General features: G+C 39.8%; 3 protein-coding genes, 1 long non-coding RNA gene and 1 pseudogene across 29 annotated transcripts; 3 read left to right on the top strand and 2 right to left on the bottom strand.

Annotated features, from left to right (window-relative positions):
• Positions 1–3,538: 3,538 nt before the first annotated feature.
• Positions 3,539–6,077, top strand: FOXB2 (forkhead box B2). Of its 2 annotated transcripts, XM_036329111.1 has the most exons (2): positions 3,539–3,898; positions 4,163–6,077. In XM_036329111.1, the coding sequence occupies exons 1-2, from the start codon at positions 3,539–3,541 to the stop codon at positions 4,841–4,843; spliced, it is 1,041 nt and encodes a 346-aa protein (XP_036185004.1). In that variant the 3' UTR covers positions 4,844–6,077. The 2 variants fall into 2 exon arrangements, with proteins under 2 accessions (XP_036185004.1, XP_036185003.1); XM_036329110.1 differs by having other exon boundaries at positions 3,539–6,077.
• A 93,626-nt stretch (positions 6,078–99,703) lies between these two features.
• VPS13A (vacuolar protein sorting 13 homolog A) lies at positions 99,704–296,621 on the top strand. 11 transcript variants are annotated; one of them, XR_004971254.1, is made up of 74 exons: positions 99,704–99,946; positions 127,916–127,959; positions 128,853–128,895; positions 134,167–134,262; positions 134,534–134,635; positions 138,671–138,780; positions 139,450–139,509; positions 145,282–145,341; positions 145,554–145,634; positions 151,463–151,520; positions 152,379–152,506; positions 152,966–153,072; positions 154,672–154,843; positions 157,708–157,770; positions 158,255–158,387; positions 159,175–159,269; positions 159,577–159,719; positions 161,412–161,601; positions 161,689–161,803; positions 163,121–163,257; positions 165,987–166,119; positions 169,109–169,226; positions 171,691–171,829; positions 178,616–178,697; positions 181,351–181,505; positions 181,808–181,964; positions 188,276–188,355; positions 189,221–189,280; positions 189,491–189,644; positions 190,348–190,461; positions 190,540–190,643; positions 195,719–195,886; positions 197,471–197,775; positions 200,430–200,577; positions 203,924–204,061; positions 205,877–206,027; positions 208,489–208,616; positions 208,970–209,139; positions 209,894–210,111; positions 211,031–211,263; positions 217,854–217,946; positions 218,628–218,984; positions 220,303–220,404; positions 221,978–222,133; positions 222,311–222,566; positions 224,145–224,305; positions 228,830–228,933; positions 232,744–233,026; positions 235,968–236,363; positions 236,627–236,731; positions 236,841–236,987; positions 241,331–241,459; positions 241,835–241,968; positions 242,648–242,777; positions 245,497–245,729; positions 249,541–249,694; positions 250,167–250,313; positions 250,519–250,600; positions 251,432–251,501; positions 252,812–252,917; positions 253,916–254,029; positions 255,001–255,146; positions 256,340–256,421; positions 257,675–257,788; positions 258,633–258,708; positions 258,780–258,943; positions 260,169–260,214; positions 260,324–260,447; positions 268,332–268,446; positions 277,639–277,822; positions 280,695–280,745; positions 281,355–281,444; positions 288,409–288,494; positions 289,278–289,330. XR_004971254.1 is itself a non-coding variant. In XM_036330767.1 (73 exons), exons 1-73 carry the CDS (start codon positions 99,847–99,849, stop codon positions 295,034–295,036), a joined length of 9,654 nt encoding a protein of 3,217 aa, XP_036186660.1. In that variant the 5' UTR covers positions 99,707–99,846; the 3' UTR covers positions 295,037–296,621. The 11 variants fall into 11 exon arrangements, 8 of the variants coding, with proteins under 8 accessions (XP_036186663.1, XP_036186662.1, XP_036186664.1 ...); XM_036330767.1 differs by lacking the exons at positions 277,639–277,822; positions 280,695–280,745; positions 281,355–281,444 and adding exons at positions 292,586–292,660; positions 294,986–296,621 and having other exon boundaries at positions 99,707–99,946; positions 289,278–289,401; XM_036330768.1 differs by lacking the exons at positions 203,924–204,061; positions 277,639–277,822; positions 280,695–280,745; positions 281,355–281,444 and adding exons at positions 292,586–292,660; positions 294,986–296,621 and having other exon boundaries at positions 99,707–99,946; positions 289,278–289,401.
• LOC118667662 lies at positions 106,331–106,866 on the bottom strand (annotated as a pseudogene).
• An 861-nt stretch (positions 296,622–297,482) lies between the features above and the next one.
• LOC118667439 lies at positions 297,483–323,731 on the top strand. Of its 13 annotated transcripts, none has more exons than XR_004971259.1 (14): positions 297,483–301,323; positions 301,747–301,866; positions 302,733–303,177; positions 305,913–305,973; positions 306,641–306,781; positions 308,330–308,382; positions 309,486–309,647; positions 311,075–311,295; positions 312,440–312,610; positions 314,316–314,631; positions 315,477–315,581; positions 316,781–316,960; positions 317,483–317,690; positions 323,316–323,731. It is a non-coding gene; the product is annotated as an uncharacterized LOC118667439 (long non-coding RNA). The 13 variants fall into 13 exon arrangements; XR_004971260.1 differs by lacking the exon at positions 323,316–323,731 and adding an exon at positions 319,076–322,892; XR_004971261.1 differs by lacking the exon at positions 323,316–323,731 and having other exon boundaries at positions 302,733–302,861; positions 303,108–303,177; positions 317,483–317,825.
• Positions 310,230–450,540, bottom strand: GNA14 (G protein subunit alpha 14). 3 transcript variants are annotated; one of them, XM_036330777.1, is made up of 7 exons: positions 449,304–450,395; positions 373,739–373,923; positions 317,822–317,976; positions 315,457–315,585; positions 314,299–314,428; positions 312,007–312,160; positions 310,230–311,241 (listed from the first exon to the last, which is right to left on the bottom strand). In XM_036330777.1, exons 1-7 carry the CDS (start codon positions 449,425–449,427, stop codon positions 311,051–311,053), a joined length of 1,068 nt encoding a protein of 355 aa, XP_036186670.1. In that variant the 5' UTR covers positions 449,428–450,395; the 3' UTR covers positions 310,230–311,050. The 3 variants fall into 3 exon arrangements, with proteins under 3 accessions (XP_036186670.1, XP_036186671.1, XP_036186672.1); XM_036330778.1 differs by lacking the exon at positions 449,304–450,395 and adding an exon at positions 409,344–409,506; XM_036330779.1 differs by lacking the exons at positions 310,230–311,241; positions 312,007–312,160; positions 314,299–314,428 and adding an exon at positions 314,557–315,027 and having other exon boundaries at positions 449,304–450,540.
• Between the last annotated feature and the right edge of the window lie 32,578 nt (positions 450,541–483,118).

Below are 483,118 nucleotides of genomic sequence, written 5' to 3'. Positions count from 1 at the left end.
ATTTGGATAGTGTAGTGTGTGTGTGTGTGTGTGTGTGTGTGTGTGTGTGTGTGTGTGTGTGTTTAAATTACACGCCGAAACCTGAAACCGACTGGTCGGTGCCAGGGAGGTTACATGATCTGTTTTTCTTGAACAGAGGTCAGTAGGCAGCTGCGGCGCGCACAAACCCTCCCCCGCTGGGGCTGCTGCGCGCCTGCAAAACTTGCCGGAATTAAATCAGCCCTGAGAGAAGGAGGGAGGAGGGACGAGCGCGCACCCCTGTGCCACGCCGGGATTCCCCCAGAATACTCCCCGGCGGCCGGCCCCTCTCCAAAATGGACAGGCGTCCGCCCTTTGGGTCTGGCGCTCTCCTCTGCAAGTAGGACCGCCGGGCGGGTTGGGGCGCCAGGGTCGGGGAGCACCCGGAGCGCAGAAACGTGAGGATTGGGCACTTCGCTCTACCGTCACGGTTCTGTTTTGGATCCGAGTTGTGCGGTGGCTCGCCGAGACCCCAGGCTGGCCACGCGGCTCGCGTCCCCAGGCTCCGAGGCCCAGGGGGTGGCAGCCGGGTCTGTAGGTGTAATGAGCTCACCAGTGAGCGCCGGTTTTCAGCTTTCTAGTGTTCAGGTGGTGAGCGTCAGGCTTACCCCACGCGCCTTTGAAGGGCCCTTCTCTCGCTCTGTCCCCAGACACCCACGGGTCCACTTGCCCGACGGGAATGCACCTGAGACCTCCCAAGGAGGAGCGTTGCTTTTCCGGAAGCCCGCGGACTAGATACTGCCTTTGCCCGCTCAGCTTGGACAGGGCTGTTCTCACACCACGTCTGTCAAGGGAGAAGGGGGCCCCCGGTCCCCGCGGGCTCGAGCTGTCCCTGTAACCGTAGGCGTCTTGGGAATTCTGCCGTGGCATCGCGAGGCCGGGAGGCCGGCTGCTGCTCAGCTCCTGAAACTGCCTCGGCCGGCCAGAAATTCCAAAAAAAAAAAAAAAAAAGCCTCCATTGGCGGAAGGAAGTGCCTCTGTCTGGAGTGACAGCGAAAGCATCCAACTCTGAACGGGTCTCCTTCGCTGGGGGCAAGCAGGAGGCTGCTCTGTTCCCCCGGGGCCCTCTTGCACACTTTACTTAAACTGTCTTTACCTATTCTAAAGTGGCTGCTGGCTTAATAGCACTAGACAGAAAGCCAGTTCCCGACTAAAGATGAAAATTATGCATCTCCCCTGCTCACTGAACCCCTACAACCCGATGGGCAGACAGCCCGGTTCGTGGTCCTTCCCTGGGGCAGCTCAACCACAGTCAGAAGCTGAAAACAAGGACCTGGTGTCGCCAAGGTTGGAGGGTAAGAGGCAATCTCCCAAGCAGCCTGGGCCAGCCGCCTTCTGCTTCCAGACTTAGACATGGAAAAGAAGGAATTAAAAACCGAGCGAGCCGCAGTCCCTACCACATGTAGCTCTTTTCTCCTCCACTGGCGGAACTGGAAGGGCCCGCGAAATTTCCACTCCAGACATCTCATTTTACAAATAATGAAACTGAGGCCCACAGACCGGAAGAGGGTGTGTTTTCCCCCCCAAAACTCTGCTTTTCCTCCCAGCCCAAGGGCATCGGCAGCCAAAATCAGAATATAACTTGGGGTTCTCCTTGCCTTCAGCTGGGATGCACTGCTGGGCTTACTGCGGAGAAGGAACCTGTTCCCCGACCCCAGCAAGCACCAGGACCTCAGCGCTTCGGCTCATCCACCTTTCCCTCACAGGTCACACCAGGCCCTGTGGATTCATCGTTTTGACCTCCCATTTGATTCTAATCACCTCCCTTCCCTCGATGTGCTAAGAATGGCAAAGACTTGGTTCCTGCACACCCAGGTGATGGGATCGCAGTAATCCCAACTCCTCCTTCTGGCCCCAGTTCAGATGTCACCACCCCAGGGAAATGCCTCACCCTGTCCCATCCACCCGCTCTTGAGAAGCGCGGTGGAGCCTCCATCCACCTATCCTCTATACCTATAAAGGTATAAAGTAATTTCCTGGTCTCTGTCAACTCTCTCTCTACACCGCGGTCTTGGAGCGCAGAGAGCTGTACCTGGCGCCATCCACGGGCCCGATATACAGTTGGTGCGCAGTAAAGTTGTGATGAAGTTAGCATCTGACGAAGCTGTCCCTGGCTCTCCTCCCCATGAGTTTTCCCCTCCATCCCTCCAGGCACTGGGGTTTTTTGCAGAGAACAGGCTTTGAGGTCACGATTCTCCGAACTTGGTCCAGAGTGGCTAGTCGAGGAGAAAGGTAATATAAGGAGAGAGAATCAGAGCTGGTAGGTGGGAAGAGTGAAGGGGGCGGGGGGGCGGCTGAAGATGCAGGAGAGAAGCGGAAAAGTAGGGTCCAGTGCCCCTCTGTCTAGCATCGCGACCCGGGTGGGGTGCGGCAGCGGGAACCGCACCCCGGGCTGCGCCCTTCCCAGCAAACAGCCTGCGCTCCCCGCCCCACTCGGCGGCGGCTGGGTGCTGCGAGCGGGTGGTGAATGCGGAGGGTGGGGGCGCCCGAACCTGGACGGAGGAGGGGGCGGGGGCGAGGCACCGCGCCTTCTTGCCCCTGCTTCTGCGAGAGACGCGGCGGCGGCGCGGAGTCCCTCAGCCTCGGTCATGTGATAATCTCGAAGCGTGAGCTGCGGGGGTCTCGGCGTCTCGGGGACCATTACAAAACGCAGCCAGGAGAGCGCGTCGCAGCCACAGCCGCCGCCGCCTCTCCTGCTGAAGACCCGCCCGGGAGAGCGGCGGCGCGGACCGCTGAGCCGGCCTCGGGGCGTCTCGCATCCCCCCCAACATTGGCAGACACCCCCTCCAGCCCGCGGTTCGCGCCCCGCGCCCCCGCCCCTCCTCAAAGCCTGCATGCTCCGCGCCTGCAGAAGCCACCAAACTTTTCCCCGCCAGCGACCGCCCACAGCTCTGTCCCCGGCTCCGCCGCGAGCTGCTGGAGGAAAGGTGACTGACGCAGGCTGCCCGGAGCCGGGCTTCCTTCTCCTTACCTTGCTTCTCCTATCCAGGAACACAGAACTCCAGGGTGGACTAAGTGGCGGGGCAGGGAGCAGCCTTCCCCCGCCTCCTGGACAGCGAGTGTCATTTCGGATTTAAACGGCCTGAGTTCTGACTGCCCGGTCCTTCCTCCCAGCCCACTTGGCCTGCGCTTCCCTCGGACCAAGAAAAAGCAAGGAGACCGGAAGAGAACACGCCCCCTCCCCACTCTTCCAACGCCTGCTCCGGAGCTCAGTCTCTGGCCATCCCAGGGAAGACGCCGCGAGGGTGGCGGTGAAGCTGGCGCGCCCCGCCCGCGCCTGTGCGCTCGGGTCGGCGGCCGTCGGGGCCAGAAGTTGTGAGCATCCAGAGCTAAGTTGGCCCAAGAGGCAGAGCGCGGAAATCCCAGGCAGCTGAGAGAAGGCGGGAGATAAACGGCGGGAGGGTCTTAGGGGGAAGAGGGTGGAGTGGCGGGGCTGGGCGGGCGCAGTGAGGAGTAGTGGAGGCAGCCAGGCCCCGGGAGCCGGCTGCGGAGCCGGTGGGCGGTGGAGGCGCCAGGGGCGATGCCTCGGCCGGGGAAGAGTTCGTACAGCGACCAGAAGCCGCCCTACTCGTACATCTCGCTGACCGCCATGGCCATCCAACACTCGGCGGAGAAGATGCTGCCTCTGAGCGACATCTACAAGTTCATCATGGAGCGCTTCCCCTACTACCGCGAGCACACGCAGCGCTGGCAGAACAGCCTGCGCCACAACCTCTCCTTCAACGACTGCTTCATCAAGATCCCGCGGCGGCCCGACCAGCCCGGCAAGGGCAGTTTCTGGGCGCTGCACCCCGACTGCGGCGACATGTTCGAGAACGGCAGCTTCCTGCGGCGCCGCAAGCGCTTCAAGGTGCTGCGCGCGGACCACACTCACCTGCACGCGGGAAGCACCAAGGGCGCGCCAGGCGCCGGGCCCGGAGGGCACCTGCACCCCCATCACTCCCACCACCCGCACCATCACCACCACCACCATGCTGCCGCCCACCATCACCACCACCACCACCCGCCCCCGCCGCCGCCGCCTCCGCCGCCGCCGCACATGGTGCATTATTTCCACCAGCAGCCGCCCCCGGCTCCGCAGCCGCCGCCGCACCTCCCGTCGCAGCAGCCACAGCAGCCGTCCCAGCAGTCCCAGCCTCAGCAGCCGTCGCACCCCGGCAAGATGCAGGAGGCCGCGGCCGTGGCGGCGGCGGCAGCGGCGGCGGCGGCGGCGGCCGTGGGGAGCGTGGGCCGCCTGTCGCAGTTCCCGCCCTACGGGCTGGGCTCGGCCGCCGCGGCCGCCGCCGCCGCCGCCGCGTCCACGTCGGGCTTCAAGCACCCGTTCGCCATCGAGAACATCATTGGCCGGGACTACAAGGGCGTGCTGCAGGCCGGCGGGCTGCCATTGGCCTCGGTCATGCACCACCTGGGCTACCCTGTGCCAGGCCAGCTCGGCAACGTCGTCAGCTCCGTGTGGCCGCACGTCGGTGTCATGGATTCGGTGGCCGCGGCCGCCGCCGCCGCTGCAGCCGCGGGAGTGCCTGTAGGCCCGGATTACGGGGCCTTCGGGGTGCCGGTCAAGGCCCTGTGCCACTCGGCTAGCCAGAGCCTGCCTGCGGTGCCGGTGCCTATAAAGCCGACTCCCGCGCTGCCGCCCGTGGCTGCGCTGCCGCCCACGCTCACTGTCCCCGCGGCCGCCCAGCCAGCACCGGCACCGTCCACCGTGTGCCCCGCGGCCTCGGCCTCGGCCTCCGCCTCGCCCGCCGCCTCACTGCTGGAGCCCACCTCGGTGAGTGCGGCCGAGGGCAAGGGTGGCTCCCTGCACTCGGTGCTGGTGCACTCGTAAGGCACCCAGCGAGCTGAGAGAGACGAAATGAAGACAGAGAGGAACCGCTGGTCCCCGACCGCGGGAGGGGGAGAGGGTGCCCTGGCCAGGCCCGGCTGAGCCCCAGCCTTGGCGGGAAAGATATTGAAACAAACGAACAAACCCGAATGTGGTCTGAGTAAATGTAACACTTCTGGTGTCAGTGTGTATACTATGTTGTACAATCAGATTCATGAAAGCCAGTTTTCAGGTAAGAGTTTCTATTGTAATTAATATTATAAATCAATAAGTTATGGGGGGAGGGAAATGAAGGCGTTTGGGGAATCCTCCTTTAGCAGGTGAATTGGAAATGGATTTCGATTCTTATTTCTGCGGGACCAGAAGCTGTGGGATCTAAACATCAAGGGGAGAAATGCAACAGAGAGTGACGCTGAGACAGACCTCAGCCACCGAGTTGCTCTCCGCTGGTCTCCTGCAGGGCAGCTGCCGCTCTTGGCGCGTTTGAGACAAAACTGCTGTTCACGAAGGATATCTCGATTTATTTAAGAAGGAAGACAGGGGAGCGTTTGGTGCCGTTATTTTCCTGGTCAGGGAAATGGGCCAGGAGACGGTATTATGAATAAAGCCGCTTTAGGGGGCAGTGGGAACACCATGGAGGATCTTGGGAAACAGTTACGTTTCTTGGCTCTGACCCGTGGGTCGAGAAGGGTAGGAGGAACAGCGAAAGCAATTAGTTTGCACAAAAGAGAATAGCAGCGGTTTACAGAGCAAAGCCCAGGATTCCAAAAGTGAAGTTCGAGAAACACAACCAAAGAGACAATAAAAGGCGACTTTCTACCTGCAATTCGTTGGTGTATCAATCGGATGAAATCATTAAGGAGCCCCCCCAAATAATGCGAATTCTCACGATCTGTTCCATTGGGATTTTAAAGAGAAAAAAAAAATTACTTGCATCGCGACGAGGTTTTGTCCCCTAACTCAGCAGTGCAAGGAAAACCTGCCTCATCACCCAGCAGTTTTGCTCTTTCGGGCTTACAGGAGCGTTTCCTGGCGCTTGCGACCTGGTCACCTTTGCACGCTGCTGTCCTTGTGCGTGGGAACGAAACTTGGCTCGCCGCTGCTGCTCTTTCCCTCTTTTTGAGCCGCAGTAATAGCACTTTACTTGCAACAAACTTTTGGGAACGAAGGGGGGCGGGTAGGGAGGAGGCAGCAGCTCTTTGCCTCTCAGTCACCTCTGGTTTGTGTCCACGCCGCGTTCGGGTTGTGACTTTGTGACAAGTTCATGTCTGCCTGTGTTGTACGCGGTGTTCTCCATTAAAGCTTCTCTCTGGATCTGCCCGTGCCGGTGTGATGGTGTTCCGCTTCTCCAGAAACCAGGCCGCAGCGTGAGTGCCTCCTGCTCAGACAGAGGACTTGGCAAACCCTCTCCTCCCCCGTGAATTCTTAACATCAGAGCTGCAGAGGGGTGAGTTCACAGGCCGGCCACCAGCAGGGACACCCTTGCTCCACTACTCCTTTTATCAGTGGCGCATTTATCTCCTCTGCTACCCGTTCTCGCTTACCGTGCTGGTTTCCCAACTGAGCTCAAGTCCTCCTCGGGGCCAGAACTGAGTTAGCCACACACACACACACACACACACACACACACAGACACACACACACACACACACACAGACACACACAGACACACACACACAAGGTAACAGTGATTTTGTTGTTGTTCCTACACGAGATTCACATCAATACACCATCACCACCAACCAAAACCCTTTTCCCTTTTTTGAGGTCCTTGAGGGCAAGCCCATTTGGTGGGTACCCAGCGGCGCCCCCTTAAATCTGCGGGGTTGGCCGGGGACCAGGAGGTCGGCGCCAGGACACTGCCCCTGCCGTGGCGGCCAACCTTTAACGAGGATCCTGGGCCCGCCACCGAGGCCTGGGACCTGTTGCGTAGAGGCGCCAGCTGCGCCCTGGCACAGCTGGGCTGTGGCCGTGGAGGCTGGAGGCCCAGGGCGGCAGATGCTGGGCCCGCGGAAGCCCACGGCTCCCCACCGGACCCTGCAGGCTGCAGCTACTGCGGAGCTGCGCGGGGAGCTGGCAAGGTGGCCCGGCCGGTGCGGGGGACCCCGCTGGGGCCAGGGAGTCGCCGCCAGGCTTCTGCCCCTTCACCCACGAACAGGGCACCAGCCTGAACCAGCTTCCCTCGGCCCAGCCAGCCCCATGGACGCCTCCTCTAACCTTTCCTCAGAAGAAAGCAAAGGGCCAACAAGACTTGTGCACGGTAATGACCCTGGGAGGGGGAGGGGAGGGTTTCCGCGCATCCCTGATTTACAACAACCCTTGCAGCGAGACCAGGTTCTGGCCAGGCCTGGGAAACGCGTCTTGGTGCAGACCACGGCCTCCTTGGGCTCGGACAATTCCAGTGCCTCCCATTCTGTCAGTGGGAGATTCTGCTAGGTTTTCCTCTACACTAGTTTGATATTATTGAAAGACAAAAAGAAAAAGGGGAGACGCTGACATGGGGGTCACAGACTTGGGGAGACTTGGGAAATCTGGCTTTTTTTGTCTGTCTCTGGGTGAATTGGTGCCTGGAAGCCCCGGGCAGGGACCCGTAGTTTTGAGGCTGAGCGTCCTGAATTCCAGGAGTTTCTTCCAAAGAGCACCCTTTCTTCCCCACCTGCCTGCAAGAGCCAGTGAACTTTAGAGAGAGGCCCATGGTTCCATGGGAAAGGGGTGAGGCCCCACGTGATGTCTGGGGGGAACTGGAGGAGGGGGTCTGGCCTAAGTGACCGCCCCTCCTGAGGAGGGAGGAGGGAGCCTGTGGGCCACGCCTCAGAGAAGGATGAATAATTGACCCTGGCTGTTTACCTGAACCCTCTTAGCACCCAGCCCCACACCCGCACACCCCCATGGCACCCCTTCTACCTCTGTGAGGAAAACATGGTTGTTTTGTTTTGTTTTTACTATAAGGGAGGAGAGAAAGGAGACTAGAGGGCAACATGAGCTTAGAAATAATTCCACTCAAGTTTTCTTCCGGGGGAGAGCCCGGTACTCAAAGGAAGCTAAGCATGGCATTCAGACTGGAGAGCAGGGGATTCATGTAAATAAACACCAGGGATGGGGGGTGAGGGGGAGGTTTTCTGTTAAAGCTCTGATCCCAAGGGAGGTCCCAGTTAAAGCCTTGAAGACCCCCTCCCCCCAACTAAGATGGGGTCTGCAGTCTAACTGTAAGAGTATCATTCCCACAAGCACCATGGCCAAGCTGGGAGTTGGCAGGATTAGTCTGGGCAAACCTCTGAGATGCCAGGACTGAGAAGTCCCCAGGTCCCGGCTCACTACTCCACCAGAATCAGATCTTCATATCCACATGCCAAAAAACACTCACTCACAGACTCTGAGCCAGATTCAGCATGTATTGTAAATGTTTAAAGAGGGATCGAACCCTTAAACATGTATAGTTCCAGTAATAATCTAAGTATGTAGAGAATGGCTAAAGCTAATAAGAATAAACTGATGGTGATATTTTGGTAACCCTCTCAACTGAGTATGTGATCGCATATGATCTCACAGGTATTCTCTCTCTAGCTACAGGTGGAGATAGAGGGAAATTAAGTTCTAGACCTAAGGGAGATGGGAGTAAAGACACTTATGTATGTATGACCATCTCAGTTCACAAGCTTAATAAAATCACTCAGGGTATGCTAAGTACTGGTGGCGATACCATGGCATTATGCTGCTGGTTTCCAGGATGATAGAAGAAGCTACTTACTAGTTGCTTAGCCTGGATCCCACTTCACTGAAGGCACAGAACCCCAAGAAAGACGGGGAAGAGCCAGGAGGGGGGAGAAGGGTTTTAGTGTACATGTCCTTAAAAGAAAAGTAGAAGAAAAACAACTTGGAATAATCTATTTGATTATATTTCCTTGGGAAGCTGAGACAAGAGCTAAAGGCAGAGGGAGGACGGAGCTATTTTAGCTGTGGTCCCTCAGAGAACAGGCCCTCCTGCAAAGGCCAGGGCCTGCACAGTTGGCATCTGGCACTCAGGAAGCCTGTCAGTCAGGCTGGCTTGTGGTCAATTATCTCCTTAAGTAGACTGGCATCAGTCCAGCCAGGGAGGAAGGCTGTTTGCATCCATAGGAATCAGAGCCAGTTAGCTGGAAGTGGCACCACTGAACTCCAAAGCATCTTTGCATTGCAGTGTTTGGAAGACTGATCGACACCTCTCCCGGGACTCAAAGGTGACATTTGCCTGCTTCGCACTACTATAGACATACTCCAGAAGAGTGTGGAAGCAGAATGCCTTAGGAGAAGAAACATGGATCACCAAAGCCTCTAAATCCCCTTAAATTCCATGCACCAACAAAATTACCACTTCTGATATGCACAAAATTATAGAGATCATTATAAGTTGTGGTGGGATTCGGCCCCTCCATTGGATAACACTTTTCATTCTTCACTGTACCTGACTGTGAAATGTGCACACAGATATTTTGGAAGCATGCTTAGGATTTGGATGATGTGGCGGGGGTTTTAAATGGTATTGGTGTTCATCATATTGTGTGCATGGGATTCTGTATGGGGGAGTGGGGGCAGGGTAGAGTTTGTATTGAAACTGGGAAGTTTTTAAAAAAAATGGTTTCAAAAGCCAGTGATCATCTCTTTGTAGGTGAAAAGGCAGATTGAAGATCCAAATGGAGGTAGGGAGTCCTTGAATTGCAGAGGGCAAAACAGTTTCTTCATGTCCAGCATTCTCATTCTGCTCATTGAAAGTATTTTCATTAACTTTATCTTTCAAAGCTGAAATGCTACCTTATACCCTTTGGGGGAGATTGAAGAGATCTGCTTGGGATTTGAATTCAGTCTTAAACCATTGTTTGAATGGTATGAGTTTGGCAAAACTCCAGACCTACTCTGTCCCAAGCACTTTCCCCTTTAACTGTCCCCTGTGTATTTTAAGGAAAATTCAAGCCACATGTTGCTGTTTCCCCCTTGCATTCAAATGTTGCTTTATTGAATTTTAGTATGGTCCATGAAATTTAAATTCTGAGTTTTAAATGTAATATATTCATATGATCTACACTCAATCACATGATATGCACATATATCATTAAGCAGAAAATAAAGCATCTGAGAATTACAGTTGTATTATGACAGTAACACTTCTTTATACTGAAGAGCCATGCTGAGAATCCCATATTAAAAAAGGATTTTATAAAATTATCAGAAATTCAAAAAAAATAACTGAGTGACTCATGAAAATGTCTTTAAAAGAATATTGTTAAGAAAATATTTTGGTTATGTTTAGTTTGATCCAATTAGTTCTTTCCTGCCACAAGGAACAGGTCTTTTGTGTGCACAAGGCACCCGGGCTTTGCTTGTAAGTCACAGTTCTCATTATTGCAGCGTCACTTAAGAAGTGCATTCGGATATGCTTTCCCATCTGAGCCAGTTCCATTCCTGTCAGCACCTTCATGGACAGAGTGTTTTTATTGTTACTATGGATAGATGCTTAGTAAGAAGGGAGCTGGAGAATTGTCAACCAGGCCCAACTGAACTAGATTCATTCCAGAAAGAATCCATAACACTGAAACACACAGATGAGAAAGAGAAAGAAGGAAAGATGGGGGAAGGGAAATAAGGAGAGAGGAAAGGAAGAAAATAAGTTAGAGAGTGAGAAAGAAAGTTAGAATATTAGGAAGAAAAAAGAGGAAGAGGCAGATGTATGCCTCTAATACAGACAAAGGAAAAAAACTAATTCTAATATTGTTTTGATTTTCTCTCAGGAAACTAGATCAATTCTTTCAATGCATGTTACTACACCTATAACACCACTTACTTACCCAAAGTAATTGTGCCTTAGAAACAATATTCCTCTTCTCTTAAAAAAAAATGATCCTTAGCTAAAGAGGACTGGACATTGTATTACTAACTGGCAACTTCATTTATTGCCTAAATAGATAAAGCTTTAGTCTGCCTAAGAATTCATCCTATGTAATAATCTGAACAATAAAGATTTATTTAAAAAAAAAAAGAATTCATCCTAGGTGGGGATTATATAGCATTAACTTTGTTGTAACATGTTTTATAGTGATTAACCTATATCCCCATAGGGCAATGTTTAAATAAATCATGCTATTTGCAGAATATGGAATATCATGCAGCCATTACAAATAATGCTTATAAAATTTTACTCATATAGAAAATGTTTGTGAAATTCTATTGAGGGAATAATCTCAACTCCATTGTGTACATTGAAGATGTACAAGAAGAGCCAGACTAGTATGGCTAAGTGGTTGGGCGTCAACCTTATGAACCAGGAGGTTAGGGTTCAATTCCCAGTCAGGGCACATGCCCGGTTGCTGGCTCAATCCCCAGTGTGGGGCATGCAGGAGGCAGCTAATCGATGATTCTCTCTCATTATTGGTGTTTCCACCTCCCTCTCCCTCTCCCTTCTTTTCTGAAGTAAATAAAAGTATATTTTTAAAAAACTTGAAACTTTCAAGCATAATAGAAGTATCACCCTGCTTTTGTGTCACAAGCACATTCTCTCTATACTGCTAATTTTGGAGGCACTTCTACTGAAAAGAGAAATAGCTATGTTTTTCTGAAGTGAAACTATTGTCACTACTAAAAAAGAAAACAAACAAAACACTCCATTCAATATGCCTCCAGAATTGAGGCATTCCACATCATAAATCGCATACCTTCTGATTTTACCAATGAAGCAACTGAGGCAGGGAGTCACTTGAAGAACAAATTAGTGGAAAGTGAACCTAGAAATCAGTTTACTCTCCTATCCATCCTCAACTTTCCTCATAAGCCAACCCCATCACAAAAACATTTTAACCAATGGGTTTAAGGATCTGTTCACTTCCTTCTTTAACATGGTGCTATTGTTTGCATACTACGCTTTCATGTGATGTTTTCCTCATTATATTGAGGGATTTTCGTATCTACTATTCTATTCCGGGGACATAGGCTTCATTCTGAGTTTATATGCACCCAGCTCAGATCTATAACTTGGAGGATGGAATCTCATGGATATTCAGACAAGGCATCATCTTGGTGAACTCGCACTTTGATTAAAAAATAGAGCCATTCAGCCAAATATTTATGAAATACTTAGTTTTTCAGGGCTGGAGGCATTAAATGGTGGCACAAAACAAATGTTACCAGGATACAAGCTAGGATCCTCTCTGATCTTTGAGAGTTCATGAAAGTTTCTGTAAACTCGCCATGTGCTGTGCAGACTCACACCCTACTCACTCCGGGGACTTTTAATTGGTGACGAAGAAGTTGTAAAGGCTTCATTGCTCCCAGTTACCTCTAACTTACAACTCTAGCTCCCAGAGACCTGGTTCAATTTATGGATCATCTCACTGTCCAAAGCATACTGCCCCTTTATTTGTAAATATTCCAGATGTAAACCGGCATGAGTAGCACATGCCAATGCCTTGAAATTTTGATTTTACCTTACATTAGAGTCATGGCCATAAATGTAAATTCAAATATTTATCATTTCTACTTCTAAAAGTCCCATCATCTCTCAACTGATTACCTTTTGCCAACTACTACAGCCTTCTGACAGTTTGCTTGGACTTGACTCTCTTCTTTGACTATCAGTATGTGGTCTCCCCTGTGCTCTCCAAGTACTTACTTCGCTCCTCACCTTACTTCACCCCAATTTCTACTAACACCTATGAAAGTGCGGGAAAGGTGCAAATTTTCCTCTACCCTCAAGATCCTCTGGCTGATCTAATAATCAAATAGATATGAGACAGATTGGCAAGAAAAAATAACCAAATTTAATACCTACATATGTATGGGAATCCTGCCTACATGAGAGAGTCAGAGACCCCACATGCACGAGAGGCTCAGAGACAGAAAGGGGGAATGAGGTATAAACACACCCTGAGCTAGGGATGAGGTAATGCACCTCAGTTCAAATGGTGATTGCAAGGTGATAAGAAGAATTGATGTTTAGTAGTAAATAGATGTTTGCTCTGCCCTATAAATAGGTCAAAAGAAGTTATGTCTGATAATCTCTCATTATGAGCAAAGCCCCTAATTCAAGTTCTTCTAGGTAGTTAAAGACGGCGGGGGGCGGGGGGGGGGGAGTGGGGGACTCAGTTTCTCTTTAGTCTGCAGCTAAACTTGCCTTTAGCGCAAAATAATCTGCATACCACTGAGGCACATCTTGGGGTTGCTCATTCTGAACCCCACAAAAGGCACTTTACTTTATTTCTCTACTCTTTCCAGACTTTAACATTGGGACCTATCTTCTACAATGAAAGTGGTCTATCAAGTTATTTTCCTAAATGAAGACAGCTCTTTTTATAAGAACTCTACGATGTTAGCTATTAAAACCATATATTTTAATCTAACAACACACATATACCCATTCCATAAGCATTTATTCAATACCATACTGCAGAGACTATACCAGGTGCTGACAAGAAGACACGTTTGCTACTGCACCAATTATTATGCTAACGTCTCTCATCTCTAAATCTTCTCTTCTCAGCTCTGAGGTCCTGGTGCTGGGACTTTGCAAACCACATTTTTGCTTTGCCAGCTGGCTGTGTATTGGGTCCTGGTAATCTGGGGCTCTAGTGGGAGTTAGCAAGAGTGGAGGAAAAGAAGGGAATTTCTCCTTCCAACTTCCTTTCTGCTTTTGATTCCTGGAAGTATCATGCAGGCAAAACTTCTTCACTTCTTTCTCTATCCACAGCTGACTCCCTTTAGAAGTTTTTCTAACACTTGAAGAACCAGCCTATCTTTTTTTTTTTTTTTAATATACTCTATTGATTTTTTATAGAGAGGAAGGGATAGAGATAGAGTTAGAAACATCGATGAGAGAGAAACATCGATCAGCTGCCTCCTGCACATCTCCCACCGGGGATGTGCCCGCAACCAAGGCACATGCCCTTGACCAGAATCGAACCTGGGACCCTTCAGTCCACAGGCCGACGCTCCATTCACTGAGCCAAACCGGTTTCGGGAACCAGCCTATCTTTGAGCCCCAGCACCAGTTAGCAGGTGCCTGCAGGCATCCTGAGGTATAGTTCCAAGGAGATCACTTCTAAGTTTCCAAGTGTTAATAATTCCAAATTCTTCCTTTTATACTCTCCACCCTAGGGGTAGTAACTGCTTTGTGCAGTTGCTACATATGTGATACCTTAGAGTTCTCTTTCTACCCTTTCAGTTAATAACATCTTTACACCTAGATACCAACTTATTATATTAAATTCTGTCTGTAAAAATAACTAGGATAGTTTCTGTTTCCTGACTGGACTTTGATACATCTGCCCTCAGGGACCCAACAGTCTTGAGCAGAAGATTGTCTCTTCTGACAAGAGGAGTATAGAGGAGGATGTACGGTTCAAATTTATAATACAATAGACATAGATATGCTAATAGTTTTCAATCAGGAAAAGCATTAAAATGTATTTACTTTAGCAAATAATACAAATACTCTTTTCAAATGATTAAAGCATGTATTTATTAGCAGCATGATCTGTGTTCTCTCTGCATGACTGCATTGCAACCTGTTTTTGAAAAGTTGCATGGTTTGCAGATACGTGCTTCATTCCCAGTGTGACAGGCCCAGGCCAGGAGCTAATTCCTCAGGGTGAGGCTCCTGCAGACCATACTGTTTGACATCTAGAAACAAAAATAACCCAGTTCTCCCTAGGAAGGTAAGAGACTAGAGAGCAAAGTAGTCAAACAAACAAAAACCATTGGGAGCAAACCAACTAATCAAGTAAATAAAAAACAAAAAAAGGTGTTTTTTGAAATTTCTCAATTTGATAATTCTACTTATAGATGTGCTATGAGGACAATGAAAATTTAAAACTACTTACAATAATAAAAGCTAGTATTCATTGAGCTTTTTAATCCAGCTTCTATGAGCTAAATGCTTTACATCCTAAATCATATGTAACCTCACAACAGCTCTTTAATTTAGGTGCTTCTATTGCCCTGATTTTACAGGCCAGAGAACTGAGTCATAGGCTGTTCAAGGAACTTGCCCAAGACTAGACAGCCAGTAAGTGGAGCCAAAGCCAGAGCTTCTCACTGGAGGGATACTGGTTTCCCTTAACCTCCTTAACAATGTCCCATAAAACAATAGCAAGTTGCAATAAACACATTTCACAGACTTTTGTACAGTTTTCTATTAGAGCAGCAAATCTATATTTCTAAATAGTTCTGACAGACAGAGTATTCAAGTTCTTGACAAGCCAAATAGCTAATGAAAGAGTTCAAGAGAAATGTGAGCACTATAGAGTCCATGTTTATTTTGATGTCAGAGATCGAGTTGATCCACTACCTATTGTTTTGCTGGCTTGATAGTAATATTTGTGGGAACATTTTCAGTTTCTAAAGATATCGATCATTTTCATCTTTGTAACTCCACTGCCTAATATAATACCTGACTCATGATAAGTTTCTTACTAAAAATTTGTTGAAGAGAATGAAGAATTGGATTAATATATTCCTCCATCCTGATTTAACAAATATTCAAATGTATAGACATTTTGCCTAAATAGTTTAATAAAATTCAGATAACTAAATCCAAGTTAGCTTAAATGGCTTCAAGAGAGACACAGACTCAGCTACTTTTCCAAGGTTATTTAGCTAGTTTATGATGAAGCCAGGATTGGGTCTCAGGGCAGTCCAACTCAATCCCAGCTCTTATCCACAGTGTTAAAGTGCTTTGAAAAGTCTCTTAACTTCTCAGTTTCTTAGTTTTCATATCTGTAAAGCTGGACAAATAATACCTACCTATTTAGGTTTAACTTAACCAATAAATAAAAACAGGTACGTTGACAATCAAAATTGAATTTCATATATTCAAAAACCAACTGAAAGATATTTCTTAGTAATTGGAGACAGATTTTTTTTTTCTTAAAAAAAGACCCACTTAAATTAATATAATTCAGTATAGGAGGCCAGCTGAAAAGAGGAAATTGTTTTGGACAATATTTTAAAAACTAGATTCAGGCAATATTTCTTACAACTTTTCAAAGCTGTGTGATGATTTTTAAATCATATTTATAGAAACCATTTCCTGGCTTTAAAATTAATTTTGGTATTATATGGTATTTACTTAAAAATAACTTTTTCCTGGTTTTAAAAATATTAAAATCACATTAAAAGAAAAATTGAAAAAACAATGTGAACATTATTTAGAATGAAGTTTTAGAATGTATCACGGCAAGATGGTAAACCTTGAAACTGACTGTAATTGAAAATTCACATGAAAATGTGGATTCACCCAAGATGATAAGAAACTATGTGCCATATAAATCACAGCAGCTCTCAGCACCCCAGGCATACTTCTTCCTCCTCTCTCATTGGATTCTTTCTGTCCCCAACAACTGAATTTTGTCTTTCCTTCAAAACCCAACTAAAAACCAACTTACAGAGTGCCTAATAGAGTTTAGGAACACAATATTTTCTATCTTTTTTCTAAGAAGTTTTATCATTTTCTCTCCACTCTCCTCTATTGTTATTAATCTCCATTTTCCTCATTCTTAGTGCATGTTGTCACATCCAGTGCTTTGATTTGGGCTGGGTGTGTCACTGGCTCTCCTACGGAAATGAACTGTAGAGTAGGATGGACTTTACCTTTAAGGAAATCTTCATGTGCCTTACTGCATGGTGTTGTCTACACAGTATGGACTCAATAAGTGTGTGTTTGTGTGTGTGTGTGTGTGTGTGTGTGTGTGTGTGTGTGTGTAACAGAATTGCCCTTAGCTGGCCCTTCAAAGCTGATTTCTAAACAGACAAGTAGATGATTCTTTCTTGTCTAACACCATTTGTATCTCTTTGTACTTATCCCTTGTCCTGGAACATGAAATTATGTGGGACTGACGGCCTCCATCCCATATTCTAGCAACCATTGACAGCATTCAATTTAAGACATAACAGGTGCCCCAACTGAAGGTAGGCAACTCTCTCCACAGATTTACATTGACCAGAATAATCATTTTAAAGTTCTAATCCTAGACATCTCACTATGGGAAATACTGGCCATTGTGAATATCATCTAAAAGGCGATATGGTGCAATTAGAAAGGGTTAAGCTTTGAACTCCATCTCTGAAATTTACTACCACAAGCACTTTAATGGTAATAATTGATTATGGTTAGTCTAACATTAATCCTAAAAAAAAAAACCACAACTGAATATAGTCAATTCTAGTCCCAAATCCCATCTTCATTTTACCAGATAAAGAAATTTAGGATGAGAGTCAACTTTCTTTCCAAGGTCACACAGCTAGTTAATGATTGTGTCTGCATTGGAACTCAAGGCGATGAGACTCAAGTCCCAGCTCTTAACATCATTGTCACAGTGCTTCACTGCGTTTCTGAGCATTTCTATTTGTTTTCTCATCTTAAAACAAACAAACAATGTCTACCACATTGGGTTGTTGAGGTAGCAGTCCAATGAACATTAGTTTTCTTTTATCTGGAATCGTGGGACCTCCTCAAGCTGAATCAATCTGAATTACGATCTTTATGAGGACAAGGGAGCATTCTATATAATGATCTAAATTTCATCCCCTGTTTTTCCAACTGATGAATAGCTCCCCAATGACCCAGGTGTTCCTTGGATACAGAATTGAGTCTCCACAGAAAGCAAGATGGGTTGTTGATCCTCAGCGATTTAAACACATTTGCTCTGAGTGATTGAAGACTTTTAAAAGAGCACTTGCCACATTTTATTGACAACAGGTTTTCCTTTACAAATAGAAACAATTATGTTAATTTACATATGTATCAACCTGAGATGAGTTAGCTGTGTATTAACTTCTGGTGAGGAAAATGAAAAGTCTAGAAAGGGAAGTTGCCTTTAGTTTTACAAAAGAGAGGAAATCTTACTTGTGCTTCCCACTGAGAAAAAAAATAATGAACAAAGAAAGTAAAAAAAGACCTGCAGTGACATTGCTAAATCCCTTCTTCTTTTCCACAACAAATGGTCAACATCCAGTGACAATATTATGATGTTGATTTTTTTTAAAGCTGGTGCATCATCAATTTTCATTTCTTTTTTCTCTGTTCTTCACATGTGGTAAGATAAGGCCAATGAATATGTACTTTTTGATGAATCATTGCCTTTTGATCCTCTCCCTAACTTTTATTGAACTAAGACACACCATGGAGCCTTTTTTTAAAAGGTCCTTTGTATAATGGAGAGATCTGAATTCTAATGTCTGCAATTCTGCCTGTCTGATACTGAGAAAACAGAACTTCTCTGAAATGCTGAAATGTAGGTTCCTTTTTTACAAACCTTAGTTCTGAAAATATTTATCAAGCACACCTTAAATAAAGCAGTGTGTTGGGAGGTGTGCAGGAGGGACAATAATGGGGCCCAGATTTCTCCACAAAATCTTTGCTAGATGAAGCGCCCAAATGTTACATCCAGCTCCAAAGGTCAATACTTCTCATTCTTGAGAGGTCATGAGAATAAAGGCTGTTTGTAAAGTTAGTGTGTGACAAATACTAGGGATGGAGACGGTGGTGATGAGAAATAGGATGGTAATGGCCTTGACAAGGAGATGCTGTGGATAGTTAGTATCCTGTGTGTAGGAAAGGGTTGATTATGCTCTTCTAGACTCACTAAAGATATTGAAGAGGCACATAAAACTTCTGTGGGCATGGAAATGGAAGACCTTTTGGCCTTGATCTGATAGAAGGTTGCACCATGGAGTCTATAGCACATATACTATAATAAACATTGAATTCAAGTACTAAGCGATGAGATTCTTGAGATATATATTACATGGTATAATATGCAGCTTCTGAACACATTTTACAGAGATGATCCTACTAGACAGAGGTAGACAGAAACTCAGATATGTAAGGACCTACTAAATCAGCAGTTCTCAACCTGTGGGTCGTGACCCCTTTGGAGGTCGAATGACCCTTTCACAGGGGTCACCTAAGACCATCAGAAAACACATATATAATTACATATTGTTTTTGTGATAGCAACGAAAATAATTTTATGGTTTGGGGTCACCACAACATGAGGAACTGTATTAAAGGGTTGCAGCATTAGGAAGGTTGAGAACCACTGCAACTAAATTGTTTATAATTTTCTAAGCTGCACAATGAAATTTATAGGCTGAATTTTTTCCAGAGCATCTCACTAGAAGAAGCAGAACTGATTACTTGCTTCTCTACTTACTATTCTTTTTAGTATATTGAACACTCTTTTCCCTTAAAGATAAAAATGAAACACTTGACTCACTACTAGTTTGCTCCTTGTGTTAAATAAGATTAAAATCTAGGAATTAGAAACTTTTATCTTTCAGTTTTTAACATATGATATAGATACAGCTTCTAAAAAGAACCCTGAAGTCATTACACTCTATTACTATAGTTAAACATAATAGAGATTCCTGAATTTCTACATTAGATAGCTATATGTTTATCACATCATGATTCATACCAAAGCCAAGATTCAGAGCTCTACAGCCAACTATCCATTTAATTTTTTGTGATGATGTGTCATTGCAGATACAATCAGACAGTAAATAAATAAAATTTGAATTTACTTAAAGAAAAGGAGAGAATTAGACTTATTAGAAAAATGCAAATCTATTACAAGAGAAATCTTCATTTGACTTTTGAGGTAAGGATGGCTTGATAGAGTTAGATCCTTCCAACATTTAGAATCTCTTCCCTTAAGAGACATGAGGGTCCCTAACCGGTTTGTCTCAGTGGATAGAGCGTCAGCCTGCGGACTCAAGGGCCCCAGGTTCGATTCTGGTCAAGGGCATGTACCTTGGTTGCGGGCACATCCCCAGTGGGGAGTGTGCAGGAGGCAGCTGATCGATGTTTCTCTCTCATCGATGTTTCTAACTCTGTATCTCTCTCCCTTCCTCTATGCAAAAAAAAATCAATAAAATATATATTTTTAAAAAAAGAGACATGAAGGGGGGTGGGAAGGGGCAGGAGGTTGGGGGAGAGGGAAAACTGATCTCAGCAATCTCCAGATATTTGAGAACCTTGGATCCTCCCCTGTGTGTTGAGTGCAAAGAAACAGAAAGGAAAGGCAAAGTGGTCCTTACTTCAACAAAAAGGTAGAGACTTATACTAGTTATAATACATGTAGATCTTCACATTTCTACATTTAAAGGAAGTGTGTGTGTGTGTGTGTGTGTGTGTGCGCGTGTGTGTGTTGATACGAAATATAAATATCAGGAATTTGGGTGACTCTTTTACAAATCATTTAACATAGAGTAAGTTTTACTTTGTAAAATTATCCAGGAAGATATTTTATTTTCAAGATAATTTATGACATGCTCAAGTAATACAGATATATCTGTTTATCTAAAAGTTAACTTAAAGCTCCATTTTTCATTGTCATCATTACTGAGCATATGGGGAAAGTGTTTGAATTCCAAATATTGCCCCCTCCCCAAAAAACCCCCACCAATTTTAAATATTCTTCCCAATAATAGCATGGGATGGTGTACTCATTTATCTCAATAGTTATGTTGCTAAAATACAAATTATATTTTTATAACTCAAATTGAATGTTAATAATCTTGAACTCCCCACTATGTAAAGAAATTAGTAGTATGTGTATTAAAAGCATATCACACATAGATTATACATAATTTCCAATAGCAGAAAACCTTAGGCACAAGGAGAATGAGTGATTTGCCTGAAAACACCAGCAGACAATTCTAGCACTGGGAACAGACACCAAGACTTTTGACTTCCAGCCAGGATCATGAAATATATATCGACTTTCTTCCTGAAAGCTGGACAACTTTTTAAAATTATTGACTGTAAATTTTAAATATAAAAAATTTTTAAAGACTTTTTATCCTCAAACACAAATTCCCTGGAAAATTACTTCAGTTGTGCACTTCATCATGTCCTATGTTGACCCAACCTTAGATAATAAACAGATTTTGTTTTGTTTTATTATTTGATTAAATCTCATCCAACACTTCTCCCTGGCAGTCAGGGGACTGGAATCATCCATCCTGACTGGAACATGTAGGTTTGCTACTTTGTAACTTAAGGATTAGCTTTGCACTTGGGGAATCTTTGGGTAGCATCAAACCCACCCTACAGAATTCTGCGATTAATTTCACTTATGAATTTAAAGGGTTTACAGCTGTCTTCACAGTTAAATAAGGATTTACTGAAATGCTTCCCTCCCCAGTGACAGAGACAATTCCCTAACCAGCAGGACTTCTGCATTCCCAGAAGTAGATGGTTTGACCAGGGAGGATGAAATTAGCACACACACGCAAAATGTACCATCTGAGACTTTCAGAAAATGCAGATCCAGGGGGAAATCATAGAGCATAAATTACTTTGAGGTTTTTTGGTGTGTTTTTTTCTAGGTATTAGTTGGAGAGATTTGTGTTCTTTCACATGCACAGCTGTGGAGTCTCTGGGGGAATTTCTTGCTCTTTTTCATTTTTGCATATCAGCCAAAAACCAAGATCTAAGCATCAAACGTTGTACCCATATGATGTGGGTGGATTTTACAAAGGCTGCTAGACAGGAAACTGATTAAAATCCAAGGTGGGCATTCTGACAGCCAGGCAGCAGCATGTGTAGGTAGCACGATGAGGGAAGAAACAACTGGACAGATGGGATCAAGGGCTTTGTTTTGTGGTTGTGTTGTTGTTATTACTGTTTGTTTAGTTCCCACTCTGACTCCATTTTTATGGACTTGGCCAAATGACTGGAACTTTTGTTGTCCCAGTTATACTGCTGAGGTAAAGATTTGTTGCACACAAAAATCAGTGAACAAACCTGAAATTAATCATTGTTATGTGATGTTGGCTAAGTGATTTGGTCTATACTCCTTTATTTTATTTTTTTTTGGTCTCATGATTTAGTCTAAATAAATTCTAAGATTTATTTTGGTTTCAAATATTCATAGTGAACATTTGCAGATCACTTACTATGGATTGGGCACTATTCTAAGCACTTCCCTATACCAACTACTTTAAGCTTCACAAATACTTAGAAAGTAAATCACAGTATTAGCTATGTTTATCAGACAAGGAAACTGATACAGAGAGGTTAAAATAACTTGCCAAAGTCATATAACTTGTAAGTAGCAGAATCAGAATTTAACTATAAAGATCACTCTAAACGTCATGCTCTAACCACATGTATACTGCTTCACAAAATTCTATGGGGAAAAAGTGAGGAAGAGAATTTTTATGTACTGCACCAAACTAGGTCTTATGAAAATGTTTTGTTTTTATTTCCAAGGAATACATTGACCATATAATCAAATTCCACCCCAACCTTAATGCTTTTCCCCTTCCAAAAACCAAACCTATATCTTGGTACCCACCCTTTTCATCATCTCTTAGTTTACACCATCTTTGACTCTTATCCTGGATCTCTGCATGTGGCTTGGAGATGATAGGGAAAAAGGCATTGCCCATCATTTGCAAATAAACAAAAGCAGAAAGTTGAGTGTTGTGCTTTGGGGGATGCATAGAAATGTCCCAGGCGTTAAATGAAAGTCCAGTAAGAAACATACCACACATTTGAATTAGAGTAATTAAGAGGGTATACTTATAAAGGGACTATTTATGTGAAGTTTAGGGGAACCTCAGGAATACTACACCAACCTGGGGTTAATAGCAACAGAGCTGGTACCACCCCCTTGGTCTGAAGGAAAGGAAATGGTTACCAGAACCACAGAGAAGTCAGTTTCGTTAAGCAGCCACCTTTGGGGGAAGCAGTGACCTTGGAGGAAGGGGTATAGCCTGCCCGAGGCCACTCTGTAGAGCAAGGACAAGGACTACAAACCTGACCTCATTTTTCTCCTTCTGATCGCTGGCGAAGGCTTTCCACTGACCAAACCCAACAAAAAAACATTAGGTAAGGGAATCAGTTTGTGTAATCCATACAGATTAGCTTCCTGGGGGAAGGAAGTAGAGTGAAAATGAATGGAGAGTATTTGGGGAGAAGCAAATGAAGATACCTGGCAGATCTATATCAAGCTGGTATTCGCAAGGTAGCTGCTGTGGGCCTAGGGACGTTAGATTTACCAAGAAATAAATTTTGAAATCTAACAGGTAGCTCCAAACTATTTGTCCAAATCCCAAGAGCCCTTAATACCATATGGCTTGGTTTTGCTATCTTTTATCCACTAAACATCTATTCTGTAAGTCACTGTAAGGGAATTTATTCCTTTATTTTCTAGTGTAAGACTTAGAAATCAAAATATTATCTTTTTTTCTTAAGAACATTGTTAAAAATTTTCAATTAAGGAACCAATGCAGGCTTCATCTCAAACCCACCTCTCCAACAGACGCTTTCCCAAGTGGCAGGATATAGTAATTACTAATTTTCTCATTAAAGTCCTGAAAACTTTAAAAGAGAAAGGTACAATATTCTGCATTTCCATGGCCCCCATTAACAAAGCACCTAGCAGCAGCTTCATATCCTTTGCATTCAAAGCACCTTTACATCCTTTTATTAGTGACTAGAGGCCCAGTGCACAAAATTTGTGCCTGGAGGTGAGGGGTTCCTCAGCCCAGCCTGAAGCCTCTCGCAATACAGGACCCCCCCGGGGGATGTCAAACTGCCAGTTTTTAGGCCCAATCATGCAGGGATCAGGCCTAAACCAGCAGTCAGACACCCCTCTTGCAATCTGGGACCACTGGCTCCTAACCACTCGCCTGCCTGCCTGCCTGATCACCCCTAACCACTCTGTCTGCCTGCCTGATTGCTCCTAACCACTCTGCCTGCCTGCCTGATCACCCCTAACCACTCTACCTCCCTGCCTGATCACCTCTAACTGCTCGCCTGCCTGCCTGATCACCCCTAACCACCTTTGCCTCGGCCCTGCTACTGCGGCTTCATCCGGAAGGACGTTCAGAAGGATGTCCAGAAGGTCTTTCGGCTGTCTGGTCTAATTAGTATGTTACATTTTTATTATTATAGATTCCTTTCATTATATACTGAAAGTAGAGCGAGGTTGTTCTGTTCTGCTTTTGCAATTAATAAGCCTTTAGGGAAAAAAGGTTAGGTGACTGCCTAAGATCATGTAGTAGAATAAAAATGGGAAGTGGAAGAGATCTAGGAATCTAATTGATGTTAAACAGCAATAGCACCTCAAGAAACAACTTCTGACTCTGAGGTCAAGAATATGGCTAACAAAATGGCTTTTACTGATTCAGAAACAAATTGAATTATGTATAGCCAGTGAGCTTTTCAGTATAGAGCTTGCATTAGTCAAAGTAGCCAAGGTATGCTGCACTAACAAGCAGCTCTAACATCAGAGTGGCTAATACATACACATCTTCTGGGGTCTGACATCTTTTCTCTCTTATCCCTCATATTTAATAAATTACCAAGTCCTGTCAATTCTTTCTTTCAAATACTCTCTGAATCCCTATTATCATGGACACTAATCTAGTTCAGACCACTATTATTGCTTTAAGTCTCTTAATTGATCTCTTTGCCTTCAGTCTTGTTTTCTATAGCAGAGATGGTTAATTACACCCAATAGCTGCATTCCCTTCTTCCTTTTGGTAATAGAATTGAGCACCATGCCTTCCAGCTAGAAACCATAGTTCCCAACCTCCCTGGCAGCTCCATATAGCCAAACCACAATGTCACCTGATCAAGTAGGTTCTGGTCAATAGCTTGAGAATGGAAGTGAAGGGAGCACCTTCTTAACCACATTTTTTAAAACAGAGATGCTACCCAGCCAGCATGGTTCATGATCCATAGTTGAGCATGGACCTATGAACCAGGAGGTCACAGTTCGATTCCTGGTCAGGGCACATGCTTGGGTTACAGGCTCAATCCCCAGTGTGGGGCCTGCAGGAGGCAGCTCGTCAATGATTCTCTCTCATCGTTGATGTTTCTATCACTCTTTCCTTCTTCCTTCCTCTCTGAAATCAATAAAAATATATTTAAAAAAACCCACAGAGATGCTCATCTTCTTTCCCCTTATGCACTCTGGATTATAATGAGACAGTGGTGAGTCAGATTCAAACTTGCAGGTGAACAGCACAGTAGGGGATGTAGGAGCCACAGGATAAAAGGAAGCCTCTCCTCCTGGACTTTTTGCCACAGGTAAACTTTTAAGTGAAAGAGAAAGAAATATTCTTTCTTGTGGAAGCCACAGTTATTCAGCTCCTGTGAAATCAACCAAACCAATATCCTATTAATGTCTTTTCTCTCCCAGCCAGAAATTTTTTTCCTGCAACCCAGCTCAAAGGATCTTATTTTTTTTTTATTGCTTAAAGTATTACAAAGGGTATTACATATGTCTCCTTTTTCCCCCTACCCTTGACAATCCCCTGGCCTCCCCTACCCCCCAGTGTCTTATGTCCATTGGTTATGCTTATATGCATGCATATAAGTCCTTCAGTTGATCCCTTACCCCCTCCTTCTGCCCTCCTCCCCTCCCCGGCCTTCCCGCTGCAGTTTGACAGTCTGTCTGAGGCAGCTCTGCCTCTGTATCTATTTTTGTTCATAAGTTTATAATGGTCTTTATTATCCATGAATGAGTGAGATCATGTGGTATTTTTCCTTCATTGACTGGCTTATTTCACTTAGCATAATGCTCTCCAGTTCCATCCATGCCGTTGCAAATGGTAAGAGTCCCTTCTTTTTTAGAGCAGCATAGTATTCCATCGTGTAGATGTACCACAGTTTTCTAATCCATTCATCTACTGATGGGCACTTGGGCTGTTTCCAGATCTTAGCTATGGTGAATTGTGCTGCTATGAACATATGAGTGCATATATCCTCAAAGGATCTTATTACACAGCAAATCTGATTAGGTCATTTCCCCTTGTCTTATTTATTTTTGTAGCCTTCAGGGGGCTTGGTACATGATCTTGTTTATAGCAAGAATTCACTAATATTGATTGTCAATTGATAAATTATTAAGTTTATTTTCTATGCTACCTAAATTATAAAATTTAACTTTTTAATTTCATGCCACATCAAGCATAATCAATGGATAAAATATCAGCTTCCTTGGCTTCTGAAATCACTCTAGATGGGCTTCACCTCCCCAACTCCATTATCTCATGACCAGTCAAAGGCTCAGCAATCTTTCTGATAATGAGACTTATCCGCCAACAATGCAATTCCTACATGTGTCACTTGTCACCTTAAAAGCAAGGGAAGAATTAGCAAGAAGGGAGGAAGAGTAGAGAAAACAACACAGAGCTCTGTTTAGTGAGGGGTAGTAGAGAGCCATTAGAAATTTATTTATACCACTTGGTGATGTAGGCTATACTTCTGACCAGTACACATTAAATCATAATGTCTTTAGGTACTGCAGTTCTGCTAGGAAGATAATCATTACAAATTTAGATTTCAATTTAGCCAATATTTGTTGAGTCCCTAATATGTACCAAGGATTGTGCATGAGAAAATCTCCTAAAATAGTGCAATGATTGAAGCTCCACTTGCCCTCCAAAGAGGGTTTCTAGACTACCTGAGGCTTGGCAGGATCTACCAGAACAAGAACATATTTTCAATGTCCTTAAAATCAATCCTACCAAGTTCTAATCAGCTCAACCCCTAGAGTTGGCCTAAATGGGGATAGTGTCAGAAACTCCATCAAGTTCAGAGCTACCTCCTCCCCTAAATATATGTTTTTAAAAGCTTTGCTATTTTTTCTCCTAGTATAAAATGTCTAGATTTGATAGCTAAGAGTCGTCAGTGAAATGCTATCATAAAATGCCATCGATAATGCAGTTGGTTTTCACAAAGCACTCCATTACACTTGTCATTTGGAACTAAAAGCCACATTTTTGTGTGACACACAGAACAAATTGCACCAGACAAATAAAGGCACCTGGGCAACTGATGCCTTCAGCTGGGTTCTTGTAGTTCCTCATTATTTTGTTCAGTTAATCTTCTTGTTCTTTTTTTTTATTCAAATTTTGCACCTCAAAGAAATTAACGAATCTAGAAGTTAAAAGGCAACTAGGGTCATTTGTAATCCAACGCGTTCTTGTTCACTGTGAAGTTTTGAAGTGATACAAGTTTTGTTGCTTTTACCCCAGACTGTAGTTCACAAGGCAGAGAACAAAGTAATGAGTTTTAAGGCAATGTAAAAAACCAGCATGCTTTTTAAAAATTCATCTGAGTTTTAAACCCACTAAAGTTTTGAAAATACCTGCTAACCTGAACAGAAGAAACACCTGAAGCCTTGAGGCAGAGTAGCTTTCTGAAGGAAAAAAAAACACCCCACAACATTAATATTTCATGTGGAAGGAATTTTTCAAGGTACATACCAGTTCTCCAAAACAGTGAGAGAGATCACATTCATCTCCAGCACAGGTCTGTTCCATCTGGGGGAAGGGTGTCAGACAAATTATAAACATTACACCCCTGCTTCCTTGTTCAGCAAAAGCACCATACTCTGAAAGACAAAAGAAATCATCATCATCACTATCATCATCATCAACAACAACTGCTAATGTTTCTTAAGTGCTTACTGTGTTCCGAGCTCTATATTATTAAGCACTTTATCTGAATTATCAAGTTTTTAAATTATATCAACCCTTTGAGATGGATGTTCATGCCCTTTGAGGAAACGGAGGTCTAGAGAAGTTATGTGTTAATGTTGCACAACTAGCAAGTGGCAAAGTAAAGATTTAAACACTATTTTTTAAAACATTAATAGACTTTTTGGAGCAGTTGTAGGTTCACAACAAAAGTGAGTGGGAAGTACAGAGAGTTCCCATATAACCGCTGCCCCAGCCCCACATGCACAACCCTCCCCACAATGTTAAATAAAATTAGAAGTTAAATTGGTGTATTTAAGTGTTAGGTGCATAATAAGTGAAATTATAACACAAAATGCCATCTCAACTGCTAGGAACCCCAAAGTATTTGACATAGGGTCTCAAGAAATGAAAAAAAAAGTTTTTAGGAAAGAATTTGTTTTCCAACAACCATCAACTAATTTAATGGTGGTTTTACATTTTAACACCTGCTGGGAAAGAGTGCTAAAATAGCAGCAGCTCCCACTAAGAGGGGTTAAACTGCTTGCTTTGTAGACACCAAGCTAGTGATACAGAGCATCACTGTTGCATAGTGATGATAGAAGATGCTATGGGTCTTCTCTCCAGGATAGCTTGACCTCAACTTTCCTCAGGTTGCTGGAGATGGATAGATAGTGCCAGGTCTGTGCTGAAAGAATTCTCAGGACCTCATGTAAATAGTTAAATTCATAATAAACTTGATCTAAATTACTGAGGGTCCAAAATTTACTTCCTGACTATGGATATTCTGAAGACCCAATAGGAGTCTTGTTCCTTTCAATTTGTTCATAAGTATTCACTTCTCCTCAGTGAAAAATAATTATAATAATGACTAGAGGCCCGGTGCACAAAAATTTGTGCACTCGGGGGGGGGGAAGGGGGGGTCCCTCAGCCTGGCCTGTGCCCTCTCCCAGTCTGGGACCCCTCTGGAGATAACGCCCTCCTGGCTTAGGCCTGCTCCCGGCAGAGGGCAGGCCCAATCCCTAGGTGCAGCCCCTGGTCGGGCTCAGAGCTGGGCCGATTGGGGAGTTGGGGCGCTGCCCCCTGTCATGCACAGAGCAGGGCGGATTGGGAGGTTGTGATGCCACCCTCAGTCACGCTCAGGGTAGAGCCAATTGGGGGGTTGGGGCAACGCCCCCTGTCACACTCAAGGCAGGGTCTATGGAGAGGTTGCGGCGCCACCCCCTGTCACGCACAGAGCAGGGCCAACCTGGGGGTTGGGGCGCTGCCCCCTGTCACGCACAGAGCAGGGCCCATCAGGGGGGTTGGGGCTCCTTAGGCCCAACAACCACAGAAAGTTCTTAGCTCCCCCCTGTCACGCACAGAGCAGGGCCCACCAAGGGGTTGGGGAGCTCCCCCCTGTCACTCACAGAGTAGGGCCGATAGGGGAATTGGGGCACTGCCCCCTGTCACACACAGAGCAGGGCAGATCAGGGGGTTGGGGCGCCACCACTGTCACACTCAGGGCAGGGTCGATGGGGAGGTTATGGCTCTACCCCATCACACACAGAGCTGGGCCCGTGGGGGGGTGGGGGTTGGGGCGCTGCCCTCTATCACCCACAGAGAAGGGCCAATCAGGGGGTTGGGGCGCCGCCACTCTCACACTGAGGGCAGGGCCGATGGGGAGGTTATGGCTCTATCCTGTCACACACAGAGAAGGGCCCGTGGGGGGGGGGGGTTGGGGCGCCGCACACTGTCACACACAGAGCCTCAGGACGATCAGAGGGTTGGGGAGCTCCCTGGTATCAGGCACAGAGCAGGGCTGATCAGGAGGTTGGGGCGCCTTCCCCTGTCACGAACAGAGCAGGGCAGATAGGGAGGTTGTGGCCCCGCCCCCTGTACACACACAGAGCCGCAGGGCGATCAGGAGGTTTGGGCCCTGCCCCCTGTCATGCTGATCCCGGTGCCGGGAGGCCTCGCGGCTCTGCTGATCCCGGTGCTGGGAGGCATATTACCCTTTTACTATATAGAATAGAGGCCTGGTGCACAGGTGGGGCTGGCTGGTTTGCTCTGAAGGGTTCCTGGATCAGGGTGTGGGTCCCCACTGGGGTGCCTGGCCATCCTGGGTGAGTGGATGATGGCTGTTTGCAGCTGGTCACACACCCTTCAGGGTGGGGGTCCCCACTGGGGTGCCTGGCCAGTCTGGGTGAGGGGCTGAGGGCTGAAGCTCCCAACTGCTCCTTTTTTTCTTTTTCTTTTTTTATTCTGGGCCAGCTTTAGCTCTGGCTCCAGCTCTGAGGCCTCTGCTGCTGAAAGCAGGTATCTGGTTTGTTTGGGTTCTAAATCGAAACAATGCATAACTCCAGCTCTGAGATCCCGGGCTCGCTGAAAGCAGGTTTCTGGGCTTTTGTTAAGCTTCTATATTTGTTACAGTGTTTCAAACTGCAGGCTCAGAGGCTGGCAAGGCAGGCGGGGAATGTTGGAGTCCTCCGTCACTGAAGCAAGCCTGCCTCATGTTCAGTTCAAGCTGCCTGGCTGCCGGCCCCCATCTTGGCTGGCAGTTAATTTGCATATCGCCCTGATTAGCCAATGGGAAGGGTATCGGTCATACACCAATTACCATGTTTCTCTTTTATTAGATAGGATAATTATTAACATTTGAGGACTTACCCTTTGCTAGGTTCTGTGCTAATAATGTGGCATGCATTATTTATCATTCTTCGTTCTCCCACCACTGAGATGGGTGCTGTCATTATTTTCATTTGCATGTATGGCTTCTCCAATTTCTGTTTCACACAGTGACTAAAGTGGTGGAGTCCAGTGTTGAACCTGGCAGTCTAACTCCTCCGCCTACCCTCTTAACTGCTATTCCACCAACCACTCCTCTCCATAGAGGAAAAAGTATTAATCATCCTTGAAAATTTTACAGACCATAATTATGCAGTGCTCTATTCATCACTACCACCTAAGTAACCATATCATCTTCTCTGAGAGCCTCTTTGTGTTCTATAAAATGTCTCATTCTTGCCTGAGGCATAAACACTGAGGAGTGGGAAGGGGAGGGGGTGCAGAAAGAAGGGGGCCTTCTCACCACTGGAGAGCTGATTAACTTACAATTAGCAAAGGTCCCTTTCTGAAACTTTCACTTGGGGGCCTAGAATTAAAACTTAGTCACTGAATCCTATCTCTCTTGTGGGGATGAGGATCCATCACTTTCCAGGTCTCAGGCCTCCTCTCCAAGGCCCAGTGGAGGCAGTTCCCTGACATGGAGTTTCCGCGTGGGGCCTCTGCAAGGCATAGGTGTTGTATATGCCTTGTGTACTGATTCTCAAAACTTGACCTTTTTCTTTCTCAACTGTATAATATGAAAACAAACAGAGAAGATGGAAATATTTAAAAATAGTACAATGGATAGCCACACACCCATCATCCAGATTCAACACCCATAATCCTACTACTTAGATGTTAACATGTGTTGGCATATTTGAATATATCTATTTATTTATCATGACCCTTCACTACTGAAAATTGCAGTGTACATCTTCTAAAAATAAGAATACTCTCTTATGTAGTCATATACCATTAACACAATTAAGGAACTTAACAATATTTCCCTAATATCGTATAAGACCCAGTTCAAATGCAAATTTCCTCATTTGTCCCAAAATTGTGTTTTATGGCTGATTTTTAAAACTAGTATTAAGACAATTGTATGCATTGCATTGGTGTATCACTTTAGCATTTTTTATTGAAGAAGAATTTCCCCCGTCCTTCCCCTCCCTTTTTTTAATGACATCCACATTATTTATTTATTTAACAATTTAAAATGTTTTTTATTGATTTTTAGAGAGAGAGAGGAAGGGAGAGAGATAGATAGAAATATTGATGAGAGAGAAACATAATTGATTGGCTGCTTCCTGTATGTTCCCCACTGGGGTCAAGCCCCCAACCTGGACATGTGCCCTGACAGGGAATCAAACTAATGACTTCTTGGTTGCTGGGTTGATGCTCAACCACTGAGTAACACTGGCCAAGCCATGACCCCAACATTTTGAAGATACCAAGAAGTTCTTGTGTAATGTTCCACATTCTGTATGTGTTCTATTGTTTACTCTTGGAGTCATTTAACCTGATTCTCTAGCTCTTATATTATTCTAAGTGAAATAAGCCAGATATGGAAAGACAAATACGAATAATCTCATTTTTATGTGGTATCTACAATAGTCCAACTCATAGAAGCAGAGAATAGAATGATGGCTACTAGACATTGGAAGGAGGAGAAAATGGGGAGGTGATGGTCAAAGGGTACGAAGTTTCAGTTTTATGCAAGATAAGTAAGTACTAGAGATCTACTATATAGCTTAGTGCCTATTGCTAGCATGAATTGTATATTTAAAATTTGGGACGAGGCTAAATCTTGTGCTAAGTGTTCTTACCACACACCACATCATCATCATCACCATCACCATCATCATCATAATGGGGGTGAGAGGAAATTTTGTGAGGTGCTAGATATGTTTCTGGCCTTGATGGTAGTGATGGTTTCACAGGTGTATATTTATCCCTAAACTCACTGAGTTGTTTAAATATGCACAACTTTTTATATATTAATCATACTGAAGTTTTATTTTACAAACTTAAGGAAATACATAAATGCATTCTTATTTTTCCTCCTTTCTTACACATAAAAATCACGTACAGTGTGAGGTATAGGTCCAATTTTATTCCTGTTCAAAGAGATTATAATAAAGAAAATAGATTTGTAGCTTCATATGTTTGGATATTATACAAAAGATGTCCTCCCTTACAGATGGAAACAGTGGGAGTCATACTAACTTTCTATAGTAAAATCTCTGGCAACTTTTTTTGCCCTGTTATTCAAATGGAGACGATTGCTCCTGGTGCACCCTGAAACACACACACACACACACACACACACACACACACACACACACACACAAACACACACACTATAATAATCGGTTTGGTAAAAAGACTAGATGTTAGCCTGGCCGATGTGGCTCCGTGGTTGAGTGTCGACCTCTGTACCAGGAGGTCACACTTAGACAGGGTACATGCCCGGTTGTGGGCTTGATCCCCAGTGTGGGGCGTGCAGGAGGCAGCTGATCAGTGATTCTCTCTCATCATTGATGTTTCTATCTCTCTCTCCCTCTCCCTTCCTCTCTGAAATAAATAAAGATATATTTTTAAAATAAAATAAAGTAGTTAAAAAAAGAGACTAGATTTTAGATTTTGATAACAAGTGTCTTCACTTTCTGTTTGACATTAGTCTTTTTGTCAAGGTCCTTACAATTGTGTCTGCTTTTTCTAATAACATTGATAATAAAACCTTAAGAAAACAACAAATGTTTTGCAATATAAATAATGCATAGAACCCCAAAGTACATAAAGCAAAAATGATATAACTGAAAGTAGAAATGGATAATTCTGCAAGTATAGTTGGATATTTCAACACCCTTTCCTCAGTGATTGATGAAGTAGACAGAAAATACAGAATCAGATGAGTTGGAGCTAGCTAGGCAGATCTTACGTAATACTGGTGACTGCTGATTCTTTTCTGAAGTTCCAGTTTCTTTGACTACCAATATTCCTCATTTTCTGATGTCTGACATGGAATGTGCTAAATGTGGCCTTTCTGATTGGTTGAGAACTTGGAAAAAATAAGAGTATGAAATCTGCATAACCTGCAATCCAAGCAAACGTCACTGTCAACTGAGATTTGAACTGCACTGACTGAAAAACATTTCAAGAAATAACCACCACCATATATGATTCAGGAAAACCACCCAGAGTTATTGTGCTGTAAGGACCTTCAAGGTCCTTGAGAATGAGTTGCCCCTACCAACACCCCCCCCCCAACTACCTCCCCCCCCCCCCCTCCATCCTTCAATGTCCTGAAAATGACCCACAAGGTATCCAGAACCCTTTCAGGAAAGGAGAATCTTTGCCTTTAATCTTGAAAAAATTGACACAGTTGCAACAAAGTTTGAAAATGGACTGAAAGGGTGTGCTCTAGGTCATCTAACTCTATAATGATGAGGAAGCCCAAAACCTCTCCTCTGAATCACTCTGGTTCAAGATTTTATATCTCAGAGCTATTCCAGTTATGTAGGAAATATAGAAAACTCATATTGCATCTTGCGTTCTCACTGATTAACAAAGAACAAGTACCAGGCATGGAAGAAATACTGAGAGTGTGTATGATAGTGTCTAAGTCATCTGGGGAAGGACGCCTGGCCCATGGTTGCTGTTTGGTTAATGGGGCATGCAGACGAACATTACAGCAGTGGGTTCCTGCGAGAGGTGTTTACACAGGCTGAGTCCATGAGAGAGTCAAAACTCCAGGCAGAGGGATTCATGTTATACCAGAATCCCTGAGAAAAAGGAATAGAAGTTATTCAAGTCTGGTTGTACCGTGGAACAGAAAGGATTTTGAAGGTGTAAGCTGGCAATCTGTGAATATTAACACTGAGCAAAAGGGCAGGCTTCTTGCCTGAGGATTCCTTAGACACAAGTATATTTTACCAGTTTCTGGTATGTGACTTATACTCTGAAAACTCATTGTGGACCTTTATTGTCACGTGTTTGCTTGAATTTTCAAGCTTTGGATGTACTAACATTCTTTGAAAGTAGAAATCAGGAGGCAGACACATCTTCAACAGAATAAATAAATGATAGACCTTTGTCACATTCAACCAAATACCTTTTAAGGTAAACATGTAAACAAAATTGAGGGGGTATGTAAAGAGATGAAACTGAGGCGGAAGGAAGTTATCTGGGGCTGCTCAGACTTCAAAGCCGTTGGGCTCCTTAGGTTTCCTTCTTAGAATCTGACTTTTCTAGAAAATGGTGAGATCCACACCGATTATCACATAACAAAGACTCAGCCTTTGGATAAACCAGGAAGCTTAATTTTTCTGTTAAACTTGGAGAAATAGGAGATTAAAGACCTCTTCAACACTTAGGCAGAGCCGTTGTTCGGAGTGGAACACGTTGCTCATTGTGATGGACTGCCTTCTTCCTCTGCAGCTGTGCCAATCATAGTATATAGAGAGCGGCAATCCTCAGATCCTCAACCAAGGAGGCTGGGGATACAGAGAGGAGCTAAGAACTTTCTGTGGTTGTTGGGCCTAAGGAACTAAGTTTGTCAGGCCAGACTAATATCTGCTACCTCACTCCGCATAATAAGAGATTATTATTTTTTTTGGTTCAAGTGTGCACGAAGTCTACAAAGTGTAAAAAAGGGGAAAGTGAGAAGGGAAGCCAATACAGCGATTTTGTCCAAAGGCTGTGCTCACTAGGTTTGGTGCTAAGAAAGTTTTCCAACAGCCAGCCTGTGTTATAAACTAGGCCGGAGTACTTCATTTTGGCCCTTGGGAGATTAACCAGCCACTTGAATGCTGATTTAGTGCTTAAAGGACTAAAGACTTTAAAAGTCATGGGGCTGCAGCTTGCAGAGTTTTGAAAATAAATCTTACAGGCTGCAATGCCAGGCAATGCAGCTGCATATATTTAAAGGGGCCAAGGTTTGTCTCAATCAATTTCGATGAATTCCCAAGTAAGATAATGTCTTCAAATTATAATATACTGCCCTCCTGCAAATTTTCCCTCCAAAGAAACCATCTATTGAAACATTTTTAACCCTACCACTTTAATGTAAATACATATGCTTCATAGTCCATTGGTGCTGTGGACAAAATACCATAGTTTGTTACTGAGGCAAAAATTGACTGACAAATGACATTAAAGGAAATATTTGTTAATAGTGTTGAAGTTAAAGATCACACTCTTTGCACCTAAGAAAAATTTCTGTGCTAGTCTTCCCTGATAATAAAGGAAACTTATTTAAAATCTCATTAAAGAACCATCCCAACATCACATAAGCTTAAAAGAAAGACTTAACATATTAATTTGCAGAACAAAGCCTGCCCAAGCCTACAAACAATCCATTAGCACATTTGGCAATGCAGGGCTTTAACATCCAGTTATTCCTACAACCTCAGGAAGCCAGGGCCGTATTGCGGCCTTTCCCCAGCCTCACTCCACCCCCAGCCTCTTTGCACCTGGACCCGGTTTTGTGTGTGTGTTATGAAGAGGGTTATTTTGCCATGGAGAGAGGAGGACTTTGATGACTTCAAACATGGACATTAGATCAAGTTTTTTATCTTCTCCCATAATCCCGTCTTTGATGTCACCAGACTGAAACCTCTCAGAATAGAAAGGGGGAGATGTGAAAAGAGGCCTAGTTAATTTATATGTTTAAGTGCTGCTGCCCTAATTCGCCTGGGTAGCATTTTCATTGTCTTCTGCTTTGCATCCTAAAGGCAGGCTTACACCAGGCAATTATGAATGGCCCCTCTGAACAAATAATTGAAATTCACAAGTTGTGGGGTATGGTTAAACAATGACTGGGTTGGAGGTGTGAGGTCATACATATTCCCTTGGGCATTATTAATGTTACAGGCACTCTCCTCACAGGATGAGTATTTGTCTTACATTAGCTTTAATGGCAACTAAACAGGTAAGCTCCATGTGCTAAAGATGAAATAATCTTGGGGATTCACTCTTTACAAAGCAATCAGGGACCTAGGGCTCCTTTGCTCTGTGAAAACAGCAAATGCTCCAGGAAACATGGGATTCCAACATGGCTTCCCAATTTCAAAATAGGGGTGAATATAACATGGATTTAATTTCTGTGGAAAAAATCTTTTGAGGGTAAGAAAAAAAAATGGTGACCTATGGAAATTCTAAGAGGTTGCTTTTATTTTATTAAATTTATTGGTGTGACATTGGTTAACAAGATTATATATGTTTCAAGTGTAGGATTGTATAATACATTATCTGTATATTGCATTGTGTGTTCACCACCCAAAGTTAAGTCTCATTCTGTCACCATATATTTGGTCCCTTTGCCCTCTTCTACCTTCCCCCTAATTCCCCTCCCCTATAGTAACCACCATACTATTGTTTGTATCTATGAGTTTTTGTTTTGTTTGTTGCTTATCGTTCTTGTCTTTTTCCATCTGATTTAATTTGCTTAGCAAGATATTCTCAAGGTCCATCCATGTTGCCCCAAATGGCGATAGGAAATTTTAAGAGTTTATCTTTTTTCCTTCCACATACCCAGCTAATGTCATCTACAAAGAACACTTGGGGTGAATGTTCGCAAATGAGTATATTTGCACATGTGCATTCATACTCACATACCATACCCTTCCTTAGCTGACTAATTAAAAATTCTGCATATCCAAATTGCTTAATATAGTGGCATGTTCTCCAAGGAAAAGATTGATGCTGGCTTATAAAACATAATAGGACCTTGTATTATCATTAGTGTTGTTCTAAAGTAGAATTCAGCAAAAGGCAGCACAGGCAACAGTCTTAGAACGGGCCGTGTTTAGTGAACTTTTAAAAGAATCTCTTAATAAGTTAAGGGGACTCTCATTTCTGAGGCTCTAAATTAATGTCCCCTACCACATTCTAGTGAAAAATCCAATGTATGTCAGGAGGACACTGTAATAAAAATAATTTTAAAAAAAGATGAAGAGACTTACCTTTCCTAATATCTTTGAGCTACTGTGTGGAGTGAAAAAAAAAACACATAAATGGGAAGTAATAATAGTATCTAGTGATGAAAATAGTGAGTCAAATTTCCTGAAACACCCCAAACTCCACCAACTACACCTGTGGAATAGATTCTCTAAATTTTTCTCCCAAGTAAAAAGAGACTTGTTGTGTTCTCCCAACAAAATTCTTGGTTAAAATTTAGAACAAAAAAAAGGGGGGGACTGTCTCTTCTCTCCAGATCCTTAATTAATAATAGTGTGATTTTCTTATACAAAATTCTGTTTTCCTGCTTTCAAGAATGTTTGAATTGACAAGGAAATCTCAGAATTGAAAACTGGGATTGGTCCAGTCGGTGCGTCTCAGTGGTTAAGTAGGGGCCCATGAATCAAGAGGTCACCATTTCTATTCCCTGTCGGGCACATGCCCAGGTTTCTATCGGTTTCTTTCTCTCTATTCCCCTCCCTTCCTCTCTCCATAAAATCAATAAAAACATATTTTTAAAAACTGGGGATTGGACTCATAGGAATTTATAGCCATATATACAGATGTATGCATACAGGTAAGCCAAGAGTAAAGAGATGCAGAGATAGATGTTCATTGAAGAATTGTTTGTAATTGTAAGTTGGAAATAATGTAAATGATCCTTATAGGACTGGTTAAATAGATATGGTACTTCTGGGAAATGGGTTTGGCCATTAAAAAGAATGAGTTACATTCAGAGATGATTTAAGGACTTTAAAGTCCTAAACATTGAAAATATGGTGCTCCCTCATGATGTAATTCCAATTTTAAACAAATTTAAACCACAAAACTCAGAACATCCTGCAAGCTGAAATCAAAATAGCTTCTTTTCATTTTTTTATTTTTAAAATATATTTTTATTTATTTCAGAGAGGAAGGATGAGAGAGAATCATTGATCAGCTGCCTCCTGCATGCCTGCTACTGGGGATCAAGCCTGAAACCGGGGCATGTGGCCTTGACCAGAAAATCAAACCCTGACCTTCTGGTTCATGGGTTGATGCTCAGCCACTGAGCCACACCAGCTGGGCAAAAATAGCTTCTTTTAAGATTTTTTAGATTCTGAAAATATTTTGCACACACTTTCTATAATTTTTTCAAAATAGGTCTCTTCTTTCCTTCTGCCCTCCCTCCTTGCTTCTCTACTTTCTTTCTCCTCCTCTCTCTCTCTCTCTCTCTCTCTCTCTCTCTCTCTCTCTCTCTCTCTCTCTCTCTCTTCCCTTTCTTTCTTCTTACCCCTGCTTTGTCAGTGCCCCAACTAGGTGCCTATCAAGCAATACAGCATTTGATATAGCTATTGATATTTGTAAAATAATGTGCAAGATATACTTTTTTTTTTAAAGGGAGGGTGTCATGTATCGTGTGATAATATTTATTAAAAAATAAAGTTGTAAATACCTAGAAACATTTATAGAGGAATAGAAGCAACTGATAACAGTGGCTAACTCTAAGAAGTTGGACAGAACTGGAGGGAGCATGAGGGAAAGGAACATTCCTATTCTCACTTTATATCCTTTCATATTGTTTTAAAATAAGAATGTATTTCTTTAATAATTCAAAGAAAAATTAAAAGGTTAAGAAATTGGGTAGATCTCAGAGGGGATGGGAAGATATAAACCAAAGAACTTAGTGCACAGTGCACAGATTTGTGCACTGGTGGGGTCCCTCAGCCTGGCCTGTGGGGATCCAGCCAAAACTGGCTCTCTGACATCCTCTGAGGAGTCCTGGACTGCAAGAAGGTAGTTCTCAGGTGACACACCCCGGAATCAGGCTCCCTCCTCTCTGGTTCCAGGTGCATCACCCGAGAACCACAGCTGCCAAGTCACCACAGCTCGGCAGATCCTGTGTTGAGTGCCCCGTGGTGGTCAGTGTGCATCATAGCTACTGGTCAGATGGTCAAACAGACGGAGATTATATATATATATATATATATATATATATATATATATATATATGTATATTAGGGGCCCGGTGCATGAAATTCGTGCACTGGGTGTGTGTGTGGGGGGGGGGGGAGTGTCCCTCAGCCCAGCCTGCCTCCTCTCACATACTGGGAGCCCTCAGGCGTTGACCCCCATCACCCTCCAATCGCAGGATCGGCCCCTTGCCCAGGCCTGACGCCTCTTACAGAGGTGTCAGGCCTGGGCAGGGGACCCCCATCACCCTCCGATCGCCTGATTGGCCCCTTGCCCAGGCCTGACGCCTCCGCCAGAAGTGTCAGGCTTGGACAGGGGACCCCCATCTCCCTCTGATCGCTTGCTCCACCCCCCGCCCAAGCCTGACACCTCTGACCCAGGCTTCAGGCCTGGGCAAGGGGACCATCATATCCCTCCAATCCCCAGCTCTGCCCCCCACCCAGGCCTAATGCCTCTGGCCCAGGCATCAGGCCTGGGCAGGGGACCCCCAGCCCCCCACCGAGGCCTGATGCCTCGGCCAGAGGAGTTTACCCTCATCACCCTCTGATCACCAATCACCGGATTGGCCCCTTGACCAGGCCTGAGGCCTCCGGCAGAGGTGTCAGGCCTGGGCAGGGGACCCCCAGCTCCCCGCGGTTGCAGGCTCTGCCCCTGCCCAGGCCTAACGCCTCTGGCCTAGGCGTCCGGCCCGGGCAGCGGGGACCCGCAGCTGCAGCGGCCCCGTGATCGTGGGCTCCGCTTTAGGCCCAGGCAAGGGACCCCTAGCTCCCGGGACTGCCAGCTTCGACCGTGCCAGCTCCCATCGCTGGCTCCACCCCTACTTCCTGCTATCACTGGCCAGGGAGGCAAAGGCTCCTGATTCTCTGATCATGGCTGCCCCCCAGCTCTTAGCTCCCCCCTGGGTTTCCGATCACTGTCAGTGGCAGGGGGCTTCTTCCTGCTTTCCCTTTCACCTTCCTGCATTGTGCCTACATATGCAAATTAGCTGCCATCTTTGTTGGCAGTTAACTGCCATCTTAGTTGGCAGTTAATTTGCATATAGCCCTGATTAGCCAATGAAAAGGGTAGCGCCGTACGCCAATTACCATTTTTCTCTTTTATTAGTGTAGATATATATATATATATATATATATATATATATATATATCCCATAGGCACAGACAATAGTGGGATGAAGACCTGTGGTGGGGTAGGGGTTGGGAAGAGGGAAGATGGGGTCCAGTGGGGAGAAATGGTGGACATCTAACATACTGCCAACAATAAAAATAAATTTAAATAAAGGTTAAGAAATTGGGTAAAAGGAAGTTAACTAGAAGTATAAAATTAATATAATCCCACTGGTGTGGATACAGCTACATAGATGAATCCCCTAGACTTGGGGATTTTTAACCAATGAATACTCAACCCACCTGAATATGAATGATAATTGTGGAGTGGATTCTTCCAATTCCAGTAGACAGAACCCATTTATTCTGAAACAAAAGGCAGAGTTTCTATTCCCAATGCCAATAGATTTGGTTCTACATTCTGGCAGTTCAGAGTTCTGAATCACATTTCAAATGAATCAATTTTTTTTCCTATTAGCTTTACTCACTGTCCAGCTTTGCATCTATACATTGGTGACTGGTAATATAAGGGTGTGGATGATCTTAGTCTTGGTCTCTTATGACACATCTTTGCTCTTAATGATCTTTGAGTGCTCATCATATAAACCATTTTATAGCTTGTCAGATGGTAGCTTTTTCTTTTCATCTGTCGAGCTGTGCTTTTTAAGCTATCTATAGTGAAGAACCAGACTCCCTCCACCCCAATCTGCAGATTGACTTTTCTGTTAAACACAATAAAAATGTCATAATTATGTCACTTTTCTATAAAAGTTTCTAAACCCTTACTCTCACTTCCTGTACTTATCTTTCACTGACTGATAACAATGGTAGGAATGCCACCAGTTCATGAACCAGATTTTCATGATCACTACCCCAAAATACCTACTTAGTTGAATTTTTAAAAAACACTCAGTGTTCTCCTTATCTCTTAAACGTACTTTGGACTGTCCCCCTTCTCATTTAAGCAAGATGTTCTTTCGTCTCCTTAATCTTCACTTCTGGAAATCCTGGCAGATGTGTGAGGGTCAACTCGAGCAATAACTCAGCTGGACAATAATTTTTCCTCCTCAGAGCAAAGTAGCACTTTGTGCCTCTCATACAATACAGAACAGGGTTTTAGGTTAGTCTTCCCCAGAAGCAGGCTCTGAGTCAGGGATTTGAGTGCAATGAGTTTATGTGAGAGATGATCTCAGGAAACACTGGTAGATGAGTGGAAAGGAAAAAGAAAGGAAAGCAGCTGATTAAGTGTTCATTATTTAGTAAGCTAACACTATGAGCATTGGGAGCTTAATCAGGTTCTCAGGAAGCCAGTATAAAACCTCAGTTATCCGCCGAAACCGGTTTGGCTCAGTGGATAGAGCGTCGTCCTGCGGACAGAAAGGTCCCAGGTTCGATTCAGGTCAAGGGCATGTACCTGGGTTGCGGGCATATCCCCAGTGGGAGATGTGGAGGAGGCAGCTGATCGATGTTTCTCTCTCATCGATGTTTCTAGCTCTCTATCTCTCTCCCTTCCTCTCTGTAAAAAATCAATAAAATATATTAAAAAACAAACAAACAAACAAAAACCCTCAGTTATCCTACAGGGGAGCAAGAGATCTAAAATGTTTATACACCAGCTCCCACCAATGATTGATTAAAGGCTGCTCATGGGAGGGCTGATATATTTCCCTAGTCCAGTTGACTTGCCAAAGTGATCAGAGTACTCTCAGGCAAAGAAATACAAGTGCTAGAAGCTGGAGATTGGGTTCTGTGAGGAAATATGGGCAGGACACCCATAGCAAATGCTGCACACGGGTCTTATGGCTATTAGAGTGTAGACTGCTTGAGGGCAGGGGTAATGAATTGTCTAATTGTGCATGATGCATTTGATAAATATATGTTTCTAGAATGAATATAACCTCAAGTATGGTTGAGATATGTGATTTTCTTACTAGATATCAAGTAAGTAGGACACCAATCTTCACATTTCAGAAGGTATTAGTAAATAAATAAATAAATAAGCTTTCTGAGGCACTGAGTCCTTTCAGCTGCAGGCGGTTTCAGGAGCAGTGCGTCTCAACCTTTAGTGAGTATAACAATTTAGTACATCTGGAGTAGGGCCCATGATTCTGCTTTTCTGTCCAGTTCCCGGGTGATGCTGAAACTGCTGGTCCTTGGACAATACTTTGAGTAGCAAAGGCACAGATAATAGAATTAACTGTGATTCCCGGGGTTACTGGCCCATTGAATGTCTTTGTTGTACAATATCCAAAAAGTCTTTAACTCCACTTCCACTGCTATGTTGGAGCCAATTTATACCAGCTCCCAAGAACTAATTAAATTTCCAGGAATCTGGCAAGTCAATTGTTAACACCAGTAGCTTGAAATTAGCCATGGAGGAAATATTTACACCAAGCATGTCAAACTCAAAGGCTAACCGGACCAAATAAACAAGGTTTAAGTTTATGTGGGCCGCAAAAAAAAAAGAAGAAAAAAATCTTCAATTTTCATAGAAATGTAGGTTTATTTCGATAGAGACATGCTGAATACAAAGGGCTGAAATCAATGAGTAATCATTAACATAAAATAATAGAACATTTAAATAAAAATAAATATTTTTTCTTGAACATTAACTTACCAGACACTGAGTAATTGCACAAATTAATAAGTGTAACACAAATAAACCTATTTTTCTTGTTCTCCAAAAGCAAAATATTTCCTGCTAGTATTAGTGGAGAGAAATGGTGCGTCTGCGTGTAAGGCACGTAAGGGAAATGAATCCAACACGGTTATAGTAATCAGTCATTAGTGAATGTTGTAGTTTGTTATTAATAACTAGAGGCTCAGTGCACAAAATGCATGCACAGGGGAAGGGGGTCCCTCAGCCCAGCCTATGCCCTCTTGTAATCTGGGACTGCTTGCCCCTAATCACTTGCCTGCCTGCCTGCTCGCCCCTAACCACTTGCCTGCCTGCCTGCTCACTCCTAACCACTTGCCTGCCTGCCTGCTCACTCCTAACCACTCGCCTGCCTCCCTGCTCAATGAGTGTCACAGTGATCAGTCGTTCTGGTCATTCTGCCGTAACAGTCGCTTAGGCTTTTATATATATAGATTTTGTATAACTGGAAATTGTAAAAATTAAGTTATGAACTTTTTATTAAAACATTTCTTACATACCGTCATATTGGCTGGGCTGCAAATATATTCATTGTGGGCCACATGTGGCCCATGGGCCTCGAATTTGACATGCTTGCTTTACACCATAGTAATGGGCAAATGCTACAAATCAGGGTTTGTGTTTTTCAGAGATCTGCACATTCCTGCTTACTGCTCTCAAAACTGAATAATACCATGCCCAGAAGACTGAAGAATTTTTGGTCCTGAGTGGTTTGTTTCCTCATGCTAGTTATCTGCTAGTGGGGACACTGTTCTTCCATTGCATTCATTTGGGTAGGAGAATAATGTACAAGGGCTAGTCATTCAACAAACATTTGATAAGATCCCCAAATAGGAATTCTTAGAAAACGTGTGATGTTCATATAATTATATATAAATTTAGAGTATAATCATTCTCATATGCAGCTATACAAAGAATTATTCAGTGAAATACAATTAATTTTAGCAATTGTCCTGTTAAATACAATGGTAAAAATTCCTAGTCTTTTTTCTTTAAAAATGTAGCGTAGTAAAATATCTTCATGGATAAATAAGTGGCTTTACGCTAACATATTACACAATGAATTAGAAAATGTTGTAATTATATTACTTTCATTTTGAGATCAAAGGGTGTTTTTCCTTAGAAAGAGTCAATATTTGATTTTACAAATAACTGCAAGATTGGAACAAAAAGTAACATTATTACAAAATAAAATAGTATTCAAGAATTATAAAATGAAGAGATTTTGCAATTATCTGGTTGCATTTTATTGTCAGTTAAACTAGATTTTCAGGCTAAAAATATTTCACTTCAAAACAAAGTTTAACTGAGTTTAAGTTTGAAAATAAACTATTTTTCATTTTAAAAATTAAGCAGAATTGACCACTTCTGTAACTCTTCAGCTCCAAAATGCAAATAAATGGTCCTCTAGGTATTCCTTGGATATTGTTACAAAACCTACATCCTTTTCACCTCTTTTATAGCCCCTTTTATGGCTATTAATTTTTAATTCTGGAGACATAGTCACTGTGTTTCTGGTTCTCTGGTGGGAGATAAATGTGATTTAGATCCTGTTTTATATATGCTTGGGGTTGATGGTTCTGATTGTATCTATTCCCCAAGAGAAAAATTGCTGGTTTCCACAACCCCTTGCTAGCTGCTCATAAAACAAATATTAAATAATATCAGTAAGCTATGAACCTCCTATAGTGCTCCAATTTTCAATTAAATGATTGCTGATGAAATATGGCTGATGGAAAAACAGACTATATAGAGAATTCATATGATTTACCCAATGTATAGACCATACATATTGCTTGGGCCCTTGAGACCTACTCGTGCATGCACAGAATGTCAACTATGATTTCTTGAGCCATATTTTGTAACTTACAGATCTCGAGTATGTTGATGGGAGCACAGAGGATACCCAAGTTGTGTTTTTTCCAAATCGGATTTCAGATTCCCAAAGAGAACTGATTTTGACACTTAAAAAAAACCTATCAACCGATTATACATAACATTTTGTGTGTGCCCCCACAAGCATTTAATGTGAAGTTTGTGGAAAACTAAATAGCTTTAAAAATCCTCAGATCTTCCATTATTTTCATCAAAGAATCTACAGAAGAGAGCTGGAAGAGCTTAACAGTGCAATATTTCATGATATCCTGGAGTTCATCTAAATATACTGTATCTTAATCATTGATAATTTTGTTTACAGAAACATAATCCACTCATTGCTATTATTATCAGTTTCGCAGATTCTGCAAGAATAGAAGCTAAAGTGTATAGGATCTGTCTCAAAATACTGCAAGGAGAGATGTTTAAGTAGGTATTAGGACAAAATTATGTGTGTGCATGTAATAACCTGCTGCATCACACCCATATTAAGTCAGATGGACATATTTTGTTTGTTTTTTTATTTACCTTTTAAAAATCTTTTTAGGGAACTACTAGCTATGTCCCTCACTCTTCTCAAATTTTCACAAGTCACTCCTCCTCCCAAAATTATGTTAAATTTTTTTCTTTGTACCAGCAAAAATACTCATGAACACTAATCCTTATTTAAGAAATAAGCCAAAGCTAAGTGGTACCACTTAACTAGGAATCTCCTTACAAACTGCTCCAAGGCTGAGTATTCATTTAGCTGATCCCAAATATGCACTTAGTCTCTATCTATACAACATTAACTAAATGATGAACATTCACCAGACGGAGAGGCCTTTCATACAGATTCAAATAAGTGATTTGCAAAGAATCATCAAAAATGGATCTGTGCAGAGCTACACCACATTGAATGAAGGTGGGATTCAGTTACAAGAAGGAGGAAATGTGCTTCAATTAGCTATATATTATCCTTTATGAAGGAAGAGAGAGAGAGATGAAGGGAGGGATGAAAGGTGCGAAAGAAAGAAAACGGAAGGAAGGAAGGAAGGAAGGAAGGAAGGAAGGAAGGAAGGAAGGAAGGGAGGGAGGGAGGGAGGGAGGGAGGGAGGGAGGGAGGAAGGAAGGAAGGAAGGAAGGAAGGAAGGAAGGAAGGAAGGAAGGAAGGAAGGAAAGAAGGTAAGACCACCTTGAAAAATTTATGATGAGGTGAAAGAGAATTGGATTGGGATTAGGGGTAGTGTCCAAAACTTGGTTATGACAATTTTTATTCTACTTACTATCTGTGTCACTTTTCTGAATATCAGTTTACTCCATTGAGAAGACAAATGATAATACCCATCCTGCAGGAAATGAAATGGTTTATATATTTTTTGGAAGCCATGGGCCCACGTAGGTCAATTCAGAGTGTTAATTCAGTTTCTGTTTATATTACATCCACTTGGTGAGAAGTGAAAAACTTCATTTTCTCACTTTAGTTGAATTCTATTTGTGATCTATAGTGGTCTTAAGTCAACTCCTAAAGAGATGGTAGCTTTAGATATTAGTCAGACCTTCCACAGACCAGTGTTTTTCGAACTTCGATGTCCATACAAATTACTGGAGCTCTTGTTAAAATGCAGGTCTGGGGTGAGACCCGAGATTCTGCTGGTCTAACCAGCTCCCAGGTAACCTTGCTTGTTTCTTGATAACATAAGGGGCTGCTTCAATACTTCCACACACTGAGCACACATTATTTATTGGATCAGCCACAGAGTTGTGAGTGCTGCTGCTGATGTCATTCGTGTTTTTTCCATGGTGATAAATACATCCTCTGGGAATGATTGCAGCCAACAAAGAGCTCTGTAAACTGAATGACAGGGTGAGGTGAGTAGGGGGGAGAGTGATCTGTGGAAGAATCTGCTACTTCTCCTCCTTCTCTTGGCTGTCACTCATGATAAATGGCTCTATGCAGAAAGGTTGGACTCAAGTGCAGTGGTGACTTGCAATTAAACTCCCCATACATCCTTTGCCATGCCCTTCATTAGCATATGTCCATAATATGTACCATAATTATGGTCCATAATACATACCATATGAAGGTAGAGACAAACCTTCATTTTGTTGGCTTGTTACAAATGTGAGTTTCTCTCTCTTATCGGGGAATTTTATTATATATGTTAAAGCATAAGTTTTGCTTTCAAAACATCATGATGAAGCAATCTGGATGCCAAATTAGAATGAAAAGTACAAAGACCAGCCTATCTTCACTAAAGTCATTTATACATCATAGTATCAATTAACTCCATCATTTCATCAATTAACTCACCCAACAAATATTGATCGAGTCCCTATAATATGTCAGTTGTTGTTCTGGGGTCCAGAATAAAGCAGTGAGCAAAATAAACTTCCTGCCCTGGTACAGCTTACAGTTTGATAAAAACAAATAGACATAGAGCATGTCAGGTAGGGATAAATGGTACAGACAGGGGGAAAAGATAAAACAAAGTAAGTTAGAAAGGGAAAGCAGATGCGGGAGTTTTATATGGGGGGCTGGGAGTGGTGGTGGTGGTGATAGGGGGATTTATAATCTGATAGATAGAGCACCTGAATTATCTGAAAAAAATATTCATATTATTTTAAGTCTTAGAACACATATACATATGTGAATAGGGGGTTAAGCTTCTTATATGTGAATAGGGGTTACGTTTTTCTTAAGTTTCCTTTTCAAGGCCTGTGTGAAGCGATTAAGGAGGTGACTCAGCTGTGAATCCAGTAAGCAGAACTGATAAGCATGGTCATGCTGACCCACCAGGAGTCAAAACATCATATCATCAACATCATCTCATGGCCTGGTGACTAAGGACAATAGCTGACGTCCATTCCCAGCCTCACCCTAGCCCCTTCCCCTATATAATCCTGTCCCTTGCACCTTGTTGTAATACAGGATTTGAATGCTTGTAAGCGCCTGCCTTCTTGGTTGGCTAGCCTTCTCAATAAACGCCTTATAGGACTCAACCTTGCTTTCATTGTTGGACACAGCGGCAGGTAGCCCGAGCCTACCCAGGGGTTTCCTGGTAACAGTGGTAGAGAAGACCTAAAGGAAGTGAAAACAAGATACATGGATATATAGCTGAATAGATAAGCAGGAAGAGAGAGAGGAACCAAGAACTCCAAGATTTTTGTCCTGAACAACTGTAAGGATCAGATTGCCATTTTAAAAATACGTATACTAGTATTTTTATTGTTTTCAGAGAGGAAGGGACAGGGAGAGAGAGATAGAAAAATCAATGATGAGAGAGAATCATTGATCAGCTGCAACCTGACCTCGAACTTGAAACCCGGGCATGTGGCCCTGGCCGGAATCAAACCCAGGACTCTTCAGTCCGCAGGCCAGCGCTCTATTCACTGAGCCAAGCCAGCTAGGGCCAGATTGCCATTTTAATGAGGACCTTGTCTGTGCATAAAGAACCAAGTATTCAAATAATCTGGGCATTCTTCTTCTAAATTCAATCTTAAACTGATGGGAAAAAAGGAGAAAAAAACGGGCTTTGTTGTATAAAATATCTGATAAGAAGCAATCCTCTTTAAAATATATGCCAATTATTTTTAGAACTGGAAAATAATATTTCATATAAACTACATTTTTTTATTGATTTTAGAGAGGAAGGGAAAGGGAAAGAAAGATAGAAACATCAATGATGAGAGAGAATCATTGATAGGCTGCCTCCTGCATGCCCCACACTGGGGATCTAGCCAAAGCCCAGCTGTGCCCTGACCAGGAATTGAACTGTGACCTCCTGGTTCATAGGTCAACACTCAACCACTGAGCCATGCCAGCTGGGCTAACCTACTTTATACATAACTGATAATTACTCTTTTAAATACACATTTCTTTTTTTAAGTTTGTGCAATTTGCATATATCCATATAATCTATTATGTACATTTTTTAAAAACTAGTAGTATGTATTTATTTTATAAGATCTGTTAATGAGTAATAATACAGCAACTGGTCAAATCAATACATCAAAAAGTCAAAAAGAAAAATCATATCTATAGATTTAGAAAATGCTTCTGATAAAATTCAATAGAGAAACTCTGCTTACAGGAATATGGAGTAAACATTTTTTTCTATTCTTCCCTCTAAGTATAACTCAAAAATCTGCATATTATGCTTTAAGCAAATGTAAGAAGACTCTGAAAAATAGGGAGAAGGCAGACTAACTAATGATCTTGGGACCCATGGAATGACATAGTGGTGAATTCCCGTTTGTTTTTTTGTTATTTTTGTCTTTGTTTTGTTTTGTTTTGCCTCAAACATCCCAGATTTAGAACTGAAGAACACAGTAAACAAGAAACACCAACGGACACAGATGGGGCAAAAAGCATCAACAAAGCCTGCTCTTTCTACCCAAAAGACCAGGAAAGGGGCAGTCTTGAAAGACAAAAACTTTTTGTCAATAACCACCCTACTCCAACCAAGCACCACAGAGAGCACTGTGATCCATCCCTGCCCCCATCAGCAAAAACTTGAATGGGGAGCCCAGATTTCCACACTTGTGAGGCTGTAACAGGCACCTGGACACCCTGCCAAATGGGGAGCTGGGACGTTCATCCTCACTGCTGATAACAAGGCCTTCCCCACACTTCTGCTCTGTCAGTGGAGACCACGTGAGGAGCCTGGATTTCCACCCCCACATGGCAGTAATGAGGAGTTTTTTCTCTCCCCAGTAGGGTGATGTCTGAGGACACTAGTAAAGAGTAGTGTCCCAGCAGTCACAAGGCCACCCCCACAGTGAAATGTCATGGTATTTGCAAATTACCTTTAAATGATTGAGAAAAAAAAGAGAGTACACGCAAATGTGGCAAAATGTTAACAGTTGATGGATATGTGTGAAAGGTACAGAGGTGTCCTCTTTATAACAAACAAATCCTAAACTAACTAGCTAGGGGGAAAAAAGCTTATTATATTTAACCATTTTCTGAATGAGGAATTTTGGAAGCGCTTGGGTGGATGATTGTTCTGCTCTATGTGGCATTACCTGCAGTCACTCTGTGGCTTTCAGCTGATCAGTGGGCTGTTACAGAGAATCCAAGACTTGCCTGATTCCTCGATGGGGATTGGTGAAAAGCTGAATTTAGCTGGAACCCTCTCCCTCTCCTGTAGTCACAAGGTCTGTACACCAGGGTAGTTGAATTTACATGTTGGCTCAAGGCTTCAAAAAATCAGACCAGAAATAGCGTGTCTACTAAAAGCTAGGTCTAAAACTGAAACAGGGTACCTTCCACCATTCTTTATTGCTCAAAGAAGTTACAATAGCTCAGGTTCAAAGGAAGGGGAAAGCGACCCCCGTGTCTCAATAAAAAGACCTTCAAACAATTTGTGTCCATTTCTAGTCTTCCACGATAGGTTTCTGTAGTTTTGAATATTTTCAAAAGCAAAAAATTGTGATGGGGTAGGAAAACCTTTAATGAATATGTATTTGGCATATTTTTGCAAGTATGCCCATACCCTAAACTCCTAAAAATAGAATTACTTTTTATTTTGATAGATATTCCCAAGTTGCTCTCTAAAAAGGGTATAGCCATGTATGTGCCTAGCACAATTGTATGGGAGTGACTGTATTCTCCATACATTGTAGTTTTAAAAAATATTTACAATTTGACAAAAGATGGCATCTAATTCTCCCATTGAATGTGGGGCCAGACTTAATGACTGGTTTCTAAAGAGTGGACAAAAGTGGTGTGATCTCCAAGGGTAAGTTCTAAAAGGAAAGGCAGTGTCTGTCCACCTGGATCTCTCTCCCGTGGGACATGCACTTTGGGAGCCTTGAACTGACATGTAAGAACCATAGCTAAGGGGATGAACAACTTTTTAGAGTGCCAACCCAGGACATAGCTATACCAGATTAAAAACAAAAACACCATGATGGCATAATATGTAATAAATAAGTATTTGCAAGCATGTCATACTTTAGCATAAAAATATGAAAAAATTGTTTATTTGAAATGATATAGTCTGCATTATTTATTTTTATGTTAAATAAATGCTATTAAATAAATGAAACAACAATAAGCCTAGTTAACAGTGGCAATTAGAAGTGATTAATAGCAGGATTCATTAAATAAGTAATATGGCCGAAACCGGTTTGGCTCAGTGGATAGAGTTCGGCCTGCGGACTGAAGGGTCCCAGGTTCGATTCCGGTCAAGGGCATGTACCTGGGTTGCAGGCACATCCCCAGTAGGAGATGTGCAGGAGGCAGCTGATCGATGTTTCTCTCTCATCGATGTTTCTAACTCTCTATCTCTCTCCCTTCCTCTCTGTAAAAAATCAATAAAATATATTAAAAAAAAACTATTGGAAAAAAATAAGTAATATGTGTGAGAAAAATATAACAATATTTTATGATGTGTCTGTCTTTTGGGACAACCATTTATGAGGCATGCATGTCAGAAAGCTGGCTTTTTCCATTTCTATAAAGTAGAAAATCTAATTAAGTGAAGAAAATGGAAAGTGACCAAAAGCTTTCATTGTGAAACCTTTACTATCACAGGGAAACAAATCCCACATCTTTTCAGCAGTGTTGCGTCAAGGGGTGCAGGATATTTAGCAAATATGATCTATTCATTTTCTTTGGTAAGAAGCTTATAGATTGAGTGGAATTGGCCAAAATATACATTTGCACTGACTGTCAAGTATATGACTGTCAAGTATTGATGTAGACAGACGAGCAAAGTCTAGTTTGTATTTAGACAAGATATAAGCAATCTTTTATGTAATGTTCTCTGCAGTTTTATTAAAATCTTTGTAGAAATTTCAAAAAGTCAATTCCCCATTTTTCACATCAAAGTACCTTAGAGCTAGGAGGGACATATTTTCATTGTGATTCAACATATTCATCTAGAATTTATAATGATATTAGAAATTAGGTAAGGATTTTTTAAAGATTTATATTGACTTGGCCAGTTGTCTCACTATTGTTTGTTTACTAATACATATTTTACCAACTGTGATGACTTTGTACTCTGTCAACTTAGCCAAGCTAAAACTGTGAATTGTTGCTTACCATTAACTGTTTCCTCAACAAAAGAGTTACCTTTTTAAGGCTTTCAGTTATTAAGCTTTAAAGATTTAGACTACACAGCATTAGGTCAGAAGTTCAGGAAGCACATAGAACTTTGCCATGTTTCCTTGCCTTTGACACTTTAGCTATTTCAGCACTTACTAGCTATTTACAAAGAACTTGCAAAAGAAATATAGGTATATCTCATTTTATTGTGCTTCATAGATACTGCACTTTGTTTTGTTTTGTTTACAAATTGAGGCAAGATCTTCCACCAGCAAAAAGATTATGACTTGCCAATTAGCATTTTTTAGCAATAAAGTATTTTTTAAAATATATTTTTATTGATTTCACAGAGGAAGGGATAGGGAGATAGAAACAACAAAAATGAGAGAGAATCACTGATCGGCTGCCTCCTGCACTCCCCACACTGGGGATCAAGCCTGCAGCTGGAAGCATGACCCCTTGGTTCATAGGTAAACACTCAACCACTGAGCCATGCTGGCAGGGCACAATAAAGTATTTTCAACTTAATGTATGTATATTGTTTTTTAGACATAATACATTGCACACAGTATAGTATAAACATAACTTTTACGTGCACTGGGAAACCAAAACATTTGTGTGACTCGTTTTATTGCAATATTCACTTTATTGATGTGGTCTGGAACTGAACCGATAATATCTCCAGGTTATACCGGTAAAGGGATTTGAAGGAAGCAGATCAGCTGTAACACATTCTGCTACGTAGTAGAGGCTTCATATTTACTAGTTTGTTCACATGAATTTAGAGGGAAGATTTGGTGTATAAAGAAGCTGAAAATGATGGTGAGTGAAAAATTCTGGTTTTTCTCTGGCTTTTGATTTTCTATTTTCTATTTGTTTTGCACGATTATGGACACACCTAATTTAGATCTGGCTTGTTCACAAAACAGTCCAAAACCTGAGAGTAAAACATTAAATTTATTTCCAAAGCAAGTTTATTGTCAGTAAGAAGAGATAGCTGTTGATGTGTTGGTTCAAGTGATGTAATTGTCACTCTCATCAAAGGAATTGCTTCTCATTAGATTTAGCCTCATTCTTGAATAAGACATCATCATAAATATGATATAGGATTCATTTCAAAAGATCAGACCTATTAAATCAGATTGGAGACTGCTAGAAGATATAATTTTTAAGTACATTAAACACTCTTAAACGCATGACCTTCCTTCCCCCAGATACCTCTGAGAAAATATAATTAAAATGTAGTCTGTTTTGTGGTATTTTTCTAAAAGGAAAACTCATCAGATCTTTACAACATTAGAATATTGCATACTTCAAGTGTTTGACTTTATTTCACTTGATTCAACAGTAAGTGCATAGTACTTATCTCTGCTTATAATGGAGAACCTGAAATGTATGAAGACATGCTTCAAATGATGAAGAAAATGTAAATGCATCTAGTTTAAGGGGAAATAGACTATCAACTAATTGCTTCAAGAATTGAGTGATTTGGAAGACCTCAGGAGAGGGTTCGTTTCTCTGATTTGCATACACTTCGCTTCTGCTACCTGGTTTACTACAAATGCCTTGATGATGATGTGTGTGAAGTGTTCCTCATCAACACCAGGGATTGAGAAGGATCCAGTGGCTCTGGGGACCACAGAGCTTCTTCCTGCTAAAGAAGCTGCCCCTCAGTAATATCCAGCCCTTAGGAGAACAGACTTCATGTTTGATAAATGATCTGGTTTTCTTATAATCCATTGTTACTATTATTTTTGCCCAGAATTAATTGACTTAATTTTCATGGTGAATCCAGGGAGCTTATTAGTTACCATAGCACTTTATAGAGACTTTCTCATAGTTTAATAAAAATGGTAGAAAAAGAAGTAATATTATTGTTATTTCCTTCTAGAGCTTTTAACACCTGGTAATGTAAATAATTGAGAACTTCTAAAACCATAAAAATCTAATGCAAAGATGGCTTATAGCCTTTTATGCATGTGGAGAATATGGACTTCCTTGAGGGAGATGAATGGGCCTAGAAAGGAGAGGGTGAGAGAGAAATAGGACAAAAAGGAGGATGAAAATGGTGAAAATAGTACATCTGGAGAGAATAGGGACAAAGAACTGCAGAGAAGAAGTAAAGTGAAGATGGAAAAACAGTTAAAAGAAGAGGGAATAAAATGGGGACAGAAATTGAATAAAACAGAAGAGAGAAAAGTAAGTAGAAGAGAGGAAAGGGTATAAAGGAAGAAGAGAAAGAACTAATAAAGAAGAGATATGTAACATACAACATAACCTGATATGGATTATACATTCTATTATACCACGGGGAGGGGGGTGGCGGGGGGGAGGAGGACAACTAAAACCTTCCTACTCACCACAACTTATTATACACAGACTACAGTGAAAAATCTGGCCTTGTATTCTAATACGTGATTTTTTTAACTTCATACATCTGCGTTTCCCATATTGAGTACAGTCGCAATGCTTGAGAAAATTGAAGTAGCCCTTCTCATAGCAGACCAAAAAGATTATTCAACAAAGCCTCAAAGTAGTAGCTTCTAGATATATATGAGGATAATCAAAATGTTAGGACTTTTCATTTATCTTGAGTACACAAGTATGATTTGAAACAGTACAAAGGGTTGAAAAGCATGTCAAGGATAAGAGGCGCTTTAAAAATTAAAAGATTCATAAGGTTAACTTTCAGAGAAATCTGTTAAATATGAATGTAAAAATGAATAAAATATAAGGTCAGAGGCAAATGATCCTGTTTTCATGAACCTTGATGATATAATAGAAGTTACATTTGTTACTGAAATGTGAATGAAGATGGAATTCAAGATAAGGTATTAATCATAATTAGAATGACTATGACAGGTCTGCAGCGACAAATACTTAACAAGTAGTAAGAATGCTTATTCATAACAAACCTCTTAATTCATTAAATTTTTCATTAAAAGGGCAACCTCTTAATAACTTCAACATAAAGTTGGTATAACATGCTATTTGCATTTTTCTCTCCTTTTATTTCCATTTTAGGGGTGTATTGTTAACAAATTGAGATAAATCATTTAAAACATATAATTACTTGAATATAGTCACATAGTAATTCCCTAAGCAATTGCACAGTTATAAGTTGTCAGTGTGCATATTAATTTATCATACCCATCAGCCTCATCTTCATTGATTTGCTACTAGCTGTTAGAAAAACAGATTAAGAAGCACATGCTGCCCTTCTCTGAAAGTTTCATTGAGGCACAAGTAGGGCAAACACTGCTTTCCAATTAGAATCCTGCTGTTTGCCAAGACTTGACAATGACTAATTACAGTCCTAAATGACTTAATATGTTTGAATGCATGATTATTTATAAATACATTTTAAGATCTGCATAAAATAATCATTTCTGGTTTAAATATGAAAGGTTACTTTTTGTGCAAAGGGCAAAGACCTGTTGAACACCTGAGGTCAGAGGAAAATGATGTTTTAATATTATGGTTAGCATTTGCTTAGGCAACCATTACCTTACAAAGGAAAAAAACAGAAGAGTGAGTTGTTTAGTATAATGAAGTTGTAAGAAAAGAAATGTTAGGCTTAAGTCTCTGACTATAAAACTTATCACCATAAAATTTTTGAAGGAGCTCACCGTTCTTAAAATATTTAATTACCTTGTTAGGGTTGTCGTGAGAATTAAATAGCAGTTATAATGTACATAGCACATTGGCCAGTGCCTGGAATAGAATAAGCACTCAATAAATTTTAGTTTTTATTATTATTCTAAACCTCTGAGACAGCAGGTCCTGACAGTGTAGAGCTGGAGTAAAATTTGTGCATGTATAATTGATTTTTTAATTTATTTTTAACATTTTAGGGAATTCATTTGATTACCAATAGTTTACTGATCAGCCTCCATCAGTCAGGCACCATGGTAGGCATGAGAAATAAGATGAACACTATGCACAACCATGGAATAGTGTTCCATTGCGGTGCAAGGCAAATAGATGATGAAAATGGAGCAGAGTGGTGTTATGAGTTGTTTTGTAAATAAACTACCTTTTTAAAAAGATATTTTTTTTTATTTCAGAGAGGAAGGGAGAGGAAGAGAGAGATAGAAACATCAATGATGAGAGAGAATCACTGATCAGCTGCCTCCTGTACACCCCACACTGGGGATTGAGCCTGGAACCTGGGCATGTGCCCTTGACCAGAATCGAACCTGGGACCCTTCAGTCCGCAGGCCAATGCTCTAACCACTGAGACCAGCTAAGGCAATAAACTACATTTGAACTTTAAAGTATTTCAAATATATGTGATTAGGAAAAGAATTACGTTAAAAACCACATTTGTACATCAAGGCTTAGTAAATGTTAACTTTTCCTTTGCTTTCCATACACTGACTTTCCACCTCCTAATGTTCATGCCTTCATGTAATCCCCTCCCTTGAGTGTGGGCAGGACCTGTGACTACTTCTAACAAATAGGATATGGCAATGGTGATGGACTATCATTCCTACGATTATGCTATCTTATATAATAAAGAGATAATATGCAAATTGACAGCCATGCCCTCACAAGATGGCTGCCTACGACCAGGCCGGCAGGGGGGGTTAGTGAGGGATGACCCAACAACTGAGCAAACAGGCTACATGGGGCAACCAGGCTGGCGGGGGGGCCGTGAGGGGCGACCAAGCCAGCAGGGGGGCAGTTAGGGGTGACCAGGCCAGCAGGGGGTCAGTTAGGGGTGACCAGGCCAGCTGGGGGGGGGCAGTTGGGGGTGATTAGCCTGGCATGGGGGCAATGACGGATGACTAGGCTGGTGGGGGGGCAGTTGGGGGCAACCAGGCTGGCAGGGGGGGGCAGTAAGAGGTGAGCAGGCTTGGGGGGGGGGGCAGTTAGGAGCAACCAGGCTGGCAGGGATGAGGCAGTTGGGGGAAACCTGGCCGGCAGCAGGGGGCAGTTAGGAGTGACCAGACTGGTGGGAGGGCAGTTAGGGGCAATCAGGCCGGCATACAGAGGCAGTGAGGGGCGATCAGGCAGGCGGGGGGGAAGTTAGGGGTGACCAGGCAGGCAGGCAGGTGAGCTATTAGGAGCCAGCGGTCCAGGATTGTGAGAGGCATGTCCAACGGTGGTTGGACATCCCCCAAGGGGTCCCGGATTGGAGAGGGTATAGGCTAGGATGAGGGGACCCCTCCCATGCACAAATTTTGTGCACTGGGCCTCTAGTTTCATATAAGACTTCATCCTAGCACTCCAGCCTGCATGGCTCAGTGGTTGAGCTTTGACCTATGAACCAAGAGGTCAAGGTTCGATTCCCAGTCAGGGCATATGCTCGGGTTGTGGGCTTAATCCCCAGTTTGGGGCATGCAAGAGGCAGCTGATCAGTGATCCTCTCATCATTGATGTTTCTATCTCTCTTCCTCTCTGAAATCAATAAAAATATATTTAAAAAGACTCTGTCCTAGCTGACTGAAGTTAGTGATTTCTCTTCCTGGCTTGATGAAGAAGCAGTCATATTGAGGAAGCCCACATGGCAAGGAGCTTCAGTCAGCCTCCAGGATTTCAGAACAACCACCAGCCAACAGCTAGAAAAATGCTGGAGCCCTCAGTCATGCAGCCACAAGAAAATAAATTCTGGTAACACCTGAATGAGCATGGAAACAGATTCTTCTTAGTTGAGCTCGAGAACACAGCCTATCAGACACCTTGATTGGAGTCTTGTTAATAAATCCAGAACAGATGAGCCAACAAAGCCATGCCCATCCATACCCCTGACCTGTGGAAATTGTGACTATAAATATGTTATCTTAAGTCACTAAGTTTGTGGTCAATTTGTTCCACAACAACAAAATGAATAAATACAATTTTTAATGGTATTACAAATGCCTCAAAAGAAAAAGTAGCTCTTAATGTGGCTGTACATTGGAAAAAAATTAGAATTGCACAAAAGGTATTTGATATATCATTGTTTATCTTTAAGAGGGGAAAGCTTTTAATAAACCTCAGAGATAGTAATCAGTATTATGAGAAAAGACCCAACACCTCCCCAAAAAATCATTCAAGTGTGTAATGCATCTTGCTGGCATAGATTATAATGCTACCTAATCTACAGAATTAAAGCCCATTTCATTATATTCCATATTTAAAAAAACACACCCAAAACATTTAAAGAACTGTTTTGTAGTCTAGAAATATTATATTCTGGAATTATTATCAATTATTTTATCCTCTAGGATTAAGAATTCAGCCCTAGCCGGTTTGGCTCCATGGATAGAGCATCAGCCTGCAGACCAAAGTGTCCTGGGTTCGATTCTGGTCAAGGGCATGTACCTTGGTTTCAGGCTCCTACTTGACCTGGGGTCCTGGTCAGGACTCATGCAGGAGGCAACCAATCTATGTGTTTCTCTCACATCAATGTTTCTCTCTCTCTTCCACTCTCCCTGAAAATCAATGGGAAAATATCCTCAGGTGAGGATTAACAAAAAAAACCCCAACAAAATAAACAAACAACCAAACAAAAAAGAATTCAGATTATTTTAACATTTTATGCTCCTTTTCTTTATGATTTCCCCTATTCTTCTCTGGAACTATGTATACTGAATTATCTTCTCTTTGCTCTTCCAGAGTCACTCTTCATCCTTCTCCATTCTACTACTCTGTGCCCCAGGAATTGACTTGTATGGACTATAGCAATGGTGGTCTTTCCCAATAATAACCATTTTAATTTCTTTAACTGTTTCTTCTAATATTTCTGTCTTTAGTTACTATTGACATCCTACAAATTTTGACTCTCTTATATATACACACATACATATATGTTTATCCCCCTATCCAAACTAATAGTATATATTAGTAACCTTGTTTTTATTAGATAAATATTCAATGTTTACATAATCATTGCTATATAAATATTATTCACAGTGGAGTACATCAAATACTTTGATTACTTTTCCTATCTTGCATGCTTTTCCCCCTAGACTTAATGATTACATTATTTTATTTTTGTCCATATTTTGTTCATTTCTATGAATCAAGCATCATTTTATCCCCAAACACTTTGTGGGGGGAAAAAAACATTTTGTGTATGTTCAAATATATCAAACATATATAGTTTATCTTTTTGTTTTTCTTCTGAGATTTGTCCCTCCTGGAGGTCACTTTCCTCCTGTTCCACTCAGGACTGTTTTCTAGGCCTGCTGCAGAGCTGGCATCCTGGGAATCTTCTTTTATCATCATCCTGAGGATTTCTTTTGCTTTTCTATGTCTTGTATCCCCCTCACTTTTGGATCCCATACATTTTTCTCAGCTTTCTTTCTTGTTTTGGTGGAACACATACTCTAAGAGCTTTCTGAGAATGGGTATGTGAGAATAAATTTTGGGGACATTAAACATCTGCAACCCTTTTATCTGATGGATTGCTTTTCTAGGTATAAAAATCTAAATTGGAAATAATTTTTTCTCAGAATTGTAAAACATTCCTTCCTTGTCTTCCAGTTCCCAATGCTTCAGTCCTGAAATTCAATGCCATTCTAATTATTGATCTTTTGCAAGGTGCTTTTGTTTGTTTGTTTACATTCAAAAGCTTTCAGGATCTTTTCTTTCTTCAATGTACTGAAATTTCACAATTGTGACTTTGAAGTAGGATATGTGGACTTTTCTTCATTTTGCTATACTGGACCTCAATAGACTTTTCAATCTGTACTTATGTTTTGCAGTTCTAGGAATTTAGAAAATGTATTTCTTTGATGATTTTATCCCATCTCTTTTCTTTGTTATTTCAAGAAGTTCTTGAAAATTATTTGAATATTATACCACATGGACTGATGCTCTTTATTTTGCCTTTTCTCTCTATTCTACCATCTAAAATATTTTCTTGGCTATACCCTTAACTCTTCTTTGAAGTTTTAATCTTTCCTATCCTTTTAATGCCTAATAATCTTGTTGACAGAATGATTTTCTTTTATAGCCTCCTGTGCTTGTTTTATAGAAGGAATATCTTTTCTTATTTTTCTGAGAAAAAATAATTATGTATTTTTTTGAATGCTCTTTCTGCCAAGACATTTTTTATGCTCTCTGAATTCCTTTTTATTTACTTTCTTTTTACTTTAGTCTCTGACTTTCACATTAGAGGCTTTCCTCAAATGCTCAAAGATCTCTTGCTGTCTAGAATGAGGTTTTAAAATGCTAATTGTAATCTCTGTGTGCATGAGTGGGGCTTGTCAACTGATGGATTTCACTGTCCAGTGATCAGGATTTGGGTAAATTTTGCCACTCCCTACTATCAGTATGTGTAAGTTTTCCCTTAGTCAAGTTTGCTTCCTCAGAAAAAAATTTTCCAGCATTCTGTATTGGGGCATATACCTGTATTCCAATGTTTACAGATGTAACATAGAAAGGAGATTAAGGAGGATTATTGTTTAATTTGTCAATTTTCTCTTAACCTCTCTATTTTTATTATAGTACCTCATTCCTGCCCACAGTTGGCCTTGTGTTTCTAATTCCAGAGCTTTTCTGACTCAAACTCTTTATAAAACATGCTGTCTTCTGCCAGTCTGCTGAAGGAATACATGTCTGGCTACTTGGGGCAGGTAAAATATGTGGTATTTTTACAGAAGTATTAGTTATTTTGTAGTACTGGTGGGCACTTAAAGTCATGTTTACTTAAGCTATTTAGGTCCTATTTCAGCACCTACTGCAATATAATGGAACACATCTTATCTCAGCTATACTAAATTTAATTTATCTAATTGTCATTCAGAATCCCACCTCCTCCACCAGCCTTCTGCAACACCCCACTATTATTTTCTTCTTTCAGTATCTCTCATGAGAAAAACTTCCAAGTATTCTAGATTCACATTTAATCTTATTCAGTTCAATCCCTTATGCAAATTAAAACCTTTTCGTTTTATGTATTCACATATTCAAATGCCAACATTTTGTGATGATTTAAGTATTGTTGCTTAACACTAACAAAAATTCCCAAGTGTTTTTTTAATATGACTGAAATTATGGATACACGTTAAGAATAAACACTTTGAGAAGTACCTTTCAAACAGCAAAGGTTTTCAAAATTTTGCTATCTTAAATTAACATACTGACATAATTAGCATATTTTAAGCTCTAAAACCTCAATAGATTAGTTGGCCTGGTAGGTGGTTTTTGAGTGTCACCTTATGAACCAGGAGGTCACAGTTCCATTCCCGGTCAGGGCACATGCCTGGCTTGTAGGCTTGATCCCCAATAGGGAGTGTGCAGGAGGCAGCTGATCAATATTTCTCTCCCATCATTTATGTTTCTATCTCTCCCTCTCCCTTCCTCTCTGAAATAAATAAAAATATATTTAAAAGAAATTAGATAGGGTTTTGTTGGTTTTGTTTTTCCTAAGAAGCAATTGAGAAACCAGCAATGTGGAATGGAAAGTAGACCGGGTATCTTAGAAACTTATTAAGATACTAGAAGCCCAGCATGCTAAATTGTGCGGCCCCACCCACTTGTGTCAGCCCACCCACGCACTCTCCACCCACCTGCCCATGGCCCCACCATGCTCACAGCTCCGCCCACCCATGCCGGTCTTTGGTCGTTTTGGCATTAGGACCACAGGCCTTTTATAATATAAATTTCAAAGGTTCCCAAAACTATTTTACATATGTCTTTGGAAACTATCCTAATCTTCCTTTATGGAATAATTTCTTCAATATCAAATTGAAGTTTTTACTGAATTTGACTGTGAGGTTGTATGTAATAAAATTTGATGAACTGCATTAAAAATTAAGTTATGCATCAAATGGTGTCTTAGGAATGCTCATTTCAAAACAAAGGTAATTTATAATCCCACAATACTGTACATCTCACAATTTTACTTTATTCAGAAAATGGCGGTGGAAAAACCAAGATGGCAGCATAGGTAAAGACCGGAAATTGCTGCCTCCCACAACAACTTCAAAAATACAACGAAAAGACAAAACAGACATCACCCAGAACTACAGGAAGGCTGGCTGAGTGGAAATTCTACAACTAGAAGGAAAGAGAAAAGCACACGGAGACTCAGAGGAGGTGTGGAAGTAAAGTGCAGAGGTACGGAGGCTCGAGCGCACGCGGAAAGGGGCTGGCACCTGAGGACACGGCTGTGTTTTTGAATCAGGAGGGAGTCACAAGCTCCCGACTGCTCTGAACTCCAGTTCCGGGAAGTCTCTGGGGACCCAGGGCTCACACGGGGAGAAACTGGACTGTCTGGCAGCAGGCAGAACTCGGAAATTCAGGGCGGCTTTCCCTCAGAGGTGCTTGCAGCAATTACAGGGACACTGAGACGCGCGGCCCCTTAGGGCAGGGCTGAAGATCCACCATAGCTGCTTGCTCCGCCCTTTGATTCCCTGAGACCCCACCCCACCCAGGCTGCAGCAGAGGCTTTTGCATATGAATGCCCTGGCCCTTTGCAACCTGAAAATTACCTAACAAATTGCAGCTGGGCCAGACAGACCCAGAACTTCCAAGAGAAGGCCCAAGGCCCCACAGCAGCTTGCATTGCTTCACAGTTGGGCCTCATCTGGGCACCTCTAAACCCCCAAAAAGGAAGGGGAAGCTGCAGATCTCTTCACAGCTCCTGCTGGGTAACCTCAGGAAGAGGCTAAATTAGCACCTCCTTAGATCCAAGAGCCAGTGTATCCAGTGGTCAGAGTGGGACCATCCAGATTACAACTCCTCAGATCCATAAGGGACACACTCATGGGGCAGACTCAGTGAGCACCAAAGCCCCACTGAAGCAAGTCTTGCCACAGAAGGGTGTCTTCAGCACAGAAGTTTTCCCACTGCAGACACAGCTGACTCTCACTGCCAACTGGCCTGGAGGTCAATTCCTCCCAGTGATACCTACAACAATCAAGGCATAACTACAACAAGACTGTGCAAAAAGCCCACAAGGGGGTGCACCAAGAGTGTCCACCTCAGGTAACTGGGGAGGCTGAGCCACTGGGCCCTATAGGACACCTAGCACACAAAACCACTCTACCAACACAGGGAAGCATAAAAAATGCGGAGACAAAGAAACAGGTCACAAATGACAGAAATGGAGGAAAGATAATGACTGGATATAGAGTTCAAAACCACATTTATAAGGTTTTTCAAGAATTTTATGGAAACCGCCGATAAATTTAGTGAGACCCTGGAGGATATGAAAAAAGACCAACTAGAAATTAAGCATACACTGACTGAAATAAAGAATAATATACAGAGATCCAACAGCAGACAAGAGGATCCCAAGAATCAAGTCAAAGATTTGAAATACGAAGAAACAAAAAATACCCAACCGAAAAAGAAAAAAGAAGAAAGAATCCAAAAATATGAAGATAGTGTAAGGAGCCTCTGGGACAACTTCAAGAGTACCAACATCAGAATTATAGGGGTGCCAGAAGAAGAGAGAGGGCAAGATATTGAAAACCTAGTTGAAGAAATAATGACAGAAAACTTCCCCTACCTGGTGAAAGAAATAGACTTACAAGTCCAGGAAGCGCAGAGAACCCCAAACAAAAGGAATCCAAAGAGGACTACACCAAGACACATCATAATTAAAATGCCAAGAGCAAAAGACAAAGAGAGAATCTTAAAAGCAGCAAGAGAAAGACAGTCAGTTACCTACAAGGGAGTACCCATACGACTGTCAGCTGATTTCTCAACAGAAACTTTGCAGGCCAGAAGAGAGTGGCAAGAAATATTCAAAGTGATGAATAGCAAAAACCTACAACCAAGATTACTTTATCCAGCAAAGCTATCATTCAGAATTGAAGGTCAGACAAAGATCTTCACAGATAAGAAAAAGCTAAAGGAGTTCATCACCACCAAGCCAGCATTATATGAAATGCTGAAAGGTATTCTTTAAGAAGAGGAAGAAGACAAAGGAACTCTTACCATTTGCCACAGCATGGATGGAACTAGAGAGCATTATGCTAAGTGAAATAAGCCAGTCAGAGAAGGATAAACACCACATGATCTCATTCATTTGTGGAATATAATGAACAACATAAACTGATGAACAAGGACTGATCCAGAGACAGAGAAGCATTGATTGGACTGTAGGGCCTTGGAGGGAAGGAAGGGGAGGGTGGGGGGAAGGGGGAAAGATCAACCAAAGGACTTACATGCAAGCATATAGGTCTAACTCTAACCAATGGACTTGGACAACGGGGCGGGGGGGGGGGGTGAGGGCATGAGCGGGGGGGGGGGGGGGTAGGGGATAACGTGGGGATAAGGACACATATGTAATATCTTAATCAATAATATATATATATATATATATATATATATATATATATATATATAAAGAAAATGGCCTAAATTGGCTGGGCATAGATTATAGCTCTAAAGTGCTGCATTATTAAACCTGGTTACTTAGGGTTTTAACTTTACTGGCAATTTCTAGTAAATAAGAAAGCCTTCCACCTAGAATGCTTCCCTTTAGTCTAGCAGTGGTTGGCAAACTCATTAATCAACAGAGCCAAATATCAACAGTACGATTGAAATTTCTTTTTAGAGCCAAATTTTTTAAACTTAAACTATATAGGTAGGTACATTGTTATGAACTTAATTAGGGTATTCCTAAGGCTTAGGAAGAGCCACACTCAAGGGGCCAAAGAGCCTCATGTGGCTCGCAAGCCGCAGTTTGCCAACCAAGGGTCTAGGGAAATACATTTGTATTTCAGTCAACAATCAACCACAAAGAAGCATTCTGACCACCCCCACCCCCGCCCCCGCTTTTTTTTACACAATTAGTTAAATCTCGGTTTCTTCTTTTAAAGTGGGAGTTTGGGGTTTTGTGGTTTTGTTATGTGACTTCAAGAAGCTGAGGTAGAAATATGAGCAAGTTCAGCTTTGGTTGAAGGGGAAGAAGCCAGAGTTTATAAATGCCTCAGGTATTTCCAATAAATTGGAGGTCACCAGAAAAGATGTTAGGATAATAAATCTAGCTTCTAAGTATATACTCCCTTTACCCAGTGGGGAGCCTCCTGGGATCATTTGTCTGCTGTTCATTATCTTGTCTGCATTATTCAACAGCTCTGTTCTTGCTCAATGGGCTTCAGAGAGCTTTTAACAGCTGCAGCAACCTCCAATTTTTACTTAAGTTCTCTTTCTCTTTGTAATAGAAAAAAAAAAAAACCCTCTAAGAAAAGGAAAAGAAAGAAAACCTGTCTTTGATGCCCAAGACCTACCTACATGATTGAGCCATTGCAAAACTGAGTTTATTTCACATTAACTATATCAGTGTTAAAATGTAATATTTGGGATGCCAAAGAGAAAGTTTACATTCAAATACTAAGAACATGAGGGTTTAAAAAATTCCAAACCATCTAAATTATTTGATGAAAAGGCAAAATTTTTTTTTAATTTCTTAGAGATACTAAGTTTAAGCTCTATTTTAAGAAGGATTCTATTTTGTACATGACAAACCCAGAAAGTTTTTTAAAGCACCAAAAATATCTATTATAACCTGGAAAGAGAAAATAAGCTTTAAAGAAAGGGAAGAGCCAGTTTATTAGCTTAATCAGGTAAAAAATTCTGCATTTGATTGTTTCAATTAGGACATAATTAGCTACTCAGTTAAGTTGGTTTTCAGCTAGGTTGATGTTATTCATGATCATGATCTCACTGACTAGGAGGAGTCTCTTGAATCTAACTGACCTAAAGCTATCATGGTGAAATAAAGTATGGTTATTCTGTTTATCAATCAGATGATGGATAAACTAAAATACAGTAATTCTTCCAATGACCAGAAGCAGGGCTCCTATTTGAAACTAAAGATACCTGATGACGAAAACCGCTAAAACTAGCTAGAAGGAATGGGAGCTAAGGAAGCACTTGAGGGACTTTTCAAATGGTGACTATTTCACCTAAGTTGTGTGAGATTCAAAGGACTCAGGAATATATTCTCATCAACGCTACTAAGAACCATTATGATCAGTTTGTACTGATCCCAGCAGCTAAAGGTAAAGAATATAAAGAGGCTGTTGTGAATGGAAAGCTTATGAGGAAAATAAATTAAAAATAAATCCACATCATGTCATTTATAAGGAATTACTTAGTTATCCAAGGACAATGTGACTTGTAATTAAAACTACATGAACTACCCATTTTACTACATGGGTTATGCTTTGGATTAAAATGTGTTCAGGATGGGAGTGGGAGGAAGGAATACTTGTAGACAAAATAAAGACATTTAAGCTTGCTCCCGCGGCCTGGAGATTCTCTGATATTCAGCAAGAGAAGAAGGTCTGCAGAGGTGACAGTCCATGTCCAGAATGGAATGTCTTGATCTATGTACGATAGCAAGGGACTGCAATTTCCTAGCGTTAGATCATCATATTAAAAACTAAGGGAGCTTTTCAGTTCCACCATTTGATCAGATTAAGGTCCTTGGAGTTGTACAAAACATAGCTCGTTAGCCACCCAAAGTCTGAAAGCATCTTTAAAGTGGCATAGAAATGCTAAATAGTCCGACACCTGAACACTGCCTGACATCTGAGTAAATGCCAAAGACCTCCTCAATGATCAGGATATTTGTTACTGGGGAAAATCCAGATAATAGGCTGACTCTGTGGTTGGAGAATATGTAAATAAATGCCTGAAACTTTTATCCAAATCCTTGGTGTAGTTTTATCTGGACCGCCCAAAGCACAGTAAATACTATGAAAACAAATATGACTTTTGTCACTTGCTTTCTAAGATGTAAGAATAGTGGCATAACAGAATTGTAAAGGCTATGTACTGCTTCTCAAAATTATTTTCTGAATTACTAACCATCCCAAATCTAAAGCTGCTTCCTTGAACTCAGTATGTAAAATTCCTGGAATTCAGTATGTAAAAGTAGCTCTTGAATGTCTGATCCAATTTGGCATTTGTTTTATATATTAATTCCCTTTCTTAGACAAACTAGACAATTGATCTTGCAATTCAGTGAATTTGATTCTTGTCATTACCACCCTTTGCTGTGCACTCAGCACAAAATGAAAGGTTTAAAATGGGGCACCATTAAAGCATTTCCGTGTCACAAGTGGGCACCCAAATTGTGAAAATAACTCCAATGTTTTGTTTTGTTTTTGCTTCTGTTTTTAACTTCACCACTGCTACAGTTAAATCTCAGGTCTCTACTCTCAGGGAAAAGATAATTAATCAATATATTTTTTCAGCTGATTTCCATATTGTCTGCCAACCAAGACAATTTATATATCATAATAAGAAAAAAAAAAACCCAGACTCTTCCAAATGTATCGTTTATACCCAAGATGTCTTTTAAAAAACTTCCAACGTAAGAACAGTTCTGCTAATCGATTCTATATAATTAGGGAGAAAAATGGGTAGTAGGTAGACTCCCCATTTAAGTAAAAACCATATGATGTTCAACTAAATTTTCAGTTTTATAGATTTACAAAATGCTTTCTAATCTTCACCACTGGTTCTCTTTACAAAGGTAATTTAGTCTCAGAGTAACTGGAAACATCTTCATTCAGTTATAATATTCATTGTATCACAGTGGTTTGTGCTTCATTCTTACTTCCAGGTTAGTCCAAGAGAGCCAAAGTGTTTTGTTTTGTTTTGTTTTTGAAAAGGTGAGGGTGGGGAGGAAGTAGGGATGTCCTTGAGGCAATTTATGCTTCCCTTTGTCTATTAACTTTAGCCAGATCGTTTTTTGAGTGTGGAGAAGTTGTTGATGAAAACAGACATCACTGTGTGTAGAGCAAAGCCCAGAGACTGTGGCATGAAGCACTGGCTAAAGACGCTGTCCACATAGGTGGCTTAACCCACAAGATATAACTGTGGTTGTTTTTTTAATTTTTATTTAGATATAGAGAGAAACATCAATTTGTTTTTCCATTTATTTATGCATTCATTCGTTGATTCTTCTATGTGCCCTGGCCAGGGATTGATCTGCAACCTTGGTGTATTGGGACATGGCTCTAACCAACTGAGCTATTCAGCCAGGGTGACACATAACGGTTCTTTAAGGGACTCAGACACAGCTATGAAGCATCAACCCTGTATTATACTTGAAATCAGGAAACTATGGCCTATAGGCCAAATCCACATGCCATCTATTATATATCACAGGAGCTAAGAATAATTTTTACATTTTTAAATAGTTAAAAAGAATCAAAAATATAATACAATAACATTATAATTTTAGTGTCCATAAATAAAGTTTTATCGGGACACAGCCATGCTCACTCATTTACATAATGTCTATGGCTGCTTTTGCACAATACCAGAGTGGATTAGTTGCTACAGATACCACGTGGCTTGCAAAGCCTCAAATATTTACTCCCTAGCTCCTTACAGAAAGAGTGCTAGGGGTAATATGTATATTATTCCATTTAAGCAGCTATAGTCCCAAAACATTTTAGGAACTGAATTTATTCCTCACCATTGTTTAATCACTTGTATATTTTCATTTCACTTAAGGAACTTTATTTTTCTCAAAGAAGTATATTGCCAATGTCAAAAAGTTTTTAGATTTGTGATTGCTAGAATAATAGCACAAAGACCAGTGTCTTATAAGAATTTCTCTCTCCTTTCTTTCTATCTCCTTATTAATTGCATAAAATGGATCTTTAGAGGAGTTGGAAAATTCCACAACCATAGAGGAAAAAAACTTAGCTTATTCTCAGGCAGGGCCGAACGTTCTGTAATACATTTACTTTTCCAAACACGGCTGGAAAACTTGGTCACTGAAGCAGCTGTAAAAATGGAAATGCAATCACAGAAGGAGTTATCAGCCTTATGAATTGAGGCGTCTTGATACTACTTGACATTCATTCTCAATTACCAAGTTCAGGCTTCTTGCCTTCATTGAGCAGCACTACAGAGCACCTCACATAAATGAGTGGATTCTGGGCAGCCATGATGGTGTAAGTAGCATGCTTCACTTCGTCAAAAGGACTTGGGTCAGCCAACGAAGCACTAAGCATTAAATTATTTCTGACAGCAGCCACAGGCTATTAGAATGTAACCCGCCTCTCTGTTTCAGATGTTTATCTTTGAAGAAACCACTCACATCTTTATTGCAGTCATAAAGTCTGTTGTAATGATAAAAATGAAAAAGACATTTAACCTGTACCTACGCACTGGAGCACAGCTCTGGACGTATTAATTGCCTTCTCTCACACTTTCTTCACTTCTAAGTTATAAGGTAAGACTTATGGGGAGTGCAGAGTGGAAAGGGGTTGCTAGGGAGTAAACAAGATAGGAATCTGGGATGTATCAGATGCCTTGTCTCCCCAAGAATATGGATGGAAATGAATAGGGAAAGCTGAGTTTTGTCGAGACATGAATGCTCTTGTTGCAAAGTGTTTATAGTAACCTCAAGAAATATAAGATACAGAAATATATAAAGCTTCTTTTGAATTTGACATTTTATAAAATTGTACAATGTTAGAACGCAAAGAATCTATATTTTATATATTCATCTCTTCTATTAAGGTATAATTGGCATATACCATTTTATTAGTTTCGAGTGTGCAATGTAATGATTCAATATTTGTATATATTGCAAAATAATCACCACAATAAGTCTACTTAACACCTGTCACCAAACATACTTACACATTTTTTTCTTGTGATGAGAACTTTTAAGATGCACTCTCTTAGCAACTTTCAAATGTGCAACACAGTATTATTAACTATAGTCACCAGGCTATACATTGCATCTCCATCACTTATTTATTTTATAACTGGAAATTTGTACCTTTTGATCCTCTTCATCCATTTTCCCTACCCTCACTCCCCTATATACAAGGTGGGGTGAAAGTAGATTTGCAGTTGTGAGTACACAAAACACAGAGTTTATTCTTATACCATTATTTATTAATTATTGTATTATTTTCCATATGAACAACTATAAACCTACTTTTGCCATACCCTGTAGTCATCTCTTTATTGAGTGTCTAGTATGTTTCAGACACTGTCTTAAATAAAAATATATATGACTACCAATCATGTTCAATGCTACTACCAGAAGGAAGAGAGCACTTTAGAGTCTAATGGGAATGGTCTATGTTAGGTGAGGGGATGAGTAAATGTCAGGCAAGGTGTCTCTGAAGACAAGGCATTTAACTGGGATAAGAAAGAAGAGAAGAAACCAGGTAGGAAAAATGTTCCATGACCAAATGGCCAGTACTGGTTAGGATTGTGTGAAGGAATGTGGTCTTTTCAAGGGAGTAAACAAGTCGCTAAGGTTTAGAGATATATTTTGTAAATTTTGATCCCATCTATGTGAATAGAAGATGATTCTACTCCCAGGGCAGATTTATTGATTGAAACTGATATTTTAATTTTTAGGAGAGAGATGTGTTATGAGCAAAATTATTTAATTTGTAATTATGTACCTGGTTTATTAAATTGTGTGGTTAATAGAAAAATTAAAGTTGTGAAAAATGCATGACATGGAATCAGCAAATATGTACAATATCCAAATTTTCTCAGCTTTTTGGTATTATCCTAGTTATAAAAAGAAATGGTAAGGTATGGGGATAGAAATTTGCTTCCCATCTCTGCCTGCATTACCAGGACTAAGATGCTTTGGTTCTAGAAATCATTTGCCCAGGAAGTTGCACAAGACCTAAGAGTTCCAGGGCAATGTTGCAACTTGTCTCCTATAAAACTACTTAAGACAAGAGATTCACTCCTTTCGTATATGAAGAACGTGGCAGATAAATCACTAAGGAAAGGGCCCATAATCTCATAGGAAGAAGTGGATAAAGAATGTAAACAGGCAGTTTACAAGAAGTGCTAGTACAAACAGCCTTGAACATAAAAAGATGTTCAACCCCCACTCTCAGTGAAAGAAATTCCAGTTAAAACTACATTGAGATATCATTTTCAAGGACTCATTAGCAAAGATGAAACTGTATGATAATGTAGAGTCATGGCAAGTGTGTGGGGGATTTTCACATACACTGTTGATGGGAGTGTAAACTGGTGCTCTTTATTTGTGGAACAATTAGAAACATCAATTCAAGTGAAACTTCCCATTCCTCTTGACTGGACAGTCTTCATTCAAAAAATTTATCTTATAGTGACCTCAGCACTTGTAAAAGAAAGTATAATTGTGAAGATATGGTATCATTGTTTATAAAAGAAATAAAAAATGGAAGCAGCCAAATTGCTCAGCAATTGGGTTTGAGATAAATAGCATATGCTCTCCATTTAGACAACAAAATACTATTCAGTCATTAAAAGAATGAGGCAGATGTATCCCTGTTTGCTGATATGAAAAGAACATCAACAGATAGTAATTGAAAAAAGCAATGACCACTGTGCATAGAAAGAGTCATTAGTATTTTTCTAAAGATACATACACATATGTGTTATGCCCTGAATTGTGTCCCTCCAAATTCATATGTCATATTAGGATGGGCCCTTATCCAATCTGTCTAATGTCCTTATAAGAAGAGATTCCAACATACAAAGAGACACCAGGGATGTACAGGTACAGACCATGTGAGAAAACAGAGAGAAGATGGCCATCTGCAAGCCAAGGAGAGAGGCCTAAGAAAACAAACCTGATGACACCTTCATCTTGGACTTCTAGCCTCTAGAACTGTGAGAAGCAGGTTTCTGTCGTTTAAGTGACCCAGTCTATGGTGTGTTGTTGCAGCAACCCTAGCTGACTAATACAACATGTGTATGTATATATGTACATGGGACATTCTGGATGTATACCCAAGGAACAGTTGATATCATTTATCTTTGGAGAGGAGGCCTAGAGGTCTGAGGTGGAAAGGAGACTGGCTTGTACTGCTTAAACTTTTTTTTTTTTTTTTACATCTGTGTCATTTGATTTTAGGAATGATCAAGAAAAAGCCAGCACCACAAGATGGCAGTATTGCACAACAAGCTTTATTGAGCAAAGCTGGGACAGAGGAACCCCTCACACCAGGAAACCTTCCAAGACTGTGGTGTGCCCTAACCATAAGGGGCATTCTGGGTAAGAGGTGAACTGAAGAAGGGATTCATGTGTCTAAGCAACGTTGCTCTGTTGGAGATGGGGAGCCACTGGGTCAGAGAGCTTTGAAGAACCTCAGTGGTTTGGAGCTACAGATTTTGTCTTCCCTTGGGCTAGTAGATAAAATGCATAGGACAAGATTTGATTTAATGGTTGGGACAAATAAACACTTTCTTGGTCCTCAGTCTCTATAGGGTATTCAAAGTTGTCTTTATTATTACAACTATTACACTGTACCCAGTACTATCATCCTATCTAATAATAGACAAACATGGTAATTAACTGTACTTCTGACACGCTTCCCATTGGCTAATCAGGGAGATATGCAAATTAACTGCCAACCAAGATGGCGTCCGGCAGCCAGGCAGCTGAAATGAACAGGAGGCTTGCTTGCTCCAGTGATGGAGGAGCCAAGGTTCCCTGCCTGCTGCTGCCGGCCTCTGAGCTGCACTCTAAGAAACAATGTTGCAATTATAGAAGCCAAACAAACCCCAGAAACCTGCTTTCAGCCAACCTGGCCTCAGAGCTGGAGCTGCTACAGTGTTTCAATTATAGAAGTCAAACAAACCCAGATACCTGCTTTCAGCAGCCGAGGTCTCAGAGCTGGAGCCGAGCCTCAGAGCTAAAGCCGGCTCTCAGCTCCAGTGACAGCCATAGAAGGTAAATAAATCCCAGAATAGAAAAAAAGAAAAAGAAAAAAAGGAGAGGTTGGGAGCTTCAGTCACCCGCCAGCCTGAAAACAGCCCTCAGCCCCTCACCCAGACTGGCCAGGCACCCCAGTGGGGACCCCCACCCTGAAGGGGGTGTGACCAGCTGCAAATAGCCATCAGCCCCTCATCCAGGCTGGCCAGGCACCCCAGTGGGGGCCCCCACCCTGAAGGGGGTGTGACCAGCTGCAAACAGCCATCAGCCCCTCATCCAGGCTGGCCAGGCACCCAAGCCAGACCCCCACCCTGATCCAGGACAGCCTTCAAGGCAAACTAGCCGGCCTCCACCCGTGCACCAGGCCTCTATCCTATATAGTAAAAGGGTAATATGCAAACTGACCCTAACAGCAGAAGGACTGGGAATGACTGGTCACTATGACACACACTGACCACCAGGGGGCAGACACTCAATGCAGGAGCTGCCCTCTGGTGGTCAGGGCACTCTCACAGGGGGAGCTCTGCTCAGCCACAAGCCAGGCTGATGTCTGCCAGTACAGCGGTGGTGGTGGGAGCCTCTCCTGCCTCCTCAGCAGTGCTAAGGATGTCCAACTGCAGTTTAAGCCTGCTCCCCGCTGGCAAGCGGACATCCCCCCAGGGCTTCCGGGCTGCCAGAGGGATGTCTGATTGCCATCTTAGGCCCAATCCCCCGGGGAGCGGGCCTGAGCCAGCAGGTGGTCATCCCCTGAGGGGTCCCAGACTGTGAGAGGGCACAGGCCAGGCTGAGGGACCCCCCTCCCCCCCGAGTGCACAAATTTTTGTGCACCGTGCCTCTAGTCCTATATAATAAAAGAGAAACATGTAAATTGACCATCCCTCTGCTACACCACCAGCCAATCAGGAGTGAGTATGCAAATTAACCCAACAAAGATGGTGGGTTAATTTGCATACACAGGTGCCAGGCAGAGAGTAGAGCAGGAGAACCAGCGGAGAGTGAAGTGGCTTGGGGAAACTGGCTCCCCAAGCCACCAGACGGAGAGCAGAGAGGGAGAGCTGGTGGCTTGGAGGACTTGGCAGAGTGGGAGGCTATGGGACAGAGACAGAGCAGTAAGGGAAACCTAAGAGGGTGGGGAGCACCAGGAATTCTGGGAATAGTGGCTTTGGTGGCAGCCCCAGGACCAGAAGCAGAAGCCCAGAGTGCGGGGAGCACCAGGAATGCTGGGAATCATAGTTCTGGTGGCAGATGGATCTCCTAGACACTAGAGCAAAGTGAGCCTGGAGCAAGTTACTGTTGTGGTGGGGGATGGAGGGAAAGCAAAGGTGAGAGACATAAGTAAAATCAGAGTGTCTAGGAAAAATTAAAGGGAAGATATCCTAAAACTTCCAGGAAATCTCCACCAATGAAGCAAAGAAAAAAAAATGCTTCTATTATTCTGTGAGCAACAAACCAAACTGAGTTGGGGTCTCAGACAATTTCCTCATATGATTGCAAAGACAGACAGAAACTCCCGGATTGGAGAGGGCTCCCCTGAGGGCTCCAAGATTGGAGAGGGTGCAGGTTGGGCCGAGGGACCCTCACACCCAAATGTGCACAAATGTCGTGCACCGGGACTCTAGTTACTATATAATTTTATCACTTCAGCCAGAGATGACTACCAACTTGTACTTTTTCAATGTTGACACTGATAATGGTTTATATAGTGAGGCAAGAATTGTATGAGTTTCTGAGCATTTATTTAAGTAAGCTTGCTAAAATTAAGCTCAGAATTTTTTTAACCCATCAAAACTTAATGGAGTGCAAGAAAAAAAAATTGTCACAAATACTTTGCCTGAACAACTGACCACTTACTTAAACAACACAGCTCTATGGTGCTTTTTAAGCATTGGAAGGGAATAAAAAGTTTTAGAAGCTTTAAAAGTATAAAACTGCTCTATCTCTGTGTGAAAACCCAGAGAATCTATAGCTGACGTGACACAATGAAATGTCACAGGTGACGTCAAATGGGCTAGGAGAGCCAACCAGAACTCCACTACAATCTAGTGGGGCAGAAAACATTGAAGAAAAATGAATTGGAAATGGGGGGAAAGATAGAAAACAGGATTAATAAAATATTGGCACTATTTGTAAATGTTCAGCAAATTCCAATCAATTCTGGAAAGTTTAATAAGGGAAATAGGTGTTTTAGCCCTGAGCCTTGTGAGCATATGTGGCACATACTTCTCAAGTGACTGAACACAAATTTGACTTTTATAATAAAAAAACACTTCCTATACATTTGGCAGTTTCAATCATTATTCATAATTCACAAGGATGGGTTGTTTTTATTGAATCAGTGTATATCACCTGAAATCTGCATTCTTTAGCCTGAATTCAGTTACTGGACTCATTAAGTGACATAAGTTAGAAGGACAAGCTTGCCAGTGTGTCTAACTATCCAGGTAAATAAATAAAATATGTTGATATTTTATTAATTACTGCATAGATCTTATGAATTCTAAAATTTACAATGTTTTCCCAATTTATTATCTTTTGTGTAGTTTATTTGTTTGTGGTTTTCTTTTAATTGATTTTAGACAGAGAGGAAGAGAGAGGGAGAGGCTGAGAGAGAGAGAGAGAGAGAGAGGCATCGATGTGAGAGAGAAATACCAATCAGTTGTCGCCTGTAAGCATCCTGATCAGGTATCAAACCTGCAACCTGGGTAGATGCTGTGACAGAATCAAACCTGAGACCTTGCAGTGTATGAGATAATGCTCCAACCAACTGAGCCACACCAGCCAGGTCTCAATAGTTTATTTTTATTGAAATAGAAAATAAGATTCAAGGGGATTATATGGCAAAGTTGGAACTACAACCTATGCCTTTTCTTGGCAAACAAAATATGTTATTCTTCAAACTATGTTAATGTTCAGAAAAACAGAGTTCTCTCCAGCCACTTCTAGAAGTATAGTTACTTCTATCCAGCATGGATTCAGCCCCTACACTTGAGTATGTCTGTTTTGCTTATTGATTGCCTGTTCTGACTGAATGATTTTTAAAATTTTAAAATATCATTCTTGTTTCTATCAAACCTATTCAGGACTAAGTTTTCAAGATTATTAAGAGTACAAGGAATAAATACATTCTGAATATTAATTGCGTAATACAAATATTAGTCAAGTGACTATTACTGATTTTTGTTTAATGAAAGATATAACTATTGAATTAGTGAATAAACATAGGACCTTTGCTTCTGTTTATATTTATTACACAGGAATCTTTTATTGAGAAGGCAATATAATAGCAACGTGAAGAAAACCTAATCCTAAAAATAGAAGATAGCTATTAGTATTTTAATTGGATTTTAGATGTAGACCCGCAATCATATTTTAATATTAAACTTTATTCACTTTACATGGTTATAAATATTCTCTTGGCCCTACATAGTTTTTCTAATCATATTTCAATGACTGCATATTCTGTTAATGTGTATAGTTTTTATTTTAACTATGACATCATTTTAAGATTAAATCTAATGGTAATAATGTTATTGGCAAACCTCATATATTTGAACCTCTATGACACAAGCCACTAAAAATATTTTTTTTCATTAGTTATTTTTTTAATGACTTAGGCTTTTGAAAACATTTTAATCCTACATTGTAAATAACTTAATTAAGCTTGAAAAATGTGCTAATGTACCTTGAAGATACAAATTACTTTTTACAATAAATACCAAATGATTTTGATTTATTTAAATGAAGTTTCAATCAATGTTTAGGGCATATTTCTATAAATTATTTTTGTAGGAAATAAGGAAACATATCAACTTTGGTTAAATTAAAATACAGTGAATTTGGAATAAAAAGAATGGATCCCCATTTGTGACCATTATGTTTTCATAATATGCTATCATAGTAACATATCTAAAAATACCATTTGGCCATTCATGCTATCCTGGTTGTTTAATACTTTGCCACTTCTGCTTTAGCCCATACAACAGCATGATTTAATTTGAGGTCAAATCCCATGCAAACACAATTTACGGAAGCAGATTTTCATCTCACCAAAGCATAACACATTCTGCCAAGCCTGTTAACACCAGTGCAGATTATTGAGGGTATAATTGGCTGCTACTGGCACTGGCACAAGCTGTGACACATTCTATCAGCAATAGGTAGTATCTGGAAAGCCATAGAAACCAGCGCATGCTGATTATCCAGAAGATAACTGGACTTGGAAAGGAAGGAAATGTAAAACCAGCCTGTCTTTCCAGTTCAGACAGGCAGTGAGAAAGCTCATCTTCCCCTCTTTTACCAAATGTGGGATATTGCGGGGAGAGAGAAAACGCTGATTTGCCGTGGGTTGCGACTCCTTTGGAGGTCGAACGACCCTTTCACAGGGGTCGCCTAGGCCATCGGAAAACACATATATAATTACATATTGTTTTTGTGATTAATCACTATGCTTTAATTATGTTCAATTTGTAACAATGAAAATACATCCTGCATATCAGATATTTACATTATGATTCAAAACAGTAGCAAAAATTACAGTGATGAAGTAGCAACGAAAATAATTTTATGGTTGGGGGTCACCACAACATGAGGAACTGTATTAAAGGGTCACGGCATTAGGAAGGTTGAGAACCACTGACCTACGGGTTCTTAAATATTATTTATGGTAGAGAATAAAGTATCAGTAGAACAACAACAACAACAAAAACACACACCAAAAAAAACACTGACTTGCCTAATGTAGGATGAAATCATTTAGAGTCTTCTGGTTAGAAAAGACAAATAAAATAAAGAGAATATTCATTAAAGGGACCTAGAGACCACCCAGTATTAAATGAGGGTGGAAAATGGCATTAACTTGTATCATTCGACTGGTAAGTCAAAGAGAGACAGAAAGTCAGAAGGAGAATAGAAGAAAAAGAAATGAAAGGAATTAGGTAAGAGAGGGTGAAAAATCCCTGAAAAAATAAAAGATATCAGGGGTGTATGAGAAAATGAAAAGCTAAATAAAGATCTATGACATAGATTTTAAATGTCTCCTTTTTCTAATAAATAAATGATATACCATATCATTTTGCCTATCCCATTAACAAAATCATAAAAATATATTAATGTCCAATTTTGGTGAGTAGGTGGGAAAACAGTGTCCTACACTATTGGTTGATTTATTGTTTTATTTATTTACTAGAGGCCTGCTGCACAAAATTCATGCACAGGGCAGGAGGGGGGCATCCCCTCAGCCTGGCCTGCGCCATCTCGGGACCCCTCGGACATCCCTCTCGCAATCCAGGATGTTGCATGCACCAGTGACCATACTTCTCATACAGGTGAAAGGCATCTTGCTGTTGTATGGGCAGCTACATTTTTTTTGCCCTGATTATAAAAAGTAGTACATAACATGATCCTTCTGAGGCAGTAGTACCATTTTCCCCATCTTATGGGTGGAAAAACTGAAGCAGAGAGAAGTTAAGTAATTGCCTTTGTCACACAGTTATAAGTGTCAGAATCAGGGCTGACCACAAAATATGCAAGCCAGAGTCCATGCATGTCATCGCTGCATCATCATGTTTTTTCAGTGTCAGAATAGCCTTGCCAGGTTTTAATTTTTAAATCTAAGAGACTGTTCCCAATATATAGGGTAGGGTCCCTAGGCCTGGCTGGTGATCAGGGCCAATCTGTGGGATGACTGGTGGGGCGATTGGGGGGCCCCCCGCTGGCACCCACTTTAGCTGGCAACCTGGCGCTGCCCGCTCGCTGACCCCAACCAGGGGCAGTTCCTGTGTTGAGCGTCTGCCCCCTGGTGGTCAGTGCGCATAATAGTGACTGGTCGTTCTGCTATTCGGTCGATTTGCATATTAGGGTTTTATCATATAGGATAAATATACATTAGCTGTGTGGAGCTAATGGGAAAACCTTTGTTAAAATATTCATATCCTTTGACTCAACAATTCCCTTTATTAGAGAGAGACTTATACAGGTATGAAAAGATATATGCACAAGGAGATTCCCTGTAGGAATGTTTATGATCATGAAAAACTGGGGGAAAGGGGGGCAGGGGGATTAAATGTGTGTGAGTAGGGAATTGTTAAAATAAAGTACATTCATACAATGAAATACTATATATTCATGTAAAAGAATTAAGACAATCTTATATTACTAGATTGTTCAATATATATTAGGTGGAAATACCTATAGTATTAGCAGTTTTAATAGCAGTAATGAGGAGGAGGAGGGGAAAGAGAAAAAAAGAAATTGTTAATATTTATTATTAACAATTTCTTTTGTTAATAATAAATATTAACAATTTCTTTTTTTCTCTTTCAAATATTAACAATTTCTTTTGTTAATAATAAATATTAACAATTTCTTTTTTTCTCTTTCCCCTCCTCCTCCTCATTACTGCTATTAAAACTGCTAATACTATGAAAAAAGGACCAACTAGAAATTAAGCATACACTGACTGAAATAAAGAATAATTTACAGAGATCCAGCAGCAGACAAGAGGATCTCAAGAATCAAGTCAAAGATTTGAAATACAAAGAAACAAAAAATACCCAACCGAAAAAGAAAAAAGAAAAGAGATTCCAAAAATATGAAGATAGTGTAAGGAACCTCTGGGACAACTTCAAGTGTACCAACATCAGAATTATAGGGGTACCAGAAGGAGAGAGAGGGCAAGATATTGAAAACCTTTTTGAAGAAATAATGACAGAAAACTTCCCCTACCTGGTGAAAGAAATGGACTTACAAGTCCAGGAAGCGCAGAGAACCCCAAACAAAAGGAATCCAAGGAGGACCACACCAAGACACATCATAATTAAAATGCCAAGAGCAAAAGATAAAGAGAGAATCTTAAAAGCAGCAAGAGAAAGACAGTCAGTTACCTACAAGGGAGTACCCATACGACTGTCAGCTGATTTCTCAACAGAAACCATGCAGGCCAGAAGAGACTGGCAAGAAATATTCAAAGTGATGAATAGCAAGAACCTGCAACCAAGATTACTTTATCCAGCAAAGCTATCATTCAGAATAGAAGGTCAGATAAAGAGCTTCACGGATAAGAAAAAGCTAAAGGAGTTCATCACCACCAAACCAGCATTATATGAAATGCTGAAAGGTATTCTTTAAGAAGAGGAAGAAGAAAAAGGAACTCTTACCATTTGCCACAGCATGGATGGAACTGGAGAGCGGATAAATACCACATGATCTCACTCATTTGTGGAATATAATGAACAACATAAGCTGATGAACAAGGACTGATCCAGAGACGGAGAGGCATTGATTGGACTGTCGGGACTTGGAGGGAAGGTAGGGGAGGGTGGGGGTAAGGGGGAAAGATCAACCAAAGGACTTATATGCAAGCATATAGGCCTAATCAATGGACATGGACAACGGGGGGGGTGAGGGCATGAGCGGGGGTGGGGGGGGTGGGGGGTAGAGGGTAACGTGGGGACAAGGACACATATGTAATATCTTAATCAATAAAAAATATATTAAAAAAATATTTATTGAGAACTTCTTTTGTATGTTGTACTAAGTCCTTTATAAGCATTACCTCATAATTCTCACAAGATATTTTTATAAGCATTTAATGAATAAGAAGACCCAATACTCAGTGAGGTTAAATCATTGGCCCAAGATGCTAGTAAGGGTCAGAGTTGGGTTTCAAACCCAGATAAGCCTGACTTCCAAGTGCAGGCTCTTAGTCTAGAGACTCTCAATGTATAGTGTGATCTGATTTTTTTTTCCCAGAAAAAAATAACCTAGTAAATTATAGAAAAAGAAAACCAGAATATTCGCTAAATTCTTTATACCCTTTATCGACTAGAGGTAGAAATTATGAGGTTATGTTAAATTCTTTTTATTTTTATAATGTTTGTAGTTTTTTAATAACATTTATTCTTTTATAATAAGACAGATTAATAAATTGCTTGCTTTATGAAAGTTAATTATAAAATGGCATTCTAAAATCACTGAAAACATCTTTAATCAGTATTCTTAGAATTTCCTGATCAAGGAACTGAATACATCACAATCACCTACTCCTTGGCCCCAAATACTCCACGTTACCCAGTTGAGTACATCTGGGATGAGACCCCAGAATTTACATTTTTTAAAAGCTCCCCAGGTGATTCTGACACCTAGCCAGGTTTGGGAATCACCACTGTCTAGGAAATGTGATTTATGTAGATCAAAAGAGGAAAGAAAGTACACCATATGGTATGTTAACTCTTTCTTTAATTTCATTTTAGAAGTGGCTTCACAGAGAAAGGGTCTCTAAATGACCTGTATATATAATTCAGCACCTACCTATATTACTGAAAATGTGCCAATAACTTTGTCCACCTGAAATATGGAAATAATTTATATTTACTGTGGAATAGAGGGAGGGAAGATGTGTGAAAAGTTTTATAACTGAGTAATTAAAATGGTGTGGTGTTAGTGCAGAGATAGACATGGGGACCAACAGAGCATAGTAAATAGCACAAACACATCCAAGCATAGGTGGGGCCTTGGATCAATGGACAAGGATGGCATTGGGCAGTGTGCTCTCAGTATAAGAAAACAGTTAAGGTTAACAATTAGCACAATGCCTGGGGCTTACTGGGCATTCAGAATGTTTTCTTAAAATCCTCACCCGAGCACCTTTTCATTGTTTTTGTTGTTATTGTTAGTGTTGTTGTTTTAGAGAGAAAGAGAGAGAAAAAAAAGAACTATTGATTGACCTGGCCAGGGATCAAACCCACAGCATAGGTATGTGCCCTAACGGAGAATCAAACCTGAGATCTTTCGGTGTAAGGGGTGACACCCCTACCGACTGAGCCACACTGGCCAGGGCCAGATTTTTTATTTTGTATTTTTCTGGGATAGCTTTTTTCCCTGCTTCCCTAACTGTCAGTTGCCCTCATTAGCTATTCCTCCTCTTCCTCCCCAGGCACCTTTAAATGCTAGCATCTCCCTGAGTTCTTTCCTTGGTTGCCTTCCGTTTTCTTCACACCCTTTGTGCCTCCTGGGTTATCTTATCCATTCTCATGACTTAGGCTACCTTGTCAAAAAGACTCTCCGAATCTATTATATTCAGTGGAGGTTTCTGTCCCCAATTCCAGACCCATATTTCCAGTGCTTAAGGAATTTGAAAGAAACCTTACGCTTAATAGACTAACTCATTATCATCTCTCACTACTTCTTTTACTGTAATTATAATCTAAGGTAGTAAAATAACCAATCAACTTGTCTCCCAAGGTAGAAATTTGTGAGTCATACTTAACTTCCTTCTCCCTATCACCTGACCACTGAGTCCTATCATTTATACCTCAAATTTCTTTTGACAACTTTTCATCCCAGTAACCCCTGTGCTAGTTCAAGCCCTCACCACTCTCACCTCTAAGTTGCAAGTGTCCTATCTAGTCTCCCTGCCTTCCATCTCTCCCTGGTCTAATGTATTCATCATATTCCCATGTAGAGTGGTTTGCCATAAAATAAACATGGTAAAAATATAAAATAACATCATGCCTGCTACTCCCCTACTTAAAAGACTGATAGCCCGATTTCTTATTTGGTGATTGGCAATAATAACTGCAATATCATAAGTGGAGTGCCTATTTTATATATGAGCAAAATGAGGCTCCAAGAGGTGACAAAACTTATAAGTGGCAAAGCTGGCATTTCAATCTAGACAAGATCCAGTCCTGCAGCCCGTGCTCAATCTGAATGCCACGTGCCTGGCCTAGTGCATCCATTTACAGATCTATCTCCCACATACACTGTGAACTCCACAAGGACAGGAATGGTGTCCTATTCATTTTTGTGTCCCCGGGGTCTAATACTATGTCTGGCACAGAATAGGTACTTAATATATATTTGTTTTAAAAAAGTGGATGAAGGGACAGAGACAGGAAGAAGTAAAGGAAATAAAGAATTGAAGAAACTGGTGAGGTTGTTTTAAAAAGAACATGATGCCACTTTAAAATATTTGAAAAACTGTCATGTGGATAAGGTTTTATCCTCCCTACAGTAGGGATGCTTTAACCTGACTCATGAATGAGCTTAGGGAATGCAGTTTTCTAAGATGAGAGCCATAACTTTCATAAATCTCACAAAGCTGCCTGTGATCCAAAACAATAATGTTTAGTAGAACTATTTCTCCAGAGGAGAACTAATGAGCAGATGTTACACGGAGACCAGTTTCAGATCTCTGCAAAGAGGAAATTTATAACAAGGAGAGCTGTTTGAAAAGAAAATCTTTATAGCAAGATGTCAAAAGCTAGGATCAGTGGAAGCAATCAAGCAGAGGCCAGATAAACATGTCCGAAGATACAGAGAAAGGAATCCTCAGAATTTTGGCAGGCTGAAGACTACCCTAGAAAAATTTCCACACTCTTTCAACCTCTATGATTCTGTGATTCCAAGATGCAACCCATAACAAATTCCTCCCTCCCTCTCTTCCTTCCTTCCTTCCTTCCTTCCTTCCTTCCTTCCTTCCTTCCTTCCTCCCTCCCTCCCTCCCTCTTTCCCTCCCTTCTTTCTTTCTTTCTTTCTTTCTTTCTTTCTTTCTTTCTTTCTTTCTTTCTTTCTTTCTTTCTTTCTCTCTTCTTTACAAAGATTTTGATTCAGAACTATCACAGCATCTTTCTTAATCTATTATCTTTCCATGCAATTATCTTTAACAATCATCTTTAGATTTCTGTTGTGGTGGTGGTTAATCCTCATCCAAGGATATTTTTCTATTGATTTTTGAGGGAGAGATGAGGTGAGAGAGAGAGAGAGAGAGAGAAACATCAATGTGAGAGACACATGGATTGATTGCCTCCTGCACGCACCCCAAACAGGCCCGGGATAGAACATGCAACCCAGGTACATGCCCTTGACTGGGAATTGAACCCAAGACCCTTTAATGTGCAGGCTGCTGCTCTAACCACCTAGTAACACCGGCCAGGGCTACATTTCTCAATAAACCCAACAACTTATATGTAAATTCTCTTTCATTTTTTAAATCTTTATTGTTGAAAGTATTACATAGGTCCTCGTTTCCCCCCAGTAACCTCTTCCGGACCACTCCTGTCCTCCCCCACCCAGGCCCTCACCACCTCTTATATGTAAATTCTGTTGACATCTACAAGCACTGATAATTCCTACTTTTCATGTCTGATCTCCTTCTAACTTATTGTGTAACCTGATTGCTCATTTGTCATATTTTCACTTCCTAGGTTCTTGAGATATTAGTTTACATTGTATAAAACTTTGAACATAAAGTGTGAAAACAATTGTTTTGTACACCTAATCCCTTCCAATACCAGAATTACTTTATTGAGTACGGTTTTCTTTTCTCCTCAGACACATTTAGTCCATAATTACCGATGACAGAGAAAAATCTCTCAAAAATATTTACATTGCTACTCTCCAAAATTAAAAAAAAAAAAAGGTTTGACAAGAGTTTAATTTAATGACATATAGGAGATTTTCTTAGCAACTTTTCCTGATATGTGTCTCATTATTTTCATCTCCAGGTAATTAAAAGGATGCAGTACATTTAAAAAGAGATGAGTCTGCTTAAATGTGAGAGTTATTCATAAAATAATAATAGTGAGTGTTTACCATTTTGTTTATGTCCTGAAGTCATTGTATTTTATTTAGACACATAAAAAATATTTATAGTCTTTTACTCAGATCAACCCTCAAAGCTAAAATTAAATAAATAATCCTTGTTTGGTGATACACATTAAATTTTATATCCTTGTGTTATCAAGGAATAAATTACAGTAAGACCTTTGTTTCACTATTTCATACAAACTTTTATTACAACACTTTCATTAAGATAAACCAGATCTAAAATGGAGTAACCCTTTTTTGCTTCTCAATCTGAGAAGTAAAGGGTGAGACAAATGTAAATGACGTTAATTGTTTTTTGTTGACAGAAGGCAAGGAAAATGCATCAAAAAGAACAAGTCTATAGATGTAAATTATTGCCCAAGGCTGTTCAATATTTGCTGCCATCTACTGGTCAGAAGAGAAAGATGCAGGAAACAGACAAATGTGTAGAGGGAATTTGATTAGCTTTGTGCTTGTGAAAATACTGTACATTCTGGCTTCTGAGCCAGCCCTTTCTGAATGGCAGAGGGGAAAAGAGGGCCAGATGGCTGATGGGCAGCCTTCCCACAGGGTATAAGTATTTGCCCTGGCCCATGGATCTGGTTACCTAAACCTTCATTTCAAGCTCCTCCCTCAACTTTGATTGCAAAGCAATGGAGTCCATTTCTTATTGCATGGCACATTTTCTATAAAGTTACACCCCGGGAAAAATAGTTCATCTTGGTCAGAGATTGAAAACTGGAAACTAGATACAAATTACAAAATTTAAACACAGCATTTTATTAAAATGTGGGTGTTGAGTTTGAAATGAGTGAGTTCACATAAAAATCTGGATTTTCAGCTTCGCTTGGAAAACTGGAACATCAGACAACAATGGACTCCATTCCATCAAATATTTTCACACTTGGTACCCCAGTTTTCTGATCAGTAGGGTTTACTATACAATTAACAGAAGGAGGATGAAAATTAGCTCAATAAACTTCTCTTCAATGTACACCTTTTGCTCCTTTTGGACAAGTCAGTTCTCCTGGAAAACAGAGTTTGAAGTGGAGACTTGAATGCAGAACATTCCCAGGGAGGCTCTTGGGAAGAATCCCTGAAGGGAGCTGAGGACACAGGACTGGGCAGAGAGGAGCTGAGTGGCAGAGCCGTTGCAGCAGAGGGCTCTGCCGATCCTGTAGAAATGTCTGGAGCTGAGATGGCCTGTTAGCAGGTGTCCTCTATCAAGACAAGGGGACTGAGTCTACATGAACCAGTCACTGGAGGTGGGCTGTCCCTGAAGAGGAGACATATGCTTGCAGGGGGGAACGTTCTCTTGCCCAGGGCCATGCGCAGAGATGGACCAAGTCCTGAACCATCAGCAGCTAGCAGAAGTTGAGGGAATGGGCTGTGGTTCTGAAGGGAGGTAGGAAGGTGCCCTGCAGCCTCCTACATACACATCAGAGTGTAGTTTATGCATTTTAAGTTTTACATATTATTCTTTTTAAAAAATATTTCATTGATTTTTTACAGAGAGGAAGGGAGAGGGTTAGAGAGCCAGAAACATCGATGAGAGAGAAACATCGATCAGCTGCCTCCAGCACACCCCCAACTGGGGATGTGCCCGCAACCAAGGTACATGCCCTTGACTGGAATCGAACCGGGGACTCTTCAGTCCGCAGGCCGACGCTCTATCCACTGAGCCAAACCGGTCAGGGTACATATTATTCTTATTATTTTCATTACTCAGTGAGTCAGAACTAAAAATAGTCCTGGCCTTTCGTTGTGTATTCTTGGATCAAAGACAGAGCAGGTTTACACCATTACTAAGATTAGTAGCTGTGAACAGCCAAGTTGAGAAATAAGCTCAATGTGTGCTGTTCTTTTAGGTGGAGAGAATGATGACTGTAGGAGTGAATAAACAAAGATCATCCTACGTTCTGTATGGGAGGGGCAGGTGTTCAGGGCAAACAGGTAGCAGTAATGCGAAACAAAGTGGGGGTCTTTTCTTAAGGCAGGTGCCTCCCTGTCGCCTCCCTGCAGTTTTCATAAGACCTTCCTAATCCAGGACGAATCCCTTGCCTCCCATCAATGATGACTGGCTTGCGCCCCTCAGGCTCTCCTCGCAATGCTCTCAGCTGCCCTGCCGTCCTGATGCCCTAATGATTCTGATATCAAGATAAAAATCACTATTGACTTTCATTAGTTTTGAGATCAGAGCTAACAGAAGTAGCTTGTTTTTTAATCAAGGTGAGCCTGTCTACGATATGGGTGTTAATCACAGATCTGTGTCAGTTCACTGATTTAAGGCGAGGGCAATTGAATATGTCTATGCTTTCTGCTATTCGTACACAATGCTCTTTCATTGCTTGCACAGACCCGTTTAATGGCTCTGTAATGCTTAAAATAAACCTTTAAATAGGTCATCTGGGAAAATAGGAATGTAAAGACTGAGGAGGAAATTATGGTTGCGTTCATAGTTATTAAGTCCCAGTTTCTTAAATCATATTGAAAAGGAAACTTTCAAAATTATTCATACATTAAAATGTGTGTACACATACACTGTATACACATAATTTAATCCTTTACAAAGATCAGCCTCTAGTAAGTCTGAAATATGCACTTAGTTAATAGAGTTCCCTTGTACCAACCAGGTGCAAACACTTTCTCAGATTCACATGGTGCTGAATGAAATTCTTGAGGGAGTAAATATCCAGATGGGTTAAGATATATTAAAATCATCATAATTCTGACAGCATGCATTGTCTTTATTGATTCTTTTCAGGTATTGTTTAAAACATACAGGAATGTATGACAGCTAAATGTGCAAGGACAGTTGTATGTCTCCTCTGACTAAGTGAAATCAGGATAATACACCTCATAGAACTGAGTAAAAATTGATGGACTTCGATGTGTATACTTAGCACCTAGAACAGTGTCTGGCACATAGCTATAGTAGCACTATATATTTGTTGAATGAATAATGGATAGATGGTGAAATCAGCTACATGGGGACCAAAACCTTTTGAAAATATCTCATAGGGCTTAGAGCATAAGAATGGCAGTGAAAGTTTGAAGCCAGGATGGCTCGTGAGATGCTAATTAAAACACAAAGTGTGAGGAACTGAAAAGAGTACCAAGAAGGCTTGAGGCATATGGAAGGTTTTCTTTTTTGAGAATAGACAGTCCTGGCCCCAAAGACATTGAATATGTCTCAGAGAGAGACATATTCACCAGGCAAAATGAAAGAAGCCATTTAATCCAAAGATGCTGGAGTCCGAGCAGTTAATCCAACCCTCAAAACAGAACTTACTTTTATTTTTTTAAGGACTTGACTTTTATATCCAAATAACTTAACATTGAATTCAGGTTTCCCCCTATCTGGGCAGGATATCTCACTGCTGGAATCTCAGCGAAGTCCTTTTGTGTTTCCTGTGGTAGGGATCAGATCCCTTCTTGCCATTTCATCCTCTCGTGATACAACTGCCAGCATGGTCAGCTGCCTATGACCTATGAACGTCATGCTGAAGAATGCCCCATACTGACCAACCACCTTGTGGAAGATGATGTAGCAAAGATGCTTATTTGTAACTGTTTTTTTTCCCACAACCCAAGTTGACTCTGATACATTTATGTGAAGCCTTCCTGACCTCCCCATGAAAGTCTTAGGAGCTCCTTCTTCCAGGCTCCTGTTGCATCCATCATGACATATTGCAATGTAATTGGTTGCGTTCCTTCCTCCCCAAGTTCCTTCCTCCTCAAGTTAATGCTCCTTGAAGGAAGAGTGTGTCTCCATTATGTATATATATATATATATATATATATATATATATATATATATATATAGACACAATTGGTTCATGGTAAATATTTGTTAGAGATTAGTCTGGCTTACTGTCTTTCTGGAGGATTCATGGACCTCAACATGCCTGCCATTATTATGAGGGAAGACTGGACAAAGGGATATATGTTAACAAACACTTCTAGAAATCAACAAAAATACCTTTTCCATTGAAACACTTCACGAGTCCCTTCCAGATCATCTTTCCTTGCTCTGCCACACAACCCACATTTAGGGTTAGGTTATGCTGAACCATATGAAATCACTCACAATCAACTACCTAGGGAGTTCAATAGTATCATATGGCTCAACCTACTAGCATCAGGAAAGACAGGCGATATAAACCTGTCAGCACATCTAATATCTCCAGAGATACCATCTAATCTTGTGAGCTTTTGGTATCTTCTGATCTACAGAACCTTTCCCTCAGAACTGAAAAGCTGCCATATGATTCAGGTTTTTCCTCAGCGTCTTTGCACCAAGATGATCACGTGGGTTTCCTCATATTGTAAAATATCAATAGATTACCAAGATTACAAGGGGGAAAGATGAAAGTTAAATATACTGAAACAAAGAAAAATGCAGATTTTCCCCTGGTGGGTTTGTTTAAAAGATAGGGAACTTGATGTCAGGGGACTGCTACCATTACTAAACTGAAGAGCATATATGGGAAAAATACTAATTAATATTGTCACATTAGGACATTATAAAACACTAAAGTATTATGTATGAGTGTGTGTATACTTCAATTTTCTATTTTATAACTTCTGCAATTATAATTTATTTTACAATGAATTTTACTAACAAAAAAGAGAAGGAATAAAAAAGGAAAAAGAATCAGCAAGAATATTATTATTACATTTTTAAAAACCCTCTATTTGTATTTATGCAGCTAGGATCCCTTGAGAGAAAGCTATCAGCAATCCCACTCACCTCTCTGAAGTGACCAAACTGATAGTGGCAAAGTCAAGCATGAAAAGATTACTTGTTTGGCTCACTCACGAACCTCAAAGACACATTCCTATCACCAGAAACTATATCCTGCAGACAATGATAGGCAAAGCAAGCGGCAGGGTACAAGGGCTTAGTGCCAGGATTTAGGCAATCAAGTTGTTGAAGATCCTGCCAGGGCTAAGGAGGCACTGATGTGCTGGGATATCAGGATTTACCAGGAGAGGCCTCAAAAGAGACTATCCTACATCCTTTGGGCTGTATCCATACTCCAGGAAGAAGGAAAATGAAGACACATGAGTTACATGTGTAAATCTATTAGAAACATCAGAAACCTCCTGTTTGCTTTTATTTCATTTTGCGGTCTTCTGAAATATTGCAAACATTTTGAAAACTAAATCACCACCACACAGTCTTTATTCAATAATCTACAATAAAGATATGATGACCATCTTTGAAAATGTAGTACTCTAGTAAAAAAAAACAGTAGAAGACTTAGGAAGATGGAAGCATAGCACACTCTCCTGGCTCGTGTGTGTATCAAAACAAAATGAATATGCTCCAATCAATTGTTTCTTAATGTACAAGATATTTATCACTCTTAGTTAATAATCTTGTAATACAAAGCACTTATTTTATTTAACTTGGATTAAGGGTAACAATTCTTAAAATTAGACATTTAATTATTGCATTGTTAAAAAACAGCTTGGGTGACAGTTTGGAAATATTTCTTTAAAGAACACATTTCAGGTTAAAAGTATTACAGCCATGCTCTTTGACACAGAACTTGGGTAGCTCGCTTATGCAATAATCTTTGTTTTAAAGCTAGCTCAGAACAATTCCTGATCAGAAGGTGTACCTTGAGCCCACCTCTATGTGGAGGTGAAATAGCTTTCTTATATTTCATTGTTAGGTTACTCAGTGATCATTAAAGGAAGCCAGTCATAAACAACTTCATTAGAGTTGGTTATGATAGAACTTTACTATGCACTTAAAATAGTTACACTTAAATGCTTGGTAAGATACATAATCATGAACTCAGATGTATAATCTTGAACTCACTACCCCTTAATACTTATCAAAAGCTTGATTGAAAGAAATAATTTTGAGAATAGGATAACCAACCTACCTATTTCTTCCCATGTTATTGTATCTATTCATATATAAAATATAGACCATCATAAAAGTTATTACTTAAACTGTAATATATGGCCTACCTATCCCCACCAAATTTATTTATTCAACAAACTAGTGGCCCTGTGCACGAATCCGTGCGCAAGTAGCTCGCTGCCGCTTGCCTCAGCTGGTCACCCCACCCACCGCTGCTCATAGCTCTCCACTACACATAGCTTGCTGCCCCGCCCTCCTGTGTAGCTCTCCAACACTTGTAGCTCGTTGCCCTGCCCTCCTGCTGATGGGTCGTTATGTGACAGCATCCCAACCAATTTCCATATTACCCTATTATAAGTATAGATATTTACTTGCCACTACAGTGCTGGATGCTAGAGATGTGGCAGTGAACAGAACATATGAGTTTCCTATGTTCAAGGAGTTTGCATTCTAGGGGAGAGTGTACTGATTAGTTTATCGCTGTATAACAAGCCACCCCTAAGTGCATTATCTTAAAAAACAATTATTATCATTATTATTATTATTATTAATTATTATTATCATCAGAGCTTTCCAAACACAAGGTTGAGAGATAGCCCAACTAGGTCAGTTGGGGCTACTAAGGTTACTCTGGTGATTTGGCACGGCCCCAAGTATTGTTCATCCCCTAGTAGCCTAGTCCACGTGTGTTTTCATTGCAGTGGCCACGAGGGAGAGAGCAAGCCAATTGTGCAAGTGCTTTTCAAGGTCTCCTTGCATCTTATCTGCTAATATATCATTGACCTAAGCAAAGGACACAACTGAACATGGAGTCAAAGAATTGGGCTGGATGCAACACCCTTAATACAAATTTCATGACAAGCTAGAGATGGATAAAATAATGGAGCCAATATTGAAATTATTACAGAGGGAGACAGAAAATAAACAAATATTTATACAGTATTATGAGAGGTAGTGGTAAAAACTGTAAGAAAAAATACAGAAAGCAAAGTATGAAAATGATGAGAAGAGGTGAGGTATGGGTGGAGGGGTGGTTGGTACTATTTTTGATAGAATGGTCAAGGAAAACCTCTTTGATTAGGAGATATTTGAAGAGAGACCTTAACGTGAGAAAGAATCATTTAAGAAATTTGAGGAATAGAGGTTATAGAAATAAAAAAATATTAATAAGGGAATAAAACTGAAGTGAAAAGAAAACTCAGCTGGAAGAGATAAACTTGTAGCCCATCAGCCTATATGGTTGCATGGCCACTTGTATGCATTTATTTAATGTGTTTCCAGGATTCGAAAGACACACAAACTTCATTTGCTGCTCCCATTGTTTAAAGGACCTTTGGTCTGATGATGAAATCAGTATTTCAAGTGAGGCAGTCACTATGTTTGTCTTTTCATGCCAAATGTAATGATGAACTTTATGCAATTAAGGAAAAAGTCAAATAGCTTGTATTGGGCATTACCACTAAAAGATAAATTATAATTCTATACCTAAGTCTTTTTAAACCTCTTTAAAGTGCAGCTCAAATTCTTGACATAGCTAGTGAGTAGAATTAAACCTTTGTTTAGGAACTGATCCATTATCAATTAATGTTGGAAAAACAGCCCCTACTTCCCTTCCAGGGTGGCTCAGTGGTTGAGCATCAACTTATAAACCAGGAGGTCACGGTTCAGTTCCTAGTCAGGGCACATGCCTGGGTTATGGGCTCGATCCCCAGTGTGGGGCATACAGGAAACAGCCGATCAATGATTCTCTCCCATCATTGATGCTTCTATCTCTCTCTACCTTTCCCTACCTCTCTGAGATCGATAAAAATATATTTAAAAAATTAATGTTGGGAAAACAAAGCCAAATTTATAACCAATAACATAAAACTACAATCAATTCAATATTTTTAGAAAAGATATGAATCTGTATGAAAAGAAAATCCTTAGTATACTATAATTAACACTCAAATTAACCAATTCAGTAGTTAAAATATGTGGTTAAAATGTCATTAATGAATGCCTTATTGTGATTTTCTAATCTGAAGTTTAGTTGAAATATATTTAGGATTTAATTTAGAAAATATATAAGAATTAATTTATGATCACTATGATTTAAAAAGAAAACTTGTTTACAAATTTATTACATCAAATTTAATGACTAATTTGGAAGGATTTTATGTTAAAAATTCCACTAGATGGTGCTCTTATAGCTTCCTCTAAAGCAGTGGTTCTCAACCTTCCTAATGCCGTGACCCTTTAATACAGTTCCTCATGTTGTGGTGACCCCCAACCATAAAATTATTTTCGTTGCTACTTCATAACTGTAATTTTGCTGCTGTTATGAATCGTAATGTAAATATCTGTTATGCAGGATGTATTTTCATTGTTACCAATTGAACATAATTAAAGCATAGTGATTAATCACAAAAACAATATGTAATTATATATGTGTTTTCCGCTGGTCTTAGGAGACCCCTGTGAAAGGGTCGTTCGATCCCCAAAGGGGTCGCGACCCACAGGTTGAGAACCGCTGCTCTAAAGGAAAACTGCAGAAGTTTGAATCAGTCTGTGATACTACATGTGAGTTTTATATATGCATATCTATATGAACTAAATATATAAAGTACATAAGCTATACATGACATGGACAAAATTATTAAAACATTAGAGCATATTACATCTTCTACATCACATCTGTTGTGCACATAGAGCCAGGGATTTGTTCTCTTACAACCTTGCATACTTGCTTATGGTGTTACTAAGGGTATATCTTGTAGAGATTTATAAAAGTACATGAAATTAGAAAATAGTTTTACAGAGAGTTTCTTCGATATCTATTTATGGGTTAGCATATTTCTGGGCAAGTTAAATAAAGAATTCAGAGACAAACTGTGATCAAAGCAGCCAGGATGTGTGGAGGTGACTGTTTGGTTTATTTCTGGATCAGTTAAGATTCTTACCCATTATAATGTTATATTGTGATGATAAAAGCATATACACTAGGACAAGAGGAGCTGAAATACTGTAAAAATTAAAAAAAAGTAATGTGGACATATATTGAATTAATGAACCATCATCTACACTAATAAAAGAGAAACATGGCAATTAGTGTCACTCCGCTACCCTTCCCATTGGCTAATCCCCCTGTCACTCACAGAGTAGGGCCGAGATATGCAAATTAACTGGCAGCCAAGATGGCGGCTGGCAGCCAGGCAGCTGATGCGAACAGGGAGGCTTGCTTGCTTCAGTGACGGAGAACTCCGACGTTCCCCGCCTGACTTGCTGGCCTCTCAGCTGCAACTCTAAGCAACTATGTTGCGAATATAGAAGCTAAAAAACCCCAGAAACCTGCTTTACTCAGCAGAGCTTCAGCCAGCCGGACCGCAACATTGTATCAAACAAAGGCCAGAAACCTGTTTTCAGCAGCCGAGGCCTCAGAGCTAAAGCTGGCCCAGAATTAAAAAAGAAAAAAAGAAAAAAAGGAGCTGTTGGGAGCTTCAGTCCCAGCCTGAAAACAGCCCTCAGCCCCTCAGCCAGACTGGCCAGGCACCCCAGTGGGGACCCCCACGCTGATCCAGGACACCCTTCAGGGCAAATCAGCCGGCCCCCACCCATGCACCAGGCCTCTATTCTATATAGTAAAAGGGTAATATGCCTCCCAGCACCGGGATCAGCGTGACAGGGGGCAGCGCCCAAACCCCCTGATCGCCCTGCAGCTCTGTGTGTGACGCCCCAACCCCCCCGGCCCCCACGGGCCCTGCTCTGTGTGTGGCGCCCCAACCCCCCCGGCCCCCACGGGCCCTGCTCTGTGTGTGACGGGATAGAGTCATAACCTCCCCATCTGCCCTGCCCTGAGTGTGACAGTGGCGGCACCCCAACCCCCTGATTGGCCCTGCCCTGAGTGTGACAGGGGGCGGTGCCCCAACTCCCCTATCGGCCCTACTCTGTGAGTGACAGGGGGGAGCTCCTCAACCCCCTGATGGGCCCTGCTCTGTGCGTGACAGGGGGTGGCGCCCCAACTCCCAATCTGCCCTGCTCTGTGCATGACAGGGGAAGGCGCCCCAACTCCCCAATTAGCCCTGCTCTGAGCCCGACCAGGGGCTGCACCTAGGGATTGGGCCTGCCCTCTGCCACCCGGCAGCAGGCCTAAGCCAGCAGGTCATTATCTCCCGAGGGGTCCCAGACTGCAAGAGGGCACAGGCCGGTCTGAGGGACCCCCCTTTCCCCCGAGTGCACAAATTTTTCTGCACCGGGCCTCTAGTTTTAATATAGAAGGAACTATGTGTATGTAAGTACTTGGTAAGTGCAACATGAATTTAATTTTCTTTAAAAAAAACGCACACACTACTGGTAAACATAAGGTTCACATTTGCTAGTAACCCTTGGATATATAAAATCTACTGTTTTAAAATAACGTTGGTTAGACATCTCTTAGATGTGGAATCAAAAGATTTTGTAAGTACTCACTAATAGCTAAATTTGGTTGTGTTTTCTCAGTGTTTATCTCTCTTGACATCTCTACAATTTTGCTGTTGTTGACCACCCCTTCTTTCGATAAATCCTTCTTGGGTTTCCGGGTCATCGCACTCCAAGTACTCCGACTCCTGTACTAGAACTTCTCTCTCATGTCCATTTGGCTCTTCCCTACATGAGAATGTTTTTTCACTGTTCAACCCTTGGTCTGCTTTTCTTTCTCTACATTCCTTTACTCCCAAGTGTCATCCATACATTGAGTATGGATAATTGCTTTGCTGAAGGGAGCTCTCAGGAGTCTTTCTCTTGTTCGGGACTCTCACTGGGACCTCATTTCTTACTTTCTCTCACTAGACAAATTACACTGTGTCCTAGATATTTTCCCTAGATTTTAAATCTCATGGAGCCAACCAAAATCTGGACTCTTCTTCATCTCCTATAAAACTGCTGCCTTGTTTTTATATTCCAGTTACTACAAATGATACAATCTTGGGATTATTTTATCTAATCAGTTTCCAAGGCTCATAAATTCTACCTTGATGGCCTTCATTTCATTTATGCCTTTCTATTCACTTAAATTGCCATGACCTAGTTGAGATCTACAATTACCCCCTGCCTAAATCTCCTGGCTGTTCTCTAACTCTGAACTTTCCCACCACACTCCATCCTGGTCGGACCCTTTGCTCATTAAACCTTTGGAGTTATATTCATTTTATATTCTTTGGGATTAAAGAATTGCAATTCTGGAAGCCCAAATTCTGGCAGAAACCCAAATAGTGTCCCAAAGGTAAAGACAAAGGGCTTTTATGAGAAAAGAAAAGAACTAATTACATGAATTGAAGAAATTCCGATTGTTGCTAATAAGTTGAGTTCCTCTTTAGCTATAAATGGTTGGATACTGATTCTATCATCAGATAGAGAATCCATAATCATCGATCCTTACGGTCAGGATATCTGCTTTCCTGCTGGCTTTACAAACAGTTGTGATAAGACAATGTTTGTTTGGGTCATTTCAAAGGTCGGGTCTGATTCAAACAGTCCACAGATTCAAGGAGCAGGACATGCAAGACTGTTCCTCTGGAACGGCTGCTCTGGATTCACTTTAAATGGCTCCACTTAGGTCAACTTTCACACTAGTCAGTGCCTCCTACGGGTATGTTTCAGATTATTTGCACTAGCAAATGGGGCTGGCCTTAGAAGTACACACTGAAATGCCCAACCTCTGTGGGAAGCACGTGTGCGCGAGCACACACACACACACACACACACACACACACACACACACACAGGATCATACAGCCTCCAGTTTAATCCATGGTTCACCTAGGGAGGAAAGAGAATAGAAGGAGGAAATCGAGATAGTGGTCAATATTCAAAAGTTCACATAGGCCGAGAGTTCATATCTGCAAGGACTTCCAAATTCTGTGTAAATAAAGAGTGGCCTAGGAATTGGGAGCTGGACTGAAGAAACAAGGAAGAGGCTGGTATCAGTGGGTTCAGTCTGTAGTGAACAACCTAACCCCGCACTGCTCCTGGGTCACAGGACCATCAGGCACAGACGCTCAGCACTTCCTATGGGTGGCCTGTCTCTCCCCTGCAGCCTTCATTGCGTCCACCTCACACTTCGCTGCCTGGCCTGCTCTTGATTATCCCAGCCCTTGATCCTTGGACTCACTGCCTATTTATAGACTGGCAGTTGCAGTCCCAACACTTAATTTTATCTCTGGCCCTGAATCTGGCTTCCGTCCTCACCCACAATTTGCATTTACTCCCTTTAAAGCTGCTGCTTTCCTCTCTCAGTCCAATATCTCCCCTCACTCATACTGCTCAGTTGCAGGTCCTGACTTGGCTCCCATAGAAAGGAATCCTTAAGAGAGACTGTTAACCAAGTATAAAATTGCTAAGTATAGTGAAATAGTGAAAAAGAGTGGTTTAATGTATCACCCAGGTAGTTACAGCAGGAAGTGAATAGAACTCGAAGGGTTGAATGAGCAAAGGGAAAGAGGTGGAAACGTGGAAGAGGAGCCCACGGGCTGAAACTCAGACCTCTAAGGAGGGGTCTGCTTGGCTTGGTGTCTCTGTTAGGGGACGTGATGAGGCTGGTTCTGCTGTCTCTGAGATAATGCAAAATGATGCCAATTGTGCAAAATGTAAGTCAGATGCAGGTGCTGCTAAGGAACTGCTGGTGTTGGAGTGAAGAAGGGTTACTGGGGTGGTGCTCACAAGAAAAGGAAGTAGACAGGAAGCCCCATAAGGAACAAACAGAAAGAAGCAAGTCCCTTCTTCCTCCTCCAGCCCCTCTATAGCCTGTTCTTGGCAGAGCCCGACTAGGAGTCAGCTGTGGAAGATGCACGTGGTTTGCCCCAGCATCACAGAGCTGATATAGAAGAGTAGGTTTTACGCTGATTGACAATAATTCAATATCTGGCAGGAAGGCTTCTCCTGTCTTCCACAAATATCTGAGTGCTTACTCTGTTCTAAGCATAGAAGACAGAACCACGAGTAAAACAATAATATTAATTTCTCCCTGAGTAGCTTACATTATATTATATACACCACAGTGGGGAAAGAGAGATGAACAAGAAGGAAATAAATAAAAATTAGCATGTTAGGTGGTAAGTGCTCTCAGGAAAGATAAAAGCAGTGAAGGTGACAGGAGTGCTGAGGGGCAGGAAGAGAACAGGTATCAATTTTAAACCGGCTGTTCAGGAAAGGGCTGAAAAAAATAAAGACAAGAGAGCAAAGACAGGGAGTGAGTCATGCAAATATTTGAGGAAAGAGCATTCTAGATAAGGGCAGGGTAGAGGGGAAGGCCGCTTAGGTAGGGCCTTATCTACCATTGTAAGGCCTGTGGCCGTTACCATGGTGACGTGGGCAGTTATGGAGTACAGAAGTGACATGATCTGACTTATGGAAGGCAGCTATGCTCACCACTATACCACCACCGTCTTCTGATCTGACTTATGTTTTGAAGGATCCTTCAGGGTGCTCTTTGGAGATTAGATTGGTCTCCTTGGATTCATTCACCTGGGTCCTGCCAACAGGACCTTAATTCTGGACCTAGGGTCTTGCTTGCCACATACATCATTTCTCTCTCTCACTGCAGTGGGAGGGAGGCCTCAGCCAGGCTGCAATGCCGCTGCTCTTGGGCTGCAACCTCACTCCACAATCACAACCTATCTTCTTGTTTGTTTTAGTCCCCGCTGAATTGAATAGTCTCTCCTCTAGTCGGTCTACTTCTCTGGTGGTACATTTGGTCTTGACAGAGTTGGTGGTGGCTTCATATCTAACATTTGTTCATTCTTTCAACAAATATGTATTGAAAACCTATGATGTGTCAAGTGTTCATGCAGGTATGGTGATACGACAGTGGACTAGACACATTAGCTCCCTGTTCTAGAAGTGGCAATGGTGGGTGATACAGAAATTTAAAAACCCTATATGGAAGATAATTTCAGAGAGTGGTAAATGAGGTGAATATGACAATGTGACTGCTGGCTGCTTGAGACTGAGCAGTCAGGGTCCACCTTTATAATCAGGTGATATTTGGGTAGACACCTGAATGACAAGAATCAGTCATGTGAAAATCTGGGATCAGCAAACACTGATGGACATCCACACTTGGGACTCCTCTTCATGGGGTGACGTGCTCCGTCATCTTCTTAGAGCCAGAGGAAGGTGCTTGAAAATCCCTTATTATACGTCTCTCTCTCTCTAATATTTTACTGGGGACCACAGAATAATTGATATTTTAATGTGTTCTGATAAGGTATCAAATACAGATACTTTTCCTTTTTGAATATTTTACCAAGTGCCATGCACAGGGACAAAAAAGCATCATGTAGAATCTCTTAGCTCTCAGGCTCATATCATGCTCTGGGGCAGCCCCTATTAGGCCCGAAGGTAGCAGAGCCTTTAAAAAGTTATTTCAAAATAACTATAGATTCATAGAAAGTTGCAAAAAAATTTTCAGGGAGGTCCCATGTACCTTTAACCCAGTTTCCCCCAATGATAATACCTTGCATAAACATAGTGCAGTATGAAAACCAGGAAATAAAGACATGGGTATCATCCATGGAGCTTATTCAGATTTCACCAATTTTATATGCACTCATTTGTGTGTGTGTGTGCGTGTGTGTGTGTGTAGTGTTATGCAATTTTATGTAACCCTTACCACAATCAAGATACAGAAATGTTTCATATACACAAGGCTCCTCCCTGCTATCCATTTGTAGCTACACCCAACTCATTTGTAGCTACATCCCTCCTCCCCATACCTAATCATTGACAACTGCTAACCTTTTTTTATGTCTCTACATTTGTTAATTTAAGAGTGTTTTATAAATAGAATTATACAGTTTTTACTCAGCATAATGTTCCTCATTCAACCTAAATTGTTGCATGTATTGATAGTTCATTTCTTTTTATTGTTGAGTAGTATTCCATGGTATGGATGTACTACATACAGGTTAACTATTCATCTGTTCAAAAACATTTGGGTTGTTTCCAGTGTTTGGCTATTATGAATAAAGCCACTATAAACATTCATACACAAGTTTTGTGTAGATACAGGTTTTCATTTCTAAGGGATTATGTCCAGGAATACAATTGCTGGTTTGTATGGTAGACACAAGCTTATTAAATTATTTTAAAAAAGAAACTGGCAAACTGTTTTTCAGAGTGGCTGTGCCATTGCATATTCCCAATAATGCATGAATGAACCAGTTTTTCTGCATCTTCGCCAGTATTTGGTATTACCACTTTTTTTAAAAAACCATTTTGATAGGTATGTAGTGATAGCGATACCTCATTTGTGTTTTTTTCCTTTCCTCAATGGCTAATAATATTGAATATATTTTCATGTGCTTATGTGCCATGTGTGTATCATTTTCAGGAAATGTCTGTTCGTGTCTTTTGGCAAACTTTGGAAAGTTCACACATCGCTATATCGATTCTCCATCAAGGTTGGGACCTTGCTCACAAACTTCAGTTAGCTCTAATTCTTGGCTGATTTCTTTAACTCTGAATCTGAAGGTACTTTCTATGGGGTGAAAGGCGGCTCTGCATTTTTTTTTTTAATCAAAAAACAGTGCCATCTCAGATGCAGGGAAGGGGCGCAGAATTGCAACCCCGAGTTTATTCACGATTTGCAGCCGGGTAAGTTAAGTGAGCAGCGGTACGTCCTCGCTTTGCGCTCGGAGACTGCAGGGAGGCAGTTACAGGCATGCAGACATTCAGGCTGGTGGGACGCAGGAAGCCAGCAAAGCCAGGAGCCCCTGCCTCCGAACCCGTAACAATGGCAGGGGTGCTCCCCAAAACAACCATCAGGATACCTAAGAGCGAAAGGGCTGGGATCCATCCCGCCTTACTTTTTTAAGTGCAGGATCTCCAGGCCGAAGCGCTTGCGGGGAAGGTGTTCCACCGCCCAGATAGGGGTGGGCCTTTCCCTGCAGGGCGAACCGCCCCGCCTCGGCCCGCCCAGACGCTAGTCTCCAGGTGGGGTCTGGGTCGGGAACACCCCGCCCCCGTTGCCAGGCGACGGGGGAGGAGCCGGAAGGGGAGCTCGTCTGAGAGGCGGCGGCGCAGCCGCGCTGGCTCCCCCTCCCGCCCGCGCCTCGCTCCGCCCCCGCCCTCCCGCCGAGCTGCGCACGCGTCGCCGAGCGGCCGCCTCCGCCCCTGCCCGCCTGGAGGCGGGGCTGCGCGTCCCGCACGGGCTACTCTCGGGTCGGAGCTGCCCCGCAGCGGGTGAACCGAGCGGCCTCGAGGAAGGGGTGCGGCAGGACCCTCGCCAGAAGCAGGCGCGCTGGGGGCGGTCTCCGTGCCCACCGCGGCGGAGGAAGATGGTGTTCGAGTCGGTGGTCGTGGATGTGTTGAACCGGTTCTTGGGGGACTATGTGGTGAACCTGGACACGTCCCAGCTCACTCTGGGCATCTGGGGAGGTAACGAGACGGTCGCCGGCCCTCAGTCCTGCCTCCTTCCCGGCCTCCCATTGCGCGAGCGGGGCCCTACCCTCTTGGGTCCTCGGGCCCCCGGCTGGCCCGGCGTCGCCACCTGCCACCGCCCTCCGGGGTCAAATTACGTAAAGCCGGGCGACAGTTCCAGGCCTTCGCCCGCGAGGTGTTTATTTTTGGCAGGAGGGGCAGGGGGTGTAGGTGCTGGGGGGAAAGGCCCTCTTTTTTCGAGCCGTGTGGCCGAGGGTCCCTTAGTTGCACTCTCTGGGTCTGGAGTTCAGATTCCTCCCCTCGTGGCCCGGCGGCAGTGGTGCTGGGCGCGGGGCGGCAGCCAGGCGCACCGGTGCTCGGTCTCCATCCCTGTCATTCCCCCCTTGGGCTGTGACGGAGGGCCCGCGAGTGTCGCACGCCGCCTCGCACGTGAAGGCAACACGCTGTGGCCAAGACGCCCTGCCCTCTTCCTTCCTGCCCCGGCCTCTGCGTGCTGCCGGCCGGGCTGTGTGCTCGGGCCACGCCACCGGGCTTGCTCGTCTGGATTCCGCTGATAAGAAAAAGCGAAACTCCTGTGCGTAATAACCCAAAGGGGCGGTTGTGTTTTCAGTTCACAATCTGACCCAGGAAGGTCTTAACTAGTAGGTTTGTGAGGCTTCGGGGTGGTGGGTTGGAGAGAATTACGGACTTTTTAAAGAAACGAGGTGCAGCTGTGCAACCTCTCAGATCTGCAAAAGACAGGGCTGAAACCTGCGCTTCACGCTGCTGCCTAGACAGTGAAGACAGTGAAGCTTTACTTCGTATCTGTGTACTCCAGTGCTTTACCTTTTTTAAAGCCTCATTTTTAGTGCTTTCATGTTTGTAATATGCCCTTAGAATCAGATTCCTTTTCTTTATGAAATGAATCTCCCAGACCAAGGTTAGGGTTATTTTTTTTTTAATTTTTTTTTTTTTGTGTGTGTGAATAGTGTGTGTGTATTTAATAAATTAACTATTCTTGAATATGGACATACTTTCAGACTTCTTCTAAAATACTTTTTAATCTTGATTTTTTTTTCCCCCTCTATGACATAGTGTAATCGTAAAGAAGACCTCTTGTTACTTACTAATCTTGGTACCTCGTTCCATAATAGACTATAAGAACTAGGGGCATAAGTGCTAGTTCAACATCTCTGATGAGTAACAGAAAGTTGCATATTGTTTCATCTGTGCTGCTTCTCATTTGCAAAGTTAAAATAACAAAACGTGTCTCCACCAACCTCAGAAGGAAGCCATAAGAACATTTCGTGGTGTACTTTGATTTATTGTGGAAGTTTGATTCTACATACAAGGTGTCCCGGTCTGGCAACACACGGAGGCTGGGATTTATCCTGGGATTTGATTATTTAAAATTTACATAAATTACAATTCACCCTTGTGATGTACAGTACTATCTGTCTTGACAAATGCAAAGATGTGTATACACCAGCTGTCATGATAGGGAAGAGGTCCAATAAGACTCCCAAATTCCCTCTGCTGCCCTTTTGCAATCCATTGCACCCAGCCCCCAACCCTCCTCTGGGAACCACTGTTTTGCCTCCATCCCTACAGTTTTATTTTTTCTAGAGTGCTATGTAAATGGAATTATATGATGTGGCTTTTGGGGTCTGGCTTCTTTTAGTTTCACTTCTTTCACGTAACTTCTTATGTAAAATGAATTTGAGAATTACCCATGTGTTGCATACATCGGCATTTCATTCTTACACTATTTAGTAGTACTTTCGTTGTGTGATTGTACTATAAATGTTTATCTCTTCATGGGTTGAAGGACATTTCAATTTTTGGTAATTATGAAGAGCTGCCATAAACATTCATGTACTGGTTTTTGTGTGATCATAAATTTTTATTTCATTGGATAAATATCTAAAAGTGGGATTTCAAGGTCATATGGTAAGTGTATATTTAATTTATGTGAAGCAATGAAACTGGTTTTCAGAGTAGCTTTACATTTTGAAGTCTCCCCAGCATTGTATGAGTGCTTAAATGCTCTGTACCCTTTCTAGCATTTAGTAGTGTCATTTAAAAAAAAATTATTTATTTTTTGCCATTCTAGTAGGTACATAGTGATAAAGTGTTATGGTTTGAATTTTTACTTCCTTAGTAATTGAAGTTGTTGAACTTCTTGTTCTTTGCTGTTTGTATATTCCGTTGAAGTGTCTTTGTCTTTTGCTTATTTAATTTTTTTCTTTTTCTATTGATATTAATTCACATTTTAAATTCACCCTTTTAACATGGAAAGTGTTTTTTAGTATAGTCAAAACATTGTGCAATTATCAACAATGTCTAATTCTAGAATATTAAAAAAATATTTATTATTGAAAGTATTACCCATGTCTCCTTTTTCCCCTATTGATCTCTCCCTACTCACTCCCCCCGAGCACCTGTTCCTGCCGCCTTACTGTCTGTGTCCTTTGGTTATGCTTTGTATGCATGCGAGTCTTGGTTGATCTCTCTCTTTCTTTCTCTCTCTCTCTTTTTTTTTAGTCCTCACCTGAGGATACCTTTCATTGACCTTTAGAGAGTGGAAGAGAGAGGGAAAGCCAGAGAGAAACGTCCATGTGAGAGAGACACATGGATTGGTTGCCTCCCACACGAGCCCTGAGCAGGGCCCAGGCCAGGGAGGAGCCTGCAACCAAGATACTCGCCCTTGACCAGAATCGAATCTGGGACGTTCCATCCACTGAGCCAAAGCTGGTTGATCTCTTAACCTCTGCCTTCCCTCTGAGGCTCGATGTGAGGGTCCATGCTTCTATGTCTCTGGATCTATTTTAGTTAATCAGATTATATTGGTCATTATATTCCACAAATGAGTGAGATCATGTGATATTTATCTTTCTCCGACCGGCTCATTTCTCTAGCATAATGCTCTCCAGGTCCATCCATGCTGTTGCACGTGGTAAGAGTTCCTTCTTTTTTTTTTTTTTTTTTTTTTTTTTACAGCAGTATAGTATTTCATTGTGTAGATGTACCACAGTTTTTTAATCTACTCATCTTCTGATGGGCACTTAGGCTGTTTCTAAATCTTAGTTATTGTAAATTGTGCTGCTATGAATCTAGCCTTTGCATATATCCTTTCTGATTGGTGTTTCTGATTTCTTGGGATATAGTCCAAGAAGTGGGATCACTGGGTCAAATGGGAGTTCCATTTTTAATTTTTTAAAAAATATATATTTTATTGATTTTTTACAGAGAGGAAGGGAGAGGGATAAAGATAGAAACATTGATGAGAGAGAAACATCCATCAGCTGCCTCCTGCATACCTCCTACTGGGGATGTGCCCGCAACCAAGGTACATGCCCTTGACCGGAATCGAACCTGGGACTCTTCAGTCCGCAGGCTGATGCTCTATCCACTGAGCCAATCCGGTTAGGGCCCATTTTTCACTTTTTGAGGAAACTCCATACTGTTTTCCTCAGTGGCTGCATCAGTCTGCATTCCCACCAGCAGTGCAGAAGGGTTCCTTTTTCTCCACATCCTCTCCAACACTTGTTGTTTGTTGATTTGTTGATGATAGCCATTCTGACAGGTGTGAGATGGTACCTCATTGTTGTTTTGATTTGCATCTCTTGGATGATTATTGACTTTGAGCATGTTTTCATATGCCTCTTGCCTTCTGAATGTCCACTTTAGAAAAGTGCCTATTTAAGTCCTTTGCCCATTTTTTGATTGGATTTTTATCTTACTTTTGTTAAGTTGTATGAATTCCCTGCAAATTTTGGAGATTAGGCCCTTATCAGATATAACATTGGCAAATATGTTCTCCCATGCATGAGCTTTCTTGTTGTTTTGTTGATGGTTTCTTTTGCTGTGCAGAAGCTTTTTATTTTTATGTAGTCCTATTTGTGTATTTCTCCTTAGTTTCCATTGTCCTAGGAGCTGCTGCATAGGTAAAGATATTGCAACGACATATGTCTGATATTTTGCTGCCTATGGATTCTTCTAAGATTTTTATGGTTTCTCATCTTATGTTTAAGTCCTTTGTCCATTTTGAGTTTATTTTTGTGTATGGTGTAAGTTGGTGTTCTAGTTTCATTAGAAAGATCATACACCATGACCAAGTGGGATTTATTCCAGGGATGCAAGGCTGGTACAATATTCGGAAATCAGTAAACCTGACACATCACATAAACAAATTGAGAGACAGAAATCACAATCATAACAATTGATGCAGAAAAGGCATTTGACAAAATGCAATACCCATTCCTGATAAAAACTTTCAGCAAAGTGGGAATATAGAGATCAGACCTCAACATAATAAAAACCTTACATGACAAACCTACAGCCAACATCATACTCATGGGCAAAAACTAAAATCATTTCCCTTAATAATGGGAACAAGACAGGGATGCCCACTTTCACCACTCTTGTTTGACATAGTACTGGAAATGCTAGCCGTAGTGACTAGACAAGAAGAAAAATAAAAGGCATCTCCAAATTGGAAAAGAAGAATAAAACTGTCATTTGCAGATGACATGATATTGTACATAGAAAACCCTAAAGACTCCATCAAAAAACTGCTATACTTAATAAATGAATTCGGCAATGTAGCAGGATACAAAATTAACACCCAGAAATCTATGGCTTTTTTATACACCAATAATGAACACACAGAAAGAGAAACTAAAAACAAAACAATTCTATTTACCATTGCAACAAATAAATCTAGATACCTAGGAATAAACTTAACTAAGGAGGTAAAAGACCTGTAATTAGAAAATTACAGGGCATTGAAAAAAGAGATAGAGGAAGACATAAACAAATGGAAGAATGTATCGTGTTCATCGATTGGTAGAATCAACATCATTAAAATGTCCATACTACCCAAAACGATCTATAGATTCAATGCAATCCACATTAAAATACCAATTACATATTTCACAGACCTAGAGAAAACACTTCAAAAATTCATATGGAATAAAAAAAGACTTCAAATAGCTGCAGCAATCCTGAGAAAGAAGAACAACGTTGGAGGGATCACAATACCAGATATCAAGCTATATTACAAAGCCACTGTTCTCAAAACTGCCTGCTACTGGCACAAGAATAGGCATATAGATCAATGGGACAGAGAACCCAGAAATGGACCCAAGCCATTATGCTCAATTAATACTTGACAGAGGAAGCAAGAGCATACAATGGAGTCAAGACAGTCTCTTCAGTAAATGGTGTTGGGAAAATCGGACAGATACATAAAAAAATTCTAGAACATTTTCAACACCCACAAGATAAACCTCATACCCATTAATAGTTACTATAAATTCTTAATCTTCCTCCACTTCACCTCTGGCAACCACTAATCTACTTCGTTTTGATGGATTTGCCAGTTCTGGACATTTCATTTAAATGGAATCATACAATATACATGGCCTTTCATTTCTGGTTTTTTTTTTTTTTTCACTGATCATATTTTTGAGGTTCATTCATGTAGTATGTATCAGTATTCATTACTTTTTAAGACTTAAGAATATCCCATTTTATGAGTACATCACATTTGTTTATCCTTTATTCAGTTGATGGACATTTAAGTTATTCCTGCTTTTTGGCTTTTATGGGTAATGCTGCTATGAGCATCTATAATAATAAAAGCATAATATGCTAATTAGATTGGACAGATGAAAGACCTTCTGGACTTCATTCTGGATGTCCTTCTGGACGAAGCCACAGTGAGAGGGGAGGACCGGGGGCGGGGGGGCGAGGCAGAGGTGGCTAGTGGAGATCAGGCAGGCAGGCAGGCAAGCAGTTAGGAGTGATCAGGCAGGCAGGCGAGCAGTTAGGGGTGATCAGGCAGGCAAAGGCGGTTAGGGGCGATGAGGCAGGCAGGCAGAGGTGGTTAGGGGTGAAGAGGCAGGCAGGTGAGCAGTTAGGAGCCAGAGGTACCGGATTGCGAGAGGGATGTCCGACTGCCAGTTTAGTCCTGATCCCGCAGGGACAGTCGGATATCCCCCAAGGGGTCCAAGATTGCGAGAGGGTGCAGGCTGGGCTGAGGGACCTCCCCTCCACCCCCCATATACAAATTTCATACACCGGGCCTCTAGTTCATATATAAGTATTTTGTGGGCATATGTTTTAAATTCTCTTGGGTATATACCTAGAAGTGGAATTGCAGTCATATTACTTTTTAAGGAACTGCCAAACTCTTTTCCAAAGTGTTGGTTTTCTTTTTTTGGGGGAATGGTACCAAATTACTTTATTTGAAGGAATGGTACAAACGAAAGACATGAGTGGATGGTATGATACCAGTTATAGAAAAGGTAAAGGCAACTCTAGCATGCACATATTGCTTTGATGACCAGGCAAGTCACCTCCTTGGCTATGGGAAGCCAGCCTAAGGCTTAGCTCTCATCAGTTTCCCAAGGTGTGCTTGTCGAAGAGATAGTCTGCCATGTCAGTTTTAGAGGCCTCCCTGTGCAAGTTGGTTACGTGGTCACCCAATTCTTTGATGGATTTCACCTGCTCATTCTGGTAGTGAGTCTCAAAGAAGTCACACAAGTGAGGGTCATTTTTGTCAGTGGCCAGTTTGTGCAAAGTACAGTAGTGACTGATTCACTTTCTTTTCCAAGTGTAATGCACACTTCATTGCAATTCAGCCCATTCTCCCAGGCATCACAGTCTGGTTTCTTGATATCCTGAAGGAAGATTCAGCCACCTTGTTGATTCTGCAGCTTCATCACTTTCTCAGCATGTTCCCTCTCATGAGATTGGTGAAGAAAATATTTGGCAAGATTCTTCAAAGCCACATCATCCTGGTCAAAGTAGCTAGACATGGACAGGTAGACATAGGAAGCATAGAGCTCCAGGTTTATCCGGCGGTTGATGGCAGCCTCTGAGTCCTGGAGGTAGTTCTGGCCCACCTGGGAGGTGGACTTGGTCGTTGTCATGGTGGGCAGCTAAGGAGAGGGGGCTGTGCAGCACTGGAGCGGTGGTGGGGGCCTTGGGATGTCCAAGGGCACTGAGAGGAGGTGGCAGAAGGCTGGATCTGGGCAGTGGGCTGCGTTGGTCGAACTCCCCATTCTGTCCAAGCACTGTTGAAGCAGGAAACCCATGGCCACTCCGCAAAGACTGTCCAAAGTGTTTGTTTTCTTATTGTCTGGTATTGAGAGTTCTTTAGATATTATGAATACAAGCTCTTTTCCAGATATGTAACTTGAAAATATGTTCTCTCACTCGTTTTCCGGGCTTGTCTTTGCAAAGCAAAAGTGTTAAATTTTGATCAAGTCCAGTTCATTAAAAATTTTTGAGTCATTTTTTTGATTGTGTATCTATGAAATCTTTGCCTAACCTGAAGTCATAAAGATTTTCTCCTACATTTTCTTTTATAAGTTTATAATTTTACTAGAAGCCCTGTGCACAAATCTGTGCGCCTGTAGCTCGCTGCCACCCTCCTGTAGCTCCCTCCGGCCCCGCTTCCCCCCATAGCTTGCTGCCCTGCCCCCTCCTGCAGCTCTCTGCTTGTAGCTCGCTGCCCTACCCTCCTGCTGATCTGTGATCTGGTCATTACTAGGTCAGTCGTTATGAAATGACCATTTGCATGTTACATCTTTATTATATAGGATATTTCACATTTAGATTTCTGATCTATTTTTGTATAAGGTATGGTATAGATTGAGGGTTGAGATTGATTTGTTTGCATGTGGATGCAAATATCCAATTGTTCTAGCATCATTTACTGAAAAGAATATCCTTTGTCTATTCAATATCTTTGTACTTTTGTAAATATCAGTAGACTTTATATTGTGTGGGTTTAGTTTTGGATTGTAATCGTTTCAGTGATTGGTGTGTCTGTCTTTTTGCCAATACCACATTTGTCTTAATAACTATCTTAGTAGTAGTCTTGAAATCAGGTAGTGTGATTCCTCTAACTTGGGTATTTATCATATTTTAAAATAACATGTCAGTGTTTTCTGTATAGAAGCTTTAAATAAAAGCTGGAAATTAAAAATAAATTGAAAATTTAAAAAGTAATATTTTATAAACTTAGAGGATTTTAAAGAACAGTCTTTGGAAATTTTAATAATAGAAACTAGATGCTGCATAGGAAAAATGTTAAGGTTATGGACTTAATATTTTAGGGTCTAATGTCAGAGAGACCTATTAGTTGTAAATGTATGCTTTGGTAGAATTCTATGTAGTAATCCAGCTAATTTCACTGTTAGCATAATAATAGTGTAAATTAGTACTTAGGAGTTATATGGGTGACTCCAAACTTAATAATGGGTAGGTAGTACTTTGAAAATTTGTTTCTGAGATTTTTCTTTGGAAATTAGAATCCATTTTTTTTCCTTAGAAATGTTGTTTTATATGAGTGAAGAGTTTCCAAAAACCTATTTAATTATAATGTAGCTGGACAGTGCTACTTTACTGGACCCTATAGAGTAAGTATATTAAATGCTGGAGTCTTCTAAGTATTTTTTGGGAAGGGAAAGAGAAGTTGAGCTCTATCTCAGCTCTTGGCAATTTTGATGTTGATCAGGTATACTCTTTCTATACTACTATTTACAAATCTGCACTCTTCTTATATCAACTTTTTAAGGAGGTGGCAGTGCTTCATAGACTCATCTGAGATTCACCATCTAACTTTCCAAAAACAATTTTAACATTTCACATTTCTTTCAAGAGCTAGGCTGCAACAGAATCAGTCATAGGTGCTTGTTATAAATACAGATTTTTGAATACTTTGCAGAGATTATATATAACTCACTTCTGTGGAGTAGGACAGCAAAATATTTTCTTCCTTTCGTTTGTTTAACAAATAACACAGGCACTACTAGGTGCCTTTTAAAAGTACTTTAGAGAAAAGTATTAGAAATTCAGGGGCAGAAGCAGTAGTAAGGGTGGCTTGTGTGATAGAATTATCATTTGTAAGATGGAGTACCTATGTACTTATACTTTACAGCCTCCTCTTATTACAGTAGTTTCCCTGTGTCCACAAGGTATATGTTCCAAGACCCCTAGTGGGTGCCAGAAACTGCAGATTGTACCGATCTTGTATATACTCTGTTTTTTTCCCCCTGTACATACATACCTTTTCACTTAAAGGAAGATCTTTACTGCTTTTTGGCAAAGCCGAACTGCCAGTATCACTACTCTTGCACTTTGGGGCTGTTATTAAGTAAAATACTGCAATCCTGACAGTCAATTTGATAACCTAGCTGGCTACCAAGAGACAATAATGAGCCAGGAGAATACACAGCATGGATACACTGGTCAAAGGGATGATACCTAGAGAGTTGGAGCAAGACAGTGTGAGATTTCATGATGCTACTCAGGACAGTGCACAATTTATAACTTACGAATTGCTTATTTCTGTAATTTTCCACTGATTATTTTCAGATCACAGTTGAACACTGGTAACTGGGACCCTAGTTAAATGAAATTCGGGAAAGCGAAACGTAGGATAAAGGGGAATTCCTTCTCCTTCTTTCCCTTGTTTTCTCTAAAATTAACATACGTGGACAAATTGGTAATTTTTTGTTGTTATGCCTGTCATTTATGTAACATTAGAAGCTCAGATTTGTTTTTAACTAATTTGCTTAGTCTGTTTTTGAAATGTTAATCTTTCAGTGTTATTTTTATAATAGTCTTTTCCTCCCCAATTGATATCTTTTACCTCAATTTAAAGACACACAAAAAAGGAGGCTCAGAAACATTAAGCAACCAAATTACAGAGATAGTAAGTAGCAAAGTTGGGATTTGAGCACAGATTCATCTGACTTCAATGCCCAAGATTTTTTTAAAATTTATCTTTATTGTTGAAAGTATTACAGATGCCCCCCTTTTTTTCCCTCATTGACCCTTCTCTTCTCTACTCCCGTCCCCTTCGCAGGCCTTCACCCCACTATTGTCTGTGTCCATGGGTTATGCATATATGTATATAAATTCTTTGGTAGATCTCTTCCTCCCCCACTCCCCTCAGGAACCTCAGTCTGTTACATGCTTCTATGTCTCTGGATCTATTTTGTTTGTCAATTTATTTTGTTCATAAGTTTTCACATATAAGTGAGATCATGTGATACTTGTCTTTCTCTGACTGACTTGTTTCATTAGCATGATATTCTCCAGGCCCCTTCATGCTATCTCAAAGGGTAAGAGATACTTCTTCTTTTTTTTTTTTTTTTTTTTTTTTTTATAGCTGCATAATATTCCATTTTATAAATGTACCACAGTTTGTTTGTTTTTTTATTCATTTCATCTACTGATGGGCACTTGGGCTGTTTCCAAATCTTAGCTATTGTAAATAACATTGCTTTGAACATACATGTGCATATATTCTTTCTGATTGGTGTTTTGGGTTTCTTAGGATATATTCTTAGAAGTGGGGTCACTAGGCCAAATAGCAGTTCCATTTTTAATTTTTTGAGGAAACTCCACAGTTTTCCACAGTGGCTGTACCAGTCAGTCTACATTCCCACCTGCAGTGTACAAGGGTTCCTTTTTCTCCACATCCTTGCCAGCACTTGTTGCTTGTTGACTTATTGATGATAGCCATTCTAGTGGGTGTGAGATGGTGGTACCTCTGGCATTTTAGTTTGCATCTCTCTGATGATTAGTGATTTTGAACATTTTTCCATATGTCTCTTGGCCATTTGTATGTCCTTTTTGGAGAAGTGTCTATTTAGGTTCTCTGTCCATTTTTTTTTTTTTATTGGATTGTCTCCCTTTTATTGAGTTGTATGAGTACTTTATATATTTTGGAAATTAACTGCTTATCAGAGGTATCATTGACAAATATTTTCTCCTATACAATGGATTCCCTTTTCATTTTGATGCTGGTTTCTTTTGCTGTGCAGAAGCTTTTTATTTTGATACAGTCCTATTTATTTTTTGTTTCTCTTGCTCTAGATGTATCAGTGAAAATTTTGCTATGTGAGATGTCTGATATTTTGCTATGTTTTCTTCAAGGATTTTTATGGTTTCATGATTTACAGTTATGTCTTTTATCTATTTTGAGTTTGTTCTTGTGTATTATGTAGGTTGGTGGTCTAGTTTCATTTTTTTGCAGGTACCTGTCCAATTTTATCAATACCATTAATTGAAGAGACTATCTTGACCCCACTGTATGCTTTTGCCTCCTTTATCAAGTATTAATTGAGCATAATGGTTTGGGTCAATTTCTGGGTTCTTTGTTCCATTGGCCTATATGCCTGTTCTTGTGCCAGTACCAGGCTGTTTTGAGTACAGTGGCTTTGTAGTATATAACTTGATATCTGGTATTGTGATTCCTCCAACTTTGTTCTCCTTTCTCAAGATTGCTGTGGCTATTCGGGGTCTTTTCTAGTTCCATATAATTTTTGGAGTATTTGTTTTAGATCTGTAAAATATGCCATTGGTATTTTAATAGAGAGTTCATTGAATCTATAGATTGCTTTGGGTAGTATGGACATTTAAGTGATGTTAATTCTACCAATCCATGAAGATGATATATTCTTCCTCTTGTTTATATCTTCCTCTGTCTCTTTTTTCAGTGTCCTGTAGTTTTCTGAGTACAGGTCTTTTACCTCCTTGGTTAGATTTATTCCTAAGCATCTTAATTTTTTTATTGCAGTGGTAAATGTGATTTTAAATATCTTTTTAGTTTCTCTTTCTGTGCGTTCATTATTGGTGTATAAAAAAGCCATAGATTTCTGGGTGATAATTTTGTATCCTGCTACATTGCCAAATTCATTTATTAAATCTAGTAGTTTGGTGGAGTCTTTAAGGTGTTTTGTGTTTTTGTTTTTTTTTTAAATGTGCAATATTATGTCATCAGGGAATAATGATAGTTTTACTGCCTCCTTTCCAATTTGGATGCCTTATTTAGGTTTTCATCTTGTCTGATAGCTGTGGCTAAGATTTCCAGTATTATGTTGAGTAAGTTGTGAAAGTGGACATTCCTATCTTGTTCCTGTTCTTCGGGGGGAATGCTTTTCGTTTTTGCCCATTGAGAATGATGCTGGCTGTGGGTTTGTCATATATGGCCTTTATTATGTTGAGGTATGATCCCTCTATTCCCACTTTCCTGAGAGTTTTTATCAAAAATAGGTGTTGGATTTTATCGAATGCTTTTTCTGTGTCTATTTATATGATGATATGGTTTTTTCTTTCAGTTTATTTATGTGATATGTCACATTTATTTATTTACGAATATTGTACCAGCCTTTTTTGAGATGTCTTCTCTGATCTATGTGTTACTTAAAACTAATGTTTATTTAATAATAATCACATTTTATGATTTTTCATCTTTTTTTCTGTTACCAATTTCTAATTCAAGTCTGTTGTGGTCTGAAAGCAAACTTTGTATGACTTCTATTCATTTAAATTTGTTGAGGTATGTTTTATGGCCCAGAGTGTGGTCTATCTTGGTGAATACTCCATGTGAGGTTGAGAAAAATATGTATTCTGCTGCTGTTGGATGAAATGCTCTGTAAGTTTCAATTAGATACCTTTATTTTTAATTGAGTGTTTATATTTAGAGTGGTTTCTTGTAGATACCTTATAGTTGGTCTTTAAAATCTTTTTAAAATTTTATTTATTGATTTTAGAGAGAGAGGAAGGAAGAGAGAAATATTGACTTACTGATCCACCTATTTATGAATTCATTGGTTAATTCTTGTATGTGCCTTGAGCAGGGATTGAACCCATAATCTTGGCTAACGGGGAATATGCTCTAACCAACAGAGCTACCTGGCCAGGGCTATAGTTGAATTATGTTTTCTTTTTTCTTTTTTTTTTTTTTTAAATATTTTATTGATTTTTCACAGAGAGGAAGGGAGAGAGATAGAGAGCTAGAAACATCAATTAGAGAGAAACATCGATCAGCTGCCTCCCGCACACCCCCTACTGGGGATGTGCCTGCAACCCAGGTACATGCCCTTGACCGGAATCAAACCTGGGACCTTTCAGTCCGCAGGCCGACGCTCTATCCACTGAGCCAAACCGGTTTCGGCGTGAATTATGTTTTCTTATCCACTCTGTCAAGTCTCTGTTTCTTAATTATTATGTTAAGATCATTATTTTCTCTAAAGTGATTATAGTTGGATTAATGGATTTATAGCTATCATATTTGTAGCTCTTCTATATGTCGCATGTCTTTGCTTTTAAAATCTTCCTCTTTTTTTCTGCCTTCTCTGGTTTTAATTGAGCATTTTGTATGACCTAATTTTTTTAATTCTCTTAGCATATCAATTATACTTCTTTACATTTTTTGAATGGTTGGCCTAGAATTGCATTATACATTTAGTCTAATTCCACTTTTTTTTTTAAAATTAATAAGTCTTTATTGTTAAGATTATTACAGATGTTCCTCCTTTTTCCCTCATTGCGCCCCTCCACCCCATGCCCCTTACTCCCCGCCACTGTCCTCGTCTATAGGTGTAAGGTTTTTGTTCAATCTCTTCCCACACTCCCCACACCCCCTTCCCCCCGAGAATTGTCAGTCCACTCCCTTTCTATGCCCCTGATTCTATTATATTCACCAGTTTATTCTATTCATCAGATTTTTTTATTCACTTGATTTTTAGATTCACTTTTTGATAGATATGTATTTGTTGTCACTTTGTTGTTCATAATTTTTATCTTTACCTTTTTCTTCTCCCTCTTCTTAAAGAATATCCTTCAGTATTTCATATAATACTAGTTTGGTGGTAATGAACTCCTTTAGCTTTTTCTTGTCTGTGAAGCTCTTTTTCTGACCTTCAGTGCTAAATGATAGCTTTGCTGGGTACAGTAATCTTGGTTGTAGGTTCTTGCTATTCATCACTTTGAATATTTCTTGCCACTCCCTTCTGGACTGCATAGTTTCTGTTGAGAAATCAGTTGACAGTTATATGGGTACTCCCTTGTAGGTAACTAACTGTTTTTCTGTTGCTGCTTTTAAGATTCTCTCTTTGTCTTTTGCCCTTGGCATTTTAACTATGATGTGTCTTGGTGTGGTCCTCTTTGGATTCCTTTTGTTTGGGGTTCTCTGCACTTCTTGGACTTGTAAGTCTTTTTCTTTCACCAGGTAAAGGAAGTTTTCTGTCATTATTTCTCCAAATAGGTTTTCAATATCTTGCTCTCTCTCTCTTGTTCTGGCACCCTTATAATTTGGATGTTGGTACGCTTGAAGTTGTCCCAGAGGCTCGTTACACTATCTTCATATTTTTGGATTCTTTTTTCTTTTTGTTTTTCTGGTTGGGTGTTTTTTGCTTTCTCGTATTTTAAATCTTTGACTTGATTCTTGCGGTCCTCTATTCTGCTGTTGGGTCTCTGTATATTATTCTTTATTTCAGTGTATGCTTAATTTCTAATTGGTCCTTTTTCATATCCTTGAGAGTCTCACTACATTTCTCGGAGGTTTCTAGAAGATTCTTGAGTAACTTTATAACAGTAGTTTTGAACTCTATATCCAGTAGTTTGCTTTCATCTATTTCTTTCATTTGTGACTTGTTTCTTTGTCTCCGCATTTTGGCTGCTTCCCTGTGTTGATGGAGTGGCCTTGTGTGGTAGGTGTCCTATAGGGCCAGTGGCTCAGTCTCCGCAATCACCCGAGGTGGACACTCTTGGTGCACCCCTTTGTGGGCTGGGTGCACAGTCCTTTGTAGTTAAGCCTTGATTGCTATTGGTATCACTGGGAGGAATTGACCTCCAGGCCAATTGGCTGTGAGGACTAGCTGTGTCTACAATGGAAAAACTGCTGTGCTGGAGACACCCTTCTGGGGTAGGACTTGCTTCGGTGGGGCTTTGGTGCTCACTGAGTCTGTCCCTTGAGTGTGTCCCTTATGGATCTGAGGAGTTGTAATCTCTATGGTCTCACACTGATCACTGGGTACACTGGCTCTTGGATCTCCAAGGAGGTGCTAAGTGAGCCACTGCCTGAGACTACCCAGCAGGAGCTACAGAGAGATCTGCAGATTCCTCCTCTTTGTTTGGGGTTTGGAAGTGCCCAGATGAGGCCCAGCTGTGAAGCAAGGCCAGTTGCTGCTGCTGAGCCTTGGGCCTTCTTTTGGAAGCTTTGGAGTTTTCTGAACCAGCTGCACTTTGTTAGGTTTTATGCTACGAAAGGATGGGACATTCATATGCAAAAGTCTCTCCTCACAGCTTGGGTGGGGTTATAAATTGGGTGGGGCGAGATCTCTGGGAATCACCAGGGCGGAGCAAACCGCAATGGCTGCCAGTCAGCCCTGCATTGGAGAGGCCCCCGCATCTCCGCAATCTGTGCCCCCGCACAGGAACAATGATCACTGCGGGCACCTCTGAGAGAAAGCTTCCCTCGTGTTCCAGCCTGTTGCCAGACAGTCCAAACTCTCCCCATATTACTCTGGGTCCCCAGAGTCTCGCCTGGAACTGGAGTTCAGAGCCATCGGGAGATGGTATCTCCCTTCCTATTGAAAAAAACAACCACATTGCACCCAGTTGCCAGCCCGTTTCTCGCGTGCCTCTGCACTTCCGCACCTCCTATAAGTCTCAATGTGCTTTTTTTGTTCCTTCTAGTTGTGAAACTTCCACTCAGCCAGCTTTCCCGTGGTTTTGGATGACCAATGTTTTGTCTTTTCGTTGTAGTTTTGATGTGGTTGTGAGAGGCAGCAAGTACATGTTTTTACCTATGCCGCCATCTTGGTTCCTCCTAATTCCACTTTTAATAACACTATACTGCCTCACAAATAGTGGAGTTACCTTATGATAGAGTAACCCAATCTATTCCTTCTGTCCATTATAATGTTGCTGTCATTTATTTCACTTATTCATAAGCTGTACTCAGTGCGCTGATGCTATTATTGTTTTAAGCAATTTTCATTAGATTATTCAGAATAAGGAAAACAAAAGGCTTAATTTATTTCTTTTCTCATGTTCTTATGGATCAGAGTTTCTGACGTATGTCATTTTTTGTTTAACCTGAAAACTTTTAACACTTCTTGTAAGGGAGGTCTACTAGCAAAAATTCCATTAGTTTTTGTGCCTGAGAAAGTATTTCTTTTTGCCCTCTCCCCCTTTCAAAAAATGTGCTAAGATAAAACATAGACTGTCATCTTAATTCACGATTTTTAAGTCTACTAGTATAGTGCATTGGCATTGAGTATATTCACATTATTATATAACCATCACCACCATCTATCTTTAGAATTCTTTATTTCACAAAACTGAAATATTATGCCCATCCTATATAATAAAAGCCTAATATGCAAATCGACTGAATGGTGGAAAGACTGGTCACTATGACGTGCACTGACTGCCAGGGGGGCAGACGCTCAACACCCCAAACCCACGGGCCCCAGGCTAGCCAAGGCGGGTGCCAGTGGGGGCCCCCCAATCGCTCCCCAGTCACCCCGCAGAGGGAGGCGACTGGCAGCAGCGGCCGGAGGCGGGGCTGGGGGCAGGGCCAGCGAGTGGGAGGGGCCAGGCTGGCCAAGGTGGTTGCCAGCGGGTACTCCCCCCCTCCAATCACCCCACGGGTTGCCCCACAGATCGTCCCTGATCGCCGGTCAGGCCTAGGGACCCTACTCATGCATGAATTTCGTGCATCGGGCCTCTAGTTAAGCAATAACTACATATTTCCCTTCACTCCTAGTAACTACCATGGTATTTTTTGTCTCTCTGTATTTGACTGGGATAGGTACCTTATATAAGTGTTACCATACAATATTTGTCCTTTTGTGTCTGGCTTATTTCACTTAGCTTATTTCACTTAATATTTTCAAGGTTCATTTATGTTGTTGCCTATGTCAGAGTTTCAGTTATTTTTAAGGCTGAATAATATTTTATTGTATGTCTATACCACATTTTGTTTCTCAATCCATCTGTCAGTGGATACATGGGTTGCTTCCATCTTTTTGCTATTGTGAATAATGCTGCTATAGACTTAAGTATACAAATATCTCTTTAAGTCCCTGTTTTCAAATATTTTGGGTATATACCTACCAGTGGAATTGCTGGTTCATATGGTAATTTTATTTTTATTTTTGAGAAACTGCATACTACTTTCCATAGAGGCTTCACTGTATTCCTACCAACAGTGCACAATGTTCTAATTTCTTCACATCTTCAGAAATGTTTGTTATTTCCTGTTTTGTTGATAGAAGCCATCGTAATGAGTGTGAGGTGATATCTTATTGTCATTTTGATTCAAATTTCCCTAATCATTAGTGATGTTGAACATCTTTTCCTGTGTTTATTGGCCATTTGTATCTCTTCATTGGACAAATGTTTGTTCAAGACCTTTGGCCATTCTTTAATTGCTTTTTGTTGTTGAGTTGTAGGAGTTCTTTATATATTCTGTATATATGATTTATAAATATTTCTCCCATTCCTGTGTTATCTTTGTGCTGTTGATAGTTTCCTATGATGCACAAAAGTTGAAATCCAAATCATCTCTTTTTTGGTATTATTTCTTGTGCTTTTGGTGTCATATCCAAGAAATCATTGCCAAATCCAGTGTCATGGAACTTTTTACCTATGTTTTCTTCTAAGAGTTTTATAATTTTAAGGCCTGACATTTATATCTTTGACTGTTTTGAGTTAATTTTTGGATATGTTACATGGCTTTGGTATTAAATTAATGCTGCCCTCATAGATTGAGTTGGGAAGCATTTCTCTCATTTCAGTTTTTTTGGAAGAGTTTGCGGAAGATTGGTGTTTTCTTTTAAATGTTTGGTAGAGCCGAAACCGGTTTGGCTCAGTGGATAGAGCGTCGGCCTGCGGACTGAAGGGTCCCGGGTTCGATTCCGGTCAGGGGCATGTACCTGGGTTGCGGGCACATCCCCAGTGGGAGATGTGCAGGAGGCAGCTGATCGATGTTTCTCTCTCATCGATGTTTCTAACTCTCTATCTCTCTCCCTTCCTCTCTGTAAAAAATCAATAAAATATATTTAAAAAAAAAAAAATAAATGTTTGGTAGAATTCATAGTGAATCCATCTGTTCTTGTTTTTTTGTTGTTGTTGTTGTGAGGTTCTTGATTACTGGTAAAAATCTCCTTACTAATTACAGCTCTGTTTAGATTATCGGTATTTTTTAAAAATATATTTTTATTGATTTCAGAGAGGAAGGATGAGGGAGAGAGAGATAGAAACATCAATGATGAAAGAGCCAGATTATCCGTATTTTTAAGATTTATTAGTATTAGAGTTTTGTTTCCAGGGTTATATCCATTTCATCTAGGTTATCCAATTTATTGACATACATTACTTAATAGTGCTCTCTTATAATCTTTTTTATATCTGTAAAATTGGTAGTAGTGTCCCATTTTTTTTATCTTAGTTATTTGACTCTTCTTTCTTTTCTTCTTAGCTTAACTAAAGATTTGTTAATTTTGTTGATTTATTTGAAGACCCAACTTTTGATTTCATTGATTTTTCTATTGGTTTTATTGTTGCTGTTTTGCTTATCTCTATTATATTCTTTATTATTTTGATCTCTAGTAGCTTTGGGTTTAATACTTTTCTATTTCATTAAGATGCAGATTTAGGTTGTTGATTTGGGTTATGCATTCTTTTTTAACAAACATAGCTATACATTTCTTTCCCAGGGCAGCTTTTGCTATATCCTACAAATTTTGGTATGTTGTGTTTTCATTTTAATTTTTCTTGCTTTTACATTTTCTTGTGATTTCTTCTTTGACTCATTGCTTGCTTAAAAGTGTGTTGCTTGGCCTTAGCTGATTTGGCTCAGTGGGTAGAGCATCGGCCTGTGGACCTAAGGATCCAGTCAAGGCCACGCACCTCGGTTGGAGGTTCCTCCCCGGCCTGGGTCCTGATCGAGGCTCATGCAGAAGGCAACCAATTGATGTGTTTCTCTCACATCGGTTTCTCTCTGTCTTTCCCTTTCTCTTCCATTATCTCTAAAAATCAATGGAAAAATATCCTCAGATGAGGATTAACAACAACAACAAAAGTGTGTTCCCCAGTTGGCATGGTTTAGTAGTTGGGCATCGACCTATGAACCATGAGGTCACATTTTGATTCCTGGTCAGGGCACATGCCCTGGTTGCAGGCTTGATCCCCAGTGTGGGGTGTGCAGAAGGCAGCCAATCAATGATTCTCTCTCATAATTGATGTTTCTATCTCTTCCTCCCTCTCTCTTCTTTTCTGAAATTATTAAAGACATTTTTTAAAAAGTGTTAATTTTTTGGAATTTTTAGTTTTCCTTCTGCTATTGATTTCTAGATTCATTCCATAGTTATCAGAAAAGATACCTTATATGATTTTAATCTTTTAATATTTATTCAGATTTGTTGTCTAATATGTGACCTATCCTATAGAAAGTTCCATGTGACTTGAGAAAATTGTGTATTCTGCTGTTGTTGAGTAGAATGTTTTATATAAAGTTCGATTTGTCTATTTCCTTGTTAATATTGTTTTTTCTATCCATTATTAAAGTTGTACCAGTATATTGAAGTCTTGTTGTATAATTGTAGAGCTATCTATTTCTCTTTTCATTTCTGTCAATGTTTGCATCATATGTTTTTGAGCTCTGATATATATTTGTTTACAATTATTATATCTTTTTAGTGACTTGACCCTTTTGTCATCATAGAATATCCTTCTTTGGCTGTCATGGTGGCTTTGACTTGCAGCCCATTTTGTTTAATCTTATCTAATAAAGCGGGAATATGCAAATTGACTGTCACATCGTAACAGTCAAGATGGCTGCACCCACAGTGGAGGCAGGGATTCCGTAACACAAGATGGCTGCGCCCACAGCAGAGGCCGAGTTCCTGTACGAGCCTTAACGAGCAATCAGCAGAGACCTGAGGCTGCGCCCCCCCTGGCTGGTGAGGCTTAAAAGGAAACTCAGGCCACGCCCCCCATCCCGGCACCAGGCTGGGGCACCTCAGGCCGTGCCCCCTGCCCAGGAGGGCTTGACGGGGACCTCAGACCGCATCCCCTGCCCAGGAGGGCTTGACGGGGGTGGGGCTGGCCAGGTCTGGATCTAACCCAATGGGGATGGGGATGTCTGGGTCCTGGTCTCACGTGATTTTGAGGTGCTGCCGGTGGGTGGGGATTTGACTCTGGGCCCTGTGGCGTGCCCCAGACTCTGACAGGAGGAAGATTTTCATTTTACTAATTTTCTTCCATCTCTGACACTTCTATTATAGAGAAAGGGCAAATAGCAATATTAAGATATTTCCTCTAATTAATCCCCTTTTAATGTGCACAAAATTTGTGCACCAGGCCATTAGTATTAGTATAGCTATCTCTGCTACCCACAGGGGCACCTACATTTTGTATGTCTGTCTGGTGATTACAACACCATGGATTCAAACACATGTGGTTTGGATTCCTACCCTGCACAGCAGAAGACAATGGTAAACCACTGCTGCATTTCCTTTTCTTCTTATTATTTTTTACATTTTATTTTACTTTGAAAACCCTATGATGAGACAGTCCAATATGAAATATGAGATAGTGCTGAAAGGTGAGAGTTCCAGGTCAGAGAGTACTCAAATGGTTACTTGGGAAGAGCAGAGGACAAATACGGATAGCATTGTTGCTAATAATATAGACCAAAGCCAGAAGGACGTCTAGCGACTGATGAGCACAAAGGCAAAAGTAAAGTACAGTGCTGTACAACACATTCAATTAGAACATGGAATGTAACAATTATGAACCAAGGTAAACTGAAAATTATAAAGGAAGAAATGGAACAACTAAACATTGCCATGCTTGGTATTAGTGAGCTAAAATGGACTGGAATGCAACATTTCCAGTCAGATAACTACAAATTGTTCTACTCTGGACATGACAAACTCAGAAGAAATGGGGTGGCTTCACTACTGAGGTGAGATAGAGGACAGGCATTTAGGGGCTACACTGTAAAGGCTGACCAAGTAATATTGATGAGACTTATAGGGAAACCTGTTAACATAACCCTCCCTCAAGTCTGTGCTCCTAATTATATGCTGGAGATGAAGTCAGAAGCTCATGCCAATATCCAAGGAGACTTTGATCACACTTCAAAACAAAGCATGCTGATAATTATAGGTGATTGGAATGCAAAAGTAGGAAATGAGGGGTCAAAAATGAAGCAGGAAATTGGCTTGTGGATTTCTGTGAATCCAGCAACTTGTCCATTGCAAACACATGGTTCAAACAGCTGAACAGAAGACTATATATGGACATCACCAGATGGTAAATACAGAAATAAAAAAGACTATGTAATTGGAAGCAGGAGATGGAGAAGCTGTATTCTCTCCACTAAAACAAGAACAGAAGCAGATTGAGGCACTGACCACCAACTGTTAATATCAAACAGAATAAAGCTGAAGAAGAGCATGAAAATAATTATACTTTCAAAATATGATGTAAATAACATTCATGATGGATTTGAAGTCCACATAAAAAACAGATGGTTTAACTTGATTGACTGACTACCAGAAGAAGTGTGGACTAAAACTAGAAATATTATTAGGGAAGATGAGAATAAACAATGCTGGAAAGAAAAATCAAGATGGATGAAGGAAAAAACACTGAAAATTGTTAAAGACAGGCAAGAAGCAAAAGTAAAAAGGTGGCAAAAGCAGGGTGAGAACCCTGAATACAGTTTTCAACCACTATCATGTAGAGGTAAAGGGAACTAGTATAATAATCAATGTGAGAAGATAGAACAATAAAGAAGGAAAAACAAGTGACCAGAATATTAAAAAAATAAAACGAAATTCAAATAAATAGTAAGGCTGAACATCTACCACTGAAGCACATATTCTGACCAGGAGAAATTAAAGGGAAGGTGGAAAAAGTATATTGAAAAATATGTACAGAAAAGAGAAAAGTAGGACATTGTTTTGAAGAAGATTCTTGTGAGAAAGAAGCTGTAATTCTAGAAAGTGAAGTGAAAACTTCCCTGAAAGTATTGGGAAGAAATAAATTACCAGTTATATGGGATACCAATAGAATTATTTCAAGCTACAGAGACTGAATCTGTCAAGATCCTAACAAGAATATGTCAGTAAATATGGAAAATAAAACAGTGGCCTACAGACTGAAATGGTCAATATACATCCCAATTTTTAAGAAAGGAGATGACTAGGAATACAGTAACTATAGGACCATTACCCTAATTTCCCCACACAAATAAAGTGATGCTCAAGGTGATGCAGCAAAGGCTTCTATCATATGTAGAATAAGTACTGCCAGATGAAGGTTAGTCTGTGTTTTATAGACTATAGTAAAGCCTTTGTGTGAATCATGAAAAGCTGTGGTTTCTCTGAAAGAAATGGGTGTGATTCAGCACTTACTTGTTCTGATGCATAACCTCTGGTTGTGGGCAGGAAGCCACTGTGAGGACAGAATATGGAGAGACAGAATGGTTTCCTGTATTAGCAGACAAGGGCACATTTTATCTCCCTATTTTATAAGTATGTACTAGAACATATATAAAAAACTGGGCTAGACTCAGAGGAAGAAGGAGTGAAAATTGGTAGAAGAAATATCATTAACTTAAGATATGCAGGTGAGCATCTTACTGGCTGAAAGCAGCAATGGTTTGAAATGACTTCTGATGAATTGAAAGGAGAACGTGCCAAAGCAGGACTGTATTTGAACTTTAAGACAAAAATCATGATTACAGAAGAAATACATAACTTTAACATAGACTGTGCAGTTATTGAAATTGTTGAAGATTTCACTTATTTTGGTTTAGTCATCAATTCAAGTGGAGATAGCACCCAAGAAATCAAGAGAAGGCCGAGACTCGGAAGGGCAGCAATGAAAGAATTAGGAAAGATCACAGAGGTATCATTAGAGACCAAGGTTAAGATCATCCACACCCTCATATTCTAAATTACTATGTGTGGATGAGAAAGCTGGACAATGACGAAGGCTGATAGGGGAAAAAGATGACTCATTTGAAATATGGTGTTGGAGGAGAGCTCTATGGATACCCTGAACCACTAGAAAGATGAACAAGTAGGTCCTTGAGCAAATTAAGCCTGAAATATTGCTGGAGGCAAAAATGGCAAAACTGAAGCTGTTCTATTTTTCTCATATCATGAGAAGGCAGGATTCTTTGGAAAAGACAATAATTCTGGAAGAAAAATAGAAGGTGGCAGGAGAAGAGGGAAAACCACATATGAGATGGATTGACTTCATAAAAGAAGCCATAGGCATGAGTCCTCAAAGCTGAGCAAGGCTACTGAGGATAGGACATTGTGGATATCACATATTCATGTGGTAACCAGGATTTGGAGCCGACTCAGTGCCATATGGCATATGGCGGTGTGCGCGTGCAGACACAGGTACATACATCTCTGCCTTCTTTTGTTTATTGTTTGCATGGGAAATCTTTTTCCATTTGTTTACTTTCAACCCGCTCAAAGCTCGCTTCCCCACCCTCCTGTAGCTCTCTGCCACTTGTAGATCGATCATGACATTATGGTATCCCAGCTAATTTGTATATTCCTCTATTATTATATTAGACTAGAGGCCCAGTGCACGAAATTCGTGCACTGGGGGCGGTGGGGTTCCCTCAGCCCAGCCTGCTCCTCTCACAGTCTGGGAGCCCTCAGTGGATTTCCTACTGATGGGCACAGTCTGGCAGCAGAGGCTCGGAGCAGGCGTCCCGTGTGTGTGTATGTGTCTGTGTCTGCTGGGGCCTGCCCCCAGCCGCACCACGTAGGCTCGGAACAGTTGCCCCGTGTGTGTGTGTGTGTGTGTGTGTGTGTGTGTGTCTGCTGGGGGCCTGCCCCCAGCCACACCATGGAAGCTTGGAGCAGGCACCCCTCTGTGTTGATCTCTCAGGCTCCTGGCCTCCACTGCGTGTTGTTTTCTCCCTTGAGCTGTGGCCAGGGTGGGGTGCTGCCTGCAGGCTGCACTTTCCTGCTCCCGGATCGCCGAGGAGACCCAGGGGCAGGCCCTGCTGGGTGCTGCCTGCAGACCACGCTTTCCTGCTCGCGGATCACCACAGCGATCCGGGAGCAAGCCCTGCTGGGGGCTGCCTGCAAGCTGCGCTTTCCTGCTCCCGGATCGCCACCACAACCGGGGAGCGGGTCCTGCTGGGTGCTTCCTGTAGGCCGCACTTTCCTGCTCTCAGATCGCCATGGTGACCCAGGAGCAGGTCCTCCTGGGTGCTGCCTGCAGGCTGCGCTTTCCTGCTCGCGGATCGCCACGGGCGACCTGGGACCAGGCCCTGCTGGGTGCTGCCTGTTGGGGGCTGCCTGAGGGCCGCACTTTCCTGCTCTCGCATCGCCACAGCGACCCAGAAGCAGGCCCTCCTGGGTGCTGCCTGCGGGCGGCACTTTCCTGCTCTCGGATTGCCACGGCGACCCAGGAGCAGGCCCCTCTGGGTGCTGCCTGCGGGCAGCGCTTTCCTGCTCGCGGATCGCCACGGCAACCTGGGTGCAGGCCCTGCTGTGGGCTGCCTATGGGCAGTGCTTTTCTGCTCACGGATTGCCACTTGTAGATCGTCATGGCAACCCAGGAGCAGGCCCTCCTGGGAGGCCCAGATGGCGGTGGGCAGGTGGCGATCGCTGCTATCCCGCCCTGCCGCCCCGGGTTACACAGGGGAAGCCAGGATGGCTGCGGGTGAGCAGCGGATCACACTGTCCCGCCCCGCATGCAGTATGCAATTTTTTTTTTAAAAAAATATATTTTATTGTTTTTTTACAGAGAAGAAGGGAGAGGGATAGAGAGTTAGAAACATTGATGAGAGAGAAACATCGATCAGCTGCCTCCTGCACACCCCCCACTGGGGATGTGCCCGCAACCAAGGTACATGCCCTTGACCAGAATCGAACCCGGGACCCTTTAGTCCGCATGCCGACGCTCTATCCACTGAGCCAAACCGGTCAGGGCCAGTATACAAATTTAACGGCCATCTTTGTTGGGTTAAATTGCATACTCTTCTGATTGTCTGATGAGAATAGCGAAGGTACGGTCAATTAGCATCTTTGTCTTTTATTAGTGCAGATATTTTAAACTGATACCAACTTATCAGTAACTTTAGTCCTTTACAGTTCGCCTCCCCATCTTTGTTATTTATGTAACAAATGACATATTATATATCATGTACCTATTGGAGGCCCGGTGCACAAATAAGTCGCTCAGTCCAGCCTGCACCCTCTTGCAGTCCGGGACCCCTAGGAGAATGTCCACCTGCTGACTTAGGCCTGCTACCCGGGGGATTTGGCCTAAGCTTGCAGTCAGACATCCTTAGTGCTTCTGAGGAGGCAGGATGGGCTTCTGCCACCACCGCTGTGCTCGCAGCCATCAGCCCGGTTTATGGCTGAGCGGAGCTGCCCCTGTGGGAGTGCACTGACCACCAGGGGGCAGCTCCTACCTTGAGCATCTGACCCCTGGTGGTCAGTGTGTGTCATAATGACTTGTCATTCCCAGCCGTTCCCGGTTGTTCTGCTATTAGGGTCAATTTTATTATATAGAATTGACATAGACTTATATTTTCTATTTCTTGTCTTTTAATTTCTGTAAAAGAACAAACAGTGGAGTTATAAAGTAAAATTATAATACTACTTTTTTATTTTTTATTTTATTTTATTATTTTTTAATCTTTAAATTCTTTTAGTTAAGGGATTATAAATGTGCCCTCATTCCCCCCCATTAACTCCCATCCTCCCCCCCCCCCCCACTCACGTTCTCATCCCCCTGTTGTCCGTGTCCATTGGTTTGGTTTATATGCATGCATACAAGTCCTTTGGTTGATCTCTTGCCCTTACCCCCACCCTCCCCTACTTTCCCTCTGGGGATTAATAGTCTGATTGCTGTTTCTCTGTCTTTGGATCTGTCCCTGTTCATCAGTCTATGTTGTTATAATTATAATACTACTTTTTAAATACTTGTCCATGTATTTACCTTTACTGTAGAACTTTATATTTTTTCATATGGTTTTAAGTTGCTACCTAACACTTTTTCAACTTGGACTCCCTTTAAAATTTCTTGTAAAGCAGATCTACTGGTAATGAACTTCCTCAGAATTTTTTTTAAATCTGAAGACTTAATTTTATATTCATTTTTGAAGTAGGATGTTTTTCTGGATATAATGTTCTCAGTGGACATCTGCACTTTAAATATATCATCCCTGTGTTTTGTCTTGCAAGGTTTCTGCAGAGAAATCTACTGATAATCTTATTGAGGAATCTGTATATATGTCAGTCACTTTTTTTGCTGCCTCTAATCTTTCTTTGCCTTTGATTATCATGTTCCTTGATTGAGATTCTTGAATTCAGATATTCATGTCTTCCCTTAAATTTCGGAGTTTGGGCCATTATTTCTTCAAATAAGATCTCTTCCCCTTTCTTTATTTTTCCTCCTTTTGGACTTCCTTAGTACATACTTTTGATAATTTTCCCTGAGTCCTTTAGGCTCTGTTCACTTTTCCTTATATAAAATTTTTGCTCTTCTGTATTTTCAAATAACTTGTTTTCAAGTTTGCCAATTCATTCTTTTCAATTTGAGTCAGCTTTTGACTTTCTTTAGTGAATTTTTCAATTCAGTTATTCCTTGTACCTCTACTGGGATGTGTGTGTGTGTTTTCTCTGCTTTTATTGGAGATTTTTTTTGTTGTTGATCTAACTTACATATTACATGGTATAAATTTAAGGTGTGCAACATGTTGATTTGATACATTTATATACAGGATGGGGCAAAAGTAGGTCTACAGTTGTGAGTGGGTAATTTTGTGTATTCATAACTGTAAACCTATATTTGCCCCACCCTGTATTGCAGTATGTAGTTTTTGGCTAACGCCTTTACCCTGCCACATAATTATTGTGTGTGTGTGTGTGTGGTAAGAACATTTAAAATGTAGTGTCTTAGCAATTTTGAAGTATATAATACAATATTGTTGACTATAATCACTATGATGTACATAGATTTCCAAAACTCACTCATTTCCTAGATGCAAGTTTGTACACTTTAACATCTCTCCAGTTCCCCCACATCCCAGCCCCTAGTAACAAACATTCTACTCTCTGAGTCTACTTTTTTTATATTCCACATGCAATATTTGTCTTTCTATATTCTGGCTTATCTTACTAAACATAATGCCCTCCAAAGTCCATCCATGTTATAGAAAATGGCAGGATTTCCTTTTTTATTGTGACTGAATATTTCTCTCTCTCTCTCTCTCTCTCTCTCTCTCTCTCTCTCTCTCTCTCTCTCTCTCTGTGTGTGTGTGTGTGTATCACATCTTCATTCATCTGTTGATGTACACACTTAGGTTGATAACACATCTGGCTGTTGTTAATAATGTTGCAATAAACATGGGAGTGCAGATATCTTTGTGATAGCATGTTCTTCTTTCTTTTGGGTGTATACCCAGGAGTGGGATTTCTGGTTCATATTCAACATTTTTCTTAGTATTTGGTTTCCTTCAGTTTGATTATGATATGCCTAAGTGTAGATTTTTTGGGGGTATTTTTTTTGCTTTGTGTTCTTTGAGCTTCCTGGATCTATGGTTTGGTGTCTTTATCATTTATTTACTTTGGAAATTTATCATTCATTAGTACTTCATTTTTTTTTCTTCTGGTATTCCTATTATGCATATGTTACAACTATTACGATTGTCTTACAATTCTTGGATATTCTGTTTCATTACTTTTTCTTTTATTTTTCTCTTTGCATTTCAGTTTGGGAAGTTTGTTTCTGTATCTTGATGATTTTGGATTTAAAAACTTCTTTCCAGTTCATTGGGAGTGTATTTAAATACAATTTATTTTTTGTGTATTTTTTTGTATATCATGTTATCTTGCTAGATTTTTAATTATTTGTATAATTCTGATTAAAATGTAAAAACATGGAACTACAACTTCGGAGGTCATAATTTACAACAAATGACATTTTGGTCAAGCATACAGTCTTAGACTAGTTGAAGAATGAAGGTGAGCTTATACAATTATAGTTGAATTCTGTTTTATGTATATTGTAATTATTTTTTCTTAATATGACATTTTAGGGATGAAGTATATCTAACTTCTAAAATGAAAAATATTTGAATATTTCAACTTTATTTTTAATAACTTTTTTTAGGAGCTGTGGTCTTGAAGAACCTTGAAATTAAAGAAAATGCCCTGGTAGGTTTTGACTGTAAGAAAGTTGTTAGTGCATTTATGGACTTTTTCCTGATTTACTTTGTCACTTTAAATCATTTAATTTTGATAAAATTTTTTGAAAATAAGTTTTGTAAAATGTGAATTTGGCAAAATGAATTCTTACTCTCCTTAAAAGCACAAACTGAGTGTGTAATTTTCTCCATATAAAAATACTCCTAATGTTTCTTTTTATATGATGTTATTTTTAAAAACATTTATTTCTTAAAGTATAATTGATATAAAATGTTATTAGTTTCTGTATTTTTTCATTTTCCCAGTCATCTTCAGTATTTTATACCATTTTAATCATTTTTTACTATAGAATTGAGTGGCATTAATTACATTTACAGTGCTGTGCAACCATGACCAGTATGTGTTTCTAGAAGTTTGTCATTATGCCAAAGGGAACTCTGTAACCATAAAAGATACAACTTTCTAGACTTCCCTGTAGACCCTGGTAACCTCTAATGTATTTTCTATTAATTTGCCTATTTCAGTTATCTCATATAAATGGAATTAAGCTATTTTGTCATTTTTCTGTCTGGCTTGTTTTACTCATTGTAATTCCTTCAAGGTTTATCCACGTTGTAGCATGTTTCAGAACATCTTTCCTTTTTATGGCTTAGTAATATTCTATATGTATATGCCACATTTTGTTTATTCATCTGTTGATGGACACTTGGATTGTTTCTGTCTTTTGGCTTTTATGAACAATGCTGGTATAAATATTGACATACACATATCTATAAATTTAAATAAGCATTGAAGATAAAGGGAAGGTGTAAGTTAACTTTAAACCCTTTAAATAATTCTAGGAAGAAAAAAGTAGTCACCTGTTGTGTACTAATATTTTACATCTTTTTTTTTTTTTGTAGAGTCAACTGGATGTACCATTTAAAATTAAAGTTGGTTATATAGGTAAGCTGTGTTTGTTTGAACGTTCCCCTTGCTGGACATGCAACCAGAATAATATGCTTGGTATCCTTATTATGTGATATTTTTAATGTTTTTGAGCATTAATTATAAGTAATCATGTGTTTTTATCTAGATGGAGCTTAATCATATGACAAAAATATTGTATGGTCCATCTATATTTTGTCTAATATGTATGAAATTATATGCCTTATTAGATGTTAAAAATGAGTTAATTGAGAGCTAAGGTGTTACTTACTAGAAAGCATATAACCCCTCAGTTTTTTAGGTTTCTGACTAGTTATATTTGCTATAGTCTGTTTGGCCATGGATATGTGGTGTAAGGAGTAGGGTCTAGGTCAGCCAGACAGTGTGACTAGGGACCTATCAGAAATTGAGTTTCTACTCTGGAAGTTTTCTAGGTTGCCCTGAATATTGAGCTAGTTCTTGACCTGTATTATTTTACTGGTGTTCATACTTTACATTTTCCCCCTTTTTTAAAATTGAATTTATTGGGGGTGACACTAATTAACAAAATTACAAAGGTTTCCGTTGCACAATTTTATAACACATCATCTGTACACTGTACTGTGTGTTCACCACCCCAAGTCAAGTCAAACATTTTATGTTTATTGCTTGGGCAAAAACTAATTAGAATATGATGTTTTAAAATGCTTAATAAAAACGTGTTTGGTTTCTTAAATTATGTTGGTTTATTGTTTTAACTTTATTGTTTAAATTACTGTTTGAATTTTATTGCTTTAAATTTTATGCAAGATGGTAGTGTCATTAATTAAGATATGAAAGTATACAGATATACTTTGTTGTACAGATAAGTTTGTGTAGTAGGATTTATAGAAAGTTATTGCTACATATTGGTATCAGTGGGGGAACAAGGTATTTTGAAAGCTCATCTAAATTACATGATTAATGTCTTCATAATTTTGTGCACTTATGGTTGGTTTAGACCATTTGCCGAAGAAAATTTTCATTATCTTAATGTTGCTGAGACTCAAAGGATCTCTCTTCTCCCTTAATTTAAAGATGTTTTAGTATAAGAAGGGAAATCATGTAACCCATTGTTTTCCACCTAACATGTTTATTTTTGCATATTTCTATATGATTTTTTACATGCGTACCTTTTAATTACTTGTAATCATGGAATATGTACGATTTCATATTCTTTTTAGTTAACAGTAAAGATTTCTCATAATCCATGTTGATTTGACCTCATTTATTTTTTATGGTAGTGTTATAATCCAATGAATACATATTTGGAAATTGTATTTCCAAAGGTACAAAAATATTGCAGTGAACATATGCCTCACCATATTTAACAGTGATGAAAGGTAATTTTCATCGTTAATAAAAGATAGTGGAAAACTGTTTAGTAATGGAGAACTATTTTGTGTGTTTTGAAACTTAGGTGCACTGTTCCCTGGAAAAAGCTAAAGAAAAAAAAAAAGATAGTGTAATGTATACTGCATTAAGTACCAAATACATAAGATAATTTTGAGAATCATTTAAGGTGTTGTTTGCATACCCCTAACACAGCACCTATCTTTCTTTAATATCATTATTGTTTTCTTCTGCTAGACAATAAGTTTCTTGAGAAGTGGAATTAATTTTTATTATATTCATACCACTTAGCAAAATACCTAGCATTTGGTAGGCACATTATTTGTTGAATGAAAAAAGTAATGCTTCCAAGTGAGTGGTACAGCAATACAACCAGTTTCATAGGAACATATTGTTCCCTTGCTATTATTGGATAGTAGAGGCCCAGTGCATGAAGTTCATACACTCAGGGGGGTTCCTCAGTCCAGCCTGTGCCCTCTCACAGTCTGGGAGCCCTCGGGGGATGTCTGACTGATGGCTTAGGCCTGGGGGGGAGCTGGCCTAAGCTGGCACTTGTACATCCTTAGCACTGCTGCGGAGGTGGGAGAGGCTCCTGCCACCTCCACTGTGCTCACCAGCCGTGAGCCCGTATTCTGGCTGAGCAGAGCTCCCCCTGTGGGAGCGCACTGACCACCAGAGGGAAGCTCCTGTGTTGAGTGTCTGCCCCCAGGTGGTCAGTGTGCATCATAGTGACTAGTCATTCCGTTGTTTGGTCGATTTGCATATTAGCCCTTTATTATATAGGACTAGAGGCCTGGTGCATGAAATTCATGCACGGGGTGTGTGTGTGTCCCTCAGCCCAGCCTGCACCCTCTCCAATCTGGGACCCCTCAAGGGATGTCTGACTGCCTGTTTAGGCCCGATCCACAGGCAGCTGGACATCCCTCTCACAATCCAGGACTGCTGACTCCCAACCACTTGCCTACCTGCCTGATTGCCCCTAACTGCTTCTGTCTGCCAGCCTGATTGACGCCTAACTGCTCCCCTTCCGGCCCGATTACTCCTAACTACCCTCCCTTGCCAGCCTGGTCATCCTAACTGCCCTCCCCTGCCGGCCTGGTGGCCCCCAGTTGCCCTCTCCTGCCAGCCTGGTCACCCCTAACTGCTCTCCCCTGCAGTCCAGGTCGCTGCCAACTACCCTCTCCTATAGTTCTGGTTCCCCCCAACTGCCCTCCCATGCAGGCCATCTTGTGGTGGCCATCTTTGACCACATGGGGGAGGCCATCTTGTGTATTGGAGTGATGGTCAATTTGCATATTACTCCTTTATTAGATAGGATCGTTAATCTTATGATCTTTAAAAGTTTTCCTCATTTGGAGTACAGAATTCCACATATATCAAATGTAATTATTCATATTTACATGTTTTGAAAGTAGTTCTTAATGTAGGACATTTTTGGAATTACTTTCATTTATATTTTTATGAAGTTTTCAGATTTCCTGTAAGTAGTCTGTACCTTATAATGAGAAGAAAAAAATTTGGTTAAAAGGTTTAGTGGTAAAAATGCTATATTGTTAATTTTATGTTTTTCTTTGATTACTGCTATTTTGTCACTGTTCTCTGTCCTTAAGTTTATTAACTTTTTTAGATTAATTTTTAAAAATATGCTTTTATTGATTTCAGAGGGAGGAAGGGAGAGGGAGAGATAAAAACGATGAGAGAGAGAGAATCATCAATTGCCTGCCTGTTGCACACCCCCTACTGGGGGTCAAGCCCAACTAAGGCATGTGCCCTGACCCGGAATTGAACCACCATCTCCTGGTTCATGGGTGGACACTTAACTGAGCAACACAGGCCGGGCCTTTTTTTTTTTATTATTAATGTATGTGAGTATATGTGTAAACAAAAATGTATGTGAGTATATGTGTAAAAAAAATTTGCTGTAAAACTGCTTGATACAGTTGTAAAAAAACTGTCAAATGTGTTGCGACTCATTACATTTTGTACAAAATTTTTTTAAAAAAATCCTGACCTGTGGATATGTTTATTGCTTTTTAGATAGAGTAAGGGAGAGAAATGGAGGGAGAGAGAGAGAAAGAGAGACATTGATGTGAGAGAGCTCTGACTGGGGATCGAACCTGCTACCTTTTGGTATATGGATTGATGCTCCAACCAACTGAGCATCACTGGTCAGGGTTTTTGTAACATTGGTTATGAAAAGAGAGCTCTAAGTAGGTTTTTTTCCCCTTCCTAAATTACTAACCAGTTAATGTGATAATAGTGTATTTAATAGTCTTTCCCTTTCCGAATTATGACAACTATTTCTAAATCTAGAGACTCATACTTTCTAAGGAATTTAAAAATACTTAAAAATCTTTATTATGGAAAATTTCTAAATACACAAAACTAGAATCTATAGTATAAGCAACCCCTCACATAATATATATTTTTTTAATTTGAGTTGTAACATATTTTGCTATTGGATCGTAAATTATTTTCATTAGTTTGAATAATTTTCAAGTATTTCCCATAATACCAGAGATATTTGTATGCAATATTCTTATGGTGATAATCATACAACGTATATTATTGTACATACATTCCTGCACTGCATAATGACATTTTGGTCAACAACGGACCACTTATACGATATGGTACTATAAGATTATACGGAGCTGAAAAATTCCTACTGTCTAGTAATGGCATAGCTGTTGCAACTCAAGGCATTACTCACGTGACTGTGGTGGTGCAGGTGTAAACACATCTACTGCACTGCCAGTATAAAAGTATACGACATACACTTATGTATGGTACATAAAACTTCATAAAGACAGTAAATGTTTTGTTACTATTTTATGTACTTACTACAGTATACTTTATACTTAAAATTTTTTTAAATTCTCACCTGAGAGTATATGTTTTTGTTTTTGTGTGGTTTTAAATAATATTTTTATTGATTTTTTTTTTTTTTTTTTTTTTTTTTTTTAGAGAGAGGATATCTTTTTTATTGATTTTACGAAGAGAGGAGTGGGGAGAAAGAAAAAGAGAGAAAGAAACATCAGTATGAGAGAGAAACATCAATCAGTTGCCTCCACTACACACCCTGACCAGGAATCGAACCCACAGTCTTTTGGTGTATGGGATGATGCTCAAACCACCTGGCCAGGGCTATACTTTATGTTTTTATTGTTATTTTAGAGTACACTTTTCCTACTTAAAAAAAAATTGCTGTAAATCAGCATGCTCTCTTACTTTGACAGCAGCCTCTTATGTCTCATGCTCATATATCAGCAGCCTCATATGTCTCATATTACTCAGGTTCCTGATTGCATCATTTTCTCTTGTGCTTGATTGAATTTTGTGTTGTTGTGTATGGTAACCTTTTGTACAGGTTTGTAGCCTAGGAGCAGTAGGCTATACTATATAGCCTGGCTACGTAGTAGGCCAGACCACTGGAGTTTGTGTAAGGGCACTCTGTGTTAGCACAATGTCAAAAATCACCTAACGATGACTTTCTGAGGACGTATTCCCATTGTTAAACCGTGTGTATAATCTTTACATGTGAAAAATAAACATATAAAGTAGATAATCTTTTTTTAAAGTATAAGGAAAGTACTTCTTACAGAGATTTAGAGGAAGAATGGGGATATTCTAAATTATAATAAAAAGGATTGTTGGTTAATGGAAGAAGAATATTAGTATGTTTGTGGTACAGATAGCCATAAATATTTAGGATATCATTTAGTAGATTTTCCAACAATATTGATTAATACAAATAATTTCAAATTTTCACCACAAAGCCTTATTTTTGGTTGTAAAGTAGCTTTCTATAAAGTGACTGAGCTTGTAATCTTTTCTAATGTCTGACAGAAAATAGGCTGACAGTAAATGTAGTTTAAATGAATATTTTTTTTGTGTGTTTTTTTTTTTTTAATGTAGGTAACCTTAATCTTAAAATTCCATGGAAAAACCTTTATACTCAACCAGTTGTAGCTGTACTGGAAAACATTTATTTACTCATAGTGCCTTCTTCTAGTAAGTCAAATTTTAAACATTATAATTTAAATTACTCTTTTTTTGTAGATGGAAAATCTTTATATTTTATTATTGTATTCAAAATATTTTGGGGGATTTTTTTGTGATTTTTAAAAATATATGTATTTGGTGCTAGGTAATTGAATTAAATTGGTTTTCACACTAAATTTTTGTATGCCTGGAATTAGTGATTATTTTCTTGTATGTTTTTTGGAATGAGTACATTTAAATTTAAGGTAATTAAGATTCTTCCTTTTTATGCTTCCTTTAGTAATAAAATATGATTCTTTAAAAGAAGAAAAGCAACTTTTGGAAGCAAAGCAGCAGGAACTAAAAAGAATAGAAGAAGCCAAACAAAAAGTAGCTAATCAAGGTAAATAAAATAAAGAATAATTGAAATAAGAAATGGAAAAAAGACCAAAATATTGATCATATTTGAATATTATTTTTCTTTGGAAGCACTGAGGTTACTTAACAAATATGAGAGAATCTTATTATATGGGGCATTTTAATGCATTTAATTTGTTCTATCATGTTTATAAAAATTTTTATCTATTAGACATTTATCTTAGGGAAATTAATATACCTAGCTTATAAGGGAAAGGTTAGTTTTTAACTGCAATATTTAATTGGATCAAGTGTGTTTTCTTACCTTTCTAGCCTTTCCCTTTTTATTCTCCTTATATCAGGTCACCTTTTGGATATGCTGAGTCCCTTTATATATTTACTAGAGGCTTGGTGCATGAAATTTGTGCACAGGTACGGTCCCTAGGCCTGGCCTGCAATCAGGGCCATCTTCCCCAGCTGCCCGCAGCCAGCCCCACCCCCCTCCGCCACCCGCTCCCAGTTTCCCGTTCACTATTGGGTGATCCATGGGGGGATGGGACCAAGAAGTTGGCTGTTCCCACCCACTCGCTGGCCCCACCCCTGCCATGGGTGGCCATCAGGTGATTGGAGCCTGCCGGCTGGGGAAAAGGACCAAGAGATGGTCAGTGCACCTCATAGTGACTTGTCCAGTGGTTGCTCTGCCATTAGGGTCAGTTTGCATATTACCCTTTTATTATATAGGATACTTTCCCAAATCTGTTTATTTATCTTCTGGCTTCACATCCTTTCCAATTCAACCTAGACCAAATGGTCCATTACTTCAACTCCTTCTTTTGTTGGCAGAAGAGATGTCCTGCAGAAATCTAATTCCTTTCTACTTGTGCTGCATGCAGCATCATCAGCTATTTTTACTCAGACTCTAACTTCTCCCTCTAGTGAATCTTTCTTCTTAACATGGAGATATACTGTAGCCTTTCTTAGCTTCTAAAATAAAGTCATTTTCCTAACCTAGTCATGTGTTTATCTTCTCTATCCTTCATTTAAAAGTTAAGCATCTTAAAAGTAAGGTAGATATATACTGATTTCACTATCCTTGCCATACATTAATTTTTTAGAATAAAAAATATAACCCAATATTAACTTTTTACCTTTAAATATAAAGGAGATTTAATGCAATTCCTGGCAACACTTTTTGTAATTATTTTTTCTTCTCTGTCACAGTTCTTTCATATCTTGTGTGGTCATTCATACCTACTTATTTTCTGGGTTTTTTTTTTTTTTTTTTTAATGGTAACATCTTAATGGGGATGAAATGGTATCATGTAGTGTAGATTTGCACTTCCCTAAAAATTAGTATTTGAGCATCCATTTATGTGCTTACTGGCCATTTCTATATCTTTGGAGAAATGTCTATTCAAGTATTTTCCCATTTTTTAATTGTGTTTTTTTGGGGAAGGGTATGTGGTCAGAGTTCTCTGCATATTCTGAATATTAATCCCTTATTAGATATGTGATTTGCAAATTTTATTCCTTTCTGTAGGTAGCATCTTTATTCTGTTGATAGTCTACAAGGCCCCAAATTTTAAAGTTTTTGTGAAGTTCATTTTGTCTGCTTTTCTTCTGTTGCCTGTGCCTTTGTTATCATATATAAGAAATTATGATCAAATCCAGTTTCCTATGTTTTCTTATAAGAGTTTTATAGTTTTAGATCTTACAGTTAAATCTTTGATTTTTTAGAGTTCATTTTTATATTTTGTTAGATAAAGGTCCAACTTCATTCTCTTGCGTGTGAATATCTGGATATACAGTTTTTCAACAGTATTTCTTAAAAATACTGTTCTTTCCCATTGAATAGTCTTGGCACTCTTTTAAAAATATTATTTGAAGGTATGTGAAGATTTATTTCTGGTATTTTTAGTTTATTCATTGGTCAATACCACCCTGTTTTGATTACTATACTTTTGTTATAAGTTTTGCAATTAGGAAGTGTGATTCTTTCAGCTTTGTTCTTCCTTTTCAAGATTTTTTTGATTATTTGAGATTCCATATGAATTTTACGATGGATTTTTTTTTTCTGTGCAAAAAATGTCATTGATATTTTGATACAGATTGCTTTGAATCTATAGAGTCCTTTGGGCAATATTGATGTGTTAACAATATCAAATCTTCCAATCCATGGATATGGATGAGATGTCCTTCCACTTACTTATGTCTTTTAAATTGTTTCCTAAGTATTTTATTTTTTTTGATGCTTTTATAAAGGGAATTATATTTGTAATTTACTTTCAGATTGTCTATTGATTGGAAATAGATATGCAATTGTTTGTGCTGGCTTTGTACCTTCCTACTTTGCTGAATTAGTTTATTAGTCCTAACAATTTTTGTGTGTGGAGTTATATAGGGTTTTCTTTATGTAAGATAATGTTATCTGTGAACAGAGATAATGTTATTTTTTTCCTTTCCAATTTGTATGCCTTTAATTTATTTTCCCTTGACTAATTACTCTGACTAGAATTCCCATACTATGTTGAATGGAAGTGGCAAAAGTGGGCATCCTTATCTTTTCCCTGAACTTAGAGGTAAAGCTTTCAGACTTTCACTATTGAGTATGATGTGAGTTTTCACCTGTGATCTTTATTATGTTAAATTAGCTTCCTTTTATTGCTAGTTTATTGAGTGTTTTTATTATGAAAGGGGATTGACGTTTGTCAAGTGTTTTTTCTTAATCAGTTGAGATGATCATTTGTTTTTTTCTTTTATTTTGTTGATATGGTATATTAAATTGATTGATTTTCATAAATAGAGCCATCCTTCCATTGCAGGAATAAATTGTATTAAATCATGGTGTGCAGTCCTTATAAGGGCTTTTATTTTTTATTTGTTAACATATTGTTGAAGATTTTTGTGTCAGTATTCATTAGGGATATTGATCTGTAGTTTTTTGTGGTATGTTTGTCTTGCTTGTGTGTCAGATTAATGCTGATCTCATATTGAGTTTGGAAATACTCCTTTCTCTTCAGTTTTTTGGAAGAGTTTGAAGTGGGTTGATGTTCTCTTTTAAATGTTTGGTAGAGTTCACAAGTGAAGCCATGAGGTCCAGAGCTTTCTTTTGTCAAGAGATTTTTGATTACTGATTTGATCGTCTATGAATTATCTGACTATTCAGATTTTCCGTTTCTTTGTGATTTTGCCTTGGTAGATTTTGTTTTTCTAGGAATTTGTCCATTTAATCTGGTATTACAGTTTGTTAGTAAAAATTTTTCATAGTACTATCTTATAATCATTCTTTTTATTTCTGTAGAATAAATAGAATAAGTAGAAATGTTCCCACTTTCACTTGTGACTTAAGTAATTTCAGTCTTAATCTCTTTTTTTCTTACCTATTTATTTATTTATTTATTTTTTAGCAAAAGAGATAGCTTTTATTGGCATTTTTAAGTGGAGGAAATAGGGGTAGTAACTAGTGGTTATTAAAGGCATATTAAAAAATTAGGAACCTCAATTTTTTATTCTTTCTGTTCCCCTGAAAAATATTGAAACTGGAGATAGCAAATAGGTTTTAGAAAAAGAAACACCTGATGAACTTCCTTCATCATTGCTGTAAAGGAGAGAGGGTAATATCTTGTATCTTCTTACTTTGTATTCATCAGGAGAATCGTATTCAACTATTTTATACACCGAACCACAGACAACTTATGATGTTATCTCTAATTTTAAGGGAGATTCCATCTTTGCTGCTTCCTCTAGCTTTTTTTTGTATAAGCCTATTATAATTCTTACTTAATAATCTTCATTGTTGTCCATATCTTTATGTACTCAGGTATAATTAACAGAGAGAAGTTTATAAAATTTAATGCCAATAAATTTTGCAAGGTTGGCTTTAGTTTCACTAAACACGAAACTAGTTTGAAAACTGTACTTAGTTGCCTTTGAAAATCTTGGTATGGAAGATTTTTGAAAAGCAAATCTACAAATATAGATTTTTTTCTTTAACAAGGTAGCATTTGTATTACCTCAATATGTGGACATTTATAGAATATATTTTTCATTCAAGTTTAAAAAGTAATATTTGCAATTCTAGAAAAACTCCTGGTGGAGAAACAAGACACTTTTACAGAAAAATTAATTACTCAGATCATAAAAAATCTTCAAGTGAAAATTTCCAACATCCATATTCGTTATGAAGATGATGTAAGTATTTTAACAAATGAACCTTGTTTTTATATTTATATATATTCCACTGTTTAAGGAAACCTGCTCTGTAGTAGCCCATCTATTATATGCTGGGAAGTGAAGGAATAGGGCTGAAAATGACATAATCTTTCTTTTCTGTAACTATAGTTGTAATTTGCAGTCCTTCCTGCCTTGGTTACAATTCCCTAAAGTGTTCAAACATCAGATAATGAAGGAAAATGCCTATCTTAGTACCTGTGATAGGTGGGATTATGAATTTAGCTATTATATGGTTTTAAGAGACTTTAAATTATACGGTATTTATTTCCTGGAAAGAGCACTGGTCTAGGAATCAGTAGAGCAAGATTTAACTAACTGATCTCAAATAGATCATGTATTCTCTCTAAAACACATAATGATTAGCTTCTCATAGTACTATTATGAAGGTCAATCATTTTTTGTAAGCTTTTTTTGATAAAGTGTAAAACATTATGCAGATGTATTATTTTAGAACACTAATGCATTGATGCTTAATATTTTAATTAATATGTATTAGGAAAAAATATAGAAATAAAAGTTGTTCTTGAAAGTATTAAATGTTTTTGAATGTTTGAAATTGCATTCTGTAATGTAAATTTTGTTCAACTACTAAAAATCTGAGAAAAATGTACTGTGTTTCCTCTTTAGATCACAAATCAAGAAAACCCACTGTCATTTGGTATTTCTCTTCAAAATCTCAGCATGCAGGTACTTTGATTAAAAATAAATTTAACCATATTTAATTGTGTAGTTAAACTACAAATTGCTATTCATTTATGCAAGCATTAGAAATAGATGTCTATATAGAATTAGTACCTATAATACATGGATTGGATTGGAACTGAGGATAGGTAATTTCAAATTTGAAAAAATGGTTAATAACCAAATTCAAGTTAAAATACGAGGGCCTATTATTATTTGCTAATTATTGATATTTGATACTTGTTTTAAGCTTAAAATCCATCACTTGGTTTTTATTTTATTTTATTTTATTTTTTTTATATTCTTCTTTTTTTTATTGCTTAAAATATTACAAAGAGTATTACCATCACTTGTTTTTTAAATATATTTTTTATTGATTTCAGAGAGGAAGAGAGATGGAGAGAGAGAGAGAGAGACATCAATGATGAGAGAGAATCATTGATCGGCTGCCTCTTGCATGCCCCACACTGGAGATCGAGCCCACAACCTGAGCATGTGCCCTGATCAGGAATTGAGCCATGAGCTCCAGGTTCATAGGTTGACACTCAGTGCTCAACCACTGAGCCATGTTGGCCAGGCCAATTTCTGAGAAACTTTTGGAAACTTTGGTAAGTCATGAAAAGTACAAAGAAACAAGCCACCGTGTTCTCATCATTATTTATAATGTGGAATACTGATAAAAACTCTCAGCAAAGTGGGAATAGAGGGATCATACCTCAACATAATAAAAGCCTTAAATGACAGACTTACAGCCAATATCATACTCAGTGGGCAAAAACTAAAACCATTTCCCCTAAGAAAAGGAACTGGATAGGGATGCCCATTTTCACCACTCCTGTTCGACATAGCATTTCCAATACTATGTCGAACAGGAGTGGTGAAAATGGGCATCCCTATCCAGTTCTTCTTCTTTCTTTCTTTCTTTTTTTTTTTTTTTTTTCAAATTAGCACATTTTTTTACTTAGAAAAACAAACCGTGACACAAGGTGATTATTTGAATATTAGTACAAAGAATTTAAACATACAAGTTTGGCTATAAAAAATCAGGTTAAGCAACTTAGGTAAAAGTCTATCTGTGATGACATGGTTTCCAAGAAGTGCCCTAAAAATCACACAATTAAACATTTCTCTGTGCTTTTTTTTAAAATTCCAGAAGTGTTGTACAGAGAGGTTCATCAACTCATATAGACAGATAAAATATATTGGGGGGGGGGGGAGCTGAACTGGCATTTCCACATTTTATCAATTCAGAAATGAATTTAAAGCAAATAACGAGGTATCTATACAAGAAAGGCAGCTTACAATAATGTTTCTATTGGTACATTACAATTTTTCAGTTTGTATTTTTTAAATGGAGGGGCATCTGTGACATAATATATATAAAAAAACAGAGACCAGTTCTTTTTCTTAGGGGAAATGCTAGCCATAGCAATCAGATAAGAAGAAGAAATAAAAGGTACCCAAATTGGAAAAGAAGAAGTAAAACTGTCATTATTTGCAGATGACATGACATTGTACATAGAAAACCCTAAAGACTCCGTAAAAAGAAACTACTAGACTTAATAAATGAATTTGGCAATGTAGTAGGATACAAAATTAACACCCAGAAGTCTATGGCATTTTTTATACACCAATAATGAACTCAAAGAGACACTAAAAAAAAACAAAAAACTTTACCTAAAGATACAAATTATGAACAACAAATACTCATCTATCAACAAGTGAATCTAAGAATCAAGTGAATAAATAATCTGATGAACAGAATGAACTGGTGATTATAATAGAATCAGGGACATAGAAAGGGAATGGACTGACTATTCTTGGGGGGGGTAAGGGCTGTGGGAGATGCGGGAAGAGACTGGACAAAAATCGTGCACCTATGGATGAGGACAGTGGGTGGGGAGTGAGGGCGGAGGGTGGGGTGGGAACTGGGAGGAGGGGAGTTATGGGGGGAAAAAAGAGGAACAAATGTAATAATCTGAACAATAAAGATTTAATAAAATAAAATAAAATAAAATAAAATTACCCCCCCCAAAAATCATACTTACCATTGCAATAAAAAAGTTAAGATATCTAGGAATAAACTTAACTAAGGAGGTAAAAGACCGGTACTTGGAAAACTACAAGACATTGAAAAAGAGATAGAGGAAGACATAACCAAATGGAAGAATATACTGTGTTCATGGATTGGTAGAATCAACATCATTAAAATGTCCATACTACCCTAAGCAATTTATAGATTCAATGCAATCCCCATTAAAATACCAACGGCATATTTCACAGACCTAGAACGAACACTCCAAAAATTTACATGGAATGAAAATAGTAGCCACAGCAATCCTGAGAAAGAAGAACAAAGTTGGAGGGATCACAATACCAGATATCAAGCTATATTACAAAGCCACTGTTCTCAAAACTGTCTGGTACTGGTACAAGAACAGATTATATAGACTAATGGAACAGAACAGAGAACCCAGAAATTGACAGAAGCTGTTATACTAATTAATATTTAAAAAAGGAGGCAAGAGCATACAATGGAGTCAAAACAGTCTCTTCAGTAAATGGTGTTGGAAAATTGAGCAGATACATACAAAAAAATGAAACTAGATCACCAACTTACACATTACACAAAAATAAACTCAAAATGGATAAAGGACTTAAGTAAGATGGGAAACCATAAAAATCTTAGAAGAATCCATAGGCAGCAAAATATCAGACAAATGTCATAGCACTAGCTTTACTCCTAGGACAGTGGAAACTAAGGAGAAATTAAACAAATGGGACTACATCAAAATAATCATCTGCACAGCAAAAGAAACCATCAACAAAACAGTCCACTGTATGGGAGAACATATTTGTTATCTTTGATAAGGGTTTCATCTCCAAAATTTATAGGGAATGCACACAACTTAACAAAAGGAAGATAATCCAATCAAAAAAATGGGCAAAGGACCTAAATAGACCTCTTATGAAAGAGGACATACAGAAGGCCAAGAGACATGAAAACATGCTCAAAGTCACTAATCATCTGAGAGATCCAAATCAAAACAAGAATGAGATACCATCTCACACCTTTCAAAATGGCCATCATCAACAAATCAACAAACAACAAGTGCTGGCAAGGATGTGGAAAAAAAGGAACCTTCATGCGTTGTTGGTGGGGATGCAGGCTGGTGCACTCACTGTGGAAAACAGTATGGAGTTTCCTCAAAAAGTGAAAAATGAAACTCTCATTTGACTCAGTAATCACACTTCTAGAAATATATCCCAAGAAATCAGAAACGCCAATCAGAAAGTATATATGCCCCCCTATGTTCATGGCAGCACAATTTACAATAGCTAAAATTTGTTAACAGCCTAAGTGCCCATCAGCAGATGAGTGGGTTTGAAAAACTATGGTACATCTACACAATGGAATACTATGCCACTATTGAAAAGAAGGAACTTTTACCATTTGCAACAGCATGGATGGACCTGGAGAGTAAAATAAGCCAGTCGGAGAAAGATAAATATTACATGATCTCACTCATATGTGGGATTTAATGACCAACATAAACTAATGAACAGAAATAGATCCAGAGACAACGAAACACCGAACAGACCATACAACCTTAGAGGGAAGGCAGGGGTGGACGGTGGGGGGAGGGAGGGTGCTGGGGAAGCAGGGGGAGGGCATGGGGCAGGGGGTAAGAGATCAAGCAAAGGACTTGTATACATGCATATTAGCATAACCAATGGACATGGACACTGGGGCAGTGGGGGCTCGTTCTAGGGATGGGAGTGGCCAGGGAGGGATCAGTTGGGAAAAAGGAGACATATGTAATAACTTTAAACAATAAAAATAAATAAAAAAGATTGCTAGTGGAACATAAAAAGTAGACACCAAGGGAGTTAATTTTTATAAAAAAATAAAAGTGGCATACTTTATGTCTAATTTTTCAAATTGAGGAATTTTACAAGTCTAGGAGCACACAGAATTATGAAACATTCGCTTTTAATGGAAAGAAAAATTGGTAAAATTGTCAATTTGTTTAAGTTTTAAATACTTTAAAAGAATAAACTGTTATGAATACAGTTTAAATTCCTTTGTCTTCTACTGCTATGCTTTCCTTTAGCTCCGGAGATAAACATCCTAAGTTTTTACACTTTTATATAATATAGCAATTAAAATTATATGTAGTATTTGGTAGGGTTTGAAAAGCTACATAAATATTTTATGTGATTCTTCTATTAAGTTCCCCTTTTCTCCTCACAATGTGTTTGACATCTGTGTTGCCACATGTAATTTATAATTCATTCCATTTAACTGCTGTATTCTTTACATGCTTGCTTTTGTATTCATTAGTTTTTTGTGTATGACTTTTTTTTTAAAAAAAACAAAACAAAACAAAACATGGTCTACTCTAAGAAATGCCAAATGAAAAGTTACTCAGTAATGTTGGGTGGGGTAAAATGTCAAATGCTCTGCTGAAAAAAAAGGATGGATAAGGATAGAGAATTAGCTGTTGTAATTAGCATTGTGAAGACCATTGGTGACTGTGACAGCAGTGATTTTGAACATCACCTTTGCAGGGCCTTGGAAACTTGTTCCCCAGCCCAGACCTATTCCCTTAGAAACTCAGGAATGGTTCCAGCAATCCATGTTTTAAAAAGCCCTCTATGTGATACTATTGCATAATAAAGTTTGAGAACCACCGTTCTAATTCATTTAGTTCTGTACCAAAAAAAAATGAAAACCGCCGAAACCGGTTTGGCTCAGTGGATAGAGCGTCGGCCTGCGGACTGAAGGGTCCCAGGTTTGATTCCGGTCAAGGGCATGTACCTGGGTTGCGGGCATATCCCCAGTAGGAGATGTGCAGGAGGCAGCTGATCGATGTTTCTCTCTCATCGATGTTTCTAACTCTCTGTCTCTCTCCCTTCCTCTCTGTAAAAAATCAATAAAATATATTTAAAAAAAAAATGAAAACCATCTTTTTAAATAAGCATCTTGATTCTCCTCAGGGGCTTTTTATTGCTTTTATAATAAAGCCCATAGTTTTGCCTTCAAGTCATTTATAATCCTTTTGTAATCTGATAGCAGGTAAGATAACTGATTTCAACTTTTTTTTAAAAAATATATTTTATTGATTTTTTACAGAGAGGAAGGGAGAGAGATAGAGAGTTAGAAACATCGATGAGAGAGAAACATCAATCAGCTGCCTCCTGCACATCTCCTACTGGGGATATGCCCGCAACCCAGGTACATGCCCTTGACCGGAATCGAACCTGGGACCCTTCAGTCCGCAGGCCGACGCTCTATCCACTGAGCCAAACCGGTTTCGGCTCAACTCTTTTCTTTGTTTTACATTGTATTTTCAGGCCATAGTGGGCCATTTTACTTCTCTGAACATGTCAGATATTCGCATATCTTTCTAGAATGAATAATATTCCCTATTGACCTTAGAATCAGTAATTTCTATTCATATGTTATATGTTCGGTTAGACATCACTTTCTCCATTTTTAAAAATAATCGTTTGAGGCTTCTACTATATTTTCCCAGTATTGTATATTTAACCTCTGTAGTGGCACTTACTTGATTGTAATGGTTTCTTTATGTCTTTGCTTTTCAATCAATAATGAGCTCATTGAAAGCAGATACTTGTGGTTCAGTTATTTCTTGAATGTTATGTTTTCAAAGACATTTTCATGGGAAATTGGTGTAGGGAGTAATTGATAGGATTTATCACTCTGCCACATAGCACTTGGAAATGACACATTTATTGCCTTTCTTATTCCAGACAACTGATCAAAACTGGGCTCCATGTTTACATGATGAAACTGAGAAACTATTTCGTAAGGTAAAATAAATAAATACTATATTTTGTCTACTCATTGAGTTGACAAAAGAAACTTTTTGAAAAGCTAATGTAATATATAATATGTATTTATGCAAATTGTGTTTACTTGCTTAACTCTGTTATATGACTCAATTATTTGAGGCTTCTGAAAATAGCATATGTTTATGATCTTTCAAAGAAAATGAGACAAATAATGAACTATTTATTTTTAGTTAATCCGCTTGGATAACCTTTTTGCTTATTGGAATGTGAAGTCTCGGATGTTTTATCTTACTAGTTATGATGATTCATTGGTAAGTAACTTTTTAAAAATATGTGTATATACACATTTGTTGATATATTTTGCATAAAGTTTTATTCATTGTCATTTACCTAACGTACTGTAGTCAGTGGTCATTTTTTTTTAGGCAAAATCAATTAGCAGAATTTATAGAAAATAGGTGAATATATGTACCTGTATACAACCATGTATAAACACACACCTTGTTTTTTAATAATTGACATAAAATATTATATTAGTTTCAGGTGTACAATTTGATATTTGTATATATTACAAAATAATTTCCACAATAATTCTAGTTAGCATCTCTCACCATACAGTTACAAAATGTTTTTTTTATGAGATGAAAACTTGTAAGATTCCCTTAGTAACTTTCAAATGCAATGCAGTATTATTAACTACTAGAGGCCCGGTGCACAAAAATTTGTTCACTCGGGGGGCAGGGGGGTCCCTCAGCCCGACCTGTGCCCTCTCGCAGTCTGGGACCCCTCGGGAGATAATGACCTGCTGGCTTAGGCCTGCTCCCGGGTGGCAGAGGGCAGGCCCAATCCCTAGGTGCAGCCCCTGGTCGGGCTCAGAGCAGGGCCGATTGGGGAGTTGGGGCACCGCCCCTGTCATACACAGAGCAGGGCGATCGGGAGGTTGTGATTCCACCCTCAGTCACGCTCAGGGTAGGGCCAATTGGGGGGTTGGGGCACCATCCCCTGTCACACTCAAGGCAGGGTCGATGGGGAGGTTGCGGCGCCACCCCCTGTCATGCACAGAGCAGGGCCAATCAGGGGGTTGGGCATTTCCCCCTGTCACTCACAGAGCAGGGCCCATCAGGGGGGTTGGGGCTCTGTACCCTGTCACGCACAGAGTAGGGCCAGTCAGGAGGCTGGGGCGCAGCTCCCTGTCACGCACAGAGCAGGGCCCATCAGGGGGTTGGGGTGCTGCCACTCTCACACTCAGGGCAGGGCCGATGGGGAGGTTATGGCTCTACCCCATCACACACAGAGCAGGGCCCTTGGGGGGGCGGTTGGGGCGCCGCACCCTGTCACACACTTAGCCGCAGGGCAATCAGGGGGTTTGGGCGCTGCCCCCTGTCACACTGATCCCCGTGCCAGGAGGCCTCGCGGCTCCGCTGATCCCAGTGCTGGGAGGCATATTACCCTTTTACTATATAGGGTAGAGGCCTGGTGCATGGGTGGGTGCTGGCTGGTTTGCCCTGAAGGGTGTCCTGGATGAGGGTGGGGGTCCCCACTGGGGTGTCTGACCAGCCTGGGTGAGGGGATGATGGCTGTTTGCAGCTGGTCACACATCCTTCAGGGTGGGGGTCCCCACTGGGGTGCCTGGCCAGCCTGGGTGAGGGTATGATGGCTGTTTGCAGCTGGTCACACACCCTTCAGGGTGGGGGTCCCCACTGGGGTGCCTGGCCAGTCTGGGTGAGGAGCTGAGGGCTGTTTTCAGGCTGGGGGTGACTGAAGCTCCCAACTGCTCCTTTTTTTCTTTTGTTCTTTTTTTATTCTGGGCCAGCTTTAGCTTTGAGGCTTGGCTCCAGCTCTTAGGCCTCCTCTGCTGAAAGTAGGTTTCTGGCCTTTGCTTACAATGTTGCGATCCTGCTGGCTGAAGCCCAGCAGTTTTCTGGGGTTTTGTTTAGCTTCTATGTTTGTTTAGCTTCTATAGTTGCTTGCAGCTCAGAGGCCTGCAGCGGCAGGCGGGGAACGTTGGAGTTCTCCGTCACTGAAGCAAGCAAGCCTCATGTTAGTTTCAAGCTGCCTGGCTGCCGGCCGCCATCTTGGCTGACAGTTAATTTGCATATTGCCCTGATTAGCCAATGGGAAGGGTAGCGGTCGTACGCCAATTACCATGTTTCTCTTTTATTAGATAGGATAGTCACCATGTTGTATGTTAAATCACCATGTTGTATGTAAAATAAATACTTACTTTATAACTAGAAGATTGTACATTTTGACTCCTATCACCCATTTTGCCACCACCCACCCCCTGCCTCTGGCAACCAGCAGTCTGTTCTCTTATTTATGAGCTTGTCTGTCTTTTTTTTTGTTTGTTTTTTTAGGTTTTACATATTAGGTACAATATTTGTCTTTCTCCATCTATTTTACTTAGTGTACTCCCCTCAAAGTCTACCTGTGTTGTCTCAAATAGCAAAATTTCCTTTTTTTTTTTTTTTTGGCTGAATGATATTTTGTTACATATTTATATACACACCACGTTTTCTTTATTCATCTGTCAATGGATGTTTAGGTTGTTCCCATATCTTGCAGGCAGTGAACATGGATGCATATATCTGTTTGAGTTAGTGTTTTTGTTTTATTTGGTAAGTATCCAGACGTGGAATTGCTGGGTCATATGGAGTTCTATTTTAAATTTTATGTTGAATCTTCATACTGTTTTCCATAGTGGTTGCACCCATTAACATTGCACAAGTGTTTCCCTTTTTCCATATCTTTTCAAATACTTGTTATATCTTGTCTTTTTTATAATTCTTATTCTAATAGGTATTAGGTGATATTATATTGTACTCTGATTTGCATTACCCTGATGATTAGTGAGGTTGGATATTTTTTTATGTACCTGTTGGTCATCTGTATGTTTTCTTTGGAAAAATGTTTATTCAGAACTTCTGCTCATTTTGTAATCAGGTTGTTTATTTTTTTAACTTATGAGTTGTATAAGTTCTTTATATATTTTGGATATTGACCCCTTATCAGATATATGAATAGTAAATATTTTTTCCTACTCAGTAGATTGTTTTTTTTATTTTGTTGATGGTTTCCTTTGCTGTGTAGAAGCTTTTTAGTTTGATGTAGTCTCACTTGTTTTTGCTTTCGTTTCATTTAATTTTGGTAGCCGAAACCGGTTTGGCTCAGTGGATAGAGCGTCGGCCTGCGGACTGAAAGGTCCCAGGTTCGATTCCGGTCAAGGGCATGTACCTGGGTTGCGGGCACATCCCCAATAGGAGATGTGCAGGAGGCAACTGATCAATGTTTCTCTCTCATCGATGTTTCTAACTCTCTCTATCTCTCTCCCTTCCTCTCTGTAAAAAATCAATAAAATATATTTAATTTTGGTGTCAGATCCAAAAAATCATCACTAAGTCCAGCATCATGGACATTACCATGTATATTTACTTCTAGGATTTTTATGGTCTCAGGTCTTACATTCAAATTTTAATCCGTTTTGAGTTAATTTTTGTTTATGGTGTAAGATATTGGTACAGTTTTATTATTTTGCATGTGTCTACCCAGTTTTCCCAAATTTAATCTTTGTTGTAAATTAATTGGCCATATGTGTATGGGCTTATTTCTGGGCTCCCTATTCTGTTCCACTGGTCTATGTGTCTGTGTTTATTCTAGTACTACATTGTTTTGGTAACTACAGTTTTGTAATAGAGCTTGAAATCAAGGAGTGTGATGCTTCTAGCTTTGTTCTTGTTTCTCAAGATTGCTTTGGTTATTTGGGATCTTTTGTGATTTCATACACATTTTATGATTGTGCTTTTTCTGTGAAAAATGCCATTGGAATTTGGACAGGGATTGCATTGAATCTGTAGATAGCTTTGGGTAGTATGGATTTTTTTTTTTAGCAATATTCTTACAGTCTTGAGTGTGGAATATCTTTCCATTTACTTGTGTCTTCAGTTTCTTTTAGGAAAGTCTTACAGTTTTCAGTATACAGGTCTTTCACTTTCTTAGTTAAATTTATTTCTAAGTTTTTTTTTCTTTTTGATTTAGTTGTAAATGGAATTATTTCCTTAATTTTGCTTTCTGATGGTTTGTTACCAGTGTATAAGAAATGCAAACGATTTCTGTATATTGATTTTTGTGTCCTGCATCTTTACTGAATTTGTGTATTCTACTATCTACACTAATAAAAGAGAAACATGGTAATTGGCGTACGACTGCTACCCTTTTCATTGGCTAATCAGTGAGATATGCAAATTAACTGTCAGCCAAGATGGCAGCTGGCAGCCAGGCAGCTTGAAACTAACATGAGGCTTGCTTGCCTCAGTGACGGAGGATCGTTGGAGGAAACCAACATTCCCCGCCTGCGGCTGCAGGCCTCTGAGCTGGCAGTTTAAGAAACATTGTAACAAATACCGGCGGACTTCAGCCAGCAGATTTGCAACATTGTAAGCAAAGGTCAGAAACCTACTTTCAGCCGCGGAGGCCTGAGAGCTGGAGCCAAGCCTCAAGGTAAAGCTGGCCCAGAATAAAAAAAAAAAAAGAAAAAAAAGGAATGGTTGGGAACTTCAGTCACTCCCAGCCTGAAAACAGCCCTCAGCCCCTCACCCAGACTGGCCAGGCACCCCAGTGGGGACCCCAACCCTGATCAAGGACACCCTTCAGGGCAAACCAGCCGGCCCCACCCATGCACCAGGCCTCTACCCTATATAGTAAAAGGGTAATATGCCCCCCGGCACCAGGATCAGTGTGACAGGGGGCAGCGCCCAAAACCCCTGATCGCCCTGCGGCTCTGTGTGTGACAGGGGGCCGGGCCCCAACCCCCTGAGCAGCCCTGCTCTGTGCCTGATAGGGGGGACCTCCCCAACCCCCCCGCCCACCCCCCCGGGCCCTGCTCTATGTGTGATGGGGTGGAGCCATAACCTCCCCATCGGCCCTGCCCTGAGTGTGAGAGTGATGGCACCCCAACCCCCTGATTGGCTCTGCTCTGTGGGTGATAGAGGGCGGTGCCCCAACCCCCTGATGGGCCCTGCTCTGTGTGTGACGGGGGCAGCGCCTCAACCCCCTGATTGGCCCTGCTCTGTGCGTGACGGGGTGGCGCCGCAACCTCCCCATCGACCTTGCCTTGAGTGTGACAGGGGACGGTGCCCCAACCCCCCAATTGGCCCTACCCTGAGCGTGACTGAGGGTGGCATCACAACCTCCCAATCTGCCCTGCTCTGTGCATGACGGGGCGGCGCCCCAACTCCCCAATCGGCCCTGCTCTGAGCCCGACCAGGGGCTGCACCTAGGGATTTGGCCTGCCCTCTGCCACCTGGGAGCAGACCTAAGCCAGCAGGTCATTATCTCCTGAGGGGTCCCAGACTGCGAGAGGGCACAGGCCGGGCTGAGGGACCCCCTCCCCCCCGAGTGCACAAATTTTTGTGCACCGGGCCTCTAGTATATATATATGAAAGCCTAAGTGACCATTACAACCAGATGTCTGGCCAGTAGCTATGACATGCACTGACCACCAGGGTGCAGACCCTCAACGTAGGATCTGCCCCTGGTGGTTAATGCGCTCCCACAGCCAACCTCTCCTTGCTGGTAACCTCTCACGGTCCCTCATGCCTGGCCAACCATCCTCAATTGGCCCCAATTGCCAGCCAGGCCGAGGGACCCCACCCGTGCACGAATTCCTGCACCAGGCCTCTAGTGTTAAATAAAAGTAGTGACAATGGACATCCTTGTCTTGTTCCTGACCTTAGAGGAAAACTCTGAACTTTTCACTGTTGAGTGTTATATGAGCTGTGGTTTTGTCATATATTCCCTTTACTATGGTCAAGTGTAATTGTACCTCTATATCCACTTTGGCATAGAGAGTTTTAATCATAAATGGGTATTGAATTTTGTCATATTTTGTATATGTCCCTATATATAAACATGTTTAAACATATATCTTAATATTTCTAAGGTATTCTTTTATGAGATAATTGTCTTTAATGAACTATTATCCATACCACTTTAATATGTTCTTTTATCAGAATCCTCCTAAGTTTGAGTTATTAATTTTTTATAAATTGCTTTTAAACTTTTTCATTTGCATACAATAGGGTTTTGTCAGATAAAGATATCTTGTCATTAATATAAATAAAAGCAATTTATCTTTTAATAGGACAGCTTGAGGAATGGAATTGTTGATGAAAATATTGTTCCAGAAGGTTATGATTTTGGTAAGCATGTTTCCTAAAGTAAAAATTGCAATTTTTATTTTATTTTATTTATTTATTAATAAATTTTAAATGAATATTGTTGATGTAACTGTGCCTTTTCATGTTAATATCTCATGTAATTAAATGTATTTGTGATATGTATATATATATATATATACACACACACACACACACACACACACACACACACATATATATATGCAAAAGAAAACACATATATGTCATTCATTGTTGGGGAGCTTTTGGCTATATATCAAAACCAGGAAAGAAAAATGTCTAGTAAGAGTGATTGTTAATAAATTGTGAGTTCTCTATTTAATAAAGCTATGATAATTTTTAAAAGACATTTTAACATGGCAAATGCAATTTAATAAGGCTAGATGCTGCAGTCTATAGTGTGACCTTACTATTTTAAAAATGTGTACTTAAATTTTTTCTTTATTTTTTTCTGATTTTAAATAGTCTGAAATGAACATGTAGTATTTTAGTAATCAGAAATAAGTTATTAAAATATGCAGTGAAAAAGAGTGCTGTTTCTTCTATCCTCAAGGCACTCAATAAATATTGATTGGTGATGGATAACTCGACTGACGTTGTTAATCATAGACTATCCTTCCTGAAATTCTTTTTTTGGCTTACAGACAACAATGTCAATTATAGATAGAAAAAAGATAACAGAAACTTTTTCACCAATTAAATTACAGTTCATCTGACCAAATCATAGCATTGTGGAAATATGGAACTGTAAAAGAATATATAAGACATGAAAATCAGTATTTTCAACTCGATCCTTTTAGTACTATGAAACTCTTGAAATGTAACTCAGTTTAATTTTTTAAAATTTATATTATTTTCCAGTATTTCGCCCCATATCTGCTAAAGCCAAACTTCAGATGAATCGCCGATCTGATTTTGACTTTTCTGCCCCCAAGATAAAACTGGATGTTGAATTACATGACATAGCTATTGAATTTAATAAACCACAGGTGATTTTTTAAATGGTATTTTAAATTGTGAGTTATAGTTTGATAAAAATAGAACTAAGATTTTAAATGTTTTCCCTTTAAAAAATTTTTTTTGTTAAAATATTTTTAATGTTGACATTATTCCTTTCCCCCACCTTTGCCCCCCTCCATCCTCCCCTGCCTACCTCTTCCTGGCCTTTACCAAATTATTGTCTGTGTCCATGGTATGCATATGTGTTCTTTAGCTATTACCTTCACCTTCTTTGTCCAGTCACTCCCACCTTCCTCCCCTTGGGCAAAGGCCAGTTTGTTATATGTTTTTCATATTTATGCTTCTGGTTCCCTTTTATTTATCAATTTATTTATGTTTTTTAAAAATTCATAGTTACAATGTAAAATTTCCTTTACAAAGTTTAACTTAGCTTCAATGATTGGAAAAAATCTGAAACATGTAAGAGCTTTATTTTTTTCATCCTTCAGTATTTCAGTCTTATGGAGCTTCTTGAATCAGTTGATATGATGACGCAAAATCTGCCATATAGGAAATTCAAACCTGATGTACCTGTTCACGGCCATGCCAGAGAATGGTAAAATGTCTTAAATTTTTTAGATTGAAGTATAATTGATATACAATTTTATATTAGTTTCAGGTGTACAACATAATGATTCAAATTATCACCCTTAGTTACCATTCCTACCATATGGAGCTACAAAATTTTTCTTGTGATAAGAACTTTTAAGATGTACTCTCTTAGCAACTTTTAAATATGCAGTGCAGTATTATTAAGTTTAGTTGCCATGCTGTACATCATATCCCCATGACTTATTTATTTTATAACTGAAAGTTTGTAACTTTTGACCCCCTTCACCCATTTTGCTCACCCCAAACTCTGCTTCTGGCAACCACCAACATATTTTCTATACCTATGAGCTCATTTCCTGTCACCTAAAGATTCTATATATGAGTGAAATCATATATTTTTGTCCTTTTTTTACTCACTTCACTTAGCATAATGTTCTCAGGGTTCATTCATGTTGTCATAAGTGGCAAGATTTTTTTTATGGCTAAATAATATTCCATTATTGTGTATATATTACCACATTTTCTTTATTCATTCTTTCGTCAGTGGATACTTAGGTTGTCTTCATGTCTTGGCTATTGTAGATAATGTGGCAGTGAATGTGGGGGTGCATATATCTTTTTGATGTAGTCTTTTCATTTTCTTCAGTTAAATTTCCGTAAGTGGATTTGCTCAAACTAAAACCTTTTAAAAGATTTTTTTAAAAAATATATTTTATTGATTTTTTTTACAGAGAGGAAGGGAGAGGGATAGAGAGTTAGAAACATCCATGAGAGAGAAGCATCGATCAGCTGCTTCCTGCACACCCCCTAATGGGAATGTGCCCACAACCAAGGTACATGCCCTTGACTGGAATCGAACCTGGGACCCTTGAGTCCGCAGGCTGAAGCTCTGTCCACTGAACCAAACTGGTTAGGGCCTTTTTTAAAAGATTTTAAGAATATAACATAAAAGTGAATTTCTTGACTTTTTTAAGATACTCTAAAGACCAACACAAACTATAGTTTGATTTGCAATTATAAATTACTTAAGGGATTCTTTATAATGGAATTTATAACTGGAGTACTAGAATAACATTTATTCACTGTATTTTTTGAATTATTGAACCATATTCCAGTTTTTTGTCTAGCAGTGTCTTTAAAAGTTTCAAACTTTTGTATTATACACATTAAACGTGTTATTAAATCTGAAAAGGTTACGGGCGTATATAAAGTACTACCCCTTTTTGAAATTCAAAGTCTTGTCATTACAGTTATTAAGCTCTTGCATAGTTTCTAGAAATTGCAATTACTCTTTCAGTTGACTGTTTTAATTATTATTCATGGGACTAAAGTGCTGTTTGCCCATTAATATTTTAATAGTTTTTCTGGAGACATATTTATTGCAATAAAATTTAAAGATTTTGCTTATTTTCACTTAGGAAAGATAATATTAATTACTGTAAAAACAAATATGATGGAAAAAAGCAGGTGCTCACATTACATACCATTTTAATATTCTTTGAATGATAGTTATGTATGTTAGAGTAGAAGCAATATCAATTTATTTCATACTGTTGGTATGAGGGTGTTAAGTGTAGGGTTTATGTTTTTGTTTTTTAACTAGGTGGGCTTATGCTATACATGGTATTCTTGAAGTAAATGTTTGCCCCCACTTGCGGATGTGGTCATGGAAACATATTAGCGATCATCGGCAACAAATGAAGCAATATAAAGAACTCTATAAGAAAAAACTTATAAATAAGAAGCCACCTGTGGAACTTCTCAGCTGTTTGGAGGTTAGCATTTTAAAAAATAGTTGAATATTTTGTGCCTTAAAACTTCTAAGTCTTTATGGACTTCCTCATTATTTGTTCTAATTGTGGAAATCTGTAACCAACCCAAAGGCCTCTAAAAATTAAGCATTTATATTTGCCTACGTCTTGAGAAAGTCTTCTACCTCAAAAACCATTCTCTTTCTTTTACTTACACTTTTTTCTTACTCCTGTTTAAACTCAGTTGGGTGATAGAAGCTTTGGTGTTATTCTCCTGGGAGCTTTTGGAAGATGAGATTATTCTGAATCTGGAGAGATTTGGGTTCATGCAAATAATAACTTGAAGCTTTATATTATTAAAACACTAGAGGCCTGGTGCACGAAATTCGTGCACAGAAGGTGGTTCCCTCAGCCCAGCCTGTACCCTCTCCAATTGGGGACCCCTTGGGGGATGTCCAACTGCCCGTTTAGGACATCCTAACCTGGCATTTGGACATCCCTCTCGCAATCTGGGACCACTGGCTCCGAACTGCTCACCTGCCTGCCTGCCTGATAACCCCTAACTGCCTCTGTCTGCCAGCCTGATCACCCCTAACTGCCCTCCCCTGCTGGCCTGGTAGCCCCTAACTGCCTCTGCCAGCCTGCCTGATCACCTCTAACTGCCCTCCCCTGCTGGCCTGATCTCGCCCCCAATGGCCCTCCCCTGCCGGACTGATCTTGCCCTCAACTGCCCTCCCCTGCTGGCCTGATCTTGCCCCCCAACTGCCCTCCTCTGCTGGCCAATTTGGTTCTGATTAGTCAGTTTCTATGCCAGTCAGCATCAAAAGCTCTGCCTCCTAGGCAGCCATTGGCTCCGACAGCACCCAGATTTGGTTCTGATTGGTTGGTTTTTATGCCAGTCAGCGTCAGAAGCTCCGCCTCTTAGGCAGCCATTGGTTCTTCACAGCACCCACATTTGGTTCTGATTGGTCAGTTCTTATGCCAGTCAGTGTCTCTGGGCTTATCAACGGGGCCTAATCAGAAAGGCAGGCTGATCAGCAACACTGGTGAAGGCCTGGAGAGAAATGGAGGCATGGCTGCTGGCCAGACTGGGAGAGAAAGAGAGAAGCAATTGCTAATCAAAAGCTGCCACAGAGGCAACGGATCAGTCCCTGCCTCTCTCTTCAGGCCTCTCTCTGGCCCTGTTTCACAGCCAGCCCCCTCAGCAGTCAGTGCTAGAGCACCACGCCTGCAGTGGAAGCAATCAGCGCTGGTTTGCCATGGCAACCCAGCGCTGACTGCAGGACTGACTTGGGGTGGTCAAGCCTCGGTCATTACTGGTCGTTACAACCCAGGGTTTTTCTGTATTAAGATTTTTTTAACCTTAAAGGCTAAAATGTTTTTGTACATTGATTCCAAGTTCTCTGTTGTTTCCAAAGCCTTACATTATGTCACCACTGCATTTCCCCTGTGTAAACCATCTAACTGTGCATTAATCAAATACAATTTCCTATCATGTACATTTTGCTTATGCTTATAGCCAAATCTGTACTCATGTATTTCATTTGCCTTTCCTCATCTTTGCTTTTCCAGTTTTACTTATAACCTCAAGTTCTGCCTCAGTCCTATCTCTTATATGAATTTTCCTGAATTTTCTGCCCAGATAGAGCTCTTTTTCTTTTAATTCCTGTGGCATTTCTAGCCTTTACCAGCAACTTTAACTTTATTTATCTTGAGAGTTCTCTAAGTATTCATCATATGATCTTTTAGCATTACAGTGGTATATTCTAGAAGGAACTGTTTTACAGATGGATGAAGTACAGCTTAAGGACACTAAGAGGAGTTAACTTCTTGAAATTAATGTAACTGTTCTGATCCAATTTGCAACTCCTAAAGATTGAGTTTTATTTTTGTTTTTGAGGTAGGAGACTTTCTTAAGACCAAGACTAATATAAATGCTTAGTTTTTAGAGGTCTTTGGGTTGGTTACAGATTTCCGTACTTAAGCCATTTTTACCTTAACCTAAATCCTGCACGCCTGCTGGACAGTAGCACCCTAAGTTGTTTTCTAGATATTAGTGGGTCATGGTTGCTTGTCTTTGGGAAAAAAATTCTTTGCATGTGAAACTCCCAAATGTAATCATGGAAATAATGTATGGAGATATGATGAGAGATTTAGCTTTTATCAGCTTATTTTAATAGCCACAACAGCTTTGAAAAATATAAAAACAAGTTTTTGTTTTTTTTGAAAAATATATTTTATTGATTTTTCACAGAGAGGAAGGGAGAGAGATAGAGAGTCAGAAACGTCGATGAGAGAGTAACATCGATCAGCTGTCTCCTGCACATCTCCCACTGGGGATGTGCCCGCAACCCAAGGTACATGCCTTTGACTGGAATCGAACCTGGGACCCTTCAGTCCGCAGGCCGACGCTCTATCCACTGAGCCAAACCGGTTTTGGCTAAAAGCAAGTTTTAAGTGTGTCTAGATCTACTTGAAGCATCTTGATGATGGCATAGGAACTATGCACGTTATATGAAGGTTTTATAAATTGTATTTTTAGTTGAAAGTGACACTGTGTTTACCCTTACCTATAGTTAAAACCCAGATAAAAATCATTTTAAATAGTGCATGTTTGGTATCTTTTAGTATATATCTGTAAATCTTATGGAGTTGTAATTCATATGCATGCTGTAAGATTTCTTTGTTCAGAAAATTTTTTATCATTACTAACTTCCAAGCTGACATTGTTTCTCAGAATTTAACCAGGAATATTATGTTGATGGATGATCTGTTTTCTGCTTTCTATCATATCTTCAGTACAGCAATTTGACAGATTATATATACTAAAGTTATTTATAATTGTTTTATAATTGTTTATGTAAATACATTTTCCTTTATATTTTCAGGAGTTGGAGAAGACTCTGGATGTATTTAACATTACTATAGTGAGACAACAGGCAGAAGTTGAGGTAATTCCAGATTATCTTTCAGTTAGTAAAAACAAATCTAGAGTCCATATAGATTTGACAGGTGCTGTGATATTATTAGTATTGTGCTGTAATATACTGTTTCCTAAAACAGGTTCAAATTTGCTTTTTTGTGTTTGTTATAAGAAAATTTGATTTAATGTTTTGCCACATTCATTTAAATCAGATTCTGTTGGAAAAATATTATTTCTAGGTTATTGGATTTATACTCAGAGTAAATGTGAAGATGAAAAACCAATTTGATTTTTTTTTAAAATTATCTTTCTGTGTAAGACAGTGGGGTTAACTGCCTTGTAATACTAATTCTTATGTTTGGCTAATATTGCAGTTACTTTATTCTGTTGTCAGTTTGTAGAATGTTTACATTTATTTACTCAAGTAAACAGGTTTTGGAAATGTCAGGCTTATATTTCTTTAGATTGTTAAAGGATAATTTGTCATTTAATTAAAAATTTATATATTTTAGGTAAAGAAAGCTGGATACAGGATATACAAAGAAGGAACAGAAGATTCAGAGGAAAATAAAGGATGGTTTAACTGGTTGTGGACTTGGTCAGAACCAAAAACTAAAGAACAGCAGCCCGATGTTAAACCTGGAAGTATGTTCATTTTATTTTATAGTAGTGCAGTTAATCATCAGGTATGGTAATGTAGTTAATCATCAGGTATGAAAATTGTTTTGCAGAAAGTTCTCTCTCTAATTAAATATTATAAGTATATATGCATATGATACATACTTTATTCTTGTTATCAATAAAATTACTACTAAAACATTATAAATATATGACTAGTAAAAATTAAATAATTTTATTATTTTACTAGTGTTCACAAACGAGTTTTATGCCTAGGGGATTTGGTAAATGCATATAGCACAATAACAGATAAATAAAGATTTCAAAAGTGTATAAACCATTGTAAATTTTTATTTAATTGATTTCTTATAAAGATTTTCCTAACCAAATGCTTAAGATTAAAGCATTGAGGTCTTAGGGGCTTAGGTTTACATACTGAATCTATCACTTATTAGCACTGTGTCTCTGGTAAGTTATTTAGCTCTTTGAATCTCAGTTTTATTAATTGTAAAACGGGGAAATTATGATATTAGTACTACTTACTTTTTGTGCTAGGTGTATTGCCTAGTACAGTGCCAAATACAGTTAGCCACTTTGTAAGCTCTTGGTTGATACCAGTATTTAGAAATTTATAGTTTTGGAGAATAATCCTTCTAAAATTGCCAATGTCATTCTAACATTGTGATTATAATGTCTTAGAAGTATTATCAAAAGAGTAAAATTTACATTTAATTTACTAAAGGCATCTAAATTATGGGTTAGTTTTATCTTGTTATCAGTTAAAAACATAGAACACTTTGTTTATAATTTGTAGGTCTTGAAGAAATCTTGACACCTGAAGAAAAAACTTCACTCTATGAAGCAATTGGCTATAGTGAAACAGCAGTTGACCCAACCTTGCCAAAATCAGTAAGGTTTTGATGCCTTATATTTCACTGTTGAAAGATATTTTTAATCTTTTTGGAATTACTGACTTGTTCTGTGATTTTCTTCTGGGTCCATAAATATTGTTTTTATTTTAATTTCCAAGGTAGGGATAAATATTGTCCCATACTTTGTAATGTTATAGGGTGATTCTTTAAGATATAAGGGTTGCTTTTAAACTGTCTTCTGGTTTTTGGAAAGAGTAAATTATGTGAATAGGATATGAATAAGAATGTTTGATATACATACATATGTGTGTGTATTTAATTTTATTCATCTGAATATACTCTAGTTTGAAGCCATGAAGTTGTACATGCACTTGAAAAGTATGTCTATTGTTCTAAGAGAAGAACAACAAAAACGTGAGCTGTTAAATATTGTAGTAGAAGAATTTAGCACTTGGGTTGTACAAAGACCAGGAGCACAAGCAATAAAGTAAGTATTCATTTATTTTCTTTTATCTTCTTTAAAAAATATATTTTTATTGATTTCAGACAGGAAGGGAGAGGGAGAGAGAGATAGAAACGGTAATGATGAGAGAGAATCATCTTTCAGCTGCCTCCTGCATACCCCATACTGGGGATGAGCCTGCAATCTGGGCATGTGCTCAGACCCAGAATCAAACCATGATCTCCTGGTTCATAGATCGATGCTCAATCACTGAGCCATGCTGGCCGGGTTATTATCTTTTATCTGTAAGAAAAAATTCACTGTGAAATTGGAAGATAGATTACAATTTTACCGTATTTTCCAAAGAGTACTATGGCTTAATATATCCTTTTGTATTTTTAGGAACTTAGATTTTTTTCAGTAATATATATATTTTATAATTATTAAAATAATACATATTCAGTAGAACACTGTGCATGCTCAGGAAACTAGAAGGACACTAAAGGATAATACAAAAACCTCAGTAAGCCACACTATACAAAGAAGAAACAACATTTGTTGTTAAAAATGACTTTTGTTTTTAAAAATGACTTTACTTCGGGGAAAAAAGGTACATCTGCAATACTTTGAACAATAAAGATTAATTAAAAAAACAAAACAGGAACACAGGCAATAGGGTGGTAAAGGCCTTGGGTGAGGGGACGGGGGTGGGCTGGGCTGGGTCAATGAGGGAAAAAGGGAACATGTAATACTTTCAACAATAAAGATTTTAAAAATAATAAAAAATAGCTTTACTGAGATATAATTCACATATACAATTCATCCATTTAAAGTGTGCAATTCATTTGTTTGTGACACTGTATGCCACATTACATTGTTATGTTTATCAGGTAATTCCAGAACATTTTTACACCCTAATAAAGAAACCCTAATACTCATTAGTTGTCACTCCTCATTGCCTCCCTCCCTTGTGTCAGCAATAACTAATTTACTTTATTCCTAAGACTTTGTTTTGGGCATTTAATATGCACAGAATCATGTAATATGGCCTTTCTGTCTGTCTTTCACTTACCATATTTCAAGGTTCATCCATGGTATAGCATTCATTTTTAATCCCTAATAATATTCCAGTATATGGATATATCACATTTTGTCCATTCATCAGAGGATGGGTAATGGATTATTTTCACTTATTGGGTATTATGCATAATGCTGCTATGAATATTCCTGGACAATATTTTGTGTCATTAAGTTTTAAATTACCTTGAGTATATACCTAGGAGTAAATTGTTTCACATGGTAACTCTGCTTAACCTTTGGAGGAATTGCCAGACTTTTCCATTTCTACCAGTAGTGTATTAGGTTTCCAATTTATCTGTATCATTGGCAACACTAATTTTTCCTTTTGATTATAGCCATTTTAATGGATATAAACTAGTCTCATTGGTTCGATTTGTATTTCCATTTCCCTGATTGCTAGTGAAGTTGAACATCTTTTCATATGCTTAGTCACTATATTTTTTTGGAAAAATATCTTTAAGTTCTTTTGCTCATTTTCAAATTAGGTTGTCTTTATTACTGAGTTGTAAGTGTTCTTTTTATATTATTTATATGTCTCTTATCACATAAAATATTTTCAATTAATTTTTCCCATTCATTGTTTTCTTTTAATTTTTAATGGTAGTCTTTTAAGCACAAAGTATATCTATTGCTAATATTTATTCTTTTTTCATGCAGATTTGAAACCAGAATAGATTCCTTTCATGTTACTGGCCTACCAGATAATTCAACAAAACCCCGCCTCCTGTCCTCATTGGATAATGCTGCATCACTTTTCCAGATTACATTTGAGACAAATCCATTAGATGAAACTGTTGCTCAAAGGTGTATCATAGAAGCTGAACCTTTAGAAATAATATATGATGCAGTAAGCATTTTTTAAATTTCTAAATTTTAATATATTTCAATTTGGTTTGATTTTATGCCTAATTTTAATGATACTTATTTTTCCCAGAGAACAGTGAATAGTATAGTGGAATTCTTCAGACCTCCAAAAGAGGTAAATCTAGCACAGCTCACTTCAGCGACTTTGACAAAACTTGAAGAATTTCGTGATAAGACAGCAACAGGTAAAAATGCCAGTATTACATACTGAATCTTGTACTAAACTCTTAGGCATTTAAAGCTGATTTTAGTAATGTATTAAGTTTCTTTCTAGACTAGATACAGTTTAATTGAAACTAATTTTATACTTAATTTAAACGCAGATATAGCAATTATTCCTTACACTCAGGTCAAACCTATTAACTACATTCAAGTTAATTACAAAATTTTGTTGGGATTTTTGAAATTGTGTTTGACAGAAACTGGCCTTTGAATTCTTTTATAAAATCATAGAACTTCATGCAATGGTCTTTTTGGTTTAATTCCCCTTTGCCTTTCAGTTCTCTTGTGATGTTTTCTAGCCTGTACCTGGTCTGAACAAAATTTTTTGATTGAAGTATAAAGGTTATACACATTAAATAAACTACATCACTTAAATTTTTTCAATCTAGCTATTCAGAATTTTACATACTAGTGTCCTATTGTCATTTTTATTTTCTTAGAATTTATGTTTAAAATATCTGATCCTCATCATAGTACTTGTGTGTGTTTGGTTGTTGTTGTTCTTTTGTGAACTCAGGTCCCTTTCTTTTTGAATATCAGATGTCCTAAACTTTATAAATTAACATTTTTTATTGATTCAAATTGATGCAATAGCTGCTTACAGAATTTCATCTCATGGGGTCATTATAATTTGATAGTTGATAATAATTTTAGATTTAACAGCTCATGCTAGATTTGAGACCATAAAATAGATTCGTTTGGTATATAAATCACATGAAAGTGAATGAATTAAATTTATTAGAATAAAACACCTCAAGTTAATGAAATATCTGAGGAATGGAGAACTCTGCTTTGTTGCCTTTTCTGTTTTACATACGGTTTTGTTGAGGTGATTTAATTATCCAGGATTTTTCTCGTCTCAGTAATGTCATAAGTATAAAGAATTATTGTTCAGTATGGTAGGTGTAGTTGTATTAAGTTTATGATTTGGAAAAAATTATATAGATTCTAATATAGGGATTATGACTATATGTTTCATAATACTTAATTTTTTTAGATATATTATCTCCTGAATATTACCTAAAATGTTTTTTTGGGGGGGCTTAAAAACAACATTTATTTGAAGAATCATTTTAATTTTGTACTTAGTTATATTTAATTAGGAGTGTATATATTAACTAACAAATACTTTTACTTGATATTGAAAATAATTTGCTCAAGGTCATTTTAAAATGAATTCTTATTTCAGATTATTTTAAGATTGTGCTATCAGTTCATTTAATAACTATTTTTTGAGTAATTTGTGAAAAATACTCATTGTGAAGATTTAATTTCTGCAGGTCTACTATATATTATTGAAACACAGAAAGTTCTTGATCTCAGAATTAATTTGAAAGCTTCATATGTTATTATCCCACAAGATGGAATTTTCAGCCCTACGTCAAATCTGCTTCTTTTGGATCTTGGTCATTTAAAGGTATATATTAATAATATTTATCTTGGAATATGGTACTTAGGGTATTTCTTTGTTTAAAATATGTTTTGTTTTTTAAGACAGTTTGATTTGGTATATTGGTTTTTAGACTTATGAGAAATCTTTTCTGGTGAATAAAATGATTTCATTTAATTAGGTAGTTTTCCTACATTTCGAAAAGCAAAATGAACAATTGAACTCCATAGGTCAGAGGTGAACCAAAGAATTACAATTATATGTAGAATTTGAGAGTAATGCCTAAGGAGTTGATTTCCTTTTCAATTTAAGTTTATTACTGGATTAATTACAGTACAGAGGGTGTGAGGGAGTTCTGGAAGTAATCACATAATCTTCGTCCTTCTGAATTTTTGTATGTATATAACTTTAGATATTGATATTTTAATTTCTATTAAATAATCCTAAATTGAGAGATGGTTGTCTTGCATTTACCTAATTTATGTAGTTCTATCCACTTATGTATATTTTTCTTCCTTAGTTTTTTTAAAAATATGTTTTGATTGATTTTAGGGAGAGGGAAGGAGAGGGATAGAGAGATACGTTGATGAGAAACATCGATTGGCTGCCTCCTGCATGCCCCGTACTGGGGATCAATCCTGCAGTCTGGACATGTGTCCTGAGCTGGAATCGAACCTGTGATCTCCTGGTGCATAGGACCATGCTCAACCATGATCCACACACACAGGCTGGGCCTTCCTTAATTTTGAATAGAGAATATTTTTTTTTTTTTATATTTCCAGATTTGGACTGTTCAGGGGTGGGAACCTTTTTTTTTTTTTGCTAAGACCCATTTGTATATTTATAACATAATTTGTGGGCAATACAAAATTATCCACTTAAAAATTAGCCTGCTATATTTGGTCAAATATTCAATTAAGTCACCCCTAATGCCTTGAAAGGGCCAGATCATATGATTTCATGGGCCTTATGTGGCTAGCGGGCTCGATGTTCCCACCCCTGGTTTATATAGTACCCCCTGACTATATATGGTTGATTAAGTTGATTAAAATAAAGTAAGGTAAAAATTTAGTTCCTTAGTCACATTAGCCACATTCAAGTGTTTAATAGTCACAAGTGTCTAGTAGCTACTGTATTAAACAGCACAGATGGAGAACAAATTCAACATTGTAGAAAGTTCTGTTGGTTAACACTGCTCTATATCATTAAATGTAGAGGAATAGCTGTAACTATTTAAAGACCCAAGAAGGATGGATAATATTAGAATGCTCTTTCTGGCTTTCTAACAAATATGTGCCTTTTCTTGACATTCTCCGTTTTTCTATCTTTTATTCTTCAGTTGATAATTCTATAGACAGCTGCTGAATTTACAGTTATAATATTTATACAGCTAATTATTCATATTTTAATGTGGTTATGGGATTGGTTCAAGGCAGTCTGTTATAGTTGAGAGAGCATAAGGTCAGCTGTAAGGATAGTAATCTTGTTTTGTGATTTTAGGCAATTTGCTTAATTTTTTGCTTAAAAGTCATTACCTTTCAAAGAGAGATACTGAATTTTGATTGTGTACACATGAGCTATATAAAATCTATATGTATGTATATAGTTTTATTTAAAAACCTATATACATATATATTTGTGTATATACCAGTGTGTGTGTGTGTATGTGTGTGTGTATATATATATATGTGTAAGATCTTGAAATACTGCTGTGGAGTGATCTCCAAGATATTTATGTGAAAAAAGGAAAGTAGCCCTAACTGGTTTGGCTCAGCGGACAGAGCGTCGGCCTGCGGACTCAAGGGTTCCGGGTTCGATTCCAGTCAAGGGCATATACCTTGGTTGCGGGCACATCCCCAGTGGGGAGTGTGCAGGAGGCAGCTGATCGATGTTTCTCTCTCATCGATGCTTCTAACTCTATCCCTCTCCCTTCCTCTCTGTAAAAAATCAATAAAATATATTTAAAAAGAAAAAAGAAAAGTAGTGTGCATAGTACATCAATAAAGGGGAGATAAAAATAAGATACAAATATAACTTGCTTGAGGTCACATAAATGACAGAGTTGGAAATAAAATTCAGCTGTCCTAATATTTAATCCTGGACTTTCAGTTCTTACTATAAAACTATTTAAATACCTGTCATCATGCCAAAGAAAAATTTTATAAGCCTTTTTGTTTTTAATAAAAAGGCTTCATACCAGATTTTAAAATGATTTAGATGTATTATTCTCCAGAACTAGCTTGGTTCCCTTCTTTTAATATAAAGAGTTAGGAAATATAACAATATATAAAAATTCACTTTATATCTAACCTTCTTCTTACATGTGTCATGCATAAAGATTATTTTTTTGTTTCATTAATTCTCACCAAAGATATTTTTTTCATTGATTTTTAGAGAGAGTAAGGGAGAGAGGAGGGAGGAGAGGGGGAGAGAGAGAGAGAAACATTGATGTGAGAGAGAGTTGACATCCACTGGTTGCCTCCCACAGGTGCTCCAACTGGGGCTGGGATCCAACCTGCAAACCAGGTATGTTCCCTTGATGGGGAATCAAACCTGCGATCCTTCAGTGAGTGTGCGAACACTCTATCCACTGAGCACGCCGGCCTTGGCTAAAGACATTTCTAATAGCCTTATATGTCAGCTTGTGAGTTTATCCTCCCCAGTTAACTTTTTATATTATATTCTGAAAGATAAAAACCTGATCTTTTCATTTTGGAGTATTTTGCACCGTCTAAACTTTTAAAATTAACTTCTAGGTGACAAGCAAAAGTCGTTCACAATTACCAGATATGAAACAAGGTGGGGCCAGACTTGAAGAGATAATGCGTAGAGCTTATGATTCCTTTGATATTCACCTTACAAGCATTCAGCTGCTTTACAGCAGAGTTGGTAAGTATACAGTGCATTATGTATTGTTCATTTTGCTGAAGTGATTAATTAGGTGTTTAGACAGTTTCTCTGAAGACCTTCATTCTAAATATGTTGGAGCTTCCATATTTTTTAATTAGAAGTATGTAGTAGATAAGAGTAATATCTAAACTGGGAGTGATTTTACCTCGCAAAAGATACTGTCAGTGTCTGGAGACATTTTTGGTTGTAACACATGGACAGTCGGGGCACCACTAGTATTTAGTGGATAAAGGTCAGGGATGCTACTAAACATAGAATGTAGAGGAATGTCAACAAAGACTTAATTTGGCCCAAATTCCAGTAGTGCTGATATTAACAAATCCTGATCTAGACCAGTGTTCTCCAATATTTGCATAAGATTAGAAAACATTGACACATTTTTAAAAATATTTGTATTACACAGTGGAATAACCAGAAGAGACTACTCAAGAGTGAATGAAACCAGCCTAGGCATCCCCAGCCATAATAGCCACTGCAAGATGGAGGTGGATCCCTATCTTAAGCATAACTTACCCCATTCATTCTTTTGTACTAATCAGGAGTCTCTGATCCAGACCTAGTCGTCAGAGCCAGAAATTCACTTGTCAGGAGCTACTAAAGAATAGTGAAAGAGCCCTGATAATTTGAGCTCTCTTTCCACTGTGTTATATTGCTTTTGAATTCCTTGGTGTTAGTAAACATTCAGATAATTCAACAAAGGTGGATTGGTGTCTGTTTTTAGAGATATCTCTGTGTGTATATAGTCACATTTTAATTAACTGAGTTAACTAATGAAAGGAGAAGCAATAGAGAACCTGAAGTAATGGTTATTAAAAATGTTAGTTTATATAGGACTGGGACATTTTTGTTTTATTTGTCTGACTATATTTGCTTTAGGGCAGGGGTCCTCAAACTACGGCCCGCGGGCCACATGCAAATACGAATATTGTATTTGCTCCCATTTTGTTTTTTTACTTCAAAATAAGATATGTGCAGTGTGCATAGGAATTTGTTCATAGTTTTTTTTTAAACTATAGTCCGGCCCTCCAACGGTCTGAGGGACAGTGAACTGGCCCCCTGTTTAAAAAGTTTGAGGACCCTGCTTTAGGGTAATGAAATTGGTTTTTGTTTTTATCATATTCTAGTTGGTGTCAAAGGAGTATAGTGGGTGGCACATGTAAATTATTTATAGAAAATTCATAAATTTTTTTCAGTAAATAAGTTAGTAAATTTTGGTATGTCTGTACCTGTTGGTCACTAGTTTTTGAAGCCCATTAGCTTATACTTATATTTAAGATATTGAGATGCTTGTGAAAAAAAATTGAAATACATCATTATTGTCTGAAAAGTATTGGAATTCCTTGGAATGTTTTTGAGAAGCATTAACTATTCTTAAAAAAGTATTTTTTGAGCAAAGGTTTTTGACATTAGGTTACTTTCTGTGATTGTCATATATTCTTTTGATAAATACTGAAATACAGACTCTGAATATCATATTTTTTTACCTGTAAATTGAGAAGTGAAGAAATATGTCTTTTATCTCAATATATTTAGAATTCAGAAATTGTCATAAGATCCATTTTATTATCTATCTCCAAGAATCTAATCCTTTGTTCGCTTGGTTTTTTTTGACTGAGGATTTTATCTGACTTACGGAATTATTAGGTTCAAATGAGATCATGTATGTAATGTATTTCACTGCATATCCTTTTGCTGTTTTTTTCAATGTATGTACCTATGAGTATATGGAATATGCTTGTGTGTTGCTTATGAGTGGGAATATTTTGAGTGCGTTTTTAACATGACATGTAGTATTATATCCTGTTTTTTCTTTCACTTACCCGTAATATTTTGGGCACTTGAATCCATGACCTTTAAAAAATATGTATATTTTTATTGATTTCAGAGAGAAAGTGAGAGGGAGAGATAGAAACATCAATGATGAGAGAGAATCACTGATCAAGTGCCTCCTACATGCCCCACACTGGGGATTGAGCCCACAACCTGGGCAAGTGCTCTGACTGGGAATCGAACCGTGATCTCCTGGTTCACAGGACAACGCTTAACCACTGATCCATGCCAGCCGGGGCTGAATCCATGATTTTTATCTAATGTTCTAAGGCTACTCTGTCAGTTACTTAGCATTGCCTTATTGAAAATTTAGGCTTGTAACACTGCAGTGAATGTTGCCAGACCTGGATGTAAATTTCAGCTTTTGTTACTCCCTAGCCTTTTGGCCATAAGCAAGTTATACATTCCTGTGTTTCAGTTTTCTAAAATGAGATGGTTATACATCATTGTGAGAATTAAGTGAAAGTTTAAACATTGCCTAGAACGGTACCAGTTATAAATCTTAAATAAATGGCAGCTTTTGTGAGTTAATACTGAAAAACTGCAATCTTCCCTACTTTAGTCATTATTGCCTTAGAGCAGTGGTTCTCAACCTGTGGGTTGCGACCCCTTTGGCGGTTCGAACAACCCTTTCATGGGGGTCGCCTAAGACCATCCTGCATATCAGATATTTACATTATGATTCATAACAGTAGCAACATTACAGTTATGAAGTAGCAACGAAAATAATTTTATGATTGGGTCACAACATGAGGAACTGTATTTAAAGGGCCAGAAGGTTGAGAACCACTGCCTTAGAGCCATGTTGGGTTTTTGGTAAAGTATCTGGCTGGTTACAGTGATTACCAGTGAATGCGCAGTAGATTTGATTAAAACTATGTTGTTGTTTCTTATAAGCATTTTTCCTATTAAAACGCAGTCTTGTGAAGCAGCAGAAGTAAAATGTGAAAGGGAAAAGAAATTACCTGCCAATTGTTGTGTGTGTTTGTGCCTGGGCATGTGGTATTAAAGATTATCTTGATGTGGGTGGGAAGGTTTCCCCATATCATGCAGTGTGTGACTGAAGTATTAAAAATAATTTTAGGTTTAGTGTCTTTCAAATTACACATGTGTTAAATATACTGTTTTCTATAATTAGGTGATAATTGGAAAGAAGCACGAAAACTCAATGTATCTACACAGCATGTTTTGGTACCTTTGCACTTCAATGTGGAATTATCTAAGGCCATGGTTTTCATGGATATAAGGATGCCGAAGTATGTATTGTTCGTTTCATGTGGTAATAGATTTTCTTAGTAATTCTGAAGCTAAGGCAATACCATATTTCATTGATTCTCAGTCCTCAGGCTGACACTCTACCAACTGAGCCAAAACAGCTAAGACCAATATGTTGCCTTTTCTGATTAGCATCTTGCACTTAGTAGCATGCATTTAAAGTTCTTCCATGTCTTCTCATGACTTCATAGCTCATTTCTTTTTAGTTCTGAATAATATTCCATTGTCTGTTATACCACAGTTTATCTAGTCACCTACTGACAGACATCTTGGTTGCTTCCAGGTTTTGACTATACAGTTGGAATATAAAGTTTATGTGGATAAGCTTCATTCATATGAAATTATGAGTAAAGATGTTATAAACATTTGTGTGCTGGTTTTTGTGGGGACATAAGTTTCAACTCCTTTGGGTATATACCAAGGAGCTCGGTAACTGGATCTATGGTTAAATAATGTTTACTTCTGTGAGGAGACACCAAACTTCTTCCAAAGTGGCTGCACCTTTTTGCATTTCCAACAGCAACGAATGAGAGTTCCTGCTGTTCACACCATTGCCATTATTTGGTATTGTCAATATTCCAGATTTTGGTCAGTCTAATAAGTGCGTTGTGGTTTCTCATTGTCTCTTATAGAGCAGAAGTTTTAATTTTAATGAGGTCCAGTTTATCAATTTTTATTTTTTCATGAATTGTGCCTTTGTATAAAAAGATGTCATGGCCATGTCTGAAGTCAACTAGGTTTTCTTGAATTTATCTTTTGGAGTTCTGTCGTTTTTTGTTTTACATTTAGGTCTGTAATCCATTTTGAGTTTTGTGAAGGGTTAAGGTCTTTTATCTAGATTCATTTTTCTTGCATGTAGGTGTCCAGTTATTCCACCACCATTTGTTGAAGTGAATGTCTTTGCTCCATTGTATTGCGTTTGGAGCCTGGTCCAAGATCAGTTGACTGTATTTTTGGAGGTCTATTCCAGGGCCCTCTATTCTGGCTGAGTGATCTATTTGTTTACTCTTTCACTAATATCAGTGTCTTATCTACTGTAGTTTATAGTAAGTCTTGAAGTCAGGGAGTGTCAGTCTACCAACCTTGTTCTTCTCCTCTAATATTATGTTGGCTATTCTGTTCTTCTGCATCTTCATACAAATTTTAGAATTATTTTGTTAATATTCATTAAATAACTTGCTGGGATTTTGTTCATGATTGCATTGAATCTACAGATCAATTTGGGAAGAACTGACATTTTGACAATATTGAGTCTTCCTACTTATGAAATGGAGTGTCTGTATTTATGTAGTTCTCTGATTTCATTCTTCAGAGTTCTGCAGTTTTTCTCTGTAGATCTTGTATATATCTTGTTAGATTTATACCTGAGTATTTCTGTTAGGGGCACTAATATAAATAATATTGTGTTTTTAATTTCAAATTCCACTTTTTTGTTGTTGGTTTATAGGAAAGGGATTGACTATTGTGTGTTAAGTTTGTATCTTGCAACCTTACAATAATGGCTGTTAGTTCCATGGCTATTAGTTTTTTATTTCGTTTTATTTAATTTTGCTTTTCTTTTATTATTTGGGTTTTCTACATAGGCCACATTTTATCATTGAACAAAGATAGTTTTATGTTTTCTTTTCCAATCTATGTGGCTTTTATTTCCTTTTCTTGCTTTATTGCATTGGCTAGGTCTTTACGTACCATCTTGAAAACGAGTGATGAGAAGAATATCTTTGCTTTATACCTAATCTTAGTTGGAAAACATTGAGTTTCTTCACTACTAAGTATAATGTTAACTGATGATTTTTCCAGTTGAGGAAGTTGTCCTTTAGTCTAGTTGACTGAGAGTTCTTTTTTTTTTTTTTTAATTATGAATATATGTTGGATTTTGTCACATGGATCTATTTATATGATCATGTAATTTTCCTTTTCAGTCAGGTCAGATTTTTAAAATTGGTTTTAGATGTATAATCTCTTAGACAAGTTATTTGAACATGTTAAAGCCTTAGTTTCCTGATAGAAACTATATACATATGGGAACTTTATAAGAAATAGGGAACAGAAATAAATTGACTCCCTCTTGGGTTGTGAGACTATTTAGCATAATGCATATCAAGTGCTTTCCTTAATGCCTATCATGTAATTAACACTTGATAAATAGTCATTGTTAACTGTCCTTGGCAAATAATGAAGAGATAATAAACATAATAACATTAAAAAATAAGCTTCTGAAAAATAATGAGATTATTTTATCTAATGAGACTGGTCAATAGGTCAAATGTAAATTTTAGTGGAGATTATGGGATAGTTTGTCCATGGACGGTGGATAATTTTTAGTGGTAAAATCACATTTGATTATTTTTGGATAATTTAAGGGAAACAGTCTCATCCTTTTAATTAATTCACTTAAATCAGAATGAAAATTGCTTTATAGTGATTCCCCTCTTTTTGAAATAGATTCAAGATTTTTGGAAAGTTACCACTGATTTCTTTGCGAATCTCAGATAAAAAGCTTCAAGGAATTTTGGAATTGATTGAAAGCATTCCAAAACCCACACCTGCAACTGAAGTACATGCCCCTGTCAAGCCATTTCAGGTAATGTTATTTACAAAATTAACAAAAGCAAAAATTAAAAAGAATTCACAAATAGTATTTTAACAACCCCAGAAATTTAGGGTAAAAACAACTCAGTTCATTATGAATAGACCGTTAAAAATTACTACATTTTAAAAGAGCAAATGATGAAGTAAAAAATGCATATCATAAAGAAAAGTGATGTCTACCTATCTTCACTTTTCCAGCCTCTAATTTTTCTCCTCAGTGATAACACTATTAACCATTGCATCTCTAGTTTTCTTAAAATGTTTATGGCATATGCTAGTACACACACATACAAACATATGCACCTGTGTGTATGTGCACATACAAGTATATATATTGTGTTCTTAAAATTTATGTAAGTGGGAATACACTTACTGTTCTGAATCTGTATTCTTTAATTATAATTATCTATGTTACACACCTTAAAGATATTTTCCTGTTAGCACAGATCTACCTTATTCTTTTTTATGGTGATATATAGGATGGGGCAAAAGTAGATTTACAGTTGTGAGCACAGAGTTTATTTTGGTATTTTACATATGAACCTACTTTTCCCCAGCCTGTAGTATTGAATTATGTGAGTATACTATCCTTTAACTAACATAATCCGTTTTGATGGGCATTCGTATTGTTATGAGTGTTCATAGTTATAAAAAAATGGTTTTGAACTTCCTTATTCATTTATTTGGATATATTTTTAATTATTATATAAATTCCAAGAAGTAGAATTGTTGAGTAAAAAACTATAAATTTTATAATTTAATGAACTTTGCCAAATTTCTTTTCTACTTTGATTACTAATTTATAGTCCCACCAATAGTAAATAGTAAATGCTTATCCATTCTCATTAATCTTGACTATTAAAAAATGTTAAATTCTATTAAATGAAAAAATGTTATCTTGTGGTTTTGATTCAAATTTCTTTATAAATAATATGGAACCTATTTTCATAAGTGTATTGGGTATATGCATTTCTCATTTTGAAAACAGCTGTTTGTGTCTTTTGATGAGTTACGGTTTTCTAGCTAAGGAAATTAGCACTTTTTAAAAAATGTGTTAAAAAATGTGTTATTTTTTTAAATCTGATACATTTATTTTTGCCATGCTGAATTTTTTATATTTTATGTAGTCAAAGTTACTAGATTTTTCCTTCATGATTTCTGGGTTTTATATTATACTAGAGGCCCAGTGCACAAAAATTTGTGCACTCGGGGGGAGGAGGTGTCCCTCAGCCTGGCCAGTGCCCTCTCGCAGTCTGGGACCCCTCAGGGGATGACCACTTGCTGGCTAAGGCCTGCTCCCCAGGGGATTGGGCCTAAGATGGCAATCAGACACCCCTCTGGCAGCCCGGCAGCCCTCGGGGTATGTCCACTTGCCAGCGGGGAGCAGACCTAAGCTGCAGTCAGACATCCTTAGTGCTGCTGAGGAGGCAGGAGAGGCTCCCACCACCACCGCTGTACTGGCAGCCATCAGCCTGGCTTGTGGCTGAGCAGAGCTCCTCCATGTGGGAGCTCACTGACCACCAGACAGCAGCACCTGCATTGAGCGTCTGCCCCCTGGTGGTCAGTGTGTGTCATAGTGACCAGTAATTCCCAGTCTTTCTGCTGTTAGGGTCAGTTTATATATTACCCTTTTACTATATAGGATAGTGGCCTGGTGCACGGGTGGGGGCCGGCTGGTTTGCCCTGAAGGGTGTCCCGGATCAGGGTGGGGGTCCCACTTGGGTGCCTGGTCAGCCTGGGTGAGAGGCTGATGGCTGTTTGCAGCTGGTCACATCTCCTTCAGGGTGGGGGTCCCCACTGGGGTGCCTGGCCAGTCTGGATGAGGGGCTGAGGGCCGTTTTTAGGCTGGCGGGCCACTGAAGCTCCCAGCCTCTCCTTTTTTTCTTTTTCTTTTTATTCTGGGATTTATTTACCTTCTATATCTGTCACTGGAGCTGAGAGCCGGCTCCAGCTCTGAGGCCCGGCTCCAGCTCTGAGGCCTGGCTGGCTGAAAGCAGGTATCTGGGTTTGTTTAGCTTCTATAATTGAAACTCTTTTGCCATCACTGGCGCTCTAAGCTCTGAGGCCATGGCCGGCTGAAAGCAGGTATCTGGGGTTTGTTTAGCTTCTATAATTGAAACATTGTTGCTTCCGGAGCTCATAGCCGGGCCGCGGCAGGCGGGGAACCTTGGCTTCCTCCTTCGCTGGAGCAAACAAACCTCATGTTCGCTTCAGCTGCGTGGCTGCCGGCCGCCATCATGGTTGGCAGTTAATTTGCATACCTCGCTGATTAGCCAATGGGAAGCGTAGCAGAGGTACGGTTAATTACCCTATTTGTCTATTATTAGATAGGATGCCTTACCTCTCCTTACAAATGAATTTCAAAAAGAAAATATCTATTTGCCTTTTTCTCTTTTTAACATTCTGATTTTTTTAGATTTAACATTTTACTTTTAAAATAATTTCAAACTTATAGAAATCTTGTAAAAATAGTGTAAAGAAGTTTTTTCTCAAACCATTTGAGAGTAAGTTACTGATATGTTGTACCATTACACTAAACACTTTAGTGTGTTGCTATATTTTTTCATAGTCTGTTGCTGAGCTTATTTATTTTTTAAGAGCAGAGGTTTTAAATTTGATGAAACTTAATTTATACTATATATATATATATAAATTTTTTTTTTTTTTTTTAATGGACAAAGCTTTTTATCTCATCTGAAACCTTTGCGTAACATGTGGTCAAAAAGTCCTTTAATTGTCATTCTATTACTTTTTGTCCTTCATGGTTTCTGACAAGAAATCTGTTAATTTAACGATACCTAGTATAAGGAGACTGGCTTCTTCTCTCTTTGAGTGTCATTTAACTGATTATGTTTTGGTATGGGTCTATTTGAGTGTATGTTACTTTGATTTTAGTAAACTTGTATTTTTTTAGATTCATGTATTTTATCACATTTGGCTGTTATTTTTTGACTATTATTTTTGAAGACTTTTCTTCTGTCCCATTTCTGTTCTGCTGGGATTTTCATATTGCATATATTTACTCCATGGTGTCCCACAGGTCTCATAGGCTTTGTTCACTTTTCTTTATTCCTTCTTGTCAATTTTGATAGACCTATCTTAATTTTCTGATTCTTTCTTCTGCTAGCTCAAATATCTTATTGAAATTCTCTAATGCATTTTTTTAGTTATTGTACTTTTCACATCTAGAATTTTTGTTTCATTTCTTTTTATAATTCCTATCTTCTTATTAATATTTTCTACTTATTGTGACCTCACTATTTTCTTTTTCTTTAGTTCTTCACAGTTCTTTCTAGCTGAGAGTATTTAAGACAGTTTAAAGTTTTTGCAGTTAAGTCCAATACCTGTAATTTCTCTTACACTGTTTTCTGCCTTTTTTAAATTTTTTAAATTTTTTTTTTTTTTTTTTTTTTACTGTGCATGGGTGATACTTTCTTATTTCTTTGCATGCATTATTCTATTGTAACCTGACAAAGGAATTATGAGAAAAGAAAACTATAGACTAATGTGTTCATTAACACAGATGTAAAAATCCTTAACAAATAGAACAACCAAATATTTTGATATGTAAAAAGTATATCATACTATAACCAAACACATTTATTCTAAGAAAGCAAATATGGTTCACCAGTCTGTGTTATTAACCACATTCATAGAGTAAAGGAGAAAAAATATCTGATCATCTCAGTAGAAGGAGAAAAAGTATTGACAGAATCCAACAATCATTCATGCTAAAGACTGTTAACAAACTGAGGGGGAAAAGTAGCATCCACTACCTGGTAAAGAACATCTTGGATAAAAACCTATAGCTGATATCATTCTTAATTTGAAAAACACTAAATGCTTTCCATATCATCTTTTCATAAGATCAAGAATATCTTTTCTCACCACTTCTATTTAGACTTATATACTGAAGGTTTTAGCCTCTGCAGTAGTCAAGAAGAATAAAGACAGGATGGAAACAGAAAATAAAAACTATCTTTATTTGCAGATTACATGATCTTTTATGCACAAAGTTCTAAGGAATGTGGAAGAATACTGCTAGAAAAGTAAGCAGGTTTCAGCATACATTATCAATGCAAATAATTAGTTTCTAAAAATGAAAATAAGAAAAATTTCCACTTATAATAGCATTAAAAGAAGTTAAAATACATAGGAAAAAATTAACAAACTACAAATCCTATATACTTACAACTATAAAACATTTCTGAAAAAAAAAATAAGACCTAAATAGATGGAATGATATACATAATCAAGCAAGGTTGGAAGATTGACTTAATTAACATGACAATTTTCACCAAACTCCATAGGTTTCTTATAATGAAAATACCAAAAGACTTTTCTCCTGGAAACTAACAAGCATCTATAAAGTACATATGGTAATGCAAAAGATGCATATTAGCCAAAACAATTTTGAATAAAAATAATGTTGGAGAATATCTAATACTTGATGTTAAGGTTTATTTTATAGCTACTTTATTCAAGAAAGTGCTGTAGTGGCATAAGAGTCTATCTATCTACCTATCTATATATATAAAAGCCTAGGTGACCATTAGGACGGAATGACTGGAACAACCAGTCGCTGTGATGCGCACTTACCACCAGCAGGCAGACTCTCAACGCAGGAGCTGCCCCCCAGCCCACAGGCCCCAATAGCTGATGGGGCCTGGAGGTTAACCTCCTGGTCTGTACCCTGGCCAGCAGGCCGTAATCACCTGATCAAGGCCAGCCGGCCAATCTCCCAGTCCCTCCCCTTGGCTGGCAGGTCCTGATCACCCTATCAGGGCCGGGCCCCAGGCTGGGATGGGAAACCGGGAGTGGGTGGTGGCAGATGCGGATGGTGAGGGAAGGAGGAGGGGGGAGTCAGGGAGCCGCGCACTGGTGGTGTGTGGGCAGTGAGGGAAGGAGGAGGTGGGGAGGCAGGGAACTTGAATGGCCCTGAATGCCAGTCAGGCCTAGGGACCCCACCCATGCAGGAATTTCGTGCACCGGGCCTGTAGTAGACATATAAGTAAATAAGGTAAAATAGAGTCCAGAAATAAAATCACAGAGTAATATATGGTTAATATATATTTGTTTTCTTACAAAGTTATGTCCAGTTAAATAGGGGGAAGAATAGTCCTTACAACAAATGGTTCTGAAATAACTATATTGTGTGTGTGTGGGGGGAGGGGAGGGTCAACATTTACCCTTAAATGGTAAATGAAATTTAACTTAAAATAGAACATAGACTTAAATGTAAATGGCTAAGGGTATAAAGTTTCTCTAACAAAAAAATGTAAGAGAAAAATCTTTGAGTCCTTGTGGTAAGTAAAGATATCTTGGGTTTTAAAAAATGCAAATATGGAAGAAGAAAAAAATTACAGTTCATGAAATTAAAATTTTCTGATTTTTGAAAGACACTTAAAGATGAAAAAGGCAAACTGATCAATTGGGAAAAAATGTTTGCAACACATAACTTAAAAGACTTATCCAACATGTATAAGGAAGCCAACAGCCAAATAAGAAATGAGCAGACAGACACATGACTAGGTGTGCCTTTGTTACTCATCAGGAAAATGCAAAATAAAACAATTCTTTTATGACTTTAGTTGTCAAAAATTTTAGTACATTAAAAATTAAAATTAGGGCATCATAGTTATTACCTTTTGGAAGTATGTGTAATGATTCTGGAGAGCATGAGGGAGCTTCTGAGTTGCTGGTAATGTTCTGGATCTGGATTTTGGGTGCATGAGTGTGTTTACTTGAAAATTTATTGAATTTTATACTTAGAGTTACGTACTCCTATGTAGTAGTTTACATTTTAATAAAAATGTTTTCCCAAAATGAAAAGGATTCAGAGAAGGACAAACACAAATAACCCATGACCTATATTATGATGTGTAACTATTGTGAAATTGTCATTAAAACTAGGATGAAATTGGCAGTGACATTGGCAGTATTTAAAATGTTTGAAAATGTTAAGCATTTGTGAGGTTATGGAGCCATATAAATTTTAATCTGCTGCTGATGGTAGTGTAATCTGGACAAAGAATTAATGGTGTATTCATCAATGGGATATAGTATAGCAATAAGAATGAGAAATTCAATATAGATAAAATTAGAGATTATTTTGTAGAGTAATGCACAGGAAAATATGTGCAATATTTTCTTCTTCTGCAGTATAGAAAGATGCAGAGGTAAAATGCAATATTTAGAAAATCATTCATAGGTTAAAAAACACATAAGCTAAATAAAAGCAAGTGGTAGGGAATGTGATCAAGGGAGGAGCACATCAAGTGCTCCTAGGTGAGGTATGGTATTGTTTTGTTTCTTGGCCTGGGTAGGAAGATTCAGGAGTGTCTTTTATTATGATTTTTAAACTGTATTACATGTTTTTGTATGCTATATTTCAGAGAACAGTAAAGATATTTACTGAAATATATTTTAAAAGTTACAACTGCAACTCCTCAACTAGTGAGGCTTTAAATATTGAGATTTTTGTTTGTTTCTCATGGATGTCATGAAGGTGGCTTCCTTATTTTGTAAGATGTTAAGTTTAGATATATCTAAGATCTCTTTCTACTCAATGCCTCTCAACAAAAAAAATTAAAATAGTTCTGCAGTTTATATTTAGCTCTGATATTGTAAAAACACTTCTTTAAATATACATTTTATAATTTAATTGTCTAATTCAGACTGGATTTCTCAGTTTCTTTTGGGGGGGGCATCACAATTGTCTTAGAACTCTGAATAAAAAATCTTTGTGCTAATAAACAGTGAATTCCTTTTCTTTCAGATGCAAAGGTCCACTTCTTTGGGAGCACCACAGATTTCACAGAAAGTGATTCCTCTCTTGGAACTTGCAGGTGTTGAATATGGTAAAATGAAAACCGCTTTAGGAAATTCTCCTTATTATAAATATCTTTACAGGAATAATTTTTATTTTAAAACCATATAAAATGTCTGCAATAGCAGACATTTGTATGTTTTCCAGAAATTTTACTAAAATTTCTTTAAAACAGTATAATTTGGATGTTCCTTAAAGTTACTCTTCCAGTGGGAATTTTGGTACATAAAAGTTGACCTCAATTGCAAGGACCACTAGTAATTAAATTATCTTAATTCTGCTGTGAGCTAAGAGATCCCATGAAACTTTTTAGATGTCTAATTCATAATGTGTTACTTAATTATGTGAGTATTTTGTTATTGTAAGTTTTTAGATTTTATATTTTCCTTTTTTATTAAAGGAATAAAATCAAGTCTTAATATATACTTAAACATGAAAACTGCTAAATATTTTGACATCAAAAAACTGCTTTTTCTTGGCTACATTGGAAATAAAAATAAATGTATTTTTCAGTTTTTAAGACTTTTAAAATTGCTAAGTGTTAAATAACAAATTGCTATGTTGATTCTCAGGTTTCTAGAGCATGTTTTCCTTTGTGTGCGGTGACAAGGAGGGAAGGGTAGAGAGGGGTGAGGAGGGGAGGGGATGTTTGTGAGATTATCTACTCTAAATTCAGTCTTAGGTTATTAGGGATATACTTTAGCTGGTTTTAGCTTCCTTTAAACTTTCTTTTAATGGTTTTACTAGTTTTTGAGTTCTTTTTCAATAAAAAATTCTAAAAATTTATAATCATATATATATATGTATGTGTGTGTGTGTTATATCCTATATAATAAAAGAGAAACATGCAAATTAACATTCCTCTGCTTCACTCAAGCCATATGCAAAAGCCATGCCCACTAGCCAATCAGGGGGGAGTATGCAAATTAACCCAACTAAGATGGCAGTGGCCACAGAACTGGAGCAAGCAGGAGGCTTGGGTTGCCCCGGGCAATGGAGGAAGCCAAGCTTCCCGCCTGCCCTGGCTGGACCTGGGTTCTGCTCAAGGCTACAAAGTTTCAATTATAGAAGATAAATAAATCCCAGAAAAGAAAAAAAAAAAAAAAAGAGGCTGGGAGCTTGGGTCGCCAGGGAGCTTGGCCAGCCTGAAAACAGCCATCAGCCCCTCACCCAGGCTGGCCACACCCCATGAGATGAGGGTCCCTGCTAAGGGGCTTGGCCAGCCTGGGTGTGGCCAGCCTGAAAACAGCCCTCAGCCCCTTAGGCTGGCCAGGCACCCCAGTGGGACCCCCACCCTGATCCGGAACACTCTTCAGGGCAAACCAGCCAGCCCCCACCCATGCACCAGGCCTCTATCCTATATAATAAAAGGGTAATATGCAAATTGACCCTAACTGCAGAACAACTGGGAATGACTGGTTACTATGACACACACTGACCACCAGGGGGCAGACGCTCAATGCAGGAGTTTCCCCCTGGTGGTCAGTGTGCTCCCACAGGGGGAGCTCTGCTCAGCCACAAGCCAGGCTGAAGGCTGCCAGGACAGCGGTGGTTGCGGGAGCCTCTTCTGCCTCCTCAGCAGCAATAACGATGTACAACTGCAGCTTAGGCCTGCTCCCCGCTAGCAAGTGGACATTCCCCGAGGGCTCCCGGGCTGCCAGAGGGATGTCTGACTGCCAGCTTAGGCCCGATCCCCCTGGGGAGCGGGCCTAAGCCAGCAAGTGGACCTCCCCTGAGGGCTTCCAGACTGCGAGAGGGCACAGGCCGGGCTGAGGGACCTCTCCCCTCCCTCTCCCCCCATGCACAAATTTTTGTGCACCGGGCCTCTAGTCCTATATAGTAAAACCCTACTATCCAAATCGACTGAATGGCAGAACGACCGGTTGCTGTGATGTGCACTGACCACCAGGGGGCAGACGCTCAACACAGAAGCTGCCCCCTGGTGGTCAGTGTGCTCCCACAGGAGAAGCACTGCTTAGCCAGAAGCCTTGAGCCTGGCTCATGGCTGGCCAGCACAGTGGCGGGAGCTTCTCCCGCCTCCTCAGTAGAGCTAAGGACCCCTTGGGGGATGTCTGCCTGCTGTCTTAAGCTGGCAGGTGGACATCCCCTGAGGGTTCCTGGATTGTGAGACGATGCAGGCTGTGCTGAGGGACACCCCCCCACCTCTCCGTGCACGAATGTTGTGTACTGGGCCTCTAGTGTATGTGTGTGTGTGTGTGTGTGTGTGTGTGTGTGTGTGTATGACATAGTATTCCATCTCAGTTTATTCATTCAAACTTCCAGACCTGCCTTCTGCTTTTAATATTGCAGAGTTTGTAACTAAGTCCTTTTTTGATCTCTAGGTAGAATGAGCATGTTAGTGTGTTCCTCTGCATATTCATAATGTGGTAATTATTCACATTGTCATTTGCTATAAAATTTAACCAGTTTTAGATAGACCAATGATTTTAAAAGGTGATGTTCATTAAGGTAAACATTGCATTTTATAATTTTCAATACTTTCTTGTCATCAAGAGTGTTATTTGTTCAGATATAATCTCTGTATTTTTAAGATTTCTTTTTTTATCTTTATATTAATAAAAAAAAGACCCTAGTGTGTTAGTGTTCATATTTACTTTAGAAAAATTATAAATGTGTTATTAAGTAAATCATTGGTTATTGACTTAATGTTCTCTGATATTTAGAGTCAGAGGAGGAATTTTATGATGCACCATGTAGTCCCGTGGAAGAATATTTTCAGTCAACAGCTAGCGTTAAAAGTTGTCAACAAAATAAGATTCCAGAGCTGGATTGTTCAAAAAATATGATTCAGTATAAAATAAGATTTGAAGTGCCAGAGGTATGTACCATTATAAAATTGATATTTGGTTCTTATTTCTATTCACAACTTATTTATATAGTGTTATTACTAATAGGCACTGTTGCTTTCATTCTATTTAAGCTGAATCCAGATGTTATTCTGTTGTCCTTCTTTTCTTTTTTTTTTGTGTGTATATTGTATGTTTGTGTGCTTATAAAATCTTTCCTAAATTTTAAATACATATTTATGTCATATGTATACCTCATAAATCCATATGTAACCATCATCTACATAAGCAGTTGTTTGATTTAAAAAATGATCGTTTCTTTTTTCTTCTCCAGGTATCGATTCAATTTTATCACCTTGTTGAAGATTGTGAACTACCTGTGGTAGAAATTGTTGTCTTAGGATTGGGCACGGAAGTAGAACTTAGAACATTTGATTTGAAAGCCAATGCCTTTTTGAAAGAATTCTGCTTAAAATGCCCAGAATACTTGGGTAAGAATCTCTGTTTTAAAATAAGTAATTTTACTATTTGACTACCTACTGTAGAGTTTTTAATACTCTAGGCATTAAATAAATATATTTGCTAGAACATTCTCAGAAAAATATTATATTATGAATTAGTATATATCTACTTATATAAAAACCCTGGTTGTAACATCAAGACCTGAGGTGCGACCAACTGGAAGGAAGTCAGTCCTGCAGGGGTTGTTTTGGAAAGGGCTGTACCCTCTCCCGAGCTTTTTCCTGGAGCTGTTTTGGTAAGGGCGGGGTTTGAGGCAGGGAACCCGCCCTCAGAGCGTGGAGGCATATCTTTATAAAGTGTGCCGCACCAGCACGGCCAAGGGTGAACCTGAATGGGGGCGGCTGAAAGGCTTAGAAAAGACAGACAAGAGAATGAAAGCTGGATCTCGGTGGGACATGCTTCTCTGAGAGACAGCGACCACGCCCAGAGCCATGTCTTTATTTTATAGCAGATGCCACGAGGCAAAGTAAGGGCATGACCAAGATGTTTACAACATTCTCCTGGGTTTCAATCCTACTCAACTACATGCACCTGAACTCTATCAAGCCTACATCACTCAGGCACTTGGGGCCATGTGTTTTGACCATAAGTTCAACCTTACAACTATAGCTGTTGGCTATAATTGTGCTGGGAGGGTCTTGCCCTCCAAGCTGGGCCTTGCATGTGGCAATGAGAGGACTGTGCTCTTTCATCAGCCCAAGGTTTCAACCTGTCCAAAACACTGTAGCGGCTCCCCACAATAAAGTTTTAATACATTATATTAGAGGTTGTGGTGGTACTGTTTTACCCACAGCATCTATAGGAATTGCTGCAAATTTACTTCTCGGTGGAAGAACCTTTCATTCCCAATATAAATGACCAATTCCATTAAATGAAACTTCAATTTCTAGACTTGATACAAACAGTGAAGTTGCTAAAACTATTAAAAAGGCCCAACTTCTCATTATTGATGAATGCATCATGGCATCCAGTCATGCTATGAATGCCATAGACAGATTACTAAGAGAAGTTATGAATTTGAATGTTGTATTTGGTGGGAAAGTTCTTGGAGGGGATTTTCGACAATGTCTCAGTATTGTACCACATGCTATGGGATTGGCCATAGTACAAACGAGTTTAAAGTACTGTAATGTTTGGGGATGTTTCAGAAAGTTGTCTCTTACAACAAATATGAGATCAAAGGGCTTTTCTTTCTTTCTTTTTTTTTTTTTAAATATATTTTATTGATTTTTTACAGAGAAGAAGGGAGAGAGATAGAGAGTTAGAAACATCGATGGGAGAGAAACATCGATCAGCCGCCTCCCGCACATCTCCCACTGGGGATGTGCCTGCAGCCCAGGCACATGCCCTCGACCGGAATCGAACCTGGGACCCCTCAGTCCGCAGGCCGACGCTCTATCCACTGAGCCAAACCGGTTTCGGCCAAAGGGCTTTTCTTATAGTGAATAGTTAGTAAAACTTGGAGATGGCAAAGTTGATAGCAGTTTTCATTTAGGAATGGATATTATTGAAATCCCCTGTGAAATGATTTGTAATGGATTTATTATTGAAGCTACCTTTGGAAATAGTATATCTATAGATAATATTAAAAATATATCTAAACATGCAATTCTCTGTCAAAAAATGAGCACGTTCAAAAATTAAATGAAGACATTTTGGATATACTCAATGGAGATTTTCACACATATTTGAGTGATGATTCCATTGATTCAACAGATGATGCTGAAAAGGAAAATTTTGCCATCGAATTTCTAAATAGTATTACTCCTTCGGGAATGCTGTGTCATAAGTTCAAATTGAAAGTGGTGCAATCATCATGCTATTGAGAAATCTCAATAGTAAATGGGGTCTTTGTAATGGTACCAGATTTATTATCAAAAGATTATGACCTAACATTATCGAAGCTGAAGTAATTAACAGGATCTGCAGGGGAGAGGTTGTTCTGATTCCAAGAATTGATTTGTCCCCATCTCACACTAGTCTCCCATTTAAATTAATTCGACGGCAGTTTCCCGTGATGCCAGCATTTGCGATGATTATTAATAAATCACAAGGACAAACTAGACAGAGTAGGAATATTCCTATCTGAGCCTGTTTTTGCACATGGTCAGTTATATGTTGCTTTCTCTCGAGTTTGAAGAGCATGTGACGTTACAGTTAAAGTTCTAAATACTTCATCACAGGGAAATTAGTCAAGCACTCTGAAAGTGTTTTCACTCTTAATGTGGTGTACAAGGAGATATTAGAATAAGTTGAATCACTTTATCAGTCATTGTTTGTATCACTGTTGTTTTTATATCATGTTTTTGTTTTCATATCATATTTTTATCGTTTTTATATCATGCCTCTGTTGCTGTTATATCCTTTTGTTACTGTTTATTAATAAATTTATATATTATTTTCATATACATTTTACTAATTTCCTTTCATCTCTCACACTTCTATTATAGAGAAAGGGCAAATAGCAATATTAAAATATTTCTGCTAAGTAAATACTTTTTAATGTGCACGAATTTCGTGCACCACACTACTAGTATATATATATCTTATATCTTACACTTGGGAATCTAGGTAGACCAGATAGAAAATGAAGATAATTTTTTATTATCATGGACAATAAAATAGTCATGGTTAAATTTTATTTATTTATTTAAAATATATATTTTATTGACCTTTTACAGAGAGGAAGGGAGAGGGATAGTTAGAAACATCCATGAGAGAGAAACATCGATCAGCTGCCTTCTGCACACCCCCTACTGGGGATGTGCCCACATCCGAGGTACATGCCCTTGACCGGAATCAAACCTTGGACCCTTTAGTCCACAGGCTGACGCTCTGTCCACTGAGCCAAACCAGTTAGGGCAGTCATGGTTAAATTTTAAATCTATTTAACTTAAGCCTTCAACACTGAATTTGTTTCCTATCCTATATAATAAAACACTAATATGCAAATCGACTGAACAGCAGAATGACTGGTCACTATGATGCGCACTGACCACCAAGGGGCAGACACTCAACGCAGGAACTGATCCCTAGTGGTCAGTGAGCTTCTGCAGGGGGAGCGCCGCTCAGCCAGAAGCCGGACTCACGACGAGCACAACGGTGGTGACAGGAGCCTCTCCCGCCTCCACAGCAGCGCTAAGGAGCAGCAAGCCTGGCTTCTGGCTGAGCGGCACTCCATGTGGGAGCGCCGCTCAGCCAGAAGCCGGGCTCACAGCTGGCAAGTGCAGTGGTGGTGGTGGGAGCCTCTCTCACCTCTGCTACAGGCGGGCAGTAAGGAGCGAGGGGGGTCCCAGACTGCGAGAGTCCTGGACTGTGAGAGGGAGTCTGAGTGCCGGCTTATGCCCGATCCCTGTGCACTGGATGCCTAGTTGATACTATAACATATTACCACAAACTCAGTGTCGTAAAACAATACAAATTTATTATCTTAAGTATCTTTAGATCAGAAGCCCGACATAAGTCTCAACAAGCTTAAATCAAGGTGTCAAAAGTAATTCCTTTTTTGGAGCCTCTAGGGCAGGGGTAGGGAACCCTTTATCTGCAAAGGGCCATTTGGATATTTATAACATCACTAGAGGCCCAGTGCATGAAATTCGTGCACTGGTAGAGTCCCTAGTGGCTGGTGGGAGCTGGCCGAGGTACTTTCTTTCTTCTCCTGGCTGCCCCGCCCCCTGGTCAAATTCCCAGAAGAACTCCTGGTTGAGGGGACAGTTTGCATACTAAGTTTTTATTATATAGGATTTGTGGGCCATACAAAATTATCAACTTAAAAATTAACCTGCTATATTTGGTCAAACATTTAACTCACCCCTAATGCCTTGGCAGGGCCTTATATGTTCTTCTAGCTGGATATTCCCCACCCCTGCTCTAGGGAAGTTTCATTTCCTTTCTCACTCAGGCTTTGACAGAATTCAGTTCATGTGGTTTAAGTCTATTTCCCTCCTGACTGTTGGGTAAAGGCTGTCCTTAACTCCCAGTGGAATCTCTGGGTTCTTGCACATAATCCCCTATATCTCAGAACAAGAAAGGGTATTAGATCCTTCTTATGCTGTCATCTCTCTAACTTCTTTTGGCTTTTGATTCCATTCTTAAAAACAAAGGTGATTAGATTGGGCATACATGGACCATTCAGGATAATTTCTCCTTAACTTTACCTTTGCAAAGTCCATTTTGTCATTTGAGATATTTTTAGGTTTTGGGCAATTAGAGCACAGACATCCTTGGAGAGGGGAGCATGGCATTATTTTACCTACCACTAACATTTTATGTCCCATAATCATAATTTATAAATTAAATGATACCGTAGAAAATATTTCCATTTCCTATGTTAGGCATTTAGGAGGGTATTATTCATATTTCCTCCTTATAATTTTGGGTTTTCCCCTTAAAGACAATTCTGAATGATTGATGATCATCAAGACAAACTATTTCTAATGTTGATGCCTTTTATTTCCTTTTCTTTACCAAATAGTCTGGCAAGGACTTCTGATACCATGTTCAATAAAAGTGGTGAGAGTGGGCATCCTTGTCTTGTTCCTCATCTTAGAGGAAAAGCTTTTAGTATGTATGATGTTAACTGGGGTCATGTCATATATAGCATTTATTATGTTGAGGGATGCTTTCTCTGTACTAACTTTGTTGAGAGTTCGCCATAAATGGATGTTGAATTTTGTCATAGGCCTTTTCTGCTTCTGTTGAGATGTTCATATGCTTTTTATCCTTTATTTTGTTAATGTGGTAGATCACATTGATTGATTTGTGGATAATGAATCATCTTTACATCTTTAGAATGAATCCTACTTGATCATGGTGTATAATCTTAATGTGTTGTTGAATTCACTTTGCTAATATTTTAGTGAAAAATTTTTGCATCGATGTTCATCAGGGATACTGCTTATAATTGTTATTTCTTGTGGCATCCTTGTGTGGTTTTGATATCAGGGGAATGCTGGCCTCTTAAAATGAGTTGAAAGTTTTTCCCCCCACTTCAGCTTTTTTCAGTTTGATAAGTATATGGTGCTAAATTCTTCTCTGTTGTGTGGTAGAATTCACCAGTGAAGTAGTCTGTCCTGGGCTTTTGTTTGTTGGGAGGTTTTTGACTGTTGATTGAATCTCCTTATTAGTAATTGGTTTACTATTTTATGTTTCTTTTTTAAAATATATTTTTATTGATTTAAGAGGGGAAGGGAGAGAGAGATAGAAACAGCAATGATGAAAATCATTGATCAGTTGTCTCCTGCACGCCCCCTACTGTGGATCAAACCCACAACCCAGGCATGTGCCCTGACCAGGAATCAAACCATGACCTCCTGTTCATAGGTTGCCGTTCAACCACTGAGCAACACCAGTCGGGCTATTTTCTGTTTCTTGATGATTTAGATTTGGAAGATTGTATATTTCTGGGAATTTATCCATTTCTTCTATGTGTCCAGTTTGGTGGTGTATAATTTTTCATGAATACGAAGTCTCATGATCCTTTGTATTTATGAGCTGTCTCTTATAATGTCTCTCTTATTTTATTTATTTGAGTTCTCTCTTTTCTTCTTGGTGAATCTAGCTAAAGGTTTGCCAGTTTAATCTATTTAAATTTGGAGGATTCTGTGGAATATGTTGCATTTTTTCCTCAAGAGTAGTATGATTGTTTTAATCCTTCCTTCCAGAATCTAGATGTTAATTTCTTACAGCATAAGTAATTTGGTGATGATAATTTTATGGGCTTTATATATAATACTCTTTTCTAGCAGGTTCCCACTTAATAGATTTTGAATAGAAGCAATAATACAACTAGTAATATCTGATTATATGGTATAGTGTTTATTTTAATCTATATTAATATATAGGAAAACTTATTTTCTCATAACACCCTATTTGATTTCTTCTCAACAATTAGATTTTCTGGGAGTCTGATAAATTTCTTTTTGAAGCTATTTCAGTAGCTTAGGACCAGAATTCTCTTCATATCTTTTCATTGTTCATATTAGCCATTATGCTTTTTTAACTTATTGCTACTTTTTTTTTTTAACCTTACTTTCTAACTAGGTTTGGCAGGATAGAATTTTTAGCATTTTGCATAAGAGAAGGGAAAGAAATTGTGAGGAGAATTACATTTTTAGAGTTTAAAATAAAGGACAATAGACCTGACCTGGGTAAGATAGAATCCAAAGCTCTGAACTGATATAGGAAATTCTTCTTTTCCAATTTTATGTTTAATAGCATTGCTTGCATTTATTCTCACTTAGTTTTACTATGAAAGAATAATTTTAAAAATTATTTTTAGATGTAAACGAAAAGCCAGTTTATTTGATTACAACACTAGATAACACAATGGAAGATCTGTTAACACTGGAGTATGTGAAGGTAAGCAGTACCATTTATATCTGTCTGCTGTGGTAAATGTGCAGCTGAAATGTTAAATCAAATTTTGTAAGTTTAGTGATACTTAGTTTAATCATGATTCTATTGGAATCCCTATAATGCTTAAAACTTTGAGTTTTTTGTTTTGTGCTCTATTAAATAGAACATTTCATATAGCACATGAGAAGTCTTCATCTAAGTAGAAATAGCCTGCAGTTTTTTCCCCCATCAGGGTATCAAAAAGAAAGAAACTCTTTAATCTTGATTCTATTTATTGTGATATATGATGTGAGATGAAGCTTTCATTTCATCTCACATCATATATTTCCTACAGTTTGTCTGAAATTACCTAATTTTCCTGGTGTCAGTGACTCCTGGTGTCATCTCTTTTCTATTGACTTAGGATATCCATTTTATCATGTGTGTTTTTATATATACTGTGGTATACTTATGATTTAGTCCATGTTTTCATTGACCTATTTTTATGTGCCACATTATTTTAATAATTACTTCATAGTAAGATAATGCTGAAAGAGTAATTAACACAGAATATTTAGATATTTAGTGGACAATTCTGTCACAAATTTTGTTTTCACATACAAGAAGAATTAGGAAGGACCTTACATAGTTGTTGATGACAATGATTGTTCTCCATACTTGATAATATTTGATTTTTTACTCTTGATAACTTAATACTTGCCATCTGCCAAATTTCTTTTGCTCTGTGGAAGCAGTTGTTCATTTAGGTAATTATACATATAAATAGCTGGAAGTTTTTTATACATGTCTATTAGGACCATTATATACCTGTATTTACATATGTTTTTTAAAGATTTCTAACAGATTTTTTTTTATTCTCTTTGGGTAGGCTGAAAAGAATGTACCCAACTTGAGAAGTTCCTATAATAATGTTGAACAACTGATTAAGGTATAAGTGAATAATAATTTTTTAATTAGGTACAGTATTTCTAAGTGAATAATATATTATGAAATTTATTTTATAGCTAGAACTCTAAGATCCTTGAGGATAAAAATGGAATATTATAAATTGGATCCTTTGTACCACAAAGCCTAGTGCCTTAAAACAGAGCAGTCAAATAAATATTGACATAGTACTAAAACCAACTTTGTTCTTTAGGTGAATTTTTCCTCTTTGGATATTCATTTGCATACAGAAGCACTTCTGAATACAATAAACTATTTTAATAATTTCATTCCACAATTGGAGGAAAAGTCAGCCTCGTTGCATGTTGCGGAGACAGAAGACAAAGGAGAGGTCATTAAAAAAATAGGTATGTTTCTTTAAAATTCTTTTTTTTTTTTAACCAAGTAGATTAATAAATTTATCTTTGGCTCTGTTAACTTACAATATTGTCTTCAGAATTTTATTGCCTAACTTAAAAATCTAGAAAGATTCATTATATACCAGGCTAATTTTAGAAAATAATAGTAAAGGAAAATGATTACTGCTGAAAAAAATGTGTTTTTTATTTATTCTATCATTCTTTTAAGTTGAAGATTATACTATAGAAGTATTTGGTTTATATTAAAATTCATGCATTTAATATCATTACTTTAAATTAAAAAAAATAGAGCTAATAATTTTTGAGTAATATCAGTGTATATTTTTAAATTAGAGTACTTTTTAAGCTGGGAAAATTTGCAAGTTTAATAATGACAGGTATCACCTAGTAATTATTAACTCTCAAAAGATTTATTATTTTGTAGTCAGCAATCCTAGTTTCAGATGTTAGCCTCATCTAGTATCCTTTTTTTTGGGTGTGTCTGTTTGCTTTTGTTTGGCTTTTTGTTTTCATTAGATTTCATTGTTTTTTTAGAATTCCTAATTTATAAGGGAATTTCTTGCTTGTTTTCAATTGAATTTCAAATCAGGTTTTTCTCTAGCATTACTTTTATTTGTTGTGATATTTTACTTAAGTGTAGCGAGGTAGCTATAAGTTTTTCCTTACGTTTTACAATATGACTTTATTGCAGCTTCAAGACGATACAGGCATGAAGATATTACCTTGCAGATCTTAGCAGAGTTATCATGTTTACAGATCTTTATTCAAGATCAGAAACATAACATTGCTGAAATTAAGATTGAAGGTAATAAAATTTCAGAAAAATAAATCCAAAACTATTAAATGAAAGAAAAGGCATTTAACCATTCTTTTATTTTCGTAGGGCTTGATTCTGAGATAATTATGAGGCCTTCAGTAACTGAAGTAAATGCAAAGCTAAGAAATATAATTGTTTTGGATTCTGATATAACAGCTGTATATAAAAAGGTATGAATTTATGTCTATTAATTAACAGTACATTTTTGAATTTAATTTTCTTTAATTAGTCATGGGTATAAATTAGTTGTCTTATTTTAGCTGTGTAGCTTATTATATCTTTGGTTTTGGACTTAGGCATAATTGGGTTCTTATCTCTACTCCTAATCCTGAATTCTGTTTTGTTTATATATAAAACTAGAGGCGTGGTGCACGAAATTCGTGCACTCAGCAGGGGAAAGGGGTCCCTCAGCCTGGCCTGTACCCTCTCACAGTCCTGGAGCCCCCCGATCTATCATTCAAAAGAGGTGGGCCCCACCCAGTTGGGGCAATGGGATGGATTGCCCCCGCAGAGGGAGGCCCCGCCCAGCCAGTTAGCCTGGGTCTCCCTCTTTGGGACAGTCGATCGCGGGGCTCTGCCGTTGATTGCCCCAAAGAGGTAAGCCCTGCCCATCCAGTCAGTGCTCTGCAATGGATTGCCCCCACAGAGGGAGACCCCGCCCATCAGCCGCAGCACTGCCAGTCAGTGGCCTGGGCCTCCCTCTTTGGGGCAATCATGGAGCCCCCCAGATTGATCAGTCACCCTAGTGGCCGGTGGCCTGGGCCGCCCTCTGCAGGGCGATCATGGGGCGATAGCTGGGCCCCCGACCAATGGCATTGCACCTGCCTTGACTGGCCTGGCACCAATGGGTGCCATAGCGTGGTCATCTGGAAGGTCGTCTGGATGGTCGTTCTGCTGTTTAGTCATTTGGTCAATTTGCATATTATGCTTTTATTATTATAGATGAGGATTAAGTATCTTATAAATGAGGTAAATATAAATAATCACTCGTAGAGCATAGTTGCAGGGGAATGGGGGCAGGGCTGTGGAGGGATGGGTAAGTAGTAAATGCCCTTTTTACTTTTTCTTTTTCTTTCTCTCTTCAAATACTATGAACTTTGTAATGCATTTCAGATTTCACGGGCAGAGTGTCTGATATCATATTGAATGAATGAGATTTTTAAAAAAGTTTATTTTCATCATTGCTTACTGGTGTAGCTGTTACAGTGTTAAGAGTCCATTGAACTGGATGGCTAGTAGTTGAAGGATGGGTATTTTGTTATTGGCTATAAGACTGTAAGGTTCTTGAATTAGATACTGTTGTGTAGTTGGACACATAATTTTTGAACAGTAGAGCATTCAGGTAAGATGGTATATTTAAGGTAGTGAAGAGTATCAAATAATAGTAGGATAAGAAACGGCTGAGGTACTTGGTTGGGAAGTCAGAGTTTGGACTGTGACAGGAAGAAAGGAAATAGATAAATAGGTTTAGCCAATAATACTGATGAGATACTGTGATGACCTGATTTTTATATTAAACAAAAGTCTTCATTCCTTATATTTTCTTACTAAAGCTTGCTAGCATGAGATAACAAGAGTTCCAAAACAGCAAAGATACATGACTCATAAGAATGAGGTGTGGTTAGCTTCTATTGCTTTTGTTTTAAAAATCATAGTGGTTAGAGCTTTGAAGAAGACATCCATTTTATTTGCCCTATCTGGAAAGTAAAGCTCAAATAAATGCATTTACTAAAAGTCATACAAGAAGTTAGAAATGGAACCGACATTATCACTCATGCCCTTTTTCTTCTTTTTCTCTGTAATTTTATTTTTAATGCATCTATAAGGTTAAAAATCCAACTTAACAAAAAAGGCCGCTAATGAAAGTTTCTCACTTCTATCTTTTTGCCCCGCTTCTGTTTTCCTCTCCTTATTCCTTGACTTTGATTCTGATGTAAATGACTTTTAAACAATCTACCTGGTTCTGTAGGTCACTACATGTCAGAGAACCAGAAGGACAAAGCTTTTTGCACTAGATCACAGCTTCCTAGGTAACCGAGGTTGCTGTCAGATTCAGAAACAAATATGGGACCGGGGGCCATGGCAGGGGCCGGGCAGGGGCGCGGAGGATGGACCGAGACCCGTCCCTGTGCCCACCTCAGCCTCTCGGCCCACAGTTCCTTTCAAGGTGCATGAATTCGTGCTTTGGGCCATAGTATTTAAATAAGAGTTTTGGCTATGTTCCAATAACATTTTAATTTATCCTATCTAATAAAGAGGGAATATGCTAATTGATCCTCATGCCGTCACCTAGATGTTGGTGCCCACAGCCAATAAGGAGGGAATATGCTAATTGACTCCCCTGTCCTCAAAGATGGCGGCTCCCACAGCCAATAAGGAGGGAATATGCTAATTGACTGCCCCACCATCAAATATGGCAGTGCCCACAACCACAAGATGGCGGCGCCCCTCAGCCCTGCTGGGGCAGCAGGCGTGTGGCAAGACCGAGCCCACCCCATGCACCTGCCTCCGGAGTCCCACAGTCCCCTCAGCCCCCAGTCACTCAGGGCCAGCCCGAGCTGCAGGCAAGCCTTGGATGGCGGCTGCCCAGCTGCCCAGGGCTGCCTGAGGCTCAAGTAACCAGGGCCAGCCAAGGCTTGCGCCACTGGCAGTGGCCACAGCAGAGGTGTGATGGGGCATCGCCTTCCCCTGAGGGCTCCCGGACTGTGAGAGGGGGCAGGCCGGGCTAGGGACCCCCCCCCTCCAGTGCATATATTTCATGCACCGGGCCTCTAGTTGGATAATAAAATATAATTTTGATATATCACAAAATATTTTTTGATATTTTCAACATCTTAAGAGCGTGAAAAACATTTTTACTAAATCCTACTGGTTGTAGTTGTTTAACTTACCAATATTATGGGGAGGGATGTTATTTTTTTCCTTACTGATTTGTAGGAATTATTTACTATTCTGCATATTATTTCTTGATTCAAATACTGTTTTCTTATTATGATGTCTTTTGATGAGCAAAAGTTCTTAATTTTAATAAAATAAAATTTATCATTTCTTACCTTCTTGGTTTGAGAATTTTGTGTTTTCTAAACCATTCCATTCCTTGAATTCATAAAGGTATTACTCTATGTGATTTTTCTAAAAGTTAGATAATTTTGCCTTAAACTTTTAGGTCTTTAATTCTACTCAGAATTTTTTTTTATATGGTTGAGACTACAATTTCACTTTTTCCACACTGAATTTCCTAGTACCATATATTGAGATAGCTGTCTTTTTCTCACTCATCTATAGTACTATGTCCATTAAATATTAGATGTAGATATGTGAATAGATTTGTTTCTGAGCTCTCTTTTATTTGTTTATCCTTGCATCAGGAGCAAATATATAGTATTAATTTGATGCTGGATACTGTTCTAAGTGCTTTTATAAATGTTATTTAATCTCCCGGTAAATTGTTCTTCATTTCAGCTCATGTATCCTTCATTTCTGACTGGTTCTTTTTTATGGTTTTCATGCTTTTTTTTTTTTTTTTTAATGCTGTTGAAGTTCCACTAAGTTCATTTTGCATCCTTATAACCAGTATTTTGAATTCTGCATCTAGCAGATTGTTTCCATGTTGTTTAGTTCTTTTCCTGGAGTTTTGTTCTGTTTTGTCATTTGAGATATGTTTCCTTGTCTCCTTATTATGATAGCCTCCCTGTGTTTGTTTCTGTGTATCAGATAGAGAGCTGTTATGTGTCCTGGGCTTGGTAGAATGGTCTTATGTTGTAAGTTTTCTCTAGGGCCAGGGTTACAGCCTTCCTGATACCCACACTGGGCACTGGGGTCACCTAGGAGGTACAGGCCCAGGTCTGCTGCTGCCTATGTTCTGCCCAGGGCCTCCCAGCATGAGCTACAAAGTGGTCTGCAGATGGATGCTAATTTTAATGGGCTTGGAGGTGCCCAGGTAAAGCCAAATTGCAAACCAAGGTTGGCTACTCCTAGCGCCAGCTTTGGGGCCCATTAGCAAGAAGTATGGGGCACCTGGAGGCCAGTTGCTGCTTGTTTGAGATTGTAGGAAAGTCTGAAGCACAAGCCAAGACAGGCCATTCATATGGGAAAGCCACTGGAAACAGCTTGGATGGGGCCCTAAGTTGCATGGGGCAGGGTCTCAGAGAACCATCCAGGTGGGCTGAACAGTGTGAGCCAGGTTGATGAATTCTCAGATGGCACCTGCCTGCCCAGCTCTGTGTATGATGTGTGTCAGAAAAAGAACAATGGTCTCTGCCAGCACTTTTTTTCTGGTAGAAACCTGCCCCTCCAGTTCTCACCCTGTTGTCAGTCAATTCAGTTCCTCCCGCTAGTCCCTGGTGCCTTTTGAGCTGCTGCATCAGTGCTGGAGCTCAGAAGGAGCAAGTCTGAGTAAGTCCTTCAGGAGGAACTGTCTGGGACTCCAGAAGCCCTCCATCGCACCCAGCCACAATCTCTGCTGTTTCTACACCCAGAAGTTATGGGTTCTGGTGTGAGGCTGGGACCCCTCGCTCCTCAGGAGATTTCTGTAGCTGAGATATTCCTCCCAATTTTTATCCTTCCTACATGGGTGTGGGACCAACCCCTTCAACCCCTCAGCCAGTCTCAATGTGGCTTCTTTAAATCCTTAGTTGTAGGACTTCCATTTAGCTATATTTCAGATAGTTCTGAATGATGGTTGTTCGGTAGTATCGTTGTAATTTTGATGTGGTTGTGGGAGGGTGCGAGTACTGTGTTTATCTACGCTGCCATCTCTGGAAGCTAGCTCCACCATTTTAACTGGTATTGCAAAATGTGTGACTTTAATCTGTAGGTAATTTTTGGTTTCCAATTGAGATGACTTCAGAAAACTAATAAGGAACAGAAAATTTCATTAAGTTGTAGAGGTACAGAGTTTTCCCAAGTTTGATAGTGACCAAAAGTTCATTTATATGGCAATTCTTACTACATAAGTAAAGACACTAATTGAAAATGTAAATTCTGATAATTTTCCTTTTTTTCTCCCCATTTATAAAATGTTGGCCAGACCTACTAAATGGATTTCATGGCCCACAAAGGGAGCTGCCACCACCAATTTCAAAGACTTGCAATGAACGTTCTAATAAAGGGGTTAGAATTGTTGCCTTATATCTATTTGGCTTGACTACATGGGAGATTTTCCAAATATGTTGCATTGCTTTGTTTTGTAATGAAGACATCATTTCAAAAATGGATTTTGACATTTGAATTTTTTCTCATTAAGGCTGTTTATATCACTGGAAAAGAAGTTTTCAGCTTCAAAATCCTTTCTTATGTGAATGCAACTGCTGATTCTGCATACACAGATATGAGTGTGGTTGATATTCAAGTTAATTTAACTGTTGGTTGCATTGAAGTAGTTTTAGTCACAAAATTTTTATATTCTATATTGGTAAGTATGTTAATTGATTTTTTAATTGATTCTTTCCCACTAGTTGGACATTGTTGTGCATCAACCATACATGAAGAATAAATAATAATTTCTTGCTTGATTTTTACCACCTAATTTTTCATAATTGTTTGAGTACCATTTATCACTGAAATGTGTAATACTTTATGTAGTATTATTTTCACATGGGAATATCCAGTTAATTGAAATATATATTTTAGATATTAACATATTAAGTATATGTACATTATATGTCATATAGGTTATATATATATTAATTGAGTTTTTATTTTATACATCATTGGTTTTTATGTTTTTGCTTTACTTAAGTTTCAACTCTAATGAAAAATACTAAATATATAACTGAAGTTTGTTGTTGTCTCAGCTTATTATTTTAAAAATTATATTTTCTATTATGTTATAATTCTGTGACTGGGGCTTTAAGAGCTTTAGATTTAATCTCTATATGATACACTCTAAGGTATGTGAATTACTTTTCATAGTTTATTTTCCCCTGTGGTTTTTTCATTCTGTCACTTGATGTTTTCTCTGGTGAGTGTCTTACCTGTCTCTATGGCTTCACTATTCATTCTTTTAAAATGCTATCTCTTAGTGTTGGTGTATAAAATGGATGACTAGTTGATTCTAAGTACATAATGTTGCCGTTTTTTTATCTTTTTAATTAAGGTTACCATGCAATTTTTCATATACCCATAAATTTTTTTGTACGCCAAAACATAAATATCAACAAATATTTCTTGCCTAATTTCTTTTTTAAAATTCCTAGTTATTTGCTAAATGATTTTTAAAAATATATTTATAGATTTCAGAGAGGAAGGGAGAGAAAGAGAGAAACATCAATAATGAGAGATAATCATTAATTGGCTGCCTCCTGCACACCCACACTGGGGACTGAGCCTGCAACCCTGGCATGTGCCCTTACCTGGAATCAAACTGTGACCTCCTGGTTCATAGGTTGATGCTCAACCACTGAGCCATGCTGGCCAGGCTCTAATTTCTTTTTAGAACTTGAAAGAATTTTGTCACTGAGCCTGATGTGATACCCTTTTACTACAAAATTACTGAAAATGAAATCTTTTTCTAAGTATGAAAATTAAATGTAACTTTAGGTATATTTTATGTCATTGAGATGTTTTTTCCAGAATTCAGAAATTAGAAAAGTGTAGCATTCTTAAGGAAATATATTTTAATTTTTTATCTTACAAAGAAGCTCTCTGCCAGTTGAGTTTGTACAGGGAAACACAATGTAATTGGTTAGCATTTAGGAAAAATGAGACAATGAGGGAACTAGATATCAGTGAAATATTGCAATATCCACATGTTACTTGTTCCAGGGACTAGTTTTTCAATGTTCTGCTATATCTTTGTATCTTTATCTTTGTGTTTCTCAATTTTTATGCAGAAGATTAAGATTTAATATAGGCAGCCAGACTTCGAATATATACTACCTGGTTGTACCAAGAAAATTTTTTTCTTATGGAGGTAAAATCATTACCTGCCTTGTACATTTAATAAGTCTCATTCATTAATGGTAACCTTGTGAATATAATTCTGTTACCTTTATAGGCTTTCATAGATAATTTTCAAGCAGTTAAAGAAGCCTTGGCTGAGGCAACTGTCCAGGCAGCAGGAATGGCTGCTACTGGTGTAAAAGAACTGGCACAAAGGAGTTCTAGAATGGCATTAGATGTTAACATCAAAGCCCCAGTTGTGGTCATCCCACAGTCTCCAGTTTCTGAAAATGTCCTTGTTGCTGATTTTGGACTGATTACAATGACCAATACATTCCATATGATAACAGAGAGCCAGTGCAATCCCCCACCCATTATTGATTTGATTACGATAAAGCTGAGTGAAATGCGACTATACAGGTAAGCTTCCCAAAAATATATTTGTATAGAGTGGTCATTTTCTAACTTTTTACATTACAGGCTTTGGTATCCCGAGTCTTCTGTTTACAGTATTTTATTTCATTATAACTATACTTAATTTTGTAGAACTCTTTCCTTCAAGTATTTTTGGTAAGATCAATTATAGTCTTCTAGTTTTTAAAAACTTAGAAATGTATATTTGAAAATTTCTTCTTAGATAAATTAATTATCTGAGGAAGTATTTGTGCTTATTTGTAGTTTTTGTTGTTAATACTCAAGTGAGGATATTTTTTCCATTGCTTTTTAGAGAGAGAGTGGAAGAGAGGGAGGGGGAGGGAAGAGGGGGTGGTGAGAAAAAGAAAGAGAGAGAGGGAAACATTGATGTGAGAGAGGCACATCAGTTGGATGCCTCCTGCAGGAGCCCAACCAGAGCCGGCATCAAACCTGCAACCCAGGTTTGTGCTCTAACCACTGAGAACACTGACCAGGGCTTCTTATTTATAATTCTTTATAAATTATAAGGTTATGGAATAATTGGAGGAATTCCTAATAGCATTTATTCACTTCACAAATACAGCATTATCCAAACTACTCTATCAGCTTTGTGCTGTGAATCTGATGTTCTAGTTAAAACAAAATATACACAGTAGAATACAACTTTATGAAATCATTGGGCATAGAATTATGAGTTAGGAGAATAAATGAATATCCAGATATTTCCAGAACTTTTTACTGTGTTTTTGTGCTATTTCTAATCACTACTCTAGATTTAGTGCCCTGTGCCTTTTTCAGCTTGGATACATCTCTGTTTATACCTCTCACTTGCCCTCTTCTTTTTTCCTCTCATTTTTCTTTGATCTTATTCTATTTGTTTCTTTTCCTTTATTTTTGCTACTTCTCTTGACTGGCCTCTGCCTGGTCTGTCTCCCTCAATCTGTCTTCTTTCCATCAGTTGAGTACTTTTTTTTAGAAAAGCAAGAATTTATTGACTGCAACAAAAACACACTTAGCACAGTGAAATAAGGAAGGAATAGCAATTGAGTATTTTTAAAGCAGTTTATTGAGATATAATTGACATATAAGCAATCACATATCTTCAAAGTGTATAATATGGTAACTTTTGACATGGATACACTTGTGAAAGTTTGTGTACATTGTAATATTTCTTCTTTAAATATTTGGTAGAATTCACCAGTGAAGCCATCTGGTCCCAGGGTTTACTTGTGGGAGATTTTTAAATACATTTTAAATACATTTTCCATTCTCTTAATAAACTTAGGTCTATTCAAGTTATTTTTTTCTTGTGTGATCTTTTTAAAATTTTTCAAGAAATTTATCCATTTTGTTCACAATGTAGAATTTTATGGTATAAAGTTGTGTATAATGCTTCCTTCTTATTATTAATATACACAGGGATTTTGCCTCCCTCATTCTTGATATTTATAGTTTATGCCTTTTTACTAATCAGTTTGGTTAGAGGTTATCAGTTTTATTGATTTTAAAGAACCAGCTTTTGGTTTTCTCTCATTTTTTCTGTTTTCTCTTTCATTTATTTCTGCTTTGATATTTATTACTTCCTTCTGCTTATTTTGGATTTAATTTTGCTTTTTCGAAGTTTCTTTACGTGTTAACTAATGTTGATTTGAACATTTCTTCTTTTATAATTTACTGCAGGCATTTAGTACTAAAATTTTGGAGTTTTTATCTGTAGCTCTCTTCTTTCTGGCATTTTACTGTTCGAGCTCTAGCTAGCTGCGTTGGTCACAAGAATTCTCAGTGCCATCTCATGAATTACTGTCCAGTGCTTGATGTCCTATGTCCTTTTATTTCTTTTTAGAACATTTGGCCTTTAATTTGCATTAAAATAAGTTTCTTTAAATATTTCAGTTACAAGTTCTAATAGTGAAGACATAGTAGATGCTGCAGGTACTCAGTATTGGCTCCCATCCTTTCCCCCACTCTCTCTCCCAAGCTTTGCTTTTTCACTCGAGATTCAAATGGGCACTCTGCACTAAATAAATGGCTCCTGGTGCCATTTATTTCAGGTTACACATTGTAAACAAGTGTTCTTTATGCATGCCACGTTTATTGCATTTTGGAACTTTTTGTTGTGGATTTTGCTGTTCAAATTGCTGCCAAGCATATAGTGCCAGTTATAACCATAAAAGATTAAAAGTGGATGAATTGTATGGATGTGAGTTGTCTCAATAATACTATTTAAAAAGCTAAAGGAAAATAATATGTAAGTATCAATAATAGGGTAGAACATAACTTTCTAATTTAAGCATTGAAGGAATAAGAAAAGTGATAAGGGAAAAATACCAGTTGGGTTTGACTTTACAAGAATGTAATTTTCTGAATATTAATTACCAAAACAAGGTTATAAGGGAAAAAGAATATGGGGTATTAGCATCTTTATCAAAGGATAAAAATCTTTAAATATTTTAAACCAGAAAGAACAAGATAATTTGAAAAATTGGTAAAAAACAACAACTAGATGATTCTTTAAAGGAGCCAATAAATAGCTAATAGAAATGTTCATACACACAAAATTATTGATTTCTACTATTAGTATATAAAATGAAAATTTTAACTTTTTGTTACCATCTGAGTAGATATGAAACAATTTGCAATAATTTTCTCTCTCCTTTTAGGTCTCAATATAGTAATGATACATACCAGGAAGTACTGGACATACTACTGCCATTAAATCTTGAGGTGATTGTTGAGCGAAATTTAGCCTGGGAGTGGTTCCAGGAAGTTCCTTGTTTTAATATAAATGCTCAACTAAAGCCTATGGAGGTAATTTTTCAGATACTTGTTGATTCCTCTTTTTTTGGTTAAAAGATATTGCTTGGGAACATATTACTTGGGTGTAGAAGTTATATCTTTATTAATCACCTTTGTCAGAATTAAAATATTAGCTCTTTTAATCTAGAATTCATAGACTATTCTCCATTCATTCATTCAACAAATATTTGCATGCCTACTGTGTTAGATATTGGAGATACAATGGCAGAGAAGCAAGATATTATCTCTGGCTTTGTGGACTTACCAGTCTGATGCAGGGGTTGGTGGTGATGGTAGTCCAGAGGTGTGATAGAGAGTAAAAAGTACACATGTACATTATTAAAATGGTTTTAAATTGTGGCAAATTCTATTAAGGAAACAAATATTAGGATGCTATAAGTAGTCTGTTGGATACATTAACATGGAATTTAGTGGAGAGGTCTAGGCAGGATAGAATTTGATGTTATCAGCAATGAGAATATATGGAATAACCTAGAGAAAATCGTAGAAGAATGGAGAGGTTGAAGATGAAAATTGCAAATGGATCAGGACCTTAGGCATAACTTAACCTCGCTATTGGTTGACATTGCTTCACAGATCCCTAATGTACCTATCCACAAATTCATATTGTTCCCTCTTGACTGGATGGAACTATTTCACATGTTTTGCTGAAGTGACAGCAACATATGTTGAGTCTGCAAGGTTTCTTTTCCCAGTCCCCGTCCCCAGTTTCCCTATTTCTTCCTATAAAAAATGTATTAAAAAAGAGAAAACAATTATTTTAAAGATTTAAGATTTTTAACTTAAAAGTCTATTTAGAATTTAAAACCTCTCAACTGGAAGAAAAATGTTAAATTCTTAGTATATAGATCATATGGGCATCTTAACTTATAGATGGAAAGTACCCTCTTGTGATAAATAATTGAAGTCTCTTTGTATTGGTAAGACAACAGATTGAAACTTATAAAAGACTAGAGGCCCAGTGCACGAAATTTGTGCAAGAGCCTTGGCCCCAGGCCCCGCCCGGGCCTCTGCTGCCTCTACTGCGGCCCCAGCCCGCTGAGGCTTTGTCCGGAAGGAAGGACATCCGGAAGGATGTATGGTCTAATTAGCATATTATGTTTTTATTATTATAGATAAGTAGCATGCTGAGCAAATCCTCTTCCCATTGGACATAGTCATTAGGCAGATTTATGTGGGGTGGCAGGACACTGTTTTCCTTCACTCTTCCCCAGGGCGAATCCATGCAGTATCAGGTAATATTTCAGGTCATCTGCAAATGCTTGGCTACTTTCCAGGACTGATGAAATTGGGTCTTTGCTTATCCTTATTCACATGAGTAGGCAGCATTTGTTGTAGACCACCCAACCTCCCTCCCCCCAGCTTCCCTCCCCCCACCCCCCCAAGCTTTCCTGCATTTAGACTAAGAATGCATTTAGACTAAGTACTACAGCTTGGGATTTGTCTTGTCAGATGTTTGGGGATAGCACACAGACTGCCCTGACATGTAGGAGCCATAGAGCAACAATCTGGGGGTTGTTACCGTTTTTCCAACTTCTACACTGAGCTGTTAGCAAGAGTGAGAGTGATGATTAACATCAAGAACTGGCAGGCATTCAATATACATGTACTAATTGAAAAGTGTTGATTTAGAAATTATATTTTATTTCAGTTTATAAATTTATATGAACATACTCTTTTTGCAATGACTGCTGCATAATAATCACAAAATAAATGTCATGAATAAATATTTTTTTAAAACCTAAGTAGTAGGTATGTACTAAAACAACATAAATAGCATGAATAAGGTACACATGGATTTAATCTTAAAACACTAGATTAGTATATAGGAATATCTTGTTTTATTGTGCTTTGCTTTTTCGTGCTTCACAATTTTTTGCAAATTGATCTGGCAAATGGGCTTCGAGCAGTAAACTTATTGCCACCATTTCCCCAACAATGTTTGCTCACTTCACATCTGTGTCGTATTTTAGTAATTCCCCCAATATTTCATACTTGTCTATTATTATTATATTTGTTTTGGTGATTTGTGGTTAGTCATCTTTGATGTTACTATTGTTATTGTTTTTCGGCACCACCAACTACACCCATATAAAACTGTAAACTTAATAGATAAATGTTGTATGTTTTCCGACTCCTCTACCAACTGCCCTGTTCAAGCTAGTTTCCCTATCTCTTCCTCTCTTTGGGTCTTCCTATTCCTCGAGACACAGTAATGTTGAAATTAGGCCAATTAATAACCTTACAATGTCCTCTAAGTGTTCAAGTGAAAGAAAAAGTTGCACTTTTTTCATTTGAAATCAAAAGCTAGAAATAATTAAGCATAGTGAGAAAGGCATGTCAAAAGCTAAGATAGGCTAAAAGCTAGACCTCTTACAACAAACAGCCAAATTGTGAATGCAAAGGAAAAGTCCTTGGAGGAAATTAAAAGGACTACTTTAGTGAACACACAAATGATAAAAAAGCAAAACAGCTTCATTGTGGATATGGAGAAAGTTTTAAGGGTCTGGGTAGAAGATTAAACCAGGTAAAACAGTCTCTTAAGCTAAAGTCTAATCCAAAGCAAACCCCTAACTCTCTCCAATTCTCTGAAGGCTGAGATAGGTGAGGAAGTTGTACAAGAAAATTTTGAAACTAGCAGTGGTTCGTTCCAAAAGTTAAGGAAAAAAAATCTGTCTCTATAACATAAAAGTACAAGGTAAAGCAGCAAATGCTGATGTAGAAGCTGCAGCAAGTTATCCAGAAGATCTAATTAAGATAATTAATGATGGTGGTTACACTAAACAACAGTATAGATGATATGGTCTTATGTTGGAAGAAGATATACCATCTAAGACTTTGATAGCTGGAGGAGAGAAGTCAGTGCCTGCCTTTAAAGCTTCAAAGAATAGACTGACTCTTTTGTTAGGAGATAATGCAACTGCTGACTATAAATGGAAACCAATGCCCATGAACCATTCTGAAAATCCTAGGGCCTTTAAGAAATATGCTAGATCTACTCTGCCTGTGCTCTATAAATGAAACACCAAAACCTGGTGATAGCAATCTGTTTACAACATGGTGTGCTGAATATTTTAAGCCTCGTGTAGAGACCTACAGCTCAGGTAAAAAAAAGATTCCTTTTAAAATATTACTGCTCATTGACAATGCATGTGGTCATCCAAGGCCTCTGATAGAGAGGTACAACAAGATTAATGTTGTTTTTAGACCTGTTAGTACTACCTTCTGCAGCCCATGGATCAAGGAGTAATTTTGTTTCAAGACTTATTATTTAAGAAATATATTTTGTAAGACTATCGCTGCGGTAGATAGTGATTCATCTTATGAATCTGGACAGAGTAAATTGAAAACCTCCTGGAAGGATTCACCATTCTTGATGCCATTAAGAACATTCATGACTCGTGGGAAGAGGTCAAACGTCAACATTAACACAAGTTTGGAAGAAGTTGACGCTAACTCTCATGGTGACTTTGAGGTATTCAGGATATCTGGAGGGAATAACTGCAGATGTGATGGAAATAGCTACAACACTAGAATTAGAAGTGGAGCATGAAGATACGACTGAATTGCTGCAACCTCACGATAAAACTTTAATGGATGAGGATTTGCTTCTTATGGATGAGCAAAGTAGGGTTTCTTGAGATGGATTCTTCTCCCAGTGAACATGCTGGGAAGATTATTGAAATAACAACAAAGAATTTAGAATATTACATAAACTTAATTGATAAAGCAGTGGCAGGCTTTGAGAAGATTGACACCAATTTTGAAAGAAATTCTGTGGATGAAATGCTATCAAATAGCATTTCATGCCACAAAGAAATTGGTCATGAAAAAGAGAATCAATTAATATGGCAAACTTCCTTTTATCTAATTTTAAGAAAATTCCATAGCTCCCCCAACCTTCTGCAACCACAATCCTTATCAGTCAGCAGCCATTAATATTGAGGTAAGACCTTCTAATAGCAAAAAAAAATTGTGACTCGCTGAAGGCTTAGATGATGGTTAACACTTCTTAGCAATACAGTATTTTTTAAATCAAGTTATGTACGTTGGTTTTTTTTAGATTTAATGCTTACACTTAATAAACTATTACATAGTTTCAACATAATTTTTATATGTACTGGGAAACCAAAAAATTTGTGTGACTCACTTTATTTTGATAGTCGCTTTATTGCGATTGTCTGGAATCGAATCCACAACAGCTACAAGATATGCCTGTATCGTCTTTTCAGTGCAGTCAAAGAAAACCTGATGAAAATAACATTGTTAATTTTTGTGGAATTAAAATTATCCCCTTGAGGTAATTAAACATATCATTATAAAACTCATAGTTCTTTTTTATTTTTATTTTTGCAAAGTGGGTTTTGTATTAGAGTTCTCTAGAGAAATAAAATATGATGTGTGTGTTTGTGTGTATACTTGGCCTGTGTGCATTAGACTGACACTGAGGTCTAGGAGGGGTCAAATGTGGTCACCACGGTGGGCTACAATAGCTGCTTACTACTAAGTGAGTCATGGTAGAGATAGACTCAGTTTCATTCTAGTAGGCCTGCCCCAAAAGGCAGTTGGGCATTTGTAGATGGTCTGCAGCATATATAAGGTGTGTGTGTGAGTGTAAAATATCTGGGAAAATATTTGACCAAATATATATATACTGTGATCCAACCAAATTGACATAAAATTAACCATCACAACTTTCAGGAAAGCTCCTATGCTGGTGATTTTAGGCTAAATTCTCAACACATGAGGTTTTTACTTATTGTGTTGAGTAAGTTTATTAAGTGGACTAAAGCATGATACTAAACCACTTAAGCCTCAACTTCTTATAAAGTCAGGATTATATTCGTTACACCTAATACTTGTGAGGTTCAAATAAAGTAATTCATGTAAAACACATTGTGAACTATTTTTCATCATACAAATGAATTATTTTTTATTCTATATTTAAAGATTTAGCTGTTTACTAACCAAAAAAAGACAAAGTAGATGAATATTGAACCAAGTAAGTTTATTTTAAAATTTTGAAATTACTAGTTTATTGGTAAGTTGTAATACAAATAGTTCATTATTCATAGCTTCATTAATATTGTATTTAATCTTGTTCTGTATTTCACAAGGTACTAAAACTCATGTGCTCATTTAAAACTGAATATTCAGTTAGTAGAAATATCTCATGTGTAAAAATTGGTTTTGTAGAGGATTGAAATGAAACAATTATTTTTATTGTATGTGAATTTTTTACTACATGAAGTAGTAATATTAAAATAAGCAAATCTTATTTTTTTAACAGTTCATTCTTAGTCAAGAAGATATAACAACTATCTTTAAAACATTATATGGTAATATATGGTATGAAGGAGGTGGCAGTGTCCCACCAGCAGGAGTGAAAGATCAGAGTAGTGTTACTGGTGGAGTCACTAACACTTCACATCATTCAGGAGGTATGTTCTTGACTTTAAACTCTTTCCCCTCCCACCCCACCCCATTTCTTCTTTCCTTCCATTCTCTATTCCTAGTTTTGGAGTAAAATAAGATTTATAAATATTTTTGAATTATTTAATCACATTCAGGTATCTCTAAATTGTTTATTATTAGTTCTGTTGATTTTTCCCTTTGATTCAAAATTCTCAGTCCTATTATGACAAAATTCCTTAGTATTTATGCTTATCTATCCCAACATGGATCCCCTTTTCCAGTTTTTTTCTCCTTCCTTCCTCTTCTCCCTTATTCCTATTGCAGCATTTATCCCAGATGAGATATTTTATATTGATAATAGCCATATCAGAGTATTAGAGGTGTCAAGAGAGGATGAGCATGAATAAATTTTGGATTTCAACAAATATTTAAAGGGTAGATGGAAGGGACAGAACAGAGGGAATCATGGAGAAAGGCTGTTTATCCAATGTTGGCTATAATGTGCTATGTGGAACCTTACGGGTTCTAAGTTTAGCATCAGTACAGAGAATAGGGTCTCTTAGGGGTGCTGGGATGATTTTGCTTCACAAGAACAGAGTTCTCATTCTGGCATTTTGGGAGATCCCCAAACCTACCTATATTAAAGAGCAACCGACTAGCTCACAAAATCCACCCTTGCAAAGCCCTGAGATTTTTACACAGCTTTGTCAGTCAAGGAGAATCCTAACACACAAACAACCATACATTTATAACATTGTAGGAAACCCCATCTTCGCTTGTTAGAATAACCAACCTAGTCCTTTACTGTTAAATATTATTGGACAGATATGAAGAAAATCACAAGAACCTGAGCATGAAAGAAACTAACATAAACAGAATAGGTAATTGGAATTAGATCTATCATCAGTAAAACTGAATGGGATGGAATGGATAGATGATAAAAGACTATGGAGCCATATAGTCAAATTTCTAAGAAAATTATTTTGAAGTTAGGCTTCTATATAAGGCCAAACCATCACCCAAATGTGAAAACACAATAATTTGCAGATGTTTAGTCCCACAAAGTTTACTTCTTTCATACTCATTCCTGAATAAATTAGTTTTAAAGTATATTCTAGCAAAACAAGGAATTCAGGAAAGAGGAAGACATAGGATACAAAAACAAAGGGCCTAACCAGGAGTACACGGAAATGGAATCCCAAAATATTTTGTTACTGGGATGTGTAGTAAAAAGTACTTCATTTTCATTAAAGAGAAATTCAGAATATCTTAAGAAAAAAAGTGGAAGAATGTCTTCAAGAAGAAAAGTAGCATAAATTCCATAATATATATAGAATGAGGGATTAATTTCAGTAATTTCCCCGTTAACCACGGGAATCCTTTTCAAGACCCCCAGTGGATGTCTGGAACTTAGTACCTAATGCTATGTATATTATGATTTTTCCTGTATATATATACCTGTGATAAAATTTAACTTATATATTAGCCACAATAAATGATTAACAACAACTAATAAAGTATAGAACAATTGTAACAATATTAAGTAAAATAAAGGTTACTTGAACACAAGTCTGTGATACCACAACAGTCCATCTGATAACTGACAGGACTATTAACTGACTAACAGGCAGGTAGTATATACATAGTGGATATGCTGGACAAAGACATGATTTCACATCCTGGGCAGGATGGAGGGGTCAGCATACAATTTTATTATGCTACTTAAATAGTGCACAATTTAAAACTTATGAATTATTTCTGACATTTTTCATTTAACCCTTTCAGACCTTGGTTGACCATGGGAAACATACCACAGAAAGTGTAGCCGTGGATAAGGGGGACTACTATACGTACCTTCCATAAGTGATATAGAGAGAAAGACATGCTTTCTGTTCCTAGGAAGGGAGAAATTGCTACAAACAGTCAGGTGCAGAAGTGGAGGAGATTTTGCGTGATTTTGAAAAATTGTTAGCATGTGATAAGAGATTTTCTTTTGAGAGATGTACTAGTTGTAATGTAGCAGCAGAAGAACTATTATAATAAACGATTGAAAATTATTACATAGCTATAGTTAATCAGACATGGAAGACTTAATCTGTAAATAAGAATTTAAATGTTATTAGCTACGTTAACCTAGTAGTAACCATTGTTAACCGAGCAAAGCTGGAAAGAGGAAGATGGGACCAATAAAGGAAATACATGGTAAGGACTTAAAATATAGGCAGTGCAAAGGTAATGTCTAAAATGTGCAGGATGTAAAATAGACATTTCAATATATTATTTTAATCATTCACCTATAGAAATTTTTACCCATTACCCAATTTCAACAATTAGTATAATATGTCTGCTTTTATTGCTACTATAACTCTTCTCCTCTTCTATACACATTTGATTAATAATTCTGTTAAATATATTTTAAGGCTGTTTTAATGAGTTCTAGCTTTCCTGATTTTTTTTCTTTTATCTAATAACTTTAATTTTTCCAAGGAACAACTGTAGTGACAGCTGCTATGGTAGAAGTACATTCATGTGCTGCTCAAGTTAAGACAACTCTAAATATGAGTTTCAAAACTGATTATCTCACCATGATACTGTATAGTCCAGGTCCTGAACAGGTAAGTTGAGGGAAAAAATATGTTTTTTACTTGATGAAAATTATATAGTGAATATTTATTAAAATGCCAATTATTAATATTTTATGTACATTTTGGAGTATCTGTTCCTGTGAGAAAAATTATTGATCTCTTCATTTTACTAATAAAATAATTTTAACCATTTCCCTTTTAAAATGAGTTATCTTTGCTATAGTTAGTGATGTGAAAACTAAATTTTTTAATTAAAGTCAATATATTTTTTGGCCTTTCTTAGTGAGAGCCCTTTGGAGATAGAGAATGTGGTAGTATATAATTAAAAAATGTGTCATATATATGTGTTTGTGTAAAATTTATATTGATTTTCTCTTCTGCAGGTTTCCTTTACAGATGTTCGTGATCCTTCTCTGACACTTGCTGAATTTAAGTTGGAGAATATAATAAGTACTTTAAAAATGTATACAGATGACTCAGTATTTTCTGCCTTCTCATTAAAAAATTGTATTTTAGATGATAAAAGGCCTCATGTCAAGAAGGCAACTCCTAGGTAATAGTGTTCTGCATTTTTACTTGAAATATGGTTGATATTTTTTATAAAAGTTATTCCCAAAGTTGCACATTCATTTTTTGGGCACATCCTTAATATCATCAGAGCTTTCAATTCAGTGAAGTCATGGTTCCCAGTCACCATTTTAAATGTCCGGGTGGCTTGGTTGGTTGAAGAATCATCTCATACATCACAAGGTGGCAGATTCCATTCCCTGTCAGGGCTCATACGCAGGTTGCGGGTTTGATCCCAGGTCGGGTGCATCTGAGAGGCAACGGATTGATGTTTCTCATATCGATGTTTTTCTCTCTCCCTCCCACCTTCCCTCCTTTCTTCTTTCTCCAAAAATAATTAATTAATTAAAGACATAATATGTCTTGTTTCAGTTATGTGCTCTTGCTGGATGGTTGATAGATTAATTAAATAAAAATAATCAGTGTAATTTTTTGTGTGTTTTTTTCAAATTAATTTATATTATCAAAATTATTATCAATTCAAAATTTAATGGGAAATATATGAAAAATCAGCTGAGATTCCAAATTCTGATAATTTCTTAAAGACACACGAACTAATTTATAAAAGTTATATTCCAGAAGTTTGTAAATCTATTATTATTTGGAGTACTTTGAGATCTTTCTATGATAACCGACTTTAGATGCTGGTTGGCTGTCAGTGAAAGGGATAAGTAGTCTTTGGGTTTTATTGGTGTGTTTGGTTATTTGTAAGCTATTCACAGGAATATTGTGTTTTTCAGAATGATAGGATTGACAGTTGGATTTGACAAAAAAGATATGATGGATGTAAAGTATAAGAAAATCAGAGATGGTTGGATGTCTGATGTAGTCCTTCAAGAAACATATATTTGTGCAAGTGTGGAATTTCTGCTGACAGTTGCAAATGTCTTTCTTGAAGCCTACACCACAGGCACTGCTGTAGAAACCAATGTTCAAGCATGGGCTGCTAAGGAAGAAGGTTAGTTATTAACTAAAATATTTAATATCTATGTTAATCAAGTGTTACAATAGCACTTACCTTGATTAGCTTTGTAGATCAGCAATTTTCAACCTGCGTGCCACAAGAGTTTTTAAAACATGAAATATCTGACTATTTAATCAGGGGCACTGACCTCTTTTCTCTTAAATTGTCAAGTAAAAAAATGACAACAGCCAACATATCAATCTCCGTTTGATACGAATGAATGAAATTTATTTCCTTTTTTTTTTTTGTCAGATTGGCAAAAAATATTTGATATGCTGCAGAATTCTAGTTTCTAGTTTATGAGATGAAAAAGGTTGAAAATAGCAGTTCTAATCAACGAGGTTAAATGAATTAATAAATTAAAATTTTATTTTTAAGAGGAAAATGTGCTTTCTGCTGGGATGTGCAGTTTACATATTTTTCAAGGTGTAACTATATGTTGGGTTCAAAAATTAATGAGACCTGCATTAGAATAAGTACTTGTACTTAACTTCAGACAATCATTTGAAAGAATTTGCTGGAAGAAAACCTGCAGGGAGAAATAATGAACCAACCACTTATTTTCATTATTAAAGATAGTATTTCAACTTAAAACATTCTTACTTTTTGTTTTATTTATAGTTTTCTACTGTATTTTACATTTGTATTTGTGGTGCAGTGGAAAGCGTATTATGTTGAGAGTTAGAAACTGGGTTAGTTTTCAGCTCTGCCCTGGTGGAGATTTCCCCCCACATTTTTAAATGTACTTATGACTCTCTTCTTCAAATCTTACATTATAGATTTCTTTGGGACCTAAGATGCCTTTAGTTTTTACTTAGAATGAAAATAACATTTTCCCATAAATAATACATTTTTCATAAAATGTGTAGCAAAGATTTATAAATATTTTAAATTATTTTTATTTCTATTTTAGTACCTGCACAGATACAAGAAAAGTGGGAAGTGAATATTCTTATTAAAAATCCTGAAATTGTGTTTGTGGCTGATATGACAAGAAATGATGCTCCTGCCTTAGTCATTACAACACAATGTGAAATTTGTTGCAAGGGTGACCTTGAAAACAATACAATGACTGCTGCTATTAAAGATCTCCAAATGAGAGCATGCCCATTTCTTCCTGACAAGAGAAAAGACAGAATCACTACTGTGAGTTTACTATTTAGTTATCTGTTTTATATTTTGTATATACCACTTTAGGAACCTACCTATAGACTTTCTAATCTTTCTTTATAAAGTACTTTTTTTTGTTTTTTGGAGAGCCTAATCTGGATTATTAATATACCACTTTGAAACTCTTTTTCATTCTTCCAGTTGTTCCTCATTTTTTTATGTATTTGTGGGCATAGTCTCACTAAGAAGCTGCCTTCATCTTCACTTTTTTTGAGACCTTACTCGCACATACTATCCGTGTCAGTTCCACACTGCTCTTTTGCCTTGAAAACTATCTACCACTTGTTTGAGATGTTGCAATTTTGCCATTTTTTCATATTTTTCTCCCATCTGGACACTTTTCCTTTGATGTATGTGTTTGCTTTTCTCCATGCAATGTATTTGAACGTTAGCCATTTGCTTTGAAATACTTCCCATTTGTATATTACTCTAGCAACTTAATGACTTTCCTCCTCTTCATAACTGATTAAAATTTATTTCTTCAAAGAAATCTTTTCAAGTTAACTATCTGACTCCTAGTACTCTTATACAACACTTATAAAAATGTGTAGTCTTTTAAAGGAATAATAGAAGCATAAATGTTCTAAAAATTATCAACATAGAAATGTAAGCTATAATTCTCTAGTTTGCAAGGCTGATGGCTCGTCACTAAGAAAAGAGAGGATATAGAAAACAGTGCATACTGATTCTCTTTTAGGTGAATACTTAGAAATTTTATATATTTCTTCTACTCACATCATTTGGCATGAATGTAGCTAGGTGACCATACTTATCTGCAAAAACAGCTGGAGAATGTGTCCTTCTTCCCCTTCTTCCTCTTCCTTCCTCCTCCTCTTTTTTTTTTTTTGTGTGTGTGTGTGTGTGTGTGATATTTTGTGCCCAGATAAATCTTGTATTAATTACTGTGAAGAAAAAAAAAAGAACAGATATCAAGACAACCAGAGGTTCTTCCCACAGTTCACTAAATGTTTTATTCCTTTGTCTATACTGATAATCCATGCTTGTCTTTTCTCACCTCCACCTCAAGGGTTACAGTCTCAGCTCAAAATCCAGAATCTTTAGATGATCATTTTCTTTGTTGAGTCTGTATGTGATTTCTCTGGAGAATTGTAAATAGGGGAGGTTTGTCAGGTGAAGTGACATTTATGCCAATGCCTGAAAGATGAGTAGATATTAGCCAGCAGAGCTGAAACAGGAGGCATGGGAATGTGTTTCAGGATGACGGTATAACATGTGCAGAGAATCTGGGTTCCAGAGAGCACAAGTTCCCACCGCATATCTACCCACCTACCAACATCTACACTTATATACTCTGACTTTTTCTCGTTATTCTGTGGTTCTCAACTTGGGGCTGTCTTCCCACCACCAAGATAGTGTTTGTAAAGTAGGGAATGTATAGTGAGCTCTTATAGGCTTCTATAGATGTTGGATAGCTCAAGATTGCTTCTTTGAAGGGGAAGCAATAGCAGCAGGGAAATAATGCATTAATAGTGAAAATCATAATACAGGAGCTGTATGGTAAGAATTAGAGTAGAAAGGAAAAAAAATAAAAGTAGCACTAAAATTACAATGGATGTAGTTGGAGACAATAAAATAATACTAGTAGGGAAATAATTCCATTTTAAGATAATGTTTCTACATCTTCAATTGATGAATCCAGCCGTGGGCAAACTACGGCCCGCGGGCCTGATCCGGCCCATTTGAAATGAATAAAACTAAAAAAAAAAAAAGACCGTACCCTTTTATGTAATGATGTTTACTTTGAATTTATATTAGTTCACACAAACACTCCATCCATGCTTTTGTTCCGGCCCTCCGATCCAGTTTAAGAACCCATTGTGGCCCTCGAGTCAAAAAGTTTGCCCACCCCTGGAATAGACTGTATTGTATACAACTTGACTGTAGTGTAGTTTTGTCACTAACATGTTGGATCAGCTGCATTTAAAAAAATACATTTTTACTGACTTCAGAGAAAGGAAGAGAAAGGGAGATAGAGATAGAAACATCAGTGATGAGAGAGAATCATCAGTTGGTTGCCTCCTGCACACCCCCTACTGGGGATCAAGCCTGCAGCCCAGGCATGGAATCGAACCGTGACCTCCTGGTTCATAGGTTAATGCTCAACCAAAGAGCCACACCGGCCAGACGATCAGCTGCATTTTTAATCCTAGGGAACTTAATTAGACTTGAAAATAAAAGAGTTGGATAAGGAACAAAACAAACGTTCATACTTATTTTGGGAAGGGAGTTAGAAACTTTTTTATGTATTTATAATAGTACTTTTTGGTTTTGTTTTTTGCCTTACCTAAGATGAAGATATAACACAAATTTTATGTTGGAAGTTGTGGATTATGTATTGTAATATGGTTATAATTTCCTATCCCTGAAGTTTCAAGAAATAATATATTGAATATGAAAGTCATGTACTAGTTGCTCTTGCTGATTTATTAGAACAATAGTGAATTTTAATGTGATTTCTTTGGAGAATGAATTTGGTTATCATATTTGTTCTGATTTATTTTTCACTTTTAATATAAGCAGAATTCTAAAATGGCCCTGAAGATTTCTACCTCCTGTTGCATGTGCCCAGTATAGTCCGCTCCCTTTGAGTATGGATAGGATCAGTGAATATAATTAGGTTACTAATCAGTTAATTGGGTTAACTAAAGAGAAATTCTGGATGGGCCTAACCTAATTTTTAAAATCCTGGCATTGAAGAAGTAAGCTGCTATGTGGGGAAGGCTGCATGGCAAGAACCTATGAGCAACTTACTAGTAGGTGTCAAAAGCAGTCTCTGGCTGACAGCACAAGCCAATGGAGATCTCAGTTTTAGGGCCACAAAGAAATAAATTCTACTGATAACCTGAATGAGTTTGGGAGCAGATCTTTTTCAGTCAAGCCTCAAGATAAAGATGCAACCAGCTGATAACTGATTTCAGCAAGATTCCTGACCCATGAAAATGAGGAAAAGTAAATTAGTATTGTTTTAAGCTACTAAGTTCATGGTACTTTGTTACTCAGTAATAGGAGAATACAGATTTTTAAAAAAATACATATTATATTGATTTTTTACAGAGAGGAAGGGAGAGGGATAGAGAGTTAGAAACACCGATGAGAGAGAAACATCAATCAGCTGCCTCTTGCACACTCCCCACTGGGGATGTGCCCGCAACCAAGGTACATGCTCTTGACCAGAATCGAACCTGGGACCTTTCAGTCTGCAAGCTGATGCTCTATTCACTGAGCCAAACCGGTTAGGGCAAGAATACAGATTTTTTTTTTTTTTTAACAGAAATAAGATGTAGCAATTATTTAAAATGTGGGAGCATCTTTGGAACTGGGTAGTATGCAGAAGCTGGAGGAATTTTGAATAGAATGATAGAGAAAGCCTAACTTGTGTCGATCAGACTTTTGGTAGAAACATGGTCTTTGAGGACACTGCTAACGAGGACTTAGAAAGAAGATAAAAGACATATTATTGGAAACTATAGGGATTGCTTGATATGTAGTCCCAGAAAGCTTTGAAAAATGGTGTCTTGAACCCCCAACATTCTACTGGCAGAAAGCAGGAGGATAAAAAAGCAACTACTCAGCTGTGTATTTGTGCTACCTTTTATAAAGAAGGAAGAATGACTCAGGGTGGAGCTGAGAGCCACAGATAATTGCTATTAGGCTTTGAAACCTAATCAAGAAACATTTACTTGACTGGATTTCAGAACTGCTTTGGACAAGTGACTCCTTTTTACCTTCCATTTATCCAGCTTGATTAGGAATGTCTGTAATTGTTATCCTATGTCTGTCCCACCATTCTGTGTTAGGAATGATGGGGGCAGATAACTCATCTTAGTTTCACAATTCCATAAAGGGAGAGAAATTGTGCCCTAGCAGCTACATTTAATAGATTATACCCAGGAATTTCATCAGGACCTGGAGCTGATTTAGTTTTAGACTTTGAGCTGGTAAGAAATAGATGATATTTTGGATTTTTTAATCAATGAGAGCTATAGATGAGATAGAGGTGTGATGAGATACAGATTTAGAAAATGTGATTTTGGACTTTGAGCTATAATGGAATGAGACTGTTCGGAACCTTAGGAGGAGGTGAATATATTTTGTGTTTGGAAGGAATATGGTGACTGGGTGCTAGAGGGTAGAATCCTGCTTACCACAGTTAAGAAAAACTCAGCTAATTTATAATTGCATTAAGAATTATTAAGTAAATCTAATGTATTTATAATTTTTACATCTCATCTTTTTTTTTTAATATATTTTATTGATTTTTTTTAATTAAATCTTTATTGTTCAGATTATTACATTTGTTCCTCTTTTTCCCCCCCATAACTCCCCTCCTCCCAGTTCCCGCCCCACCCTCCGCCCTCACTCCCCACCCACTGTCCTCATCCATAGGTGCACGATTTTTGTCCAGTCTCTTCCCGCATCTCCCACACCCCTTTCCCCCCCAAGAATAGTCAGTCCATTCCCTTTCTATGTCCCTAATTCTATTATAATCAACAGTTCATTCTGTTCATCAGATTATTTATTCACTTGATTCTTAGATTCACTTGTTGATAGATGCATGTTTGTTGTTCATAATTTGTATCTTTACCTTTTTCTTCCTCTTCCTCTTCTTAAAGGATACCTTTCAGCATTTCATATAATCCTGGTTTGGTGGTGATGAACTCCTTTAGCTTTTCCTTATCTGTGAAGCTCTTTATCTGACCTTCAATTCTGAATGATAGCTTTGCTGGATAAAGTAATCTTGGTTGTAGGTTCTTGGTATTCATCACTTTGAATATTTCTTGCCACTCCCTTCTGGCCTGCAAAGTTTCTGTTGAGAAATCAGCTGACAGTCGTATGGGTATTCCCTTGTAGGTAACTGAGTTTCTTTCTCTTGCTGTTTTTAAGAGTCTCTCTTTATCTTTTGCTCTTGGCATTTTAATTATGATGTGTCTTGGTGTGGTCCTCTTTGGATTCCTTTTGTTTGGGGTTCTCCGCGCTTCTTGGACCTGTAAGTCCGTTTCTTTCACCAGGTGGGGGAAGTTTTCTGTCATTATTTCTTCAAATAGGTTTTCAATATCTTGCTCTCTCTCTTCTTCTGGCACCCCTATAATTCTGATGTTGGTACGCTTGAAGCTGTCCCAGAGGCTCCTTACACTGTCCTCACATTTTTGGATTCTTTTTTCATTTTGCTTTTCCGGTTGGGTGTTTTTTGCTTCCTCGCATTTCAAATCATTGACTTGATTCTTGCGCTCCTCTGGTCTGCTGTCGGGAGTGTGTATAATATTCGTTATTTCAGTCCGTGTATGCTTAATTTCTAGTTGGTTCCCCAATATAGCATCGAGGGTCTCATTAGTTTTCTTGTAGGTCTCATTAAGTTTATCGGCGGCTTCTAAACAGTTCTTGAGAGACCTTAAAAGTGTGGGTTCTGAACTCTATATCTTCCATTGACAATTTTGTCCTGTTTCTTTGTCTCCGCATTTTGTTATGCTTCCTTGGTGCACCCCCTATTGGTCTTTGTTCGCAGTCTTATAATTAAACCTTGATTGTTGTAGCTAATACCAGGGAGGGTTTGACCTCCAGGCCAAGTGGCTATGAGAATCAGCTGTGTCAGCAGTGAGAGAACTTCTGTCCTCTAGGGAGGTGCTAATCTAGCCTTTGCCTGAGGCTATCCGGCAAATGCCTCTGTGCAGGGCTTGGGCGGGGCGGGTCGCACAGGATCCACAGGGTGGGCCGGAGAGAGCAGTTATGGCGGCTCTCAGTCCTGTCCCCATGGGCTCTGCCTCTCTGAGTCCCAGCACCCGCTGCAAAGCTCGGAGAGAAAGCTGCACTCGCTCTGACTGAAGCCAGACAGTCCCGCTTCTCCCGTTTGAGTCTGGGTCGCTAAAGACTCGCCCGGAGCTGGAGCTCAGAGTCTGCGACTCCCTCCCGATTGGAAAAGCCAACCGCGCCCTCCGCCGCCAGCCCGCTCCGCGCACGTCGCACCTCAGAATTTGACTTCAGCACTGCGCCTCCTCTGAGTGTCCGTATGCGTTTCTCTTTCCTCCTAGTTGTAGGACTTCCACTCAGCCAGCGTTCCTGTGGTTCTGGGTGATGTCCCTTCCATCTTTTAGTTTCACTTTTGAAGTAGTTGTTCAAAGCAGCAAACTCCGGCGTTAACCTATGCCGCCATCTTGGTTCCTCTTCTTCTTTTCTATCTACATCTCATCTTTTATAGCTTTTTCTGTATAGATTAATTTATTTCATTGTAATTTTATAATGGAAAAGATGCCATAATAAAATTTTTATTCTAGTAAGTAAAATGAAATATATAATACACATTTTACATATTTCTATAGTTAAGCATATTCAAGAAGTCCTACATATTGTTTTATTAATACTGCTCATATTAGTACTTGATATTATAATGAGTAAGTAAAGGGAAGTAAGAAGTGTGTTATTGAGTCACTTATTTTTCAACAGTTTTGAATAGCTTGTCTATTTAATATAGTTAGCTATTACTAGGAAAGCCTTTAAATAAAACTATTTTAAGAACAATGGTAATTTAGTGTTACTGATTTTTCTCATAGGTTTTGCAGCCCTGTGACTTGTTCTATCAAGCTACTAAGATAGGCACAGATCCACAAGTGATTGATATATCACTAAAATCGCTGACACTAAAGGTAAGTTAAAATGTCAGTCATTTAGATCTTTAGTGAACTTTTAAAAAAATTAATAAACTAGTAATAAACAGTTATCACAGCAAGTCTTTTAATTGTTAAGTAAGCAAAAAAGAAGCTATGTTTTAAAAATCTCTCTATATAAAAGCCTAATATGCTAATTGTTCCTCCCACTGTTCGACCAGTCGCTGTGACATGCACTGACCACCAGGGGGCAGATGTTTAGAGCAGTAGGTTAGCTTGCTGCTGGGGTCCAGCCAATCGAGACTGGGCGAGACTGGCCAGTAATGCTCTGGAGCCCTCCCACAGTCCCTCCCCAGCTGGCTGGCCCTGATAGGCCCTGATCAGGACTGGGCAAGATGGGCCGGACATGCCCTGGAGACCTCCCACGGTCCGTCTCTGGCCCCAATTGTGCACCAGTGGTGTCCCTTGGCCTGGACTGCACCCTCTCGTAATCCAGGACCCCTTGGGGGATGTCAGAGAGCTGGTTTCAGCCCAGTCTCCACAGGCCAGGCCGAGGGACCCCACCTGTGCAGGGAATTATATTTGTGGTTTCATGGTAATAATATTATTATTTCAACATTAATTATGATTCTTCAGCAAATATATTTAAATGTCCTTGAAGTATGTATTTTTAAAAGCTGCATAAGTAGATTATTTATTAGTTTAAATTTTTTTCCTTAGGTTTCACCAGTTATCATAAATACTGTGATTACCATAACTGCAGCACTTTATACAACTAAGGAAACCATCCCACAAGAAACTGCTTCTTCTACAGCACATTTATGGGAAAAGAAGGATACAAAGACTTTAAAAATGTGGTTTCTTGAAGAACCAAATGAAGTGAAAAACATAGCTCCCACAACTGAATTGGTACCCAAAGGAGAGATAATAAAAATGAACATTGATTCTATTTTCATAGTTCTTGAGGCTGGGGTTGGTCATAGAACAGTGCCTATGCTTTTGGCAAAATCATGTTTTTCAGGGGAAGGCAAAAACTGGAGTTCCCTCATAAATCTCCACTGTCAGCTTGAGCTAGAAGTAAGTAAATATAGTATTTTTTCTAGATTTTATAACAAATAATGATACATATGGAATATTTTTAGAATCTTATTTAAATATTTAAGCATATTGTAAATATGTTGGCTCAGAAACCTTTTGGAAGAAAGTTTACAGATTTATGCCTTTGATAAAGTTTTATGTATACAGTAAGTCCTCAATGTCATTGATAGGTTTTGCCATTTTAAGCAAAAGGACATAAAACAAAACCAGTTTTACTGTAGCTAATTGATATGAAAAAGAGTTAAAATCCTACAACATCTCATCAGTGTTGTAACAAAACATTGTTGAACAAAATGTTACTTGAGGCCCTATTGTACTTTAACTTTAGACCACATGTCAACACTAAGTTTATATTTCAGTTGATTTGATCAATTTAAACACGATAGATTAATAGATTGTTGTTGATTAGATTCAAAATTCTTGTTTTTAGGAATTTAATGGAATACCTTTCTTCCTTTGAAAGAAAAATAAACTATTTCTGAATTTCTTCTAAAAGAGTAATATAAAGAATTAGAAGATGTCTTATACTTTTATATAATAATATTGTTATTATATATATACTTTTATATAATCTTTACACTGTAGTGAGAATCCACTAAGATCTTTAAATTTTTTGTATTTTATACAAGAAATTTGCTTTGAACCAATGTACATTTTGCTTCAGAATTTATCTATATAGAATCATCCCCAAAGCTACTTTGGTTTAAATTATTAATCGAGTTTGTCTAGTGGAAACTAATCTGATAATCTACCCTTATCAAAAAAATATGGAGATTTATAAGCTGCTATATTATTTGTATTAATACAGTTATATATTAATAGAGGTAGATATGACTGACTAGATTAAATTTTGTTCAAATTTTGGCTAGAATTTTCTATACTTTCCAGAGGATTTAATCTAGGATGTCCAGGAGGTTCAAAGAATTCAAATAAATAAACACTCATTGAATCCTGTGTTACTTGTTTTCAAAAAATCAGTGGAGGCAGACAGACATGTTAAAAAATTTCAATAATATATGATAGAGGAACACAGTCTTTTATGTTTAGCCTGGCCTGGAAGTTAAGGAAACATGATTAAAAGAGAGTTTTATCTGGATTAAATTATGGACGCTAAATTATTATGTTAATCAGGTGAGGAAAGTGCAGAGGGAGTGAATGTAGGAAACTAATGAGTGGCATGGTTTTTATATAGGAGAAATAGCACAGCCAAAAGGAATGGTAGTACTAAAAAACATGGAAGATCATTTTAGCAAATTCCAGAATGCCTTATTAAAAAAATTAAAAATTCTCATTATAGGTGCATTATTACAATGAAATGTTTGGTGTATGGGAACCTTTGCTTGAACCTTTAGAAATTGACCAGACTGAGGAATTTAGACCATGGAATCTTGGAATCAAGGTATATATATATATATATATATATTTTTTTTTTTAAAGGCAATATAGCATCTTTTTTTTTAATATATTTTATTGATTTTTTACAGAGAGGAAGGGAGAGGGATAGAGAGCTAGAAACATTGATGAGAGAGAAACATCGATCAGCTGCCTCCTGCACATCTCCTACTGGGGATGTGCCTGCAATCCAGGTACGTGCCCTTGACCGGAATCGAACCTGGGACCTTTCAGTCCACAGGCTGACGCTCTATCCACTGAGCCAAACCGGTTTCGGCGGAATCAAGGTATATTTAAAGTCTAAAAATTATTTTAAAATTGAGGATATCTACACCATACCAAACATACCAATTTCAATCTCAACAAAGTTCAACATTTTTCATTATTAGCCTTGCTGTATGCTTCCCTGTTTGACCTGTGCATGTAATTTTCAAATCCAAGGCCAGTGCCCTCCTGTGCTTTTTCAAATACAAATAATTATGTAATATTTATTATGTACTAGACATCTAAGTGATGTACTTTTGCTTTCACTCTTACAACAAGTGTCTGAAAACTGTACAGTTTCTAACTTCATTGTAACATGTGAAAGGACTGACACTAGAAAGGGCTTCACTAAAGTAATACCTTTAAAGTGGGGTGCAAATCTGGCTGCAGAGACCCTACTCATGTAAAATGCTGCAGCTAGCCTCTTGTAGGTTGCTGTTTAACCCGTGTTTCCTTTGTCTCTGAAGGATATGTATATGGAAGAAAACATATTTGTTTGAAATATGTTTAAAATAATTGAGTTTAACGTAATCATAAGAATCAGGACCTTTAGATGGATGAAATTGTGCTTCTGAAGCAGGAGACTATGAAATAACTGGCACGTTTCCTCCCTAATGACAACTCAGTCAACCTGCAGACAGATTTTCAGTGGTGTAAAGTCAATTAAAGTAACAACAAAGGTGACCAGCTTGGCATGTCCAGCTTTTGGTATTGGATCACTGCATTTGATTTTCCACATATTTCAGACAAAGGATTTACTAGTAGATAAAAGAACTTATTTGGTGGTTTTTAGGTTGGAATATACATGGGCCCTGGATCTGTGAATCCTAAAAAGAGGTAGATGTTATTGTTTCTCATGAGTTATGGGTCCTAGTGGCACTGTTCTGCAACTATTGTTGGACTTTTTAAGTCCCTGATTTTCTGTTCTTTATTTATAGCATGACCAATAGACTAAATAACTTTTCTCACTCTAAATTTTCATTTGCTATGAAATATGTGCCTTTCATTTTCATTCTGATGCCACATGCATTTAGTAATTTTGGTTTGTTTTTTTCCCCCCTTCTAAAATGTGCTTGTCATTTTAGTATTACTGAGGATGAGAAGAATTCTTCCCCTAATACTGCTCTTGTGCTAGGTGACCTTATTTGGTTGATTTCCAAGTAATTCCAATAAGACAGTGGAAGTAATAAAAATTTTTGCTCTCTCTAATGTTACTGGGATTTATCTAATGTTTGTTTTTCCTTTGCAAAATGAGTTATGTTGTGCGTCCAGGAACAAATTTTCTTTATATTTCTATAATTTACATGTCATTTTAGATGAAAAAGAAAGCAAAAAAGGCTATTGTTGAGTCAGATACTGAAGAAGATTACAGAGTGCCAGAATATAAAACTGTCATCAGTTTCTATTCAAAAGACCAACTAAACATTACATTATCCAAATGTGGTCTTGTAATGTTAAATAATTTAGTCAAGGTAAGAAAAGACATTTGAAACTTTAAATGTGACTGTACTACTCTGAGTTAAACCCTTCTCTTTTCTTGAATAAAAGTTTTTTATTAACTTATTTGTCATATGTTCATTAGTGTTGTGCTTGTCATTTGGTTTTCCACATTTCATTTTATTTTACTTATGATAACTCTACCTTATTAGGCATTTACAGAAGCGGCCACTGGATCTTCAACTGTCTTCATGAGGGATCTAGCGCCATTTATGATTTTAAATTCTCTTGGACTTACCATCTCTGTTTCACCAAGTGATTCTTTTAGTGTGCTCAACGTTCCAGTGGCAAAGTCATATATATTGAAAAATGAGGAAAGTTTAAGTATGGATTATGTCCGAACAAAAGACAATGATCATTTCAATGCAATGACCAGCCTAAGCAGCAAACTTTTCTTCATTCTTCTTAGTAAGTGATAAATTACCTTCCTAGGGCTTTCATTTCTTTTAAGTTATATTTTATATTCCATTTTACTCATTTCTGATATCTTACACATTTTTTATCTCCTTCCTAATAGGTTGGAAATTTTGTTTCTTTGTTTGTAGGACTTTCATTGCTATTGTCACTATATTTTTGTATTCCAAATTCTAACTTTCTTTATTCACTGCTTTCTTTAGAGCATGCTAATTTACTGCTTTATATTTTGGGGAAGAAAAATATCAGATCTCATTCTTAGTGCTGCTGAATGAATTCGAAATGAGGTTTGAATTTATGGAAATGACACATTTTAATGGTTATGGGTTTGTAAATGGTTTTTATGTTATACTTATTGAAGTGGAATTTTTTTTTTTTTGGTCCTTTCTGATTCCCAGAAGTTTTGCATTTTCATAGAAGTGAAAGCAAATAAATTCTTAAAGTATCATTCTAGCCCTATCTGGTTTGGCTCAGTGCATAGAGCGTCGGCCTGCAGACTGAAGGGTCCCAGGTTCGATTCCGGTCAAGGGCATGTACCTTGGTTGCGGGCATATCTCCACTAGGGGGTGTGCAGGAGGCAGCTGATTGATGTTTCTCTCTCATCGATGTTTCGAACTCTCTATCCCTCTCCCTTCCTCTCTGTAAAAAAATCAACAAAATATATTTTTAAAAAAATATTATCATTATAGCTGATATACTCACAGTGAGTTAAATAGTCCCAAAGCCTCACCCATACCACTTTCCGATACTTTGACATTTAAATAGTGAAGGTGGAGCACATTTGAAAGGTTAATTAGACTTTGGGTATGAGTACCAAAACTGATAACTAGTGCTCTTCTAGTAAAGAAATGATGCATAACAGTGGATAGGTTTCAGGTGTTGTCCAAACATTGTCATTTAATTGTTCTTGTCAGTTTTACCTCTATTAGTTTTTGAAGTAACATTTCATGTAATGATGTGGGGGGATTAATGTAAATAATGTAAAGAATTCATCCCTCAATACAGTATATGTATATATATTAGATAATTTGTATAAAATTTTATTTAATCAAATCCTACATGTCACAAAGTGCCACATGCTGAGAAAATTAACAATGGAAAAATTGCAGCTATCTTGGTAATTGCCAAAGATTGCCTGAAGATATTAGGCTCTGGTTATTATAACAGCAAATCTGAGATGCTTTCTTATATTTTATAAAATTCTTCTCATTACTTGTTTTGAAAAGGCTTATGAAACTTTTTTGTTCATAAGTGTTGTTATCTTAGGTCAAACTACTGAATGAGATTTTTTTTTCTATTAAAACAATTTTTTTATAAAGTCTTTTGAAGGTTTTAAATAAATGTGATGGAAATGCATTGTGGTTTCTTACAGTATCTCTTTGTATACATTATGTCTATACAAAAAACTACTCTTTGTATAATCCCTTTGTATAATCTTAAATCCAGAGACTTGAGTGACTATGTATTCATAACCTTAAGAAATCATCTGATGTTTCTGATGCTTAACATCTATTTAAAATTAACATATGATGATTTACAATAAAACTTTTCAAACATATATATTCAATTTAGCACCTGCTAACCACTCTACTGCTGATAAAATTCCCTTAACAAAAGTGGGACGACGACTGTACACTGTAAGGCACAGAGAATCTGGAGTTGAAAGATCTATTGTTTGTCAAATTGATGCAGTGGAAGGAAATAAGAAAGTAACAGTTCGCTCCCCAGTGCAGGTACGAAATGATAGTTTTTTGGGGGTCATATGCATATTTGTGTGCTAATAAAAAAATAAAATAAAGCAAATTGCTACCAAAAGCATACAAATTATAATAGCAGTGTAACTAATATCAAAAAGAAGAATCATTACCAGTAATTGTACTACTCTAATATGAGCAGTGATAGGAGTTTGTTCAATATACTTATAATTTTTGTATAAGACTATTTTGTAAAATCTTTTTATGGAGTATTTTGTAAAAAACTACAACTCATCAATATTTTGTTTGGGGTCTTTATAGTATGTATATATCCTTTTGTTTTATTTTATTTTATTTTTTTATTGCTTAAAGTATTACAAAGAGTATTACATATGTCTCCTTTTTTTCCCCCCGCCCTTGACAATCCCCTGGCCTCCCCTACCCCCCAGTGTCTTATGTCCATTGGTTATGCTTATATGCATGCATACAAGTCCTTTGGTTGACCTCTTACCCACCCCCCTCCTGCCCTCCCACCCTCCCCGGCCTTCCTGCTGTAGTTTGACAGTCTGTTCGATGCTGCTCTGCCTCTGTATCTATTTTTGTTCATAAGTTTATAATGGTCTTTATTATCCAGAAATGAGTGAGATCATGTGGTATTTTTCCTTCATTGACTGGCTTATTTCACTTAGCATAATGCTCTCCAGTTCCATCCATGCTGTTGCAAATGGTAAGAGTTCCTTCTTTTTTATAGCAGCATAGTATTCCATCATGTAGATGTACCACAGTTTTCTAATCCATTCATCTACAGATGGGCACTTAGGCTGTTTCCAGATCTTAGCTATGGTGAATTGTGCTGCTATGAACATAGGGGTGCATATATCCTTTCTGACTGGTGTTTCTGGTTTCTTGGGATATATTCCTAGAATTGGGATCACTGGGTCAAATGGGAGTTCCATTTTTAGTTTTTTGAGGAAACTCCATACTGTCTTCCATAGTGGCTGCACCAGTCTGCATTCCCACCAGCAGTGCACAAGTGTTCCTTTTTCTCCACATCCTCTCCAGCACTTGTCGTTTGTTGAATTGTTGATGATAGCCAGTCTGACAGGTGTGAGATGGTACCTCATTGTTGTTTTGATTTGCATCTCTCGGATGATTAGCGACTTTGAGCATGTTTTCATATGTCTCTTGGCTTTCTGAATGTCCTCTTTTGAAAGGTGTCTATTTAGGTCCTTTGCCCATTTTTTGATTGGATTGTTTATCTTCCTTTTGTTGAGTTGTATGAGTTCCCTATAAATGTTGGAGGTTAAACCCTTATCAGTGATAGCATTGGCAAATATCTTCTCCCATGTAGTGGGCTTTCTTGTTTTGTTGATAGTTTCTTTTGCTGTGCAGAAACTCTTTATTTTGATGTTGTCCCATTTGTTTATTTTCTCTTTAGTTCCCAATGCCCTAGGATCTGTATTGGTGAAGAAATTGCTTCGGCATATGTCTGAGATTTTGTTGCCTTTGGATTCTTCTAGTATTTTTATGGTTTCCCGTCGTATATTTAAGTCCTTTATCCTGTTTGAGTTTATTTTTGTGTATAGTGTAAGTTGGTGGTCTAGTTTCATTTTCTTGCATGTATCTGTCCAATTTTCCCAACACCATTTATTGAAGAGACTATCTTGACTCCATTGTATGTTCTTGCCTCCTTTGTCAAATATTAATTGAGCGTATTGGTTGGGGCTGATTTCTGGGCTCTCTATTCTATTCCATTGATCTATATGTCTGTTCTTGTGCCAGTACCAGGCAGTTTTGAGAACAGTGGCTTTGTAATACAACTTGATATCTGGTATTGAGATCCCACCTACTTTGTTCTTTCTCAGGATTGCTGCAGCTATTCGGGGTTGTTTTTTATTCCAGGTGAATTTTTGGAGAGTTCGTTCTAGGTCTGTGAAATATGCCATTGGTATTTTAATGGGAAGTGCGTTGAATTTATAGATTGCTTTGGGTAGTATGGACATTTTAATGATGTTGATTCTACCAATCCAAGAACATAGTATGTTCTTCCATCTGTTTATGTCTTCCTCTATCTCTTTTTTTCAACGTCCTGTAGTTTTCTGAGTAGAGGTCTTTTACCTCTTTAGTTAAGTTTATTCCTAGGTAGCTTAATTTTTTTGGTGCGATGGTAAATGGGATTGCTTTTTTAGTCTCTCTTTCTGCAAATTAACTATTGGTGTATAGAAATGCCATAGATTTCTTGGCGTTAGTTTTATATCCTGCTACATTGCCGAATTCTTTTATTAAGTCTAATAGTTTTTTGATGGAGTCTTTAGGGTTTTTTAAGTATAATATCATGTCATCTGCAAACAAGGACAGTTTTACTTCTTCTTTTCCAATTTGGATGCCTTTTATTTCTTCTTCTTGTCTAATTGCAATGGCTAATACTTCCAGTACTATGTCGAACAGAAGTGGTGAGAGGGGGCATCCCTGTCTTGTTCCTGTTCTGAGGGGAAATGGTGTTAGTTTTTGTCCATTGAGTATGATGTTGGCTGTGGGTTTATCATATATGGCTTTTATTATGTTGAGGTATGATCCTTCAATTCCCACCTTGCTGAGAGTTTTTATCAAAAATGGGTGTTGAATTTTATCAAACGCTTTTTCTGCATCAATTGATATGATTATGTGTTTTTTTTTCTTTCAATTTGTTTATGTGATGTATCACGTTTATTGATTTGCGGATATTGTACCATCCTTGTATCCCTGGGATAAATCCTACTTGGTCGTGGTGTATGATCTTTCTGATGTACTGCTGGATCCGATTTGCTAAGATTTTGTTGAGGATTTTGGCATCTATGTTCATGAGGGATATTGGCCTGTAATTCTCTTTCATTGTGTTGTCTTTACCTGGTTTTGTTATTAGGGTGATGGTGGCTTCATAGAATGAGTTTGGGAGAGAGAGAGATAGAAACATCAATGATGAGAGAGAATCATCCATCGGCTGCCTTCTGCACACCCCACATTGGGATTGAGCCTACAACCTGGGCATGTGTTCTGACCAGGAATCGAACCATGACCTCCTGGTTCATAGGTTGATGCTCAACCACTGAGCCACTCCAGCTGGGCTGTTTCCTTTTATTAATATTTATTTCTTTAACATTTATATGTATCTATTAATTTTTATTGGATACCTAAAATTGTGAATTTTACCTTGCCTGAAATATATTTCTTTTTGTATTCTTGAACTTTATTCTCCAATATAGTTATGTTACTTGGAAAGTGATCCTCTCAGTCCTTATTTTTAAACTTTTTAGGTGGGATTCAAGCAGCCTTTTAGTTCAGGGCTAATTTTGTACCATTAGCAAGTCACTGCAACTAATACCTTCTGTACTAAACAAGGTCATTTGAAGAAACAAATGACAGAATAAGCTTTTTAAAGTTGATAAAAAGTATATATATCCATACATCCAAACAACTTTGGTAGGTGAGAAAAGAAACTATGTGTCAGCACCAGAAATTGTTCTGCCTGCCCTTTTTAGGTAAATCTTTACCAAGCCTTAGAATCCCGAGATTTAAGAGTGTGCCCTACTCTCAAGACTTCAGTTCAGTACTGATTAGCACATTCACAGGAGTAAACTATCTAAGGCAGGGGTGGGGCACACCTGGCCCACCGGCCATATAAGGCCTGCAAAATCATTTGGTCTGGGCCTGCCAAGGCATTAGGGGTGAGTTTAATTAAATGTGCGACCAAATACAGCAGGCTAATTTTTAAGTTGATAATTTTGTATGGCCTGCGAACGATGTTATAAATATCCAAATGGCCCTTGGCTAAAGCAAGGTTCCCTCCTATGCCTTAGATAGTTTACTTAGCTCTGTTTGGCTTCTCCTTTCTTATACAATAGCTTCAAAACTATCCAGGCAGCAAGATGGAGGAGTTTTAGGGCTTTTCTTGCTGGATTTTGCTTATATTTTTATTTTCTCTGCTGCTGTCTAACCAGTGTCTGAAAATCATTGTTTAGTTTTTAGGTTGAGAAGGTATATCTGATCCCTATTATTCCATTATGGCTGAAAGCATAAATTCCTTTTCTTTCATTTATGATTTATAATTAACTGTTTTAAAAGATGACTGTTGGGCTGTCCTTGTTGATTTTTAAAATTTCATTAAGTAGTTAAACATTAATTTTAAGTTTTATATAGGTATTATTTTTAGAAATCAAAATGTATTTCTATTTGTGACTAGGTGGAGCAAACAGTAGATATAGAAATAAAATATAGTGAATTTAAGACTCCATTTAATCTTAGTTTTCAGTATGATTTTTTTAAATTAGAGGATATTAGTAAGATATAGAAGGATAAGAAATTATTCTTAATAACCTGTTTGTTTTTATCTATCCAAAGGTAAATATAACTGTTTGTAGGTATATTTTATATTTTTAGGATAATAATTACATGTTTACTTCTTAATTATATAAGCAAGGTAAATATTGCTTTGATCTTTTGTTGGGGTGTTTATGTGGAATATATTTTAAATATCTTTAGTTTATTAGATTAATGATACTAAATATTATTATTTTTCTTTCCTAGATTAGAAATCATTTCTCAATCCCACTTTCTGTTTATGAAGGGAATACTTTATTGGGAATGGCTTCACCTGGAAATGAATTTAACATACCATTAGCATCTTACCGGTGATTCTTTTTATCTACTTGTTTGCTCTACGTCTCTCATAGAGTTTTTAGTTTCTGATTTGGTAGGGATAGCTATCTTTAAATTATCAAACTTTCATCAAATCTTTCCTGTTACTATCTGACCCTATGTGACTTATATAAGTTTCAGGGCACTTAGGAGTGTTTTTAAAGGAAATATTATTTTATATAATTATTTTATACCTTATAAATTAGTTATGCTTTACCAGTAAATTAAATTATTACATGCTTGCAATATAGCCATTATAACCATAATCTTCTATGGGGTGGACAAAAGTAGGTTTACAGTTTTGAGAATGCAAAATACAGAGTTCATTCTTACATTATTACTTATTAATTATTGTATTACTTTTCATATGAACAACTATAAACCTACTTTTGCCCCACTTTGTATATTCACAACTTTAAAAAAATATCTAATTGTGTATAATTGGTGGTTTCTGGATTTACATATACTGTTATGAAGTGATTTTTACTTTTTAAAGGTTTCTAATAAACTTTTTTTGGAATTCCTTTAGAAAACAAAATATTGCACATTTATCTGTTGATTATTTTAGAATTTTAATCAGTTTTAAATATTTAAAGTAACTTGACTAAACTTGATGTAAAATCTTATATTAAGAAAGGATATATTAAAATTGTAACAGAATACTAATGATGGGCTAGTTTCGTAGTTATAGGTTTAATATCATAACAAACAAGTATTATTGTTCAGGATATTTAATTTGGAATTGAAAATTTAAAGCAAGGAAAAATTGAGATTTTGGAAAATAAATCCTTCCTCAGAATAAGCATCATGGTTGCCTAAGGTGCTATTCAGAACACATACTAGACATGGACACTTAGACCTATGCTACAGAAGGACAGAGACAAAATTACAAGCAGTGTTTAAATATCCCCTCCGTCTGTTCATCCTGACCCATGCCTAGGAGTTCAAGACTGGATCACTAATGTTTAGAAGACAATCTAGCAGTTTTAGACACATATTATCAAGTATTAGACCTGCTCACCCTAATAAACGTTCTATTGTCCTTCTGACCATAATGAGTATTATATTACTTAATTTGAACTTGCTGAGGGAAAAAAATTATATATTATTCAGAGAACAACAATAAAATAATTTATAGTACCTGAACATGTTCTAGAGAGGATTATAGGTAGATTACAAGACTTAAGATAACATGTAAGGTATGTTTAAAAATTTCTATGAAGAACCTCAAATTCATTTTGTTTTTGGATAATAAATATTAATGGCACTATGTTTTATTTTTAATAAATTAGTATTATATTTTGTGACTATTTGTAGAAAAATTAAGCCATTAGTTATCTTTATACTTTTTTGTTTAAAGCTAAATATTAATTTGTTACATGGAAGTTATTCAATATTTACTAGAATCATTAATAACTAACCAGCTTGGATTTCACATTAGGTACTCTCCTATTCCAATGCTTAGACATGGGTATACTTACATTTAAGATATGAGCTCTTAAATTAACAAATAGCTATCTTTAATTGTAGAATTTACAGATACTTATCCTTAAATTTAATTCATTTAACAGTTATTTATCACGTCTTTTTATTGTGTATACGACACTGCTGTAGGATAACAAGATGAATTGGCCTGGCTATTCCCCTTGGGTGATTGATATATTATGTAAATACAGAGGTAGAAAATGATGGGTTGTAGAGAGTTACAGAAAGACTTATTGTTTCAGAAAACTATGAAAAACAAAGAAGAGATTACCTAGATGAATTATAGGTAAAATATAATAATGTGGAGATTAGTGGAGAAGGACAATCTTTTTTAAAAATATATTTTATTGATTTTTTACAGAGAGGAAGGGAGAGGGATAGAGAGTTAGAAACATTGATGAGAGAGAAACATCGATCAGCTGCTTCCTGCACACCTCCTACTAGGGATGTACCTGCAACCAAGGTACCTGCCCTTGACCGGAACCAAACCTGGGACCTTTCAGTCTGCAGGACAGCGCTCTATCCGCTGAGCCAAACGTCAGGGTGAGAAGGACAATCTTAAGTGCAAGGAATTACATGAACAAAGATAAGGAGACATGAAAACAAAGGCTTTGTATAGGTCTATGAAGAATAGTTGGGATATGATTGGAGTGTAGTGTGCAAGTTGGAAGATTAAATTTGAAAGATAGTTTTAAGTTCACATTGAGGTAGTTGCTCCTTCATTTTCTTGCACCCATTTATATACATTTTATCTTCATCTGTAATGTAATCTGTTTCTTCCTTTCCCTCTAAGAACATTTGGTGTTCTTCCATTGTAAAACCATTCACTTCATCAGTTCTTCTCATCTAGAACCTCTTGCCACTGAACATCTTTCTCTCATGTTTTCTCTTCATTTATTTCTTAGACTTTTCTTTAAACTTTCATATTTCTCTACTTCAAGTGTTTTCTTCAGAACAAAGATTTTTGGGAAAATTGTCACTTCTGTAGAATACTCTGCAGCCACCCTAGAAAAAGTTATGTGTGTAGGGGAGAAGGAAGTGTCTAATATTATTTCAGAGTCCAGGGTGCCAGTAGTTGGAAGTTCCTGGAAAAGAACACAAAGAAGTGGATATGGAGGGCTCAGAATTTAGTCTAGCAAGTTTAGGGCACCATTAGACATCATTACAGAAATATGTGTAGATATTAAGAATTTTAGGACTGAAGCTTAACCCTTTGCAGTCCAATTTTATTTTTGGAATTCAAACAGTCTGGTCCAGATTAATTGACGGGATTGAATGTTGAACCGGTTTGCGGTGTGGACCTCAGCCTCGACGTTGGACCTGCTCCTAGCGCCTGGTCTGTCGAGTCAGCCTCGACGTTGGACCTGCTCCTAGCACCTGGTCTGTCGAGTCAGCCTTGATGTTGAACCAAAAAGGGTTAAGAAAATAATTAGGTCTAGAGATAGTACTGACAGTTGTTCATCTGTAAGGAACAATGTCACCATAATTGATTAGTTTTACAAGTACAAAAACATTTCTTAAGGATTTATACGTGGACACAGCTTAGGTTTAAAAAATTGTTAAACCTAAAATGTACCTTAAATGTAAACAAAGACAGTGATATTTAAATTTGTGAATTAATCATATGTGATGCCTATTGATTTTGTCACTATCTTCTTGTAACCACTTCTGCAACTATGCCCAACATTTTAATAAAATTAAGTATCTATTGATAGCTTTAACTGGTGATTTTTTCAATAGAAATAATTTTTTAGTTCATGAAATCATTCATGACATTTACTTCCTATTAGGACCACATATCCAGGAAAGACAACTTCTTTAAGTTAAATGTACAAGTCAAAGATAGTTATATATGTTTGCTTTACATATGTGACCTATATGATTATGTATTTTCTGTAAGAAACCAGTTATCTTGTAAACATACTTTTTACAATTTATTTTTTAATTACAGTTGACATATATTAGTTTCATGTATACAACATAGTGATTAGACACTTATATACCTTACAAAGTGATCACTCTAGTAAATTTAGAACCCATATGACACAATATATGGTTAATTGTAAACACACATTTAAGATAGTAAGTTTATAAGATAAATATTCTTTTAAAAGCTAAATAACTATTAATTTCCTGAAAGTTAAGATGAAGATATTTATCTATTGTCTATCTTACCTATTTCTAAGAAGGTGAAAATATAAAAATATATTAAAATAGTATGGAGGGAGGTGATTTCATTGTTCTAAAGCTATAATCATATAATTTAATATGTTTTCTTTTAAAGGATTTCAACACATCTTTTTTAATGTTTTATGCAGATCACTCCTTTTTCTGAAGCCAGAAGATGAGGACTATCAAATGTGTGAAGCAATTGACTTTGAAGAAATTATAAAAAATGAAGGCTCTTTTCTAAAGAGGCAATGTAGACCTATAAACCCGTCTAAGAAACCATTTATTATTAATATTGTCCCAGAAAAAGATAATTTGACATCTCTGTCAGTATATTCAGAAGATGGTTGGGACTTACCATACATAATGCATTTGTGGCCACCTATCCTACTCCGAAATCTTCTTCCTTACAAACTTGTTTATTATATAGAGGTATTCTGGAATTTTATTAAATATCTTTGTGTCTATGGTTTTGGTACTGGGGATAGGTAATACTATTTGGTAATACTCAAATGGAAAATAAATGTTTAATCATGCTGTGTAAGAATAGGATTTAAAAAATATTTTCCATTGATTCACCTTTGAAATTTGACTACTAAGTTGAATATAAATTACCTACACAAGTGTGATATGTCATTTAGAAAATAGAGATGATAGAAATTGCCTACACTCACATCACCTGAAGGTAGCTCTTCAGATTAAAACATTGTAGTTTTAGAATATATATTTTTCTATATTTTCTAAGCATGTACATTTCATATGTCATACATTTAAAATATGGATTCTAACTTTTGAAACAAGTATGATAATTAGTATTAAATAATATTTAAGTACTAGACTTAAGTGGAAAAATGCTGCTACATTATATTATTCTGATAATAGGTCTCTAAAAGGATTTTATGCCCTATAATGATGCTTTTTCTTTTAAATATTTTGTTTTAACAAATTATGTCTGATTTCATCAGGATTTTAATATTACATTTGCCATGCCTATCAAATATAAGAAATTTCTTCATTGTAATTTATTAATTATTGTTTTGGTCATAGTGTATTAATTATTATTGGGATTTACTATATGTATACACTTCTTTGATAATTTTTTGGGGGGGGTGAAGTTAACATCTATGGTTTAAGAATATCTGTTTTTCTTTATATTTGGCAGCTGTTCTAGTGGTTAAGAATTTGCACTTTGCTGTCAGGTAGATCAGAGATTTAATCCTAGCTCTATTACTTACTAACTTTAGGCAAGTTATATTGTCTTTCTGAATTATTATCCTAATTTATGAAAGGGGGATAGTAATAAATCTTGCATGATTGGGATATGGGGAAATCAAACTAGATGATATATATATAAAGGATTTAGCACAGTGCCTTGATTGCTATTCATTTACCTCTCTAACAGCACCACCACTACTATTCTGTTTTGTGGATATTAACATGCCAGGTGTCAATAACTTAAATTACTTTTACTTTAACTAATTTAAAATCTTAAGATGAAGAGATTCCTGTGTTATAACAACAGGAAGGAACCAAGTTAGAGATGCTAGACAATCTGGTGAATTATCCAGGCATACTATCTATCTATGTTCCATTCTCATAGGACTTTTGATGCTTTTAGGGATCACATTCTGTTTGCTAGCTCCCAATGGATATGACCAATTTTTAGAAAGACAGGTTAGCTGTGGTATGAAGAAGGGATTAAAGGAGACAAGAGCAGTTAGGAGACTTAAAGTGAGAGGACACAGTGGCAGGAACTAAGGTAATGAAAGTGGGGGTGAAGAGAAATGAATGTTTTTGAGAGATGCATAAGATATAATACTATAAACAACTAGAGGCCCGGTGCATGAATTCGTGCATGGGTGGGGTCCAGCTGGCCCACCCTGATGGGGCCGATCAGGCCAGGCCAGCTGGGAGGAGGAGCCATAGGCAGTTGGCATGCTGGTCCCGCCCCCGATTGGGGGGGGGCGGGGACAAAATCAGGGATGGGGCCAGCCAAGGGGAGGGGCTCCGAGAGGTTGGAAGGCCGACCCTGCTCCCTGGTTGAATTCTGGTCGAACTCCCAGTTGAGGGGACAATTTGCATATTACCCTTTTATTATCTACTAGAGGCCTGGTGCACAAAATTCATGCACAAATGGGGGGGAGTCCCTCTGCCCAGCCTGCACCCTCTCCAATCCGGGACTCCTCTCGCAGTCCGGAACCACTGGCTCCTAACTGCTCACCTACCTGCCTGCTTGATATCCCCTGCTGGCTTGATTGCCCCTAACTGCTCTCCCTTCCTGGCCCCCTAACTGCCTAACTGCTCTCAGCTGCTGGCCTGATCCCCCTAACTGCCTATCTGCTCTCCCCCCCTGGACTGATCCCCCTAACTGCCTGCTTGCTACCTTACCTTCTCCCTTCTTCCGCAGTGCTGGCCTTCTCCCTTCCCCCGTGGCGCCAACCTTCTCACCTCCTCCCTTCTCCCGTGACACCACCTTCTCCTTCTGCCTTCTCCCTTCTGCCTTCTGCGGTGCCTTCTCCCATGGCCTCTGCAAAAGGGACCATGGTGCTGGATCGGCCCTCACAGCTGCCATGGCTGCCGGTCCTCGGCCTTGCAGCCACTGTGGCTTTGTCTGGAAGGACCTCTGGAAGACCTCTGGTCTAATTAGCATACTACCCTTTTATTAGTATAGATAATAATAAAAGCATAATATGCTAATTAGATGGGACAGCTGAACGACTTTCCGGACAAAGCCTGGGCTGTGAGGCTTGAAGCAAGCTGCCGCGGCTGCGAGGGCCAAACCCCTTGCACAAATTTCATGCATTGGGCCTCTAATATAGGATAATTGGAAATGGGTGATGAAGGATTGTTAACAATCAAGAGTGGGACTTATTTTGGATTATCATCTCTTTTCTCATGCATTTTTCATAATTTTTTAGTTTTCAAAACTAAAATGACTAATGGATAAGATTTCATCACTTCTCATGCATTTTCCATCATTTTTTAGCTTTCAAAAACTAAAATTACTAATGGATAAGATTTTTAAAATGTTTTACTAGTTATATGCATTATAATGTTTACTAGTTCCATTAAAGTTTTACATTATATTACTTAGTTTTATCCTAACCATAGTCCTTTGAAGTTGATCATTTAGACCATTTTTGAAATATGATAACTCATATCTCGAATAATTTACCCACAGACTTGGAGGAAATGTGAAAGTTTACATAGTAGGCAGAGTTAGAACTTGAATATAAGTCTTCTAACTTGTTCAGACAGAACTATGTTTCAAAAGCAGTTCGTATAACATTTGAAATCCTTAAATAGAATTTTTGGCATATTTATCTGAGACATTAAAAAATTTACTATATTTACTATATTTTGTTTATTACAGGGGAATGAACATAGAGTTTTTACTCTAAATGAAGGTTCTTCTGCCCATATTTGTACCGTACAATTGGATAAAGCAATACTACATTTAAAATTACTTGACTATCTTAATCAAGATTGGAAAAGTGAATATCATATAAAACCTAATCAACAAGATATTAGTTTCATCAGTTTTACCTGTGTTACAGAAATAGAAAAGACTGATTTAGATATTGCTATCCATGTGACTTATAATCCTGGCCAGACAGTTGTGGCATTTCATAGCCCTTACTGGATGGTCAATAAAACTGGTCGAATGTTACAGTATAAAGCAGATGGAATTCATCGAAAGCATCCGCCTAATTATAAAATGCCAGTTCTCTTTTCTTTTCAGCCAAAGCACTTTTTTAATAACAATAAGGTATGTAAAGTTTTTTAACTTTTTTTTTTTTAGCTATTTATCACTCCTTTTTAGATTTTAGAATTTTGAAGAATAAAATAATATGAAACAGGTAGAAATAACATTTGTTAAATATTTGAGGTTATAAAGATTAGAATTTTGTGTTGGGAAATGTTTAGTGCATTAACAGTACAATATTTATGCTAAAAAGCAAAATGTATAAATTTAGGTTGGAATTTTTAAAGGTACTTATGTTGTAATATCTTTGAAATATTTTTTCCTAGGTTCAGCTTATGATAACTGATAGTGAATTATCAGATCAGTTTTCAATTGATACTGTTGGTAGTCATGGAGCTGTTAAATGTAAAGGCATGAACATGGAGTATCAAGTGAGTTCATTCTCTGCTCATCAAGAAATTTTTATTTAAACTGTGTCTATTGACTACTTAATTTTTAAGGATGTTATGATAATGTAATAAATAATATGTTTTTCCTTAGGTTGGTGTCATTATAGACCTCAGCAGTTTTAACATTACCAGAATTGTGACATTTACCCCTTTTTATATGATCGAAAACAAAAGCAAGTATCATATATCAGTGGCTGAAGAGGGGAGTGATAAATGGCTCTCTCTCGATTTGGAGCAGGTGGGTAGATAGATTTCAATAATATAGCTCTTAGGAATTTCATTTTTCCTGGAAGTTAGATAACTGAAATTACTATGTAATGTTTTATCTTTCCATTCCCCCCATTTTATTTGTTTCATAATCATTTATTGAGTATTTGTACCAAGCCCTAGATATTTAATTACTAAAATTCAGAACTTGCCATCGAGAAATACATTTCTCGGTAAGGGAGGTAAACATTTAGCAATTACTAACCAAATGGAGTCAAATAGAGCAGTAGAAGACTAGATAAGGTATTAATGCAGGAAAGAGAAGGAAATAATTTATTCTCTTCAGGAAGCTGTTAGGACTGCCTTTAAAGACTAGATTAAGCCAGTTATTTCAAGAAGGTGGTAGTGTCTTAGGAGTAAAATATTTCTTTTACTCCATCTTTAGTTGTTAAACCTCTACATAAGAGCTGTCTGAAGGACTGCCAGAGGGTGATAGAATATTTTACTTATGAAGAAATTTTATTCAAATATGTTAGGATTATAAGAGAAGTGTTTGCTATTTTTATTCATTATTCTATCTTGCTTTTAAGCCATCCTTCTTGAGTCATTTGGTTGAGCTACTTCCTTTAGAATTTGCTTTAGTGCTGGTTCTGTAGGAAAGTACCGTCAGTGGGTGTTTACCCATAAAGTTTTTATCATCATCTTTCTTTTATGATGCCTTTTCTTGATAATTCTATTTTTTCTCAGCATGTTGTATATTTTACTCCACTGTTTTTTGGCTTCCATTTTTGTTGAAAATTTGGCTGTGGTTCTGTCATTTCTTTGGAGGTCATCTTTCTTTTTTCCTTAGCTGCTTCAGTCTTCTCTTTGTGTTTGATATTTTGCAGTCATACTATTTGTCTACATGTGGGTTCCTTTTATATATCCTGCCTCATATGCCTTACTGCTAGATCTGTGGGGTAATGATTTTTCATACTTTCTATAAAATTTGCAACTATTGTCTCTTTAAGTATTCTCCTGTTCATCCATTTTCTCCTTCTGAGCCTTTAATCAGACATACCCTAGACTTTCATATTCTATTTTCTCTGTCTCTTAATATCTTTTTTTTCTATCTATATAACTTTCTGTGCTACAATCTGGATAAATTCTATGTATATTTTCCGTAATTTTTTACTTTTACTATGTCTAAACTGTTGTTTAAACCCTCACCTGAGTTTTTTATTTGTATTTCTCATTCCCATAAGCTCCACTTTTTTCAAGTCTGCCTGTTAATTCATTCTTTTAGCAAATACTTATTGTGTACTCCTATGTGCCTTGCGATAGTTACATTTGCTAATGAAACCACAAGTCCCAGTCTTTGTATAGTTTATATTTTAATGGAGTTGTAAGGAAACAGTAAATGAATAATACCATGATCAGTTAGTAAAATATATAATATGTTTAAAGGTGACGGGGGAATAGAAATAAGACAGGTAAAGGAGTATTAAGAGTTATAATGAATACCCTGGCCGGTGTGCTCAGTGGTTAGAAAATCACCCAATGGACCAAGGTTCTTGGGTTCAATTCCCAGTCAATGGCATGTACCTGGGTTGTAGGTTTGATCCCTACCCTACCTTGGGACAGGTATGAGAGGCAACCAATCTATGTGTCTCTCTCGCATTGATTATTTTCTCCCTCTCTCTTTTTCTATCTCCTTTACCCTCCCTCCCTTCCACTCTCTCTAAAAAAAAAAAAAAAAAAAATTAGTGGAAAAAAATATTCTCAGGTGAGGATTAAAAATAAAGTCACAGCGAAAAGGGGTGAGCTATAATTTTGCATAAGGTGGTCAAGGCTAGGACTTATTGAGGTCACATTTGAAAGACTTGGAGGAATTGTGAGAATTAGCAATTGTCAGGAGCTCAGCTGAGCTGGCGCTAAGCAGCCAGGTATTGGAGTAGCTGATTAAGATAACAAACCAAAATGAACATAGTCAAACCTTTAATCAGTCGCTTACTGAGATTGTAGAAGCAAGAAGCTAAACTGGAGAAAGCCCCAACTCCCCTGTTCCATTTTTCCTATGGAACAGCATTGGTCAGGCAGGGTCAGGTAGATCAGCAAGACACTAGGGTTGTGTCACAATCAGAGGAGCCCTGAACAAAAGGCTTTTACAGTTTTATGGATCTGGAAGATGGGGGTGAACAAGGGGAAAGGCTCGGAGTGGAAAAATCCTGAACACTGAGTCAGAATAGAGAATATGTGTCTTCAGGGTTCCCCTTCTCACCTTGATAAAGAGGTTTTGCATAGGTTCCTGAGGAAGGCCTATGCCAAGGGCACTACAAAAAAAGCCTCTGAATAAAGGTGCCTGGGGTAGGAATGCAGATATGTGTAAGAGCTTGGCTGGAGGTAGGGCTGAGTCCTTGACAATGCAATAAGCTGGCTGTGCACCTGGTCTGGTGTGGGAGGACAGCTTTTCCCTGTGAGGCCTGCCATAAAAAAAAATAAAAAAAAAATCACCTTTGTCATTAACTATATTCTGACCTGAAAATTACACGTAGCTTTTTAGCCAGGAGCTGGCCACTTCAGCAATGTGGGTATCTGGAAAAGAGCATTAGTGACAGAAGGATCAGCCAGGGTAGGTGCCCCAAGGTTGGAGAATATTTGGCATGTTTGAGGGAAAGCGAAGTGGCCAGTAGTACTGGAAGAAGGAAAGGTAGCAGAGGACAAGGTATAACAGTGATAAAGGGTAATCGTGCAGAACTTTCTGAGCCATTGCAAGGATTTATCTTTTGCTCTGAGTGAAATGGAGAACTGTTGGAGGGTTTTGAATAGTTAAACATAGTATGCTTTCAATAAATATTTGTTAAATAAATATAGTATTCTTGTAAATGTTTCGTGTGGGTTCTTGGCTTGTTGGATATAGAACTGTCTATGTATCTAATTGCAGAGATTAAAGTGGCAGCTTTGTTTTGCTTTATAGGTTTTCTAGGTATAACTTTTTCCATACTTTTATTTACAGCAGTTCTATGTCTCGATTTATGTGTCTATTGCCAGTAACATTATTGGGTCTTATCTTTTTAAAAACACATTCTATAGCCCATGTCTTTCGACAGTTAGTTTATATTTATATTAATTTTGATTACAACTGCATAACAATTTTTTTTTAAGAGAGATCTTGTCTTATTTTCAGTTTCCCCTTTCTTAAGATATCTTTTCTTTGCTAGTTTAAAAAGTCTTATATTTTAATTTTGGCTTATAGTGGCCAACCTTACCATAAGATTTATACTCATGATTATTACCTATATAGATTTGTTTAGCTTATCTATAGCTCTGTTTTCCCACTACAAAAGACAAGTACTTTCCTACTTTCTCTAGTCTCAAGAGGTGGAGCATACAATATTTTTAAAAGATATGCAGCATATCTTTTTAAGCATAAAAACATTTTTTAAGGCAAGGCTACCAGAAGGTAGCAGGCTAGGGAAGTTCAGAGAGCACATCAGTGCCTCATGGGAAGTAGACTTGGATTAGCATTGCTGCTCTTTTAATTCTTCCAGGTAAGTGTCTGCTAGGTTGCAGGAAATCCTGAGGGGCACCTTTTAAGCCTCTTACAGCCTTAACCATGTTCCATCTAGTTCTGTTAATCACCTTTTATGGTTGAATAAAACGGACTCTAACAGGTCAGTTCTGCTACATTTTCCCAGGTCATGTGATAATCAGATATCACACATGAACAGTCTCACTGAAATACGTGACGTCTCCTGTCTGGCTGGGGCTTACAGACAGTTTGCATCTCCATTCCTCTCCGTGTAGTTCTTTTTGTTCCCAGCTCCCGCTAATCTAGTCTTCTTTCTGGGTACACTGACTGTCTCCTATTCTTTCAGTTTGGTTTTCAAATCACCGATATCCAGGTAGTTTTTAATTTTTTGAGCCTGTTTCCTGTTCTGAACTTTGAATATATCTTTTACTTTTGTACTCTTGTTTGACTTCCCTGAGTCAACATTTGGGTGTACTTTACTGCTTAATTTCCAAGGGTTGCCCACAACTGACTATGATTTTCAGTAACTGATCACTTGCTTCCCTTGTGCTCTCTGCTCAGCTTGTTGATTTTTCAAACCCTTCTCTAGATCTGGACCACATTAAAATTTCTGTTTATCATAGCTTTTCAGCTTACTATCCGTTACTGCTTGTTTTCACACTGTCCACAAGTGGCAACCCATCTCTATGTAGGCAGTTTATAACTGTTTAGGTAAATAACCCAGTAACCAGAGCACTGTTGAAAGAGATTTATTTTCATTTTATTTTGTTTACTCTGATGGATTTATTAAAATGATAAAGGTCTTTATGGTACAATATATTGTAGGTTCTAAAAAAAATAAATATATGTAATATATGTTTTAGTGTATTCCCTTTTGGCCTGAGGATGCTTCAAATAAACTTCTTATTCAAGTTGAAAGAAGTAGAGGCCCTCCCCAAAAGATACATTTTAACAAGCAAGAAAATTGTATTTTATTACGTCTGGATAATGAGGTAATTAATTTTGTGTGTGTGTGTGTGTGTGTGATGAGTTAATGTTACCTACTAGTATTTAATTTTTTTGTATCAAATAATTTTCTCATGGTTTTTTTCCCTTTCACCAAAAATGAACAAAGATTTCTTTTTTGTGGGGGAAAAAAGTACTAAAGGGAAACAGTCATAAAACAATTTTGTTATACAGAGTTAGTAGAAGTGGCTAGAATATACATCTGGAATTTGACCCATCTATATATAATAATTGAGAGTATAGTTTCTCAGACATGCCATATAAAATAAAAATATGTTATGAAAAGTTTTATTATTAAGTGTTGTTAGTTAATATTCTTTGAAAAATGATCACATTAGAGAATATTTTCTCTTTTTTTATAGCTTGGCGGTATTATAGCAGAAGTTAATTTGGCTGAGCATTCTACAGTTATTAAATTTTCAGATTATCATGATGGAGCAGCTACATTCCTATTAATAAATCACACTAAGAATGACATTATTGAATATAAGCAAAGGTAAGAAGAGGATCACAAATACAGTATCCCCTGATTTGAGCAAAGTCTAGGTCAGGGGTGGGCAAACTTTTTGACTCGAGGGCCACAATGGGTTCTTAAACTGGACCGGAGGGCCGGAACAAAAGCATGGATGGAGTGTTTGTGTGAACTAATATAAATTCAAAGTAAACATCATTACATAAAAGGGTACAGTCTTTTTTTTCAATAGTTTTATTCATTTCAAACGGGCCGGATCCGGCCCGCAGGCCGTAGTTTGCCCACAGCTGGTCTAGGTGATGAAACACTGACTTTATGATGATTTCTTTTTTTAAATTAAATATATTTTTATTGATTTCAGAGAAGAAGAGAGAGATAGAAACATCAATTATGAGAGAGAAACATTCATCAGCTGCCTCCTGCACATCCCCTACTGGGGATCGAACCATGACCAAGAATCGAACCATGACCTTCTGGTTCATAGATTTATGCTCAACCACTGAGTCTCACCAGCTGGGCTATTCTCATTGTTTTCTTAGAAAACCACTTTTCCATTATATAAGGAAAAACTTTCAGTCTACTGTTAATCAGAAATATTACAAATCTCAATTAATTGACTTGGAATTACTGAACTATATTATTTTGGGTTCTTTATTCATTTTCTTACACTTAATTTAATGCCTATTTTTACTATTTGTGTCAGTTCTCTCAGTGAAATAGAAGACTCTCTCCCTCCTGGAAAAGCAGTATTTTATACATGGGCCGATCCAGTGGGCTCTAGAAAGCTGAAGTGGAGTTGTGGGAAAAGCCACGGTGAAGTAACACAAAAAGATGTATGTTTTACGCTGATTATCATGATGTCCTCAGCAGTATTTTTTTTGTTTTTTAAAAAGTATTCTCTTTGAGCCTTACTAGTTTTAAGGCATGTTTATGTCTGCACTACTAAAATAAACTGACAAAGATTTAAAAAATATTCAAACTTTAACTTAACCAAAAATGTTTAAAACTTGAAGTAGTCTTATTTTGCCTACATCATTATTTGCTTCCATCCTATATAATAAAAGGCTAATATGCAAATTGACCCTAACAGCAGAATGACCAGGAATGACCGGTCACTACGATGTGCACTGACCATCAGGAGGCAGATGCTCAACGCAGAAGCTACCCCCTGGTGGTCAGTGCGCTCCCACAGGAGGAGCTCTGCTCAGCCACAAGGCAGGCTGACAGCTACAAGCACAGCAGCAGTGGCGGGAGCCTATCCCACCTCCTCAGCAGTGCTAAGGATGTCCGACTGACGGCTTAGGCCCATTCCTTTTGGGAAGTGGGCCTAAGCCGTCAGTCAGACATCCTCTGAGGGCTCCTGGGCTGCCAGAGGGATGTCTGACTACCAGCTTAGGCCTGATCCCCCAAGGAGCAGGCCTAAGCTGGCAGGTGGGCATCCTCCGAGGGTTCCCGGACTGCAAGAAGACACAGGCCGGGCTGAGGGACACCCCCCCCCCTCCAGTGCACGGATTTTCATGCACTGGACCTCTAGTCCTATATAATAAATAGGTAATGTGCAAGTTGAACATCACTCCAACACACAAAGATGGCTGCCCCCATGTGGTCAAAGATGGCCGCCACAAGATGGCTGGCAGGGGAGGGCTGTTGTGGGCGATCAGGCCAACAGGGGAGAATAGTTGGGGGGGGACCCAGGCCTGCAGAGGAGGGCAGTTGGGAGGGACAAAGCCTGCAAGGGAGAGCATTTGGGGGGGGACCAAGCCTGCAAGGGAGTGCAGTTGGGGGTGTCCAGGCCGGCAGGGGAGGGCAGTTAGGGGCAATCGGGCTGGCAGGGAGGGCATTTAGGGGCAACCAGGCTGGCCAGGGAGGGAAGTTAGGGGTGACCGGGCCAGCAGGAAGGGCAGTTGGGGGTGACCAGGCCTGCAGGGGAAGACAGGGGTGACCAGGATGGCAGGGGAGGGTAGTTAGGGGCAACCAGGCTGGCAGGGGAGGACAGTTAGGGGTGACCAGGCTGGCAAGGATGTGCAGTTAGGGGTGACCGGGCCAGCAGGGGAGGGCAGTTAGGGGCAATCGGGCCGGCAGGGGAGCAGTTAGGTGTCAATCAGGCTGGCAGGGGAGTGATTAGGGGGTGATCAGGCTGGCAGGCAGAAGTGGTTAGGGGCAATCAGGGAGGCAGGCGAGCAGTTGGGAGCCAGCAGTCCTGGATTTTGAGAGGGATATCTGACTGCCCACCAGGATCAGGCCTAAACGGGCAGTCAGACACCCCTTGAGGGGTCCCAGATTGGAGAGGGTGCAGGCTGGGCTGAGGGACACACACACACACACACACACACACACACACACACACATTTCATGCACCGGGCCTCTAGTTATGGTATAAAGGTAAATTGTAATTAGAGAGGGGCTTTCAGCATTCACCTCATGAACAGATATACTTTTCATTGACAGTCATCTTAGGCCATTTTCACTTCTGTGAGGAACATCTAGGGATCTACTAACTAAAGAATTTATTTCTGGTAGCAAGCTATTATTGATATGGTTTTTTATAATGATAAAGTTGTACATAAACATTTTCCAATAATATTTTCAAAGGCTTTCAGAAATTGGGGTCTTTTTAGAAATTGTTTTTAAACAATTAAAAATTAAAATTTTTTTAGTCTTTTAAAATTCATCTTAATTTGACCCCTATTCCAACGTCTTATTTATTTGATCTGTTGGTTAGTAAATTTGCATATTTATGCCATAATGATAGTTGAATTTTATAAAGCTAAATCTGAAATCCACTATGAAATATTAGAAATACTGTATAAATATTTGAAAATAAATTAGCTTATTGCTATATATTTTATTTCAGAAAGAATTATAAGCAACATGTTTGTTCCTAGATACTGATTTTACAGTAACAACTCCAGTTTTTAATATCAGTGGGTTATAATAAATGTGTACTGTATATTAAAATTTCTTCTTAATCAGAATATTTACTTAACTAGAAATTCATGGGTAACTGTTAATTATTAGAATTTGCTGTATTTATCTTGTCATTGAACCTCAAGACCCTGATAACAGTGCAATGCTTATATATAAAGGCTTCCTGCAGAATTACTCACCTGTGCTGAATATCCATGTTTTGTAGAGCATGCAATTGAGATGTCAGATATGTTTTATCCTATTTACTTCAGCTCTGTAAGGAAAATGAATTTCTGACTTAAAAATAAATAATGCATTGGTTAGTCTTAGGATAAAGGAGAGAAAATAATGCTTTGTGTTATTGATAAGCCTACACAGGAAGACTTTAATTAGACTTTATTAGGATATTAATAAAAGAATAATTGATGTGTCTTCCTTGCTAATAACTTTATAGTAGTAATGGCAGAAGCAGATATCAAATTATTGTAATTATGTAAATTTCCATTGTTACACAAATATTAATTCATTTAGTTTGTTTGACCCTGTGAAGGAGGTGCCATTACTATTCTCATTTTTTAAATATTAGTTTAAATGTTGGTTGGTGCCATACTCTTAATTTTTTATTTTTTGGTGGTTTTATTTTAGGATATGATGACACCTATAAATTTGGGGAAAAAGACTATTTATTTAGTTTCATTCTTTGAAGGCTTACAACGCATTATTTTATTCACTGAAGATCCAAAGGTATTTAAAGTGACATATGAAAATGAGAAAGCAGAATTAGCAGAGCAAGAAATTGTGTTGGCATTACAAGATGTTGGAATTTCTCTTGTCAACAATTACACAAAGCAAGAAGTAGCCTATATTGGCATTACAAGGTTAGATGCATCATAATTTGGATAAATTTAAATCAGTTCTTTATCATCAAGAATGGTGATTGTAAAATCTGAAATAATTTAGTTTAACATCTTTGTTTTGATTAGCCATGATACTAAGATAATGTTAATTTTAAAATGCTTGTGAGATTTTTTTTGCCCTTGAGATAAAGATATATGATAAATCAAATTCATAAATCCCTTTTTATGTTGTTCATTCTCTCATTCTCTAAAAAGTTAGATTTATTCAACTTATCAAAAGTCTACTTTCTTAACATGCCATAATGTTATTCCACTACAATGCAGGGTATGTTGATGCTCCTTAAATAGAGGTTCAAGGAATAAAGACAATCACGTTCTAATTTCACCTTAACACTTTAAGAGCTAATAAGGTGATACTGTATTTATTATTCCCCAAATAAGTCACCACTAGTAAAACTTTGTTTTCCCTATGCCCGTAATACTCCTGTTTACAAGTACTTACAGTAAAATTAATTTATGTGTATTAGTAACTAATTTGAGGGTATTACTGGATTCCAGTCTGTATAACCAGGATCTTTTAATTTAAACTAATGTACAGATATGTGTGTGTGTGTGTGTATGTATGTATGTATATGTATATATATCATATATCTTTATATAAAAAATGTATAATGTATAAATGATATATAATCCAGATTTAAATTTTTTTTTATAAATGCATCTAGAAATGTCCCTAACTCTTCATTGACTGGAATATATTCTAAAAGGAATATTAAAAACTATTTTCATAGAAATATGTATTCCTAAAAAATGTTTATTATTTAAACAAAAATGTCAAATAGACAACCTGTTATGGGCTATGTCCTATGCTATGGTGTGAATGCAAGTGGGAGTAACACATGGTTCCTATCTTTTTTTAAATTAAGTGAATATAAATTTTAGAAGGAATAAACAAATAGAGTACTTAAATAAAATTAAATAACTTACGTACTAAAACAGAAAGAGTGAAGTAATTTTAGAATATGGGTAGATTTTTTGTTCTGTATTTAATTATTTTGGCAATTTTTCACTGAAATAGATTTGTTTCATTAATTCTCTCATTTTCCTAGATTGTTTCATACTCTGTCTCTTTTTAAACCCCCATTTCTTCTCTCAGCTCACTGCCTTGCATCCCATTTCACTGAGAAAATTGAAGCAATCAAAAAAGAACTTTCAAAGACCCACCCCCCAATATCAATTTCCTACTCACCAGCGTTTATTACCTATATACTATGCTGACATACTTACCCACAGTTATCATAGGTATATCATATGTGCTATTTAAACAAATTTTTCTGCTTTTGCATTATATTCTGTTCCCTTTTACTTTTTGAGACACTGATCTAGCAATTCTCTTTTTTCTTTCTCCTGTCCACAATTTCTGACTTTCTTTTGGATTGTTCTCATCAGTGTTATTTTTCTCAACTTAAATTTTATTTTCTTGATCCTACTTTCTCTGCTATCTACTGCCTATTTCTTTGCTTCCCTTTATAGCCAAACTGCCCCAAAGTGTTGTTCATGACAAAAGAGTTAAATATATTCACTACATTCAATTATTTTTTTACCCATTTTTTTCTTTAGTCACTTCCAATAGGCTTTGGCTCTCAGTGTACCGTGAAAATGGTGTTACCAAGAGCACCTTAGGGATGTGTGTATTGCCAGTTCCGAAGTACAATATCCAACCCCCTTGTTGCTTAAAAGTTCATAACATTTAACACAGATTCCTTCTTTGACAGACCTCCAGGATTTCTTACCTTGATTTTTCTTTTTCTCCCAACATTCTCAGTCTCATTTGTTGGTTCCTTGTCTTCTCCATTGGGTGCCCTGGAGCTCTCAAACCTAATCCTCGTCTCTGTTTCAGTTTATGATTTCAAATACCACATATAAGCCAAATTTTCTAGAGATACATCTTCAGCCAGATTTTTCTTCATGAACTCCAGGCATGTATATCCAGCTGCCTACATAAAATTTGTACTAAAATACCTAAGAGACTATCTATCTATATAAAACCCTAATATGCAAATAGACCGACCAGTCGCTATGATGCGCACTGACCACCAGGGGGCAGACGCTCAACACAGGAGCTGCCCTCTGGTGGTAAGTATGCTCCCACAGGGGGAGCGCCGCTCAGCCAGAAGCCGGGCACATGGCTGGTGAGGGCAGCGGCGGTGGTGGGAGCCTCTCCCACCTCTGTGGCAGTGCTAAGGGGCAGCAAGCCGAGCTGTAAGGAGCAGCGAGCAGGCAGGCCTAAGCCAGCAGGCGGACATCCCCAAAGGCTCCTGGACTGCGAGAGGGTGAAGGCCAGGCTGAGGGACCTTCCTCCCCTCCTCCCCACCCAGCGTATGAATTTTGTGCATCGGGTCTCTAGTACATTTATGTTTAAAACCCATTTCCTGATATCCTACCAAGTCTGCCTCCTCATTGAAGTTAATGACAAATACATCCTTCTAGTTACTCAGGCCGAAAGTGTTGGAATCATTTTGTTTCATCTCTTTACTCACACCCCACATCTAATCCATCTAGAGCAGTGGTTCTCAACCTTCCTAATGCCGCGACCCTTTAATAAAGTTCCTCATGTTGTGGTGACCCCCAACCATAAAATTATTTTCGTTACTACTTCATAACTGTAATTTTACTACTGTTATGAATCGTAATGTAAATATCTGATATGCAGGATGTATTTAGGCGACCCCTGTGAAAGGGTCGTTTGACCTCCAAAGAGGTCGCGACCCACAGGTTGAGAACCGCTGATCTAGAGGCTATGTGCTGGCTCTACCTTCAAAACATACATAGGATCTGACCACTTTTCACTACCTCAGTGTTATCACTCTAGGCAGATCCCTCATCATTTCTCTCCCAGCTTACTACATTAAACTCCTAATAAGTTTTTCTGCTTCTAGCCATCATTCCCTTTTTCTCTTACCCCTATCCCAGTAGTGTATTTCTAACAAAGCTTAAGTCAGATCATGTCATTGATCTTCTCATAATCTTTCAACTGTTATTCATCTCAGAGTAAAACTCCAAGTCTTTACAATATCCTACAAGGCTTTCCCATTATTTGGCCCCTGTCTTCATCTTCTACTCTTTTTTTTTTTTTAATCCTCACCTGAGGATATTTTTCCATTGACTTACGGAATGTGGAAGGTAGGAGGACAGATAAAGAGAGAGAAACATTGATGTGAGAGAGACACATGGATGGGTTTATTCCCGCATGCTCTGTCTACTGAACCAGACTGGCTAGGCTCGTCTTCTACTCTTAATGTGTTCCAAGTATGCCAGCCTCCTTGCTCTTCTTCATATACTACAAGCATGCTCACAGAGTCTTTGCTCTAACTGGTCCCTCTACTTGAAATGTTCGCCTGTTGTCTTCTGGATAAATTCCCTGATCTCTAAGTTCTTGAAATCTTACTTCCATGACACCCCTGTTGACTACTCACTTTTAACACTGCAACCCACAACTTTGCATATCCCAATACTCCATGTCCACCTTTCCTTGTCTACTTTTTCTTCTTTCAAAAGCATTTCACCTCCTAATATATTAAATATGCTAAGTTACTATATTTATGACGTTCTTTCTATCAGTCCTCAGCTAAAATGAAGCTAAAGAATGGCAGTAATGTTCACTGCTAGAATTCCTACTACCTAGAATGGTGCCTAAGTAGGAATTTAATGTGATTGGTTGAATTGAGGATATTGCAAAATTTCTACTCAAGATTTTGTAATTCATGTAATAAACCAGTTAAAATGAAAATGTATATAAATTAGTACCATGATTTTTGCTTTCATATGTAAGTTCTGATGTGGTTTGGGAGACAAAGCCCAAGAAGAAGGCAAGATGGAAGCCAATGAGTATAAAGCACACTGAGAAGTTAGAGAAAGAATTTAAGGAATATATTGAATCTTCACCTTCAGAAGATAAGGTTATTGAGTTGGACACTAATATTCCGGTAATATTTTTAAGTACTGATATGAAGTTTTAATTTTTATCTATTATAATTAATCACTAGTTAATACTTAAGTCTTATTTCCTTACAAAACAGTGAATGTTATCATACATACTTAATATAAATATTAAAAACTCAGACTTTCTCTTGTTTTACTAGTGGTCTATTCCTTGGTTAACAAGCCAGTAACTTTTTATTTTTTAATTATTTGTAATGTTATTTTATATTTCTCACTTGTTTTGGGTAAATTTTAGTAAATTTACATAAAAAGTGATACAGCCAAGCTCTAAGGAATATCTGAATGTTTTTGTGAATTGTATGGATATGGGCTATAAAGTTCTCATTCTAACCTAATTGAATATTTAGCCTATTATTTTAATTAGTATTTTTAAAATTTTGGTACACATTTCTAATTTTAATCAGTTATGAGTAAATAGAAATTCTATGTGTTTTGGGGGGATGCCATGTTTTTCAGGTTCGCTTTACACCTAGCGGCAATAACATGAAAATTCTGCAACCACATATAATAGCTATACGAAGAAATTATCTGCCAGCATTAAACGTGGAATATAACACATCTGCACATCAATCATCATTTAGAATTCAAATTTATAGAATACAGGTGAGTCTGAATAGATAGTCAAATTATATTATAAAATAAACTAATTTATTCTAATAGTCTATTTTAGCACTTCCATTTCAGTGTGGGACTAGACTTTTTGATTCCTTCTCCTTCTTAAATCTTGTTATTTTAGTCACGTTTAATAATTAACATATGAACATTCTAACCTGGGTTTTGTTTGTTTGTTTGTTTGTTTGTTTTTTAGATCCAAAACCAGATACATGGTGCTGTATTTCCATTTGTATTTTATCCTATTAAGCCTCCCAAGTCAGTCACCATGGATTCAGGTTTGTCTATATCTTTAGATTGCTATAAAAGTGGTTGTATTAACTGTTTGGTTTATTTTACTATAATAATATGAAATGAAACCATTTTACTCAGCTAACTTCAACAAAACTCTGATTGAATACTGAAGAAAAGATTAATTAGAAATATATATTTTAATGTTTAGAAATGCTACTTTTAAAAAATTACAATGTTTAAAACTCTGATTTAAAAGCCACTGAGACCTTTGAATAAATTGTGAGGAAGTTCAAATTCAGACTGTTTTCTAACCACAGGAACTGTGCTAATCCCCAGTTGAGAATGATTACAAGTCCTTTCTTCCATCCTCTCTTCCCTTCACCTTCTTTCTTTGCTGTTGCTCTTCCCCTCACTTTCTTTTCTCTTCCCACTACCCTGCTCCCTCCCTCCTTTTTCTTTCCACAGTTACCTTCATACCACTGACTAAACTATCTAAAGGAGTATTCATAATCTGCTTGGAAACTTACTGACCAGTATACATGCCCAAGCCCTTTCACCTAGAAGTCAAGGGCAAGATCCTGAAATCTGTGTTTCCACAAAGTTTCCCTGATGGTTCTAATGCTTGCTTCTAGTTTAAACTCACTAATTTAAAGGATTAGTAATCCTCAGAGGGAGTATAGATAATGTAGAAAAACAATCCCGGAGTCTGAAATTAAGACTATAATGGGTCATGCAAATATTAGTAATTTTAATTGATATTCACCATTCAGTAAATAATTTAGTTAGCCATTGTAATGTGTATTACATGGTAAGAAAATGCTGCTTATCTTTTTTTAAAGCATCATGGGATTAATCATATTTATTACCCTTTACAGCCCCCAAGCCCTTTACAGATGTCAGTATTGTTATGAGATCTGCAGGGCATTCCCAGATATCACGTATTAAGTAAGTGTCCTAATACATTCCTTGTGTATTTATTTAATGTTATTTTTATCTTTAAATTCTTTATTAAGGAATTACAAATGTGTCCTCATCCCCCCCATCCATTAACCCCCTTCCCCCCCCAGTAGTCCCCCCCCCCCCCCAACTCATGCTCTCATCCCCCTGTTGTCCATGTCCATTGGTTTGGCTTATATGCATGCATACAAGTCCTTTGGTTGATCTTTATTTAATGTTTTGATTTAAACTGTGCTCTTTAGAAAAAGTAAATTTTAAATAAGTCAAAGATTTAAATGTACAATATTAAATTATGAAGGTCATAGAAAACGTCTATTAATTATTTTATAATTGTGGAGAATCAGAAGGCTGTAAATGAAATACACCTAGGTATTAACAAAAGTTATTTCTAAATTATGGGCATTTTATTATTTTCCTTTTTATTTATTTGTTTTCTCAAGTTCTCTATAGTTACTGCATAGTGTTAGAAACAAGAGAGAAAATAGTATTTTCAAATTCAGTCACCACCCAGTCCAAGAAATCTAACATTTATAGAAACATTTACCTATGTATTATTCCCTTATTTCTTGTTTTCTCTGCCCTATTACCAAGACAAACATTATTCTCTTGCTTTTTTCTTTTTTAAATCCTTACCTGAAGATTTTTTTCATTGATTTTTCTTTCTTTCTTTTTTTTTTTTTTTTTTTTTGAGAGAAACATGGATGTGAGAGACAAACATCTATTGGTTGCCTCCTGCAAGTGCCCCAACGAGGGATCAGATCCACAACTTCAGTATGTGCCCTAACTGGGAATTGAACCCACCACCTTTCAATGTATGGGACAATGCTCCAACCAACTGAGCCACACTGGCCTGGGCTATTCCCTTGCTTTTCAAATTATAGTTTTATTATAATTTAAATAATGTCTATCTAATGTGTACCTAAACATTATGCTTCTTAGTTTCCCTTTTCTCCTCCTAATGAAAATGTTTTTTTTTCAAACCATACAATACTCCTGGGACTTGCTTTTTTTTATTAAGCTTTTTACTAAAATGTATTCATTTTGTGGTATGTAGCTAGAATTTATCTATAAACACTAATAAATAATGTTCGATGACTGTATATCACAGTTTACTTATAGATTTCCTCTCTATAGGCATTTTCCTACTTGACTTTGTTGCTATTATGAACAGTGTTATCATGACATTCCTCTAGAAAGTTCTAAGTTTTAACATTCTAATATTTAATACTTTTTTCTTTATCTAATTTTTTTAATACTGTTAATTGATGACCTTTCATATTTTCTACTTTGTAATATAGATACTTCAAAGTGTTGATCCAAGAAATGGATCTCAGGTTAGATCTTGGGTTTGTCTATGCATTAGCAGAACTTATGACAGAAGCTGAAGTAACTGAAAAAACGGAGGTAAGACTTAAAATAATAGCATTGACGGTAAGGATTAGGAAAAGGACTGAGAAAAATGTTAGCTATCTGATAAATTCTTTCTCCCCCCTGCCAAAGGAATTCTTTTTTTTTTTAATTTTTGTTTTATTGCTTAAAGTATTAACGAAGAGTATTACATATGTCTCCTTTTTTTTTTCTTCCCTTGACCTTCCCATGGCCTCCCCTACCCCCCAGTGTCTTGTGTACATTGGTTATGCTTATATACATGTATACAAGTCCTTCGGTTGATCTCTTACCTCCCCTCCCCCAAATCCTCCTGATAAATTCTTAAAGTGTTAAAATGGTTTTGTTTCATTTTAAAAATATTTTTATTATGCTGCTGTGGTGAGTACATTGGCAGAAATCATATTTTTAGATAATGGAAGACACAAATAGTCTTAAGCAAGACAAGTTAAAATAGTCTTTTAAACATGAGATAGCAAATAAGAGGAAAGATTTAAATCAATAGTAGGGAGAAGAGGATAATCAGTCATGTTCACATTACTTTTTTTCTTTTTTCAATTTTACTTTCCTTGGTTAGTTTTGTTTAGATTAATAATTTAGGATAACGATTTTCAACCGGTGCACTGTGGCACACTGGTGTGCTGCAAGAATTGTAAAAAAGTGCAATAATTGACTATTTTAAAAAAATAAATACATTATTTATTACAAAACAAAAACAAATGGATTAGATTAGTGGCCTTTTCGAGTAAAATCTGTAGTCGCATGAGGAAAAGCTTAGCGTCTTTTAATGGATTAGATGGAAACATAGAAGTTATGCTTATCAGTTTACGAGCGACAGACAGAACTTTCCTAACAAAAGAAATATTAGTTTCTCTCCTCAGGCATTATCTTCCTAATTATGAATGATGTTGGATCTGGATATTACAGGGGAGTGTTCTGCAGTGTGTGAGCTATTGGCTTAACTACTTCCTGAAGATAGGTCCCTTAAGTTTTTAATACTTTATGTTCCTTTATAGGTTGAACTTTTTCATAAAGATATAGAAGTTTTCCAAGAAGAATATAAAACAGTTTCATTAGTAGATTCATCACAAGTCAGTCTCTATGAGTATTTTCATATATCTCCTATCAAGGTAGGGGAAAATAAGTTATTTTTATTATCTGTGATAATATAGGTAATAGCAAATTTAATAACCCTTTAAAAATTTTATTCTAATAATAATTTTCACCATATGGAACTAATAGTGGAGCTACCCACAGCATGTGTTTATATGTTTATGTCTTGACCTAACAGATTTCCTTAGTGTTAAGCTATTTAATGACAGTTTTCTAAATTTTGTGTATGATGTATGTATAAGTTTTTCTTTTAACTGAGTTGTAATTGATACATTAAATTTATTTCAAGTGTTCAGTGTAATGATTTGGTATTGGTATAGACTGTGAAATGATCATCACAATATGTTACCATCTGTCCGTATACTGTATTATAATTGATTTATTTTTTGTGATGATAACTTTTAAGATTCCTCCTTTAGCAACTTTCAAGTTTGCAGTACAGTACTAACTATAGTGTATACATTTTAATTTATAAATTAATCTTAATTTAAGATTTGAAGATTGGATGGAACTAAATATAAGTTCTTAACACAAAGTTTTTATGAGTTACTTACAGAATACTTGACGAAAATTATTGTTTAGCTGAGTATACAGCATGTCTATCCATATAATACAAAAGTGCTTTTAACATCCTGCTACCTTAGTTCTTATAGTTGAAACATTCACTTGTGGAGATATTTATTTCAGCAACTTTAACTTCTAGATATTATTGTCACTAACAATGTATAAATGTTAATATTTTCTTAGCTTTACCAAAAGAATTGGATTGAGCTAAATATATCATCATACATTGCTGAATTTAAAATTTAAAAAGAACTGTATTAGATTTTAAATCTTTTAAACTTTTCACTTATTAAATTTGGCACAGTCTTGATATCTTTGAAATTTTATTTGTGGTGTAGTGACTTTAAAATAAAATGGAATATTAAAAATTAATATTGTCATTATGAAGGTACTGATTTAAATACTTATCTCTCTATCTCTCTAGTTGCATTTAAGTGTTTCACTGAGTTCGGGTAAAGAAGCAGCTAAAGACTCAGAACAGCATGAAGGATTCATTGCAATTAGTTCTTTAAATCTCTTGCTGAAGAGTATTGGCGCCACTCTTACAGATGTACAAGATGTAGTTTTTAAGTATGTTTAAATTCAAATCTACAAATTGATGAAAAGTCCATTTTATATTCACCAAAAATTTATAAGTGGAAAATCTGTAAAGTACACTGCAGATCTTAGGCATAAGATGGTTTTGTTGTTAAGTGTAACATAACTTAGGTAACATAAACCTGTTAATCCTTAACTATTGAAAAACAAATTAGTTGTTAAATAATTTCCTTAAGAAATAGAGACAGGAGTCATGCATGTTGGTGCACTCTTTAAGGCTTGTCTGGTCTAGAGAAGAATTCTAAGCAGCTGTGTGTGCCCAAAGGTGTAGTGCTTAAAAGATGTGGCTTTAAGGCGGATCAAGACTCTTCAAAGTATATGTGACTGGAAAAAGTGAATGTCATGACGGGAAATGAAGGGATCAGTTTAAATGTTACCATCAGGAACTTAACTTTGAGTAATTGTGGGAGCTATTAGATAGAGTATCTGACCAAAGAGAGTCTAAGTCTGAGTGGAGACTTCAGATAAGAATGCCCTTTTCAACTACCACCTAGAACTGTTACTAAAAATAATAAGAATCAGTGAGTCCAGTAAGAGATATCTCTGAGTCTGGGTAAAGTTAGGTAACAGTCAAATTAAAGAACAGATTTGAAGACATCATATCAGGAATAAAGTGAGAATTCTAATCTTGCTATCTTAACTGCTAGCATAGAGCTTTCCAATTAGTTGATTGGGTGTATGCTGGGAACAGGTTATAAGTAAACATGCCTTCATTCCTCAGCGGTAGGCTGTTCAGGCAGGCCCTGCAGCAATGAACCCTGGTCATTCTTGAGCAACCACTTACATTTATCTCAGTGTGTCAAACATTTTCTCTGTGGGCCATGATAGGTCTAAGTTGACAAATATAAGATCATGTCCATAGTCCAGAGGCTCTCTGATCCTCTAAATTATGTGGAAAATGTGTGTATGTTAGTAGCTTTTCTGAGGGTAAGATCCATAGCTTTCACCAGATTTTTAGAGCTTTTTTGACCAGAATGTGCAGAGATGTATGTAAAAGAGTAGGTTTTCTGGTTGGCATGGGAAAAGACTGAAAGGAAAGATTTGGAGAAAAATTCTAAAGAAAATGAAATCTTAACATTAAAGATTTTATTCCCTCTCTGCCTGTCTCCCTCTCTCCATGCACATACCTACACATTTACACATTTTTAATGTGTTTTCTTTTTCAGGCTTGCATTTTTTGAACTCAACTATCAGTTTCATACAACATCTGAACTGCAGTCTGAAGTAGTAAGACACTATTCAAAACAGGTTTGCCTGAGATTATTTTACAAAGGGGCAGAATGATATAGTGAAACTGTATGTGTCTGTACCTATATAATGTAGATTTGGCAAGGAAGTTAATAGCCATTTTCAAAAATTTAAGACATGTTTTTTTTATTTTCAGAATTGTAAAAAGAGGCTCTGGCCAAGTAGCTCAGTTTTCAGAGCTTCATCCCAATATGCCAAGGTTACAAGTTTGATCCCCTGTCAGGGCACATATGTGAATCTACCAGTGAATGCATAAATAAGTGGAACAACAAATTGATGTTTCTCTCTCTCTCTCTCTTTCTAAATTCAATAAGTAAAAATTAAAAAAAAAAAGAATGGCCATTTTAATTTCTGTCCTTCTAATTTTTAGCTATGTACCCAAATCTTTTCTGGAACAATGTAGACTACACATAAACCTTTAAATAAAATATTAAGTAATTCACCACACTTACTTAAAAAACTAGGTTCAAAGGAAACTATTAGTAACTGATGAACACAGGATATTTTTTTTAAATATATTTTTATTGATTTCAGAGAGGAAGGCAAGGGAGAGAGAGAGAGAGAAGCATCAATGATGAGAGAGAATCATTGATCAGCTGCCTCCTGCATGTCCCCCTACTGAGGATCGAGCCCAAAACTCAGGCATGTGCCCTTGACTGGAATCAAACCTGGGACCCTTCAGTGTGCAGGCCAACACTCTCTCCACTGAGCCAAACTGGTGAGGGCAAACACAGGATATTTTTAATGTAATTGAGTTACTAAGTCTTCTAGATATATTATTTTAGTGGATTTTTTTCCCCACATTTGAAAAGATTCCAGTATTTTTATATAACTTATAGGGCATCTGAGACAGCTGTTGGATAATGGACAGATCATTGAGCATGACTCAAGAGTTTGGGGTTTGGATTCCGGATTTGCCATTCAACCTCTGTTTGGCCCTAGGCATCATTTGACCTGTATATTTCTCCAGTCTATAAAATGATGGTAGTATTAACAACTTTCACACATAGTTGTAAAAGTACAAGTATTTTGAATATTCTAAAGTATTATGTAAATCTTACATTATTTCTAATACTGTAACACTGAATTGCTTTTTAAAAACTGATTAGTGATGAATAAGGTAATATATGGTTTAGGTATTGAAATTGATGATAAGGATATTAGCCTGAAAAATTGGATGTGTGTACTAAATTTAAGAAAAAAATACTAAGCCTGATAATCCAAATTGATTAATGTTTATGTTTTCTTTTTAGGCCATTAGGCAAATGTATGTACTCATTCTTGGACTTGAAGTTTTGGGAAATCCCTTTGGCTTGATTAGAGAATTTTCTGAAGGTGTAGAAGCATTTTTCTATGAACCTTACCAGGTAAAACAGTTGTTCTTGCATTGTGCAACATATCACACAGATACTGTTGAAAAAATAATGCATTCCAATTGTTAACTTGAGATGCAGATGTAAATAGATTTTGTGAGTCACAAAGGCACATTATTTTGCAGCAAACAGTGTTAACAACTTTTGAGAAATTTGGGAGGAAATTTTTACATTTTCCCTCAGATTTTAAACTTAAGACTTTAAACAAATATACTGAATTTTAAGTGTTCTGTTGTAAAATTAAAGGTGGGTAAACTTCACACTCTAGTAGAAGGAAGAGTATTATGGACAGGCATTTTTGCTATGCACAAGAATATGCACAGCTAGCACTGTGCAAAGCAATCTCAATCAATAGCAGAAATTAAGATTTTTCTATGTCCCTTAAAAATTTCTGCCAGAATGTTAAAAAATGTTGCTACTTTCACACTTAAAAGAGTAGATGATAATGAAAAAATAGCAAAACGTATTTATTTTGTACAATATAATTTAAAACATTAGATATATTAGGAATGAAAGTGTTTTTATTTATTTCATACAAAATTATCAAGGGTAGTGTGTGTTCACTTTCTTATCATACAACATACAGAACAAACATCTTTTGTACACTTTGATGAATAGCCATTTTCCTAAGTTTGGAGTAACTTGCAACACTTAATCCTTTTCACTTGCAATGTCATGAAATATCTGAGACTTCTGTTAATGTGAAGTTTTCTTCTGATGTCACTTTCTCAGGGACGACATTTTTTTTTTTTTTTTGTCACTACTATTTTCTTCATATCAATTAGTGCACTTTTAAAGGTAAACATAATCTTATTTGTTGTTATTTTTGACCCTTTAGGGAGCCATCCAGGGTCCTGAAGAGTTTGTGGAAGGAATGGCACTAGGATTGAAGGCATTAGTTGGGGGAGCTGTTGGTAAGAAACAGAATGCCTCGCGAATGTGATTATATATTTGCTTTTACTAAAGATATGTTAATTTCTCCTAGGTGGATTAGCGGGTGCTGCCTCCAAAATCACCAGTGCTATGGCTAAAGGGGTAGCAGCTATAACTATGGATGAAGACTACCAACAGAAGAGGAGAGAAGCCATGAACAAGCAACCGGCTGGTCTTAGAGAAGGCATCACTCGAGGAGGAAAAGGCTTAGTTTCTGTAAGACTTTCCCAGTGTTGTGAATGTTATAGAAAATATCTATTATTATTATTATTATTATTATTATTATTATTATTATTACTATTACTATTACTACTTGAGGCCTGGTGCACAAAATGCATGCACGGGTAGGGCCCCTAGGCCTGGCCGGCGATCAGTTGATTGGGACCTTCTGGCTGCCGGCTGGGGCCTACCTTTCCTGGCTGTGAGCTGCCGGCCAGGGTCTTCCTTTGTTCCTCAACTGCCCCCTTATAGTCAGTGCACGTCATAGCGAGTGATCGAACTCTCGGTCTCCTGGTTGAACTCCCGAGGGGACATTTTGCATATTAGCCTTTTATACACATACTAGAGGCCTGGTGCACAAAATTCGTGCACTTGGGGGGGGGTCCCTCAGCCCGGCCTGCACCCTCTCGCAGTCCAGGAGCCCTCCGGGGATGTCCAGCTGACAGCCCCTGGTGCTGCCACAGAGGTGGGAGAGGCTCCTGCCACCGCTGCTGCGCTAGGCTTCTGGCTGTGTGATGCTCCCCCTGTGGGAGTGCACTGACCACCTAGGGACTGCTCCTGCATTGAGCATCTGCCCCCTGGTGGTCAGTGCTGGTCGTAGCAACCCGTCGTTCCACCGTTGCTCTATTTGCATATTAGCCTTTTATTATGTAGGATATAGATAGATAGATAGATAGATAGATAGATAGATAGATAGATAGGTAGGTAGATATAGATAATTATTTTAAAGATTTGTGGGGTTTTTTAAGTTGATTTCAGAGAGGAATGGAGAGAGGGAAGGAGAGATAGAGAAACATCAGTGATGAGAGAGAATCATTGATTGGCTGCCTTACTGGGGATTGAGCCCACAACCTGGGCATGTGCCCTGACTGGGAATCAAACCATGACCCCCTGGTTCATGGGTCAACACTCAACCACTGAGCCATGCCGGCTGGGCAGAAATATATTTTAAAGCCATATTCTTTAAATAAGGAAATAGATATATAACTGACACTCCTTTAAGTATTATTTGCATGTTGGAGGAGTAGTGTGTTGTGACCTATATAAAATATGTCAGTAATCTCCAAAAGCACTCTGTTTAAATAAAATATTTAGGAAATACATTAATTCTTATGTATGTAGAAAGCACAACTCTGTATTTTTACTTTTTTGTAAACCAGATTCGGTTCGTCAAGGCATTGTGTGAAAGTATTACAAATTTTCAATTGTGCTTTCCTTTTAGGGTTTTGTAAGTGGCATAACGGGAATTGTTACAAAGCCAATCAAAGGCAAGTATAATAGTTTCTTTAGGTAATATATATTACCAAGTGTTTCACAAGTTGATTCAATTTTCACTCTTAATCTAATTGCCTAAAGCTTTGTCTTTTTTATTTCTAGGAGCTCAAAAAGAAGGAGCAGCTGGTTTCTTTAAAGGTGTTGGGAAAGGTTTAGTTGGAGCAGTGGCAAGGCCAACTGGCGGCATCATAGACATGGCTAGCAGTACATTTCAGGGAATAAAAAGGTAAACTTTCTTTGATGTAGGGTATGAGTGAAATGCTTAAACCATGAGAAATGAAATAAGTCTGCTATATGGCTTGAGGTACTCAGTTATGAAACCTGAAATATGGCAAATTGCATATGATCTTCCTAATTACTTTTGGTATATTTTTTAACTTGTTGCCATTGCATCACTTCAACTTGATAGAATATTTTTGTATTTGTCATCCATTCCCAGCAGCCTTGGCAACAAAGGTTTGACAAGCAAGCTTTTTCATTATCTTTATCAGAATACATTACAACAATGTAATGCAACATGTCAGTTATAAAATTAGCAAATATTACATTGTTGCCTTTTAGGGGGAACAATGAATGGCTTTTTCTATTCTGGGTTCAAATTCATTTGTGTTCACCTTTCTTTATAATATTATTTTGTTAAAGGTTATTACAACTGTTTCCTTTATGTCTCTTCATTGGTACAAATCTTAAAATATGTCCTCTCTTCCTCAAAATTAAATGTAACTTAAGACTGAAATTTAGTATTTGCATTATTGTTACCTCTATTCTAAAAATTTGCACACGTATGTATCACAATTGATTAAATTCATGCTGAGACCTAATTTATTTTTTTCCTTTTTAATTTTTATTTTTTATTGTTCTCTATTTTATTCCTTTTAATGAGACCTAATTTAGAAAGTTAGATGGCTAGATATTTTTCTAATCTATTTCCTTTTGTATTTTCTTTTGCTTACTGCAGTACAGAGATAAGTATTAAGTATTGTCATTGTATGAGTTTTTCCTCTTAAGTCAGTATTTCATACTCCTTTACCACAATTGTGGATGTTCAGCTATATTCCCTTTCAGCAAAATAAAACATTTTTATAAAAATAAGACTAAAAACTAATAAAGGATATAATTGTGAAGAAGGATGTTGAAAGCAGAAAGGGGAAGTGGGTTACAGGAACCAGATGTAAGAATATAAATTGGTGGATAAATCTAATTGAACTGTATAAAAACAACATTGGAATCAGAATATTTAAAATTATAAGATACAATTTGAGAAGGAACTGACTGGCTTTAAGGTATACATTATTTCTCTGAATAGGATTACTATGTAATATTAGATAAAATAGACCTTAAAGCCAAAAAAAGCATTATTATGGATAAGGTAATTAGCTAATGACAAAAAGAACAGTTAACCAATAAGATAACAATTTTGAACTTGCACTCAACTCACAATAGACTCACTCTTTAGAAAGTAAGAATTGACAAAACTACAAACATTTTCCAAATCTTCCATAACATTTCTCTGAATAATTAATATATTAGGAAAACAAAATTAAAGTAAAATGATTGAACAGTTAACAAGCTTGATCTAATACACACATATGAATATTTATTGATTGAACACATTTTAGAGAGCATCTTATATGTCTAGACACTGTTTTAATCACTCAGGGAGCCAGAAGTGAACACAATTGGCAAAGTCCCGGTCCTCATACAGCTTATATTCCATTGGGAAAATAATAGATAGACATGAGTACACTGATAAACATATGGTATACTAAATGGTGAAAAATTCTATGAAGGAAAATAAATCAGAGTAAAGAAGTCCAAAGTAGTGGGGAGGAAGGTGGCTAATATATGATGTTCAGGGAAGCTTCATTGGCAAGATTAAATTTGAGGAGAGACATGAAGGAAGCAAGGTAGTGAACCATGTGGGAAGAATGTTAAAGGCAGTAGGAATAGTAGGTAATAAAAAACCCTCATGCAGGCCCTAGCCGGTTTCTCAGTGGTTAGAGCTTCAGGCCATGGACTGAAGAGTCCTGGGTTCAGTTCCAGGTCAAGGGCATGTACCTCAGTTACGGCACTATCCTAGACTCGGGTCAGGATGCGTGTGGGAGACAACCAATCGTCTCTCTCACATCAATGTTTCTCTCTCTCTTTCTCTCTCTGCCTCCATCCCTCCTTTCCACTCTAAAAATCAATGGAAAAATATCTTCCGGTGAGGATTAAAAATGCCCATAAAAACAAAAAACAAACAAACAAAAGCCCTGATGCAATAGTATTTTTGGCCTCTTTAAGGAACAGCTAGACAGTACACCTAGAGTAGAGTGAGCAAAGGAGAAGGTTGGAAAGGTTCTACAGTACCTTTCCAACACACGCACACACACACACACACCCCACACACACCATATCGCCCCATTCATCTTATATGAGAGCCTTGATTTAAAATCAGGGATTTATAAGTGGAATTATTCCCCCCTCCCCTTAGAACACTCTTCCCTCTTTTGTCAGCATGGTCACTTTCTTTATTCAGAAGTTGTCTTCCCAATGGGGCCTTCCATTGCCATCCTAAAATTTCAATTTATTCCCTGTCCCCACCACAGATATTTCATATCTCTCTTTCCTTCTTTATTTTTTTTCTCTTCAGCTCTTATCACTGTTTAACACAAGCATATTTTCCCTTGTTTATTTGTCTCTCCTCCTAGTATGCAAATTCTATGAGTGCAGTGGCTCTTGTTTCCACAGCATTTCAAATATTGCTTGACATGTGGTAATCTTTTTTTTTTTTTTTTTTTTTTTAATTGAGATCATTGTAAAGTCACATGCACTTGCAGGAAATAATGCAAAGAGACTCTTCTTACACTGTACTAGTATTATGTTTCCTATGGCTGTTGTAACTATCACAAACTTGATAACCTAAACCAGGGATGGGAATGCCTGGCCAGAGGGCTATAGAAGGCCCTCAAAATCATTAGGTTTGGCCCTGCCAATCATTTGGTCTGGCAGGACTCAAAATTCAATAAATCTAGGAGCTTTTTTCATAGCAACATAAATTTATATTAAGTAAGTTATATTAAGTGAATGATGTTATAAGTATGCAAATGGCTGTTGGCAGAAAAATAGGTTCCCCACTCCTGGCTTAGCTTTCTTGATAGTATTTTTTATTAAGTCTAATTTATCTGTATCTGTATTTTTGTTGGTTGCTTATGCTTTTGGTGTCATATATAAAAAAGCATTACCTAATCCAAGGGCATGAAGATTTACACCTCTATTTTTTCCTAGCTGAGTAATAGTTTTATCTTCTAAATTCAGGTCTTTGGTCCATTTCAATTAATTTTTGTGTACGAAGAGAGGTTGAATTCAATTTTTTTTCTTTTGCATGTGTATATATAGTCCCAGCATCATTTGTGAAAAAGACTTTGTTTTCCCCATTGACTGATCTTAGTACCATTTTCCAAAATCAATTTCTGCAAAAAAGATAGCTGGGACTTCAATAGGGATTGTATTGGATGTGTAGATTAATGCTATGTTAACAACATTAAGTCTCCCAATCTATGAAAATGGATGTCTTTCCATTTATTTAGGTCTTTAATTTCTTTCAATAATGTCTCAGAGTTTTCAGTATGCATGTTCTTAATTTTATTCCTAAGTTTTATTATTTCAGGTACTATTATGTGTGTTTTTTTAATATGTTTTTAATGATTTTGAGGTTTTATCAAAGGCAATTAGGCAAGAAAAAGAAACAAGACATCCAGAACTGAAAGAAAGAAGTAAAACTACCTTTATATTCTAATGATATGATCTTACATATAGAAAACCGCTAATAAATCCACAAAATGACTATTAGGGATAACAAATAAGTTTGGTAAGGTTGCATAATACAAGGTCAATATACAAAAAGCAGATGTATTTTTATACACTAGCAATATACAACCTAAAATTGAAATTAAAACATAATAGCACTTGCCCAGCTGGTGTTGCTCAGTGGTTGAGCATCAAACCCATAAACCAGGAGGTCACGGTTCAATTGCGTGTCAGGGCACATGCCCAGGTCGCAGGTTAGATTCCCAGTAGGTGTCATATGGGAGGCAGCCAACAGATGATTCTCTCTCATCATTGATGTTTCTTTTTCTTGCCTAATTGCCTTTGCTAAAACCTCAATTACAGTGTTGAAAAGGAGTTCCAAGAGCAGACATTTGTCTTGCTCCTAATTTTAGGGGGAAAGATTTTATTGATTTTATTCTTTCACCATTAACTCTGATGTAAGCTATGGATTTTTTGTAATGTCTTTTGTCAGATGGAGGAAGTTCCCTTTTATTCTGAATTTGTTGAGTATTTTATGAAATGATGTTGGATTTTATAAAATGCTTTTTCTGTTTCAATTAAGTTGATATTGTTTGCTTTTCCCTTTGAGTTATTAATATGGTATATTACATTAATTGATTTTAAGTTGAGCCAACATTGCATATCTGGGATAAATTCCACTTAGTCATGATGTATAACCCTTTTAATGTGCTATTGGGTTTAGTTTGCAATTTTTTTTTTTTTTTAGTTTGCTAATGTTTTTTGATGATTTTTGCATATATATAATCAGAGGCCTGGTGCATGAATCTGTGCATGGGTGGGGTCCGACCAGCCCTCCCCAATCGGGGCTGACCGAACTGGGCCAACAGGGAGGGAGGGGAAGCGATGCAAGGGAGGCCAATTGGAGGGGGGATGGATGGGGGGAAGGGCCACAGGCGGTTGGGGGGGGGGATTGGGCCCCAATCAGGCGGTTGGCCGCCACAGTGCGAATCATAGCAACCAGTTGTTCCAGCGTTCCACTCGCTTGGCTTTTATATAAATACTAGAGGCCCGGTGCACAAAAATTTGTGCACTCGGGGGGTGGGTCCCTCAGCCCGGCCTGTGCCCTCTCACAGTCTGGGACCCCTCAGGGGATGACCACCTGCTGACTTGGGCCTGCTCCCCGGGGGATTGGGCCTAAGATGGCAATCAGACATCCCTCTGGCAGCCCGGCAGCCCTCAGGGGATGTCCACTTGCCAGCGGGGAGCAGACCTAAGCTGCAGTCGGACATCCTTAGCGCTGCTGAGGAGGCAGGAGAGGCTCCCACCACCACCGCTGTACTGGCAGCCATCAGCCTGGCTTGTGGCTGAGCAGAGCTCCTCCATGTGGGAGCTCACTGACCACCAGAGGGCAGCTCCTGCATTGAGCGTATGCCCCCTGGTGGTCAGTGTGTGTCATAGTGACCAGTCATTCCCAGTCTTTCTGCTGTTAGAGTCAGTTTGCATATTACCCTTTTACTATATAGGATAGAGGCCTGGTGCATGGGTGGGGGCCAGCTGGTTTGCCTTGAAGGGTGTCCCAGATCAGGGTGGGGGTCCCGCTTGGGTGCCTGGCCGGCCTGAGTGAGGGGCTGGTGGCTGTTTGCAGCTGGTCACGTCCCCTTCAGGGTGGGGGTCCCCACTGGGGTGCCTGGCCAGTCTGGGAGAGGGGCTGAGGGCCGTTTTCAGGCTAGCAGGCAACTGAAGCTCCCAGCCTCTACTTTTTTTTTTTTTTTTTTTTAAATTCTGGGATTTATTTACCTTCTATAATTGAAACATTGTTGCTGTTACTGGCGCTCTCAGCTCTGAGGCCACGGCCAGCTGAAAGCAGGTATCTGGGGTTTGTTTAGCTTCTATAATTGAAACATTGTTGCTTCTGGAGCTCAGAGCCGGGCCGTGGCAGGCGGGGAATCTTGGCTTCCTCCATCACTGTAGCAAGCAAGCCTCATGTTCGCTTCAGCTGCGTGGCTGCCGGCCACCATCTTTGTTGGCAGTTAATTTGCATATCGCCCTGATTAGCCAATGGGAAGCATAGCGGAGGTATGGCTAATTACCCTTTTTGTCTTTTATTAGATAGGATAGATATAAGAGACATTGGTCTGTAGTTTTTTTGTGATGTCTTTGTCTGGTTTTGGTATGAGAGTAAAACTGTCCTCATAGAATGATTTAGGAAGTGTTTTCTTCATTTCTTGGGAAGAGTTTGTGGAGGATTTGTGTTCATTTTTCTTTAAACATTTGATGAAATTTTTAAAGAAGCCATGTGGATTTGACTTTTATTGTTTGATTACTAATTCAATATCTTTTTTTCATATAGATTTAATCAGCTTGTCTATTTCTTCAGTCACTTTAAGTCTCTCTTCTTTTCTTTGTCAGTCCAGCTAATGCTTTGTCATTTTTGTTGACTTTATCAAAGAACCAATTTTTGGCTTCATTGATTCCCTCCACTATTTTTCTATTTCATTTACTCTAATATTTATTATTTCCTTTCCTCTTGCTAGCCTCAGGTTTAGTTTGCTTTTCTTTTTCTAGTATCTCAAGTATTAAATTAGATTATCCATGTTGGAGCCTTTTTTAAATGTTCACTTTCACAGCGATAAATTTTCCTCTGAGCACTGCCTTTACTGCATCGCATTAAGTTTTGGTTTGTTTTAATTCATCTGAAAGTAGTTACTTTCCTTTGTGATTTTTTTTTCTTCAGCCTTTAGTTATTTAGGCTTCTGTTGTTTAATTTCCACAAGTTTGTGAATTTTCCAAATTTTCTTCTCTTATAGATTTCTAATTTTATTCTGTGTGGTCAGTTAACATATTTTGTATGTTTTGGTACTTTTATATTTACTGAGACATGTTTTATGGCCTGATGTATAGTCAGTCCTGGAGGATGTTTCATGTGCACTTAAGAAGTATATGTAATTTGCTGTTATTGGATTGAGTGTTCTACAAATGTCTGTTAGGCCAAGAGGGTTATAGTATTTGTACAAGTCTTCTATTTCCTTGATGGTCTTCTATTTGGTATCTACTATTGAAAATTGGATATTAAAATAAGTGTTATTGTGAATTGTTTTTTCTCTTTTCAGTTCTGTCAGTTTTTGCTTTGTGTATTTAGGGGCTCTTTTGTTAAGAACTTATATGTTTGTAGCTTTTGTATCCTTTTGATGTATTGACCCTTTCTTCATAAAATATCCTTCTTTGTGTCTAAATCTTAGTATAACCATTCCAGCTCTCTTTTTGTTACTGTTTATGTACTATATCTTTTTACATCCTTTTACTTTCAATTTATTTGTGTCCTTAACTCTAAAGAAATTCTCTTATGAACAGTGTGTGTGTGTGTGTGTGTGTGTGTGTGTGTGTGTATTTGGATTATACTTTTATCCATTCTGCCAATCTCTGCTTTTAATTGGAGATACTATCCATATATATATATGTGTGTGTCTATACATGTAGACACATTATGTGGTAAGGTATGTTTATATAATAAATTAATTTTTTATGAATGTGAATATTTGCTGAATGAATGAACAATTCATGGACTATTCTCAAGTAGGTACATACAGTCAAATTGTTAAAGAAAATATTACAGTATCAAATTCAGCAAGCACATATGTGTTTCAAATAACACATATCAAGCCCAAGAAGAAAAATTCTTACAGAACAAAAATGTTGCTAATATCTGTAATTCATAGAGAACTCTTATGAGCTTTCCTTTTTCTTTTAGGAATGAGAAAGGATGCCTGAAATCCTCTCTTATATTTAGCATTGTACTGGAGGAACTAGGTAGTATCATAGGAAAAGAAAAAGAATTTAAAGGTCTTAAAATGGAAAAGAAATAGCAATACTCATCATTTGCTGATTGATCTACAAAGAAAGTCCAAAAGATGCTATAAGCAAACTTATTCATAGTACTACATTTTTCTAGAGAACTTGCATTATTAGTGTCATAAAGATAAATTTTAAAAGAGAAGTATCATAGTCTTATTTTGTCCAAAAGAAGATTCTTTTTAGTAATTCCATTTTAAAGATGATGAATTTTTGGAAAAAGAAAAAAAAATTTTAATCCCCACCTGAGGATATTTTCCCATTATTTTTTGAGAGAGTGGAAGAGAGGTGGGGGAGAAGGGAGGAGAAACACATCCATTGGTTGCCTCTTCCAAGTGCCCCAACTGGGGCCAAGGATGCAGGCCCATGTCTGTGTCCTTGATTAGGAATCGAATCCACAATGTTTTGGTGTTGTGACCACTGAGCACACCAGCCAAGGACAATTTTTGAATATTTTTAAAAATCAAGTTATATTTTTTTCCTCTAGGGCTACAGAGACTTCTGATGAAGTGGAGAGTCTGCGGCCCCCTCGGTTCTTTAATGAAGATGGAGTTATCAGACCTTACAGGTTGAGGGATGGTACTGGAAATCAGATGTTGCAGGTGGGTGAAGAAATATCTTACAAGTTAAGATTAATTTAGCTTTATTGAAAGTAGCTTTAAACATATGTTAGATTATTTGAGCTTCTATGTTTTGCTTAATTCCATTTTTAAGTTCCTTATTTTACCTAGGTTTTATTGTACATTTATTTACTATAAGATTTTTTTTCTTTTTTACAGGCATCAAAAAGTTTGATATGAAAACAGTTAATGCATGACTTTGCAACTGAAAGCCAACAGTAGATTTTAGTCTTAAAATTTACAAACTACGTACAGCTGTTTCAGTGTTTTGAAAACAAAGAAAAGCTTTTGTATTGGTAACTTTTGTATAGGATTTTTAGTGAATCTGATCTTTTTATAGGGTATTCTAATTCTGTGCTGGATTTGCTAGATTGAAAACCATTGTGTCTATATACCCTCATAGTTGGTGCTACTTTTTAGCCAATGAAACCCTTTCTGTTTAGGGTACTTCCTTCTCTTTATCAAACCAACAGGTGCTTTTATACTGAATATAATTCTCATGTCCAACTAAGAATGGGTAGGGAAAAAATCAGGACCATTGCTATTCGAATTCTTAGGTTCTTGTGCTTTTCTTTTATAGATGCTCAAGTGGCCAAAACCCTCTTTTTGCTTTCTGCTTGTGTCATCCTTTTAAAATCTTTTGGAATTTGATAAGCAGTTCATAAGAAAGCCAATATTTTTTAGTAAAGGAAAGTAGCTTTTGGAACATAGGCAGTTTGGAGGTAGAATATTTTATCTGTTAGATAATTTTCTTGCTAGTAAGTTGAACTTCTTAAAAATCTGGATTATAGTGTAGGTAATATATACCATAAAATTATACCAATTTAAAGTAGTTTGTGTGGGTTAGATGTGGAATACTAAAATAAATTATTTTTGAAAACAAAGAGTCATTATGTTGTATAGACTTGCAAATATTCAAGGTAATAATGAAATGTGGGAATATGTCTCTTCCTTTATAAAGCCTTGAAATTTTAAATATTGCCAAGTTTAAGTGATTAGGGTAAGATTTAAAACTTCAATATTTTTCTCACTACATGCAGAGTATGTAATTTTTGCATAAAATGTGCTTTCATCTAATGTAGTAAAACATAACCATTGAATTAATGTGTGATATTTAGTAAAGTGATTTTACATTGTGTTTAAAATGTTTTTAAAGCATCAAAATAATACCATATTGGGATGGAACTGGCAATCGAGTGAGAGACTGTGCTCTCAGGGGCATTTTATACGGTCTCTGCAGTGTCAGCCTTCTTTGGAAGAAATGTTGGATGGAAATCTAGCAAGTTAGAAATGTTACAGAACAAACCTCTGGTTCATACATTTGAAACATATATTTCTACTCAGTACCTACCTTCTCTTTCTAGAACACAATTAACAGGTTACTAACATTTTAGTAGACTGAATGGTTATCAAATCATCTTTAAAAAACTAAAAATATTTGAGACACTATTTTAATAAACTTAATAGGAAATAAAGATGAATGGTAAGGAGTTTAGAAATGCATTGTCATTATTAGAAAACAGATTATAATACATAAGAAAGCCATGAGATACCAAACGTTTCTTGTGATTGATAACTTGATTTCACTGACAAGTAAATTTATTCTATGCCTTCCTTGTTTATATAAAGCTTTAAACCTTGGGATTTAAAGGTCATTACTTTTGACTATATTTTTTAATATATATATTATTTTTAGTAGGCCAGTCTTACCATTAATTGCCAAAAGAGCTATTTAAAGGTCTAAAAGTTCACAATCCTTGTCTGCTATTACTTGTTTTTCAACAAGAACAGTAAACACAGTATAACTGGAATACCTATAGGAATTCACCAGATGCCTTAGGATGTTTGCAGTTAGCATTATTCTCTTAATAGGTGTAAGAACTGGGTTATTGCTTTGATGGTAATAGTGCTTCTTTGAATAAAAACTCTACTGTATGATTAGCTAACACTTTAAAATATATGAATACTGTGGTAAAGAACTGGATGTCATAGAAACAGGATTTAAAATCTCAGCAGCTTAGATTTAATCTATTTAACTGGTGCATGTAGAAAAATAATACTATCAAATATTTCTCCTCTTATTTTCTAATTTTCTAAAAATAGTGCTCTGTATTCACAAATTCTATATGCCCCTGTATAATAATTAAATATAAAAAAACCACTTTCGTTATGTACCTATCTGGAAAGTAGTACATTTTCATAGTGCTTCCTAGTAGTAAGTTGAAGAGAAAAATAGAATAATTATATTAGAGAAATAGAATAATTCCAATGTATCCCCAGACTACCTTATTGGTATCACCAAACGATTTTAAACATAGCAACCAGTAGAGTTTAGTCTTAGTCTATTAAGATATGGAATATTATATCCATAATTATTGCCCTATTCAGAGCTGGTGTCTGCTTCAAAATTATTTTGACTCCTTGAACATTTCATAAGTTTGCATGTCTTCAAGGAATTTGTCATACTTAGCTAACCATTGTGCTTCTTTTTTTCCTTTACCATGCTTACAGAAAATTCAGGTCTACAGGGAATGGATTATGACTCACAGTAGCAGTAGAGATGATGATGATGATGATGATGATGTAAATTAGTCAGATCTCAAATGTTAAAATTAATATGTTAATCTTATTTGAAATGTTTCAGTAACATTTGATGTTTTGTATGACTGCTAGCATAATACCCATATGCTCATTCTTAGCAAGTTAAAATATTTTTTCTTTTCAAATGTTTTTCTCTACACAGTTTCAAAAGGCAAAATAATAGCATTATTTAAGCACAGAAAAATGTATTATACATCCAAACTAGGGCATACTATATATTTTGTTTGTATATATTTTGTAGTTTTGTAATATAGTTTGTCTTTAAGGTTTAGTTAGACTTAAAGTTTTTGTTAATGTTAGCTAGTTTTATTTTAAATTTCTGTTTGTTAGCAAAATGCTATTTTTAATGTTCTTTCTATATGTTTTGGTTTGTTATGTAATGCCATTGTGAAAAAAAAAAGGAAGAAAGAAAAGGAAGAAAGAAAAAGGAAGAAAGAAAAACCTAATAGCTAGTCAAAATTCATATTTATTTAGCATTTTAAAAGTATTTTTGTCAAAATTTTAAAATAATAAACATATAACTTGAAGCAATATGAATTTGTTGTTCTATTCCAAAATCATATAGTTGGGACTGCTATTATAAGGAACATTTATGATTTATCACGGAAGTGATAATTTATAGTCTGAGAATGAAAAAAGTGTTCTTTAGTTTACATTTTATTTCATTTTGTATATATAATATATAGTGAAACAATGAGCAAAGTTGGTTTTATAGTCATTACATTTACTTATCAACTTACATATCCATATGCTATTCCCCTATTATAGAATGATAAAATTAGTTCAGGACATAGAAGTATTTTTATAGTAAGCATAATTTTTCTTGATAATATTGGGAAAATGTTATCTATGTCTCTGTGAGCAAATGTTTTATGTTTTGTGTACTGAGGGATGGTTGTTTTTTTCCCTTTTTTTTTTGTAATTTCAACTTGGTGAAAGTGTCTTGTCCTGTTTCCCTAGTATATCAGATGTATTATTATTTTTTAAATCCTCCAGAAACCAAATGACTATTATTCGTATAATGTTTAATCCCTAATGACTTCAGTGCTTTTAGTTCAACAAAGGAACATTTATCTTGATTCATGCTAAGCACTTTGGTCATAATGGACTTGCATTAGATTGTAGTAAATACTTACCATAATTGTTCAACTTTGGGCTTGATTCAGCCCATGATGCCTGAATGTCTTCTAATTCTTAAGTTTATCAGGATTTTATTTCTGTAAATCACTGTTTTCTATTTCTTAGAAAGTTTTTATAAAAATTTAAGATTTCCAGTATTGAGCTTATAGAAAAGGAAGCTCTTTTGAAATTACTACCTGCCTAGCTTTCATTCAAATTAAATAGAAACCAAGATCATGTGTACTAGGACTAAGAAATATGTGAATAACAAAGAAATTAATTATTGTTTTCATCAGAGTAATTTTCTTGCCATTTTTTGGAATAAGTGAATGTGAAAACAGTGTCCATTAAAATAGTCACTGCTGGTATCAGAGACCATTTGTATTTGTCATACACCCACTACTCTATCACCGTTGGCCAAAATAGAAGCCTGCTGGTTCTACTAGAAGCTGTGAAGAATGCAGCCTAGTGTTATGTATTGTGTATGCCTGAGGAATATCTTCTTACATTCCAACTTGGCTAGGTATAAGGGTTTTTTATAGGAGAAATGCTAAACTACGTGTTAAATTGAGTTTCTCGTGGTGGGTCTGTCACACTTAATTCTGTGGTACAGGTTTCCTAAAGATCCTTGGAATTTATCTGGAAAAAGTTCTGTATATTTCAGCAGTGACATACCATTTTAATGAAAAGAAAATTGGAAGTAGGATTATATTTATTTAAAATGTCTTAAACAATAAAAAAGATCAAAACAATATTCTAGCCACTAGTAAACTTTGTTCTTGTGGTCTTAAGGACTCATCATTCTTCAGTTTTAGTTCTTAGAAGTGAAATATGTTCTTTGATAGTATAATTGCCCTTGTTCTTTGTGTTTTCCTGTTACAGAGAAATAATCTTTTTAAGTTGACCACAGGTATTATTTTTTTTAAAAGTAATTATACATAGTTTCTTAAAAATATTATACATAATTATTAAAGTATTATCTTCTCTATGGTGTACTTTATATCCCTGTGACTGTTTTGTAACTGCAATCTGTACTTGTCCTTTCACCTTTTTCATCCAGCCCCCCCCCACCCCCCCCCCCCCGCAACCCGCAACCTCCATCCCCTCTGGCAACACCATTCTGTTCTCTATGAGCCTGTTTCTATTTTGTTCTTTAGATTCCACATATAAGTGAAGTCATATGATATTTGCCTTTCTCTGGCTGACTTATTTCACTTAGCATAATGCTCTCTAGGTTCCTTTTATTAGGGAAATGTTTAAGACCAAGGATAACTTGATTGTTTTACATCAGGGCTGGGGAACCTTTTTTCTGCCAAATATCCATTTGGATATTTATAACATAATTTGTGGGTCATACAAGATTATTAGCTAAAAAATCAGCCTACTATATTTGGTCAAACATTTACTTATTAACTCCTAATGCCTTTGGCAGGGCAGACCAAATGATTTAGCAGGCCTTATACTAAAAGCCGAATGTTCTCCAACCTGGTTTTACAGCAATATGTTCCTTTTTTTTTTTTTTTTTAACATGTTTTTGTCGATTACAGAGAGACATCGATAGGTTGCCTACTGTAGCTCCCTAACCAGGGTCAAATCTGCAACCTGGGCATGTGCCCTGACTGGGAATCAAAACTGGCCACCTTTTGGTGCATGGGATGTTACTTGGCCAATTGAGCCGTACTGGCCAGGGCTACACCACTGTGTTCTTGATGGAGTTTTAGGACCTGGAAAAAATGTATTTTACTCCTTATCAAATATATAAAAAATGAGTTTTTTGTTTTACACCAGTGATTTTGTAATGGAGAAATAGGACCTAGACAAAAAAAAGTCTTCTTATTCCTAATCTAATGTACAGAAAAGAGTTCAAGTTTGAGACTTTAATGAGATGAACAGGTCTTTTGTTTGTTTGTTAATGGTTCTATAAATAATTAGAAACTTAAAGTGGAAGAATCCATCTAATAAGAAAGTCTACTGAGAAAGCTATGTTTGGGAGAGTCTGTAATTCCATTTCTTTTCATGTCCTTCGACTTTATTTATATCCGGAATTTCAATGTTATCATGGCTTACCTGTAGGAAAAGAGAAGGGTTCTCTCTTTTCTAAGCTAATAATTGCCCATTCTTTATTTTGCTTGTGTCTACCTGACAATTGAGTAACATTGAAAACTGGCGGGAAGAAGAATTTACCTGAAATTGTGGATACCTGTCACCATGGATAAGTTTTTAAAACAAGCCTGTAAATAAAATTAATTAGTGCTCACATTGCATATAGATAAAAGAAATCTAAATCCAGAACAATATTGCCAACTTTCAATATTCCTTATAGAAAAGGAAGTCAGAATAAATATCAATGTGTTTCTATATTTAAAACTAGAGGCCCGCTGCACGAAGAGATTTGTTCAATAGGCCTTCCTTCACCTGGTTGCTGGCACCAGTTTTCCTCCAGCACCTGGGACCCAGGCCTTTGGTCCGGCCGCAGTGAGGCCACTGCAGTGGAGAAGCCAAGCCTCTTTAGTCTTTAGTCTTTAGTCTTCAGTCTTCACTCTGACTGGAGCCTTCATTCTTCACTCTGCGCCTGCATATTCAAATTAACTGCCATCTTTGTTGGGTTAATTTGCATAGTCACTCTGGCTGGTGGTTGTAGCAGAGTGACACCAATTTTCATGTTTCTCTTTTATTAGTGTAGATAACCAGGATTTTTGCAAACTTTTTGAAATAGTTCCAAGCTCCTATCATCAATGCAGTGTTGAGTGATTTTAAAGTCATGTTATTAAAATTTACAGATGGAACCATTGTTGATCTGTGACTAGGATATCAATGTTCAGCATGATATATTTGCTATTGTATTTCTATCCAAACGTCATATACACTTAAGACATAAGATGACTGCTATAGTAGCTACTATACTGGTTTGTCAGATTTAAACCCTGTGGTCAAATTTTGCATTATTCTTTTCTGTATTGATGGGAGGAAGACTAGAAACAACCATCTCAAATGTTATTTGAGTACCTTTTACGACTGCTCCTTCAGGCCTTTGTTTTTTATTTTATATATTTACTTGCAAATTTATAATTTATAGGCCCAAAATATTAAAGATCCTATGGTGTCTAAAGATATACAGATTATTCATTTAGATCACAAAATACTTATGATGGGTATATAAAAAGAATGTCCATTTTATTTTTTATTATAGTTTACATGCAACATTATTTTGTATTAGTTTCAGGTGTATAGTATAGTGGTTAGATAATCATATACTTTACAAAGTATTCCCCTCAATTTCCAGTACCCACGTGGCATCATACATAGTTATTACAATATTATTGACTATATTCTCTATGCTGTACTTTACATCCCTGTGACTAATTTGTAACTGCAATTTGTACTTGTCCCTTCACCTTTTTCACTCAGCTCCCAACCACCATCCCCTCTCGCAACCACTGTTCTTTTCTCTTTATGAGTCTCTTTCTATTTTGTTTATTTTGTTCTTTAGATTCCACATATAAGTGAAATCATGGTAATTGCCTTTCTCTGACTGACTTGTTTCACTTAGCATAATGCTCTCTAGGTTCATCCACACTGTTGCAAATGGCAAGATTTCTTTCCTTTTTATAGCTGAGTAACAGTTCATTATATATATGTACCACAACTTTTTTATCCACTTGTCTATTGATGGATTTGGATTGCTTCCATGTCTTAACTATTGTAAAAAACACTGTGATGAACATAGGAATGCATATGTAAAAGAATGTCAGTTTTATTTATTATTCTATCTCTGTACCTTTGGGATACATGGAGATCAATTAAAAATATGTCAGTCCAGCCAGCATGGCTCAGTGGTTGAGCATCAACCCATACAACAGGAGATCCTGGTTCAAACCCCCTCAGGGCATATGCCTGGGTTACAGGCTCGATCTCCAGTAAGGAGTGTACAGGAGGCAGCCGATCAATGTTTCCTGTCATCATTAATGTTTCTATCTCTCCCTCTCCCTTCCTCTCTCTGAAATCAATAAAAACATATTTTTAAAAATATTTAGATCATTAATCTGTAATTTCAGTGAACAAATGTTTGAGTTCATGAAGTACAGTAAGTATAAGCAATGCTATATGAAACATTATAGAAAGTCTTCAGTAATAAAAATAAAAAATAATTTCAAATATTTCTGTGTTAGGGAGATAATTAGAATACTTTATGATTGTCAGATGTAATTATTTATGGTTTTTAATGTGATAGACCATTTTCATGTCCATAATTATTTCTCAATCAGTGTGGTAAATTTATTTCCAATTATTTCAGATCAACCCATATATATAGTAACTGTGTTCCTCCAAATATCAGTTTTAAAATAAATATTTAATAATGTTGTAAAGTTAGTTTTTAATGTAACCTTTTTCATTGCATATCCATATTTTAAGCAGTGAAATGGTAACATATAGCTACTAAATGGCATTTTGCCACTCCTCTGGACCTTAGAGATGCTTAAATATTTGAACATTCAAAATATTTTAATCATTATTTGTGTTTAAAAACACAGATTTAGCTAAGTATATCCATTTAATTAGGTATGCTGTTTTTCTACCATAAATTATCATCTATAATAATAAAAGCATAATATGCTAATTAGAGTGGACAGCCAAATGACTTTCCCAATGACCTTCTGGACGAAGTTGGGGCTGCAAGGGCTGAGGCAAGCTGCTGTGACTACAAGGGCTGAGCCCCTTGCACGAATTTCGTGCATTGGGCCTCTAGTTTATAAATAATCTGTTAACTACATGTCTACAAAGATTTTCTGAATATATTCAATAAAACTTGGGGTTTCTATTAAGTTAAAAAGTTAGAGACCCATAATTCATGATAAAGCTAAATTCGTCTTATGAATCAGCTAATACTATTCATAATATAAGATTTTAGTATTTTACAAGAGACATCAAAATTTTTAAAAATTAAATTATTTTCTACATTGTTAAAGAAAAATGTCATCCTGTCTCCCCACCATTGATGGCTTATTTCATTTTAAAATTGCTTATTAATGTGATTATGATACAAATATATTTCTATTATATATATTTTATTGTAAATTTTTTAAACAATTATTAATTTGTAAAGATTAAAAAGTGACCCATATATAGAGTCATCTCTAATATGGGAAATCTGGTTTTTATTTTTGGAATACATAAATAGCCAGTAAAATTTTTATACCTATAAAAATAAATTCTAGCCCGTGTGTGTGTGGTGTATACACACGACCCTTGTGTTCTTCCTTCATTGTGTATGAGTATTGACAGCTGGGTTGTCCTGTAGGGATAGTATATTATTAACCATTTCAGGTATTTAAAAATTTGATCTATGTTTTCTTCGAATCTCTTACATCTCTGACAAATACATCATAGTTGCTATGATCTAAGTTGTTACAGAGGGAGGCTGTTTTTGTTTGTTGTATATTTCTTTTCTTTCAGAAATGACAGATGTTTATAATTAGCTTCAAACACTGCCTTAGTAGCAGTTGGACAATAACTGCCTTCAACCAACGTGGTCTTTCCCTTTTACTTCTGGAGGAGAATTACAACTGACCTGGAAAAAGGGCTTACCATAGGCAGTCAGATCACCAGAGTGTCTTCCTGGCTTCATCTGAGATTTTGAGTAAGTGCACAAGAACTAGCAGACACAAAGGCATATTGGACTTCACTCTTCATTCTGAAACTCTTCCTCTGCAGAAGTATACTTCTGAATGGGATGAGAAAACTGAAGAGAGCCAAACTCTGTTGTCCAGGCACATTAAAGTTCTTAGCATCTCCAATAAAGCAGATCACATGGGAATGGAGATTACTTATCCAACTTGGATACAATTCTAATACGTCATTTATTCATTTGGCAGAAATCTCTTGGAGAGTCTTTGACACATCATTTTTGGAGTCCCATTATTTTGAATATTTAGTAGTAAGTCCCACAAACTTTATTTTGACCACTGAACATCCCAGTATTATATTAAAATACTGTTTGAATAAGACTTGGAAATGATGGCCTGGCTGGTATGCTCAATGGTTAAGGGTTGATCCATGAACCAGGAGGTCACAGTTTGATTCCTAGTCAGAGTACATGTCTGGGTTGTGGGCTTAATCCCCCATAGGGGGCGTAAAGGAAGCAGCTGATCAATGATTCTCATCATTGATGTTTCTGTCCTCCTTTCCTCTCTCTCTAAAGTCAATAAAAAGATATGTATATTTTTTAAAAAGACTTTGAAATCATGTCTTTTTCTAGAAGCAGTAGTTCCACTTAAGGGAGGTTCCAGTTTTTCTTCATCTCAAGTGTAAAATGAATTTAATTCTCCTTTTTAATTCAGTAACTTGAATGAGACTCATTTGATTCCTAGTTCTTTTCAAAAGTTTAAGATCATTGCATTTCTTTATTAAGGATGGTTAAATACTATTGAAATAAAAAATTAATACATTTAACTTTAAAAGAAATTCTGAAATATTAAGCTCAAGTAGATTGAACTTGAGTCTTTCTTCATATTGAGGATGTGCAAATAGAGCTAAAAGTCTGCAATAGGCATTAGTTTTGACTTAGTATTAGTTTTAACCTTTATTTAACCAAGGTGCTAAATTGTAACTTGGGACTCAACACATGACTTCACTATTCATGTGTTGAACTCTCTGCCTTATAACTTTCCCTGGTTACTTTAGACAGCACTGAGATTCTTAATATAAATTGAGGTTAAGTAAAGCTAATTCAGACTTTTTCTAACAATACTACCATAGTGCAAGTATGAAAAGTCTATTTTGTTATTGGCCAAATATCCTATAAAAAAGGTTGTTCTTTTGTCAACTGAAACAATTTATTTTCCTACAAAATTAGAATCCTCTTTCATCTAAAAACAAAATTTAATGTTATCTATGAAAGGAAGCACCGTGTATGCTTTGTCAGTTAAGAGTCTTTAGTTTTAAATCCAAATGAAATTGCTATCCTGGTTACTATTGATGATGACTTTAATGAACTTTGACGCCAATTTTTCAGTGAAAATTAACCCTAAAGACCCTTATAAAAACCAATGTGGAGAAATTTAAATACTTTTAGATATCTTGTGGTACTTCGGGTCTAGGTAGTTATTTTAGTAGAGATCTCATGAATCTACAATGTTGGAATACAAGAATAAGTGACTGGATATTTCATGTAAAGTTAATCTTTCTGAAATAAATTGCCAGGCTACTTTGAATTTTAAAATTGCCAAAAGAGTAAATTTATAAGCCAGTCAGAGAAAGATAAATATCTCACTCATTTGTGGAATATAATGAACAACATAAACTGATAAACAAAAACAGATCCGGAGACACAGAAGCATCGATCAGACTGTCAAACCTCAGAGGGAAGGCAGGGGAGGGTGGGAGTAAGGAGGGAGAGATCAACCAAAGGACTTATATGCAAGCATATAAGCCTAACCAATGGACACAGACAACAGTGGGATGAGGGTATGAGTGGGGGGGGGGATGGGGAGTAATGTGGAGATAAGGACACATTCGTAATAAATTAATCAAGGAATTTTTTAAAAAGTAAATTTATAATTATATATGTATAATTGCATTTTCGCTGGATGATTTGGTAGCATAGTTTATACGATCACAAGAAAAATTTTAATGCCATGTATTTTTTTAATACAAGTATTTGTTAAACTATTAGTGATATATTAGCCACTCTTCTAGATCTTAAGATTACAGTTCTGAAGAGAGTAGTCAAAATTCCTGCTCGTCTCATGAGATTATAATCATACTGAGCTGTATTATTCTGGTGACTGGGAATATAACACATGCCGTGTTAAGGGTCCAACCCTGTAATGTTGGATCTTAACGGTCTCATTTCCAATTGTTGATTAGCTGTATCATGTGAGGCTCTGAGGAACTGTAGGAATCAAAAGACACATAAAATATGCCCAATCGTTCAAAGAGAGAGCGATCTCTACATATTAAATGAAATTGAAGCATTGCCAGAGACAAGATACAGCTCGTGAGATATCTGAACCCATATTCCAATGAGTTGTAAAAATGGAATCCCACTGCATTTACTGGAATATATACATTTCTTCTGTGTTTATCTTGACAGTAAAATTATCTAAGTTGCAGCAATAACCTGTGGCTCAAGGCCTGGATTCTGGAAGCAAGTAAACTTGAGTTCAATTCCAACCTTTCCTCTTATTAGCTTAATATTTTATTATGCTTGCCTGACCCTGGTTTCCAAACTGTAAGATAGAGTTAATTATTGTAGTTAACAGTCTCCTGACGTTGAGATACATAACACCAAGATAAGAGTACGTTGGTGGTGGTGCTGAAATTAAAACAAATGAAGTAATGTATATAATTATTAATACAATGTCTAATAAGAACTTGTTATGTTTTTGTTATTCCTGATGAAGACCAGTTGATGCTAATTCTTGGTCATCATTGTGTAAATTTATATTCCTCATTTGTCTCCTCTTCACCAAGATAAAAGTAATTTAAATATTATCCTTTTTCCTTTCAAGATTAATAGAATACTTTAGTTAAAATACCAGGACAACTTCACACACTAATTGGTGAGCAATAAAAAAAATAAAACCTCAGTTATTTGGACTTCTCCAAGTTATATAGTATTTTATAAGAAATGTTGTTATTTTCAAGTATATTTAGTATCATGTGTCATAAATGATGCTCATAGAGGTTCATTAGAGAGACTCTTGTAACTATTCACTTACATTATTATTTCTAACTCACCTCTTGGCCCTTTTTCTAGAACATATTAGGTAGGTTAATTAATGGTTTATTGTTGTCAGTGCACATAATTATGTCAAGAACATAATTTTCCCCTTTCTCCAGACTGTTTTAGTTGACTAGTTGATGACAGTTCACATTTGTTAAGGAATCGTTTATTTTATTTGATTTTATGTTACAGAATTGTGCTCAGCTTTCCTGCCCTGTCTAAACTGTCAATATAGATAATAGTTTGTTTGCCAAATGAAATAATTCATTAGCATGGGAAGAGACAAAGGTATGGGGGAGTAATTAAGGGCTAATTCCTCTTCAGATTTGATGACAGTCAATGAGATTTGTTTGTTATTGTTAACTAACTTGCCTCATGGAATAAGCTAAATATCACTTTTCACTCTTGTTTACATTTATGCTGTTATGTATATGAAATCATTGAGCTTTGAGGCAATGGATTTCTACTAGTTGATCATGGAGATTGGTTGAATGCCTGTTTTTCCTGGCCATGGTCTTCAGTCTTTCACATTGAAGTGAGTTGGTAAACCATTTTTATCCATAACCTTTAATCACTAACTCTAAGGAAGTTACACTTACTGATTACATTTTTCTCTAAAGATAAGATTGTCTTGAAGAAGTTGACTACTTCTTAAACAATTAAGAAATAGTAGCACTTACTATATTAATTTATAATTACTTGCCTGAATTCTGTTGTTTTTTAAAAGTAAGTTTAATTTTTTCGTATAATCTATTCCTAACTTTTTCTCTTTATCCATAATCTCCTGAATATTAAATTAACCAATCTATAAAAACATTTATTTGTTGTCCAGTAGATTTTCTTGCTTGAAAGCGTTCTTTATCTTTTATCTGGATGGATTTCATTTTCCTTTTATCCCCCATGATCTTTAAAAAATTACTTACTAATCAAATTTTGTTTTGTTTTTAGCCAAACTATGTCCTCTTCTCCTTTATCCAATTTTATTAAATATATTTCCCACTAATATTAGCACTTTACAGTGAACCCTTTGTATCTGGTGGTTCCACCAACCACACTGAATTGACTCATTGGATGTGGACCCCACAGATACGGGGCGTGAGCACTGCCAGATTTTTGTGTGTTAGTAGTAAGGAGGTGGTCCTGGAACCAATCCCCTGTGGATACTGAAGGACAACTTGATATTGTTTGGGATTTTAAGCCTCCCATGTTAGTGGTTTGTTCCTAATATCTATCTATTCATATTTTACTTTGTTTTCCAGAAATATTTTTGTCGTATCACTCTGCTACTTCATAGTGTTTGTATGATTTGAGAGTTAGAAATGTTTTCTGCATAATACTTGCTAGCTTGTGTTGTCTTTCCTAAAGTATTGGGGCATACCTGACAGGAAGTGCAGGTATTAGCAGAGGATAACCCTGACACCACCATCTTTCAAGTTCCTACTTTGTGTGCATTTCTAAGCTCATGATCAATTTGGTTTGCATGTATTTATATCTAATAAACTAAGGTTTACGTATGCATCTTTTCTAATGCAAAACAAGGGATTCTTTGAGCAATAACCATACATTTGAATTGTTATCTACAGATTCTGACAGTTATATGTAATGAATGCAGTTACCTTTGTGTTTCTCTGTTTATGTCTTTAAGATTCTTAAACAATGATAGGTAATTCATATATATTTTTATGAATAAGGAAAAAATTGTTTTTCCTTTAACATTATTGCATGTTAAATGAGGCTAACATATCTAAAGTACTAGCTAGTACTTGATACTTCAGCCAAATCATTTGATAGTTCAGCCAAATCTTGGTCTTTATGCAAAGGCTCTACACAGTGATTCCTAGCCCGAGTTTTGCTAGTTCATTTATTTTAAAGGGTATCGCAAATTATTTTAGTAGTAAAATTCTTACATAACATCTGTTTGGGATGGAGAAAGGTAGTATATTAACACTAAACTGTTTGGACCCTGTTAACCTAAAAGAACCAAACAGGCAGCCTAAGTGGCTTTAGCAGTCTACTTCAGCAACACCCCACACCCAGGAATATTGAAGGTACTTTTGAGGTACCATGGGAAAACATGACTGACACCATAAGAGGAGACATCATGACACACTGGAAAACACTGGAATTAGAAATAAACCACTTTTCTGAGCCCACTTTTGCAACTGACATTATGACCCCAATCAAGTCACTTAGCTCTACGAACTACACAAGATTGTTACAAAGATTTCAGTGGTTCTCAACCTTCCTAATGCCATGACCCTTTAATACAGTTCCTCATGTTATGGTGACACCCAATTTCATTGTTACAAATTGACCATAATTAAAGCATAGTGATTAATCACAAAAACAATATGTAATTATAATATGTGTTTTCCGATGGTTTTAGGGGACCCATGTGAAAGGGTCATTTGACCCCCAAAGGTGTCGCGACCCACAGGTTGAGAACCGCTGGATTAGATGGATAAGACACTTACCTGATCCTCGATTTCTTCACGTGTAAAAGTAAAAGATTGGTTTAGATGTACTATGACATTTCTTCAGGTCTAAAATTCTGTTGTTTTTTCCTCCATAAATATATAATGACGTTCTGAAAATTATAAAGCCTCATATGCAAGGAATTTACAAAGTCAGGAAATTGTTACCAAAGCATGATGTTTGTAGACTCTACAGCAGGAGGGGGCTATTCTCTCTCATGTTTCTATGGGATTTAGTTCTGAAGTTCTATCTTCTGCTCATAGTGCTGTTCTTATTCCATATTCACATGTTTGTATTGGAGACTGACCAGCAAAATTTTACTGTATAAGTAGTTACCTTTGACATTTATTCAAATATAGGAGGTCCCAAAAAATGTATACACATACTTTGAATAAAGGCAGTGTTTATTAAATACATTTCATTTTCAAAATTGAACTATCAGCTATTACAGTGTTTATACACTTTTTGAACACCTGTATATCCATTTTAATAACAAAGAATACAGTTCATTTTATGTTTAGGAATAGCCTGGACTATAATGTCCATCTTTCAAGTGTAGTAGGTAAAGTTTTTTTATGAACTCCAGAAAAACATCACATGAACGACTTTGTTGGACTTTTTAATTTTTATTTATACTAGATGCTATTGTGACTATTGAAATTGGTTTGATTGCATATATGCTCAGGTTAGATTCGATTTACATTGGGTCTGAAAAGTGGAAAGTGATGTGAGGCAGGCTCAACTGCAGTGCCCAAACTTAACACCATCCTATATAATAAAAGGCTAATATGCAAATTGACCAAACGGCAGAACGACCAGTCACTATGATGTGCACTGACCATCAGGGGGCAGATGCTCAGTGCAGGAGCTGCCCCCTGGTGGTCAGTGTGCTCCCACAGGGGGAGCCCCACTCAGCCAGAAACCCTGAGCCTGGCTCATGGCTGGTGAGCACAGCAGCGGTGGCAGGAGCCTCTCCCGCCTCCATGGCAGTGCTAAGGATGTCCGACTGCTGGCTTAGGCCGGGAGTGGGCCTAAGCCATCAGTCGGACATTCCCCAAGGGCTCCCGGGCTGTGAGAGGGCACAGGCCGGGCTGAGGGGTCCCTCCCCTCCCCCTCCGCCACACACACACACACACACACACACACACACACACACACATGAGTGCATGAATTTCATGCATCAGGCCTTTAAAGTTGAAATAAGAGATCAACCAAAGGACTTGTATGCATGCATATGAACATAACCAATGGACACAGACAGTAGGAGGGTGAGGGCATGTGCTGGGGGTGGAAGCAGCCAGGGAGAGGTCAATGGGGGAAAAAGGAGACTAATGTAATACTTTAAACAATAAAGAATTTTTTTAAAAAAGAAATAGAAGCTAGTTACTGAGGTCAGAGTTGAACCATAGCTTTTATTTATTTTTTTAAAATATATATTGATTTTTTTTTATTTTTTTTTTACAGAGAGGAAGGGAGAGGGATAGAGAGCTAGAAACATGGATGAGAGAGAAACATCAATCAGCTGCCTCCTGCACACTTCCCACTGGGGATGTGCCTGCAACCAAGGTACATGCCCTTGACCGCAATCGAACCTGGGATCCTTGAGTCCGCAGGCCAATGCTCTATCCTCTGAGCCAAACCAGTTAGGGCTGAACCATAGCTTTTAATTGATTTAAAGGTTTAGATCTTTTAATGGGGTATATAGATTCCTTTTTTAAAAACTTGAAACCTTTTTATTGAATTGCTATATGGATCTACATTATAGCAAGAAGATTTAGCAACCTGGCTAGTTTTAAAAATTTGTCATGAAATAACATTATTTTTGTTAAAATAGGGATATATAGATTCTTGACTCTTAGTAGCAGTTGATATTCTTGAGATCAACATTTGTATTCTTGCTTTTAAAACTTGGCCATATAAAACAAAAGAAAGTATGTACTTTTAAGCTAATTTCTTTTCAAATACCACTAAACTGAAACAAAAGGATATAAAGTTAAAAATAAAGCTTCATTTCTACCTCCACTATTTTTCTTTGGAAACCTAGAGATAAGTGCAATGAGTAGATTGGTGTGTTACTATCAACCCTCCAGAAATTTTCTGTGCACAATAAATAAGTATACATGTATGTGTTTCTGCTTTTCCCCCATTCATTCTCAGTATTTCCACAAGATGGCATATTTTTCTATATCTGTACACACGTCTACCTTTTTCTCCTTACTGCATAATGTCCCATTATATGGCTGTACTATAATTTACTTAAATAGTCCCTTATTAATTAACATTTATGTTTTTTGCTTTTAACACAATATTGCCATGAAGATTTCTATATGTATATCTTGGGATACTTTTACATAAAATGAGACTCAAAGGGTACATTTAATTGATTTGCAGTTTTTTATTTTGAAATTAGTTGAAGGTTTTCTCATATGTTTATTGGTCACATTTTGTTTGTGTTTTGCTGAACTACCTGTTAATAGACTTTACACATTTTCCTATTAGTTTACTCATTTTTTTACATTGGTTTATTCATATTCCTAGAATTCTCTTCATTATGAAATTAGCTCTATAACTCTGTATTGAAAAATGTTTTCCAAACATTTTTTGGGTTTTGTGTTATTTTATTTCTGTTTATTTACTCATTGTTTTGCCATTTAACAGTACTTAATTTTCATGTACTTAGGAGTTCTTTTACATTAAATTTTAGGAACTTTGTATTTTATATTTAAGCCTTTCCCACTTTAAGATTATTAAAATGTTTTATTTAGTACCTCTATATTATTGCTTTATATGCTTAAATAAACCATGTGGAATTAATTTGGTATATGGGAGAAGTAGGGATCCAACTTTAGCCAGCTAGTTGCCTGAAACACCATTTATTTGATAATACATGCTTTTGCCCAGTAACTTGAAATGCTATTTTGATTTCATAAATTTCTATATTTGTATATATAGAATTTTATAAAGTCCTATGTGTGTTTTGGTCAGTTTCTGGAATCTGTATTCTTTCTATGATATGTCTATAACTTCTACCAACACCAAGCTATTTTCAAATTTATTTATATAATTTGTGATCTAATAATTCTTATTACTTTCTTCTGAATCTGTGGTTGTGTCCCTTTTTTTGTAATTCAAGAAATTTGTTTTTACTTGTCCTGCCTACCACAAGAAATAGTAAAGATGCTCTTTCCTCAATATTATAAAATTTAAAGTTAGAAATTTTTCCATTTAAGTCGTTTGTATGCCTCACCCTGCTGTTGTAGTTGGGTTTTTGTTTTGTTTTGTTTTGTTTTGTTTTGTTTTGTTTTTGTCATCGTTTTAACTTCTGTCTCCAATAGAAATGAAGACTATTCTATCAGGCTTCTCTACCAAGATGATTAAGAAGTCACTCATTACCTTTCTTCTAGGCTAAATACTTTTAGTTTTATATATATGGCCTCATGGAACATAATTTTCTAACAGAGTATTGTTGAAAATGTCATGGATTGACAGTGTTTTATTGGTCTTGAAAATAAACTTAAAGGCCAGTGCATAGGTTAACTAGGTTCTGGGGTTCCCTGTGTGTCCAGAAATACTCTGCTCCTTATTTTTTAACTAGTGGCCCAGATTTGTGCACATTGAGAGGAAATTATTTAGAAGAAGTATTTTAATATTGCTATTCGCCGTTTATAATGGAAGTGTCAACCAAATTCACATTCGACAAAGACAGGTCAAAACACTCGTGTACGATTGGTGCCAGCAAGAGCTTTCTATGTATCATGCATGCGCAAGTCAGCTTAACCTTTTATAGATATAGAATAAACTTGCTTAATTAGACCTGCTTTCTGATTTAGCTAAACTTTTTCCAGCCCAGTGAAGCACCCCAACTTCTCTTTCAGGTAACTGTCAGTAAATATCAACACAAAGCAGATTATTATTGTAGATCATGCAGGGAGAACAAAGGGTAAAATATTTAACTGCAGCAGTGTTTGACTATATTCTGCGCAGTGAGAAAACCTGAAGTCATTTTCAAGGTCCACCATTTCTTCTTTTCAGTCAGTTCAAGTTTCTAAACTTTATAAATGTCCATTTTCCGGCTAATGAAAAGAAAATAGGATTTTCTTTTTTCTGTGAGGGTCAAATGAGATGGGAAAATGCTTCACAGACATTTGGTTAAAGTTTGAAATGTTTGCACCTGGCTATAAAGCAAGTCATGTTCCTGGGCTGAAGAAACTCCAAGGAGGCTACTCACGAGGGAGAGGAAGCTGGGTGTTGCTATGTGACATCATTACCTGGCGCCCTCAGCCACCATTTCTGGGCTGGGCTGAGCTATGGGCCACATTTTGTGCCATGGGGTCTCAGCAGCATTGGTTGCGATTTGGTGGGCTGTCTCTCCGGGGTGGTGGCAGGGCCTGTGTCCCACTTGGGGGAAGCCAAGTGTTGTTCTGTTGGCACCAGTTCTGCGGTGTCGTTTCTTTGTAAATGGCCAGCAGCTCCTGCATTGAGCGTCTGCCCCCGGTGGTCAGTGCACATCATAGCGACTGGTCAGATGGTTGGAGGGACATATAGATGAGTTGTGAGATTGAGAAAGAAAAGCATATATGTAAGGCAGGTAGGAAAATTCCAGGGAAGGGGCAAGATGAGAGTTAATAGTAATTTATGTGATACATATATTTAAATATGTGTGTTTACATGTGTTTTTGTATAGATATGATCAAATACTAATATAGTTCCCAAGATAAAATGAATGTGATAGTTTAATAGTAAACTTATGTCTCTGAGTTTGTAAGGTATTAAGATTTCTTTTAAAAATTCAGCATTAAAGATTGGTATAGCTACAATTGAGTAATCTTGAATAAAGCAGTGCACATAGGTGCTTTTAAACAAGTAGGAGCAATTATTTTGTGAATATTCAGTTTTCTGATGATATATTTACTATAGAAATATGTTAATGACTTGACCCCATTAAGAAATGGTTTTAGAAGATCATAAGGGATTTCTTACATTACAATAGGAATAATTATTGATTTTTTTCTCACCTTTTTTAGGTCATAGAAAATGGAAGATTTGCAAAATACAAATATTTTACCCATGTCATGATCAATAAAACAGATATGTTAATGATAACCAAAAGGTAAATTTCTTTCTTATCTCAATGCCTTAATGTATATGTTACTTAAAGAAACCTCTGGTTGTACCTGCAATTGATGTCTCAACCAGAAGGAAGAATTGGGGAAGAAAAGCCTTTGAAGGGAGGATTAAATAGAATTATTATAGAATGCATTTTCATTGCTTTATTTTTTCCCTCCAAATGAAAGAAAACAATAATTAATTTTAAAAGCCTCTTTCTGTTGTAGGTTGGTAAACATATTACATGGAGCCTGAGTAATAAAAGTGTTTATTCTAAAGTATTGATGACATGAAAGTTCCCCAAAATATTGGTTGATAATAGGTTCTGCAAATATTTTATATTTCTCATAAAAGACCTTATATATTTGACTTTATATCTACTTTATTTTTTCTAATATAAGTATATTATGCTATAAATTCCCCACTAATATTGGTTAAGCTGGAGCCCACAAATTTGGTTATGATCTATTTTCATTATCATTGAGTTAAAAATATTTTTTTAATTTCATTTGAGATATTTTGACCCCTGGATTATTTAAAAGTATGCTAATTTTTAAACATTTAGAAATATTCATATTTTTCTGTTAATTGGTTTCTAGTTTCATCATGATGTGAGAACAGACTTCATAAGATTTCAGTTCTTTTAAATTCATTAGGGTTTTTTATGACCCAGAATATAGTCTCAGTGAATGTTCTGTGTGCACTTGAAAAGAATGTGTATCCTGATATTATTATATTGTTGGATATAAGAGTCTCGATTTTCAAAGTGATTTTTTTTTTTTTGCAGTGGGGTATTGTTTGTAACAAAAGGAACATTTGGACAGCTTACATGTGAGTGGCAGTACAGTTTTGATGAGTTTACCAAAGAGCCATTCATTGTTCATGGAAGAAGATTGCGAATTGAAGCAAAGGTACGTTGAATAGATTTTTTTTAAAACTTAGAACTGAACATAGCGCATTGAGATAGTCCTCTTTACTTTTGTAAGTTTCCTCTCTTTTATAGATGTTGCTTTGTCTTCCTATGGTTTTCCTTTATACTTGCTGTCTTATGCAGGTTTAAAGAAAAGAAAGGTAGGCCAAGAAGAAATATGCTACACGTTGACAACAACATTCCCGGGTCCTTATTTTATATTCAGTAATAGAACCTTACCCTCTCACTGCTGTCCAAGACACCAAAATGAGAGAATCATTTGCATACCTCAAAATCCCTAGCAGTGCCATGGAGAATAGTTTTCCTTGAAAATCTCACAAAAGGACACTTGCAAAATAACAGGTGATAGTTGATAGTTCCTTCTCTTTTTATAGATATTCTTAGCCCATTCCTATCCCAATTCAGTTATAATCTTGAAGGCAAAGACCATTTCTTTCTCTGTTTTGATTACCAGCAGCTAGCACGTTGCCTGGCATTGGGTGTTCATGTAAAATACAGTGAATTTCTAGTCATTTGGGAAATCAATAGAGACTCCATTGTAAGTTGTAATGATTGCACTGCCAGTGGTCAGCAAATTCATTAGTCAACAGAAACAAATATCAGCAGTACAACAATTGAAATTTCTTTTGAGAGCCAAATTTTTTAAACGTAAACTATATAGGTAGGTACATTGTTATTAACTTAATTAGGATACTCCTAAGTCTTAGGAAGAGCCACACTAAGGGGCCAAAGAGCCGCAAGTGGCTTGGGAGCCGCAGTTTGCCGACCACTGCACGAGGCATTGTAGGATGTAGTAGTATATAGGTATAGTAATATAGAAGGTATATGTGATAAAAAATAACATATGTGTAGGGCCCCTTTGGCACTGACTGTGTTGGGAAATATTGTGACTCAACCGAGGTAAGTTTTTTCTTGGTTATTTTTGTTCTGTTTTGATTTTGAGAGACTTAATTGACTCATGTAAAGTGAAAAGTCTTAAGTCTTTATCTTATAACTTAGATATGCTCAAATGATGTCATTAGCAATTATTCTCCCTGCCTTCTGTTCCTTTTTCCTGCTCCTCTTCTGCGCCACCCTCATCTCTAGGTTCTGCTTTCTTCAGTGGCAGCTTCATTCTCGAGTTGGCTATTTTTTGATGACAGGATGGCCAGGGAAGTTCCAGGCTTCTGTCCTGGTAGCTCAGCAGAATGAAAGCTTCACACTGGGGCACCTTTGGTCACTTGCTTATTCCTAAATCAATCCCAGGAAGGAAGGGTCAGCTCTGTCTGAAGTGTTGGTGTGAGAGAAGGTGAGAAATAGTTACCCAGAGGAGATTCAGAAAGTGCTTAATGGAGTAGTGGCACTGGGCACAGGCAGGCAGAAGCAGCAAATGTCTTCTGGGCTGGCCTCCAGAGCAAAACTGTCCTTCCCTACACATAGCCAGTGAAGAGCATTTCTCCAATCTTACCACTCAGTTCAGAGAGTGGGGGGAGTGGACCAGACATTAGTTCCGGGGGATGTTAGACCAACTTTTCCCGTTGAGAATTTCTCTAATTCATTCAGAAAATGAAAGGCCCTGTGGCCACCTATGAAATAAAGAAGAGTGGCTGTTAGATCCTGTTCTAGCCTATACTGCTTTCCTGGCTTTTTTCCCATTTTTTTTTCTCTTTCCATGAATAAACTTCTTATCTCCTTGATTTCGCTCCCCGCCCCCTGCCCCTTCTACCTATTCTTTTTTTTTTTTTTAAATTAAATCTTTATTGTTCAGATTATTACATTTGTTCCTCTTTTTTTTCCCCCATAACTCCCCTCCTCCCAGCTCCCGCCCCACCCTCCGCCCTCACTCCCCACCCACTGTCCTCTTCCATAGGTGCACGATTTTTGTCCAGTCTCTTCCCGCATCTCCCACACCCCTTTCCCCCCCAAGAATAGTCAGTCCATTCCCTTTCTATGTGTCCCTGATTCTATTATGATCACCAGATTATTTATTCACTTGATTCTTAGATTCACTTGTTGATAGATGCATATTTGTTGTTCATAATTTGTATCTTTACCTTTTTTTTTTCTTCTTCCTCTTCTTAAAGGATACCTTTCAGCATTTCATATAATACTGGTTTGGTGGTGATGAACTCCTTTAGCTTTTCCTTATCTGTGAAGCTCTTTATCTGACCTTCCGTTCTGAATGATAGCTTTGCTGGATAAAGTAATCTTGGTTGTAGGTTCTTGGTATTCATCACTTTGAATATTTCTTGCCATTCCCTTCTGGCCTGCAAAGTTTCTGTTGAGAAATCAGCTGACAGTCGTATGGGTATTCCCTTGTGCTTCTACCTATTCTTGAGACATTGTATTAGTAGTCATCCTTTTTTAAAAAAATAAAAGAATCTGATTTCTTTTGGAGTCTATATTTGCATGGATATTGGAATGACTTATAGGATTTGTTAGACTAGTAAAAACCTCCACATTGCCTCTTCTATGACCCTACCCTTAGTTAATAGCAGTTAAACACCAACCTCCTCCTCAAGAATTCCATTTCTGTTTGTCCCTCTAATCTTTAGTATGTATATGAGGCAGTTCTCCCCACAGACACTGAACAGAATACTGAAGGAGTGCAAAATTTGGAAGACTGTCATATAGGATCTTGGACCCACCCTGATTTCTTTGATCCTTAGCTACATTCTTATTCAATGAGTGGTTTAAAATGTCAGAAGTTACATGGATACATACAAACATGCACACACACCCATAATCATGTGCATGTATGTATGCATGTACACACATATGTATATATCATTTTTGAGCTAAAATCATCATTATTCCATGGCCAGATATCAAGAACCACTGAAAAGTTTTTTGGAGGGAAAAACAGTGGCACTCCTCCTAAACTTACCTCCTTCCCATCCTTTGTGTAAACCCTTTATGGCTTTAGCTATAACATCACACCTAAGGCGTTTTAACTTAGGTTTAGTGATAATGGATGTGTTAATGTTTAGTCTTTTCTTTCTTCCATTTGTCTTCCGATTCTTCTTGATTTCCCATTCTTGGCTTTTTTTTTTTTTTTTTTAAGGTGTGTGATTTGTGTAAAATGGACGCTTGAAGCACCAGTTTTTAAAACTACATGTCATTTCTTTATCATATTTCTACAACTGGTTTTTCATTTTTAATGAAGTCACTTATTCTGTTTATAGGAACGGGTGAAGTCTGTATTCCATGCCAAAGAGTTTGGAAAAATAATTAACTTCAAGACCGCAGAAGATGCTAGGGTAAATATAACGGTTCTCTTATGTAAACAGCATCTTTGCTTTTCATAGTCCTGGAAGCTGGGCTGTTTCTAAGGCAGACAAGTTTTGTTTGTTTGTTTTTGTTTTTTGTTTTTTTTGTTTTTTTATTGCTTAAAGTATTACAAAGGGTATTACATATGTGTCCTTTTTTTCGCCCCGCCCTTGACAGTCCCTAGCCTCCCCTACCCCCCAGTGTCTTATGTCCATTGGTTATGCTTATATGCATGCATACAAGTCCTTAGGTTGATCTCTTACCCCCCTCCCTCCTGCCCCCCAACCCTCCCCGGCCTTCCCGCTGCAGTTTGACAATCTGTTTGAGGCAGCTCTGCCTCTGTATCTATTATTGTTCAAAAGTTTATAATGGTCTCTATTATCCATGAATGAGTGAGATCATGTGGTATTTTTCCTTCATTGACTGGCTTATTTCACTTAGCATAATGCTCTCCAGTTCCATCCATGCCGTTGCAAATGGTAAGAGTTCCTTCCTTTTTACAGTAGCATAGTATTCCATCGTGTAGATGTACCACAGTTTTCTAATCCATTCATCTACTGACGGGCACTTAGGCTGTTCTTCTGCTTTGACTGTTTTAATATATGTGACTAGATAATATTTCGCCAAAACTGCTTTTCATTAGATTGAATTCAACACACCTACTTGTTTTTTGTGTCAAATGGCGCCATCTGATTTTAAATCCTAACTGTAATACTTGTGAAAAAGTCAAACAAAAGAAATTATTTCATTCTAATGCTAATCTACCAGCTCCGGCAGGAATGGATGCCCCACATTGTAGATTCCTCCTCTGTGTAGCTATGGTGATTTACAAACAATTGCTATAGCCTGGCACATAGCAGAAGGAGCCAAGCCTGTAGTCAGAAAATCCAGGTCGGAATACAGGTTCTGATCCTTCTTGACTGTGGTACCTTGGGGAAGTCGTTTAACCTCAGTTGCCGAAAAATATGAATTATGTGAGCTGTAAAGCGCTGTGCATACGTTAGGGGTTATGGCAGTTACATGGAGGTGTACTGTCAAAAAAAGGAAGACTACGGACTGATTATCTGCCTTGTTAATCAAACTAAGATGCTATTTCTGATACTGAATTGTACTCACTGTGTCATGAAATTTATAAGAACACAAGGCTCCTTTACTGAATCCCTGGGCCTCTTGCCCTCATACTGCATTGGTCCTGACTGGGTGTGACTACTTACCGGTTCACTCTCACATCTGGGCCCCAAACTAGGAACCTCGGACCATTTAGCATGTGCCGTGCAATTTTCCATCCAGCCATTGGGATACAAGGCCACACTGGCATACTACCAGTAGATAACTGAAAGGGGTCAAGTTACAAAGAAAGAGGAAGAAAGTGACTAGAACCTCAATGTTTGTTGCCTGGAACAGGGAGACAGACTGGAGAATGATAACAGTGTGACTTTGAGGCCATCTTTCACATTGTTGAAGAGCATTACCACCTATTTCAGTTGCTCTGCAATACGTTTTCCATGTAATCTCTGTCACCATGTTTTTTTGTCCCAGAAAGTTTGTTTTTAATCTTCCAGCTCTGCTGGAAACATCCAGAAAAGGCTACTAAGCTCAGTTCTCTTTCTCTCCTCATCCTAGAGCTATTCCCACTAGGTTCTTACTAAGGTAAAGAAGCACAGATACCTCTGCCAAAGTGTTTCATAGTGGGATGACCCAGTGTCACCTCCAAGGCTTTTATCAGTCACACAAGCCCAATGATTATAGACATTATTGATAGAAAGGTTTGCATTACATATGTTCTATGTGATTTCAAACCTTTTCAAAATAGAAAATACTATATTATGAGAACACCTAAAGTGCTCAAGAATGTTGCTATGCTACTCCTACCCACTGTAGAATATGTACTTATTCTTAGAAGAATCCTATATATGGGATGATGAAGGTTTGTGGGACAGAATCGGCATAGGTTGGAAGGAATTCTGCATACGTAATTTGCACACTGTGCCTGAGTTAGCTCAGCTGCCAAGTTACCCTTTCTCTCAGGATGGTTTATTTTACTTTTCTTATTCTAAAGATGAACATGCCAGTTCAGTGACCTTAAAACAACATTATTCTTACTGTTAAATAAAAAATCAGTGCCATTGACCCTGAGCCATCTGAGCCATTTAAGTGAGGAAATGATCTCTTACATAAGATAAATTGAATTATTGGCTATGATTATACACCTAACTAAACTGAGAAGCCCACTTCTATATTTCCATTCAGTACATTTTGAGTTTCATTACAAGTTCATAGAAGTAAGCATATGTTGGTTTATTTCCTCACAACAGTGGATCCTCACAAAGCTAGAAGAAGCAAGAGAGCCTTCCCCGACCCTCTGACGGAGAACACTGCCAGAAGACACAGTGATTAATCCTTACAGCTTCTACCGTGTACCTTCCTAAACCTGTTTGGGAACCATAGTACAGAAGTAATTTTAAGTACATAAAATATATATGTGTGTGTATCGGTTAGAATCAGGTAAAACAGCTATGTGATTAAAATATTTCAACTCCTCTGGTTTTCTAACTTGAATCATGCATTGGGTTAAAATTCTAATTATTTTATAAGAGAAACATTTTTTAAATATTTGCTCCAGGTGATTCTCTGCACTGGTGGAGAAATTGCCCATAATTAGCCTTCATATGGAGCTAAGATTAATGTTCCGAGTTTACACTTTAAACTTCTCTCATGCTTACTTCCAACTCTCTGAATAAGTGATGGGAGTGATCAAATCAATGATCAAATCAAACATTGCCTCAGTGGTATCAAGAGAACTTTAGTGGTGATTTCTTTAGAAACATGTTCTTTTTACAGATAAATATTTTGATATTATTTTCCTTATTTTTATAAAGGATAGGTTTGAACTATACTTCAAATACACAGCATGCATATAAAAAACAATCTTTTTATATATAATACAGATTGAATATCCTTTCAAGCCTCATCTTAAGAAAGGCTTGTAAAATGAATGTCATAACCCAAAAGAGAAAGCCCTTCTCAGAACTCTGATGCCTTAGAAATAGTTCCTCAAGCCATCTCCATGGGATCTACTTGGTTTGCCCAGCTCACATTTTTGATAGATTGCCACTTTAAAGGAAAATTCCTGAAGCCTTAACAATGCCCACTTTCTACTCACTGCTAATGATGAAATAAACAAAATTCCCACCATCTTAAATAGGAATTATGCTTCAGACCAGATAACCCCTCTCACAATATAGGTATGCACCATACAGTCTAACCCAGGAACCTGTCCTGTTGGTAACAGATTGAAAATTTACAGTTTGCTTTCTCTATAGTTATTCAAATGAGAATCATTCTTTCAAATGTATAGCTCAGGGGTCCTCAAACTTTTTAAACAGGGGACCAGTTCACTGTCCCTCAGACCGTTGGAGGGCCGGACTATAGTTTAAAAAAAAAAAAGTATGAACAAATTCCTATGCACACTGCACATATCTTATTTTGAAGTAAAACGGGAACAACTACAATATTTGTATTTGCATGTGGCCCGCAGGCCGTAGTTTGAGGACCCCTAGTATAGCTCATCAGAACAAAAATCATTAGTAAAAATAAGGTCATGGGTTTTTTTCCTTGGTTTTTGTTCAAACACCTTAATATGAATGGGCTTTCTCAAGTGAAAGAAGATGAGTGTGTGATTGTGAACCATGAAAAGAATGATACAGCATCTTAGTTATTAAATAATACAGAGTATTTGATGCATGTTGTATGTGCCATGAAATTCTTTTAAACTGTTTTTTGGACTAGAGACTTGTGAAATGCTCCTAAGGTTCCTCAAACCCTTTGCTTTGTTGTAAAAGCTAAAATAAACAGCATGCCAGACCGTAATTATATGTATTCCTGACCAAATCCTGCTACTCACTATTATTGATTTTCCTCTTATTATAAAAATGCATTGTTTATTATCAATAATTTCCTCCAGAATGTGTTTTTTTCTTTGCTGAACATAAATTGAATCGAAAGATGACAAATTTCAAGTCACCTGATACTGTGTGATCCCTTGATGGCACATTTTCTCTGTTGCTGAGCTCTTCTGATTCTGCAGACATTAGAATTAAACCTGAGAGCAGAGGTAGTCAGAAAATCCAGCAGGTTGTCCTCCTCCGCATTGTTGCTCTCCCGGAGTTCCATTCAGTGCCATTAGCCAAGTACCTCATTACCTACTCCAGTTTCATGATTTTATTCTCAGAAAAACAAAAATGCAGGCCCATAACTCCTTGGTTGGCCCATGATAAAGGGCAAAAGCCTGAAAGACTAGCAGAGAGAGTCTTTTGGTGCCCTCAGGAGGCCAGCAGGAGTGGGTCCTGTAACTATCGCCCTTTGCAGAGCTAGTACACCTCTTCTGTTCCCTCACCAAAAGGAACCTCCAAATGTCTTTTCTTACTCTTTCTCACTAGTCCTCTACCTGTCAGTACCTCCTGTCCCTTCCTCTGTTCCTAAAGTAGAAAGACCTACAATGTCAAGAGCAGTAGTTTTTCGATTGTCTTAGGTGGTTCTCATTGAAACAGTAGATCTGATGCATCATCTTTTTAGTGTTAACACATTACAATTATGTATTTGATTCTATATTCTTTTTCTTGAATGTTACAGAGTCTATAATCTTATTATATTTGAAAACAGTGCCCTGAATTATACTTTACTACACTTAATGTCTTTCTATTTGAAAACTTTAACCTTGTTGTTCGGTAGTTTGAAGTTTTAAGCTTGTTGAGAATGTTAAACTTGTTTAGTAGTTGCTATGGAATGAGGTCCTGAGTTTTAGGTCAGTTCTTTCTTTGTATTATGTGTCAGCTGTGGCTCCAGGACCTCAATGCTAGTCCAGCATATATTCTGGTCCATGACTGTTGTGTAAAACCCAAGGCAGAGTTCGGTTTCCTGCCAACTCTTCTCCAGAAAGCTGTGATTATTAGAAATAGCAATGTTGATTTCTGGTACAAAAAGAAGCTTGTGATTTCCTCACTTCTATAAAATAACTTTCTGAACCAAAGAACATGTGCACGTCTCCAAAGACTCCCCTATTACAGTGTGAATGTCAGCTGCTCCTTCCCAAGTGAGACCGGGTGGTTTTTCCCATCATCTGTATATACAGCTGAGTTACTTTCTGGTCCCTTCCCTGGCCCTTTTCTCCTCTACAGTCCTAATCCATTCCAACTATCCTGTGGCCTCAAATTAATAAGAAATTTTTCTTAACTTTTTCTATCATAATTATTTCTCTCATTTTTTTTCTGACGGGGGTAGCAGTGATATTATCCCAGTGAACACATATGCACCCATGGAAATATCCTCTAAGGAGCGTCCTATTTCTGTCTGGTAAACAATGAGGAGACACAGTGCTGACTTTTCTGCACCTTAGTTATCCAGTCATCCATTGACCCTTCAGGCCAAGCCAGAGCCCCTGTATAAGGAAGACTGGGAGAAGGTACTGGGCCAGTTTGCCGGTAGAAGTTGGAGGGTGTGTGCTGAACACCATGAAAGTGGAAGTAGCCATGTAGGGTGGGTGTTTTGTGTGCCAGCCAACACCATTCAGAGAAATCTGTTTAGGTTCCAGGGCCATTACTTTTTACCTTTTCTCAAGATCAACCAACATCCTCAAGGGCACTGTTTTTCAAACTATAAGTCTTGACCCATTAGTGGTCCATGAAATCAATTTAACAGCTCAAGCCCTGAGTATTTCAAAAGTGGAATAGAAAAGAAGAGAGCTGTGCATGGAGCAAGATCAAACATTGTTAAATACTCTATATACTGTGTATACTAGGTCACAATATAAAATGTTATTTCCTATTGTGAATTGCAGTTTAAAGAAACACAAAACTAAAACAAAAATGAAAACCTTGAGGCCATTGCAAGTGGAAGTGCAGGCTGGCCAGTGATTGTTGAAACATTTGGACTGTGTGGAGCCTGACCTCAGATAGGCTCAGAGAGCCACCACTCAGGGAGTCTGCAGATTGTGAGCGCTCTTGATCTCTAGAGTGAGAATATGGGATAGCTCTTGTTTTGGTTTATAAAATGTTTTCCTTTCATGGTGTGTAAAACCAGGCATCAGTGGGACCAGAAAAAGAATAGAAAAGTTCGATCCACAAACAGTGCCCCAAAAGGCCACAGGATATTAACTTGATGCATTTCAGCCTGCCTCCTACTAAGCATTTTGCTAGGAGTGGAGACAGAGGTTCTTCTTTGAATTTGCTTCAACTACCTTCTCTCGGATTCATCATGCAGGTAGCAAAGGCCCTTAAAAATAGGGAGCTAGTATACATAGGCTACATTCTTCCGGGGCCAAACTGCTCATTCATTGGAGGGTGCTATAAAAATGCCAATGCAATTTAGCTGAAAATAATTAGATTTCCTCATTTCTGTGGGATTCAAGTAGGAAATGTAGCTAACCTGCATTCCTTATGCAGTATTCAATACACAATTTATTCATCCTGATTTTCTTCGGTGCTACCCTGTTTATCACTTAAAGCTCCTTTCCATATTCTTAAGGGAAGCATTTACCCTCTTGGCCTCACCTTTGAAATGATGCCTTCCTGCTAATGCTAACCTAATCAAGTGGGCATTAATCTGTTAAATTTCTTATGGTTCTTGTTATCTACATTTTTGATAATTGGCTGTTAGTGCAGCTATTAGTGCAGATTTCCCCCCCCCCGTACTTTTCTGCCACAATTGGTATAAAGTAGTACTTGTTTCAGGGCTCTCCTTCAAGCAGCTCAGCACACGTACTGAGAAGATACTGGGTCTTATGTGATTTGTTGCCCTTGAGTTGGCTCTGACTCCTGGCGACTCTGAATGAGTGATGTCCACAGTGTCCTGTCCTCGGCAGCCCTGCTCAGCTCCTGTAGACTCCTGCCTATGGCTTCTTTTATGCAGTCAATCCACCTACTTGTTCTTCCTCTTTTCCTGCTGCCTTCTGTTTTCCCCAGCATCATTGTTTTTTCCAAAGAATCCTGCCTTCTCATGATGTGCCCAAAGTAGGACAGTCCTACACTATTACAAACCTCCTTCATGTTTCTTTACTTGAAACAATTTTTACTTTATTGCCTCCTTTGTAAAATAAATTGTTCTATATTGTTTTTTTAAAGTTTTACTTTAGAATTACAAATTCATTCTTTTTTAAAAAGCATTATGACATTTTCCAAAAAAGATAATTTTGGTTACCCGAAGAGCTCTATGAGAGGTGTAACTTCAAATTTTATCGATTGTTAGGAGTGTGTTTAAATTCTTTTTACTTTATACAAATACAAATTATATTATAGTTTAACACCTGCTATGATAGACTTATGTCAACCTGTCACTGAGCACCATTCATTTAGTATTGCTCTGCTCCCTTAATAATGTGTTTCTCCTAAGGGTGTCCTTGCAACAAGAAACCCTGTGTGAGTGATATAATAAAAAGTCTAATAATCATAACTGTACTTAAAGTAGAAAATGTTGGAAAACCTCAACGTTTCTTAATATGCTATCATACCACCAGCATCCCATTGGCTACCCCAAGGTTACCAATTTGGGGACTGAAAAACATCCAAGTGAAAATGTAGATGACATTGAAATGGCAATAATTTCATATCCATACTCACAAACTATCAGAAATTGTATCTGGGGCTTGTTGCAAGGTCAGATAGATTGTCACAGACTTTTTTAAATAGTCATATCTGGATGTAAATATGTATATTACATATAAAAATGAATTTTTCAGGGAATGTGCACTTTAAAACTTGTTAATTTTTGTATTAATCAAATAGTGCTTCTTTGGAATGCTTATTCTTTGGTAAAATACAGTCATTGATGATGATAATTTGTTTATTAAATGGCTCTTTCTGTATCTGCAGTATTTCCTTCACTCTTGTGTTCCCTATCCCTTTTATGTGGGCTCCTGGCCCGATTGCCTGTTACACAGTCTCTGCTTTGCTTTTGTGCATTCTGATAAGATAGTTTATAAACACAAATGTTTACAATGAAGTTCTTCCTTTTGAAATTAATGTCCTTTTCCCCCCTTTGGTTGGCTATGCTCACTAATGACTAATTTTTCTAAACAATAATTATTTCTTGCTATTGGTAGGATTAAATTACTTGGTCAGGTGATTGCCCAGTTTAATTATGTATATCATTTTTAAATAAATTAAGTCAAATAAATATTTCTGGTTTTTCAGTCCTCCTCTGTTTTTCCTTAACTGGATCAAACTAGAAATATTACCAATAATCTTTTCCTTGCCTACCTAAACCCTACCCTCTTTGGGGCCTAAATAAGTGTGGACATCTAACAGATTGCCAAGGTCCTGATTTTTCAGTCAAAGCCAGCGACAGCATCCAGCCCAGCATGATTGTTGCTGGCTAAAAGCTTGAAAGCATCAAGACTGTGCCTCTCAACCTCAGAAAACTTCAAATGGCTCATTTCCGCAATAAGTAATGAGTATCTTCTGAAAGAAGGGCTAGGAGGGTATTTTCTTCCTGCAGAATTAACATTGACAGAAATAGTTAATTCACCTTTGATATGGAGAGTTCAGCCTTTTCCTTAAGAAGATTCTTCACTACCTTTGGTTACGATTTATTTGACAGCCCTCCTGCACTTACAAGTGATCAAAAGCCATCATCTTCTTGCATGCTTTGTCAGCCAAAGGTAAGTTAAAAATAACAATAACTTGATGCTAGAAAGTGCCTTAAATTTTTTGAATTCCTCTCATTACTGATTCTTTTGAGCCCCTTTCCTGTTAGTTGGGCGATCAGAAGCAGTTCATGATGTTTAGTGCATGGTGCCCACCCCCCTCCCTGTACCCAGCGTTGTCTTGCTTCTTGTTTCTGTTTCTAGATATCCTTAAGAGCTATTTTCCCATCTTTGTTCTCTCATGCAAATTTTCCTGGTTATTTCTGGGCCTTTACTATTCCAGATAAAACTTTTACATCAGTTTCTTAGGTTTCACAAAAACTGTTGCATTTGTATTCATTTCTTGAAGTTTATAAAGCTTAATGTTGCGACAGTAGGATCTCTTGCTATCAGCATAATTCCTGTCTCTCCCAACATTGATGCTCTTGCCTTTAATAGCCTCCCACTTGGAAGAGCTCCAGCAGAATGAGAACCCAGCTGCCCTAACTGCTGATAGAAGACTTAGTACCATTCCGGGAACACCGACACACTGTTCCACAGCACACCTCACTAATCTGGGTATGTCTTGTAGACTGATTGGAGATAGTACGTGTGATACCCTAAACCCCACCTGATGTGCTTGTGTGTGTGTGTGTGTGCGCGCGTGCACACACACACACACCTTCAAGTAAAAAGCAGAAATATCTTGGGCCTTTGGTGTGAAGTACTCTGCACTTTCCAGGCGACTCTGCTTCTTCTTTTCTGAGCCAGCTAGTCAGGGAATTCCGACATTAACATGATGAATGAATGCAGGCTTGCCCTGAAAAGGAGCAGAATATACTACCTCAAAAATATGCCTCTTTGGCCTAAGGATTTTTTGAGCTGATTATTTTTAAGAAACTGTAAACACAGCTCTGAAAACCTAGTAGAAGTTATCCTTTTGTAAGAGAAATTTACATTTAGAAGAGAAATCTCATTTGTAAAGGTGTCTCCCTCTGTACCTGGAGGAGGATGACTCTAAATCAAGAAACTCTTACCAGTGGAGAAGGCTCCAACTTAAATCCACGTAACAACCTCACCATTGTTTACTGTGCTTTTCCCAGTAACCTCCCTTAACTGGTCTCCCCCCTGCCCCCACAGCCCCCACCACCACCCAGCCAACATCTTTCTTGTGTCTTTAGCTGAAGAAAGTAAGGAGATGGCTTGGCCATTTTCGGGGAGTTACTCAATTTTCCCAGGTATCTCTCATGTATAAAGGAGTTATAGGTAGATCAACCTATATATAGCACAGGGGTACTTATTAAACTTCTGTTTTTCTCCTGTTAATCTTTTATTAGGCAGGGATGGGGTCAAGACCTAAAAGGGTAGGGGGGGAATCATTTTTCCTCACATACAGTTTGGCAACTCATGAGGGGACCCTCTGAGACGCCACTCTTGCTCTGGAGCCTGCAGACAGGACCCTGGAACACTGGCAGAAGCAGCCAAGGATAAGAAGCCTGCTCTCCCGAATCTCTGTACTGCCCCATGGAGAGAGGACGGGAAAAATCATCTGCCCGTTCCTTCTCATCATTTAGGTAAGCAGGAAACAATATTTATATGAACTAGTCCCTTGGGTATAGATGTTGGTAAAGATTTTATTATACACTCGTTTTCTATTGATCCCTCCCCTCCCAGAGATGTTTTCTGTTATCTCTGTCTTTTGTGTTGTTTGTCATAAGGAGGAAAACCATAGGCCAGATGAGGTTTTCCTCCTGTCTTAATCTATGTCTTAAGAACTTGGCCTTTTGACCAGTTCAAGAATACTCTGTGGTCTCCACCAGCCGGAAGATGCCAGTATGGGCTTGTCTCTAGCAGCCAACCGAATAGGCTGGGAATCAGACACACAACAAGGTAAGCAGCATCCTCTTGGTCCCACAGTGCCAGCTCTCCGGAGAGTTTACAACGTCTTATGGGGTCCCGGTCCACAATGGGCCTTTTTGTCTCTGGGAGTGAACTTTTGGATCTTGTGAGGGCTGCATCTTTTGCATCCTCTTTAGGAATGCCTCTTGTGTCCATGGTTAAGTCATAAAAAGGCTTATTGGTTTGAGTTGCTATTGAAATTAATATACCATCAAAGATCCTATTTATCAATGGCTAGGCAATGGATCCTTTAAATTGAAGAAACTTCTATAGTTAAAATTTTAATGTTTTAGAGAGCTTGCTTTCTAAACATTTGTACCTATGGAATGAACAAGTTGAAAATAGGACATGAAAGGATATGGCATCCAACTTTAGGGACTTTCATAACAAGATGAAATTACACTTTCAGAAGATCCTACAAGATTTAGAATAGAGAGAGATCAGTGGCCATTCACAAGCCCACTCACAGGAGCCTTGATGGGCTGCTCAGGGGTGTTCATCCCACCCATGATTATACTGTAGGTAGCAGACAAGCCAGGCAGCTCCTAGGGAAACGCCCTCACAGAGGACCGGAATGTCTCCCAGACCCTCCTACAAATCATCAGGAAATGGATCAGCTGGAAGGCAATGTTCAGGGACTGGTAGAAACCAATGTTTGTAGACATTGTAAAAGATTGGGTCACTGCTAACCAAATTGTCCTGCCCTTAAGAAGAGGAAAAAATTAAAAGGTAATGACGCTAGATACCTAATACTTGGAAATATACCTGATTTATGGTTAAAATTTTGTAACAGTAGCAATAAGGTCTCTGTGTGTGTCTGTCTATACATTTATATATGTCTATATATGTATATTGTCAATGTGTCATATTTTTCTACCTCCAGATGGTATGGCAAAATTAATTTGTAAAATAGTTCTATTCATTTGGCTTAAAAATGTGCACTTATATGAAATAAGTATTTCTAGATTCTCAGAAATATGGAAACAAACCCAAACAGTTTCTAATATAATGATCTGGGGAAATATTCTATAAATTAAGTTGGTTTAAATCAAATGAGCATGTGTTCAGATTTCTCAGAATTGGATATAATGCAGACATACAACTTTTATTCCACCAAGGTTTATTAGTCAAATAGGAAATAACACCAAAACTCCTTAGAGAAAACTGGATACTTTCTTTGTGGTTTTGAGATGTAAATTTTCTACCCCCATCTTCTTTAGGACCTGAGAGCCAACTCTTTGAAATACAAATTTCCTTTTCATCTGAAGAAAAAAAAACTAGAAATTTTTAGGAGTAATCTAAATATGATTTTTAAGACCAAGTGAATTAAATAGATGTAAGTGCAATGAACTTTAAATAATTAGGAAGTTTCAAAACACATGTCTACTTAAAAATAGCTTCCAAATCTGTTTGGTAACTTGAACCCTTAAAATTTTGCTAAGTTAAATGATGGAAATTCATTCAATATGTAGATCACTTTCAAATAAGATAAAGTACTAAAACATGAATTACTGAATATAGTTTCATCTACTCTTGGCTTCTTACTACAAAGAAACTAAACATTTCTGGGTCTGTGAGTAAACATGTCTTGTGCCACATTGAAAATTGTACTACGAAGAAGCATATGCTTCAAGAAATTAGGAAATGCTAAGAAATTTGCCAATTTACATAATGGTGTGTAGCAGTTCAAAATTGCTAACTTCTTGGTTTTCAATAGAAATTAAGATTTCAAAGGTTGGGAATTCTAATTATTATATGTAATTAAAACTGTAGAATTAGTAAAGGCAACATCTCTGTATGCATGGAAAGTAAGATGTGTTTTGGTTAAAAAATGTACCAGGTACAGAGATGAATTTTTGTTAAGGGAAAGAGAGTAATTTTTCCTGAAGTACAACCAGCTGTTTCAAAATTGCAAAGAGGAGGATAAAGGACAAAATAATGGATTATAGAAAGTTTGGAAGTAAGAGAGGGAACCTTGTGTTATTAAGGTAGCTAAAGTGGGATTAATTTATTATAAGGGTTTAACTTATATTGCCCTTAGTATATACCTATATTGCCCAAAAGCAGTCAAAATGACTGCATCGTGAAAGAATAATTTCGGAGCACTCTTCACTTACGTTCCTTAGCTTTTCCAATAACTCACTTCTATGCGACATTTCTTTCATGAATTTAGGGCGCAAAAGAAATAAAATAAACAACTTATTAGAACAAGTATCACTGCATAAAGATTCGAATAACAAGTACTAGTTTAGCTTATTGAGCAACTGCAACTTATCAAGTATCAACAATTTATCATGTACTTGTATGTTATCATGTGACGGTAATCGAAAAAAAAATGAAAACTGTTATTTCAATACAGAGCCGAACTGGTCATATAAGAAATTTACTCAATTCAATAATAAGAGTCATTTGATTATTTAAAATTTCTGAAGCAGTCAAAATAACTGCTTTTGGGCAATATAGGTATAACACACATATATATATATATACCGGAAATGAAGGAGGGGGGAGGTAACTACAATTATTAATAAACACATTTATATGTTGTACAAAAAGTCACAAAATTCTAAGACATTGTGTCCTTATATACATAATTGTTTTTCTAATTGAAATTAAAAAGCAGTCAAAATGACTTCCTTGGGCAATCTAGTGTTAAAGATAAGCTTTAATATCAGTAGTGTACTTAATGTAAAACTGAAACTTTATTTTCTTCCATCTGTTCACAGGATTGTCTTGGACTATTGGTCTGCTCCTGATAAAAGATTGTGAAGGGTTTTCCACTTTTAGGTAATTTGCCTAAGAAAGCAAAGATTTTGTGTTTTACTAAAATAACTAGAAGCCCGGTACACAAAATTCGTGCATGGGGCGGGGGGGGGGGGGTTGTCCCTCAGCCCGGCCTGCACCCTCTCCAATCTGGGGCCCTCAGGGGATGTTCGACTGCTGGTTGGTCAGACATCCAGGACCACTGGCTCCTAACCACTCACCTGACTGCCTGCCTAATGCCCCCAACTGCCCTCCCCTGCTGGCCTGGTCGTCCCCAACTGCCCTCCCCTGCCGGCCTGGTCGCTCCCAACTGCCCTCCCCTGCCAGCCTGGTCGCCCCTAACTGCTCTTCCCTGCTGGCCTGATTGCCCCTAACTGCCTCTGCCTCGGCACCCACCACCATGGCTTTGTCCAGAAGGAAATCAGACGTCCAGAAGATGGCCTGTCGACCCGGTCTAATTAGCATATTACCCTTTTATTAGTATAGATTGTGTGCTTTATGTTATCTTTATCACCCGGTTTTTGATTACTTAAGAAAACCAAGTCTTCTCAATAATAAGAGCTAAGTTTTGCTCACAACTGTGTAACTTTCTTTATTTGCCTTTAAAATATTTTATTGTCACTTTGGATAAATAGGTAATTAAGTATCCTATATAACAAAAGCCTAAAATGCAAATTGTCCTCTCCCCCAGGAGTTTGATAGCTTGCTATGACGTGCACTAACCACTAGGGGGCGGCGCGGAACATGGCAGGTGTCGGGATGCAGCGCTGGAGGCACTGCCAGCCCCGATGGGCCCTGACGAAAGCGGGACTGAGGCGGGATGGTGGATCAGGTGAGTGGGCGGTGCCAGGCCAAGGCGGGTATGAGTGGGGGCCTGATTGCCCCACGGACGGCAACCACCAGCAGTGGCAGCAGGGGGCGGGGCCACCACTCAACTCCCAGGTACTGAGGGAGCCAGGTGGGGGGGCCCAGCCTCGATCAATTGCCCTGCAGGTGGCAACCAGCAGTGATGGCCAGCAGGCCCTGATCTCCTGATCGGGGCCGGGCCCCGGACTGGGATGGGGAACTGGGGTGGGTGGCAGTGACCAACTTCCCATGGTGCCCGAGCAAGGGATTGTGACATCTCACCAGCTACCTGGGGGCGGGGTTTACAGGGACAGAGGTGTGGTGAGAATGCAGGGTGTCTGCCCAACTCACTCTTACTTCCCCAACTACCCTCCCCCTGAACGCCAGGGCTCGTGTGCTGGGGTAATCCCCACGCTCAGGTACCGGGCGCCTACAAAGAGCCTGCCCTGCACCCGCGTGGCCTCTTCTGGGTGAGCTGGGCCGCAGCCACTGGGACCAGTTGGGCTCCCTGTGGGCTCGTGCAGAAGCCGGTCTGCGAGGCAAACCAGGAGAGAGCATACTGCCCACCCGGCTTCCGTGCAGCACTGCTGGGTGGCCTAGAGGCCCACACTACTCCCTGGCTCGCGGAGTCCGGCCGCGCTCACCACATCTCCATGTGGGGACTCGGGCACCGTGACTCAGGTGGAGGGGGGGCATGCAGGCACCTGGGAGCCCAGGTGCTGCCCAGGGCCCAGAGGTCAGCTGGGACCTGCCCTTCCATGCCAGATGCTTGCACTTCAATCACCAGCCAGGCCTAGGGACCGCACCAGTGCACGAATTTCATGCAACTGGGCCTCTAGTTGTTTCATAATGGTCTATGATCCTACTGTCAAGTATCCAAAACTTCTGATATTTGGGGAAAAACTGAAAAATCAAATTCTATATTAAGTTTTTTTTTTACTTTGAACTTGGAACATATCAAAGGATCCCTAGAACATCTCAGATTACTCTCTCCTTGAAAAAATAAAAAAAAGATACTAATTAGGCTTTTGTTGTATAACATGGGCAGAATTGGTACATAAGTAATGCAAAAATATTTTAAGTTATATTTGTAGGGAAACATGTTATTAATGTGTTCCAGAAATTGTATGAAGTTCCTGGAAATCTGATATGCCCTAGTATAATGTTATCACTTGTAACTCTAGGTATTTTCATAAAATGTATTTCACAGAAACAACCAAATGTCCTCAGCTCTTTAACTATGGCCATTTTTAAATTATTTGCCATCTATAGAAAGTATTGTTTTGCTTTTGCAAAAGTGTTTCTTCTTCAGGGAGATTCATGGAAAGGACTCTGAAAAGGACAGGTTTCTGATAACTTTCAGATCATACCACTGAACTGGGTAAGAATTAACCAAGAAAATTCTCAGGAAAAAGTGGATTCAAAAAACTTCTCATAAAATATCAAGATCAACACAAATTTATTATCTAGGACTGAATGAAAGAATAAGGATGACTATAATTTTTATAACTTTTTTAATGTTTTGTTTTTTCAGGTTTAAAGAAACTTTCCTTTTCTGCTAAACTATCTATGACTTACAGCAATTTGGTAAGTACACCTTTGTGAACAAGATGAAACAATTACTCATTTCCCTGATTCCCCCAGAATTTGGAAAATCTGAGTATGTATTCTTGTTTTCATGAACACATAGATTTTTGCACAAGTTAAACAAGAATCTGTTCTCCTTGTAAAAGGACACAATTGGAAACATTGTTTTTAGTACCAAGGCTTTGACTAGAACGTCACATTTGAAAATGTGCCAAGAATCATGCATGACCAGGCAGTGTTGAGGAGTTTCAATAAAGCCCGTTGGAAAAGCTTCCTGGCACCTTGCTTATAGGGCTGCTGTCAGCGTTATCGGGTAAGAAAGGATGGCCACTTCCTGGCAGGTGCAGGAGCATCAGGATATATTGGGGACCTTGATAAGAGAGGAAATAACCCAGACATAGTATAGGTTATTGCAGGTGAAGTTTGAGGCCAAACTTGGCTCCTAGCCTTGAGAGGATTTTAAAAAGTCCTATCTGAGATTCCTTATGAAAAGTTCCAGCAAAGCAGATTTTTAAATGCCTATATCTGGTCAATCACTATTCTTGTTGCACTTATGTAAACCATCAGACCAAGTTTATTAAGACTAGATTTATTTTGCAAACAAATTAGTGTACTTAATTATCTTTGGTAAACATGGGGATAATGATTATGGAGAGAAAAATGATGCTTCAGTAGAAACTATAACGCATCTTGGGATGTCTGATTCTAGTCCTGCTAACTGTCTGAGGTTTCGTTTTCTACCTGTAAACTGGGCTGGATCCTGAGTTCTAGTTTCCTCAGGTAATCTGGCTACAACTCTACAAATTAGCATTTCCAATTTTTCCCCCCACTCTATTGACTTAGAATCACTAAGAACAAATTTTATGAAATTCCTAGAAATCATGCCAATGACTCCTGTTTGGACACTCCCTGTGCTTGTTGTGTGGGCCACTCAGAAAGTTGACAGAACACCCGGTGGCATCAGAGACATTCAAACTGCAAAAGATGCTTCATCTAAAGACCTTATGACTGGCTCAGCATGCATTTATAATTGCTCCAACTATTACCCTTTGTTTCCACAGAAACACGTTTTATTAAATATCTTGAGTGCTCCCACCCTATAGGTCTCACTTCGGGAGCCCACCTGCAACACTGCCTCCTGAAATGAGACACAGCCATTTAACTGAACAGACCTCTTCTCAAGATTAAGAGACCCATCCAAGGACACAACCTAACTATTCATCAGCTCAGCCTCTGGACTGTTGGTTTCCTGTGGAGGGTCAGAGGTAAGACTGCAGGGGAGCAGAGTGCACCACCCAGAATATGCCGCTTTGGCATAAGGGGTTTTTTTTGAGCTGATTATTTTTAAGAAATAGGAGACATAGGAAAACTGTGAAATGTAGAAGTAGGGACCCTTTCATAGAGGAAATTGACATTTGTAAGAGAAATGTCCATGTGTAAGGGTGTCTCCCTCTCCATACCTGGAAGAGGACGACTCTACAGTAGATGAAACTCATAGAAGGCACCAACTTAAATCTGCAAAGCAACCCTACCCCGTTTACTGTGCTTTTCATGGTAACAGGCCTTTCCCACCCACCAACAATGGTTTGGGCTATTTTCAGGGAGTGACTCAGTTTCCCTGGGTGTCTCCCATGGTTACAGGAGGCAGGCATGTATTAATCTTTTCTCCTGCTAATCTCTCTCCTATTATAGGAACAGGTCCCAGCCCAAAACCAAGAAGGTAGGGGCAAAATTACATTTCCTCGTCCACAAGGACATGTAGGAAGTTTCTGAGTAGTTAACTGTTAGGTGACAGCATTTTTCTTTTTAGGAGCAGAACCATGAGCTCAAAGAAACACAACGTACAATGCTAATGGCAGAATGGTGTATTCTTAGCCTCCCCAGAAAGGCACGGCCCACGTGGTGCAGACAGCACATCTGTGATGGCCATCAGACCTCTGGCAGGGTTACATTACATTGGTTAAACAGTTGGGGCTTTTAGCCATTTCATAAGTTTATAAGGCCTGGTCATATACACTTTTCACCAGGATAACATGGGTGCTATGTGGAGCCCATTTACCTTATGTCAGCTTTGGCTTCATGGTGATCCAAATGTGGAAAACCAAATTAGATACCAACATAGTCATTAATTTGACTTAAAAAGTTAGCACACAAAAAATAACCGTTTTAAAAAATCTTTGGTAGCATGTTAAAAGCATCACACTTTTCAGCATAAAGAGAGAAAAACAATTTAAAATGGTCTCAAAATTACAAGCTATAATAAAAAAGCTTAAAACTTATTTTTTTAAACAAAGTTATGCAAATTAATTCTAGTGGTTTCAAGGCATGATCTCTAAATTAACAAACACACTTAAATTTATTTCTTTAAAAAAACAGTAAATTATGATGGCTTTTAAAAAAATTCTATAAAACCTCAAATTCAATCACTACACAAAATCTTAACAAGTCGAAATATAAAAACAATTTTGGAATCAAGACTTTGAAAAAGTTTTGCTAAATTCAAATGTCTTACAAGCTCCGTGGCCCATCTCTGTCCCTGTGGTCTGCAGGGCGGACTTGGTGCGGTAGTGCCCCAGGGGGCTGGGATGGCGCATGTCAGAAGCTCTCAGAAGGAAAGCGAGGGGCTGGTGAATCCCGTCTCTGGTTGGCGAGGTGTGGGCAGCAGCGTTTAGACGAGGTTGAACTCCCTCAGGTTCAGCTGGAGGATGGTGTCCTTGACGGCAGCGAAGACAAAGCGGATGTTCTCCGTGTCCGTGGCGCACGTGAAGTGGGAGTAGATGACCTTCTCCTTGTCAGGGTTCTGGTCCTGATAGAGCTTCAGGATAAAGTCTCTGGCGGCTTTGACGTCTTGCTTTGGTCCTGGTTCCAAGCACAGTTAGAGGGATAAAGAAGAAAGATGCCACTCACCACCAGGTACCCCCCCAAATTAATTCCATTGTCCTCTTGTTCTTATTTGGGATCTTTCATTAAGCTATCTTAGTTCTAGGAAATAGTTTCCCTGGTACCTAAAACTTGTATTTGAGGCAATGTGTTGAAGCACAGTGTCCCAAGTTAGCTTTCTGACTTGGACCCCTTTTGAAGAGAGATCACTCTTACTAACTCAGCAGTAAGTTAGGAGAGGGAAGAGGGAGAATATGGGAACTAACATTGTTAGGCATCTATGTCTGATTTTAAAGCTCGTGGGTGCTATACTCCATGGCCAACACAGTACAAGGAAAAAGGAGAGTTCTAAAACACTGCTCCTCTAAATATCAATGTCAGACTTAGTAATATTTGAGACCTACGGTACCAAAAATTAGCAGTGGGTCATGAACTCCCCTGCCTTGTATTGATCATGTAGACGAGGAACCTAGTGTCCACCCTGTGTCTGCAAAGGAGCTGCCACACTTTAACCTACTCATAAGAAGTGTCAGGTGCTCTGGCCAACTGGGGAGAGAGGGAGGTGCACCTGCTGGGGATGGGGTGAGGGTTGGAGGACTTGCCTGAGCTGGGGAACAAACTGGAGTTAGCAAAGGGCTAGCATGTGTGGAGGTGGGAACGGTGAGGAAGTCCATTAGAGGCAGATCATCTAGTCCCTGGGAGCCATTAGAACTCGGTACTAATGTCAGCAAGGTGGAGACCTACCTGTGTATTCTGGGAAATAGCTAATTAGATGAGAGTACATGATTTTCTCTTCCAGAAGATCCTTCTTGTTTAAGAACAAAATCACGGATGAGTTCAGAAACCAGGGATAGGTGATAATGGTTTTAAATAAGGCTTTGCTCTCTTCCATGCGGTTCTAAGGGAGAGAAAGAGGCACTTAGGGTTAACTAGAAAGAAAAGCAGTACTTGGAACACATGTCACATCACTGGTTCTATCCCTCTTCCCCCTTACCCAGCTGGAGTCTGGGGGTCACTGTCCTTGCCAGAGCTGGTGAACACCCCCATCCCCACCCTCTCTAATCACCCCTCAACTCTAGCACAAATTAACATGTAAGGTATCAGAAAGGCTTTTGTGCAACGTGGAAAAGGAAGGTTCTTGCTCAGATTTGACAGAAGTTTTATGTGTCATTATTAGGATTGTTCACAGCGTCAGCCCTGGGACACCCATTCTATTGGGTGTAGCCTCCACACTTTGTGTCAGAAGTCGGGGGACAAAGAGAGGAAGACTGGCTCTTCAGCAGGGCCACCACCGTTAGAAATGCCGGAGAGAAGGGGCCCAGCGCACATGTGCACACGTCCCATGCAGGTGATACTGGTGTGCTGGCAAGGGGAGCGGGGTCTCTAATGTATGGGTGAGGATACTTATTTACAACATTTAAATACTTTCCCAAGCCTGGATAGTAGTAGGACCTGGTGGAAATTATGCAGGACAGTAAAATAGTAACTTCCTGATTTATGGAGAGCAGACAGGGCATGTACAAATCTTATCTAAATTTATGCTCAATAGAAATACTTGGGAGGGATGTGCCATAAGTTTCTGTTTTCCCACGACTCTCAGAAACATGGGTTCATAGTCCTGTTCAATATATTTTGAGGGATTAAGATATGGAATTTATTGCCAGACAGGAAATCCCTCTTGCTTTTAAAGCTTAAAATTTATTATGATCTTATCAATAATAACCCCTAAGAAACTACAACATATGAGAACAATGATGCCTATACAGCACAATGAGAGGATGCAACTCATGTCTACAACCAGAGGGAAGAGTCTAGAGTGGCAACCACTTTGTTTTTCTCCAAATACCTGTGTTTTTTAAGAGAGGAGAAAATGTTCAGTTTTATTTTAGCACATCAGGCTGAAGTTCTTGTCCACCTGACTAATCTTTTGCGTTTCCTGAGACAAATTTGGAGCTAATTTTTTCTATTGATAACTCGCGGACTTTCCTTTTAAAAAAATTTTTCCACTGAAGAGCTAAGTGGCAGCTAAAGCTTCTATTCTTGTTTGCACAATGACACTAGTAAATGGGTTGATCGTCCACTAATTAGCTAATGTAACTGTACTCCTTAGAGAAAATTCTGCTTTCAAGAAACACAAGATATTATTTGTTCATGGTTATTATCTAATCCTGGATAGAGCTCTTGACTGATTTACTTTCATGCCCTAGAAGCAAGAGGCATTTTTCGACAGGGTCAAGAGGTAGTGGGGAAGACGATGGGAGGATGAGGGTATCCTGCAGAAACTGCCCCATTCTCACAGAGAAGTGCCTGTGGTGGTCAGTATCACTGGCCAGGCAGCGTAGTGGACCCCGTGGAGGGCACTGAACATCTGGCGGGGTGGGTTAGTCCCAGCTGCCCGAGCTCGTGCCTTCCAGGAGGCCCCCAAACAGCCAGCCCAGCTGGGGACTAGGGGAGGCCCTGCAGGTGGGAATGCCTGTTCTCAGGTAAAGTTTGCTAGAAGTAGCATTGGTCAACTCTGACTGCACATGAGCATGCCTAGGGGACTTGGAAAAGATACCTCAACTCCAACCCAGAAATAGGAATCTCTGCTGTGGGGTCCAAAGGATGGTACTTTTTCAAAACTCCCCGAGGGCTTTCAGTGTGCAGCCAGGGCTGAGAGGCTCCACCGCTGGAGCACATTCGATTAGATGCCACGCTCAGGCCACACACTCCATCCACCAGGCTTCTCTGTCAGGTACCCATGGAGTTCCAGTGGCACCCAAGTGTAAGAACCAGGTTTCCAGGTCAGTGATCCTCAAACTTACGTGTTTACAGGCATCACCTGGAACCTTGCTAAAATGCAAATTCTCATGTATTCAGTCTACATTTCTAACAAGCATCCAGGTGACGCCCGTGCTTCTAGTCCACACACTATACTTTGTGTAGCAAGACAATTTAACATCAGGCATAGAGTCTAATGGCAGATCCAGCTGGCTTTTTGCAAACTATAAAAATAGGTCTCTGTCTTCCACACCCCACACTCCCCACCTGGCATACCTCATTGTCACACTCAGCCAGGACCTGGTCGTATTCACTCAGCGCAACCAAGAATATGATGGAGGTGACGCTCTCAAAGCAGTGGATCCACTTCCGCCTTTCGGATCGCTGGCCACCCACGTCCACCATCCTGTCCAACAGAAACACAGGTCTCAAAGGCTGGGTTCGTGGCTCTGGAGGAGGGCGTGCTCATTCCACCATGGAAATCAGTACGTCTTGGCTGCCTCTGTGATCTTCAGGAGTGAAAAGGGGTCCTGAGACTGAAAGGTTTGAGCACCTCTGCTTTCGACAATGAGGAACCACCAGGCGTTTCCCAGCAGGGGAGGATGGAGTGTAAGTGACGTTACTGAAAGCAGGTGCAGAGGTCACTCAGGTTCAGAAGCTGCAGTTGTCCAGGCAGAAAGCACAGGCCTCCCCTGGGCATTGCTCTACGCACTGGAGGGCCAGGCACCAGCCACCAAAGGGGCAGAACGGCAGCCAGTCTTCCAGGTCCACTCAGCTTCCTCCAGGCCTTTGCTCCTTCCTCTATCCACAAATCCTTTCTCCATTCGGTGGATGCTGCCCCTTCTTCCCTGTAAAGATGTGTAAGTGCCCTCTGTTGCACATGGGAAAGATTGCAGGGCCTTGTCGCCATAGGATCGATCCCACGCTTGAATGCTACATCCAGGGGTCAGGCAGGCCTCTGCTACGTAGATGTATTCTCTTTGGCCAACGTAGTGTTTTGAAGAGCTTTTGAGTTAACATTTAAAATACCAGCTGTTTCACTTAGAACATTTGTTATCTAATTGGAGGATCTGGTCACAGTGAGCCTGCATTTTGTCCCCCAGCGGCTGGTGTCCCTGTGTGGCAGCCATCCCTTTAGACAGGGCCCCTCGCCCTCCGGAAGTGCATGCTATTCTATAGACGTGCAAAGGCCTGCCTGACCCCTGACATCTTTCCCAAATGGGACAGAGGGCACTTACATCTTTACAGGGAAGAAGGGGCAGCATCCAGGGTGAAGAGAAAGGTGGGTTCCTCTCTATCTAGCACTTGACACCAACCACAATTCTAAAAACCCTGTGATGGAGAGGGCCCATTGCCCTGAAAGATAAGAACCCTTTGGGGGACTTCCAAACCTGCACAAATTCTTAATGGACTGTACCAGGGGGACATTCTTACCGAAAGATGATGTTTTCCAGGTCAAACGGATACTCGATGATGCCAGTTGTGGGTACGCGAACACGAAGCACATCTTGCTGCGTCGGCACATATGACGGCAAGGCGATCCGGTCAATATCAGTCAGGTAACTGCAATATCAGAGAACAAGTAGCTGAGACTCATTTTACAGAATGGAGAAGTGTTCATCCCACTCCAGGAAGTCACCCCAGCTCAGAGCCACCCCTACTCAGATTCCTGGGGTCCATCAATGACTCTGAGAGCCAGCCCTCCTGCAATTGTTTCAGAAGGAATGTGGAAAGGATCCCACATGAGCCTTCGGGAAGCCTGTGGCTCACTCTATCACTTCCAACTGGTTCTAGCCCATCACTGGCCGGAGGAAGAGGAAGTAGAGTCTAACCCCCTGCCTTCCAAGGCCCTTCCCCTCCCACACTCATCCTCAGCCAAGAACATTGGCTGAGGCTGCTGCTCTCCGGCACTTTGCTGAGTGAACTGGAGTTTTTAAGAAAACACAAAGCATAAAACAGGCCAAAAGGAAGTTCGAAATAACAATGAGAAAGGTTTTCCTGTTACATGGGGAAATTAAAATAAACCAAAACTTGTCTTGGGTTATTTTTGCCATATATGAAATCCCTGAGCTTACAGTATATCATTTTTCTGAGGTAAAATAAGAGGGCACTTAAAAATGCCTTTTTTAAGGCTTAAAAAATTTTTTTTGAGTAAAACAACTAACTCAGGCCCTGGTAAATGACAGAGTTGATTCCGAGCCCAGCAGCCTACTGCAAACTACCCTGTGTCCCAATAAGTGACCCCAAGGCTAATCGTCACTGACTTCCATATATGTAGTTTTTTTATTTACACATGTCTAGTTCCACCAGAAACAAGACAGGTGTAAGTAATGTTCCTTGACATCAGAGAGCACTGGTTGTACCTGCCACCCTCACCAAAGTGCCTGGTCCGTGGCAGGTACACCTCACATTTTGTGCAGTGAATACCTGTCCAAATAATCAGACGTGACCAGCAGAGCAGATGACAACCACTGACCTGGCCTAAGAAAATGCATAGATGTCTCTAGTCTCCCCAGTTCCAAAGGCGGGGCAACTGTCTGCTGCAACTCTGTCCACCAATCTAGTCACTTTCAATGTTCTTCTTATACTTGCTGCCCCAGATTTCAGGGGTCCGTTGAATTTTATGGTGCCTCCAATGGGTCTTTTCCAAATGGATCCACATCAACAGCCTCAGCAAGTGATGCTAGGCTGTGTCCAGGAAGATGCCGGGATGCCATGGCCGACCAGGCTGTCCCTGACTCCCAGCTGTCACCCGCAGGCTGCCCTCCTCTTTGGGAAACTGCCTCCCTTCCTTCTGCCTCTTTTCTGAAGTTCCAACACCTTAGCGGGACTCCTTGCATTTCCTTTCCTGCTTTGCACATAAATGTTCCTGAGCTCAGATCAATTGTGCGAACCTGGATTAATGGATTAAACATTCAGCCTGGGACCAACCCCAAAGGTAAGATTTCAGCTTCCTCTCCTGCTCACTGCCTGGTCCAGGTGATGGGAGTGCATCCCCGCTGCCCACACACACACACCAGCTCCGAGGGCAATGACAGCACCTGAAGGGAAAGGGACGTCTCGGGAAAGGACTTTGGAGCCCTCAGAAGATGGAAGGTGATATGGTCCGAGGGTTAAAGAGCTGAGCTGCAGGAATCATCTCTTGAAGGACTGAGATTCAGATTGTCCAGTGATTTGTCTGGCTGAGGCACTGCCTCAGGAAATTCTTAAGAAAATAAAATTCTGGTCATCTCCCTGGGACCCTTTGCATGCAGACCTATGTAATTTTTTTACTCTAAAGATAACATTTAAAACTTGAGCTTTATGGATTAAAAAAAAAAAAGTGTGTAGGCCTTTGCAAGTTGGTAATAAACCAAGAGCTCCCAGATTGAACTTCCTCCCTGGGTCTTGCCCACTAGAGGGCAGCACATGACCAGCCACTGCCGGCCTATAGCATTGAGATCTAAACTCTGATTTTTAGATTTTAGGGTAATTGGACCTTGGGTCTACTGATCAGGAATTCCGAAGGCAAAGAGGTGTGGAGAGGAGGAAAGTAGAAGCCAGAAGCAGATGCAGTCCTCCTCTAAGATCATTTCAGCACCCCAAATGAGATCAGTTCCACCAAGGGAACACCACATTTGCTTTCGCCTCATTGAAAAGGACAGAGGCTCGGGACATGGCTGGGACAGGTGGGTATGGGCAAGGAGAGAAATCTGGGATCCACGGGGAGACTGACGGTTTTAGGTGGGAAGCTTCTGTGAGGTACATGCAGCATGCTTGCCTGAGAGCGCGGGGCAGCCTGCTGAGGCTCTGTACTTACTATTTGGCAGAGTCTGAGAGCTGGTACTCCCTCCTCCTGTCGTAACACTCCTGGATTCCTGGGTCCAGCCAGAGCTGCTTGATGGCCTGCACCTGGTCCTCGGAGAGCGCAGAGACCCTGTCTACTTCCACTTCTCTGATTAGCTGGGCATTTTCCTACTCGAGGGAAAGAGAACTTTTATTAAGCAAAGGAAAGGAAGCCAACCCACTGGGCACAAGGCTTGCCCTGCTTTGTGGATCAGGGACATCTCCCTGGGTGCTAGGGTGGGGTAGGGGCCCTCTGCGGGGCCCTCTCGTCGCCATGCCGCTCAGCCGCACGGTGAGGGGAGCTGATGTGCCTGCCTCACTCAGTGGAGGGAGCCACACACCCAGCACCTTTGGCTTTCAGTCCCAGCAGTACTTGGAGGCCAGTTATACCAGTTCCGTATAGAGAAACACTGGCCAACTGAGCATCATGGGACTAACAACTTGACTGTCTCTTTAACATGCTACTTATTTGAATATCTGCACAGCCAATTTAAAAATAACCATTGTCATTGTTGGTGATGTACCAAGGGTGGGGTGGAAGAAATGGGTGGAAGCAACAAAGGAGTGTATTCTTTTGAGAACTGAAAAATAATAACGCCAACTTATCATCAATCTACTCTCTTTTTCCTCCGCTTTAAACATTTTTTTAATTGATCTTATTTTTCAGAGCAGTTTTAGGTTTATAGCAAAACTAGGTGGAAAGAAAGTAGAGAGAGTTCTGATGGAGTCTGCCTTTTTTTAAAATTCTCATCCAAAGATGTTTTTATTGCTTTTAGGGGGGCGGGGATAGAGAGAAACATCGATTGGTTGCCTCCTATACATGCCCCAACCAGGGATCAAACCCAAGACCTAGGTATGTGCCCTGACTGGGAATCAAACCTGCAACCTTTTGGTGTATGGGTGATGCTCCAACCGACTGAACCACTTCACCAGGGCAAGTCTGCTTTTTATTATCATGTGTCACTGGGAAAAGCACTCAGACAAAAACCCCCACCCCAGGCCACTGATTACTGTACCGTTATTATGTATATAATTACCATAATTATTAAAGAGTCATTGCTCTAATGCTATTGCCCTGTTATTTCAGTAATTCATTATTACTGCAACTATTACTATTACAGAAGTTACCATGTATTGCCCACTTACCATGTGCCAAGGGTTCTACATACATTATCTCATTTAACCAATGGAAGGCTAGCACAAAACCAGATATCTTTCCAAATTTCAGCAATTGAAAATGATAAGAAGGTTGGCCTTCCCTCACATGTCCACGTGCTGGTCCCGGAGACTCAGCATCCCATCCTCGGCTGCAGGCTGCAGCAGACCAGAGAATTCTGCCAAGAGAGAGGAGCCGGCCCCTTCTTCACTCTCGCATCCTGCAGAGTCTCCCAGCAATTACATCACGCAGAGCTGGCTATTCACTGGCAGCTCTGAGTCAGCAGAGCATCTGTTTGGCAGCTGTGATCTCCTGGAGTATATATGGTACCCCGGAAAGGTTGCTCTTATCTTCCATTGCTCATTCTCATTACTAGTCCAACAGGAAGCCAGAGAACAGGGAGCTCTAGAGTCACCTGCTCAGGCACGACCGAGGCTGTGATGAAATCAACATGACGGCACCACATCCATCACAGGAGCGGGAATAACTCACGGCTCGACTGCGGGATGCTCGGGCAGGCAGGGTCTCCAACAAGGTCACAGCCGGATGGCGCAGTGGAACATGCCGGGTGGGGAATCAGGACCCTGGGTTCTAAGTTGTGCAGTTGGACCTTTAAGGACCCCAACAAGTCATATGCCTCAGTGTCCTCATCTGTAAAAGGAGCCAGTGATTTTCAGGGGAACCTGATTTATAAAGTATTACCCAAACGTAAGTAGAATTAACCTTAGTATTACAGCGGATGCCTAATATTTCTTTTGTGCCAAACAGATCACATTGATAGCCCTGAAACCACTACTTCTAACTCCACCCACTGGCACATTTGGCATCATCTGCCCTGTTCTCAGCCAGAGAGAATGACAAATGGAGAACCTGGGCAGCATTTATATGGAGCAGAGGGCTGTCTCCCACTTCCTCCCTCCGCTCTCCACCTCCCTCTCCCCAAAAGGATCAGGTGGTCTCTTCTCACCCTCTGAAGGTCCAGTGTCTGTGCTTAGCTTTGCCCTCTAAATTTAAAGAGTCTGTTTTCTTCTCTCTCTTCATGACCAGTCAGGAAACGCCACAAGGGCAGAGTCAAAGTGCGACTGATCCTTATCTCCCAGAACCTGAGACAGTGTCTGACGAAGGACAGGTGCCCCCTATTGATGTAGGCGTCCAATAAGCATTTGTGGCGTTCATAAAAATATATCCAACAGGCAAAATCACAAGGTAACAATAGCAGAAGGATGCTAGGGCAGGACGGAAGCCTCTGCCGGTCACAGTTGGGAGCTGGGGGACAGGGAGCCCAAGGGCAGGAAAGTCTCAGAGGAGGAAATGCTCTTGGCCAATGTCTCTCACTCTGTTAACTGCTAAGAGGCAGCACTGTGAGAATCATCAGGGATGTTACAAATACATCTACCTCTTCTCACACAATGTAAGATTGTGAAGTGTAAGTGTAAGCAACATTCGTCTCTTTTAGAAACAAACTTCAGTCACTCAGGAAGCCTGGTTAATGGAGGGGCAGAAAACCCCTAGCACACCAGACTGCATATGTAGCATGAGTGATAAATCGCCTTTTATTGTGTTGAGTAAACTAAACTTCAGGGGCAGCTTATTACTGCAGCATAACCTACTCTATCCTGACTGACACATGTTGCAGTGGATCAACCCGGCATCTCGCTCTTCAGTAGAGAGAAAAAGTGCATCACAGTGACATATCAAAGAGGAACGCAGGCTTCCACAGAGGCTGCTGCAGGATGGAATCTGGGAAAAGACCTAGACCTGAGCTTTCAGGTAACCAGGGAGGTCAGCCAGGAGAAGAAAACATTCTGTCTGTTCTGCTAAGTGACAGGACTTTAGGGGAAATCTGGCCGGAAGGAAGAGGAGAACTCAGTGTCCTTAGAAACCCAACAATCGGACTTGGGTTTGGAACAGACTGGACTCAGAGGGCCCAGAAGTATTCCAAGTTTGGAGATCTCCTCCTGGTTAGCTCTCCCACCTGTCAAGATAATTTTTTAAAAACTTCTGATTTTGAAATAATTTGACTTGCAAAAGATGTGGGGGAAATGGTACAAGAGTTGCTCTATGACCTATGCCTTTCAAGATTGCCCAAATACTGACTGGTTTGGCTCAGTGGATAGAGCGTCGGCCTGTGGACTGAAGGGTCCCAGGTTCAATTCCGGTCAAGGGCATGTACCTTGGTTGTGGGTGCATTTCCAGTGGGGGGTGTGCAGGAGGCAGCTGATTGATGTTTCTCTCTCATCAATGTTTCTAACTCTCAATCCCTCTCCCTTCCTCTCTATAAAAAAATCAATAAAAATATATTTAAAAAAAAAGATTGCCCAAATAATGGTTTACTACCTTGCTTTACCATTCACCCCCTTTCTCTCCAAGTGTGTGTGCACACACGTGCACACACACACTTTTTTCCCTGGAATATATGAGGGGAAGTTGCAGACATAATGCCTCTTTAAAGACTTCAGTGGTGTTTTTCTACAAAAACAAGATTTGCTTGTATAACCACAGTATAATGATAAAAATCAGGAAATTAACATAGATTGTATAGATACAATACTGTAATCTAACCTTTAGACCTTATTCAAAATTTTTCCATTGTCCCATTAATGTTATTTCTCTGCCCAGCCTAGGGTCACAGTGCATTTAGTTGTCTCTTTAGTTTCCACTGACCAGGAAGGTTCGGCATTCAAAGAGGTCATTTTTGCCACTCTGATCAAGAGGCTTTCCAGAGCTAGATTTTATTCAGTATAGAAATATACACTGTATGATTATGGCAAAAAAAAATAGATAAATAAGTAAGTAAATTGAATATAATAGAATAAGAATGGCCTGACCCGGAATGTTATTTAATCATAGGTCATAATGAGGATGATGGACAGAGAGAGACGGCCATAGCCCAGACTCTTAGAATATTCCAGGGGTAACTACCCTGAAGGGAAGAGATGAACAAGGAAGAGAGTGGCCTGTTCTTTAAATAAATTGTATTGAAATAGGAGAAGAATGACTTTTGTACAACAGGCCCTCGAATAATGCCGTTTCGTTAAACATATTATTGTAATGTTGGTGAGATGCCATAGGAAGGAACTCTGGTTTATATCACTTAGCTGGTGGAAGCCCTGGTTTATGAAGTGTACTTCCACTTAAAGTTGCAGAGCCTAGCTACAACGTTGAGGACTTCCCGTGCACTGTTACCAATGTCTGTGGTTACAAAGCTCAGGGTTGTGCGCATATTCCCTCTGGCTTGGCTGGAGAGTTCCCCAGACAGGAACATGGGCATTTTGATGGGCCTGTTCTAACTTGACAAGGCACCCCCCTTAAAAAGCAGGGCCCCTTAGAAATTTGGGAACAGTGTGTGCCATTTAAGACTGGGAAGACAGGGAGAAGAGTTGAAGAGGATCAGGTTTAGGGAAGTGTGACTGGGGCAGGGGACATGCTGAATCTGCGGCCACCAACATCTAAGTGGAGATAGATGTCCAGGACATGGGTGGGGAAAATGGTCTGTAGTTCATGGGGAAATCCTAGGCTAGAGGAGTACATGGAATTGAAATCGGAAAACAGTGTGGAGTTTCCTCAAAAAACTAAACATGGAACTGCCATTTGACCCAGCCATCCCACTTCTAGGAATATACCCTAAGAAACCCAAACACCCACCAGAAAGAATGTATGCACTCCTATGTTCATAGCAGCACAATTGACAATAGCTTAGATCTGGAAGCAGCCCAAGTGCCCATCAGCAGACGAGTGGCTAAAAAGGCTCTGGCACATTTACAACATGGAATACTCTGCGGCTGTGACAGAGAAGGATCTCTTACCCTTCGAGACAACATGGAGGGACCTGGAGACTATTATGCTACGCAAAGTAAGCCAGTCAGAGAAAGACAAGTATCATAGGATCTCACTCATATGTAGAATCTAATGAACAAAATAAACTGATTAAAAAAATCCAGAAACATGGAAGCATAGAACACACTATTGAATCTCAGAGGGAAGGTGGGGGTGTGGATGGGTGGGAAGAGATCAACCAAAGAACTTGTATGTATGTATGTATATATGACACACAAAAGGGTGGTAAGGGCCCAGGGAGGGGTGGAAGCAGGGAGGAGGGAGTCCATGTGGAAGAAAAAGGGGACATCTGTAATACTTTCAACAAAGTTAAATTAAAAAAATTGCCTAAAAAAAAGAAACTCATTCATTTCATTGAAAAACCACAAAGGAGTAAATATTACAGGAGCAGTTTCAGCAGCTACAACAGAAACATGACAGGTTTCTCAAACTCTGAGCTCATATCTGGCTTTTCCTCTTCTCCTGTCTCAAACAGAACCACCACTTCTGCTGCTCCAAAGGAAGAACACGGAAAACAGACGTCCTACGTGTGTGTTTGGCTTGGCATTCCCAGGGAGATGGTGAAAGGAGCTGGACACGAAGTGGTGCCTTGCTGGTTTCACATGTGGCCCGTGGCTGCCAGGGTGACAGCCCCAGTCCAGCCCAGAGAGTCCCTCTGGCTGGTACCCAGAGCCCAGCGGGCAGCCCAGTGCTCCACCAGATTCTCCCTGGGAAAGCACCCCCTTCCCTTCCCCCCTACACACAATCAGCTGCCCAGGACTGCAGGGTGAGAGCTTTCTGTCCGACTGCCGTTCTCACTAACTAGGGCAGTGATGGCGAACCTATGACACGCGTGTCAGAGGTGACACGCGAACTCATTTTTTTGTTGATTTTTCTTTGTTAAATGGCATTTAAATATATAAAATATCAAAAATATAAATCTTTGGTTTACTATGGTTTCAAATATCAAAAAATTTCTATATGTGACACAGCACCAGAGTTAAGTTAGGGTTTTTCAAAATGCTGACACGCCGAGCTCAAAAGGTTTGCCATCACTGGACTGGGGTGTGAGGGTTAGTGTGGTTCATATACAAGTTTTTAAAAAGCCACTCATCTCTGGTCTCCTCATTTCTGGTTCCCCACCCTCTGTTCCTACCTTCCCAGGTCCCAGTTTCTCAGACCTTAATTGCAGTACCACTTCCTACACACACACCTTCCAGGAGTGGGAGCACCACAGCTCCTCACCCCCGTCTCCCCAGTCAAAACCCATGGTCCGCCAGGTAGGTGGGAGCAGCTCTGAGCTCTTCTTAGATTTTAGTTTCTTGCCTTTACCCATATCTGAGCCCGAACGCGGTGTTGTTATTAGAGAGGATAAGCTAATAACCCCAGAATGTCAGTGCCGTAACAACACACACAGGGTGTGTCACACTCCTCGGTCCAATATGAGTCAAGGGTGGGGGTGGGGAGCACTCTGCTCCACACAGTTATCCAGACACCCCTCCCCCCATCAAGTGTCCTGCCAATTCCTGGGGCCCTGGATCCCCCACTGGCAGGTGAGGGAGGAGCGGACGGAGCAGTGGGCTGCAAACGCAAGTTCCGAGGAAGGATGAGTGAATTATACCGAGTCTTGTGTGTAAGAGATTGTCCCCATCAAAGTACAGGGAACACACAGCACAGAACCTCAAAGGACCAGGGGCTGTTTCTGCTCCTGGGACCCAGGGTCAAGGCTCTTCTGGGTCAGCCCTAAAAATCACTAAGACAACTAATATGTCAGCCATCTCTCTCCGGCATCTTATCTCACCTCAAAACAACTGGAAGACAGCATCTCAGACCGTCACCCCCCCCCCCCCGCCCAAAGGAGATATCACCCCACCTCCTTTCCCTTTCTCACCCCAGTTCATCTGTAACCCCAAAGGCTCTGGACTGCACGTCATTCCATCTCAGATGGAACAAACCAATCAATACACCGACCGCCAAGGCACTCAGCCACTCTTGCACGCAATTGCATGCGGCTCTCTGCGGTAACCGGGGAGTAAGGAGACCCGCTGGGACTGGCACAACGAGTCTCTCCTCAGGCATTTCAGAGTTGTACATTTAACAGGTCAAAAATCCCTACCACGCCATCAGCTGAGCCCATCTAGGAGGCGGGAACTGGGCATGGTTTCTCACAAGTCCCCGGGGCCTAAGAGGACAGGTTGTGTGCTTACTACTTGCTAGATCACGCTGGGCCCCGGGGGGGTGGGCATAAATCATCCGGGGGCCTGACTGAAGAGTGTGACAACCCAGAAACACACCAGGGCACACCTGACAGCAACACTGTGCCCAGGACCCTCGAAATGTCCTGGTCCTGCCTGTCAAGCGACAGTCTCACAGGCGCAGGCGTCCCCAAAGTCACCTGTTCATCGGGCAAGCGAAGCATCTGAGTTTCCTTTTAAGAGGCAACGAAGGTTATCTGCACCCCAGACCCTGGCAGAGGATTTATCAGGGACCTCTCCGCTGCCTGCCTGAAGGACTCTGATGGGTGTTTTCCCTGAAGCACACAGCCCAGCCAGGTCTCCAACGCATTTCCCAGAGTGCTAGACTATATAGCACACGACTCAACCAAATGTAAGCAGACTGAAAAAAACCATCTCTGTCCAAATAAATTTAGGACGAGGTCTGAAACAGTCCCCACGTATTTTTTTTTTTAACTGTAGGGCTTCGCAGGTGTGTGTGTGTGTGTGTGTGTGTGTGTGTGTGTGTGTATAAGACACGCACCATGAGGGGCAGGGATCTTAGCCCCTTTTCTTTGTCAATGAACCCCAAGGACCTAGAATGGTAGCTGGCACACCGGTACGAATAAATGAAGAAATAAATGACACATGAAAATCTTTACAAATTAGGCAATAAGGGTAAAATATAGTAAATCAAGATACATCAGTTCATGAAAAGGTGTAAGTGTGCAGACCAATTCTTACACCATCTGATCACTTACAGTGAGAATACGCAGATGCATGACAGCAAATAAACTCTGGAGCTACCACAGGACTCCCTCAGTAACGCAGCATTTAGTGAGAACACACTGGACTGAGCAAACACCGGCAGGAATAAGCCCGTTGCAACCACGACAGATAGAACAATATTAAGTAGAAATGCCCAAACAGAGCACAGAACCTTTTATATGCTCATTTGATTATGAGTTTCCAAAGAGGAGATGTAGCTTTCCCTGCGTGCCAAGCTCATGCACTTCAGGGGCAGCTGGGCCCCCTTTCTCAGAAGGTCTAAGGCTCAGACCCCAGTCGATTCCATGGCAGTGAAAGTCAGAAGCTCTTTTATAATTTCTGCTAATTCCCGGGGCTTACGCCTTCTTGGGTCAGCATCCTCATTGCACAGGCACAAAGCTCAGCCCCTCCATCCTTTGCACAGAGCATCCGACCTGTCCAAAATCTTGGTTTTCACAGGGGATGGTCACATTGCACAGCCTTCAACCATCTCGTCTCTACCTCCTCTGCCCTCTCTCCTAAAACTTTGGAGTTTAGGGGCTCCCAATCCTTCACCTTTTTTTCTCTCTTCCCCTTTTGTTGTAACAGTGATTTGCCCTTCCTTGGGCACTTAGACAAAGGAGAGAAGTGCCCAGATAATACCCTAAATTTACAAGCCAGACCCATCTTTGTGGACTCCCTCTGCTTTTGGTGGTCTCGCTCCTGTGGTACAGTCAGCCTTGAGGAACAATCTTGTGGATCTTGGAAGGTCTGTTAATTCAGATGTCCGACTGTTGCCTGGCTAACTGTCAGGCCAGTCACACTTCCTTGAGACTGAACCCCGAGCAGAGTTATGTGATGACAGTGGGAGGGAGGTTCTTTTATTTTGATGGCAATGGGGCCCTCAAAGTTTTTCTTAGTGAGACCCCAGGGTCCCGTCTATTCTGAGACAGTTTCTTCAGTCTTCTCCTTGATCCCACAGCCTCCACTACAGCCTTCCCATAAACTGTCTTCTACCTCAGCTATCCAGCTTATTTCTATTGGTTACTATTTAAAACAAAACTGTCTCCTTGCCCCAGCAGTAGAGCATCTATAAACATCAGGGTTTGCAATAAAAGTTTTCCTTTTTTTGAGACACATCTATTAACATCTCCCTATATTTGTGTTATATAAAATTTAGTTTGGAAAATGTCGTAGATGTACGAGGCTTTATATCTGAATCTGTCCAAAGACTGTGGACTTCAGCCATATTATCTGGATTAGTTTCCCGTTGATGCCTAACGAATTGCCACAAACTCAGTAGCTTAAAATAATCTTATTATGTGACAGTTTCTGTAGGTCTGAAGACCAAGCATGGTGCACCTGAGTTATCTGCTCAGGGTCTCACAAGCCTGAAATCAAGATGTTCACTGGGCTGGCTTGTCACCAGGAGTTCAGGATCCTCCCCAAGCTCATTCAATTCTGCCAGCAACTGAGTTGAAGGGCCGAGATCCTAGTTTTTGGTCGGCTGTCACTGGAAGTCTCTCTCAGCTCCCAGAGGCTGCGTTAGGTCCTGGACTTGTTGTGGCCCTGTCACACCTGGCAGCTACTTCTTCAAGACCAGAAAGGGTGCCCTGGCTGGTTTGGCTCAGTGGATAGAGCGTCGGCCTGCAGACTGAAGGGTCCCAGGTTCAATTTTGGCCAAAGCACATGCCCGAGTTGCAGGCTCGATCCCCAGTGGGGGGCGTGCAGGAGGCACCTGATCAATGATTCTCTCTCATCATTGATGTTTCTATCTCTCCCTCTCCCTTCCTCTCTGAAATCAATAAAAATATTTTTTTTTTAAAAAAAAAAAGAACAGAAAGGGAATCTCCCACCTCCAGATCTTCTCCTAATGGGCTAAATCAGGTGACCAGGACACTTAAAGTCAACTGATTAGGAACTGCAATTACATCTAGAAAACCCCTTCACCTTTGCTTATCATGTAATCTAATTATGAGAGTGGCATCCAAAATGGTCCTGCCCACACTCAAGGGGAAGAGATTATGAGGCGCATATACATTGGGGCATGAATCTTCGGGGGGGGGGGGGGGTTAGAACTCTGCCTACCACGTGGTTTTATTCATAGTTCTGGGGAGCATAATTACCTTTTACTTCCCCCTGGCTTATAATAAAAGAGTGCCTATGATACCGCATGTGGGGCAGCTGTTGGGGTTACTGTGTTATATCAGTTAGCATTTGCTAGATGATGTCCCACTTAAGAAACATATTTTTCGCAGTAAGAACCAAGAACAATTATGCTTCCTTAAGAGAGTAGTAGGTTTTGCCTTGTCGACCATAGGAATCACATAAGGGAACCTGATTCTCCTTTCACTTTAGCTAGCGGGAAGCTCAGACACAAATCTGTGGCTAGACCTAAGTAACTCAGTAAAGTTTATGAGTGCCCATGTCCTACAATACCCATGTTCTATTCCCCCCACCCCCGCAGATTCACTCTTTTATCTTAATGGAAATAATTTCTAGCATTGAACTTTTTAAGGTAGATATTCTTATAGATAGCTTCTAAAAAATAGAGCATAAATACAAATAAACTGACACAATAATAACAATAGCTAGTATAAGCAGAGCCATTATTATGTGACCACCTTACATAAACGTCATCTCATTTGATCATTTACAAAGACCCTATGGAATTAGATTCTTCAAATGTCCTGATTTAATAGATGAGGAAACTGAGCTTGGAGAGAAGAGGTAGTGGAAGTGAGGCATTCAAGCCCAGGTATGCCTGACACAGAGCCTGTGCAGTTAACCATCAAGTGTAGCTGATGTGAAAACATTCACATTTTAAAGGGAGGAAGCAGTGGGGATAGTAGCTGGCTGTGAAAGCCTCCAGACTAGAAAGATGTCATCATACGTGAGAACCAGAAGAATCGTTTTCTGCATAACTTGCCTGCCAACTGCTGTTTGACAACCTAAAATGAAGCTCTTTGGAATACAGAACTCAATAGCGAGGTTATTTTCTAACGAAAGGGGCAGGGGGGCCTTCAGAGGTAAAAGAAGGGCTTGGAAATGTAAGCTTTTTCCATGGTGGGTTGCAAACAGGGGCAAGTGAATATCTGCCACTAAGCCCCAAGCATGACAAGACCTTTTCCATATAGAAGACGCTCAGGTACACACCATGCAACTGAGGAGAAAAGGTGTGCTTTTCTTAAAATAGAATATGAAAACCAGAGTTAGAAATGCCCATTCAGAAGGCTCGCCCCTGAGGCCAGCCATGCAGTCTTTAATCCTTACTCTAAAGGTATCAGTTATATACGAATCAATTCTTAAAGTCAGCTCACTGTTCTTGGTGGTTTATGTCAATATCAGTGCGATGTTTACAGAAAACCAGGCGACAGCAATTAGGCTTCACACTTAGGTAGGCCCATCAACAGCCACGACTGGGGAGAGCCTGGCCATTTGGTTCATGCCACTCTGACTCCTGGCGCCACCTAGTGACCGCTTCCCTGATTGCAAGCCCACTGACCTTGGCAAGAAGCTTCATGGTCCTTGCGTTATGCCCTCCTAGGAAGTTTTAGCCAGAACCACATGGTCTGGATTTCATCTCGAAGTCCATCTCAGAGTTAATAACGTCTGGGTAAGGACTGAGGCATTCTCACTCTTTGGGAGAAAGAACGAGACGAAGAGATTGAGAGTGTTTAGTGGAAGGCATAACCTGAAGCTTGTATTTCTGCAAACAAAATAATTGATACACAACTTCCAGAGACAACATTCCTTGCTCTGGGGTTGAGGTGGGGTTTATTTTCTTTTTTTCTTTTTTTTTTGGTGTTTCACTTTTTCCATTCTTTTCAATGGCTTGAACAGCTCCTCAGCACACCACAACAAATATTTGGGTCACAGCTTGCTTTAATGATGTGCTTTCGAAATGGTGGTTTTAGTCCTGGATGCATGTTTGGTGGTTGTTTTCCTTTGGCAGTGAGAAGCCTCCACATGTCTGCCTGGGAGCGGCATTAGGAGATAGGGCACCCCAGCTCCCCAGAGGCTCCCTCACCACTGGCTCTGAGGGAGGCCATTCTAGCACCCGTACCCCACGGTCTTTTTAAAAATATTTTGGATTTTTCAATTACAGTGGACATACAATATTATATTAGTTTCAGGTGAGTAGACATTTATCTATGTTACGAAGTTATCATCCCCAGAAGTCTAGTACCCACCTGACACCATACATAGGTATTACAATATTATTGACTATATGTAAAGAAACCCAAAACACCAATTTGATAAGATTATGTACCCCTATGTTCATCACAACATTATTCACAATAGCCAAGATATGTAAGCAGCCTAAGTGTCCATCGGTAGATAAATGGCAAGAGATGTGATACATACAGGGTGTCCCCCCAAAATGTATACACACTTTAACAGCTGATAGCTCAATTTTGGATGCATTTTAATAAACACTTCCTTTAGAATCATTCAAAGTGTGTGTGTACATTTTTGAGGGAGACCCTATATATGCAATGGAATATTACACAGCCCTAAAAAGAATAAAATCTTGCCATTGCGACAACATGGATGGACCTAGAGGGTGTTATGCCAAGTGAAATAAGTCAGACCATTCAGTCAACTTCATAGCACAGTCCTAGGCTCTCCCAGGGCTGCTGTATATTGTTCTTTCTCAGTCATTGCCCACCGCAAGTGACACCAGGTCCAACTGCACAGCTTTGAAGGGGCAAAGGGGTCCCCTGGGAATTCCGTGTGGCCTGAGGGTGTGCGAGAGCCCTGGGGGCTTTGTCTTGGTTGCAGTTGTGACAGAGCAGAGTGGGACTCAATCCTGCAGTGTTCCCAGTGGGTCACAAACCGGGTGGAAAGAGATGCCACTACAACCAAGTCCTGGATTTAATTAGCCCTGCTATCAGAGTTCCATCAGAATATGACTACTAAATAACCATGGAGGACACCCGGTCAAGTTTGATTTTCAGATACACAACAATTTCTCTTTTAATATAAGGATGCCCCGTGCTTTCGAAAAGAACTTGGGCTAAAGTGTCTTCTCTTTTCTTTAAAAAAAAGTTTTTTTAGTATAGTTGGTATACAATCATATTATTGGTTATATTAGTTTCAGTGATCTGACATTTTTATACCCCACAATGTGTTCATGCCACTAATTCTAGTAATTTTCTGTCACCATATAAACATATCACAATATTCTTGGCTATATTCCCTTTGAGGGGAGAAGGCAGAGGTCAGTGCCCATTTACCTCTGAGTGACATCTCTGCTCTACCTCCCAGGGTTCTGGGAAGCCCACTTAACTGTAGAACCAAAGTTCTTTTTTTTTTTTTTTTTATCAGAAGCCTGAGAGGACCAACTTTTTCTCTGACCCAAGACTCCAGGCCCCCCTCCTTATGGGGCTCTTTCTGCCACCAACATGAAGTACTCCCACCCATCGCCCTCCACCCTCACATCCTGTGAAGTAAGGAACATGCACATTATTACGAATGTACTTCATTAACTCACCGAGCTGTGCACTAGTTATGATAAATGTCATGTTATGTATATTTTACAACAATTTAAGAAAAGAAAATGCACGAAACAGGGGCTGTCCAGCTAAGAGATGCTGCAGTGCAGCTCAGGCGCAGGGGATGTCTGGCCTCACAACCCCACTATTTGTCTCCAATTCATGCTCCCTACTTCACCTACCTGCAAATCCATGATGTGTCCCCATGTGGCTCTCCCTGCAAAGGTGGCCCACCCACCCCCTCCTGCCAGAGGAAACCTCACAGTTTTCAGCCCCTCATCTCCAAGGACCACCCTCCCCAAATACTTTCCTGAGCTCTCCCCCATCAGTCCAACTTGTGGGAGAGGCTGGGTCCATTTATTTCTCCTGTTTATGGAATATTAGCAATATCAACAATTTTCATTTATTTTTTTTCTAAATGTCAAATCAGCTTCTTGGCAGCCAAGCATAATAGCGTGTCCTTATTCAACCCCAACTCCCCTGACTTACAGGTACAAAGCTTTCTCTCAACCCATGGGCCCACAAAGTGCCTTTTTATCCTCCTGGCATCTCACGGCTGCCTGCTGCCAGGTGTCTCCATGCTCTGCCCTGCCCTGTCCCCGACCTCACAGTGGTCCAGGCCGAGGGGACCTGTCACCAAGCTGCTTGTGGTCCTTAGAGACCTGCCGGGAACCAATTCCAACATGTCATAATTTCAAGAGTTTCATCAAAAGGTTGATGAAACTTGGGGACTCAACAGGGTTGAGTCACACATATAATCCCCTGTTGGAAATGGCTAAAGGCATTTTCCCAAACCTGAATAGGAAACTGACTGTGGCTGCCAGACAGTTAAAGGGCATCTTAATCTACATGTTATTGCCTCCTGCTGACCAAACACCTGTACAGCCGTAGGCTATTCCCCAAACTGACAATGCCTCCGTACCCTTTGTGTTAATAAAAGCAAGGGTCCTAGACAAGGAGGCACTCTTCAGTTCCTTCCTCTGACCCCAATGCCTTTCAAAATTATATCTCGTCTCCGGACTCCTTATTAGTCTCTGGATTTCTATGTCATCTACGCGCAGCCCCTTTTCCAGACTCCTGAACCCTTCTTGATGCTGGAACATAAAGCCCGGCATAAATGGATGCCCAAAGTGGGACAAGACCACCAAGAATAGAGACCACCCCTGAGTCACATGGAGAACCCCGTGGAGCACCCACATCTCTATGCCGGGACGCGCCCTGCACCTCTCCTGAGGAAATCTATTTCCTTCTCCGCTTTGGTTCCCCTGTCATGGTTCCCTACCCTACAGACCTGTCACAAAGCTCTTCCAAACTCTATTGAGCTGACAGTGTCGCCACCAAATTTACGTCCCCTTACAATGTGCCCTCACTTGGGAAGGTGTAATTAAGATAAGGATCATGATACGACCATCGGGATTAGTGTGGCCCTAAATCCAATGAGAGGTCTTTAGAAGAGGTCACACTGAGACACAGGGAAGAAGGCGATGTGAAGGTGGGGCAGAGATTGGAGTGATGTGTCTACAGCCAAGGCATGAAGGACCGCCAGCAGCCACCAGTAGCCGGGAGAGGCGTGGAGCAGAGTCCCCCTCAGAGCCTCCAGAAGGCACCAGCCGGGCCAGCACCTTCGTTCCGACTGCTGGCTCCTTTCCCTGGGCATGTGCTCAGCCGAGATGGGCAGATTCTCTCTGCCAGCTCACCGTGCTCGGGCCTGGATACCCGCCACGGAGGGGGCCTGCTCACAGGTGCAGCAGCTCTTGCTGTCAGCTCCCTCATGAAACAGCTGGTGGAATATCTCTAGGGGTGCCCCAGGCTTCCTTCCACTCTCCCAACTTTGGACAGAAAAAACTTAGCTCACTCTTTCTGCAGCCGTTCTCCACCTTTCAGGGTTCAGGAGAACGGGCAACTGCAAACTGCCCCCAGAATCCACAGGCCCCCAACCACCAACCTCCTCCACTGGAATTGCTGTCCTTGGGCCTTCCTACTGGGCTCCCATGGTCTCTCCAGTAGATGGCTCCTCTCCTGAGGTAACTCTGGGGTGATTTCAGCCTCACCCCCACCCCATGGCCCTCCGGTGACAGCTCAAGGGTATTAAATAGCTTGGAGCAGGAAGCAGGTAAGAGAGAGGAGTTTGGAAGACCAAGCTCTTATCTTGATCCTCTGCTGCTACCAAAACACGCCACTGCAGACTACAGAGAGATGTAGGCTCTCCTCTAGATTTTAGAGCAAAGGGTAGTAGAACACCGCATCACAAAACACTCACACCAGTACTGAGACTCCTCTGATCTCTGGGTGAGAAAGGGTATTATGGATCCCCATCAGGGTCAGACACAGCAATAGTGCATCCGAAACAGCGGCCACAATCTGGGCAAAGCCAGTGATGATTATCCACTCGAGACGCCCAAGACCCAGGGCTGCTAATGAAAATAGTTAATGTAATAATAATAATAAAGGTTGCATTTTAGGGGTGGAATGGTCAGTTCTAAGACAAATGCTGACCTTTGCTTTAGAAAATCTCCCTGTGTGGCACAGGGCAGGGCAGGGCCAAGGGGATTAAAGTGGAGAAAATGGACCTTTATCCTTAACCTTTCGTTTTTAACTCCAGCCAAACATTTCCGTCATTTAGGAAGTGTGATTAGCTTTTAGATAAGGTTTTTCTTTCCTTCAACAGAGAATAATACATAGTTTCATAACCAATATCAAAAGCGACTAGAAATGTCTCAAAAATGATTATGTGGCCCCCATCTCAGGAGTGGGTAACAGTAGAATAATACCAAGTTCAACAGGCCAGTTCTCCATGAGCCCCGGACAAGGCCGGGAGACCTCAGGACCGGGGAGCATCTTGGAAGCGGGACAGGCCAGTCTAAAAGAATGGCTAAAATTTAGGAGAAATGCCGGGGTCATTCTGACTTCATGTGGGTGAAAGCGCATTCTTTTATACAATTGCTTTTTAAAATAATCTATTTTATCTTATTGACTTTAGAGAGAGAAGAAGGGAGAGGAATAGAGAGACAGAAACTTAGATGAGAGAGAAACATCAATGATTGATCGACTGCCTCCTGCACGCCCCCTGGGCATGTTCCCTGACTGGGAATCGAACTGGTGACCTCTGGGTTCATGGATCAATACTCAACCACTGAGCCACACCAGCCAGGTTACAATTGCTTTTTATATCAGCAAAGAGATGAAAGAAAAATAAATATGTAATGAAATTGTCTCTTATCATTACCTACATAATCACCTTTCCTGGAACTCTGTTTTCTCATATGGATTTTAATTACGGCCTGTGTCCCTGCCTTTCAGCTTAAAGAACTTCCTTTTAGTATTGCTTTTATGGAAGGCCTGCTAGCCACAAATTCTCTCCATTTTTTTTTTCTTTTTTAATTTGGGAATGTCTGTATTTCTCTTTCATTTTTAAGGCAACTTCATTCAGATATAGTTTACATACCATATAATTCACCCACTGAAAATGTACAATTCATTGTTTTCTTAGGGTAGTCAAAGAGTTGTACAACCATCACCATAATCAATTTTAGAAGATTTTTATCACCCCCAAAGGAACACTGTACCCATTAACAATTAGCTATGGGTTGAACTCTGTCCCCCCAAAATGATATGTTGAAGTACTAAACTCTGGCACCTGTGAATATGACTTTATTTGGAAAATAGAGGCTCCATGCACAAAATTCATGCACGGATGGGGGGGGGGGCTCCCTCAGCCTGGCCTGCACCCTCTCACAATCCGGGACCCCTCAGGGGATATCTGACTGATCACCCCTAACCGCCTCTGCCTGCCTGCCTGATCACCCCTAACCACTCTGCCTGCCTGCCTGATTGCCCCTAATTGCCTCTGCCTCAGCCCCTGCTGCCATGGCTTCATCAAGAAGGACGTCCAGAATGATGTCCGGAAGGGCATTTGGCTATCCAGTCTAATTAGCATATTATGCTTTTATTATTATAGATAAGATCTCTGCAGAAGTTATCAAGTTAAGATGAGGCCATTAATACATTCGACTAGTATCTTTATAAGAAGAGGAAAAATTGGACACAGATACACACACAGAGAAGAGAACACTGTGGGGTGTACTTCTATCTTCTTTGGCCAATGCAATGTGAGAAGTCTGTCACTTCCAGGAAGAATCATTTGCTTGGAATTAGTTGCCTGATTGCTGCTGTAAACTTCACTCTCTTTTCTCCTCTGTTGCAACAATCCCTGGAGCTTTGTGATGACCGCATCATAAAAGGGAGAAGCCTCTGTTATCCTGGGTCCTGAGAGATAATTGTAGAAAGCAGAGCCTTCACTCTTCTGGTTGGGCATATGATGTGAGCGAGAAATAAATCTTGGATGTTCTAAGTCACTGAGTTTTGCTTCTGCAGCATATCCTAGCCGATCCTAACTGATAAGAATATTCTTTTTCTTAAAACTTCTATCACATGCAGTACATTTTTCTGAATATCAGAAGATACTGGCTAAGATCAATTTTATTGCTTGGTATATGTATAAAATCCTTGGTCTATGTATAAAATCCCAGCTCCTTAGCAAGTCCGCAGGTGCTCTATGTCTGTGCCCTGCCAGTCTGCTGGTCTCAGCTCTCCGAGGATGCTGCACATCTCCCTTCCTCTCTCTTGTGTATAAGATTCACAGCCCAGCATACCACCTCTGCCCCACCCCTCTTCCTTCACGGTACCACTGTCCACCCTTCCAGACTCAACCACTTTCTATAGGTAGGGAGGGCTGGGAGGAAAGGTGGGGTGAAGACAGAAAATGAACAAGGGACTGCATTTGTGTATAACTTGCTGTGAAAATGGGAGGGCCCAGAAATAGCCTTAATATGAACTGTATTTTTTTAAGAAAAGCTTTCCAGAATAATTGCTTACAAGCTTGTGTCAAAGTTGTATTTCAAGCTCTGGGCAAGAAAAGACTGACAATAAAAAAAAAGAAAAGTCTGGTTAGAGATTACTAGGTTAGTCAGTCAGTTGGCTGGACAACCCTAACTTCCCAGACATTCTTAATCATTTAGGAGTAGCAGAGAATTGCTCAATCACTTAATCAGGAAAGCAAATCACTTCCCAGAAGGATGTTGAGAATGACATCATGCAGAAAGTTGTGCTGCAGACCCAGTTTGACATTTTTTCTTTCTCAGGAGGCTACAAAGAGACAGTGTTGGCTTGATTGGTTGTGGTTCACTCACCAGTTTCCTCTTTAGAATTAAAAAGCATTCCTGGATTTTTGTTTTCAGGCATTCAAGCATTTATTATAAATGACAGATGACTAGACGCTGAAGATGAAAAGAAAGTCTCTTCTTCAGGGAGTTCACAGACTGCAGGGGGAGACAAACATGTCCATACATCATCGTGTAAACAAGCAAAACGGAGCCTTGGCTGTTCAGGAGGCTATGCAAGCTATGCAGAGGATGTTGGTTTATTTAGACTCATCGTGAGGGGAAAGGAAGAGTACAGAGTAGGTTAAAGGAGAAACATTTATATTTTGGAGGACAGCGAGGCGTTACCAGGACCCCCAGACACTCTGGGAGTGGACAGTGCTCAGAATGGACATGGCACGTTCAGGTTATCCAATGAGCCTGAGCATGTGTGTGAGAGGGAGGGGATGGGAGACAGAGCTGGGAGGGGTAAGGAACCCAGAGTGAATTCTGAGGACTTGGGGTAGCATCACATCATATTAGGAAGGGGACTGCCTGAGCAGATGACTCTGGATAATATTTTCAATGAGAAAAAAAAGTGGAAAGAGAAGAACGGGAGGCTGAAAGATGAATACAGGTGAGTATAAAGCACAGGTGGGAAATGATCAGGGTCTGACCCCAGCTAGTGTCAGTGTCAACCAAGGTGGCTGTAAAACACTTTGTGATGGATTTAGTCAATGTCCATTTCCTCGTCAACAGCTTATAGGAGATTAGGATAGTCACATACCTACAAAAATAACTAGTTGATAAGACAGAAAGTGACAAATGTCTAAGAAACCTAGAGCTAAAGTGCAACAGGAGTTCAGAAAGCACAAGAGATTACTATAATTGGAGAGATCAGGAAAGATTTCAAAGAGAAGGTAGCATTTGAGGCGAGTTATAAGAGTGCAATAGGGTAAATTCTGAGATGGGGAAGGTATTGAAAGCTTATGAGACAAAGTAAGCAAAGATCTGGTAGCAAGAATGCAAAGGAACAAAAATGGAAGATGCTGAGGTTTGGCCCCAGCAAGAGATTCAGTGGAACAGAAATGCTGGGACTTCCTAGGAAATTTTGCATGCTATGGAATTTTGGCTGATTTTACAAGCAATGGATAGCCACTGAGGTTGAATGATCAGGAAAGTGATGTAATGAGTCTTGCAACAAATGACCACTGATTGAAGAAACCGATGAATAGAGGGGCTCCTCAAACAATTGAAGCCATTTTATGTGAGTGAACGGCCCTGAGAATGCAGGTGGAGGGAAGTAGGAACAAAGTTGTTAGAAACCAAACAGGAAGACTCAACATGACCCACTGAAGACTAGACCAAGAGGCAAGAGAGAAGAAGGTGTTAACACGGGAAGCAGACAAGAGGTATTATGGCATCATCACAAGAAGATGGAAATCTTAGGAGAAGAGCAGTCTGAGCAGGGGCAGTGGGGGATCTGTTTGCTACAGATTGTGTTTGAGATGCTAGGGATGCATTTTAGGGGAGATGTTCAAAAGGGAAGATGAGAGCACAGGAGAAAAGTTAGGGCTGGTCCTAAGACTGTCCAGTCATTCACTAAAGTCATTGACTGCAGTCTTGCATGAGTTAGGATGAACTAGCCACGCAGTCTGTGCACTGCAGCACACAGGTGTTTAGGACTTGAAAAGGGAGTAACAAGTTCTCTGTTCTCAAGTATGATAAAAAGAGAAAGCACACACCCTGAAAATTATTATGAGCAAGTATAAAACAAGTGCATAAAAGGTAGCGTATGTGCCAACTGCATCCATAAAATGTAGTCTGTTAGTTATTTGGAGGTCTGTTTCCCCACGGGACTATTCATTTATAAAATCATCATTACTGACTGATGTTCTTAGGGTTGGACTTGTCTTCTGGCATCTGAGAAAGTGCTGAGTCTGGCAGTGGTTATACAGTGAACTCAACTCCATGCGCTTGACACCAGCACTGTTGCCCAGTCCTCGCTAACCCCCAATTATTTACAGATAAAATTCCCTTGCCAATCTGTGCACTAGAACTTCCATTGACAACTTGGATAACAACATATCAGCATGTTTCTGTTGCAAGATGTTTTGGAATGTCATCATGGGAAGGTGTGTTAAGTGGAACCATGTTACTATCAGTTTCACGAAGTCCCTCTCTGCTCGCTGAACCTTCGTGGCGTGGCCTCCATCATAGTGACGGAGGACTGCATTTCTGGGCCCATGCCTTCCAACAGGAAACACTGTGCTGGAGTTCTGGCCAGGAAAATTGGGAAATAAAAAGGAATAAAAGGCACCCAGATCGAAAAGAAAAAAGTAAAACTATATCTATTTTTAGATGACATGATCTTGCATACAGTAAATCCTAAGGTATAGATTCCAAATATTAGAACTAATAAATAAGCAATTCCATTTGCAACAGCATCAAAAAGAATAAAATACTTGATAAAGTTAATTTAAAAAGTACAATATTTGTATGCCGACACTACAAAAGATTGTTGGAAAAAATTAAAGATCTAAATGAATGGGAAAACATCTCACATTCATGGATCTGAAGAGGATATTTTAATGACAACAATTCGCTCCAAACTGATCTATATATTCCATACAATCCCTACCAAAGTCTCAGCTGCCTCTTTCTTTTTTGAAGACATTGACAAGCTAATCCTCAAATTCACTTGGAAGTGCAAGAAACCCGGAATCACCAAAATAATATTGAAAAAGAAGAACAGAGTTGGAGGATTCATGGTTCCCAATTTCAAAATTTACTAAAAAGCTATAGTAATCAAGCCAGTACAGTACTGGCATGAGGACAGGCATACAGTTAGTGGAATAGACTGAAGGTTCAAAAATAAATTTGTATATGGATGGTTAATTTTTTTTTATAAGGGTACCAAGACAATTCATTGGGGGAAGAATAGTCTATTCAACAAATTGTGTTGAGACAGCTGAATATTCACATATAAGAGAATGAAGCTGGATTCTTATCTCACCCAATATAAAAAATAACAAAAATGGGTCATTGACTTAAGTGTAAGAGCTAAAACTATACATTTAGAAGACAGCATAGGAGCAAATCTTTGTGACCTTTTATTAGGCAATGAATTCTGAAATATGACACCAAAAGCAAAACAACAAAAGAAAAAAGGTTAGGTAAGCTGGACTACATAAAAATTAAAAACTTTTGTGCTTCGAAGCACACTATCAAGAAAGTAGAAAAAAAAACAACTCACATAATGAAACAAAATATTTGTAAGTCATTTATCTGATAAGAGACTTCTATTCAGAATGAAGAACTCTGAACTCAGTAATAGAAAAATGAATAATTAAAAAATAAACAAATAATTTGAACAGATATTTTTGCAAAGAAGAAACACAAATAATTGAGAAACACATTAAAAAGATGCTCAGCTTCATTAGCCATCATGAAAATACAAATCAAAACCACAGCAACACTTCTATATACACTAGGATTCTATATTCAAAAAGGAAGCAAGTGTATTGGCAAGGATGGAGGGAAACAGTTACCCTCATATGTTGTTGGTGGGACTGGAAATCATGCAGCCACTTAGTTATATCTTTCCTCACTTAGTTATATACAGAGTTATTCTATGACCCAACAATTCCACTTCTAGATCTATACACAAGTGAATACAAGATACATGTCCACATAAGAACATATTCATGAACATTCATAACAGCATCATTCAGAATAACTTAAAAGTGAAAACAACCTAAATACCTATAAACTGATAAACAGATAAAGTGTTTTATACACACACACACACACACAGAGGAATATTATTCAGCGATAAAAAGGAATGAGGTATTGACCCGTGCCACAGCATGGATAAACCTTGAAAACATTATGCTAAGTGAAAGAAGCCAGTCACAACAGGCTGCCTACTACATGATTCCATTTAACTGAAATGTCCAAGTAGGCAAATCTATAGAATCAGAAAGTGGCTACCTAGGACTGGGAGGTGGTGAGGGGAATGGCGGGGGGGGGGGGGGGGGCAGGGGTGACTATTTAATGGTTACAGGGGATTTTTTATGGGGGGAAAGTTTTCTAAAAAAACATTTAATTATACACTTTATAGAGGGGTGAATTGCATGGTCTGTGAAATATATCTCAATAAAGGTAGAAAATTGTTAAATGGTAGTTTATAAAGAAGACCAAGAAGAGAGCGAATATGCAGAAATCTGGAATTCTGGACTCGGACAAAGACAATGAGGCAATAACGAAGACTGCTTAACGCAGCTGACATCTAAATTGTGTGCATTCTTCCTCCCTCAGTTCCCCAGGTCGAAATTCAAGGCATGAGTCAGAATGCCCACACGACTCCAGCCGTTCTCAAGGTGTGCTTCACACCAGCAACATCTGCATCCCCTGGGAGCCTGTTGGAAAATCAAATTCTCCTGCCCCACCCAGCCCAGTCTCCAGAATCAGAACCTCTAGGGTAGAATCCAGCAATCGATGTAATTAGAAGCCCTCCAGGCGACAGTGAAACACACCCAAGTCTGAGAACAGTGGCTGTACCCCAAAGGGGCAGAAGTGACAGTCACCTGGCAGCTGCTAGTTTTGATGCAAACCCAGAGGCAAGGGAGAAACACTCCCCCACATGGCTTACCATCACTAAGCGATAGAAAGAACGCTGTAATAATGGGAAAAGGCGATGAGAGCAGGGTCTGACCTGGAATATGAAATACTGATAAAAACCCTCTTCTCCAGCGTGGCTACGCAAGGGAATTTGCTCACCTGATAATCACCCACACCCATAGCCAGGTTTGCTTTGTATGAAGACAACCAGAAACATGTTCCTCTTGTTAAGGAAAATTTGGCCACTAGGCCCAGCATTTGAAAAGGCTTACCAGATGTAGTTCTTGCAATACTGAAGCCACATGACAATACCTGCACTTAAGTACTTATTTTGCATCACCTAAAACAGGTCCTGGGGCTGGGGGTAAAGGGGGGAGGGCGGGGGGGGGGGGGCGTCAGGTCCCAGGAGAAGGGTGCTGGGCCTTCACCGAGAGAGTAGAGGGAATCTGGCCTTGAATTGGTGAGTGGCCTGGCTCCAGGCGAAGAGCTGAGAACGGAGCCTGAGAATGCACTTTCCTCTTTGCCTCCCTCTCCTCTAATTCTCACACGCCTCCTTCTCTCCCCAGCAGGACCAGGCTGAGACCGGGAGAGCATCAAGGGCACACAATTAGAGAGGACATGACATGCTCTCTCATGGTCCCCAGTGGGGCTAGGATTGTGTGTGCTTTTCTCGCCCACTGGAGGCAGCTGGAGAAGAGGCCCGCAGGGGCCCTGGGAGCCACTGGGTGCTGTTGGGCTGGAGATGCTGGGGTTCCTGGCACTGGAGATGATCTAGAGCGGGGCGCAGGCTCCAGGTGGGCATGTCTTCTCAGCCCCTTAAAATCCTCGCAGGAGCAGGCTCAGGTGAGGCCTCTGTCTTGAATCTTTGCGAATTTAACTGGTTTGGTAGAACTACACATGATGACGAAATGTAGCAAGAGATGCTCCACTCTGTGAGCAATTTGGGAAAAGGGAATTCAAACAATTTAGTTGAGAAGGATTTAAGGGGGACAGGGCTGTGGTCAGAATGGTTTAGAAATGAAAGAAACTCTGGCTTCTTGTATCATCCAACTTTCCGGGGAAATGACTCAGATTTCAGATATTTAAAAATATTGAAATGACAAAACTATACAAAAAAAATATGCCTGTTTTGGTACTTTAAATAGCAGAGAAAAATCAGGATACCAAAGGCTGGCAATGCCATCCTTAGGTAATGAGGAGGAGTTACTTTGAGAGCAGAAAATGTCTTATTTGTCTCTGAGTAGTCACAGAGCACAGCCTAGCACCTGGCTCATTGCTGGAAGGAACAAAACCTACACGATAGCTCACACCCCAAGCTGGGCCCTGGAGCTGGTTAATACAAAGCTGCAAAACCTAGCTGGTATCACAGGGGATCCCAGGACCACTACCAAAAAGGGGCATGCGTGACCTGGCGGTTTAGGAGGACAATGGCAGGCTTCAAGCACTGTACCTTAAAATGCACCCCAAGACCCTCTACCAGGCCTGCTTATCTAAGGAAAATTCCACGATCACAGATCCTTAGGAAATATGGCAGAGTTTATTTCCAGAAACTCACAATGCATGTTAGTGTACTGAGATATTCTCAGAGAAGAGATGGCTGTATTGGGTCTACTACACAGTATTTCTCAAACACAATTTACTGTGTTAGATTTACCATTTGTTTAAATCTCATTTGAAGAAGAGACTTTGGGAAATTCTGATTTAAAAGAATTGGAAATTCCTATCTACAAGGAAATACTGAGCCGGAAGTGTTTAAAGGTAAAAAACCAAAGAGAGAAAAGGGGCCTTCAGATTTGCAGAGCTGTTTTATAGACACTGGAAAGTCTTGCACTTCTGAAAGATAGAGCACAAGCCGATGGGACTCAGGCCCAGTGGAGACGTAGGTTATATCAAAGGAAGAACGAGGTAAGATCAGAAGTCGCCACAGTGAGTAGAGGAGTGAAAAGACTCCTTTCAAAGAAACCTCCAAAATGTGGCAATGGTAGCTATTTAGCCAAAAACAAATCCTTCTTACCCACGACAGCAGAGTTCTTGCAAGAAAACCACTTCTTGGCTCACAAGCCCTCTGTGCACAGTGACTTGGAGATACCATGTTGAAGATGCAGGCAGAAGAACAATATGAAGTAGCCTGGAACCCTGAGTCACTGCTTGGCAGAAAGTTGCCTGACCGCACATATAGACATCTTACGGACAAGAAATAAACCTCTACTCTGTTGTACTGAGGTTTGGGGGCTGTCTGTTACATCAGCTAATAACACTTACTCTGACTACATAGCAAATATGGCTCACAGGTTTTGGCAAAGCTGAGTGGTGAGCGCAAAGATATTAATTATGCTCTCTACAGTTTGCTACATGCTTAGAATATTTCATAATAACTGAAAAACCAGAATGCTCCATATCTTTAGGCACTCTGAGAAATTGACTGTAGGTTATAGTTTGAAAAAAGGAAGCAAATGGGAAAGGGAACGTATATACAAGAGGCTTCAACTGTTTTAATGCTCTATTTCTTTAAAAACAAGTTCCTCTGAAGTGATGTAGTCAAACAAAGAAAAGTGACTTGCTTTAGTACACAGTTAAAAATCATATTCCTTGCCATAACTGGGTTGGCTCAGTGAATAGAGCATCGGCCTGCGGACTGAAAGGTCCCAGGTTCGATTCCGGTCAAGGGCATGTACCTTGGTTGCGGGCACATCCCCAGTAGGAGATGTGCAGGAGGCAGCTGATCGATGTTTCTCTCTCATCGATGTTTCTAACTCTACATCCTTCTCTCTTCCTCTCTGTAAAAAATCAATAAAATATGTTTTAAAAAAATCATATTCCTTGTCCAGCTCGTGTGGCTCAGTAGTTGAACATCGACCCATGAACCAGGAAGTCACGGTTCGATTCCTGATCAGGGTTGCAGGGCTCAATCCCCAGTAGGGTTGTGTGTAGATCAATGATTCTCTCTTATCAATGATGTTTCTCTCCCTCTTACTTCCTTTCTCTGAAATCAATAAACATATATATTTTTAAATCATATTCCTTAACGAGCCGGCATTCTTCTGGGAGAGGACAATGCTTCATGAAATGAATAGAGAAGGTGTGTGGTACCAGGGGGCCCTGGACTTGCTCTGCGAGGACTGGCTCCAGGACCAGCAGCAGCGAAGGCCTGGACACCTCTGCTTGGGAAGTGCTCTGGGCAGGAAGCATACCTCCATTGTTCTTGGAACCTTTCATGGTATCCTCTGAAGATGAATCAACAGGGAAGGAATTTGGTGTTTTTCCTTCCTTTGGCAAACAATGACATTTCAAATCATGATAGTGGAAAAGTACTGTTTTTGAAACAGTTGACTTTTAGGAAACTTTTGTATAATCTGCTTGCATGAACAATGGATTGGTTACTTTCCCCTGATCGACTCATCTAAAGCCACAGGTTCAAGAGTCAAGTTCTGCCAGGACATAATGTGGTGGTTCTTTTATTACTTGTATGAGATCCTTTTTAGAAGAGCTTTGCCCTGGAGTGCCCTGCTCAGAGCTCAGCTCTTCCTGGGATGTCCCGAAGCACCCTCCGTGGCCCGGGAATAGAAATGGCTGGGAAAGACCTAAGGCAGTGATGGCAAACCTGTGACACGCGTGCCAAAGGTGACACGCGAACTCATTTTTTTGGTTGATTTTTCTTTGTTAAATGGCTAAATTTAAATATATAAAATAAATATCAAAAATATTAGTCTTTGTTTTACTATGGTTGCAAATATCAAAAAATTTCTATGTGTGACACGGCACCAGAGTTAAGTTAGGATTTTTCAAAATGCTGACACGCCGTGCTCAAAAGGTTCGCCGTCACTGACCTAAAGCAAATACCATGCAGTGTCATGATTTGGCAAAGCAGGAGAGCAAGTACAACAGCATGTGTTATATTATTCTTTGTGCCTTTCTGTTTGATGGAAATATCCCATTAACAACACATCTGGAAGGGCATCAGTGCCTACACCAGTTCCTTTGACCTCGGCACTCATACTGAGATGTGTTCTTAGTACATTTTCCTTCCGTGATTCCACATTTTATATTGACAACACTCTGCCACAATGACCCATCCAAGGAAGTAAAATCTGAAATTCTCAGAGCTAAAACTGCTGAACTGGCTTCCACCTGGGGCACCAGAGGCTCGTTCTTCCATTCAGCCAACACCCGACAGTCTCTGAGCAATGCCGGGCAGTGGGGTGCCGGGAGCACAGAGTTGAACAAGACAGTGTAGTAGGAAAGATATGACCTGGGTCTGCCAAGAAAGGGGTATTGCTTGTATGGCAGGAATTCATGGGCACATTCTTTCAGCCACAGGAGAGTCAGAGATGTTTTCATGGAGGGAAGGTCAGAGGTATTGAAAATCAGTCAAGTGCTTACTGTGAGATTGATCCACATTTTATGCCTCACTCGTGGTATGCTTTGTGTTTTTAATTGACTATTTTGAGCAAACAGAAAGGAATTGTGGACGAAAGGGGCCACATGCTGACCTGACAAGCTCAGGGGAGGCCTGCATGGCAGTCTTGCAAACTCAGAGACCTAAAGTAACCACAAAGGATAGTCTGAAATTAAACTTTAACTAAAAGCAGTTATGATGGGCAGTTACATCCTAGGCCAGTATCTTCACTGACAAGGTCAACCTTTACTGTAACTGAGCCTATCTGTCTTTTTGCATCTATGATAACATACCCCTGAAATGTCTGGGTAACTTGTAACTTCCCTTTTCCTGGAGCCCCTGGGGCACAACCACATGTGTTGGGCTCCAGGACAGATACCACAAATTCCTTCATTATCATGTTAATTGTTCCTGCACCCACCTAAGTATGTGTCCATCATTTTACTTTTTATCCAATCCCACGGGTTTCCACCCCGCCCCCAACCCCTGCTTTGCTTTATCCCACCTCCTTAATCTATAACCAATGAATTTCATGTAACCCACCTACGTCCCTCCTTTGATTACAATGTATAAATACAAATGTAACCCGCCATTCTCCGGAGCATTATCTCAATTTGTTGAGGTTTTGCTTTCTGGAATATGTTGACAGTTTGGCTCAAATAAACTCACAAAAATACTTCACAGGTTTCAATGGGCTTTTTTACGTTAACAGAATAAAGAATAATATAACAGAAGTATTTACACCGCTACCCTGCTTTGTCAAATCATAATATTGTATGGTATTTGCTTTAGGTCTTAATATCACATAGAAGCTTCCCAGGTAGCCCTCCATTTCATATTCTTCTCTTTCTCTCCGGATGTAACCAACTCGTTTTTCTAATTTGGAACTTGTATCCTCTGCTGCTTAACTCTCCCTCCACGGCAGATGCTGCTAACAGACTATTAATTCTTTCCCATGAACCGTGGAAGAGGTCCCCACCCAGGCCCCACTGATTGAAGTGGTCATGAATGATAAAGCCTCCTGGCCTTGCCTCTAACTCCAGCTCTTGCCGGAAGGCTTAGAACCTAAGAGGGGGCTCTGATCTACCCTCCGGCTTATCTGTCCAAAAGCTGACCTGGCCCTGAAGTGCACACTCCAGAAACTACATCTGAGGAGACGAAGACTATACTAGACCAACAGTCAGAAATCCTGGTTTCAAACCACAGCCCCACCAGCCCCTAGAAATGGGACCAAGGGCAGGGCACTTAGCTTCTCTGAGTCCATTTCTTTATCTACACAACAAAGACACCACTTGCCTGAGCTGCAAGCCTACAAGGGCTGCGTCTGTGTGCCTCAGGTATGCCTCCTTGGCACCTTGGACTTACCTCCATTCGAGCATTTCACAACTGTATAATAATTATTGACTTAGGTGCCCAACATGCAATAGGCGCTCAATCAATACTGGCTGAATTAAACTGATCAACCATAAATACGTTAACAATCAAACACATTTATACACATATATTTATGATCTATAAAGTATACAAGCAACTATCAGGTATAATTCTCATTTGACAACACAAATTAGAATAAGTGGCGCTGGTCTCACCCCACCTGAGCATTGGTACCTGGAGGGCTGCACCTGGAAACGTTCCTGTGATGGTGGCCAGCCCTCAGCTCAGCTGTCAAGGGTCAAATCTAGGCACTGCCACTTCCTCGTTATGCAAACTGCTTAAGCTTTTGCTTCTCAATTCCTCATCTATAATTTAACCCAAATGGAAACAACCTGCACCAGGGGGATTTGGCTCTATTTTATTCATGAATCTAACAACATACTTCCAATAGGAAGGGGCCCATAGTAGGAAGTCAGTTTATAATATAGCTCCTGATGAAATGGGTCCTCAGTCCCATCTCCTAGGGCAGTGGTCGGCAAACTGCGGCTCGTGAGCCACATGCGGCTCTTTGGCCCCTTGAGTGTGGCTCGTCCACAAAATACCACGTGCGGGCACGCACATATAGTGCGATTGAAACTTCGTGGTCCATGTGCAGAAGTCGGTATTTTGTGGACGAGCCACAGTCAAGGGGCCAAAGAGCCGCATGTGGCTCGTGAGCCGCAGTTTGCCGACCACTAGGGTCACTGTAGGGATCATGTGATTAACGTGCCTGGAAGTGCTCAGCATACAGTGAACACAGAATACACTTACACCTCTTTACAAGGATAGTTTTGATGAATAGTTCATGGCTCCGAGGGAATGAGTATGGATCTTGGTCTCACAGCCCTCAGATTTCCCCACACTGAGGGATGCCATGAGCTTAGCCTTTTGACAGCCTAATGACCCATGTCAGAGGCACTGACAGGTGTCACTGGTCCTCTGACTTCCTGTAGTGTGGTTCGTAGGGTCTCATGATGACAGACCACAGGCAGTGTGTGAGGTCTGCTCTCACACTCTTTCCCAGCCTTCACCCCCCATCCCCATCCTGTGAAGGGGCCTGGCCATACAAGTGTCCAGCAAACTGGACAATACACACAAAATCCACAAATGATGGTGAAATGCTAACAGCTGCAAGGAATTACGTGAGTGGAATTTTCTGGCCCGATGTGAGGGGAGTGAATGTCAAACATGTTCTAGATTGGGGAGAAAAACAGGCAAAATGCTACTATGCGGGGAATTCCACAAACACATTGGACACATAAGATGGTATTAAGAAAAGGGTAATTAGCTAGTGGTTACCCCAGGCCATTTAGCTTTACCACCTTTTAGCATCACTTCCGACCATTGCTTTGTTAAATAACATTTGTATATTTTCCTGATTTCAAAAGCTCATCCCATTTTTTGTAATTATAAAAGTTCCTTGTAAAATTCTGGAAAATACCAGAAGAATGATTATGAAATATGGAAACTTTCACCACCAGCAGAGACATCCACTGTTAGCATTTTGGTAAATTTCCTTCAGTATATATATATATATATATATACACACATATACATATATTACTTAAAAAAACAACTCATGACCATATTTCAAATAATTAAGTATAGTGTTTTCTCCTTTTAGATTGTGTACATCTTACCATGTTATGAAATAGACTTAATTTTTAATGTTTTAGTCTATTGTACAGTGAAGCATGCGTGCAAAAGGACTATATAACATATACGTACATCTGAAAATAAGAATAAAAAAAATAGAAACAACACCCTGGAAATTGGCTCTTGCAACTACATAGTATTTAAACACATTACTGTGACAGAATTCTATCTTCATCCTAATAACTATTTAGGACCTAGGATCGCTGTGCATATCTCTGATTATTATTTAAATGGCATTTACAATGATAATATTGTAGGAAATCTGAAAAGGGTCTAACGCACGCTGGTACTGTTAATAACACTGACCAAACCAAAACATAGAGTAAAAAGACACAAATTACCAATACCAGGAATAAAATAGATTCACCATAGACCCTGCAGACACTCAAAGGATTTATCTGTTGTTGAATTCTCTCATTATTTCTTTGGAAAGATGAATTTGGGTGAGTGAACCTACAGAGGCAAAGGCTATATAGAGATTTTTCAATGTAAACTCTTTTTTTTTTTTTTGATATAATGATGGATTTTCATGCAGTTGTAAAACAAAAAAATAACATACAGAGATCCTGTGTATCCTTGACCCAGTTTCCTCCAACAACCAGGATCTATCAACATTGACATAATCCACATTTCCCTCATCACAAAGATCCCTCATGCTGCTCTCTCAAAGCCCCAACCACTTCCACCTGATCCCCAACCCAGTCGTAACTCATGGCAGCCACCAATCTGTTCTCCAACTCAATTCTGTAAGTTTATTTCAAGAATATCACATAAATGGAATCATATAGTACACAACCTTTTGGGGTTGGCTTTACTCAGCACAATCCTCTGAAGATTCATGCAGGCTATCGTGTGTATCAATAGTTCACTCCTATTTACTGTGGAGAAGTATGTCACAGTAGAGAAAAGTGCACCACCATTTGTTGAACCAATCACCTTCGAGAAAGATATTCGGGCTGCTTCCACTTTGGGGCTATTATAAATAAAATGGCTATGAGCATCTGTGCGCAGGCTTTTGTGTGAACATAGTTTTCATTTCTCTGGGATAAATGCCCATGGATGCCATTGCTGGGTGGTGTGGTAGTTGCATGTTGAATTTGTTTAAGGCACTGCCAAACTGTTCTCCAGGGCGCTGGTACCGTTGTACATCCCCACCAGCAATTTCTGAGTGATCCAATTTCTCCACATTTCCCCTGGCATTTGGTGTTGCCACTAGTTTTCATTTTAGCCAATCTGATAGAAGGATAGAGATAGTTCATCATGATTTTAACTTGCATTTCCCAAATGGCTAGTGATATCGACCATTATTTCATGGGCTTATTTGCCATCTGTATATCTCTGCTGAAATGTCTCTATGTTTTACCTCATTTTCTAATTGGATTGCTTTTTTAAAATGCAGTGTAGAGTTTTAGTAGTTTTTTATACATTCTAGTTCTAGTCTTTTATTGGATATATGGTTTGACATTTTCTCCCTGTCTGTAGCTTGTGTTTTCATCCTTTTAACATGATGTTAAAGTCCATTTTTTCTTTGCTGTTCACACTGGGTAATTTCTATTATTCTATCTTCCAGTTCACAGATTTGCCCCCATCTCCTCCATTCTGCTGTTCAGTCATCACTGAGTATTTTGTTTTGGCTATGTATTTTGCAGTTCTAAATTCCCATTTGGTTCTTCTTCATTTCTTTTTTTCTTTTTTTGTTGAGTCTCTGTTTCTAGAGTGTTCATAATTGCTTATCAAAGTATTGTGACCATGGCTGCTTTAAAATGTTGTCCTTTAATAACATCTCAGTTGATATTAGTGGTATCATATACTATTTTTATCATTCAGTTTGGATCTTCCAGATACTTGGCATGATGAGTGATTTCAATTAAGCTGGACATTTTGGATATTACATTATGAGCTTCTGAATTCCGTTTTAGTTGACTTACCCTGCTCTGGCTAGGGCCCCTCGATACTGCTGGGTGAGATGGGGGTTCTGGTTCCCTCCTGACATCCTCTGAAGCTTCTCTGCTGGGAGAGGTAGGAGAGCCTTAGTACTGCTCCCCTGTGATCTCCATCTACGCTACCATCGGGGCAGCGAGAAGTGGGCTTGTTACTCTTTGTATTAACCATGCCTTTGATTTTCTGATGCTTTGACATCTTGCTCTGGAGGCCCTGCCAATTCCTGGAGGTAGTAAATGATGGCTCTGCAGGTGCACCTTCCATATCCAGACCAGCCAATTCGGAGCCCATATCCCCAGCCACCTCCTCTACTGGGCTCCTATATTCTGAGCCACTATTCTCCTGCCCCACATACCCCGGGAGCAGCTATCAGACAACTCAGGACAGCCCCTCCCTGAAAAAATTCTTCAAACTAGCCAACCCTGGCTGCTTACCCTGCCTCACCCGCTCCTTCTCATGGAGTCCACAATAACGGCCCTTGCCCATATTTCCCCAGCTCCTTCTGCCTCCTGACCCCGTTCTGGTGCTTCCCTGTGTGACTCCTCATGGTGTGCAGTGCCTGTTTCCAGGGACCTGTCAATATAAGCTTCTCTTTTTACAAGTCATTTCTGTCTGCATTTCTAACCATTCCTGTTTAAAACAAAGCCTGGGTACCCTTAAAACACTGTTAGGCAGTGGTGGAAGTCCTCATTCTCCACCGGCACCAACCCTGTGGGAGAGGAGGACCCCTTATTACCTCCCTGTGCGAATGCAAGTCTCAGCTTTCTCTGGCACTGCCCAGCAGGGTTGGGGCATCTTGTTAGAGCTTGGTGAGGGTGAATGTCTTTCTTGGTTCCCTTCTGTGCCTTTACTGGCATGGATGGGATAGGCCACAGGTTTTGTTTTGGTTTGGTTTTAATGGTCTTTGGGTGGAATAGAGTGACTGTTGCTTAAAGTTTTGTCGTGTTCATCTGTCTTTACTTAGTCCTTTGGCTGGAGAGAGAAGGCGTGCTGGGGGCTTTTTTGGTCTGTGCCTGACGCATTTCCAAGTTACCGACATCTTTACCCCCAAGTCTGGAATATGTGAGGCAATACATAAGCCCAGAGAACTCCCCGCTGTGTTCTTTCTTGGGTCCTGTGGTCCCTGCTGGTCTTTCTTCTTCTCTCCACCTTCTTATGTTTGTCTTACGTTAACGTCCAGGGTACTCAGCAAGAGGAACAGGGAAAAGTGCGTCTTTCTGGAAGGAGAAGGCCCATTTCTTTTTAATGCACACATATGACAGCAGCTGTTCTGATGTCAGTCCTCAGGATTGGCCAACTGTGCCCACTGGGGTGTGATGAACACCAATCCTCATGGAGTGTCCTCAAGGAGTTTTAGGGAGAAATGACAGTGAAAAAGGAGCCTCCATGGGAGGCACCTGATAAGTGTGTTTTTACTAAATCAACCATTTCAAAAAGCTTCACTGAACTTCCCAAAGACACATAAAGGAACATGCTAAATGAAAAATGACTTTAGGAAATAGGTGCTGTTAATGTTCCTCCTCAATTTTCCATTCCTCTTGATATGAGCTATGTGCTTGTATTAATTTCTAAAAATGCTCTACAGAAATGTAGCAAACACTTAATGGTGTTTGTAAGTAAGTACACGAAGATATTTACATCCCACGTAGGCTAAAATACCAGATTCCAACACAGAAGGCAATGAACAGGGCGTGTACAAAAACAAGCACGCAAAGTTGCCTCCAGTGAGACCCCACCACCTCTCTACTTGTTCTGGCCCCTAATTAACCATTCCAACAGTCTTCACCTCCCCCTTTAGTTAAGTTTCCATCTGAGAAGCGAGAAATTAACTTCCATCACAGCTGACTTAAGCTATGCGTAATGGAAACAAATCTTTTTCACCATTTTCCATCAGAAATTCTTTTCGAGGGCCCTTATAAACACTGTCATTTTTTTAAAGCCTTAAATATTTGATCACTTGTTCAAGAGTAAACAAATCAGATCTTCAATTCCCAAGGCCAGCTCTCAACAGGAATCTGCTTCCCCTATTCAACCTGTAGTGCAACCTTGTAGAGACCACACAGAGCTCTCTCCTGAAGGCCAAAAGTCAGAAATGTTTAAAAAGGAGAAAGCTCCTCAGAAGACTCATTACCGTGGCTGAGTGTCAGCATGTTCCTAACTAGAAGAAACAGCCTCCAAAACTATGAACTCCTTTCTTTAGAAAAATGAGAAACAAGCCCACATTCAATCCAACACACTGTGTCCTCTGCTGGGGAAGGCCATCGTCTGCTGGGCGATGGAGTTCTGGCCATCTGGTTGACTTAAAATTTTAATTCACTGGGTCCTCTCAAGTTAAAGTTTCTGATTATCTGTATACATCCTTTTCTGAGAGGATGCAGAATTAGAGGTGCGGGTTCAAATGGGAATCTCAAAAGAGAACCTCCCCCTGGTCATAAGTAGGCTTCTGATAAACTTCTCACCCATGAATGCTTTTTACAGAGCATAAGTGTAGCTAAGGATATAGTTCAGTGGACAGACTAAATTTGAGAGTGGAAGTAGACCCAGCCTGATGAACAAAGAACATATATTTATAATAAGGATTGCAAGTAAGAAACTATTTTAATATTTGTATTTGCTAGCTTTAGTTTATTTAAATAAACTTGGCAAAGCCTCTTTATTTTATTTTTTTTTTAAATATATTTTATTGATTTTTTACAGAGAGGAAGGGAGAGGGACAGAGAGCCAGAAACATTGATGAGAGAGAAACATCAATCAGCTGCCTCCTGCACACTCCCCACTGGGTATATGCCCACAACCAAGGTACATGCCCTTGACCAGAATCGAACCTGGGACCCTTGAGTTCACAGGCTGATGCTCTATCCACTGAGCCAAACCGGTTAGGGCATTGGCAAAGCCTCTTTAAATAACAGCATAAATAATCTATAATAATAAAAGTGTAATATGCTAATTAGACTGGACATCCTTCTGGACAACCTTCCGACCTTCTGGACAAAGTCATGGCTACGAGGGAGGCCCGGGTCCTGGGTGCCAGAGGGAAGCCGGTGCCAGTAGCTGGGGGAAGGAAGGCCTATTCTTGCACGAATTTCGTACATCAGGCCTCTAGTCAAATTATAAATTACCCCAAAGCCAAGTCAAGTCTTGGTTACCTTTCCTTCTTTCTGGTTACATTTTGTACAGAGCTCCAGACCAGTGTTTGCAGGGCTATATTGTAAATTATTAGTCCACACGGCTGCCTCTCTCCTCCTCTTCCATCTCCCTGAAGATTGGGAATTCTTAAAGGCAGGACTGAGTCATAATTCATCTTTGAACTATGAGGACACACTATATAGTGTCTGAATAAAACCTGTGAAATAGCCTGGCCTGTATGGCTCTGTGATTGAGCATCAACCTATGAACCAAGCAGTCACAGTTCAGGGCACATGCCCAGTTCGCCGGCTTGATCCCCAGTAGAGAGCATGCAAGAGGCAACCGATCAGATGGTTCTCTTATTGATATTTTTATCTCTCTCTCCCTCTCCCTTCCTCTCTGAAATCAATAAAAATATTTTTAAAAACCTCATGAAATAAATAGATTGCTTGAATGATTGAGTGATCCAATAAAGAATAAATTATTAGATCTTGAGCTATGCTATTTGCTAGTCAGAATTTCCTATAAATGACAAAGAGGGACATGAACTGAGACTCAGTTTTCCAACAGGGAGGAAGGAGTATCATTGTAGCAAGGCACCACCGTTGTCTTAGTTTTATATAAAACTTTGAAGACCCAAGTGCTATATGAATGCATGGCATGCTCACAAAATATCCTTTTTTTGGCCTCAGATGATGAAAATAAGTTAGATAAGCACTGTTAGAAATACAATGAGATGCTTAGGAAATGTGTAATGTCAATATCTCTTACAAAATTTCCAGTAGTCATTAAAAATATAAACAGAAACAAGAGAAAAAATTGTTGTTAATCTTCACCTGAGGATAATTTTTCTATTGATTTTTGGATAAAGTGGAAGGGAGGGAGGGAGCAGAAGGAGAGAGAGAGAAAAAAAAAACATGAATGTGAAACAGACACATCAATTGGTTGCCTCCCTCACACACCCCGACTGGAGCTGGGGATGGAACCTGCAACCCAGGTACATGCCCTTGACCTGGAATCGAACTCATGGCCTATGATGCTCTAACCACTGAGAAACACTGACCAGGGCAGGAGAAAATAATTTTGATGAACAATGTCAAACCCATATAACCAAAAGGTCATTTCCAGATATAATCAATGTGAAAAATTGAGACATTGCAAGACTTTAAAATTCAGTGTATATTTTAGTCACGGCACATCTTGATTCAAACTAGCCACATTTCAAGGACTCAATAGCCACACAGCGCCAGTCGCTGCCATATTGGACAGCAAAGGGTTAGAAACATGTTTGCATTCATCTTATCAACTACTCTTTGGGTTTCTGGCGCCATTCATTTCCTCCCTCCCTCCTCCCCCATCCCATGATTCTTAATTATTTATCCTAACATTATCAGAGTGGTTAGAGATGTAACATTTCTTACAAATCATTTTGGCAAGTGTGCAGGGCACAAATTCTAAAGTAAAATAAAAACAAAGCAGGTTTCAATCCCTATTTCACAGTTGAAGAGCTGACGTTGTGGGGTATCTATAGTCACGTGACTAGTTAAGTCTCAGGACATAACTAAAACCCAGGTCATGGGACACTTCGCTTTCATATCACCATCTCTTAGAAACCCAAGTACTTTCTAGCAGGGAAAACAGCTTGTTTCAGAGTTAAGCAATGCAGAAAAAGAACCTCTTGTTTCAATATGCTTGCCCAACTCCTACACAAAAGGCCAAATGGATCTCTGGGGTGACAAGGAGGTTAGGTCTCAAAAGGAAGTTATTTCCACAACTTGAAAGACATACTTGGTTCTCTTCCAAAGGCAGGAGAACCTTTAAAAATAAATCAATTCCTCATTTTAAGAACAACCATGTAGAACATGCATGCTGGATCAAATGTCACGTCTGAGAAAATGTCACCATCAAAGCCAAGTACAGCAACCGAACCCCCCTCAAGCAGGATAAAATCTTATCGGAATTCATAAAAACCAGCTGTCCTCTCTGTTTTCACCGAGTCTAACCTTATGTAGTATTTCTTGTTTAAGTAAACATAAAAAACATTTACAGCAGAAGTCAGCAAACCAGATTCTTCTTTTTAAAAACTATTTTTTCCATTGGCTCCTCTCTTCCCAATTTTTACCTCTTACATGCCTCACTCTTATTTAATGAGTTTAGTCATATAAAAGTTTTAATGTTAGAAAATCTCTCTTTCTCTCTCTCTCTCATCGCTATTCCCCTACTCTCTCACTCTTCCCACTCCCTTTCTGTCTTTTGTTTCTCTCCTGCTTCTCTACCAATACCACCACTACCTCCACTTCCCCCTCCCACCCACTAAGAAGGAAAATGGGTCCATAAAATGTATTTAGCACTGCTACAAATCAGAAGATGTGAATTGTATTCTTTAGTTTATAAAAGGATTAGTGTGATTGGTGTGAGAAATCTGAAATTGTTTTGTTTACTGCAGGATAGAGCAGATAAATAAATATGTTGTTATTCTTTGGAACCAGGGTTGTTTTATGGGAGAAGAGAGATAAATATGGATTGAGGTGAGGTGGGGAAAATATGGTGTTGGAATTGCATTGGAAACTAATGATTAACATGCCTGTATGTACTTGTGTGTGTGTGTGTGTGTGTGTATATGTGCTTGAGTGTATATGTGTATTGTGTGTGCATGTATATGTGTGTATGTGAGTATACATACTATACACTGAAAGGGTAAGAAGCATATGACAGCCAGGTAGCAATTAGCTCACATGGCATCCAGGCCTTGGCTTCTGACAACAGTTCCCCTGTAAATGGAACCATGTGTCCTTGCAGAAATGGCTGTGTCTAAGACCAGGACAAGGGAAGTAAAAGTAGGTCTGAACTGTCTTGTGCCAGGAAGTAAGGAATACTCAAAGAGGAATGAAGGGCACAGAAGCAGCCTGAAGGGCCTTCTGGTGGCCAGTTTCTAGAATCAGGATGGTAATTAGGATAATATATTGAAATAAACAGGAACACATAGGAATCTAATGAGGTATTTATTTTGGTAGTAAAATATGCACAGCATAAAATGTATCATCTTAGGAGAACCAAGATGGCGGCATAGGTTAATGCCGGAGTTTGCTGCTTTGAACAACTACTTCAAAAGTGAAACCAAAAAACGGAAGGGACATCACCCAGAACCACAGGAACGCTGGCTGAGTGGAAGTCCTACAACTAGGAGGAAAGAGAAACGCATACGGACACTCAGAGGAGGCGCAGTGCTGAAGTCAAATTCTGAGGTGCGGAGTGCGCGGAGCGGGCTGGCGGCGGAGGGCGCGGTTGGCGTTTTCAATCAGGAGGGAGTCGCAGACTCTGAGCTCCAGATCCGGGCGAGTCTTTAGGGACCCAGACTCAAACGGGAGAAGCGGGACTGTCTGGCTTCGGTCAGAGCGAGTGCAGCTTTCTCTCTGAGCTTTGCAGCGGGTGCTGGGACTCGGAGAGGCAGAGCCCCTGGGGACAGGACTGAGAGCCGCCATAACTGCTCTCTCCGGCCCACCCTGTTGATCCTGTGCGACCCGCCCCGCCCAAGCCCTGCACAGAGGCATTTGCCGGATAGCCTCAGGCAAAGGCTAGATTAGCACCTCCCTAGAGGACAGAAGTTCTCTCACTGCTGACACAGCTGATTCTCATAGCCACTTGGCCTGGAGGTCAAACCCTCCCTGGAATTAGCTACAACAATCAAGATTTAACTATAAGACTGCGAACAAAGACCACTAGGGGGTGCACCAAGGAAGCATAACAAAATGCGGAGACAAAGAAACAGGACAAAATTGTCAATGGAAGATATAGAGTTCAGAACCACACTTTTAAGGTCTCTCAAGAACTGTTTAGAAGCCGCCGAAAAACTTAATGAGATATACAAGAAAACTAATAAGACCCTCGATCTTATATTGGGGAACCAACTAGAAATTAAGCATACACGGACTGAAATAATGAATATTATACAGACTCCCGACAGCAGACCAGAGGAACGCAAGAATCAAGTCAATGATTTGAAATGCGAGGAAGCAAAAAACACCCAACCGGAAAAGCAAAATGAAAAAAGAATCCAAAAATGCGAGCATAGTGTAAGGAGCCTCTGGGACAGCTTCAAGCGTACCAACATCAGAATTATAGGGGTGCCAGAAGATGAGAGAGAGCAAGATATTGAAAACCTATTTGAAGAAATAATGACAGAAAACTTCCCCCACCTGGTGAAAGAAATGGACTTACAGGTCCAAGAAGCGTGGAGAACCCCAAACAAAAGGAATCCAAAGAGGACCACACCAAGACACATCATAATTAAAATGCCAAGAGCAAAAGATAAAGAGAGAATCTTAAAAACAGCAAGAGAAAGAAACTCAGTTACCTACAAGGGAATACCCATAGGACTGTCAGCTGATTTCTCAACAGAAACTTTGCAGGCCAGGAGGGAGTGGCAAGAAATATTCAAAGTGATGAATACCAAGAACCTACAACCAAGATTACTTTATCCAGCAAAGCTATCATTCAGAATTGAAGGTCAGATAAAGAGCTTCACAGATAAGGAAAAGCTAAAGGAGTTCATCACCACCAAACCAGGATTATATGAAATGCTGAAAGGTATCCTTTAAGAAGAGGAAGAGGAAGAAAAAGGTAAAGATACAAATTATGAACAACAAATATGCATCTATCAACAAGTGAATCTAAGAATCAAGTGAATAAATAATCTGATGAACAGAATGAACTGGTGATTATAATAGAATCAGGGGCATAGAAAGGGAATGGACTGACTATTCCTGGGGGGGAAAGGGGTGTGGGAGATGCGGGAAGAGACTGGACAAAAATCGTGCACCTATGGATGAGGACAGTGGGTGGGGAGTGAGGGCGGAGGGTGGGGCGGGAACTGGGAGGAGGGGAGTTATGGGGGGAAAAAAAAGAGGAACAAATGTAATAATCTGAACAATAAAGATTTAATTAAAAAAATATATATAAAAAAAAATAAAAATACTCAAACTTAAAAAAAAAAAGTATCATCTTAACCATTTTTAAGGGCACAATTCAGTGGCATGAAGGACACTCACACTGTTGTGCAACCCTCACCTTCATCCATCTCCAGAACTTTTTCATCTTTGCAAACTGGAACTCTGTACCTATTAAACAATTACTTCCCATTCCCAATTCCCTCCAGCCCCTGACAACCACATTCTACTTTCTGTCTCTATGACTCTCACTACTCTACATACCTCGTAAAAGGGGAATCACACAATATTTGACCTTTTGTGTCTCATTTATTTCACACAGTATAATGTCTTCAAGGTTCATTCCATGTTGTAGCATGTGTCGGAATCTATTCCTTTTTAAGGCTGGATAATATTCCATTGTATTTACTGAATTTTGTTTACCCACTCATCTGTTGGTAGACATGTGGGTTGTTCCCACCTTTGGCTATTGTGGATAATGCTGCTATGAACATGCGTGTACAAATATCTGTTTTAGTTTCTGCTTCCAATTCTTCTGAGTATATACCAAGAAATGGAATCACTGAGTCAAATGATAATTTTATGTTGAATCATTAGAGGTGTGGTGAATTTTGAAAAAAAAGGGGGGGTAGGGGAAAGAAATACTTCCTCTACAGAAAATTACTAGTTAATAAATGTAAAAAATATAACCATTAAAAGATCATCATTTCCCCCATGCATGTAATAGATCCCATTGACATCAATCACCAGTGAATGCTAATGGGTGGAGAACAGGATGTTCACACCATGGCAAACGTCACCCTTCAGATCACTTATTAATTACAGAGAAAGGAACGTTTACAGTGGAGAGATCTAGCAGGAACCACGTTATCCAACTGGCCAAAACTTAGCATCAACAACAGGGGGACAAACTGGCAGGAATTGCCTCTTAACATGCCCAGTGGGGAGGACACCACCACACAATACCCTTTACTTCCTAATAACAGTTTTACTGAGATATAATTCACATGCCACACACATAATTTACCACTCAAAGTGCACAATTCAATGCTTTTTTTTTTTTAGTATATTCACAGAATTGTGCAACCATCACTACAACAATTTTTAGAATATTTTCACCCCCCTACCCGGGTTACGTGGGAGATCCGTTCCTACGGCGCAACGAAATGCAACTTTCGCCGTAAGTCGGAACCCACCTACCTAAGCACCTACGTCACTCACATGGAGCACACACACAGCAGTGATGAAGTGAAACGGTACAAAAATTTAAAAGATAACAATTCCTGACCTTTACTTGTGGTAAATAATAAAAACCATAAAGCACATATGTTCATACGTCAAAATGATGGGACTTTTTTAAAAAATAAATACTGTAAATGGGAGATGGCCACGTAACCCGCGGGCTGCCTACTCATTAGCAGTCAGTCCTCCTTTTCCCAAATTCCTCCAGCCCAAAGCAATCACCAGTCTCTCTCTTTCTCTGGATTTGCCTATTGCCAGACATTTCATATAAATGGAATTATAAAATACTTGGCCTTTCGCAACTGGCTTCTGTCATTGTACAACATACATACATGTATCAGTACTTCATTCCTTTTTATTGCCAAATCATATTCCATTATATGGACATACCACATTTTATCCATTATTCAATCAATGGACATTTGTGTTATCTCCACTTTTCTTCTATTATGAATAATGCTGCTATGAACAGCATTTATTTACATGGTTTTTTGTGGACATGTTTTCACTTCTCTCAGGTATATAACTAGGAGAGGAATTGTTGGGTCCCCTGAAACTCTATTTTAACCTTTTAAGCAACTTCTTGACTCTTCTCCAAACTGGCTGCGCCACTTATAATCTGCGTGCAAAGTAGGAGGTTTCCTCCATAAACTATTCTTGCTGAGTGTTTAAATCTAATGAGAAAACAAAACTAGAACTCCTCTTTGTGGGGCATTTTATAAGAAAACTGGCCTGGACCCTTCAAACATGTCAATGCCACTAGAGACAAAATAAAATGGTAAGGGGGGATGGTTCAATTTAAAGGAGAATAAGGATAAAAACTAAATATAATGCAGTGTTCTTGGTTTGTTCCTGGAGTTTAAAAAAAAGAAAAGGGAATCTGTGCCCAAGCCGGTTAGAGCATTGGCCTGAGGAATGAAGAATGGTGGGTTTGATTCCAGTCAAGGGCAGGTACCTTGGTTGCAGGCTAGGTCCCTGGTTCGGACCAGGGCTTGTGTGGGAGGCAACCAATCGATGTGTCTCTCTCATTTCTGTCTCTCCCCCTCTCTTCCGTTCTCTAAAAATAAATAAATAAATAAATAAATAAATAATCCTTAGGTGAGGATTAAAAAGACAAAAAAAATCTGTAAAGGACATATTGGGGGCACATGGAGACATTTGAACTTGCATTTTCTATTGTATAATATTGTAGGTATAAAGTAAACTTTCCTGGGTGTGCTCACGGTACTCTTGGAGAATGCCTTTGTTTGGAGGAGACACTTCGTGAAGCATATAAGGGTGACATCATGATGTCTGCAGTGGACTTTTACTTACATAAAGAAAAAGTAACATGGAGGACAATATTATGCAAAGTGAAATAAGCCAATCAAAGAAAGAAAGCATCGCATGACCTTATTTATATGTGGAATCTAATGAACAAAATAGATCCAAAGACATGGAAGCATGACGAATCTCAGAGGGAAAGGGGGTGGGGTAGGAAGAGACTAACCAAAGAACTTATATGCATAACCCATGGGCATAGACAATAGCGTGGTGAAGGCCTGGGAGGGTGGGCAGCAGGGTGGAGAGGGCAATGGGGGAAAAGGGGACATCTGTAATACTTTCAACAATTAAGATAAATTTACAAACAGAGAAAAATTAAGAGTGTGTGTGTGTGGGTGTGTGTGTGGGTGTGTGTGCGTGCACACACACACTTGGCACATGTGCAAAAAGAGGAGAGATAGAGCTAGAAAGTATCACAAAATATTAGCAATTGGCTGAGGGTATATGAGTGTTCATGTGCTATTCTTTCAAGTTTTGAAATTTTTCTTTTTAAAAGTTGAGAGGAACAGTTATTTGAAGAACAAAGAAACAAACAAAGACACGCTAACCTATAGAAAGCATAAATTAAAATGGGAGAGAACTTTTCAAATGCCGCCTCAATTTATGATCTCAACTTCTAACAAGCTGATGTTACAAAACTCAGAACCTCACTTGAAGACTCGGGTGTAGATCCATGCTAGAGTGACAGGAAACAACCCCCCTGAGATTCTCTCCAGTCCTCTAACTTGCCTTGAGTACATCATTGGGCCACTTTGGACTGCGGTTAGTTACCCATGGAGAGATCTGGGTTGACCTAGAGAGTTGAGGGTTCCTTCAGGCTCTGAAATACTGACTCTGCAATCCTACTTTTTGAGTGGGATTAAGGATGAATCTCTGTATATATTCTCATTGAGGTGACGCTTTAGGGCTTCCACTTCACAGAACTTTAGATGAGATGAGTAATTTATCTCAATACTAACCAAGAATTGTTGGTCATATTTAAACAGATGAGCCTGAACACGGTGGGAATAACCCGCGGTTCCTATGCCAATGCACTCTGCCCTCAGATGGGTCCCGTTGCACATTGAGCTTTGGTTCCCAGTCAGTGGCCTCTGGGCATCTCACCAAGGAGCAAGCCTCCACCCATGACCCAAGATGCCCCTGGGATAGCCAGGGAGACAGAGAAGGAATGTTCCCTTTGGCCCTTTCTATATCAGGCTCCTAGGATATAATTAGGAGGCAGCTCTCGGAACAGATGTGTAGGGAGTTAGGTTGGAAGTGTCCAGGGGGTGGGGGAAGGAGTGAGGAGGCATCTTGTCCGGAGGTGTTCTAGGATGCTAAGATTATCTGATAAGTGATGAAGCAGCCCAGACAGCCCTTGGGGAAAAGGACAGATCCTCTCAGAACTAGCCAAAGTCGGGAAGGGGCCAAAGTCGGGAAGGGGCCAAAGTCGGGAAGGGGCCAAAGTCGGGAAGGGGCCAAAGTGTCTCCATATTAGAACTGACCAGTAGATTTGAATCTCAGGGCCAAAGGTCCCAGGGCACAGACATTTTCTCATCTCAAAAATATTTTTTTTAAGTCAGGAGGGAATAGAGGTTTTAAAAAACCTCCTCAAGATGATCATAATCATGAAACTCCAGAATGCCCTTACTTTATTATCCTCCAATTCTAATATAAGTCCTTCATGTCTCTATAGTTCAGAAATTTAAAAGCCATTTCACCCAGTGCCCTCATTTACGAACAAGGAAGCAAGTTCAGAGAGGGCCAGGAATTTGCCCAAGTTATCCAGCTCACCAGCCACTAAGGCACTGTTCTGACCCCTGCTCTGCTCACCAGAACAGACCTCACTCTTAGAACCCACGTGCCAGTCCAAGTGTTTCTGAAGTTGCACAGAAATCAGAAGACATGCCATTTTCCACCCGGGCCCTTTGCACAAGCTCCCTGAGATAGAGAATTTGGACGTGCAACCTGAGGGTAGGTAGGAGAGATCGTGATCGCATCACTCCTCTTCCTCTTCCTATGTTTATTTTTATTTTTTAAATATATTTGTATTGATTTCAGAGAGGAAGGGAGAGGGAAAGAGAGATAGAAACATCAATGATGAGAGAAAAATCATTGATGGGCTGCCTCCTGCACACCCCACATTGGGGATCGAACCTGTAACCCAGGCATGTTGCCCTGACTGGGAATCGAACCACAATGTCCTGGTTCTTAGGTCAACAAAATCAACCACTGAGCCACACTGGCTGGGTGGCCTCCTGTGTTTTCCCCAACTGAATGAAACCAAACTTGTGAGCAGGTCTGGAAGTCTGAATAAATTGGGGGTGTGACAAGTTAAAACATAACTGCATTTGAGACATAATCCAGACAGAATATCAAAGCTAAATGAGTCCCACTTACAGCAGCATCAGAACATGCCCTTCAGGTTGTACTTGATCTTTCCTGACTCTCTGGCACTGGTTCGAAGGTCACTGCCATGTTTTGTTTGTTTCAATTTGCAAAATAAATTCAAAATCATCTCTGGCTTGTTTACTTCTCTCCTCTAGGGAAATAAAAAAAAATTAAAAATATTCTCCATGCAACTGTTTCAAATCCACTTAAAAGAAAGCTCTTCAATCCTCAAACTTCATCCAGCAGATGCACAATCCTGATATTCCTGGGGGTTTTCATTGCCTGGCGTGTGTGTGTGTAAATATTGACAGAGATAACACTGACAGTTGTGTGAGCAGGTTGAAGCCCAGCCAGGGAGAAAGTAATTATTTGAAAGGGGCCAGGACCCGAGATTTTGAGAAAGAGAGCCCTCCTTTCATATAATTTACTGCTTTTATAATCCAACCTTTAAAGGAAGATCTAAGACCTCCCACTGCACATGCCTTATCTTCCCCATAGGGAAACCTGACGCACGGATGTTAACAGCTGGGCCTGGGGAGTCAGGCAGCTGGGCTCTGTTTCCCAGGTACCTTAACCCCAATAAGCCTCAGTTTCCACACACTGACAGTATCCACACTGAAGAAGTGCTGAGGATACAACGATAGCTCTTCAAAAAAGCCTGACAGATTCACACTCATCTCAGTGCCTGCCCTCAGGCATGGGTAGCGATGGCGTGGGATAAGTGCTATGACCCAGGTGACACAGGACGCTCTCCAAGTGGAGGCATGTCAGCTGAGTAACACTCTGCCCTCTGCCCTCTGCCCCCAACCCTGTCTATGCTATTAGAGCCCTGCCCTGGGGGTGAGGCCGGGGGTCTTGCTGACCTGACAGTGACTTCATGGGTAAGTCGGTCACATTCTAAGTATTCATTAGAAAGGTCACAGGGCTTAGTGATGAGCCACATTCTCCACCCTTAGCTTTAGACCAGCAAACATGATATTTTGGTCACCATATGCCTTACTCCTTTGTCTGATTTCTCAATTATTTTACAACTAGATTGCTGAGTTGTAGCACAATTCCTTGACTCTCTCTTCCAACTAATAAGCCAGCCATTCTTCCTTACAGCACCGGGTTTTTTTGGTCCCGTGGGGTTCCAAAGCAGCCTCCTGGTGACTCAGCTTAGGAGGAGTCATCACCACTGACTTAACTTGCACAGGACATTAGCTGCTCCCCAAACACATCCCAGGAGCTGATCCGGCCAACCCCATGTTTCCTCCACAGCTTCTGAGCCCCATGACTATGCCAGGCTTCCTGCTTATCTTGCATCTCAGAAGCAGTAGTTCCAATTGCCAAGTGTTTCTTTGGAAAAAGAAAAACATGGCCCTGTAGACTCTCTGTTCCTTTTTGCCTGGTGTCACAATCCCAAAGGTAAGAAAACAAACACGTATCATGTGCAAGAACAGCTTAGCAATCCTCCAAGGTTGTGACTATCACCCTGGCACAAAGCCCTCAGGCAGCTTTGAATTGAGGATGTTATGTTCACACAAGGTTTGAATGTGACTTCACTAACAATTAAGGAGCCCACAAGGATACAGAGAGGAACAGGACATGATTTCCAATCTCCAAGAACTCCTGGTCTGAAGTGGGAGTGATGCATAAATAATTACAATGTAATATGCTCCATGCAAGGTATTATAGGTACACTGGAAAGAGTGCCTAACCCCACAGGGGTTGGAAAAGGGAGGTTGGCACAGAAAGTCTGCTACAGTCCTGGAAGCCGTGTTTAAGATAAATAGATGAAGTTGGCTATGTATGAGTGTCAGGATATTCAAACAGATGAGCAAACAGAGAGGCACGGGCGGTGCCAGAACCACAGACCAATAGGGAGGGCAAAGGAGGCTGGAGAGTATGTCAGAGGCAGGTTCAGGAAAGGCCACAGGTGGCCCTCAGATCACCTGTTGGGTTCATTTTTAAAAAATCAGATTCTTTTGTCCCAGAAGTTGGCTCTTCAGTAGATAGGCCTTTGGCAAATTACCTGCATCCATATCAGGAGCTGGTGCTGCAAAGGTGCATAAAAGCTACATGTCCTTGGCCTTCATGGACCTTTCAGTGCCTGCCTGTCTCTCTCTCTCTCTCTCTCTCTCTCTCTCTCTCTCTCTCTCTCTCTCTCTCTCTCCCTCTCTCTCTCTCTCCCTCCCTCCCTCCCTCCCTCCCTCCCATCCTCTCTCATCAAAAAATAAAAAGAAGGCAGAGAGCCTAGAGGCTAAAATACCAGCAGACTTGTTCCTATCATCCTCAACCTTTTTGCAACTAATTCCACCTTAACTATTTAAATGATTAAAAGACTTGAAGTGTCTTTTATTTCTAAAAGAGAATCTAAACAAACTTTCTACATATTTCTACCCTTAATAAGTTACACAGTCACACACAAAAGCAAACAATTTCCTAACCAGATCTTGTAAATGGTGAACTTAAAACAAATTTTTACATCTAATTACAGATAGGAAAGTGCCAAAATATTTTCATTTAGGGGAAATACAAAGCACAGTACCAATGTGAAAGCTATTTCACATTCATTTAGATAAGTCTTAATTAAACATGACAGAGTTTTTTAAGTGTCAGAAATCGAGATGAAGTATATGAGATACAATGTCTCAAAACATTTGAGCTTCCAAAAAGAAGTGTCAGTGAAGAAAAAAAAAAAAAGAAAGCTTATTGTTCTGCTTTCTAATGAATACGGCTTTTACTCTAAAAGTAGATTTACTGATAAACACACCCATCGTGTGTGCAGAGGCAGGCGCGCGCACACACGCACACGTTTAACAATTTGTTTCTGTTGGATTAGTGGCTGTATCCCATCTGAGTCCCCAGCTTTAAAAAAAAATCTTTAACTACAGAGAGGATGCTTTCTAGAATGTTTGCCTAGGGTACTATTGCAGAGCTAACCAATTAATGAGAAACTCTACCTTTAAATTCAATAACGCCAGATGAATACATGACTCCCTTGGCAGGATTCCCAAACAAATCTGGAGGGTAATCTACCTCTTGGCACAAGTCAGCGAGGTAACTAGGTGCTCAGAGCAGGCAGAGCTAAGGGGGCAGGGCTAAGGGGGACAGGGCTGGGGGAGGGGACGGGGGGGGCGGGGATACAGAGCAGCACTGACACACCTGTCACCTCTCTACCTTCAGAAAATGAGAGGCCAGCTTTACCAGGAGGAGAAAGCAAACTGTGAAGGACTTCAGATCTCACAAGAACTTTACTAGCATCATAATTATGATTCTAGCTTTTATTAAAGAGCTTTGAATCATGAGGGTCTTTCACATGTTCCCCATTATATTTTAAGATAGCAGCAAAATAGGATGGAATTTAAAAGACTCAAGGCAATCATTCCACATATGTGGGACAGATGGGTCGATGTTCACATAGACTGATGGTCACACTAGTTTCTGGACTGTCTGTAACTTTGTGAAATTTCCCCCTTTTGCCAGATTTGTAAAAGCATTTCTTTGGATGTGGTAGGATGTGCTAGCCTTGAGGTAGGGGAAGAAATTAATATTTCAGTGATCAAGTAACCTCCTCTCTCTCAAGTCAGGCTCAGTGGGAGTGGGTGGTCAGATTTACTTCTGATAATGATTAAGGAGAAAACCGGTTCTTTCTCCTTTACATTTTTTTTTTTTGCCATTTTCCAAAATCTTACATCTCAAGCTCTGATTATAGCAACTTTTACACTACAGTGAACACTGATTAATCAAAGAACGAGTGGGTAAGTAAAAACGCTCCAACCTGGGATGTTGGTGGAGAATTTTGCTGCTGTTGCGACACTAGCTGGTACTCTAAGTTCTTAGTAGCACGGCTTCACCATCCAATGGGGCACGGGAAGAAAGCGCCCAAGTTGAGCATCTGCCAGAGGACCAGCACCCTGGGCTCCCGCCAACGTCTGAACATGGGCCTCCCGAGTCCCAGGGGCTCTTGGAGAATCTGACTTTTCAAATTGGATGAGGAAGGAGGACTGAAACATATATTCAAACAGATGTTTACAAAATTAGAAAAGAAGAGTTCGTCTTAAAATACTTGAAGCCCTGAGAAACTCTTCGACAGAAAGTGACATCCATCGACTCCTTTCACTTCACTGGGCCCGGTTTCCTCACGTGAGTGTTTAATAGACCGTCCGGAGCTGCAGCCTCTTGCTTCCTGAGAATGAACAGTTAAGCTGGACGGGTCGTATATACACAGATGGGACATTATCAGAGCTCTCTTGGGCATTAAAAAAATGTCATCCTCTGTGATCCTGCCCCATAAATACTAGACTTGATTGCTTAATTGTCAAGGTGGACACTTGATGTTTAAGTTTTATACTTGGTAAGCTACCGTCTTGATAGATAAAAATACCTTTGGTGGAAGGAAGGGACATTTGTAACACTTTCAAATACTTCTAGAAACACTGAATTCCAAATTAGGTACTTGCAGTAGAATGGTAGGCAAATAATTGTTTAATTATTAACTTTCCTTTTAACAATGTTTTTGTGAGGAGCCTTTGCAATTAAATTTGTGTAACATATGCAAGTGTGATGTGACCCCGGTATCATAAAGAGCTCCTAAAAGCATCTTCATGGGGGCTGCTGCCCGAGAGCCCATACAGACCTAATTCTTTTTTCTGGGGCCCACTGAACAGAGAGCTAAAAGTCTTCTGAGAAGCTGGGCAGGCTGTCCTTTGCTCTTGGGAATTTCTGCATCTAAATCATTCAGGCAGATTCTGCAGAACCTTTAAGGGATCAGAAAGATTTGCTTCTAGGACAGGTCTAGAATGAGAATTTTCCAAGTTGGAGACACTACAAACAGCAAAAATATGAGGCTCTTCGGATTTCAATGAAATCATCACTAGTGAGAGTGAGTTATAAGCTAGCTCAAATGTAGGGGCCTTGCCACTGAGCACATGCCTTTGTAATATTTATTCAAGAAGTCATAAGTTCTAATGTGCTCATACAGCACTCCTGAGAGACATTCCTAAGTGAGGCTTACCAACAAATACATAGGAATCATTTCTTTACAAATAAAAGACGGCAAAACAGAAGAAAATATTCTTCACGGCTCTACCTTTGTTTTGTTTTGTTAATCTTTACCCTAGGGTAGTTTTCCATTAATTTTTAGAGAGAGTGGAAGGGAGGGAGGGGGAGAGAGAGAGAGAGAAACATCAATGTGAGAGAGACACATGGATTGGTTGGCTCCCACAAGGGATTAAACCTGCAACCCAGATACACGCCTTTGACTGGGAATCCAACCTGTGAGCCGACACTCTACCACTGAGCAACATCAGCCAGGGCAAGGCTCAATCTTAATTGGAAAAGATATGTTGGTTAAAAAACAAATGCTGAACTTACCTCCTGATAATTTTTCTTTCATAAGCAGCCTGTCTGAATAGGCAGACTTTAAACAACCTAGCTGAGCAATAATCTTGCAAACATTTAAAGAAAAAAATCACTCTTCATTTCCTTATATATTCTGTTAAGAAAGTGTTCCCAGCTCCAAAAAAATCAATAAATAAATACATAAAAGATAATCAAACGAAATTCTTAGCAAAGAATTATTGAGGGAAGCAATACACCACTAAAAATGAAACCTAAGGAAGACTTTGTTCAACCCTGTCCTCACTAATCAACTGTTTCAAGAAAACACTAATTTTATCATTTTATGACTTAAATGAGTATGGTACTTTGCTATAGTTCCATGTTTAGTCATCAGTTTTAGCCCACAGAGAAAATTATTCAGAAAACAATAGAGAAGGAATGGATGAAAATGACCTAAACCAGCCATGGGCAAACTACGGCCCGCGTGGGCCGGATCCGGCCAGTTTGAAATGAATAAAACTAAAAAAAAAAAAAAAAACAGACCGTACCCTTTTATGTAATGATGTTTACTTTGAATTTATATTAGTTCACACAAACACTCCATCCATGCTTTTGTTCCGGCCCTCCGGTCCAGTTTAAGAACCCATTGTGGCCCTCGAGTCAAAAAGTTTGCCCACCCCTGACCTAAACAATGAGTCCATTTTTGGCTTTTGAACTTGCCCCAATAATACCTTATAATTCTTGAGTGCTGTTTAATTTGCAAAGCACTTCCTTTTGCCCATGTTGGCTTATGAAGTAGACAGAGCATGTGTGGGCTGCATTGACCAGGTGGAGAAATGCAAAGACCAGGGATGTTTTATGGCTTCCCCTAGGACAGTGATGGCGAACCTTTTGAGCTCGGCGTGTCCGCATTTTGAAAAACTCTAACTTAACTCTGGTGCCGTGTCACATATAGAAATTTTTTGATATTTGCAACCATAGTAAAACAAAGACTTACATTTTTGATATTTATTTTATATATTTAAATGCCATTTAACAAAGAAAAATCAACCAAAAAAGTGAGTTCGCGTGTCACTTCTGACACGCGTGTCATAGGTTCGCCATCACTGCCCTAGGACTAGGGTGGGCACCTCCAGCCCATGGACTTAATGTACTTGTGGCCTGTTTTAGTCCGGACCATGAGTTAAGAGTGGCTTTTACATTTTGCCAATAGAGTTTACAAGCCAGTCCCATTCCTGTGTTTATGCATGGCCAATGGCTGCTTTTGCACTACAATGGCTGAGTCGGAACAGTTGCCAGAGAGACTGTATAGCCCTCAAAGCCAAAAATATTTCCTCTCTGGCCCTTTACAGAAAAAAGTTTGCCGACTCCTGCCTGAGACCCACAGGGGAGCCATGAGCAGAGCCCAGATTTTTAGGAACCCATCCAATGTTCTTTCCACTGAATCTTTTGCCTTTCCTTAGGCCATTTCAGCATGTGGTTCATCCCAGGCATATGTCCGAGGGTTAAGAGGAAGTTTATGAGGCATGAAAGTAGGTACTTAAAGCAGAAAGAAAGGAGGCATTGAGAATGGAGCCAGATATATAAGTGAAGAGGACACAGGACTTGCTTCCTAGTTTCCACAGGTCTGTGGAAGGAGAGGAATTCTGCTCCAGAATGGACCAAATCCAGAATCCATATTCCAATATGCCATATAACTGACATATACCATCCCTGATTTAGATGATTTAAATGATGAGATTTAGGGCCTTGTGAGTTGATATTTACATTAGCTATGAGACAGAGTTGATGCTGGAATGGATTAAGACTTTGAGGATTACTGGAATAGGGGAAATATATTTTGCTTGTGGGATGGATATGAATGGAGGCAGACTCTACTGAATTGAATAGCATCCGTCTGAAATGCATGCAAACCCTAACCTCAGAAAGTAACTATCTTTGTAGATGTAATCCAGTTACATCCAATGACTGGCATCCTTATAAGAAGAAGAAATTTGGACACGGACAGAACACAGACACACACACAGGGAAGAACTCTATGAAGATAGGCAGAGACTGGAAAGGACATCAAAGGTCGCCAGCAAGGACTAGAGGCTAGAAGACAAGCATGGAACAGAGTTTCCCTCACAGTCTCCCATCGAACCAATCAACCTTAATTTCAGACTTCTAGCCTTCAGTTGCCACATAAATTTCTCTTCTAAGCCACCCAGTTTGAGGTCTTTTGTTACAGCAGCTGTGGGAAACTAACAGAGTAGTAGGCAAGTGGACATGGCCTGGTGAAAAAGAATTAAGATCAAGAGAAAAGTTCCCTTTTTTCCATTTGCAACAGCGTTGATGGACCCGGAGAGCCCTATGCTAAGTGAAATAAGGCAGTCAGAGAAAGGTAAGTATCACATAATCTCACTCATACGTGGATTCTAATGAACAAAATAAACTGATGAACAAAATAGATCCAGAGACATAGAGGCATGGAACAGACTGATGAAGGAAGGTGGGGTGGATGGGTGGGCAGAGATTAAGCAGAAAATTTACATGCATAAGACAATAGACAATAGTGTGATGAAGGACTGGGAGGGGCAGGTGTGGGTGGAGGAGGTCAATGGGAAAAAAAGGGGGGGACATCTGTAATACTTTCAACATAATTTCAACAATAAAGATAATTTAAAAAAAAAAGAGAGAGAGAAAAGGAGAAAGTGGTAGAATGTCAAACCCCATAAAACCTTTTTGTTCAAAACATAAACTCAGAGTAGCACCAGAAGACCTTGAGGAAAAACAAAACAAAGCAAAAACCCAGAGACCTTGATTACTAAGTCTGATTGGGTTTGACAAACACGTTGCCAAGGTAAGCAGAACTGACATACACTTGAGCATTTTCTTCCCAATAGGTCTGTTTACAAATCCACCCCTAATTCCAAGCTTGCCCCGGTCACCCTACTATGACCGAGAAACCAAATACATGTTAGAACAGAAAAACAAACAAACAAACAGAAAACTAAACCACAAGAATATTCCTGACATACCTCTTCTGATTCTAAATTTTCGCAGATGGCGTAATTTTTAAAATACCTGTACAGGGTGATTAAAAAAGAATGGGATAGGTTCAAAAGATAGAAAGCGTGTACTCAAAACCAATGTGCAAAAGAATCATCAGTGTCACTTCCAGAATCTCCCAATGGCTCGGCATGCACCTCTCACATTACTTGGCACCAGATACAGTAAAGGCTAAACCCCTCAACACACACACTTTTCAGTGTAACACTGTTGAAAGTTGAAGCTATAGGCAAAATACATTCCTTCAAGACTGCAAGGAAATGGTGGTAGACATGAACTTACAGACACAGTGTAAAAGTAAGTCTAAGATTTGGTGCATGCTGTGTTTTTCTATGTAATCCAGTCACTAAGAAATAAAAAGTTTGGACTAATTGCTTTGAAAGTCTTTGTATAATCTATAATAATACAAGTGTAATATGCAAATTGACCAAATGACCAAACAGCAGAATTACCACCAGGATGACCACGCTATGACACACACTGGCGCCAGGCCAGCCAAGGCAGGTGCGATGCGATTGGTAAGGGGGCCTGGCCATCGCCCCATGATTGCCCTGCAGAGGGAGGCCCAGGCCACCAGCCGGGGGAAGCAATCAATGGGCGGGGGGGGGGGGGCCTCCGTGATTGCGGAGCCCCAGTGAGTGGGGCCTCCCTCTGCTGGGCTATCGATGGCGGAGCCCCGGCGATTGATTGCCCCACAGAGGGAGGCGCAGGCTAGCCAAGCCATCGCACTCCATGCCTGTTGCCCACAGAGGGAGGCGACCGGTGGCTGGGGGGGGGGTGGGGCGAGAGAAGGGGAGGGGTGCAAGCATCAGCAAGGGCAGGGCCAGCTACCGCAGCTGGGGGAAGGAAAACCCCCATAGGCCCTGATCGCCGGCCAGGCCTAGGGACCCTTCCCAAGGGGTTCCAGATTGCAATAGGGTGCAGGCTGGACTGAGGGACCCGTCCCCTTGTCCCCCCACTCCCCCGCTGCACAAAGTTTGCCTCTCGTATATATATAAAGCACATATGAACACAGGTGCCACCAGTTCATGAGAAAGCTGTCCTTGGGATCTATACTAAAGCCCACTCAATTCTGGCTTTTTAGCAGCTATATTTCTTTTTAACAGACCCAAAAGAGACTCATCTTAGACAGAGTTTTTCTTTTTATCATCACGTCATGTAGTAATTTGGTATGATTTTAAATAAATTCTATTTCTAATCCAGATTCCTAATGAACTCAGGCATAGTATTGTCCAATGAATTTGCATTCCAATATACCACATAAAATGTTGTCTCCTCCTCCCATGATCCTGCCCTTTATTCCCCATGGTCTTACACAGATTTGTGTTTTAAATGACCAGTGGTGATATGAAAGCCAATGAGAGCTTGATACCAATACTTTATCAGGGCCCGCTGCTGGCTGGGATATAAGCATCACTCACATAAGCTATCACTTAACTCCCAAGAAGGGCTAGCTCCCAAAATAAACAAACAAAACCCACTGCTTTCTCTGAGTAGTTTACAGGGCTTTAGTGAAAATATTTCCTAAGACTGGGAATTCTTCAAAAAGTTGGCCCTTATAAACCCAAGGTCTCCATTGCTCCACTGAAAAACTAACTAGGTATCTTAGCTGAAGGAGAAAATGCATATGCCTTCCTGTTCTCAGTGCCTGAAATAAGCAAATTAAACAACTGCCCACATTTCTGAATCCCCACACAGGGGTAGCCCCGCGCTATTGCCGTGCTAGAACTCCAGCATAAAGAAGACCACAGGGCCAACTACATTCATCACACGTCTCTGGAGTTTGAGCTCAAGAGCTTCTTTTGGCCTCTGACCAAAACACCCAGTAAATCTTTTTGTTCAGAAACATCTGCTGACCAGAGTAGGAAAGCAAGTCATCACAAACAGGGCAACGCCCCACAAGCGCTGTACCTTATTCTGCTCACACAGGTACTGTATCCTCAGGGTGTCCATGGCTCTGATCATGGCTTGCATGGCGGTGAATATGTTCTGGTAAACCAGCTTCGTGAACCCCTTTCTGTCTTCATCGCTGTAACCAGACCCATGGATAATTCTCATCTGCTTGATAAAGGTGCTTTTGCCACTTTCACCAGTTCCTAATGGACAAAACAAGAGAAAAACCCCGTCAGCAGTCTTCTAAAGGAACACATCGATAAAGTCAGGACATCCTGGCCCGGTTGATCCATATCATGATTAATGGGCTGACGGGCATGAACTTGGAAAAGGCTTGTTGAATGCTGATGTAGGGTAGTACCATCCTAAATCCTGGGCAGAGCAGTCTTTACCCTGTGCTTTAGAAGGCTTTAAATCAATCAATCAATCAATTCATCCACCAATCAGTCTCTCTCTCTCTCTACACACACACACACACACACACACACACACACACACACACACACACACGAATTTATAAGAACACATGAGTATCTGTGTCACTTAGAGTAATCTTAAACATCAGCTCTCATGATTAACATTGTTTAGGCCCCAGGGAATTGCTGCCCCACATCCCTTCCCCTAAGTCCTCAGAGCTGTTCTAAATGAGATGGTTCCAGCATCAGGTGGGGGCATGAAGGGAGAGGGGTAGAGACGGGGGTCTCTCTGCAATGACAGCTGTGACCAGGACCATGGGGACCAGTAAAGTCAAGCTGAGGATCTAAGTTGAGTTTCCTCTCTGGTTCTAAACAGAAACTCAAACCTTGGACCTTGAGTATAATCATTTATTCTGTTTCAAGTAAAAGAAACAAGAAATATGACTTTTAGAATGAAAAGTATTGGTGGCTGGAGGATTGGGTGACTTAGCTTTTACAACCCACCTAATTATGCCTTAGAATATATGGTTTGGGTCGGTAGCACGGGTCCTCTCTACTCTGTTTCTTGTCTTTTTATGGGGACTTTCTCCTCCACTCCCCCACAAAAGCAACATGCTGGTGGGGGCTCCTCCAGGGCCTGAAAAACTGCAGAGAGGCAGGCAATGTGAGCCCGCAACCTGGGAGCAGCTTTTGATTGGTGACCCCTGCTGTCAGGTTACACGAAGGGCCTCATGAAGAGACCACAAGGAGAATGGGGGAGGTAAAGATGGGGGTAAGAGGACCACAGCCCAGAAGAATTTTTGCTGTTAAACACAGATGAGGAAAAGAATATAATTACAATTTTGTTTCTAGATTCTGTTCCAAATATAAATAAGGCTAATGGCTCTTCTCCATTTACTTTTTGCTTCATGGTTTTTGTATTTGCAGGGGAAAAGAACAATGGTTGTAAGTACTTGTAAGATTTCACGAAGAGCCTGCTCCATTTGACATTCTTGCTTAGCATCATCCTACCGCACTGTCCTTTAAAGGGCGAGGACTACGCCCTCCATCTTACCCTGGGTCCTCCATTTTTGGGCAGGATTTCTCTGGACTAACCAATGATAATCAAGGGAGGTGCATGCCATCAATATGACCACATCCTGTGTAATGAGACACCGATTTGTGCCTGGCCAATCGGCGGGGCCCACAGTCCCCTCTCCTGCCCTTACTCCACCCCCCTATAAAACTCCTCTTCCCATTGGGCTAGGCCTCTCTCTGCCACCTGCTGCTGTGTCAGTAAGGAGGGTAGGGGAGCCAGACTCGAGTTTGAAATAAAGGACTCTTTGCTTTTGCATCGGACACGGCTGGCTCCCTCACGTGGTCTGTTGGGGATCTTGAAATCTGGGCATAACATCCTCTTAAATAAAATCAGCAAGTTAGTCCTGGCTGGTCCAATGTGCTTCTCAGGTAAGACTGGGCTACTCTCCTGAGTCTCTCACTGTAAAGCTCTGCCCGGGATCCTCTGGTCCCCAAGCCCCTTCAACTGATTTCCTATTCCAGAGTAGAGGCTCAATAAGCGATTACGCTGAACACACACAGCTTGCTACTCTGTGTGGTTGGCACATACCCATAAAGTGTGACTATTTTAGGTAAAGCTCACCTCCCCCAGCTCCCTGCTCTCTGTGGGTGACGGGTGTGCACCTTTAGCCTGGCTGGCCTAGGGCTGGCCTAGAAGATGCCTGCTCTTGGCAATAGTGTTTCCCCAAACTCTGTCATCTGTGTACCTACCTTGTGATGTTTACCATATTCATATACCACCTGTATGGTTATTTAACATTTTTGCATTTTTTATTTAAATAAGCTTTTATGAAAGGAGACATGCATGTCAAAAATGAAAAACCAGTTATCATCTGCCATGATTAATCAAATTAAATATATTATTAATAGGTAAAAAAGACTTCAGTGAAATTCCAACTAAACACATCTCGTCTAGCACCAGTGATGTAGGTATCATAGTTTGGAAAGCGGTACACACAAACTAGTGTCCTCTTTACATGGAATTTACCCTTCTACATCCCATCCTTAAAGGAACTTCCCCCGGAGGCTTCTTCAATCTACCTACGTTCTCACCCAGAAAAAACTGAGCGTTGGAACCCATGTCATTGTAAAAGGGCCAACAAAATGTCCTCACGCTCAAATTCTAAACCCGTTCTGAAATCTGAGAAAGCAATATGACAACTTAATTTTAAATACACAGAAAGGCTCATGGAAAAAAAAAAAAAAAAGCTGCTTTTTTTTTTTTTTTTAGAAGCCAGGAGGGAACAGAGGCCAAAGCAAAATAAATCCTTTCCAAGTGATAGCCCAAGGACATCTAAACAAAAAGCCAATTGTTCTCAAGTTTACCTACAATCTTCAGTAAAGCCCGCCTCCCTGAGGGCCAAGGCCAACAGCTGAGAAGGCTTCTGAGATGGGCAGAGCCATCTTCAGTGGCGGGGGGTGTGTTCTAACATCTGCGAGAAGTCACTGTTTTCTAGCTCAGTGTTACAGAGTATAAGCAGAACAAAATGTAAATCCGAATAAAAATAAGAACACAATTCCGGACATTGGTCACGTGGCCTAAATGATCTGTGAGACCAGTGGGCTTAGAAGAGGTCTGGACACACTGAGGTGGTCCACAAGCCAGGATCCTATTTCTCTTGTTCCCTGGAATCGATGGAGCCTGAAACAACACACAGTAGAAACCTAATACATATTTGTGAATGGATATTTGTTGACTAAGATGACCAGAATGATTACTGTTTTGGAAAGCAATAGGATGAGTGGGCTTTCTTGGCTCAGGGGAGGCCCAGCATTGATTGGATAAATCTGAGCTTACAAAGCTACCTCACCCAGAAGCAGGCACCCTGCCACCTGCCCTTTCTGATAACACTTAGGACCCAGTGCCAGCCCCTGGGGAGGCAGGCTCCGGTTCCATATCAGGGTTTCCTGGGAGTGGAGATAGATGAATTAATTCCTTATGAAATCTTTAAGCTGGAGGGCTGAGAGGGATTTTGCTCAGCTCCTTCTAACTTCAGCTGTTGCTGGGCAGCAGCCACCCCACATAGTGAGAGCTTCTGCACTGTGAGTGCTGCAATCTTAGAACTTGTTATTCTAGAGATACTGATTTACAAGAGAATCTGGCCAACATTGGGGAAAATTCCAAGTGATTCACTGCTGCCACGGTCAGAATGTTTGTGTTCCCCACACCCCCAAATTCAACCTAATGAACTGAAAACCTAATACCCAAAGTAATGGTACTAAGGGCCTTTGGGTGGTGATTAGGTCATAAGGGTGGAACCCTCACGAATGGGATTAGTGCCCTTATGAAAGAGAACCCAGAGAGCTCCCTTGCCCCTTCCATCATGTGACCATGCAAGGAAAAGTCTGCAATGTGGAAGGAAGGGCTCATCAGAATCCAACCTTGATGGCACCTGACCTTCAACTTCCAGCTTCCAGAATGTGAGAAATAATTTTCTGCTGTTTTTTCTCCCAGTCTGGAGGTTGGAAGTTGGAAGTCAGGTACCATCAAGGTTGAGTTCTGGTGAATAACCAGTCTGTGGTGTTTTGTTATTCCAGCTAGATGGGTAAGATACCTACATAAGTACAATCCAATGGAGGGAGGGATACTCAATAAAAATGCAGATTCTGGGCTCCTCCTCAGTTCAAGACTGACTGGTCCTTGCAGGAGCTGGGGAATAGGAATTGTAACCAGCACTTCAGAGTTTTTTGTTTGTTGATTTTCAAATGTTTATTTTTTTAGAGAGAGAGGAAGAGACAGGGAGGGAGGTAGAAATATCAATGAGAGAAACATCAATCAGCTGCCTCCTGCATGCCCCCTACTGGGAATTGAGCCTATAACTTGGGCATGTGCCCTGACTAGGTATTGAACTGGCAACCTCTTGGTGTATGGAACTCTGCTCACCCAACTGAGCCACACCAGCCAGGCACTCTGGGGGTTTAATGCACCCAGTTCACGGATTGGTTAGGCTCCAGGGCTCTTCTGAGGGGAACACCTGCTAATATCATTTACCTGGGAATGAAATGCTCAAGGTTTTACATCACATTCAGTTTAGCTGATGGGTTTTTATACCAAGTTCCAATTTCATTTCTGCATGAATAAAAAATCCCCATGTGAGCTCTGTTTTTCAATTTCCAGAGGAAAAACATTTCGAAATCTCCATAATGATTTACTTATTCCAGCCAGCCCTGCTTCTGCCCAGCCCCTATATCACATCACAACCATATCCCCTTCCCCAGCTTCTGTGGTTGCAAACAGAGGAGGTGCTATTTTTCACCATAAAAGAAGTAGCAATATCCTAGGCAACTCAGAACTGCAAACAACTGAAGACAGGATTCACGGCTGCTCTCTCAACAAAAGCGGTGACTACAAAGCTTTTGAAACAAGGAGAGAAAGCTGAAAAATTAAGTGATGAGGCTCAACAAACAGTATGAGATTTTTTAAAAAAGTAACAATAAAATAATGGAGCAAAATTCAAAAAATGCTGTCTTATATTTGATAATCTACTTGTTTCATTAACCTGCACAATCATCTTTATTGACTAACCAATAACAGCGGCAATTCCAAGTATTTCCCTCCACTTTCTGAAATCTTTGGACTTTATGCTGATCAAGAAATTATTTTCAAGTCCAAAGTTAATTTCTGATATCAGGCAAAGCCAAAAGGTTAAGCTGACATATAAGTTCTTGTACCAGACAAAGCCAAAAGGTCATGCTAATATTTTATCACAAAGAATTTTTAAAATTTCTATTTTTTATTGATTTCAGAGAGGAAGGGAGAGGGAGAGAGAGAAACATCAATGATGAGAGAGAATCATTGATCAGCTGCCTCCTGCCAGTCCCCTACTGGGTATTGAGTCCACGGCCCAACCTGGTTATGTGCCCTGACCAGGAATCTAACTGTGACCTCTGGTTCATAGGTCAACACTCAACCATTGAGCCACACTGGCCAGCACAAAGGATTTTTGAATAACTGTTTTTCTATTTGGAAAACACAACATAATGTACTTCTCATATTTGCCATAAGTGTATTTAAAAGTTCAAATGCAAGACAAGGCTAATTTTTACTCTAAATTAATTTGAGCTATTACCTATACAATCAAATATTCTGTAACTTGCTATAAATGTGATATTCTTTAAAAATCCAATACAAATATTTAGCTGAGTGCTAACTACTAACTGCTTTATATCAGGAAGCAGTTGTCAGTAACGGATATGCAATTCTTCCATATAGTCACATCATCCAGAGATTGTTGTTATTTGCTAAACATTACAACTGAGTCTTCCATAAAGAATTACACAAGTTTGCTCATTCTATGTCAATAGCTCATCTGTATAAGAGTCTAGAAAAGTAGCAAAATATACAGAATCTTAAGACTCAAGTACTTGTTAGTGACAAAACTTTATTTTGGAAAAAGCCTTGAACATCAATTACTTTTCCTTTAAAATGAATAAGCCGCACAAAGGATAGGAGAAAACTATTTCAATAAGCTCTATGGCTTATGGCTAAAATATTAGTGATTCCTTCAGAAGTACAACTCATTTGTACAACTCATCTTACTTGTAAGGAAGGTCATGAGATCACTTTCTGCTCTCAGACTCTGACTTACAAGTGTTTTACTTTCCGAAAAGACAAATAGTAAGCATTTTCATAAATGATTTCAGAACCTTCCACAGCTCACTGCTCCTAAAAATGAGTATTTCACCCATTCTTACAGAAGTGTGCATCAAGAAATCAAAACACCAGGGCACTAGCAAGGCTTCGGCCTCTCAAACTTTGAAAGAATATGAGGAGCAATATAGCCTAGAATGGTTAACACAAAAATGAGTCTAAAGTCAGAACTTGTTCTTATTCTAGTTATGATTGTCCAACTGTTTGATTTTGTTCATGTTGAAAAAGAAAGAGGAGAAAGACTAGTAAACAAATAAAAATTCCTTAAGGGGAAAGAAAGCAGCTCTAAAAAGAGGCAATGGACTTAAAATCCGTAAGCCTCAGTAAGTGCAGGCAAGCAGAAGAGGTACCATTTGACACACTGAAGCATTTTGCTGAAACACCAGCAAGTACCTGGCCCACTCTTCTCTCCATCCCCTCCCTTCCCCAAAGATAAATTGAAAGGAAAATAGAAGTTAAACACAAGTAACTACTAGTGCAATTAAATGTAGGCTCAGGTTAAGAATGAGAGCATGGGGATTCCCAACTGTAGGCTTTAAAAAGACAATGTACTGTCATCCACCCACTCTGGATAGTTAAAAAATTATTCTCCTGAAGTCCTTCTCATGAGTCTGACAGGATATGAAATAAGTTTTCCTCATATGTAAGTAGACATACAAATAGGTATATGGTGTTTTTCAACCCACTATTATAACCAAAATATATGACTTTACCCTTGAAAAGTCCAGTTTAAGTAACAGCAAGATATTGGCAAGGTTACACCAACCACTTAACATTCAAGCCATGTGATCTCTGCTTTCCTTCCTCTGCCTCAGTAGGCCTGCTGGTCAACTCATCACACAGCTCCATCATCGCTTTTTCCACGAATCCCCCTGAATTCCCAGGTAGAAGACTCATTCTCTTCTCCCTGTTACTACCAGATCTTTACATACCATTATTATTACACTAGAGGCCCGATGCACAAAATTAGTGCAAGAGTAGACCTTCGCAGCCGTGGCTGCCTCGATTCCTCCCTCGCAGCCGCGGCAGCTGTCTCAATCACAGCCCCAGCTTCGTCCTGAAAGGACGTCCAGAAGGACGTCCGGTCTAATCAGCATATTATGCTTTTATTATTATAGATTTTGTCATAATGTCTATATGTCTTCTCACTAGTCTGTGATTTCCCTTAGATCAGGAACTCTCTTCTCTACCTTGAACCCCAGCACCTTGGGCAACACCTGTCACAGAGCAGGTGCTCAATACATGTCTGAATATTGGAAGAATTTCCTGATACCACTTTCCTTAGCACTCCTCATCTAATCACCACCATATGGATTGGAATCTTTCCTACCATATCAATTCAGGGTGAGCCTTTTCCAAAGTAAATGAAATATATTCTCCTCTCAACCCCAAAATCAACAAACAAGTTTGTGCCTACTCAACCCTTGAGTTTTCATCAAATGGTCTTCATTATGGCTTCATCCACTGAAAGAAATTTCTATTCTGTTGTACAACTGTGAATCACTAAGTTCACAATCTAATGCAGGATGTGCCTGTTCATTCTAATCATTATTTACTGAGCATATTACAAGTGCCTAGGTTGGGCACTGGTTCTGGGCACACATCTTCACCCACGTGGGGAGGCGCAACTCCCTGTTTCCTTTCCTCCAGGCCAAGATCCCTTTGAACCTCAGTCTCCCCAGAACCATGAGCTTCAGAATGACTAAGACCCAAGGCTTTGGGTAAGAATTTTTCAGCATGTCTCTTACAGATACCAAAAAGAGTTCCTTAAATATATATATATTTAATTTCCAAGAAACGATCTCATGATTGATGACTAATAGTAATGTCCAGCCCTATTCATCAAGTTCGTTCTCTCTCTCTCTCTCTCTCTCTCTCTCTCTCTCTCTCTCTCTCTCTCTCTCTGTGTGTGTGTGTGTGTGTGTGTGTGTGTGTGGCTGGACTCCTCTCTGCAGGGTGGATTAAATGAGTAGTCTGACGATATCCTCCAGTTGCCCAGGACCAGCCCTAATTTAAACCTGTTGTCTTCAGATAACTAATAGTATCATTTTTTATCCTCAAAAGTGTTCTGCTTTGGCTGATAAGTATATTGTCACCCTCAGTGTAACTGCCTAATTGGGGTTGGGAGAGACTTGACAGCCTCCTCTGGCCTTACAACTCTAATTTACCACTTAAACATACAGGCCAAGATAAGAAAACCCATAACCTCAAAGTTAACAAGAAACCCAGCTTTTCCGTAAGACAATTATGGGAGTTGCTAAGATGTTTCTTCTGTTGAGAGGATGTACTTCTGACCTCACTATAAAACCAGCTGAAAACAGAAACCGATTAGCTGCTGTTACTGGCAGTGGGAAAATGCATGCAAAAGAGGTCATTCAACTAAAAGAAATCTGGGTATAAGATAGCTATTATCTCTATTAATTACATCTCCAGTGACCTACTTATGGGGGAAAAAACCTCCCACCAAAGCCAATTTGATGTCTCTTCTAAGGCTGTAATGAAACATATATAAGAAATTGTTGTTTTAAGAAAAAGAGATACAAATAAGCTCTCTCCTTTGATGTAATAAAGCACGTCGACTGTAATTGAAAAATAAGAAGGTTTGTCCTAGCCGGTTTGGCTCCGTGGATAGAGCATCAGCCTGCGGACTGAAGGATCCTGGGTTCGATTCCGGTCAAGGACACATGCCTGGGGTTGTGGGCTCGATCCTCAATAAGAGCTGTCCAGGAGGCAGCCGATCAATGATTCTTTCTCATCACTGATGTCTCTCTCTCTCTCTCTCTCTCCCCCCCTCTCCCCCTCCCCCTTCCTCTCTGAAATCAATAAAAGTATATTTTAAAAAATAAAAATATTTTGGGGAAAAAAATAAAGTGACTTTTTTAGGAGTGAATGTGGGTGAGCAATTAAGTTTCTGCATCAGCATGGCCACAGGAGTTTAATTTAATCAGCAACAGCCCCAGAAAGTTGGGCTTAGGGACCCCATTCCCATTTTATTTGGCCAGTATAATGTTCAGCATTTTTATTTTTAATTCGAATTTGCTGATTTGCTGATTCCACACAAATCTTCCCAATTCTCCCCCTAGTCCCCACTGTCTTATACTAGGTCCAGTCACACACACTTGTGGTACCTGCTGGCAACATGGCTTTGCCAGCCCTGAACTCCATGATTCCTAGGACCCCATGGCCCTGAAACGGACTCTCCCCCTCCAGCTAGGGCCATCACTTTACTCCATTTCACCCCAAATACCCTTACCCGACAATTCTGAGCCAACCATTTCCCCTAATTAATCAGTTATCTTGTAATTATCCTCAGTTCAGCTTTTGTCTCCCCTATGACAACATTAAAAATAGCCTTTAAAAAATAGCTTTGTATTTTCTATCCTCCCACAGCACCTAGTCTAACAATCTGCACAGAACAGACATACAAATGTGTGTGGGCTAAAAGCAAAAGAGCCCGTGAGACAACATCCTGTGATTATTCCCATTTTCAAGGGCTGGACACAGTGCTACCCCCGTGTTGGACAAAGGAGTTCAAACCCATTCTGGCTTGCTCATCTTTCTCCCCTCCCGTGGGGCAGTGAAGCCACGGGGCCACGGGAACATGGCCACTCGCAGTGCTTGTCCTCTCCCAGCTTTGATGTCATGTAATCGCATTCAATCCATATCCACCCTGAAATACCATCATCACAGTGCACATCTAGGTTCCAAACACATGCATTATCATAAAATTCATTTAAGTTAGGCACTACAGTGTGAAATCAATTTGATGAAACTACTTAAAATGCATTTAAAATATTTTCAAGGTAGCCATTGAATCACACTTTATATATTCTCTTCTAATCCAACTATTATGTACACTTTGAAAGCCAAACAAAAGCTAATGGGAGATGGAAATGAGATGGCCTTGGCAGGGTTTTGCCGAAGTCTGATAGTCCACAGGAGAAACAAGATTGGTTATGGTCTACAGTGTGCTGATATAATGGTCACTTCCACATTCACTCTCATACACTGGAAATTTAGTTACATTAGGTCTCGGGATCAGATTTGAGATTTTCGCTTTCTGATTATGATAGTTGTTCATAAGCCACCCTGTCTATGGTATTCTGTTATAGCAGCCCAATCAGACAGAGAGAGGGGGAAAGGAGGGGAAAGGGAGAACAGAGAGAGAATATGGTGGAATGAAATAATTGGATAATTTAGGTAAATGGAATGCACATGATTATTGTACACTCTTTCAACTGTTCTACAGGCTTCAAAATTTCAAAACAAAAGAGTTGGAAAAAATGTGCAGAGACATGTACCACTGCATTAGCATCTGTATCTGGAAAGAACTGAAAATTGCCCAAATGGCCAAACAAATGTATAATTGGTGAACAAAAATACTGAAAAGGCATGTACTGAATCTGAGTATAGGTACATAGATGGATCTTATAAAGCAGTGCTGAATGAAAGGTAAATAAATGAAAGCAGGCTGCCAAATGAGTCTTCCATCCTATTTATTTAAACGTCCTTTTTTAAGCCCACACAAAATGTGTTGTTTCATAGTTGCTATGAAAGCATTGAAAGGAGAATGGGCTGAAAGAAATCATGGTAGATGCATCAGATGGATGCTAATGGGTGGGGTGGAGTGGGGGGATCATGAGGGACATGATGAAGCTCACAGATAATACAGGGTGGGGCAAAAGTAGGTTTACGGTTGTTTGTGTGGAAAATAATACAATAATTAAGTAACTAATAATATAAGAATAAACTCTATTTTGTGTACTCACAGCTGTAAAATGATGATGATGATGAAAGCAATAATTCTGAGCAACACATGTGGGACAGGTTTTTTGTTTATTTATTTATTTTTTCACTTAATAGATCAAATGCTTTAGAAAGGAGTCAAATGGATTCATTATAAAAGTGAATCATTCTGGGCCACCACCAAGGCGTCACATTGCATCTCCATTTGTGTGCTAGCCAATCCCAGGGAACCGAGCCTTCCTCTTCTTTGCAGCCCAGGCCAGTCACAACTGTGTGCTCTGAGTTCTCCCCCTTCTTTCTCCTCACCAAGCCCAGGCTCCCCAAATCAGAAGCTGGCTTGAAAATTGCCTTGTAAGTGACTAATAAGCCACACACACACACACACACACACTCCAGCGGTCCTTTTTCATTACGGTCATGAAGCAGCTCTTCAAGACAATGACCCTCTTGAAGCCCTTCGTTCTGATGTGGGCCATGCCAACGCAGAAGTAAATAGAACTAAACCAGTGGGGTGGGGTGCCCTCCACAGCAGCCCACCCTGTGCCCAAGGGCAAGGCCACAATACATGAACATACTGGTCAAGTGAAGGATGAGTAAGTGAATGAGAAAGAAAGGAGGAGGGAGAAAGAGAAGGATGAGAGAGAAAAACAGAAAGCAAAAGAAGCAACAGGCTCAGTGGGACCATGATGAGCCAGCAGAACCAGCCACAGCTCCCAGATTTATTGCACCCACGAGCAATTCCAGCCACCGGGAAGGTCACCAGAACACAGTGCAAATCAACAAAACCAGTCAAGTCAGGGAAGACCACCCTGCTCTTTCCGGTGTTTTATGTTCTAGGGCAACTGCAGACATAGTGCTGGGCACTCTCGCTCCACAATTACCCAAACAATACTTCATTAGGAACAAAATATTGGTTAGCGGGGAATGTGAATGGTCCACATTAGGGGCATTTTTTGGCAAGGGCTGAAACCATCTTTAAAAACAAAACAAAAATATGAAGGGAAAACAAGAGTGGCCCTAGATAAATGATACAAAGGAGTATGCTCGATTTAAAAGTGCTCCTCCCCCAGTGGAACAAGGGGTACAGTGGTTAGTAGACGATTCCTTCATGGGAGAAAATGGCACCACAGAAGGGAAAGTTACCTTTAGCTTTCATCACTAGACTAGACAATCCTAATCAAGAAAGAAGAGGCAAAAAAACTTCCTTCAAAAAACCAGGGCACCATGTGCATATTTTTACATTAGCAATGTATAATATTTTTTAGAGGGGAATCAGCAGGGGCCTTAGGAATTATCTTACCCAAACCCCTTATTTTGCCATTGAGCTTGGAAAGCTAACATCTTCCTTAAGGCCTCACTGCAATTTAGAACTGCAACCCAGGTCTCCAGATCCAAGTCATATTTTCCGCGTGGTACCACTACATTCTTTCCTTCAAAATTCCCCAACCTCTGAAATCTGCCTCAGTTTCCCAGTCTCTGAGGTGTTTGTTAGGAAACTAATGTTTTAAAATTATCCTTAAGAAAGTGAGGATATTTGAACATAGATTGGACGTTCTATAATATGGAAGTGTTATTAACACCCTTAGGTGTGAGGTAGGGGTGGGGCATAGAAGGGAGCCACCAAGCTAGAGTAAGGGATTTACCAGGAAGCAGAAAGTGACATGGGAAAGGGAGGGTGAAACCTGATGGGCTGTGGAAGAGTGAGTGGCCTGATGGTTAAAACGGGGCCACCAGAGTGGCAAAAGTCCCATGTGCGGGAGAGCAACCATTAGCTATCAATTCTGCTAGAAAATTTACAACAAAAAAATGCGATACTTGTTTCATGCCAGATCCAACCTATATATTCAACCACTCTTGATACCATAACCTAAGTGTTTTTGAAACGTAAGATCAAATAACTGTCTATAATTTTTGTTTTATTTTTTTAAGTGAAATCCCAATTAAACCACCCCCACCGTCCAGTACATTTACTCTGAAATATTAGGCCCCAGTGGAAGTGGACTCACTTTGAGTAGCTTTTTCCCTGAATTGGTCATCTTTAGATCACGGGGCCTCTTACAGGTCTGAATGAGTTTATTCCAGCCCCAGATAGAGTTAGACCCCAATAACAGACATCTAGACATCTGGAAGCAAACATGGGTGCCTGCCAGCAGATGTCCAACAATTTCAGAATCTGATTGAAACCAATCTGGCATTTGGCTTGCTCACATAAATGCAGTAACGCAGTGGCAAGGGATTAAAGTATCAAACCTGTCACCATCTACTATTGCCTAGCAAATATACACCCAGGTACTAAAGCCAACTAAGGAAGATATTCATGGAGCTAGGAAATGCCATCATCTCAGCAATGGAGCCTAACGGAGATCCCTTGTTCTCTTCAGAGCTCACATTGTATATTATCATTAGGAGGGAGGTAGATACTGAATTCATTTCATTTGGATGTGTTTCCATGGTGACAAGAATGTATGCCTTTAAACTCCAGGACAACTGAACGGAGCGTTCAGTAAACCAGGCAATTTCTGGGTATTTTCAAAGCCTAGGAAAAGACAGATAATGGCTGCAAGTCTTGCCAACATTGATTTGTCTCATTTCTAAGCCAGACGAGGCCAATGACTGAGAAATGTAAGAGAACCACATCCCAGACCAATATTGACTCAAGTGTAAAATATACCTGATTCTCAGAGGGGCTTATCTTGTGAAATGGAATTATGCTGGCTTCATCCAGGATGGCACTGACACTGTAACCATCATGCATTCAGGCAGAACACAGTAATAGGAAAACCAGTTTTTTAAAGATATTTTTCCTATTGGTCCATTGAAGCAGTGCTTTCTAAATACTAAGGATGGTTAATCTCATGTTTTCAAATGGTGATGATGAGCTCATGATCTAAGTGAACAGTTTTTAAAGTCTATAATCCTTTCTTTTGTGAGCTACCTATGAGACAATTTTCTATGGAGTGCAACTTTGGCTCTTGCCACCATATATGTTCAATTGTTAGAGTTTACCTAGAATTCCTTTAAAGAAAGACCAGAACTACTTTTACTGACTCTCTTGACCAAACTTGACATGAAGTTGTATAGTTATGGATTAGGAAGACTCTTGTCAGACACTGTAATTTTCACTTATGAGCTCACTTTTTAAAGCACTTATTATTATACTAGAGGCCCGGTGCACAAAAATTTGTGCACTCGGGGGGAAAGGGGGGTCCCTCAGCCTGCCTGTGCCCTCTCACAGTCTGGGACCCCTCGGGAGATAACGACCTGATGGCTTAGGCCTTCTCCCGGGTGGCAGAGGGCAGGGCCAATCCCTAGGTGTAGCTCCTGGTCGGGCTCAGAGCAGGGCCGATTGGGGGGTTGGGGCACCGCCCCCTGTCATGCACAGAGCAGGTCCCATCAGGGGGGTTGGGGCTCCTTACCCTGTCACGCACAGAGCAGGGCCCATCAGGGGGGTTGGGGAGCTCCCCCCTGTCACGCACAGAGCAGGGTCGATCAATCAGGGGGTTGGGGAGCTCCCCTCTGTCATGCACAGAGCAGGGCCCATCAGGGGGTTGGGGAGCTCCCCCCGTCACGCACAGAACAGGGCCCATTAGGGGGTTGAGGAGCTCCCCCCTGTCACTCACAGAGTAGGGCCAGATAGGGGAGTTGGGGCACCGCCCCCGTCACACACAGAGCAGGGCGGATCAGGGAGTTGGGGCACCGCCCTCTATCACCCACAGAGCAGGGCCGATCAGGGGGTTGGGGCGCCGCCACTGTCACACTCAGGGCAGGGCCAATGGGGAGGTTATGGCTCTACCCCATCACACACAGAGCAGGGTGGATCAGGGGGTTAGGGCGCCGCCCTCTATCACCCACAGAGCAGGGCCGATCAGGGGGTTGGGGCACCGCCACTCTCACACTCAGGGGCAGGGCCGATGGGGAGCTTATGGCTCTACCCTGTCACACACAGACCAGGGCCCGTGGGGGGGGGGAGGTTGGGGCGCAGCATCCTGTCACACACAGAGCAGGGCCGATCAGGGGGTTGGGGCACCGCACCCTGTCACACACAGAGCTGCAGGGCGATCAGGGGGTTGGGGAGCTCCCCCGTATCAGGCACAGAGCAGGGCTGATCAGGAGGTTGGGGCGCCTTCCCTTGTCACAAACAGAGCAGGGCAGATAGGGAGGTTGTGGCCCCGCCTCCTGTCACACACAGAGCCGCAGGGTGATGAGGGGGTTTGGGCGCTGCCCCCTGTCACGCTGATCCCAGTGCTGGGAGGCCTCTTGGCTCCACTGATCCCGGTGCTGGGAGGCATATTACCCTTTTACTATATAGGATAGAGGCCTGGTGCATGGGTGGGGCTGGCTGGTTTGCCCTGAAGGGTGTCCTGGATCAGGGTGGGGGTCCCCACTGGGGTGCCTGGCCAGCCTGGGTGAGGGGATGATGGCTGTTTGCAGCTGGTCACACACCCTTCAGGGTGGGGGTCCCCACTGGGGTGCCTGGCCAGTCTGGGTGAGGGGCTGAGGGCTAAAGCTCCCAACTGCTCCTTTTTTTCTTATTCTGGGCCAGCTTTAGCTCTGGCTCCAGCTCTGAGGTTTCTGCTGCTGAACGCAGGTATCTGGTTTGTTTGGGTTCTATAATCGAAACAATGTAAAACTCTAGCTCTGAGATCCCGGCTCACTGAAAGCAGGTTTCTGGGGTTTTGTTTAGCTTCTATATTTGTTACAATGTTTCAAACTGCAGGCTCAGAGGCCAGCAAGGCAGGCAGGGAACGTTGGTTTCCTCCATCACTGAAGCAAGCAAGCCTCATGTTAGTTTCAAGCTGCCTGGCTGCCGGCCGCCATCTTGGCTGGCAGTTCATTTGCATATCACCCTGATTAGCCAATGGGAAGGGTAGCAGTCGTACGCTAATTACCATGTTTCTCTTTTATTAGATAGGACAAGTTTTACATGAATACATTTACCCTTATTTAAAAAGTTAGAAAGTTACAATAAAATTCTGCCTCAGCCAACTCTACTGCCACTCACAACCCCGGTCTTCTCTCTCTTTTTAAAAAAAATATATATTTTATTGATTTTTTTATAGCGAGGAAGGGAAAGGGATAGAGAGGCAGAAACATCGATGAAAGAGAGACACCGACCAGCTGCCTCCTGCACACCCCCTACTGGGGATGTGGCCACAACTAAGGTACATGCCCTTGACCAGAATCGAACCTGGGGCCCTTCAGTCTGCAGGCCAACGCTCCATCCACTGAGCCAAACCAGTCAGGGCAACCCCGGTCCTCTCAATGACAGGTGCTCTTCCAGACATTTTTCTATTTATTTACATACATATGTGTTTTCACTGATCTATCAGTGAAAATCATTAAATAAATCCAGCCTGGAAAAGCTCATAAGGCCTCTAAATGTAAGAACTAGCCTGAGTTCTTACAATCAATAACAGGAGTGGCAATATAACTCCTATGTCTTAGAGTTTTAAGTGATATTTGGAGGTTTATAGATTTCTCCCATCCTTTTAAAACCTATCTTCTTTGACCTCAGAACATAATTCACTTGGAGTTCTGGCACTGTTAATTTTTAACTAACTAGACTAATTCATCAGTATCTCTCTCTGTTTTTCAACTGTGGCAATATTTGAATCCTGGGAGACTGAGCTGCCAGTTTCAAATATTGTGCTAATTTTAAAAAAAGATACAATTGCTTGTGTTTATCTTACACCCAGGCACTATCTGTTTTCCCAGCAAAGGCTGCCCTTGGAATGACCTTCATGTGTAGTAACTGCTAATACAAGTTGTGTGCCAGGGCAGGTGTTTGTTCTAAACACACTATATATTTATTAGTTGGAGAGGATCCTGCCAGTAAACCAGCCAGTAAAAATACATTGCAGATCTAAATCTGTTATGCAAACCTAGAGGTAAAATGTATATGAAATGCATTGCTACCATATTTTCATTTTACCTTGTCTTTTTTTAGGAAGCAAGATTACTTACCTACTCTAATTTTCATGTTTACAAAAATGCAAATTGTAGGAAACGTGGCTCATGTTCTCACTTTTTTACATGACAAGTCAAATGGAAGGTGCTCTACTGCCAGAAAGCTTTTTAAGAAAATTGTGACTCTTATAAGCGTCCTCTAATGCAGCGGTTCTCAACCTGTGGGTCGCGACCCCTTTGGTGGTCGAACGACCCTTTCACAGGGGTCACCTAAGACCATCCTGCATATCAGATGTTTACATTACGATTCATAACAGTAGCAACATTACAGTTATGAAGTAGCAACCAAAATAATTTTATGGTTGGGTCACAAATGAGGAACTGTATTTAAAGGGCCAGAAGGTTGAGAACCACTGCTCTAGATAATAAAAGAGAGGAGGGGGGTTAGAGAAGAGAAAGATGAGAAAGAAAAGGGAGAGGCTGAGCTATAAACTCCTGATGAAAGAGATTCGTCTTTTCTGTTTATCCCTCTATCCACAGCTCCTAGTCCTTGTCCTGGGGCATCTAGCCTAATTCAGAAACTTGGTTAAAGCATGTGAGAAGGCCCTACCCGGTTTGGCTCAGTGGATAGAGCGTGGACTTGTGGACTGCACGGTCGCAGGTTTGATTCCAGTCAAGGGCACATGCCCGGGTTGTAGATTCAATCCCCAGGAGGGGGTATGCAGGAGGCAGCCGGTCGATGACTGTCTCTCATCATTTATGTTTCTATCTCTCTCTCTCCCTCTCCTGTCCTCTCTAAAATAAATAAAAATATATTTAAAAAGTAACTAGTGTGAGATGGAGAAAAACAGTTACCAGGTAAGAAGGCATACAGGTTCCAGGGGTGGGCAAACTTTTGACTCGAGGGCCACAATGGGTTCTTAAACTGGACCCATGTTTGATTCAGAGGCAAAGCTGAGCGTGCTGGCTGGGCTGGTGGGAGGTGGGCAGAACCTCTCTCAACAGCCCCTGAGGAAGAAGCACCAGCCGTGCCTTCCTGGGGTGTGTGAGGCAGGGCAGGGCAGGGAGGGTAAAGCCTCTCCGAATCGGTCCTGTTCTGTACCCACCCATCCTTTGCCACAGGCTGCAGAGCAAACACAGCTGCCCAGCAAACCTGCTTTGGCTGGCCTAATGGAGGTGGCAAAGACGCAATTGAAGCATCAATTTGTAAAAGAAATGCCATACTACTTCTGAGATCAGCAAGGGCCTCTCTGCTACTTAATAGTTTCAGATGAAACTCCAAATGAGTTCACCGATGTCCTGGCAGAAAGAACCCTCTATTTAGCCGAGCCTTGATGAGAAACCCAAGTCCCACAGGCCTCCCCTCTCATTCTGTAAAGGGCTCTACTGCCCCAGAAGCGTTCTAAATTGAAGGCTCAACCTAATGTATCTCTTTTTTAAAAAATGGGGTAGAAAAATAATGGTTTTTCCCTGCAGAAGGTACCTTGACTTTACTCTTGCTATTGACATCTCCTGAAACATGCTTCAGAAATGTTCTTTCCTTGAGTCTTGCCTCGAGGAGGTAACTAACAAGAGAGGCCAAGAGGATGGTCCTGTTCTAAGACAGCACAACTCAGAAAGGGAAACATGTTAGCAGATACCGCCTGGAAGGAAGGTGCTGGTGCTTCAGCAACTCCTCCTCTGGGGCTGGAGGGGCCAGAGCTGTTCTGCCCAACAGGTTTCCTGAGGACCTACTATATGTCAGGTCCTGTGAAATGGCTGTGAACAAGACGACAGGGTCCCAATTTCCCATGAGCTCAGAGAATGGAGAGGGACAGGTAACTGCATAGGACGTCACTTCAGTGTTTAGAAGCTGGGGGTCAGTCTAAGGAGGGTTTAAGGCGGGAGGAATAAAGGGCCAAGGCGACCTCTGGACTTTGTTTTCTCTCCTGGGTCACTGGATTTGAAGGTCTTTGTCTGGCTCCAAAAGAAGCCAGACTGAAAGAAGAGACAACTTGTAGAGGAAAATATATAGTTTTCTTTACATAAATCACATGGGGGAAAATACCCATAAATTCTAGGACAGAATTTTATACTGATGAGCTTCTGTTTTGTTGCTGTTGTCTGTTTGGGGGAAGTTGTTTCTCTTTCTTTAAGGTAGACAAATCAATACAGACCTTGAATTCTAAACCAATTTCCTCCCAAATTTTTAACAGCTTTGCTGAGATATAATCCATGTACTGCAAAGCTTACCCACTTAATGTGCACAGTTTAAGAGTTTTTAGTGTATTTACTGAGTTGTGCAATCATCACCACAATTTCATTTTAGAACACTTTTGTCCTTCTCAAAAGAAACCTTGTACCCATTAGTAGTTATTTACCATCCGCACCAATCCAGCCCAGCCAACCACTAATCTATTTTCTGTCTCTAGAGATTTGCCTATTCTGGACATTTCAGTGAGAGGTCATGTACTATGTGGTCTTTTATGATTGGCTTCTTTCACTTAGCATAAGACTTCTTGAAGTTCATCCAGGCTGTAGCATTTAGTAGTACTTTATTCCTTTTTATTGCCAAATAATATTCTAATGTATGGATACACCACGTTTTGTTTATCATCCATCAGTAGAAATTTGCATTATTTCCACTTTGGGGCTATTACGAATAATATTGCTATAAACATTCATGTACAAGTTTTATGTGGATATATATACATAGACTGGGAAATACTATAACAAAATCCAGACAACTCTCACCTCTTTTCCCTTTTTTTTGGATCAGTCCCACCTCTTTCCACCTCTCCTCTAATAAAAACACATATATATCTTAGTTCTACAGAATATGTAATGAGACACTAATTCCAAATTCACCTCAAAAGATATCTTAGAAGAGGCAGCTTTGTTTCAATGGGCAATAAACTAATATGTGATGTGTGATCCACAGATTTTTAAAATATTTATATTAGAATCACAATCTGTAGTTCAAAATGGAAATTAACTGGCCACAAATAAAAAAATCAATTTAGTTTGAATTGGTCAATGCAATGGCGTCTATCAAAGAAATGAAATATGTTTAAGTAATAATTGGTCTAAAAGGCATCCCATTCCTTGAAGATTTTGCAAAAAGCTGCTGTCAGTGTGTCTCCTGGGGACTCTGCACATTTTGAAATGAGGTTAGGCCAGATCCAATTAGAAAGGTGAGCATGAGGATATTTCTAAATGCTTTGGGGTCATAATTTAATGAGCAATAATTTGCTAAATATTCCACTAGACTAGTGGCTTCATGGAGATAATATTGCAGGTAGACAAGTGCAGGTATGCAGAACTAAGCAATTAGGAATTGCAGATATAACCCATGAATAATAACGTCACAACACAGGTAGTGCTAAATAAATACTTAGTGATGTTATTTCAGCTAAAATTAGATTATAATTTAATACCCTTGAAAATTATCTTTTGCAAGTGTTGAAAATTTCTAGAGAATAATCTAAGTTGAATTTTTCTGCATAAAGGATGTTGGGTTTGCAGGAGAGGGGAACATTAATAGTGAATATCTAGGTTTTAGCTTCCACTGGGATATAATCAGCCTATGCTCAAGGGACTGACTATAGATAGACTGGGTTCATTTCTCAGGGCATCTGAGGTTCTTTGATAGTGAAGAAGGGATGAGAAAAGGCAAGGCATGAGGAGTAAAATGAGGAAGATCTTTCATCAAAACCTCTAGGAGACTAGGATGCTTGACATCAGGTCAAGAACTTTCACACTTCAGACAGTCAGTGGCAAAAAACAACTAGATTACTTATACCATTAAATACCACCATTGTTTGCTTGTTGTGTTTTAACATATCTGCTTCTCTGTGGTTATTAGATCCGAGGCTGGGGTAAATTTTGATGTTGGCATGCTACTAGCTCCACCTCAGGATAGAAGGAAACCAGGGGGAATACAGCACACCATCAGCTTGGCCAAGAGAGACTCTACAGGCCACACAGAGGAGCAAGTTGCCACTACATGTAAACAAGGGCATGGAGTTCAAATCAGTCTCAGCAACAGAAAGATCAAGCTTGTCCTTAAGGGCACTTCAGGTATGAAGAAAAAGGCAAATAAGGACTTTCAATGCCTTACTTAATGAATTAAATAAGTTATTTGATAATTTCAGGGTTCTTCCCTCTGGTTACTACAAATCTAGAAAGATGGTTACATATACACATTAGTAGTACAGTTATTAATAGAAGAATGAAACATTTATATAATATGGAGTCCATATATTATATATACTGTCTCTCCTCTTAGTTGGAATAGGTAGGAACATGAGGATTACATATATTTTCTCTCACTTTAAAATGGTTGGGAACATAAGGATTGAAATCAGCTGACACTCTCAGTAATATTCATTAATCTTCGAGAGTCTTGTGATATAAATTAGCAATAGCCATCACATTGGACAAGCTCTAATATATAATCTCAGTAGCTTGTTTATTTACACTCAATCTCATGCAGGCAGGCAGCCCTCCTCCATGGTGAAGCTATGCTCTCTACAACATGTGGCCCATCCAACCTTGAGGCAGCAAAGGAAGAGAAAAAAGGCGAACACCAGAGCTCTGACCTGCACTGTCCCAGAAGGGACTCTCCGTTTAGATTGCGTGGCTCCATATAACTGTAAGGGAGGAGTGAAAACTCAAAGGGCATGCAAAATATGTGGTGAACACTAACTGATGTCTGCCACATAATCCCAACTTATTAAAGAAGAGTGATCAGCCAGAGATATGCCTCATTGTGGGTTAAGCGAATGAGATTGCTACTGAAATGTTTAACTTCCCTTGAGGATAGTTTGAAATCTCCAATGTTAGCTGGAGACAAAAGGTAACGTTTGTGGACGAGCTGGTAGACGGTTATGATGTCATACTTCATGTGAGCAAAAGGCAGCTGTTGGAGTCCCATTTGATTTCAAATAGGGCCAGAACCCAAGTTTCTCACCTTCAAATCCAACATCATAAAACATTCCTTCCTTCTAGAATGTAGGGCACCTATTGCGATAACAAAGTTGCCTAACCTTTCCACATGAAAAAATTAATTCCAGGTCTTAGAGTACTGTTGAGCAATCCTTGTAAATTACATCACCTGCGATATTTTTAAAACTAGTGATGTCTATGCTCCTTCTTAGGCCAATTGAGTTACAATGACTAGGGACAACCCCAGTTAATGATTTTATTTTTAAGCCACTTGGGTTATTCTAAGAGGCAATTAAGTTTGGTAACCTCTATTTTAGAAGAAACTCACCTCATCTAGAAATGTCCACTCTCTATTGGTTTTAAGACTGAGAAGCTTTAAGAAGTATTCATCATGCTTGGACTAACCCCAAATATTCTAATTTAACTGGTTAAGGTGGTGGGGGCTGGACTTTGGGAGTTTAAAATTCTTCAGGTGAATTTAATATATAGTGAGTTTTGCAGGAACTGCCATTTATGGCATCACAGCCATCAATAACCCCCCTTGTCAGACCAGATGTGGCATGGCAAAAAATTGGGGAGGGGGAAGCAGCACCCAGTGGTGCTATCCGTGGTGCTGAAATGCCATTGCGGTGAATTTTCTATTGGTAGGGCAGTGAGCATTTATTATTAAGATGATAGAGCATAAAATCTTCAACTGTTGCATATTTTAAAATTGAGAGATAAAACTTTTGCTAAGCACTGAACTACTGTCCTGTGGGTTTTCAGTTCTATATATGGCTTGTTAAGGGAGAGTAATTGAGGGGTATAGTAAATGATGGATGGGGATGAGAGACAGATGTTGAAGGAAAGACTGCTTTGCTGTTTGTCCGGAGACCAAGGCATGGATTAAGATAACTACAACTGGTGCTCCTTTAGAATCCACATATTTTTCTTTTTAGCTGTTGATAGCATCTTTAATATTTTTAAGTTTAAGCTTTCAAAATATTTTTAAGCTAAAAGATACCCTACTTCCCATATAAAGTTTGAAAGCACAAATGTATATAGCTTTTATTTTTCTGCTTAAGAAGGTGGATATGACATAGTTGAGAAAGGGCCTATATTCACAGATTAGTGTCTTTACTTTATACTATTTCATGATACTACCACTGAAGATTTCTAGTTGATATATTTGTATAGCTTTATAAAAAATGAATTAATATGTTGTTATAGCTCCCAAAATTATAAATGTCCTAAGGTTGATGTTTCCCACCTTTATCTCCACATTCCTTACATTATTATCACAATTGAGTTGTCCAGTCAGTAATTTCTTATATTCGCCATTGTCTAAAAACTTACACTCATTCCCTTAAACTTTTGTGGTGATGATATATGTTCAATAACTCCATCTAATAACAACTCAGGAACAAAAGGCTTGGATGGAGACTTTAAACCTCCTCCAATTTACGACTGTTCTCAGAAACAGAGAAAATGTTTTCCAGAGTAAATGACATTATGAAAATATGAGTCTCATCTGCTAACCTAAAAATATCAAACATCTGAATGCTAATTATAAACCAATAGCTCATAAACTTATTCCTTACTAAATTCTAGCATTTTCCATATAGCAGCAGTAGGAGCATACACATACTAGTAAATCTAATAAATCATACAGAAGTATCCTTTGGAAGAGTTATATTCCTAGTCCTCTGCAAGAAATTATAAAGTAAGGACTTCAGGCTAGACACCAAAGCACTTGGGTATATTAATGTCGATCCATAAGCTGTTTTAAGCATTAATGTGGGGTGGGAAATCCTTTATCTTAAGTTAAAATTACTCAAGAACTCATTTTACTTATTACCAGGCTATATGAACTTGAACACCTGAATTTACTGCTTTGGAGCATCTGCCCCATACTTTTTAAACACTCCATAGTTCAAAGGAAAAATTCCAGATAAATCCCATTTTCCCCTTAAATGGAAGTTCAGAGCGTTGCCAATTTGATTAGTATAACCATAAAATAGAGTGTAGTTCTCAGGCCTTGACCATAGCTTAGTCTTCATTTATTGGGATGTTTAATTAGTAGGTCTGGTAGTCACAGCCTTTTAGTGGGTTCAAGTCAAGGTGCTTCAAAACACACACACACACACACACACACACACACACACACACACACACAAATCCACCCACCTTCCAATAGTGGGGCACCCCACCCCTCCCAAGGTTGTCACCAGTCAGGTAAGAACCTGCCTATTTATTGACCACTTTCCAAGAGGGCTCTCTAGAATCTGAAGCAGGAAGACAGAAAAGATTTTGAAAGAGGTACTTTGGAGTTACTGGTCACACCATCAGGGCTCTGGGGGGCTGTTCTGGCAGTAAACTCATAACTTCCCCAGGCTCTGGCAGCTCCCAGCACCCCTCTGTCTCGCTCTGCCACCTACTTGGCTCTGTAGTAAACTGTTTTTCCCCCATCAAATGATTTCAAACTCTTGTTCTCCAAGGAGTCATGTTTTTTATGGAAGTAAACAAAGAAATCATAAATACTCCTCTCCATTACAAGTTCGTATCACAGTAGTGCCAGGACACTCATCATCAGAAGCTATAAACAAGAGGCTAAGGGTGGCCGAGTGAATCAATGAGTAAGCCCTGCCTCACTGTTATCTGAGGGCCTCTGGGACTATCTGGCATCAGCGATTCTGTAGTTTCTGTCTCTCACATAATTCTACAAAACTCTATTATGTCTAGGGCCAATGACAGTTTTATATCACTTGAAAAACTTGTTTAGAACTTGTTCTGCATTGTGCTCCCAAACATGACTCAACTGCTGGAAGAGGTGCAATGGTGAAAAATATCAATCTATAATATGAAAAGAACAAGTTTGGTCACATGTTGCTACAATCTTAAAATACAGATTAGCATGGGCTGCCTTAAAACTCACAAAATGTATAGAGTCAAGAATAGTGTAGTAACTATGGTGTCAGATAGGTACTAGACTTACCAGGATGATTACTGCATAAGTTATATAAATGTGTGTAATCACTGTGTTGTACACTTGAAATTAATATAATCTTGTATGTCAATTGTAATTGAAAAATAAAAACACATAAAAATTTTAAAAACTCACAAAATTTTAAAATTTGAATGAGAGTCAAAGCAATCTTCTCACGCACGTATATTCAGATCCTCAGTTTAAACAATGATGACTGTTCTTCCAACACTTATCTCACTTGAAACCTTATCCTCATATAGTTTCCCATATTGTAGTTTAGTAGAAACCCTCAAGCACCTCATTTCTGCACACATCTGTCCTTATAAAGAAATAGGCTTCAGCCCTAGACAGTTTGGCTCACTGGATAAAGTGTCGGCCTGGGGACTGAAGGGTCCCAGGTTCAATTCCAATCAAGGGCATGTACCTTGGTTGCAGGCACATCCCCAGTGGGGGGGGGGGGTGTGCAGGAGGCAGCTGATTGATGCTTCTCTCTCATCGATGTTTCTAACTCTCTATCCCTCTCCCTTCCTCTCTGTAAAAAAATCAATAAAATACATTTTTTTTAAAAAAAAGAAATAGGCTTCAGACACAAAGAGGATTCATTACCAGGAAAGGGAATGGAGCAGCGGGGTGACAGGTGCAGAGACTGTAAGGCCACCTAAAATACTGCAGTAAAACTAGAGCTCTATAGTTTTCATATGTAATAAATCCTTTCAAACAGATTCTCATCCAAAACACAGCCTCGTGGGCGGAGAGGATGCTGTGGCCCTTATCTCAGACTATAGGACAGCACTGGTTAGGATGTCTGGGGCAATTGCTGAGTCACTGCCTCTGGCCCATCCAGCTGTGAGAGGTTGGGAGTGAGATGCAGAAGATAGAATGAGGATGCCTGTATCCAATGAGGGGGAGCAGAGTTTGCCACCTCAAAATATACCCTTTTGGGGAACATTGATGATTTTAAGCTGGCTATTTTTAAGAAATAAAAGACTCAGAAAGAACCTTTGGCCTTCCCCCTAACAACCTAAAAGAATTTAGATAGAAGATTTGCTCTAGAAGAAAGCTATCATCATAAATAACTATATATTTTTTATTGTTGTTAATCCTCACCCGAGGATATTTTTCCATTGATTTTTAGAGAGAGTGGAAGGGAGAGGGAGAGACCGAGAGAGAGAAACACATCGGTTGCTTTGCCTCCTGCACGCACCCCGCCCAGGGCCGGGCATGAGCCTGCAACTGAGGTACAAGCCCTTGACAGAAATTGAACCCCGGGACCCTTCAGTCCACGGGTGGACACTCTATCCACTGAGCCAAACCAGCTAGGGCATAAATAACTATATTTTAATATGAACTAGGTGTGACAGACAGGGAGGATCCTACCACACCCTGTTTGATCAGAATCCTCTGTGTCCCATGGTTAAAGAAGGCCCCAGCAAACATATGCTTACCAAATGTTTGCTTTTCATCTCCATGTCAACTGCCTTCCTCCCCTTCAAAGTGCAAACCACTAACCCTTTAGCTCAAGATGGCATACAAGCCATAACTGCCCAATTTGTCCTCAGGTCCTATATTCTATGGAACCCCCAAAGGTACATATATAATCAAATTTGGTTATTTTCTCCTATTAATCTGTCCCATGTCAATTTAATTCATAGGCCAGCCAGAACTATGCGGGAAAAGAGTTCCCCACATCGGGAACTCAGATCTGTGGCACAGTCCCATCCTGTGGCACGCCTATGCAGTTGGAGTGACAGACCATGCCCTGGCCCTGGGCACCCTGAACAACTAAGGGTCTTCATTCCAAGGCTGAGTGCAGTGAATTCAAAGGAGCAGAGCAAGTGGGTTGACTATTGTCTTCAGGTCACAATACTTGATGCCAACAAACAGCTCCCTCTTTCTCTCATACACATACACACACACACACACACACACACACACACACACACACACACACACATACACACACACCTCAAAACTGTTTCCCCAAACCCAGATACTACTGGGACTAGATGTTCTGGGCAGGGGGTGCCCCAGTTCCTGCCCTCCCCTAACAAAAAAAGACAAAAATTTGGAACCAGAGACCAACTGCTTGTCTAAGCCGGTACTGGTTCTGGTCTCATGACAGCTTGATGACCTTGGGGCACATTCTTTCAATTTCCCCAAAATCAAGTTTCTCCAGTTTTGTAAAGTGATGTTAGCTTTGCAAATTCAAAAGAAATGTTGATTCCTGCAATCTCTGGTCTTGGGCTTTTCAAAGACCTATTATTCCTCCTTTAGCCATTTAAGGTTGCTTCCCATGGCAGGAAATGCTGCATGAACCCCAAGCTCTCCTCCAGATACATTTCAACAAACTGGATTTCTTAAGTTTCCTTTAGGTCTGCTGACTAATTTCTTTAAGTTAATGGCAAGTATTAACTTGCTCAACTGTGAAGTGCTTGGACAAAAGTTACTGCAAAGAGTGGCCTGTTTGCACTGTGCAGTGTGGACAAAAAAAAAAGAAAAGGATTCTATGGAAAGTAACCTCACAGGGTGAGCTGACCATAAATTCCTAACTGGGCAGGTCAGGGTGGGTAGTCAGGCCCCAAGCACATAACTTTTAGTAAGGTTTGTCTTCCCCTTGAGCCAGCCCTGTCCATTGTTTCTGTGGATCTAGACATGCCTCTTTTCAGACCCGCAGAAGCCGTCTCTCAAGTGAGCAAAGATCTGGTTAACTATCCTGTATCCAGGCCCCATCTTCACGTAACCTTTACTTCCCTCCTGAATTCCAAATGCATAAAAGAAGCTGCAAACTGGCTGCCATTCCAGGAAGCATTTTTCTAGGGAGCATTTGAGATTTTGCTTCCCGACCATTGTGGTCAGTTTGGCTCAAATAAGTTCTTAGGAAAATCCTCTACAGGTGTGGACATTTCTTACACTGCCACCAGCTGTGCCCCTTCCTTGCACCTGCCAATTCTTTCCTATCCTTCTCCACGCACCTCTTTAGGGCACACGGATACTGCCATTTATTCCTTCAAAATCTACTGAACCAGGCTGTTTGGAATTTGAGATTTGGAAAACTTAGTCTTCCTCTTGCAGGTTGGAAATATTATGAGTCCACCTGGGGCTTCTTTGAATTCTCACTTAATACAGAGCATACAGCTAAGGTGATCTTAGATCAGGTGTCCAGAAAGCCCTAGTTTGTGCCTGTTGTGCTGGCATAACTAATAGCATCCATTTTTACTCTCTGTCTCAGTTTGACTGATAAATCATGTTGTCACCCTATAGCTAACTAGATCCACCTGGAGTTCTCATAGGTTGGGGGTAGTGGGGTAGGGGGAGGAGAAGGATCACATTTATAGGGACCTCATCTGTGGGGGGAAACCATAAAGGCTGCTGCCACCTTTAAAGAAACAGGTTTGGAATCATTTCTTTTCAGAAGCAGCCATCACATAGAGGGGTTGAGAGCAGACTCCACAGCCAGACATTTCCCAGCTATGTACACATGGGCCAGTCATCTAACCTCTCTGTGCCTTAGTTTCCTCACATGTAAAGTGAAGACAGCACAGTATCTATGCCATGAGGCTGTTGTGAAGATAACATGAGTCCGTGTGCCTGTGCATACTGTCAGCAAGTGTTTTCTGCCTTAACTATCACCCTGGATCCAGATCCTAGTCCCGCACAGCTACATGTCGACCCTGCATAAGGGAGATCCACTTTCAGAGAAGATTTGATACAAAAGACTTTGGTTTGGCCTGGCTGGAGTGGCTCAGTTGGTTTGGCGTCATCCTGTGCCCTGAAAGGTTACCAGTTCGATTCCCAGTCGGGGCACATGCCTGGGTTGCGGCTTGATCTCCAGTAGGGAGCAGGAGGCAGCTGATGGATGTTTCACTCTCACATTAATATTTCTCTCTCTCCCCTTCTTTCTTCCTCTCTCTCTAAAAACCAATTTTAATTTTTTTTTAAGACTTTGGTTTGAGTATTGACAGAATCAATTCAATCAGATTCTCTCTTTTAGGAAATGAATGCTTGATGAACTAGGCAGGTCACTAAAGTTGAATCTCAAGTGACAGGAAGCTCCTGTTCCCACAGTTTGGCCGTCACAGATTCCTTAGGCCCCAAGATTCCTGACCCCCAAGAAGAATCAGCCTTGACCCCATATTCATCCCTGTGGCTCCTTGTCATGCTCTCCCATCACCAAATTTCACCTGTTAGTGGATCTCCCACCACTTTAATTCACAGAGGAAGAAGTGCAGGGGACATCTGCACATCTGCACCCCAGACCTTGATGTCCACTGGAACTTTCCACTTGCGAAATATTAAATTCTAACACCTCACTTTCTGACCACAACCTCAGATCATCTTCTTGGAGCTCACCAATACCTTGGGTTCCTTTTGCCCCCATTTCCCTCTAATTATTTTCTTTTCTGGCTTTTTTTTTTTTTTTTTTTTTTTTTTTTTTTTTTACACAGCCTGGATCAGGTGGTTCCATCATTTAAAAAAAAATAATCCACATGGTTCTATCATTTTAATCTCCTTCCACTGACATTTTACTTTCACTTCCCATGTCCAGCCATGGCACCCAAAGCTTCCAACCCTGTGCTGATCCTACTCTACACACAAAAGCCCCAAGAATCAGAAGAAACCTTGAGATGGGTGCTGCTATTCAGTTCTAGTTTACAATTCCAGCGGGCCCTCGGTGCCGTGCTTTCCTCACCTTTGGTCCGTTCCACCTTTGTCACTGCCCACTACAACTTTACCAGCCTTTCCCCCTCCTCCTCAGTTTGCAGGCTCACCCCTCCCCTACTACTTTGCACCCAGTTAAGTATACTCTGATTTAAGGGACACTGTCCACCAGAAATAAATCCAGACTCCTTCGTCACTGTCTTTCTGCCTCTCCTGAGATCCTGTCCATCACCTTCACCTTGCAAGTGGCCAACACTCAACACCAATTCACAGGTCTGTTTTGCATAAGCTATTCTATCTATCTGGATTTCTTTTTATTCTCTCCTGTCCACTAGACAAATATTATTTAACTTTCAAACACAGCCCCCTATGCCTGATCATCTTGGCTGCCTCAAAATTTAATCATTTACTCCACTCTTATCACTTGACACCTCACATATTTCGGTTGTTGCCCCATGTATCTGTGTTGCCAAAATATCTGTCTACAAATTTCTCTCTGCCACAAGACCTTGGGCTCTGGTCTTGCTTATCTCTGATTCTCAGGGCACCAAGTATTACCCAGGAGGTGTCAGAACCACTGCACTGATGGACACCTCCATCTGGTTGGCAGGCCGGGGTTTTCACACCTCGCTCAGCCATGTTAAATCAGGTTCCCCACTGACTTCTGCAGTGCTAGCATCTGAAATCTGTTTTGGTCAAACTGCATATAGCTTTCACAGCAGCACTCATGGGTACAAGACCTAAATGTCTTGGGATATGCAAGAGTTTCATCCCATCTCTAATTGACCAACAAATTAAGAGACAGCAAAGCCTTTGTTTTGTGAATCTGCTCAGGAAATGGAGACCAGGCCTTAAAGACAGAGTTCAGGTTTAGAGGGACAGGAAGAAAGAAAACAATCAAGGGAGGCAAGAACACATTACATTTATGCCTGAAGTCATTAGGCTTTAGCTAAGAAGGCAGATAAGTTGCAGGCAGCTGGGAAATGTGGAAACCTCTGGCAACAGAAAGCCTCATTCAAGGAATCTTACAGTCTGACTGCAGATTCCAAAACAAATGCCTTTTCTATGAGTTCATGAAATGCCAGTAAACTTTTATTTGGGATTTTAATTGCTTTTGTTTTATCTTCTAGTGTCTACAGGGTTATGATGAGATCTCATGATCTCCTCTACATGCCTCCTGCCCTCCCCACAAAATATCCTTAGCTTGCTTTCTTTCTTTCTTTCTTTCTTTCTTTCTTTCTTTCTTTCTTGATGTGTTTATTGATTGAGAGAGAGAGAGAGAGAGAGAGAGAGAGAGAGTAGAAGAGAAATAGAAACATCATAGATTGGCTGCCTCCCTGAGTCCACAACCCAGGCATGTGCCCTGACTGGATATCGAACCGGTGGCCTCTTGGTTCCTGGGTGGATAATCAACCACTGAGCTACACCAGCCGGGCCTGGCTGGCCTGTTCACTAGCACTTCTAAAACTTTTCTGTGCATACAAATATCCTGGGGTTCTTGTTAAAATGAAGATTCTGACTCAGTAGGCCTGAGGCGTGGTCTAGAATTTGCATTTCTATATTTTTAAAAAATATATGTTTTTACTGATTTTAGAGACAGAGGAAGGGAGGGACAGGGAGAGGGAGAGGGAGAGGGAGAGGGAGAGGGAGAGAGAGAGAACATCAATGAGAGAGAAACATCGATCAGCTGCCTCAAGCATGTCCCTACTGGGGATTGAGCTCTCAACCCGAGCATGTGCCCTGGCCAGGAATCAAACTGGCGACCTCTTGGTTCATGGGTCGGCACTCAATCCACTGAGCCACACTGGCTGGGCTGCATTTCCATCTTGCTCCCAGATTATGCCAATGCTGATTTGGGGACTACTTGAGTAGCAAGGCTTTAACCCTCCACCACTGGACCCAAAGTAGGTAATCCAGGGAACAAATGAGATACTCCCTTGATCCGTAAGAAAACAGTATTAAACTTCTACTTATGTTATTTTTATCTAAAAAATTTGAATCTAAACACACATAATTACATTCAGTTAGTCCATCTGTCAGATGGCTTCCCATCAGGTTGTGTGAAAGAAATATGAAAAAGGGTGGAGATAAAACTCTGCAATGCAGAGGGGTTGAGAGACCTACTTGTTCATTCCCATGCAATTTACTACAATAGGCTGAAGTGTGTATGGTACAGAATTTGTGGGACACATTATCCAGTTTCATTGAAACTAACCCTCACAAGTATATAAGAGGCTTAATAATGCCAAAAAGCTGTCAGTTAAAGATAACATTAATAATCTACATCCGCCAACTAAGAGGTTTGTCCAGAAATCCAAAATTATAATGAAGATTATTTGGAATATGGACTTACAGTCATCTTTGTATGATCGTGAGAGTACATTATATCTGGAAATAAGAGCAGAATGTACAGATCATTTTTAAGTAATAATTCCTACCTTGAGGGGCACATAAGCATATATTATTTTATGGATGAGGTTCACAATCCAGGTTTGGAGACCACTGCTCTATACTACCGGCTGGCCTCCCTTGTACCAGGGAATCAACAACCTAGCATCCTTTGGTCAACCCTCTGCCTCCAAGCCACTTAGTCTCCAGTGCTGTGACCTTACCCCTCCCCATCACCACCACCCCCCCCCGCCCCACCCCTCCATTCCAACCAATGTTTCAGTTGCAGGGGCAGCAAGAAAAGCCAGTGATTCCAAACTCAAATGCCTACAACAGTGAAGGAGGGATCAGAAAAATATAGAGAAGAGTGTTTTTAAAAATGATAGACACATGATGATAAGTGGAAACTGACCATAGATCTCAGCACTGAGAATACAATAGGGAGTAATAGAGACTATGGCAGCATGGAGAATGCATGACTTTTTCTTGCTGTTTTTGCCCAGTTGGGGCATGCAGACCCAGAATTGTGATCTTCTAATATTTCAATAAAAACATATCTGGAATTTTACTGGATACCACACAGTATTTAAACATAGGTGCATGCACACACACGCGTGCGCACACACACACACACACACACACACACACACGCTTGAATTTGCCAAGACTCCAAGCCACATTTGGACCATGAGCCACCAGTCTGCTCTCTCCACTGTGTTTAGAGTTAAAACCTTTAACTGAAGCCACATAATCATAATTAAAACAAAGAGAGGCAGGAAATGAAGAGCAAAGTTCATAAGTCATGAAGTCAGAGTCAACAACAAGCTAAATCCTGTGAAGGGGAAGGAAAAGAGAAAGAAATGCATGGGAAAGCAAGATGAAGAGGCCAAGCTAATAAGAACAAAAGAGCAAAGGCAGGGATTCTTGTTTGCTTCCTCCTTTTTTTTCTCCCTGGTGGTCAAGAATTAATCAGTCTTGCTTCTTCAGCATGTGGGCCTACTACGCACAGCCTCAGGAAAGTGATTTATACTCACTAATGTTCCATTTTGTCTGAGCAACAAGACTACTTTTCCCAGCATTCCTTGCAGTAGATATGGATGTGTGAATAAGTTTTAACCCATGGAATGTGATCAAAAGGAATGTGCATAAGCACCAGGCCTGGACCATGAACACACACACACACACACACACACACACACACACACACACACCTGTGCATGCTCAGAATCTCACTCTTTCCTTCATCCTTAACTGCACGAGGAAGCAAAGGTCTAGAGGAAGGTGGAACCATATAATCCAAGAGGCTGAACTCAGCTCTCACCACCACAGACCCCTCTGAATCATGATGTGAGTGAGAAAGAGACTTCTATTTTGTTCACCTACTTTGGTCTTAATCCTCCCCACTTTAAGTATATTTATCACAGCCTGCTTCTTTTTGCCCCAAATCTTTCCTTACTTCAGCTAAACAGCCCATTTTCTTGAATATTACCCCAATGGTATGATTCCAGTCTCCAGGCCTCTGATCTCTGAACATGCCGTTTTGTCTGAATGACTCTCAAGGTGGGGAGCAAAAAATGGAATTTCTTTTCTAGAGTGGGGTATGACTAGTGCAGAACAAAACAGAATGATCACCTCCTTTTTCCCAGATGGTCTGCCTCTACTGATGGAATCTGTGATGTCCAGCCACTAAGCCCCATATGTTTTTTACTGGTGCTTGTCTGCTGCTATATCTTTCCCATCCTATAACTCCAGATTTATCTCTTGGATTGTCAGAGCTTGTAAGTCTAGCACATTAGGTTTATTTTGTTATTCTATGGCATTACCTCCTTAGCATGCCTTGGTGAATTCCTTTTGCTTTTGCCTTTCCATTTGCCCTTCTCTTTTAATTGCATTGCAGTCTCAGTGGTACTAGCAATCAAGGACGTCTGCCGCCTTCTGACCTAGCAACCAAACATTACACAGGCTATATACCAGCCACTCTGCCCTTTTATATAAAAAACACAAGAACTGAAAGCAACTAGGAGAGACACATCTTTTTTAAAATGTCTCACATGAATCATCCATTAATTCCTGCTACCCAGAATCTCAGAGCATCTTTCCCACAACTTGGTTAACATTTCCTTGAATTCTGTGAATCCCTCTCTGCATTTGATTTTTATTACTGCTATAACAAATCAGTGGCTTAAAACAATACAAATTAAGGGTCTAGCATGCAGACTATATAAAGCCAACAAGAATACAAAACCCAATTTTAAAATGGGCAAAGGACTTGAATATACCATTCTACATATAAGATATATACATAAAAATTGATGCTCAACATCATTAGTCATTAGAGAAATGCAAACAGAAACCCACTAGTGAGATACCTACTAGAATAGCTACATTTTTTTAAAAAAGGAAAATAATAAGTATTGACAGGACATGGAGAAATTGGAACCCTTGTATATTGCTGGTGGGACTATAAATGGTTCAGGCACTGAGGAAAACAGCCTGACATTTCATCCAAAAGTTACACAGAGTTACTTCATGATCCAGCAATTTTACTCCTAAGTATATGCTCAAAAGTACTGAAAACAGGTACTCAAATAAGTAATGTATATGCATATGCATAGCAGCACTGTTCACAATAGCCTAAAGGTAGAAACATCCCAAATGCCCATCAATAGATAAATAAACAAACTGTGATATATCCAAACAATAGAATATTATTCAGCCATAAAGAGATATGAAATACTGACATAAGCTACCACATGGATGAACCGTAAAAACAGTATGAAAGCGAAACAAAGCAGATGCAAAAGGTCACATACTGTATTATTCCATTTATATACAATACCCGCCACAGGTTAAATCAGAGAGACAGAACACAGGCTGGTGGTTACCAGTGGTGAATGGATGAGAACCAACTACTTAATAAGTACAAGGTTTCCTTTTGGGGTGATGAAAATATCTTGGCACTAGACAGAGTGACGGTTGCATAGTTTGAGGAATGTATTGAGTTGTTCACTCTAAAGTGGTTAATTTTATGTTTTGTAAATTTCATGTTAATAAACATACACATGCATACACACACAAATTTATTATCTTTCAGTTCTGTAGGTCAGAATCAAGGGATTGACGGGTCTGTACTTCCTCTGGAGTCCTTTAGAGAAGAACTCATACCCTGCCTTTTCCAGCATCTAGTGGCTACTTGCATTCCCTGACCTGTGGCCTCCTTCCACAATGCCATCCCTCTGACCTTTGCTTCTGTCATCACATCTCCTCTGACTGACCCTCCTACCTCCTTCTTATAAGGGCCCTGTGATTACATTGGGCCCACCTGGATAAGCCAGGCTACTCTCCTCATTTCAAGATCCTTAATCCATCTGCAAAGTCCCTTTTGCCATGTAAGGTAATATATTCACAGATTCCGGGGTTTAGGATGTGGACATCTTTGCAAGGTCATTTCTGTCTACCACACCCCAAAGCCCTTTAATGAATTCCTTTTCTTGCTTACATTAGCAATGTCTGCTGCTTGTAACCACAGAATCTCAATCAATAAAATGCTTTACATTTTTCAGCATTTTGAATAAATAGGGACCATGAAAGCAGCAGACCAGATTTTGAGATTTCTTGACATAACAGGAGAATGACTAAGAAGATCTGTGGGAATTTTATGTTTGGCACGTGGTGCTTTCCCAGGAACAAGGAAGCAAAACGAGCAGATGCTTAATACGTGTCTGATGGCTGAATGAATAAAAGGATGAGAACAAAATATGCAAAGTTTAACAAAAGCATTTAACCAGAGGCGGCAGAAGCAAGGGTAAGTTTACACAAAGATGAGCCAGGAAACAAAAAAAGATATTAAATATAAAAACCTAGGCTAGAGTGCTGTTTAGCATTTCCGGCATGAAAGTTGCCACTCACCCTTCCTTATGGGGTGACACCTTCCCACTGTTAAGCCTTCGTCTGAGTCAGAGGTCACCTCGGCCCCAGGAAGTCCTTCTGCTGTCCCCAGACAGAATCAACAGCTTTCTCCCTTCTGCAAATATGTACTGAGTGTTTGCTGGGCTGCTCTGAACTGTTAGAGTCACGGCCAAGTCTTCAAAGGCGGAACATGCTTCATTCAGCCTTCACTTGGCCACCACCTAAAAGTGCCCGGAGCACGGCGGCAAGGTTTGCATGTTAGCCGCATTAAGAAGGAAAAGTGCCAAAAAGGAGAGCTGTTTGTTTTAGACATTAGCATTTAAAGGCATCTTCATTTTTATTCCATTAGTTATGTAGATCCTGCAAAAATATTTGAAAAAACCAAGTGTGGAATCACGGAACCTCTGAGTGCCCCAGGAATCTATTTAGTTCACTAACTTTCAGGACCAGTGTACCAAAACCTGGCACTGGTTTTCACAGGTACATTTCTTGCAAACCCTGCTGGCCTGGTAAGTAAATAATCAATTGTGGGGACAGTCTCACTTTCTGACAGGCCAGCCCACTTCATTTCCTTGAGCCTTTCAGGGCAGAGCGATTTGACTGCCTCTGCCTTAAACAAACTGTTGGTTTAGCCAATTTATTTAACTTTGACCTAGAAATGTTATTCAGGCAAAACGAAGTGAGCTAGGTTTTTATTAGGAAGTCAGGGTTCCTGGAAGAGCAAAGAACATTCTTTGTTCAACATAATCATCTTGGGGTTCAGGCATCACTTGTACTTCATTCTCCAAAGCCATTGTATGAGTCAGCTCGGCCTTTATAGACATGTGTTTGTCGAAAGGGGAGGGGGGTGTTTGTTCGTGCTGGGTGGAGAAAGCATTGAGGATGGCTGGATATTGCTTTTTCCTCCCTGCTGGGGTTATCACCTTTAGTTGGTACACACTGGGTGAACTAGGTTACCTGAAGCAACACACACAGTGGGAGTGGCCTGAGCAAGCAGTCTCTAGGATTTGAATTGTGATCGTCCAAGTTACTGCCTTCAGGACAGAGAACTTAACTACCTAAAATGATGCTGTGCAACATGCATCTTCCATAGTCAGGAAAACATTAAATAAGAGTACAGTTGACCCTTCAACAGTGTCAGGGGTTAGGGGCACTAACCCCTTCCACAGTCAAAATAAAAAATCCACATCTATCTTTTGATTCCCCCATAACTTAATTACAGTCCCTTGGTATGCACAGGGATTGCTTCCAGGATCCCTGCAGATACCAAAATGCAACGTGCTCAAGTCCTTTACATAAAATGACATAAAAGAAAAAAAAAAGAAAATGGCATAGAACAATGCATATAGTTGGCCCTCCACATCTGTGGATTCCCAAACGGGACAGAAAATACTGTTTTTGATCCATGGTTGGTTGAATCCACAGAATCAAAACCCAGGGATATAGAAGGTTGACTGTACGTTTATTGGGGGGAAAATCCACATGTAAACGGACTGGCTGATGTAATGTGAAGATCTGAGTGGTGGGTGCTTGGATGTCGGAGCTGAGGGCAAGGTGCCCGCCTGCACAGTTTGAGCTCTGATCAGGGCCGTCACAATGCATTCTGCAAAGAATCACAATCGCTCTCTGGCCTACAGAGTCTCCTTTTCAGCTGTGCTGTTCAGCTACAAATTGGTAAAGCAGAGGAAAGGGGTGGGGGTAGGGGAGCAAGGCGGGAAATCCAGGTCAAATATGTGCATAGTTTTAAAAGCTTGCTTTAAAGTATTCTTTTTTATTCTTCCCTCCTAGTGAGCAAATGAGAAGGTCTGATAAACTAAAACCACCTTATATTGTACAGTCGTTCAATGTTTAGAAAGTAATTCATAGAATTGCTTCCTTTTTGCCTAATGCCAAGGAATCCAAAAGCCATTCACCAGCAAGGCCTCGTTTGTCAGGAGTTGGGGGAGGGGAAGAGGACATCACTGCCAAGACTAAATAAATTGGAAACAGCTACAGAGATAAGGACATAATTCAGCAGCAACATGTTGGAACAACAGACTCAAAAAGAATCAGAATATAAGAACTTTCCGTTTAGACACTGGGGCAGGCCCAGTCCTCGACTCCAGGCTTGTGTTTTTCTGTTCTTCTAGTCCAAAATAGAGATTATGTCTGCTCTCCTGAACAAGGCAGGTCAGCATTTCAGAAGTGCACCAACACTCCCCAGCCCTCTCTACACTGGCCCAGAGTGGTGGCAGGAAAAGGAAGCTTTCCATGGATCATCTCACTGCTCTGGTGCCCAGCTGGTCCTAAATAGGAGAACTAAAACCAAAGCTCAGTGTGCCTTCCACCCAAAGTTTTGGTGCCCGCGTGTAGGCTGCTGGGTTCTAAAGAACTGAGCTAACATCAGAGCCACAGGACTAGTCAGTCTTGGTGAAATGTCCTCTTTCCTAGTCTCTCAATTTTGAAAAGGGCCCCAGGCTAGGGCCCCATTTCTATAAAAGATGAAAGAAATGAAAGAACTCAAGTGTCATGAGGAACCCTCTTCTGAATTAGAACTGAGTTTGTAACTACTAACCCTTTCTCAGAATGGAGGACACTGGGCTTGACCTTGGCCCTCCCAGCTTTGCTCATGTTTCAAGGATGGTGCCTTCCCCGTGTGAGTGGGAGAGCTGGCTCCCCAAGTCTATGGCCCCTGCCAACAACTCTGTGTCTGCTTGAAGCAAGAAGATACTAATGTGTTATAAAAAAATAAGGAATACTGCCGGCCCTTGGGAAGAGAAAATAAGTGACCAGCATGTTTGCGAGTGTGAGGGATTAAACCAAGCCTTTCTTGCTGCCCCTCTCTCTGCCTGAAATGCCATTTCCCAGAATTTCCACGGCTCTTCACCGCCCAGCACCAACGCCAATTTTTGCAAGAAATCTCTGACTACTTCTGAACCGCTAACCACTTCACACCCTCACTTGGCAGCAGTGCTGCCCTATGGTGTAGCTGTTTACCATGTTTCATGCCCCCGTTGGAATGTTTGCCACTGTTGCCACATCTCTTATATCTGCATTCTCCACACCACTTGGCAAGACCCACGAGTGCATGGCTGATGCTTGATGACTATTTGCTAAATGAACGTCTGGATTTATTCCTTGGCTTTGCTCACCAAGGATTTGAGGAGCTGAATTAATAAATTCCAGATGGGAATGTGCCATCTCTTCCCCAAATGGGCTACCAGAGCTCATGAGCACAGTGGATGATGCCTTCAGTGCTTACTTCTAGCTCTTTATTCATATTAATGATGACACCATCTGTCTAGGGCAGCGGTTCTCAACCTGTGGGTTGGGACCCCTTTAGGGGTCAAACGACCCTTTCACAGGGGTCGCCTAAGACCATCAGAAAACACATATATAATTACATATTGTTTTTGTGATTAATTACTATGCTTTAGTTATGTTCAATTTGGAACAATGAAAATACATCCTGCATATCAGATATTTACATTAGGATTCATAACAGTAGCAAAATTACAGTTATGAAGTAGCAATGAAAATAATTCTATGGTTGGGGGTCACCACAACATGAGGAACTGTATTAAAGGGTCGCGGCATTAGGAAGGTTGAGAACCACTAATCTAGGGCTTTCCATGTCCACCATGCTCAATACAATACAAACACACACACACACACACACACACACACACACACACACGGAGTAACTAGCTGCTATATAACTTCTCTGAGCCTGAGACCACAAGGCTTGGAAAGGGCAGCAGGATGATTTGGCCTCAGAGCTCCTGCTTTTATCCAGCCCAGCATATTAATCCCTTCCAAACTGTGGTTCCTAAAGCAAGATGCCGACCGTGTGGTTATAAGACACTGCTTCTCACTGACGTTTCGCTTCCTGCTGCTCTCAGCTCACCCACTCTATCGCTTGACAGGCGTTGAGTGTGATAAAGTAAATCTGGACAGTGCCACGGACAGGAAATGCATTTTGCTGTGGCAAAATCCAAATTGCAACCATTTTGTCAAGAGAAAGATAGGAAAGAAGCACTCAGGGCTTTTAGGGATGTGTTAGAAAGACAAGCGTCTCTTCGTGGAGCGGGCTGAGTGTTGTTTTTTAAACAAAGACAAGCTATGAGTCCTTTGGAAGATTGCCCGAGAGGCTGTGTTTATCTCCCGGACAGGGAGGATGGAAGCAGCACACAGGGGCTCCCTCAGACCTGCAGGGAGGGAGCTGTTACCTCCCCTGCGGGCCAAGTGCACTGCGTGAAAATAGCACCACCAATGCTTCTGAGCAGGAAAATGCAAAGCCACTCCATGCTCCTCTGCGCTACAACACGCTGCTCTTCGAATGCCAAGTACACCAGCTCATCGTAGAGGCTGTCACTGACATCGAGTATAAACCTACACGTCAGGACTGATGAAAAGATGCTTTCTTATAGATTCAAATGAAGCATGTTCATTAAGCTGGTCATAGAAACCTTGAATAGGTAATGGTATTTTTCATTCATTTCTTTCTTTCTGGCCAAAGAGACTTGTAGTATAGAACACAGTATGCACAACTCTATTTGTTGACTCTTTTCACCTCCGTTAGAAATGAAGACCTGACTGGGAAATGGTACAGGCTCCCTTTTAACCAAGGCTCTGGCTTTCCCCTCTGTGTCTTCCCCACAGTGTCCCATAACGCATGCCTGTGATGCACGAGGGAGTAAATGCTCTTTGGGATACACTTTGAGGTGGGAACATCAGGGGAAAGAAATAGACAGACATTAAGCTGATCCCAAAGTATTCCAAAGGGGGGAGAAAAGAAGCTTGGTCATTTTGCTATCTCACTTCGAGTTTTGACTGGAAGCCTGGTTGAAGTTATTGAAGGGTGATCTTAGAGCTACAAGCAGCACTTCAGACAAACAACGTTCCTTAGGGCCTCATTCGACCCTCAGAACTGCCCTGACAAGCCCAACACGGTGCCCATATTGTAAACACGCCTTTTTGTACCACGGAAGACCCTTTTGGTCTCACGCCTGAACTTCTCTGGAGAACTGATAAACACGTTTTGCAGAAATGGCTGTAACTAAGTGGCCTTGAATGGGCAGTGTAAATTTAAAGACAAAACTGAGCTGTGAAAACTAAAACAGCATCGTGCCCAACACGTCAACGACCTTGATAAACAGCCTCTGCCTCAGGTCAAGATTCTTTCCTGGAACCATCTTCTTCAATAAGTTTTTAAAATATTGGTCTTGCTTAGTGCTCTATCCTCAGTGACCTTCTCAGTAGAAAATACAGAAAAATAAGATACTTGATAACATGCTCCCTTTTTACTTTCTCCAACAAATTTTGTAACTAAAGAAACTTTTTTTTTGATCGTATGTCACCTCTTTCCTTTTGCTTGAATTGAAAGCTGGCTTAGCCCAGTTAGTCATTTGGGGTTAATTTGGCAATATTTCATGGGGTTAGGCAGAGAACTCTGTTGCTTATGGGGACTCCACCATCTCACAAGTTTGGAACTGATACATGTATACTCCTGACTGAGTCATCTTTGTATCCTTGTACCCTATGACGGGATGGGGCATGCCAGACAAACATTTCTCAGTTGAATGGACAAACTGAAATCCTACTCATCATTCGAGATCCATCACAAAATCTGCTCCCATAAAGACTTCTCCAGTCCCCAAAGACTGCGGTCATTTCTGACCCCTTGTGCAGTTCATTATTTATATCTTTATCTCCCTAATTATTAGAGTGTATGCTACCCCCATAGACAGTGCTTTCTGTTCAGTTACACTACTGAATAAACAAAAGCTGTACATTTGTCTCAAATCCATCAAATCCCATTGCTTCTGAGACTCAAATAAAAACAAGGACTGGAGGGCGAGGGGTGGGGGGGGAACCACTCTTTCTATTGTATTCAACCATGCATTGAATACAAATTACCAACTGGGCTCCCTTCTGGCTGTCTTCTCTTTGATCAGCAGCCTGAAGGAGTAGTCTCTGGGAGTCCCTCTTTAAGTGGAAAAGGCCATGGTGGGTACAAAGTCTGAATGACCAGTTCAGCACCATGATTCATTGTTTACTAGCGAGATTCCTATTCATGTCTAAATAATAAAGCATGAGCCAGGGATATAAAAATGACTAACACTGCCTCTGACCCCCACAGGATCTCCCACGAGGGGAGACTGATGTGTAAATACTTATTAAGCAGTGTAAGGTATATGAAAATAGATGAACACACACAGTACTACAACTTCTCAGAGAAGGAAATAACTAACAGTTAAGCGTGTCAGGGGTTTGTCAGAGTAATCAATATTAGAGTTAAGCCTAACGTGCATCAAATTTTCACCAGACATAAAGTCAGGAAACAGTATTCTGGACAATGAAATCAGCACTGGCATTACATTACATGCCTAGAACAACCGCTGCTGTTAACATCTTGGTTTGAATTTATTCATTGCAAAATTAGGTCATTCCGTAAAATGAAGGCCCTGGAAGAAAAAGCCACACAACAGAGAAGCTTTAAGTAGGGTGGATAGGGAGGAGAAAGGCCAGTCCCCGGTGCCACAATACCAAAGGCCCCTGTAAGTGCGGGCAGGTCACACCCCACACAGAGGCTGGTAAGCCAGGGCTGCATCTGGCCAGGGATTTGCTCTGAGAGGTAACCCTTTCCCAATTCACAGGAAGGCACCAGGTAGGCTAAAGGTAGCTCTATTAGTAAACAAAATTTGATCACCATGAAGAAAACAGAGGTGAGTGGAACAAATGCCACTCACCAGCTTTGTGATTTAGATAAACTTGGCCCTGAGGACACAGCATCTGCTTACAGGGAGGAGCCTGCTGTGGTCTATTTTCTGCAATGGGTTGATCAAGTTCAGGTGTATTGGTCAAGTGTGCGCTGGGCCATGAGCTGACAGCATCACCTGGCCTCCTTCAGTCTAAGGCAGTGGTCGGCAAACTCATTAGTCAACAGAGCCAAATATCAACAGTACAACGATTGAAATTTCTTTTGAGAACCAAATTTTTTAAACTTAAACTATATAGGTAGGTACATTGTTATTAACTTAATTAGGGTACTCCTAAGGCTTAGGAAGAGCCACACTCAAGGGGCCAAAGAGCCGCATGTTGCTCGAGAGCCGCAGTTTGCTGACCACGGGTCTAAGGCATTTCTCCTGGTGAAACATCCCTTCCATCCACCATAATACCATGTAACACCAAGGTTTAAAACATGGTGGTTAGAGACAGAAATGAAGAAAATTACATTTAAAAAACTAGCCAAACAAAAAACTGTATGTGTAGCATCATAAAGTATCTCAATTTCTAATGTGAAGTAACACTTCTCTTTCCATTTTAATTAAGATTCAACTATAAATAGTCATGATGTCCTTGTTTGGGGGCCTTTTCTCAGCTGTCTAGTTTTTTAAAAAGCATTGGAGATTCCGTTCAGATTTTATGATGATGTCCAAACACTGTACCCACCTAACAGAGTAAAAGGGCAGAGGACAGCTGAAGCACCTCCCTTTACATCCTTGCATTTCAAAGCAGTGAAATGTAATGATGGTCAAGTCCCTATCCTGACAACAACAAAAGAGCTCAAACATTCTTTTTTTTTTTTAAATATACATATTTATTGATTTCAGAGAGGAAGGGAGAGGGAGAGAGAGAGAAAAACATCAATGATGAGCGAGAATCATTGATCGACTGCCTCCTGCATGTCTCACACTGAGGATCAAGCCTGAAACCTGGGCATGTGCCCTGACTGGGAATTGAACTGTGACCTCCTGGTTCATAGATCAACGCTCAATCACTGAGCCATGCCAGCTGGGCAAGCATTCTTATCAAGAGAGAGTTTTTGTCAGTAAAACTGATACTTTTTTCCCTTAGGAAATTTTGAGAGCAATCGATTTCTCCTTTACCTACCAGGTGGAGTGCACAGGAACCTGTGAGGGTTCTCCCTGGCACAACAGGGAAATTCATGGCTTCCGATTTCTCCTCCTGGGGCCCAAAATGTGCAAATGCTCTAATGCTGGTCACATGGCACCTTGGAGCTGCTAAAACACACTAAGTGCAGAGAGCAAAGACGAGAAACCACAGCGTGAAAAACAGAGTGTGAGTGATAAAGAGATCTAGGATCTTTGGGGAAAGGAAGAGGTCAAAGGAAGAATCTTTTTTATTCAAGATTAATCAATCACTAACATTAGCACTCACAGACAGGATCCTCGTTTATTCCGATGAAATAAATATTACCTGAAATAAAACTCTCTGGCCCTACACACGATGTTTTAGGAATTATGATTTGCAATATTTTCTAATGGGAAAAGAACACATTCCTGTAACAACAGGGCTTTATTCTACACAGAAAGAACGTTCTCAGTTTTAGAAACCGTATCAGGGCCGCTCACACGGGCATGTGAGCTGTGCCATGCTCAGAAGGGCCTGGGGTTTAATGTTCTGGAGATGCCCTCCTGAAATCCATCACCATGTTCGCACAAAGGACCCCTTTTCACTCTGCACTGGCCCGCACCAGATGCAGCCAGTCCTGAACATTATTTAACCTGCCCCCCAATTCACTAATGTCCTACATGTCCCGGTTTGTATTTCCACGCTGCCAACTCTTTATTGCCTTCCTTGAAATAAGGCAAACATCCGGTCTCGCCAGGCTCCCCACAAATCAGTGGTTGGCAAAGCCTGGCCCAAAAGCTCTTCACACGGTCACTAGGTTCACACTGGTATCTGTGTCCTGGGCGTGCTCATACTCTTCTTCCACAAGCAAATGACATCTGTATTACAGCTAGACATCACTTCCTACTGTTACAAAAGCGATGTCCTTCCCCTACCTACAGAATGGTCCCCCCTTAGCTGCGGGGGTTCGTTCCAAGACCCCCAATGGAGGCCTGAACCACAGAGAGTATCAAACCCTGTATGTACTATGTTTTTCCCATATATACATACCTATGATACAATTTACTTTACAAATTAAGACTAATAAGAGATGAACAACAATAATAAAATAGAACAGTGATAACAATATGCTGTAATAAAAGTTATATGAATGGGGTCTCTTTCTCTCAGATTATTTTATTGTACCATCCTCACCCTTCTCCTTATGATGCTGCATGAGGAGATGAAGTGACGTGAGTGACACAGACATTGTGACATAGCATTAGGCTGTTACTCTAAGGGTGACTTGCACACAAGCACAGGGTAAACTCGACAGTTGATTTGACAACCGCACAGCTACCAAGTGACCAATGGGCAGGTGTCGAACAGAGTGTGGACACGCTGGACAACGTGATGACTCACATCCCCGGTGGGCTGGTGCGCGATTTCATACTGCTACTCAGAACGGAGCACAATTTAAAACTTGCAAATTGTTTATTTCATGAATTTTCCATTTAATATTTTTGCAGTGCAGTTGACAGCAATAACTGAAAGCACAGAAGTGCAACTGCAGAGAAGGGGACCTACTGCGCCCCCGTGATGGCGTCTGTGTGGAAATGGAAAGCGGGTACAGTGTGGAATGTTTTGGTCTGGTGACTTTTCCAGGAGCCACTGATGCAGACCCCAAACCACACCTATTGGCTACCAGAAATGGCCCCAGATTTCTCCAGCTCCAGGCGGAACTCGCATACGATAGCCTGGGTCTGTGCTTCTTAAACTGAAGAGAAACCTAAGGGTAGTTGGCAGTGTGCTGGGGACACAACGCCACGGAGGAAATGTCTAGAAAGCAGATATGCTCTATGTAACTAATCAGGAACATTATCTTCAATATAGGAAGAAATTTGCAGAGCCTAATGTAAAATCCCCTTTAATTATGGTTAATATATGATGTCAGAGATGCTTCCTGCTACTGTTGCTTAAGCTTATACTCAAATGCCCAAGGTTCCTCCTTCATTGTCTTTTGCCATTAAGGATCTTGGATGAAAAGGTTTCAGATTACCTTCTCTGCTATAACAAGAACCACACACATGACAAGTTCTCACAGGATGACAGTCCCGTGGTTTATATTTAGAGCAAAGCAAGCATCTGGTAAAGGTGGAGTTTGAGCCTCCCTCCTGTGGTAAAGCCCTAAGTGAACATGCAGTCAGCAGAGCAGGGTGGGGCTCAGGGTTGATGCCCTTCTTTCCACATGCCATCACGAAGGCCATCTGGCCACATGGGCAACGGGACCAGCGGATCACTCTTCCATGCCCACCGTCACCTCGAGTCTGTGGATATTGTCTGAAAACTCGGCAAAATAAACCGCACCTGGCTTCTCTCTCGTAACTAACCACCTCGTAGACCTGCCCGTTTACCTTACAAATCTTACCAAGGAAGCAGAATGACATGAAGCAAAAATACATAATCCAAAGCCCAAAAGTCCAAAATCAAGTCATGGTTCTACCATTGGCTAAATGTATCTGAGTTTCTGAAAAGGGAAAATAGAAATACCTGACTACCTATGGCAGCGGTTCTCAACCTGTGGGTCGCGACCCCTTTGGGGGTCGAACGACCCTTTCACAGGCATCGCCTAAGACCATCGGAAAACACAAATGTAATTACATATTGTTTTTGTGATTAATCACTATGCTTTAATTATGTTCAATTTGTAACAATGAAATTGGGGGTCACTACAACATGAGGAACTGTATTAAAAGGTGGCGGCATTAGGAAGGTTGAGAACCACTGACCTATGGGGTCATGATAAGGATTAAACTAAATAGAGGAAACAGTATAAGGTGCTAACAATTATCTCATTCTTTCTACCCTTCTCATTGCTTTTAGCATTACCTGACGGTCCAACATAACTTGGTAAAAATTGATACTTAACCCTATAAAAAGTACCTAAATACCTCAACATTTTTTAAATAAAATTGTTAAATGTGAAAATCCAACTGGGCTATAGTGACTACGGGAACCAGTGCTCCTTTATTGTCCACAAATTTTTCAAAATTTCTATAGGAAAGAGCCCACCCTGCACCTCAGCTGTGTTGATCGAAGAGACTGCCAATCCGTGGATGGAAAGATGGACACGAAGCACTCCTTATGGTGACTTCTAAGTGCTCAGAATCAGATGTCACTGCAGAGAGGACCTCCCAGCTGCTCCACATTCTTAAAGGCCTGGGTCCCTAACCTTTTGTTAAAAAGGCTTTAAAAAAATAGATAGGAATATTCTTTTTATTATTATTGATTTCAGAGAGAGGAAGGGAGAGGAAGAGAGGGACAGGAACATTAATGATGAGAGGGAATCACTGACTGGCTCTCCCCTGCATGTCCCCCCACTGGGGATTGAACCCGCAACCCGGGCATGTGCCGCAACTGAGAACTGAATTGTGACCTCCTGGTCCCTGGGTCTACGCTCAACCACTGAACCACAGTGGCTGGGCAAGAGAGGAATAGACTTTATTAGAGATTTAGGTCACAGTTTTGCTAACTGGTAAAAAACAAATGTAAATATGTAAGAATATTTGTTGCACATAACTTTTTTCATATAAAATAAACATAGAATTTACCTGGGTGGGGGGAGCTTTTCATTCCACAAATTCTAGAGATAATGATTAAAAAATAAACAGCTCTGATAAACAGGAATGACTGATGTAAGCTCACAGCAATGGAACCTTCCCTGCATAGAGAGACTGGTAAGCAGCAAGCACATGGGAGAGGCCTGCAGAGCTCCGAGGGGAAGAATGGGTACAAGGTGAAAGGATGATGGAAGCACAGGCTGGAAACCCCAGAAAAACTCCCCTTGGGCTAACTCAAAGAACAAGATCAACCCAGCAAGCAATTTAAGGCCCCTTATGTTTCTCTCTTTTCATGTTCAGGATCTCTGCATTTGGAAGCATAAGTTCCTTCCATTTCCCAACTGGACTAGCAGGGACCTTAGACTAGAGCAGTGATGGTGAACCTATGACATGCGTGTCAGAGGTGACACGCGAACTCATTTTTTTGGTTGATTTTTCTTTGTTAAATGGCATTTAAATATATAAAATAAATATCAAAAATATAAGTCTTTGTTTTACTATGGTTGCAAAGATCAAAAAATTTCTATATGTGACACGGCACCAGAGTTGAGTTAGGGTTTTTCAAAATGCTGACACGCTGAGCTCAAAAGGTTTGCCATCACTGGACTAGAGTCTACAAGTCACTAGTCTTAGACTAGAGTGGAATCATAGACTATAGTTATAGACTAGACTAGAGTCACTATCATAATTTTCTTTTTTTTTTTCCTTCTTAAAAAATACGATTCTAAGCAAGAATATTCACTGCACATAACAGCCACTGACTGCTGTGTGAATGCCAATTTGACGCTGGGATCTACAGTGTCTGGCACCAGAAATGCTCAATAAGCATTTATGGAACTTCTCAAGAGACCATGATCCCTCTTCTCGGGAGATAGGTCTCACACATCTTTGAGTCACAGAGATGGCTCCAGGAATTGTTGCATGAATGCTGCCATGTGATTTGCTTTTTTTCTGCCATTGACCATGACAAAGCCCCATCCAAGGAGCAAGGAGGCCAGTATCCCGGGGCAGAAACCACACTGGATGCCAAGGAGCCTTGGTTCTAGTTCTGATTCTTTACTAATCAGACAGTTCCTTCTCTCGGTCCCAGTTACCTCAGCTTGAAATAATGAAGTGGAATTACATGGTTTCTAAATTCCTTCCATGTTCCAAGGTCCTATCATAAGCAGCATTATTTTTCCATTCCAAAACAAAACTAGATTAAAAAAAAAACTATCCACTGGTAAAGAGCACTTCTTGATAAGTTTAATATATTCTGTTGAAAGACATCTCCCTTTCCTGTTCATGGGAGGGAGCCATTCAAACAATGAAGTAATTCAGGAAATGTTTGCCAAAACAAGATGAACTAGATTCATGAGTGGGCAGCAGTGAAATGAAACAGAAACATTGTAAGTGCTTTATTATTCCCCCAAAAGGAAGAAACGATTCTCTCCGTCTAAGGCCTTGACCCAGGAGAAGGCAATCTAACTGATCTGGAAAAGAATTACCAGCAATTAATCGTTATTCTCTAAAAGGGAAAAAGGAAAAGCTATCTCCTACTAAAACAATAAATTTTGAGAAGTTAATTTTCCAGTTACTAGGATGAAAATCTTCATTCTTAATGAATCTTTCTAGTGCAAGCATAGACAAATCTCTTTGAAGTCAAGCAACATTTCTCCCTACAAACCCATTAAGCTGGTTGTTATTTCTGGAACAACTAGTTAATGAATATTAGCCTGTAATTGAACAAAGCCAGAATTTCAGCCTCTTGGGTACTTTCCTTATTAATAGGCAGAGCCCGTTCTTTTCAGGTGGCGAATGGCCAATATTACTAAAACAAGTATCATAAATATCAAAACTGACACCTGTTTTCAAGTGCTATGTCTCCTGTTTACCCACTCTGTCTTAACAAAGATTCAAAAAAGAATTGGTGCATGAATGCTGCCATCAAATGGGCTACAAAGAGCTTAATTAGTTGAATTTCATGCTGTTGTCATTTTCTGGGTAGGAAAAAGTGCTATATAGCTCAAAAGCTTCAACCTTGCTAAGCCTTCTGTTTTCCATTGAATGTCTGTGTCCCCACAAAATCTGTATGGTGAATCCCTAACCCCCAATATGATATTAGGGGGTAGGGGGTTTTTGAGAGGTAATTAGGTTTAGGTGAGTTCATGCAGTAGAGCCCCCATGATAGGATTAGTGTTCTTCTAAGAATCGGAAGAGATACCAGAGCTTCCTCTCTCGTCATGTGAGGACACACAAAGAAAGCAACTCTCTACAAGACAGGGAAAGGGCCCTCAACCATGCTGGCACCATTATCTTGGACTTTGCAGCCTCCAGAACTGTGAGAAATAAATGTATATTGTTTCTGCCACCCAGTTTAGGATACTTTGTTATAGCCTCAAGCTAAGACACCTCTCTTTTGTTATCTGGAAAATAATGGATTTGCATGGAATGATTTTAGATTTATTCAAGCTTCAACAGTCTATGATAATAAAAGATAGGACAGATTACCGCAGAAGTAGGGTAAGAGAATTCCACATTAGTCACTGGCTCACCCAAGCAGAGATAGCAAGTGACATGCTGAGAAAGCACAATTAAGAAATTAGAATATATGATTGCTGATGAATTCTGAAAATGGAAGCCATCACAAGTCAATAAGCAGGAAAAAGGACTCAATGGAACCACTATTTTGAGGCAGATGATGCAAGTAGTTGTTGGGCGTTGGGATGGCACGCTGGGTCAAACGTGTTCAGACCTGTCTTATGCAGATTAACATCATCTTTGCTTCACACACCTGAACCTAATATAAAAAACAATGGCTGTGGAACCAGAAAAAGATTTGCTATAAAGACCAACTCCCAAGGTCCTCACAAGTGTTTCTGACTGCTGAACATCTCTTCAATGCCGGCATGCTGGTCTGTACTAGTTTCCTCAGGTTGCCATAACAAAATACCACAGGCTGGATGGTTTAAACAACAGGAATTTTTTTCTCATGGCACTGGAGGCTGAAGTCCAAGATCAAGATGCTGGCCAATTCCATTCTTAGGGAGAGAACTCTTTCTGGCTTGAAGATGGCCACATTCTCACTGTATCCTCACATAGTAGAGAGAGAGCAGAATCTCTAGTATATCTTTATAAAGGCACTAATCTCTTTGGACCACGGACCCACTCTCATGACCTCTTCGAACTCCACTTACCTCTTAAAGGCTCATACCCAACTACCCTCACACTGGGGATTAGGCTTCAATTTATGAATTTTGGAGGGACACAGTCATTCAATCCATAACATGCCCCTCTACACTCACAAACTAAAGCTAAATAAGCCACTGAGTCATTCATGCCAATACATATATGAGTTTGATCAAATAAAGGCAACCAAATAAACTGCTTCTGTTATTCATTTCTGCTACAATGTTATAGACCAGAGAGACAAAGCAAGAATCGCCTATTGGAAATATTTGCAAAATGTAAGAAGATTGAACTCTTGCTTCAGAGAGGACGAATGTCTGAATGCCACCAAATTCTCCCCTCTCCCTTGTGTTAGGAAGGATTTTGGTTTCCTTTCTTAAGATATTTCCCCCTCCCTTGTACATCAAGGATGATTTTATCAAAATGGGGAGGGGGGTTAGTAATGCAGAATCAGGAGGAAAGAAAGAGCAGAAGAATAATAAGTTAGGAGTTACAGACACATTCTGAGACTGGACCACATGGCTCATGACTTCAACCCAGTTACATCTGTTTGACCCCACCTTATTCTCAAGTGGTTTAAGGCAGCTCGCAGACTGGTGACTGAGACGGTGCTGCTGAAACCAAGAAGGGTCTAAGGCTTAACCCTACTTTGAAAGTTAGCCTGCCACACAGTTTCCATGGTGCTGGAAGAAAACACCAGGCCCCAAGGGTCAGAGACAAAGAACCTTATTACTCATAGCATAGAAAGAAGCATGAGCATCAGCACATACATCTCGGTTCCCCTGCGCCAAAGTCCCAAGGGATCTATGTGGGCAGGCCCAGATGGATGCCTAGTGCTCTGTGGTTGCATTACAGGAGAGGAGCTCTGAGCGTAGGGAACTTGAATCTTTTACAGTGGATTGCAAGCTTGCCTGCCCTTTACTCTGGAGAAAGACCTATCTCTGTCTTCTAGACCAGTGGTCGGCAAACTCATTAGCCCACAGAGCCAAATATCAACAGGACAGCGATTGAAATCTCTTTTGAGAGCCAAATTTTTTAAACTTAAACTATATAGGTAGGTACATTGTTATTAACTTAATTAGGGTACTCCTAAGCTGGCCTTTGCTAAAAACGTCCTCAATCTGATTGAGGTACGTTCGCTGAGGCTGACCCCTTCCAACTCTCCCATCCACACTTGTCTTGTATACTTGTTTCAGATAGACGAGTGTGGATGGGAGAGTTGGAAGGGGTCGACCTCCGCAAACGAACGTACCTCAAAACAATGTACCTCCCCCACATTGGCGCTGCGTATCCCGCGGCCTGCCTGCACCGCGTCTCCCGTAGCCCTACCGACCGACACCCCCCACTTCTTCTAACGCCACTTCTTCAAAATAGACTCGCCAGGCCAAAAACCGACTTCTGTGCATGGGCCACGAAGTTTCAATCGCACTGTATGTGCACGCCCGCACGTGGTATTTTATGGAAGAGCCACACTCAAGGGGCCAAAGAGCCGCATGTGGCTCGCGAGCCGCGGTTTGCCAACCACTGTTCTAGACTGTTTATTATGTGAACATCCTTGAAAAGAAAGTCCAGGAAAATGACAGTTAGTGTCTTGCTTGCAAGACATGCAGAAATCTGAGCAGTCCGTGGGGAATTACCTCCCAACAGTGGCCAGAAAGGTGAAAAGACAGTGACTTGGTTTTCATCCTCCTCCTTTTGTGCTGTCCCCTTCCCAGCCCTTTTTTCAGACAGGTGTTCTCCAGAGAAACAGAAGGAAGCAAAGCCAAGGCAATGAAAGTGATGACTTATTGTTCTGCTACTAGTGGAGTTGGTGACTTGTCCTTCTTGTATCCACCACAGCCTGACACCCAAGTTAAAAATGGAAAAGACGCCAAGACCGGCTTGGCTCAGTGGATAGAGCGTCGGCCTGCAGACTGAAAGGTCCCAGGTTCGATTCTGGTCAAGGGCATGTACCTTGGTTGCGGGCACATCCCCAGTGGGAGGTGTGCAGGAGGCAGCTGGTCGATGTTTCTCTCTCATCGAGGTTTCTGACTATCTCTCTCCCTTCCTCTCTGTAAAAAATCAATAAAAATATTAAAAAAAAAAATGGAAAAGACTGTGCTCAGTGACCCAATCAGCATTCAGCCTTTGGATTTCTATACTGAGTGACCCTATGGGCACAAATCTACTTAGAATTCTTTTATGATCTGGAAATATCTAAAGTACATGTGTCCCCACAATACATAGGATGAAGGCCCATGATCAATGCACAAGTTAAAAAACATCAACATAAGAAAAAACTAAAGAGGAAACAACAGGTAACTAATAGTAATAATACAGTCAATGCACCACGTAATATTTCCATCAACTGTATATACAACGATGGTTTCATAAGGTTAAAATGGAGCTGAAAATTCCTATCACCTAGTGATGTCATAACCATTGCAGCACAATGCAACTCTCACGTTTGTGGTGATGCTGTTGTGAACATACCTACTGCTCTGCCAGTCATATAAAAGTACAGCACATACAAGCATATTTGGTATCTAATACTTGATAATGATAATAAACAACAATGTTACTAGTTTATGTATACACTATACTTTTTAGTCATTATTTCAGTGTGTACTATTCCTACTTACAAAAAAAGTTTTCTGTAAAGTAGTATGTAGTGTTAAACCTGCTAGTACATGTGCTTTATATGTCTCATGTTTACCAAACCTTTGATTGCATCCTTTTCTCTTGAGCTTGATTTAATCTCATGGTTTATAAATTTAGTGCAGCCTAAGAATACAGTGTTTATAAAGCCTACAGTCATGTACAATTATGTCCTAGACCTCCACACTCACTCACCACTCACTCACTCACTCACCCAGAGCAACTTCCAGTTCTGTCAGCTCCATTCATGATAAGTGTCCTATACAGGTATATTCTTATATTTTATACTATATTTTTACTGGAATTTTTATATGTCTAGATATGTTTAGATACACAAATACTTACCACTGTATTAAAACTCCCTACAATATTCAGTCCAGTAACATGGTGTGCAAGTTTATAGCCTAGAAGCAATAGGCTGTACCATATAGCCCATGTGTAGTAGCTAGAGTAGACCATCTAGGTTTGTGAGGTGTACTCTATCTCTATGATGTTTGAACAACTACAAAATCACCTAACAATGCATTTCCCAGAATGCATCTCCATCGTTAAGTGGCGCATGACTACACTAACAAAAGAGTTATATGACTAACTGGTTATAATAAACCAGAAGCTATGCTAAAGATACATATACAGGGTGTCCTGAAAACATGTATACTCACTTTAACAGCTGATAGCTCAATTGATCTTTCTTTCTTTTCAGCCAGACTAAGCTTTGAACAAAGAAATTCATCCTGAATGATATTGGAAGTTTGAAAAAGCAGCTGAAGTACAAACACTGCCTTTAAAATTATTTAAAGTGTGAATACATTTTTGGGGACACAACACAAGGTGTCCCCAAAAATGTATACACACTTTAACAGCTGATAACTAACTTAATTTTCACTCCTTTTCAGGTTTAACTGATTTGAAATAATGGGTGAAGCCAGATTGAGCTTTAACAAAGAAAATTTATCCATTAGAATTTTTTATGAGGATACATAAAAGATAAAGCTTATGGCACAAAACTGACAACAGTTGACAAATTGAGGGCACACAAATACTGAACAAAATGATTCTTGAATTTTGCAATTCCAGTTGTTTAAGGTTATCAGCAGTGCCCAAACCAGAATGGTCATCAGTTTGAAAACAAGCATTGACAAAAAAAATTATTCATTTCTGTAGGTTCTTCTAAATTTCAAAAACGAACTGTATGTTAATAAACATTGACTTTATAATCATTCAAAGAGTGTATACATTTTTTTGGACATGCTACACACACACACACACACACACACACACGCACATAGATACATATATAATCTTTTTTGATTTTACAAATAGAGTCATAAAGAAATTAAGTTACTCTTCAAGAGTCATACAGACACAACATGACAGTTGGGATGTAGACACAAACACTGAACTCTTATTCAGTGCACCAGTTTGCCTCTGACAAGAAAGAAAAAGTAAGATCATACCCACAGAACCAAAATCAAAATCTGCACCAAAGACCATGGCTAGCCATTAAGCAACGTGTGACAACTAAGGAAAGGTTTCCCTCCAAGATCCTGTTCCAGATACCATTCCTACCAACCTGGGCGTGTAGGTAGCTCCAAACCCAATCTCTACCAAGCAAGGCAAAATACCTCCCTGAGTTAGCTCATGCTCTTTGAGTCTGAAACCAGGAAAAATGTGTAACAAATAAGTGAAAATGAAAAGCAAATGCCAAAATCTAAAATTCAAACAAATACAAAGACACAAAGGCAAAAGGAAGTAAGACAAAGACACACACACTCATGGGCTAAACCTGTAGAACATGAACTGGCTTCAAGAAAATTCCTCCGCCCTGACTGATGTAGGCTCAGTGGTTGGGGCATCAGCCTGTACACCGAAGGGTCGAGTGTTCAATTCCTGGTCAATGGCACGTACCTGGGTTGCAGGTTTGATCCCCAGCCCCAGTCAGGGCATGTGTAGGAGGCAACCAATTGATGTGTCTCCCATCAACGTTTCTCTCTCTCTTTTCCCCATCCTGCCCTCCCCTCCATTCTCTCTAAAAAACAATGGGAAAAATATCCTCAGGTGAGGATTAACAAAAAAAGAGAGAGAGAGAGAGAGAAAAGAAAATTCTACCATAACTTAATTTGGTATGTGCTGCTAATTTGCCACTAAATTGCTCCCAATACTTTATTTCCACTTCCACTTCTTGCCAAAGCAGAATCATTAAGAATTTTAATCCTCTTGGGAATGAGTGGACCTAGAGCAGTGGTTCTCAACCTTGGCTGCACATTAGAATAACCTGGGAATCTTTTTAAAATCCTGATTTCTGGGCCTCATCCTCCAGAAATTGTTCCTTTGTTATGGGGTGGGGCCACAACATTAGTAACAAAGAACCAGAATTTCCGGAGGGTGAGGCCCAGAAATCAGGATTTTAAAAAGATTCCCAGGTGATTCTAATGTGCAGCCAAGGTTGAGAACCACTGACCTAGAGAGTATTATGCTAAGTGAAATAAATCAGTGAGAGATAGACAAATACCCTATGATTTTACTTATATGTGAACTCTAAAGAACAAAATAAATGAACAAACAAAATTGAAACAGACTCATAGATACAAAGAATGGACTGATAGTTACCAGAGGGGAAGAGGTTTAGGAAACTGGGTGGAAAAAGTGAAAGGATTAATAAGGACAAATTGGTAGTTACAAAATAGTTACAGGGATGTAAGCACAGCATAAGGAACAAAGTCAATAATCCTATACAGTGGGGCCTTGACTTACGAGTGTCCCGACTAACGAGTTTTTTGAGATACCAGCTGTCTCTCAGCCGATTTTTTGCATTGAGTTGATAGAGTAATTTGAGTTAACGAGCTCGGTCTCGGAACGAATTAAACTCGTAAGTCAAGGCCCCACTGTATAATAAAAGGCTAATATGCAAATTGTCCTCTTGACTGGGAGTTCAACCAGGGGGCGGGGCCAGCCAGCCAACCCCCTGCAGCCCCTCCCTCCCAGCCGGCCCAACCCCATTGGCCCCTATTGGGGCAGGCTGGCTGGACCCCACCTGTGCATTAATTCATGCACCAGGTCTCTAGTACTGTAATATTTATGTGTGGTGCCAAGTGGGTACTAGAAATATTTGGGGGAGGGGGATACTCTGTAAAGTCTGTCTAACCACTATGTCAAGAACATGACAGATTGTCTATTCACTATGCTGCACACCTGAAACTCATACACAATACTATAAAATGCAAACTAATTGAAAGATAAAAGTTTTTAAAAGAGTTTTAATCCTGTTGGAAAACATGTTGGAGGCGAGAGGAACATATTCATTAAGGATTAGCAGCAGTTTCTCCCACTGTGTAAGAGAAGAAACAGCAGCCAGTCAGTGAGAGTAGCAGAGAGGTCATCGCTCTATTTCTTCTTTGGAAACAAAGTGTATTAGTCAGAGTACGCTAGATTCTGCTGCAGTCACAAATAAATCCCAGTATCTCAGTGATTTTCCACAGTGAGAATTTATTTTTCATTCACACATATAAGGTCCAGTGCATGTGTTCATGGTTAGGCAGCTTTCCTCCAAGTGGTGACTCAAACCACAAGCCACTGTTTGTCTCGTAGCTCTGCCCTCTCTAGCTAATGGCCTCAAAGATGACTGCAGAAGGAGATGAAGAGGACTGTGGATGGGAGATTCATTATGGGCCAGATTTATTACTGCCAAAGAGGTGGCACTTACTCTAAGTAGAAAAAGAGAAGAGATACTTCCGATATTCTAGGCTGTAAATAAATGACCCTTAATACTGATCTCCCTTTAATGGCTTCAAAACCATTCTCTCCATCATTTCCACCCATGCGACCAACACTGGACACATGCCCCACCCATCTTATTGTCTGCCACACAAGGTGCCAAAGCACTTCTTGGGCTGTCTGGATTAGAGTCCCCACATCTTAGTATTTTCAGTGTATTTCTTCAATAAATCCTAGGGCCCCATGCGGCTCAATTTTGACATTCTGCCACATTTAAATAAACACAGAGAGGCAACTAACATGTATTTAATTCTCCACTTCTTTCTCAGTCTTTACAAAATGCCAAATAAGAGATGCAGTCTTAATTTTCAGAATGTTTCCTTGAAATGCTCTCTCCTGATCACTGCTTCTTTTAGTATCTTCCACACAGAGAAAACGTTCCCTGAAACTCTTTCTCTCAAACTCTAACGCCCCCTCTGAAAAAGCCCCTGATATTCAGCCCCATAGCTTTTCTCACTTTCCTCTTCCCACTTCCCCCTTCTTCATTACAGATCAACTTGGCCTCCCTCACCTCTAGCATTCTCACTGCATCATCCACTGCCTGGATCTCCCATGGAGAGCTACCAGCTGACCTGGTGGAAAAGAAGCTTGTTCTCAAAGAGTCAGTAAGGGGTGGTCAATTGCAAATGCTCCCATGACATAATGGATTGTAAATGCCAACAGCATTGAAAGTGGCAGATGCCAGTTGGCCTCCTAAGCAGTGGTCGGCAAACTGCGGCTCGCGAGCCACATGCGGCTCTTTGGCCCCTTGAGTGTGGCTCTTCCACAAAATACTGACTTCTGCGCATGGGCCACAAAGTTTCAATCGCACTGTACGTGCGCACGTGGTATTTTGTGGAAGAGCCACACTCAAGGGGCCAAAGAGCCGCATGTGGCTCGTGAGCCGCAGTTTGCCGACCACTGTCCTAAAGTGTTGGGAGCTTAGAAAGACTAGGAGGCTTAGAAGTCTTATTTAACCGAAATCCATTTACATTTGTCAATCTTACTCTTCCTTGTACCCGCAGTTCTTGGCATGGAGAACATTCTCAATTGCCTGTGAAATCAAGGCAAATGGTTTTGCAGCTGAAACAAATGTGACAGGAGCACTATCACTGAACCTTTCCACAGTAAGAAATGCGACTGGCCACCCAATTCCATCAGTCTTCAAATTAGCCATTAACGTTTTAGAAAATAAACTCTCCCCATCTTTCTCAGAAATTGGCCAAAATGAATTGGAATGTCAGGGGAGGATGTTTTTAAGCCATTAACGTGAAATCAATCTTAAGTGACACTTATTTATAGTCTAGAAGGGCCTTCTTTTTCTCCTCAAGAAAGTACCACTAATTTGGCAAGGTCCTGATCAGTTCTCCTCACCTCCAGGAAAATGTGTCCGAACCCCAGCTGTCAGGATGTGGCACTTTCTGTTCTGCCCTCACCAGGCATTCGGCACCTGCTTCATCCTGCTGGGCATCACCTCTCAATGTTTGTGTCCCCTCTCCAAAGGACATAGGCAGTGGCCAAAAAGAAGCTGAGTCCACTCTCTCCCCCCATGCATGTCCCAAGGCTTTTTGTCCCTTCACCAACTTGTCTATGATCATACACAGTCTGTACTTAGAACATCCCAACTCAGTGTTAGCGATTGAAATGATGTATGTAGAATTGTGTATATTATTGCATATTATACATCATGCACACAAGTCTTCAAAGGATTACAAAATCATCAGTTCTCTCTGTTTGTGTTTATTTTTTATCAGAGAGAGCCCAACATATAAGAAAGAACATGGAATCAAAGGGAGAGCACAAGATCTTTTCTTATTTCATAACTAGAGGCCCAGTGCACGAATTTGTGCACCAGTAGGGTCCCTCGGCCTGGCCTGCAGGATCGGGCCAAAACTGGTTCTCTGACACCCCCTGAGGGGTCCTGGATTGCGAGAGGGCACAGGCCAGGTCGAGGGACCCCACGGGTGCACAATCGGGGCCGGGTAGGGACACGGGTAGTTGGCCAGCCGGGGAGGGACCGCAGGAAGGCTCCAGGAAGTGTCTAGCCCAGGGGTGGGCAAACTTTTTGACTCAAGGGCCACAATGGGTTCTTAAACTGGACCGGAGGGCCGGAACAAAAGCATGGATGGAGTGTTTGTGTGAACTAATACATGTTAACACTGCTGCTGGTGAAGGAGCGGAGGGGAGAGCAAGAGAACCCTCCGCTCTTTCGGCTCCGTGGGCCGGATAGAACAGCCGAACGGGCCGGATCCGGCCCGCAGGCCGTAGTTTGCCCATGGCTGGTCTAGCCCATCTCGCTCAGTCCTGATCGACCCGACCCCAGCAGCAAGTTAACCTACAGATCAGAGCGTCTGTCCCCTGGTGGTCAATGCATGTCATAGAGAGCTGTTGAGCAGCCTTAGCATATCATTAGCATATTACGCTTTGATTGGTTGAACAGCCGACCGGTCAACCAGACACTTAGCATATTAGGCTTTTATTATATAGTATAGTAATTCAATTTTTTCATGTCTTGGACTTGGATCCATAGTTTATGATGTAAGTGTGGGATAAATGAATGAAAGATCTGTCTGCAGTCTTAGTTCTTAGCCAAAGAATAGGATGGGGAGCACCCAATCTGTGGTATCCATGCTGGGATACAAGTAAAGCATGTAAGACCTTGACAACCCAGGTGCTGGCCACTGTAAAACATGCTGTGCAGTGTTCACAGAATGGTAAAGTAGAACGGAAACATAATTCATGCCAGAGATCCAGCGCATCAACGTTCTGGGTTGTTTGTAAGTGACTGGTCCATGAAGGTGACGCTTTCTAACTTCACGTGACAGATTTAACAGTGTTTATGGCAGGGCATGGACACTGACCAATCAGCACAGATGCTTACAGTGGCTGCCATAGAGACAAGGAAGCTAACTGCAGAGAGAGGCACTGCTTGTTAGTTGCTAAGTAGAAGGAGATCTGATGTATTCCAGATCTCTTCTAGCCTGGAAGCAGCAGGGCACTCAGGCTAATGGCTATTTGCCAATTGACACAGGAATATTTCAATATTTAATTCCTGGTACAGGCATGTTGATGTTCACCAGCTGATTATCAGCTCTGGTTATAGTTTTTCTCCAAGCACAGAACCAAGACTATGTAGCAGTAGAGGGAAAATAATTCTTCATCCCTCAGTTATGATGCCTGGCTCTGTGACTTACATCACTATTCAAAGCTAAGCATCATAAAAGGCCTCATCCTTACCCTGGGAATAAAGTTACAGTGACCAGATGAAACCATAACTATTTCCAGCTCTCTGTGTCACAGCAAAGTCCTCTCTCTAAATATCCCAATTTAGTCCTGGTATCCACACTTACATAGACATCACATGGGAAAATTATATCACATATCTCAAGGATGAAATAATTAACAGATATAAAACCCTTAAAATCATATCTGACATATAGTCAGTGTGATATAAGTTTACCATTATTATTTTATTATTATTAAATGTGCATATGCTTTAAAGTAAATTGAAGGCTAGAAGGTTTTTAACTAATGACAAATAGTGTCAGTTCAGGAGTCATTTTTGTGTCAATAGATGTCTCTACAATGAGAAGTTCCAGTCATTACCAATTCAATACATTTCTGTCCCTGGCAAACCTGTTCCAATACATTGATTTTATTACACATGTGAAGTCTCATATTACATTGCATGAAAATTCAAACATGGTTAGAAAACAAAGGAATATGTAGAACTCCATGCCATTTTTCACTAAGGCAAACAGCCCCCAGATACTATGTCCTCAGTTGTGCTAAAGGCACCCGCCCCAACACACACACACACACACACACACACACACACACACAGTCCATTTCTACCTGAGTGATCAAGGTAACTAGTGCTTCCATGATGGCTGGAGTTACCATGGAAACACAGAGCTAGAAGAATTTAGAGACTGCTGAATCCAGCCTCCTCATCTGACCGATGAGGAGCCTCTATGATTTTGTGATCTTCCCAAAGTCTCGCTGCAAAGTAGAAGCCAGACTGGGACTCATACCAACGACTTCTGGCAATCCATCTACAAGGCTTGGACAGCACCCAGCTTTTGCATGTAGTGGAAAGTTTAAAGGCATTCAAAGGAGAAGCAATTCACTAAACAGGCACTGCAGCAAGTATAAGGAATGTGTAGAATTTTGAAAAAAAATGCAAACCTGAAATAATATTTCTAATTTTAGCTCTTGCAGATATCACAATATAAATCAAGGTATTCCTTGAGTTTCCTTAACCATAATAATAATAAAGAAAACCCAAACCTGTTCTGTTTTGGCCAACATGGTTCTTCTTCTTAAAGAGAAAGTTGGCTTTAAACAGAAATTTCAGATGTTCAAGATGAACACTAACTACACAAAGGAATACACTTTTCTTGGATAGTAAGTTTTCTGGCCATTTTCTGATTTGCACCAAGATATAACTTCATTGTAGATAGAATCGGTTTAATTATCCTAATGGAAAATTCCAATTGCCTTGTAAGTGCCAACTGATTTCAAATTATCTGGTGGTAATGGTTGTGTGTTTGTGTGTGTGCACGTACAAACACATAGAATAAACTGGCTTCACTGGTGCCATGCCTATTTGATTGCCACTAACTTTAGTGTCCAATCTTCTCTTAATGAGCTTATGTCAAATAAACCAACGCCTCCTCCTCATTTCCTCTACCTGCCCATCCCCTAATGCAGACACAAATGAAATTATTAGGCAAGGGAGAAAGACTTCCTCATTGCCCTAAGTGAATGCTAATTTGAAAATGGTCTGGGAAAGTTCAAGCAGTTTCCTCATGCATGAGCTACCTATAGACAGTCTGCAATTCCAGTGACAAATACAAAGGCAGGAAGATGTTAAAGGGAGTGATTCAGCCAACTTTTAGACATTTTAGAACAAGAAAGCACTTAAATTTAAACCCAAATGCCTGCTTTAAATGCATGCAGCTGGTGGAGGTTTCTGCAGGCTTGTGATTAGGTTTTTATATTTAATTCACTCCATTTCACCTTGTTCTTTAACGCATTCTTAAATTGCTAATGTTTCCATTGAAAGGGAAGAAATGTGTGAACAATGTCAGACTGATAAGATGTGTTCAAACACAAGATATCCAGAGCAGAATAAAGAGAAGCATTAAGAAAGGACCTCGTTTTTCTCATTTCTTGAATCTGAGATAGAAGTTTTTCTTCTTTAAAGTGACAGTAAAAGAATTAGAAATGATGGCTGTGAGACAGCTAAAAGAGCTTTAAAAGTTTAGAATCTCCGCAACACAAATCAGGTAATGAAGAAACTAGTTGCCACTGCAGGTTCTGTATGTAATCAATTAAAATGAGGCAATTAAAAGTTTTTTTAAACAGTAAAAACTGGAATAAAGGAATAAGTGATGCGTTGGGTTGTAAGAAATTGTAGGGACTTGAAAAATCGTCCTCTTAGGTTGAGATTGTAAATCTTTTCTTAGTTGAGGTGAACTTGGCAAGCCCCATTACACTAAGGAATAAGGATACCTAAATCATACATGTAGTAATAATACCCTAAGTTAGATTTTAAAATAAGTATAGCCCTGGCCAATGTGGCTCATTTAGTGAGCATTGCCCCATGCACCTAGAGGTCACCAGTTCCATTCCCAGTTAAGGCATATGCCTGGGTTTCGGACTCGAGCCCCAGTAGCGGGTGTGCAGGAGGCAGATGATCAATGTTTCTCTCTCATTGATGTTTCTCTCTCCCTCTCTACCTCTCTCTCTCAAAAAAAAAAAGTAACCATGAATCAGCATTGAATGTTTTCGATACTGTTGTTGTTTAAGGTATTTCAATCTGACATTAAATAATCTATTAGAGGTGATAAATTTAAAGAGTATTTTATTACATTTAGAAACAGTATTTGACTATTTAAAGAATAAGATTTAATTTATAACTTTAGATTTATGAGGTCTACTGGAGTCTCTTAAATGCTTAGCTTTTGTTTGCCAGCTTTATCAGGGGGTCAAAATATTTGAGGATACTCAGGTTCTTAATACATGTAAATAGGTTTTAAAATGTTTAAAGGAAATCTAATCACTTACTTCACTGAATTAATCAATTGAGTTAATTTGGTAGTAAAGTAAAAAGTAATTAGTGAAATGCATGATTATTTTATACAAAAAAATTGCTAGATTTTAAAAAATTAAAATGAACATTAAAGACTGAGGAAAACTAGGTTTTTCCATTTTTCAAATTTCATGAACTCAATATCAATTATAAAAGCAGCTTCAAATGTTTATTTGCTCACAGAAATATTTCCTGTCAAATATCTGTAAACTCAGTTCCAGAAGATACAGGAGAACCTGTCTTATAGCACAATGTTGATGCCAGTGCAGGCGTGAGAGACGAGCTGGCCAATAACATCACATTAGGTTCCCTCCCCCATACCATTACATTCTGACTTTCCTGCCTTCGAATTGCATATGCCTTGGAAAGAGCTTCCAGACATATTGCTGAGATCTTAAAAAGCTAAATGCAAAAGAGAATGCATAATATTTTATTAAGTAGGATAGCAGTTTAGCTGCCATTGAAAAGGGTCCCATCATTCCTAGTCAAGAGCTAATATGGTAGCTTCGTGGAATCAGGGACACAGGCCTTTTCTACCTTGTTGTTTTTTCATGCTCAGCACCCAACTTTGATTTCAGGTAATAATATAGCTCTTAACACACCAAAGTAGGTCTTATACTTCAGAAAATTAAGTCCTTGCAATTTCTGATTCCCCTTTCAGAGCCTCTAAGTTTCTTACTCATAAAATTTTGAGATGGGCCCCTAAAGTCATGAGATCTAACTCCTTTATTTTAGACAGGTCTTTACACATTTAGAAAAGTTATAGAAAAGACCATGATGAGTTATGATTTTTTTCACATTATTTCAAAATAAAACAATAGAGAAGAATAATGGGCAAATTTTTCAACTATAATTCCAGTTACATATCTAAATTTTCTCCTGTATAGTTAAGAGGAAAAGTTTTATGGATTTTTTTATACAATATTTTCCAGGCTCAATTTTCATTTTTTGAAACCACATATCTAGGTATCTATATATATAAAAGACTAAGTGACCGACCATACGTACATCCGACTATCTGACCGACCAGTAAATATGATGCGCACTGGCAATTTAAAAATAAACATTGACTTGCATGTGCACGATACATATAAAGCTCTCACTGGCACCAATTGCACATGTGTTTTAATTTTATAATACCATATTATATATACTATTTTGACATGTAATTTTTTGCAGTAACGTAATTACCGCACAAATTTTTCTTCTAATTAATTTTCTTTCAATGTGCACGAATCCATGCACTGGGCCACTAGTAAATATATATTCAAAATGAGTACTTAGCCAAGACATTGGACATTTTTTAAAAATCAACTCTGGGATTTTCTAATTTATCTTCCTTAAAAAAACAGCCTAGTCCTATCTTCTTTTCATCAACATCCCCAGACCACCCAAGAGATCTCCATCGCCTTCAAGAAAGTCCTCATATTTCTCATCTAGTATTTCATGTAAACCATTATATAGAGAATGACATACATATTCATTCAACCAGTGTTTGAGCTTAGCTCTGAACTCAACACTGGGATTAATGGTGAGCAAAGCCCCCATGGAGTTCAAAGTCTCTCATCTGAAACTCTTCCTAAACCTACCTATTGCCTACATGTGGCCCATCCACCGTTATGGAGACACTGGAGCCCTCACAACATTTGGTTGCTCTTATTTTTTTTCTTAACCTTCCTTTGTATATGACAGTTCCTCTAATCTAGGAAGCAACCCTTTTCCAAGTTTCATATAATAACTCAAAATGGAAACCTGTGGGCTAATGGCAATACAAAGTGCTTTCTTCCCTAATCTAATTTCAGCATGGAAATTGGTCTCATGAAAGCAAATACAATGTCAATAACTAGAACAGATTGGCTTTATTTTAAATTTGTGCTATCTGATTAGGGAAAAAAGAGAAATTATCTTATATCTTTGATTCCAAGATTTATTACCACAGAAATGAACATTTTTAAGGTTGAAATGCCTTTGCACTGAAATGTATATTTACTATGGTTTTCTGAAAAAACAAAACAAAACAAAACTGTTTTCAAATCAATGGTTAGTCTTACAATCAGTGTCATCTTAGAAACAATGGAATTGAACATGAAGACTCAGAGTGACTAAGTGAAAGAATGGTCTGGCAACTCCGAGATTGGACTTCTAGCCTCCATTCTGCCAATTAGCTCCTGACCACCAAGCCCTGTGACATCTATCGAGTCTCTGCCCCCTCTGGACCTTCTCCGCCCATCCGTAAAATAAAGTTTTGACTGTGCTCCTCAAACACTCTGTGGTAAGGAGCCAGTTTTTAAAACTTTCCCCTCAGTTGCAGATTGATACATTTATGAAATACAATAAGAATCCCTTGGATGGCACAGCATCGTTAAATTGCTTTAAAAGTTTCTAGATGCTTACTCCCGATTTCTGCGCTTGTCGTATGTGACCAGACTGGCCTGGGCCACAACTGCTTTTTGAGTGGCATTGACTTAGATCATGACTTAGACCACTATGTCGATTAGATGATGATTCTGCAAATGACTTACCACCTTCTTTTATTTGATTTTGTTCGGTAATACAATCAGTTTATATTTCTCAATTACCTAGTAGCTGATCAGGAGAAACAAAAATTCTGGGAATGAGTTATTCAAAAGGAAGGTGATATTTATGGCAGATTTGAGAGAATAGTGGCATGGCTGATCCATTTGTGGGTCACGGACAACTAACAATACAGAAGACACTTTTCAAGCAAATTAATTAAAAAATAAGTATTCTCTTTTCCTCTTATTCATTAAAAAAGTGAAAATATATATAAAAATTTATCAGTTACTTAAAAAAAAAAAAAAAGACTTGACAACCAGGAACAGTACCCTTTGGATGGAAATGCCAGCCAATGTTTCATGGGGGGGGGGGGGGGCGGATTTTTCAAGAGAAGACTGATATATGGGAGCTGTTACTAGAATATGCTTCCTCCGCACCACTTAGCTCAAGATAAAGATAATATTTAATGGTTATTAGCCACAAAGCCATTGCAATTTAAGGAGCACAACTTTTTGAGTAAAGCATCAAAGTGCGAGAGTGCATGCCAATGTGACCACTGGTTGCTTTTATAAGGACTCCAGCCTTAGTAAATTGTATGTATGCACTTGTTTTTCCTCTTGGCCCACCAATTTGGGGACAAGGCTAAAAGACCCCTACAAAGTACTCAGCTCAGACTCCAAAGACCCTTCATCAAGTTGATGAAGGAGAGAGTGCTTCAACTTCAAGAAACAGAGCATTCCCTAGGCAGGTCAGCCCCAAGAGCCTCCTGGGTAACTGCTGAAAGGCAAGGATGCCTGCCTCAGAGCCTAGAATTGATAAGAAGAGGCTGCCAGTCCTGAGCTCCAGGCTAATGCTATCAGACAGGGGTTCTCAACCTGAGCATGTGTCAGGATCACCTGCACGGCCTGTTAATACCAACTGTTAGCCTCACTCCAGAATTTCTGATCCAGAAGGCCTGAGAGGTGTTTCTAACAAGTTCCTGGGAGACGCTGATGCTATTGGTCCTAGAAACATTTTTTGAGAACCATTGGAATAAAACCTCTGAAGACAGAATGGGGAAGACCTTAGAAGTCATCTAACCCAACCTCTCATTTTATTTCTTTATTTTTTAAAATATATTTTTATTTATTTCAGAGAGGAAGGGAGAGGGAGAGAGAGGTAGAAATATCAATGATGAGAGAGAATCATTGATCGGCTGCCTCCTGCATGCCCCACACTGAGGATCGAGCCTGCAACCCGGGCATGTGCCCTTGACTGGAATCGAACCTGGGACCCTTTGGTCTGAAGGCCGTCGCTCTATCCACTGAGCCAAACCAGCCAGGGCCTCCCATTTTAAAAGTAAGGACCCTAGGGCTCAAAGGAAATTCTTCCTTATTGTCATATATCCAGTACTCAGAGACTCTCTCCAGAGCCTTAAAAAACTGCTCCCTTCATGATTCTGTTATGGCCACACACTAGGTCCCTGATCTCTGAGAGGGGGCACCAGAGGAGACTTCATGCTGTTGACCTTCCTTCTGGGAACTACAAGCTAATTCTGTCAGCCACCCTGAACTGGTAGGGGGTTGGCAGCACAATGGGAACTATTCCTTGCCTAGATTTTAAACCCAGAGAACACGTTTCCACCACTGTGCCATGCTGCCTCTCCCCCGCTTCCTGCCAGCTGGGCATAATCAGATGGCCTGAGATGTCGAAAAGTGACACAGGCTGCAGGAGATGGTCACAGAGGATCGCAGCGCCGCTGTGGAGGTGAGCATCCGGGACCATCGGGGTGGCAGTCACTGGTGGTGTGCCGGCAGTCTGTCTGATTCCAGTGTCAAGACTCCCTTGGATCCTGCCCTTTGGCTGAGCTTGCTCTGCAATTCCCATTGATTCTGTGTGCTTCCTGCTTCCCCTCCAATAAATTATTCTTCTGCTTAAATGGTCTGCAACCAAGAACCCTGGCCAACACGATAGCCCATTAATTTCCTCATCAGCAGAGAGCCAACTGCTCATAACGGAAGTTAGAGCTCCCGCAGAGGCTCCTGCAGGGACTTCTGCCTTTAAAGCTCTTAGATTTCCACTGATGCACTTCCACACCTTGGACAGTGATTGCAGCAGGCTGCTGGACTCACAGCGGGCCCACCCCAGGCCATGTCTGTGATGGATGACCCTTGGCCAGAAGTGACTGATCCAGGAGTTCACCCTGATCCACAGCAGGCCTCAGGCTCTCACAGAAGCAAGGAAGCCCCAGAGGGCCCTCAAGCTGATGGCTGTGCCCCAGAACTACCCTGGCACTTGCTCTTTCCCTGTCTTTATTACTCAGTTCCTTTAATTTCATGAGATGCCCCGGTGAGAATCCTTCCAACAAAGTCCTCTTTGGTCTGAATTTCAACCTCCGTCTTTAGTAACATCATAGCTTTTTGACACTGACTCACTGAAAACTCTCTCCTCTCTCTCTCTCTCTCTCTCTCTCTCACACACACACACACACACACACACACACACACACACACACTCGGCCTTCTCAATCTACTTCCCTCTCTCCCTCCCTGCAACCCCACACAGGGGAGTTCTTACAAGGAAAGCCTTTCTCCCTGTGATTCAGGTATCATCGGAAAAGAGAAAGCAAAAGGTGATCTAGACTTGAAGGCATCTTTAAAAGAGAAAAGGAACGTCTTGAGGATTAAGACATTTTTTTTTACATTGCTCTTTAGATACTGGTGATTGACTTGAATTAGTGGACTTGATATCTTTGTTTAAAATGGCTTAAACATCTTAAAAGAAAAGCTGCAGTTCTCTACTAAAAGAACCAAGGCCCTGTAGAGCAAGCATGTCAAACTCAAAGGCTAACACAGACCAAATAAATGAGGTATGCGGCCTGTGGGCCGCGAGTTTAACATGCTTGCTGTAGAGAAACAGTTAATTCCATGACTAGGAAGGGCAGTATAAGATGAGCCTAGAGTCATTTCTGAAAGTAAGAAAATGCTCAAAGAAATGATGGGGGCATGTCACAATGACATAGGAACCACCTGGAAGGGAATCTCATTGTGCAAATAGGGTATAATTTGAGGACCAAAATGATTAAATACAGTAATGAAGTAAAAAACCATTGTTTTAGAAAAAACCCTAGGGATTCATGAGTTTGTAAGAGTAATCCTATCTAATAAAAGAGAAACATGGTAATTGGCGTACAACCGCTCCCCTTCCCATTGGCTAATCAGGGCGATATGCAAATTAACTGCCAGCCAAGATGGCACCCGGCAGCTTAAACTGAACATGAGGCTTGCTTGCTTCAGTGACGGAGGACTGCAACGTTCCCCGCCTGCTGCTGCAGGCCTCTGAGCCTGCAGTTTGAAACATAGTTACAAATATAGAAGCTAAACAAAACCCCAGAAACCAGCTTTCAGCGAGCTGGGATCTCAGAGCTGGAGTTGATACAGAGTTTCGATTATAGAACTGAAACAAACCAGATACCTGTTTTTTGCAGCTGAGGCCTCAGAGCTGGAGCCAGGCTAAAGCTGGCCCAGAATAAAAAAAGAAAAAAAGAAAAAAAGGAGCAGTTGGGAGCTTCAGTCCCAGCCTGAAAACAGCCCTCAGCCCTCACCCAGACTGGCCAGGCACCCCAGTGGGGACCCCCACCCTGAAGGGGGTGTGACCAGCTGCAAACAGCCATCATCCCCTCATCCAGGCTGGCCAGGCACCCCAGTGGGGACCCCCAACCTGATCCAGGACACCCTTCAGGGCAAACCAGCCAGCCCCACCCATGCACCAGGCCTCTATTCTATATAGTAAAAGGGTAATATACCTCCCAGCACCAGGATCAGCGGAGCCGCGAGGCCTCCCAGCACCGGGATCAGCGTGACAGGGGGCAGTGCCCAAACCCCCTGATTGCCCTGCAGCTCTGTGTGTGACAGGGGGCAGGGCCACAACCTCCCTATCCGCCCTGCTCTGTTCCTGACAGGGGAAGGCGCCCCAACCCCCTGATCAGCCCTGCTCTGTGCCTGATACAGGGGACCTCCCCAATCCCCTGATCGCCCTGTGGCTCTGTGTGTGACAGGGTGCGGCGCCCCAACCCCCCACCCCACGGGCCCTGCTGTGTGTGACGGGGTAGAGCCATAACCTCCCCATCGGCCCTGCCCTGAGTGTGAGAGTGGCGGCGCCCCAACCCCCTGATCGGCCCTGCTCTGTGGGTGATAGAGGGCAGCGACCCAACCCCCTGATGGGCCCTGCTCTGTGCGTGACAGGGGGGAGCTCCCCAACCCCCTGATCGACCCTGCTCTGTGCGTGACAGGGGGGAGCTCCCCAACCCCCTGACCAACCCTGCTCTGTGCGTGACAGGGGGGAGCTCCCCAACCCCCTGATTGGCCCTGCTCTGTGCATGACAGGGGGTGGCGCCGCAATCCCCTGATTGGCCCTGCTCTGTGCATGACAGGGGGTGGCGCCGCAACCTCCCCATCGACCCTGCCTTGAGTGTGACAGGGGGCGGTGCCCCAACCCCCCAATCGGCCCTACCCTGAGCGTGACTGAGGGTGGCATCGCAACCTCCCAATCCGCCCTGCTCTGAGCATGACAGGGGGCGGCGCCCCAACTCCCCAATCGACCCTGCTCTGAGCCCAACCAGGGGCTGCACCTAGGGATTAGGCCTGCCCTCTGCCACCCAGGAGCAGGCCTAAACCAGCAGGTCGTTATCTCCCGAGGGGTCCCAGACTGCAAGAGGGCACAGGCCGGGCTAAGGGACCCCTCCCACCCCCCAGAGTGCACAAATTTTTGTGCACCGGGCCTCTAGTAAATAAATAAACAGGATCAAAGGGAAGGTTGCTACAGGGCCAACTGATAAAGATGGAGATAGTGCTAGAGTTGGGAAATCATCATTTTGTAGTCATCAAGTTACAGATTGGATCAGGAATCATATCAATACAAAATCTAGAGGAGAATATTTGCAAGATCTTAGAACATGGGGTGCCCCTAGAGGTGACCCCTGGGAAGGACACACATGACTTACCCAGAGTTCCAGCCAAGAACGTATAGTTGGAATCTATAATTGTAAGAAAATCATCAGACAAACCCCAAATGGGGGACTTTCTATTAAAGGGAGAAAGGGATTAAAAGGAGAGAGGGTTTAACCGGAGGGGGTGGGGGGAGAAAGAGGAGACTGTACTCTTCAAAAATATAAAGTCACAAAAGCAATGAGAGCCTGTGGAAATGTTCCAAATTAAAAGAAATTAAATATATGTAGGGTGTCCCCAAAAAATGTATACACACACTTTGAGTAACTATAAAGGCAGTGCTTATTAAAATGTACTTCCTTTTCAAAATTGAGCTATCAACTGTTAAAGTGAGTATACATTTTTGGGGAATATATATGTAATACATATACATATACTTGTACATATACATGACTGACACATATTTACCCTCAAACATTTCAGAAAAACTGAAGGGAACACACAAACAAGAAAGAACATTTCAGTAATAGGTCAATAGGTATACCTATGGGGTTTTTGTACTATTCTTATCCTTATTGTTTCCAAATTTAAAAAAATGTTTTCATGACTAGAGGGGAAGAGATTGATTACAAAGGGGCACGGGGAAGTTTTGGGGATGATGGAAATGTTTTATATCATTATTGTACTAATGTTCACACAACTGTTCATATTTGTCAGGACATCAAATTGCACACTTAAAATTGGTGACTTTTACTATTGTAAATCATACCTCAATGCCCCCTCTTGGAAAAGGTACAAAGGGTAAAAGTCCATTATCTGAAAGGTGGTGTATTCGTTTAAAGGCAGGAAGAAGAGGGAGGACTTGCATTTGTCTTGTGAGAGTATCCGGGGACTGCTGCGTCATGGATGGAAGAGGCTATCTATCTGGTGAGGTTGGTTCATTGCACCCAGGACGGACATAAGCCCCAGATAAAGTTTCATGGTCTCCCCTTTCTGAAGCATATTATGGCACAAAAAATTAAGCATTTTTGCATTAATATTTATTTTGTAGTGAACATATTCACATAAAAGGTGAAGATAAAACACTAAAACCAAATGAAATCTGCCCCCAAGAGGCCCTTCACATGACCCCAGATCCTGAGAACACCACTTACTGTCCTCAAACGTTTCTCTTGGGAGGCAGGGAGAAGTCTGCATGTCCTACACAAGCCCCGCATGTGGCTGGCATCAGCATCCCCCCTTCCCATCTTTCAAGGCCCTACTCAGAGGACCCCTCCCTCCCTCTTTTACTCCTTGTAGTCTCTTATGACCACCTTCCTCATAATAGTTGTGAAAAGACAACTCCCACTCAGCTTGGAAATGATCCTCAGCTTGGAGCACCATGCCTGGCACTTCGGAAAAGTGTGCTGGATTAAACTAAGCCAAGAGGAAGGAACGTGGGCACACTTACCATTTCCTTCCTTTTCCTCTTCACAGAGGCAGAAAATTCTGTCACCTTCTACTGAGAAACCCATACTATCTCACCATTCCCTCTAATAGACTTCCAGGCCAGAAACATGACAGCTCTAAAATGGGATTCTGTTGTAACCAATGCAATAAAACTTCCTGGGACTCAGACTGTCAACTCTGGTGCAAGGACAAAGAGAGACTTGATATTTATAATGAGCTTATGGCTCAAAACAAATAAAACAAAACAACAAAACAATGAGGGAGACTCAAAGCAAGACATTTCTATCAAAGTACAACCAGGACTATAAAGACTAACTGCTAAGTTACCTACAACTGGTCAACTAAAATGGAAAGTAACACCACCCTGGTGCCTCAAAGAGCTTGAAAATGGAGCAATGATAGCAGACACTTACCAAGCATTCATTGCCAGACAAAGCCAAGAAAAGTCAGTCCACAGATAAGAAAGGGGAGAGCCAGGGTTTGAACACAAACAGCCTGGCCTAAGAACCCCCATTTCTAACTCCTATCCTATATAATAAAAGGCTAATAGGCAAATCGACCGAACGGCGGAACGACTGGTCACTATGATGCGCACTGACCACCAGGAGGCAGACGCTCAACGCAGGAGCTGCCTCCCGGTGGTCAGTGCGCTCCCACAAGAGGAGTGCTGCTCAGCTAGAAGCTGGGCACAGCGGTGGTGGTGGGAGCCTCTCCCTCCTCCACCAGCAGCGCTAAGGATGTCCGACTGATGGCAAGGAGCGGGCCTAAGTCATCAGTCGGATATCCCTGACTGCGAGAGGGCTCAGGCCAGGCTGAAGGACCACCCCCCGCCCCGTGTATGAATTTTGTGCACCAGGCCTCTAGTACCAACATAAGTTCAATTTCAATGCCCCAGTGAACGTTCCTTCCAGACATTTCCAATGTGAGGGCTACATCCAAAATTTAGTCTCAACCTGATTAACATTTCACCAAGCCTCATTTAAAATCAATAAAAGTTCACATTTCTCCTCATTTCATTGCTTTCGTCCTGATACTTTCTCCTGACACTGAAGAGTACTTATCAGAGTTCTTATCCAAACTCCTTTTTGTCCTCCTTTCATCTGAGGGACTGATAAGGATTTTCTTTCTACTCAAGTCCAGCATCTTCTTTATTTCTGACCTCCTTCCTCTGAGAGAGCATCACACTGGGCATCTTGCAATTAATAGCCCTAACCAGACAACAGCTTTTATCTTTCCTATGGACTGACCCACACTTTCATTAAGCACAAACAGGATTTGGACTGAACCATCGGATGTATTTCAGAAACATCCTCAGATCCTGTTGTTGCAAAAGCAGGGGTCCTTGTGGAAGAGGTGGTGGGATTTCAGTTCAGTCCATGCCCACGCAGGATCCTAAACTCCCATTTGCAAAGTGGAGCTTCCACCTGAGGCGTCTGAGCCGTGGATCATCTAATCCCCACACTCAGGTGAATGAACTTTGCCCTCAAACTGTCTGACTTCAGACAAAACAGCATAGAGCAGTGGTTCTCAACCTTGTCTGCACATTAGAATCACCTGGGAATCTTTTTAAAATCCTGATTTCTGGGCCTCATCCTCTGGAAATTCTGTTTCTTTGTTACTAATGTTGTGGCCCCACCCCATAACAAAGAAACAGAATTTCCGGAGGATGAGGCCCAGAAATCAGGATTTTAAAAAGATTCCCAGGTGATTCTAATGTGCAGGCAAAGTTGAGAACCACTGGCATAGAGCTTTCCCTGCCTCCCGTGTTTTCTGAGTCATTGATTCCTCCTTTGTTTTGAGAAAAAAAAATGGAAGTGTGCCCTATTCCCTTAAAGACTGAAGGAAATCAGAGGTTTTAAAGTCCATCCTTTGGGGGTTCTGGACAGCTCCATGTGGTGTGGAAACTATTTCTAGTTGTTTCTGAGTGATTGGCACTGATTCAAGGAGGTAGTCACAGCGGGGCCTGGTAAAAATGGGGGTTCTGGGAGGTCAGGCAGTCCTGCCTCAAAGGGACAGGAACAGGGTTGGGGCAAGGGCCAGGGAGATGAAAAAGGATTCTAGTCACCAGGATTAAATTTGACTTCCAGGGCAAACAATTTATCTGCAAACATCCCTCCCCTAGTTTGAGTGTGAACGTAAGCATTTTCCTTCAAACAAATAGGCTTACAGGCAGTACAGTACAACTCAGCTTACTGCTTCATTTTTCACAGAGAGCCAGCATTTGCCAAGTGCCCGGTATATTCCAGACCCTGTACTTCACACACTGACACAAAGCAAAATGCATCAAAATGAAAGAGGGTTCAGCCTGTCCTCGTATGCCCACCTCTATCATCTGTGGGGCCTGGGGCAAAAGTACAAATGGAGGCCCTGTAATTACTACTTTAAAGTGCTAATCAAGCTAGCAAACTGGCACATAATCCTCCACCCTTGACAAATCTAGCTTTATAACCACCTGGAGTTCAGGTAGGTACAGTTCAGAATTCTCGGAGCCCTCAGAGTTGCAGGACAGACTGGAAAGAACAGTGCTGGCCAATGAACAGATGCCTTCCCTTCCCCACCCAGGCTCTGTATGGCCCCAGGGAGGCCTCAGCACACATTTGCAAGCTATTCCACAGCCCCACACAGCACAGCTGCCCCTGTGGGCACTCCTCAGGGATGGAGTCTGCCCTCTCTGCTTGAAAAGGCCCTGAAGACAAGCTTGGGGACTTGGGGCAGGGAATTCCATCAGTGTGGGGGCTTGAAGGTCAGTGAGGACTCAGCTCGGTGGGGAGGGGCACAGCCAGGGAAAGTCAGACCCTGCCCTCTAATCCGGGGCAGCAGGAGTAAGGGGTTTCCTTGCGCAGGTCCAAAGCATACTGACTATAAAGCCTTCTCTATTTTACTCTAACTGGGTCGACTTTTCTTTCCTTAAGGCTTTCTGGGAGGGAGACTCCTTATATCAAACACACACTCACGCGCACTCACTGGTATAAAGAGAATTTCTGTATGGAATATATGAAGTTAAAAAAGCTGAAATACTTGCAGCTGCTCTAGAGAGATTTGGCAGCTGAAACACTGGTCTGAAAGAAAGAAAAGGTAAATATTCCTCAAAAAGCAAATGGATTGAACAGAATTCTAGAAAGTCAGAAAGATAGGGTCCTTGTCCTAGGGCATAAATTGGGCAAACCTTAAACGTTTCTTTCTGTTTTTGGAAATGTGTCCTACCTAAAGCGGAAGACCCCTCCCAAAAAAATAAAAATAAAAAACCAGATGAACTAGCAGAAGCACCTGGGACCACAAAGTCAGAATCCTAGGAACCACCGCCCTGAGTCAACTGGGCAGGGAGTTTGGGGTGGACTGCAAACGGAGAAGCCTCCCAGAGAGAGCCAATAGTGGGAAGGGAGGGGGGCACAGTGGTGGGAGGGGGAACCAGTGGGGCTAGTGGCCAGGACCTGGGCTTCACCACTGACCTGGCTTTGCTTTGCTTTTCTTGGTCAAGTCAATTTGCCAACTTTCTAAGCCTTCATTTGTAATTCTCTAAATGGGGGTATCTGCACGCGGTGGTGCCCATAAGAACTCAGCTCAATCCCTCACTTGGTAACCGCTCAGTCAACGGGTCCTTATTTAGAACTGAGAGCGCAGGGGCCAGCGCTGGAGCTGAACCCAAGTTGTGGATCAGGCAGCTCCCCCGCCACCGACCCGACCTGCACATCCCAGATGAGTGTCTGCAGAATCCTCCCCTGGAGGCGGAGGGGTGGGGAGGTCGAGGCTTTAGGGACAGAGGCAAACCAACCAGAACAGCTGGGGAAAGGCACACACAGGTTAAGTGTTCGTCTCAACCCTGTTTGGGAATAGTCGAAAGTCACCGGGTTGGAGGTGCAAAGGGCCGGCGTCTAAGACGACTTGTCAGCCCCTGGGACTGGAGGAAGCCGCGCCGCACACCGCTGGGCGCGGGGCCGGCAGGGAAGGTGTCACTCACCCAGCAGCAGCAGCTTGAGCTCGCGGCGCGCGTCCTTCTTGTCCCGGCGAAGCTGCCGCTCGATCTCTGCGCTGATGCGCTGCGACTCCTTCTCCTCGGCCGACAGGCAGCAGCAGCCGGCCATGGTGCGCGCCGCGCAGCCCGCGGGCGAAGAGGCCCGAGCGCCCCGACCCTCCGCGCGGCCGCTCACTGGGCCGACCCGAGAGCAAAGGCAGGAGGAGGCCGACTCGAGTTTGGGGGAAGAAGCCTGGGCCCCGGGGGTTCGATCCCTCCTCGCGGGCGGGCTCCGAGGCGGGGAGAGTCCGGGGCTCTGGGACCCACCAAGTGCACCGGGGAGCGGGGCTCAGGCAGCCCGCCCTCGCTCGGGGAGAAGAGGGCGCGCTGCGCTCCGCTGGGGCGATGCCGGCCTCCGGAAGATGCGCGCCCCTTGGCACGGGAGCCCGACGCCCAGTCAGAGGGCGCAGACCGCTCGTAAAAAGTTGGGGCGTCGGTGCCCGGGAAAGCGGACTCTCCCGGAGCTGGGGGTACCCCAGGCAGGCTGCAGGCACGGCGTCGGTCAGAGGCAAAGGTCCTGGCTGTGCCTGGCCTAGAGAGTCCCGAAAACCTCAGCAGTGACCGAAGGCTCAGACCAAGTGGAAAGGTCCCTGCCGGCACTTACGGCTCAAAGTGCCAGGAGGAGGCGGAGCGTCTTGAACCTGCAACCCTGGCCTCAGCACACCAAGCCTTGGGGCACACCAAGCCGGCGGCGCCTGTGGGTGAAAGGCGGAGAGCAGGGTGGGGGTGGGGGGGGTGCTAGAGTCTTCGGGAGCAGCCCCCACACTTGCCCCCCTGGCTGTGGCGTCTGGGCGTGGGGAGAGCCGCCGGCCCAGGTTGCCGTGACCGGTGCGCTCTGGCCACGGGGCCCTGCTCCCTGCCCAAATCCGGGTTCCGACAGGTGAGCGCGTTTCACCAACTCCCAGCCTCAACTCTTCCCAGCTGCAGGAGTGGAGGGCAGCCAAGCGCCGCCGTGCGACCCAGCGTGCCGGGGGCCACCACACCCTGGTTTCCTAACCGGCTCCTTCAGCTTCCCGATGCCCCAAGTGCAGCTCGGGCTTGGTCAGAGCCCCTGGTCAGCTCTGCGCTTGCCTTCCAGGTGCGGCTAGCCCTGAGCCGGCTGGCGTTGCGCTCAGAGAGGCAGCTGCCACTGGGCTCAGTTAAATAAGAGAAATCCAAGAGCCGAGAGTAAATATCCCCCCAGCCCCTTCCTACCCCCGGATGAGGAGGGCTGGGGATGCGGGTAATGGAAACCGGCTGCTGCTTTGCATTTTATAACGAAAAGACTCCTGCTATGCAGAGAGGAGAGCTGATTCGTTTCCAGCAACACCTGGCCTGTTCCCGGCCTCAGCACCTAGCAAAGGTGTGTCCGCACAGCCACATTGGCCTGGCTCCTGGAACGTTAGGAGCAAGTTTGAGCTGCATTGATAATAATAATAATAATAATACGCACGTAAAGATTGAGAAGCACCTCTTTGTACTCAAATAGCACTATACAATGCAGATTACAGCATCTGATTTTGTCTTCTGTGTTGATTTTGAGGAAGGGCACAAATAGGGTCACGGGAAAAGCAGAAAAAACAAAGGAAAAGGGAAAGGACCCGGCCGTCCACAGCACTAAACGTTGTTTTTTGTGGGTTTTGTTTTTGTTTTTTTCCCTTCTGTTCTTCAAGTCAGTATATGCCATTTAAACCACTTTATGGCGTTAGGTAATTAGCTAATGCTTCCTCTAGTAAGAGCAAGCAGCAGTGCCTTTCATATGAGTCGCATACATTTAATCAATTCAAATGGCGCATATTGAGTGGAGAGAATGGTATGTGTCATTATATAAAGAACTTGGCATTATGATGCTATCTGGCTGAAGATCTTATTTATTTTGCAATTTAGAGAATGTAGACAAATCAGGCGTTGAAAATGAATGTGTATGCTTAAATGCGTGACTTTATTTTCATCTGTTACTGACTTGTAGACAGTAACAGTGACCCCTACAGGAAAACTCAACATTTCCCATTTAATCCTTGGCCATTTAGTCACACATATCTCCCTTAGCCTACAGATTCATTTACAATTTGAGAATAAGATCTAACTCCTTAAACTAATAGCTGCATCATAATTATTTGTATTTTTTAGTTATTAAAATTAGGGCAAATTTGAACACATTCTTTGGAATAATTGGTCTAAAGTTGCTAAGATTTCAGAAAAGATATAAATTATTATTTATGGTAAACCTGTGAAACTTTCATGGGCCATACAACTTAGTAGTATGTATCAGAAGCCTTAAATGTATTTCTCCCCTTAAGAAATAATCAGATAGAAATCATGATTTAGGTGCAAAGGTTTTATTTCTAATAACAACAATAATGCAAAACAACCTAAATGCCCAACAACAAGGAATACATCAAATAAATTATGGTATAACCATCCAATGAGATATTATATAGTGACTATGTGAATATGTGAGTGATAAATTTGCAAATAACAAAAGATTTGGGGGTAAACTCAAAATATATTTAGTGAAAAAGGCAAGATACAAAAATATAGACAATATGATACAAATTTTACCGTGGGAACACAGATAGGCATTTTTAAGAAACTAAAGGGACATATATTCACAAGATAAGTTGCTCTGAGTCATAGCTCTTTGGTTGGTTTTAATTCCCTGATATAAAATTATTTGGAGCAGCTCTATTAAAGCCATCTAGACCCCACTTTCCTCTACTGTAAAACAAGAGGGATGAATCAGATTAAGCTCAACAGGATCTCCCAAATGTACCACTCAATTCTTTTATGATTTTCACACTTACATGGTAGTATTAAAAATAATCATAAACCTGTTTTTTATTGAACATTGGTAGCTAGTGAGAACTATAAACTAGGTTATCACAAGTCAATTATTTTTATGTTACTACTAGAGGCCTGGTGCACGAAATTTGTGGGGGGGGGGGTTGTCCCCTCAGCCCAGCCTGCACCCTCTCCAATCTGGGACCCCTCGGGGATGTCCAACTGCCGGTTTAGGCCTGATCCCGGGCCTAAACTGGCAGTCAGACATCCCTCTCACAATCCTGGACTGCTGGTTCCTAATCGCTCACCTGCCTATCTGGTTGCCCCTAACTGCCCGCCCCCTGCTGGCCTGATCACCCCTCACTGCCTCTGCATGCTGGCCTGATCACCCCTAACTGCCCCCCCGCTGCCGGCCAGGTCGCCCCCAACTGCCCCATCCCTGCCAGCCTGGTCGCTCCTAACTGCCCCCCTCTGCCAGTTTGGTCACCCCCATCTGCTCCCCCCTCCCGCCAGCCTAGTTGCTCCCAACCGCCCCCCACTGCCGGCCTGGTCACCCCTAACTGCACCCCCACCAGTCTGGTTGCCTCTTACTGCTCCCCTGCCAACCTGGTCACCCCCAACCACCCCCACCTGCTGACCTTGTCACCCCCAACTGCCCCCTGCTGGCCTGGTCACCCCTCACAGTCCCCCCACCGGTCTGCTCACCCCACCAGCCTGCTGTTCAGTCATTTGGTCATCCCTCACTAACCCCCATGCCAGCCTGGTCACCCCACACAACCTGCTTGTTCAGTCGTTTGGTCGTCCCTCACTAACCCCCTGCCAGCCTGGTTGTAGGCAGCCATCTTGTGTGGGCGTGAGGATTAATTTGCATATTACCTCTTTATTATATAGGATTTTTTTATTCATGTTATCTTCAGGATCTGGGAACAGGATGAGAATAATTTTAAGTTGTTAATTCATTTGCAACATCTTACCAGGAAGGGGAAGTTTTGAAAAGAGATTTTAGTGAAAGAGAATGTTTGTTTTCCTAGGTTATTCCCAAAGTGCTACAATTCCATGTCATTCTCGAAGAACAGAGCACAGCCTGGACATGTGTTTCAGATACCTGCCAAGTGCTGGGCCACGAAGGTGAGCTCATTGAAATTCCTTTGAATGTCCTCTGAATCCATGCCAAGCCCTGTACCAGGCACTGGGGATTTAGATAGTAAGACCTTCCAGACTTGAGGTTGACTGTAGTCTAGTAGAAAGAAGTAAGACTGAGACCCTGAAATCTGAACCCACCGCTTCTTGCTTCCTCCCAAAGAGCGGACAGTGAGAGCTCAGAGTCACCCAGTGACTCTCCACAGTCCACAAATGTGCAGCGCGGGCCCTTCCGCTGAGCCTCATTTCCTGTCACGCCGCTGTAACTCCAGAAAAATGTAACTACGTGTTCTCGCCACCTCCATGTCTTAGCACATGCTGTTCCCTCTTCCAGCAGTGTCATCTCACCCTAGGCAAAATTAGTTAGGTACTTTCCCAAACACCTCTGCTCTGAGAAGCCGTTCCACCTCTGTTTCAGTTAGACCCATCTCTCTCTGCTGCCTGAGCTCTTTCTGTGTCCCTCTCTTTAATATCTCGCTCTATTTCACTTGTTGGTTTCCCCTCCTGATCCATTAGTTTCTCACAGGTGGAGAATTTTTCTTGTTCATCCTGGTATTTCTAAATTAATAAAATTTAGTTGACTGAATAAAATTGAAAACAAGAAGAATTAGCCAGAGACAAGAGAAAGAAACTCAAAGAGAGAAAAGGAAGTTCTTGTGATGGAAGAAAGCAAAAAAACAACAAGTCTATTGTTGTAACAAATCAATGTGTGATTTAGGAAAGACCTGGGTCCCCAGTTTGCCCCCAGAGAGGAAGTGACTGCCCTATTTCTAACTTAGAACTATGAGGAAACGTGCAAGTGGAGGACTGGGAAGATGCTGTTCTCGTGGACAAATGTACCACCTTAGAACTTTAACAAGTAACATAAAGTAAACATATGACCTTGAAATTTACAAAGTGGAACTAGCACTAATACTAATGCACCGATGGTGCTCTGTGGCAGTGTTTTTCAAACTGCAGTTGTGACGTATTCCTGGGTTGTGGCAATCTTTTTTTTTTATAAGAGAAAAACACAAAATATAAATAGAAAATATCAAAGTATGCTGCAGGTATTATTGTTTCATGAAACTTTTGCTTCCAGTATATACATAGGTATCAAATGTTAGGCAGATCAATCATCATTGGAGGTTTGCTTGTCCTTACCCCAGGCAGGTTGGACTAAATGATTCTCAATTTTCTAATTCATTTTTGAGACCAACATGTTCCTAATTTTTCATTCAATTTTCTGAGCCCAGTCTGCTCTCTATAATGTTTTGAGTTCTTCTCCCCGTCTTACCACTCCCAGCCATTTCCAACCCCCCCTCCTCCCCAATCATCTCTAGTTATGGATGAGCATGGTAAGTTAGAGATATCTATTTTTTTAATATATTTTTATTGATTTCAGAGAGGAAGGGGTAGGGAGAGAGGGAGAAACATTAATAATGAGAAGAGCCCACAATTTGGGCATGTGCCCTGACCAGGCATGGAACTGTGACCTCCTGGTTCATAGGTCCAACGCTCAACCACTGAGTCATGCCCTGCTGGGTTAGATATCTGTCTATTGTCTGCCCATTGTGGACTTTGAATTCAGAGTTGACAGAGTAGTGATGGATGTTTAGATGAATGGGTAATAATTCTATCTGGTGGATTGATGTACTTAACATCTATTTTTCTAAGCCAATCAACATGTTATCATGTTGTTCCAAAATATTCTCTGCTTGAAGACCAGAAACTGTTTATTATATAACTTCTACTGAGAAGACTAGAATTACAGTCATGCACCACATAACATTTAGGTCAATGACAGACCACATACATGATGGTAGTTCCATAAGATCTTAGCAGAGCTGAATCTCCTGTAAGAAATGGAAGAATCTGGATCAGAAGGATTTTTTTTTCCTCTGATGAGCCCAATATCTGTGGGGCTTCACAATAGATTCCCTCTCACTCACAGTACCTCCATTTTGAGTGCACAGATTACATCCCAATCAGTTAGCCATAGAGGAGCCTGTCCCCCCAGCACTATAGTTTGATGGTCTTCACAGTGCACTGCTGCAGATTCTCTGTTGAGGGCTAAGATCCTGTCCAAGGACACAGGTCCACAGGAGCTACCGCAACAAGTATCAAGTGCCACTGCCACTTGAGTATAAGCTTTCTGTGATAGTGTGGAGCCAGCCTGTCTCTGTTCTTTGGACATATTTTCAGGTTGGAATGATATAAAACATAGATAAGTTTTATTTCTTCCATCAATTCAATGCCAGAGAGAACACTTTGTGCCAGACAGGGTTATCTGAACCAAAAACATATTTCCAAAGTCAAAATATTGAGTCCTCAGTTCTATACCCTCTTCATGTTAAAACACCCTTTTTTTTAATGAATACCACAAAATTCCTTAATCTGACCACTGCTCCAACATGCAGTAGCCAAAACCACATTGCTATGACAATCCTTTATGATTCTTTCTCTCTCCATCTTGATTTCTGATTTCCCTTTTAAAAATATATTTTTATTAATTTTGAGAGAGAGAGAGAAGGGGAAGGGATAGAGAGATAGAAACATCGATGAGAGAGAAACATCATCAGTTGGCTGTGTCTTGCATGCCCCCTTCTGGGGATTGAGCTCGCAGCCCAGGCATGTGCCCTGACTGGGAATCAAATCGAGATCTCTTGGTTCCTGGATTGATGCCCAGCCACTGAGCAGAACCAGCCAGGCTTGATTTCTTATTTCTATTGATCCTCAAGCCACCTTTCACTCCTTCCTGACAGTCACTGCTATGGTGATCTGTGCCCTACCTAGCCAGTTTCTCCTTGATATTTCCTATCAGTCCAGTCCATACCCCTGTTCATGGAGCAGCATCATGGAGCAGTTCTATTTCTCAGCCTGTCAGAAAAAAGAGGGGGAGGGCTTGTGGGACAGTGTGTATAAAGTCTACAGTCATGTACAGTCATGTCCTAGACCTTACATTCACTCCCCACTCGCTCACTAACTCACCCAGAGCAACTTCCAATCCTGCAAACCCCATTCATGGTAAGTGCCCTATACAGATGTGCCATATTTTATCTTTTATACCGTGTTTTTACTATATATTTTCTATCTTTAGACATATAAATATTTATCATTGTATTACAACTGCCTACAATTTTCAGTACAGTAACATGCTGTGCAGGTACAGGTTTGTAGCCGAGGAGCAATAGGCGGTACCATGTGGCCCAGATGTGTAGCAGGCTAGACCATCTAGGTTTGTGGGCGTCATGATGGTCACATGACAAAACTGCCTAATGCCGTATTTCTCAGAATGTACCCCAGTCATTAGGAGACACGTGACAGTACAGACCAGGGGTCCTCAAACTTTTTAAACAGGGGGCCAGTTCACTGTCCCTCAGACCGTTGGAGGGCCGGACTATAGTTTTAAAAAAACTATAAACAAATTCCTATGCACACAGTGGCGGCAAAAACACCTGGCGGGCCGGATGAATTTTTTCGGTGGGCCGCATGTGGCCCCCCGGGCCATAGTTTGAGGACACCTGGTACAGACGATGAGGCCTGCCTACAAACACGTGGGACTGTGAGTGGGCAGGAATCTGAATTTTCATGGGAATTAGGTATCTCAACAACCTAAGGAGTAAATATCTTTGTGATTTGTGATAAGAAGTTTGGAGATTTTTGTTTGTTTTCTTTCCTTTTTAACATAAGTCCCCCTCTCCATTCATATCATTCTCCTCTTGAATTAACCAATGTTAACAACCTAGAATGTTTCCTTCTCTATTTTTATGCTCTTAAAATGATACATAAGCACAAAAGCTCATAAACATATATAAACATACACGGAAGGAGTGTGTCATCATTAGTTTAAAAATGAGACTATAGTACATGAATTCTATATTTTCCTTTCTCCTCCAACAATACCTTATGGGAATCTAATTAAACCACTTACCTCAGATTCATTCTTTCATATATTCATACACAGTATTTTATGATGTAAAAGGACCATATTTTATTCAACTTTTCTCCTTTGAGGAGCACTCATTTTTATTTCCAGTTTTTGACCACTAAAACAAAGCTGTCGTAACATCTCTGTATCTGAATTTACATGCACGAGTGCCTTTATTTCTGTGGGATAGATTCCTAGAGAAAAAAAGACTAATTAATTGAAGGATATGTACATTTTTTTATTTTAACAGATGTGGCCAGATTCCTGTTCAAAAAGACTACAACAATTCACAATTCTGGCGAAAATATGAAAATCCATGTCCCTACCAGCGATGAATATCACTCGTTAATTTTTGGCAGCCTGAAGGGATACAATGTTAAAGTATTGCTTTACTTTGTGTCGTCCTGACAGCCTATGAGTTTGTACATTTCTTCGTGCATGCCAGCATTTGCATTTGCCACCCTGTGAATTGCCTATTTATGTCCTTTGCTCATTTTTAAAAATTAGGTCATTTGTCTTTTTCTTGACAATCTGTAAGAGCTCTTCAATATAACACATCGACTTTGTCGTTTGAATTGCAAATTTCCAGATACATTTTTTGTCCTTTATAATTTTAATGGAATCTTTTGCCATAGAAAAGATTTTTTTACATATCCAAATATCTTTAATTTCTCACACAGCTTCCAGAGTTCCAGTCTCTGTAGGATGGCCTCCTCATTTGTAGATTGTACATGCAGTATCTTAGATTTTCTTGCAAGCACTTTTATTATTTTGTTTTGAACATTTGAATATTTAATCCATCTGGTGTTTATTTTTATAAAATGTCTAAGATAGGAGACTAATTTTATTTTCTTCCAGATGGATAGCCAGTTGTGTCAACATCATTCATTTATTGAACACTCCATCCTTTCCCCAATGAATTAAAGTTCAATCTTTGTCATGTATTATAGTCTCACATTGACTAAAATCCATTTCTTTGAGTCTATACTGTCCCACTGAGCTATTTATTTCTATATCAATACCATTTTGATTTGATTACAGGGGCTCTATAGAATATTTTTTTTAATATATTTTATTGGTTTTTTACAGAGAGGAAGAGAGAGAGATAGAGAGTTAGAAACATCGATGAGAGAGAAACATCGATCAGCTGCCTCCTGCACATCCCCCACTGAGGAAGTGCCCACAACCCAGGTACATGCCCTTGACCGGAATCGAACCCGGGACCTTTCAGTCCGCAGGCCGACGCTCTATCCACTGAGCCAAACTGGTTTCGGCATCTATAGAATATTTTGATATCGGTGGGACGCCACTTGGCAATGTTATCAAACTCTTCTGAGTTGTATTCAGGTATTTATTCTTTCATAACATCATTTACCAAGGACTTCTGTCCTGAACTTCAAAGTATAAACATAACCCTAACTTCAACTGCCTTCTTGACATATTGGCTTGGATATCTAATAGGCATCTCAATTTAACAGTCTCCCCCACCACCAAAAAAACCACAACACTCTGAATTTGTTTTCCTAAATTTATCTTCCTGCTATCTTTTCCATTTCAGCACCACCTAATTGATTGCCTCTTTGCTCCACCTCCCACGTGTAATCTTAGCAATTATGGATTAGGCTGCAAGTCACATCTTGAATTTGTTTTAGAACCACTGCATGCAGCCACCTGCTTTTGCAATGAGCAGCTTGGGGATGTCACACACTTTTAATCTTTATGAATGAGGCTCTCTGAAGTGTCCTCTGTTCTGTTACACGTGGTCCCTCAGGTATATTCATTTCTATTTTTGTTGCCATCACTCCTGACCAAGCCAACAACATCTCTCATCTGGACTAAAACAATAGCTTTTACTCTTGATCCTCAAAAATCCACTCACCACAGACAGTCAGAATGAGCTTTAAAAATCCCAAAACAGATCTCATCATTCTCTAGATCAATGGTTCTCAACCTTGGCTGCACATTAGAATCACCTGAGAATCTTTTTGAAATCCTGATTTCTGGGCCTCATCCTCTGGAAATTGTTTCTTTGTTATGGGGTGGGGCCACAACATTAGTAACAAAGAAACAGAATTTCCGGAGGATGAGGCCCAGGAATCAGGATTTTAAAAAGATTCCCAGGTGATTCTAATGTGCAGCCAAGGTTGAGAGCCACCGCTCTAGATCAAGCATGTGGCCCACAACAAATATTTTTGCAGCCCAGCCAACATAATGGTATGTAAGAAATATTTTAATAACAATTTCGTAACTTAATTTTACAATATCCTGTTATACATAATCTATAATAATAAAAGTGTAATATGCTAATTAGACTGGACAGCCAAACGACCCTCCAGAGGTCATGTTGGATGTCCTTCTGGACAAAGCCAGGGTGGTGGGGGCCATGGTAGAGGCGGTTAAGGGCGATCAGGCAGGCAGGCAGGCAGAGTGGTTAGGGGTGATCAGGCAGGAAGGCAGGTGAGCGGTTAGGAGCCAGCGGTCCCGGATTGCTAGAGGGATGTCCAACTGCCTTGGATATCTCCTGAGGGGTCCTGGATTGCGCGAGGGTGTAGGCTGGGCTGAGGGACCCTCCCCCATGCATGAATTTCATGCACTGGGCCTCTAGTTAATAATGAACTACAACGTTTGCTAATGACTGATTACTATAATCGTGTTGCATTCATTTCCCTTACGTGCCTTAGGTGCAGGCGCACCATTTCTCTCCACTAATACTAGCAGCGAATACTTTAGCAGCCTATTGCCTCATCATTAGTCTTGGACTGATTTGTTTGGTGTGTGCAACAGGAAATATTTTGCTTTTGGAGAACAAGAAAAATAAGTTTATTTGCTTTACGCTTATTAATTTGTGCAGTTATTCAGGGTCTGGTAAGTTAATGTTCAAGAAAAAATATTAATTTTTATTAAAATATTCTATTATTTTATGTTAACAATTACTCATTTATTCAGCCCTTTGTACTCAGCATGTCTCTATCGAAATAAACCTATGTTTTTATGAAAATTGAAACTTTTGTTTTTTTTGTGACCCACATAAACTTAGACCTTGTTTATCTAGCCCAGCCGTGGGCAAACTACAGCCCGCGGGCCGGATCCGGCCCGTTTGAAATGAATAAAACTAAAAGAAATAAAAGACCGTACCCTTTTATGTAATGATGTTTACTTTGAATTTATATTAGTTCACACAAACACTCCATCCATGCTTTTGTTCCAGCCCTCCGGTCCAGTTTTAGAACCCATTGTGGCCCTCAAGTCAAAAAGTTTGCCCACCCCTGTTCTAGATCATGAGGCTCTACATTATAGGCCATTTCCTATTTCTCTAACTTCATATCCTAACATTCTCCCTCTCCTTCAAATATACTCCAGTCACACATATATGTGACCCCATATGTAATTTTATTTAAGGGTGGTTCAGAAATGGAAAAATGTTAACAAGTGGCTGCTGCTGTTCATACTTACACACCGGGTCTTAGGCAAATGAGACTGATGTCATCTTGAGCTCTTCATTTATTTTTCACCTTGATTTATTTGGAGAGGAGGCATTACTTTAAAGAAAAAGACATGTTATGTAAATTTTCTAAAACTAAATGCACTTAAACTAAAAAACAAAAACACAAACTTGTACCTTTTTTTCTACATAACTCAAGCCTTTCACTATCAGCTCTGCCGCCTGAATCATGCTCTCTCTGGATCTTGAAATGTATGATTTCCATTTGTCATGAAGGTCTCAACTTAAATGTGACTTACTAAATGCAGGCTTCCCTCGCCACTGGGCCTAGAGTAGCCACTCCTACTTGTCTCATCCACTCGACATCACCACACTCTTGTAGCCCTCGTCATTATTTCATTTGTCGTTTCCATCCTTCTTTATTTATCATCCTCTCCCACCAGGAAAAGAAGGGAAGCGCCAGGAGAGGGAGGATTCTGACCATCTTATTCACCACTGTATCCCTAGGGCCTATATGGGGTAAGCCACATCATCTTAAAATTGTATCACCCAACTCTGTTCAGATCCCATTCTTAACAATAAGGTTAAGTCTTGGAAAAGGCAGCAATATGATATTTGTGATTTGGAATTTATTGGCTCTTAGGACAGAGAAGTTCAGGGATAGTCTTAGTTTTAAGCTCTGCTGGCTCCATTCATGATTATCTTACAGTGCTCTAGTATTTCCATATCCACTTCATTACCTTCTGTTAGAAAGACTAATGGTGAATGGCCATCAGCTTCTTTCTACTGTGTCACAAAAATAAGCTGCAGGAGGACAAGAAAGTAGACAATACAAATGAGCAAAAAGGTCTTTTTAGAGCTGGCATGGGGGTTGTGCTTTGGTTTAACTTTCTGCCCAACTTTCTTTCTTGATGGTGCCTTTGGTTACTATGTAAGGATCTATGATTAGGTAGGTGTTCTTTTGTGTTTTTTTTTCTTTAAATGCATGTGTTAGTAAACTTTTTGGGTGTAGGTGCGGCACATTTACAAAAATTTTCTAAATATGTGGAAGAATCTTTATCTGTTAAACTTCTCTTGAACCAGTATCTGTACCTGTAACAAGATTATTTAGTTTAATCTGAAGAAATGAATGTTAATAAAACTGCTCAGTCCAGCTAGCACATGCACCATAGGATTTAGAGAGCAAAGGAATCCTGGTGAATGACATAATCAAACGAAAAGACTTCTCTTCAGCCTGAGTGGATTCTGTTTCTGCTCGGATGTCTTCGTTTTCTGTGGGGCCTTACTCATTGTGTGTGCTGTGCACGACCTGACCTTGGACCTTGAGGTTGGTAAGTGCCTTGAAAGGAACTGGTGCCAGTGCAAACCTGTTGGACAGGTTTATTGACTCCACCCTGCATAGGAGCAATGGAAACAGCCAGGCACAGGCTCCTCTCCAGTGGCGTGCAACCACGTCTAGGGTTGTCTCTCATTTCAGATCCTGAATTTGGCTTCAAGGCTGCCCTGAGATAGGCTGTCAGTCAATCCATGTCTTCTTTCATTTTTTTCGCATATTTATTGAGTTAAGTCTCTCTCTCTCTGATTCTGTCTTTTAGGGTATAATTCAGTTGTAATGAAATGTATTGTGACATATACAGTCCATTCGTTAATTACAAATTACATTTCCAATTTATTTGTTTCTATAAAAGCAACTAAATTTGAAATTGTATTTTTCTTATTTATTTGATTGGCTTAATTAATTTATGTTTTCAAACTTAAAAAAAATTTTGATTAAAGCTGACACTCAGTATTATGTTAGTCTCAGGTGTACAGTTTAGTGGTTAGACGTTTATATAACTTACAAAGTGATCCTCCCCCATAAGACTCTCTTCTCTCTCTCTTTTTAAATCCTCACCAGAGGATATTTTTTTCAACTTATTTTTAGAGAGTGGAAGGGAGGGAGGAAGGAGGAAGAAGGGGGGAGGGGGAGAGAGAGAGAGAAAGGAAGGAGGGAGGGAGGGAGAGAGAGAGAGAGAGAGATCAGAGAGACACATTGATTCGTTGCCTCCTGCACACACCCTGACTGCAGGTAGGTGCCCTTGACTGGGACTCAAAGTGAGACCCTTCGGTGCACAGGCCGATGCTCTAACCAATGAACACACTAGCCAGAGCTCTGTCTCTGTCTCTTTTTTGATGGAACTTCTAGTGCTGTCAGGGAGACAGATCTCTCAGTACACGTACAGCACACCCTCAAAGTGCTGGATGTGTCACCCAGGATCTGGGCTTACTGAGGTGGGGAACTTCCAGGGATAGGGAATGTTTTCTCTCCTACAAAAGTGTTCTAGATAAGTATGCTAGTGGGTAATCCCCTTCCTTGGATATGGCTATTTCTCAGGATATTTCTAAAGGGAATTTTTAAAAAATCAATTCCTTGCTCGATGTGCTATATAACTCTAGTATGACTAAACTTTCCCTACTTTTTATTTGGAAAAAAATTCAAAAATACAGAAAATTTGAAAGCATGATACAATGAACATCTGTAAACTCTTCACCTAGGTTTACCAACTGTTAATATTCCCACCCACCCAACAAGCCACCCAGCCAGGGAAGTTTCAATTTATTTGATGGTTCTTCATTCAATTGATTCTAATTTAAAAATATAGTCAAGAATATTACAGGTAATATAGACCAGTAGTATTCTACATGTCTAATACTACATGTCTACTAATATTACATGTCTACTAATACTACAGGTCTACTCATATTATTTCATTATGTAGTAGTAGACATGTAGTGGGAATATGATTTAAAATTTAAATTGATACATTAAAACTAATCAAAACCAAGAAAACATTCCATTTCTTTTCTGATCGATAGGACGATCCAGCAATTTAAGGCCTTACTATTCAAAGTGTGGTTGGCCGACCTTAGAAATTCAAAAATCCAGATCCCTCCTCAGATGTATTGAATCAAAATCTGCATTTTAAACAACATTCCCAGGTGACTCATATGCATGTTAAGTTTGAGAAGTAACATTCAAAATACTAACTGGAGGACGGGTGTCTGACATACTGGGTTTTCCAAGTCAAAGGGTTATTTGTGGCAGACATTCTTGGGCCATATTATCTATTTCCTCTTTTTCCTAACAGGGAAATTGTTTACCTAGCTGAAAACCTACATTTTCAATCTCTCTTGAAGTTAGAAGTTGCCATGTGACATAGTTCTGGCCAATAAGATGGAAATAAAAGTCACCAGGGGAGGAGTTAAGGAAAGAGCATGGATTCACCTGGCACACACAATCAGCCCTCCCCTTCTTTCTTCCTGGCCCATGAATACTAGTATGAAGGCAGAGGTGGAGATACTGCTTGTGACCCTGAGGCATTACAGCACACACTAAGGATGGCTGTGTGGCAAGAGCTCCAAAGAGCCCTGGACTGCCTACCTGTATACTTCTTTTATGCAAGTAAAATAAAGCTTCTGGTTCAAATCACTGAGTTTCCTGTTACTCATTATCAAACTCAATCCTTAACTGATATACTGTTCAAAGGATTTCTTGACAGAGGATTTGGGGGAACCACTGGCATAGAGGTATAAATATGAAGGGAGGCAGCCCTAGCTGGTTTGGCTCAGTAGATAGAGTGTTGGCCTGTGGACTGAAGGGTTCCAGGTTTGATTCCAGTCAAGGGTACATACTTGGGTTTCGGGCTCTATACCCAGTAGGAATTCTGTCTCATTATTGATGTTTCTATCTCTCCCTCTCCCTTCTTCTCTGAAATCAATAAAAATATATTTTAAAAAAATATGAAGGTAGGCAGATACTTTCTTGGGTGCTGTTTTGTTTTTGGCTTTATGATTTTGTCCATTAAGAGTGACTGAAGTGGGAAATGTATTCCTTTCTCACTTGTGAACACTAACAGCCCGACCTCCTCCAGAGGGCCATCATAAGGGAAGCAGATTCCTGCTGTAAAAGCGTATTCATTGAAATTCTTGGATCCACAGTCAATAATTGGTGAAGACTATTTTCTAATAACAAAAAAGAGTGACCAAAGCCTCACCCTATATTGCAAATGTTTTTCCTTTTCATATAACAGTAATCCCAGTCCCCTTTGGTGGCTCACTATCTCTGTTAATTTCTCTAGACTTTACCAAAGAAGAGGAAATCTGTGTGTGCATGAGTGTTCATGTATATATTACGATACATATTTTTCCAGGTGATTGTGCACATTGTTCTAAAAACTATTTGAGACTGTTCTTACATGTCAGCTTTCATCACCATTTAGGACTGAGATTTGCACCGAAGAATTTTTAATCTCCAGTACTTGGCTTCTCTGCCAGTTATAATTCATTCCTGCTTGGATTTAAAGAGTTCTCATTCATCTTTGAAACCCCTCCTCTACCCCATGATATATTGGAAAGCACTTTGCACTCAGTAGAAGAGTTAAATTTTGTTTAATGAATCTATTTTTAACCATTTACTAAGCACTGTATTTGCAAGGACTGCGCCTGGTCACAGAGGTTAACAAGCTTTTTTGTAAAGGGCCAGATAATAAATATTTTAGGCTTTATGAGTCAAAAGGCAAAACTGAGTATATTATGTAGGCACTTATATATAACTATTTAAAAGGTAACCATTTAGAAATGTAAAAACTACCCTTACTTCACACTATATATAAAAAATGAACTCAAAATGAATCAAAGACTTAAATGTCAGAGCTAAAACTATAAAACTCCTAGAAGAAAACATAGGTGTACTTCTTTATGACCTTGGATTATGCCATGATTTCTTAGATATAACACCAAAAGCAAGAGCAACCAAAGACAAAAATAAATTGGATTTCACCAAAATTGAAAACTTTTATGTGTCAAAGGAAATTATGAAGAAAGCACAAAAGGTAACCTACAGAATGGGAGAAAATATTTGTGAATCATATATCTGATAAGGGCTTAATATAGAATATATGAAGAACTACTGTGAGCCAACAACAAAAAGACAAATAACCCAATTAGAATTTTTAAATGAGCAAAGGAATCGACATTTCTCTAAAGACCAGATATGAATGGCCAATATGCACATGAAAAGATGCTTAACATCATTAGTCACTAGAGAAATGCAAATCAAAGCTACAATGATACCACTTCACATCTGCTAAGATAAGTATAATTTTTTTTAAAGAAAAATGAGTGTTGGTGGGGATGTGGAGAAGTTGGAACCCTGGTGCACTGCTGGTGGGAATGTAAAATAGTTCAACAGCTATGTAAAACAAGTTGGCAGATCCTCAGAAAGTTAAACACTGAATTTCCTTACCACCCAGCAGTTCCACTCCGACCTGAGTCCTCACTGGTACAGGGACTCTTCCCAGAGCACTTTCATGTTCAGTATATCCTTTAATCCTCAGCACCTGAGGTTGGTGGCAGAGTGAGGGCTGGAACCAGATCTCCTGCCTCCATATGTAGGCCCCCTTTTGTCATGTTGCACAGCCTCATGGAGGAAGATGTTTGGTGTAACCATAGGCTTTGCTGTAGGAACAAATGTGTCAGGTCTTGACTGAAGTCAAGGACACTCTCAGTGCTGGAAGGAGTTTCTTCGTGATGCAGCCAAATGCTGAGGACTGGATCCAGAGAAAACAAATGAACAAGGAAAGACTGTTATGCATTAATGTGATCAAACTGCAGGATTTATTTGCTTAATGGTTGCTGAAAAAGAATATGGCAGTTAACCATTCCCTTTTTCTCAAATCCTGTGTCAATCCTTTATTTATTTATTTATTTATTTAATATATTTTATTGATTTCAGAGAGGAAGGGAGAGGGAGGGAGAGATAGAAACATCAATGATGAGAGAGAATCATTGATTGGCTGCCTTCTGCATACCCACTTCAGTCCACAGGACGATGCTCTATTCACTGAGCCAAACCAGCTTGGGTTCCTGTGTCAACCTTTTAAAATTCAACCAATGAGATAATTTTAACAGAGAATCATTTTGATTTTCACTTGCTACTATTCATGTAAAAATAAGTGAAGAACAAGCCATAACACCGGTTACAAGCATACTACTACTAACACATGATTTCATTAGTATGAAAGGTCCAGAATAGGCAAAACGAGAGGGACAGAAAGTAGATCAGCCCTTGCCATGAGGAGTGACAACAGGCATTTGGAGGTTTCTTTTGGAGGTTAAAATTTTTCTAAAATGAGATTATGGTGATGCTTGCACAACTCCATAAATATACAAAAAAACCACTGAATTGTGTACTTTAAATGGTGAATGTAAAGCCTTGTAAATTTCAATAAAGCTGTTAAAAAAAAGAACAACTCAGAAACCATTCCTGTTCTGTTTCATAACTCTACCTTCTAATGTTAATAGGAAATCCAAGTAACTTTAATATCGGCAATGTACCAGTCATTACATTATTCAATTATTCCAACAGTACTGTTAGGCAAGCATTACTATTGTCCCGTTGTACAGATGGAGAAACTGAGGCTCCAAGAGATTATATCATTTGCTCAGTGTTACATTACTGCGTAGGAGGTTGTACCCTTGGACTTAAACCCAGATCTATCTGATCCCAAAGCTTTGGGCTTACATTTTTGGTTTATTCTTTATTTGTTTTGTCTTTGTTGTTATGGTATGTATGGTAAAGACTGTTTTCTGAAACAGGTAGACACTTCCTGGTTTCTGAAGTGTCTTGAAGCAGGACACTTGTCTTGATGAAGCAGTTATTCACCATGTCTACTATAACTACTTTATCAAAAGCTGTCTTTGTGGGTGGCAGAATGGCTGGGTCGTTTCACTAGAGACTCGGGAGATAAAATGATACAGCTTCCCCTGCACCTGCCAGTTTTTAAAACACTCAATTCAGTTGTCTGGGGTTTTTATCTGAAAACCAGACTGCAGACTCTTGGGTCTGCCTGAGCTCATAGCTCTAGGCACTTAGTTTAGATTAAGTTGTGCTGTCAATGTCTCTTTGAGCTGGCTGCTGTGGCCAGCCTCTGCCTACATTAAAACCCTCAAGGTTTCCCTGTGTTTCAAAGATTAGCTGCTGTGGAAACCACTGGAGAGGCTCCGCTGTAGTGAACATTTAAATGTGCTGGTTATCTGCTTCTTTCTGCAAAATACAGTCTTGGATTTACAGACCAGGGGTACCGTTTGGCAGAATGTACAATCCGTCTTAAATCTCCCCATATTTGGCAATGACGTTCTCTCGCTCTCCTTCAGCAGATTTCCAATTGCACTTCCTAGATGGATTTCAGCCTGTCCTTTGTCCCTGTTATATAAACTTGAGAATGATTATTTGGACTATGTTTCAAACCAGTCTTCCTTGAACTTCAACCACCAAACACTGCTAAAATGCACAGAAACTCCAACTGTAATCTTTGCCAGAGTTTAGAAACGCCACTTGACACTTTCAATGCCAGTGTTTCCATTCTTCTGTCTGCAGATGGTTCAGACGCTGAGAAACTCCTTTCTTCCTGCATAGGCCTTGGGCCTTTTCCATCGTCTCATTGCTGACCAGTAACCCTGCTTCCCTGTCATTAGAGAGGGGGAGGGAAAGAGAAAGAGAGATGAGCTAGGAAAAAAGGGGGAACTCGGGAGATTGTTAAAAAAATAAAGAGTTCACATTAGTGACCAAAACTAGAAAGAGACTCAACCAGTGTCCACCAACGGGGAAACTTTTCAAGTGTAAGCCACTCAGTAGCTATGAATAAAGCATGCTCATCCTAGCACTATTTGCTAAGCCAAAGATTTGAGGAATAGTGTGTGTGTGTGGGGGGGGGGGGAATGGGGGGGTGGAGCTAAGAATAGTGAGTGGCCAGATTATTATGACCACCTGACATTTGTAGGCAAATTAGCTATAATTTCGCACTGAAGTTGCTAGAGGGTCAGACCATTATAAATAGGGAAGCAGGTTGTTTATCTGGGCAGTAGAAGTGATTTTTTTCTGAAGATATGGGTAAACAATGCGATTTAACAGCCTTTGAACATGGGAGATATATATATTCACTGAGTGGCCAGATTATTATGACCACCCCATCAGTACTTCGTTGGGCCGCCTTTTGCCTTCAATACTGCAGTGATTCTTCTTGGCATTGACTCCACGAGATGTTGAAAGGTGATGCGAGGAATCTGGCACCATGCCTGATGAATAGCACTGTCCAGTTCTGTGAGATTTGATGGTTGTGGAACCAGTTGCTTAATGGCTCTTTTAACTTCATCCCACAAATGCTCAATTGGATTGAGATCTGGTGATTGTGGGGGCCACCTAAGCAAGGTAAAGTCTCCCTCATGTTCTTGAAACCACTCCTGCACAATACGAGCACCGTGGCATGGCACCTTGTCTTGTTGGAAGAAGCCATCTCCATTGGGATACGCCATCAACATGATAGGATGAACTTGCTCAGCAATAATAATTAGGTATGTTGTGCTATTCAGACATTGTTCCACACGAATTAAAGGGCCCAAATCATGCCAGGAAAACATGCCCCAACCATAACACTGCCCCCACCAGCTTGAAAGGTTGTACTCATGCATGTGGGGTGCATGCTTTCATGCTGTTTCTGCCAAGTTCTCACTCTGCCATCTGCATGATGCAACTGGAAACGTGATTCATCGAGCCACATGACTTTTTTCCAATGCTTGACTGTCCAATCCTTGTGTTCCTTCGTGAATTAGAGATGTTTTATCTTGGTAACTGCAGACAGCAAAGGTGTTCAAACAGGCCTTCGGCTTCCCTATCCCATGCAGTGCACGACTAATTTGCCTACAAACATCAGGTGGTCATAATAATCTGGCCACTCATAATAATATATATCCCACGTTCAAAGGCTGTTAAATCGCGTTGTTTACCCATATCTTCAGAAAAAAAAATCACTTCTATCATGGTAAACAACCTGCTTCCCTATTTATAATGGTCTGGCCCTCTGGCAACTTCAGCGCGAAATTATAGCTAATTTGCCTACAAACGTCAGGTGGTCATAATAATCTGGCCACTCAGTGTATATATTTGCTGTCCTTGAATAGTTGTCTCTCCCCTCCTCATTGACAATCACTGTCTATTTTGTGTAGTGAATCTTTTTAGAGAGACAATCCATGCTTCTACTTTTTATTTCTTATTCCCTAACATTTCTGGGCAAGCATGACTATAGACAGATAGGCACCATGCTGTTTACCCCCTGGGATTACATGTTTCGATGAGTTAAAGGAAGGCTGTTTTTGATGTATACAAATAAGTATAAGAATACAGCAGACCCGGGGTGCTTCAGGGGTGAAAATCATTTGCAAGTCGACAGTGGAGAGATTCTGCGAACACTGTTTCAAACAGACTTCCCACATGATTGCCTTTCCACATATGCTCTCCTAGCACTGAGCAAACATTTTAAGTTCCCAGTTGTTCACCGAGTTGACAATAAATTCAAGCAGGGATGTACTGATACCCCTGTAGGATTTTGATGAAAGTGACTTTTGGTTCTCTGCTGTTCTTAAGAAGCCAAACAAATTTGATAACCAGAGTACTGTCAAATAAACGTGATCAGGGGAACTAATGGAATTCAAGAAAGATGGAGCACTTTTATTTTAGAGATGAGGAAACTGAAGCCAAATGGGAGGTAACGGGACTTGCCTCAGGTCACAGAGATCAAGCGAGGAGGGCAGTCCACGGAGGAGGCCTCATATTCATTGGACTGTGGAGGTAACTTGGTCTTTCATGCCGTCCGAAGCAGTTTAACACTCAAATCAATTGCACATGCATCCATGCAGGGCCTTGGATAATGAAGAGAGGACCGTGTGTTAAATGTTCACAGTCAGAGGGGAGAACTGAGGAAGAAGGCCTGGCAGTACCCCCAGAGTGGCAGAGAGGGCACAGGGAGCAGGCCAGGTAGCTGCCAACAAGGTCTGCTGGACCCCAGCCCACATATCTGCCATCCTTTTGTCCCTCAAAAGACAGGATTATAGAAAATACAGCCATACCTCAGAGATACTGCGGGTTCTGCTCCAGACCGCCCCAGGAAAGCAAGAATCACAACAAAGCATGTCATAATCTTTTTGGTGGTGGAGGGTCTTGCCTTAAGTTTGTAAAGAAAACACAACATCTGTGAAGCATGATAAAGCAAAGCACAATAAAACGATGTGTGCCTGTATAAAAAGGCCAACGAAGCCGTTAGGTCAGGGGCTCAGAACCTTGGCTGCACTTTGTAATCACCTGGGAGCTTTGAAAAATGGGATGCCCAAGCCGCACCCCAAACCAATTCCAGCAGTGTGTTTTCAAGGTGTGTGGGCTCAATGTGTATGCAAAATTGAGAACAGCTGCTCTAGGTAAGTCTACTATAGTCCCACATAGAGGAATGCTGGGTGTAGTTTATCCCTGCATTCTGCTGTTCTTTCTAAAGCTCCTGAGTGCTGCTATCAACAATGAGGCAGTCTCCCCTCACACAGATGATGTTCTTTGTTAGTCGCAATATAGTGACATATTGGACATGTGCTGAGCTTGGTCACCCAAATACTGACAACCTTTATTTTTTTCCAGTTAACTACTGCTAAGAAATCACCCCAAAACTTAGTGGTCTCACAGGGAAAGGGGTGGGAGAGTGGGGAGAGATTAATCCAAGAACATATAACCCTTGGACACAGACAATAGTGCCGAGAAGGCCTGGGGTGGGGCGGGAAGCGGGTGCAGGGGGGCAAAGGGAGGGAAATGGGGAACATCGGTAACATTCTTAACAAGAGAATAAAATTTTAAAAAAGAAAGCAAATTCTGAAGATCTGGGGCAAAGAAAACTAATGAAGGCAATACAGTCTTTTAATGAAAAAAACAAAACAAAACAAAACAAAAAACCCCAAAACCCCAAGTGGTTTAAAACACCAATGACTTACTTCTCGAGATTCTGTGAGGTGGTTGGGCGATTCTTCTGCTGACTTTGCTTGGGTTCGATGACATAGCTGCTTTCAGCTGGAGGGGTGGCTGGGTGGACAGACACGAGAAAGCCTCACACACACCTGCAGTTGGTGTTGGCTTTGGCTGGGGCCTCCAATTCCTTGCGTTGTGTTCCGGGTCAGCATTCCAAGAGAATAAAGACCCAGCTACAAGGTCTCTTAGGGGCAAGCCTTGGAAATTACTTCACTTTGCTGCATTTTACCGGTCAAAGCAAGTAGGATGTATCTTGCAGGCCTCCACAGCAGAAGATGTAATTGATCGAGGGTCTCAGCTACCAGGCTTTGAAATCAATTGCCGAATTAGCGCAGAGGCCACAGGCTGGATATTAAGTCAGAGCTATTGGTGAGAGACAGGGGATTCCCTTTTCAGCTAACTCTGGCTCAGGGATTCCGCAGTGGCTTTGCCGGACATTTCTTGGACAGTTCTACCCAACTGTCTCTCCTCTTCCCTTCACTCCGTAGCAGACTTGCCTTAGGTTTGATGCTCTCTGGACTTTCTCTCCAGAATTTCCTTCACACAGGTGCTTCCTCTAATAAAATTCTTGCGCGTTTAGTCTTGCTTGCCTTCTGTGTCTCAGAAAACCTGAATTAACCCCAAAACTTCAAGACCAGCCCAGGTTCAAAAGGAGGGAAACAGACTCCACTTGCTGATGGAGAAGCAGCATACCCACTCGCACTGCAAAGGAGCACGAGAGGAATTGTTCCCACCATCTTTGCACACATCTACCATGGTTCCCCCTGGGGAACGCCTCTGCCTTCACTCGCAGCACAGCTGATTCCCAGTTCTAACAAGAGCAGGCGATATCAACGGGATATTAAAGGAGGGGCCTTTGGGAGGTAATTAGATTCACCTGAGGTCTTGTGGGTGGCGTCTCTGTGATGCAACTAGTGTCCTTTTAAGAAGAGAAGGAGACTCCACCACGTGAAGACGCAGTGAGAAGCTAGCTGTCTTTAAACTAGCAAGCTGGCCCTCACTACACACCAACGCTACAGGCATCTTGACCTTGGAGTTTCCACCCTTCAGAACGGTGAGAAGTATTTATTTGTTGTTTAAGCAACCTGGTCTATGATAGTTTTTGCTCTTTCAACCTGAGCTGATTGGGACTAATTATCTGACTAATAATCTGTATACGGATTACATGTTGAGATAATATGTTGGATCTATGGGCTTAGAAAAAAATACATAATTATAAATTAATTTTACCTTTTTGGTTTTACTTTGCTAACTAGAAAATCTAAAGGCTCAAATTTGTGTCTTGCTTGATATTACTGTTGGATAACACTGCCGTTAAATATCACATTTCCAAAAAATTAATATTTTAATTAAAATATTTATTTTTAAAGAATTGCAGATTCACATGCCATTTTAAGAAATAAAACAAAAACGATCCTTTGTACTTTGTACCCTTTACTCAGTTTAGCCAATGAAAATTTTTTGTATGTTTAAAATATAATCTCACAGCCAGGATATTGATATTGTCAAGAAACAGAACATTTTCATCATCACAGTGGGCCTTCATGTTGCACTTCTAGCATCACACCCAATACCCTGCATTTACCACTTTCTTGGTAACCCTGGCAACCACAACACGGTTCTTTATTTCCATAAATTTGTCATTTCAAGTACGTTTCCCCAGGGATTCATCCAGTTCATTGCATGTATAAACAGTCTGTTCCTTTTTATTGTTGAGTAGTATTTCATGTACACCGTTTGTTTAACCATTCATCCATGAGAAAAGACATCTAGGTTGTTTCTAGCTTGGGGCTATTACAAATAAAATGGTTGTAAACATTCATGTACAGGTTTTTGTGTGAACCTAAATTTTCATTTCTCTGGGATAAATATGCAGGAGTGCAATTTCTGGGAAATATGGTAATTGTATGTTTAACTTCTAAGAAACTGTCGAACTGTCTTCCAAGTGACTGTACCATTTTACATTTCCCATCAGCAATGTATGAATGACCCAGTTCTTCCACATTTTCCTTAGCATTTTTTATTTTAGCCATTCTGATAGGTGTTGAGTGGTATTTCATTCTGGTTTTAATTTGCATTTCCCTAATACCTAATGATGTTGACTATTTTCATGTGTTTATTTTCCATCTATATCTTCTTTGGTGAAATAGCTTTTATGACTTTTGTCTGTGTTCTAATTGTGGTTTTTTTTTTTACTATGGAGTTATAAATTATTATAGATATGTGGTTTGCCCTTATTAGGGTCTTTTTGTAAGCAAAAGTTATTAATTTTGATGGAGTCCAAATTTATCAGTTTTATTTTAATGGGTTATGCTTTTGGTGTCAATACTAAGAAATTCTTGCCTAACCCTACACCCTGAAGATTTCTTTTTAAAAATTTTTCTTATAGTTTTACAGTTACATTTGAGTCTGTGATTCATTTTGAGTTAATATTTGTATGATGTATGGAATTAAAGCTAGGGGTTTGTTTGTTTATTTTTGCCTGTGGAGATCCAATTGCTACAGCACCATTTGTTGAAGGGGCTATATTTTCTCTATTGATTTGCTTTTGCAGCTTTATCAAGTATCAGTAGGGTATATTTATGCGAGTCTATTTCTGGGTTCTCTATTCTGATCCATTGATCTATGTGTCTACCCTTCATCTATACCACAGTATCTTAATTATTATAGCTATGTAATATCTTGAAATCTTTAGACTGATTCTTCCCACCTTATTTTTTTCAAGACTGTTTAAGTTATTCCATTTTGTGGTCATACTATCATTCCATATAGAATAATCCTATCTATATCTACACAAAAATCTTGCTGAGATTTTGGTAGGAAGTCTGTTAAATCTGTATATTAATTTGGGGAGAATTGACATCTTTACTATGTTGAGTCTTCCAAACCATGAACACACTATGTATGTTTCTACATTTGTATCATCTTTGATTACTTTTATCAGCATTTTGTAGTTTTCAGCATATGAATTCAGTACATATTTTGTTACATGTACACCTGATTATTTTTAGACAATTATAAGTGCTATTATATTTAAAATTTTTGGGTCCATTGCTAACATATAGAAATACAATTGATTTTTGAATGTTTATTTTGTACCCCGCACTTTTGATTAACTCAGTTATTAGACCTTGAATATTTTTGTGGATTTCTTGGGATTTTCAAAAAACAATCATATCTGCCAATAGGAGCAGTTTTATTTCTTAGTTTCCAATGCGTTTCTTTATTTCCTTCTAGCATTGCAGTGGCTAGAATTTCCAGGGCTCTGCTGAAAAAGAGTGGTGAGACTAAACATATTTAACTTATTCCCCATCTGAGAAGAAAAGTATAATGCCAGCTGTAGGTGCTTTTAGTTACCTTTTCTCAAATTGAGGAAGTTCTCTATTCCTGTTTTTTGGAAAGCTTTTGTTATGAATAAATGTTGAGTTTTGTCAAGTGTTTTTATGCATTCATTGATGTAATCATGTAATTTTTCTCTTTTTAACCTGCAAATATGGTGGGTTAGATTGACTGTTTGATGTTCAAATATTAATCTAGTTTTGAAGCCCCGGGGTAAACCTCACTGGGTCATGGCACATGGTGCTTTTTATATATTGCTGAATTCTGCTAGGATTTTGTTAAGGAATTTTGCATCCAAATTGTTATGGGTTGAATGTGCCATATGCCCCCACACCCCCTTCAAACTCCCATGTTGAAGCCGCAGCCCCTGATGTGATGGCATTTGGAGATGGTAGTTAGAGTTAGAGTAGGTCCTGAGGGTGAAGCCTTTATAACCCTATCAGTGGCCTTAAAGGAAAAGGAAGAGAGATCTCTCTCTCCGACCACTCCCTCTCCTCTGTGTATCATGGCATTGGTGCCAGCTTGGGGGGCAGAGAAAAGTGATACATGGCACAGGATGCATTCCCTGCACTCACAAGAAGGCTTGATTTAATGTGAGGACTGAAGGGATTGTAAATCCTCCCTCAAGTTCTCTAAAATTGGTTCTTGGAAGGAATTTTAACCACAAGTTCATTTAATCTCCTTAAATTTTGTACTCACAAGAAGAAAGGCGTATAACTTTGAAGATATCATCTACATGGAACAAACACGGGGAAGAATTTGCTTGGGACAGGAAGGGAACAGATCTACATTTTGTTTCCAGATTCTCCATTAGTCTTTGTGCTCTCAGCCCTAAGAATCCTCAATGCCACGGGGTTGAGTTCCATTAGAAAAAAAAGAGAAGTTAGGGTGAAGAGCGACCCCTTGCCAGCACCCAAATTATTCCGGCTTCCTTCTCTGACCAATGCCTGGCCTCCATCTGCCCCCTGCATTCGGCCCAGGTTGGGAAGTTGGTATTTGAGTTGCATATGTGGAACACATGTTCAGTGCAAATTTTACAATAATAAAAGTCCAACTTTATACTCAGTAGGAGACTAGGAGTAATTTGAAAAGAGTTGGTTGGTGAGCCTAGGATTTCCTTCTAAGTTAGATTTTTGGCTGTGTCAGGAAATCGTTTGGGAAGAAAGTTTTAATAGCGTAGATTCAAAATAACTGACTTCAAGAGGCAAAACAGAAGCAATGTGCTCAAGAACAGAAAGTATTAATTCTGCTGTCCGCTTGAGTTTTATTTTTTGCACTGACTGACACCAGGAAGGAAAGAATTAGAAGAGCAGCTTACAGGTTAACCAAGAGCGAGGCCTGTGTCACAGGGAGGTAGCAAGCCAACAAGGAGAAATCAAGTGTACACTTAGTCCAGCTGCCGTTTCATCATCGCTCAACTGTACTAATGCTTAAAGAATGTGCTTCACATACTTTACTTTCCACATCATTTTATTTTCCCCCAAACACATCTATCTCTTGGAGAATTCATGGCTTCCAGCTCTTACTTTTGGAAAGTCTTGAACTATTAGGCAACCACAACTCCATCTGCAAAAGATTCAGGCTAAGGAGCAATTCCTGCTCTCAAAGTTCGGACACTATGCCAAGTGACCTTGAGGATGGAGTGATCAACTCTTGGCCCAACCACCCAGTTGCATGCTGGACTATGAGAAAGGAGAGGGGGGTTGTCAGTGTAGCATTTTGGAGAAGTCTCAAGGCCATCTCTGCATGTGAACTTTCAGTTTGAAAGAATGTCAGACTGAAAGAATAACAAGGTTGGGGCCCAGTAGCAGGCCAGGAGTGCTGAGAAGTGTCAATGCCCCTGAACTTGGAGGTTTCCTTAAAGAACAATTCCTATAACTAGATTTTCAGCCAGAAGTTATCTGGAAAGGTCTAAGGCAGCGGTTCTCAACCTGTGGGTCGCGACTCACAGAGGTCGTTTAAGACCATCGGAAAACACATATACAATTATTGTTTTGTAATTAATCACTATGAGTTAATTATGTTCAATTTGTAACAATGAAATTGGGGGTCACCACCACATGAGGAACTGTACTAAAGGGTCGCGGCATTAGGAAGGTTGAGAACCACTGGTCTAAGGAGTATTTGCCATGTGACATAACTGAGTGATTAGCGCCATCTCTGTACTGAGAGAGGTCTCACCAAGTTGGTATTTTCAAGCTGTAGACAACCATGCTAATTGGAAAAGGGTTTTTTAAATCCTGTATTAGCTTCCTGTTGCTGCTGTAACAAATTAGCACAGATTCAGTGGCTTAAAACAATGCAAATTTAATATCTTACAGTTCTAGAGGTCAGAAGACTGACGAGGTCTCACTAAAATTAAGCTGTGGACAGGGTTGTATTCCTTTTTGGAGCCTCTAGGGAAAATCTGTTTTCTGTCTTTTTCCAGCTCCGAGGGCTGCCTGCTTCCCTTGGCTCATGGTCTCCTCCCAACTTCAAACCAGCAATGGTCAGTTGATTCTCACATCACTCCAACACTGACAATTCTTCTGCCTCTAGTTCCACTTTTGAGGACACCTGTGGTTACCTTCGGCCCACTCAGATAATCAAGAATAATCTCTCCACCCCAAGATCATCTCATTAACAGCCTTCATTTAATCAATAACCTAATTCCCCATTGCATGTAATATAACCTATTCACAGGTTCTGAAGATTAGGTGGTAGACATATTTGGGAGGGAGTCATAGTACTCATCATGACCCCACTACCCTTACTTATTCTTGTCACCAAAGGTGAGTAGTTTATAGTTTTGTTTTCACTCTGGTAGTTCAAGTTCCTAAACCAACTCTTTATCACCGTCTGGAGCTTTTGTTTTACTTGCAGCTTTGGAAGGAATTTCTTCCTATGGGATATCTGGTGTTTTTCCCCCTGAGACTTACCTGGGCACAATGTATCACACAAGCCCTATTTCACTTCAGAAGAGAAGGTAGCACTCGTGAGAGAAAAGGGAATAAGAAAATAAGAACTGAATGACTGTTTATGAAGGTCTTCCATTGATCAAAATGTATGCTTTTTTTTTTTTTTTTTTATTTAACACACATTTATTGAGTGCCTGCCATGTGCCTGGAAATGTGATTGATATTGAAGGTGCATTGATGAGCAAAACTGGCCCAGTGGTGAGCTGTCTTTTATCTACTAATATGTCATGAACCTATGATTCAGAAGTGAGGCTTGTAGATACTAATTAGGAACCATTGGCACATAGGTGGTAATTGAATTCCTCTCTTTAGAGAGTCAAAAAGGGGCTTAGGAGTAAGCCCCAGGGTCCTCCAACATTTAATGACTTGGTGAACCTGAAAAAAAATAGTCTAAGGAAACAAAATCAGGGAGGGCTTCCTAGCAGACAAGAAGGGATCAATGGGAAAAAATGGGTACATCTGTATAACTTTGAACAATGAAGATAAATTTTTTAAAAAGTTAATTGTAGTCCATGATAACACCTCTGAAATGTGAGATAAATTAAGGCCTGAGGAAGATCTTCTGTGTGTGGTGACACAGTGATCACGGCTGAGCTCTGTGAGAACTCTTTCATAGCACTGGGACAGGAGGTGAGCAGTGAGGAAAAGCGAGGAGTAAAAGGCCCAAAATGTCACATGGCTTCTCAGGTTCCCCTCTGCCCCTTTCTGGAACTTATAAATGCTGCCAAAGGAACAATGGCCCCAAACACTGGACTCGTTCGCCAGGGCTTTTGTCTTCCTCTGTATCCTGGTCCAGTAATTACTGTCTTGTCAGCTTGTCCATGCCTTTAGGATGCTGTTTTAAATATTTTATCCAGCTTCCCTAGATGACCTTGTTGGGCTGATTGGTCTGAACAATCTAGTCTGCTATTCTAGAAATAAATGCCTCGAGTCAAATTGAGGTTGAATTTACAGTGGAACTAATCTGTTCTGTTTGGTCATTCTCTGCAGCTTCCTTCAGCTTTATGAGGGCAGGCTTGCAGAAATAAGTTCGTTGGCTTCATGTGTACAACTAAATTTGCTTGGGAAGGAGTGTTTCCAGGTTTGTTATTTAGTGCAGGAATATGAAACCTAACCTGAATAACAAGGAAAGTGAAGAAAAGAGAGGGCTGGTGACTTGAGAGAAAGTAAAGTGGTAAAAATCCCGAAGAAAGCGCTTAGAATTCAGGAAAGTCGAGTGGGGATAAAAACCCCAACAATTAGGAAAGGTAGTTGTAGTCAGATGTTTGAGTTAGTGCTTTGTAGGCTGAGAAGTTACAGCTTCAAAGAGTGACTATGGGAATGGGTGGCTAAGGTGGAGTAGAGGAATTGATCATTGGAGATGAAAATGTAGATCCAAAGTCCAGGCTGCCAAATGGGTTATTCATATAGATGCTGAAGCCACCCAGGGTAATGTCAGGGGAGGTGAACAGGTGGTGGGAACTAGGAGAGAACCAGGCATGTTCATTGTCTAGACAAGCCGTGGGCAAACTATGGCCCGCGGGCCGGATCCGGCCCGTTTGAAATGAATAAAACTAAAAAAAAAAAAAGACCGTACCCTTTTATGTAATGATGTTTACTTTGAATTTATATTAGTTCACACAAACACTCCATCCATGCTTTTGTTCCGGCCCTCCGGTCCAGTTTAAGAACCCATTGTGGCCCTCGAGTCAAAAAGTTTGCCCACCCCTGGTCTAGACCACCAGGAGGTCAAGGTTTGATTCCCGCCAGGGCACATTCCCAGGTTGCGGTCTCAATCCCCAGTAGAGGGTGTGCAGGAGGCAGCTAGTCAATGATTCTGTCTCGTCATTGATATTTCTATCTCTCCCTCTCCCTTCCTCTCTGAAATATATATATATATATATATATATATATATATATATATATATATATATAGAGAGAGAGAGAGAGAGAGAGAGAGATTGTATAAGTGATGGAGAAAATGGTAAAAAATTATAACACATTTCAGTAGTTAGTTAGAATGGAAGAAGTCAATCTTAGAGATTTTCCCGAATCACTTATATTTTGAACCATTAAAAAGTCTCTTCATGCCTAATTCCACAAAACAATTTACTTTTTTTTTTTTTAATATATTTTTTATTGATTAAGATATTACATATGTGTCCTTGTCCCCACGTTACCCTCTACCCCCCACCCCCCCCCACCCCCGCTCATGCCCTCACCCCCCCGTTGTCCATGTCCATTGGTTAGGCCTATATGCAAGCATATAGGCCCTTTGGTTGATCTTTCCCCCTTACCCCCACCCTCCCCTACCTTCCCTCCAAGTCCCGACAGTCCAATCAATGCCTCTCCGTCTCTGGATCAGTCCTTGTTCATCAGCTTATGTTGTTCATTATATTCCACAAATGAGTGAGATCCTGTGGTATTTATCCGCTCTCAAGTTCCATCCATGCTGTGGCAAATGGTAAGAGTTCCTTTTTCTTCTTCCTCTTCTTAAAGAATACCTTTCAGCATTTCATATAATGCTGGTTTGGTGGTGATGAACTCCTTTAGCCTTTTCTTATCCGTGAAGCTCTTTATCTGACCTTCTATTCTGAATGATAGCTTTGCTGGATAAAGTAATCTTGGTTGCAGGTTCTTGCTATTCATCACTTTGAATATTTCTTGCCACTCTCTTCTGGCCTGCATGGTTTCTGTTGAGAAATCAGCTGACAGTCGTATGGGTACTCCCTTGTAGGTAACTGACTGTCTTTCTCTTGCTGCTTTTAAGATTCTCTCTTTATCTTTTGCTCTTGGCATTTTAATTATGATGTGTCTTGGTGTGGTCCTCCTTGGATTCCTTTTGTTTGGGGTTCTCTGCGCTTCCTGGACTTGTAAGTCCATTTCTTTCACCAGGTAGGGGAAGTTTTCTGTCATTATTTCTTCAAAAAGGTTTTCAATATCTTGCCCTCTCTCTCCTTCTGGTACCCCTATAATTCTGATGTTGGTACGCTTGAAGTTGTCCCAGAGGTTCCTTACACTATCTTCATATTTTTGGAATCTCTTTTCTTTTTTCTTTTTCGGTTGGGTATTTTTTGTTTCTTTGTATTTCAAATCTTTGACTTGATTCTTGGGATCCTCTTTTCTGCTGCTGGATCTCTGTAAATTATTCTTTATTTCAGTCAGTGTATGCTTAATTTCTAGTTGGTCCTTTTTCATGTCCTCCATGGTCTCCCTATACTTATTGAGGGATTCATTAAATTTATTGGCGGTTTCCATAAAATTCTTGAAAAACCTTATAACCGTGGCCTTAAACTCTATATCCAATCGTTTGCTTTCCTCCATTTCTGCCATTTGTGACCTGTTTCTTTGTCTCCGCATTTTGGCAGCTTCCCTGTGTTGATAGAGTGGCCCTGTGCGCCAGGTGTCCTGTAGGGCCCAGTAGCTCAGCCTCCCCAGTTACCTGGGGTGGACACTCTTGGTGCACTCTTGGTGCCTTGGTTGTTGTAGAATCACTGGGAGGAATTGACCTCCAGGCCAATTGGCTGTGAGAATCAGCTGTTTCTAAAGTGGGAGAACTTCTGTGCTGAAGACACCCTTCTGGGGCAAGACTTGCTTCAGTGGGGCTTTGGTGCTCACTGAGTCTGCTCCCTGAGTGCGTCCCTTATGGATCTGAGGAGTTGCAGTCTGGATGAACCCCCTCTGACCACTGGGTACAGTGGCTCCTGGATCTAAGGAGGTGCTAATTCAGCCTCTGCCTGAGGCCACACAGCAGGAGCCACGAATAGGCTCAGCTGTGAAGCAATGCAAGCTGCTGCGGGGCCTTGGGCCTTCTCTTGGAAGTTCCAGGTCTGCCTGGTTCGGCTGCAGTTAGGTACATTCACATGCAAAAGCCTCTGCGGCAGCCTGGGTGGGGCGGGGTCTCAGGGAGTCAGAGGGCGGAGAAAGCGGCCATGGCCGATTCTCCGCCCGGAGTCGCGCGTCTCAGTGTTCCGGTAACGGCTGCAAGCACCTCTGAGGGAAAGCCGCCCTCAAGTTCGCTCGCTGCCGGACAGACCAGCTTCTCCCCGTATGAGACCTGGGTTCCCAGAGACTTCCCGGAACCGGAGTTCAGAGCCGTCGGGAGTTTGTGATTCAAAAAGTCAGCCGCGTCCTCAGGCGCCACCCCCTTTCCTCGCGCGCGCCGCCGTACCTCTGCACTTCACCTCCGCAGCGCCTCTGGCTCTCAGCGTGCTTTTCTTTCCTTCTAGTTGTAGAATTTACACTCAGCCAGCCTTTCTGTTGTTCTGGATGATGTTTGCTCGGTCCTTTGCGGTAATTTTCAATTGTTGTGTGAGGCAATAATTTCCCGGTGTTTACCTATGCCGCCATCTTAGTTCAACAATTTACTTTTTATCCTCAGTTTCCCCTCCTTAGTTTACCTGAAATTTCTTACAAGTTCCAGACACATTGGCACATATTCTTTTATATGGATATATTCTGAATAATTTTTCCCTTAAACATATTAAGCCATCATTGGATTTTGTTGTTGTTTTCTTCTTTCTATAAATATCTTCCCACTGTTTATAGAATTATGTCCAGCAAAAGTGGGTAAACAAAATCTGGTCTCATGAAATAATTTGGAATTCCTTCTAACTGCATTTGATTTTGAATATAATTTTATCTTTGAACCATCTCAAAATTTATAAGGCATATAATCCCTACGCAAAAACTCATTCCTTTACAATCTAGTCCAGGGGTGGGCAAACTTTTTGACTCGAGGGCCACAATGGGTTCTTAAACTGGACCGGAGGGCCGGAACAAAAGCATGGATGGAGTGTTTGTGTGAGCTAATATAAATTCAAAGTAAACATCATTACATAAAAGGGTACGGTCTTTTTTTTTTTAGTTTTATTCATTTCAAACGGGCCAGATCCAGCCCATGGGCCGTAGTTTGCCCACGGCTGATCTAGTCCAAGGACTTAATCAAGTAATTAGATAATCAAATACAATTTAAGTACATTCTGACATATTTTAGAACAAAGATGTGACATACTAATAATTGTTTGTTTGTTTGTTTTTTTCGTAGCAATATATTTTTTTTAATTTCTTTATTGTTTAAGGTATTACATATGTGTCCTTATCACCCCATTGCCCCATACCTCCCCACTCATACCCTAAGCCCCCTGTTGTCTGTGTCTGTTGGTTAGGCTTATATGCATGCATGTAAGTCCTTTGGTTGATCTCTCCCCCTTACTCCCAATCTCCCCTACCTTGTCGCTGAGGTTTGAACATCTGATCGATGCTTCTCTGTCACTGGATCTGTTTTTGTTCATCAGTTTATGTTGTTCATTATATTCCATAAATGAGTGAGATCATGTGATCTTTATATTTCTG

This window comes from Myotis myotis, unplaced genomic scaffold (assembly GCF_014108235.1).
Source record: "Myotis myotis isolate mMyoMyo1 unplaced genomic scaffold, mMyoMyo1.p scaffold_m19_p_12, whole genome shotgun sequence".
Taxonomy (NCBI): Eukaryota; Metazoa; Chordata; class Mammalia; order Chiroptera; family Vespertilionidae; genus Myotis; species Myotis myotis.
The sequence above is the reverse complement of the archived record's forward strand: the minus strand, read 5'-3'. Positions and strand labels throughout refer to the sequence as shown.

What these genes read in the sequence shown, in the direction of transcription:
- FOXB2 (XM_036329110.1), top strand. Translation starts at nt 3,539, where the DNA reads ATGCCTCGGCCGGGGAAGAGTTCGTACAGCGACCAGAAGCCGCCCTAC.
- VPS13A (XM_036330767.1), top strand. Translation starts at nt 99,847, where the DNA reads ATGGTGTTCGAGTCGGTGGTCGTGGATGTGTTGAACCGGTTCTTGGGG. An exon ending in AATTTTTATATTCTATATTG is followed by an intron (nt 195,887 to 197,470) that starts GTAAGTATGTTA and finishes TTACCTTTATAG; the next exon opens with GCTTTCATAGATAATTTTCA. An exon ending in CTGGAAATCAGATGTTGCAG is followed by an intron (nt 268,447 to 288,408) that starts GTGGGTGAAGAA and finishes CACCTTTTTTAG; the next exon opens with GTCATAGAAAATGGAAGATT.
- GNA14 (XM_036330777.1), bottom strand. Translation starts at nt 449,427, where the DNA reads ATGGCCGGCTGCTGCTGCCTGTCGGCCGAGGAGAAGGAGTCGCAGCGC. An exon ending in CTGGAAAACATCATCTTTCG is followed by an intron (nt 314,429 to 315,456) that starts GTAAGAATGTCC and finishes TCTGTTGGACAG; the next exon opens with GATGGTGGACGTGGGTGGCC. An exon ending in TGGCTGAGTGTGACAATGAG is followed by an intron (nt 312,161 to 314,298) that starts GTATGCCAGGTG and finishes TCTCTCCCTTAG; the next exon opens with AACCGCATGGAAGAGAGCAA.